This window comes from Stegodyphus dumicola, chromosome 5, assembly GCF_044657685.1.
Source record: "Stegodyphus dumicola isolate Sdum_Otavi_A_Nest chromosome 5, ASM4465768v1".
NCBI lineage: Eukaryota > Metazoa > Arthropoda > Arachnida > Araneae > Eresidae > Stegodyphus > Stegodyphus dumicola.
In genome coordinates, this window is record NC_140772.1 from 203602496 (window position 1) to 204076290 (window position 473795).

Here is a 473795-nt window from a genome sequence, read left to right on the forward strand (position 1 = left end):
TTTTATTTAAATTAAAATAAATAAATAAATAAAATTTTTTAATGAATAAATCTGAAAGCTTTCAGATTTTATATTACTCCCAAAAGGCCGTTTTTTTTTTAATGTTTTGTGTGTTACCTTTATTTATTAAATATCACGTTCTTCCCACTTAAACCACAAAATTCAGTTCAAGAGTGATATCGCAAAATAATTTTAAATTCAGCATATCTTTAGAATTTCCGATACACAGTCTCTCGCGCTGGAGATAAAAATGCTTTTTCTGTACAACGTTGCCATTGCTCGCTTTGAAATCCTTGAGTTTCTTAATCAAAAACTGATAACTGCTTTACAAAATATGAAATAGATGATAATAAAACAAATTCCAGATTCCCTATTTGGTTTTCCAGATGCCCATATTCGGAAATTTGATGGCTCTAGGTATCCTTGTTTTATCACAATGCGAGAAATATACATAAATTTATGCAGATTCTTCATAATTTAATTTCTTGAAATATAATACAGAGCTCTAATATTTGGTGGCAATAATTTAAAAAGTGATTCGCCGTTTGTAGTGAATCAGCGCAAAATGCCAAATAGAAATTAATGGCAAATTCTGAGCAAATTAACACTTTGGGCTAAAACGAAAAAGACGTTCAAAAGACGCCACCATGAAATTCATCGCAAAACAAAATATCGGCAAATAGTAGTTTTTCTATAACTTTAGATACCTAAAGCCTGGTAAATTTAGAGTACGTACGCACTTTCTTTAAAGAAGAACGAGTTGAAAGCTTTAAAATCGGGGGAAAAGGTATCATGCCCCAGGGAGCTCTCCCATCCTCCCAGGGGAAGCAGACAATTCATTATCTCGCTATGTATGTAATGACCATTGAGAATGTCAATGGGAGTGAGAAGAACAGATGAATCCATTATGAGTACTAGTTCTGGGTACAGCTAATAATTTTCTTTTTTCTAGATGAAGGTTAAATACGTGACTGCGACTTTTGTGAAGAAGAAATATTTAGATGATTTTTTTCTGTTTTAGAACGGGGGGGGGGGTGCGACTATCACGCGAGTAAACACGCTAGAATTTTCAGATTTCGAGTCTGCACTTTTCTCGAAACCTCCTCCAAAGGCTCCTGTAGTTTTTCTGCGTATACTTCTAATAGCTTGTTAGTTTCTGTTTCAGTGATATCCGATTTATGGGTATGGGAACTCTTGGAGTTGTAATCGTAAACTTATGTACCATTTATTTTACATTACCATACAAATGTAGAATAAATATTTTTCTTTTAGGAAAAATTATATTTCGACTATTTGATGGAATCGCATTTCTCGCGATGCAAGCATATCAGTTTACGCAGCTTATGGGTATTGGGACGAAAACTTAAGTATCGCTTCCAAAGTTTACTTTCGATAAAATTTTGGGAGTTTAAAAGGAAAAAGGAAGTTAGGATTAATGTATCTTAAAATTCATTTCTCCGCAGCATTAGTCTTATCGATTGCCTCCCACTTTTGTACTCACTTCATTTTACTACGCCTACTCCATTCCAAAGCTTTTCCATTCCAAAAGCTTTTCGAATACCATTCCAAAAGCTTTTCGAATGAAGCATATGGGATTGAAGTGAAGTGGAAAATATTCAACATATAAATTTCTTAAAACCGGAAGATAACTTGTTACCGTAGACTGCGAATTTCTACTTACGGATAAATAAGAAATTTTTCGCACAGACAAATATTCATTATTTTTGAAAACAATGCTTGTCGTGTATCTTTTATATATCAAAGTTTGTGTTTTGTGGTTTAAATGAAGATAAAAAAGGTCAACACTATATAACGTCTGGTATTCTCAGCGAGCATAAACTAACTAGACTTTAACAGAATGTGTAAGGAATTATCCTCAAGTACTACAAAGTCCAGGTAAAGAGTGTGAAGAACCCCAATAATTTATTAACTCAATAATCATTCGCAGATGGTACCGACTCGTGCTCACAAAAGCCAACACTTTTGGCTTAATTCAAAAGGTAACAAGTAACTTAAAATAGAATAGAATTAAGTTAGCCTAACGGCTTTCCACAGGTTATTAAACGCACAGGCAGGCTCTCACACGTAAAAGTCGGCGTAAACAAGCTTAATGGTTAGAAGTTCTCAATGCCACAGAAATCTAATCACCAGTAAATCAAAGATTTACTAGGCAGGCAAAACATGGTCTAAGATCACCTTCCAAAACATTACCTTAAATATTAACTTCTTTCTACCTCAGTTGGATACACCAAGCTAACTTCTTTACATCCTGGCAAGAAAACGTGGATTGAATACGAAAGCAATTGGAAAGGCTGCTTCAAAATAAAATTAACTGTTAAGTAACTTAAACAAATTCCTACAAACATATAAAATTAATCGATGACGAAATGCCGGAATGCAGATGATATAACTTCGATTGAAATGGAATTGCAAAAGAAAACGATATATAAGTGTCTTGAAAGAACAATTGTCTTTGCGTAATCGTAATAGAAATCTCATTGGGTATAAACCTGCTTCTGTAAAGTAGTTGTTAGATTGGGAGTTACGTTAGTTTGAAGCGTAGGAAAATTGTACTTTTGTTATATCAAATAATTAAAGGAAACTGATTAGATATCGGTAATTTTGGACACTGATAACTTCGAGTGTTTGAGTTTAGTACTATCTGTTGTGAGATAACTGACTCGATAATCGGCATTTTTCATAGCAACCTTTTATGAGATCTGTATCCGCCAGAAAATACTAAATACGATTTGGAAAAAGCATGATTGTAGAATGCTGAGCATTTCATAATGCTTAGTTTCGCTCCCGTAATTCGCCTAGAAAATATGGGAGATTTTTTAGGTAGTTTGCTTCACTCCCTTTCTGAAAGATTTTCTGAAGCTATACTGTCTCAGCCACACAGTTTATAAACACATGAGTTTGCAAGGTATTATTACTTTACTAACGATTGACTCTTTACTGTCATGAATCATGTGAATAAGAAACTGAATATAAGAGCACATAAGAAAGCACCAATAATTCAAACTAGCTTTCACCTTTAAAGTGAATCAGAATTCCCTGTTTTACCTTCTGACGTTTTGCAAATGGTAGCAATTGGCTTAATTCTAGTGGGACAAACCAGATTTAAAAGAAAGCGACTTTAGTTATGTAATAGAAGAACCACATAGGTTCACCTACCAGACTTCAGTGAACTCTGTTAGTTATGTAAATGCGCATTAAACACTGATAGCATGCTAAATACATGTTAAATACGTAATAAATGTCTGATAATATACTAATAATAATGAAATACGTAATAATGATAGTTTTACCTAATATTGCAAGTCATAACTACTTTATACATCGGCAGGTTTCCAGAACAGTTCTTTTACAGCATGTATTATATGAAATTAAATCTTTTCGAACTCAGAATTAAATAATTTTAAAAAATGAAATGTGGGAATTAACTTACTGTTAATCAGGGTACAAACAGATGCATTTATTTTATCTTTAATACATATGTAGGGTACTTTTACCCTCTTTTCCTCAAGCCTTCGTGGTGTAGCTGGAAGCATATTCGAAGCGTATTTGAGAGGTTCAGGGTTCCAAACCCCGGCGAGGGCATTGCACATTTTTCCCATCCGCTGCTTCAAAAAAATATCTAATTCTACATTTGCGCCCGAACTTACCAGTATAAATATAATTGCGTTTGAACTAAAAGATGCTGAACCTACCAGGTCACCACCAGGATTTGCAATTGGCTTCCCTCATCCCCATTCGGATTTCGGACCCCATTTTAAAAGGGGAATTTTTCTCCTTCCTTTCCACATGCCTTCTTGGTGTAACGGTAGCATACTCGGCACGTATTCGAGAGGTCCAGGTTCGAGATCCGGCGAGAGCACTGCACATTTTTACGTCTCCTGCTTCAAAACAACTCTACACTTACAGATAAACTTGATCACATTTCATTTTGACTTGTAAAATATCATTAAAATTTTAAAATATAATATTATTTATTACTAAGGTAAACCATACCACATTGCACAGTTGTAAGCATTAACAATTCATTAAAATCAAGCTTCTGAAATCATTTTTTATTCCTTGTATTAAATATTACTATTAGGCATACGTGAAGTAAGCTAAGTATCTCTCAAAAACTTAAGCTTTTCTCTTTGTTTTTAAAATCCTCGATTATAGTTTAGATTCTTGTATAATGTAGAATTTAAAACTAAGCAGAGTTAAACTTGCTGCAAAGCTACAAATTTCTAACGAACTAAATATTTTTGAATAAACTTGCGTTTGCTACGATATAGGAGGAAGATATTTGACTTAATGCAGTGCAGCATAATATTTGTACGCACTGCATCCTTGTTTTTCCTTAGTCAAACGCCCTTTCCTTGTTTTTCGTTTCTTGAATAATCTTGATGCAGCTTCTCGAAAATACAGATTCTGAGATTCAAAATTCTATTCCTCTCTCTCCTTTTCTTCTTAGTATGTTTCAGTGAATGCATTCAGAACGTGACATAATAATCTATTCAAATTATAGTTGTGTTTTAAATAAAAAAAAATGTATCTTTTTGCTAGAGTGATAAAATCAGTTTTATTTCAAGTGTTATTATTATTCGCCAGTATTGTTTTTAGAGAAGAAATTAATTATGTTACACAGTTTGTAGAGTCATTATGTTATTTTGAAGCAGTAGGACGGGATAAATGTGCAATGTTCTCGCCGGGACTGGAACCTGGACCTCTCGAATACGCGCCGAGTGCTCCGATTATTTTTTATATTAATTTATCTTTCGATATTTATTTATCTTTTAGATATTAATTTATCTTTTGATATTTATATATCTTAATATTTATTTTGTATCCTATAATTGTTTTTTAAATTTTATTTTCTGCAACATTTTACGTAATCAATCTTTTACGAGTGTAATACATTATGTACGTCATATGCAGCTCATTCCACTATAGAACTACTGAAATCTGGTATGTCACCTCTAAATGGAATATGAAATATGAATCATAAATGAATCTGATTATTCGGTTTCAATCTGCAGGATATAGCGTTAGTTGCATTTTATGGCATTTTGGGGAATATCTAGTTTCCAGATTCGTTGTTAGACTGAAGGAAGTACTGCCACAAATGTGCAAAATGATATATGCTGGACTGCAAAATAACACGAATCTTTTATTAGACATACAGAATAGTTAGACCCAGATCAATTGTCATTCTGGGAAATGTTTTGAAAGATAAGGAAAGGGGATTTAGCGCTGTCAAGGTCGTTGTAAAATCAGTTCGATAAAATAACCAGCCTATTCTTGTCACAGTTTTGGGAGCTAAAGGAAAGCAGAAATTAAAAATGCAAGGTACTGAAGAGACATTAGCGCCTAAAGTTAAAACGAAATTTTAGATTGAAAGAACTTTTAGCTAGAACAGCTCTATTATAATGTGATAACGTCTTTTGTCTAATATATACATCAGTGAGAGGAATACTGTTATTAGTAGGATAGTTAAAAACCGATTCTACAACAGATATTATTTTTGCCTAAATAATTTTTGTATTTGTAGAGTCATTAATACTTTTGAAGCAGGAAATGTGAAAAATGTGAAATGCGCTCGCCGGGACTTGAACCTGAATCTCTCGAATACGCGCCGAGTGTGCTACCGTCATACGTCGAAGGCATGCAGAAAGGAAGAAAATATCTTATATTTGAAAAGGCGACTGGGTATTAGGGAATCCAACCGCCAAATTCATCCATCACCTTTTAGTTCGGGCGCCACTCTACAGACATTAGGATATTTTTTATGCGGCAGACGTAAAAATATGCAGTGACCTCAGCGGGACTCGAACTTGGCTTCCTCAAATACGCGCCACGTGTGCTACCGTTACACCACGAGGGCATGCAGAAAGGAGGTAGAAAATATTTTTAATAACCTTATAGCAATAATAGTAAATAATAGCAACATTAAAAGCAAAAGTTTGTAAATATTTATATTTCTAATGCTAGAAACTGAAACGTTCTGCAGTTGATCCCAGTTTTGTCAACAATATTAGAATACTTCTTTTTTCCCTCGAGAAGCTCAATACTTTCTTCGTTATACGTGACAGGAAAATTCAGTATTTGCTCGAAGCACTTATGGTGAGATACCGGGTCGTCAAAATAACTGATATGAATTGCATCCTTATAAAAGAATATATCTAAAGGCAGTATATTACTTTTTTCTTATTATCTGTAAAAAATAACATTTTAAATTGGTAAGAACAAGCTATATGCACAGCAGCAAGATCTTAAACTCAAACCCAATAAAAATTTCAAGTCATTTCAAATGTAATTTTTAAATTCTTAAAAAAAAATCAATATTTTATAACATTACGTAAGCTTATATACGCATGTAGATCGATATTGTTTCTTTCTTTTTTCTTTTTTAAAAGTTATTGTCTTTTCAAAAATAAAGAACTGCTCAATTCGTTTTAAAGTCTAATATTGAACATTTGTTTTCGCTATTGATTTGAAAATTTGTACAACCAGCATACTTTATTCATTCAGTTTAGTACTCCTGATTTATACTGTATTTTTCTTTCTCACTTAAACGAACTGATTAATTTCCTACAGCTATATTTTCAATGCTGGGTGTTTAGTTTAATTGATCAGGGTATAAAATTTTGTTTATAATATGTTTTCTCGGCTTTATATATGATTATTTCTTATTTTGTTCATTTTCTAATAAAATCGAAATCATAGAAATATTTTTAGTTTCATTTACTAGTTTAAAAAGGTTATTTTAAATATTACTTATACTTCCCTGATGATAGATAAATAATAATAATTTTTTCTGATGTAACTTTTTTTATTTTATTTTTTATTTTCATTTTTTAACGCATTTTTCTGTTTCATTGTTCATTTGTAACATTTCGATATTTCTATCTTATGTACACAAACAATTTTCTTTTTCAATTTTATTCTGTTAATCATTTTACAAAATCATTTGTTATATGGTCAAAAAATAATATAAACATTGATTTGGTTTTTCGTATTTTTCGCACGTAAAGAGAGTTCCTAAAGCTTCAGTATTATCATCTTATACGTGCTTCTTTCTGTGCAACATATCTTGCAGTTCTTGTGGATTAAGTAGAACGTGCCCTTACAATAACACTGTTTCTTCTACTAGTGTTTTCTACTAGTGTTATAGTACTGCAGCATTGCTTACTATGAAGACTACCTATCGCAAACTCAGAATGTGTAATTTCTTGAAATTAATTTGCTATATTGGCTTTCAGGTCTTCGCAGTTCTCGAATTTAAACTGTAAAAATGCTGGGGGCCGTCCAGCTGGAATAGTGGTTAGCGAAAGTTGACTGCCGTACCTAAGGGCCCGGGTTTGAATCTCGGAGAAAGCATGGATGTTTGTAAATGTACAGTGTCTGTGCGGCATGGGGCACTCTAAATATGCAGCGAGCTAAAACGCCTCTCGAGAGGCAAGTGGCGGGAGAACAGGGGTTAGAAACCGTAGGATTCATCCCCCGGAGTGTCCTCCTTCAAAATTGGGGGGGGGGTGGAACTGAGGAAAGTCCTGCTGTCACCTGCATGTGCTCAAGCCTATTATCAAGGACAGGCGTAGTCTTTTACTTCAGGAATTCGGTGGGCTTGTTCTGATATTACTTTCAGACTAGTGAGATAAGTAGCTCATTCAAGTCAGCTGAAATAGTTCCCTAACCTGACCGATGAATTGGCTACATCATTTCAGCTTCAGACATTACGAGGCAAGGACTTTCTCTCGGGGCTGGAACCGCGAAACGAAGTTTTCATTCCACAGCATTTACATGCAAATAGATCTTCACTAGAATTCTACTGCGATAACTGGTATACTCTGCCACAAGAAATTGCTATATATTGCTATCATCAAGAAATTTACACTTCAATCGAACTTAATTTGCTTATGTATGAATGCGAAGCATTCATAATGAGTTAATGCCTATGCTGTGCTTACAAGTTATGTTCATTAAAGATTAATGTAAAGATATGTTCATTATTTTTACATTGCTATACACAGTGTAGGGGCGATGCCCAGTAACCTGTACTATGTCTGCATGACTAATCAGAAGAAAAATAAGTCACAACAACAACAAATGCTGGGGTGTTACGTTGAGTGATCTTGGGGGCTACAGTCTTTTCAAAACAAAGCTTCTGCAGACGAGAAGCATTTTAAAATAACCGTTGAACGTAACACACATTTGGTTTCTTTATCTTAGCAAAAACTGCATTTCTTAAGTTAGGTTTTCTTAACTTTATAAACATCCTATATAATATAAATCATAGTTTTAATTAATTCTACAAATTTCCTTTGGTTACTTTACTCCAACGTTAATCGTGTTTTTCTTTAAAAAAAAATACACAAATCCTAAACCTTTTTTTAATTAGCATGTCCAGTTATTTCCTGTAAGCTCCCAAGGGAAGGTTTATAAGCTTCTGTTTCATCCCATATATTGTATATTGATTACTTCTTGAATAACCTGTTGACAAAACCTCTGTGTAGAGAGATCTCGAAATTATGCAAGACTAAGAAGATCGTAAACTGAATACTTTCCATACAGTTTCTCTCATTCCGAGGGAAAATGTATAAAGTTTTACTATTTGAAGGTTAAGTTATGTGAGAAAGCCTTGTTTTCTAAATTGCCTCTTTATCCGTGCATATATATATGCCTGTTGAAATAAATATATATGAATAAATAAATATAATAACAAGATTTAGATTGCTGTCATTTTACAAAATAAGGAATCAGTGAACGTATTACATTGCTTCACTTTCCACGACTGATATTACTTCAAGTGGCAAAGTACAATGGAGACTCTATTATCCATCTCACTTTTAGCTACTCATTTCTATTATCCGTTAGCCATTCAGACAGTACGATGACAAAATGAATGTACGAAAAAAATACATCGAAGGAAACACCAACAAAGCAACACTGAACAACAACAGAAACAAAAACGATCATTATTTAAATGCTATGCAATAAAATGTGATTGTTACTCTATTTAGAAAGAGACATTAAGCTTTTTAAAGAATTCAAAATTGTACTGTCGAATAAAATTACACAGGACAGGTTTCATTAATTATCTAGCAAATTCGATTACATTAAAAACATTTGGTAACTATTAACTACATACGGTAACTACATATACTGTATCAGACGTACGAGAGAATTGTTTTATTATGTAGGGCCGTGTGATGCATTTTATATATAAAAAGCGTATCAGTACCGGACTTACGTACTTTTAGAAAGGATAGAATTCACTCAGATGTCTCAGAATCACAAAGCAATACAGTTCGGAAATACTTTCCTGGTATTGTAATGGCGCTGGTCCTATAGCGTTCTCGCAAGGAAGCTTTATTTCACACACAACGCAAATGTACTAGGTTGGATGATTATACAAATGCGCAATTAACTGATATGCATTCTGGTATACAGGGCTGCTGTGTATAATGGACGAGCCGTACAGCGATTGCACAAGGAGCGTTATTGCCAGTCATAAACTCTTTGTTCACCTGCACTAAAGTTTAGCAGAAATGGATTCCATCCAGAGAACTGACTTCAGTCAGGAACGTTTAGCACTATACCTCGGATAATAAGAAAATTGTGCTACGTCATGTAATGAAAACATTTTTTTTCCAGTGATGGGCACTTGCCTATGCCGGCATCGGCCACGCCTAAGGCGGAATTCGAACCCTGGTCCTTCGGTATTGCAGTCAGGCTCCCCTAACCACTATACTGTCTGGACGGCATGTACAGAATACTTCTAGTTGGAGTACGTAAGCTTTTTGTCCTCGAAGTCCGGACTTTAACTCGGATTCTTCATGCACAATAATCTCTGCAGCAGTGTGTTACAGACCACGTGTTCTCTAGTTCTTTGTTGTTCACCAATGAATCGTGCTTTTCAGAAGAAAAGGTATTTGCAATTTACGCAAGACCTACGAGTGGGCCTTTGGTGAACCCACATGCAACAGAAAATCATGCAGAACAGAACCTTTTGGGAGTAAATGTTTGAATCGGCATTTTGAGAGTATCACCTCATCTAACCTATCTTCTTCGGATAGTGGCAACTATTTAATATTTCTGGAGCGCATGCTATCGCAACTTTTGAATGACGAACAACTGCTCCTATTTCAGGGGTAACGTTAATGACATTTAGACTTACATTTGGCTGACAAATGGATTCGGTGTTGTGGTGTTATTTCTTCTGAAACTATATGAAAACACTTGTATATGACAGTGAGTTGACAGCGAACGCCGAGGAACTAGCTTTAGATCGCAGTAGCTGCCGGAGAAATTCCATATCTATATAATAAAATATCTGGAATATTCAAGATTTCATGCACTTGTGTTGTAAGGCCTGTATTATACTACGGGAAGGTTTCTTCGACAAACTTTGCTAAATTCGCGAATGTATATTTTTATTAAAACGAATATTAAGTCACGTGTTTCCATTTCTGGATTCTCTACGCACATTACCGTATGCATATGTCATTTCGGACCCTAAAATACTGTACGATTCCAAGTCATCTGGATGAACCTTATCCCTCTTACAAGTTTGCAACCCTGATATTCTGAGACACCCTGTATATGTTTTTATTATAGCAATAAAACATAGAATACAGCGTTTTATTTTAAACTAAATTGAAAAACAAAATAATCGAAAAGTATATATATTTGCTGCGTATTGCAGATAGAGAATATTTCAAAATTATTTTAAATGATAAATTTTTTAAGTGTAAATATACTGTTATAAGTTAAAGAACGATAAAGTAACCTTTTTCTTTTTAAATCTAATTTTAATTTTATCCATTTTATGGAATGCACATGGCTAAAAATAGATCTTCGTTATTGGCTGCATTAGCTGGGGGTGATTGGAAAAACGTATCGTTTGTCCGACATGACGAAAGTCCCGATTCTGGTGGACAATCGTTCCACTGCATTAATTGAGTCCGGCTGCTTAATTTGCATATAGAACTGAAATTTGCGACAATTAATCACTCAAATTCTAACATATACACGTAAGTAATGATACAGACAGCAAGTAGATATGCATTATATTATACATAAATAATATTAATTACATAAGTCTTAACTACTTTTATTTTTATGTAAAATAATAACAGTGAATAATATACAAATAAAGAAAACTTCATGAAATAAAAACCATTTTTATTTTATTCATTACTACGGAACAAAAGCTTTTAGTTTTCAGTTTTCCAAATTCTTCATTATGTGATTTTTACTTCCTTGTACGAAGTAAAAAGGAAGTATTGTAATCGCGAAAAGTTTCAGGCAGCATATTTCAACGAAAATATCCATTTTAACCGTTTTCGAATGCAATTTAACGATGTTTTTGCGTGATATCTGTACGTAAGGACAGAATAAAAGACTCGTTTCCTCCAAAAAATTATAAAACTGCTTTAAAATAAATTCTGAAGAGAATTTTTCGTGGCGTCTGTACGAACGTATATATAGGACTACTATAACATGTAGATGTGCACCTCGTATTTTGGTTGCAATCGGCCGCCCCAAATATATATAAATATATTTATATATATATCCACTTTGTTACCTGGCTCAGTGATCACAGTTTCTTTACTCTTATATGTTTGTAAATCGTACATTTTTTTGCTTTAAAAATGATTGAATTATGTTGTTCTTATCTTCCGGTTAAGGTTTGTATGCCTTTAGTAAATTTGTATGCAATATTTTTAGAATTATCAACAATTTTAAAGTTGTTTAAATGCCGCTAAGCCTAATAATTTTTTTTTATGGCGACCATTGCTTGTTTACATTTGAAACAGCAGAGTAATGGATTTGTTGCCAATCTAGAGAAACGTAGCTTCGCAACAACAAAGATAACGCCTTCTTTTATTACTTCGAATTAAATCATGCTTAATCCTTTCTGGAATTTTTTCGAGGAAATAAGTGTTTAAGATTTACTTCGTAATTTTTAATATAGATATTTTGAGTTTTTATGTATTTTTGCCTTGTCGCGAAGTGAGAACTGAATTAATTGAATGAGACATACGCAACCGTCTGTGAAAAACTGTTTCTTTTTTGTTTTGTTTGCTTAATTTCTTTTATACATCGTTCTAGATTTATTATAGTATTTGAACAGAACATGTGGCAACGATTAGATAATTCTTTAAATGATATTAATTTTGTGCATTCTGAGTTATAATATGAACGAAATATAATACTGTTAAGTGAACCTAGCGCCAGAGTGTCGCTATGGTAAACAAATAGAATGAATTTTAAAGAATGCAATTATTCTATTGTGGTTTATGCGCTGTCGGCGAAGTAGAGTTAATTGAATCCAATAAGTTTAAACGAAATGCAAGAAAAATATGCGTATAATTTAATATTCCATACAAGGAAGTCATGTGGTGTACACATCAGATTTTTTTCTTTAAATTAAGCTGTACTAGTAAGCAAGAAAAGAAGAGAAAACATTATTAAAAAAACAATAAAAATAAGCATCTATATTTTTATTAAAATGTGCTTTAGTTTGCTCTGACTTTAGACAATGAACAAATACTTGACTAAGCAAAATTAATTGTTTGAAATTCAAGTATACTTTTGTCATGATACCCCTGAAATTCTCCTTTGAAAATTTATGAAAGAATTAAGATGCTGTTAAAATATATGCTTGGATAGTATATAAGAAATTGGTTTTTATTGTATTCTAATAAATATACATCTTTACACTAAAAAGCTGGGAAAAACTGTGAGATTTACATTGATCACAGGGAATGTAATTTTATTCAAACCTTTCGAAACGTAATGTGTCTTTCTCGTTCAATGTTCGAAGTAAAGGAAGTATTGCAATGGCGAAAAATTTCTGTTTTAATATTTCAACGAAAAGATTCATTTTGGCCGCTCTCGAATCCATTTGAACGAGGTTTTTGTGAACATCTGTACAGAGTAAAGAACTCTTTTTCCCAGAAGGGATTGTGAAATGGATTTAAAATGGATTCGGAAAAGATTTTTTCGAGACGTACATATCTCGCCTAACTCAAAAGCGATCAGCCTTAGAAAGTTAAAATTTTGTATATAGGACTGCTGTAACATGTAGGAGTGCACCTCCTATTTTGGTTGCAATCGGCCGCACCAAAAGTATATAAATGTTAGGTATATATACATATGTGATGTACCAGCTTTAGTCGTAGCTTAAATTATCAGACGATATGTTTAAAAAACAGGATCCATTTATTATTATTCAGGAGAAATAGCAATTACAAAATCAGGTATCCGGAGTAAATAAAAAGAATTACTAATAACTTTTTGTATGAAGTTTACTGCATCGTGACATTTAAAAAAAAGCCCCGATATTCTTTTGCGTGTCCTTTTATAGCCTCTGGAAAGGCGGAGCTTCCAAGAAAGAACGTCAGCCTCGTCAGCCAATCCAATTCTCTTTAAATATTTCCAGAACATTCTATAACTGTACGTGTAGAAAAGGCGGGAAAAACAACTTGACTACGGGGCTGTGGATTTAATTTCACGTACTTTCAAATAAGAGAGCGTCGCCATTAAAAATGAAAAGAACATACATTTAGAATTTTAAGTGCATTCTTGACTATGGAATTTTATTATTACACATATATATATATACCCACTCTGTTACTTGTCTGGGTGAGCTCATTTTTTTATTGTTATATATTGATAAATTATGCATTTTTTTTGTTTTAAACGTGATTGAATTAGGTTCTTCTTATGTTCCGGTTAAGGATGTTATGCCTTTAGTTAATATGCATGGAATAGTTGTAGAATTATCAACAAATTAAAAGTTAATAAAGTGCTACTAAGTCTAACGAAGTCTCAATTTGTTAACATTTGAAACTCTTAATAGAATAGTGAATTAAGACAGTTCCTACACCAACTTCAGTGTCTTTTTGCCGAGTGGGTCCAAACGCAAACTTTCAGCTTTGTGTACCGAAAAATCTGCCTTTTTGCCCACTGGCCGAATTGCTTGTTTTTGTGTAGAAACTCTAATTTTAATTGCAAAAAAAAAATTTAACTGTTTTAACTGTATTTAGTGTTTTATGTTTTTCTACGTTGTTTCGTATATTTTTAAAATTTTTAATGAATATGTTTTGAATTTTTGTGTATTTTTGCCTTGCTGCGAAGTGAGAACGGAACTGGTTGAATGAGGAATGTATCTTTAATAAAATTCGAGGAAATAAGTTTAAATGAAATGCTGTAAAAATGTGTATAATTAACTACGCCGTACAAGGCAGTCATGTAGTGTCCGCATCAGATTTTTTTCAATAAATAAATAACAGCAGTATGCGTTATATTGGATCGACTGTCCTTCTAGCGCTTGGGAGAAAGTAAATAAATAAATGAAAAATGTATAAAAAAGTAGGCATCTTATAGTTTAAGGAAAATAAGCGAAAGTTTATTCAGTTACTTCGAAATTCTGTCAGTCATAAATTCTTAATGTGATGCCTCTTAAATTCTTTCGAGCGTAAAAGTGGCATAGATATATTCGCTTCTATTAAACATTGTATGCGATTTCGAAAAAAACTCTGAAACAGTTTTATACGAAATTCCCGATATAGATATTATCTGCTCGATTTTCCTTTGCGTAGGTATTGTTTCCAAAACCTACTTAAAGCATATGTTTAGAATTTTAGCAGTTTCGTTTTCGAGAAGAGTTTATGCAACTACATCAAAGAAATCGATATAAAGAAGAAAAAAACTAAACTTCATTTAGAAATTATTTAGAAATTAAATACTTTATATCTGAAAAATGCGGCTGTTCTACTAGATGTATTGTTAATATTAGTAAAGATTATTAATTGTGAAAACATTCATGAGGACAACATGCTTATAACAGTGTTTCTCAAGCATTTGCCCTTGAGGAAGCCTGAAGTAGTTTTAAGATGGAAAGGATTGCCTTCTAAAACAAAACATCTCTCTCTTGATGTTTGTGATTAATCGATTATGGCAAAGCATTCAAGGGCTACATGCCCAAAAAAGGGATACTTTCCTGGAAGACTCTCTTTTTTTTTTTTTTTTTTTTTTTTTTTTTACGGAAATGAATTTAAATTAAGTTAATAGTGTTTAGTGTTTTTATCCATTCGGCCACCCGACTATGGAGAATCTGTCGAATAAAACATTTGGAATACACTTTTTTGTGTGTGTTTCAAAGTATGTATCATTTTTAAAAACGAAAAAGGTACATTTAATTTGTTTTTAAACAGCGTCGGCTTTTCATGTGCGATATTATGTGTTACATACCGACCAAAATAATTAATGGAATAATCATAAAATTGAGTATATCATTAGTAATACTGTGTTAGTATCACGGTGTTAATGTCATAGTACATTTCATTTTATCCATTTTGATGATTTTGTGACACAACAGTATTCAAAAAAAAAATATTCTTGTAGACATATTCTTTAAATGTTGGAGGAAATGTTCCAATCTATGCCAAAAATCTTATTGAAAGGATTTTGGAAGTAATAATTAAGCTATAATTTTCATAAACAGATGATGAGTAAACCATAAACCATCATAAATAGATGATATAGATGATTAATGGTTTTGAGACACTTGGTGAAAAGTAGGGTGTGATCGAAGGACTCAGAGGCAGACAGAGGTAACTGGAGGATCCAAAATACTTCAAAATATCCTTTTGAGAATTTGAAAATGGTTCAACGACACAGATAGCGTATATCGATTCCTAGTTCGAGGTAGAAAGCTGCTGTAGCTACTACTGAGGACCGTTTGTTTGCTGTAATCCAGTAATTCTCAACCGCTGAGGAACGGCACTATAGTGGTCCGCCAAATTTTACGAACGCATACACACTTATTTTATATGTATTCAGATGTATAGTGTAACTGTTCTCATGCAATACAATTTTTTTTTTCGTATACAGTTCCTGTATGATTTTTCTACACCTTACGTCACGAGACGCCACTGCGAATACCCACTCATAAAGGGGTTATCACATCTAGCAACGGTCTCTAGTAGACGGAACTTTTCTGAGATACGGGATTCGGGGAGCATTGGCTCAAACGGGAGGATTCCTAGAAAGAACACCTCCGTTGGAAGCAAGTCCCGCCTAGCTACAAAAGCAATGTCCCTGCTACGCGGGATATTTTGAAATGGCCGAAAATGTTCCGTCTGCAGCTCTCTCTCGTGTAGAAATCAACCAATCAGACGAAAGTTCTGCTTCTAAAGGATTACTGGATCCCAATCTGAGCGATAATCGATTACTGTTCGGTGCTCAAGCCTGTTTAGTAAATGAAAGTGGTAACGTAGCTAAGTATGTTTAGCGGAAATGTTCTGAGAAATGTCCCTTTCGACGTCCAGTCCCGCGTTCAGAAGCGTATGTGATAGGGACTTAATCGACATCAGAGAAGTAATTCAGTTGGTTCTAATCGGGAAAGAGTTTGCCCCGCTCCTTCCTAATTTTGAAGAAGGATCTTTCAAAGGATATATCCAAGGATCTTCTCCCCTTCTTCCCTGCCACCAATCTGTTGATAGGAGTATCAGCTTCGCATTATTCTGCTTCTCTCACGCCGTTAAAAACGCTATACATTTACAAACGACAATTCCTTCATCGGGAATCGAAGCCAGGTCCAGAAGTATAGTAGAAACTATTGTCCTCTATCATCATGCCAGCACGGCGGCCTTATTTTGTGTGTAGATGTGATTATGTTCCATTCTAGGAAACATTCGAATTATTTTAGTGCCTCATATGTTTCAGCTTTCAAAATCAAAAGATACGCCAAAATCCTGTAGAGTCATTAGGATTTTTTGAAGCAGGAGACCTGAAAAATGTGCAGTGCCCTCGCTAGGACTCGAGCCGTGGGCCTTTGGAATATGCGTCGAGTGTCCTTCCAATTACACCACCAAGACGTGCGTAAAGAATGGAGAAAATACCTTATAAAACAATTCTCGGAGTAGCTTTTGTTGTACTAGGTTGTTGCGACTTATCTCACTTGCCTGACGGTGACATCAGAATAAATCCACAAAACTCATCGCGGCAAGGGCAACTCTAGCTGGCAAGGTGGCCCACCAACCTGAGGGACATAGTATTGCCTGACGGCGTAGCAAGGACAGATAAATAAGCAAGCCTTTGGCGAAACCTTGAGCACCATACAGATGACAGGAAGCCTTCGCTCAGGGAGTGGCTTTTAAAGACTGGCAGTCATGAAACGTAGCTTATATTCTCTAGACAAATATACACGAAGTTTCAAATACTTTTATAAAATTACTTTGAAGAACTCTACGAAATACAATTTACAAACAAACAATCTGAACTCTCTGCTATCTGCCTGTATTTAGTTTGAGCTAATTTGGTCGCTCGCCTTTTAATTCCGTCTAGAACATTTCACCTGCGCCACGTCTTAATAAATTTGCCTAAGAAGGGTCTGAATTTATACTACATGAAGCATAATAACTTCTTCTAACACGTGAAGCTTCCAAAATGCCTTTCTAGCCAGTTTAACAATGCAATTCTTACTTCAGTTAGGCATCAATTGTAGCTATATCCCTATCTTTCATTCCACAGAAAGAAATTTCAGTATGAACGCTTCCAAGGATGAAAATCAATAAAAACAATCATAAATGGCTTATTATTCTGACTTAACAAAGCATGCTTAGGTTGGTCAATCATTATAACAAGAGTTGGGTTTAAATTTATCACACTCTGTACCTGAGAAATCACAAATGGTGACGGGGCCAGCTTTTTATTCACCAAATTGTGATTATTCTTGAAATTCTGAATATGGTTCAAACAGCTGTAACTCAACCACGTAATTTACTCACTTTTGAATTTTAATGGGGTAAAGCTAAGTTTCATGCAACTCAGGACTAGAATTGTAACAGAAAGTGAAGAATAATTACAGAAGAAGTAACAACAATTTTGTTACGGTTTTTGTATTTAGTTTGCTATTTTTAGTAGAATTGTTATTAAATGGTTTCATTTCCCCGTGCAATGCTGCGCGCGACAAGTTTTAAGGGAAAGCTACGCCGAAAGAGTAAAAATACAGGAGCACGCGCATTTAAATTTAACCAATAGATATCTCGTAATTGTGCTCTTTTGCTATCCAGAAAAATCGAGAAAATACCAGAATGTTCTCGTGCATGATTAAAAAGCTTATAAAAGCCAGATTAAAATTTCTCAATTCAGTTGTTTACTTAGGTCTTTTTGTTGATTGTAGCAAATTCGCGGTGAGATCGGATTAGCTTTCTCTGTTTTGAACTGAGTTCTATTTATATTTTAGTAGTTTAAAATATAACTACTGTGAGATATTAGAATATTGTACGAATATCTCTGAGGAAATTTCAGCATTTTGTTTAATTTCTTGGAATAAGAATAAATTTGATTAACATTTTATCGATTTGTGCATTCAATCCGTTACGAACCCGTACGCACTCAACAATATTTTCAAAATAAAAGTTTTCTTTGAAGCAGCTTAAGACCTCGATCATTAAAAAGCTAAAATTTATTTCAAGGAAAAAAACTGCTTTAAAATTATGTGTATTTAAAAATGTATAATGAATTTTGTACGTTAAATATATTGAAATAGTCGCTCAAACGTTTTCAGTACTTTCAGTTCTCATTCTACCTATTAGTCAAATTTCACGTTTTATTTTGCATTATGGACGACTTTCTGATCTAAAACAAACACATGTTAATAAAACTGACTGTCACACTCTTTAAACACGTTCACGGAGTTTTAAAATCGGTTAATACAAAAGGCAGTTCAAAAACAAAATAACTTGTTCTGTTCCAAATCATAGTTCTTTTATTCTAAATTCTATAGAAAAGCAATGGTTTTACATGAACACTTAATCCGATATTTACAAGATAAAGAAAATATTTATTTATAGATTATATACAGGTTAATCCATTCTGACTGTTCCCGAATCCATTGGAACGATTTAACCAATCTGATGTGGACACCTTGTGCTGCCTGTTCAATTATACATATTATTTGCTGTACTTCTTTTTAAATTATTTCCTCAAGTTATTCTAAAAGTTATTCTAATTTAATTAACCGAATTTTTAAGGCAATTTGAAAATCACGTTCAAAGTTGTAAGTTTTAAAATTCAATATCTTGGTCATTTTTGCCGTACGGGACTGTTTAAAAAAAATTCTTATAATTTTTCTTTTCCCTCCCCGTAACGAGTATAAAATTTTCCGTGGTGTATTTATAGGAGCCGGAAGACCATATTAAAAGTTAGATTTCGTTATTAGTCAAAAATTAATACTTTTTTAATTTGGCATTGTCAAAATATGAATATTTTGTCATTTAAAACACTTCTGTAATTGGAAGTATCCAACTGCGACCAACGATTATGAAAACAAAGGCTGGGTACGGACTTTTAAGATGGGAAAGGGGATGGGTATATATGTACGTCTGGTACTGTCTACAGCAATAAGAAAGGGATGTGCACGACTAAAAATTATAGCAGTTTCGTAGAATTTCAACATTCTATGGCTAACGGTTTTTTGTTATACGAGATACATACATATATAGATACATATGTGCAGACGTTACAAAAAAAATTCCCGTTTGAATTCATTTTAAATCCATATTACAGTCCCTTTCGAAAAAACGAGTTCTTTATTCTGGGCGTACGTGCAGACGTCACTGTTGCGTTGTTGCACGTCGCGTCGCTATTGAATTTTTACCTTGGATTTTCCCCATTTTCATGTGGTGACTTGAAAAAATTATGTTCACACTACCAACATGTTCTACTCAGGATTAAAGCTACAAAACCTAGGAGCCTGCCAGTGATCCCCAGTTCACCTGACTGGGGGCACCCGACCTTGCAATTCATCTGTTATCCTCCTTTTCACCCTCCCCACAGGAGCTGGCACAGACAACTGGTGGCCTGTACTAAGATTACAGTGGCTATTCGCACCATAGAAGTAGGAAGTAAGTGGAAGTAAGTGGAGGTGGGAGTACTTATTCTTAACTTCATGATTCTCAAATTTTTTCCACGATTTTCATTGTACTTACACAAATATTTTAGCTAAAACTCTTGTATTTAGCTAAAATTCTTCGCCTCTTCTTTTAAATGCTCTGTTTGATAACCTTTATTCGTCATTATCTTTCGACATCATAATTTCCAAGACAATAAAGCATTTTGGTCTATCGGAAGGGATGTTTTAGTCAATTTCCGTTGAACAGCTTTTCAAAGTGCAAGGAGGGTTGCAGATCGACGTCTGGACAATTCACTTTTTAAAAGTCCAAAACCGCAAAAATCCATGGGCGTTACATCCGGAGATTTAGCAGGGATATGAGTGAAAGGTATGACCTTGGTACCCGTTTCTTGTTCCATTTTTTTCCAGGAAATCAACAATGAATTTTGAAGTGCTTGCTTGATGCAATTCTACTGATTGATGGCTTGATGGCACTGTGGGTAAAGAGAAGGCATTTCATATTTGGAAACTGGGTATGAAATATGCTCCTGAAAATGCGTGGAATTAATCTTAACACTTTTCTTCACTCTCTCTATTTTTAATTTTCCGTTATATGAAAAAGCAGCAACAATCATAAATACTTTCTTTAGATTCTTTGAACCACGTTTTAAGACTTTTTCCCTCTATAATGATAATAAATGGATCTTTTTTGTTTTATTGTAGTCATTTAAGCACACCGAGTATTTATCTACTGTGACAACATTTTTCCATTTTTGTCCGAATAAATGTTTCTGATAAAGAATTCTGCAGTGCGTTCAGCGTTCGGTGATATGTTGTGAAGAAAGACGATGTACATTATGTTTTTTCGCCTTTACAAGATTCAAATTAACATTAATCATTTTGCAACTGTTCTTTGACTTGGCGGGATTTCTTTTAACATTAATGGCCTTACTTCTGTAACAATCGAAACATTCTGTTTTTTCCTTGGACATGTACTTGGAACAATTTTTTTACTCGAAGCCAAACTTTGACGTTTTTTTCGCTTTCTTTTCTTGTTGACAATATTATCTGCCGTAGATTTAAATATCGAAAACACATGGCTTTCAAAACGTTTTTCATAACCAGACACAAATAATGTTTTTCGGAAAAAGCACTAATATAGCCTACCATCCACTGCTTCTTTAAAAGAGCCATTTTACATTAAAACACAATTGGCAAGTAGCAGACGATAATTTATACTTTAAAAAAATATAGCTACAGTTATAAAAGTTTACAAGCAGACAATTGTTATAGCAAAGCGAAATCGTCTTAAAAGTGTGCGAACGACCTCGGTATAAAGTTGATAGTTGACTTTCTGATGCGGGCTTCATTGCACATGCTTTAACATGTTATGACCATCTCTTTGAAAATATCAAACAGATTCGTTCAAAATTAATTTTTATGAAGTTTTTGCTCTGAGTGAGCATCTAATAATGTTGAAGGATATAAATATTATAAAAATACACTATGGCATTCTTAAATTTCTTTATGCGTGTAATTTGAGTTTGATGGTGACGCTGCCAAGTTTCTTAAATTCTTTACAGTGCATTCCGAAATGTAACTACAGCCATTATTTTTATTCCTCGACATATTACTAAAATTTGTTTCAACAAAACATACTTTGCAGCCTACAGTGTTTAGTTGCCAATGTCACAGATGGTGTAGAATTATTATGAGCGTGATGGTTTATAAGACCGTGCCACTATGACAATGGCTAAACTTATCACCAACTTCTATAACTTTGGATGTGTTCCTCAAAAGTAATTACATCTGCTGGAATGTCCTGATTATTAATTTCCTCCATGTTAAAGAAGCACACTTCTTTATTATCGTAAATTTGTGCAATTAATATCTGTCAGAGCTACCATTGTCTGACATATCAGACATCCAAACACACTACTTACAGCTTACAGAAACTTATATTTGCGATGCCAACTTGGTGAATCATTATTTATTAGTTTGCTTTAATCGCCACAGGCCGATTAACTCATGCTTGAAAATGACTCATGCAGTGATGCCACAACATTTAATTAATATTAGTTATTGAATACCAAACACCTGCTTAGAAAAAGTCTAGGAGCTTTCTGAATGCCTGTTATATTAGCTTCAAAATGAGTATAAATATAATGGAAATAAAAAGTTATAAGCTCCGTATGTCTATTATGTAATACGGTATGTAGATGTTTATCATTGAACATAAATTTCCGATTAAACTGCAGAATTTGAAACGTAACTTCATTTCTTGCCATATGCAGTCTACCTCAGTAAACAATTATAATACAACAAAATTATTAACAATACTATTATTCAAGAGTTTATATTATTGAATACTTTTATTCTACTTTCCCAGAAGGGAAAATATAATACGCATTTGTTTCCCTTGGTCTATATCTATTTTTCTTTCTTAGTTTCTCGACTAGGTCATATACCTTACCCACAAAATTCTTACAACTATTTAAATAGCCATTTTTTCTTCTTTCCTCCCCTTTCGGTTCGTCAGAAATTTTTTACTAAATTTTCAAGTGACATACCTATTTCTCTTGAAAAAGAGCGGGAAAAATGTAACCTGAATTAAAATTTTTTTAAAAAATAAACTGAAAGCTTTCAGATTTTATATTACGCTTTAAAGGGGCGATTTTTAACGTTTTGTGAGTTTCCTTTATTTATTAGATATCATGGACTTCGCACTTAAACCATAAAATTTAACAGCAATATCATAAAATATTTAAAAGACCATATATTTAGAATTTCCGATACACAGTCTCGCGCGCTGAAGATAAAAATGTGCTTTTTTTCCGTATAGTGTTGCCATTGCTCGCTTTGAAATCGCTGAGTTTCTTAATTAGAAACTCATAAATGCTTTACAAAATATGAAATATGAATAAATGCTTTACAAAATATAGGTAATAAAACTTCCAAATTCCAAATTTGGGCTTCCAGATACCCATATTCGGGTGGAGACGTACGTTATTTAAAATTTGATGGCTCCAGGTACCGTTGTTTTATCACAATGCGATAAACATACATATCTTTATGCAGTTTCTTCCTTATTTAATTTCTTTAAATATAATACAGGGCTCTAATATTTGGTAGCAAAAATTTTAAAAAGTGATTCGCGATTTATAGTGAATCAACGCAAAATGCCAAAACGAAATCAATAGCCCCTCTGGGCACATTGCTCCTTTGGGCTAAAAATGTTTGGCACAAACAATGAATAGTAATAGCAGTGATAGCCAGTTTATTGCATTTGCAGTTCCCAGTGGTGATATACTGAATTAATATCATCTAAAACTACTTAGATAATACCTTAAAAGTAATATCAGAGGTTTCTAATTCATTGCAAGGAATGAAAAATACTTCCTTAGCGCTAGTATCATCATACTAAATGAAGATATAATACGAAAACTATCCTGCAGATACCAGAACAAGATGGCAATATGTCACAGAAATTTAAGAAATACCATATTATAAATAATTCTCCAATTAGTTTCCCGAACTATTTGCCGATTTCACAGAGGAATTATAGTAAATGTAAAAGCAGCTTTCACTGGTAAATTAACCGATAGCATAAGAACTAACCGATACTAACCGATAGCATAAGAAACGATAGCTTGAGCCAAAATCAAATTGTCTTCGGTACCTAATCTTATAGCACAAGCATCTCAGATTCGCTAATATGTATCCTTAAATGGCCGTTATTCATCAAAATAGATATTTTTAATTAACTGCGATTTACTATGCTGAGAGCTTTAAATATCCTTTGAAATTGAATTTTAACAGCTGTTTCTGTTTCCCACATTTGGAATTGAATTCTATTACTTCCTTTCTTTACATTTGAAACTAAAAAAAACACAACTCCCTTCCTTTTCTTTTTTCCAATATCCAATAAATTTAATTATTTCACTAAACTTTACAAGAAACATTTTCCAATTTCTTTCTATCCCATGCTTAATCTTTTCATTCTATTAGCAAAAAACGGCTTATTTCTATGCTCTTAAGCTTTGTTCTTCTCGATTTTCTCTTGCTCAGAATCGAATTATTTGGGAGCTGTTCTCACTGACAGTGTTTCGCCTTACCATTATAATAAAAAAATCTTAAAGTGAGGGGGGAAAGGAAAAATAAAACAACCCTATTTATTGCCTTTCCCATTTTCCATTTCCATTATTAAAGAATTGCCCGGATTCTTCTTAATTTGCAAGTTCTTTTCTCTTTGTTAATAACATTTGTTGTTTACGTTATAAATGTTCTGCTTTAGGTTGAATTCTTGTGGCGTTTAGAGCATTCTTGGGCATTGCCATTGTAATTTAACATACATCGACCGAATAAAGTTAGTGTTAAAGTTTTATATTAAAGAATATTAATTTTAATTCATAAAAATTAGATACATTTTTCTCTTGCTAATCATTCTTGCTCTGTTAATCGCTCATTCAACTTCAGTTCTCCTAAAACTGTTCTAGAGATTTCTTTAGTTGGTGAAATATTCTTTTGAAGACTTTCACTAAAATCTATCAGCTTCAGTTAAGATTTTAATTTCAGTCCATTTTTGTCCTTCTAAAGCCTATAAATGCCTTATTTATCGATTTTAATTCTTGTTATATCTCTTTTGATCAATTAATGGCGCTGCGGTAGTTGCATACTTTTTTTGAAAAATTTTTGCATATTTGCTATATTTAAATGATGTATTTTGATGTATAGCATAGATAAAAAAAAAAAAAAAACTGTGCCTTAAAGACAGACCCTGAGGCCATGTCGTCCAGAATGTGTAGTGGTTTCTTTGAAACCCAAGCTATTACTATGTTAATTTAGATTTCAGATACGTGATTTCCTTCTTCATAAAGACATATTTCTAGGAACTGTGATGTATTTATAAAAATTATAGGGTTTATCAATTTTTTTAAAATTTAAAAATAAATCACATGCAAGTAACAAAAAGCTACTTGTTAAGTATATTTATCCTGAGAAATTTAACAAAATATGTACAAAGCTGCTGTACCAGTTTCTTTTTCAAAAAGCCACCTTTTTATTCATCAAAATGAAATCAAATAGCATTTAGAATACTTCCCCAAATTCGAAGAAATTTTAAAAATATACTTTTTTTTATCACAGAGCTCACATTTTAAGAGTAAATTTGGAGCAGAAAAACGAATTTGGCGCCAATTATACGCCCCGAAATGCAACGCGTTGGCGACTGTTCTTTCTTGAAAAACCGCCAAAGCTGTGTAACCCAGAATCGGGTGGGAGAAGCGAGAGACTGACCTGGTTCAACTTTCTTATCAGAAGCTTGGTTCGTGTTTTGGAAAGCAGTAGTCACGTGACAAGCTTCCTCCGGGCGAGGTGGCTCGCAAGTATACACAACTTGCGAAAGATCTTCATTGGCACTGCATTTGCCAATTTTTCGGCTTTGTTGATGCGCTGGTACATTAGCACAGGATGACAGCTGAACCAAACGGTAAATTGTACAATCTACTTTTTTTCTGTTTACTTTTGTCAGTGCCTGCGCAAAGCTAAACGCTAAGAACATCTTATTGTGTATATTTAGTGGATAATGATATGTTTCAAAATTAATTAATAGCTTCGTGGTCTTTAGATTTTATAGATTTCGCTTTAACAGCATGTGAAACTATATTTTTATGGTATTTGTGTCTTGGTATTGGCAACAATACAATGAACTCATTTAGCAATAATCAGGTTTCTAATTTATGCTAACGCGTGATGCCATGAGTTATGTTAATGATTTTCCCGAACTTTAAAGCAAAATATTTATCTGCAATTTAAACTTGCGCTATTTAAATATGTAGTAGTTGTCGTCATTTAATGAGAATTTCAATATTTATTAATTAGAAGCTTAACTTTGTCACTCATATTGTTACCCATACCCTGCACTTGCGTTTCTTTGATTGTTGTCATATTTTACTCATTAGCTTTAAGTAACTCGGTTTCTAATTAGTAACATTTTATGTGCTCGCATTTTACAGAAGTCGGGATCGCTCGCTGTTACTTAAAACGCTCTTTTAGTTGTGTATACATTATTTAGCGGATAATTTAATTGCTTTAATTACAAAGTTAGTTTTGGCATGTTTTCAGAGTACAGCAAAATTTCTGCACTAATGAGCTCTTAAAAACGATGATATTCCATCAAAAGTTAATATGGAATGTAGTGTATCTTCAGATCTGTTTCCTGTATTTTGTATATTCTACTTTATGCAACGCGTGTAAAAAAAAAAAAAAAAAAACTGATACTTTGCCCTTGTATGTCCATGTAATGTCATGATTTCGGAATGTAGCTTTAGATCAGAGTTACAAACTTCGGGTCGTGATCCCATTTGGGGTCGCGTTACTTGCAGTATGGGGTCGCCAAAAAATTTAGCAATTTTGATATTTCTTTAACTTATTATAATAATTTCATAATTACCAAATATTTTTACATAATCTGAAAATAGATAAAGATAATACAGACAATCTTTATCTGGAAACAGATAAATACAGACAAAGAAAAAACGGAAACATTTCGACTCATTTTTTTAATAATAGAAACGTTAATTTTACTTTAAAAATTAAAATCAATGAGCTAAAACTGCAATAGTATATTACACTACAAGTGAAGGAACTGATAGTTTTATTCACGCATATGCCGAATTTGTGCAATGCTTAGGGGGTCCCACAAAATTTTCTTAAATATTAGGTGGGTCTCCACACCAAAGAAAGCATGAGAAACCCTGCTTTAGTAGATAGTTGCGGGATCTCGACGAAACTCGATTAGTCTATGCTAGCCGCCAGGGTGTCTGGACCTGCTTAGCATTTAAAATTTAAGTGATCTTACAAGCAGTTTCTGAAAATGAAACTGAATTAGAAGAGTGTGATTTTTATATGTTCGTAAATACACAGTAAGTTAAATTTCTGAATTTAAACAACGTCAACTATTACCTTATTGGTTCTACTCTACTTACGTTTTGGATGCTGTGAGTCTTATTACAATTTTTTATTTTACCTTCTTAGATATCTCCTGCGGTTAGACCAGAGATAACCGCTTTCTTGGAGGGAATTATATCTACGCTTGAAAGTTTTACGGTTTCATCAATTATTTTACGCAATAATCTGCCTTTTTGTTTTTTTTTAAATCTCATTTTCTTCAAATAATATCCTTTGGTAAGCATTAAATTCTATACTCCATTTGTATACGTTTTCTTTAATCGTATAATCATTTTGCCTATATAATCATAAAATAAAAATAAATAAAAACTGCAGTTTTGTTTTCCAAAAGTCAATAGTAATAATAATGGCATTCGTGTTTGGATATGCCTTACTTTATAACGTTTTCGAACTCTGTATGGATCAGATTATGCTAATTTTAAACTAAAATTAGTAAGAATTGATAAATTCGGCTTTATTTGGATACCGATTTCATTGATTTTCATTTTTCTAATTTAATAGCATGTCTATTTCTATCAAAACAGTCGGAATTGTTAAAATATAGCTGAAAATTATGTTTGTATATTTTTCATATACAAACTAATTCTATATATTTTCAGTATTTATATCAGAATCGAAAGCGTATTTTAGTTTTTCAGAAATATTTCTGTTTGTTACTATGTTTTGATTGTATCAGAATTATGCATACAATACTGCCTTGATTATCCTCCATACTATCAAAAATTAATAAATTAAGAAGCTAGCATTATTGTATTTTGTCCGAGATACAAACGGGGCAGAATTGTGATGCCTTTCAGAGTAAATTTATCTATTGTATTGAAAATTAATTATTCTGGTGTGCCTTAGAACGCAGAACTTCTCGCAGCTGACGACTGAACGCGACCTTTCTAAATCTTCATGTGAAGATGTAGTGCCCAAATTACTTCGAAGTGGGTCGCAGTTATCGGAACAACAAATCTGATGATCATCTTGACATGATTTCAGCTAGCGTTTTCGTAGAGCAACCTAGTTAAATTTTATGGAATATATATTATTAGGTGCGTACGGGTTCGTAATGGATTGAATGCACACAGAACCGATGATAGCTTGATAATTTTTTTTTACCTGTAGAAACCAATTTACAGTTCTACAAAAGGTACTTCTAGAGCTCTTCTGAGTATAAGTTACATTTCAAACTAATACTAAGAACGTTAAACACGCAGCGCAGCGCGCAAAGCGCATCTAAACAGTGAAACTGGCATGGAGAACTCTCAATACTTTGAACTCAACTCTGCACTAAACTGTGAACTGATGCTGTCTCCGGTCTTCTACAGTTTTCAAGAGGCGCCAAGAAATTTCAAGTACCTTCGATTTCTAGAAATTGCTGAAAGGCATATACGGTTAAATTTGTATACAGAGCTGGTTTACAGTGGATCAAAACAGTTTCAGTTGTGCAGAAATTGGACCAGAATGTTGCCAGTTTGGGTGACTTTGGCGATTTCTCGCCAAATTTGGCGGCAAAATTAGTCGCCGAAGCCATTTATCTCATTGTTAAATAGACTTTCCCCTGTAATCTTATTTTTCCGGCATAGCTTCACTCTCTTGAAGGCTTTCATGTCATATTATAAAAAGAGATACTACAATTTTACATATAAGTTCACTAAAATTATTTACCTGTATACAAAATTCGCATCAATAGTATTCCAAAAAAATCTTGGTTTACGAATTTTATTCGTGCCTGAAACCTATTATTCAACCGGAATGTTCTCAAAGAAAAATAATTTTTTCCATAGGAATTAATGTAAAATGATTAAATTCGTTCTTGGTCCTCAGAAGATTCTTTATTTAAATTTCACAACAGAACATTTTGCTGAAGTTCATAATCCAAAACCCAGTGGAAATTAGGAAATGAAATAAAAGGAACATGAGCACAATTTTAAACAAGTAATATAGATGAAAATTTAAATATGTTGCAGGTGTTCAAAAATAAATGGATGGCATACGGGGAAAATGATTAATACGTTATTGTTTGGATGTGAAATTCTATTCCATATATACTTGTATGGGCAGCATCATATCCTGAAGCTTAGCCTCTAAACATCACTCGACTCTGCTTTAGGCTCCATGGGTTTCTGCTGTATTCAAAATTTGTCAGGTGAGATATATTGTTTTCTAAGAGTTATAACGTTTATAAAGTAAGACATTGTATTGCCACTGAGAATTCTATTGCTACTGCTTTATCAGGATGACACTTTTACGTGAAAACTTTGCATCTTACCCCATTTTGCACAATTTTCGCGCATCAAAGAATATGGATCTCTCTGTTTTCTTTCTGAAGCCATTTCTTCCACAATCTTCTATGGTTACTACATCCGAAGTTGATCTTCATCTTTAAGCTCCTATAGTTAATTTCACATCTTCATCTGTCTAGAGATAATATCATAGAACAGTGGTTACAAACTGACGGTCCTCATGCCGGCCCCGAAGAAATTTTATGTGGCCCGCGAACACATTTCAATTGTATATTTCTTGCAAATAAGGTGTTGCAAAATTTTCAAGATTTCAGCTGTTTGGAGTCCGAGTTTACAATATTCAGCCTCAGCCAACTTCGCTTTGCCTACTGGTAAGGCCAGAAATGGTGGTCACTTTATTATGGAGGCACCTAATAGATGGGCCACCTTTGCCTCCTATGAAGAGACGGAGAGTTACAACCATGCCTTCTCCGGGATTCGAACCCGGGCCCTTTGGTATCGCAGTCGGTGCCCCTAACCACGATACCGTCAGGGCGGCTCTGTCTGAAAATGTATATGTACACATAAACTAATTCGAATATTGCATTCTTTCTTTCTGAGTACGCGCCGCTATAAACGGACAGCTTTCTGCAGATTTCCTACTGTGATTGAAATTAATTTTCATTCAAAATATTCACAAAAAATAGTCATTGTTTAATTAGATACAGCAAACCAAAGTGAGAGCTATCAAAAATATTCTTAGAATTACTGTCGTCCTTCGCCTTTATAACGGTTAGCTGTTGCGATATTTCTCATTTAGTGATATATAACTATGTATTCGGTACATAATCCGGTGTTCGAGAAAACTTCCTATTTCCTTATGTGTTCTTGGAATATATCTAAATTTGTTAAGTTTGTATTTTTTTATGTGTGTGTTAATGTATATATTCATTTGTGTGTGTGTGTGGTACGTGTATTATTTAGCTTTCTTACGTACTTGGAGATGGTACACTATAATGCATTATTAATGTTTCTCAACCTTTAAATTAAACCTAGAAACTACGTTTTGGTTCTCTGAAATACATTTGTAAGATACCAAGCTACCAGATAAAATTAGGTTATGTTACCTGAATATGTCAAAACACAGGAAGGACCAGATTATCATTTGTGGATGATATCGAAAAAAAAAAATGCATTATAACTTAAGGCGCACAAGCGGTAAAGTCGCTGAACACAGCTAGTTCAACCTAGGATTGAGTCCTGGTGAACGGGCTAGCTGTTTAATGTTTTATTTTGTTTAATGTCAGATTTTCCATGACAACTTGCGTTATTTTTATTATTGAAACATCTTGATAGTCCAGCAGCTATCGAGTGGTAAGACCAGCGAACAGCTGCTTGGATAATGTGAATACAAGTCATTTTTCGGTAGAAATTCCTCCACATAGGCATTTCTTTTCATAGACTATCCAATGTTAATATCTTTATTGAATTTTATAAGTATGAATTTCTTTATTTTAGTAATTTGCTTATGCTGAACCGAAGCAATTTTCATCATGGGATTTTCTTCTATATTGAATATGTTTATACGTATTTCTGTATAGAATCCTCTATAAAAGTTCTCTCGAACTTTATTTTTTCTCTCAAGTTCCTATTCTAGTCCAAAGGGGTAATTTGCCCAAAAGGGCTATTAATTCGTTTTGGCATTTTGCTTCCTCCACTATAAAACGGCGTTTGACTTTACAAATTGTTGTCACGAAATACTAGAGCCTTGCATTATATTTAAAGAAATTAAATATTGATAAATCTGCATGAATGTATGCATGTTTCTCACATTGTGAAAAAACAATACCTAGAGACATCAAATTTTTCATAACAGAGTCCTCCCCTCGAATATGGGCATCTGGTAGCCAGAATTTGAAATTTTGCAGTTTGTTTTATTATCTATTTCATATTTTGTAAACTATGACAAATTTTTGATTAACTCAACAATTTCAAAGCGAGCAATGGCGACACTGTACGAGATAGGAAAAAACTAAATTTTTATGTCTAGCGCGTGAGACTGTGTATCGGAAATTCTAAAGATATGCTCTTTTAAAATATATTTTGCGATATTGCTGTTGAATTGACTTTTATGATTTAAATGCGAAGAACATGATATTTAATAAATAAAGGTAACACACAAAACGTTAAATAAACGCCCCTTTGGGCCTAAAATAAAATCTCAAAGCTTTCAGAATTTTTTTATAGTGCTTTTGTTATTTTTCCTGTTTATCGAAGTGTGGTTGATTTCGGACAAAACTACCCGTAACGACGTAGTAGATTGTTATAACAATAATGTCTGCTTTTCGAATGCATTTATTCAGAAGCTCATTTCAGAAAGGTATAAAAGATCAAACCTTGCTTGCTGCCTTTGTTATTATTTGAATATTTTATTTTTTCATATTTGTAAGGGATTTGTGTCCTTTTTTATACGTATCTAGGATTTTAAAAAGCATTTCTCACGTTCAGTGCTTTTTTTAATTAGCTCTTTCTTTGAATATTTCAGCACAGTAGAGGTAATTGGATTTACTCAACTTAACCGTCTTCGTTGTTATTATGTAAAGTTTGAAAGTACTTTAAAAAAGTGTAATAGTTTTAAGTAATTATTTTATAATGGACAGCAAAGTACTCTTAAAAATTTACATAAAAAACTGATGCTTTTCTTTAGTATGTACTTATTACGTGAAAAGGAATACCACTACTAACGTTGAGATGTGTCTTTTTGAACGAATTTCTGAAGACGTTTCCTTTGCTATACTACACAAACCATATATTTTCCAATGGTTAAAAAAAGGTACTGCTAATTTCCCATGTGTAATATGCTCCATTATTTAACCAAGGAAATGTGTGATAATTTAAGCAAGGCATAATAAAGTAGGAAAGCAATAAAACCCAAAATAATGAAATTTCCACTTTAATATGTCTTACAGAAACAAAATAGTAAACCAAAACATATATATATGTATATAACTACATATGTTGAATGATCTAAAAATTCACTTAGTTTGAAAACAAGTTTTTCTAATACTTGCGCAATAGCTGTAAAGTAAGATGGGTACTTACGTATTAACGCAACCAGGCCAAAATTCGCATAAATTGACAAATTTGGCGACCCTACGTGTTATACGTAGTTTTGTAAAAAGAGCATGTGTAGATTCACAAAATTTTCCTGCATTTTCGTGCAAATTTTTGTAATTTATGAGAAAATAGCAGTGTACATGGATAAAGTCAAGAGTGTGCGCAATGCCATTTTTGTGCAATTCTGGGATGTTTTTTTAAGTAAAAATAAGTCGACGTGTACATGGTTATGGCGAATACGGTTTTGAATCACTGCTAAAAGCAATAGCCAAAAGATTTCCGCCGAAAAAATAATTCTGCAACTTATTCAAATTCGAAACTGGAAGGGTTTAATTGTTATTTTATATTTTAAAACAAAATAATATAAAAAACTGTATTAAAAATTATCTGTAATTAATAAATGTACATTTTCTTTCTGTTCATACTTTTTTACTCAAACTTGCAAATAGCGCCTACCTGGTTGCGACAATACGTAAGTACCGTAAGATGATAATTTATTTACTAAAGAAATATTGGTTATATTATCTCCTAAAATAAATTTAGTAGAAGTATCAAAAAAGAGGGAACCCATATGTAGGAAGTTAAATCCCGATAGATACATTTACTCAAGTATCTTGTAAATTTTACTACATAAATTGCTTTTCACTCAAAATTTATAAAGAATCTTGTATTAGCGAAAATGCTTCATTTGGAATGAGTTCTTTGGTACTTTACTTTGGTTATAAATCCCATCACTTCACGGAAATAATGGAACTACAATTTTGATCTAACTTGCCAGTTTGGCATCATCATTCTTACTTAAATAAAAGACGAAACAACTTCGCATTTATTAATTATTGTTCATTGAACGGGAATTGGTTTGTTCTCCTTGAAAAGTCAACTAATTTCCGATTAATAGCGATAATTACTTGTTTTTAATTATTAATTTCTTTTTCAAAGTTTGAAATTTTTTTATTCATGATTTAAATTCAAATCCCCCTAAAACGTGTTTTTCATAATTTACATCCAACTTACTTTAAAACACAATTTTCGGAATTAAACTTCCTACATATGGGTTCCCTCTTTTATGATAATTCTACTTAATTTATATTAGGAGATAATATAATCATACCTTTCGCATTTATGACTGCTTGTGGTCTATTCGTCATTAATGAAACCTTGATGTCACTGATGTAGTCGTATTATAGGATGTCTTTTGCCATTCTTGCAGGAGTATACGCTTCTTGAAAAAAAAAAAAAAAAAAAAAAAGAAAGAATTACTACGTGCCATTAGGCACTATGCGGAAAGGTAATGGAGGCTCTTTGGAGAACGTTTTATGGGAAACTGGCTCGTGTCCGCATTACACATGGGGAAAGCTGCTAGCCCGTTCGCCGGAACACGAACCCGGATCGAACCAGTGCTCGTAGGCCGTTCGGCTGCTGGTAGGGGCATAATACCGGAAACAAACTCCTGCCCTAGTTACTTACTTTCAAACTTACCTTTCAGGAAAAATCGTCCGATCTCCAGGAGACGATTCAAGCGGGCGTAGCCACCGCAATCCTGTCCGGCCTTTATACCTAAAATTGGACGAAGCATAACGCTCAGGCAATAAAAAATACAATGCCACCTTTGCAACCGGGCACCACTCCGGTCGCAACGATTAAATTCAATCTGGTGTTCCATCCGCTAAGTTACTCCGCCAGCAGAGGACCGAATGAAGCCAATCCACCAAGGAAAGCTTCAAATCTAACCATGTTGCGATCCCACAGCCAAGGGGCAGACAAGACAATACCACATGGACCTTGCCGAGCCTGAATCATCCTCCGAATGAACGGAGGTCCTAGTCCTGTGAAGACGGATTGTATACCCTCTTGGCCGAGACTGCCTAATGACAGATCCTAGCAAGTTAGCTTCACCGGCTTTGGCAAAGTCTATCTCATGTTACTTTCTGAAATGGAAGCAGATACGTGACATCAAGATTTGCAAGTTTTATTTCCAGTCTTGCCGTCCAAATGTGTTTAACATCCTGACCTCGTGTTTCGCTGGGTTTTTTTTTTTTTTTTTCTATTTCTATATCAACAGCGCAGTTTTTTTTCTTTCAGTATAGTTTCGTGCTATGTGGAAGATAGGCATTAAGTTTTCATATTAGACCGAATTAAGTTTTCATTGGTTTTCGTTTTATAAGAAAAGAGTTTACAGTATGGTGTATCAGATCGCCAGTGTACTATTGATATACCTATGACTGTGCATTTCAGTTACAGTTGCGACAGTTTAGAAAAATAATGGAAAGATGCCACTTGTTATTTAATTTTTTTTAGTATTGTTTTCTCTTTCTCTCTTTTTTGTTCTGAAACCAGATGAACGGATTTTGCTGCATGGTTGGTTATTAAGGTTTTCCTCATGTATAATAGGTTGGTTTGCTGCAAAGCACTCGAGGTCTATCTGCCTAAGGCAAGGATGCCTTCGTGAAGGACTTTCTAAGGGGAAACTAGCTCGAATACACGTTACACATGGGGAAAACCACGAAGCCAGCCCGTTCGCGGGATTTGAACCTCGGACCGAACTACCGCTCGGGCACTGGTGGGCCTCATGTGTAACAGGAATGCGAGCCAGTTTGCATTAAATAGTATTCCACGAAAGCATCTCTCTCAAGGCAGACAGCCCTGGTGTACTTTGCTACACTCAGATAACCAAAACACCTTTCTCTGTTGTTTACGCGAAGTTAAAGTGGCCTTTTTTAAAATTTCAACACACTATTTATTGCAAGCAAATACCTAATACTTGCATTGCGTTAACTTTTGACAACCCTTTTTTTCTCATAAAATGCTCAAGATACCTTTTGTTCTCCTCGTATCAAATTTAACTACATTTTGAGCCGTGAATGTTTGAGATTTGCCGAGAAATGGAGCAATCTGCTGTTTTCAAACGCGTCTTATTTTGTCATAAAATAAGAAGTGATCCAGATCTTGTGAACGAAACATGATGTGAACAGGCACTATTGAAATGCAATAATACGACCTGCTACGTACCATTAGACTATTACTTTTTCTTCTGGAAGGAAATTCTTTTGGCTGCTGTATGTAGCACAGTTCATAAAACAATTTGATTATGTTCCAATTGCCTGATGCGCCAGATAATACCACTTGCCAAAAATAAAAATAAATAATTTGCTGTCGTCTAAAATGTATTTCGTCACTAAAAGGAGTCGATAGATTTTTGGCGGTTTATTGGCAAGTTGGTGGGGGGCATTACTTTTGGATGCAATCTGAAAATCTTTCCGAAGAGAAAAATTACTGCTGACATTAGTCTAAAGTTTGAAGTTTTGCTTGATTTTAATCCACATAATAATTCAGAATACTTCTAGTAAAAGTCATTTAACAATTCTAGTTAATCGTCAGAGCTCTGCTATTGAAGAACATGGCTTTGTTTGCAAATTTTTTTCATGACCTAGAACATATACATCTATAGCATCTAATTTTGCAGCTTAAATTTGCGTGTGTCTGTTATGCTCTGTAATGTTTTCATGGCTTTTTATATGTTAAGTTTAACTATTAGCTATAATTTTTAATGTAATCTTCATTCTGTAGATTCCATAAAATGAATTAGGTAGTTCTTCACAAAAGTTTCTTACGTAAGGTAACATACACCAAACGGCAAACTTCAGTTTTCAATTCAATTTCATTTCTCGAAAAACGGGCTGGCTTTCAGGATTTTCCAGTGTGTGATGTCAGCACAAGCAAGTACTTGAAAAAGTTTTGAACGAAGACGTCGCATCCAAAATTTCTAAATAATCCCATCTAATCAATCTTAAAGAAGTAAATTTCAGATTTTGCTCCTACTAAAGCAAACAGCCGGGTGACTTTTATCATAATCCATGGTGCTCAAACTGGGGGGCCACCGAAGAAATTTTATGCGATGCGCGAATAGATTTCCTTTAATTAGCATTATTATTACATTATTTGTTATGGCAAGAATTTGAAGAGAAGTTTAAGATTTTAACCCGGGAGCACGCAAGCTCATATGAGTAACACGAGCGAGCACACGAATCCAAATTCGTGTTTTTCGAAGAAAATATTGTAAATCTTCATAAAAAGTGTTACATAATAATAAATTTTATAATAATAAATTAATAAATTTTATAACCAAATAAATAATAAATTTTTAATTTATTATTTATTTGAAAATAATAAATAATAAATTTTAATTATAAAATAATAAATTTTATGAAATTAATTAATTAATTAATTAATTAATTAAATTATTTATTATTTATAAATTAAAATATAATTTTATGACCAAATTTTAAAAATATGCATATGCACATTAAAATTTTTAATTTTTCCAAATACTGTTATGAAATAAAATTTCTTACAGGAATAGAAAAACGTATTATATATTAGCATATGAAAAAAATAGTATACCTTAATTCAATTCTTATTTTCTTTATTAGCACTACAGGCACAGAGAAAAATGCAACAACAAATGTTAGCAACACATTGAAGAAAGTGTTTTCGTGTATTCCAAATACAAATATTTTTCACATTCGGCGAAATACGTTTTCGTTTTTGTATACTTTTTCGCTGGGAAACACTGCATCTTTCGTTTTTCCTTTTCTCTTTTCATTTTTGTTTCGTTTCCGATAATTTTTTTCACCCCAAAACAAATTAAGTTCTTCTAACTCTGGTTTTCAGAATCTATATCACTCTTTGGATCAGTATCATGTGGACTAAAAATTCATGATCACGTCCATCGTTATTTTCTACAATACATTCTTCGCCAGATGATACATCTAATAACTTTTGCAACATTTATTCGTTGTAAGATAAATTACGCGACATGTTTGCCGCTTTCTATACTATAAATCAACTATGTAATGATTAAGATACAATAACACGCCTAACAAGTATTAATTTAGAAGTCAAACAACAAATATCAGCGTTATATTTTCAAATTTTCACAGGACTAGTTTCGATGGTTTTACAAATTAAAATTTTCACAGGACTAGTTTCGAACCATTATCCTCAGCTTTGGCAGCTGAGGATGATAGTTCGGTAAAACGTTGAATATATAGTATATAACGTTTATTTTTGTTGTTTGACTTCTAAATTAATAACTGTGTAATAGTAACACAAAAAAGCGCACTGGGTCTAAAAGACCTGATCCGATTAACTTCGAAAACATAAAGACGTTCACCTAAGACACTGGACCTCAACAACTTCCGTGAAATAGGCGCGCTTTTGAGAAAAGTTTGTTTAATCTCGCGGGTTAATGATTTTTAGTCCAATTTTATATTATTATCATTACCATTAAAATTGAACGACCCTTAAATTTTTTAGATGGAGATAATTTCTTTACTCCATGTAAGTCTTATTCAAAGCTTTGAAGATAGAGATTTGTTGTAATTATTTTCGGTCTTTTCAAAGATAAATATCTCGAGTTATGGATTTTTGCTATATGAATAATTGCTTCGTTTGGGAATGCATTTATATGTAAATAGTGTTTTCCTCCGTAACTGAAAATTAATAAGTCTAAAAGTAAAGAATTATACGTAAAGATAGATTCTCGTAATTTTTTCCAAGGTTATAAACTTGGTTGAAATCGAAGGGCCATGAACTACTGTTTTTTAAAGCTGTAGTAAGTAAGAAAGAAACTTTTAAATATTTATATACAAATGTATGAATATATTTTTTTATATTTCAAAGATAAATTTAATAAATAAAAGAACTATAATAGGTTACCATAATTTATTCTCACGTTTTGTCCCACTTGGAAAATCTTCGTAATTTCTTTAGTTTTAAGTCGGTTATTTAGGAAAGAATTCAAGGTATTAGAATTATTCGAAATAAATGTCAGTCTGAAAATTTTATTATCAATACGTTTGAATTACAATGTGTAACAACCAGAAATTTCTTTCAGATTCCAATCTTTAGATTTAAGAGAGAAAATAAATATTAATCGTATTTTTTCCTTTGCTTTATTATTAATACCATTTATATGTTTTTTAATGTTCAGGAAATAAAACTTCAGTTAAAAAGAATTTTTTTTTTTTTTTTTTTTTTTTTTTTGCTAAAAAACGTTTCATTGTGGAAAAAGAAAGAAAGGAAATCGGCCGGCGTGCAATTCGAGTTTAAAACGACTGTTGGAATTCAGATAAATCAGTTCAGTTTATGCCATAGTAAATTAACTAGGTTCTTTGGGGGGTAGTAATAAATTTACTTACTATTTGGAAGATGCTTAATAATTTTATTTGCTCAGACACCGAGGAAAATTGCATGTTATGTTTTTTTGCACATGTAATTTACTATGCATTATACACCGTACCATGAGTGCTAGAAGACTTATTATACAGTATGGCGTAAGACTACCGGTAATTAGAGGAAGTACAGGCAATTGGAAATTCCATTCCGAACTGCATAAGAAGCTTGCTGCATGTATGTTTTTGTGGTTTTTACGAGGTGACGTAATCAGACGTAAAGGCATCCCTGCAAAGACTTTCGAAAACAGCTTTACAAACTAAATGCTTGTAAGTATCAAGTAAATAGATTTAATTAAATAACATTGTTGAAGAATAACTTAATGTGATAAATAGGTCTTCTGAATTTCTAGGTAAATTATCTTTAATCTATCGTTAATTGTGATGTTTTTCTAATCTATTTGACAAGAGCTCCTTGTTGATCATTCTGTTTATGCGCCATGAGGAAAACGTGGTTTTTACTGCAAGTAACCGAATAGACAAGATTACAGAACACTGATAGCTCAACCTGTTTTCAAATGGGCTAGCTGCATCAGCGTTTTCATATTTTTCTCCATATGTAACAGGAATACGAGCCAGTTTTCCTCAGAATGCCTTCCAAGAAGACATCTCTACCCTTTAGCAGATAGTTATAGTGTGTTCTTACATAATCAAAATAATCCAACTCACCTTTCAGCTTCATAGCATATTTTCTTCGAAGTGTTTCAAAACTTCGATGAAATTTCGGATAGAAATAGCATTACATTATAAAAGTAAACTCTTAAAATTGATTTCATTCCCATTTGTGTTTTTCCATCAAAACACTATCTTTTATTCAGAAAGGTTGGTTTATTGAGATTACGGCAAAGCAAAATAGGGCTATCTCCCTATGGAGGAGGATGCCTTCGTGGAGAACATTCTAAGGGAAACTGGCTCATACACTCGCGTTACACATGGGGAAACCACGAAAACGCCCATGCAGCCAGCCGGTTCGCCTAGAATCGAACCCAAGTCTGAGCTACCAATGTCCAGTGACTTTACCGCTCGGCCGCTGACGGGCGTTTATTCAGAAAGACATGTAAGCTACCTTGGAACCATTTTGCATTTCCATTTTTTATTTTTTAAGTATTACTTTAAGTATTAAAAGCTGTATGTTAAACAAAAATTTAATATTTACTGTGTGATAGAATATATGGGGGAGTGTTTATAAGACGGTTTATTTTTTTAATAAAGAAGCTAACAGTTAAATCCAGTATAATAATTTCTTATCAACTTGCTGCTTGAGCTGCGTTTTAAAATAAAAAGATGTATTTCAAAGAAAATAATTCTTTTTTCCATAAATATCTGTATTTGCTTTGAAATAGCCTACGCATTTTCTTTGTTAGGCTTTCACGCTTTTTATGCATTAGACTTGACAACATCGTCTGAATGCAGCTATTATTCAAATCTGTATATAGGAACTGCTAATGCTTCTTTATTTTAGAAATAAACTTTTGTTTATATAAATTCGGTTTAATAAAACAAATTTAAATCACTTCCTAGAATAAATAATTAAGTTTTAATAACGCAAGGGAAATGTTAAGGAGTACAAAGAGTTGCGTATTTATATTTCCTACGCCTTTTTCTTTCCCCCCATTCAGTATTAAAGTGCACTTTTATTGAATATTAAACAAATTGGTTACATATATGTGGTCTGTATAATGATTCAGACAGCATTTTCGTATACGGTAACTGATTTCGCGAACAGCATGTATACATTCAACAGCTTTCTTGATATTGTATTTCTTATTTTTGTGGATTAGTTTAGCAAAACATACCGTTGCATTTAAAACTGAATTAGTGGTAATATGAAAAGCATTCGAAAAGGTTTCCTCATGCACCTTTGAATTCAGTTCCAACATTTTATGCGGTAAAATGCGTTGTTACAAAAGAAAATAACTGTGCAATACTAAGCTTCTATCTGATAAATTTGATAAATCATTTACGACCACTATATAAATCTTTCACAGACACACATATATTTAAGATATAATAAAATACGAAGAATATCAAGAAATAATTGGCGACTTTAAAATTGATTATTCTAATTTGGTGTTCTCGCAAATTCGAGATCTTTCCAAGTTGCATAACGCTGCTTAAAAAAAGGAACAAAAACCTAAAATTCACCAATCACAGCTTAGCTGTATTTATGCACCTACTTAGTATAAATACTGCTTCGCAAGCAACTGCGTCATTCCTTTTCCTAACTTTTGCCATGCAAACATAAATACGATGCTATACCCTTCTTTTTGTTCTTTATGTACGATGACGTAACGTGTATATAAAAATTATTGTAATTGCTTATGATTAAAAAGTATATTGTCTGTAAAAAAATGACTTTGATGTGTCTAAAGGTAAAGATAGTGATTCGCCGAAATTAGTTTTGTCAACGTCTTCTTCCCACCTTTTCCACTCAGCCACCCCAACTATGCCTTAAAATATCATGTATATATATATATAATTTAAGAAAAGATAACAAACTAAAGAAGACCTGCGTGGTCAAGAATTTTGCGCATTGAGCTGAAAAAATTAGAAAACAAGGTAAAAAAGAAAATTCTTCATGCTATTGCTTTAAAGCAAATGTGATACTGTGGTTCCCGTGAATAATTTTTAACACCTAGTTAAAATAAATTGCAATTAAAAGTTAAAATACAAGATAAATAAAATTATAACAAGAAAACTGACAAATAAAAAGTGAATGTAAAACTCAGATCGAATTTAAATGTTAAAAAAATGCTGATTAAAGATTAAACAATCCTTAAATATTTAAATATAAATACAAAAGTTATTTAAGACGCAAACAAAAATACAAAAAGCGGTAAATGGTAATTTAGCCTAATTCGAATCTCATTAAGGACTCTTCAGGGGAAATGCACAATAATTTTCGAATCCAGCTAATTCCATATCGCGTTTCGTCAAAACAGAAGAATTGAGACTGAACACGAAATAATTTTTGACTATTAAACCTACAAAATAACCTATTAAAACTTAAGTCTCAATTCCTCTGCTTCATTTGCCCACCAGCGGCCGAGCGGTAAAGTCGCTGAACACTGGTAGTTCGGTCCGAGGTTCGAATCCCGCGGACGGGCTGGCTGCATGGGTGTTTTCGTGGTTTTCCCCATGTGTAACGTGTATACGAGCCAGTTTCCCTTAGAAAGACCTCCACGAAGGCATCCCTCCCCTTAGGCATATAGCCCTAGTGTGCTTTGCCATAATTAAATACACACACACCTCTGCTTCATTTGCCCACCAGCGGCTGAGCGGTTAAGTCGCTGAACACTGGTAGTTCGGTCCGAGGTTCGAATCCCGCGAACGGGCTGGCTGCATGGGTGTTTTCGTGGTTTTCCCCATGTGTAACGTGTATACGAGCCAGTTTCCCTTAGAAAGTCCTCCACGAAGGCATCCCTCCCCTTAGGCAGATAGCCCTAGTGTGCTTTGCCATAATTAAATACACCACACCACACCTCTGCTTCATTTCCCGACGCGTCCGCTGGTTAAAAGTAAATCAGAAACACATTAATGGTGGAAGAAAAATCTATACAGACTAGCCTGGTTAGGCAAATGTACAGAACAAAATAAATAGCGAATTGCTATTAGTCAATAATACAAGATTTTTAGGAAGGAAATATATATGATATGTGTGTGTATTTTTGAGCGGGTTATTACGAGCTGAAAGCTGAAAAAACAGAAAACTAGAATTCGAATCACTGGAACTGAGAACAGGACTTTTATTCATTTTTAATGGTTGATATTATAAATTTATTATTTAAACTTTGTAGGTTTTTACGTCTCGCTTTAGGTTTGGTTTATTTAATTATTGTTAATTATTACTAATTACTAATGATTATTTATTACTTGTTATTACTAGAAACTAATGATTATTTAATTATTAATCGTTACTAATGATTTATTTAATTATTACTAAGGAGAGGGATAATTAATGCCATAGTGGAGAACTTTCTTAAAGAAATTGGCTCCTATACATGTTACACATTGGATAAACTACGAAAATGCTCATGCAGCCAGGCCGTTCGCTGGGATTCGAAACTCACATCGAACTACCAGTTTAGAGACTTAAACGCTCAGCCGCTGGTGAGCCCTCGATTAACTTTCTGAAGGCATATTGTTGGAAGAATTGTGATATATATATCACAAAGCAACAAACACTCATTCATTCAAATGAAGAAAACTTCGATATAATATAATGCTGTAGAACTTAAAAATAATGATGGCGTGTAGAACGTAGATCTATAATGAAGAGCAAACTTAGCAGCTGAGACAGATTAAACATTCATTTTTATTTCAATAACAGTTAAAAACATTTGTGGCCCCCAATTCACTAGGCGCATTAATCGTGCCTGTTTCAGAGTAGTTACATTTTAGATACTACTGCGATAACAGAGAAACAGCACGCAAGCGATAACATGAGTAGAAGCAGAAATGCGCAGTTATCCAACATGGAAGTTCACCAAGTAAAGTTTTCAGTTCTGTAAAGTTTGAGTTCAAGTTTCGAATTAGCTAATTCGTCAGCGTTACGGAAATCATATGATATGGATTGATCTAGAAATGACGCAGTCCAGAAAACGTTAGTAGTGTTTTTGGAATAGAGAGGGAGGAAATAAAGGTTTAAATTATAATTTTGAGATTTACATATTTGTATTGAGATTTACATAATTTTATTTTACATATATATATATGTTTATATAGGTATAAAAATTATATGTTCTAACTTTAATTTTCAGTAGTACCTAAAATTCCGTTTTTAATTTCGTTATATCTATATAGTAGATTCTAAGTAGCTACCATATAATAATAGTAGCTACTTGGAATCGTCATTTTACAATTAATCATCGTTATATGGTTCTTACTTAACGTTCATATTCCAGTCACTTACACAAGGCCTTTTTTTAGGCAATAATGATTTCAAAGTTGGCAATCGAATACTTCTCGGTTATCGAGACCGGATTCAGAAATGTATGTGTGTATGTGCATATAGTGTACGTGTATACACACGTACACATTCATACGTACATGTAAATGCAGACATGAACACATACATTCATGCATATATGCGTACATGCACATACATTTCTGAATCCAGTCCTGATAACAGAAGAGTACCGGGAATCGAAACTCCGTATTAACCAATAAAAATGAAGTTGAGCCGAAAATCTGAACGGGGATTTCATTTCGAACACATTGTGCTTTCTCTTTAGCTTCCGTCCTGTCGAACTGTTTGTTGTGCGCTGCTGCAATTTCTACTTCATTCAAAATCATTATTATTAATAGTCTATGCAAAAAGGGCATAATTGTTATCGAAGATCGGAGCGCAAGTTTGCATCCATTGAAATGTATGGTTCAGGTTACTGATGCGCTTCTCAAGAATTTTTTTAAAAAATTTAAATCTACACGATTGCTAACATATTTAATGCAAATGCTTTTTTATTCATGACAACATATCCTGAATCGTTACATATATACGTATTGGAGTATCGATTCGAAAGGGAAACGAAAACTTTGTAATACGGAACGTTTTGTATAACTAAATTTACATTTCTGTCTTGTATATCATAAGATTCATTTGAATAAATTAATTTGAAATTTTATAAAATGTTTCGTAAGCATTTGATAGTTTTTTAAGTATGCTTTGGGAAGTCGCCTAATTGGGCAAAAATATGGCATTTTCCTTATGTTTCAGTTACTCACATGAATGTCGTAAAAACAAATCTTCTGCTTGGAACTTTTTTTAATTGAAACTATATTTTTTATATTAGATTTTCATCTGCTACTTGACAGTTTTGTTTTATGCAAAAAATCGCTTTTATAGAAGCAGTGCATGGAAGGCTATGTTTGCGTTCCTTCCAAAGACAATTATTCGTATCTACTTAGTAAAAAACGTTGCGAAAGGCCATTGCTTTTGTGTATCTAAAGCTGCGATAGGTAATGTTGTCAACAACAAATGGGAAAAGCGTGAAAATTTAGCTTCAAATGGGAAACATTGTTCCAAATACGTATCGAAGGAAAAAACGGAATGTTTTAAATGTTGCAAAAGTAAGATCTTGAATGTTAAAAGAAAATACGCGAAGTCAAAGGACAGTTGCAAAATCATTAAAATGCACAGCATCAACTGTAAACAAAGTGATTAGTGCTGATTTGAATCTTAAAAAGGAAATATATATATAATGTGTATCTTCTTTCTCCACGACATATCGCCGAACTCAGAATTCGCTGCAGAATTCTTTATGAAGAACATTTATCCGGACAAAAATGGAAAAATATTGTCACAGTAGACAAATCTTGGGTGTAATTCAATGACTTAAAGAGCCAGTTGTCCAAACGTCGCTGTGCAACCTGCTTAGACTTTGGAAAGCTGTTTGAGAGCAATGGAATAAAATACCTGTTCTGATACTAAAAGAGGCTTTATTGTCTTGGAAATTATGGTATATAATGAAAGATAGTGAAACGTAAGAGTTATCAAATAGCATATTTAAAACATAAAAATTTTGGGTAAAATATTTCTGTAATTACGATGAAAAATCGTCTAAAAAGTGTGCGAATAGCCTCTGTTGAGTCATGGTTCATGTTTGAGAAATAAGTTTAACAAGATAAAATTTCAGATTGTTATAATTCCTGTGACGTGTGAATGTGTGTAAAAAATTTCAGTAAAATTATGCTGTAAACTTAAATTTTTATAAAAGCCCGACAGGGAAACAGCCAGTGGCAGTCACTTTCGTATAGACGAACGCAAAACTAGAAGAAATTCTGTACTTCGAGCTGCAAGTTGACCCAAGAAAGTTCTTGGGTCACAAGACGAAGAAAGTTCTTGGTCTTCACAGAAAAATATTTCTGTTATGCTTTTTATCTTTTTGAATGAAAATTTCTATGAAGAGCTATGATTTTTATCTTTTTGAGTGAAAATTTCTGTGAAGAGCTATGCTTTTTATCTTTTTGAATGAAAATTTCTGACACATTTTTTTTTAAACAAAGTAACATTTTACGCTATGGTTTACGAATTCCTTTTCGTAGAAATGCTGAAGTTCCAAATTCTTATCTCTTGAAATTTAATCTTTTATACGAGCCCTAAAATTACAGCTAAAAGTAATTTAACTGTCTCATTCTTCAAGTAATTTAATTCATACAATATTGATTTTTTTAGGCCCATTCATACAATAGTGATTTATTTGTAAGGCCAGTTTTGTACTTTACAAAACGCATGCCTTTTTCTTAAAATTTTTCAAGTATCACAAGGAATGGTTTGCTAATTAGATCTGTTATTTTTCATTTCGTGGAAGACCTCATGAAACATTCAATTCTGTGTGTTCATACTAAAGTGTAACTTCATTAAAATTGTCTTATTTACGTATTTGAGTTCAATTTAGTAAAACGTATATTTTCTCAATGGAAGTACATATTTCTAGAAAAACTGGCGCATAATGTTCCTATAACAGCAAAAATACGGAAGGTCAATAGAATTTTTTAAAAAAAGTGGTACAATAAAATAACAGTTACCATTAAAAGAGAAAAATATGTTAATCGCATACGTTTTGCAGAAGCGAAAATGAAATCAAATCACCGTATTTCTTTTGCTCTTGAAACTTTTTTCCTCCTACTAACATGTAAGCATCGCTAAAAAGGAAATGTGTCTTGGATGTTCTTGGAATTACTAACATTTAAATTTTTTGTATTACTAATTTAAATAAGTTTATTTTTATTGTTAGTATTAAAACCTGCCAGATGGATTTAAGAGTTTCATTCCATTCATTTTTTCCCCTAAGAATCTTAAATCTTTTTTCTGAGGATAGTACTGAAATTAAAGAATGCGTCTGAGACTCGATTTTTTTTAATGGCCGGCCGCTTTACTTAATAGCCATTGGCCTTACGCCACTACAAGAGCCGCAAGTGGTGGCAATTTCATTATGAAAAAACTTTACAGGCGGCCGCCGTTACCTCCTATGTAGGGACGGACAGTTACAACCATCCCTTCTGCGGGATTCGAACCCGAGCCGATTTCTATGGCAGTCAGGATCACTGATTACTATACCGGCTGGCCGAGTAGGTTCTAAAAATACGGTATATAATAAGCTTCATATTAGCCAGGGGCAAAGTAACCGAGCCTTATCTCTGAAGAAAATTTAAATATATGTATTGTGGAAAGATGGAAAAATTATGCTAGCCATCAGCGTAAAACAAAATTGTCTACGGAAAATATTTAAAAATAAGTTGGATTATAGAAGCGATAGCAGATGCTTTTATAGTATTTTAGATTGTTTTTGTGTGCAACGTATATAAATTAATTTCATACGTAATTGTGTGCTTTACTTTCATACGTAATGGGGATGCAAGATTAATTTAAGGGAAACCAAACAGCGGGCGCATCGCGAAGTGACGGAAAAAGCATAGATGGTAATAATAGGAAAAAGAGAGGAAAAGGAGTTCTCGAGCTACAGATTAAACAAAACAAAACAAAACAAACAAACAAAAAAAAACAAAACAAAAAAAAAAAAAAACTTATTCTACAGATTGGAATGTTTTAAAAGTTTTTTTAATTGTTTTTATCCTGCAAATTATGATTGAGCCATTGAGCTCGTCTCCAGTTTTACCTCGGTGTGACAGGAGTTTATTATTTTCTGTGTTTTCTGCCTAAAAAGCTGACTAAAAATGCGCAAAATAAAAGCTCTTAAATGCATATCTAACATAACACAAACAAATGAAAAGGAGTCGCTTATGTGTATGGTAGTATGTTCTTTATTTACAACTAATGAACATGGCAATTACCGCTAGTCATTATCAGAAGCAATTAAAAGAGGGATACTGTTTCAACCGATACATTCATGCTTCATTTAACTGTTTCCCACTCATCATAGCGGTAAAATAACTGAGCAGTGTTAGTTCTAATCTGGGTTCGAATCCAGGTGAACAGGCTGGCTTCATGAGCGTTTTCGTGTTTTTCCTCATGTGTAACGTCCCAATCACATTATGTTTCGGCTACGCGGGACTGGACGTCGAAAGGAACAATTCTCAGAACCCGCACATTTCCAGGAAACCGATGTAACTAGGTTACCATTTTCACTTACTACAAAGACTTAAACGCCGTTCGATTATCGCTCAGATTGGGATGACGTGATCCTTCAGAAGCAGAACTTTTGTCTGATTGGTTGATCTCTACCCGTGACAGCCGAGATATTTTCGGTACTCCAGCCGAGGCATTTTCGGTGAGGCTTGAAAAAAAATCCCGCGTGGCCGCAACATCAGCTAGGCGGGACTTCGCATCCAGCGGGGCTCTTTTTTTCTAGGAATCCTCCCGTTTAAACCAGTGCTATCAGAATCTCGTTTTTCAGAAAAGTCCCTCTACCAGGGACTGTCGCTAGAAGTGATAACCTCTTAACGTGTATACGAACCAGTTCTCGTTAGAAAGGTCCTCTACAAAGGCATCCCTTCTCTTAGGCAGATAACCTTGGTGTGCTTTGCTATTATCTATTTAACCATTAATTGTTTCCCAAATGTATCACAATTTTTTTTCTAGAAAAATCTCAATAATCGTTGAAGACTTTCGTTTTGACATTTGTCATATCTGTCAGCCTCGTATCATTTTCTTATCCAGTATTTTTTAAAGTATTCAGACACTCAACTATTTACCTTCCACTTAAATTATATGACCTATTACGTGTAACAGCAACGCTACCAGTGGTAGACTAGATATATTGAATTACGCCAAAGCAGATATTAGAGCTATCTATGTCTGAGGGAAAGAGTGCTCGAAGCCCTTTGTTAAGGGAAACCGGCTGGTATTCACGTTTCATGTTGGAAAAAAGCCAGTGACAGAATGGAAAGATATTTGAAGACTGGTACTTCATCCTGGACTTAAATCCTTGCTGTTCATGGAGTTTTCGAATTCTGACTAATGTGCAGACAGCGTAGAATTTTCTTGATTTTTCCTATGTTGTTTTCCTATGTTCCTAAGTTGGAACGAACCAGTTTCTATCAGAAAGTTCTCCGCGAAAGGCATCCCTATCTGGAGGGAGATAACTTTAGTACTTAATGCTGTTTTCTTATGAGTAACGTAAATACAGATGAGTTTTCCGTAGAGAAAATCCTCAATAACGGTTCCCTTAACATCTAGCTATCGTGTGTATTGCTTTTATTTGTTAATTAGTGAGCTATGTAGCAACTGAGAATTTGTGCTGTTAATTAGAAAGCTCAACGGTATTTGAATAAAAGTTCCAAGTAATAGTTGAGATACATAATTTAATTATTATGACTAAATAAGCTTAAGCGATATGAAGAGCTTGAACACATAATAAACGGAAAATGGAAATATTTCTGTTAAGTTAAATTTAACTGATATCATAATACAAATGGTTCTGTCAAAAGAAATATTATTTAGTTACATACTGAATTAAACATACTTGTTTCTTCATTACCAAGATATATGTTATGTAATAATTCCCTCTATTGCCATTTCTAATTAAATTTTAAAAGTGCTATGTTTCACTTAATAGTGCCGTTATGTTGTTATATAATTTCTGTTTCGTAACTCATGATTGTCTCGATATGATGTGATATCGTTTCTGACTGGGGATATTTTGGCATAAATTAAAATATACCGGCATCAGTTTCTAGAATATATCAAATAATAAATTATGCAAATTTTTCTTTACTTATGCTTGCTTTTGGTTTTATTTACAAACTGATGTGTCTAACTATCTCGGTTAGGCTTCTGTACAGTTGTGACACAAAGCTACCCATACCTTAATTTTTCGACATTCCAAATATTATTCTTAAACTTCTATAAGGTAAGCCACGCCAGATAAGGTAAGCCTTATAAGGTAAGATAAGGTAAGCCTTCTATAAGGTAAGCTTCTATAAGGTAAGCCAAGAACTAGGTCAGCCGGGCACTTAGAAATTCTGAACTATAATAGTTCAGTTGTTCAGAACTTCACTATACGAGGTGCTTGAATTGAATAACGAGAATTTTCTTATGGACTCCTGGCATTTTGAGTGCCTTGAAGTACTACTTTCCGATGTTACGGAACTCATATTTGCATAAGCTTCATCTTTCTGCTGATTTGGGCTTTCATTTGTACTAATCGTAAAATCCCCTACTCAACAATGTGATGGTTTCATGTTGAAAAATGAATTCATTAGTGTTTTTACGAATCTAACTTTACGCCCTGAGTTCCATTCCCAGCGAAAGGAGATGGCTGCATGGGAGTTTTTGTGGTTTTCCTTCTTATAGACACTTAGCCCTGAGTACTTTGAGGTGATTTGAATAATCAGTGCCACCATAAATCGGTACCTCGCTGTCTGCTAAGATCGCGTAACTTGGCATATACTGCGTTGCTGTGCCGTATGGAATGAGCCAGTGTTGAATATTCTGAGGTTATAAATCAATTCCCGTTATTTGATTGTCGTATTCATATATAGTGCGTGTTTACAGCTGAGGTTCTAAGCGTTTGTTGGGTATCTGAGCAGTCAGCCTATCGTTTCATTTTGCGGAACGCCTTTTCTACCATCAGATAGTTGATCTCCCATGCTTGAAATTGCGTTTTATGCGTCAGGTTTCCCCTAGTCTAAATATTAATTATGAGAGTTAAGTGCGTCAGGTACCTTGTCAGGTGATGCGTAGTTAACATTACTTCTCCTGTAAAAAATTTAACAGTGTTGCAGTTAATGGAAGGTGATAGAACATCACCCAGTTCCGTGTTATTCGTGCATAAGCACATGCGACCTCATGCATGAGCACATGCTTTTACGCTTTTACCATTTTTAGAAAAATCTATAGGTTTTTCTCAAAATGGTAAAAGCACCTGTAAACTCTTTGGTATTCTGTGAGTATTGGTGCCATGCAGCGCTTTTAAAGATGTGGCAAAGAGTCATAAGTATGGGAAATGAATATTTTATCACTTGTAAATAGGTTGTTACAATTATGTGTTCAACCTCTGTGTGCGTGTGTGTATATATATATTTATGTAATAACTTTGTAGATAATGACACCAATTATTTCTTAATCATGCCCGAGATGGCTACAGAGACGTTGCTGGCATACAAACAATGCGTAATAGATAGATAGAATTTGGAAAACCGCAAATAGTTGGGTATTCATCACTTTATTTTCTTAAAGAATTTCTTAGGAGATATATTCTCGATTTACATATTAATGTGAGTACGAGAAGCACCCCACATTTTGTGTACAGCGTATCACATGTCGAAACAATAGAAAATACAGCGAAGCATTGAGACACGCACTAGGAGCGCAGTAGCGAATGGAAAAGGCAACGCAGATTTCAGCAAACGGCTGTATATAAGAGAGCCGAATCCTGCACTTAATTAGTCCTGCTAGTTCAGAGAGACGATTCGATAAGATCTTATGGCAATGCAGGTGGCACAATGTGGTTAGTAATTTTCATTTACACAGTTTAGATTACAGCAAGACGTAGCCAAATTAAAGTTAATAATTATGAGTTTATATTCTTAATCGCTCTCGTACACACACATATATTAATAACACGCCTTTAAATTTCTAAATTTGAATTAAAAGACAATCCTCTTTGTTTTTGCATTGATTTCGCCCTTTCCCAGAAGTATTCCGCATTGCTGTAGGCTTTTGCCCAATCGCTGCTTAGGATTAAAATAAAGTGTTCCGAAAGTTTGTGTGTAACTCCAACTGTTTAATACACTTCTTTTGCTGCCTGAATAAGTGATGTCTCTCGCTTCGCTCTACTTCCTTTGTATTTTTCAAAAAAGTAAATCCTTTTTCATAAATGACGAACCGATAAAAATATTACAAACACACACGCACATATATAAGATAAAGAATATCAGAATATATATATATAGATATTTAATATTTCCAATCCTGTCGACTTTGTATAAATAATGTCAATATTTCCAAATGTGTAGAAGAAGACACTGGGACTTTTAACAGCTTTTGATAGTGCGTAAATGGCCGAGAAGACAGTAGTGACTTGAAGGTAGGGCCGAGTAGAAAAGCATTATGAAGCATTTATCACAACTGGGCCTTGAAGAATCACAATCTTTATCTTTTCTTACGTATATCAAATCATCCTTTTTTCAGACAAGATATTTCGTAATTATATTTGAATACAATAAGTTCCATTTTGCAATACGACGTCATCTTAAGCACGCAAGTGGCAGCATGGAAAAGTATCGTGTTGCCAGCACGAAAGCGTAAGCGAAAAAGGAAAAAGTGTCGCTGTTCTTCAGAGGAAGAAGAGAGGGAGTCGGAAAAGTTTCAGTTCCGAGTTTTAGAACAATAAATTTGATTGTACAAGATCTATCTGCATTAAAACGTTACGTAACATTAAAAAAATCTGGAATTTGGGAGAACAGATGAATATAGGGGAAGAGCACCAAATTTAGAATGTTAATTTTGAGGTCGCCAATTACTTTTTAAAGCAGCTATCATATTTTATTATATCTTATTTCTGTATATCAGTAAAGGCATAAAGTAAGAAGGTTAGAACCAATTTTTACAAAAAACAAAAATTGAAATTCTTAAAGAATAAATTTCATAAAATCCTATAAATGTAAAAAAAGGATTTAATAAATGTTAAAACTAACTTCAAACAAATATATATACAGTATCACGAAAAGGTTTTAATACAAAAATATCCTAGTATTATTTCTGCGCAATATGCTGCTGAAAAATTAATCAATTATATACAAAAAAGTAAGAACCTTAAAACCTAAATTGCAGAGACATCAAGAAATAAAATAAAAACCAGTAAAACCCCAAAATTTCCCAATAACAAACATCAACAAATTGTTTTCAAACCCAGAAGAATTTTTGAAAAAATAGAAAAACATTAACATACAAAATTAGGAAGAGGAATTCAATCAAAATCTAATTCAGCGTTATCAAGATCAGATTTATTTCCCCGAGGAAGATCATTGCGTTATTATTCATCCAAAATTAGCTGATGAGCTATCTGAAATAATTTAATTTTAATAGTTCATCGCAAAATTCTGAACGCCTTCCCAACAGAATGGATTTCCATTCATATGAAATAAAAATGTACAAAAACAATTTCATATGAAATAAAAATGTACAAAAACAATTTCATATGAAATAAAAATGTACAAAAACAATTTCATATGAAATAAAAATGTACAAAAACAATTCCATATGAAATAAATTCAACATCCTAAAAAGTACGCGAAAAATATTCTTTGTCTTTGTGAATTAGGTTCTAAATTTTTTACTTCTCTCTCTGTCTCTCTCTGTATATATATATATATATATATTTTACAAGTAAGAGGAATGTTATATATATATATATTCAACAGGTTAATCCTCTTAATTTGCCGTTGCTCATGTTTGACCTAAAGCATGCCCTGTATCTAGCCATGGGGAGAGAGTTTTCCTATATTTAGCGGCTTAATATGTGTAGATCCACGAAAGAGTTAGGAAATATTGTTGGGAAAATTTTGCAAGAACAGTAAACTGTTACAGTTATTCGTGTCGCCTTTGTACAAGTTTTTTTTTATTTTTACTTCTTAATGGAGATAAAAATCATTAATACAAACCTTATCGTTTTGTATGGGCTTTTAAATGCACACTAATAATCGTTATTATCTTCTGTATTTTTCCTTTTATCAAATCATCGTAGTTAATTTCCTTTACAGTAGTATTTATTGCAAAATTATGGGGAGATTAGATAACTCATCTTGCTAAATAAGCGATGTCAAATAATTGCCAATTTTAACTCTCTTCCAAGAAGCGAAATGTTTTTCTGTGTCACAATAAAAAGGTCTAGAGCAACGACATGTGCAATAGTGGTAATATCTGCTGCACACTTGACGTCAGTCAGTCTGAGCTCGTCGACGGAATTTGAAATTTGAAAATAATATATTTTACAATTTTTTCTTATTATTTTGGTTTCAAATTCTTGGGCTTTCATTCGACGCACCTGTTGTTAGATCTGCGTAGTTAATGGCAGTAAACAGGTGAACTGCTTCTTTCAAATGTACTGAACTGAATATTATGCAATAGAGATTAAAATGTCAGATGAATGAAGTAACCACATGTGAACTATTTTCTTATCTTTTCTAGACGCATTACAAAATAACATCCTGATCATTTACTTATATGATACATGTCTTTCTCAATAAAATAAGCATATATTTTGCAATTACTTATTACACGTTTTATGTAAATAATCAATTTATTTCTTTTTGAATTCTTCTGAAGATATCTCACTGTAGCATTTATATATAAAATCCTAACAGTATTATTTCTGGGTTCAGAGTTTTCTATCATTAAAATGCAAAATACTTTTAAGTTAACTTTATTTGGAAACGAACAGGTTCTATATTTTTAAGCAATATTAATTTATCTCTACTCTCTGTTAAATTATATTTAATGACAGAGTTTGCTCATCCTGAAGATAAGAATGTTAATTTTTTTAATCATTACACTAACGTGTTTCCTATTTTATCGGCTTTTCACCTGGAAAAATATTTTTGTTGATTAATACATCCCTAAAATTAATTATCGAGTCGAATTTTAGTTCCGTGACCGAAATTGCAACCTGGATGAAATTTTAAAAATGTCTTCCGAACTTTACAGAAATTGATAAATTAGCTGTATTATCACAGAAAAGATACCAATGCCGGGAACCTGTTTTTGGTTCATGAAATCATCAAATGTGAAATTTAAAATTTTTCTCCACCTCTTAATGATATAATGTTTTAAATTTAACTCTTAAAAATATTTAAAATTTTATATAAGTGTTATAGAAGAAATTAGAAGCCTGAGGTTTATGTTTCATTTTCCCTTGTATAAATCAGGTCTTCAGGATTTCGGAAAATTTTGTTGCATGCTTTCTTCTGGTTAAAATTCTTGTTGAAATATAGAAGAAATATAATACTATAATTTGTATTACCATGATGGCACATTATAACTAGTGCATGATTCGGCATCATGGAAATTAATCTCGATCATGGTAATTAATGGTAATTAATGAGCCATCAGGGTTACTCTTAAAACTTACCTTAATAAGGCATTATGGCTAGTGCTTGATTTATAAATTTAAATTCTACTAAATACTCATAAGAAAAGGCTGGTTTCACATTTAACCATTTCCATTTTCTTTTCAAGAAATGCGACTGTTAACTCCGAAAACATCTTTTGCTTCCTTATTTGTAACGCTAAATGCGAAAAGCTTTCTTTCCGAAATATCTTATTCCATTGTGGCAGGTTAAAAAGTTAAGCCATTCAATGTCAGTAGTTTTCTTTTGTGTTGGATCCCGTTGACTTTAATGTACTGGTACGTGCCAAGAAGTATTCGTACGGTGATATGGACATTACAGTTACTACAGTCGTAAGGCTTGAAAAACATTATTTTGGTTCAAACTTATATAACAGGGCTTAAACCATAACCAATCAAGGAAGGTTAAGTTGTGGATGCGTGAATCTGCAGCTGAAGTAAAATCGTCGAACTGTATGTTTGGTTCGCTCTGAGTGGCTTGTTCTTATACCAGGTGGCAAAAAGTTAAACCACTTAGAGCACTTAACCAAAGTCTTTATACTAGCTTCTGTGACGTAACAGTGGCTCTCCATTAGCACAGTTAGCAACGGATGTTGACTTAATGCTATTTGCTCACCTTGCCAGTCGTTTATTGTGATAGCAGGGATTAGTACACATAGCATTCGGTACTAGAGGATTAAAAAAAAATGATCTTGGCGGTTTTCTGTGACTTGCGAAGGAAGGACGCAATCCCAGCTTCACGCAAACCAGGCAGATCCTCCAGTTGGTGATACTAGTAGCTGTGTAACGTGAACGCAGGGCTGCTAGATCAGTATTCTGGCATAAATTCCCAATTGCGGGTTAGCCAGCGTAGTACTGGTATGTAGCAGATCATAACAACCAGTCAAATCTCCAGACTTTAATGTTTCCACCACCGTGGTCTCTGGCATCGAGAGTGGTGACCCCGATTGGTCAATGTAGTTGTAGTTTAGGGAGAAACTTATTTTAAGTCCACCATGTCGGATTGGGAGGCCTCTGGCGTGCGGCAGGACTGGCACACTTCTAACCTCTCTGGACACAACTGAGTGGCAACCAACCATTTGTATCGAACATCTGCCCCTGCTTGGCATTGTAACTTAAAATTTTGTTCACTCAACAAACTCCCAATGCGGACCTGTGGGGTGCCGGGAGTGTGTAGCTTCAGACAGTTGCGGAACTAGGACCATTGCCTAAAAGTCTCTGTAAGCCGACCGCGTGTCCAGACCCTGCTTTCACCTGTCGCCTGCCTAATATGGAAGACACATACAGCTGTTATCCGCCCGTGTAGAGCCTTTCTGAAGGGCGGGACACGTTTACAATAATTATCTTAAGCTATTTACGATTTGAGGTCTTCCTCGGAGAAGTTATATTACGAAATTTCTGTATCTCTGCAGTGTGTGTGAAAGGCCAAACGGTTAAAACAAGCGATAAGGTGTACCCATTTGAGAAAAGGAAGGAGATATGATAAAATACTGTGCGATTATTTTTAAAAATCTTCGACAAATAAACCTTCCATTTGTTTAATTATTGAAAAACATGTTTCATCTTCAAGTAAAATTTATGGATGTGGAAAAAATATTTTTGAAATTACCGTCATTTTCCTTTTACAACGCGAAGAGTTTTTAAGTGATGAAAGGAGGCAAGGATGAAGTTTCCGATCGCTTAAGGAAAGAAATGTGACCTGATGTGTATTTACCTTGAAAAAAGATTAAAATTGATCAAGCAGTCAGCTGTTTTTAATGCTGATAATTAAAATTGACCAAGCAGTCAGCTGTTTTTAATGCTGATAATTAAAATTGACCAAGCAGTCAGCTGTTTTAATGCTGATAATTAAAATTGACCAAGCAGTCAGCTGTTTTTAATGCTGATAATCTAATCCAGAACGTGAATTGCACAGCAAACGTTTTTAAAGTAATTTTTTAACCTCTTGTATCCTCTACAAATGTGTTATACGAATACGATGCAGTTTTCTACGAATTCATTTTTCATCTAAGCTAATTTTTGTGTGCTTTATCAGTTAAAGCAACTTTTGCTGAGAAAGACTTTAAATTGCATAAATTATGATTTATATTTGTTTTGCATGTGATATTTTATGTTAAGAATTGGACATTCGAATCCTACGTATCTTGGAGTAAATTCGAGAGCTCTAATCTTAACGCTTCTTTGAAATTTGAATTTTTCTAACCTTAACGTGGGAGGAGCAAACAAAACCTTTTGAAGATAAATTGCTCCAAACGTTGGAAATATTAGTTTTATAGACCTGCTCATCAAACAAGGTACGATTGTTGTAATTTAAATGACTTGAATCAGCACATCTTGGCAGAACTGAACGCCACACATTTACTTTTCTGCAGAGAATTAAGCATTCCATTTTTAGCATTTATCTGTTTTAACTCTCGAAATAAACTTTTTCTCTCTATACGTAAGTTATAAAAAAATCTAGAGAAATGTAAAGAATCGGAGCTCTTATTCAAATATATTTTGCCCAATTATACTTTGAAAAGGAACTTCACAGTTGAATAATTTTTGTTGTGAACTTCATGTAATAAATTTCTTTTGTATCTCTTTAGTAAATGTAGTTATAATTTTAAAAACCATGTTTTTAAATTTGCTTTTCATTATACGTAGATCTGAAATGATGCGTTAATTAATATTTAAGCCAAATTTCTTCTCATATTATGTGATGCATTCGAAAGGATTTCTGGATTCGTCCCATCATTATTTTGTGTAGTGTCACTTGTTTTCCAAAATAATTGATAGAAAAGCTACAAAACCTTGGAAATTAAGAGTAGAACTCAGAATCATGATTTCCCTTCATTTATCACGACTGCATTGAGGATAATTAATTGCTGTCTTTGTTAGGCTTTGAAATTTAGTTTCGTTCCGGAAATTCATTAAAATGTAGCAGAGTTGAATGTGCCTTACGGTAGGAAGATACTGAAGTTGAAAGTTTCGATCGGTAATACTAAAATACTATGCCTGTGGAACTTACTAGGTTTACACTGAAGGATATAATTGCAAATTCGTGAAGTTGCCGAAAACGAAGGTTTTAAATTTATCGTCATTCTCTGCAATTTATAATGTTTCTTATTTATGGAAGTAGAATGTTAAATCAAAGAGATCTACAAGAATTCTGCGTGAGAAAATAGGAATTTTGCGAATGAAGTTAACTAAAGCAGATTTTCGCAGCTTAAAATATAATTTCTAATGGAATCTTTAAAACTTATTTCAGGATTTTAGAGATCATAAACTGATAGTTTAAATTATTTTCAAGCCACGACGTATTCTACAAATGTAACTAATTTAATGTAAACGCGAAAAATATCTTTTTTATAGGTATGTTCTAAGATCTGATTTCATAATTATATTCATTTACATAATGTCATTCATTTGCATAGTCATAAGGTACATTTTAATTTAATGTGAACATTGAAAAAAATTCCATTGGAAAAAAATTTATTCCAGAAATAGAAACTCAATTCTTAACATTTTTAAGTGCACTTGAGTATAAAATTTGCTGATATTATAAATTCAGCAAAATACAAATTCTTATATTTGGTTGATTCAATCAATGAATATCAATATATGCGAACCTAAAACCTAGGTTACGAATATCAATGCTTTCTGCCACATTTGTAAATCTGTTACTAATAGCTTAAAATGTGATTAATGTTTAACTAATAATCTAATTTTTCTTTTGCACAGATCAAGTTCAGTCCAATGTGTTCATCCTTTCATTCAGATCCTTCTTTCCATGTGTTGGTTCTAGTATTGATCTTTAAGTCTCTGACCGCGGGTACAAAATTCGTAAGAGCCCGGAGGGCGGGGAAAGAAAAGAAAAAAAAAAATCTGAAAGCTTTTCAGATTTCATATTCCGTCCAAAAGGGCCGTTTTCTTACCGATTCGCCCGAATATGGGCATCTCATTCTGGTGGAATTTTATTATCTATTTCATATTTTGTAAACCTTTAACGAATTTTTGATTAGAAAACTAGACGATTTCAAACCGAGCAATGGCAACACAGTACGAAAAAAAGAAAAACATTTTTATCTCCAGCTCCGAGAGACTGTGTATCGAAAATTCTAAAGATATGCTCATTGCATTTAAAATTTTTTGCGATATTGCTGTTGAACTGAATTTTATGGTTTAAATGCAAAGAACATGATATTTAGTAAATAAAAGTAACACACAAAACTTTGGAAAAATGCCCATTTGGACGTAATATAAAATCTGAAAGCTTTCAGACATTTTTTTTTTAAATTTATTTTGGTATTTTATATATTTATATTGTTTTTGAAAATTATTCTGTTTTGGAAACAATTTGATATTTTTTATTTTTTTTAACATATAATGCAGGGCTCTAATATTTGGTGGCGACAATGTGAAAAGTTGAAACGCCATTTATAGTGAACCAACCAAGATGCCAAAACGAAATTAATAGCCCTTCTCAGTTATATATGTCAGAAGGACATTCCCTTTTTAGTTGCTTTGACTAAAAATGTATACTTTTTCTTCCTGTGAAACTGGTCTCTTTTGAAATTCCAGTATCTGCCGATTTTGAAATTCCAGTATCTGCCGATTTTGAAATTCCAGTATCTGCCGATTTTGAAATTCCAGTATCTGCCGATTTTGAAATTCCAGTATCTGCCGATTTTGAAATTCCAGTATCTGCCGATTTTGAAATTCCAGTATCTGCCGATTTTGAAATTCCAGTATCTGCCGATTCGATAAAAACGTTACCGGTATATAATCAGGATAAAAGGTTATTACTTTTCCCACTTTCCTAGCGTGCCTTCGTGGTGTAGTGGTTCTGCACGCTGAGCCAGTATCCAGAGGTCCGTGGTTCGATTCCCGGGAAAGGTGTTTGCTAAATTTTCAATCCTGCCTGCTTCCAAAAATACCTTATATCTCTACAGTGACGCCCGAACTATAAAAGGGTTGTGGATGATGACTCTCCACACCCAGGATTTGGCGATTGCGACCCCTAAAAACCCCAGTCGCCCTTTAAAAAGGGTACTTCTCACGAGCACGAATAGTACGAGTACAGTAGCACGAATGTCGTGTCTTGAAGCCTTCCACGATATGCAAACAGATCATGAATCTTAACACTGTCTGTCCAGATTTCTAGTGAAGCAATTATTGGAGAAAATGAGGAAACCTTCGCAAAGAGAGGGGGGGGGTGTCGTATGTGTTTTAGAAAATAGCTCCTGCAGGAAACTAAAGCTATTTCTGTCGCGTGTCCATGTTAGTTCAGTTACTGCGGAGACCTTGAAAACAACGGGATCCATTTAAAAACGCATCGAAATACGTTTCTAGACTCCAGAGCACCTATTTGCAATAATCTTCCGTTCTATCAATTGCCATGTTAAGAAACCTTTTTTCATTAAGCAACTAATGGAACACTTTGTATACCAGAATTAAAAAAAAATTAAAGTTTTTTTTCCCTTATTTTTTTCCAATATCAGATCAATCAGAAGAACAATAATCTTCGTCATCAAAAATGTTCTTTTATTACATTCTTAATTTATAGATACTTGACCTTGTCTCTGCGAGGGCTGCGTTTTGATATCGAAGTTCGCAATCAGAAGAGTAGCACGTAGATTTTTGTTTCATGTTAGAAAGAATGGTTTTTCTAAATTATTAGCAATCAGTTTTGAAAAGCAGCATTGTTCATGTCAACAGACTGTAACATATAAGGAGAGATTATTTAATCCCCCCTGCATGTATAATTATTAGCTAGATTTGAGATAGCGGATATTTTTACATCAAAGTTAATGTAGAGATTTCTTTTTCTTTTTCTTTTTTTTTTTTTTTTTGTCTGGTTATTCTTTTTTGGTTTTCAATCACAAATCGTAAGTGCTGCGTTAAAATATGAAATAGTACGTAGTATGTATTTGAAATCAAATAATTTTTACTGTAAAAAAAAGCAAAGGAAAAAAGTACTGAATGACAGCGCAGTACGGGAAGTCTGGAATGCGTAATGTTGTTCCTTATTAATAGTGGAGTATTGCAGAGGTTTATTTGTAGCGTCGTTAGGTTATTTTTTGAAGCAGAAGAGGTGAAAAAAGGGCAGTGACCTCGCCAAGGCTCGAAACTGGACCTCTCGAATACGTGCCGAGTGTGCTGCCGTTACATTACGAAGGCATGCTAGAAGGAAGAAGAAAATACCGTATAATATATTATTTATACTAAAAAAGATGAAAATTATGTATAGTTTCGTAATGAAAACTTCATTTCGGAAAGCTCTTCTATTTGCGGAATGTTCTAAGGTTTCCCATTTCTTTTTGTAAAAAGAAAAGGTTGTTTTCGTGTAGTTTTATGAACAGTTTGATGGTATAGTTCGACCGTCTCATTCGCGACCATTAGCGCAAAGACGCATGCGCCATTCGGACCGAATGATTCTCAAAATAGGGTGGAAGGATGGGGACTTTCTTTCCCTCCAGCATAGCTCTTTACGGAGAAGAGAAGACCTTTTACGTCGCAGCAAGTAATACCGCCCCTTTTGGACGAGTCTATGTGTTTTGGCAGAATGCCAACCAGGGTTGCGCTTGAAACGGTCGAACTATATACTATACTATTCCATAATAATGTAGATGCCTTACGGGATGGGTCTGACAAAGCTTTGAATTATTATTAATGGGAGAAACTAAACTGGATGGTCCATGAACAAAACAGGAAAGGTATATAATGTATCAGATATGTTTTATATGATATTGAATCTAATAAAAGTTAAGAATAATTTAAAAGTTGATTTGACGTCCAAGTTTATGAGAAATTTGTGGGAGTTGGAAGCTTTGAGAATTTCTAATAGATCTGATGAGTATCACAGCATAAAGGTTGATAGTACCTGTAGAAAATTTTGAGAATCCATAAAATTTAAGGACTATAGATATACGGCTTGCTTGCTGTGGAACCAGCATGCAAGGGAATTAGGGGTAATTTGAGGTAGCAGAAAAATGCTTTGAGTCGTTGTGGCGCAGATTTAAGAAGAATCCAAATGAGCACTACAGAGTTGCGATAGATCAATACTTACAAGGTATCGTGGAAGAATTGGAGCATTTAAAAATTTAAAAAGAAGCCTTTTTTCTCATCAGCTTGTAATCAGAGGGAACAAAAACACAGCAAAACATAGCGATGTATTCGGCGCATCGCCACATGCTGAATGCAAGCTGTTATTGAATGATTATTTGTAGTTAAACGTTGCTTTCCATTTGAAACTTTAAAATTATATAAATATGGCTTTTGGAAAAATCTAGTTGCTGTCGATTTTCTTGAATTTCATCATGCGTCTTGTATTGACATGAAGTTTGGCCACTCCTGTTATATACGTAGGATATTTCTTTGAGAGATAGCAAACAGTTATGTAGAGAATGTAAGTGGCGATTGGCTTATTTGATTTTGGCAAAGCACTCGAGAGCTAACTGCCTAAAGGGAGAGATGCCTTCGTGGAGGATTTGCTAAGGGAACTAGCTAGTATACGTGTTTATACTTGGACAAAACCACAAATATGACCATGTATCCAGCCAATTTCTCGAAATTAGAACCTCGGACTGAACTCCAGTGAATTTATCGCTTGGCCCTTAGTTAGCAGTGGGTGGCGAAAATGGCAGAACACGCACGTCTAAATTTGGAGAAAAGACACATAATTTCTTTTTATCTTTGTCTAAAACAACTCAGATTTCTCTGAAAAATAATGATTGATTTATCTATATATTTTAACAGCAGATAACATCAATTTTTATTTACTTTAAAGTAGGTCATAGTAAATTTTGTGGGATTTTCGCGTCTTTCAGTATAGTATAAGGTATTTCTCCCGCCTTCTTGGCGAGCTTTCGTGGTGTAGTGGTCTGCACGCTCAGCGGATAATTGAGAGGTCCGCGGTTCGATTCCTGGCGAAGCCGTAACTAATTTTTCATTTTGCCTGCTTCCAAAAATACCTAATGTCTCTACAATAGCATTAGCATTATGTCATCCAAATTGATTGACATAAATGCTAATTGTAACCGAACAGCTCAGGGTTAGGCGCAAAGGACGCCAGAATTGCACGAATGGTGAGCAAGTAGCTGAGAAGTGGAAATAAGTTTTCAACATCTGTTTTGTACAACAATTCCAGCAAAGTTTGTAAATTTTGAAATGGATCTTGTAATTAGGACAAGTTTGCTAGACGTTTTAAATCTCGGCAAAGAACACACAACAGAAAGATAAAAGATCAATATAAGCAGTATTTTAAGTATGGTGTATTTAGCCTTTGACGTATAATATTAAATCATATTTTAATCGTAATTTTTAATCTTTGCAGTAGAAACAAAATTCCCTTTTTAATCCCTGTAGTAAAAAACACATTTGTCCTCACGTATCAGTTTCCTTTTGAAGACAGGAAGTTTCCTAATACTAAAATCATTTCGGCTGACGTTTTCTTATATCAAAATTAATTTTTTACAGCCACGGCAAATAACAGACCTCGACTTTTGACATCGAGATACGCAAAAATAGAACAAATTGTTAGTGAACTACCTGCTCTGATTGATTCACACAATAATCAGATGCCAGTAGATATTACTGTATTAATTTCTGTAAGATAATTTTCTGCAGTTGCCTTCATCCTGTTTTGTGATGACTTCAGCACGTCTTAGCAACGCTGTAAAATGTTTTCAATTTTTATGATGCAATATATTTATTACATCATTAATAGTTTTACTGTATGTTATTGTTTATTTTAAATTCTGACTGTTATTTGGTATGATTTGATTGTAAAAATTTGGAGCTAGAAGCGCTCCAAAATTGATTCTAGTATAGTAGGCACACGAAGAACGTAATAATTTTCTTTTGGTTAAATAAAAGAACAAAAGAAGTTAACGAAAGAAGTTCTTTTTAAGATATATTATAAATGGGATATTATTTCACATAGGTACCTTTAGAAAATTTTGTATGGTATGGTATAGAAACAGCTATCATACGAGAAACAAGGTTTCATACTTCTGTCGCCATACCGTTGTAAAATACAGTTACCGTTTGCTAAAAATCTGCTGTGACAAAAGATGCTTTCCACCAAAAAACCTTGTTAGACTTCATGAAAACGACGAGCAGTTATTGCTTAATACCTCTCGGTGGGAAGTTTGCGATCAACACCGCACAGATCCAAATTGTTCATTAACGATTACCATCTTTCAGAACTTAAAACGTTCCGGCAAAGATTAACTACCTACCTGTTTCCTGTGTTCCTGTTTTTTAAATTTTAAAGCTAAACGGTGAAATTTGCCTAGAAGGGCTTTAATTTCGTTTTGGCATTGTGCGTTGGTTCACTATAAACGGCGTTTCACTTTTGAAATTGTTGCCACCAAATATTATCGTCCTGTATTATATTTAAAGAAAAATTAAATAATAAATAATCTGCATAAACGTATGCATGTTTCTTGCATTGTGATAAAATAACGACACCTAGAGCCATCCAATTTTGGAAAACGTAAGTCTCCACCGGAATATGGGCATCTGAAAGCTCAGATTTGGAATTTATTTCATTATCTATTTCATATTTTGCAAAGCATTTATGAATTTTTGAGGAAGAAACTCAACGATTTCAAAGCGAGCAATGGCAATACTGTACGGGGGGGGAAAGAAGAAGGGAAAAAAAAGAAATTATCTCCAGCTCGGGAGACTGTGTAACGGAAATTCTAAAGATATGCTCTTTTTAAATTTATTTTGGGATATTGCTGTTGAATTGAATTATATGGTTTAAGTGCGAAGAACATGATATATTATAAATAAAAGTAGCACACAGCACGTTAAAAAAGCCCCTTTCAGCGTAATATAAGATCTGAAAGCTTTCAGATTTTTTTCTATTTTATTTCTCATTTTTTTAATCGCACAGGAACTGCTTTCTAAATATGCTAAGCTAATTAATGGTAATTGCTTCAATTCCTTCTTTACTTTCCGCCTTTTAATTTATTAAATGTTTCAAGGGAATATTCTGCTTTCGGAAAAGTGGTGGAACTTACGTTAAGAGTTTTAATGTATTAGAAAGAAAGACAAAATCCGCGTTTTCGCTCTTTGTATACATTCCGTACTCAAATCATGCGGAAAAATGTACAACTAATGTGAGAAAGAAAGCAATTTACAACTACGTCTTAATCTTACATATTTAATATATGTTGTGCGACCTCACAAGTAGAAAAACAAGAGACTAAAAAAAAAAAAAAAAAAAATATATCCGCTTTCTCAAAAGCCACTATTCATAATCTCATCGTACTTTTCTCTGAAGTTTCGTGTTCATTTGAACGTTTTCGCAAATAAAGTACGCATTTTTTCACGAAACTGTTGTTACTGCTTTATTCTCTCTGTTATATTTTTCAGGCAGATGGCTCAGGGCTTTTTGAAACCCATTTCAAAGAGGATGCGTTTTAGATCACAGTGATCGAAGGTAAATGATTGCATTCATAACGATTGCCACTATTCAATATTCGTAAGTTCTAAGTAAGTCTTCTCAAATGCCATATTTAGCCACTAACGTAACGAAATTACGGTGGAATTTCTGTCGTGAGATAATATTTACTGATGAAATTAAGGTTGGATAAATGCAAAGAAAAATTCTGAAAGATTTCAGATTTTATATTATGATCAAAGGGGCGTTTTTTAACGTTTTGTGTGTTATCTTAATTAATTAAATATCATGCTCTTTGCACTTAAACCATAAAATTAATTTCAACAGCAATATCACAAAATTATTTTAAAAAAGCATATCTTTAGAATTTCCGATCTCGGGAGCTGGATTGCTCGCTTTGAAAACTTTGAGTTTGTTAATCAAAAATTCGTTAAAGTTTTACAAAATATAAAATAGATAAAAAAATAAATTCCAAATTTCAAATATGGGCTTCCAAATGCCCATTTCGAGTGGAGGACTGCGTTATACAAAATTTGAATGCTCTAGGTAGCGTTGGGTTTCTACAGTGCGAGAACCATACATACATTCATGAAAATTCTTCATTATTTAATTACTTTAAATATACTATAAGGCGATAATATTTGGTGGCAACAATTTGAAAAAAGAATTGACATTTATAGTGAACCAACGCAAAATGCCAAAATGAAATTAGCTTTTTTTTTGGACAAATTGCCCATTTGCGCTAAAAAGAGGCATTCAACCTGTAATCAACTATGTAACGCATTAACCTGTAACTTTCTGTGCTGCATCATTTATTAAACAGCCTAATATTCGCAAAAAGATAAAGTGTTTGCATATATATTTCTGTATATGTATTTATATAACCTTAATTTTTGTTTTATAATTTCAGTACGCATGCGTTGTAATATTAACATCGCAATATCTAATAAGATGTCTTCTTTTATGCTTGTCTGTAACTGGAATCTCCCCCGTTGTTAATATTGTCGCTGCTAATCTTTAGACATAAAATTACCCATAAATAATGAATGTGGAGTGACTCAGCGAAATCATAGAATGAATGTCAGTTCGTGTTTGTTTCGCATTGATTGCTTATTTCTTGTGTAGCTGCCATCAAGTTCAACAGTTAGAAGGTAGAGGTTCGGCGTGACCTTCGCAGGTAGTTTGCGTGTGATTTTTGAGGGGTTATTGTAAGACGAAAATAATTACATCGTGAACGAAATGCATTTTAAAATTTATATACTATTTTTTTAATTTTCAGAACCTGGCTCTAGAAAGGTGGGGATATGTGACAAAATACGGTGAAATGGCTTTTTTTAAATCGAACTAATAATACAATTGCACAGATCTCAGTTCTGTATATATCCATATCCTATTCAAAAGACAGATGATAAGACTCGAACACAATATTGAAATCTTTTGAAGCAACATCGTTAACACTGTATTAAGAAACATGTGCAACACTTCAAAAAGCACTGAACAAATGACATTAATAGTTAAATATGTGTCTGATGTTGTTTCAGAGTAATTAACAATCATCGATCGATTACGCGTAATCAACAAGGTGTAAAAGAAGTACCGGAACTACACATTTTTTATGCAATCCTCGTAATGTGGTAATTACTTTAAAAGTGTTTTTAGAAAGTCTGTGTGCTTTAGAAAAAAACATTTTGTGATAGTTTCTCGTTTATTCAAGCTAACAGCGGGGTGATTAGTAAACAGACACGTGTACTAGTTTCAGTTTTAAAAATTGGCAAAACTCGACCTTAATTTACTATTGAAGATGAGATAGCTTGTTTTTTTTTATTGCAATTGGTTCCTCTTTTCTTCTTAAATCAAAGCCAGATTGAAGTCGGATTTTTGGTATTTGTAAAGTAAAATAATTGCTTATGGAGTATTACTAAGCAGTATATACTATATGCATATAATAACCTTAACATTTTAGCCCACCAGCGGCCGAGCGGTAAAGACGCTGAACACTGGTAGTTCGGTGTGAGGTTCGAATCCCGCGAACGGGCTGGCTGCATGGGCGTTTTCGTGGTTTTCCCCATGTGTAACGTGTATACGAGCCAGTTTCCCTTAGAAAGTCCTCCACGAAAGGCATCCCTTCCCTTAGGCAGATAGCCCTCGTGTGCTTTGCCATAACTGAATAATCCAAATCCAAATCCTTAACATTTTAAAGGGTTATAAAAGATTTCTCTCAAACAATCTTACGAGAATGAACGAGTTATTGCTAGCTACCCGACATAAAACCTCATTTAAATTTCAAATTTTATCACATGTAACAAAATGAATCATTTGAGAATTGTGTGTTTCTGGATAATATTTAAACGGAGCGAAGACAAATATATCTCAGAAGCCGATAACCTCTGAAAGTGAGAAATCTGGACAATGTCCCAGAAGAGTGAAGGAAATACAGATGTGCAGAAAGCTTGAAACGGAAAGGACATGCAAATCCAGGACCCTGTTATCTGCTGGTCTGGGTAATCATTTAAAGAATTTCTCAACTACGATGACTAGCTGTACCACATATATTAGAATTTTTGGTCTTATTTTATCCAAGTTTCGAAGTAGAATTTTGCGGCTCGAAGTAGAATACTATAATGCACGATATTTATCTTTCAAACTGAAATGTCTGTTGTGAATTAACAAACTAAGCTATTTGAAAGCAACAGATGCAGTTCTTAAGAATATTCGTTTCTTACTTTGAACTGTGTTGATTTAAATTATAAAAGTGCATTTAATTCATGATCTATTTAATTAAAATATTCAGTATTTTCATAGATTTACGTTATATATATTTTAGCTCAAAGGACTATTAATTTCGTTTTGGAAATTCGCATCGAAACCTTTCAGTGTCCGTTTCACTTTTCAAATTGTTGCCACCAAATATTATCACTCTGTGTTATATTTAAAGAAATTAAATAATGAAGAATCTGCATAAATGTATGTATGTTTCTCGCATTGTGATAAAACAACGGTACGTAGAGCCATCCAATTTTGGATAACGTAATCCTCCACCGAATATGGGCATCTGGAAACCCTAATTTGGAATTTGCTTTATTATCTATTTCATATTTGTAAAATTTTAACGAATTTTGGATTACAAGCTCAACTATTTAAAAGCGAGTATTGGCAACACTCTTACGGGGGAAAAATTATCTCCAGCGCGTGAGGTTGTGTATCGGAAATTCTAAAGATGTGCTCATTTTAAAATTATTTTGCGATACTGCTGTTGAACTGAATTTTATGGTCTAAGAGCGAAGAACATGATATTTCATAAATAAAGATAACACACAAAACGGTAAAAAATGCTACTTTTGGCGTAATATAAAATCTGAAAGCCTTCAGATTGTTTTGTTTATTTTATTTATATATTTATTTATTTTTTAAGCTTTTACTATATAATAATAAAAGCTTTCGAAGGGCTGCAAGAGGAGCAAAATCTTATTCTCGCTGTGTAATTTAAAATTTTAGTATGGCAAAGCGTATTTGCTTTTGAAACAGTTACACTTTAGTATGGAGATGCTGACTTTAATGAAATTAGTCTGAGAAATTTTGGCCTGTTCATATTAGCATGGGTGAAAATAATCCCTGTGTTATCTCTGACGGTTTAAATTTTGTTCCTTAATTTTGTTTTCCCATGATAAAGGTAGACTAAATGTCACAGGTCGATTGCGTTAGGTTATTTAAAGTATTGTAAGAAGTGTTTTTCTTCATAAATAAATTTTCAGTGTGTTACTATTAAATTTTTAAACGTCGATAAATTACGAACCAGACATATCTTAATAATCAAATTTTAAGCTCCACGAGATCAGCATTATTGATTAAAAGGCTTAATTGAATACGCCAGAGGGCTGAAGCACTGCGTGATTGAAAATGACCTTGATGAAATATTCTATGGGTGAAACGTTTTAGTTTGGGAAAGTAAGTTGGTAATATTTTCGCCGCTTAACGACACTGCAATTTATATATTCCAGTTATTATTGATGCTTGCTTGCTGGAAGGAAGACATTCTTGTGATACTGTGAAGAAAATAACAGATTAAATTTTTTAAATAGCAAAATTATTATTTTTCAGGTAAAAACTATGCTTAAATCTATTTCGTAAAATTGTTATTTGATTAAAATATACTTTCAGTAGTATGTGATGTGTTTGGTAATTTTTTTTTCGATATGGTTCTTTTATTTATTTACTGATGTTTTATAGTCCGTTGCTTGTTTGTGTATAGGTAGTTCCGGAACATTGACCATATTGATGAACCATTAATATGGGATAATTATTTATGTACCATTAATATGGGATAATTTATTTATGAACCATTAATATGGGAGAAGTATTTATAGTTGTCTCATGTTTTAACAGGGAAAAAAGACATTTTTACCCCAGAATACATTCCTTTCGTTTTGCAAATAGGTATCACATGCACAGCACATTCGACTATACCGATAAAAAGAACAAAAAGTCTAATTGCATCATGAATGATTGCTGTGCGAAAATACTCAGTTGAAAACTGGCAATCAATAAAATTTACGTAAAATCTCGTACCAGCAATAATAGCTGGTAATATGTATATTAAATTTAGTTTTATTATTTAATCTCGTACTAGCAGCAGCTTACTTAAATATTTTCTTTTCACTTTTGTGGATATTGGTAATTGGTAGTGAAGTTGCTGTAATTCTTCCCTGATGGATGTAGAATAGCTTCATTGCTATTGATTTACAAATATTTCGAGTTGAATGTCATTGAATAAAATGTTTAATATTCAAAAACAAAAAGAAGACATTATTATGTAATCCAGTATTAAAGACTTCGATCGACTTAGAAAGTTCTATTTGAATTTTAAAGTTTTTTTTTTTTTTTTTTTTTTTTTTTTTTTTTAATATGGCAAAGCTCTGAACACGTCACACATGGGAAAAACCACGGAAACAACTACGCAGCTAGCCCATTTGCCAGGATTCGAAGCAAACTGCTAGTGCTCAGAGATAGGTGGGCAGAATTTTAAAGTAAAAATTGAAGTGTTTACTTTTCATGATCAGGTTCATATAAAAAATATTGCGCATGGCAATGTCTATTGAAAGACAAAGTCTTGGCTAGAATTGAGTGCGTGTTAGGAGACGGAAGGGATACTATCGCTTATGTCATCAGCAGTAAACCGGCCTTGAATGTTTGGGTGACAGAATACGCTGCAAATATAATGACCGTGTTTGTCCTGCATAACATGCGATGGTTCGATTATCTTTGCATGCTCTTATGTTGTGTGTAATTAATGTTACGATAAGCTGGGTAAAGATACTTTGTTTATGTCTTTAGAATTTCGACCTACTTTGAATCGTACCTTGTTAAATGATCATTTGTGAACATCGTTGCTTGCATTCAATTTATCTGTCATTAATTTAGCACTGAATGCAAAAAGCAAATTTGATGAATACTTTTAATTTACCAGATTTGGTAATATCTTATCGAATTTAGTACTTTCAAAATTGCTAAATAAGCATTTCTCTACCGTAGATTATTCACATCTACGTATAATATGGAAACCTTACAGTTTTGTCAACAGATTTTATTTTAGTTTTGTAATAATAATAACACAAAATTCCATAGCCCATAATCTGATAAAATTCTATAACTGTTAAAAGTATAATACTTGGAATGTTTGAAACTTTTTTGCTTTATTAGTTAACTATTCTATTAACTATAACAAACCTAAATTTAAATATTTTTATAGATCTTAGAATAAATATTTTTTTTTTATTTTTAGAACGATTAAACAAATGCTTCTACATTGTTAATCTTGGCAGTCTGATAAAAAGTATTTTTGTCACGTGTACAAGGTATTTAAACATTTACCGGAGAAAAGGGAATATTGCCATCTCAGGAGTTGTACGCAGACTCGAGGAGCATAATTCTGCGTATACGCCTTTTTTTTTTTTTTTTTTTTTAATTTTCTCTATTTAACTGTCCAGCACGAGAATTTCAATTATATGCGGAGAGCTGCAGAGCGTCGGTCACATTGCGATTTGAAAATTTATTCATTAAAGAAATCTAATATCACTTAGCAAAACATGAACTTTAAAGTTGTCCTAATTTTCCATAATGAACGGTACTGAAACCCTTGCAACACACACTAATGTAGAGGTTTTGTTTCTTCTTACTGAACATCACTTCTTTAATCCAAACAATGGATTAAAGAATTATTAAAACATTCAAAGCCTATTATGTTCGGCATGTTTACATCTCTGCAAATAATATACTAGACAAAAAAAAAGCACGACACGCTAAAGGCATTTTAGAAACGATTCTACATACAATACTGAATAGAAATGATTAAATTCGCGTGAGAATAAGTGAATTCATTAATAATAAATGTTTGATGGCATCAGCTCTGGCCAAAAGTTGTCAACAATTTTAAAGGATTTCTATCGATTGAAAATGAAGCCAAGAAAATGGTACAAATTGAAAAAAGAAGGATTTCAGTTATGAAAGAACGAGAAATCAAAGAATTAGTCGAGAATGACGATTATGAAACGACAAATGAAGAATTGGATGATCTTACACTACCAGACGGTGAAAGCAGTGCTAGTTAAGAAGATAAAGGGCCTTTATCTTAAGAGTGCAAGATATTAAACGAATTGTTAGAAACGGCAAAGTAGCTGTCTGATTTTATAATGGAGATTGATCCAAATGAAAAAAGAAGGCACTTTATGAGATTTATTGAAAACTTTGCGCATACGTTTAATGAGTTGCGTCAGAAAAAATCACCAACTATTAAAAAATAATTATATCATGTATCTACTGTTTGAGTAGTAATAGAAATCTTAATACGTTCAATTAATATTTATTTTCCCTTTTGATTACAATTAGTGTCGCGAATTTTGTAGAGAGATGATTTTAGTGCAATTATATGTGAAATTGTTGTATTTTTGTTCTGTATGATGCAACATACTCTAGAGATGATGCTCTGACGGAAAAGAATAGAGGAGCAAGTCTATTTAACATTGAATAAATGGCTATTTTGCTAATTTGGCAAGATATCCGCAAGCTGGCAACGATATTGGCGACTAATTTTTGTCACCAAATTTTGTGAGGAATCGCAAAAATTGCCAAACTTGGCGACATTTTGGTCCGGTCCTTGTATAATTGTAATGGATATTGTAATTGAATAACTATAATTGATGTTCTGCGTAACTGTACTGTATTCAGCCCTCATATGCTTTCCAGTAATTTCGAGAAGTACTAGACATTTCTGGATGGCCGGGTGAAAACTATTTAAGGTTGGAGAGAGCATCTGCTCTTAGTAGTTTTAAGTTTTTAGTTCAGCGTGAGTTCGGAGTACTGAGATACTCCGGGTTAGCTTCACTCTTTAGGTGCGCTTTGCGTCATTGTATTGTGTTTAACGTTCTTAGTAGTCTGAAGTGTAGCTATTGATTGTACTCTGCGATACTTTGAAGAGTTTTACGACTATTTTTATGGAAAGTTCCAGAACTGTAAATTTTCTGTTTTGATAAAATGAATTTTATCAAGTTAACATTGGTTCTGTGTTAGATTCAATCTTTACGAAGCCGTTCTAACGAAGCAATAATAAATAGGTTTGTATAAATTATGCTTTCTTTAATCTGAACTATATGTAACCCGCTTTTTTATAGAAAGGTAACCTAACGTAACGCAATTTTGCTATATGCGTAGTGTTTTAATAACGTGACCCACATATAGCTGAATTACAAGTTTGTATTTATTTACGTTTATACCATTTGTAAAATTAAAGAAAGTTTTTAAAACCGTATATGATAGATATCCCAGTCTATAGAATTTATGACTCGTCTGTATGTTTATCACGATAACGTTAGGAAAGGAATAAAACCCCAACGATAATAGTAAAATACTGTAATATTAAGATTACATCTATCGTATATTTCTTTGTTTAATTTAAATTAATATTATATATATATTCTTTTCAATAATATTTTTGCTCTTTACAGTTTGCTCTAAAAAACTGCTGCTTTTTACTCTAAAAAAAGAAAGAAACTGGGGTATAAAAATTAAAACACATTTTCAGTTGAAATATTTATCAAGACAGCATTTGTGTACATTCGGAAATAAGTCATTTTAAATATTACGTATTTATTTGCTTAGTGAGTATGTGTGTGAAAGATCTGATTTTGTGCTTCCAAGTCTTACAAGTACTGAGAATAGTAATTGGTTCTGTGAAATATTTCTGAGTTCTGATAAGAATATGTGGATCGTTGACTTGACCTTTTTCTCATTGACATGATGTCACTAAAGCCTTTATTGTTTTACGATGATTTCGACAATAGTGTAATGAACTTCTGGCAATATTTAGAAGCCTGCTAAAATTTCGTCATGAAATTTACAACAGTGCTGAGCGAGTAAGACTGCTAAGTACTTATAATTCGACCTGAGATTAAATCCCGCTAAGGGGCTGCCTCCATGAACATCTTCATGATTTTCCCCATGTACAATGTGATACCAGCTAGTTCCTCTAAACATCCTGCACTAACAGCATCCTTACCCTTTGGCTTCCGCCCCTACGACAGTCGTTTATTGTACTGGCAGAGATCCATACTCTTGTAATCTCGGCTCTGGGGGATATAAACACGAATCTAGCGGTTCCGGTGATCCTTGAGAGAAGAAATAAGGCCCGGTACTTTCGAAAACTAATGTCCCACGGAATGATTCGACGTAATACCCAGTACACGGTGGTCCGCGTAGTGTTGGTGGATAACATCAAGATGACTAGTCTCTGCAGATTCATAGGATCGACCCACCACCTCGTTGTCTCTGTGCACACAGAGAGTGGTGACCCCGAGATGCCAGTTCAGAGTAGTGGCAGTAGTAAAAATCACCGCTCATGGTCGGAGGCCCGTGGGAGTAGAGCATAATATGAACGTATCTAGCAACTCTCTCAAGGGTACAGTGCTATATATAAATCTAATACATATCCTAAGTCACGCTTTCGAGACATAAAAAATGCCAAGTTGAATTTCGTCAATCGGTCGAGTAGAACGGGATATATAGAGTAGTCCTCTTTTTTTTCGGGGGGGGGAGCGCAGCGTACTCTTTCCTTGCGGCGGAGTGAGAATTGAATTGATTGAACGAAGAAATATATCTCTATTGAAATTCGGGGAAAAAGGTTTTAACGAAATGCAGCAAAATATGTGCATAATTTAATAGGTCGTTTAAGGAAGTCATTTGGGGTGCCCACATGAGATTTTTTTACGTCTATTAGTGTTTGTGTTAATTATTCAAGAATATATTTAAGTAAAGATGATCAGCAAGCATCCAGCGTAATCATCGTCTATTCTACTTCCTCGCACAGCATTTCTATTATTACTCTGCATAATTCTTTAAGCTCAGAACCGAGATAAGTTCATTTTTACAAAAATATACCAAAGAAACAAATGGAACATAAAATGACATCAAATTACTAAATTAGAATGAACATTTTTACATTCACCACAGTCACTAGTTAAATATCTCATTCTTTATAAGCTTACAATTAAAAAAACGATATTTGTTGTGTTTGATTTATGCGATTACGGCAAAGCCTCGAGTGCTATCCGCCTAAGGGAAAGGATGCCTTCGTGGAGGGCTTTCTAAAAGAAACTGGCTGGTACAAATAATAAACGTTACTCATAAGAAAAACCACGAAAACGGCAATGCAGCCAGCTATGCCCGTTTGCGAAATTTGAACCTCGGACTAAACTACCAGTGTTCAGCGAATTTACCGCTCGACCACGATATCTGATGGACCGAATACGGAACTAGCGAGGAAGCGTTTTCGATACACGAGCATGTATGCAAAGAAAAAATTTCAGCGTTGAGTCTGAAGCAGCAAATGTATATTATCCCCCCCTCCAAATTTCTTTTGGCTACTTATTTTCTTTTCAAACAAAAATCAAATGAACCAATTTAAAAACAAAAAATTCTAAAACGAAATTTTTAGCATTTTAACTGTGACAAAAACTGAAAATTTAGAAAAATAACGTGTTATATAAAAATGAAAGTAAAAAAAAAAAAAAAAAAACTGAAAGCTTTCAGATTTTATATTACACCCAAAGAGGCTTTTTGTTACACACACATACATTTTTCAAGAGCATATGGGCTAATGTCACTTTCGGCTGAAAATATTCAAAAATAGCATATCTTAAGAATTTCCGATAGACAGTCTTACGCTCTGGAGATAAAAAATGTTTTTTTCCTTACAGTGTTGCCATTGCTCGCTTTGAAATCGTTTAGCTTTTTAATCAAAAATTCGTTGAAGTTTTACAAAATATGAAATAGACAATAAAACAAATTCCAAATTCGGGGTTCCCATATTCGCGTGGAGGACTACGTTGTTCAAAATTTGATGGCTGTAGGTACAGTTGATTTTTCCCCAATGCGAGAAACATTCATGCATTGATGCAGATTCTTCATTACTTAATTTCTTTAAGTGTAACACAGGGCTATAATATTTGGCGGCAGCAATTTGAGACGAGCATTTATAGTAAACAGACGTAAAATGCCGTTTTGAGACTAATAGCTCTTTTACGCTAAAAATGCCGTGCAAAGAAGCTTTGTAAAAATACGAAAATAAAAGAAAATACGCGTAAATTATGTCGAAGATCAAATATCAAATGAAAGTACGCTAATGAAATAAAATAATAAAATTCATTAGCGTGGAGATTGTCTTTTAAACAAAGACGCAGTAAATAAATTTTCTAATAATCTTTCACAAGATTATCATAAAGATGATTTAAAATTAGAAAAAAGATCCTGTTAATCAAAATAGTTTCGTATAAAACGAAAGGCGAAAGTTAATGAATGTGTTTGGTTATTTTTTAACAATTAACGAGATAAGAATTTATTCTTCTGTTCAAGAAAACTTCGAAACATATGTGAGTTTAAAATCGATATGTATGCCAGTGATACTATTGGATTTTAAAGTTTTTAAAAGATTAATCAGACACTCAGGAAAACAAAGAGGTATTTCTAGATAAAAAATAATATATATTGAGTTTAAAATACCATCAAAAGCAAATCATTTCACGGATTGATTAATGTATTGAGCGTTGAATATTATGGGCTGTCCATTAGTTTAACTACCCGCTAAATTACTGCAACTTGGTATATATAAAATATATATATAAAGAAAAGACACTGAGAAAAAAAATAGCAAACTGAAGATTTTCTCGTCGAAAAAGCTTTTAAAATTAAAAATTTACAAAAGCCAAAAAAAAAAAAAAAAAAAAAAAAAAAAAAAAAAGTGAAAGCTTTCATATTTTTATATTACGCCCGAAGGGGCGTTTTTTTAACGTTTTGTGTGTTACCTTTATATATTAAATAAAATGTTTTTCGCACTTAAACCATAAAATTCAGTTCAACAGCAATGTCGCAAAATATTTAAAAGAGCATACCTTTAGAATTTTCGATACACAGTCTCGCGCATTGGAAATAATATTTTTTCTTTACAGTGTTGCCATTTCTCGCTTTGAAATCGTTGAGTTTCTTAACTAAAAAGTCATAAATACTTTACAAAATATGAAATAGATAATAAAACAGAATCTAAATTGACTTTCAGATGCCTATATGTGGGTGGACACGTACCGTTGCTCAAAATTTGATGCCTTTGTTTTATCGCCATGCGAGAAACATACATACATTTATGCAGATTTTCATTATTTAATTTATTTAAATTTAATGCAGGGCGATAATATTTGGTAGCAACAATTTCAAAAGTGGTTCTCCGTTTATAGTGTATTGACGTAAAATGCCAAAACGAAATTAACTTTGAAACTGAGCTAACGCTTCTTTTGGCTACAAATATTAAAAAGTTAATAAATGTAAAACAAAGTAAGATTTTTACTTCCTTGTACGAAGTAAAGCAAGTATTATAATCGTGAAAAATTTTGGCTATCATATGTCAATGAATGTATACATTTTGATCACTCTCGAATCAATTTGAACGATGTTTTGCGTGGCATCACTACGTGCGTATATATGTCGAATAACTCAAAAACATAGTCATAGAAACGTTGAAAAACTTTGAAATTTTGTATATGGGATTGCTAAAATATGTAATTGTGTACCTCTCTTTTTCTTTGCAATTGGCTGCCCCAAATATATATGCTGCCAGTCTCTTACCAGGCTCGGTGAACTAATTTGTTTTTATTCTTATATGTTCTTAAATTGTGCATTTTTTTGCTTTCAAAGTGACTGAATTCTGGTGTTCTGATTGTCAGGTTAAGATTTTTATGCATTTAGTTAATATGGATGCAGCAAACAACCAACAGTTTAAATGTTATAGTTGCGCTAACCTAATGACGCCGCCAACATTTGAAACTTTTTTAAGTAGAATAGTGAATTAAATAAGTTTGGTGCACCAATTTTTAGTGTGTTTTTACGTAGTGGAACCAAAACTTAACTTTCACTTTTGTGCACCGAAAAATCTATCTTCCTGCCCGCTGGCCGAATTGCTTGTTTTTGCATAGAAAGTCTGTCTAATTTTAATTGCAAAAATTCTCTTTTTAAATCTTTTTAACTGTATTTGGTATTTTAGGTTTTTTTTTTATATTTCGCAATTTTAATGAAGATTGAGCTTTTGTGTATTTTTGCCTTGTCGCGAAGTAAAATCTGAATTGAATGAATTAGAAATATATCTCTGATGAAATTCGAGGAATTAAGTTAAAATGAATGGCAGGAAAAACGTGTATAATGTCGTACACGGAAGTCTCTACCGGTTATTACTTTATGAAAAATTACTTTATGAAAAATTTTTAATTTGTTTTTTAATGTATATTTATCGGCTAAAACGAAGAATATTACTGAAAAAGTAAATTGAAGCTTTTAAATTAGCCTGCTGCATAATTAGGGTAATTAAAGGGCTAATTTGCCCTGAAGGACCAGTAATTTCGTTTTGGCATTTTGCGTCGAAAACTTCAAAAGGCTGTATCACTTTTCAAAACATTGCCACCATATATTATTGCCTTGTCTTATATTGAAAGAAATTAAACAATGAAGACTCTGCGTAGTTGTATGTATGTTTCTCGCATTGTGATAAAACAACGGTACCTACAGCCATCAAAATTTGAATAACGTAACTTTCCACAGAATATGGGCATCTGAAAGTCCATATATGAAATTTGTTTTATTATCAATTTCAGATTTTGTAACACTTCAACGAATTTTTGATTAAAAAAACTGAATGATTTCAATGTGAGCAATGGCAACACTGTACGAAAAAAAAATTATCTCCAGTGCGCGAGACTCTGTATCGGAAGTTCTAAAGATATGCTCATTTTAAAATTAATTTGCGATATTGCTGTTGAACTGAATTTTATAGTTTGAGTACGTAGAACATGATATTTAATAAATAAAAGGAGCACATAAAACGGTAAAAAACACCCCTTTGGACGTAATTTAAAATCTGAAACCGTTCAGATTTTTTTTAATACTATTATTGTTGGGTTTCAATTCATGGGAAGAGATAGATGCCATTTAGTGTGGAATTCTGTACATAGTGTACAACGGAGGATATACAGCACAACGTTTACGTACTGTAATATATGTAGCTGTAAAGGTTTATGACGAAAGTGGGTGGGACACCAGAATTTCACCATCGCTCTCACAGCTATAGCTCTGCCGCACTAACTGTCAGACTCAATTTTGAGAAAGAACATACCGGGCAGCGGTCCCGGGGTCTCCCACCCCTCTTTCCCTACCACCTGCCTCTTCCCTTCTCCTACTTCGAAAATGATACTATTGGAAGAATTATCATTTTCGATAATTCTTTCAAAATTATCAAAAATGTTCAGTTCATAATGAAAAAATGCAATGCATATTGTTTTAAAATGGTCCAATGGGATTACGTCTCACTACTTCTTCGCTTAATGTCTCAGGCATGGTTTAAGAAGATTAAAACAAAAACACATGAAAGTGCTTTAGTTTATTTTTGTATTTTAAGAATATGCTATCAAAAACATTTTAAGCCAAGCTCTGTAGAACTTTTTTTTAGTTAGTCGTTTGTCACTTTGTTATCGTATTTCCTTTGCGCTCTTACCATTTTCGCTTTTAGATTGTTTTTCTTGGCTCATCTGTGTATTGCTGTTTCTAATAGATCTCGATTTAGTGACTTTCATAAGAAAAGAGGACGAATTTAATCGCCCCTGTCCTAAATTGAAGTTGTTTTGTTCTTGTTCTTGTACTTTCACTTCTCGACTGGTATGGCGTGATTTAATGATTGTCTCTTCAGAGCCATTTCCGAGCGTACAATGAAATTACACCAAATAGGTCATTGTCCATAACTCGGGTGAAGGTCTCTGGGTCGCTTTACGATAAAAAATAAAGCGCCATCGCCTTCCTCTGTCTGTATTGCCTTGTCTGGGTGTATCCCTAGATTGATTTCTCTGGGGACTGTCAATCACGAAAGCCTGTCTGTCGCATATTTCACAATTCATGTTCTATATTCGTGTCCACGCCCGTCGTACAAACCCTAATTTGTTTATGCTGTTATACGTGAGACGTTTTCACTCATTTATACCTGGAAATATTGTATATGTGTTCATTGTCTAAATGTCATGTTCTATCTTTATTTCATATCCGTCTTCTTTTAAGCTTATTAGTGAAAAGTAGTTTCTAGTAAGCTTGTAAAAGAGAGTTACTTGGACTGTCGATTTGTATCATATCATTTTTAGAAGTTATGAGATTAGACATATCTTTTTATATATTGCATAGTATTTATTTTATAGGTATGTGTGTTATACCGCGTATCTTCTGAGGGAGAATATTAACAGTGTCGTTTGTTTATTCAATGGGAGCTTGAATATAAATTCCTTTTGTGCACAAATGATGCCTACGCCATACTGTGTAATTGATGTGGGATTATAATCTTTCCATATAAAGCACTCTGTTGCTTCTTGTCTTCTCATTGGCTCTCTGAAAAAAAGCCAAGAGACTGCAAATAAAAGTTGCTATCACTGATATACGTGTATTTAAATGGATGTTTTCTCATACTCTGGAGGAATATAACATGCTTAATTCTAAGATATGGTATGCTTAGTATTATGTGAGGAGGGATAAAATAAAGACGAGAGACAAAAGCAACAACTAGGACCGGGTTTAGATTTGATATGAAGGCCGTAAGCTATTTGAGATATGGAGCCCTTTATAAGACCAGATATTATATGTCGGTACCAAATACGATTTTCGGATACCTAGAGGGGTTTTTTTTTTGGGGGGGGGGGTCCCAACAAAGCGCCCTAAGCTATAACTTGTGTATCTTATACATAAATTCGCACTGGCAACAACAGAGGATGTACGAGAAGTATTAGAGAGATACCAGCATAGATGCTATGCATTGTTTGATTCTGTAATTGTGTTCTAAAAGTTATTATCGCCTCGAACTTTCTTTTTCTCCCAGCTGCCTTCTCGTCCTTGTTATTGCGTAAAAGCGTAAACCAGGGATGGGTAAACTCCGGCCCGCGAATACAGTTTTAATTTGCCGGTCTGTGGCAAATTAAAAGAAGTATATATTAATATATTATATATCCAGCTCCTTTTCTACTTTGCTTAAATATTATTTTTTTTTCTTCGTTTTTTTCGAATGACTGATTTTTTTTACTTTCTCTGCTTTTATACTACAAAATATAAATCGAACAGAAATATCAAGCACAGACAGTTTTCAATCGGTAAAGTGAATTTTTCGTGAATTTCAAAAAGGGCTTTTAACTTTGAAAGTGCCTATAACAAATATATGTAATATTACCACCGATGAAGAACCAAATATGACAAGAAAAAAAATCTGGATTTCTTGGATTCTTTAATCAAAACTATCCCGGAAACTTTTTTTTTTTTTTTTTTTTTTTTTTTTTTTTACGTTGTGCCAAGATGCTCTGTGTAAATCTGCTTTGAATATGAAACTCCTGCTTGGTGCAGTTGTGAAGCTTGTAAATACTATTCGATCTCGTGGGCTTACAGCCAATTTAGAGATTTTCTTCAGTCCGTGCGATCTGAATACTCTGGTCTTCTGTATTACGCGAAAGTAAGTGGCTTAGTGCAGGATGTCTTCTTGAGCGAGTTTGACAGCTGAAAGATGACATTTTGTCGTTCTCTGCGGAGTTCACAATGTTAGAAGATACAGAATGGCTTTCGAACTTTGTATTTTTCACAGATCTTCTTTGTCACATGAGCAACTTGAATGTGAAGATTCAAGGAAAAAAAATCAATTTATTGACGATATCTGGGCCCATCTCAAAGCTTTTAAACTAAAACTTAATCTGTTTGGTGGGCAGCTAGCTAAGAACAACTTTTCGCATTTCCCGGGGTTAAAGTCAATACCCCAGTAAATGAAGAGAAGCTTAAGAATTATGAAGATTGCTTGAAAAAAACTGCATTTTGAGTTCGAACGCAGGTTTCAGTGCCATTCAAACAGAACTGGATATTTTTACCATGCCCTTTCACCGTAAATTGTAAAGCAGTGAGGGCAAATTTGCAGCTTGAATTAATTGATTTGCAATCTAACAATCATCTCAAGCAGTTGTTTCTAAATATGCCGAAGTTAGTTTTACAAACCATTATCGAAAGTAAATTTCTCACACCCAGAAAATCAGTGCCGTGTTTGCTTCATCTTATATATGTGAACAACTGTTTTCAACTATGAACCTTGGAAATAAATTATTTCAGAAGTCGACTGACAGATGAGCATTTAGCCTCGTTCCTTAGAATCAGTACATATCTCTTCGAACCTCAATATAAGGAACTTTTCAAAATGAAATCGCAATTTCATTCATCTCATTAACATATTTAAATTATAATGCTTGTCTATTGTTTTTAAAATTTTTGAAAAATTTATCTTGGCTCGCAAAACTTTTTTTTTTTTTTTTTTTTTTTTTTTTTTTTTTCGATTTTTGGCCCGCGACCGAAAACGTTTCCCATCCCAGGGGTAAACCGACAGCTAATTTTCCGTTTCCCACATAAGTTCAGTTAAATAATACGTTATATCTTGAAAATAATGTTGAGGAAAAAAAAAAAAACATATATATTGCTTCGATATTACCAAATTTTACAAAGTACGTTTTTGTACAAAATATGATAAGTATAATTTATATATTATAAAAAATACCAATATAATGGTTTCTATGCGTGTTTTTATTAGTATGGCATACTAAATATTAATATATGCATAAATATTCGGATGTGCTTATTTCGTATGCATATGTACACTTTGGTGTGCCATTTTTAGCTAATACGTCATTTTAAAGTAGGCGTTAACACATATTCGTGATCATTGTTAACTTGCATGCTTTCTCATGCAAATTACTTGCATTCTGAAAATGCTTCGACACTATGCGGGTTTTGTATTTAACGATCGGACTTGACATATGTGAGAGAAGCACGCCAACCTTAAATATAAACTAAAGTCAGACTTGACGTTTGCGTTAATTTTAGAGATTGAGATAAACTGTCAGATTCAGGTTGAATTATGCCTAATTTTTTAATTTTGAAATAACCTAAAGTTCATATACAAAGCTCATGTGTCCGGAGCTTAAATATGTCTGTGTATTAGCAGACAAACGAAAAAGCCCCTCAAAAAAGCTACTAAATTTATCACACTGATACTGCAGGGAGGCCTTGTGTAACTAAAAGCGCCTTTTGTTTTTAAAGTTTCTTTTAAATTATTTTTTATTTAATATTGAAACTATTTTTCCAATATATTTAACTATCGAACTAATCCTTACAAATTGCAATCATTATCTCTTAAAGAAATGGGTCAAATGAAGATTTATTTCGTTTCTATTATATAATTTATCACATTACTCCAGTTTTCTAAAACTTGAATGATTTTTCTTGAATTGGTATGTGTAAGTATTTTCAAAATTCCGGCATTGGAAAATCTATGATTTGTGATTAAATTTCGATATTATTATAATATTAAACCTCTTCTTTCTTCTTTTTTTCAACATTTATTAAAATGTTATAATTTGGCGATTTTCTGAAAATTTTAATGTCTTATGTAGAAAATTTCATTCTATTAGAATGCTGTTTTTCTTCCTTCATTATTAATTTTATCCCTTCAGCATGGATTTCTCATTACTTCAGCCTTCTGAAATACTTAATTTTTTTTTCTTCCTGTTAAGAACACACACACACATTGTAATAAAAATAAGAGTAAGCGATGGAATGAACCGGTTGGTGATGGTATAACTGCGGAGTAGAGGGTGAATGATTTGCAGAGAATCGTGCCGTGAGTTAATATAATTTATTTTTTTAACATTCTTTAAAGATATTTTTCCACATCACTATATTACGGCGGTTAATAATCACTGCAGGATTATGATTTATTACATTTCTAGAACAATAGAGGAAACCAAGCAGGGAGTAGACTATGTTAAGTTTTGCCAGAGAGAAGAGAGGTAAAAGCAAAGTGCGCAGTTATCCAATATGGAAGCCCACTCAGAGAAAATTTCGGTTTCAGTTCCGAATTAGATACGTCAAAGTTTCTGTTTAAGTTGCTTATTAAGAGAAAGTTTGGACTCAATTAATTGCGTCATCAGCATTATTAAGTCATGTGTGGATTAATCTAGAAATGATTTTGATGCATTGCAAATGCTATAAGGAGGACATATAAAAATCTATAAAAGAAATTTAAAGAGCTATTGCTAGTTAAGTTATTAATTTATTAAAGATTTATTTTCTTATTTTATATTTTAAAAACACACGTATACATATAAGATAAAAATATATTAATCAAAATTATAATTTAAACTAACGGTAAACTCTTTAATTATCCCTCTCTATTCTGGAAATCGTAATAACTTCTCTGAGTTGCGTCATTTCTAAATCATTCCTTTTTGCATGGCCTGCGCAGCGCTGACGACGTAATAAATTGGGAACTGAAACTTTAAAGCAAAACCTTTGTTTTCGCATGCTTCCATCTTTCATAACTACGCACGTCAGCTTCGCTCTTAAGTCTCCTAGGGTGCAATTTCACTCTCTTGCTTTAGCAATAATATCAAAAATGTGAATGTTCTGTAGAAAGGCACGACTAGAGTGCCAAGTGATTGTGGCCACAAAGGTCAACTGGAAAATAAAAATGGAATTAAAACAGCCTCGACTGCCAAGTCTCTTAGATATTATGAAGTCAACATATTAGCATACTACGCAATCGGAATGTTTCCTTTTCAATATAGATCTACGCATCGACAGTGTTCCGGTTTTTTCTTTGTGCTCTTATGACATACATATATAATTTTAATTGTGTTTGTATTTTGAAATGTTTATGTTTTTATTTTGTGTATTTTCTTTTGGGTAGTAACCCATCTTTTATTCTTTAATTTTAATTTAATTTATATTTCTTGATTATATATTTTACCAGGAGAACATAAGGAATGCATTATTTGCTGCAGACAATTTTTTACAGCATTCTGAAACAAAAAATTTATAATATATTCTGTAGTAAGTATATTGTAAGTCTTTATAATCCTGAAATCAAAACATAAAATTAATTTAGCGAACTCGCTTAACTCTTAGTCTGGTATCCATATTGTGTTTGTAAAGTAACCAGTTGCATTATGGACTGTATTGCGACGCGGAAATAGTTTAACTCAGCTTCATTACTTTAAAAGTATTATTTGTAGGCGCTTAGAGAAACTTTCCAGTAGCCGTTTATTACGATTTTACCCCCTATTCCATCGAAGCTTGAACGAGAGTGTCACCATAATTACTGTAACTTCGAATGTCCGTGGAATTAGTAAAGATGGTAAAAAATATAAGAATCAATTTTCGTCTAAGGATGGCTGATTGATGCACGAGAATATTGTGTCGAACTCTATAATTGGGAAACTGATGCATTATTTTCATTTCTTTCTATACGCTTACACAGTACATAGGTGTGAGGAAATTACTGTAGTTGTGAAACTATAAAAACAGAATTTAGAAGATCACTAGTCGGATTAAAATTATTGTAATAAACGTTAACAATGCATAATTTTTAATTCGATGCTGTACTGAGAAGTCACTGAAATGTATTATTCGAATATTTTTCTGCTGAATGAAATTTTAAAATCTAAAGGATAATTCTTTATTTTCTTATTATAGGTGGGGGTTCTACAAAATAATTTTAGAAGAGTCATTACTTTAAAAGTATAATTTATTTGAGCGTAATGCACTATACAGGGTGTTTCAAAAATCATGGGCAAAAATTTAAAGGGTGATAAAAAACATCTAAACAAGCAGTTTTCACCATTCAATGCATGAGCAGAGAACCGCTAGACGGCGTTGTAATGGAAAACAAAGCGCAAGTTTAATCACATATCGTCATTTTTAGCGTAAATTTCAGAAGGCATACCGACGTAGGAAAACGCGGCATGCGTTTTATGTATGGTCTTGGGAAGGGGAATGCTCTGCGAGCCGAGAGACTGTACAGGCGGCGTTTCCCGAGACCGAAAAATGTTCGAAAGATTGCATTGAGCATTGATACCTGTGTGAATCGGGATCCTTTGTCACCGGCATGCATGACCCCACTCAGTTGTTTGGCGAATATTACGGGACGAAAGATTACACCCCTAACATATACATAAAGTGCAAGCCTTGAAACCTGCAGATTATGTCGTCGAATCGAGTTTACCGTGTCGAGTTTGCTGTTTGGTTTTTGCAACAGCTATCAGCGCAGCCTGATTTCGGTGCACATGTGTTATTCACGGATGAATGCACCTTGACTCGTGAAAGCATTTCTAATATGCATTTTTATAACCTTAAATTTTCCCCCATGAGTTTCGAAACACCCTGTATAGTGTTACAGGATAAGGACCTTTTTTTTTTTTTTTTTTTTTTTTTTTTTTTTTCATTGTAAATGCTCGAATGACTTATGCGTGGTCGCAGGATCTCGTAAGGTAAAGCATCAGTCTCATTAGATATGGTATCCAGTGTTGCTGCTATTTTTACATTCTCACTCCTCTGAAATCTGTAGTCATAAAGACTGGCTTGAAAACTGGTAAAAGTTGAGAATTATCTGGTAAAAGTTCAGAACTGTGCTAGTATCAGTTTCTGGACGGTTCTTGGATCATTTAGTATCAGTTCAGGGTAGTGTGTTTGACCGAATGGTTAAATACCTTGTCCGGAAACCGTATTTGTGTACTTCTTGAATCGAAAAAGCCGCCTATCGAGAGTTGTAATATGTACCTTTCATCATCATCATGAAATATTTTAATGCCTGTTGGGAACGTGCTGGCTGCTGTCAGTTTTACTCAGAAAAATTGTTTTATTAGTCGATTTTCTGAAAAGAAGAAGTTAATGCAACTATGCTTTGGTCAGTTATGGAACAGCTACCAGCTATCTTCGAACTTTGATACTAGCAAAAATATCTGTTACTTTTCTATTATAACGTTCACTCACACGGCAACTTCTATTCGAGTGAGTTATTGCAAGCATTTTCTGCTCCATCACAGCTTTTGATGCTTTACACTGTTTGACACTATGTCCATTATAGCCTATGATGAAGCAATAAATGTTTTTCACCTCTTCGCAGTTTTTAAGATACACTTGGGATTACAAATTTTTGGGTGACGACCGCAGTGGCACGTGGTTTAATATCTAGAATGTTATATAGGCACCAGAAAACTAATCCCACTGTGAGCGGCGCAAGCGTTTTAATCGTCATCTCGACTATGTTAAAAACAGCTGTCCTTCATAAATCAGAATGTGCCAGTACACAGTGTTATACTCAAATAAAATTTGTTGTTGAAGTAACAGCTCTTGAAGGTTGTGTTGTCCTGTACTGTAAATAAATATATATGCCTTACAATTTTGCATATTTAACTCTTATTAGAGAACCGTAATCAGTCACTTTGTAGAGTTATTAGGTTATTTTTAAAGCAGAAGTGATGAAAAATGAGCAACACCCTCGCCGGGAATCGAACCACGGACCTCTGAAATACACGTCTGGCGTGCAGACCACTACACTACGAAGGAATGCTAAGAAGGCGCAGAAATACCTTACATGCTCCCCCTTTTAAAGGGCGACTGGGGTTTTTAGGGGACCGAATCGCCAAATCCTGGGTGTGGAGAATCATCATCCACCACCCTTTTAAGGCGCCATCGTAGAGACATTAGGATTTTTCGAAAGCAAGAGAGGTGAAAAAATAAGCAACGCCCTCACCGGCAATCGAACCACGGACCTCTGGAATATGTGCCCAGCGTGCTGACCAGTACACTACGAAGGCCTTATAACTTCATCATAATTAACATTTTGTTGCACCTTCTCTTATTGTTAAATGTTATCAGTTGTTATTTTAATACAGAATTTCAGTAATAATACTAAATTCTCAATAAAGAAAGAGCATTTTTTTATTTATACGAGACTTGTAAATTCGATTACATTTTCTCAATCCTGCGGATTTTAAAGCTGCACAGAATGTCTACCAATGACATACAGGGTGTCCCAAGAATATTGACCTCAGCTTTTATTCCTTAAATATGACCGCAGACACATAATATAAATTACAATGTTACGTAAAAAAGATACAGAATTTTATGAAATCAATTAAAATTTTCAGGGAATTAAATTTAAAGGATTACAAAACTTACATTTTTATATGGCCCCCGTACAGAAGTTCCCCATACACCGATAAGGCCATGTACAAAATTTCAGCATTTTATGAAAACAATTCGCAAAGATATGATCATAAAATTAAAATGTAAATGCTTACAGTTAGATTGCAGATGACGAGATGCAGATTTGCATCATAAGCATATGAAATATGGCTCTTAAATTTTATTTACAAATTTACCAAACTATGCTTCCCGAAATCATATCCAGGCATAGAAAAGTAGTTTGAGTCAGCATTTATGTAATTTCATATCTCTGCGGCTTTTTGTGATAAAATACTGAAATTTTGTGCTACATGACCTTATTAATGTATGGGCCATATTTCGCTGATTTAGAATTTATCTGTACGAGGCCATATAAAAATGTAAATTTTGTCTTTCTTTAAATTTAGCTCCTTAAAAATTTTAATTGATTTCATAAAATTCTGTACGTTTTTTACGTAACTTTATAATTTATATCAATCATATTTAAGGAATCAATCAATCATATTTAAGGAATAAAATCCGGGGCCAATGCTTTGGGAACACACTGTACACAGTTTAAGTTTGAATGTATGAGAAAAACAGAGAAAACAACTTTTGCGTTTCAAAGATAGATATATCGGTCGAGTTTCATGCACCTTACCAATATGTTTTCATATGTGCACTATTGGTTACACGTAAGAATGTTTTTTAATTGAAATCATGACGGAAGCACCATTTCTGTTCACTGGACCCACTAGGGGCAGTGCTTATTATGATCTTAAACTAAGGTACTGTGGCAACATTTTGATAGTTCCCATTTCGTTCTTATAAAGAGAAGAAAAATCTTGTATTTTTCATTATACAATTATGATTAAGTTGTATACCTCATTTGTGGGCACCGCATATTTCTTTCATTTTTAAAGTTACTAAACTAATCGTTAAAGCTTAAAGAAATTAATACCCCTATGAGCACTTTCTAAAAACACAATCATTTTTACCAGTGTTTGGCTAGAATCCAGTTTTATATAAGTATAGTGCATTTTTGTGCAGCTCCAAACCAGTTTTTGGAAAAATACTTTCCTCATACATGATTTAATTTAAACGTTTTTCGCTTCATAACCGAGAATTTTTTCAACATACTGTTTTTTAAAACATCTTCTCCTAGCTGAAGATTTCTGTATCATGAATTATGTATTCTATGTTCCAATTTTTTTTTATTTTTTCTTCACAACGTTCTTGTAATATGCTGGAAAAATTTCAATAATCTTGAAATATTTTAAGTCAATATTTTCTTTGCACCACTGATTAGATTTGATAAATTTGATGGTTGCCTTAAACTTTTATTTTCTATCCGTGTACATATAAGATAACTCTAAAATTCAAAACATTGTTTTCTTATATGCATTGGATTTATTAGATCATTGCAAAGAACAGTAGGTTCATCCACTGTTCCCATACCTAACTATGGGACTAAGAAAGACTGTGTATAACATATTTACTTGAAAATAAGAAACACTGGAATATAAAATCCTTCCTATATTTCAGGAAAAATTTTGAGAAATAAAATTTTAAGGTGACTGTTAATTTTATTTTACAGGTAATTCTGAGTACGAAAACCTTAGTTATTGTTTACTTTCTTTCAGAATTTCTTTGAAATAATAGTACTGTTAGCTGTGACCCATTATAGTGATACTTTGTCAACTATTTGCTTTCTGGCGTACTAGTGACAAATAAATGAACTAGATGAGGCCCTATACTGAAATCGTTTAACTAGAAATGTATATTATAATTTGTGGTGCAGTTTATATATACGGTGACAACTTGTGTAGTTAGTTTAATATTTAAATTCTAAAATTATTCTATATGGTTTGATATCGTTTGATTTATTTTTTTCTCCTTATTTTACAATTTCATTCATTTAAAATACCCCATTATATAATCCTATGAAATTGATATTAATTCATACACATATACACGAAAAAAGGGGATTCGTATTTTTGGTAAATGCGATATAGGAAAACTATAAAAACGTATGATATTAGCACATAGACCGATTGCAAGATTCGAAGATTGAGTTATTCAGATTTAAATGACTCTACAGGCTCCCTTTTTTCCCGATTTTCATCGAATTGCAGCTTTTTTTTTAATGATTCAGAAATATGAACTAGGCTGGATTCAGAAACATGGATCAGGCTAAGGTAAAATAACATGCTGAACAAATATTGATTTAGAAGTCAAACAACAAAATATAATAATAAACAATATAAACGCTGATCTTTGTTGTTTGGCTTCTAAATTAATAAAGTAGGCTGTTTTTGGCATCTCTTTCAGCGCAACGGTCGTGATGTTTCCCCTTCATTAACTACAATAGAATTTTTTTCTGTTCAGATGTTGTTTTATGTTGAGAAGGTTCTTATTTAGCGCCAAGTAATTTCTCGGAATTATGGAGAACGTTCTGGTGTTATCCTATCGAATTTCAAGAACTACTGGCAATACCAAAGCAACACCGTCTGACCGGGCATGAACCTGGAGCAAAAACAGTTATGTCTTGAGAAAATCCAGTATTTTTTCCTTCCTCATGATTGTCATGCAAATGAGTTTTTAAGCATATACGCATAATAGTCGCCGTATGCTATTTGCCCATGAGTTGGCAATGCTGATAACCGTAACGTTGTAACATAACTTCTGCCAAAATGTGCTTTGTCGATTACTCGCATTATACCATTTTCGAAGTGTCTCTAACCATAGAAATTCTGAAGCATTCTAAAGCATTTCATTGGGGTTTACATATTGACTTAGTATTTTACTAAGGCAGTAGCCTTCTGGGGAAACAAAAACATGAGCCTTGTAGTTTCGAAACCCTGAAAGAAGATCGTTCATTACGGTTTGACCAAGGGGGGTTTGTCCCCAAACTGGTATATTAGTAGCCCAAACTGGTGGTATCGGTAGCGACGGCTTCCCTTTCTTTGAGAATTCCTTGTAATTCTATTTAGGTGTCAATAACGGCGCAACGTCTGCTATGTTGTCCACCGAATTCTCTGTAATATCTTCAGTGTGGGGCTGCCCATGTAGTACTGAAGGGGGCATTGCTGACGACCAATCAGATTGTCAGGCTTAAAACTACGATCACGCCCCTTCATGTGAAGGAGAACCAGGAGTGGAGTCAGTGTGGCGGAACACTGTTTACAATGCATTACAACCCTTTAAGCACGTCGTGATATTTCAAGTGCTTCATTACCGCTCAAATTTAATCCGAAATTCAGATACAGCATTGTCTAACTTTTACATAGACGCCGTTTTTATTGCCATGACAAAAGCATACTAATTACTTCCACTCATTCTGACCAAAACCGCCTATCCAACTGCAGGTTCAGATAAGATTAGCTTGACAAATCATGTACAAGGTTATCGCTTCTAATATTGTGACTAGATTAAATGTAAGAGCTTTAAGTTGAAGATTTCTATTTTGGTCAATACATCTAAAAAATCGATTAATGAATTTACGATTTTTAAAAAAAAATCTAAGTTCGTTATTTGGGAAACAGCAGTGAGTCCGCCATAACTGCAATCGATATAAACTGTAGCTTATTTGTTTTACGGTACTTCGTTGCATGGAAGAGCTAGAAAAATGATTCACGTCATGCTTGTTCTAGATAGTAAATAAGATACCATATAGAAAAGAAAAACATTCCACTAAAATAGTTTACAAGAGTGGATCAAAGCACAAGTAAAAAATAAATACGAAAAAGAACTTTCCTGCCATGAAAAAAAAACTGCTGCTGGAAACTATTCCTTAAATACGTTTTGTTATTTTCTTAGGTTTCTTGTTAATTTTCTCTAGCGTTATATTTTCTTATTTTCCATCTTTGTTTTATTTTTGTGCTTAGTTTGGAATATTTTCGTCTATTTGTATAAAAAGATACGGAAAAGCGTTTTTATAAATGCGGACATGAACTATGTTTGGTTTTATTATGTGCTGGCTAGAATATTTAACAGTCAGAAGTGAAATCTTATCCAATAAAACTGAAATCCAGGCTTCAAATAACGAATCTAATAAGACCACATTATTATTCTCTTGATGAGATATAAATGGATAGCTGATTAACTAATTAAGCTAACATATCTTTCTTGTTTCTTCTACCGCAATACGTAGTTATAATGCTGCAGATCTATATTTTCGGCATGCGTCCCATTATTAACTCTATCATCTTTTCAAATGCCCTTTTCTATAAAGAAATTTCAGTCTAGAGGGGCAATTTGCCCAAAAGGACTATTAATTTCGTTTTGGCATCTTGCGTCGATTCACGATAAGCATTGTTCACTTTTCAAATTGTTGCCACGAATATTATCTACCTGTATAATATTTAAAGAAATTAAATAATGAAGAACCTGCTTGAAATTTATGTATGTTTCTCGCATTGTGATGAAACAACAGTACCTAGAGCCATCAAATTTTGAATAACGTAATCTTCCATAGAAATAGGCATGTGGAATCCCTAATGTGAATTTGAAATTTTTATTATCAATTTCATATTTTGTAACACTTCAACGAATTTTTGATTTCCAAGCTAAACGATTTTAAATCGAGTAATGGCAATACTGTACGGAAAAAACCATTTTTATCTCCAACGCGCAAGATTCTGTATCGGAAATTCTAAAGATATGCTCATTTTAAAATTATTTTGCGATATTTCTGTTGAACTGAATTTTATGATTTAAGGGCAAATAATATGATATTTAATAACAACAAAATGTTAAAAAGGTATAAAGGTAACACACAAAATGTTAGAAAAACGCTTCTTTGGATGTAATTTAAAATCTAAACCTTTCAGATATTTTTTAACTTTTTCTGACATTTTAATTTTACATGTTTTATTGCTTTTACAATATTTTTCATGTTCTCGAATTTCAAAAAGGTTCCGTATTCATTACTACTCGTTGGATAATAAAAGATCATACTGCTCAATTGTTTGCGATTGTGTTCTAAAAGTTTTACTGTATAGAAAATTTTCGCAAAAATATGAAAATCCAAATGTGTATCTAAAAATGTTTTAAATGATTATGATGATGGCGATGGCGATAGTGCATCTTCACATAGTGGAACGTTAATCGATCACATTTGTTTAAGAAGCGTTCAGACAAGAAAGTCTGATGCTAGGAAACCCGCTGCTGAATAATTGCAAACATACGTCATACACTTTAACGTTTGGTAGCAAAAAAACAAATTGAAATGAAACACGCTAATATAAAATTTAAAATCAGGAAAAACAGCAATCTAATTTTAAATAAAACGATCGATGTCGAGGGTGATCATCCGCAAGTCCATCTTCTTTAGGAGAATTAAGAAATTCTGAAAAATGTTTGCAGAGTTAGGTTTTGCTTCTGAATGAGTATTCATATTCTTCGAATATATAATGCGTTCATAAGTTAACAGGCATAGAAGATCAGTATTAAGAGGATGAAGAGATTTCACATCCTTGTGTAAATGGCGTCTTGTAACGAAATCTGATATCTCTTCATCCAGATCCTTTTCTCGTAAATTCTGGCTGCATATTAAGAACGTTGTTTAGCGGATCCGCAACATTCTCATCCAGGGCTGTCAGCTAGACTTTGCATCAACCTCCAACTGATGTCAGAGCTTCGTAAACTGCACGTTTCCACTTCATATTCGAATTATGTTTTCTTAACCTTCGTTTAAAATAAGTAATGCAGTATCTGAGAACTGTATTTTGGGTTACTTGGATGTTAAACTAGGCTTTGTATCCGCAAATCATAGATGTTACATGTGTTAAAACTCGTTGGGCTGTATACTCGAAGGAATTTTTTTTAGCACCGGGTATACTATTCATCTCAAAGCTCGCTTTTTTTTTTGGGTGTGTGTCCAAAACGTTTCATATTGTTCCCACCAAACGTTATCGCCATGCATTATTTAAAAAAGTTGAATAATGGAGAATCTGTGGGTATGTATGTGTGCCCCTCACACCGTGGAAAAAAACATCACCCAGAGCCTCCGAATTTTTTATTTGCGTAGTCCTTCACCCGAACATGTCCATTTCGAAGCTGGAATTTTGAGTTTGTTTTCGATTTATTTCATGTATTGTACAAATTTAACAAATTTTTGTTTATCGCAATCAGCCATCTGAAAGTGACTGTTCAAAATAATATTTTTTCAACAACACGCCAGACTGATGACATTTGGAAAAATTTAGAACATTTACTTTTCAATTTTAATCCATAAATACGGCTATTTGAAAGCAACGTGTTGCCTCAAATGGAATGCTTATTATCTCCACTCATCAGCGTGTTACCGTACAATAAAGTATAAAATATTTAACTCTCAAATTTAATCTTTCTGTTACTGAGTAGGAAACTAAGCGACTGAAAAGCAAATAAACGCAGTTCTTGGAAAATATTTTTTCTACTAATTTTTTTAAAGCGGTTGGCTATCGAACAGACGTTTCTCCTTTATTCAGAATTATAAATTTCTGAATATTTAATTAACCCAAAATAAAGCATTATATGTTCTTATAAACAAATAGATGTCAACAATCAATCAAGAAGTGATCTCAGTCAATAAAAAATAATTAAATCCATTATACACGATCCATTGTGTACATTGAACAAATTAATTGACTTTTGTGATATAAATGTTATTTAAATGAACACTCGTCTATGCTTATTCAGTACTGTGCTTTCTTTTAACTCGACTAATTATATTTAATTATATTTCTAAATGGATTAGTTTTTACTCGCCCAAAACTAAAAACGTATAAACTAACGTATCACGCAACTTACGGATTTTCAGACCTGTCGTGCAGCTTAGTGGATACATATCGAAGGAAAATAATCCAAGAGACATTTTTATATTGCTAAGCGGAGAAAATTATCCCAGCTTAAGGAAAAGGCTGTATTAATATACATAGAACTGCTATAATTAATCTTACTAGAATAATTCATAAGAATGCTATTGAATATTTAGAAGCCAAATTCTTTGTTCTTAGCCTGTGAAATGCATCAGATAACGCAGTGATTTCAAACTCAAATTGCATGCGGACCGAATGTACTATCTGAAAACAGTTGCCGGGCCGGACTTTTCTTTTAACAAAATGTAATTGTACATAAGTATGTAATATAAAAAATATGAAACTTAAAAATAACTAACTTTAATTTGGCTTCGGCCCCTCCATGGAATCTAAACTGTGTCACGTAACCAACTAACTGTATTAAATCCGTAAGTTCTTGTCCAATCGCCGTTCAAATATTAAACAAAGGATTCGACTCCAGGCAGCAAACTTAATGTAACTTGGACGTCGAAAAAAAAATATGTGCAATTTACTAATGGTTCTTCGTACAAAAAAAATTTAAAACTTGTACGTAGAAATATCATAAATTGTGTCCGGGAAAACGTAGTAGAATTTAAGTATATTTTTATTGATTTATTACGTATATGGTTAACGCAGCACACCCATAATATAGATAAAAAATAGAAACTAGTAATTAATAACAAAAAGTAAAACAAAATACTGTATTCGAAGCTGTCTCAGTAATTCTACTAAGATCAAGCGTCAATACCAAGATGTCAGCAACGATATAACGCAAAGGCGAGCAATTACATCTATCAGAGATAACAGGAACAAGCTCTGTCATAAAGCTCGAAAAATCTTAATTTAAATACTGGCTATCTCATTTGCATTCTGGTGCGGAAAACAGAAAGGTGAAGTTTTAGTAAAGCCTGAAATTGTACACATCTGGTTAATTTAAATAATAACTTTATAAAATAACAGTTGGTGACTAAAAATTCTTGCATATATCGAATCAACAGCAATTTTGGCATGCCCTGTTCCGCAACTCTAATATTAGTAGCAGTACAGGTCCCCCCACTCCTTAGAACCAGAGTCGGAGGTTCAACCTCCTTTCTGGCCCCTTAGAGAGGGAGGTGCACCGCCCAGGTAGTCACCCGGAACGGCACTGGTCGTCATTTGCTACCCACCAGTCGCCGGGCTGCCCGTCGCAGCGGGTCATTACCCAGCGTACCCGGGGGAAATCCCCCAGGCTACTAGTTCCACGCCGCGCTAGGACGTGCCAGACCCCGAGGCCGGCCAATAAGTGACCTTTCCCGGAGCCTTCAGAACCACCAAGTTCATAAATTTTATACCCCCGTGGCCGAGACTGCCTAGGTACAGATCCTAGCCAGTAGCTTCGCAGAATTCTCTACGTCAACCCTCCGGGGGGATATCGAATCAACAGCAATTGTAATTTTAATTTCTTTAGTTCAAATGTTATATTAATTATTAGATAAGAACGAAGTAATTTCAAACAGAAATTTCTATCGGCCACTTATTTAGAAAAGATAATTTGCTAACGCATCCGTACCATTTCTAACTTGCAATGGTTCCATCAAAGCTCACCTATGTTATAAACAATAAAAATATAAACAATTTTTATTTACAGAAGCCTGCTGATACCTTATTTCTCTTCCCTGTAATAAACTGGCAAAAATGAGAATGGAAATGAAGAAGAAATTAAAAGCTTAGCTGGCTTATAAAACTCAAAACTAATAATACAGAGTAAAAACTTAGCGAGTAAAAAGTTACCTTCCATTTAAGTAAATGTTATAAATTATTATATTGTTATTGAATCTTATTTTATACTTTATATTACTAAAATATATATTCTTACTCTTTTACAAGATATATCCTCTGCTGTATATTTCGAAAGTACTGAACTTCCTGCATGAAAAAAAAAAAAAAAGTACGTCTGGATTATTTACTGCAGGTATTAAAATTGCATACAATTAATGTACTTAAATTTTGCTTAATTAGATTTACATTTCTAGTTTACGCAAGAGGATATGAATACTTCATAAGAAACTATATTTAAAGCGAAAGCGCTATTGCTTTTAAAACTAAAGCTTATAAAAGAATTTTAATGAAGGCTTATAATGATGTTTATTGTTAAAATATAGGAACTCTTTTTAAAAATGTTGGTTTTGTTAAAATTCGAACCATTAAATAAGAATTTTTTGTCAAGTATTTCTTTGATAATTTTCTTTTTTCTAGAACGTAGTAGTCCATGTGTTTATATTAACGAATAAATTCCTCAGGGATTTCCAGACGATAAAATAAAGGCCTAGTTCAAATACACAAAGAGAAAGGTATAAACAAACAACATGAAAGATTTGGCGCAATAAAAACATCCACTAGCATTTGTTATTGCTAAGATTATTTGCTACATTTTGTGTCTCTTCATAGCTGCGTCCTTATTTATATTTGTGTAGCTCGTCAAATTCATCAGGCAGTCTTGGTAAATTTTCGCGGATCTATAGGGGAGTGTTTTCATACCACTGTTTTACTTATGCACATGTTTTACATATCGCTTTGAAACATGAAACAATACTATAACATAACATACTGGATGTGTGATTATTTCTTCAAGAGTTTATCCTTCGTATTGTATTATATTTTGTTCCTTGGTTGTGGTCTTCTATTGCGGATTATTTTCTTTCGCCTGCATTTGAAACAAATAATAGACTAGAGAAGCATTTATACCCATCAATTTTTTCTGTTATTTTTCAGCAAGGAAGAAGTCTTTCAATAGTATTAAAAGGGGCTGAAATCCTAGTACTGAGTCTATAGAAGAACCATAAAATTCAATTCAAAAACGATAGGGATATAAAACATGCGCTAGGGATCTTATTCTCTTGAGGGTATTAAAGATTTATCTTCTTCTTCTTTTTTTTTTTTTTTCTTTGTAGCAAAGTCTTTATCCTTTTGGGAAGGTATGTTGCCTTAAAAGCATCAATAAAAAGGAGAAATATGGGTTTTCTGAATGAATTGGTGGTAAGTGTTCTTAAGATTCGGAGAATAAGAAGCGACGTTGAGTTAGTTCACTTACGGAAATTCGGAGAATAAGAAACGACGTTGAGTTCCTAGAATGATTTACTGCAGTAAATCTCATATTGCGTGACAAAATGCACTTTATTTATTACGTAGTAGTATGTGTGAATTTATTCTAATTAATCTCTTTATTTGAAACGTCTACTAATTGCCAAGTTGATAAGACTTTTGAATACTTGCAACAAAGGTGTTTTTGTGAATTTTCCTATGTATAACAATGATACGAACAATTTTCCTTTAAACAATCTTAAACGAAGGCATCCCTCCCAACAAAGGCAAATCATGTGCTTTTGCAACACAGACTAAAGCAGGTAGCCTTAATGCACATCCCCACTGTGGTAAAGTCCTAATCTACTTAATCAAGTAATCAAAAATTGCAAATCTTAGTTTATAAAAATTTAGGGACCAGCTGATCAGAATACATTTTGCTCCATACACGCCAAATGCTTTTAAAGCCCACTTTGCCTAATTCCTAATTACAGATGAGACTTGCAAGATTTACCTTTAAAACATCAAGACACGAATAAAGTCAATGCTTCTAGAGAAGTATTCGAAGTGAGCAGAAGTCCGCGAAACAATAATAATTCACCCATATTCCGGTTCTTGATGGTTGAACGGGCAGATTGCATGAAGATAGAACCCTGAGCTTACTAGGGGAAGGAGGCTATATGCTGCTGTTGCTCGCCGCCCAAGAAAGATACTGCTAAAATCACTCGCATCAAGGTAGCTGTTTTTGACCGGAAGGTTTAGTGATCAAACTGCAGCACCGAAGTTTACGAATTTTATATTCAGCAGAGCAACATTAGCCAAGAACAGCCACCTTTGTAGGCGCCCTCAGTTGCCAAACATTGCCAGTAATATATCTAGCTGGAAAAAAAAAAAAAAAAAAAAAAAAAAAAAAAAAAAAAACATAAAGCATTTGTTTCGCAACACGAATTATAGGTGGCGCTATGATATATCGGAAAGGTTAAAACTTTGACTCCAACACCAACAATTCCCGCCGCACTGGGGACCTTAAGACGTGATTGGATGCTCTCCTCGCACACAGACAAAGAATTGAATCGCAGAAGCGTCGATCACACACTCACGCAGCCACACCCAACCAACCAACTGCATCACAGCAACGTCGACTAGACACTCATGCTCCACACAGGCGTCACAAATGCCAACGCTCCCAAAATAGGCTGACTCGCGCCATTATGCGGGCTGTATATCAAAAAATACCGCAACTCTCAAGTTACAGTGCTAGGAGGTAGGTTTGGTTTGCTTTATGTGATTACGACAAAGCCTAGAGGGCTATCTGGGGAAGGGATGCCTTCGTGAAGGACTTTCCAAGGTAAACTGGCACGTATACACGTTACGCATGGGGGAACCTTGGACCGAACTATCAGTGTTAAGGGACGTTTACCGCTCGGCCGTTGGTGGGCCTCGCTAGAATGTAGAAGGAGGCTGTATGGAGCTCACAGCATCAGCCAAAAAAATATCGCTACAATCGTTCTCATCCAAGCCGTTTTTGACCCGATCGGTTTAGCGATCAAGCTATGGCACCAAAGTTCACGAGTTCGATATTTGACAGAGTTAACATCAGCTAAGAACGGTTATCTTCATAGGCGTCTTGTATTGGCAAATATCGCCATTAATATATCTAGCTCAGTAAACCAAGGAGAAATTGGTTAACGGCACCAGTTACACGGTTACACCACGAGATCGGCAAAGTCAAAAACAACTTGCTTCGGCAACACTAGCAAACGTCGCTACGAAGATCGGTTTTCTTATGTATAACATAAACGTGGGTCATTATCCGTCAGAAAGTCGGGGATATTGTGGATTTTGTTATTATTCGCAAACAAAATCATTAATCTGCAAATGTTATGGAAGTTGAATTTTGGTTAGCTTTCCGTTCTAGTCTTTTCAGATTAATTTTTCTGTATATCATTATTTTATAGCATGCACTAAATTCTTTTCAAGCGTTTGCTTAGTGATAATGAAATGAAGAAATTATATAATAGCATAGAGTTAACAAAATGATGTTCCTTAAACTTCAGTGTTTAAGAAATAGCCAACTAATTTTAACCATAGTTTTATAATTGTGCTTAAAAAAATTGGTTAAACTCTGAGTGTCTTTATTTATGCCTTTAATTAATTTTTATTTTCTTCATTAAGTTCAAACATGCCTACTTAATTCCACTTCCACATTCTTCTTGTGATATAGAGCAGAAAATCAAATTTAAATTATGCAACTTTGTTACAAAATTTTAGAGGAACACAAAAGCCAAGATTTATAGCTAAATGTGCTTCCTAAGGATCTTATTTTTATACTTTATGATTGTAAAGAAATGATTCAGCTTTTCCATTCACATAATTCATTTACATGGAGGAATTTGGAGTTTTCGAGAATGTATGCAGATGTATGTTTAATCGAACGTTGTGTAAAAACATTTTCCCAAGAAAGAGTTTGGAAACTCTCCAGAAACTTCATTTAATACTTCGTTGGTTATCTTTCCGCTCAGAAAATCTCGCTTTAATTCCTTTCCACCTTAGAATCTAACAAACTTCTGGAACTTTGCTTTCGTTAATCGAATTCTCATTATGAGTCGACTTATGAAATCTCGCTGTTGAAGGAAGACATACTTTTTGAGAAGTCTCCAACAAACTAGTGACCGCAATTTAAGTATGGATTTGTTTGATGTGAATGTGTCCATCGTTTGTTTCTTTGCCATTTTTGTGAAATAAATTTTAATTATGTTTACTTTGCTAGATGAAAATCTCTTCGGACTATCATAAAGTGCAATGCAGACAAACACTAATATTAGGCAAATATTTAAGCATACAAATCTCGGAAATTTGAAGGTAATCAAATACAGTAGAACTCCAGTTATCCGAATCATTTGGGGCCGGATCCCCTTCGGATAATCAAAAATTCGGATAATTGGATTTTTCCAAAGAAAGGGTTTAACATACACTTTAATTAATTACCGCATGTACTGTACTTTGAAAATGGGAAAATATTCATATTTCATAATTAAATGTAATACCTGGCTTGTTTCCTAACATAGTCAAGGTCTATCATAGTATATTTTATCTCTCTCTGGGTTGTAAATGCAAAGTATCGCTGTGGTAGGTTTTCGTAATATTGTCAATGGCAACGAAAACTTGCTATAGCATTTTTGAACTTGCTGCAACATTTATTTAAATTTGCTGGAGCATTTTGTCCCTCCGAGTGTATAAAACATGACAGAAATCTATCACGAATTTTTCACCAAGAGGGAGTCTACTAGTTGCAGAGTAGGAATGTGATTTCATGCTTCCTTGTAACGAAGTAAATACAGTATTGTGATCGCGGGAAATTTTGAATTTCAGATTTCATCGAGAATTTTCAGTTTGACCGTTCATGATACCATTTTGACTAGTGACGGAGAGACGTCTATACCTAAACATACATGTATGTGCATATATATATGTATCTCGCATAACTCAAAAACGATTAGCCAAAGAATGTTGCATTTGCGTATATGGGACTGCTATAACATCTAGATCTGCACCTCTAATTTTTTATTGCAATCGGCAGTGCCAAAAAGGCACATTGCTCGAAGGAATTTTTGAATTTTTCGCATAACTCAAAAACGGTTATTCGTATAAATTGAAATTTTGTACGTGGCACTGTTATAAAATCTAATTATGGACTTTCATTTTTGGTTTCAACCCGTCCTTTTCAAAACAACACTTTACTCTTGGCATGCTTTTCAGTTTTTTAGAATTTATAATCCAAATTTTGTATTTAACTATCTCGTGATTGGCAACAGTGCTTAATCAAAGATATGCCTGTGCAGTAAATATTGTGAATATTATACAATTAATATATATTACACATATAATCTGTTACAATATAAAACGGATTTACTTTAATAATGAGCCTGAAAAAAAGGATCCTTCTTAAAAGGATGCATACGTTCCAAGTTTTTTATCATTCACTTTCGACATAAGAATATTTGTATATCTAAAATACAGAGATGCTTTTAAGTTAAATAGTGAATTATTTATAATAATTTTTTTAAAAGTGTAATGAACGATTTAACTCAAAAATAATCATCTGTTTTAGATTTTAAATGAATCGTGGAAACCTAATTCCTTTCATAGTTTTAGTAATCAGACTTAATTGGTTAGACCTTATCGGTGTTGTAAAGTCACTGCCAACTGGGAAACTTCCCGTCCATGCCTGTTTTAACTGAATTGTTTATTCAGAATTATTTGACGCGCGGTAAAAATTAGTGTTAAGATAATATAATTTCATTGTAAGAAACGATTATCAGTTCATGCATGTTTATATTTCCACATAAGTTAATAATAATTCAACAATGCTAATTAGTGAACTGTATAGTGGTTGCAAATGTTAATTTTGAATTTACGGCGTAACATATTCATTTCTTACTTTCTTATACAAATTAAAGGCAGTTATTGTAATGGCAAAAAATTTCGGTTTTCCGATTTAAACTGATTTGACCCTTCTCAAATACATATTGACTAGTTCCATCATGACGGTCTTATACTTATGTCGCATAATTCAAAAAAGATTTATCGTAAAATATTGATATTTTGTGTTTGGGCCTGCTATAATACCTAGTTGAACACGCTCCTTTTTGCTTGCAATCAGCAGTGCCAAAAGAGCACATGGCTCCAAGAGTTTTACCCAGTAAAAACATGTTACAAATGTAAATTAAAAATTTAGTAATCTTCCAATGTTTTTTTAATTATTTTGTCGATGGTCACAAATATAATTTTAAAAACACAGTATTCGATAAATAAAAGATTTATTTAGAGAGTGGTGAAAGGACTTTTACTTTATACTAAAATTTCAATTAAGATTGTTGAATTAATAACTGTGTGAATGTTTGATTTAAATACAATTAAAAACTAATATTTTTAGCAATTGCATAACCGATCACTTTATTAAAGAGTTGGAAAATCATATCTCACATTCAAATGAAATACGTATAAGTGAAATTCAGCAAAAAATATGTGTAATTTAATAGGTATACAAAGGCATTCATGTGGTAAAAACTATGTATAATTTAATAGGTACAGCAAAAAATATGTTTAATTTAATAGGTACAGCAAAAAAATATCTATAATTTAATAGCTACAAAGGTAGTCAATAAACTTTTCAATCAAATTTATATTTTTTAAATTCCGTTTTATCGTAATATAAGTGTTACTCTGCATTTAGCATATATGCTTCGTTACTGAATATAATATATTATACTGTACTTGTAAAGTAGTATGTTACATTGAATCTCTGTATGCATAGTATTACCGTATTTGACGGCATATAAGACGCACTTTTTTTCCTAAATTTGGTCTCAAAAAAGTTACCTGCGTCTTATACGTGAAGGACACCGGTTAACTTTCAATACTGAATGCTATTTTTAGCCCGGATAAAGGTCTAGACACACTTAACTTTTTCTACATCTACATGTGTGTGGCCTTCTAAATAAGGATACGTCTTATATGCCAGTGCGTCTTATATGCCGTCAAATACGGTATGTAAGTTTTCGGCTGATTAGTGGATCTAATGTGCATAAGTTGGTTGGGGAAAAAACTTCTGTAGGAATATACTACAAGATTTTAGATGAAACATATATAAAAGAGAAAGTTCTATATCTCATGTTTTGTTCGACCGATTGACGCAATTTAAATTGCTTTTATCATATCTCGAAATAGGATATCTGTTAGATTTATGTATAGCATTGTTCTAGCATAGGTATTTTGACACAAAATCGGAATTTTTCTGAAATGATGTAATTATTTTTTTCCATATTGGGATTTTGCGACTCATACTACGCCTGATATTAACTTTTGTAAAATTTAGTGCAAAACTTACCAAGAAATTTAAAACTGTATTTTGGCGCACTTTTTTCAGTTTGCGCCAAGAATAATCCGCTTGGCAAAATTAATTTATGTTAACCAGTTTTCCTTTCTCTTTCATTGCGCACGAGCAGAAAAAAAGGTGCTTCATTCATTGTTTAAAATAATATTTACAAAGTGCGTAAACCATATTTGGCATAATTATGGCTTATAACAAATATAGGGAATTTTAAAACGTGCCAATATATAAACTGACGTATATTTTCGGAAATTTTAATCTAAAAATTCTACTTTTGTGTGGGTTTGCCGAGAAATACATCTACTTTTAAGGTGATGGCAAAACTTTTATAGATTATAATACAAAAATATTTTTAAAAAAATTATAAAATTTACTAAAAAATACAAATTTTAAAACAAACCAGAAAATAGCTGCGTATTTTATTTGAATTGAACCTAAATACCGAACTGTGAAAGAAGGAATTGAATAAATTGAAAAAAAAGAGATATTATTAAATATATAGAAAATTCAATATATACTAATGCATTGGAGGAGCTAAAATTTTGAAAGCCAATTTTTAAAAAACTACCTGTGTGATTTTTACAAAAGTTATCAGTTTGGCATCATTTAAGTTTTGTAAAATCAAAATAAGTAAAAAGTCGGTATGTCATTTCAGAAAAGGTCCGATTTTGTGTCGAAGTACCTATGTTAGAATACTGCTATATATAAATGTAATATATATACTAAGTCACGCTTTCAAGCATGAGAAACTCAAATTAAATTTCGTCAATTGGCCCAGTTAAACGGGAGATATAGAACGGCTCCATTTTCGCTTTATGCGAGGTACATCGCTTAATTTCCCCTGCTAGGAAATGACAATATTGTTTTATTGATGAAACTTTTTATATCGATATTGGATAAAAAGACAACGAATTTTAATTACTTAGAAACAGTCAAATTTAAACTTTCCAAATGTTCTTAATTTAACAATCATATCTTGCTTTATTTGTTCTGATTTTTAAAACGCATGTACTATGATGGCATTATTTCGCTTCCGCATAGGTCAAAAGTCTAGTAACTGACTTCATTCAAAAGGCCGATTTTTACTTCCTTGTACGAAGTAAAAAGGAAGTATTGTAATCGCGAAAAGCTTCAGACAGCATATTTCAACGAAAATATCCATTTTGACCGCTATCGAATGCAATTTAACGATGTTTTTGCGTGACATCTGTGTGTCAGGACAGAATAAAAGACTCTTTTCTTCCAAAAAAATTATAAAGCTGCTTTAAAATGAATTCTGAAGAGAATATTTCGTGGCGTCTGTACGAACGTATGTACATACGTACGTATGTACGTATCTCGCATAACTCAAAAGCGAGTAGCCTCAGAACGTTGAAGTTTTGTATATAGGACTGCTATAACATGTAGATGTGCACCTCGTATTTTGGTTGCAATCGGCCGCACCAAACGTATATAAATATATTTATATACGTATATATCCACTCTGTTACTCTCCTCAGTGATCTCAGTTTCTTTACTCTTATATGTTTGTAAATTGTACATTTTTTGCTTTAAAAATAATTGAATTATCTTGTTCTTATCTTCCGGTTAAGGTTCTTATGCCTTTCGTAAATCTGGAAGCAATATTTGTAGAATTATCAACAATTTAAAAGCCGTTTAAGTGCGGTTAAGTTTTAAATAACATGGCGGGCATATTCGTTTACATTTGAAACAGCAGAATAGTAGATTTGTTGCCAATCTAGAGAGACTAAGCTTCGCAACAACAAAGATAACGCCTTCATTTATTATTGCGAATTAAATCATGCTTAATCCTTTCTGGAATTGTTTCGGGGAAATAAGTGTTTAAGATTTACTTCGTAACTTTTAATACAGATATTTTGAGTTTTTATGTATTTTTGCCTTGTCGCGAAGTGAGAACTGATTTAATTGAATGAGAAATACTCAATCGTCTGTGAAAAACTCTTTATTTTTTGTTTTCTTTGCTTAATTTCTTTTATACATCGTTCTAGCTTTATTATAGTGTTTGAATAGAACATGTGGCAATGATAAGATAATTCTTCAAATGACTTAAATTTTTTGCATTCTGAGGTATAATATGAACCAAATATTAAGTGAACCTAGCTCCAAAGTGTCGCTGTAAACAAATAGAGTGAATTTTAGAGAGTGCATTTATTCTATTGTGGTTTATGCGCTGTCGACGAAGTAGATATAATTCAATCCAATAAGTTTAAATGAAATGCAAGAAAAAATGCGAATAATTTAATATTCCGTACGTATAAGGAAGTCATGTGGTGTACACATCAGATTTTTTTATTTTGCATTCTTAAACACCACATTCTTAGCTATCAAAACCAACTTTTCCTTTCTAAATAAGTTGATTAGAAGTAGAGATGTACCACATTTTCTGAGAGATTATATATCAGAAGTCAAAGTTTAAAGGGCAAATTAACGATGCAGTTTTCAGCTTTTTTTATGTTATTTTTTAAATAAATCATTTTAAGCATTTCAATATATCTGTAGAATATGGAAAAGTACTTTTATTGTCTATTTTCTATTTTTATTTGGCAGCGCGAATAGTTATGTATGATATATATCATGTGACATCTGAAAACCTTAAATGTGAATTTTGATAAATTGTTCTTTTTCATGATTTATGCTCACAGCAATCTTGATAATTCTTAAAGTTCCAAGTAGAATCACTTGAAATTTTGCCCTCAGTGTTTGCAAACTATTATACATGATGTAGAGTAAGAGTTAGTAAAGCAGTCCAATAGAATATAAATTATATAATTTTTCCTTCAATTATGTACGCATTTTTTAATTATTGAGTGTTGACTAACATATTTGGCCATACATTAATATTTTAGCTTGCGTACGGGTTTGTAATAGTAGATTAAATGCACACAGATCAGATGATAGGTTGATAAAATTTATTTTATCAAAAGTAACACTACAAAATTCTAAAACTTTCGATAGAAATACTCGTACAGGTGTTCACAGTGTTACTAGTTTTAGTTCTAGTTAATTACTAGTTTTAGTTAATTACTAGTTTTAGTTCAAACTACTAAGAACGTTAAACATAATGCAGTGCAAAGCACATCCAAAATACGAAGCTTCCATGGATATTTTAACACGCCGAATTTTTCACTGTATGCTTATGGTTAATATACATAACATAAAGACAAAAGTATGTTTTTATCATCATTATTTTCTTGTCAGTGATGGTTGATGTTTTTGTTAATTTCGATATAAAATTTTCAGGTTTTTGTATTAATTTCACAAAATAATGGATTTTTATCACTTGTGCACTCCAATACAAAATCTCATAAATTCAGGAATGTAACAAATAGTTAAAAAAAAGGCCCTTCGAACGAGGTCCGTTACTCAATGCGCGCAGCTACCCACATACGTGAGAAATGTTTATGCATGAACCTGCATTGCGCGGTTATTTGGACTGTTTGAAGAAATTTTGTTTTGTGTTCAGAACCTTATTATAAACTTGAAACCTGCGTTACAGCTTTTTTCAGTCAGCTTCAATCACTTAATCAGACGTTTAAAGAACTATGACTACAAATAATTTGCTAATTTAGAATTCCTTTTATGTCGTCAAGATTCGTCTTCCTAGACGCTTTCCAAATTGGCCTTAGTTTGTAACGAAAATACGTAGTCAGGAAAATAACAATTGTTTTCCATATAAGTCACTAAATGTTCTAACACTCAGTTGTCCGAAATAACACCCTGCTGAAACCTTGTGACTATTTTATTACTAGTAATCCTTTTCTTCTCGTAAATGGAGAATACTGCTTCCTATCTGGCTTCAGATTGAGTGTTTTCTCGCAAGTCATTTTTGAATATGTTTTAAAAATTTTTATTCTTCCTGAAAATGGTTCCTGAATTGGGGGGGGGGGTATTGATACGCCATTCAGGAAATTTTCTTTATAACATAAGATGTAAGTTATTCCACTAAAATATAAAACTGAGCATTGATTGTTATCTTTTTAAAAATATGAAGTAAAAAGTCTTTGCTTACTCAAAAAAGGATAACAATCACCAGCTTTTCTCATAAAGAAATTGCTATATATGTTTGTGCTGGAAAATGCTAGGCATGATATTGTTCTATAGATAAAGTGATCATATTAAAACATATGAAGAGAAAAGTACTCAAGTCTCAACACAAGACTTTATTCGAACCGAATTAAGTAACCATTATACACCTGAGGAACATTCCAGACCTGGATGGTTCTAGAAAATGGAGAGCATTTTCCAATAAAGGGAACATAAAAGACATAGTATAAATTATGGCAAAGCACACTAGGGCTATCTGCCTAAGGGTAGAGATGCCTTCGTGGAGGACTTTCCAAGGGAAACTGGCTCGTAAAGTAGTCTTAGTGCTTTCAAAGTTATAATGAAATTCTCGACAATGTATTAATTAAAAACTATAGAACTGTTTAAACTTTTATAAAACGGTAGAAAGATTTCCTGGTTTTTTAAAAAAAGGTACATTAATTTGGGAAATTCGTTTTACAAAATTTAAAATACAGAATAAAAGAAATTCAGGCTTCTAGGTGTCCATATTCGGGTGTAGGACTAAGTTATTCAAAATTTGATGGCTCCTCTAGGTACGGTTTTTTTTTCACAGTGCGAAAAACATACGTACATTTATGCAGATTCTTCGTTGTTTAGTTTCTTTAAATATAATTCGGGGCAATAATATTTGGTGGCAACAATTTGAAAAGTGATCCACACTTTTATAGTAATTCACCTCAAAATATCGTTTTGAGACTAATAGCCCTTCTGAGCGAAAACTCTTTGGGCTAAAAAAACCAGCCGGTCAAACACTTTTTAATAAAATAATTGTTTTTGATAATTTTACTGAACAAAACTGGTTATCATACATAAACATGAAAATATCTTTTGCAGGAATAAGGAAAGTCGGTCAGAAAATCATGTCAGTAAATTAATTATATTGCATTATTGTGTGCTTCAGAACGTTATTCGTTTTTTCTTGAAAGAAGAAGAAACATTCGAGAAAAACATAACCAGCATATCAGAAAATTATTTCAATAAGTAAATTTATATTTTTTATATCAGAGAGTTAGTCATATGTCTTAAAAGAAAAGAAAAAGGGGACCCGAAAAGTCTTCTAAAAGCAATAAAAGCAAAAGTCTGAAAATTGTCTGAATAAATTGTTGTTTATTCCATCCCAAATATCAGCTAGAATTTTGTTATTACACCTTATTAAAAAGTTTTGACAGCACTCGAAAAGATTCAGACAAGATATTATCTGCATTCAAGTTATCTTTTTGAATTATTATACGGTCGAACGTTAAGATATTCCTTAAAACTTTATTTCCTTTGAAAAGTTTGGAATATTTCCAAAAGAAGGGTAAACTGATCTCAGATAAAAAATATTTGAATTTGTTCACAATGAATAATAGATACATCAACCTTATCTTGAAAAAACTCAACTACTGCTGCTGCTTATTTCTCTTATGATTGAAACTGCGGATTTGTGTATGTTTTCCTGGTCTTCTGAATGGCCAATAAACAGATCTAAATCATTTTAAAACAACTGCTGCAACTTTTGATGTATTAACCGATAATTTGGTGATTACGTTTATATATAATCTGGACTTCCTTATCTTTTCTAAAGTCCATTGTACAGACTCTCCTGCATTTATGGTGATAAAGTCTTGTAATTTTCAAATTCCAGATTCGATCCAAGATTTTTATGTAATTCATATTTAGTATGCTCTTCTTTTGACCTTCAAATGTCTTCCAGGAAAATTTGGCTCGAAGCACAATTTTAATAATGACAGCATTTATGAGATGGAATAAGCTATGAAATTTCCCAAATTAATGTACCCTTTTTTTTAAAACCAGGAAATCTTTCTACCGTTTTATAAAAGTTTAAACAGTTCTATAGTTTTTAACTAATACATTGTCGAGAATTTCATTATAACTTTGAAAGCACTAAGACTACTTTTGAAATATGCATCACTTTTCAAGGGAATTTTTCATCGGTTCAAAACCCTTTTTTTAAGAATCTGTCCTCTTAAGGCAGGCGTAGGGGTAAAAAATCAACCAACGTATGTGTATTAAGGCGACGTTCTGGCAGCCTGCTCAGCGGCGAATAAACGCTGTAGTCATTAAATGTGCTTTATCAAGGGTTACATTGTACTTCCATTCATCTTCGGTTAAATGGATTTATACAGGATTCTGCAAATGGTTCTGCGTTGAGTCACATGGCTCCGCGAAAGCTGATGAACATTATTTGTTTGAAGCTTTTTTTTTTTATTTTGTTGTTGTTGTTGGTTTATTAGACTAAAAGGGACGTTAGTCTCGAATGAGATACTGGTCTTAAAACGGCAATTTGTTTTGAATAACTAACTATAAACGGCGTATAACTTTTCAAGTTGTTGCCACCAAATTTTATCGTTCTGTATTATTAAAGAAATTAAATCATGAAGAATCTGCACGAATGTATGGATATTTTTTGCATTGTGAAAAAAGAACGGTACGTAGAGCCATCAAATTCTGAATAACGTAGTCTTCCACCCGAACATAAGGCACCTGGAATACCGAATTTTGCATTTCGAATTTGTTTTATTATCTATTTCATATTTTTTTAAACTTTAACGAATGTTCGATTAACAATGTCAACGATTTCAAAGCTAGCAGTGGCAACACTGTGCAAAAAAATGTTTATCTCCAGTGCGCGAGACTGTCTATCGGAAATTCTAAAGGGATGGTGTTTTTAAATATTTTGTCATTTTGCTGTTGAATCGAATTCTGTGTGGCGTAAGCGCGAAAAACGTGATATTTAATCAAGTAGACACACAAAACGTTAATAAAAAGACAAAAAAAGCTTTGTAAAGCCATCATTAAAATTAATATTAATAAGAAAATATTATATTAGTAAGAAATTAAACATTGATATGAAGAACTGAGAAAAGCAGAAAAATGTTATGCCAAGACTTAAAGCTGCATCGGAAATTTTAATGGTACACAGCTATGCTGTTTTAATTTTTTTTTATAATTTTGCTGTTGAATCGTATATGGCGTAACTGCGAAGAAAATGATGCTTAATAGTAAAGCTAAAAAGAAAAAAAAATGGATTAGTGGGAGTGAGTTTAGAAGCAGACTGGTATACTGCGAGTTCAGAAAGAGTGTAAAAAACCTTAACAAACCCTTTTGAGCAACCGTTAAAATCTGAACCCTTTCATATTTTGTTTTTTATTTACTGTTGCTACAATTACATTCAAAGACTTTGCAATTGATTTTTGCATAGACGGATTTTCTCGTTTACCAACGATTTAACTTCAGAAAGATTGGAAATAGATTGAACCTTTTTCTGGTATTTGTTTGGATGCTTTCCATGTAGTAGTATTCATTGGCAGTTTTTTTTTTCCATTCCGATTAATAATATTGCTTATTTTGCACTTAGAAACTTTAATACCATTCATTTCACAACGTTTTTGAATTATGAGATAGAAATATTTCTTTTCGGAAAGCGCAAAAACATATCCTTCAATCCACAGCATGTTTACATGCGACATTGTGGAAGAAGAGCAAATTTAAAAATAGCAGATATTTCTCATTTCAAATAATAAGCTGTTACCAGAAAGTTTTATTTCGAAACATTTACAATTGTTTTTAATGTTTTATCGAAATAGTTCTAAAAATACTTCTACAGTGTTTTCCTTCCGGTAAAATAATTTACAAAGGTACTGAGAGACGGTTGCTTCATCTTTTAAATATAGGACGTAAAATTATATTATCGATGACTATCATACAGTTATATAGATTTATTTTCTCTTCCTCTTTTTTTTTTCAGCTTATTTTATGGTAAAAATGCATGTGCTACTGTACAGTTTGTATTGCCGATAAGATCTCAATCGATATACTGCTCCTTGGTTTGTCAGATCCATATTATATTTATAAATATGCTGTTCAAATTTCGTGCATTGTATCTTCACTTTGAATTTAAAACGACTTGTAAAATAATTTTTTAATTATTTATTTTAATTATTATTTATTTTTGAATGTTCTATGATAAAAATTAACAAAGCTAATTTGATTATTTAACTGCATGCAAGAACAGTAACTGAAGTTATAAGTTGTAGTTTTTCAATGAGATATAACTTACATTATCTTCAGCTCTAATGACAATTTATCTGAATTGATTGCAAATCAAGAAGGTTAGAGCATGCAATTTTAGTGTACTTTAAACATTAGAATTTGTGCGAATTTAAGACATGTTTTTTTTTTTCTGTTTCTCAAACCTTTGCATATCACTCTTGCTCCTGATGAAAATGAATCAGTTCTTTCACAGCTACTCTGAGCAATCTTACAAAAATTGGTGTCTTTTCCTGAGTCATCAATAACTGTAAAACGTTCTTTCTTCCTTAAATCGTATTGTCTCAATGGAATAACAGATTTATTTTTCCAGATATGATCCGTCTAATATTTGCTTTGATTTATAAGGTATTTCTCCCGTCTATTTAACATGCCTTCGGTGTTTAATGGTCAGCACACTCGGCGCATGTTCGAGAGGTTAATGGTTCGAGTCCAGGTGAGACAATTGCTCATTTTTTATTTCTCCTGCTTTCGAAAAATACTTAATGTATGGTCCCCGAACTAAAAAAGGTGGTGGATGATGATTCTTCACCACCGGGATTTGGCGATTGTGTCCCCTAATCCCCATTCGCCATTTAAAAGAGGGTACATAAGGTATTTCTCCAGCCTTCCTATCATGCTTTCGTGATGTAATGGTCAGCACACTCGGCGCGTATTCCAGAGGTCTAGGGTTCGAGTCCCAGCAAGGGCAATGTTCATGTATCTTGCTTCAAAATAACCTAATGGCTCTACAGTAACACCGGAACTAAAAGGTGGTGGATGATTGTTCTTTACTACCAGGATTTGGCAATTGGGCCGCTTAATCCTCAGTCGCACTTTAAAAAGGGGGTGTATATAAGGTATTTTCTCCCTCCTCTCCGCATACCTTCGTGGTGTAACGGTAGCATATTCTGCGCGTATTTAAGGGTCCAGGTTCGAGTCCCGGGGAGGGCAATGCTCATTTATCATCTCTCCTATTTCAAAAATACCTAATGGCTCTACAAAGGTACCTCAATTGAAAGCAAATCAAGAAGGACCATGAGGACCATGTTAAAGTTAGTATAATTTAACTATTAGAATTTTATGCGAATTTGAGACATATTTTATTTATCTTTTTCTCTGCATGTAGCACATTCGTCATATTCCCGATGAAAATAAGTCAGTTCTTTCGCAACTCACTGTCTTTTCCTGAACTTTGTTATCAATAATTGTTACACGTTCTTTTTTTCCTTAATGCTTGGTTGGAATAACAGTTTTATGTTTCCGATATGATTTGTGCGCTATTTAGTTTGATTTGTAATTACTTCCTGTAATAGATAAATCGTCAAACTTTAAAACAGAAACAAAATTTGTTAGCCAGAATCTTTCTACGCTTGCTGCTCAAGAATTCAAAGTTCATTCATATTTAGGACATAGTTGTCAATGCATAAAAGGCCCGTGAATTATTGTCAGTTGATCACTTAATCCGAATTGCTTTCATTTCAATCACATTGCTTTTATCTAAAACATCCGACATCTCCTAGTGGTGATTATGTTCCTTATATGGTCTCATGTTGTTCAATAGCCAATCAGAATTCCCATAACACTCCTTCTACTAGACTGTCTTTCCTGACCGCATTCGTATTCGAGCGCTGTTATGGTAGTTACTTCTCTTGTGAAGCAATAAGCTTCTCCCTTCTCCTTTTGTGTTCTCCTTTCACTGTTTTCATGGAAACTTCTATACTAGACATAATGTCAATTTCCAAGTTATACCTCCTTTTGGGCAACTGGAAAAGACTTTCGAATGAAACACTAGTAATTCTTCCTCCATATCGAGTATCTGTGCCAAAGACCTGTATATTTTATACTCAAGAGTTTCGCAAATAGTTTTTGAAATCTCCTATGCGTAAGATTTTGATGCTTTATTGCAATCTGTAGTGCATAAGTCATTATTTATTGTAACCCTTTGTATTGAAGGCCTTTTTCACTCGGGCAAACGAGCAACTCAAGACAATTTTCCGCGTAGTTGATCAATTTCTTACAGCTAATTTGAAAAGATTTCGCACACTATTTAAAGAATTATAATGGTTTTTTTATATCTGAAGATACTTGCGTTTCTGCGGCTCTCTTGCGGGATACAAACGGCTTCTTTGCGGTATTTCTTCGTAATCTGTGCACGTTATTCATTCTGAATTTTCTGTCTCTTCCGCAGAATCACTGTCGCTTTCACATTCACCATCTCTATCACTCTGATTCTACCCCTTCTTACACCTACTTCACTGCTTTCCTCCCCTTTATCAAGTAGTCTACGCAACGACATAATTCCGTTCTTCAGGAACAAAACATCGAACTCATCTTCACTGATTCCTTCATCGACTTTCGTGCTTGTAACCATAACTTTGAAAATAATATTCCTTTTCCCACGCCTATGGAGTTCGAAATAATATATCCACATATAATAAAAGGAAGAGTCGCGACTGAACCGCATCATGAGTTCCTTCACCCCTCAGAACCAGGCACAGAGGTTTAACCTCCGCCCTCGCACCTTGGAGAGAGAGAGAGACGCACCGCCTGGAAGAAGTCGCCCAGACGGCACTGGTCGTCGATTTGCTACCTGCCAGTCCCTCGGGCTGCCCGTCCGGATCGGACATAATCCAGCGAACACGAGAGCGCTACCCCCACCGGACTACTAGAGCCTTACCGCTCTAGAACGTGCCAGACCAACGGGCCGGCCAATAGGTGACCTTTTCGAGGCCTTCAGAACCACCAAGTTCATAAATTTTATACCCCCGTGGCCGAGACAGCCTAGGTACAGATCCTAGCTTGTAGCTTCACAAAGTTCTCTACGTTGATCCCGGGGGGGGGGGGGAGGAAGAGTATGTCTCTCTGTGTGTGTGTCTTTTGTTCGTGCTGCGTGTAAGCTGCCAGCCTTCGTATGGCTTTTAAATGTACCGTAAAAATGCCTAAAGGGAACACCAAAAATTAAATTTAAAACCTGCACAAAATTTTACTCTGCAGAACAACTTTATCAAAAAAAATTCATTAAAAATGTATCACATATTAAAAACATTACAATGAAATAAGCAATATCCTTTAATACATATATTAATTATTCTAGTAAATAAATTAACCAACTTCCCGTTTCAAAATCTTAAGAATTCATGTAGTGTAAAGGAAGTCAAGAACTTTGCTTCCTAAAAGAAATCATGCAAAACTTTTTATATAATTAAAATTATAATTAAAATATAATATAAAACATTTCAATGAAATAAGTAATAAATCTCATACTTTCAAGAGAAAACAGCCAGCAGCCCAGTATCCAAAGCAATGAATGAAAAACTGTTGCCAAAACCACATTTCTAAAAGAATGAAACTATTCAAAATGATGCGATTTCATCAAAAAAGATTTTTAAAAAAATTATGATTCGAATTTTGAAAAAATCGCTTCGAGGTGCACTGGCTCTTGTCTAGATGCACCTATGTACCAAATTTTGTAGCCTTGGGTCTGTTAGCTTACGCGCAGCACGAACGAAAGGCGCACACAGACAGACTTTTTCTTTTATTATATGTAGAGATTGTTCCTGTCTGGGTTTCATCGAAAATAGATAAGTACTGCAATTTTCCGTTTTAAACCGAAACGAAATACTGAATAGACAGAAGAGCTGTGTACTATATAGAGTACTATAGTACAGATGAGCCGTTATTTTCAAAGCCAATATTTCTATGTACATAGCCAACAACCCCTTAGAACCTTCGGTACATAGCCAATAAGTTCTACGTACCAAAAAACTGAAAATAAAATGTACTATTAATTTAATGTCTAGTATACAAAGTTGCTAGCTGCGACCAAAGCAAAATTTATGAGTTCTATGTACACCTGAAAAGAAAGTATATAAAAACATTTCAGTATGAAAGAAATCAGTTCATTCTTTCCAAGCAACAACCGATTCATAAATATTATTATTATTATTATTATTGCCAAGCTAGGAAACAAAAACTTTGGACACTTCAGGTTAATACGTATAAGTGAGACACCATGATTTAAATTTAATGTAATATAACAACATTTTCTCAATATGAATAAAAGAATTAACTTCGCAATAACACACTGTGTCAGTTATCCCGAAATAAAAAAGTTGCCAACAGCAGCTATTTCTCTAAAATATTGACATTAACGAAAACGTTTCGACATACAATGACGTCACGTGAAATCGCGTGCTTTCTTCAACGTCAGAACATGACATTATATAATAATTTATTTAATGTTTGGCAATGTCGTTTTTATTTCGTATTTTTTTATAAAACTTAACAATTTTTTTACTAACAAACTGTACGATTTTTAAGGCGAGCAGTGGCAACACTTTTCGAAATGAGGCAGATTTTTATCTCTAGCGTGCGAGACTGTTGTCACTTAGAAAAACGATGGGAAAAATTTGCATTTTCAGAGTTTTTAATTAACACCTCGGCTGACTGAAATCGTACGAAGATGAGAATGGTCAAAATGGCTTCCCGCGAATTTTTGGAATCCGGGGGGGGGGGAAGTACCTCTCTCGAACGCAACTCTCCGCCATTCCAGAGGAGATGATGCCACAAACAAACAACCTGACGCGCATAGTTTTTAATAGTATAGATGGTCGTAGACTTTGGCACTTACTTTCGTGATTGCAGATGAATAACTTTGCAAAACCCAGAGGTGAATTTAACACGTGAACTGTTCTGAGATTTTAACAAATATGTCTGAGGTGTATATACAGTTTTAACTTGCATTAATTTCTATAGTTATTTAGAATCATAGAAACTCACATATGAAACAGCAAGTCATAATTATTTTGAAACCCGTTTGGGTAAAATGCCGTAGTTAATATCATTCGCAAAGAGATTCCATTGCGAAAATTTCTTTTCTGTAAAGTCGCCTTTTAATTAATTCTCTGTTTTCTCCACCACCCCCTCCCAATGCAGACAATATCTCATTCTTGCAAATAGAATTTTCAAAATGATGATAATTGAATTATTCTCTGTTAAAAATAACATTTAATTTTTTTAATGCTTTAATTTTCCATCACTGAATTGTAGATATTGATGGGGGCGACTCATTGAAAGCGCTGCGAGTGGCAGTTAAAAAAAGGAGATAAATAATGGAGTTCATTTTTTAACTTTTGTTCAATGCTTTTGAATAAGCGTTTGATTTTATTCGGAGTGCAAATACGGTAATAAGCTTTACATGATAGATAATAGAAATCAAACAAAAAAGAATTTCTTTATCGTAAAATTTAATTAAATAATACGCATAAACGGGATATTTTTTTATTTTCGTTGGTGAAGAAGCATGGGCAATTCTCACATTATTTTAATGCTTTTAAAATACAGACAGACATTAATATTTTGGTTTCGTCAGAATCGTTTTCGATCATTGCTGAGATATTTCTAGTATATTGTAGCTTTTATCGTCTCAACTCATGTTCAAACAACTAGAAATTTTAACATGATACTCTGCATTTCCTCCCCCTACTCACTATTGCGTTAAGCTGCTGTCAAATTCTAATACAAGCTAACCCAAACCACTGTAATATTGCTTGAAATTCTGTAGGTTACCGTCTTCAATCAATTCAATTCAATCGTCTTCAATCAATCAACTTTTTTTCAATCAATCGGTTCAAATTCTAAGGGGAAATCCTTTTCGGTCGCACTTCCGGAATGAAGGTTTCCAGGTCATCATCTATCTTCGCTCTGATTTGCTAAGCTACCCGCAACACCAAAATATGGATAGCATTTTGGGACTTGAAAAAATTTGCCATCTGGAAATCTAATCCTTTAAACATTTATGGGGAGAACACGTCTAATGGAAATGCTGCTTGTTGTTTCTGACACTTTCTTGTCTGATAAAGCTTTTACGCTACCAGATAACCGTCCTCTTTTTTTTTTTTTTTTTTTTTTTTTTTTTGTTTGTTTGTTTGTTTGTTTGTTTGTTTCACTGCATTGATCATTCTTGCGGTTTCTAAACTGAAAGATATAAATCGTTCATCGAACAGCGTTACTTCATCCTTCAAATTACACAGCGTGTTGCTACAAAAAAGCTTAAGTGACTTAAAAAGTATTGAGTTTTAATATTATTACACTTTGCATCTTTAATATAGTCAATAAAAACAATTCTAACGCTATATATTTTATATTACCAAATTAATATAACACTGAATACATTAGCATATAAACGGGTTTAATTGCTGTTATATAGCATTTCGCAGTATTCAGTTTCATTCATAACTAAAATCGATTAGGTAGAAAGGAAATGTTTTTAATTTAAAACAAATGCATATCATTCCAGAACGCATTCGACTAGATGATTGATTACAGTTGCATTATTAGACCACAAAATGCGTATTCGCAACATTTACCACCAGAACAGAATACTGTTTTATAAACAAATTAAGCTAGTGAAACGCTACAAGAGCACTAATTTCGTTTTAGCATTTTGCACCGTTTAACTTTTCAAATTGTTGCCACTAAATATTATCGCCCTGCGTTATAGTTAAAGAAACTAAATAATGAAGAATATGCATGAATATATGTATGTATGTTTCTCGCATTGTGAAAAAACAACGGTACCTAGAGACATCAAATTTTGAATAACATAGTTGTCCACTCGAATATGGGCATCGGGAAGCCCAAATTTGGAATGTAAAATTTGTTTTATTATCTATTTCATATTTTGTAAGCCTTTAACGAATTTTTGATTAACAAACTCGACGATTTCAGAACGAGCAGTGCCAACACTGCATAGAAAAAGAAAACATTTCTATCTCCAGCGCGTGAGACTCTGTATCGAAAATTCTAAATATATGCTGTTTTAAGTATTTTTTAATATTACTGTTGAATTAAATTTTATGGTTTAAGTGTGAAGAACATGATATTTAATAAATAAAGGCAACACATGAAATGTTAAAAAACTGCCCCTCTGGGCGTAATATAAGATCTAAAAGCTTTCAGACTTTTTTTTATTTATATTTCTCAAAATTAAAAAAAAAAAAAAAAAAAATTGAAAGCTTTCAGATTTTATACTACGCCCAAAGGGGCGTTTGTTTCATTTACACATACATGCACGTTTCGAGAACATTTGTGTAAACGCCCCTTTGGGCTAAAAATATTTAAATAGAGCATATCTTTAGAATTTCCACTAGAAAGTCTCGAGTTCTGGAAATAAAAATATTTTATTAAGTACAGTGTGTTGCTAATTCAGAAGTCAAACAACAACAAAAAAAGTTTGAGTTTCTTAAATCAAAAATCTGTTAAAGTTTAAGAAATATGAAATCGAAAATCAAACATATCCGAAATTCAAGATTTGAGCTTCCACGTGCCTATATTCGGGTTGAAAAGTACGTTATTCAAACTTAGGCTCTAGGTATCGTTGTTTTTTCGCAGTGCGAGAAACATACGTACATAAGTCCAGGTTCTTCATTATTTAATTTGTTTAACTATAATACAGGGCTCTAATATTTGGTGGCAACAATTTGAAAAGTGAACCGACTGTGGTGTTGCTGGCCGTGATCGTATAAAAGTAATTATACTAAGAGTATCAAACGCTAAAAATTTAGTGGTTAGTACATTGCATGATTTTTAATAATAAGAATAAAATGACTTACCCAATAAGCCATGCATGAGTCATGAGCTCTCTTTTAAATATACATTTATTAAATCACAAAAACACACATTTCTTGATTCGCCTAGATAAATCACAAAAACACACTTTTCTTGGTTAGCCTATATTCGATATGTTATAAGAAAAAAAACACATTCATGAATGCCCTTCGGCATGTGCTACTCATTAGTCCTACGGGACTGTCACAGCGTTCATTTTTTACGGTATATTGCAATTCCTAATCTTGATGTATCAATGGCACATTACTTATCAGCATCTTGCAAGAAGCTTAATTAATATGCAGTGCAATTACTCGTGATAGAAGAGATCAAATTTCTGGTAGATAGGCTTGAAATTGGCGCACATGGTCGTCACTTCGAAACATCCAATTGTCAGGATTATACATGTTGAGTCACAGCACAGGAACAATTTTTACCTCGCAGCCTAATCAGTAAAGTTTAACTGTGTTCTTATATTCTTCGTACAAGAACATATTTTCTCCTCCATCCTTGAAAATGGACATCAGATCGAGTACCGTGGACGATGGCGAGAGCTGTGTGTGTGTGTGTGGCCCGAAAGCCCACACACTCGTTAACACGACGACAGGCAGAAAGAGAAAGACAAAACCAGTCCATCCAGTTTTTATCCACTGCGATGCACGTGGCAGGGCGCGATAACGATTTAAGAATCGATACAGCCACCGTGTTCACTGTGAGAATTCTGTGTTCTCACATTCCCTCCGGCCGAAGAAAAAAAAAATTTGTCCGATCACTGGACAAATGAAATCCCTCTCTGCTGGATACACTTGAACTTTCGTCAGCATCACATACACATTTCACACCAATCTTTATATCACTTGCAAAGGCACTGCACTTTATCATTTCGTTGGCACTATATAAACATTTCACATTACACGCACACAGTTGAGCTTTCGTATGCACTATACACACATAATTCACATTAATTTTTCACACTGCTTGTGAAAAAAAAAACACAGCACTTTAAACACTTTGTGATACACATTTTTTTTACATTCTTAAATTAGTATTATTCTTTTACGTACTCATGCATGTCTACTCGTACCTAAAATAGCACCACAGATGTGATTCCATAAAAGAAATTTTGACATATATAATTTATAACTCACATGTGATAAAATCAATTTATCAATTACTAATGATATTGCATTATCAATTTGATGTTACACCTCTTAACCATTGTTTACCTTTGTTTACATTATCTCATTCTTTACATTTTAGAATCACAACCACCGCAAAATGCCAAAACGAAATTAATAGCCTTTCTGGGCTATAGCAAAAAATACTAGGTATTAGATAAATATTGGTTTCATAGAAGTATTCTGTATTTCTAAGAAATCTGTCGCTGAAGCCTGTACAGAATATAATTGCTCCTTGAAGAGAAGGAGAATTCCATCGAGATGTTGACTTGTAGATGTGTATTAAATAATATATGATAAAAGATAAAGAATAAAGTGAGATAAAGAAAATTCTAACTTTAATAATAAAAGATAAAAAGATAAAGATAAAACGATAAAGATAAAAGATAAAAATCCTAACTTTAATTTTCAGTAGCTCAGAGAAAGATAAAATTTCTAACTTTAATTTTCAGTAGCTCCGTAGGTTTTCTTTTTAGTCTAGTTATTTTATCTTTCGATCCTAGAAATAATGCCATGCTTATATTAAATCTCTGTGATACGCGTCATTAAAAAGTAATCCCTGTCATATGATTGATACTTAAATGAGACTTATGATGCATCTACCTACATAACGCAAAACGGATTTTAGCCAATTGTAAGTGTTTAATTTTACTAATCAAAAGCTTAATTAACTATGGAAATAAAGTGTAACTTCATTATTCTGTATCTGATATTATATCATCATCTGCGCACTCTTTTCGCGTTTGCCCCTGTGCTGCTAACTTCATCTCTGACGCTCCTCTTTCTTCTTCAAATATATTGTTAGCAGTACGTAAAATCTGAATACTATGAATGTAATTATTGAAGAGTTATTGAAGAGTAATGATTTTGCTCCAAATAAGCTGTCGTAATTAAGAATATAGACGTGTCCAGTAGGCTATGACTGCAAATATGCCTTCATGGTTCAGATCCATCATCAAATTCTAAGTCACCCAATATAAAAATATCATCATCAACAACAAAACACAGGCATACAACAAAAATCTATTCTTTTGAAAAGGCCTAACGAAAGCCTGATGGCCGTAATTTTCTTCTGAAACACTAGCAGTGAAACAGTGGATGTAATACTCAGTAATGCCTTGTTAGAATATAACTTATATTAACTTTCATAAGGTTTCCTCAACTTCAGATGCAGAAATGATGACTGCAGTATTTTATATTAATACTTGATAAACATACTGCTCAAAACGTTTTCAATAACTTGTTGTATCTTGTAGATTTCTTGCGAATTGTTTCGTCATTCGAATGTTATCTAATAAACCGTTAAACATTTTAACCCAAAGCTTTGAAACTATTAGGTTAATTGAAATCAATTGAAAGCGTACATTAAATTAATGACACAATTGTTGCCATTATTGTGAACATAAATTCCACAGTATTTACTTCGTGGTGGCTTTGAGACTAATGCTTTTACTTTTTTTGAACGAATTTAGCATGTTTAGTGTTTAGTTACTTTAACTCTTGAAATATTCCTTTCCACTGCAATTGATTGCAATTTAATCCCGAAAAATGCATGAATTGTTACTTAACTTTTTCTCAAATAATCTTAAGAAATGAACCTCAAGATTGATAATTTTAAATATGCACGATATTAATTAAGTGTAATTTTAATCCTGTTAATAAACGTAGGAAAGTTTTTAAAAATTGTATTCTTCAGTTTGTTTTTTGTTAAGCGTAGATTTAAAATTTTGCTTTAATTAAAACATTTAATATTAAGTTTCTGTTTTTACTTTTGCATTCCGTGAAGAATGCTTTTAATGTTCAAAGTCTAAACAATATTTGTAAATGACAACTGTAAGTTTGGTTTTTGAGACTTTGTGGTTGATGTATTAAATGAAGATTCTTTTAACGAGAACAGCTATACATTTATTTGTGCTTTGCGAGAATATATACACATATAATCACACATGTGAGAAGTACGAGTATTACTAATGTGCTTTGCAAGAAGCTGTTCACATCAGGCGGCAATATATTATGTAATGTGTAATGTAACAATCACAGGAGGCAATGTACTTGAAAATATACATTGAATGTACTGAGCACTGACCAACGAAAAATTACGCTATAAAATTGTAGCATTAATTGTATTCAAAATCTAAAATTGAAATATTATATGAATTATATACACAATATAGATTATGTCATTAATATGGCAATCTCCTTGTGAAGTGCGTTAAGTGAATGTCTTCGTGGAGAATTTCCTAAAAGAAAACTGAATATATATATATATATATATATATATATATATATATATATGTTGTATGAACTTAAATCCATTTAGTGCAAATACAAGTTATTATTACTTGCGCAATTGCTGCAAAGTTAGTTAATAATAATTTATTTCCTAAACAGTATTGATTAATTGATTATATTATCTCCTAAGTGTAATTAAAGTAGAATTATTTTAAAAGTGTGCATCCATATTGGTAAGTTATATTTTGAAAGATTAATTGATTATATTATCTCCTAAGTTTAATTAAAGTAGAATTATTTTAAAAGTGTGTATCCAAACTGGTAAGTTATATTTTGAAAGATGTTTTGAAGTAATTTGAAAGCAAAATGTTAATAATGTTTTAACGGGGACTGGAGTTAAATCATCACGAAGAATAATATTACAATTGTAAAAGGAAAAATTAAAACATGTAATTATTGTCATTGATCGGAAATTAGTTGACTTTTCAAGGGGAACAAACCAACTCCCGTTCAATGAACAATAATTGATAAAAATACGTAAATATGAAAGTGTTTCGTCTTTACTCGAGTTATAAGTTAAAGCCAAACCGGCAATTCTAGTCAGGCCAAAAATTTCCGCGAATAGTTGCTACTCAAAGAACTTATTCTCATGAAGCATTTTAGTCAATTCAATTTGGAGTAAAAATCAATTACTGTAGGGAAATCCTGTAAAACTCGAGTAACCGTCCCCGACACTATCATCTTTATGTATTTGAGTACTATATTATGTAGAAATTAAACATTGGAAATTGTCATTATGAAATCGAAATCAAAGTAAAGTTGAAATAAACATAGAAGATTATAAAAAAGATAAATAATGCAAACTTTGTAAAAACAAATCAAAGAAAACATAAAAATAATATAAAAATAATATAGAAAATAATATAAATAAGAACAGTGAATGTACATGAAGATATAAAGGCCAGAAAGGTATTAAGTAACTTACATTCTTTCTAGTGGGGGAGTTGGCAATGTGTTCTCTTCGTGTCTGACTCAGAAGTGTAGGGTGTCCGAAAATTCTTAGCGGCAGTAGGGGCTTTGAATAATATCAGTCGGTAAGACTTGGGTGAAGTAATTTATGGCAGTGGGTGGGACTTGGAATTCTTGAGGGATGTATTTTGTGGAGTTCTTATCTGAGAGAGACCGTCTGTTAAGATTTTTTCGAAAATACTAGTGAATGGAAATTAATTAATTTCTGGCTAATTGTCGTGTCGCAATGATTAAGAATTTAAGAAAGGAAAAAGGCATTTTCGCTGTCCAAGAGCTAGTAGACAGTCTAAAGGCAGGAAATAGATATACTCAATATCATGACTAATATACTCAATATCATGACTCTTGACAAATGGAAAACCTACCTAAAATGCACACTTTTTCATAACTACATCAAGTTTCAAAATCAACTTTTTAAACAAGTCAGAGGATTGCCAATGGGCTTACATTCCAGCACCTCAATCTGTAATATCTTTTTATTTGTCAAAGAATTTAACTTCCAAAAAAATCTACAACCACAAGAGTTAAATTACTACAAACACACCTACAGATATATTGATGACCTTATTACAATTAATAATTTTGGTAAATAAAGATTTAGAGATTATACAGGGGACTGTTTTTAGTTTTTCCGTCCTCTTTCATCTTTGCTTGTTCTGTCTACAGTTGTTTTATAATCTGCCATCTCTACATATAATAAAATAAAGAGTCTCTCTGTGTGTCTTTCGTTCGTGCTGCACGTAAGCTAATATACCCAGAGCTACTAAATTTGGTACATAGGTGCATCTAGACAAGAGCCAGTGCACCTCGAAGCGATGTTTTTCAAAATTCGAATCATATTTTTCCACAAGCCATACCTTCCATAAGCAAGGATTTGATATCGAAGCTATCCAACATACTGGAAGAATGGGAGCAGGACAGATACTGGTATGTAAAGATCAGGTATGTAAAGACACAGGTATGTAAAGATCTAAAAGTAGCCAAAACGATCTCGCCAGGAATCTAGAAAGGGTTTAAAGATACTTGGGACGTATGCAGTCAATAAGGTAAGCCAAGGTCAAAAAATTTGCCATATAGACTTAGGGATCGTTATTTAGCTACGACTGCTAAAAGAAATAGACAGCAGAAAGCAGCCCAGATTGCAAGGGATTTCACTGGAACTATGGCAATGTGACTATCCAGGTGTACCGTTAAGTGATAGGCTGCATAAAAGAAGGTTTTGTGCAAGGAAGCCCATGATTTGTGTTCCATTAACTCCGGCTGTGGAATGCGCCCGGTTCCAGAGGTCATCGTCATGGGTGCAGCACGAACTACAGCCGAGTTCTTTTCCGTGTTGAGTCTCGTGTTTGTTTAAAGAGCGATTTTAGACGTGAAGGGAGCAAAACACTCGTCTTGCACGATGAAATGCGTCGGAGGGATATGTCGGGTTGTTGCAAGCTTGTGCAACACAAGGGTGAGAGAACCGAATGTGCATCATAGTTTCATCAATAAGCTATGGAATCGTTATCAAAGGGATCAAACAACTTGTAGAAGACGTGGGTCTGGACGCCAGAGGATTAGCGGAAGGTGATTACATCCTGTTGCTATGTGAAAGACGCGGTAGATCACTAATAGCATGACAGCTGGCGTACCATCTTTCTGCCATTGCAGAACCGCCCATATACGGCTAAACTGTGTCGTGTTGGCTGCATGAAGGTGGATTGTACGCTCGACGACCTTTGTTTTCTGTTCCTTTGTCTCCATCGCATGTCAGAGCGGGGTTGAATTGGGCACGTGAATATCGCAGTTCGATAGAGCAATCGGACACATACTCTGTACTAATGAATCTTGAGTTAACATCCAGAACGGTTGCCGAAGTGCAGTAATATGGCGAGAACCAAGGATACGCTATCAGGCACCAAACATCGTCGAAAAAGACCAATACAAAGGAGGAGGCTTACTTGTATGGGCTGGGACAGCAAAGAATGCCCGCACTGATCACTACGTGGTACTTGGTGGTTCCGTCACATCAGGCTTATATCGCGATGAAATTCTAGACTCGCTTGTACGTCCTTTTATCGCTGCAAGGCGTACCAACGCGATATTTATAGACGATAACGCCCGCCTGCATAGAATTCGGGTGGTGCGGAGTTACTTGGAGAGCGAAACCAATCCATGGCTATGGCCATCCAGATCACCAAACCTGCATCACATAGAGCATGTGTGGGGTAAGTTGGAACGATGGATAGCAGGTCACAGAGAGCCGCCAGACACTCTTCACGAGCTCCGACATGCATTACTACAGGAATGGGGCGCTACTGCCACAACAAATGATCAAATACACTATTGCCAGCTTACCTCGCCGTTATCAAGCATGCATTTCAGATAGATGTTATCATACCCGTTATTAGCATGATGTTTCCATTATGCATTCTTCCGACCCATTTGCTCTTTCGCAATATGATGATCGTAATACAAGTATTTTTGTATGTCTTTGCTCTATTGTTTGCATTGTGGTCTAGTAATGCCACACCAACTTCTTAAATCAGTTTTACTCATATCTGTTAAATAGTTTTTATTTCATTCCGTTTTTGCCTTTGTTGCTTATTTTTAGTAGGAATGTATTCCTAGAGTTCCTGGAATCAAATGTAATTACATTTTGATTTGATTGGTTTCTGTTACATTGAAATTGTGGTGAAGTTTGACTTTTTAATAAATGACTTAAGAATGAAAATACTTGTTATTATATGCATCTTTATTCTTCAGCGTATTATAAGTATAAACTGAATGTAATAAATGATGTACCCAGTTTTATGCGTGGGCTATAAAAAATTACTAAAGGCTTCGCAATTTATCTTGTATGGACATTAGGTAAATTGGAAGTAAGATGAAAAATTAGCAACCGCCTTCGCCGGGAATCGAACCACGGACCTCTGGAATACCGGCACAGCGTACAGAACGACTACACCACGAAGGCACGCTAGAAAAATGTTAGAAATACCTTAAAATCTTATAAAACCAAATATCAGTATTGATATCTTTCAACAGAAAACTAAATAACGGGAATTTATCCCATTACCTTGATGTTAAACTATTTGATATCCTATAATAAATGTATTGAACACAGACGGCATTTTCCAGCACCTATTCAAGTTGTATATAATGCGTTTGACTAAACTTAAATAAGAGCTCCTTAATTTAGACGAGACTGTAATTCTCAGGGAGAGAAGAACTGTCATAAGTAGGAGTGTAACATGCAAGACACGGGCTTATCTCGGAATAAACAAACAAATAGAGAGATCTAGGGACTCGTAAATTATAGACTCGTGCGAGTGCAAATAGCTCACCAATGGATGTACCTGAAAAGTGTAAACATGGATTTTAATTTGCGAGATAACATTCAGTTAACTATAGTATAAAAAGAGGAACCTAAGTGCGATACTTAGCATAATAATTTCCTGTAATTTGTAATCTGAAATAGTCACGTTGTTCTGTTTTATCGTAGCTTTTTGTAATATGAAGTGGCCATTTATTATTACATCGCACAGTCGCTTTCTGACCGAATTCATTTCTTATTGTAGGTACGAAAATAAGTTTTTCAATGTGTTGAAGTTACAGAAAATTAGTAAAGTATTATTGCAATTGCTTTTGATTAAATTCTTTTTGCACGATTGGATGTAACTCATTAAATCTTAACAGAAATCGTTAATTGTTTTGTACATGTTACCGGCAAAGTTTAAAATCCGGCATTCTATAGGATGCCGGCGTTTCGTACTTTGCTCGTAACATATATACTGATTGATTCTAATATGTATTAACTGTCGTTCTATATCAAATGTAATGCATGTTGCGTAATACTTAACTGTTAATTGTACATGTGCTCAAAATTTATCCTGTTTGAATTAATAATTCAACAACGTTATGAAATATGTTTATTTTATATAAGTATTGCTTTGAAGCATGTCCCCTTGGCAGAATGAAATACTGCCGAAACAATTGTCATTATTTTTATTTGGTCATAGTATCTGTAGTTGATTATAATCGATTCCCTATAAACTAACAGAATATTAATGATTGCTTCTCTCGTCGTCACTAGCTATTTACGTAGACGAAGGAAATATTAAATTATGTATTTGGAACACTTAATTAATATGAATGAAACGCGTTATTGAATTACACAAGAACAGGATGAGCCATGTACTAAATAATTAAATTATTAGGACAGGAAAATGTGAAAGAGTAAGGAAAAATGTCTGTGAGAGTATTAATTGAAATCCAGTATGTGAGTCAACGAACCTAGCAGTTAATTAAAAAATTAAAGGCAGTACGTAGTAAATAAAGTTATCGTTTCAAATTTAGTGGAATTTTGATAAATTCCATAACTGCAAAGTAATGTGTTCTTTCCATCTATAACACTAATCAGCTGCGTATCTGAAAACATTGATTAAAATCAGATAGATAAAGTTCTCTCAGTACTTTGAGTTCAACCAAACATACGTTTATTATACGTGGAGATTCTACTTTAGCGTAAGGAGTGAACCCTAGAGTGTTTCAATTTTGAATTTTGCAATTTGTTTGTAGCTAATCCATAGCTTTCGCTCCCTTTCAGTCTCCTTTTTTTGAAGTATGCTAAACGTTTTCTTCAAATTTAATTACGGTAAGTACTCCTAGAAAATAATAAAGAAATTTTTAAAATTCTTGCACTATATTTTTTAAATATATATAACAAAACTGTTATATCTTTAATACGTATTTTTAAAATAAAATTTCAATGACATGGAGGCATTTTTAACACCAGGTGATATGTTTTCGTGTACCGTCGTCATACTGTTTTGCCAATTTATCAAGATATGCAGTTATGTTTCTTTGAAATCTACTTGTCAGCAATTCGTCCCACCAAAAACCTGATCAACTTCCCGGTCGCTTGACAATGCATGGTCGCATGTCGTCGCATCCGTGCTACAGTTTCTTTTATAGTGGCGTGGATGCTCATTTCGGTGAGAAATGTGTGACAACCCACCTGCTCTAGGAAGAAGGGGCACTCAGACATGGCTTTGCTCGAGGCTGCGTTACACAATTAATCGCCCCAACTCCTAGAGGTTATCCAAGGAAACCAGGAGGACAATTGTTGTTTCACAAAGTCTGAGTGATTGTAGGCAAAGTCTGTGGTGGACGTCTACATATCCACCTAAAATCAAAGAACGTTTGTTTGACATCGACCGTCTCACAGTGTTCACCATGGGGAGATAAACCCACAAAGATAACTTTCCATATCAAATCATGTAGCGTCACCACAACCAAGAGGCAGACAAAACTGTACCATGTGGTCCTTGCCGACCCTGAACCTACCAACGAATGGTTACAGTCACTGTGAAGACTGTTAATTTTCCCCCAGAAGTCGAGTATGTCCCGATATTGACCTAGTTAGAATTGCTTCCAGTCGACCCACCCGGAGGGTGAGGATTACAGCTGACTATCCACGTAGCTTAACATCTTTCCACAAATTTAAAGAAATCTTTGGAGGAAAAGTACTTTGTTAACAAATTACCACGGGTAACTGAATTTCTTAACGCCAGCGCAAAAGTATTTGACAAGAGCATATAAAAGTTTATCTTTTGACACAATAATTGCTTCAATGCCGTAAATTTCTAGGCGGGAATAATAGCCGGGATTACCTTCTTTCAAAATGAAAAGTTTTTGCTCCTTTGTCTGAAGGTTATGATAAGTACAAAACTATGAGTTATGGAAATATTATACTAGTTAACAGAGTTATTACTATAACAAGAACATTTTCTGTTTGATTCATCCAACTCTTTTTGTTATTTTGAACACATTCAAACTCTCCATGCACCACAAATGCGCAACGCGGGCTTCTAAAAATAAATTAGATAAAACTTTACATATTACATGCATTAATAAAACAAACAAAAACAGGGAACAGCAGTATAAACTTCACGAAAACAGAGATTTACTGGTCATGTCGTCTCTAGCATTTTAAAATCGTTTTTCAAGTATAATCTCGGGCCCTCAACAGTAAGACAAGAAAAGAACTAAATGTTCCGCAACATCAGGTACTGTTTTCGATCTCTGGCGTAAGTTACTTCATCTTAGACTGAAACGAAACTAGTAACTTGCAAATTTAATGTGACCAGATAAAAACTAAGAGGGTTTGAAAAAATAGTAAAGAAGAAAGACTCGGAATGTAGGCTATGGTTAAATGAAAAGAAATTTTTCTAGATTGCCCAGTATTGCAAGTTGAAATATATTCTTCTATCTACTTAGATAAAATCTTGTTGTAATTAAAAAGACTTCCAGTGACTTGATGTCGGTGGTTAAATGTAAAGCATGGTTAAACTTAAAGCATCTTAAACTAAGAAATCGGCTTTTTTATTTACATAAATTTCATGATGCCCACGCACATAACAAAACGAATATCAGTTCCTCTATTTCTGAGTGAACTGACATCTAAGAACTTCGATTACTAATTTGTCGTCGCTGGTAATACTGTTAGCAAGATAGAGAGTAGAAAACGTATCAGAACATAGATCCAGTCCCATTATCTCACAGGCCCGACGAAACGGACCCTGGACCTGTAGTGCTGCTGCGCGACGTGCTAGGTACTGCGCCATCGGGCCTTCTGTTAATGTAGCCTTATAATTAGTTATGTATGCAACTCAAAATGTTTAATTTTATATATAGCTTTCTGTGGAATCTGCGCCTATCAGTATTTACATGATTCCTATAATAATCAAATTCCAAGTAACACCATTCTTCACTCTGCCACAAAAAATCTTTCTCAGAGATATCCCAACCTTAAATGTACGAAAGCAATCCCAAGCTGCAAAGTGTAATGCCAGTATAACTCTTGCCTTTTGTGGAACTGGGAGTAGATCAGCTATTTCCTTTAATTAGAAATAAGTGATTTGCTCTAATAAAATAACCAAGCTTCTATCCTCTACCATCAGTAATAGAACTGTGGCAAATTCCTCATTTGCTATTCGAATCCATACCACATAAAATATTGTATGGTTTCTTAATCGTCAAAACTCGTGAAATAGTTTATAATTCCTCATTATTGCTAATTTTGGGTTTAAAATACGTGGAACTAATAATTAGATCAGAAGCTACAGTTTTTAATATCCAAAACAACAGTTTTAATATCCATAATAAACTGTCGGAGGAACTGTTATAATTAAATAATTTAGAATGATTCATCAGCTGATTTTGAATGATCAAAAACGCAGTGGGGTTTTCTTGGGGATAGGTTTTCAATTGAATTTGATCTACTTCCTCTTGATAACGTTGAATCAGATTTTGATTTCATTCCTCTCCCTATATATATATATAGAGAGAGAAAGAGTATATATAGCTGCTTAAAAAAATAATTGGCGATCTCAAAATTAACATTCTAAGTTCGGCGCTGTCCTCCTAAATTCATCTGTTCTCTCAAATTCGAGACTTTTCTACGTTACGTAACGCTGCTTGAAAAGGATAACTAAAATTAATATTAACCGATCATAGCTCGTTTCTATTTTTCCACCTACTTTTGTATAAAACCTCTGGCGAGCTAACTACGTCATTAATTCTGCATCATTTCTTCTGCTATCTAATACCGTTCTAATGGCTCCTCGCTTTGCTTCCCCGTCTAAACTACCTGTGTCTTAATTTTAAGAATCAATGTACATGGAAATTTATCATATTTCACTATGACTGAATCGTAGAAATGTCTCGGATTTCATTATGATTGATAAACATCTATGGAGATGATACATAACTTGTTAATTTTTAGCAGCAGTATGCGCGGAAATAATATTGGGTAAATTTTGTTTTAAAATGAAAAAAAATTGATGATGTAATTCATTTATAGCAACGTAACAATATAGCAGTGTAAACTCATACATCATTGTGTCTATTGTGTTAGACACGATATCAAGTGACTCATTCATTTATTATGTATTATGTATGTATGAAATAATTATTCTAGGATACTGCAGTGTATACGAGTCATTTCTCTTAGAAAGTCATCCACAAAGGCATCCCTCTCCTTAGATAGTCCTTGTATGTTTTTCCGTAAATAAATAAACCAAAATCAAACTAGGAAACTACCGTTTTAATTGAAAAGGTTTTGATGTGGTGTTTAATATTTCGTCAACTAATGCTTTTGGATATATTTTTTAAAAATAGTTTACATGTAAATTTTTCTGAAATTCAGTTGAATTGCATAAGTAAATTAAAGTTAAAAATCTTCGCCATCTTCTAAGCAAAATACAATGGGTAGCAGATTAAAACGAAAGTATTATTCCTTTATGATCTTTTATGTTCGAACAAAATCTAATTCTTCTCGTGGGGTTTTAAGAATAGTATATTAGAGAAAACCGAAATAGAACTGAAGCCAAATATGTCTGTTTTACTTCACAGAATCAAATAAATCCTATTCATCTTATGCCCATTTCCTTAAAATATGTAAGACAAATGAAATGTTGAATGTCTTTCTTAGACTCTTTTCTTGATGACTCATTTCTACCATTAGGCATGCTTTCAGGATCAATACACGTACGAATATATAAAATGAATTTGCATTGCTACTGTAACTAACACGTAGAAGATATTCTGAATTATGCATCGTATTGGGCGTGGGGTACGTGTTATTTAGTCCCACGCAACGAATATTCGTTGCTCCCATTTGCTGCAAGTAATGAGTAAAATTAAATCCTGTTATTTTAATTTGTTGGCTGTCGTTATTGTGTCTCGCGTTTCAAGGTTAACTGCAGGAAGGTACCTGGTAGGGTGTGATACTAAGACAAAGCCTTAGCTAAAAATAACACTCTGTAAAGTTAATCTTTTGTAATAATTATTAAATCAGTTTTGAATTTGTCCACTTCAACGTTTGATTTCAGAAACACTATGTATAACGCCTATTCAAAAAGGGTGGCGGTAGATATTTAAATTTTTTTTAATATTCACGTTAAATATACGTTTCCAGTTTACAGACTAAAAAAAAATAGTAGAGTCATTAGGCTATTTTGAAAGCAGGAGTGATTAAAAATGAGCAACGCTCTCGCCGGGTATTGAACCACGGACCTCTGGAATACGCGCCCAGCGTGCTGACCAGTACACTACGAAGATATACTAAGAAGGCGGGAGAAATACCCTAGAAAATAAGGCCATTTATATGTGAAAATAGTTACAGAACAGGAAGTTAGAGGATTCTCTAAATATCCACTAAAGTATAATAAGTCTTGTGTAATAAATATCCACTAAAGACACGAAAAGAAGACACAGGCCCGATTACTAAACTAAACACAAGGCTCTCAGAAAATAATTAGAAAGTGTGTCGTATCTTTACTTGTAAAATTCCTGGAGATATTTATTACTTTGGTTTATTTGACTAGGCAACGGATATGAGGGCTGTCTGTCTAGAGATATTAGTAATTGATAATTTAACAGAAATTATGCAAAGTTCATAAATGCTGTTTTACCTACTAAGGAACCATAAATCTATGTAGTAAGCAATTTTTAATTTGTAGTTTCTCCCTTATTTCTCTCTAATGGAAATTCGATGGAAATTGCGTTATAAATAGATAATGAAAAGTTATTCAAGATAGTATAATTCGTTCATTATTATCTCTGTGAATTTCGTACGTGAGTTGTATGGAACATTTTCACGTACTATAGCGTAATGAACATTTTAGTAACTGGAGCTTTATATTCTATGCCAGGGATCGTCAACCTGGTACCTACCACCAAATAGTGGGCGATTTAAGATTTCACGGTGGGCTGTGGAGATTTTTGTTCGATAATGATCAAGAAAGATCGAAATATGCATGGATGTATAAATATGTACACACCCCTTAAAGTTTAGTTCTTTACTGGATCATTCTCCTTTGCACGATGCTTTCCTGTTTCCGTATATTTATATGGCTTTGTGGTTTTTAATAAATTGTATGCCTATTAAAAGTTTAATATCGTAAATTATGTTATAAATAAATACATAAATTTAACCATATACTTTTTACTAAACCTCTACTTAAAAACTTCTTTACAGTTACGCTATATTAAATCGCTGTGAATGGGTGGGCGTTATGGAAATTGTACTGCCTAACAAAGTGGGCGTTAGGTATAAAAAGGTTGACCACCCCTGTTTCATTCTTATCATGTAAATATTAATTTTGCAATTTAAGCGTTCTCTTGTCCTAATTTAAACTGTTTTTATAAATTTCTGTGAGTTGATAATTGGAGCAATTAGGATATTTTTCTAGAATCATTAATTAAGGAAATAAGGCGTATATCCATTTTTTCAGAGCAGTATAGATCACATAATTTATAAAATTAATATTCAAGTCCTTTATTTTATTTTAGTTAGTAGATTTTCCCATGCGTTTCGCAATATCCACATATTTATTCTTTAAATGTCGGTTGAATCTTTTTCACTGAAGGATAAAATTACATTTTTAGATGACAGATTTTTCAATACATTAAAAAATAAAGATATCAGTTCGTCATACTTACAAAAATTAAAATTGAGCCATAGGAAAAGATATTCTTACCACATATAATCCTGAAACTCTCGAAAAGATTAAATTATAGGAGCGAGTGAAGATGCACTTATTCAGTTTATACAAGCATGCCTTACTATGTCTTTGCAAATAATGTTTTAACTTCTTTTGTTTTTAAGTTAACCCAGATACAACTATCAAATGGGGTACTGCAGTGAATATTGTATTAAAGTCTTCAAGACTACCAGGGAATTATTTCTGTTCTTAAATCATGAAAGTTGTTTTAGCGTGAATTTTTGTTTTAGCTGAATATTGCATTAATTTTATAAATTTCAAACACAGCTTCTTATTTCTCGAGTATTTCAAACCTTTTCGGGAATATTCTATTGAAGTTAGAAACATTAATGTTCGCATGATTTGTTAAAAAAAGAGTCTTATATATTTCGTTTATAATAAAAAGGAGGGAGAAATCATTTTGTACCAGAAGCAGAATACATAAAGATTAAAGCATCTTTTGTTAATTAAAACAATGTTGTAAATTATAACAAAAATAATACGTTGTATATATTTAAAATTATATCATTTTATGTAGATTATTAAACCATTATTAAAACGAAGGTTTCTATAAAGGGCCACGTAGATGAGCAGAGCCTGCCAGCGGGCGAGCGGTAAAGTCGCGGAACACTGATAGTTCCGTCTGATGTTCGAATCCAACAAACGGGCTGGCTGAATGGACGTTTTCGTTATTTTCCCAATGTGTAACGTATATACGAGCCAGTTTCCTTTAGAAAGTCCTCCACGAAGGTATTCCTTCCCTTAGGCAGATAGCCCTCGAGGGCTTTGCAGTAATTACATGAAACCGAAAACTAAGTAGATGAGCAAATAGATCACCGGTATGAGACAGTACTATGAACTTCATTTCATACCAAAGTACGTGGATAGCCTACATGTTAAGTCGATTCTTGATCCTGTATGTGAGAGTCGACATGCTATCGTATCACTATAGAGTGCAATAAAAGAAAGAAAAACGATATCTGTCAATGTTGTTAGTCATCAAAGACATACAGATGGATGGCCATTTCTGTGGAGCAGTGAATTATACACACATACATAATTTTTCTAAAATTAAATTGAATAAATACTTGTATACAAGTATTGGTTACAAAGAACCCACATTTTGATGGTCAGTTTCAGTCAACACATAGCTCATCAGTATTTGTTGGTTCAAGTAAATTAAAATAGATTTTAAATGAAATTAATGAACTGCGGCGTCTTTCAGTGTTGGTTACTGAAGATCTGTATCTAGAGACTGATCTTCGTTCACCATTGAGGGGCGGTGAAATAAATTTATGGAGCTTTTAAAGTTAAACCTAAACCGGGGGACTCCGATACGATTCAAAATACACTGGTGTGCAAAAATTAAGGACGAAGTCGAAAAATTAGCATATCAGCTGAACGAAGAGGCAGAGCGGACAGAAAGACCAATCAGGAGATTAAGTAAGGTGATGTACGGTAGCACATGCGCAGATATGCAGGTAGACGTAATGGGGGAGTGTGTGAGTAGTATAAAGCATGTTGTCGGTGTAAGATCAGTATTTCTGGCAAAGAGATTGCACGCCGTATAGCAGTTAAAATCACACCGAGTTGCTGCCTCAGCGAGAAATGGCGAATAATCAATCTGTTAGACGACATCTGGATGCTTTTACCCCAGGTCGAATCATTGGGAAGTTGGAGGAAGGCCGCAGTGTGACAAGTGTGGCTGCAGAGTTCGGAATTGCTCACAGGATCGTTTCACGACTTTGGAGACAATTTCAAACTACAGGAACAGCTATCCGGGGGTTTAGCAGTGGTCGTCCACGAGGAACCGCACCCGCAGATGACCGGTATATTGCCTTACAGGCCAGGAGAAACAGGCGGCAGACAGCGGGCGAAATCGCTAGACACACGACACAGGCGACTGGACGACCGATATCGCGTTTTACCGTGGCCAGAAGACTGCACGGTGGTGATCTGTTTGCACGACGCCCTGTACGGTGTATACCTCTAACGCCTGCCCATCGGAGAAGACGTTCTCTGTGGTGCCGGAAACACCGGAATTGGAGAGACAATGAATGGGGACGAGTACTCTTTACAGATGAGAGCAGATTCAGTCTGAGTAGCGATTCTCATCGCATACTCATCTGGAGAGAGCGGAGAAGCCGCAATCATCCCTCGAACATCATTGAAAGGGACAGGTATGGAGGTGGCGGTGTTCTCGTTTGGGGAGGCATCATGCTTGGTAGGCGTACAGACCTTCACATCTTCGACGCAGGTTCAGTCAACGGGACCCGTTATTGTAACGAGATTCTTCTTCCATATGTGCGTCTTTTTAGAGGCGCTATGGGTCCGCAGTTCCTTTTCATGGACGACAATGCACCATGTCATCGCACAGTAGCTGCCGAACAGCTCTTAGAGAGTGAGGATATTGAACGTATGGATTGGCCGGCACGATCTCCGGATCTCAATCCCATCGAGCATGTATGGGATTTTCTAGGCAGACGCTTGGCAGCTCGTACCTTACCACCAGTAACGATTCCGGAGCTTCGATTGGCGTTGCAAAACCAATGGGCAGCATTGCCTCAACAACTCCTTCTCAGCATGGGCAGACGCTGTGAAACCTGCCTAGCAGTCAGGGGAGATCATATCCCCTATTAGAAACCGGATGTTTCTTACTGGACACCCATCATAGGGATGTTTCGGCCTTCAGTCGTATTGCGCTCCATGCTACTTTTTCAATAAATCTTCTTTTTATCCCTCTGATTTCTCTTTTAGCAAGTGTTGCTTACATTACTCATGTCCTTACGTATTGGGGATCTTACGGTATTAAATGTGTTGATTTGGAAAGCTTTTGTACAAAGTTATATTGAAAAAAACCGTCTCGGCCTTAATTTTTGCACACCAGTGTAGTTGCTCATGCCAGTTGCATGAGTCATGCCAAAATAGTTGCCAGTTTACCTATGCTTGCATTGTGGTTGTCGCTCGCTTTCGACTGTTCAAAACTGTTCCTTATTTATGAAGGTCACTTGAGGTACCAGTAGGTCACTAGTGTGGAGCGGTACAGTAAATTTAGATCGAGTACAAAATTAAAAAAGAAATGCATCGATGCCGAAGGGCTGTTGGTCGCCGGTGACGTACAGGTTGACGATTACTTTCTAGTTACCTCCCCATATAATAGGTACGTATTCTGAAGCGTTGCTGAAAATGAAGCACATTACTGGACGTCAGAGCTGTTTTGCCCACCGTCGACGTACATGTTCATAGTGACTGGAGGTCAACTCATCAGTTATCAGAGTCAGAGACTAGAGTGAATTAAGATTAATTAGTAAAAACGTTAGTAAAATTAAGTTAGTAAAAAACTAAAATTACACTGAAGGTCATTTATAACTTACGCCTTGGCTACCGCTGACATATTGGTGGTCAAGATGTAAGGTCTTGATGTGGGATAATGTAATAAACTTGACTAAATTGACAAACTTAAATGAAACCGAAAAATGCCATTGTTTGTAACCGAAACTCATAGGTCACTCGGAAGTTTCCAATCACCAGCACAGGGCAGTACAGTGTTGTTTCAGTAGCAGAACTTACCATAGCAAATAGATAGTTAGTATTTGGTAGCGTTATGCAACGTAACCTCAATCTAAATAACGCTTCAAAACTTTTCTAAGCTCAAAGCTTTTTTTAAGTTTTTAAACGTGGAAAAAACATTCTTTTCAAAGTCAAAACTTCCAATCTGAAAATTTCTGTTTACCCTCAAACGCCTTAAAGGAAAGTTTAGTACCTTTAAAAATTTCAGAAGGTTTAAAATATATTAAAATTTTTAAGAATACTAAATGGCAAAATGTTTTTTTAAAATCGGAGTGAATAATCTTCTCATTTAAATTGGAATGCAATATCTGAATCAGTTTTAATCATTTACAATCATTTACTGAATTATTTACAATAGTTAAAAAATTTATCTTCAGAAATTTATGGTACAGAACAAAAATATTCATGTGGTATTACTGCTTTTATGGTTATCTCTTTTTCTGAACATCTCATTATATATCTGTAATGAGCTGTACAAAGTAACAATGAAAAATGTAGAAAAAACTTACACAGTAACATTATTTCCGTGATAAATTAATGCCTCGTGGAGACTGACACGAAATTAGTAAAGAAAAGTTGTAATTACTCAAAACGGTGGCGTGTGCACTTTTTACGCTTGATCGCTTATACACAATTTCTATTTTAACAGGGCAAAAAATTCACGTAGTGAAAATAACACCTCGTTTCAAGGTGTTATACAGGGTGGAAGTAATTGATTTTTACATTGAGGATCGAAGCTAATGCATTTAATAATTTCCCAATCACATATATGTTAAATGCCTAATTTGAAAAGTTTTATATTATCTCGTAATATATATATATATATATATATATATATGTGTGTGTGTGTGTGTGTGTGTGTGTGTGTGTGTATTTTAAATTCTGTTCAGAACTTCAAGTACACACTTTTGTTTAATCAGTTTTTAGCCAAAATCTAATATGTCGTTCCTATCATATAAAAGTTTTAAACACTAAAACTGGAAAATTTTCGATTTTATTTTAATATAGATTTTGTTTAAAAACTGCTGTTATGAACTACAAGTAAAGCACCTCTCCGGTTGTCTAGTTTTATCCTAAATGTAATCAATCCTTTATATGAATTTAGAGAACTTATATACGGCAAATAGAAATTTCCAAAACTAATGAAGAGTGTCCGTTTTTGTTGGTTTGAGTGTGTGTGTGTCAGTTATACAAATCTAAAGTTTTGTTCGATATTGATGAAATTTTGCACACTTTTCAAACATGAGGAAGGTCAGTGTACGTAAGACTTTGAAAAATCACTGCATTGGATTCGTACTCAGGAAGTTTATATTAGAGCGGTGTACTCACAACACCCATCTTGCTTAAACATTACCCATCTTAAGTTCATGTTGCCGTTGTTGTGTTTCCGCTATCGGTGGAAGTCATACATGCTAAGAAAAGAATTCATAATTTTTTTACAAAAATACATATGAGTATTTTTGCACAGTTTCAATTTTGAAATCATATCACAAATTCAGGGCAATTTCCATTTCCAAAGGTAAAAGCAGTATTGCTCACACTTCTTTGCCACCAAGTTCCAAATTCACATCATTGTTGCAATCCGTTATCAGTTCTTTCTAAATACGTTAGGTGGCGCCATATTCGTTTAGAGAAGAGGCTGGAACTTTCCAAAAGAGTGTGAAACCTTTAAATGAGATACTTTGATACTGTTGCTGTTATTCTGGCATGCAGCGGAGAATTCCAGTCTCAGCTCTTTCCAGATTCCCGAGTGAATGGCGAATTGGGCCTAACGTCGAGGAAGTCCATAAATACACTGGTTATCATAAATTAAGGAAAATCACAAAAATCACGATTACTGAAAAAGTTACATGTGGAATTTTATGAAACTTACCCCCAATATACAACACATAGTAAGGTATCAAATAACATAAAAAGAAATTAACAGACAATTATGGTAGTATAGAAATTAGCACATGTATAAAATGAACAAATCGAAGGTGTCAGTTTGCTATAGGAAAAGTACCTTCAATGTGGAATTATGATCGCCTCTATAAGGAATACAGCACATACAGCCATGGGTGATGCTTTCAATTATGCGGTCTATCAGTTCCATAGGAAGCGAGAGCCATTGCTCTTGCTAAGCAGTTGCAAGCGCGGCAAGGGTCTGAGGGGTGGATTGAGAGCAGATGTCTCTCTAAAGCATCCCAAACGTGCTCGATAGGATTCAAGTCCGGGGATCGAGCTGGCCATTCCATGCGCATAATTGTTTCTTGTTGAAGATAATCATTTACGATGCGAGCCCTGTGTGGTCTTGAGTTATCATCCTGTAACTGGAAAGCAACACCTATTGCCCAAGCATCACTTATTGCCCCGGCACATGGGCACACATAAGCATCAAGGATGTCATCTCTATAAACCGGAGCATTCACGATTTCCGTTGGAAAGACATGGAGTGTGCGTCCACCCAAAGAGATGCCACCCCAAACACAGACACTGCCTCTTCTGTATGCATCTCTTTAACGGATGTTTGACGAAAGATTCCAGGTTCTCTCCATATCAAATAACGCCAGGTTCTCTCCATATCAAATAACGCCAGGTTCTCTCCATATCAAATACCGCCATGTTCTCTCCATATCAAATAACTACTATCGTTTTCTAGACTAAACCTAGACTTATCCGTAAAGAGAACAGCCCTCCACTGATCAGGCATCCAGTAGACATGTTGTCGTGCCTACTGGAAACGGTCCCTCCTATTGGCTTGACATGAGCGGCACGCAAACGGCTGGTCGTCTCGCATACAGACCACCTTCCTGAAGCCTTCTACGCACAGTTGACGTTGACACCAACCTTCCGGTGGCTGCAGCAAGGGAGGATCTAAGAAGAGTCGGAATAGCGGTTCTATTCCTGCGTGCACATAATGCCAAATATCGGTCATCGGCGCTCGTCGTAGCAGTTGGCCGTACTTGGCTGAACCTCCTAGATGCCGAATCTGGGGTTTGAAATCGCCTGCAAAGTCCATGCACCATAGAAGGACTCACATTTAGAACATGGACTTTTATTCTCCGCGCAGGTGACGTATTCCGATTGCAACACCACTTATTTGCATATTGCAGTTTTATTCAGCTACTCTTACTTGGCAACATATTCAAATTTTACACGGTTTGTCTTGTTTTTGAGGGAGTTATCGCTATTTTTGCGATTTTTACTTAATTTATGATAACCAGCGTAGTATTCTCCAGAAGAGCTATATGCTGAGGTGGGAAAAATTTTGAAGCCAAAAAGGACTGGACAGAGCTGTAGAAGGGGCTGTGGTCAGGCACTGTTTAGCTGATCACGTGGCCTAAAGCAGAAAATCTAATGTCATAAAGGGGCGTGGCTTGCCGCCTACTGTACTAAATGAAAAGATATATGCAAATAATTCAAAATAATTACATGGAAAAAAAATCTGAAAGGTTTCAGATTTTAAATTACATCCAAAGGGACTTTTTTTTAACATTTTGTGCGTTACTTTATTTATTAAATATCATGTTCTTCGCACTTAAACCATAAAATTCACTTCAATAGCAATGTCGCAAAATAATTTTAAAATAAACCTATCTTAAGAATTTGCGATACACATTTCCGCGCGCTGGATATAAAAAGTTTTTTCCCTCGTACAGTGTTGCCATTGTTCGCTTTGAAATCCTTCAGTTTCTTACTCAAAAATTCGTTAATGTTTTACAAAATATGAAATCGATAGTAAAACAAATGCCAAATTTCAAATTTGGGCTTCCACATGCCTATATTCGCAGTAGGATTAAGTCATTCAAAATTCGATGGCTCTATGCACAGTTGTTTTATCACAATGCGAGAAATATACATACATTTACGCAGATTTTTCATGATTTAATTTCTTCAAACATAATGCAGGACTCTAACATTTGGTGGCAACAGTTTGAAAAGTAAAACGGACATTTATACTGATTCAACGCAAAATCGCAAAACGAAAAAAATAATCCTTCAGGGACAACGCCCCTTTGGACTATTTAAAAAATTGCTAAGTACACTATTTACATGGTGAAGAAATGTTCTTTTAAGAGCAGTAGTGAAATGGCTGTTACTTTTCAGGCTGCTGGGGGCCCAGAGATTTCCTGCCTGAGCGGTGGCATGTACTGTCCAGTATGTCAAAAATCACAATAGAGGAATAAGCAGTCTTAAAATTTCTTGGTAGTCAGTTGTGGTGCATGAGTTAACGAAAAAATGTGTTAATTAAATCCGACGACTATAGGAGGCATACTCATCTGGCTGGCCTGATTTGGGGTTTGTAGTAGGTGGGCGTCGAATGGACGTAGAAGCTTGTCTTCACTCAGGATATCGTAGGAAAGCACTTCTGCGAAGTGCGCTGGGTTGTTTGTTAAAGTTCTTGCGAAGAAATTTCTTTAAAGTAGAACTTTGTGACTATACTGGCCATCAGCAGGAAATATTATACAGCTCTTGCCAGTTCCTGATATAGTCCCGTGTAGGGCCTGGCAGCGAAGAAGCCTGAATGGAACTTTAAAGTAGAATTTAGCGCTTTATCTATCAGTTTTTTGCATATATTTCGGAAACTAAGACAAAATCGGACAAAGTAGATCGTGATTTTCCGAAAAACGACATAACCAATAACAAAGCAAGCACGTATTAGTTATCTCTTTATAACAGTGTTTAACTTTCTAGAACAGTGTAGAACATGTAGAGATGAATGAATTTAAATTATTTGTTGGCTCACTATTTTAATTTAGCTCCCCGCGCAGAACTAAAATGAGCATAATAATTAATACTTAGAATAATTAGAGCAGAATTGAAATTAGCTCTGTGTTAGCTTTTCGCGAATACTTCGAAAACGGGATTTCGGAAAAGTACCTCCATCCTCTAAATCGAGGCTTCTTAAACATTTTTCAGTCGCGACTCCTTTTTATCACTGAGATTTTTTCGCGACCCCCAGGACTCCATATAGAGACATTAGGTTACTTGGAAGCAGGAGAGATGAAAAATGAGCAACGCCTTCGCCGGGAATCGAACCACTGATCTCTGGAATACGCGCGTAGCGTGCTGACCACTACACTACGAAGGCAAGCTAAGAAGGCGGGAAAAATACCTTATACCCATAATAGTTACGAAATTTTATGGGGCTCCATAAGCATTAGGCAAATCCAACGCACACATGTGTGAAACTGTCATTTTTTCCCCTTGTACTGTAATATACTATTGCCATCAACTTTAATTTCTAATTTTAAGACATAGAACAATGTGAAAATTTTAAATAAGTAACAGACGAAGTGACAGCGTCACGTGCAAAGCAAGAAAAATGAGCGTTTATATTACAAAAAAAAAAAAAAATGTGTCGAAGCGTTTTTTTTCTTTGTCTGTATTTTTGTATCTTTATCTATTTTCAGATACATTGTGTAAAAATATTGGGTAATTGTAATATTATTGTGATATGTTAAAAGAAATATCAAAACTGCTAAATTTTTGACGACCCCTGCTGCAGGTCCCTCGACCCACGGTTTAAAAAACCCTGCTCTAAATGAGGCCTCTTCACTCTGCATAAAGCCCGAGCAATGCTCAGCTATTTAAGTAATAATAATAATTCATTCCTAATATATTTCTCAAATTAGAAAAAATATTCATTCTCTGTTAATAGGTGCGAAAAATGCTAATTATTATTATTTACGGTTCATCCATCATTTCTTACGATATTTGACAAAATAATCTATTTTCTAAATGAATTACATGTAGAGGGATGAAAAAAATGGTTCTCTGAATGTTCGTCATAGCATCATTTAATCAGTTTCCAATTGATCATTTTTATGAACCTTTGCAGCATTATCCCAATAAATCAAAGGTGTTTCTCCTGCCATACTTAAAGTAATGTTAAGAATAGTTTATGTTTTATCAAGAAGCAGGCAATTGTTAAAAAATAATTACCTTAGGATTTTTTAGATTACAGTTTTGGGTTTCTCAAAATCTTGCAAGAAGCGGTTGAATTGTTTTCTATTATTTCTTTCTATGGCTTTTTTTGGCACTGATACAGAAAGGGATAATTTCCCGCCTCATTATTTTAAATTGCCTCCCCGGAGACTAAATAACGAAACTGATCGATGGGAAAAAAGAACAAATTATGTTTTTTATTATTTTAGTTTTCTTATTTATGCCAGTCCTGTATGGTACTTTTTTGAAACACTGTGTTAAGTAGAATGTTATAAAAGCCACTTTTTATCCTTAGGGATATGATTTTATTTCGTTTGGTTTAGTTTAGTAGGTTACGGAAAAACACACTAGGGCTATCTGCCTAAAGGGAGGAATGCCGTCGTGGAGGTCTTTCTAAGGGAATCTGGCTCGTATACTCCGTAGAAATGTGGGGGGAAGAAGTTACGCATGTAGATTCGATTTCTTCGATTGAAAATGCATTAGATTTCAGTTTAACGTCTGAAATGTGCAAAAAATATGCTGAAAATTTAAGTCTGTTCAAAAATAAAAATAACTATTAAAAATTAAAATAAACTTTTATTAAGCAATAGATTAAGATTTATGACATTAAAATGAATAAAAATTAGTTTGAGTATGAAAAATAATTAAAATTTTGAATAATTTCTTGGCTGTAATCCTCAGAAGTTTAGAAGAAGAAGTCTTAGGTTTGGGCCCAAGAATAGAATTTCTTTGTTATAAAAACAATCAGCTTAGGTTATCTGTATAGTCAAGCATTTAATCCCGCTTTCAAAAATCGTTTTCTTAAAGCACTGGTGTTGGCTGACACACCGTGATCTTCCCACATCCACTTTAGTTGTGTGGATAATAATCTACGATTTTTTCAGGATCATTCTTACAAGTTTCCTGTCTTCTCGTTTGGAGGATATCTCTTTTACGCTATTACGCCTACATTTGACTAAATGCTTCGGTGACAAGTTTTTTTTTAAATAACATTTTCACTTAACCAACTTGAAGTATTTTAGTTTTTTAGCAATATCTTTTACCTTGGATGAGTATTTTTAGTAGTATTTCGATTTGCCCTCTTTTGTTCTCATCCAGAAATCTTTCTTGAATACATTAAACCTGTTTACATTCATTATTTGGGAACTTTCATTATATATGTATATACATGCCTTGATATAATAGATTTATGATTATGTTATATGAATACTGTTTATACACTTGAACACAAGTTATGTACTTGATTGCAATAAAAACACTTGATTAATTGATTACATTATCCTATATACATTAATTATATGAGTATTTGAGTAAGGTTGTTGACACACACATATATATACAATAATGCTTAGATACATAAAGTACCTATATATCATAGTTTACATGGAATACATAAATCCATTGGGCAAAATACAGAAAGAAGGACAGGCTGGTTCTTCCTAAAAATTTTATGTTTTACAAAGACACATAGGGGTGGGGCACAGACTCAGTTTTACACGAGCCATGGTCCCTCCCCCCATTACCTCTACAGATTTGGAAAACGAGTCATGGACTCATGTGAATGTGTGGAGAGGTAAGTGATCCAGATCACTACTTCATTTATTATTTTAACACAAGAAACGAGCACCGTAGAAATTCCTAACAGTGCCTACTGTCTGCAGTGGGTTGAGAATACAGAGCAGGCCAAACGTAAGACTGAGAATATTATCAGTAAAATATTAAAAACGGGAGTGCCCTAGCAGTTTCTTTACAATGCATCTTGCTTCCTGTAGCTGAGAACAGTGCGTCGGTTAAACATTTTTAGATGAACTGCACCAAACATCACTAACGCTCAAAGTTTAGTACAGTAACAATGATACTTCCTTGACAGCTACGACACCCTCAACGTTAGTTGCAATAACTTAAAGGTACCAGGAATATCACCTTAAAGGTACCAGGAATATCAATCAGGCTTCATCAATTTTTTGATTTAGCGATGTTGAGTTACAAACTACTGGTATATAGCATAGGTTAATCAGTTCATAATGCACTATAGAAGAGCAGCATTGTAAGTGTAGGTTTTTAACATTACTACACATTTAATTACACTCACTACGACTCTCATTTTGCTGAAATTACCTTTTATAAAGCAATTGAAGAATACTAAAGAACTTCAGATCAATGAAAATGTTTTAACTACTTTAATTAAATATATGTTTTAACAGAACTGTAAATATGGACTGTATAATGCACTTTTGCTTGAACTCAATCCCATCGTGTACATAATGTTAATCAGAATTATTCGGTACATATGGACTCGCATCAAAATCCTCAAAGTTCATGTAAGTAGGAAGTAAATAATGTATGAAAACAAGAAAAGAGTGTAATAATTTATACAATGAATGTACTCACCAGAACCTTGTATATTTATGTAATGGACCTTGTGTGTTTATGTAAGCCCTGTATTTCGTAAATCTTGATTAATCACTATAAGTACGCTGCCATTTTCACCCTGAGGTTTGTATCTGACAGATGACGATACACTGGAAGACGTTTATTTAAATGTGAGGTCAGTGGTCATCCCTGGTTGCGTACAGTATTCGTGTAAATAAGTGTTTTGCATAACACTCGAAATAACTTGTGTCGGGAACCCCTGTTGTTAAATATATTTACATATAATTATTATGACTGCTTGTTCATTACATCCTCGGTGAAACATCAGACTTCCAAGGAGCTTCCATTGAGAAACTATGGTGTGAAAGTATAGCAGAGAAAACAGAGGAGTATGCTGTTGTTGACAATTTGGGTTTTACCTCATCAAAAACTTGTACTGATTACCTTCAAAATATTGAATAAAAAGTGTCACATCTTTCGAGGTTGAGTCATTTTCTTTCCACATTCTTATGGTTCTCCTGTGTTAATTTCAGGTTTATGCAACGCGGCTATTTTTTTTTTTTTTTTTTTTTACTTTCGGCAATTATGTCTCATCAGAATAAATAATTTAGGGTATAAATATTCAGCGCAAGTTTTTTATAAAGTAGAATCATTATAAAGATTCCTTGCAAAAATATTTAATTAAAATAATCTAACTTTTAAACCTGCAACTTAAAATTAATTGACTTTAATCCAAACTTAAGCCTGCAATTAATGCCATTTATACATTTCTTTAAAAAATAGCGTTGAATAATATAGCAAAGTATCTAAGTAAACATATCAAAATTACTTAATCTAGCTTCTGTTCTCCAGTGTTTGATTAAAATTTTAAAAAATTTACTCTTGGATTCATTTAGATTACTTGAATTATATTGGCAATTCAAAACCAATTTTAATTTAGAATATTTTGTTCAGGCATACCACTAGAAGGAGAAATTAAATTTTGACGAACTAAAACTTTAAAAGCTTTAAGAATTTGCATAACTAATTTTCAGTTACTTAAAAATGCTGAAGGAAAATACATGCATATTCTTTGGATCTTTGAAACGTGGGTTTTGTGAAATAGTTTGAAAAGTAAATTTTCGGTAGCATATATCACTTTCTCACGTCATATTTGGTGTTTGAAAAACTCAGTACTAAATTAAGGTAAAGAAAATGTTTGTGTATAAAGAGATTTTACCGAAGATTTTTTTTTTTTTTTTTTTTTTTTTTGAAGAGAGAGATGAAAGTTTTGTAATTTGGAAATACCCCCCCTTTTTTTAGTTTGAATCTTTCGAGATGAACAAGGTGATGCAAGAAATCCTACCTAATTATTTTCGTATCCTAAAAAATTTGAGCAAATTATTATCTCTACATTTTTACATTTTATGTTATTTCTCCTGTGGATGTTTGATATTAGGTTATGTGTTTTTTCGCTGCTTCCTTTTCTACTTGCTCTTTTTTCCACTTTCGTTTATTTCCTTGTCTTTCAACGCATTTTCTACGCATGTAATGATTTCAAAAATAGGATATTTTATATAACTCTGCATTTTAGTATAGTGATGTCATGATGGAAGGCAAAGTAATTCTTTCTCGCAGTCAAAAATACACATAAATACGCTTAGCATTGTTCAGAAAAAAAAATATTTATATATATTTACATGCGTGTGTTATTTAAAATAATGAGAAATCTCTAATTTTTTTCCTTGCATCTGTGTCGCTTCAGTGTTAAATGAGCTGTATTTCCGCATATGAATGAATAGTCGTTGCTTTGTTTAGCGAAACGTAAGGCAGCTTGAAACAATAAAGTAATTATTTTTGTTTTGTATCTACAATGATTGTAGTAAAATATCTCCCATTTAACGGTAGGGTTTTGATATAGAATAACATCATGAAACCATTGGAATGACGTATTGCGAAAATGTATTCTGTAGTTTAAATGTATGAGCCTTAAAAGTAAAATGCAATTTATAATAAAAAAAACTAAATTATTAAATTCTCCTTAACGGAAACACAGTTCTATGTGCGTGTAAATGCTATAGTTAGAAATAATACTCGTATCTTCGAAACGCTCTGGGAAATTGCTTGTAGAACAATTCTGTTTAAACTGGAAAAAAAGAAAATTATTTAATACCCTTTGAAGTAACATTTAGCGGAACATACTTTCTTCAACGTTCATGACATTCCTAGAAGCATTGTTATAATGAATCATAAAGGAGAACAATAGGGCAGAAAATGTGAATTCTGGCAAATAAAGTGGTTAGGTATGTATGTAAAAGTTTTGTTTTGATCAGAGAAACCTAAGCTTCTTTGCTTAAAATTCGGCTTCCGAATGGTTTAATATTGCTACTATTGCAATGTTTCAAAAATGGAATTAATGTCGTTTGCAATACAAAGGGAACTACACTTTATCGGAGGATGTCAGTTGTAAACAAATTTTGGTAGGTTAACGCTTCTGGCATTCAAATACAATTATCCTAAATTTCAAGAGCGTTGTTAATGCCTTCTAAGAGCAAAATCCAGTAATTGCAATTTTCACGCATGTGACAAGTCTTTAGTAGCTTTATCAGAAGTTCATAGAAGCTCAGAGTCCTTATAAGGAAACAAATCCGGTTATAAGGTTATAAGTAGAGCAGAATCCGGGTAAATCTGGTTATAAGTAGAGCAGAAGCAGAGGAGGTTGAATAAAAGTGTAATTTATTATATTAATTTCGTAGAGATTTCTAAGAGTTAAATTATGGAGTACTAGAGGAAGTTATTCTGTTAATCCGAAAGTTAAACAAGAATTTTTCTCACCACATTCGTACCTTAAGTCTTTCTGGGCATCATCTGCAACATCTGACCAAACATGTTTTCCAAGTTGGTATAATAGTTGTTTTGGATAATTGATATTATATTGGATATTAAGTTTTATTCCGGAAAGCGAATTCACAGGTTTTTATTTTTGCGTACTGTATCATGAAATCATTTGTTTTCGTTACGAAATACGAAAGAACCTCCTTCATTACAAAACATCGGGCGTTTCAAGCGTATCCGTCTTACATAAAACATACTATTCTTATTACCTGGACAGAAAACGTCTTGGATCACGAGTGACGAGCACTCAGCAAATAATTTGATTTTCAAAGGTATGTTGGATTAATCTACGATACTGAATTAATACGTAGGGACTTCTAGAAACATCATTTTAACATATTCCGTCCCTTAAATCCCATTCACAAAGCCTGGGTAACTTGCAGAACTGGGTAACTTGCAGAAGAGTGTAACTTGCAGTAGAAGTATAACTTTCAGAAGCATAAATTCAGCCTTGGGGAAATTATGGTCAGGTTATGTTGCAGGCAGAGAATCTGAGACACAAAATCCGGAATAGCTGTGTTTTTACGGAACACCGTTGGCTTGGAGTTTAACAGGGAAGACTCAGAGGAGTTACTAGTCGCTATAAAATTAATTCAGTCAAGAAGGAACTGCATCATCTTCAGAATCAACAGTAAAAGGTATTGTAGAGGTCGAGGAAATATCTTCAGTAAATGAGGAAGGAAGGAAAGATTAAACTAGTTCTTTGATCCCCGAAAGTTCACCACACTAAGGTAAGGTGCAACTTTCGCGTTTACGGTACCATCCTGAGAAAGCGCGCCCATCAGCGGCCGAGCGGTAAAGTGGCTGAACACTGGTAGTTCTGTCCGAGGTTCGAGTCCCGCGAACAGGCTGGCTGCACAGACGCTTTCGTGGCTTTCCCCATGCGTAACGTGTATACGTGCCAGTTTTCCTTAACTGACATTAAGTCCTCCACAAAGCCTGCAACATAACCTGACATTAAGTCCTCCACGAAGGCATCGCTTCCTTTAGGGAGATAGCCTATGTCTCAGTGAGTTTCAAACAGAGTGATGCTACGATACCTCCCCAACAAAATAAAAAACGAAGTTGCGGCAGTAAGATAAATTGGTGTTCTTATGTAATTGGATTCTTTATTTAAACAGAAACATCTCTCTCATCGTATTTCATTTGGCTCATCCATTCACCCTTGTAGAGTGAGTGAGTGGGTGACGGAGGACGTGGGCACCATCCCTCTACCGTTACGGTTAATTGGTATGAGCACCACGCCCACCCTTATCTAGAATGACATAATTAGGTACTTAGGTTATCGCTACCCATTCAGACTTGCATGGTACATATTGCCATACTCTGACTTGCACGACTATTACACATGCCGTACCATATTCGGACTTGCTTATTCATACTTGCATGGTGCATTTACATTCATATTGCATGGTACATATTTCACACATTTCATATTACACATTACATTTACTGGGAAATTGAATATGACTTATGTTTAAGGTTCTTTGCATCCATAAGGTTCAATATTTACGTTAATTATACATGATTAGATACTTAGGTTAACTCTATGCATTCATTATTATTTACAGACTTGCATGGTACATATTACACACAGAGAGATTGATTAATACTTATGTTAAAGGTACTTTACATCTTAGGTATTTAGGTTAACACATAGTTTAACACTACGCATTCATTATTGTTTACAGGTTTGCATGGTGCATATTATATACATTACATAGTACAGCTTATATTTACTGAGAAGACTTGCATTGTACATAGTTCACGCATTACATAATACAAATTACATTTCTAAGAATTTAATTATTAATTAATAATATTAATTAATACTTGCATGGTACATATCATACACATTTCATAGTGCAGTTTACATTTACTGACAGATTGATTAATACTTTTGTTTAGGGTACTTAATATTTATGTTTAAGGTACTTTACACCTGTTTGATTCAATTCTTACTATAAGTATGTATAGTTGGGTTCTTAGGTTAGCACATAGGTTGGCTTTACGCATTAATTATTATTTACAGTTTGCATAGTACATATTACACACATTGGTACATATTACACACATTAAATAGTGCATGCTAATTAATTAGAATGGTACATATTATACACATTAAATAGTACTGTGAATATTGACATGGTACATATTACACACAATTACTGAGACATGGGGTATATTTGCATGGTACATATTACACACATTTACAATTTACAGTTACAAAAAAAAAAAAAAAAAAAAAATACAATTGCTGAGAATATTAGCATGTTACATATTACAATAATATTAACATGGTACATGTTGCACACATTAAATAGTACAGATTACAATTACTGAGAAATTTAATAGTACTTAATTTCGTTATGTTCAGACTTGCAGAATTGCATTTACCTATTACCATATTCTGACTTGCATGACTATTATATGTTCTATACCCTATTCAAACTTGCTTTATGCATATACATTCATATTGCATGGTACATATTCTCACACGTTACATACTATATATTAATTATTAATTAATAATACTATATATTGTTACATACTATATATTGCATTTACTCAGAAATTGTTTTTACTTATGTTTAAGGTACGTTGCATCCAGAGGTACATTAGAAATAAGTTAAATTTTCGTCTTTTAATCTGTTACGTTTTAAGGTATTTCTCCCACCTTCCTAACGTTCCTTCGTGGCGTAGTGGTTCTGCACGTTGGGCCGGTATTCCAAAGGTCCGTGGTTCGATTCCCGGCGAAGGCGGTTGCAAATTTTTCTTCTCTCTTGCTTCCAAAAAATACCTAATATCTCTGCAAAGCATTTTGTTAAATTTTTTGTTTCAGATATAGTGATTTAAGTTATTTTTGTGTTATGAGTTTTTGTGCAAAGTACTATTGTATATTTTAAATAAGTGATCAACTGTTATTTAATTTTGTAACGAAACCACATTTTTCAAAAACAGTAGGCTGTGAAATTTCTGCTGCGATATTTTAAAGATCTGCGTTTCTAAAGAATCTTTCTCCTTTTTCTTACAGCTTGACTTGGTAGTGTTATTGGAAACCTATCCGGCCAGAAATCCGGAGTTCCTATCGTGAAGTGGGCATAGCTGATTTTTTAAATTTTTTCCCAGCTCCAATAAATACCTAATCCCTCGATAAGTTATTGAAATCAAAATTTGTTTCGTATGAAAATATTCCTCCTGAATATTCTCCTGAATATTCCTGGAGTTCCTCCTGAATACCTGATACAAAGCATCAAAGAAGCCAAGTGAAATTTTACCTTTCTGTTGAGAAATTATTATTACCACCATTTGCTGATATCCTCAAGAAGTGAACTGTAGTTTAAATTTTAACAACATTTATGTGATTACATACATAAATGCCCCTTGAACGGGATGAAGGACTCCGTAAGTTAACAGGAAACTTGGCCGTTACTTTGAACACACAAAACAAAAGCGACTCTGTGTGGATCGATTGACTTCTTCTCGCTTACTCACTAAAGTTCTCACCGTTAGCAGCGCGTAGTGCGACACTTACTGCATTAAGGACAGTTAACAAAATGTATACTCATGACGGAACATTCCGCTTGATAGTGGTTTGTTTCTACAAAATTTCAATTAGTTAAAATTTAAAAGTTCATAATCACATAAGAAAAAACCATGTAATTACAATTCTCAAATTAAGCTCTGAAGTTGCAAGAACGTAGCAAACTTGAAAACATTAATCGTGCAAACACAATATGAGCTCATTTATACTAATTTGTTTACTTGCATTTCAAAAGAAGCCATATATAAGCAGCTTCTTTTAGCATACAACGTTTTTAAATTACTACAGTGTATAAACTAATTCTAAATACGCAAAACATAAATTCAGCAAATTTGAACTGTAAATTGGCAATAAACAGATTTGAAAAAGAAAAATTTCTTCCCTTTAAAAACATTTTATTTGGAAGGATTATTTATTGTATGTTTAAAGAGTTTTTTAGACTTACGTTTTCCTTTGGATGTGTCGGAGATTATTATAAAATTATTATTAGAGTTTATAGGAAGCTAAATTTATGATTGTGTATGAAATTTAAGATTACTTCAGTTTGATTTGAGAAGCAAATTTTTCTGTAATATTCATGTATGAAAAACACATAAAAAATTCTCTCTCTACTAAGTCTTCATTCAATTCTTCTTCACAAATTCTTCATAGTGTCAGATAATACAATTAAATTTCACTGATTTTTCCGAACATCGACCAAACGCTTAGCAGATATCTTAGCTGTGAAAGGGGACCTGTATCTGTTTACCCTCGAAATCGATAGAGTTCCTGACTAAATCTACACCAGACAAAAAACTGTTGCTTTCCTAATTTTATGTTTTACTTTGGCATATTTCTCTTCTGTTCTGATGTCAGATTTTTATCATGAGCTTCATTAACCCTTTCCGGCACGCTACCTTTTAAAGTTGGAGTTTTGATTAAAAAAAAAAAAAGGTAGGCAGTCTAATTAGGCCTAGAGGAGTTTACAAGTGTGAAGATAGCAATTATCGTTTTAATTCTGTAGGTGTGCCCAAAGTGGCACACTGATTGAATAGAGCTTCGAAAAGAGTATTGAAACGAACATTGTTGTCAATGAACTAACCAATGAGATGCGAGGAAACAAAGAATACAGACTCTCAGTTGTCCTAGATTATCGGTGAGCCCTGTCTGGGCACACCTAGGGTTCGCCGTTTGATTTTAGGCAAGATTTCAAGGTATTAAAACTAATATAGAATATGGAGATTAGCATACAGCCAAAAAATAACATAGAAATTTCTTTTCAAACAATTCCTTTTATACCCTAAGAAACATTTGGAAGATTTCTTTGAAAAATGAGGGTCTTAAAAAACTAAACATGGCTAAAATATATGGACTGGTTTTTGTTGAGCTGCCATCTACTATAAATAAAGAAGGTTCAGAGTAACCTATAGTAACCTATAAATAATTTTTCATTCAATTTTTCTGTGCGTACAGAAGGAAATTTTCAGATGTGTCCAGACCGGACACACTGTGCCGCAAAGAGTTAACCAGTTTTAAGTTGCTGTATCATTCCCATTTTTAAGTTTTATTATCCCATATTTCAAGTTGCTGTATCATTCCCATTTTTAAGTTTCAAGATTCCGTAACTCACTCCTGATGCAGTACTTCAGTAAAAGAAGCCAACTTTTATTTAGGTATGACAGCTCTGCTAGATTTTATTTGAGTTACTCGGCAGCTACGAACTTTAGCGCTGCATTTTCACTAGCTATCCTTAGGTGTGACCAGGCTGCTGACAATTTTATTAAATAAAATCTAATTTAGCTCTTTGTATGGGAAAGCTGGTGAAAGTTAAGTAGTTAAATCACTTCAGAGTAGAGAGTTTAAAGATACTTCTACGTAGTTACTGGTCATTAGCCTCTCATTCCGTAAATACACATACTTTAAAGTTGTGGAAAAATTAAGTTGAATTCATTTTAAGTTTGGTGTAACTAGTTAGTTATAGCCAGTAAAAGTACATTAGTTCTTATACGTCTGTTTATTTGCGTGGTGTCAGTAAGATCTGCCTTACAAGACGAATTCCTTTCGAATGTACTACCTGCCATTAAAATAAATAAATACATAAATCACATTTTCGTTATTTAAGTCTTAACGAAACCCAAAATTACGTGATTGTGATGAATTTTATCTTAATTCATGCGCATTGAATTCCGTTTTGTCTCCAGTCATAAGCAAAATGCGAATTTCATCACAAGTTACGATTTGCTTAAAAAAACATTCAGGATTATCAGTTTGAATCAGATCCCGAGATAAGTAATTATGTCCTCTTTCTTTCATGGAGTGGATGTGTACGTTACAAAACGAGAACCAGCTTTCTTTCCTTCTTTTTTCCCCACTCCCTCAAATCTTCCAGAACAGTTAACAAGCAGTGCTAATTGCAGATGTTGACAGCATCAGCTGCGATTCGAAACGTTAGTTCGTGTCTTTTCCACAATTAGAAATCATTCATTCGCGTCTGAAAGGCTAGGAGTTTTTTTATTCAAAGCCTATTAGGAAATGTTTGTACCAAATAAAACATTGTAATTGTGTTGATGATTGATTTCATATGCGGTGCATTCTATTTTAGGAGTACTGTATTGCAGTTTTTCTTGCAAACATTTAAGTTTTTACATTACGCCATATTTCGCTTATAAAGTCATTTGTTCTGTTTGTAAAAAACGTATGGTATATTCTTTAAAAACAAACCATAATTCACTTGAATTAAATCATGCATTTGAATAAAATAATAACAAGCATTAATAATCATTAAATCATAAAAACGTCCATTTGTATTCATCAGTTTCTTACGGCCGTTCATGGCCCCAAAAAAAGCGGAGAACTGGTAGTTCAGCCCGGAATTTCATCCCAGAGGACGATTTGGCTTCATGGGCTTTCTTGTCATTCTTCCATTCCGTATAAATACAAACTAGTTGCCCTTCCTTCGAGACAGACAACCGTCATGTACTTTGCCCTATTCAAACAAATAGTTCTAATTTGTAGTTCTTGCTTTGAGCTGCAATTACATGAGGAAGTAATTGCTTCCCATATGAGGTATCTATCCCGTTTGCTTAGCAGGCTTTCGTGCTGTAATGATCAGCACGCTCGGCGCGTATTCGAGAGGTCCGAGAGTCCCGGTGAGGGCATTGATCATTTTTCATCTCCCATGCTTTCAAAAATTACCTAATGTCTCTACACACTCATTCAAATGTAAAATCTGAGAATCCAGCGATTTTATCGAAAAACGTCTTTCGAATATTAACTATTACGGCCAGCGCAGAATTTAATTAATGATCTGAGAAGATGAACTGTTCCTAATCAGATCTTTAAGAGTAATATTCTAAGAAAATGATTCAGATTTTCTTGTCTATCTAAATACCAGGCGTATCTTAGTTTTTCTGTGTTCTGAAATAAATGATAGACACGTTTCACCATTAAATCCAACTCTGATGGGAATTGCTACTGCAACTGCTAATATCTGCGATTAACGCGAGCGGAGCCCGACTTATCCTAACTGGGGCCCAGCGCAGAAACTATTTTGGGGACCCGTTCTGCTTCGTTTTTTTTAAAGTAAAGTCCATTTCGTATTTGAATCGAACCTAAAAAAATGGCAACAGGGCATATGCCCCGCCCTTCCGCTCTATTTGGGCAAAGTTTCAGTTTCATTTGCAACCGCAACCGTAATGGATCTTGAAGCCCTCGAAACCTTGGCTCCTAATAATCCGCAAAATATGGTAGAGACTCATCTGTAATTGCTCATTTATAGTATATCAGCTACCAAATCCATTTATAGATGCTTTACAGAGACTTCTTACGGTAGGTATATAGCCTTCTGTGTTTTGTTTGATCAATAACAAATAACCTATATGTCTGTAAGAAAGTATATATTTAAAGCAAAATACTAATTTAAATTTCCAATAACCCCTTAACTCTCTATTTTAATTTGGATATTTCCCCTATCCGTTCTAAATATCGTACCTATTAATAAATCTCTCTAAAATGCATCATTTCAAAATTAATCCCATGTCATATGAATCTTGCATAATGCTAGCGACGCAGATAATTTGATAACTGAAACTCAAAGGAGCAGTATCAAAATTTTTAATAGTCAATACGAAACTTGACAGTTGTCATCTTTTTCTTCTCTCCCAGGCTTTCATTCTAAAATGTTCTGACAGCTGCTAATGATTGCTGGTTAGAACGTATTTCAAAATTATAAACGGTACACATGTAGTCCTTTGAGAAGAAGCACGCATTGCGCCAGGATATTTGTGGCTGCCAATATCAATTAGAATGAAAAGAAATACTTAATTCGGCCATGACTGCAATTACTTCTCTGTGCTCCAACACACCATCGACTTTTATCTTCTTCATTTCCAAATCATCACATGTAATATACAGAAGTAACCAATTAGCCAATTAACCTTATATGCACTCACAAATCTTATTACATGTTGAACTAATGTAAATGTTACGGTCACAGAAAGCCGAGCGGCAGCTTTTAATTAAGAATGTCTTTGTTATTAAATGGCATTGTTATTAAACTGTTAGTTCATATGTTCGCAAATGACACCAGTGCTTTTAAAAGTACTTCCACAGCGGAAGTAAATGCTAAAATTTTGTTTGAAATTTGGGCCTGTTTAAGGAAGATCAATTTCTTTATGTCTGGTCTTATTTCACTTACTTTTAATCGTAAATTGCGATCCACATTTTCTACTGTATTTATTTTTCAAATATAACGTGGAAGAAAATCCTTGTTGACACAAATAAGGTTTTGCAGAAAAGCGATAAAAACTTAATAGCTTTATTTGAAAATACCTTTAAGTTCGGTTTCTCGGTTCACCCAAAAGTTAACAAGTGTGATATTTTTGAAAACTTCAGTTAGAGTTCAATCACAGGAACATTCCATCAGTTGTTCATTTTCTTCACGATATTTTTTAATTTAATAGTTAAAAATACTTTGTTTCCTTGGGTACCACCTATTTTTCTCTTGCGCACCACCGGTTGAGAATCGCTGGCGTTGACGGACGCGCCACGAGGTAGAGTCGGGATCGTTGTTGCCGTCAAGCCGGTTCACTCAGGAACAAACCCGTTTTTAGATTCAATGTCCGGATTAAGAATTAATTTTTCCATTTTTCGTAAAATTCTGAAATTATGATGAAATAAATTGGCAAAAGTATTCGCGAGTATTTTATTTTAACGTATAACGAATGTAACTTGAGCCCTACTCAGATTCATTCCAAGATCAAGACTGTTTAATTAAAAAGTAACTTTTAACGTTCAAATACGTATTACCAAGTGAATATAACATTTTTAGTTTAAAACGTTTTGATTTATTTTTTAATTATTTAGAGTAAGTCAACAAATTCTGAATATGTATGTAAGATAAAAAATATGAAAGCAAACTTCTAAATTTAATTCACTATAACCTCTTATTTTCTATTTCATTTGGGAACTTCATCTATCTGTTATAAAAATAGCGCTTAAGTCTAAACTACGTCATTCAAATTAATCATGCGATCTTACGTAACCCTTAATGCAGATGCCTCTTGACCAATGCCAAAACTTTTCTCTTCACGTGCTTCCATCTTGCATAACTACGCACTTCAGCTTTTGATCTCTACTGTGCTAAGGCGTAATTTTGCTGGCTTTAATTCTATCTCAACAATATCAAAAACGTAAATCTTCTGTGGAAAGGCACGGCTAGAGTGTCATTGATTGTGGCTACAAATATCAATTGCAAATATAAATGGAATTAAAACTGCCTCGACTGCCAAGTTCTTTGGATATTACCAAGTTAGCATTATTAGCATACTACGCAATCAAAATTCTTCTTCAATATGGATCTAAGCACGCATTGACACTGCTCCGGTCTTTCCTTGTGCTTTTATTATTACATGTATATATATGGTTATGAGGGTACAAGCTCGTAATGTATTGAACGCTTGCAAAACCGATGATAGCTTAGTAAAATTTATTTTCCCAAACGCTTTATAATTCTGAAACTTTGCACCTAAAAAAAAACTCGGACAGATCTTCTCAGTATGACAGAACACAATCAGTAGTTAATACTTCAAACTACTACGAACGTTGAACACAAAGAAATACAAAATGCCTCTAATGCGTAAACTCCCGTAGTGATCTCTCAGTACAGTTAAACTCTAAACTAAACTCTGAACTGATGCTTTCCCGTATCTCATATAGTTTTGACTTGTCCGCCGAGAAATTTCCAGTATCTTCGATTTCTCGAAATTTCTGGAAGGCCGAATACAGCTTCTGTTACATAGGGATCGGACCAGTAACAGTTACACAGGTATCGAACCAAAATGTCACCAAATGATAACAAGTTTGGCGATTTCTTGCCAAATTTGGGCTACAAAAATTAGTCGCCAAAATTATCGCAGTTTTAGCCATTTATCTCAAGCAGGACTTACCCTTGTAACCGTATTTTTCCTGTTTCGCTCTCTCAGTCCTTTCATGCTATATTATGCAAGTGATACTACAGTTTACATCTAATATCGCTAAAATTATTTGCATACATTCAAAATTCGTAACACTATTATTTTATATCTAATAAATGTATAAATAAAAGAAAATAAACTACTAAAGAAAGGAATTTATAACTTTTGTCTTATTGCTGCTTAAGCATTTTGATTAACTGAGACAATTACAGTTTTTTTCTATTGTATTTTTTATGAAGCAAAAGTCTTCAAACTTAAAGCAGTTTATTAATTTTTAAATTAATTAATTGGTTCATTATTTTTGATAAATAATAAATAAAAATAATATAACGATAAATATAAAAAATAAATAATAATAATTATAAATAGTAATTATATGAATTAAAAAATTATTGATTTTCTTCCCACTATAAATTTAAAAAAAAGACATTTATTTTTTTATTTCCTTAAACAACTTAATTTTAAAATGAAAGGGTGAGCAATTTTGAGAAGGTGACAACACTAGTTCGGAGCATCCCCCCTCCCGAAAAAAATGACTGCGTTTGCAACTTGCATTTCTTGTTATTGATTAAGGCCCTTTTTTTTTTTTGTTTTTTGTTTTTGTGCTGTGGTGTATCGTAAGCAAGACTGTACTGAGTTTTAGAGAGTTCAATTTAGTTAGGATTTGCTTTTAAAATGCGGGACAGGTTAGCATCAAAAATGTAATTATTATGAATTTTTAGGCGATGATTTTCAATAAAATACATTTCGGTTTTAATTTGAAGAAATTTTTAAAGCAACAGGAAACTTAGATTTTAAACTTGTGTATTTTCTAATACTTTATAATCATTTTAAAAACCCGTGTGAACACAGGAACTGTTTACAAATACATGTAATTTTAACAGCTCAACCGACACCTTACCGTTTGCGTAGTCTCATTTTATACGTCAGAGGTCAAGCTAAATTTGATAACTGTTTGCTATGCGTATACTAGCGCATTTTGAATGAGCGGGTGCTACCTGTATATCAAACTCTCCTTGAAAGGGATGAATATGTTGCGTGCTGGTTGTGCGCCGAAAATAGTGATTTAATAGCTACGTGGGCGGCTTATCATCATGTACGTCAATGAACGTGATAAAAGGCAATGCTACCTCTTTATCGATTGTGAAATCCATTAGGCTTCTGTCGAACAAACTCATCAAGCCATCATCGGTTGGTTCTATTAGAGCAGTATTTGCATGGTTTCTTTTTCTTCTTGACTGTACTTCTCGCCGTGAAAGTCTTTAATGCTAGCAACAGAAAATTACTTTTTGCCCCCGCTAGCAAAGTTAATTATCTTGGGCGACAACTCTGAGAAAGTCGTTCTATTTGCTGTTGGTATAATACAACCGTACACGTGGAGTTGTATTTGATGAAGACAGAAAGTGTTTACTGTTAATCATTCCGTTATTTCTGATTGTATATGCTTGTATCTGGGTTAGTTGGAATTTATTTCGAAATTTTTGTTTAATTTTGTTTCAGTTTCGTTCACAGGCTTTTTCAAGGTTTATTTTTCGTTTTGTGTATAAGGGACAAAATTAAATTTGAAGCCAAAAATAAACCGTTGCCAATCCACATATAATGTTTATCACGATATTAAATCAGGATTCTGATAATTTATATAAGATAAATGATTTAGTTAATCTTTTGTAAGAAAGCGTGGTAAAATTTATACCTGTAATATATGTTATGAAGAAAGTTTCGACACCAAGGTTAAATAGTTTTACTTCTAGGTACCATGTTATATCTGAAATTCCTATATTGTTAAATGTTAAATATGAAACTACTTGCCGTTAAAGGTAGTAATCGTATAGTGAAACGTGTACAGCATTTTTGCGTTGTGAAAAAAATGCATTCCGGGACCGCGCCGTGAGAGGATCGAAAACATAAAACATATACAAGATATAAAGGAAAAGTTCATATTAAATATATAAAGAAAACATACTGTAAGAGGTTCCAGATTAAATATCAGTTTATTCAATTACAACACAATAAGAAAAATCTTAACCTCATCTGAGAGCCTGTTCATTTAAATTCATAAAAAAACTTAAGGTTTGTCTGGTGATTTAAAAGAAAGGAAAGGGAAACAATTTAAGGCCTGAGAGTTAAATTTTAGATTTGACGTTGTTTTTTTTTCTGCTAAGGACGTTTTTGAAAAGCTTTCCTAAAGTTCAAACACACCAAAAAAAAAAAAAAATAAAACTTATCTTGAAGCGGAGGACTCTTATCTTATCCCGCGTTGATGTCGGCCGGGCTCATCTTGACACTGGTTCTAAAAATGTAGACTCCACTTCACTACTGTAGAACAGAAACAGGAGCACTGCTGCCCAGGACGGCTATCCGCTTGGTCCTGAAAGTCCTATGTCAACACGCAGGTAACTCGTTCAAATTTCGCCGGTCAGAAACGTTGTTGCTAGGAAATTACTGCTCGCCTGTTCTTACTCATCCCAAGAGCAAGCTTCACGGGTAACGTCCCAAGTAAGTTCCACCCACCAGTCAGTAAGGGAAAGAATCCAACTCCAATTTTCTTCAAGCCAGTTTTCAAGAGCAACGTCCACAAGTCCAGCAAACCCGAAAGTCAGCGAGTCCAAGAGTAAGTGAGTCCCGAGAAAGTGTAAGCGAGTCCAGAGTAAGTGAGTCCAGAGAAAGTCTGAATCCAACTCGAATTTCCTTCGTCTCCTTCACAAAACGGGCTCCCACTATGGCTTCACTTATCGCCCCCTTAATTATCGCAAAATCTTCGTTTTCAACTCCAGAATGCGGAAATAAGGGTGATCGCGCATGCGCGCCCTTCTTCACTTAGCCAACAACCGGACCCTCAATCGCCAAAACCTGAATGACTTACATTGAAAGACAAGTAGCAACCTTTGACCTTTCCGTCACGTACTTTCCTCTCTTAAGGTCAACTAACAATGAAAATTCTTTCTCAAACATTCTAAAGCGCGCGAAATCATGACTTGGCGAAAATTGCCTCCCTTTCCCTGCTTCTTTCACAATGAATAAAAGTTTGTACAAGATTTACAAATAGAGGAAAATAAATAATACTCTTTTAAACTAAATAATATTTCCAGAAGCATCTGTTTTTCCCCAAAATTAAAGCCTTAAATTAAATAATTCAGAATCAAAATAAAATTTAAATTTCCATAAATCATAAAATCATTCACCTAATCTTTTTATAACGCTATCAGATAATTTCTCTACATAACATATAATTAAAGAAAAATATTTTCCCCATAAAATGAAAACGGCTGCAGAATTGTTTTCGACGCTTCTGCTCTATGCACTGTTGGTTGCATCAAAAATAAAAACCTAATAATTGTAAATTTGTTGGGGAACATACATGCACTGTCGTCTATATGTTTCTTGTTTTAATTTTATTTAATCGATAACGTACAGTGAGTTAAAAACATGTGAGGTTGTTCTGTATTGTAGTTGGCCTAATCGACGAAATTAAACTTTCGTTCTCCATGTGTCTAAAGCGCGATTTTAGATATATACAGTACAACTCCAGTTATCCGACCTCTGACTATCCGAATCGCTTTCAGAATTTAAGAAAAAAATTAAGACCGGGTGATAGACGAAATTTACATCCCTGAAAGTGGAAAAGCACAAAAATTCTCTTGGATAAGAAGGCAGTGCTTTTAATTGCACCAACTCATAATAATCGATAATGCACCAACTCACCCCACCGGATAATTGTTGGACAGAGGGAATGGCCAGTTTACAATAATCTTTTTACCCCCAAAAGTCGCAGTTGCGACCAATGGACCATTTTGTTATTGAAACCATGAAACACCATTAGAGAAGACAACTTTTAAGGAAACTTTTGATAGAGATCGAAGGCGAAGAAGGAGTGTTGGCTAACCACAAAAAAAAAAAAAAAAAAAAAAAATTTGAAAGATTGCGTTTACAGGGTGTCGGAACTTGGAGCATAGTTAAGGCAGTCGCATTAAGACGTGCGTAGAACAAGTTGAAAGGCATATCAACTCAAGAAGAGAAGGAAAAAGGGGAAAGAAGCTCAAGAAAAGGGAAGGGAAGAGACAGGAGGAGATGAAGATGACGTGTCACTTAAGGAATTAAAAAAAGGTTGGTGACAGTTCGCCATCACAATTCAGTAAAATGATGAGGCAGTATTGCTAATGTTATATATATATATATGTATATTCTTCACAGTTATAGGTTTAAGACGATTCCCATAGACATTCTATGATGTAAGTGTTGACATTATAGCAGGATCAACAAAAATCGTCCGATAATTTACCGACAGGTGGATGTTTCACTTGATTCATATTCATAAACCAAAGGGAATTACAAAGCAGGTTACTTGTTGTTATAGATGCTACCCGGTAGGTCATCTGATGCGAGAATACCAAAGATCTTTTTCCCTTATTTTAATACTATTCTTTCAATAGATAATTGTACAATTGTTGCTTATTTTATTAATATTGATTTGTATTTATTTCAAATAATAAAAACAAAAAATCTTACAAAATTTAAATGGAAGAAAAGCACTCGAATTTTATTGTTTCAGCTTAAAGAAAAATCTGCTTTTGACAGACTTAGATTTGTAGAAAACTGTATTCGCTGGAAGGCATTGTGCTACAAATCGGTAGCTGAATACTGGTAGTCAGCAAAAATTGCTGAATATTGGTAGTCCGACCTGCTTTGGATTCCAAACCAGGCAAACAGGCTGGTTGCATGGTTGATTTTCGTTGTTTCTTTCATGTGTAACGTCAAGAAGAGCCAGTTTCTCTCTGAAAGTCATATACAAAAGCATTCCCCCTCTTAGGCAGGTAGCCCTCGTGGCTTTGCAAATTTATATAATCTAAGTGATCTGCTACAAATCGCTCATCTCTAAAAATCGTTAATATTCTTATTTTGGAAATTGTTTTTAAATGGCTTACGTGTGATTGAATGGCGTAGAATATTTTTGCTTCTTAAAAATATTATTCTTTCTCATTCCTTCGAAATGCATTGAACCATTTTATAAAATAAGCGTCATTAAGGTTAAACATTGATTTTCCTTGTATAACATAAATGCAAGCCCTTGGAAAGTCTCCCACGAATGCATCCCTTTTCTTAGAAACAAAAGTGCCCTCGCATTCTATACCATATTCAACAATAAAACGTTAGGTCTGAACTTTACCTGATTTAAAAGTTGAAGACTTTTAATTGTATTATCAGTTGCAAATGATCAAAATGAAGCGAATGAGTAGAATGAGGCTAGTAAACTTGCTTCAAATGAAATTTGAAATTTTTTGTCAGTCACGTCCCAAGATTTGGTGAAATTATTTTACCAAAACATTCATTTTCCAAATATTTGCATTTTGACTGCTTTGGCGTAGCAGGCAGCAGTCCAGTTATGCCGAAGCGTAGAAAGCAAATGCGTTGTGTTCAGGATGAAATTTTAATTTAGAGCGAGTTAGTTCTGGTTCTCAGTGCATTTTGGTTGGATAATTAACATTACTGTAAAATTATTATTCGCTGTTTGTGCTTTAGTTCTATTTACATCATGACTAATATATAAGAGTCATATGACATGGATTAGTCACAAAATGATGCAGTGCAGAGATTAGTAACTATTTTTAGAATAGGGAAATTGAGCTTTAAGAGGCTTGCTAATTTAAATTATAATTTATCTTTTACATATTTTTTATCTTACCTATTATGTCAAGCGTATAATGTAAAAGGATTTTTATAGCTATAAGGATAAACTGCAACTTTAACTTGAGTTGTCATAAAATACCACCTTACTTATCACCTTATTTTTTTTTTACTTATCACCTTACTCATTACGCTGATTTGCACTGTAGAGGATCTTCCCATTTTTTGTCAAAGTTTATTGTTATTTTATTTTGTTTGTTATGTAAATCAATTAATTATTCCATTTCTGTGCAGTGTAAAACTCTATTTTTGTTTCATTATGAATAACTTTTTACTAAATGTAATGCAATTTCATTAACTATGTTTGGAAAGCAATTTTATGTTGATAATAAGATTGAGTTTTTACAACAAACTGTGAAAATGTTTTAACTGATATCAATATATCCTTTCAAGAACTTCATACATGTTGAACATGAAGAACATCCCGAATCCAAGAACATTTTTTATCTTTTCAAGAATTTTAGAGACTTTCATTTTTAACGTTTTATTTATATTATTTCGTTTTCATAGTTCTAAATTGCATTTTGACATGTTTTTTTGTTTATTCTGATTTTGAAATTATATTTTATTTTACCTTTTTGTTATATATATATGAAGAAGTTTGTGAACCAAATGACGGGTCATAGTGAAACATTGAGGCTATAGCCCTGAAGCTTTTTATTTGCTTTCTGGTATCAGCTGTACATACTATATAAAATTTCTGTGCTACTGCTATAATCTTTTCCTAAAAAATCCTCTTTTGTTGCCAAGGTCTTTTCTCTTTGAAGATGGGGGGGGGGGCAATATGTAAGATAAAAAATTCACCCTCTTAATTCCCCCTCGTGTAAGACTAAAAATTTGTAAATCAAAATTATCATTTTAAACTAGCAGTAGCATTCCCTCTCTTTGTTTAAAAAATAATAATTTCTTTTTCTACTCTGCGTGACGTTGATGACGTAACTAATGCTGAACTTAAACCGAAACTTTGACGGAACTTGAACTAATTCGGAACATGAACTCAACTTTGTGAACTGAAAACTTTCTCTTGGTAAGCTTCCATACACTGGATAATTGCTCACATTTTCTTCATCTCTCTTCTCGTTAAGACGCTACTTAGCTCGTTTGGCCTATACTAGCTATTGTCCATTGTTATAAAAATATGGAATTTTAACCCTTTGCGGCACAGTGTGTCCGGTCTGGGCACACCTAAAAATTTCCTTCTGTACGCACAGAAAAATTGAATGAAAAATGATTTATAGGTTACTATAGGTTACTCTCAACCTTCCTTATTTATAGTAGATGGCAGCTCAACACAAACCAGTCCATATATTTTAGCTATGTTTAGTTTTTAAGACCCTCATTTTTCAAAGAAATCTTCCACATGTTTTCTAGAGTATAAAAGGATTGTTTGAAAAGAAATTTCTATGTTATTTTTTTGGCTGTATGCTAATCTCCTTATTCTATATTAGTTTTAAATTTTTACCTTGAAATGTTGCCTAAAATCAAACGGCGAACCCTAGGTGGTGTGCCCAGACCGCGCTCACCGATAATGTAGGACAACTGAGAGTCTGTATTCTTTGTTTATCCGCATCTCATCGGTCAGTTCATTGACAACAACGCTCGTTTAATCACTCTTTTCGAAGCTCTCTTCTCTATTCAATCAGTGTGCCACTTTGGGCACACCCACAGAATTAAAACGATAAGTGCCAACTTCACAAAATGTTACTTGTGTACTCCTCTGGGTCTAATTAGACTGCGTACGTTTTTTTAATCAAAACTCCGACTTTAAAAGATGGCGTGCCGCAAAAGGTTATCGAAAGTTAAACTGATCGCTTTGGCGTCTTTAATCATATGTTGTCAAACAGTTGTTGGCATTTGGAAAGATAGAGATTGGCTTTAAAACATTATGTTGCGAAATTTGTAAAAACGTATCGTATCATTAAGTAAAAGGTGTCGGAAATGGAACTATAAAGCTAACAGATTAAAACCAGCATTTACTTCCAGTTCTATTGCAAAAATTCAGATACAGAATGTCACCAAACCATGTGTATAGCTTTGGGTACTATTGTTGCATCATATGCCAGAGTGAAAGTTTGGTACCGAAATCTCAAAAACAGGGACTACGACATTCAAGAAGCTGAGCGCTCTGGCCGCCTTGCTTATGTTGATGAGGGCCGCCTGATGAGAACTTGTGGAAGAAGATCAGTATCTGACTATTTCAGAGCTTTCTAAAGTGTTAGACGTTAGTGCCACGTCCATTAGTCGCGCTATGCATCGCATAAACTTGATGTACAAGTACAGTCGCTGGGTGCTTAATGAGCTCACTCAAGCAGATGAGGGCAGATGTGTCCAAGGCTGCATTATTCTGCTCGAATATCAACGTAAGGACAAAATTCTGGACCGGATCGTCACTTGATGGGCATCATCACTTGTTGATCGTCAGCAGCGTTGCAAACGCAATGTGACTAACAAAAGGATCATGCTTTGTATCTGGTGAGACTGCCTTGGTATTATCCACAAAGAGTATCTGGAAAAAGATAAAACCCGCGACAGTAACATGTACAGCGAAATGCTAGTCCATGTTGACGCTACTACCAAGAAAAAATGTCGAGCTGAATTCTGGTGCAAAAAGGTAATGTTTCATCAGGATAATGTAAGATCAAATGTGTCTGCATTTACCGGCTGGATTCTGTATGGACACGAATGGGATTTTTGCCACACGCACCATATAGCCCTCTCATCGCGCCTTCCGACTTCTACCTTTATTCATACCTGCAGCTACATCTTGCTGGTGCTTTCTTCCATTCTCCACGGGACGTTCGAAATGAGGTTGATCTGTTTTTGGACTCGAGGCCACCACATTTCTGGGCCGAAGGCCTTGAAAAACTACCAAAATGTTGGCAGGAAATCGTAGATTTGGTTGGTGATTACTACCCGCACTAAAGATACAGCTTTCGTGTTTTTTTTTTTTTCCTAACTTTATTAGAACGTTTTTAGGCCGAAATCTTTCGTTACAACTAGATATAATCTGTATAAAATTGTGGAGTGCATAGTGCTCCCACAATGATGATATGCGATGAAACAGAATATTATTTCCGAGAATTAATTTTCAAGGAATAAAATTATGTGTGGAATTTACGGCTACGTCTGTCTTCGAGTATCATCTTTCTAACTACGAGGTAAAGCCTCGCCAATTTAATACAACGCAAAGAACCATCGCCACTACATTGCAGTTTTTTCCAAGTCATCCTATTATATATATGTAATAAAAATTTGATGTGTTGACATAAAACACGATGACGGAGCATCTGCATATAGATGTAGCTGCAGTCATGGCCGGTTGAACACTTGTTTCTTCAGAAGATATACTCAGCTAAATTGGCCTTAGACGTTGTTGAATAATTACAAATGCGTTTTTTACATATTTATAGCAATATAATTGCAGTTTTAAATAGAAGCTGCAGATATGACGTTAGCAGTACAAAAGGAAACTAGGGAAGATTACGACAAGAATATTGAAGTTGTCTTTCTGCTTTTCCAGTTGGTTGGTTAAAAATCTAGTTTACAAATGTAGTATTACTATTGTATAAAAGACGTAATTTTGCTCTTTTTCCGCTATGTTAATTACATGCTTCGGGGGGGGAGGTTATTTGTGAATCATTTGACAATGATTAATTTGTTTTGAAATGATGCAGCTGAAAAAAGCATGCTACTGTTTTTTAGGTTAAGAAGAGTAGATAAATTTAAAAGGAGACTTGAAGGAATTAACACAAACTAAGAACTTTATTTTATAAATATATATACAATAATCATTTTAGGATAATATGACATGTATGAAAGATAAACACCGATGTATTGATACTTTCTCTTTGATAATAAGCTGTAGTATTTTCTTGAAACCTTCTCTTTATTTTGGACACAGCGCAACTTTGAGGCTGAAAAAAAATTATATTGGTACTTAAAAAGCGAGAAATAATGTTTCAAGGTTCATTTGATACAGTTCAAGTATGTAAAGCATAGCGCATCAGCCTGTAATAGTGGGAGATGCGCTGCCTTTTATTTCAGATTCTCTGACATAAGTTTCAGTAGTTTGAAATTTTGCAAACGAATGCAGTTTTCTTAACTTACTAAAGTGTGTTGCTACCGAATTACGTTACTGTTGGATTGCCAGTTTGACGCCTTTTAACACTGCTTCCGAAATTTTTGTAGATTTCACTGGAGTAAAAATCAAATGTCGATGGTTGATATGCAATAATTAACATTGTTTTCATTAACTTGAGCATTTTCCCAAATGAATGGTTTCACATTAAATTTCACTGGAAATGAGAAAGGGTGTGGTAATATTAATATTTTAATGAAAGTGCTCTCATTTTTATTTATCTCACATCGTTCATCACTCATCTTGTACCAAAATTCACTAAATTAATTAAAATTTTTAAATTCACTTATTAAATTAGTATAATATTGATTTCAAGATTCGCATTCTGATTTCAGTTTGTGTTGAATATAAAATTTTCTTATTTTTAAAATATTGACATATTTTTTTCCCTCTAGATATTCCTTTTTATTGCAGGGAAAAACTCGATAATTTTCCTTTTAAACAGACGAAATTTCCTTCAATGTATTTTGCATCCTTGGCATAATAGAATGTGTTCTTTTATTTCCTTGCAAGTCCCGTTCGCAGGCGATCCTTTGAAACAATTAAGCTGAAATATTATCATAAAAAATTTATTTACTACTATTTTGTCTTTATCATTTTGAACAGCTCATTTTTAATTGTAAAATTATACGTTCTGCATTTTTTATTTTAGTTAGAACTAATTCCCAAACTGGTCAACATTAGAGCTTGATAGCTTAAAATTGCTTCAGGTTATAATGCATTTTCTCCCGCCTTTTTACATGCTTTCGGTTTGGTTTGGTTTATTTAAGTATTGCAAAGCACACTAGGGCTATCTGTATAAGGGAAGGAATGTCATCGGGGAGGACTTTCGAAGGGAAACTGACTCGTATACACGTTACACATGGGGAAAACTTCGAAAACGCCCATGCAGCCAGCCAGTCGCGAGATTCGAACCTCGGACCTAACTACCAGTGTTCAGCGACTTTACCGCTTGGGCCGCTGGTGGACCCCATGTACTTTCGAGGTGTAATTGGAAGCATACTGGACGCATATTTCAGACGTCCAGAGTTCGAGTCTGAGCTAAGGCAGTGCACATTTTTCAAGTCTTCTGCTTCCAAAAAACCTAATGACTCTTCGAGTGGCATCCAGATTTAAAAGGTAGTTGATGATAATTCATCACCACTAGGAACTGGCGATTGGGTCCCCTAATTCCCAGTCGCCCTTTTAAAGGGGGAGTATATAAGGTATTTTCTGCCTCCCTTCGGCATCCTTTCGTGTTGTAGTTGGAAGCATATTCGACGCGTATTCGAGAGGTCCAGGGTTCCAGTCCCAGCGAGGGCAGTGAACAATTTCCACTTCAAAAAAACTTAATGACTGTTACAATGTGTTAAACTGAAACTTACGTCCCAAGATCAAGTCGCAGTGTTTGATACCTTTATCTGTTCAAAAAGTTAAAAGATAAAATTTTTGTGTTGATTTTTTTTTTCCCCCCCCATTTTATGGTAATCTTTTTTAGGTATCAGACTGTAAGTAGAAGTTTTGGTACAGTTTTTATTTTCTTTTCTTTTTTCTTTTTTTCTTTTTTCTTTTTTCTTTTTTTTATTATTATGCACGCGAAAATACGAGCGTGTTCCAATAATTGAATTTTTGGAAGCTTTAAAGATGAGAGTTGCCTTTAAATAATTCTTAACATTAATTTTTGCAAGTAGTGATGCTATATTTTACAGTTATGTTCAGTATAGGAATTTTTAATTACTAAAATATTATATTAGAATATAATTCTGCTCCACAGGAATAACAAATGTACTGATTTTCAGTATAGAATTCCTGATTGCTGTGTATACATTCTATACCACTTGAAAGTTAACAAGAAGAATGTTTGGCTGGATGCTGTCTGTTTCAAACGGCCGCTGGGATTCGATGCGCAGATTAACTGTTCTTTTAATGACGGGGAACATTTTTTTTTTTCCAGCGGAAAAAAAAAGAAAAGGAGAATTTTTGGTACAATATGTAAATAATATTTATTCATGCTTATATGTAATTTTTATTCATAACTATTTTATGCGATATAGGACGGTGATACAAAAAGTAACATAATTCAGTAAGCGTGTAGTAATACTTCATGTGAGTGTAAACTCTGTAAACGAGTTGCCAACAATTTTTTTGATGATTTATTTTAAAATTTTATCAATTTCAGTAAAACAAAATTCACAAACTGTACTACCATTCCCGACCAAGAAACAACTGATCCGGAGCCGCCCACCAGACGAGAATGTGCGGGGGGGGGGGGTTGCATGGCCACGCACTATGCCTTCGCACAGCGTGTGACGTCATTAAAATTTCCGTGATTTTCGCTAAATTTGTCACTCAGCTGTGGCTGAACCATTATTCCCAATTCCAAAATTATTTTTGTATTTTATAATGTACACCTTTGTCTAGCAATCGAAACAAAATCCTCTGTGTTTTGTACTTGCGGAGATCTAAGCGTTTCATATCTAAAGCCTCATAATTTTCCCTTTCCAGAAACCACCATGGAGGAACGTAAGTCTACGTTAAATATATTTAACCAAGAAAACTCATAACACTATATTCTAGCAACGCTTAGAAACGTATCAATTAATATTAAGTATCTCTGTCATCATAAACTGCTTTTTATGTCTTGGAAAAACATCGTCTATTCTTGTGATATGCCGTTAGATCTGTCGTGTTACTCTTTTCTAGCTGAGATGTCTGTTTACTTTCTTCGGTCGCTAGCATTAATCAAACCGACAGTTGTTGAATCAGGTATTTCCAAGAGTCGACCGAAACGACTCTTCCAATTCTAACGGACAGGGCACTGAAATTGAATTATGAGATTCCATGCTGAGTGCACTAATGTTGATTTATGAACCTTTCCAAAAGTGTATTTATCATTAAGCTTAATAAAACTGTGTCCTAACAATGCAGTATCTGTACGTATCATTCATGGAAAATTGAATAATTTAGCATGTACTCCCATCACAGATTCATTAACGGAGGTGCGGCATTCATTTCTTTTGTATTATTAGCCTTTTAGTAAATGCACTGGGAGTTATGAATGACGCAGTTTTTGTAGCATATTGTTTCGATACTTTTTTTGATAATAATGGAAACGTCAGATTTCGAACTTCCTTCGTATTATATTTCTGCAATATCACCTCCCCTTCCAGCAAATCAGTAAAATGAATATCGACATAAATGAATACAAATATGTGTTTGTGCAATAAAATACGCAATATAGTTCAAAAACGATTTTGGATTCTTTTCAAAAAAACCTTTTAGTGCTGAGATAACGTACATCGTCTATCTTCAAATTATTCATTTTTCACAATAACTCTTTGTTGCACGGTGTGCAGGTCTGGGCACATCTAAAAATTTCCTATATTTCTAAGAATTTATGTATACTAGATGGCAGCGCAACACAAACCACTCCATATATTTTAGCTATAATCAGTTTTTAAAGACCCTTATTTTTCAAAGAAAACTTCCAGATTTTTTTAGGATATAAAAAGAACTGCTTGAAAAGAAATTTCGATGTTGTTTTCTTAAGAAACAACAAGAGAAGAAAGAGAATAGCTGTATGCTAACCTACTTATTCTACATTAGTTTTAAATTTTTACCTTGAAATCTTGCCTAAAATCGAACGGCGAACATCAGGTGTGCCCAGAGTGGGATCACTGATAGACTAGGACCAGACCAAGAACTGTATCTTTGTTTCTCTGCAGTTCTCCTGTCAGTTCATTGAGAATAGAAAGGTGGATCCACATCTGTGTTTCATTTCCTTTTTTTCTCTTTCTTTCTCTCTCTCTCTCTCTCTTTTTTTTTTTTTTTTTTTTTTTTTTTCCCCGGGAGGTTTGGTTATTAACTAAGAAATTGTTGGGGCGATTTTCTGAAGGTCGGGTAATTTGAACAGTTAGCTGTTTGGTTTTTTTTTTTTTTTTTTTTTTTCTCTTTCGCTTTCGTTCAAAGAAGTTTTGCTAGCGCTACGTTTGATAGTTTTGAATTGTAGACGTGTATTTAATTTTATTTTATAGTTAATAATTTCTAATTGTAGATATAATAATAGTTTATTTTTTGGGGGGATTTTTAATTATTTTCCAAATGGATCGGAGAGGACTGACCATTTCTGAGTGGCTGAAAGTGCTACACGAATTGTTTTAAGATAGTGAATCTGATACGGATTCCCGTACATGTGCAAAACATGCAATATTGGGTTGTGCTTTTGTAAAGGTGGTGTTACTTTTTTCGAAAAGTACCACTATGAAAGCATGTAATCATCATTTAACAAAGAAGAGCTTTTTAGGGGGGTGTAGAGTAGCAGGCATTCCCTGGTAATGCTAAATCTGCAACGGTATTCAGAATCTAGTGTTTTTTTAATCGTAAGCAAAATCTCTTATCGCTTCCCAGCAATGCTCGTTTCAGCACTCTTTTCGAAGTTCTTTCTATTCATTCAGTGTGCCTGCTTCGGGCACACCCACAGAATTAAAACGCAATATTTAAAAGTGCTATCCTCACAAAATTTTACCTGTGGACTTCTCTAGGCCAGATTAAAGTGCCTACTTTTTTTTTTTTTTTTTTTTTTTTGTCGAAATTGCAATTTTAAAAGGTAGCAAGCCGGAAAGGGATAAAATCGTTTGAAGCAGTTTCTTAGAACTAAATCTTTGTTGGTTATGTTAAAGTGATTCGTCGCCAGTAGATATTTCATCGAATTTCTGAATCGCCGTTCTTTCATCTGGAATTTCATGTAGTGTAGGGGCAAAAAAATACGTCGCATCATTACCTGAAGTATAAAACCATTACTTAAAACAACTAATAACTATCTTTATATAATATATTTTATCAGTATTCGAAGCTCGAATTTGGAATGCGTTTTGTTGCCTTTTTCATATTTTGTAAACCTTTAACGGATTTTTGATTAAGAAACTCAACGATTTCAAAGCGAGTAGTGCCAACACTGTATGGAATGAAAAACATTTTTGTCTCCAGTAGACTGTTTATCCGTGTTACCTGTGCTAGGTGGCCATAGTGTATAGGTATAAAGTACAGGTATTGGAAGAATACATTATTCATAAGATGTAATCATTTGTGTTTAATGATTTAATAACTCAGTTATGTTTTAGTACTTATTCAAGTACGTATTAGCATTCATTCAAGAATGTAAACTATGTATTTGTATTATGTAATAGCATCACGTTTTTGGATTTATATTTTATATTTGTGTTATTTATTAGCAAGTATGTATGTATTATAAACGATGGATAAGAGCTTCGGCTTCCTAAAAAACACAGTGCAGTAAATATCTTTAATGGCCTCAAACTGCTGAGTTGGTAACCAATTCTGTATGGATTATGTAATACTCTGGGACGAAAGCCAACTCAGCGGATTTCAGGCTACGAGGCATGCGTTCCTGGGCCGAAGCCCTATCCCAAATTAATAAATATAAATAGCCTAATGTATAAGTATCATATATATACCATATCTATAGGTGTAACTAGTAGTAGTTCAGATAATAAAATAAGTCCAAAGTAGTGAGGAGTAAAGTGAATAATGCCCATCGGGAGAAAATGTGGAATCGACGAATGAAGTGCTGACTAGTGGTTCACGTGGTGCCCAGAGACGGAAAAGCTAGTGATTGGCTGAAAGAGAGGTTAGCATCAGAGCAAAGAAGAACCCACCCGCTTTCTTCATGAAATAAGATATCACCAATACTTCTTATCAGTTAATCATAGCAGGAGATATAAAACATCATAGCTGGCACTCACGGCAACCTATTACTAATGGTAATATTCTTTACAACTGTACAACTAAAGAAAACTTTACGTTTTTTGGACCAGAAGAACCTACTCACTACCATCACACAGGTAATGGAAATATTCTTGATATTGTTATTACTAAAACTTTTAACCAAATCCCTCATCTGGAAGTACTTAACCAACTTAACTCTAACATCTTCCTGTGAAATTTACCATTTATGGATTTGAAAATAGTATTCCTGCTCAGAAAATTATCAACTGTGAAAAAATCAAATTTAATTTAGAAAAAATACTTGCTCATCCTTCCTTAAATAATATTGTGGTCATTGAAACTGCCATTGCTAAAATTAATACTAAAATCCAATATGCTATTAATCAATCCACTAAAATTCGAGAAAGAAATCAACGCAGTACCTGCCTGATCATATCATTCATAAAATAAAAGAGAAGAATACAGTCCCAACATTAAAACAGATCTCAACAGAAGACTACGTGAAATATCAACAGAAGAATACGTGAAATACAACAGCTTATTAATGACCACAAATTTCAAGCATGGGAAGATCTTCTCAACTCAATGCAATATAACCACACTGCAGTCTGACGCATTGCTCGTACTTTACGTACTCACACAACATACAATAGTGGACCCTTAAATACTATTAATGTAATTGAAGAAATGGCGGAAGATATGAAGGATGCCATGGCAGATCACTTTGCAAAATCTTTCACATCAATTCAAACTATAACGCCTGATGTCATTGAAGAAGTTCAAAATTTCACCACGCAGCTTAAAGAAACTACTGGTAGCCTTCATCTAAAACCAACATTTCCTTCTCAAGTTGCTGAAATCATCAACAGCCTCAACATTCTTAAAGTGTATGGCTTCGATGGAATCTCTAATAAATAACTCAAGGAACTTCCTCGTCATTATGATACTTTGGTGTTTTTCCTGGAATTCAGCAGAATGATTCATTCGTGCTCTTGCTAGTATCCTCGGAGACTCCATACGAGGTACAATTGAAGAGGTGATACAAGAAGAAGCCATTTGCTTCGATGGTTTGAAAGCAACGCATGAGACTGGTCACGTGGTGGTGGCGAGTACGAAACTCCTAACTTGACAACTATTGTACAAAGTAAAACATACAGGATACAAACAGTAAAAGAAGAATCAAGTAAAAGTTCACTATTTACATTATATGCAATAGACAGTCAGCTCTTAAAGAGCGGAAATAAATATCTAAGAATTTGCAGGCATATGGAGGCCAGGAGCTACCTAGCCGATCAGCGGCAGTTGCAATGTCCAGAGTTCTAAAAGGCAGAAATAGCATTTCACACATGAATACTGGAAGAAACATAAAATATAGAAAGTAACCACTCAAAATGTTTATAAAAATTCGTTCTTTGTGTTAGTTATATCAGGGATATACCATAGAGCATAAAAACAACAGAAAATATGAAAATACATTTCCGCCGAGTCCAGGGGGTCAGTTTATTCTCTCGTAGGTCCGCTTGATTCATGCAAAAGAGGTGGGCGACGAAAGGGCGTATGAGCCTATCCTCACTCTGAATCATGTATCTGAGAATTTCGGTGAAGTTTGCAGGACTATTAATATTAATTCTAGTTGTAAATTCCTTGATGGATTCAACTTTTAAGTCGGAGTAGAGGCTTCTATTTCTAACGAAGTAAGGCGCATCAGTTATAATTCTCAGAAACTTGTTCTGGACGACACAAAGTCTCTTGTAGTCCTTTTCATTAGCATTATCTGAGGCGGGAGAGGCATAAGTCTAAACCAGCCGGATGACCTGGAGAGTCTTTTCTTCAGAAGAAGAGAAAGCTTCTCACTTTTGAGCAGAGGGAGCAGCTGAAAGATGATTCTGTATGCTTTTCTACAAACCTGTGCCATATGATCTTTACATGTAAAGTGATGATTGAGTGTAACTCCAAGATAATTTGCCTTGCTAACTCTTGGGACAGGACGGCCGAGTGTGACCTGAGTCTTGATTTCCGCTCTTTTCCGATACTTCCTGATGAGTAGAATCTTGGATTTGGGGTGGGCTGTGTGCTGCTTTTCCAGTGGCTACACCAGTCCTCAATAATTGGTGACTTGCAAACAAGAGCCGTGTCGTGCGCGTAACTGGCCAGGAGGAAATTAATATCATCTTGAAAGTTAGGGAAATCGTTCACGTAAATGATATAACATATCAGACCAATAAAACTACCTTGGGGGACACCCGCAAGGATGTTTCTGATGCTCGACGTCGTGCTACCGTGCCTGACAGAGAAAGTACGATCTTTCAAGAAGGAAGTGATAATCAAGGTCAGTTCCCGGGGCAGATTTAGTCTTATGAGTTTGTACATGAGCCCTGGATGCCAGACACGGGCAAAAGATTTTGCCACGTCAAGCATCAGGATCACAACACTCATTTTACTATGTATCGCTGAGCCGATGAATTCGGCAACTCGGACCTGGGTAGATGTACAAAGCTTCTTCCTAAAAAACCGTGCTGATGATCAGCGAAGCATTGAAAGCTGTCAAACATTCTATTATAAATCAGCCGCTCTAGAATTTTGCTCATCGATGACAGAAGACTAATGGGATGATAATTTGCTGCACTGTCTTGCGATTCCCTGGTTTGGGTATGAGAAGAACATTAGCGTGTTTCCACGCTTGAGGAAAGTAGCTGTGAAAAAGACAGGCATTAAGAATGCATGTAAGCTTACTGATTGTTTTGAAAGGCAGGTTTTTAACATCAGATTATTAATCTCGTCAGCACCTGGGGCCTTTTTTGATTTGAGCGCTCTGCGGATTATGTTAACTTCATACGGGGTGGCAAGTTTCATAACGTTTTGTGCACTTCAAGCCAAGATTTCACAAAATCAGTAACTTGCTGATCGGAAACACTATCAGAAGGGAAGGTGTTTCGAACAAATTGTCCAGCTAGATGCTCTGCGAAAAGTTCAGGTTTTTTTCATCATCACATAAACAAAGCCATTCTGGCCTCTGAGCGACTTATTGATGGTACTGGTACTTTTCAGCCTTTTCACATAGTTCCAATGGGCCCTCCAGCGGCCGAGCGGTAAAGTCGCTGAACACTGGTAGTTCGGTCCGAGGTTCGAGTCCCGCGAACGGGCAGGCTGCATGGGCGTTTTCGTGGTTTTCCCCATGTGTAACGTGTATACGAGCCAGTTTCCCTTAAAAAGTCCTCCACGAAGGCATCCCTCCCCTGAGGCAGATAGCCCTAGTGTGCTTTGCCATAATTAAATACACACACATAGTTCCAAACTGAACCGCTATTTAGATTGAGATTCTCAATCTTTAAGTTCCACACATTAGTCCTGTTCATACTAATCATTTGTTTAATTCGACGATTAAGCCGATTAATAGTAGTTGTTTTGGTGCATTGTGCTTATTACCAATATCATTAATGCCTGCCTTCGGCTCAACTACTACCCCCCAGCAATGGAAACATTCTATCATTAAAACTTTTTTAAAACTTGGCAAAAATCCAAAAGAACTTAACTCATGTTGTAGACCAATAAGTTTACTTCCAAGTATTGGAAAAATTTTTGAAAGAGTAATCAAAAAAGTCTTTTTCAAATTTTAGAAAACAACAATAGCATCACTGAAGAGCAATATGTTTTCCGCCCTGGCCAAAGTACTGTTCACCAATTACTAACTTTACTGAATACATTGCTGATTCCTTTATCAAACAGAATACTGTTGCCACATTTTTTATTGATTTTGAAAAGGCTTTCGACAAGGTGTGGCACGAAGGTTTACTCTTCAAGCTGTATCTTGCTCGACTGCCCATTAATTTCATTAAAACTGATTCAAAGCTAACTCCACAACCGTACCTTTCAGGTGAAGATTGGTTCAGCCCTCTCAAGACGAAAAATTTGTGAAAGTGCTGTAGCACAGGGCAGTGTTCTCGCCCCTTCACTTGACATTTTATATATTAATGATATGCCAGTACCGTTAAATTCTACAATTTTCAAATACGCAGATGACACAGTAATTGCTACCAAGTCATTACGACCACAATTAGCTTTTGATAAACTATAAATTGCCACAGGCCAAATTTCTCACTCGTGTAAACCTTGGAATCTCAAAATTAATCCCACCAAAAGTCGTATTATGATCTTTCGAAGATACAAGAATATCCCGGTCAACATCAACATTAAAATTAATAAGGAACCTCTACCTATTGCAAATACTGTTAAATACCTTGGAATCACTTTTAATAAGCAACTGCGTTTTAAAGATCAAGCACAACTAGCAATCATGAAAGCCACAGCGGACATAAATTTCCTTTCGCTCTTTAATTGGCAAGAATTCCAAACTTAATATCAGTACTAAACGGCAACTGTATCTAACTTTAATACGTCGAGTTCTACTGTATGCAATTCCAGTGTGGGCGACTGTTCGAAAAACAGACAGAAATAGTATTGAAATCTTCCAAAATAAAATAATTAGAAAAATCCTAAATACTCCATGGTACATGAGAAATCAACAATTGCATAAAGAAATTAGATTTACAAATATTCATAATCATATTTTCCAAACTGCACATAACTTTTTTACTAAGCTTCAAAATTCTAAATATCAACATATTCAAAGCTTGGTCAATTATGATCCAACCTTGAAAAACCCAGTTAAACGTCCTCGCTTTATTTTTCATATTTCAAAATGGTAATCACCATATTTTACTATGGATTTTGTGTACTTTTTTGCAAAGATGTGGAGTTTTTTACTTAATTGCAAATATATATAATTCATGTGTAAATATTGTATATAGAAAATTTTACTTACCAAGAGACTTTGCTTTTCAAAGATGAACTTTTGATTTTACAAATCTCTTCTAGTATTTAGATTTCCCTTTTCATCTTCATTTTCAAGTATTTATATAAGTAAACTTTTCATCTCCATGATTACCAGGAAGCAGAAATAATACTATGTGTTAAAATACTACAATTACTGAGATCAACTACATTAGCGGACGCTCAGCAAGTCATGAAGAACCTCGCTGATCTTATAGAGCTTATACACAATACAAGTGCCATGGCTGAAAAGCAAAATACAGTGAGGCCCAATACTGAGGTAAATTATGGATCGTAGGTCCTTAGTAAAAATGACCCCACTAACGATCATGACATGGAATGCGCAGAACATTATCACCAAAATTAGCGAACTGCAGGACTTTCTCACACACTACAACAATGACATTGCACAAATCACTGAGACACACGCTACGCCAGCGCACTCCCTGAGTATTGCTAACTATCGCAGTTATCGCTGCGATAGGATCAGACATAGAGGCGGAGGTGCCGTAATCTATGTTAAGCGGAGTTTGGAGTCCTGCTTCTACGCTTCTGACAATTCTCACGGGTTTGAAGAAGTAAGAGTCGTCGTTCGGATCCGTAATTGGGGAAATATGCTTGTATGCGCCCTTTACAACACTCCAGATCTCAGGCTGCAAGATTAACACTTACAGAATTTGCTAAATAACCCCTTTCCCACCATAATGAGGTGATCTTAATCTAAACATGTTAGCTGGGGGTGCCGCAAAACAGATAAAAACGATGATATCCTTCAAAACTTCCTGTTCAGTTACCCATACTACATTTACCCTCCAGAAGATTTTACTTACCAAGACACCGGCCTACTCACCCAAGACAGCGTCCAGATATACTGGATCTTTTCGTCACATCTGATAACTTATCGATCACTACGGAAGTAATCAATGACCTTTCTTCAGATCACGTGCCAGTTCTGGCACACCTGGATATTAGCAGGCCTAAAGCCAACACCACTTACAAAATTACTGATTGGGACAAATTCAAATCTGAAATTAATAATCACCTCCCCAAAACAGAGCAACTTAAAAATACGCATGATATCAATCAGGCTATCACAAGCATCACCACCTGCATTGATACGGCATTGCAAAATTCTACAACAGAAATTATTAATAAAAAACATCACTTCAAACTTCCGCAAGAAATTAAATTAATTAGCCAAACACGAAATAGACTCCGCAAGATCTTTGCCCACTCACGTGACCCGGCAATTAAATCGCAAATTAATAAACTTAATCGCAACATTAAAAGGTTAATTGACTCCCACCAGACTAAACTTTGGAATAACAAAATTGAAAAATTAAATGCGGAAGACGGAAAATTCTGGATGTCCCTCCGTTTAATGAAGTCGACAAAAACAAGCAGCAAACCTCTACAGGACGACACTGGATTCAAATACAGCAACTAAGACAAAGCAAAGGCCTTTACCACCCACTTCGCCAAGCAGTTCACTCCAAATGAGACCCCTTCAGACCGAAATTTCATTAATCACATTGACATGTTTGTCGATAATTGCATTAATCAGCCCAATGTCAAAAATCTCCCTGTTTTTACCTCTGCCGCAGAAGTTAGCTCTATTATATCTAAACTTCGTAAGAGAAAAGCACCTGGGAAGGACAAAATCTCTTAATTCAATGATTAAACATCTGCCTGGTAATTTCATTAACAAACTCTGTAGCATTTACAATGCCTGCCTTTACCTATGCTATTTCCCAGCTGAGTGGAAACAAGCGGTTGTCATCTTAATTCCCAAACCCGGAAAAGATAATACAAGAGTGGATGGGTTCCGCCCAATCAGCTTGCTTCCTGCACTGGGAAATATCCTAGAGAGGATTATCTGCAGAAGACTACAGCCAGCCCTAAACGCGCATCCAAACCAGTTTGGTCTCCGTAAAGGATTGTCTACCACAATGCAGCTTGTCAGAATCGTTGAATTTTTAAGCGCAGCTATTCATAAGCACCAGACAACTGCTTTCCTTATGCTGGACGTGGCAAAAGAACGGCTCGCTTACATGGGGTCCTCACATTTCCATGACCATAGGAAAAGCCATAGGAGTCTCTAGGAAGCTCGAAGCTCCGAAAGTTTCTTGACGCCTCCTCACCACTGGATTTTGCTTGCAAGAAGCACGTGTTTACACATCAGTATTAAGACTCATCCTTACATATGCCTCCCTTGCATGGTGTTCTGTTTCCCCCTCCGTATTAAATAAATTGCAGGTTTTCCAAAACAACTACTTACGAAAAATCAATATTAAATATTTTATCCCAAAGGAATTTTAGCCCAAATGCTCTTGAAATATTATGTGTAAATGAAACAAACGCACCTTTGGGTGTATTATAAAATTTGAAAGCTTTCAAATTTTTATTACTATTATTTATTACATATATTTTTCATTTTGTGGTTTAATAAAAGTTTTCTGAAGTCGTTAATAATAAGACGCTTTGTATCTTCCTTTTTTTAACTTTTCACGACGTTGCTTATTTTGTATCTATAAATTTTGTTATCAAAATTTTAAAAAAAAAAGTAACATACAGTACTGGTTTTCTTTAAAATGCTGTCAGGTGACAGTTGATAAGTATTTATGTTAGGATCTGTGTACTGGAATATGCACTGATTGTTACTGTTAAAATTAAATAATCGAATGGTAGTTTAAAATGTTTTTAAATACATTAAATCGAGGTTTTGTGTTTCTGATTATTCTATTTTATTCTGTAAAATGATAAATGTAATCTATGAAACTAAAATATTCATTTTCGTGTTCTTTTTTCAGCATCCAGTTGCCTGTGTCAGTCATGGAGAGATGTGGCAAGTCGACGTGGTCAGAGTCTGACAGCAGCTGATATGCACAGGTAAGAAGAAAATTCTGACAGTTTGAATATGACAAGATGCACTTTTTCAGTGATACAAATGCTTTTTTGATTGATTTTTAAGGCTTTAAACTATAACTAAACCTAAAAGTTTTTATAGCTTTTTAGAAATGAATAACTACCAATAGCATTGTTTAGGGTAAAATCCTAGTATACGGTGCAGCTTTGGCGCGACTTTGAAAATTATCGCCAGCACCAAAAATGATCCAAAGAACGTTTTAATTCTTGTATTTCTATATATATATGTCATAATAAAAGCAAAAGGAAATGACGGAACACTGTAGATGCGTGATTAGACCCATATTGAAGAAGAATTTTGATTGCGTAGTATTTAAAGAACTTGGCAGTCGAGGCAGTTTTAATTCCATTTTAATTTCCAGCTGATATTTGTGGCCACAATCACTTGGCACTCTAGTCGTGCCTTTCCACAGAAGATTTACATTTTTGATATTGTTGAGATAGAAAGCAAGCCAGTGAAATTACATCTTAGCAGATCACAGAGCAAAAGCTGAAGTGCGTAGTTATGCAAGATGGAAGCACCCAAAGAGAAAAGTTTTGGTTTACAATTCGGTGATTGGTTGTCAAGAGGCATCTGGTATTAACGGTTACGTAAGATCGCATGATTAATCTGAATGACGCAATGCAGATAAGTTATTACGATTTTAGAATAGAGAGGAAGAATTAATGTTTATAGTTATATTATAATTCTGATTCATAAATTTTTATCTTACATATATATACTATACACACATAGTATATAGATACTATATACTATGTTAACTGTATATTTTCTTTGAATGACCGCCCACCAGCGGCCGAGCGGTAAAGTCGCTGAACACTGGTAGTTCGGTCCGAGGTTCGAATCTCGCGAACGGGCTGGCTGCATGGGCGTTTTCATGGATTTCCCCATGTGTAACGTGTATACGAGCCAGTTTCCCTTAGAAAGTCCTCCACGAAGGCATCCCTCCCTTTAGCAGATAGCCCTCGAGACTTTGCCATAATCACACATACAATACTCTTTGAATGACCCGTTAACTACTCATCGTATATGCCCCGTTTTTACTGCTCATCATAAAGTCGCCAAAAGTAGCCAAATCCCGTGTGCACCGGATACTAGGATTAAACCTTGTTTTTAGCTTAACAAAAAAGGTTCTGCCTTGAAATTCAAATAAACTAATGTACATTTAATATTTCTATTTTTAGTGCTACTGTTTTGGAAAGAACTTCAAGTGTCATTTAGGTATACCCGCATCTCATCTTCTTTGAAATAAAGTAATTACCTTTTTAAGATACTGAAAATCAGAAAACAGCAGCAAAAATTATGTACGGGTACCTATAATACACTGTTTATAATACTGTTGTAATACTGCTCAAGAAGTTTGATTAGATTTTACATGCTTTTATAATACTGAGTGTGACAGGAAGGTTATAAGCGATGATACTGAGTGTGACAGGAAATTCAGTTTTATTTGAACCTGTTCTGTGTGATTTTCTTTAGACACGAAAACGAACAAATCCTAATCAAATACATAGTAGTTTCCATACTTACTCAAGCATGTCATACTTAATGTCCAGTTTTTATTCACATATATGTTCTATGGTGTTTACGTTCCTGTGTTAGAATGACGCCAAAATGGATGATGTAGTTTCGATTTTAAATATCCTTAATAAATTCAGTCACTCTCGGTCTATTTAAACCAAACTGAATACATTTAATGTTAAAACATTATACGTAAACATTCAGTAATAATTCAGCAATTCAGATAAGCTTTAAAATAAGAATTACAACCGTCACAGGTCAGCTACGCTTTTAGCGACCGAATTCTACGAACGACAAATCTCAAAAGCGTGTCGCCAACGCAGGGCTAGAAAAGGTGGAAATTAATTCGATAGGTTTGGAAGTAAACATGTGGGATCTACTTATCTCACCAATGGTCGACGTTTAAAATTGCAGACCTGATAGTTTGAAAGGGCTTTATTAAGGCAATTTGTCTGGCTAGGTGAGTGTTTTGTGTAACATCCTCTGTGTAGGCACATAGCAGTCATTTGATTTTTCAAACAAACAAAATAGGTATTCTTATAGTTAATAAGATAATATAAAAGACTAATCAAAATCTTGTCATAGGTTAGCTAGGCAAATTCTGCTTACTGCAAATATACTTACGCTTGTTGTTCGTGAATTCCTTTCGTTACTCAAATAATGTAATAGACTTAAAAGTAAACTAGTATTAAAATTTTACCTATATCATGGCCATAAATGTTTTGGCTCGTCAATGTATAATTAATGTAAATACGGTAATCAGAGTCTTGTTTATTCTTTCCACTGAGATCACACGCGGATTAATCATATCAGGCAGGTTCATGGGCAAAGATATCAGTTTCGAAGAAATTAAGTCTTCCATATACTTCTAAAAGCAAACGTCACGGTAGAAGATAGCGCCGCCTAGGAACACAAATCGGGAACTCTGTGTCTTTGGATTCTTTGTGACTGATCTAAATTGAAAAGCCTTTTTTAAGAAAATATGCTTCCTGAATAAGACTTTTGATGACATTCTAAAATTGAGAGATTCGCTTTATTAAGTGGTGTGTGCGAGGAAAATGGCTGCATAATTTATTTGCTTAAGTATTGATTCTAAATATGTGTTTCTAGTTACGAAGCTTCTCAAAATAAAATGTAAATATTTATGAAAACTGTTTCAACTTAAGAGTGGAATACCTTTTATCACGAAGGCACGCGGAAAGGAAGGAGAAGATACCTTAATACAGTGCTGCGCAACCGGTGTGCCATGAGTAGGATATAGGTGTGCCGCAATCAAATACATGTATTTGAAATTTTGCAATTTTTTATCATGTATTTAATACACAATGAAATTTTTTTTCCTTAATAATGTCTATTTTAGATGTTTTTATATATTTCACTGTTGTGTGGTTGTGTGTGTGACTGTCAGTATTTGAATTTTTTCGGTACTTCCTTGATAACTCGGAACTCTTTGGTGTGCCACGAAATTCCAGAAAGATTTTTTGTGCGTCGCAGGTGAGAAAAGGTTGTGAAGCACTGCCTTAATAGCCTGTTTCTGATTAAAATTAAACGATAAGCACTTGTCATGGCTAAGCAAGAGAAAATGAAGAACATTATTATTATTATTATTAATTTCTATTAGGGTTTATGGGTTACATTTTTTTCTGAATGATATGTCATGACGTGTTATTAATATAGGTATTTTTCAAACGGTATGCATGTTGAGATGTTATTGAATTAAGAGAGGTGAATGTATGACATGCTTAAGGATGTACAATTTATTATTACATTATTTTGAAAAACTTTCTAAGCATGTTATATACGTTCCTTCTACATTATATTTTATTTTTGATACTTTTTAAAGTATACACTATACTTTTTTATATCAATTAAACAAGTGAAAATCTAAAACCTTGAGGAAAAATTAGCAGAAGGTTTAAATTTACAAGATTTTGAAAGAACGAATGTGATCCCGATAACCGGAGTCATCGATTATAGTTAGATACCTGAACTTACATATTCGTGAGAATGTAAAGCAGATATTCCTTTGAACAGTTCCATTTGGCACTTCTCGTTGTCATAGTAACACTTCTGATTGACAGTTTCTTACCGTGAAAGGAAGTCGATCAGATGGCCTCGGAAATTTATTATCTATTTTATATCCAGATGTTGTCTGATAAACCTCTACCTGAAACGTAAAGCAGCTGCGAATATTTTTCCCGCTGAGTTTATTTTGGGTGATCTGGGAGAAGTAAATCTTGCATAGAAAAATGGGACAGTTCTGTATCGTCCGTTTTACTGGGCCGATTGATGAAATTTAACTTGCGCTATTCATTTCTCGAAAGCACAACTTATCATATATATATTAGATTTCTATATAGCATTGTTCTAACATAGGTATTCTGACACGAAATTAGTCTGTTTCTGAGACAACACGCCTATTTATTTTATTTTATTTTATTTATTTATTTTTTCATATTCCGATTCTACGACTTCAATTATGCCAAAATGCCTAGTTTTGTAAAAATCGCACGAGTAGTTTTTTAAACAATTAGCTCTTAAATTTTAGTTCCTCAATGTTAATTGAATTTGGTTATATTTATTAATATCTCTTCTTTATTATTAAACTTACTTGATTACTTCTTTCCCAGTTGGAAATTTAGGTTCACTCCGAATAAAATTCGCAGATATTTTCTGATTTATTTTCAAAATTTGTATTTTTTATTATTTTAAAAAATTTTCGAAAACATTTTTGAATTATAGCCCGTGAAATTTTAACTATCACCTTAAAGTAGATTTATTTCTAAGCATACCTGCAAAAAAATTTGAAATGAATTTTTTATTCAAATTTCCAAAGATATACGTGAATTTATATAATTGGCACATTTTGAAGTTTGGTATATTTGTTATAAGCGATAATAACGCCAAATGTGGTTTACGCACTTCGTTAAAAGTATTTGAAAAAATGAGCGATGCATCATATTTTCTGCTCCTGCGCAATGGAAAAGGGAAAAGAAAATAGGTTACTATAAATTAAGAATTTCCCCGAGTGAATTATTCTTGGCGCAAACTGAAAAAAGTGACCCAAGATTAATTTTTAAATTTCTCGAGAAGTTTCTCACTAAATTTTACAAAGATTAATATTTAGGCATAATTTCAATGGTATAATCTAATTATGGAAAAATATTGTTATGTCTTTTCAGAAAAAGTCCGATTTTGTGTCAAAATACCTATGTTAGAACAATAGCTATATATAAATCTAATATGTATTCTAAGACATAAAAACATAAAACATAAAAACGCATACATGAGACATAAAATCGCAAGTTGAATTTCCTCAACCGGCCGAGTAGATCGGAAGATATAAAGCTGTCTTTTTTTTTTTTTTTTTTTTTTTTTTTTTCTTGCATTGTGTACATATGAGCTCGAGGGAAAACAGGCAATCACTTTGAATAAAATGTTAAAGTAAAGATTTAAAAGTAGACATCTTCCTTACAAACGCTTCTTTATAAATCCGTATCTCGCGACAAATGCCCAGTTACACTTTGAAATTCCCTTTTGAAAAATAGTTTGAAATGAGTTATGACTGAATTGACTGAATTCAAGGAAGCAAACCAAAAATCTCTCTAAAATAGGAGGGGAGTTTGAAATGACAGCTCGTTTCCACGTTTGCATGTTTTTATTATCATTGAAAGAAATGAAAGCATTGCAGTATCACCAACTTTTATATCATAAATATTATCTCCATTATGAATCAAACGATCCGACTATAAAGTTGCATTTAATTTAAAGGCTGATTTGCCTTACTAGACTGCCAGGCGACCATTTAAAAGGCTACAATGCAAACTGATAACAATAAAGCAACTAAAATACACTCTTTCATAAAAGAAAAATGTATGCACCCAGAAGAAACAAAGCCACAATCACCAAACTCGGCAGGAATGTAGACTGGTAAGAGATATGCAAATGATTTAAATTTTGACGCCAATGAGACAAAGTTAAGCACGCTATGCGCATAAGAGCTGCGCAGCTGGGAGAGTTTAAAAGCATGATTGCGATCCATGATCCGTACGAAAATAGTGACGTTTCACTAGAGCAACACTAAATTCACCATTCTGTTTACGAAAAACAATCTAAATCTCAGTGCTATCATCTGCCTGCACCCATTGGCTGACACCCAGGGCCATTCCTATGCCATTGGCTGTTCGCGTACATTCCTAAGATTGCCGCCCCCAAATTTAAAAGAAATATTCAATGATGAATATTTTTTTAATTTTATACTCACTAAGTACTTACATATGACAAATTGTATAAAAAGTACTTACATATGACAAGTACTTATAATGAATTAAAAATATTTAGGCGTGATATCGCGAGAATCCGGCCGCCCTGATTTTGGCCGCCCGCGTAATTTTACGCGCTGTACCTCTAGTAGGGATGGCCCTGCTGACAATGGTCAAGTGTCGTTGTCTGCTGCAATTTCATATTTCTGATAAATTCTCGCATTTTTTGTAAATATCTATGAACTTTGTGTCTTTTGCTAAATGTTTTTTTATCGTACTGTACATAATTTAAAGCCCATTCATCCAAGAACTTAAACTCTCTATTTTGTGCCAACTATCACCGTGGTCAAAAAACCAATAGGAACTCTTATCTCCGTCACGTGATCTCAAATGACTGCTTGTCAGTCGCACCACAGCTCGTGCACTCTGCTCCTAGTCTCCGGACAGCCCACATAATTCTTCTTTGCCATGTAATTGCAAAATCTTCATACATTAATTTCATGATCTTTCATTTAGCCCTCAGGTGCAGATGTACAAAGGTGCATCCTTAATTATTCAAACAAGCAAATGTCCAATGATATAATAAGTACTGGTTAAAACTCCTAGTAGTTGCAGACCAGCTGCAAAGAAATGATCTACGATTTACTGGTTCCTAGGTCCACTGATCTTGATCCACGAATTCGTCTGTCGACTTGGATGGACAGTATTGTGACTAGAAATGCCTCTGAGATGTAACCAGCGGCAGTAAAACAGTTGTCGGTCTTTGAAAAAAACCCTATAGTAGGCCTCAGAGAAGTAGATTGGTCAAACAGCGTATAGGCTGCCTCTTTGTTTGGAGCGATATGATAGTTGCTCGGCTTTGGCGACAATGGATTACGGAAGGGATAGTCTACCGTCGCGGAGAGTCAGGTCTTCCCGAGAACATAAATGAGTTCGAGAATCGTGCAATCATAAGAGGGGCCATTTCCGCACGAACAACGTTGCTATCATCGGTTTAACGCCATTAACCACTTTCCAGGCATGCGATGGTATCAAGGGATAGTACCATCTGAACACATATGCTTACGGTGTCCTTATCATGCGAATTGTTTGCAGATGGTGGTGCTTTATTTTTACCACGCTATTTTCTATGATGATCTTTTAAAACTGCAAAGTTTTTGAGCCGCATTATTTTCTGCCATGTTGTTTTAAAACTGCGCTGTTTCTTATATGCATTCTTTTCTCCCTTGATGTTTTTTCCTTGCGTTGTTTTCTTCGCGACATTTCCGTCCGCAATGTTTTCGGCAAACACCGCGAATCTATATTTAGGGAGAAAGATATTTTTGCGAAATTGATGCTGGAACACGATGATCCTGTTTCTTTCTATTGTTTCTTTGATTGTTGGTGACTAGATTCTTTACTTGTTCTCACTTGAGATGCTTATCATACGAGAAGCTGCCGTAACTAATACTAACCCAGGTTCTTAAGATAGTCATAAAATTAATTATTTTTGACATTTTCAATGAGATCGTACTTTTATACAGTGCTTATGTTAGTTAATAAAATAATAATACTCGTATTATACGCATTACATATTACACATTACAGATATTTCCAATTACTAAAATAATTTCCTTGAATTAAATCATTATTCTTGAATGCATGTATGAATTTGGGGAAAATTATCACTTATTTTAAGCATTGAAATTTTAGTCATTTTAAATATCATGGAGTAAACATGTGAAATCATTAAGACTTACTCGATTTTATAGCCTTTTAGTGATACATAACAATTAGAAAATGGTAAAATTATTTAGATGAATTAATATGTTTCCTTAAGATATATCAGAAGCGTAACTGATTTTATGCATATCTCAAAAGGCATCTATGTTTGCACAGATTTTATTAATATGGTGACAACGGATTTGATTTTTATAACGTCAAATTTAATTTTATAACGATAAAATCAAATTTGACCAGAGATTTCGAAAACAAGCCGAATTTTCGCTCATAAATGTAGTTATTCTATGATCGTAAGTCATGTCCTTCATTTCTGTAATGGAGCTGTAATGAAAAGGTATTATAAACTACGAGAAATGCTTCAGGCAATTTTTAACAAATGCATCAAAGTTATGCAAGAAAGAAAATGTAATGAATATCATTAGGAAACGCATTTCTTCCTTTATGGCAACCTTTGTCCTCTTATCGCGTAAACAACGACCCACTAACTTTATTAATTACACTAAGAGGTTTCTTGCTCATCCACCATATTATTACTTTCATTTGCCAGCAATTGCTTACTTCGTAAACCAGCATTTTGTCCTCTTTTAGTGCAAGAGAAACCTTATCAAGCAAGGTGGCTCTTAGAAACGCATACTGCTTTCGGGATCCTGGAATATTTATTTTTGGTATAAATACTCATTCTCTAATGGCCAAATGAAATTGAATGTGTTGTAAATTTAATGTACGAAAGTTACAAGTTCAAAGCATTTCGTAAGATAGCGAATACAGTTACTTCTAGATCTCACAACTGTTCAGATCGCTTTTCCTTTTTTAGAAAAGAATTTAAAATTTATTAAAAGAAGAATCCTATTATAGCAGCAGAATTGCTATGACTAATTATTTCTTTAGTTTTAGATGAATTAAACAGCACAAAAAGGTGAAATAATACGCTTTTGTAGAGCCTATAAATTAATTTAGAATAAGATGTATGATATCTTTACAGATTGAAAATAAACTGTAATTTAAGCCAATAAGCATGTCCTATGAATTCTGTAATAATTCATCTGAGTTACTATATCACTGGATATGATTTGGCAGTAGGGTTTTGCCTTATTTCTCTAATAGTTATTTTTATTTTAAGAGAGCCCTTCCTATACGCTCTCATTTCCCTACCTACGCTTTCCTACTAGGTTTGGTTTGGTTTATGTGATTATGGCAAAGCCTCGAGGGCTATCTGCGTAAGGAGCGGGCTACCTTCGTGGAGGATTTTCTGAGAGAAACTGTCTCGTATACACATTACACATGGGGGAAAACCACTTTGTTAGCAGAATGAGGTTGGCAGTTTCACGCTTTATGCAAACTAGGGGAGAAAGTACTATTTAAACTGAGGTACTTCAGTCAGAGAAAGAGAGACAGACAGCTAGAGAGAGAGCATGTTCTGCCTCTCTGCCATGCTGTTGCTACGAGTTAAAGCTTGCTAGTTCACGGTCGTACTTATTTTGTACCGATTAGGCTACGTCGGTGATTTTTAGATAAAAGTCAACTACGTGGTAACAACTCTATGCTGCTTGGGCTGTTTATTTTACTTAGCATTAGTTTAATTTTACATTTTCTATTCAATGGTGTTGGCTTCCTGTGTGCCCAAGAGGGATTTATCTTAGAGTATTTTAACCCTTCTTCGGAGTTGTTACTTACGTAACCATAACATAGCGAATAGACGCTACACAGTCAACTAGATTTTTAACAGTTAAATGACTTTTTTACTACTTTTTTACTAGGTTTTTAACAGCTAGAACTACAGGTAATATATATTTTGTTCAGATATCATTTGGTTAGCACGTAGTTTATCAACATTAGTAGGAAAGTAGTAATCGAGTGTATATAGGGTTTCTATCTTCTTTATTTGCTTCGCGAGTCACCAAAATAAACGACGGTGCTTTTCTAAAAATAGACTGAAGTGTCTAAGGGTGTTTTATCTATTCTTTCATGCATACAAATTTTCCTTAACAGCAGTGCATGAACCATCCATTTAGTTACTGTTAGATGTTTTAATCTATTTTTTTTTCGAAGAGGATATACGTGTGTGAGAATCTGTCTCTTGTGAGAGAAATTATATTTTCTTAAGTGTCATTTTGGGAGGGGGCGACCAGAGCAATATGCCATCAAAAATGAAGCCCGTTGTTACGATAAAGGAAGGAAACGTTAAAATCGGTATAAGACTGAATTAAAACATCCCTGCTTGTTTTACAGTTATTTGGCCTGCAGGGGAAAATGTCTAATTATTTCGATTATGCCGATGGGTATGACTTTGCTTATTCCGATGACCTGGAGAAATCTGTTTTACTCTTCTTCATTAGTGAATCTTTAATGAATTTTTGTTTGCAATCTTAGTGATTCTGGCGCCATTAAATATAAAGAACAAGTTTATTGAAAAACATAGTATTAAGAAAAGGGAGTGAGAAAGAGAAACAAAAAATAAAAAAACATAAAATTTTTTAAAAAATCTGAAAGTTTTTAGATTTTACATTACGGCCCAAAGGGCGTTTTTTAACGTTTTGTGTGTTACCTTTACTTATTAAATATCATGTTCTTCGCACTTAAACCATAAAATTCAATCCAACAGCAATATTGCAACGCCTGACAAAATATAAAATAGATAATAAAAGAAATTCCAAATTAGGCTTTCCAGATTCCTATATTCGTTGGAGAATTGCGTTATTCAAAAATTGATGGCTCTTGGTATCCGTTGTTTTATCACAGTGCGATAAACATGCATACATTTATGCAGATTTTTCATTATTTGATTTCTTTAAATATAATACAGGGTCTAATATTTGGTGGCAACAATTTAAAAAAGTGATTCGCCGTTTATACTGAATCAACACAAAGTGCCAAAACGAAGTTAATAGCTATTTTGGGCTAATTTTGCCTTTAGGCTAAGCGTTTCTTAAGATTAGGAGGTAGTGATATGTGGGAGAAGTAAAAGCGGTTAATAGGAAATTAGTTTTCGCTTTCTGAAATAGAATTTATGAATTTTTAGATATGAGAAAATAATTGCATTAATAATGTTATTTAGTCTTTCTTATTTTCTTCAATATGCGTTGCGATATAATATTGGTGTCTGGTTAAAAAAAATGCTGAAGGGTGTATTCGTTTCAGTTAAGGTAAATAAATATCAAAGATAGGTAAACATCGAAAATTCTGTCTAAAAATTTATTTTAGATTTTTCTTTCAAAAGTTAGCTATAGTGTCCCCTTTTTTATAAATCCATAAACCGTTTTCAAATTCATCAGCTCATAGCGATTAGCAAAGTTGTAGCTATTTTTCTGAAATGTAGTATTCTTGAAGCGGGCTTGGAAGTAAATGAAAAACTAGCATTTATCATTTTAATTTTCTACTTTGCTGTATATTACTTAGTTATATTTTGACACAAAATTTTATTTTGAGCTTTTATTTGGAGGCATCTAATTATTTTTAATCCAATTAATGTGATTTTAACTTATTATTTTTAAAATGTATCATTAGCCGATGTTAGACGAAACATTTGTCATTCAGAAACTTATAAGCCTGAAATAATATTCTTAATTTTTTTTTAATTAGGAAAATAGTATGAAATAAAGGAATCTTTGCAGATTAAAAAACAATCTTGTTTGACGTCATTTTATTCTTTACTTTTTTCCCTACTTAATTATTTTTATTGAAGAATTTGGTACAAAAAACAAATAAGTGTTCGTATGAAAAATTTAAAAGCTTATCAATTTGATGAATCTGTAATTTTTATGAAAAAAAAGAAATGTTACTCTGAACATATTAGTAAGTACAGTAAACCCTCTACCCCGTGACTACTTCCGTAAAAAAACGCTAAAAAAGCACCATTATTTCTTAAACAAATGTGAACAAACATCCATTAGATTAATTACAGTAGCAGTTTTTAGGCTGAACGTATCTGACAAGAAATAAACCATCAAATATGCAGTTTTTTGGCGATACCAAAAATGCCTAATTTCGCTATAGAAATAAAATGCTTTATGTAGTATTAATAAATAAAAAACACACATTTTCGGCGTTTATTGTAGCAGCAGAATTATTGTTACGAAACGAAGTACGAGTACTTACTAATGAAATGAATTTGATCCCTTCTTTCTTTATTTATTTAAATACGGTAAAGCACACGACCGCTAACCACTGAACGTCGTGTCAGTTATTACATGGGTTTATATCGAATTATAGTTTAGTTTGGTTTAGTTTAGTTTAGTTTATTATGGGAAAGCACACTAAGGCTATCTGCCTTAGGGGAGGACTTTCTGAGGGAAACTGGCTCGTAAGAGAAATATGAATAGTGTTGATATTAAAAAATTGATCAGAAAAGGGAGATGAAGGAAAGAACATTTCACATCTAAATTTTTATTTGAAAATGAATCGGTATACATGTGAGGTCTAACCACCTGGGCTGCATTGGTGCTTTCATGGTTTTCTGCCATGTGTAACGTAAATACAAACCAATTTCCGTTAGAAAGTTCTTTCCGAAGGCATCCTTTTCCTTAGGCAGATAGCCTTTGCTTGTTTTGCCTTAATAAAAATAAACCAAACTAAATTAATTATTTAGTGAGATGAACAGAGATACGGTATTGCGATCTTTTGCAGCGTTATCAAGCACTTTGATTGTATTATTATGCTATAGCGGATTAAAAACTAAAATAAAATTGCAGAAACGACCTTAATATAGTGGATGAGTCGCATTTTGTTTACCATGTATGATAAATAATCGGCCACGTTTGCGGATGCAAATTGGTGTTCATGGTCGTTATGTGGTGGAAAGACAGAGTGCATTGGCAATAAAGGGGTTTTAAAGTTATGTAATAAGGCAAAGTAAGTAGAAATAATGTATGCAATAATGAAGCGTATTCTCAGATGCAAGTTGTTATGCAAGATTTGCCCACCAGCGGCCAAGAGGTAAAATCGCTGAACATTGGTAATTCAGGCCTGGGCTCGATGACTGGCTACATTACGTTTTCGGTGATTTTCCCCATGTGTAAATGTATACGAGCACGTTTCCCTTAGAAAGTCTTCCACGAAGTCATCTTTGCCATAATCAACTAAACCAATCTTATCTAAGTCAGTTTGTGCACAAATAGTTCTGCTGTTCTATCTAAGAATTTTTAAAAGCTCTTCAAATCTACATTCATCAATACTTCGACACTACAAACGATAACGAATAATTAAAATCGTTAATCGTCAGTATATAAATATAACGTAAAAAAATTAGTGTTGTATATTTTTAAAGTAAGTATTCATTTTCTAGTCGTCCTTTTTATGCATGTGAAGAACATATTTGTCATAAGGCTCCTGATATCGTTCTTCCTTTCAAAACACTCTTTCTTGGATTACCTGGAAAAGAACTGACGAAGAACTGATATTTTTCATAATTTCAGATCGAAATCTATTATGAGATAGTAGAACGTGAACTGGTTTCACTTCCAAGCATTCTGAAATTTCGTCATTCATAAGTACCGGGTTCCCTTAGTTTATGTGTGACCGGCTGTCGATTTTATATATTTATCATTCTTATTTGGCGACTTTGGCGAGAATACATCTGACATTAAAATGCATAAATGCTACATTTTAATATAAATGTTGGGTTTTATTTACATTTTTAAGGAGGTACAGATTTTATAGGGTTATCTGAATTTTTAAGCTTGAACTTTCTAATAAATTTTTATGGATCTTTAAAGTAGTTTCTGATTTTCTACCCTTAAGATTGCTTACTTTTGCGAATTTTTATATTTCGAAGATATCTAAACATTTTATATGTTTGCGATCTTAGTTAGTATTGTAAGGTTAGCTAATTAGCTCATAATCTTATTATTTTGTCTGGACTGTCTCATTTACTTTCGTCAGTTGATACAAGAATGCAAATTTAGCTAAGCGTATATAGGGACAGAGCTCTTGAAAGTTACTTAGAAAGCTCTGTGAGTGATGCTGATTTTCGTGATATTTCCTCGGCCAGAATTACTTCAGACTGGTGTTAGTCTTTTTGCTAGCCGAGTTTGCTCGCGCTTGTAGAATTCTGAGCAAACGTTGGATAGGAAGTTGACTTGTGAATTTTTAAGAGTTTAAATCTTAATAATTTTCATTGCAAAGAGTGGAGACTGAATTATAAGCAGACGTCTTGTATTCTTTACGTTTCAAGATTTAACAAAAAGTTTGTTTGAACCTTCACATGTGTAATTTTCTTTGAGAAGATTGGCGGCTGAGTCTCCTGACAGTCTCACAAAGAAACCATGCTCACTTAAATATGTAATTGGTCCCGTATAATATTAGTCATTTTTTTAAATGGTGGAAAGATTCCCCGCATGTTAAGGTAACTAACTGGATGTTGTATGAGAAACGGAAACAGGGGGAGGGGGAAATCTGTGTGTTACGCTTTTGTGTTGAAACTGGGGTGCCGGTTTACGTACATGATTGTGTTTATTCAGCTGATAGTATTCACTTTATTTCGTCACGTGCGTCTTTAAACATCACTGACCCGATAGTATAGAAGCAGTCTGAAGTAAACAGATAAAAAGTACACAGTTGTAATCATGACGACGTATCACGTTCAGCCCTCGTGGTTACACCTCTTTTCTAGCGAATCCAGACGCAGCTGATGCAGAACTCGAGTAACTGTCAAATGCTTTGAATTTGCTCGCTATTTTTCAGTGCTGCAGAACTCTGATGGCGTTTTATTGCATTTATTATTTCGAGAGATACATACGTAGAGGATGGAAAGAATGCGAATATTGGAAAACAATGCAAACGAAATTAGCTGCTTTTACCATTATACGGGGAAAATATTAGGTAACGTGCACTTCGAGATTTCCGAAAAGAAAAATACTGGATTGTAACAAAATTCTTAGTACTTTGCGTACAACTAGTTGCAGATCTGAAGCTGATAAATTCCTAAAATTATGCCCCAGTCTTTGAGTTTCTTTAGAAATTAATGATGGTGCTTAAAGAATACAGCAGGACCCCTCAAAACAGCCTGAATTCGAATCGCAGGTAAGGTTTGGCTTTTGATTGTCGTGTTTATGTAAAATAGGAGTGTTTAATACTTATTCTGTCGAAATTTTTTTTTTGTGTAGTTCTTAGCGGAAAACGATGAGTATGAAAACCTCATATGCCATTTCTTACCTTACCTAGTAACATTCAAGATATTAAATAAAAATCATTATTAGCTGGCAAACGACTTGCACATTTTTATGCAATATATACAGTCGAAAACAGCTTACAAATAAATACAATAGTACGAAGCTATCTATAAAAATTTTCTGTTACGTTTATTATGAATTACATAAATTAAATGTGTTCTGAATGGCATCAATTAGAGAATATTTTTAAGAATGAAAAAATGCTATAAATTATTACGAATTATGTATTTTACATACAGATTCCTCCGTTAGTTTATAAGGTATTTCTTCCGACTTCTTAGCATGCCTTCGTAGTGTAGTGGTCAGCACGCTCGGCGCGTATTCGAGAAGCCCGTGGTTCGAGTCCCGGCGAAGGTGTTGCTCATTTTCCATCTCTCCTGCTTCCAAAAAATACCTAATGTCTCTACAAGTTATGTATTAATATTTATTTTCAAATAAAAAATCAAATATCTTATCGACTGGCAACATCTCCGAGTCCTCGTAGTTGGCGTTGAATGATAGCATTTACCATGCTGCGTGTTTGATGAATAATACCCTTGTGATGTAAAGTAACGGCAACCCCCCCCCGAGAGACATATTTAACTTAAAGGAGAAGGTCCACCAATGGCTGAACGGTAAAATCGGTGAACGTAGATAGTTCGACTGGGGTTTGAATCCCGGAGAACGGGCAAGCTGCATATGCGTCATCATAGTGATTTCCCATATGTAAAGTGAATACGAGCCAGTGTCCCTTAAAAAGTCCTCCTTAAAGGCAGCCCTCCGCTTAGGCACATAGCTCCGGTGTGCTTTGTCGTAATAAACTAGCCCAAAGTCAAAAGGGAACATATTATGCAATTTAAATACCATAAATGCTAGCAGATGTACAATTAGTTGTCTCTGAACCTATAATTTCACAAGATCTGCTCCACATAGATGATAACCGCGGAATAGTTTGTAAATAGAGTTTAAAAATAACTTTCGGAATTTGGAGAATGGTTTTGGTAAGACACCAAATTTGGATAAACAATGGACTAAGCAATTATGGCTAATGCGTTATGAAACTATGGTAGAAGTATCATTAATGATACTTTACATTAATTTTAGTGGTGCAACTTTTACTTCACTTCGTTTAAGGTGTATTGATTTTTAATCAGGAAAAGCTGTCATGGAAATGCCTTTATATGCTGCAAAATTTTTAAAAAAACTGGAAAACCGCTGTTCTGAACAATAGGGAAATATCCTTCCTGTGTGTGTGATCATTTGGAAGTCTAGACTAAGTTTTTCAGCGTGTTGTTTCTTTACGTTCTCAAGTAATTTATCATCTAAATGAGATCTTTAATTTATCATCAACGCGGTTTGGCAAATTGCCAGTTCTCAATGTTGACATGAGATAAGATATTGAGTTTAAAAGTCAGGCGGAGTATCGTGTGTCTTAATAAATTGAGGGCTTTTAAAGTAAGTCTTATTAATTTGTAATTTCATTAAAATATGTCTAACGACGTGAATTATAACTCATTTAATTCATGTGATTTATAATGTGTCGAACTGATAAATCAGTATAAGCAACTGCAAAATTAGAGATGCTGTTGCCATAATTTTTAGACGATTTTCATTGTATATACAGAACATTTTTGTGTTTTAAATGCCCCATTTGATATCCCTTATTCTTCGCTATTTTTTTACTCCTTAATTTCGAAGAAAATAAAGCCTTTTTCAGTACTGAAAGAGGTATTGGTACTATTCGGTTTTGAGGGCCGTAAAAAAATTGCAGCGAAAATGTACGCGCAAAAGCGCCAAATCTAGCGTACGCGTTGATTTCAGATTGCGTAAGTTTATATAGTTCTATATTTCTTTAAGACAATATTGACATACTAGTTTAATTTTTAAATCCTTTTTTGATATCCTATGGATTTAACAATTTGGGAATTGCCCATGACGAAAAATCGGCAACAGAATTTTGGGTAAAGTGCAGAATCACCCACTGCTTGACGCGTTTTTTAAGAATTGCACATATTCGGTATCCATGTGCACATCGACCTATTTTCACTTTAAAACAAATCCTAGAATTGCACAAAAATGGCACTGCGCACACCCTTGACTTAATCTATGTACACATCGACCTAAAATTGTCAAAAATCCAATTGTTTTTACCCTTGTAAAAAGCGGCAAACAAATAAGTGAGCGATTCTGCACTTTACCGAGAATATTTTCAAAGAAAAGGCATCATTCATTATAGAAAATTACGTTTGAACAACCAACGAGATGAAATTATGCTTTAGCGATAAGTCGGTAGCGAAATAACGATGCAGGCATCCATTCAGTTATGTTTAGCAATTTTTATATAAATTATAATAATAATCTGAAATAGTTATTTACTCTTATGCTTCCATTCAGTCACGTTTATCCTTTTTCATATAAATTATAATAATAAAAAAGTATTATATGAAATTAACATTTCATCTAAATTGAAACATCAGTCTTAGATAGTTATTTACTATTATACTTCCTTTCTTGCCGCAATTATTTTTGGCAGCATTAGCATCAACAATAGTTTGGCGATATTTTACGGCCCTTGAAACCGAATAGTGCCGAGGTATTTTATCCCATTTCGCTTGAATAGCCAAAGTCCAACGAGGATTGTAGGTCGACGTTTGGACAATTCGCTTTTTTAAAGTCCAAATACTTCAGTACGGTTTTTAAGAGTGAGGTTATAGTTATCGAAGAGGGAATAAACGCTGTTTCGTCCTTTACAGATCTTAAGGCAGTATGGTTTTTGTCTGACAATCGTAGCGCCATCCAATATCTTTCAAACTGGCGAAGAGTTAGTGATAGGGCCGGAATTGCACTTCTTAGCAAACTTAAGCAGGTTTCGTCACTCTGTAAAGTGCACCTTCAGTGGATTCCTTCCGATGTTGACATATGGGGGAATGAAATGGCAGACATTCTGGCGAAAGAGGGTTCTGAAGAACCATTACCATTTACCAATTCGTTGACATATCTTGAACTGTATTCCATTAGAAGACATGCAGATAGGCAAATTTGGCTCGTTCCACCGAATCATCCCTGGTATTAAGGTGATTGTCCTGGAAGATCTCTTGCTATTGATTGCGATAGATGTGTTCAGACAACACTCACCGGCACATATCCTTCAGTGCCTGGAGTTGTCTCTTGAGAAGCTTTACGAGTCTCCTAAGCTTGTTTTCGATTTTCTGAAGGTGAATGGACTCGTGGACATCGTCTAGTATATTCCTAGACATGGAGGTTAGTAACAACAACAACAACAACAATGTCCAAATGCGCAAGAATCCGTAGATAATAACATCAGGAGGTTTAGTAGGGATATGTGTGAAGATTTAGTAGGGATATGTGTGAAGATTTAGTAGGGATATGTGTGAAGATTTAGTAGGGATATGTGTGAAGATTTAGTAGGGATATGTGTGAAGATTTAGTAGGGATATGTGTGAAGATTTAGTAGGGATATGTGTGAAGATTTAGTAGGGATATGTGTGAAGATTTAGTAGGGATATGTGTGAAGATTTAGTAGGGATATGTGTGAAGATTTAGTAGGGATATGTGTGAAGATTTAGTAGGGATATGTGTGAAGATTTAGTAGGGATATGTGTGAAGATTTAGTAGGGATATGTGTGAAGATTTAGTAGGGATATGTGTGAAGATTTAGTAGGGATATGTGTGAAGGATCTTGCTTTGCTACACGTTTCTTGTTCCATTCTTTGCAGGAAATTAACAGTGGGTTTTGATGCGCGTCTGCTTGCTTTGTGTTGATGCAGTTCCACTGATTGGTGACACTGTAGGTAAAGAGAATGTATTTTATATTTGAAAATTAGGTATGAGATGCGCTTCTGATAATATGTGGAGTTGACCTTAACAGTTTTCTTCACTCTCTTTAATTTTTATTGGTTGTTATATCAAAAACCAACAGCAATCATAAATCCCTTTAATAAACTTTCTTTAGATTCTTTGAACCATGTTCTAAGAATTTTTTTTCTTTGTGATGATAATAAATGGATCTCTTTTTGTTGGAGTCATTTAAATATACCCAAGATTCATCTATTATGACAACAGTTTTGCATTTTTTGTTCGAATAATTGTTTCTCATAAAGAATTCTGTAGTGCAGAGGTTCCCAAACTATTTCAGTACGCGGCACACTTAGAGTTTGGTTACTTTTTTCACGGCGACGCTGTTGCAATATTTCTACCATAATGATAATCAGGCACAGAAATGAAAACAACATTTTAGTGAAAAAGTATAATAATTTTAATTGATCAGAAGACGTACAAACCTTCAGTAACAAATAATAAACTCCTTGTGACAGGTAAGCTTCTTGATGCCCGTGCAGTTTTCAAATCACGGAAGATGACTTGAGACAGCTATTCTTATTTTTTGCTTCATATTGATTTTCGAACTATATTTGGTCTTTATTAAAGCGATAGCTGAAACAAGCTACAGACGACTAGGATGTCGCAAAGGGAATGAGGATCCTTAGAGTTTTAAAACTTTAAGCTACATACTAAATTTTGATTGAAATCCAAATATTGTATCAAAAACGTTTGATTGAAATCCAAAACTAATTAAACTCTCTTCATCTTGCGAATGAAAAGGATCTTGGATCAACATAAATTTCTCTACATTATCTTTCGCAAAGTATTTTGCAAACCACTCAGTGAGCTTTGAAAGGCGTTCTATGAAAAGGGACAGGAAATCCTATAGAACGAGAACTTTGTTGGAAGTTGTGGTTTAGTACAATGTAGCTATCCACAACTCCAGCTTTTTCCTAAATGCTGAAATCTTTTCTGCAAGTTTCAAGATGTGAATACATTGCCCTGTAGTGACAGATTCAAGAACTTTAGTTTGTCAAAAATGCCGCCCTAATATGCTAGTGTCAGTGGAAAGTCTGGTTCGACAAAATTCTTAGCGATCTCATGATCTTCCTCTTTCAGAAAAGTGTGAAATTCTTGATGCCTTCCGAAGGCATGAAACTGGGCGTTGTCACGCAAAAGCCATCGTGAACTGCAATAGTTATACCATAGCCGTGTGTTCAGCTTCCATATCCTTGCATAGGTTATAAGGTATTTCTCCTGCCTTCTTAGCGTGCTTTGTGGTGTAGTGGTCTGCATGCTGGGCGCGTATTCCAGAGGTTTGTGGTTCGATTCCCGGCGAGGCGTTGCTCATTTTTCAAGTCCCCTTCTTCTAAAAATACGTATTGTCTCTACAAGGTTTTTGAAAACAAAAATGCTTTCAGCGGTCTAGTTTTTATGTAATTCCCTACATCTATCACACATTGTAATGCCATACTCAACTGAGGATTAATTTACTTCGAAGGAAAGGGCTCCTAACCAATAATGCAGTGGGTCCACACAGCACGCGGTGTTTCGCTGCAAATAAGTGACTGTAGTCTCGCATAGCGGCCGTACATTGATTGAACACCGTCAGTACATACACAGATGCACTTTTTCCAATCTAAAGCATTTTCCATTTTAAACTTGTCAAGCATTCTGAATAAGCCTTGAGCCTTTGCACTTCCGATGATGCCTTTACAGAATAGAAGATCTTCAACATTCAGAAAGCATGCATAATGAAAACGATTTGCATCTTTATTACTGTCGGTAGCCTCATATAATTGTGGATCGAGTTGATTTTCTCTATTAACTGATCATTGAGAATCTGAGCTACGCATTGAATTCTTTGTACATACGAGCTATACCTTGAATTCTAGTAATTCTGTTGCATACCGGTATCTTATAAATGATTTCTGTACGATAATATTAACTATGTCGATAGCAGCTCTTCTGCTATAGTATGTGGTTTTTTGCACTTCATCACTCTGTGACATTGGGAAACGCTAACTGTGAGATATTCGGAACTGACATTTGTTTCGTGAGCACACCGCCTTACTTTTGTAAATCTTGCAACTTCCTACTAAACAAAATGGACTATTGTAAGGGTGAATTGCTTCAAGACGTTCCCTTAGCTTACTTGAGTGCATACATCTGCCATCGTTGTTTACATCTACTGAAGTAAAAGTAAAATCAAAGTAACGTTTTTGGTTGTTACGACGTTTTCGCCTCTTTTATTCTCTTCGCCAGTTTCGAAGCCTTTTCACTCACACTTTAACTATTTGTTTTCTTGTTTAATAAAAATCTTTCCATTTCGTGAAATATCAGTATGGATTCTTCGATTTATTACAATATTTCATCGAGATCACTTTTTTTTCCATAGACGAATAAGATTGTACTACCTTCCCATCCATTCCCGAGTTTGATACTGACAGTCGCAAGCGGAAAAACGAAGCACCAACAGATGGCATTGCTGAGAAGCCAAATACTGCAGTCTTGTGACGAAAAGTAATAGGTGAAAAACTATATGAGAATAATACAGTCTGATGAAAGAACTTGAAATTATTACAAACTGAAAGAACTGAATGTCAAAATAAAATAGCTCTTTAAAAAACGACATTGAGAGTAAAAATTACTTTAGATTAAAATGAGAAATAAAATTGTTAAAAATACCGAGCTTAAAACGCAAATCTTTCTTCGTGTTCGCAGCAACCCTAGCCTTACATCACGACGCCCTAGGGCGCCGCGGCGCACACATTGGGAACCCCTGCTGTAGTGCGTTCTGCTTTCGGCCCTACGTTGGGGAGAAAGACGAAATACATTAAGTTTCTCACCCTTTTTAAGATTCAAATCAGCATTAATCCCTTTGTTTACAGTTGACACTAAGCATTTTAATGATTACTTTGACTTCGCAGATTGTATTTTAACATTAAAATTCTCATCTTTGCAACATTCGAAACACTCATTGTTCCCTTTGGATATGTAATTTGAATAATTTTCTCGCTGAACCTAAACTCTGACATCTCTTCCTTTCTTATTAATAATATTATCTGTCGTTGCTTTAGATGCGGAACTATCATGGCTTTCACAGCATTTTTCAATAACCAAATATGAATAATTTTCTTGGAAAAGAGCCCAAACATAGCCTTCCGTCCATTGCTTCATTAAAAGCGCCATTTTACATGAAAACAAAATTTTCAAGTAGCAGACTATAATTTGCACTTTCAAAAATATAGTTTCAGTTTAAAAAAATTCCAATTTTTTATAGCAAAGCAAATTCGTCTAAAATATGTGCGAACAGCCTTTGTATTGTTATCAATGAAAAATGTTTCTAAAGCGATATATTGCGGACTTCAATATAAAATAATCGTTTCCGTGCGTCTAATAGAATGGTGTTAAAACTTATTACCGTGCATTTTAGAATAGAAAGCTTGTGTATTTTATTTTAAATAAATAATTGTGTATTGTAATGAATACTTGTGGTTTAAACAGCCTCAAAACCATTCTTTCTTTATACTCTCGTATTCTGACATACATTTCAAGGGTTCTGTTGAAAGATTTATTTTTAGAAAAAAGCATTCATTATTTTACTCATGACTCTGCCAAGTCATTTTTTTTTACTTCCTGGGATGCTTTTAAACTATTCACTCAGTTTTGTGGAAGTTCCATTACTAAACAAGATTGTTTAAAATTAGGGAAAAAATAACTTAAGTTTGTCATAGGCTTAAACTCTATATCGATTTCGTGGGCGATTAAACACAGGTTCCTCTTCTTTCTACTTAGTTACAGACCACTGTGTAAAGGTGTTTGTACAAAAGTGCTGAGGAGCTAAATATACTTGGATGTTGTGACTGATCTTACTGTTGTTGGGACTTATCCCACTTGTCTGACAGTAACATCAGAACTAGACCACGAAATTCATCGTCGCAAAGAGTGCAAGATTGCGTCTGTCGTCGGCAAGAAGAGCCTTGAGCAGCATACAGGTGACAGTATGAGTTGCTCAATTCCGCCCCCAATTTTGATGAAAAATACCCAGGTAGGACGGGTCCGAGGGTCTCCCACCCTCGGAATATCAGATCAGGTCTCCCACCCCCCTTCCCCTACTATCAACCTCTCGAGAGAACTTTCGGCTTGCAGCATATTTAGGTTGCCCCCTGCCGCACAGGCTCTATAAAATTTACAAACCCATGCCTTATCAGGGATTCGAACCCTAGCCCTTCGGTACGGCAGTCAGTCTCGCTAACCACTATCCCGGCGAAACGGCACTAATCGTACTTGTCTGGCCAAATCAGAGCAAGCCAACGAAATGTTCCGTGGATTGGAGTACAAGATTGCGTCTGTAGCTGGCAAGATGACGGATGACAAAATCTCATACCAACGCTATATCATCAAGCAAAAGGTTCTCATCACAAAAATCATGGCTATCCTGGATATTCTGGCAGCACGTGATCTGGATATGTGAGATGTTTCTTAATTTTTCCTTTTTCGCAGTCCCACAGTATGTCCCCTTAGTAATATGCACTACCTTTTTCACCATCACTTCCATTGTCACCACTCCTTTACATTCCTTGCGAAACCACAGCGCTAAGTTAATGCTAGCCTAGCGGAGAGTATAGGACTACACCTTTCTAACTCTCCAATACGACTCTCCAATACAGACGAAAATATTGGTATCCCTGTCTTCCGTTACCTTTTACGTGCAGTTGGCAATGGTTTTGCTTCAGTTTTGAAGGACAGCATCCCAGAGGACAGGTTCAAGTGTTCCCGAACCCTCTTCCCCTGCCACCAATCCCTGGTGATGATTTTCGGCTCGCCGTATATTTTGAGTGTCCCCCATGCCGCTCAGGTACTACGCATTTACAAACACATCCATGCCTTCTCCGGGATTCAAACTTTCGCCCTTCGGTGTGACAGTCAGCGTCACTAACAACGTTCCCCTCTGGGCAGCAGTTTATTTGGTAGTAGTGCATACCAGTAACAGCATGAGATGTTCATAGCATTAAGCATAAGGTGTTGTTCGGTAAAGTTGAACGTAGAACGATAACAGGTAACGATAACAGTCAACGTAGTGTGGGAGATGAATAAATTAATTCTGGTAAAAAGGTCATGTAAGTGCAGGAAAGCAAGAAATTGGTGCGTTTTATATATAGCTTAGTTATTGGCTAAGAGTAAATGAGGTACCGAAATAAGTAGGCTTTACAGAAAAGGAGGGAGATTCTTTTCAGATAATCATACAAGTTGGAAAATTGAAATCCGAAACATTAAGGAGAGGCTATTAGACCAGAAACTCCAGCCAATTTTGAACCACCGCTGAGTTGCTAGACAGTCATCGTAACTACTAGGGTGACCGGAAAAATGCTCACATAAAAAACGTCCACAGGAAAAATGCCCAACTACTAGTTACGTTTTAACCTCTCTTCTTTAGAAGAAAATAAAATTGCAAAGTGGCCCGATAAGCCGAACAAAAGGGTACTAAATACCCTCTTCCCCTGACTTATATCAAATAAACAAATAGGCAAAAGCAGAATTACGAGGGCATTTCGAAAAGTAAAGGTACACCGTACGCCAGAGGAAAAGAAAAGTTTTGGTGAGCAAGTTGGCAACACAGGTGTTAACCTTGAACCGTTAGCTTTCTCCTCGCGGTCGTTCGGTTATTTCAGCGTTGATTCTGGTTGGAGTAGGTCGTGTTTAAAATGGCTGCGCGATTCAGAATCCCGCCAAATGCGAAGTGCGCTCCGTCATACGATTTCTTCACGCAAAAGGTCAGCGACCAGCGGATATTCACAAAGAAATTGTTTCTGTTTATGGGAACATTATGAATCGACAAAATGTAACGAAATGATGTCGTCATTTCTTTGGAGGTAGGACCGATGTTCATGACGAACAAAGAACAGCTCGGCCATCTGTGATCTCTGATGCCCTTCTTCAGAGAACAGAGGAAGCAATTCGTGCGAATAGACGTCTCAAATTGAAAGAATTGCATCAGATCATACCGGAAGTGTCAATGACAACTCTTTATGAAGTTGTGACTGTCAAGTTAGGGTACAGGAAATTGTATGCGCGCTGGGTTCCAACAGGCGGCAACCTTCTATGACTGTGGGATACAAAAGCTTGTGCCCCGACTCAACAAATGTTTAGATAACGGGGGTTATTATGTCGATAAATAATAAATAATCCAGTTAATAAGATGTAACTGACATTTTCTAAATGAATGTTTTTTTTTAAGGAATGCAAGCCATTGTATCTTTACTTTTCGAAATGCCCTAGTACTTTTAAAGTCGTGTTCTAAAAACCTTATGTGAAGACCAGATAGAAAATCTTAATATTTCATTTATAATTTCACTATATTTCTCCTCTAAACCTTCTTTCTTAAAAATAACAACACAGAAAAAAGCTAATAGCATGGTGCTTCAGAATTTTACATTTTTCTGTTTTTTTCACCGTATCATTTCAGTGCTGTGATTCAATGAGATTTTTGGAACACGGATTGTTATCTTTTCGTCCCACTACGTCTTTTACGAGAAGCATCATTATCTTTTTTGTGCCTTTATCAGCGGTTGCATTCAAAGCTGCTAAACAAAAGATAATGAAAGTTCTGCAGTTTCAGTTTTTTATGACACAAAATTTATGCAACAACTGTTGAATAATCTTAAGTATCTACGAATACGGGCACAACCTAATAAAAATTATTGCCTTGATTAAATACCGCCAGGCATGGAAATGTGTCACCTTCCAATGCCCTTGGGAACAATAATATGCAGATCTAAAGTATACATAAATATTACATTTTTTATTTTCGCATTGTGCCTACTTTAAGCATCTTTTTAATGAGCATGTTTTTTGTTGTGTTTAATACGCTTATTAACAACCAAGGCTTTTATGTGTATTTGCTTTCATACTTCTGTAAAATAAGCCACGAAGTGTCTTATTTTGTTATTTTATTCTAGACGCTTCATGGCGTCTTTTAGAGTCTATAATATATTCATTCGCATTAGTATAGTACTTTTACGTTATTTGTTGCATTGTTATTCCTCTCGAAAACAACGCATCATTTCTGCTTTTACATAATGCGTTGTTTTCCGTTGCATTAACTGAAAAAATATTTATAACTATATTTATTATTAAATAAAAAGAAAAGGAAAATAAAACAGATTTTACATTACGCCCAAATGGGAGTTTTTTAACGTTTTGTGTGTTACCTTGATTTTATTAACTATCATGTTCTTCGCACCGAAAACATAAAATTCAATTCAACAGCAATATCGCAAAATAATTTTAAATTGGGCATATCTTTAGAATTTCCGATGCACAGTATCGAGCGCTGGAGATCAGAAATGGTTATTTTCATTATGATACTTTTCCACAATATTATCCATGAAATTATCAACAACTAATAAAACCAACTCAGAATGTATACAGTATCTAAAGTTACAATTATTTGCCGCTTTATATGGTTTCCAGTGTTATGCGCCACTCTTTTGGCATGGTGGTAGGGAAGTCAGTTGCCGTAAGAAAGGGAAAATAAAACATCCGGGCCGGCTTAAAACCTCGGGGAAGGCATGGATATTTATGAGTATATTATGTCCTTGCGGAATAGGTCCACTTAAAGTACTGTTACGTTGAACGTACTTTCGAGAGCTTGCTTTAAAGGGAAAGAGAGAAAACCCTCTGTTTCATCCACGCAGGATTCTCTTTCAAAATTCGAACGGAGCTATCGGGATTGGTATTATTACCTCTAAGGTGTATTACGAAGCGAAATACTATACGAATGCGAAGTTCGAAAGGCGAAAACAACAATTGACGATTCTTGTACGAATGCTATTTTTGTTTCAATGAGTTTGCATCAGTGGAAATTATATCTTGATTTGGTATACAAAATACATGACGACATCTTTCGTTTATATTTAAAGAAAACGTCAAAATATATCACAGTAATACAGACACATCGCAACGGCGAACCGATTTTTACATAATGTAAACACACAGAAGAATTCTTTCGGTGCAACAGCGCCCTCTGTACTATGAAAAGTTCTAATAAACCCCACCTGTGCTCTGTTAAGAGTACACATCAATAATAAATGTTGATGTAATCACAAATCAATATACACGAATCAATACTGAAAACTACATTGCAAATTAATACAATTCATGATGCAAACATAACTTTAAACTTCAAAAGGATAGATTAATTGGACGGGTCTTCGATAAAGTCCTTGAGAAGAACGAAATCAAACATGAACTCACATAGCCATCCCTACCTTTATAAACTTCTTCTATAATTCCAATAGACCATAAAAATTTTGATTTCGTCAGACCTCCAGCCATACAACCTCACTTTTTTTAAGATTCCTTTCAGGAGATGGATCTAGAAAAGTGTGCGCAGACCGTAATTCGAGGAGATAATTCTCCTTCCACTTTTTCCAAATTTGTCAACTTCGAGGAATCCAAAATCTAGACCTAATTTTAGCTAGCGTAAATGTAATTCTACCATGAAAAATTTTATTATGCTCTCGAATAATAATTAAAATAATTAACTTTGTAAACTTAGACTACTTTGGAAAAAGCACAGGGTGACCTTCATCCTCTGTAAATGCTCCTTCTTCTAATCTTCCTTTTATGCGCAATACACCACAACTGTCGAGAAATGGGGCTAAATTCGAAAGTGGAGAGACTTGAGGAATCGACTTGCCATTTTTAAGGTTGTGTAATTCTAAGTTGAACTCAGTGTTTTGCTCATGTTTTACCCAGTCTACTTCAGCATTTTGAAGTTCTTCTGCTGTGAGGGGACCTGCAACCGTTTGTCGTTTTTGATGTTTATTAACAAACCGTCAATATTATCCACAATAATATCGACAAGGTGCTTAAAGCTTAATCCAACGACAGGTGAAATATTTTTGGCGTTCGCCACAATAAAATTCGTAAACTTTATCGGATATAACTGTCGAATAAGTGGGATAGGTCACAAAACAATAATAGAATAGAAATTTGCTGTATCTTAAGTAAAACAACTGTCATAGAATATGTGCTTCAAATGATAAATTAAATTAACTTAACCAAAGTTCAGCCTGTAATGCCTGGATGTGCACAAGCTGATTTCATTTTGTCGGAAATAGAAGGTCCCGAGAGGTTTAGTCACACAGTTTTGCTTTTCTAGCAATTAACTTCTGCAATTAGTAGCTAGGAATGCAATCTATCTTTTTTTTATCTGGTGTACTTGGTAGTAATCTTAGTGATAAATCTTATTGGCATAACATTCGAGGCCAGCACAGTCGGAGCGTATTCGAGAGGTCCGAGGTTCGAGTTCCGGCGAGGTCATTGCTCATTGAATTGAAAATAATTAAATTGCGCAGGATAATTCTCGGTAGAATTTCTTAAAATCTTCCCCACCACGGAAAATGATCATCCAGAGATTACTAAATATCTAGAAGCACAAAAAGTAGATCACTATCTCATTTTGATAAAATACGATAAATCTGTAAAAGTTGTGATTGGAGGCTTACCTATTGACTGCCAATCGAAGGTATAAAAGAGGAATTAACTCTTTGAAAACTGAAGCCTTCGCTAACCTGTGCGTTAAAATACGGAAATGCCCGGAACGGTTTTCGAGAGTCACAGCATTCCCCCCCCCTTCCCATCCATTAATGCGCAAAGAAGAGTGAAGATTTCAAATGCCCCCTTCCATCCATTAACGCGCAAAGAAGAGTGAAGATTTCAAATGAAATCCTTTCTACTTCTAACAAATAAAGATAACAAACCACAAATAAATCCTTTTAGAACACGTTGTCTGCAACAAACTGATACAATGCATTTGGGAAAACTGCACTTGCTACTGCATACCTTAGGGAAGGCAAGAAAACGGCATCGGATTTTCGATCGTTTAGGGCGGTTGTGGTCGTTTGAATGAAAGGCCGTCTGGAGCGTTATGGTCTTCAGAGAATTAAGCAATCTCGGGTTCAATGTACGCAAAGCTGCACAAATGCGTAGACTTAAATCTAAAGCCCCAATGCCGCTATTTCAAATCCATCTAGAGCATACTCCAGAGGTATGAAAGATGTGTGAAGTAAATTATTTTATGTCAAGGTTGTTGAGTGTAAAGTGAGTGGAAGGGTTGTGCAGTGCCAACACTTCCACTCTCTTTATACTCAACAATCTCAAGATACGTTGAATCAGTTAATAAGCTCTTAAAATCAATAACACAAGAGCAACACGAGTCTTGAATGAATGATTGAAAGATTATACTATCCTGAAAAGCGAAAATAAACAAATGTTATTAATATAAGAAAATAAACGAGTTTTAATATTTATTATATACCGTGGTTTAATTATTCAAAGTTTAATGTTTAAAACAGATTCATCAGGGGTCATTATATCAAAAAATTAAACATGAATAATTAGGGAGTTCTGAAAACGCGCTTCGTCCTCCTTGACTACGAAGGAAATAAAATACAAGAATTTTTACATTAAAATTGTACACGAAATTGTTTTCTTTAAAAACCCCCTCTCTCAAATACTCAAGAATATACAACGTAAATTCAGGCCTCAAAATATAAAAGGTACATTACTGCATTACAGCAGAAAATTTAAAACAATCTCTAGATTAACATTATAATCACGTCAAAGTGTACAGTAAATTGTTGCAAAAGGCTATAAAAATTAAGGAAATTATTTAGAATATGTTCATTTTTTTAAATTTACAATGATGGCCAATTTGGAAAAAATGTAGTTTGTGAAAATTAAAATGCTAATTTAAGAAAAAATTATATACATTTTTTAAAAACGTTTTTTCATAGGAATGCACTAAATTAGCTGCTATCGAGGGCTAAAAATCATATTGTTAGATAGTAGGATAAAAAAATGTATAATTCTACTTCGAAAGTTGGGAATAAAATGACAACTGAATAAAAAACAACTTAAAAGATGACAATACATTAAATATAGGACAGTTTTTGAATACTAAATCAGAAACTCTTAGAGTTTAAAAAAATCATTATATTTTTAAAAATTAAAATTTTATTAATCTCAGCTGCAAAAGCTCGAGATTTTCTCAATATAAGTCCTTAAATTTACCCACTTTATTAAACCGTTATTAAAATTATACATATATGTATATACAGTGGTGGCCAAAATTGTGGACACTTTTGGAAATTTTTATGTTTTTGAACTTTGTATGCTTATAGAAAACGTTACGTTTCACAAAATGCAAACTTGTATATATCATTTTAAAGAGAATTTATTACTGAATTCAATAAAAAACACAAAATTCAATTATTTGGAATACAAAAAAAGTTAAACGATAATAGTTATCGATATACATTAGATAGTGATGATTGCAGTGAGTTATCACCTTTATTTTTGATTACAGCTTCACATCGAAGTTTCATTGAGCTGACAAGAGTTTTAAGCTCTTCTTTCGTTATTACGAGTACATGATGCCAGGAAACAATTATAGCCTCAATTAGTTCCCTTTTATTTGATGGGCGCCTCATTCGGACAAGAGTTTTCAAACGCTGCCACAAATTTTCGATAGGATTGAGGTCAGGACTGTTTCCTGGCCATAACAACAATTTAAACCACTCTTTCGATATTTTGGCCGTGTGGCAAGGAGCAGAATCCTGCTAAAAAGTAAACGAAGCATTGTTGGAAAAGATATCTCTGATGGAAGGTAGAAGTTTTGGTTCGGGAATAGTGTCAGCATTCAGTGTCCCATCAATGACATGAAGTCGACCAATACCATCTGCTGACTTGCATGACCAAATCATAACACTAACTGGGTTCTTCACAGTGGCTTGAATGCAGTCAGGATGTAGCTCTTCTCCTATTCTACGTCTTACATATTTTCGCCCATCACTACCGAATAACGGTATCTTAGTTTCATCACTCCATATAACTTGTGACCACTGATCATCTGTCCAATTAATGTGTTCCTTTGCCCACTGTAGTCTTTTTTTCGTTGCTGGGAATTAAGATAAGGCTTTTTTCGTGGAATTCTACCTCTCAGTCCAACATTTGTAATCTTCTCCTGATTGTTCTTGAACTGACAGAAACACCAGCATCATTCAGATCACTTCTGATGACTTCTGATGACCGCTGATGACATTTTTCTATCTTGGAGACATAGTCTTTTTATTCTTCTGTCATCAATAGATGTGGTGCACCTTTTTCGGCCTTTTCCTTCTTTGTTTTTTATTGAATTTGTCTCCTGATATCGTAAACAAAACTTTCGGACTCCAGATGTAGTCACTGAACCACCCACCTGTCTTGCAATTTCAGCGTAGGAAAGACCACTTTCTCGTAACACAATAATATTACATCTCTTTCTAGGTGTCCAATTTACTCTTTTATTTGATGTCATTGCTTCTTGACTAAATATTAAAAATTTTTACAAAGATTCCTACTTGTAATTGCAGTGTATAAGAAACAGGTCCTCCTTCTACAGAACAAAGCAAAATAATGAATTGTTTCAAGTGTAAACAGGATGTCAGCTTCTACTGGCAGTTACTAACATTAGATTGGTTCTCAGAACAAGAACAGTGATTGGCCAGGAAAGCTAGACATTACAAACCACTTCATAACTGTGTTTTTTATTTATATTAAAGTACATATAACTTTTTTTGTATTGCAAATAATTGAATTTTGAGTTTTGTATTGAATTCAGTAATACATTCTCTTTAAAATGATATATACAAGTTTGCATTTTGCGAAACGTAACATTTTCTATAAGGATACAAAGTTCAAAAACATAAAAATTTCCAAAAGTGTCCACAATTTTGGCCACCACTTTATATATATACTTATAAATTATATATTATATAGGCTTACAAATGAAGATAATAAAACATGAACTTGAAGAATTCCCAGTCTTTATTTTCACACATATCCAATTAATCTGGCAGACAATTATTCAATCATAATTAAATATAACAAATTTCTATGTGCATTGATTCTTAAAATTAAGACGCAGGAAGTTTAGACGGAGAAGCAAAGCGAGGAGTTATTAGCTAGGTGGAAGCCAAGAAAAGAGTGACGCAGTTAGCTTGCCAGAGCATTTGTATCACGTTTAATGTAAAAGTACAGCTAATACATGATTGGTTAATTAGTAGAGTTACATAACGTCGAAAGATCTCGAAATTGGGAGAACAGAGGAATTTAGCGAGAGAGCACCGAATTTCGAATGTTAATTTTTAGGCCGCCAGTTATTTTTTAAAAGCAGATGTCATATTTTGTTATATCTTACGTATATTTGAAGAAAATAATAAAGTAATCAAAAGTGCTTTTTTTAAAAAACGAATCTTTACCTATTTGAGATAATATGATACATTTACCAAATTTTATTGAAACAGTTTTCGTAAATCTCTGTACCTTTTTAAAGTTCCTCTGAAAATATATGTTTGTGATTAAAGTCTAAGGAAATAAAAGCTTTGGGCCCTTCTTTTATCACTTTCTTTATGTAAATTATCATTTCTGCTCAGTCGGTCAATTAGAAGTAATAAATTTAGTTTTAATCCTTGTAGATAAGCGTACGCCCAATTTTACGAATGCCATATGTATGCAAGATGTTATATACAAATCATGTGTGCACTGTAATTATTGATCTTTTAACATTTGTTTTATTTTATTTCAGTTTCGGTGCTATATACTCCGAAGAAAAAGATGCCGTATGCATTGCGAAAAGTCCATTCAAAGAAAATGGATCTAAGGACTTCAGCAAAATTTCTCCAGTTACTCCACAGTCGGATACTACTCCAGCTAAAAGGGAGACTGGTGAAGTACACATGCTTAGCAAACCTCTGAGGGACCATAAAGAACCATCTCTTTCAGATCTTAGTCTTGTAGATTCTGGTGATAAAACATTCTCTTCTCCTCCACAGGCAGCTCATGACATTTGCCAATCCATTCCTGAACCCGAGCCTTACTCTTTTTCAAATACTACATGCCTCAACGACGCACAATTGTCCAGGCAACCTGCTCCTTTAATACAAGTACGAAATTCTGATATTGTTCCTTGCCGTTCAAGGCAAATTTATAACACGTTACCTGTTATCATTTCTTCTGAAAATTCTCATGAAGTTTCAGACTGTAAATATTCATCTTTAATGCCCAATGAAACTCATCCTGTATCAAACACTTCTTGCAGTGCTTTTTCAAATAATATTTCATTTAACGGACTAAATGGCAAACATCCAGAAACGACTGGTGATAACTGCAACAAACTAGAAGCAGAAGTATCCAGTAATACAGGCTTACCATTACCTGTATCTGCCGATGCTGCATGTGTTATTGCCGCCAATGGTAAACTTACTTCGCAGTCCGAAATTGACCATGGACATGGAAAAGAATCTTTCTCATCGAGTTCTGTGACAACAAAATGTTCTATGAATAGGCAACCAGATGTGAATACTAAATTAACTTGGGAACCTCCATTTTACACGAAAGGTTCTAGGAGTTCTTCTTTTGATCACACTTCTTCTTTTCACAAAGAACTGGAAGAGGTTTCTGAAAGAGACTCGTACCAAAATGTTGAAAAAACTCTCCGGAAAACTTCCTTGCCACTTAACATTTCCGAACCGGAAGTTTCCGTGTCCACACCTGAACTTTGGATGATGAGTGGACCTATGAGGACTTTCGTCAGATGCGGACGAAATTCTATGCCAAGAATTACGTACAGTAAGTCTAAAGACACGCACACTGTTTCCGCCAGTGGTGAAGGACGTCCTATATATCCTTCGCTGCCATTCTCTCCCTTTTGTTCTCCCAATTCTTCGCCAAGGCTTCCTAGGCATCAGCCAATAGAATCTAGAAAAGTATATCTGGAACCCAATTCAAGTTATGAACAACTCAACAACTATACAGTGAAAGGTAAAATCAGTCAAGTAAGTATATTCATTATCTTGGTAATTGCACTAATCTATGAATTTAAACTTATGGTCAGCCACATGGGCGAAAACGAATTAGTCTTATCTACATAAGCACAAAAGCTGATTTTAAAATTTCGTTACAACCTGCTTTCATACAGAGGAGTAGATTCTGCTTAAATATATGAATTTTGTTAACGTATAACGTCAATTAATTTTGAAGTCAAACAACAAAAATCAGCGTTATATTTGCAAATTTTCACAGGACTAGTTTCGATGGTTTTACCGAACGATTCTCAGCTGCCAAAGTGCAGATCTACGAGATAAGATAAGGATAGATGGACAGGAGTTAAACTACTGACGCCATCTATTGATGAAGCAAGAAAAATGATGATGGTTCGGTAAAACCTTCGAAACTAATCCTGTAAATATTTTTAAATAGAAAAATGCTGATTTTTGTTCAGTTCAATCGTGGCATTTTGCTAAATGTTGTATTTGAAAGTATCTAATTTATCGGTAAGCTTCTTTAATAAGCTAATAACAAATGGAAATATTGTCATGTTTTATGAAACGCTAGCAAAATTAGCGGTGCTTAATATAAGTAATAATTCTAAACTAAATCATACACATAAAATTGAATATAGTATAATTTATTTTGAACATTTCTTTCTCTTGCAGAGGGTGTAAATTTCTAATAACTAGAAACTATCAGTAGTCGCTCTTTTTGTTTATGTTCTTTGATATTTTTGTCTCGTTTTCTGAATGTCGTGATGGAATCTTTATGCCTCTTTATAGTTCACTATTTCTCATCCTAGCTTTGCGTTAATTATAAGGAGTTCTTGAATCAAGTTTTCGTTACTTTTCTGCTGTGTTATTGTACTTCCCATTCACTGAATTCAGTTTAGTTCTGAAATAACACCGCAGAAATCGAAGCTGTAATTCTTTTGTCAGAATATTTAGAATTTTACAATCGGTTTGACGCTGCGCATTTGCCTTCAGACCAAAGGATTTGGAACTGACATTCAAGTTCTTTACTACAGGTGCAGCGATCTGACAGCGGTAAATAAAGGATTTTCTTTGCCGCCCCAAAATTTAAGATTTACTTCAAGCGATGAAATATTTCTACGAATCTTTATATGATAGTTTATGTTTTTAGAACTTTAAAATGCTAAGACAACTTTCAAAGTGTTGTAGACTGCAATCTAAAGTTTTAAGATTGCTGGTTTATTGTTAATTTCGTATCTATCTTCATCATTTCTCGCGTGAAAAACCCACGCTTTTATGGTCTTCAAAGTATATAAATGTTATTTGCATTGTACATTAATTAATGCGAGTATTCCATACATACATAGAGAGGTATTCCAATGGATCCATTTATCTTTATGAAATCTATTTCTTCTTTCATAAAATTGCGTTTGGTTTAAAGTCATTGTACTCGTATTTGTCATATGAGCTACTGTCCTACGTGTTTCTGCTTTCCTTGCTGTTAGATAAAATACGTTCCTAAAATTGTCAGCGAAACGTTTAAGTTTTGCCCTCTGATATACTGCAAGAATATGAAGTAGTTTTTCAATAGTTTTGAATTATTAATAATTCTCATGTGAATTTTTAGGTAAACGTAGGAGGATTAAGTAATGTTACATGTCCGTAGACATCTTCTTAAACAACTAAGGCCAGGTAACCGGAAAGCCTCTAACTTTTATTGAGGTAGATAGCTGCTACAATGTAATAAGCAGATACAAGGAGCTCAATAAGAAGAACAAAGCTAAAGAAAAATTCTTAACGTGCTAGGAATGTCGCAGACCACCAAAATTGCTCGCATAGCAAAGTCCGAATTAATAACTACAGAATGGAAGCTCGATAGCATAAACAAGCTAACAGTCTCGATCCAACGGATTCATGGCTACTCACAGCCTCCTGTATATAGAGCTATTAAATTGAATAGGACGGTAATTATAGTCTGGAATGTTTGAGCAAAATCACTCTTCAAAGATAGATTTCGCCCACCAGCGGCCGAGCGGTAAAGTCGTTGAAAACTAGTAGTTCGGTCCGAGGTTCGAATCCCGCGAACGGGCTAGCTGCATGGGCTTTTTCTTGGTTTTCTCCATGTGTAACGTATATACGAGCCAGTTTCTCTTAAAAAATTCTCTACGAAGGTATCCATACCCTTAGGTAGATAGCCCTAATGTACTTTGCCGTAAATCTCAATAAACGAAACGAACAGAAATGTTTTACAAAAATGCATTAACTCTAAGCTTCCAGAATGTCACCAGAGTGGCGGGAAATCGTTAAGTGTAGGAAATAGTACAAATTCAAAATTACATAAAATACACAATAAAATTTGGGCAAAAAATGCACTAAATAAATATATAGAAGCAATGTATAACACTACAAAAATACATAAAACCTAAATCACAAACAAATGCAATTTTTAACTAGGCAAAACACGCTACTATCGTTTGACGTAGTGTTTTGATAAAACACTGTTGATTTCGATTTAGCAAATTTATCTTTTCTCTTTAAAAAGAGGGACCAGTGTCTGCGAACGCCCTCGAAATCGATAAAATTTTATTCAAACTTTACGCCGAAATAAGGTTTATAAAAATTTACTACAGAACTTTGCTTACTGCTTCTACGTATTCTCCCTACCTTTCCTTACGTAATACATTTCCTTTTAGAGAAATATACACATAAAAAGGATTTCTTTGCGAAGCTGTGCACTTAGAAAACATTAAATGACATTAAATTTATTCTGTCTCTAAATCCTAATATATTTGAAATATGGTGCGAAAAATTGACTTTATTTTCCTCTCAATACACATTTATTGGAAATTTTCGTGAAGGCTCTTATCACATTCTTTGGCCGTAAAAGAAAATAGTAGGATTTATGGAAATTATCAGTTTTGCATTGATTTGTGGAAAATGTGGATTCCGCACAGTTTTTGGTATTGACAGTTAAGAATAGCATTCGGAAATGAAAACTGAAATGATTTGACTCTTTCTTCCTTCTATTTCTTGCAGTGGTATTAATGGAAATGAGTTAACCCTTTGCGGCACAGTGTGTCCGGTCTGGACACACCTAAAAATTTCTTTCTGTACGCACAGAAAAATTGAATGAAAAAGGATTTATAGGTTACTGTAGGTTACTCTGAACCTTCTTTACTTATAGTAGATGGCAGCTCAACACAAACCAGTCCATATATTTTAGCCATGTTTAGTTTTTTAAGACCCTCATTTTTCAAAGAAATTTTAGATTTTTTTTAGGGTATAAAAGGAATTGTTTGAAAAGAAATTTCTATGTTATTTTTTTGCTGTATGCTAATCTCCTTATTCTATATTAGTTTTAAATTTTTACCTTAAAATCTTGCCTAAAATCAAACGGCGAACCCTAGGTGTGCCCAGACCGGGCTCACCGATAATCTAGGACAACTGGAGATTCTGTATTCTTTGTTTCTCCGCATCTCATCGGTCAGTTAATTGGCAACAATGCTCGTTTCAGTACTCTTTTCGAAGTTTTCGATAAATATTCAATCAGTGTGCCACTTTGGGCACACCCACAGAATTAAAACGATAAGTGCTATCTTCACAAAATTTTACTTGTGTACTCCTTTAGGCCTAATTAGACTGCCTACCTTTTTTTTTCTTTATTCTTTATTATTATTTTTTTTCCTTTTTTTTCATAACTCCAACTTAGGTAGCGTGCAAAAAAACTCAACAAAAGGTAGCGTGCCGGAAACGGTTAACGTTTCTGCCACTAACTCACATAAGCTGTTTTCGTGAATGAGAAACTCTCTTTCCAAAGTTAAATGTTTTAGCTGCGATAAATCCTGTTTTTGATATTCGCAGAAGCAATTAATCCAGTTTTAGGTTTCTGGGTGAAAGTTATTGCAGCTTCTCAAGACAATAATAGTTTGATTGTGTATCATGTGAGGAAATGCTTTGCGAAAATTTCTAGTGTAAATTGGTGATCCGTAATGATGTTGCAATAATTCATTCATTATGAGGAAAACTGCGAGGAAATTTCTAAAATAATGACAACAGCTCTGCAGATTTTCTCTTATTTGATACTTTGCAATGAACATTATAAATTGATAAAAGATTTATGGATACAGGCTTTACTTCCTTAAATTTATATCATAGGTACAGGTTTTTAAATATAACGATTCCCGAAATATGACAGAAAATTTTATGAAAGCAGCTTCAACACTATCGGCAGCAAGCTTCTACAAATATAAAATATGGCAACAGCAAAGAAAAATTCCCCAAGTAGTAAACTATTCATTTACATATTAATAAATTAAGTACGAAAGGTTTGAAGTTTTCATCTGCAGCACTTACCAAGATATTACAGAATGATTTCATTGACTCAGCTTCCTTTTCAATTCATGTTTTTAACAAACTTTTTAACCATAAAGTACTTCAAAAACTACGGAACAAAACTAGCTCGGTTTGACAACATGAGATTGCATACTGTGTGAAACAGAAAAGGTGATGGATGATAATTCGTCACCTGCAGGATTTGGTGATTGAGTACCCTAATCCGCAGTCCCCTTTTAAAAGGAGTATATAAAGTACTTTCTTACTCCTTTTCGCATGCCTTCGTAGTGTAATTGAAAGCATACTCGTTGCGTATTCGAGAGGTTCAAAGCAGTGGCGTAGCGAAGGGGGCAAGGGGGTGTATGATGCCTCGAGCGCCGCTCGCAAGGGGACGCCAAATGGTCTCCAAACAAGATTTTTCGGAAAACTTCAGCTTTTATTTTGATCGATTTCTAGAAAATATATTTAAAATTAATAGTTATTGTAATATAATTATTTTCTTGATTTGTCTGATAAAATGCGTAATAAAATGTTTACAGTACATTAACAAAATATCTCCTCATACAAAGCGTTCTTTCTGACCACTTTATTTTTCTAAAATATATATAAATAATATATATATATATTTAATGAAATGCATGTATAGCTCCCGCTTTTAATTTTGAAACGATAACACAACTTTGTCCAGAATTTCACGAACATATCCATTTTCCCAAAACCGATTCCATAGTCTAGAAGTGACATTTTGGGAAACTCCTAACGCTTTCCCTACAATGGATTGCGTTTGACTCTCCTGTAAACGACTGATGGCCTTCCTGCCTACCGATTCAACTAAGTCATCTTGCTGAGACATCGTATATTCACTGCTACAAAGCAGTAAACGCGTGTAAATTGTTTTTAAAATCTCCTGCTACAAAAGGAATGCTGCAAGTTGCTCCTTACTCCTCATCTAAAACGCTTAGTTTTCGACGTCACAGACTAAATTTGCATATTCCCAACTTTGTAAACGTTATAATTTTCCTTTTATAATCTCTCGTATTTTCTTAAGTTAAAAAGGTTGTCGATTATATGGTTATTTCATAACGAACGCACGATATCCCCTTATTGTTTTGAACAGGGAATGTGACTACAAGATGTTACTCCGTAGTAGAAAAGAAACTGAATCTCCAACATAGATACATTTCCGAATTCAATGCTAGTAGTTATTTAGTGACTATTCTTAATATATTTTAGACTATTTTATGACATTTTATTATTATTTGCATTATTTTCTTATGACAAATATATTCTATACATCATATTACTGGTTTTTTTTTTTTTTTTTTTTTTGAGGGACGCCAAAAAGGTATTTTGCTCCGGACGCCAGTTATGCTTACATCTCCGCTGGTTCATGGTTCGAATCTCGAGGGCATTGCATATTTTTCCCATCTCCTGCTAAAACAAAAACCGTAAAGACTCTGCAAACTTTATAAATTTTATGTTAAACGGTTAAAGTTTTTGTTTTTAAATTTAATTTTATACTTTGCACGCGAAGTTACACTTCTATTTTATCTGTACTATTATTAAATTTTAATACACTTATTTTGCAAAGCTTTCATCTAGTATAAAATGGTTATTTTGTACAACGTTTCAGAGCAGATCTCAGTATTTATTTGTATTTGCAAAATTTATGTGCCCTTTCCAAATATTTTTTCTCGGTCAAAGAGCGTTATTCTTGAAATAGTATTTTCTGTCTGAGAAGTTCGCAAGCAAGCATTCATGTGAGCAAGCCAGCATTTAAAGCTAGAATACTTGAAGTTTAAGAATATAGAAGCTTACCAAATGTACAGATATTTATTCCTTACAAGAATATTCCATATAATGCAGTCCTTTACAAATATATAACTATTTACATGTAAAATATTACTCATTTCGTATTCCTTCTTTCTTTATTTTGAATGCACCCTCACTGCAACGAAGTTTCGAAAGTAAAAGCCTACATATCTTTAGAAAAAGCAGCGGATTGCATTATATTTCTGATGCAAATTAAATGCAGCTTCAGAAGAACTGGTGTAGGAGAATTTCTTTCTGTATATATCCAGTCTTCTTTATCCCGCCGCCTTTCTTACTTCGGTTTTATTTATAATATTTAGTTCCTAGCTAGGGAAATGTTTACAACTTTTCATAATTTTGCTTACATTTTATATCCAGCAATGTCCGATATAACTGAATTCCAATCTCCCTAATAAAATTTGAAGAAATACTGAAATTTTCTATTTCTTTTGGAGAAAATAACTCATTTATATTGCAGCATGACAAAAATGAAGTTAAAATTGGGGAGGCATAATGTTTGTATGAAGAAAGAGACATGAAAATGGACAATGCCCTCGCCAGGTCTCGGACCTGGACCTCCGGAATACTAGTGTTTTTTATTTTGCTATAAGTATTGCTGGAAGACTGGCATTATTGAAATCATTCTGTAAACTTGACTGTGTAGGATTGCATAATGCATCTTGTCAGAATTAGTTCCGAGCAATTACATTCTGTGGTATTGAATAAGCGAATGTGAAACGTACAGTTTCTGGCAGAAATGAAAAGTCAGTATTGCCCATGAAATGCATATTGGGTATAAACTAAGATGTGTTACTTATGTTATGCTGCTATTTTTGCTGCATTTGTGTAAGATGCCTTGTATACAAAGCTTTTGATTTTAAAATCAAATGCGAGAATTTCTCTTCCGATGACGCAAAATTTGTTACTGCAAAATTTGTTAAGACTATTCACTATTTAAATCTTTGCTTCTGAAAGCTTGAGCATTTTCTTAGTACTGATGAATTTCTTAATTTGTAACGATTATTCCTATATTTCCAGAATTTGTATTTCAGAACTTCATGTACGTGCAAGCTGCACAGAAATATATGGTTAATATATGGAAAATGGTTTTTTAACTTAAACCGTTTGCTTAACCTGTGTGACTTTATGCCGGGGTAATTGTGCAGATTTCATATTCCATAGATGCAAATTTAATCCGTTTTTAGTTCTTAGAACAGGTTTCATATGTTTTCAGGCCTGTTTCAGATTTTTAGGTTCAAGAACCTAAAACACACGAATGCAAGATCTTTTTTCCACTCTTTTATAATTAAAAAATCACGTAAAACTGTAAATGCTAAGAAACGACTGTATAAATTAGCTGAAAACATGAATTTTCATGTTATTCTATGTCGTAATATTCTGACAATAGAATGACACACGAAGCTGATATTTTAGTCTGCGGAACTGCCAGTCCGGTTTGAGTTAGCATATGGGGGGACAGGTATCCCTGTTGAAGGAACTAGCTTTGCTTCAAAATTTAGATTGGGGACACACCAAGGATGTCTTTCTTTACTGCCCAACAGGATGGACAACTGGCCTGCTATTGCGCTTAAGCTGTTATTTCGTTTACTTTAGGGAGGGAAAAAAAGTAATGTTTGTGCACTTCAGGCGAAGGCCCGCAGGACATTACATGGGCATACTAGGCCCTTGAAAGGATATACATTGGAATCCTACATTGTCATAAATGAACGGCATATCATAAACTTAAAAGTTGCACTGCATAAATTATAGGATTATTTACATCAGTTTTATAGAATCACATACTGTGCCAGATATTATAGGAATTTACAGAATATATGCAAGTATTAAAAAAATAACTCACAGAAATATTTACGTACTATTTACAAAATAAGAGTTTAGACAACGTGGAGAAAATATGCGCGTTACAGATTAAACGTTATGTCAGACTGAGCAATGGTACACTGCGCGAAAAAAGGGGACAGTTCTATATCTCCCGTCCTACTGGGCTGATTGACAAAATTCAAATTGCATTTTTCATGTCACGGATACGCGACTTAGGATATATATTAGATTTTTATATATGATTGTTCTAACATAATCATTTTGACACAAAATCGCACTTTTTCTAAAGTAACATACCATTTTTTCCCATGTTTTGATTCTATAATTCAAATTATGACTAGATATTAAATTTTGTAAAATTTGGTACGAAATTTACGGAGAAATTCAAAAGTTTATCTTGGCGCATTTTTTTTCAGTTTGCGCTAAGAATAATTCACTTGGCGAACCTCTTAATATATGGCAACCAATTTTCCTTCCATTTCCATGATGCCGGAGCGGGAAAAAAGGCATATTGTTTTTTGGATAATTTTAGCAAAGTGTCTAAACCACATTTGATGTTTCATCGCTTTCAACAAATATGCCAAAATTCAAAACACGTCAATATATAAATTCACGTATATCTTCGGAAATTTTGAATTAAAAAACTGTAATTTTTTGCAGATGTGCTTAGAAATACGTCTACTTTAAGATGATGTTAAAAACTGTATAGATTATAACTCAAAAGTTTTTTTTGAAAACTTTTTAAAAATTATTTAAAAATACAAATTTTTTAAATAAATCATAAAATATGGGTGAATTTAATTTGTAATAAACCTGAATTTCAAAATATGAAAGGAAAATCAAAAGTTTAATTAAAAAAGAGAGATTAATAAATATATACCAAACTCAATTAACATAGAGGAGCTAAATTTTTGAAAGCTAATTTTTTTAAAAACTACTCGCGTGATTTTTACAAAACTTGGTAGTTTGGCGTAATTTGAGTCGTAGAATGGGAATATGGAAAAAAATAGGTATTTTATTTCATAAAAAGTCCGATTTTGTATCAAAATACGTATATTAGAACAATATTATATATAAATCTAATACGTATCCTAAGTCGCGCTTTCGAGACGTGAAAAACGCAAGTTGAATTTCGTCAATCGGCCCAGTAGAACGGGAGATATAGAACTGTACCATCTTTTTTTCGCAGTGTACTTCGCAATATACAGTTCTGAGTTAGGAATTATGTGCTAGGTGAAAGGCCTAAATATTATCAGCATTAGCGTTAATATATCCAGTTACCTTGAAGAGCTTTCTTTAAACCTTCTTCATTTTCCATTAACCAAGCTTATTTTCAAAGTGCTCTGAGAGTTGCATGTCCTTTGTTAAGGTACATCCACATAGTTAATGTCTCAAATTGCCTACTTTGCCACTGATCCAAATCTCTAAGGAACTTATTTAGGTAATAGTTAATTTGAATTATTGAAATTTGGATGCTATATTTCGTAATTTAGCCTTCAAAGCATATATATTATATGTATATACATGTGATACAAAATTGCGTATGTCTACAGATAACATTGAGATAAACTAAAATAAAATAAACATAAAACTAAACTAAACTAAAATAAGCAAATAAAAACTAAAAAAGATTTGTTTAACTAATACTTAACCATCAAAACATGTTTAAAATGTCTGCCTTATGATTTTCGAATATGCAAATATTTATTTAGTTGTTGGAATTGAAATCGAAAATAATCCTAATACCTGCTAGCCTTAATTTAGTGCAAAGTTTAATTTTAAATTTATAAAATTTAATCTTATACGTTTTGCACGGTCTAATGGCAGATTCATTAATTATATCATTACATCTAAAAAATCAAATAAAATAAAATTTCAGTTACTTCAGTTTTTGCGCTTTTGCGGCTGGGGATGATGGTTCTGTAAAACCATCGAAACTAGTCCTGTGAAATTTGAAAATATAACGCTCATTTTTGTTGTTTGACTTCTAAATTAATATTTCAGTTACTTATTTTATAGCCATCATAATCCATTACAGTTATTCATACTATTACATGATTCTTGTAATTTTCTTCGAAATTCAGAGATTCGTAACGCTTTTTATTTATTATTTACGGTAATGGAAATAAAGTTATTCGTATTACGAAAAAAATCCGCATGTTGATATCTGGAGTAGTAATGCTTTTCTTGCGTGCCTCAAAACCCGATTCTATTTCGCTCAATAAAAGTTTTATTGAAGCTCCAAGAAAATCACTTCGAGTCAATAGCATATAAAACTTTCATTCAGGGAATTCCACGTAATATATTGATTGCCGCTTCTGAAGTATTATTTATTTAGCTGGAAGTATTCCATGTTTTCCTCTCATGTTTTTTAACTTCTCGGTGCGTGCCAGTAGAATCCTTAGGAAATATTAAATAGAAAGAAAAATAGAGAATCATTCGACCTGGAAATTTTTCAAAAGAAAGTGCCTCGAAGCACTTTTCGGCAGAAAACTTTCTCGGAGAGAAACAAGAAGCTAACGTTTACCAATTCGTTTTATCTTTGACAGCCTGAGGCGCATTTCCAGTCATTTAACCGCTTATCAACTTTAAAAAAATTTTGCAGCTGAGCTCGAAAAAAATAAAAATATATGAAAATCATTCCGCAGATATTAAAGCTTTTTACTTATTATTTTATGTTATTTTTCAGGGAGCTTTCGGCATAGTTAAGCTGGCATACAATGAAGAAGACAATACCCATTACGTAAGTATAAATATTTTCCTGCTTCTCCCATTGAATACTGAAGATAGTTTTCTTTTCCAATTTAATGCCATAATCAATCATTCAAGCTTTATTTTTTTTTCGAGAATACCCTATGGTATTCACCTGTTCAAATTATTAAAGTAATAGTTGTTTTTGCGTGTATCGACTTTCAGGTAAACGATGCATCGAAGGAATATATAGGCGCAATGCAAGAAGAAAATCTTTCATTTTGCCCCTAATTGTAGTAGTTTTCTTTCTTGTCAATATTTGGTTTTACGTCAAGAAATATAAAAAAGCAGTCTGCGCACCTGATGTGTATTGTAATTAACAAGTTCAGTCCAGGCCCTGAAGATAACCAAACACATGGCATCCCAATATTGAGAGGAAGTACTCAAGAATCCAGAAACCTCAGACTTCACTTCCTTGCCATCAGCCATACGAGATTTTTGTACCGATAGATTTTACGTGCCCATACGGACTACAAATACAAAAATCGCTATACATGGGACACCTGGGATACCTGGGACATGTATCCAAGCTCAATAGCGACGTGTAATAGGTGCTTTCTTTACCCATCGTAACAGAGGGACAAATTGTTGACGGCAATAGTTGCGAAACTCTGTGAAAATGCAAACATCTGTAAAACATGTTTCACATACTTTAGAATGAAACTTAGTATCGATACTGTATAAAAAAGTGCTTATTAACTCTGTCTTCTTCCAAACAAGTGTCTCTATGCTGGGTACGTAGTCATCAAGGTACCCAAGGTAACGAAAGGGCCGACTCCTTAGCTAAAGAAGCCACGAGTCACCCTTCCATAGACTCAGAGATCCCACTCTCCATAGTCGCTGCCAAACACAAGATCTTTTGTCCATCTCGTAAGCTCTCTGGGACGACTCGGACAGCGGTCGGCAAACCTACTTCATCTTTACCGTGGTCTCCACCAAGAGGCTCAAAACAGACTTCTATCTACTACAAGCTTTCACAAATCACGGAAGATTCCCCATGTACCTCAGCTGGTTCTGCCATTAAAACGTCAAATGCGCCTGCGGTGCTTCAGCTTTTTCAGCAGATGTCTCACATTACATCCATGACTGTCCAGTCACTTCTCCCATCAGATCCTCTCTACCTCAGCTCCAGGGATCACATAGCCTCAAAGACCTTCTGCAAGGATTACTACGGACAGCAGGGCGTTAGAACCATCATAGAATATGTCTATTCTAAGAAAAACGTTATCATATCAGTTAACCAGATCTAGGTACCTGACTAAATGTAAAGCCAGCAAGCTCCATTCATGTATATATGTAAATATCTCTAAACTAACTAACACGTTTTGCTATTTTTATACTAACGTACCCAAAACATGGTAAGTTGAAGTACCCAACAAAAGTAATACACTAATGTTAAATCTGTTTATCAATAATAATGTTGAAAAGATAAAGAACCAAAAAAAAAAAAAAAAAGGTTGCTGATGTAACGATCAAGATAACATGACTGACCTGTAGTGCCCATTGAGAGGTGAAGTAGGCGAAATAATAATAAATGAATATCACCATGTTAATCTCGTTGTAAGTGATTCTATAGATTAAATAGCAGTATTTTTTGTAACTTCACATTATATCCGATTTATTCTGAACTACAGCTCTTTTGACGATAGGCGTCTGAAATGAGTAAGAAAACACTGCACCTGTGCTGTTTTGTTTCGTATCTACTCTTCGGTGTTAAGTGCACTGAAGACTTATAAATAGTGATACACCTCATATATTGGCATTTTTTACAAGCATTCATTTCTGTCTTGGAGTCTTTGAAAAACTAGACACATCATGAATATTTTTAAGTGATTTATTATGCGGAAGCAGCTTAATGGAAACTTATTTTGGAAAGTGTCACCTCTAATGCGGTCATAACACGCAATAGAGTGACACAAGTTAAGCAGGCAACAGAATAACGCAAACGAAATTTTCAAATATGCCGACTTAGAGGATCTTTAATTACGGAGTGTTTTTACTGTACTGTATAGTATTCCTAAGTGACAAGGACGTAATGTAAATGTAAAGCTGCCGTGATCAACTATTTGAAGTAATTATTTTTATGAGCGTCCGTTTCAGACCTGGAAAGACTATTACAAAAATGCGTAATAAATATAGTCTTTTAAATACGTATTTCTTAGCTGTATTCAAACTCCATTGCTAAATGTTTCCAGAGTATATGTGATCTCTTAGAATGTTGCAATCTGTCCTTAACAGTAGTTATCGTTAGATTTACGAGACCCGTCATTTTGACGGCTTCAGGAGCAAAAGTGCAAAAACCACTACTTTTATATTTTTCTGATTTATGCTGATAATTATCGATGTAACGAGGCGAATGCATACCTAAATTTATTTCCCCTTCAGTCCTTTAATTTCAGAGTTTTATATGAGGTATACCTTCTTCTACGGATACCCGTCAAAATGACGGGTAAGCTAGTTTCATAGTTAATCGTATTAAACAGTTTTTTATTAAATTATTTTTCTGTTGACAGATGTAATGATAGCTAGAACGTAGATGCTAAATAAAAATCACATTTTCAAAGGAAATATCTTTCGATAGCTTCGAACCCAGTGTCAACGTACCGCAGTTCTCCAAAGCAAGGGATATGTCACGTGTGGTGTATTTAATTATGGCAAAGCGCACTAGGGCTGTCTGCCTAAGGGGAGGGATGCTTTCGTGGAGGACTTTCTAAGGGAAACTGGCTCGTATGCACGTTACACGTGGAGAAAACCACGAAAACACCTATGCAGCCAGCCCGTTCGCGGGATTCGAACCTCGGACCGAACCACCAGTGTTCAGCGACTTCACCGCTCGGCCGCTGGTGGGCCTTATGTCACGTGTGATTATCTGTTAATCGTACGTACGTAAAGCGTAAACATTAGCTTCAAGACTAAGGAATGGTCTGCATTCGTTGAGTTCCAGTCAGTGTGTCAAGCTATTTTAGAAAAAATTCAGTTAGTGCGAGTATAGACGATCCGAAAACTAAGAAGAAAGTGTTGCATTATTATTTGTATTAGTAGTATCATATAATTAGAGTAAAGTGCTAGTTTTACCTCATTCTTACTTTATTCTATTACTTTATTATATAAAATAACCTTCTTTAGTCATCATGTTTAACTCAAGAAGTAATAAATTGCTAAAGAGAATATGTAATATCAGAGAAGATTGCTCTGGTACAAGTTCTGGTAAATCTATTAACACTAAAGGTACCATAAACCGTATAACGGGATTATAAGAAGAAAGGAGTAAAATTTTGGCGTCGTATTAAGCGAAAACAAATTGTTGCCTGCAGCGTAAACAAAAGTAATTTACATGTTTCGTCGCATCGTCATCGGGAGTTTACTGCAACGAAATATTTAAGTATATACGGTAACGAGTCAGTTTAAATAGACAGGATTGACTTAAGCATTTCCTTCCCAAATTCTAGCTTGAGTTTTAGTTTTGGTTAGATTATTTACTTATATATCTCTTTATTAGCAAATTGGGCTTACTTCAGCATCTAAGTCTTAAGGAAGCCCTCTTGATAACGTATTTCGTTTTCTGCCTTTATTCTGTTACGTATAATTTGTAACGTTAAGCTTAATTTATCGTTTGCATTTTCTAAGATCGGTTCACATCCAATAATGTTTGCTGACGGTTACTAGACACTGTCCTTTCTTCATCATACATAATTTTATACCTTGCATTTTTAATACCACTTGCTTTTTATGAATTTTGTCTTTTAATCACTACAATTTTATAAACTTCTTCGAAATTATGTTTACACTTAAGTATTACGGTTTTTTCGATCGGTGAAATTAGAAAACAAATTAATTTGGTACTAAGAACTCCCTTGAACTGATTTGCGTGAATAGTGCTTGTTCCACTTTTAACAATTTGTATTACTTTGTTTGTATACTTTGTTTGTATACAATACTTTGTTTGTATTAGTATTGTTGTGTCTAGTATTTATCTCTGCAGTTGTTTTATTTAATGCTTAATTATCTGTTAGCATAAGTGTCTGTATTGCATGTGCATCCTGCAATATTCATACTTCAAACATATCATGTTTGATACCATCTGTATACAATCAGCAAATACCATTCCTTTGCATTTCTTAGCATCTGGCCCTTGTTTTGGCATTATATATTATAAATGAACTCCCGTTGTGGTGCTCTTGGAGCATCAGAAGCTGCTTGTCCTAGACAGTTAGGGCTGTGGACAATATCCGAATAGTCTACGCAAGCTGCCCGGATGTTCAGATCCGCTTTCATCTGTTGCCTGTCCTTGAATTAGAACTTCCTAAAATAGTCTGACTAACTATTGTAGGAATATGTAGATGTGCCATCTTTTTATAATACTCTTTATAGTATTTGGTAATATGCAACTTCGTTAACGAAATTATTAAGGACAAAGAGAGGCCGCATGGTATCGTATAAATCAGAAACTGTGAGAGTATTCATTATGAACATTTTAACAATATATTTTGAAGATATTTCAACTAATTTCAGAAAAAAGCGGATATAAAGGATGATCTCTATCTGTTTATGCAGAGTAACAGCAGACAGACGTTGTGTAGTTTAAACTGATTTGAGGTTTATGATAAAACGTTTAATTTTGGTTACATAGCTGAAAAAGTAGACATCTCTAAAACTTTTAACTGAAATAATTAATATATTCTGTTACATAGCAACGTTTTGGAAACTTAAGCACTAGAAATTAGTTTTAGATATTCGAAATAGTTTTGAAGCTTTCTGTTTATACGAACAATCATGCTGATCATGATTTATGGGAAATCATGCTAAAGTGGACTAGAAGTGAAGCGAATTTTCTTTTATAATTCATTTTGAAATCTGATTTCGATTTTCTGACTTTTTTCCTACCCAGTACGTCTTCGGTAAAAATAAAATTACCACGAGTTAGTCACTTTAATTTTAAGAAAAAGAATACAAACTTTTCCGTTCTTTTAAAATAAGCAATATTTGAAAAGAACTGAAAGGGAAGTATGTGTAAAACATTTTATTCAAGCAGAAATCCGCTCTCAGCATTCTCAAATTTTTCTCTACTTTATCCTCTTTGTTGTTATTTTCGAACTAAAAACTGTACTGTATTTCCTAAAATTGAATTCTTCCGTTTTTCTTCTAAGAATCCTCTATATACTTACTGAGTAGTCTTTCAGTGTCAACGCTTTTAAATGGCTCCGCAATACTGCCAGATGTTTTGTAATATCGGGTTAGTTGTTCGTGAAGTATAGTACTTGCCATTTTTTTAAAAGAATTCAGCCCTTTTCACTAAATTTTGATATGTGAAATGCTTCACTTCGAATAAAAGCTGTTTCACCATTTTTTCCCCAAAAAAATCTTTCATGAGAAAAATACTTCTTTGAATACTTTTATATTTATTTGAATTATTTTCAAGAGAAAAATCCTTTCTTTGAATATTCTAAATACTTTATAGTATATGAGGAGGAGAGAGGGAAAAAAAACTTTCCATGAAAACGTTTATTGTTGGACTAAAATGAGTTAACAAAACGGAAACATTCCTTAAAATAAAATGCTGTAGAAGATGAATGCATGATGTTTATTTTTTATAGTGTGACACGCTGAAGTGATTACGTTGTTTTATTGCACAAAGTAAATAAAAAGATGGATTGCATAATTTTATAATTTACATTTTTAAAATGGCTTTTGTCAGTTATATTCAGTTTGATTAAATGAAAGAGTGGCGAAGGCGCTAAAAATTTTCTCCAGGGTATTACGGAATAGCCATTCAATTTCAAATGTGGCCAGAGGATGTCAACCAGAGGAATAGGCTCTTGACATCAAGCAAGGAGTATTGATTATGTGCAACAATGCAGTGTTTGACGCTTCTTGTTCTCCTCCAATCGAATGTCTATTGTGTTTGATGAGTATGCTAGCTGAAAATGCCGTTTCAGCTGTAAAATTCACTCAACGATCCACCTTTACTCATTCATCCAGTTGTTCCATGAGTTCAGGTGTAGTGTCCCAACCTTGAAAGGTATGAGCAGATTTTAGTAAAATGTCTCTTCTCCGTCTATTGGGTTCGTGCTGTCCTTGACGGCAATTTTTTGGTTATCATATGGAAACATAGGAAAAAAGACAATCATACTTTTTTAGACAAACTTTTTTATCTGTGCTTTTAATGCATAAAACAAGTAAACTTCGCGGGCGCATCAAGTTCGAATCCCAGAGAAGGCATTACCGTTTGTAAGGTTGCTGTAGGTGAGAGGTGACCATTGGACCGTCCCATAGGATGTTCCTTATCAAAATTGGGTGCAGCTGCACAGTTAGTGCTGTGAGATTCTGCCCTGTACTACCAATAGTGAAATTTTGGCCTTTCATTCGCTTGTGTTTTTTGCATTTTCCGTTGTAAACTGTATGCGGAAGTAAACTAGCTGTTGATGTGATACAGCAACAATTGCATTGCATGTTACAAACAATACAACATTGTATGTCTTTCTGATAGAAAAACTAAATGTTCACTTCAAATGTTGTTCTATTTTATACAAAAAAGAATGCTGTGTATTCGATTATTCATGCAATAAATGAATATGTAAATATATAAATTTAGGTTACACATGATTAAAACTATGAAACCTCCCACGCCAACCCATTCACCTGGATATGAACCCCGCTCGAACTACCAACGTTCAGTTACTTTTTCATTCGGCTGCTGATAAATTTTTCAATTCTGCATTACAAATATTAGTTGTTATGATTTATTCTGCAAACCATTTGCAAAATCTGTCAGTGTAATTTCCGTCATTTCAATATATTCGCCCCAATGGCAAGTGATTTAGAGTGCTGAACACGGGTAGTTTGATCGGGGTTCAAATTCCAGTGAATAGGCTGGCTTCATAGGCGTTTCTGTCATTTTCTCCATGAGTAGCGTGGATATGAGGCGTTTCCTTAAAAGCCATTCACTAAGACATCTAATTCTTGTTCTAGGCCACGAAATAGGATTTAATTTGCTGTTTGGTGTAGTTTAGTATTAAGCATGAAGAGTTTTAAAAAAGATGTAATCCTTACGATATTTGTGCAAAAAATACAATTATATTTCAAAACAGTTAAAAGTCTGAAGAACAAACATAACGCATGTGGAATTTGAGGTACAATCTTAAAACACATGGTACTCGTTTCTTAATGCATTCACATTACTAGAGATTTCTACAATAACTGAAACGTCACTGTTTTAATGAAACGTGATTCAAAAATAAAAAAGCAAAGAATCTCGGCTCTTAAAAAGTCAAGTCTCCCGTACGGTGACGGATTCTTACGCCGCTGTATCCGAGTTCTAAGAAAAGATGGATATTTGGGACTTTATATATGTTTGTGGCACTGGGATACTTAAAATCTGTTGATTCAGAAATCATATTAAAAGGTATGAAAAACGAAACTTTTAATATGATTTCTCGAAGAAAAGGTACGAGATTCTCCGATTCCTTACCCTTAGAGGCTGCTCCGTCAAACTAGGATGAAATTTAAATTGGAATTTAATTTTATCCAATCCTTCTCTTAGAAGATAAAACAAGTACGGTTATTGGTATGTAGAAAAAAATCTATTTTCAGTTAGCTAAATCTCACATTTTTATGCTTTTAGAGCTTTAATATAGTTATTATTAGGCCACAAGGCTATTAATTTCCTTTTGGCATTTTGCGTCGAAAATTTTAAAAGTCTGAATCATTTTTCAAATTGTTGCCACCAAATTTTATCGCCCTGCATTATCTTTAAAGAAATTGAATGAATGTATGTATGAATGAATCTGCATAAATGTATGTATGTTTCTCACATTGTGATAAAACAACGGCACCTAAGCTGCCCAACCGGCATAGTGCTTAGCGTCGCTGTCAAATTATTTGTTGGAAAATTCTTTAAGTGTATTTTATAATATTATATATTAAAGAATGTTACATATGTTAAATAGCTTAAGTTCACGCCGGGAAATAATGTTATGAATCTTACTTCACGGCACCAATGTTATATTAAAAGAGTTTCGACACCATGGTTAAATAGTTTTACTTCTAGGTACCATGTTATATCTGAAATTCCTATATTGTTAAACGTTAAATATGAAACTACTTGCCGTTAAAGGGAGTGATCGTATAGTGAAACGTGTTCAGCATTTTTGCGTTGTGAAAAAAAATGCATCCCGGGACCGCGCCGTGAGAGGATCTAAAGTTCAAACAAAAAAAAAATATAAACTTATCTTGAGTGGACATCTTGAAGTGGAGGAGGGCTCATATCTTAGCTCTATCCTTACGTCACTTGGCAAATCCGCAAGACAGAGACTCGAACGGCACGACAATAAATTACATCAGCTATACCGTCAAATCTTACGCCGGCTACTGGTTTCCATGGAAGAAAATTGTTCCCACTGGAAGCAAGAGAACAGCTTACACCGCACGGCTGTCTGCCTAGACTCTCAGCTCCACCAAGGAAAACGTAGACAATTAAGCTAGGCATTTTAGAGAACGGCTAACGCAGGCTTCCAGTTGTCTAAGGTGACATAATTCCTTCTGTTTTCAAGTCGGAGTTCAGAGGACATCGTCCTGACTTTTGTCGATACAGATAGAGACCCAAGTCTCTGTTAATTTTTTTGTTATTCGCTCAACAGTTTTTTTTTCTTCGCATTTTTGAGAAAACCCGCGGCCGGGGAGCATAATTGCCGCTCCCCGCCGGAAGCACTGCTCGATGCCGACTAAATCTTTTCCTTTCTCCTTCGCAACACCCACAAGTTTTTTTCTCAGTCTCCGTCAACAAGTCCGTCAAGCCCGAAAGTCAGCGAATCCAAGCAGTGAGTGCCTAAGCGAGTCCAGAGTAAGTGTGTAAGAGAGTCTCGCCTCTTAACCAAAACGCGGCCGGGCAGCATATTTGCCGCTCCCCGCCGGAAAACACCTCTCGGAGTCACTTACATTTTGTCCAGCAAGCCCAAAAATCAGCGAGTCAGTCCGAGAGTCAGCCAAAAGTAAGTGTGTCCAACTCAAATTTCCTTCTTGTCCTTCACCAAACGGGCTCCCACTATGGCTTCACTTATCGCCCCCTTAATTATCGCAAAATCTTCGTTTTCAACTCCAGAATGCGGAAATAAGGGTGATCGCGCATGCGCGCCCTTCTTCACTTAGCCAACAACCGGACCCTCAATCGCCAAAACCTGAATGACTTACATTGAAAGACAAGTAGCAACCTTTGACCTTTCCGTCACGTACTTTCCTCTCTTAAGGTCAACTAACAATGAAAATTCTTTCTCGAACATTCTAAAGCGCGCGAAATCATGACTTGGCGAAAATTGCCTCCCTTTCCCTGCTTCTTTCACAATGAATAAAAGTTTGTACAAGATTTACAAATAGAGGAAAATAAATAATACTCTTTTAAACTAAATAATATTTCCAGAAGCATCTGTTTTTCCCCAAAATTAAAGCCTTAAATTAAATAATTCAGAATCAAAATAAAATTTAAATTTCCATAAATCATAAAATCATTCACCTAGTTTTTACAACGCTATCAGATAATTTCTCTACATAACACATATTGTTAAATCACAACCCTGCTAAAAATGCCCCATAGAAACCAGTAAAACTTTTTATGGGTACCCATAAGATTTTATGGGTTTTTATTGACTTTTACTGGTGTCTGTTGGTCTCTGTGGGTTTTTCTTACTGGTTTCAAAATGACCCATAGAAACCAGTAAAACTTTCTACTGGTGCCTATAGAATTTTTGATGATCTCTACTGACTTTTACTGGTTTCTATTGATCTCTGTGGGTTTTTCTTACTGGTATCAATTGACACCCATACAACCAACATCAATGTCAGAACTTTCTACTGCTTTGTATTGGTTTATATTGACTTTTACTGGTATCAATATAATAATAAATCCTCTGTTGGTTTATAGGGGTTTATGCTATTTTTCTATCTGACGTTAATAGACTTCTTGTAAACAATAAAATTAACAGAATGAAGATATGATCTCTTTAAGACCATCAGAGTAACCTGGAAACGCAGGTGGTCGTTTTAGAGAGGGTTTTTACTAAATAGGCTTATTTATTTGATTAAAAAAATTTCGGAAACTATAACAGTAATCATATACATCATACACAACGAGGTCTCTCTAAGGCGACCAGCCGTAAATAAAATTTATCTTTTCTAGTGGTCGCCTTAGAGAGGTGATGCTCAATACCAATATATACTCACCTTCTCAGAAATATGTTTATCTTTTAGAAGTGGTCGTCTTAGGGAGATTGCATCTACGAGATAAATCTCTCTAAGGCGACCAGCCACACTTGCACAATTTTCTTTGTGAATGGTCACCTTACAGAGGGAATGCTCAATACAAAAATATACTTATGCTTTCAGAAATACTGGTCTCTTTCAGAGGCGGTCGTCTTAGGGAGGTGGTTTTTGCTACGAGCTGGTTCTCTGAATACACACACATAAGCACTTACATTTCTGATATGACAAATAAACACCGGTATCAACCAACATCTCTTTAACGTAACCAAGTTCATTCACAATCGCAAAACTTTTCTCCGTGTTAACGCTGACGGGAGGGAAAAAATTCCCCCTCCCTCCCATGCTGTCTCCCCCACTCTCAGAGGTTTCTCAAAACAAGCAATATGGCGCCTGCTAGTTTTTGTTGTGCGATGGTGATGTTATTTTCTTCGTGGATGTAGTAATGCAATATATAATTTACTATCATTTACTGTATTACAAATTTTACTATGTTTTACTGTTTAGAAATTTTACTATGTTTTACTGTTTAGAAATTAGTAATAATTAATAAAATACCAGCACTGACTATGAATATGAAAGCAAATAACTACCTCTAAAGCCATGCACGTGTAATCGTGTCTACTGTTTGAGAGAACTTTGCTGATAGTGACTAGTTGTGAAATGGAGTTTCTGTGCGTGAAATGGATTTTCCATCTTTACTTTTATCCTGAAAAGCAATGTGCTTAAAGACTGAAAAGTGATAATTTCAAACTTGATAATTTGTTTCAGTGTGTTTAGATCAGATGCAGAAATATAGTTTTTGCATTCTACTGATACTGCATTTTGGAAATTTTTTTTTTTTTATTACAGTTTAGAAATACTTTTTAAAGCTTCTTCATGTAGATGCTTTATCATTTGAATATTATGTACTAATAAATTTGAACATACCTTATTTAAAAATGATCTTGCATGATTCAATTTTCAATTTTTCGGCTAATGTGATGTGGCCGAGCAAAAAGAATGTTTTTTCATGTCTTAAAAAATGTACTAATTATATTTCGCGAGCAAAAAAGGTAAGTTTTATTAATGAAGTAAATATTTAATGTGTTTATTACTTATTGAATGGAGTAGACAAGACATACAAGCTTAAGGAATCTTTTTTTCACTACTAAAATTATGTGAAAATTTAGATGATCATAGTAGCTTACATTTTTTTACCTTTTTGGTCTATTTTTCTTTACAAGTATGAGACTAGAACCACATTTTTACATTAAATATTTTGTTAAAACACATATAATCATTTTTATGCATACTTTAATTTTCATTATTATTAGTTTGATGAAGAAAATTTCAAATGTGTTTTTCATAAATTGCTTTTGAAATAGAAATAGATTTGTGAATTACATTAAGTGAAACCTCATATAGTGGTTATTTTCTTAAATGACAGTGACACATTTGTCAGAAACATAATTAAATAGCAGTACTTAAAATCACTATAATTTTGTTAGGCTACAGGAAACTGGCATTATCTGGAATTGTGGAGTTGATTGTTTTAGGAAAATTTCACTGTATAATCAATTGATTTAGGTGTAGTAATTTTTTTGTGGGTATGAATTTTGCAGAAGTAATTGGAAGTTTTTACAAGACAATTGAAACCAAAGCTTTTCGGATCATGAGTCTTGTAAGGGCACTGTTTTAAATATAATTTTCAAATATATTTAAACATTATTTTCTTTTATTAGTTATACTGTGGAAATGGTAGTTACAATTTTCTGCACTAAATTTATTTGTTTGTATAGATATTAACGTAAAACGTTTTGTAAACAAATGTAACTATATGTGCTATATCCCCTTAATTGCAATGACAATAATTTTAACTGCATTTGTATAAGGCTGTACGGAAGATTTATTTATACTGCTAAATACTGCACTATACAAATTTCATTTGGCATTGTAAATACAGAAAATGCTCAGCATGAGGTATTTTTATATTATATAATCTACTGGCAAAAACAATAGCTACCTTTTCAGAACTTTAAAAATTTTACTGTTTAGAATTTTTATGGTTCAAAATAATATTTCTATACACTTTCTAAAGTATTCTTTCTACAATAGAAATCTAAATAACTTATACCTAAAACACTGATTCAAATTTATTCCAATAATGCATCGCTTTAATTAAATTTATATTCCTTTGAGATGGTATATGAAAAGCCTTTTGTAATAATAAATTATTAATATATATAGGTAAATGATATTTTTATATATTTTTTCATGTAATGTGCAGAATCGCCCATTTATTTATTTGTCGTTTGTTTGGCACTTTTTACAAGAGTAAAAAGAATTGGATTTTTGTCAATTTTCTTTTGACTTTTTAAGTGAAAATAGGTCGATGTGTACATGGATACCGAGTATGTGCAATTCTTAAAAACGCACCAAGCAGTGGGCGATTCTACACTTTCCCCATTTTTCTATAGGAATTTAGTTTCATTAAATTAGTTATTTAATAAATAATACTTACTTAATAAATAAATAATACTTTACTTATAATTATGTGTATATGAGTATATTCGGGATGTTTTTTAAAGTGAAAATAGTTTGATGTGTACATGTATATCGAGTTTGAGCAATTGTTTGTCTTGTTATTTTGGTTTTGTGTAGCGTCGATTTTTGGCGCAAAAATCGCCGCTTCGCAAGCCAAAATAACGAGTCAAAGAATTGCACAAAATCAGTATCCATGTACCGCCAAAAATCGCTAAGTTTCGCCAAGGGGTACCCTAAACTATACTTTTACCGTTTTTTCTAGTTTTGTTTTTAAATTTGCTTTAGTGCATTGTAGGTAACTTAAAATTTAAGCAGATGCTAGAAAGTACCATCTCTTTAATAATTTAAGTAATTTAAAAAATTTTTAAATATTTAAGTAATAATTTATTATTACAAAAGTCTTTTCATATACCATCTCAAAGGAATATAAATTTAATTAAAGCGATGCATTATTGGAATAAATTTGAGTCCGTGTTTTAGGTATAAGTTATTTAGATTTCTATTGTAGAAAGAATACTTTAGAAAGTGTATAGAAATATTATTTTGAACCATAAAAATTCTAAACAGTAAAATTTTTAAAGTACTGAAAAGGTAGCTATTGTTTTTGCCAGTAGATTATATAATATAAAAATACCTCATGCTGAGCATTTTCTGTATTTACAATGCCAAATGAAATTTGTATAGTGCAGTATTTAGCAGTATAAATAAATCTTCCGTACAGCCTTATACAAATGCAGTTAAAATTATTGTCATTGCAATTAAGGGGATATAGCACATATAGTTACATTTGTTTACAAAACGTTTTACGTTAATACAAACAAATAAATTTAGTGCAGAAAATCTCTTGGCAATACATTTCTCATTAGGTATCAAATTGTTAAACAAGCTGATGTGATTAAATACCATTATTTAATTTCCCAAATAAGAGCTGAAATACAAATATCTGCAGTGAGATACAGTACTATGTGTATATATTTATAATCAAATCAATAATATATATACAGTCAAAGTAATGATTCGCAAACATCAAATGAGATGTATATATATGTAATAGATTCTGTAGTCGAAAAGAAGCAGCTGAATCCGTAATGCCTATTCCAAAAATTTACATTTTTGATAAATTTTAGTAAGAAACAAGGAGCTGACAGAATAGTCCAGCTAGGCCAAAGCGTAGAAAGCAAATGCGTGATGTTAAGGGTGAAATCTTAATTCAGACCGAGTTAATTTTGGTTCTCGATGCATTTTTATTTGATAATTAATACTGCTGTAAAATTACTATTGGCTGTTTGAGTTTTAGTTCCTTTTACAGCATCAAATTATGTAAGAGTCACATGACATGAATTAATCTCGAAATGATGCAGTACAGAGAGATTACTATTTTTAGAATAGAGAAGGAAAATTAATTTTACGCTGCTAATTTAATCTTTTGCATATTCTTTATTTTTCTTACATATATATATATATATGTACATATATCATTCGATGGTTGTGAATCATGACTTTGATTCTATTTGTGTATTGTTTCTTATAGAGATTCTATATGTGGATAACCGTTCTATGTACGATTCTATGTATGGATACTCCACTATGGTATAATTCTATTGGTTTTGTTTATGGGTTTTTGTGTATTGTTTTGTGCAGCGATTTTTCCAAGAGGTACCTTTATTGGTCTGTGGATTTCTGTATAGTGGGTTTTACAGGATTTGGCGTATGGGTGCCTGTATATGTGTATTGTTTTGTGCAGCGATTTTTCCAAGAGGTACCTTTATTGGTCTGTGGATTTCTGTATAGTGGGTTTTACAGGATTTGGCGTATGGGTGCCTGTATATGTGTACGTGCTTTTGTTTACTGTTTTTTACGAGGCGTAGATCTACGGAATATCCATTTTTTAATGGAGATTTGGCGAATGGATATGCATACAGTTCTGATTTCTGGCTATGGGTTTTTACTGGGATTTTGTTTATAGTGCCTACAGTTCTACAGGTTTCTACAGAGATTTGGCCTACTCGTATCCGTACAGTCGTACGGGTTTCTGTTTACAGGTTTTTTACGGATATTTGGCCTACGGTTACATGTACAGCTTTCTTTCTATGGGTTTTTACGGGTATTTGGCCTACAGGTACCCGTACAGCTGTATGGGTTTTTACAGGGATTTGTGGGTTTTATGTGCAACACAGGGTACCTATACAGCTGTACGGGTTTCTTTCTGTGGGTTTTACGGGGATTTGGCCTACGGGTACTTGTACGGGTTTCTGTCTGTGGGTTTTTACGGGGATTTGGCCTACGGGTACCCACAGAGCTGTATAGGTACCCGTAGACCAATTCAGCGCAAAAATTTTTTATGGATTTCTACAGGGCATTTTTAGTATGGAAATGAGCCGCCCAACTAGTATAGTGGTTAGCATCGCTGACTGCGCTGTGCCGAAGGGCCCGGGTTCGATCCCCGGAAAAGGCATGGATGTTTGTAAATGTGTCGGTGCGGCATGGCAGCACTCTAAATATGTGGCGAGCCGAAAGTCCTCTTGTATGGTTTGGTTGAAGGGGAGAGGGGTGAGAGACCCTCAAACCCGTTCCCCCAAAATTAGGGGCGGAACTGAGCCAAATCACACTGTCATCTGTTAGGTGCTCAAGATTGTTGCCATCGGCAAGCGTATCTTGCATTCCTTGAAACGAGGAATTTCGTGGACTTCGGCTGATGTTACTGTTGGAAAAATGAATACAACATCAACACAGCGGTACCTATAGCATCAAATTTTGACTAACCAACGTCTCCACCCGAATATGAGCATCTGGAAGCCCAAATTTGGAATTAGTTTTATTATCTACTCCATATTTTGTAAAGCATCTATGAGTTTTTGATTAAGGAACTCAACGATTTGAAAGCGAGCAATGGCAACACTGTCCAGGGGCGAAAAAAAGGAAAAAAAAACATTTTTATCTCCAGTGCGCGAAATTGTGTATCCGAAATTCTAAAGATATGTTTTTTTAAAATTATTTTGCGATATTGCTGTTGAATTGAATTGTATGGTTTAAGTGCTAACAGTACAAAACGATGAAAAAAACGCTCCTTTGGGCGTAATATTAAACCTGAAAGCTTTCAGATATTTTTTGTGGGGTGGAGGGTCATTTTCTTAATTATTTTTGCGCAATGAGCAAAGTATAGTTTTGTAGTCTGGAACTGTAAACGTTGCTTTGTAATTCCCTTATGCTTGGAACATTAACATTAGGAATACAACCATTTAGAAAAAAAATTTCTTTGGTTTCTATTTTTTGGACGCTTAGGATTAAATATGATGTATTTCTAAGCTTGCCCTGAATTAATGCACAGCGTTGGAAAATAAAGAAGAAATCATAAAATGGTGACATGTTAATTGCCTGAAGAAAGTCGAATTGAAGAAATGAAAGTCGAATTACTTGTTGAAAATTAGTACAGCCATACTTCGCAATGTGCGGCTTCAATTAGTTTGCTTTGAAATTGTAAAAGGAAATCTAAGTCTTAAATGAACAAAATAAAAATAATTTCTAAAAAACTGCTAAATAAAATTATTTTTAATACATAAAGGATCGAAGTTTTGCCTCTATGCAAGCAAGTCTCTTTTTGTGCGATTTACTTGTATATGGTTTTAAAATTATGCGATACGATACATATTTCAGTTTTTTTCTGGGATTTCTCGTTATGTGTGTATATTTAGCTCTCTAGTATGTGGTCCATATCCATTCATTCTTGCTGAAAGAGACAGCCAAAAACGTAATGACCTAGACCAGCGATTCTCAACCGGTGGTACGCAAAGAAACAAAGTATTTTTAACTATTAAATTCGAAAATCTCGTGAAGAAAAAGAAGAATTGACAGTAATTTCCTGGTGATCGAACTCTAACTGAAGATTTCAAATATAACCCACTCGTTAACTTTTGGCTCAACCGAAAAAAAAAATTAAATGCATTTCAAATAAAGCTATTTGCCTTTTTGCACAACCTATTTGTGTAAACAAGCATTTTCTTCCACATTACATTTGAAAACTAAATACAGAACAAAATTAAAAGTAGATCCTAATTTACGGTTAAAACTAAGTGAAATATCACCAGACATAAAGAAATCGATCTCTCTTAAACAGGCCCAAATTAAACACTAAATTTTAGAATTAAAGTATTATAACTTTAATTTTGATATTTAAAATGATAACCAATTTTAATCTAATTCATTTTATGTGTGCATATTTAATACAAATAGCTAATAGGTTGTGCAAATGGTAATATATATATATATATTTAATATTTCTTTTGAGATACTGAAAAATAATCATTGTAAAATGTAGTGCTGGTACAAAAAGTTTTTCAATTTTTGTTTAGATGGTTAGTCAAAAGGTTGAGAGCCGATAACCTAGACATTTAAGAACTTATTAATATATATGAATTGTGTGGTTATAAGGTATTTCTCCAGTCTTCTTAGCATGCCTTCGTAGTGTAGTGGTCAGCACGCTCTGCGCGTATTCCAGAGGTCCGTGGTTCGATTCCTGGCGAAGGCGTTGCTCATTTTTCATAATTTCTGCTTTAAGAATAACCTAATGACTCTACAGTGGCGCCCGAACTAAAAAGGTGGTGGATGTTGATTCTCCACACCCGGGATTTGGAGATTAGGTCCCCTAAAAACCCCAGGCGCCCTTTAAAATAGGGAGTGTATAAGGTATTTCTCCCGCCTATTTAGCATGTCTTCGTAGTGTAGTGATCTGCACGCTGGGCGTGTATTCCAGAGGTCCGTGGTTCGATTATCGGCCCAGGCGTTGCTCATTTTGCGTCTCTCCTGCTTCAAAATAACCTAATGTTTCTACAGGGTTACGAAGAACAAAAAAAATCTCAGACAGCGACGACTGGATTGATATGCCTGCACGAGAATTAGCAGCTGTAAAACGAATATTGGAACGGCTACAGACCTTGTCAGATTATATTAGAGAAGTTAATCCTAGTACCGAACGTAACCTTGCGATAGACGTAAACTAACTTAGTCCAGTGATAAATTACATACTATTTTATAATGTTAATAACTACTTTGTCTATGCTGATCGTAGTAGAACTTGTTAAACTTATCGCAATTACCAAGTGTGTAAAAAACAAAGTCCAAAGAATGGATAAACTCACCCTTTAATTATCTCAAACTAAACATACAGTCGGCCCCTTTCTCGGACTTACAGAAAAGCCCCCACTTGGACTTTAAACTCAAGATACTAATGCTAAACCTATATGACTTAGCTGAAGCTACACGCAATTATCTAACGTAGTTGCTGCTTCATTAAACTAGCCCGCGGCGAATATCGGAAGGCACGTTCAATACGGCCAACTGTAGTGAACTTAAACAACGAAGTAGCCTGACGGCAAGCGCGTTCCACTAACGACTCCTAAGCTCTTCTCCTGAAGTAAGCGAAACTTCCTTTATACTCTTTATACTCTTTTACGCGATACGAGAAACTCATTCTGGTAGGGAGTTAGAAGTGGGAAACAAGAATTTAAAGAAAGTGGTTTCAAAATTAAATATAACCGTATAAGGTATTTCTCCCGCCTTCTTAGCATACCTTCGTGGTGTAATGGCGAGCACACTCCCCGCGTATTCTACAGGTCTGAGGTTCGAATCCCTGCGAGAGCATTGCTCATTTTTCATGTCTCTCAGCATCAAAAATCCTACTGTCTCTACTGTGGCGCCTGAACTAAAAAGGGTCGTGGCTGATGATTCTCCACCACCAGGATTTGGCGATTGGGTCCCCTAATCTCCAATCGCCCTTTAAAAGGAGTATATAAGTCATTTCTCCCCCCTCCTTAGCATGCCTTCGTGGTGTAATGGCTAGCACACTCAGCGCGTATTCGAGATGTCCGAGGTTCGAGTCCCGGCGAGGGCATTGCTCATTTTTCACGTCTCTCAGCATTAAAAAATCCTAATGTCTCTACAACTGTTAGAAAATTAAAATAATCCTTACGAGTTCGTTGCTATAAAAAAATCTATAAATGAAGAACGAAAGGAGAGAAACGTCTAGACATCGATATTGTAGTTTTTAGAAAATAAAAAATTATTTACACAAAATATGCATTTTTAAAACTTATTCTTAATAAAGACATTTAAATTTCTTAATTGAGTTTTGATTACTGAAAAACAGGGGGAATGTTTTTCTTTGGGAACCAATTATCATTTTTTATATATACTTATTCCTCAATTAGTCCGGTTTCAAACAACCAGAGGTAATAGCGGAAAGGGATAGCCAGAGAATGAGAGGAATTGCTATATTTTATTCACAGCTGAAAGTTTTAATTTTGAGTAGAAAATATATATTTCAAAACTAATTAGCGAAGTCTGATTGCCTTAAGAAAATTTAAGTGCAGTCTGAAGTGCTTAGTATTTTGCAAGCGTTTCTTTTTACTTCAATGATTAATATTTGAAGTTGCACTTTCTTTTAATGTCATATTAATGTTTCGAGCTGCTTCGGTAAATAGACTTGCAATTCAGTCATGTTTTTTGCGTATAAAATGCACTTCTGTTCGTGAAAGGAACAAATGAAACGTCATGCAAAAAATGCGTGAAACGCGTTTCGCTGTCTTCTTTCTCTGGAGATGTTTTTCTTCACATTTTCGGAGACTTTTATTTCTGCTCCCCCCCCCCTCTTTAAAAAAATTATTTTGTTTTCCATTACGCATATTTCGAGCAAACGTTGCTGTACAATAAATTCTGATTTTGAATTTGCCCAACTCCTTTTGCCTTTGCTTGGATTAATTAGCTTGCAAGTTGAAATTAGGATACAGAGACAGTTTCTACTAAAGAAAAGCATGAGGTGGTAAAATAAAAATCCTTTTTTTTCATTTAGGTTAAGAAATTCCGTGAGTTTTTTTTTTTTTTTTTTTTTTTTTTTTAACGGTTCAATCTTGTTTTTTCAGAGTAACAATTTTTAATAAAAATTTTCGCCGTTTGATCTACAGCAGTTCCGAAATAATTAAATGAATGATTTCTTAAAGTTACAATTGGCCTAACACTAAAGTCATAAAAAAACAGCAGTCTTCCTTTTAAAGGAAAATTTTGTTTCCGGTAATTAGTATACCAAGACGCTTATCGCAGGAAACACATTGAATTTGTGTTTTATTTATCATTCACTTTTCCCTTAGAAAAAGAGAATTTGTGTTTCGCATTATTACTTTCTACCTAGAAATTCGTCTTAAACTTTGCAGCATGTTCTTCGTGTTTGGTTTTTTAACCCTTTCACGAGCGCATAGCTAAAACACTATTTTCTGTGATAACGTACATTATAAACATAAATTTCTCAACCCTCTTAAACATTATTTGGCCATAAATAAATTTTCGGATCAGGGGTCTTTTGTCTAGGAAGTGGCTAGAGCTTATAGCCACTGTGCACTTAAGACATTTAGCTTACCTGTTAGGACAAAATTAATTCAACTTGTTATGACAACTTTTTATGAGAAATTAATATTATGAAAATAATAATTTTAATGATAATTAAATAGAAAATGTTTGCGTAATAAAGTAATAATAAGTAAAAAATAAAGTAATAATAATAAAATAATTGTACACTATCATTGTTTTATTTATTAAAAGATTTTTAAGAAAAAGGTTTGAAATATAGTTAATAAAAATTTAAAGCAGAAATTATGATATATGGTGTGAAAATTTCCGAAACAAGTAGGACCACTTGATTGGAGGCAGAGTGGAACATTGCAGGATTTGTACACCCATCGAGAACGACGAACTTCTTTTTCTGTACTACAAAGAGCACATGTTCGTGAACATGCTGGCCGAACAGAAAAACTATACTGAGAGTCAAATCAAGCTTAAAACCTCATCACATATTACAAACAAAGCTTGTTTATATTTCGCACCCCTACAGAAACGTAAAACTCTCAAACGTAACTCTTCTCTCATGTAGAGGCAGTGCGGCATTTTCATTGTTACTGCCCTATAAGGCCGGTGGACAGACATCCAAAAACTAATAAAAATGACTTGTTTTTGCTTGCGATTTAGTTTCATTTATTTAAATGATAGAAAAACATACATTAAAACTGTCAAAATTATTTGCATAAGTTAGAAATATTATTTAAAGTAATAAAATTTCAATTTGCAGTACTTATGCAGTGAATGTACAACTACAGCACTCCAACAGAGAACATATTTCGATAATAATGCATAGTGCCGCCATCTCTAATGATTTTTGTACATTTCAGCTTCAATCAATGCAGGTGGCTAACGAAGCTAGATGCTGTGCACTTAAAGAAAAAATTATTTTTAGGTGGTTTGACTTTGTAGCCACTGCCCGCGAAAGGGTTAAGTTCCTTTCTACTCTCTAATATTAAAGGTCGGTGAAACTTTGAACACCCAAATTATCCATGAGGGTATTAACCGGATTGCAGATTAAATTGTGGCTGCCTTTGAAGGTAATGATAGTTTATTCGAGAATCAAGCAAAAATCATTGTCATAAACTATCAGTATGCAAAACAAACTTTCTACGTATAAAATGCAGGGAAAAAAAGAATGCATGGAATAGCTGCAGCGATTAACGTAACAGTATTTGGGAGTTTAAGAGTTTTACACATAACAACATTTAAATTTTACAACTAGTTTTAAAAAAAATGGGAGAGTTCTATGTATCCCGTTCTAGGCATATTGCCGAAATTCCATTTGGCGTTTTTCATATCATCGATGACTTAGGATATGTATCGAATTTATATGTAGCATTGTTCTAACTTACCTATTTTGACAGAAAGTCGGTAATTTTCTGAAATGGCATGTTTGTGTTTTTCCATATGTCGGTTCTAGGACTCAAATTATGCCTAAATACAAAATATTGTAAATTTTGGTGAGAAAGTTTAGCAAAAATTCGAGAATAAAGTTTGGCGCAATTTTTTTTTTTTTTACTTTGTGCCAAGAATAATTGACTTGGCGAAATTCCCGGTCTATGGCAACCTATTTCACTTTCCATATCATTCTTAATGTCCGGAAAAAACTATCATTTCTTCTGTCTTGGAAATATTTTTATTGTTTATTATGTACTAGTCTGCAAACTTTAAGCAACAAATTCATTTTTCAACATACAACGATGAAATTGTTGAAAATAGCTTTCTGCGATCAGTGTATTGATAAGCCATGTAGCCCAATGAAAAGCTAGTAGAAAAGTGAAGCATATGCAGATACCAGCGCCATTATGTCAAAAGGTACGTAAGGGCAACAAAACGCGAACAGTCAGCTCGTCATGTACAAGGTAACGTAGAAAAAGAAGGCGCATTTTCAGGCATTCTTCTGCACGTGAAAGTAAAATTATACGTATAGTCTTGCTATAAAAAAGTGAGTACGCTTTTAAACGTGGTAAAATGGTTGGCAAGCTTGAGGAATTAGTCGTCAAAATTTAGTCATCAAAACAATTGCCAGTTTGACGATATCTCACTAATTTAATGAAGAGCCACTTATTCAATACTTGCCCCTGTATTCTTAGTGTTCCGGCAAAGCTTCGCTTCTTTAGATTTTTCATGTTACATTATACAGAAAAATAATACATTTTCACTGAAATTATTTAAATAGGTACAAAATTTGTTAAAAAATTAATTTTAAATATTTACAAATCGAATAATAAATTAGAAACTAATATAACTTGGCTCCTAATTTAGGTGGGTCACAGCAATGGCCATTAAATATTGATAAATCATCTCGTGTTAAAACCCAGGTGAACGGCCTGGCTGCTTTTGTTAGTTTCCCTATGTGTAACGTGAATAACGAAAACATCCACTTCCACCCCCTGAAGATACAGCTACTGATTCTAAAGATGTGAACTTAAAATGCCTTAAATTACACCTAAAAAAAAAAGAAGCAAACGAGAAAATATATCAAATCTGGCCGATCGAATGGAACTCTGTTCTTCATGGCAGAATACATGAACTAATGAACCCTCGTTTATATCAATTCATAACTGGACATGGATCCTTCCCTACTTATTACTATGAGAGAAAAGCTCCTTCCTCAGACAACTATGTCTGAAGCAAAGAAGATCTCCAGAACACTACCTCTTCTCATACCCATGAACACAAGCATATCACAGCTTTAGACAAAATACAAACGAAGTCGAATCTGGAAGATATATCATAAAATCTCATCATAAAATAAATAATGTTGTAAAATGAGCAATAGCTGTTAGAAAATATCTTTACATTGGAATACAAATTCTTCTAAATAATAACTGCATGAAAATGTTTTGTATATTTTGCACGGAACTTCTGTACGACGCCTCACTGGATCCTGTAGACCTCTGCTTAGGCAAATAGCTCTTGTGTGCTTTGTCATATTCAGATAGCCTAAACTTAACTTAAATGCCTTGAGATTTTGGAAAAGATGATAAAATCATAAATTTTCAAAAATTGAATTCAGTTTAGATTAAAATCACTAAGCTTGGACTCCTAAAATATTGCAGATTTGAATAGTCTTAACTCATCTATTTATTAAGTGTATGTACACGTGTAATAACGAATGTCAGTTCTTTGAATAATCCTTTCGTTATATTTGTTTAATCTAGCCATAAAATGACTTGCACTTGCTATTAGGGGATTAGGGTATATTTATATTTTGACATTCATTCTGGACTATTAATTCAGGAACTGACACCAATATTAAAAATGTTGTATCGGAATATCTACTGTTACGAGTTCTTCCGTATGTAACGTTTTGAGATGGCAGTCGTAATTTATTAGATATTTTTAATTTCATAATAATTATAAAATGCAGATTTTCATTAATTACGTAATAAAACAAGTTTAATTCACTTTTCATTTATCAATATAATTTCATTCTATAAAATAGAAAACATTTTTATTCTTTTAGTACAGCAAGTTTCATATTTTAAAATACTGAATTGTTTTAAGTAATCAATAACTTTTTTTAATTTTGTTATCAAACCAACTTTCTCAGTTTTCGAAAACTCAGTTTAAATGAAATTAAAGTAAAAATAACAGACGATAACATGACGTAGGAAAATATTAACTTTTATAAATATAAAATATGTGATGTGCATACCACATATGACTTCCTTGGACGGCTTATTAAATTATATACATTTTGTGTTGCATTTTATTTGACCTTATTTCCTCGAATTTCATTATAGAATTTCCTCGAATTTCTTCAGTAAGTTCAGTTCTCATTTCGGGGCTAGACAAAAATACATAACAGCTCAAAACATCTTCATTAAAATTTGTAAAATGCATAAAAATCTAAAACACCAAATACAGTTAAAACAGTTAAATTTTTTTTTTACAATTAGAAAACTTCTAGTGCACAAAATTTTAAGTTAATATTTAGTCCCACCGGGAAAAAAAACTGAAGATAGTGCATCAACTGACTTAATTCAATACTCTACTAGCAGTTTCAATTGAAAACAAATGGCGGCCTCGTTAGGCCTAGCTTCAATTTTAAATTGGTGATAATTCTACAACTGTCGCATGCATATTAACTGAAGGCATAAAAACATTAACCGCAACATAAGAACATCATAATTCAATCATTTTTAAATCTAAAAATGCACAATTTACCAGCATATAAGAATGAAAAAAAGAGAGCTAACCGAGCGGGGTGACGGGGGATCTCAAAATTATAATTTAAACTAGTAATAGCTCCTAATTCCCTTTCTTTATTCTAAAAGTAGTAGTAAATTTCTAGACTGCATCATTTTGAAATGAAATTTACCTGAATTCATTGTGATTAACTGTATTGACTGTGATCTAACCCACTGCGCCTTTCTCGAAACATTTGATAAATATTTCTTGAATATGCCGCCAGGAGTCGCAGCTGGCTGATTTTTAAATTTGGAGTCTATAATATGTAGCTGTAACCGTATTAATCGTGATTAAACGATATTATAACGTACTTAACAATTTATTAAAACTGCTGCGAGCGCAGTTTCCGTTATTGAGTCACAGTCAGTGTAGTCTCATCAGCGAAACTAGTGGCTCTCTTCGCTGCTGCAACGAAGAAGTTATTGTTATCCTCGCTGCTTGGCCTTCTACATTATTCCTCTTCCCCTTGTTCTGGATGACGTCAGAATATAATAGCCGTTAAGGAAGAAATTCTAGCGTTAAACTGTTGCATATAATCTGAGCTGTCGTGATAAGAAAGTGGTAATATGAGTTAAAGTCATATGCAGATTTTGAACGTGAAATTTCTTTACTGAAATTACCAGTGAAGTGGACATTATTAAAGACAAGAGTTCTTTAAAAATGGTTATGGTTTTCATTTAACTATTTAATGTTAGGTTTAATTTCTAAATATATTTGTGCTGATTTCAGACAAGTTCTGTCTTTTCAACATATTTCGTGGTTGTAGGGAAAGGTTTGAGAAAAAAAGATTATATATGAAGCTTCTTTTTTTTTTTTTTTTTTTTTTTTTAATGTACAGAGTGTTTTAACCGCATCTAATTCACCAATGGCCAGTTAATATTATAACCGCTGGATACTAGTAATTTGACACGGGTTTAAAGTCCAGCAAACAAACGACTGCATTCATTTAGTGGCTTTTCCAATGCTTAGTGAATACAAGCCGTTTCCCTTAGAATGTCGTCCACGAAAGCATAGGTGACAGTGCGATTTCGCCACCAATTTTGAAGGAGTGCACCCTGGGGCGGCAGGTCTGAGGATCTCTCACCCCTCTTTCTCTACCACTAACCTCTCGAGAGGACGTTCGGCTGGCCGCATAGTTCCTCATGCTATACAGACACTATACATTTACAAACATCCATGTCTTCTCTGGGATTCAAACCAGTACCCTCCGGTACCGCATTAGATTGCCATAACCACTATACCGTCTGGGCGGCTTGTCGTGAAATTGAGTCTAGTAATAATGTACGAAGAAACAGGCTTCCATTATTTTGGGGCTATTTTCGAAGTTGGAAATTTCTCGAAGAAACAGAATTGGTTAACTTAAACCTGCTATGAGTGAAGTTAAGAAATAAAAAGCTGAATTTGAAAAAGACGATTGCCTGAAAGTCAGCATTTTCGAAAAAGAACAAAAAGTGCTTTTATTTGATCGTTTAATGAATTATTTAAAAAATACAAAAGTGCATTATTTATCATTATCAGATTAATTAACTGCTTTTTTTAATTTAATTCATTAATTGGTTGAGGTAGGCTTGGTGGAACATTCATGGCTTATTAAATTTTCATAATCAAACATGCTAATATTGTTTATAATTTTAATTATTTGAAATTCAAACTGGGCAAAATGCAAATTCTTATCATATTGACTGACTGGTTGATAAATCGATTTGAATTGCCTGTGGTTATTGGGGTAAGCTTGATGAAATATTTATGACCTTGCTCACGCTCTCCCTTTCAAAATTAAACATGCTAATGTTGTTTAATATTCTGAATATTATTGATGAAGGAAAAGTCTTTACATTATATAGCGCGTGCTCCTCTCTTGTTAATGTGAAGTTCCTCGGTATGGTTGATTTCTATATCGTAATTAGCAGTCCGAGAGTTACTTCTGGAGTTGTATTTGTCTGTGTTTTTCTGAAGAGTGTCATCAGACTTTTAGAATCGAAACTGGAATAACTATTTAATGAAGACGTAATATCAAGAATGATATTGTTTCTGTCTACGGGTTCGTGGATTTGGAGTGATTGATGGCAACACTTAATGAAGAATCAAAACACAATTTATTCGTCAAAGTACTACACAGAGCAGTTCCAAACACGCGTTACAGTCGTCGAAAAACTAAGATAAACACACTGAAACTATCAGCAACACAGCCTTCAGGCTATAACGGTGAAGACAGCTTCACGGCACAGCACTAAAGTACAGCTCCCAACTCAGTCGATCGCTCTCAAATTAATGTCTGAACTCAACATATTCAAGATACTCTTCACGATAAACTGCTACTCCGCGTAGAGGCAAATTATTTATAGCTTTTGACCTGCCTTCAAGAACATTCTCGGGAAAATCGGTAAGAATTCGTTCACATTTGGCTTTGTAAAAAATCACAATTTGAAAAAAAAGCGTTGAATTTGAAACGTTTGGTTTAAAACAGAAATTTGGAAATATTAATGACAGCTTTCATATCACGATTAGATCGATTCACAGTTTCCTTTTTAACAAGGCTCCTTGCATTCTGAAATGATTGGAAGAAGGCATCAAAATAACAAGGGAGATGGTGTAAATTGCGCCTGTGCAAGAGTGTTTCTGCTTCAAGCAACAAAACCTTGATTTCTGTTCGAATGAAGTGGACTTCGAAGCCATCGCTTGATACGGTGACTTAAAAATTATACGTACATGTTCAATGCGTTAAAAATCAGTATGATGCATGTAATGATGATCTACAACTTTTCTTGAAACAACTTTAATAACTTCATAGGATTTACGGTCTCGAAAGGGATCTGAAGCTGCTCACCTCCAAAGGAAAAGGAAAATCAAATTCGTCCCTTGGTACTTTGCATATAAGTGCCATTGTGCTTTACTACCATACGGTTCAACGTCCTTTATTGGGGATCTGCAAGAAAAATTTGTCTCTTGCGATTAATTTTCTGCAGCATTCCTTTAAACCTATTTTCCTGCTTTTTATAAGTATTTAGAACATGTACGTCACTTTTCGACAAATGTATTACTGACGAAAAATAGATTACACTGAAGCTCTCATTTCTTGTAATTTATGGAGATCGAGGAATCCATTTCTTCGCCATGTTAAAATTCAACATCCCTATGCATATTTGTCTCAGAACCTACAAAAACAAAAAATGATGATAATGCTTAGAATCATATTTTTTACTCATTTTTACCAGTTATAAAATGTATAATCTGCATTAACTGAGAATCACTTCTTTCATTGTATTTTCACCACATTTTAATTTTCTGATTAACATACATCATTAAATCTTTTAGTATGTATAGCAAATGATTAGCATTAAAAAAAATTCTATAACTTAATATTCTATATGTGTTATCAACAGTTCACAAATGGATTTTTCAAACAAAAGTTCAAAATACTAAGCTCTGCACTTTCGCGCCGTTTTTATTATCGATGCTGCCCAGTGCATGTTTTTATTGTTTTACAAAACAAAAATAATAGTTCCTGAAAAAATTAGTAGTTACAACCCACTTACTTGTGTAAAATTCCTTTCGAAAGTCATTTTAACTCATTTTGCGTATGATTTTAGTTCTCGAATTCTGCTGTGTTTTTATTCCAAGAATTTCCTCCGATCATTATGATTTGGAAAGGCAAGATCACATTTTAATCGCGGCCAGGTGACTGCAGAGAGGTATAACCTTTGTTATACCTCTCTGCACAACGACCCGCACAACGACCAACACGTTGTATGCTATTGACACCAATCCATTGCTGCCTGCGGTGCTTCCAAGTTGTGCTAGACATCTGGACAGCTTGGGGTGCAACGAGGTCACCCCTCTAACAGCGCTGAAAAACAGTAGTTTGAAGACGACGGAATTTTCATTTGGAGAGACATAATGCTTGTTGATCGTAAAGAGGTTTACATCTTCTAGGAATGCAGTCACTATCGTCTGACGTTTTCCTTGCTCACATTCTTTTTTGGGAGTTGTTACAAACTCTAAGTTCCTCTCGATAGAGGGCAGTGATACACGTCATCCTTCAGAGGTTGTTACCACTGTTGAAGAATCAAACTATTTGCAGCGTGAACTTATTCTCATGGTTCCGAATTTAAACTCAATTGAGCACGCATGAGACTTTTCGAGAAATGTCTGGCAGCACGTTGTTCCCGGCAGATACCTGCCAGGGAACAGGGAAAAGTTGACGAGGCACTGCAACGTCGGCGGTGATTTTACAGGTATTTTTCCGACGCACTATTGTATTGCTGCATAAGTCTTTTCGGGAAATGCCTGGCAGCACGTTGTTCCCGGCAGATGGCTGCCAGGCGACAGGGAAAAGTGGATGAGGCAAGACAACGTCGGTGGTAATTTTACAGGCATTGTTCTGACGCACTATTGTATTGTTGGATGTGATCGTCCAGGAAATGCCGGGCAGCACGTTGTTCCCGGGAGATGCCTGCCAGGCGACAGGGAAAAGTGGACGAGTCACCACAACGTCGTCGGTGATTTTACAGGTATTGTTCCGGCGCACTATTGTATCGGCTCTGGCAGCTGCCCCAACGAGATATTTCACAGGTATTCTTTACAACAATGTTAAACATTTTCACACTGAATATGCAATTATACGTTGATTATATAATTACAAAATAGACAAAAGTTTCAATGATCTTAATAGTTGGATAAATTACTTACACATAATTACATTAAAACCTCTGATCTCAGTATAAATCACATATTACACTGCAACATACACCTAGTTACGGCTAGCTGTTTTAAGTTTATGACTAATTGCTACCATTAACAATGGTATAATGATGCATAGAGCTTACTGGCCAGCATCATAATGTATAATATTTTTGGCAAGACATCGTCCTTACAAACAGGTAGCCCTTTATGAATTACTAAACCTTGTGAATTTGTTAAAATGTCTTAACAAAATGGCACTTTTTATGGCCAGACCCGCCCTAAAGAAAGAAAAAAAGTTACCATGAGATATCACTGTAGCGAAAATGGATTTAATATACTCTCCCTATATTCTATAACTTTACAAAGAGGCACTTTCCGTCCCTTTTCCATTTGGGATCGTAACGCGTGCTATCATCACTGCACTGCATTTATTTTTCCACCTGATTTGAGACTATAGTTCAAGTCAGCGTATGCCTTTGCAAATTGAAGCACACTGAATGAAAATGGTAAGAGAAAAAAAAGGTTAGGTGATTCGACCTTTTACCGCAGCTGTCGTTACCATGATTACAAAGCGAACCGGGCGGAATTTGACTTTGAAGTGCCTGTTCTAAAATTACAGTCTATGGACACTATTTTTGCCGACCGTTACAATGAAAAAGCCATAGCAACGATATCGATTGCATTTCTATAAAAATATCATTTGTTAATAAATCAGTGTTTGCTTAGTAATGTATATTTTCAATTGTATAATAGTTTGGTAATAATTTGCCATACAGATTTCAATGCGAGGTGCTTTTTAATACATGATGACCTACATTGTCGTCAACTGGTTCTCTGAGTTAGACCACCCAGCTATTTTTTATGTTGATGAAATAATAATTACATAGACTCTGTAAATAAAAATAATTTATTTACGATGTAATTTCAACTTCCAAAATTGCAAAGAGCGAGCATACCGAAGCCATAAATATTGAGCCTATGCCCAGTTCATTGGAGATTTGGTAGTGGTGGATACGTAGCCTTCAGCATGGGAGAGAAAGAGGTCAAAGATAATTTATTATTTCATGGTCATCTATATATCATATTGTTTCTATGCCTGATCACTGTAATGGATTGGAAGTAAGATTGTATCTCTATATACTAATAGTAGCATATATTATTTTCTCCTATCATCGCGTTCATTTTTTTCTCTTTCTTCCTTCAGTCTTTTCGAAACTTTTTGTAAAATTTCTGTAATAGGAAACTATTTTTACATCAATTACCTTAGAATTAACGAACAAAACTAGAGTTTTAAAGCAGTTTCTTTTGTATCAAAAATCAATTACATTAGAATTAACCGAACAGTTTACCTTAAATCCATCAAAACAAATATCAGTGTGTAAGGATCTTAAGTTTTACTAACGTTTATTTTATTTTAAATCTTTACTATCACTTCTTATTTTCTACTTCCGGCCAGAATTATAAGCGTGAAGGAGTTTATGCAAAATTGTCTGGCGAACGCCAAGTATTTAAGTGTGGCCTTTTTGCCAAGCAGAAGAGAGGAAGCCGTGAGTTCGAAGCAGGCCGCTTACCTTAGAAGTTACGCAGTTGCTACTTTGCCTTCCAGGCCAGAGGTTTTAGTCCTCTTGATAAATTAAACGTATTGTAGTGTTCACAGTCTCTGTGCTACATACGCTTTCTGTTATTATAAGGCCAATCTTATTCTAAAGTTAAATTAGAGTTTAGTTTTATTTTGATATCTTTTAAGTTAGACCCCGAGTGGAGGGTCATTGTATTCCGAAGTACGGAAGTCATTGTATATAAAGAAAATAATAAAGGGTTTTGTATACCCTTCGTCTGTATCCTGTCTACTTACTACAATTAGTGAACATAGCTTTAGTAAGCTCTCTGTTCTAGTCAGGTCATTGTATGTTTCCGAAGAAGGTTAGAAGAAACATTGAACCTGATAGTGGCGCCCGACGAAGAATAACCATGGCCGAGTTTCAAGAAGAACCTGTGCTGCCTGCAGAAACAGCTCAGAATCCAGAAATGCCAGCTGCCGCCCTGGAAGGATTTGGGTATATTGTCCAGACCATGCGCGCTTCGATGAAACCAGAAGCAACGTTTAATGGAAACTCACAGGTAACCAGTTTTTTGGAAAAATTGGATGACCACTTCATGCTCTACCCCGTGCACGAGTTTCAAAAAGTTACCTTAGCTACCAGCGCTTTGAGGGGCCAAGCGCTTAACTGGTTCAAATGTATCGGCAGAAGTCTCTTGGGTCAAGCAGGAAGTCCCACCTATACCTACGAAAATTTCAAGACTGCCCTACTAAAAGCCTTCCCTGTTGTAAGGGATCGTGCGAAATTAGAAACAGAACTTTTCAGTATATATCAACAAAGAATGGAAAACCTCTCCAGTTTTATTTTAAGAAAAATTCACGTTTTCAAGCTCTTGTATGGAAACCGTCCGGATCCTGAAATAATTCAAGTGATTTTGCCGAGGTTACTACCCCAAGTGCAAGACTTTATTGAATTGAGAAATCCGACTACACTGGAAAAATTATTTGAGCTAGCAATCCAGTTTGAAAGTAGAAGAACGGCGGACGTCGAAAGAAGACGCCAATATCAACAGCGAAACCAATTTGGTACGCCAAGACTACAGCAAACTCAAGCACATGGCTACGGAGAAAAAGCGAATCAGTGGGCAAGGAAACCCGAGCATTCAAAAACAGCCGGCGAACGTCGACAGTTCAATAGCAACCCAGGAAAAAAGTCTCAAGGCCAGTGGAGAAAGAAGGAAAGCACCGAAAGAAAAAGTAATTTAAACTAAAACGGATTTCTGCTGACGAGAGGGTGCGGAAATCCGAAGGCCACGAAAACCCCTCTTCCTACAAGTTAAATACAGTAATGGTGAAAAATTTAACTCTTCCGAAGATTGAAGTTTTGGTAAATAATATCCCGGCCACCGCACTCCTGGATACCGGCGCGCAGTGTTCCTGTGTGGCAGAAGTCTTTTTTAGAAAGTATTTTCGCAAATACCGCATATATAATGCGGATAATACAACAGTATTAGCGGCGCAAGGAGAACAATGTAAGTGCGTAGGTAAAGTACCTTTGTACATCCGTATCAAGGACGAACAAGTAAAGGTAATGTTTTTTATAGTAAAGAATTTGCAAGCACACTTAATACTAGGAATAGACTTTCTTTCAGACGCACAAGCTACACTGGATTTTAATGAAGCGTCTCTTAAGCTGACAATGAAACCAGTGCGTGTAGAAAAGGTTGAACCGCCAAGGTTAAATCTCGACCACCTGCCTAATGACGAGCAAGATAGAATCCGACAAGTGGTAAGTGAATTTGCTTCCTTATTTAGTGATATTCCAGGATTTACCCAGGTTACTAACCATAGTATTGACACCGGAGATGCATTGCCGGTTCGTCAAAAACCATACCGGTATGATAAGAATAAGGAAAAAATTATAGAATGGCATATTACCGATATGCTACGTAAAAAGATCGTAACGCCTATCTCAAGTAGTTATGCTAGTCCGGTGGTTTTATGTAAGAAAAATAATGATTATCCTTTGGAGCATCCAAAAAGGTGGAGATTCGCTATTGATTACCGTAAATTAAATTCCATAACGAAATATCCGGTATATCCGTTACCGATTATAGAAGAAATTTTAAGGAACATAAAATCAACCAAATTTATGACAACTTTAGACTTAACGAATGGTTATTTTCAAATAGGGATCAGGCCTGAGGACGTGCCTAAGACTGCTTTTATAACCAAGTCTGGCACTTATGCATTTTTGCGAATGCCGTTTGGCCTTTCAGGCGCCCCAGCAACATTTCAGCGATGCATGGACATTGTGTTAAGACCTGTTCTCGGAAAGTCCACATTTATCTATTTAGACGATATCATTATTACTAGTGATAATCTAGACCAACATGTACAGGATTTAAGACAGGTGTTTTCTTTATTAAATGAGGCCGGTCTAAAAGTTAATGTCGAAAAGGGCAAATTTGCAGCCCCTGAATTAAAATATTTAGGTTACAAAATATCTCAAAAAGGAATCGAGACAGACGAATCAAAAATAATCGCTGTACAAAAGTATCCGACTCCAAACACGGCAAAGAAGCTCTCTTCTTTTCTAGGACTTTGTTCATATTATAGGTCCTTTATAAAAGATTTTGCGGCTATCGCTGAGCCATTGTTAAAATTAAAAAGGAAAAAGGCAAGATTCTCGTGGACGGCCGAAGCCAATAGTGCTTTCGAAAAATTAAAACAAGCATTAACGCAAGCCCCTGTGTTGAAATTTCCTGAAAAGGATGAAAATTTAGAAATTTCAGCGGATGCTTCGGATTATGCGATTTACTTTCGCAAAATCAGCAGCCAGTAGCATTTTTTAGCCGAACTTTAAATCAAACACAAAGAAACTATTCCGCGACCGAGAGAGAGGCACTTGCAGTTCTGTTAGCAGTGCAAAAGTTCCGAGTCTATTTTGGAAAGGCGCCGATAACAGTATATTCTGATCATGCGGCGGTAACTAGATTGTACTCTGGAAAAAATTTATCCCCAAGGTTAATAAGATGGGCACTCAAGCTGCAAGAATATAATCTGGTAATCAAGCATACCCCCGGAAAGGAAAATATCGTAGCAGATGCCCTGTCACGAATTAAATTAGACGAACAGGGTAATACCGTAAAAGTTGCAATGCTGACAGCGTGTACAATAAATTCCCGAGAAACTGTAATAACCGAACTGGGTAAGGATCCTGAGTTTGGAAGCATTTATGAGTATTTGAAGGATCCTGAAAATTTTAGCCACCAAGATATTGTGGCGATAAGAAATAGGGCGGCCCATTACGAACTAATAGATGGTCTATTATTTTATACAAAAACTACGAATTCCAACAACGAATTTCGACCTGTTATCCCAGCTAGTCTTAGATTAAATATCCTGCAAGAGCTCCATGACAGCCCTTTAGCTTCTCATGCTGGTATTCGAAAAACTACTCAACGCGTACGCGAGGCAGTCTACTTTCCTGAACTGCAAAAGTTAACAAGGGCGTATGTCCAGTCCTGCCCAACATGTCAAGCCGTTAATTATATTAATTTCCGCCCGGCCGGGTTTCTAAATAGTATTAAATCCGAATTTCCAAATGAAATAATCGGCATCGATTTATTGGGCCCTTTCCCAAAAAGTCAGTTAAACAAAAGTCGCTATCTCCTTGTTATAGTTGATCATTTTAGTAAATGGACCGAAATTGTTCCCTTAAAACGAGCCTCCGCGAAATTAGTTACCGATTCTATTTTAAATAAATATATTTTAAAATACGGGGCGCCCCTAAAAGTTATATCGGATAATGGTCCTCAATTTGTAAGTAATATATTTGAAGACATGTGCCAAAAACTGGGCATACGTCATTTAAAAATGGTCCCGTATCGGCCGCAATCAAATATAGCGGAACGGGTCAACAGAAATATAGTGAAAATTATCCGTAGTTATGTTAAAAATTTTCATAAAAGCTGGGATAACTATGTCAATGAATTTGCTTTCGCCCTTAGGACCGCAAAACATGATACAACGGGCAAAACTCCTGCTGAGTTATTTCTAGGCAGAAAGGTTATAACACCGTTAGATAAACTATTTTATGTGCAACAAAGAGCCCCAGAATTTAAAATGGGTGATATAGAAAAACTAATAAAAGAAGCAAAAAAGAATACGGAAGTAGCACAAAGAAAACAAAAATTGTATTATGACTTGAAACGACGGGGAGTAACTTATAAAGTAGGGGATGAAGTACTAAAAATTAAGCATTTACTTTCTTCAGCACCAGAAGATAAAACTGCCAAATTTTTTCCACGCTTTGAAGGACCATATGTTATAGAAAAAATAACTCACGCTGTTGTAGTGTTAAAGGCAAGAAATGGTGAAACCTGTTCCGCAAACATTGACCAGATAAAACCATTCTATGACCGTAATAAAATGCAAATCTTTTCAGATCTTTTGCAGGATCCGGTACGGCAGACACCGCAGGTACAAGTTCCAGAGGTGGGAAAACGACAAGTACAAGGGCAAGCCAATGAGAGACAGAAGCAAGTGAAAAGAAAATTGCCCCGCGGAAAAATTGAAGGTACAAAGAAAAAGAAGCCGTTCCACCGTCCAAAAAACAGAGTTCACGAACACCCCCAGAATGAAGAAGGGAGAAGGACGACGTATGTGGAAAAGACCGGGAGAAAGGACGGCAACTATAACCCGGCTGTGAAACGGAAGATTGACTCATCCGACAGAACTCTCCGCAGCAAAAGTCGCCGAACTGCGGAAGGGCCATCAGCGGCGGAGGAAAAAGTACAAGAAAAATTTGAACGGCCAACAACGAGGTCCAAGCAGGATCACGACAGAAGTTTCCCGGTTCCACCAAGACCAGCTGCCTTCAAACGGCCAAGACCACAAGCAGAGGACAGAAGGAAGATGTTCAAGGGTGGCCGTAGTGGTGAAAAACGGAAGCTTCCAGAGGAAAGCACTGAAGGGCGAGCCCGTACAAGAAGGAGGATCAACCAAGCTACGGTCTGCAGCACCTTTAAAGACTGGGCCCAGAAAAGGATGTCTGAATATTACAAAGATAAGTAAAATTTTAAGTTACTTTGCAAACTTAAGTTAATCTTTCATTCTTACTGCAAGTGGCAGATTTCAAGAAGTTTTACCTCATGCGAGGTCTACCTTTATCGCCAAAAGGGCGAGAAATGAGTTGTGACCGATTTTCTTATTATGTTTTTCAATTACTCGCGCGTAAAACTAAAGTTGATGTATAATAGCGTTGTGTAAAGACTTAAATATTGTAAAAAGTTATTGTATAAATTTTATTTAAAACATTCTAACAAGAAAGAAGTTTTAGTCTGAAAGACTTTTTGAAATGTAGTATTATTTCAATGTAGAAAAATTGGCACTTGCTTTGAAAAGAATAGAAGTTAACAATGTACTACTAATGTATGTTTTCAAATGTGTAAAATTAACGGCATCTTGATATGTTCTTGTATACATGTGAACTGTTATTTTGAATGTTTAGAAATAACGTGATATGGTAAAAGTGAAAGTAATGTTAAAAAATTTTGTTATTCGTGTGACTGTAAAGATTAAATCATGGTGAATATGTGTTAAAGGTTGAATGATGTAGTTAGGCTCTCTGACGCTACACTTTAGAGTTAGCCACTTTCAGAATAGTACCTCAGGGTCTAGAGTTGAAATTAGGGTGTGTTAAGAGGTCTCGTATGTTGAATTTTAACACGTTAGTGTTTTGATTGTAGGAGGAAGTGTTGAACACATAGACAGAAACACATTCGTGTTTGGTGTTTTTACAACACATGTCAGAGAGCACGGGGAGAGATAATTAAAATAGTCATGAATGAAATAAGAATGTTAAGAAAAGTATATTCTATATGTTATTTGCAATGTCATTCTGTAACATTTCATTAAACTAGTTTTCCTTCCAGATCTCTGGAAGGAACCAGAATTGAATAAAGCTCCTGTTTTGATGCAGTACAGATGAAAAAGAAATAAGATTGTTGTATATTCCGGGAGCTGCTATTGTAACAAATTTCTTTCTTTTAAAATTTTCTAGTTTCTAGCTAAGTTATGATTGTAAAAGTTTGGCCTCGCGTTAGTTTCTAGAGCTAAAAGTTTTCAACAAGGTCGTTTTAGACCTCAGTTTCAAACTAATTAACTCTGGCGGGAAGTATGTAAGGATCTTAAGTTTTACTAACGTTTATTTTATTTTAAATCTTTACTATCACTTCTTATTTTCTACTTCCGGCCAGAATTATAAGCGTGAAGGAGTTTATGCAAAATTGTCTGGCGAACGCCAAGTATTTAAGTGTGGCCTTTTTGCCAAGCAGAAGAGAGGAAGCCGTGAGTTCGAAGCAGGCCGCTTACCTTAGAAGTTACGCAGTTGCTACTTCGCCTTCCAGGCCAGAGGTTTTAATCCTCTTGATAAATTAAACGTATTGTAGTGTTCACAGTCTCTGTGCTACATACGCTTTCTGTTATTATAAGGCCAATCTTATTCTAAAGTTAAATTAGAGTTTAGTTTTATTTTGATATCTTTTAAGTTAGACCCCGAGTGGAGGGTCATTGTATTCCGAAGTACGGAAGTCATTGTATATAAAGAAAAAAATAAAGGGTTTTGTATACCCTTCGTCTGTATCCTGTCTACTTACTACAATTAGTGAACATAGCTTTAGTAAGCTCTCTGTTCTAGTCAGGTCATTGTATGTTTCCGAAGAAGGTTAGAAGAAACATTGAACCTGATAAGTGTTTTGAGATTAACATTTTTGATAACTGCTTATTGTTTAAAATAAGAAATATCGTATGTTATTTTTAAATTTATTCTTCTTTCAAAATGTGTTGCTTGTAAACAACCTGTGGAATGAAAAGTTTTGCGTTTTCCAAAGACAAATAGCCTTATTCCAAAATACAAAATCGTTGTGAAATGCGACGTTATAAATTCCTAGTTAGTAAACTGTTAAACTTTCTTAACGCAAAATAAGCAGCATTATTAATTCTAAAGGGAAAACTCTTCAGTCATTACATCTACACAGAAAGAAGACTCTCAACGAATACCCGAAAAAAGTACGTACTGTTTCGAAAGTTAAATCGTTGGTAACGAGAGAAAATCCGTCGACACAGAAATCAATTGCCAAGTGTTTAAATACGTCTGTAGCAACAATAAATAAAATAAGAAGCCAAGATTTATCAATTAAAAAGGCTAAACAATATAATGTTCACTACCTTTTGCCAGAACAATTTGTAGAACTCTGTATGAAAACTGTTTAGCGGGAGATAAATGGAAATACATTGTGATCCTTGATGAAGCGTGGGTTTACCTAAATGACTGCAACTCTAACAGGTCTATTTATTATCGGAAACAAAGAGAATAAATTGTGCAAAAGGAAAGAGAAAGTTTTACGTTCGATTTTTGATCTTCCATTTTTTTTTTATCTCAATGACTTTCATCGATACAAAGCAACAAGTCATATTGCGAAATGTACAACTGCATACCTTGAAAATACGAAGACTGATAGAAGTACTGCATTTATGCCTTTCAACGTACTGCTACGTACTGTTAAGTACATAACAGTTCCAACGTACAGTTCGAACGTTTAACCTACGGACTATTGTGACTTTGGTCTTCATAAACGAGCTCTTTTTAACCGCACACCAATCACGATTCATGGACTTTAAAAGTTGCGGAAGAGGAATGGAAATTAATAACCTCAGAAATTTTACGAAAAGCCCTTCTATCATGAAAATCACGACGCAGACGTATAGTTCAGAAAAAATTCTATCAGATCGAATATTTAGAAAATATTCCTTAGAACCTGAAATATTTAAACGGCCCCCAAGACTTCTAAAAATGTGTAAACATCTTCTATAAAACTATCGGCAAGTTATCAACCAGTATAAGAATTTCATTTAAAATTACTCTTATGTTTTACATAACAGATTCTCTTCTTAGTCCGTTTTACTTTTTAGAATATGTGATGTGATTTTAATTTAGTTTAGATGATGATGAATGGGGACATATCTTCTTTGCCAGTGGTTTAAGACGCGTTGTCCCAAATTCATCATTAACTGGATTTATAGTAATTACATTTTCCATGTTTTAATACACAATGTAAAAATATATACGTTTTGAAACATTATTGACATCAAAGGAAAATTAAAAAACACTAAAAATAAAATCGAACTGCATTAAAAATAAGATTCATAAATCTCCAGTTCATGGACTCCTTAAAGTTTATTCAAACATTCATGAAATATTTCATACAGATAATCACAGTGTCTTAATTAAGCCTTATGCTCATAAAATAAATTTATAGAACTTCTATTTTAAAATTTCGTTATTTTATTTATAAGTAAGTATGATATTATTATATTGATAACTTTAAGCGGGATGGCAAAGATTTTTCTCAATGCAAAAAGTAGATTTATAATTTTACATAATTTAAGAACAAGATATATTTGCTTAATATATCTTGTGAAATTGGAAAGATGTGATATTGGCTGCAGAAAATTTGATACGGTATTGTTTTGTTAAGATGCGTTTCATTATATATATAATCATCTGGAGATTCAGTGTTCGCACAGACATAATAATCAATATTGGTAAATCCATGTTTATTGTAAAACTTTACGAAGAGGGCATGTCTTGTTATGTATCTGAATAACTGCAAAATCGAAATTTTACGATTTAGATCAGCTGTTGGTAGAAAGTTAAAGGTGCGTTTACTCTTCAACAGAAATTACACTCTTGCCATTTATTTAGTGAGATTGTCAAGAGACATGTTTGAAGATATGATCTAGGCCAAGGAATGTGAGTATAGTCTGCTTTATAATTTTCAGCGGCCTCTCTTGTTATTTGATCCGCTAACTCATTTGCCGTGTGATCCAGCATAAGTTTTTACCCAAAAGATACTGGCATGAATCCTTTTCCTATTTCGCAATAATTGTTGAATCTTGAAAAAGTAATGGTGATGTCTGTAGAAACTGCAAAATCTACTGACCTACTATCAGTATAGCTATTTGGATGAACAATATTATTGTTTACCATGTAGAGACATTAGGTATTTTTTTGGAAGCAAGCAAGATGAAAAATATGCAACGCCTTCGCCGGGAATCGAACCACGGACCTCTCAATTACGTGCTGAGCGTGCAGACCACCACACCACGAAGGCATGCTAAGAAGAGGGGAGAATTACGCTATATACTCCCACTTTTAAAGGGCGATTGGGGACCAAATCCTGAGTGGGGAGAAATCATCATCCACCACCCTTTTATTTCGGGCGCCACTGTAGAGACATTGGGTAATTTTTTTGGAAGCTGGAAAGATGAAAAATTAGCAAAGCCTTCGCTGGGAATTGAACCGCGGACCTCTCAATTACGTGCTGAGTTTGCAGACCACCACACCACGAAGGCATGCCAAGAATACCCTATAACCATAGCGTCACAGCTGCTTGAATAATAGCTAATTGTCCTTGGAAGACACTATTTTCGTTATGAAGATGATTTTTTTTCATTGTTACTTAGCAGAATCACCCTCCAGTAGAACAAATGGGCTTCCAGTATTATCATTAATTTTAGCGCCATCGGTGTAGATACTAGAGCCTAAATATGATATTGCAATGCACATCAATCTTCTCGTAAGTATGTCAAGAATTTTCGATTCTAGGGCAGGATTTACGTATAAGCTACAGAAGCCATAGCTTAGGGCCCCCACTTTCTTTGGACCTCCCCCCAAAAAAAATTAAAATTTAATATAAATAGTATTAAAATATATTATAATAGACTTATAATCCGTCTTTAAAACTCCTCTGCTGGAATACTACAGTATGATTACAGCAGTAAAGTTTTGCTTACGTTATACATTACTGTACTTGCTTGTACCTTTCAGATACATCCATGAACTGCTTTTCCCGCTAGCTCACAAGAGTACTTAGCTATATTGACGTAAAACACTTGAAGCAATATAGATACGGCAAATGTCACTGAATTCATTTTTTAACTGCGGTCCGGTCTTTAAGTCACGAAACATTAGATGTGCTTTCTCTTTTTATTGAATTCATGCCATCTTGAAATTAAATTTTGTAGTTGTCTGATTTAGATTTAGAGTAGAATTATTGTGCAGTAAATATTTCGAATAAATTCTAATTGAAGATAGAATGAAAATTACTTAGATATAAAAAGGAATGTAATTATTACAAAAAATATAGAAAATAATACGCAAAATATTATAGTATTCATGAGAATAATAGCGAAATTTCCCTCTACTATGGAATTATTTCTCTTATTTTACGTGATCAGGAAACAACATAAAACAGACAGCCATGTGTAGCTTAATGGTCCGTAATAACAATAAGAAACGTTGTTGCTGGCAGAAAAATATTTGTTGTTATTATTTTGTGTTATTATTGACTGTGAAAAAGAATTCTGAGGTAGTGAATGACAAATTGGCGATTTCCGCTCTTAAACAAATTTATTTTGCAACTCGTATATTTAAGATTTCTTAGAGTAATTAATAATTGATAACAATTTGATGTTATGTTTCTAATGAAATAAGTTCCTGTACTTCCGTTAACGAACCACTGCAGTTTACTTAAAGTAAACAACCGAAATGCATTAAGGAACTCCGCAATGTCTTACTCGTTCTCCCGTGCATTCTTTGCTTAATTAATAACGTCTTTCTCCTTCGCTTCCCTGCGATTTACGATTATTAACCCGTAAACAATTTTTGCACGTCTCCCTTATATGTTTCTGCTGGAATTTAGCTTCAGGCACAAATTGTTCCTTTAATGCTCACCTTTAAGGATTTTATGATGCGTCAAAAAATTGCGTCGTTGTGAAAACTATTAATCATTGGAATTAAGGAAAGCAATTTCTTAAGACATTATTTAGAAATACACTTTGTATCTCTGCCGCAATAAAATGTCTGAATTAAAGATTAGGTAATGCTAATGTAACATTCATCATTGTGGTGTTGCTCAACATAATATTATACTATATCTTGTTTATAGCCAGCATAATTTATGCATTTGCTTCATTAATGCATTCTTTGTAAAATAGAATGCAATAAAACGTCCCTATGTGTTTAACTGCACAATGTTAGTCAAAAATTCACAGACATAAATTTTAACTGTTCACTCATTGAAAAATGAATAAAAGCAATTTCTGTAGGAGCATTACTTAACATAAATTTATATGTTTGCCAGTGGATTAATCTCAAAATGTTAAATTTAAAATCAAATTTATGGAAAAGTTAAAATAATAGGAAAATGATCTCCCGTGTTTTGCAACAAATATTTCTTTAGTATCTTCTATGATTCCTTCTTAGCGAAACGAAAACCGCACATTTTGATTTAATAGACTTTACCCAAATATTGTTGTTGTCTTATCCATATTGTATGGAACAATGCTTGCCAGAGTCTACTCTGAAGAGAGGATGGAATTCTATTTTCCACCCCCAATTTTGAGGGAGAACATCCCGGGTGGGATCGGCGGTCTCCCACCCGAGAGGACTTTCGGCTCGCCTTATATTTAGAGTGCCGCCATGCCGCACCGACATTATACATTTACAAACATCTATATCTTCTCCGGGATTCAAACCCGGGCATTTTAGTACCATAGTAGGCTCTCCTACCAAAATGTTGATTAAGACTTGTGGAATTTAATGTTATTCTTCTGAAATTACACTTCTCCGATTCCGGTAGGTTCGGGGAAGCATTTGGCTTGCTGCCATTCGGCACCTGACGCACGCTTAATCGAATTCAAATCTTGTAATCTGTGCAACTCATTCGAGTGATATCTCTTTTGTGTTCAAGTATTCTGACATCAGAGTTGCACAGTGCGATTTTCTTAGAATTCCATTATAAAGTACCTATTTTGTCTCTCCTTTCTGCCTGCCTTCGTAGTGTAACTGGAAGCTCGTTCGACACGTTATTCCGGAGATCAGAAGTTGGAATCGCGGCGAAGGCATTGCACATTTTTCACTTTTCTGTATTGGTATAACATATGACTCTAACACATAAAACATTTTTTTATATTTATTCATATTGTGAAACTTTGCGTACTGTTTTTATTCAGTGAGCTTTGCATGCAAACTTATGATTAAAGTTTGCTGGTCGATTGCTAGGAGATGCGAGCGAGAAAAATTATTATTATGTAATGATCATATTTCCTTTTACTGTTGTCCTGAATAGAATGTTAATTTGAATAAATGTAAATAGTAGATTATTAATTACATTTTTAAAATTATTTTATTAATGTATATATCTGCAGTGTCTTAAGAAAGATATGCGTTTAATAATCAATAAATATTTTTCTATCGTTTAGGCAATGAAGGTTTTGTCAAAGAAAAAGCTAATGCGGAGAGCTGGATTATATGGTAAGTACATTTTGTCATCTAATTCTTACTTTTAACCTATATAAGACATCTGATTACGTGCCAAACTTCTAGACTTTGACTTCAGTGTAATTTTGGTACATAAACCTTGTAAAAAAATGTAAAATATCCCTTTTATTATCTCTGTTAAAGTAGATTACAAATTTAATGCTATTAGTCAATAACGTGGTTCCAAATAACCGTGTTCAATTTCATTTGCTCAGCAAGAAGAAGCAAAGCCGTAATAATGTTAGACATTATTAGCATTTGTGTGTTCTTGGTTTGTTTAAGAAAGGCGAAGCCTCTTCGAGTGTTCTTTCATCCAGAGGAGGAGCCATAATCAACCTTTCGCTCGAAGCGATGTCATTCGATTTCTGTTGACATACCTTATTGTCACATTCTATTTCGCCAACTCCTTTTTATCTTTTTACTTGCACATGAGGATGAAGATATTTTCTGCAACCGTGTTTAGTCATAGAACATATCGATTGTTGTCGCTCTCTTTGTATATTTTCACTGTCATTTCATTTATATGCCTATTATTTATTCTTCTCCAATTCCTTTGCAACATTCGTAAAATACATATTTTATAACTGAAAATATACCTATGTAGTAATAAAATTCATGTTTCCTTAACATTTTTATTTTGCTTATGAAATTTCTGGTGAATGGCTTGGTAACGCCTCTGTTAACTATGTAGTTCATTACTTCCTTGCACCTTCTTTATTGCATAATGCTTCCAAAAGCGCTGGTATAAAATTCATTGTTATACAGCAAACAGATTGACTAAATCTTAAATCGACGGATATGTAATCCTTAGATATTCATTCTCTTCTTATTCTTTATCGTTTGAGACTTAGAACTAGGCGTGGTTCAGTCTTATATTAGCAATGATTTTGTTGAAAAATTGTTGCTATTTCGTACGAGATTGGTCCTTTTTTGGTACGAGACTGATCTTATAAGGTCCCTCTTCGTCAAAGAAAAATATATTCTGTCGTATACTGCAGAAACACGTGATTTAAAATAGGGAACGTAAAGTGAATAGAACCAGGGGATTAGAACAATGTTCATGAAGTCAAAAGCAATAGGTTATTTCGTTTAAACTGTGACCTTTAGAATATCATTCTGATTTGTTTTTGCTTTCTTCGCGAGCGTCTTATATATATATGCGGCTTAAGTGTTTGTCGCAGATAGTTTATTGGTTGCTTGCGTAATTGTAAATTCTTTTATTCCCCGTGCAGTGCAGCGCGTGACGAATATTATGAGAAAGCTAAGCTGGAAAAATTTTAAATACAAGAGCACGTGCATTTAACATTTAATAAATAAATTTAACATCTATATATAATAGAATTCGGAAATATGCAACCGGGGAAAACCGGCAACGATGAAAAAACAAATAAAATGAAATAAATAAATATTTTTATTGTATGCGGCTTAAGTGTCTGTTTGTCGCCGATAGTTTATTGGTTGCTTGCGTAACTGTACTAGCCAATGGGGTGACGTTGCCACGGCACAGGGTTGCCGTTTCAATTGAGACGTAGGCAATTTCCAGTAAAACTTGCCTTTGCTTTGACCATCAATAAGTGTCAGGGCCAAACACTTAAGCGCGTTGGCATTTTTTTTTCCTGAGCCTGCATTTGGACACGGTCAACTTTGTGTTGCTTGTTCAAGAGTTCGTGGAAGAACGGACGTAAAATTAAAAATAATTGATGGTCCTCTGCAAGGCGAACTTAAAAATAATGGAAAGATCTACACAAGGAAATGTTGTGTAGAAAGAGATCTTTGACATACGAATTAACATCTTATTATTTAAATCACTTTTATTTATTTAGCTAGCGGTGGCTCTTAAGAAATGTACCGCCAGTGGTTTCCTTCATTGCACTCTACTTTAAGTAATTAAGCAAATAGAAGGTGGAAACCCCCTCGCCGCCTGCCCTGGGTAATTCAGTTTTAATTAGCAGACACCTTTGCACAAATCATTTTAATTACAATTTATAATATCTAGAACAGCGATCATTTCGTATGACCGCCTGGCTTTCTAGTTTTAATATAACTACTTCTTTTTATTTTATTTCATCTGTTTAAGTGACATACACCTTATCTATGCAAAATATTTCAGCTTCTTTAACAGAAGAGACTTCGGATAGGATTTTTTTTCCCATAAATTTAACATGTAAGGCTCAATTGTATGTAATTTTGAATTTGGTTTTTTAGCGCTTCTATTATGTATTTTATTCGAAATAGAAATTCGATTGTTCGCTTTGAAATAGTTTGATAGTTTATGAAGTGTGATGATTAGACATCCATGTACATCGCAATTTTGAAAGGTAAGTTCTGTTACGGTGCTGAAATTTCATAGAAACTCCAGAAAACGAACAAATAAGCACAATTCTGAAATTCACGAACGCGTGCAAATTTTGGCAGAGGTTCAAACAAAAACAGACTCCACATTCTAAGCTGCATCAACTTGTTCTTAGAGAAGCCTAGTACTCAGCACCATATTTTAAGGAACAAGTGCTTACTAAAAAGATAAGTGTAAACACTCGTCGATCTTTACTTCCTGCCTACGTGTTTTTGTAAGGCAACTTAATAGGTTTTGTGTATTTTTTCTCTGAGAAAGTTGTAAAGCGCTTGGGAGACAGGATGTAGTGCTGCTGTGCATAGAAAACGATATATTTAGCGTTTATTTTTAGTTAACCGTATATGTCGTTGATACGTTGGTAAGAATTTTAAAACTAAAATTAAAATTATAAGAAATTTCTAAAGCCAAAGAGGCTCAGTTAATTATAATACGGCCTGTGGTCAGAAAATATTTTTCAAAAATTTTGGAACTAATTTTTTTTTTTTTTTTCGCGGAATCCTTCGTCCCCCGTCTTGTTTAATCTTCCTACAAAATGTGGCGTCATTCTTGCAAATAGATGTGCGATCTATTTGCAAGAATGACGCCACATACAGAACACTGTGAGCACTGTCAGTTTAATTATGGCCACCCGATGCTTAATAAGTATTTATCCCACGCACAATATTTTGTCTATTTTATGCTATGAATTCGAAATTAAAATCAAAGTTTTACGTTTATGTCTGCCACGTTTATTTATGTCGTGTTTATAGTATACTTACGAAACCTTTTTCTCTGCATATCACTGAAGGGGTGTTGGAAGCCAAAAATCTTCAATAAATGGTGATTTGGGATTTTTGCATTTTCAAATACTGTACACTTTTAGCTTTCTAAAAATACCATACTTAAATCTTTATGAAAATTAGAACTGTCAAAACTCTAGTTTTGTCATCGAATGCTTTGATAAATGAGTATTTTTAGGTAAAAACGCTTTTTCTCCCAACGTGATTTTTTTATGCTGGATGCACCTTTTCTCAGGAACTACTGCTCACAGGCATGTAAAATTTTTATGGCTTATTTATTATGTTTCTTAGTATTTTCTGAAATGAGCTCTTTGTGATAAACTAAGAAAAAAAATTCACAATTTTTTTATGAGAAAAGTGTTAAATTTTACTAATACAATATTCTATAAATTACTCTGAAATTCAAAATGTTTCAAAAGCTGATTTCAGTATAATAAGATAGGTATACTTTAATTATATAAAAAATTTCAAGCGTGTATCTGCAACAGATTTTGAGAAAAGGTACATCGAAAATGGCCAATTTAACATTGTCGGTATAGCGGGTTCCAACTCCCATGAAGCATTTGGTTTCTATTTTATTAACCCAAAGGAGTGTTATCTCAGAGGGTGTATTAATCTCTAAACGAGATTTTGCGTTGAATCACTGTAAACCACTCAATCACTTTTCAAATTTTATCTCCTGAGCACGAGACTGTTTATCGCAAACTCTAAAAGATATGCTGTTTTGAATTATTTTGCGACATTGCTATTGAACTGAAATTTATGGTTTAAGTGCGAAGACCATGATATTTAATAAATAAAAGTAACACACAAAACGCTAAAAAAACCTCTCTGGGCGTAATATAATATCTGAATTCTTTCAGATTTTTTTCTTTTTATTTATTTATTGGTTGTCAGTATTTTTCAGTGTATATTAGACTTGAATGAAACAAAATTAATATAAAATTGTTTGTCAATTAAAAAAATTCAACGTTAACATGTCATTGGTTTTAATAAACAGAGCGGATTCTTTCGAATATTCGCTGATGTCTAATACAAAACCGTGAATTGTAAACACTAAATAAGAAATAGTAGAGCTGTAAGCAAAGTGACGGAAATAAGGAACAAAATTAAGTAAATAAAAATATTTATTAAAGTTAATTAAAATGTACAGAGATCAATGAGAAATTAAATAATTTTAGTTAATGATAAATAATAAATTAAATTAAAAAATTATTTCCGGAATATTAAATCAAATAGTAAAAGCTACGAAAGATGACTAAATCAGTGATGATAAGACAGATACCGAGTATAAAAAAATATAAATGTTTTTAACAGACTTCAACTTGTTTGTTACCTTTTTATTAGTTAAAATTTCTTAATAGTTTTAAATGCTGTTTTCTTGACTAGTTGCTGGCAGCCCATAAACATTCCACTTTCTGAGGATTCACATTTTGACACAGTATGCTTTTCATACCTTATAAGGTAATTCTTCCGCTTTCTTAGCATGCCTTCGTGGTGTAGTAGTCAGCACGCTCGACGCGTATTCGAGAGGTCCGTGGTTCGAGTCGCGGCGAGGGCGTTGCTCATTTTTCATTTCTCCTGCTTCCCTCCAAAAAAATACCTAATGTTGCTACAGTGGCGCCCGAACTAAAACAGATCATGGATGATGATTCTTCACCACCACGATTTGGCGACTGGGTCCCCTAAAATCCCAGTCGCCCTTTAAAAGGTACCTTCTAGGTATGCTAAAAGCATATTTGGCACTGACATATAATATCTGGACTTGTAAAGGGCCCGATATATCAAATAGCTCAGGGCCATATCAAGTCTAAATCCAGCCCTGGATGTGCCCTATCTTTAACCACTCACAAAAAGTTTTAAATGCATTAGACTTGCACGTCTAGCTCCCTGGTTTGCGGAGTAAATATTTTTCAATATCTTATAAGGGATTTCTCCTGCCTTAGCAAGCTTTCGTGCACACTCGGCGCGTATCCGAAAGGTCCGTGGTTCGAATCCCCGCAAGGGCATTGCTCTTTTCTTCGACATCCTTGTTTCGAAAAATACCTAATGTCTCTACTACCTTTAAGCTTCCGAGCGTCGTGGTTGCTATAGCCGTGGTTGCTGTAGTTTTCTCCAACCGGGTATAATAAAAAATGCATTTCTAAGCCTTCTAAAAAACTCAGGGCCAAACTTTTGTCATCGATACTACTCGACGGTTTCATCGAGACACGCAAGCCCACCAGCGGTTGAACACTGGCGGTTAAACACTGGTCCGCTTAACGTTTCGTAGAATGATTTTTTGGTATTTTTAATTCCTAAGTGTTGCTAATATTTGTGAATGTAAATAAATACTTGTTTAGAAATGCATAATTAACTACTTTTCATATACTACCATGTAAAATTGTTTCACCTTTTTTATTTACATAGATTACATTACTAAAGATTAAAATTACACCAAAATGAATAGTATTACCTAAATAAAATAACTCGTCCAAAAGATTCGACCTCATATAACGGTTGTTCATTACTGATCTATGAAACAAAAAGTGCCGCACATCGTGCAATTAATGCACTCTGTCATGTAGGTGGATAAATCTTGTATGCTGTGCCGTGAATAATTAACAATCTACCTGAAATGCTTTAAATATGTATAAAAGGAATGAAAGTAAATAACTAATTTTCCCAGAACACTTTTATGCAATATGCTGTTCTTCCGCTGGCAAATAACCCTGGAGGATATTATTAAAATGCTTAAAGCAATATAAATTACCTCTTAGCCCATAAAACGTTCTCTGAGCCATCCCGAGTTCTTTGAATTATTCTACACCTTAAGTTCACTTGCGTTAATTGTCAAACCGAAGCACGAAATGAAAATTTAATTATCTGGATTAAATGTTTGGTCTGCAGCAATGCATAATTGCGAAACTGTAACGTTGTAATTATCCCGCCATTACGTTAGTTGCGAGACATTTGTTCCCAGCCAAATCATCATTAACCTTTTCACGAATCGAATAAGCATATTGTGACAAGTGAAATTCGAAACGATTATCGATAATTCGATTTAGTATTATACTTTGACAGATGCGCTTTCATCATCATCGAAAGCTCTCACAACCGCGGTATTGTAGAAAGTCCTGGATGAATCGTTTACCGACCCGGATATGGAACAGCAACAATGTCCGTCTTTCAATGTCAAAATGGCTGGCGACTTGCCAGCTGGGTTTATTCTCTTTTTTCTCTTTTCGCAGACTAGGGGTGAGAGATGATTGGGGTTAGTGTATCTTCCCGCTGTTGATAAATCTGTCTTCTTGTTTGATCCTGTGGTAGAAAACTTTTAAAGTTTGTTTACTTTTCGTAGACTGATAATTATTCTTTTTTAACACTAAAACAGGAAAAGTGCTGATGCAGGTTTCTTCCCGCTTCTAGCTCAAGAAATGAATTAGTTTACATCTTAGACCGGTCAAACTAATTGAGTGTCGCTATTTTATAATGAAACTTTATTTTTTATCGGGATACCTCCTGGTAACTCTTTTCCGTAACTAAAGGTAAATAAAAATAAGTAGTTATAATTTATTAAAGAAAAAAATGGCAAATCAACTTCCGATTAATAAAGGGCCGATTAACAGGATATTTATTATTATGAAAATTATAAGATTAATAAAAACTGCAGTCAGATCTTAGTAGACATATTTCAAGCCAAATGATACGAAAAAACAACTGCTATGCTATTATTTCATCGTAGACAATGCCGCGTGGAAACTTTATTTTTTAAGTCGTGCACGAAGTACACTTACTGGAAACAATATACACGTCTTTGAGGTACTTATAAGAATAAATAAAAAAAATCTGGAAACTTTCAGATTAAGGGGCCTTTTTTTAAACGTTTTGTGGCTTACCTTTATTTATTAAATATCATGTTCTTCGCACTTAAACCATAAAATTCAATTCAACAGCAATATCTCGAAGTATTTAAAAAGAACATATCTTTAGAATTTCCGAAACACAGTCTCATGCGCTAGAGATAAAAAAAATTTTTTTTTTAATATATAGTGTTTCCATTGCTCGCTTTGAGATTGTTGAGTTTGTAAATTAAAAATTCGTTGAAGTTTTATAAACTATGGAATAGATTATAAAACGAATTCAAAATTTCAAATTAGGGCTTCCAGATGCCCATATTCAAGTGGAGGACTACATTATTCAAAAATTGATGTCTTTAGGTGCCGTTATTTTTTCTAAATGCGAGAAACATACATACATACATGTATGCATTCAGATTCTTCATTATTTAATTTCTTTAACTCTTTGAAGACCAAAACACCCCAGACGACCCTTCATTCAAACGACCACAACCGTCCGAAACAGCCGAAATTTCAATGTTCTTTTCTTCCTTTCCCCTAAGGTATGCAAGAGCAGGTGCAGTTTTCCCGAATGCATTGTATCAGTTTATTGCAGGGGTCGTAAAAGGATTTATTTATGGTTTCTTATCTTTATTTGTTAGGAAGTAGAAAGGGTGCCATTTAAAATCTTCACACCTCTTTGTGCGTTAATGGATGGGGAGGAGGGGAATCTGTGAATCTAGAAAGGCATTTTGGGCGATTCGGTATTTCAAGCATACAGGTTAGCGAAGGCTTTAATTTTCAAAGAGTTAAATATAATGCAGGGCTCTAATATTTAGTGGCAACAATTTCAAAAGTGAAACGCGGTTTTATAATGGACGACGCGAAATGCCAAAACAAAATTAATAGCCTTTCTGAGTAAATTGCCTGTTTATGCTAATAAATAATTTTTCCCTTAATTCACTTTTCTTTTTTGTGTTCAATGGCCAAAAATTTGTTTCTTTAGATTCCAATTATTTGCATTATAAACTTAAATACGACTGCACAATTCTTTTGTTTTTAAAATCAGAATAATATTCTTTATTGCTATCTGATAAAATTAAGTCATTTCTGGTGAAATAAATTACCAAAAAAAAGGGGGGGATTTATAAATAGTATATTAGTGCTAGCATTTAAGATGTTACTAAAAACCAATATTAATATCATTGTCTGGAATCAGCTGCGTCGATGAATAGATGCATAAACACATTATGGAAGGAAAGTTAAAAAGTTTAGTCGTTTTTTACCTCGTGTCTATTTTTACTGCAGCGACACTCGAACATTATTCAAATGTGTATTCAACTTCTCACTTGCATGCAAAACAGAACACATAAGAAAATATATCATATAATCTAGTTAAAAAATCGTTGCCATACATATCATAATAAAACGACAACGATATGTAACTGTAATAAAACAAATGAAAAGGTCAGTTGTCTCAAAGGATTCAGTGGCGCTTTCAATCAATTAATGCTCACCACTCCGCTCTGTGTGAGACGGAGTGGCAACAGTATTTCTTCTGCTATAGTTCGTAACACTCCTGCCGTTAAGATTAACAATATCAAAACTGTTAATGCAAAGGATGTGAATATAAATGCACTGCAATAAAATACTAACTATAACAAATAAATACTGAATAATATGCACTTGAATCATACACAGCACAGAGCAATAACCTGCTAATAACTACTCAAAATTTAGCAACAAATAAATGTTTATAGTATGAACGTACAAAAATCATTCTAGAGAAGTGGAGAAATACCTTTAAAATTTCCTTTTAATATATTTTGATTAGGCCATCTTACATTAAATACCCTTATCCTGTTATTCTTATCACAAAAAATCTCCTATTGTCCCCACTAACAATTTTATTGAGGATAAATTTTCTTCTTTTATTAACATAAAAGGTCATGACTGAACGTCTTCTGTGAAAAATTCCGCTGATGACGCTACTGTAGATTATTAAGGCAATAAAATTTCCACAATTTCCAGATTTTCTGCATGTACTGTGTAATTCTGTGCTATTTAGAAAGTTTATTTTCATTTATATCGGATAAATCTGGTTCAGCGAGGGATTACGGAGCAAAACGTGATCTGGGGTCAAAGTTTGAGAATAGTTGAAATCAGCTGAAACTGAAGTGAGAGATCTTGAGTTAAATACTCCTAGAATTTTTGTTAAAATAGTTAGGAAGTCTTCTAAAGTTAAGGGGAAACCCCTATACCGACAATGTTAAATTGGCCATTTCCGATGTACCTTTTCTCAAAATCTACTGTAGATACAAGCTTGAAATTTTTCTGTAATTAAAGTATACCTATCTGATTATACTGAAATGAGCTTTTGAAACATTTTGAATTTTAGAGTAAATTACAGAATATTTTGTTAGGCATAGTAAAATTTAGCACTTTTCTCACACAAAAAAAATTAAAGAATTTTTTTTTAAAGTTTATTTCAAAAAGCTCATTTCAGTAAATATTAGAGAACCTAATAAATAAGCCATAAAAAGTTTAGATACCTGCGAGCAGTAATTCCTGAGAAAAGGTACATCGAGTATAAAAAAATATCACGTTTGCAGAAACACGCGTTTTTATGTAAAAATCCTCATTGATCAAAGCAGTCGATGACAAATTAAAACTAGATTTTATTACAGTTCAAATTTTCATAGAGATTAAAGAGTGGTATTTTTAGAAAGGTAAAAGTGAAGAGAATTTGAAAATGCTAAAATCCGAAATCACAATTTTTTGAAGATTTTGGGGTTCCAACACCCCTGAAGTACTCATTATTAGCAACTCTTTTTAAATGACATTTGAACAATTTGATTCCAGCATCCCAAATTCTACCGAAATTTCGTGACCTGGGCGGAATGAATTTCCAGTCTATACCCGCAGGTTGCTAAATTGCTAAATTTGCTAAATTTTCATATAGACAGTCAACCAATTTTTGCCCCCCCCCCTTTTTTTTACATTAGTTTTATAAATGGTTTTGAATTATCACTATTTTCATAAAAGTGTTAGTATTATTATTCATATTTTCAACTTCTGGAGAAAAACCTTTTTAGACTTGCAATAAAAGATTGGATAGTTAGGTGTGTCACAAACTGTATGGCATTTTTGCTGATACTAATATACACTACGATGAAAGCCGGAACAAAATCTCAAAGCCTGAGGTAAATGAGGCACTAAAGTCACTTATTTCACGTTTGATTTGGAGCCCCTGCTAAGCATTTGCCTCAGGTGAATGGCCAGCAGGGACTCCAAATTAGCTGAAAAGTTTTCCAAATGCAATAAAAATACAAATATTATTGCTAACGTTCAGTTTTAAAACATACTAAAAAGCTGAATTTTAAAGTGGCATAAAAGTTATAAGAACGGTGTTACATTCTTCAGCACTTGCGTGCTTTTCCTTAATCAATCAATCAACTCAAATCAAGAAATTAATTAATTATTAAACAGTTTAATATTTAAAACGAGAAAAACAATTATTAACTCAAATTTTATATAATTTTCAGTTTTTTTTTGTTTTTTTGTTTTTTTTGTTTGTTTGTTTGTTTATATTTATGCATATCTCTCAGATTTATATAAGGAATCCAATGCTATATAATTGCAACGGGCTGAAATTAAATCTTTAAACAAATCAATTTAAAACTTTATGCTTGGTATTTAATGTTGCGAGAAACAGGTAAATAAAGTCTTGCAATCAAACACCTTTAAATGAACATGAAGCTGCAGGCTTAACAGAAAGATTAACGTAATTTCGAATCCCAATAACAACTTAACAGCTAACGATGTGCAACTTAACACGAACCAGTTTCCTTGAGGAAGTACTCTACGAAGACATTCCTCCCCTTAGGCAAATAGCCCTCATCTTGCTTTGACATACTGAATTAAACACATAAAATAGTAGAAGGATTACTTCTGTCTTTATTTATTTAACAGGAATTCATTAGAAACCCGTACGCAAGCAACTGTATGTGTTTCTGGAAAAGGAATGGGCATGGAAGTTACAGCATGTCATGTGGAAAGCCTGTGCAGTGATTCTTGGTGCTCATTAAATTTTTATTTTGAGTTCCTTAATTGGAAATTATACATTAAAAAGATTTACAAAGTCTTTGGAACTGAATACATAAGTTAAGCCTGCAACAACACACCAAAAGCAAATCAGGTTATAAAGTCTTCTTTTCGACTGGACCTTTTATTATCATTAGCCCTGAGCTTTGACTTGATTACCATTTAGGCCCAAAAAGAGGCCCGAGCCCAGAGCCTTAAATTTTTGTTGGACCTGAAATCCTGTAACTCCTCATAATTCTGCATTTCTGTCATGGAAGCGAGGAAAGTAATCATTCGGGAGCGCTAAAATGTCTCTAAACTGCTTTAAGGTGGCCTTCCTTTCTACTTGTTAATTAATATTTTGTTTGAAGGCTCAATGAATCCAGATCGAAACATGTGTATTTAAAGGCAATCATGCATAGCCGGCATTGGAATTTTGCTGCAGCTAAACTTCTAAAAGAGTCGAAGAATTTTCTTTAACGGAATTAAAGCTCTTGAAATGAGTAATGTCTGCTGAGCTATGATTAAACAATCATTTTGTAGTGAATTTCAGAACTGCGGATTTTATTACAATGAAGATATTTGAGTAATGTTAATGATTACTACGCCATTGCATTTTGTTTTTCGCTGTATAGTTACTCCTTTCTGCCTTCTTTATTTGTTTCTTTCTGCTTTGTTGCACTAAGCTGGAATTCATTTTAGTACTATTTTTCTAACCATGTAGTTTGCAACTGCTCGGTATTTATGGATATAGCTAAACTGGTGCTTGTTGTTATTCGCAAAAGATTCGGGAGATCAGCTCTAGAATAAGAATGGATGATTACTTTATAAAAGAATAAAGTTCTTTCTTATAAAGATACGTTGAAGGGTTAATATAAATGCCTTCAACCTTGCCATCAACACCGCATGAAGTAATAAGCATCGAACCACCAGTAAAAATATAAAGCCAATTACCTCTTCATAATATCAGGTATGAATCATATCTATGACAGTTACTCTGTTTGTATGAAAGTAAATAAATCGACAAATACTTTATTTTCATCAAACTGTTCTCTACTTCTGAGATAAAATATCGGAAATGATTTAAACAAAGAATATGTATAGGATTCAAACTCTTTAATTTAAATGTCTTTACCAAAGGAATACGTAACATTATGGTGCTGCCATCTAGTGACTATTATGATAAACAAACATTGTTTGGTCTTTTTTTTCCGTCGATTTCAAATAAAATCATGGATTTCATACAACTGAAAAATACAACATAAATTGAATTTGCATGCTAGCTGCCATAAATGACATTTAAAATAATGGCTCGAAATGTATCGTAATGAACGTTAAAGTAATATAATTTAATATTATCATTCTCGCGTCTGTGATTAAATTTGTTGATCATAGACTGTGATCAACAAATGATGACTATTGATCCTCTGTGGTGTTTTATTTGTTTGTTTATATATACTTCAAAGTTAATTTTGCCTTGTATTTTGACAATATCAGTCATGTTTCGTGCTTTATAGAGGAAAATATCTCATTATAATAACCACACATTTTCTGAATAATAACCACACATTTTTTACTACCACAAATTTTCTGGCGTAGCATAATTTGAGAAAGTCATGTTAATGATTTTTTGAGATATTTCAACGGTGAAAGATTTCTGTATCGTGTATGGAAACAATTATCGTCTAGGTAACAAAAGACACCTTTTTTTTATGTGCACTGGAATTATTTTCCGTGAAAATTCCGAAAGCTCAGGTTTTAATAAAAACGTACTTGTTTATATATATTAAAGCATATTCCGTCTTAAATTTTCAGATGATATGATGTGTAGATTTTTATAACTAATCAACAGTTAACAGTAATTGGTTGGGGGGGGGAGGTTCAAAACAAAAAGATCGATCCTGACACATCATTATTTATATTATTCCGTGAATGCTGTTTTACTTGCATACTTTTCTACGAGTATGATCAGCGGCTGTCTCTAGTTGGTTGGACTCAGAGTGCAGGTTTTTTTTTTTTGTTGTTGTTGTTGTTGTTATTGTTGTTGTTGTTAGTTAACAGAAGGCCTTTGGAAACTTTTCTGCGGGCCTAGTTCTCACGGCTAAATCCGATCGGTTGCTTCTGAGTTTTTCTACTTTCAGGGCTCATCATAAATCTCCTCGGCTCATCTTAGCTCGTTCTATTCAATCTGTTTTCTTTTTACTTTGCTCCACGGTCTTAAGTAAGCCGGATATTTGCCACATCGTAAAAACAATCGTTGTGTGTAACTCAACGGAAAAAAGAAAAATGGTATTTTATAACCAAGACCGGCGCCAGAACATGCGCAATCGACGTGACGCCGAGTTTAGGGCCTGCGAAATTTTTAGAATTTAGGAGAGAACGAGGTGATAAAATTTTGGAGTCGCAGAATTTGCATCGGACGGCAAAATATCAAGTGCCACAATTATAACCCAATTATGAGAAATTAGCTGTTCTACGTAATCTAAATTCTTTTTAACGCCCTTAAATTCATAAACCGTTTTATAATGTATTGAATAAAGCACCAATTCGCTTATCATTTTTAAATAGGGTGCTTTATAGCAGGGTTTTTTAAACTATGGCTCGCGACGTCGCTGGACCTTCAGCAGGGGATCGCCAAAAAGTTTAGCAGTTTTGATATTTCTTTAACTTATTATAATAATTTTACAATAACCAAATATTTTTACACAATGTATCTGAAAATAGATAAAGATAAGACAATACAAACAAAGTAAAAAACGAAAACGTTTCGACGCATTCTATTTATAATATAAACGTTAATTTTCCTTACTTCGCACATGACGCTCGCGTTTCGTCTGTTACTTATTTAAAATTTTCACATTGTTCTCTGTCTTAAAATTAGAAGTTAAAGTTAATGACCTAAAACTGCAATTGTATATTACAGTAAGAAGTAAAAATTTGACAGTTTCACTCACGCGTGTATCGGATTTGCGCAATACTTATGGCGTCCCACAAAATTTTTGTAAATATTATGGTGTCCTGGGGGTTAAGAAAAAATCTCAGTGGTAAAAGGGATCGCCATTGAAAAAAGTGTAAGAAACCCTGCTTTATAGTATTTCGTAAAATATGAATATTGCACTGAAATTTTATGATTTTTTTCCTATCGTTTAAATAAAGCTAAATATTAATTAAAACTTTTGTATCTTATTATCTAATTAGTCCATTTCCAGACTAAATTATTTTTTTTCAAATACATTTGTAAAATAAACTCAATTTGTGTATAAAATTACAAAAAAAAAAAATTTAGCCTGGGTGAAAAAAACCTTTTTTGCTTGTACGAATTTAAGGAAGTATTGTAATCGCGAAAACTTTCGGGTTGCAAATTTTAACGGAAGTATCCATTTTGACGTTCCCGAACCCATTTTAACTACTGTATCTACGTATGGACAGAATAAAGGAATTTTTATTCCAAAACGGATTTTAAAATGGATTTTAAATAGGATTCAAAATGGATTTTTCGTAACGTATGTAGGTACTTATCTCGCATAACTCAATGATTAGCTTCAGAATATTGAAATTTTGTGCATGGGACACTATAACATCTAAATATGCACTTCCCTTTTTTATTGCAATCGGCAGTATCAAAAGCTTATATATACGTATATAGACAAAAGTAAGAAATTTAGAACTTATTTTATGCGAAAACTAATACTTTGAATAATTAATTTTTTAAATAAATAATTTTTGTAATACTATATATATATATATATACACACCCATATAGGTAGATATATAGATATATGTACCTATATATGTATACATGTAAGATATAACAAAATATGATAGCTGTTTCAAAAAATAATTGGCGATCTCAAAATTAACATTCTAAATTTGATGATCTGCCCCTAAATTCATCTCTTCTCACAGGTTCCAGATTTTTCTATCTTACGTAACGTTTTAATGCAGATACCTCTTGTCCAATCAAATTAATTGTAAACCAAAACTCTGAACTGAAACTTTTCCGCTTCCCAACCTTCTTCCTCTGAAGTGCTAAGACACTCTCCTTTTTTTTTTTTTTTCGCATAAGCTCACCTGCTGGTAAGACGCTTTTCATCCATGCTGCTGCTTACTTGATTAAGATGACATCGTACTTCAAACTGGAACTTACTGTATTCAAATATAAGTAGGAAACATGTTATCTGAAAAAGGATGGTTTGATATACTAAAAAAAAAAAAAATAAAGATTGTGATTTTTCAAAATGCATTGTGCTAAATTGCGTCATCATGCTTTCCAATGTGCCACCTTCAAGCCACTACGGTCTTCTCGGTCATCTGCGCAGTATTTCAGCTGTTAAAAAATCCACTGTTTTCATCTACGCATTTTAAAATCATATATATGTAAGATAAAAAATGTATGAATCAGAATTATAATATAACTATAAACATAAATTCCTCCTCTCTATTCTAAAATCGTAATAACTTATCTGCATTGCGTCATTCAAATTAATCATGCGATCTTACATAACCGTTAATACCAGATGCCTCTTGACAACCAATCACCGAATTGTAAACCAAAACTTTTCTCTTCGCGTGCTTCTATCTTTCATAACTACGCACTTCAGCTTTTGCTCTGTGCTGTGCTAAGATGTAATTTCGCTGGCTTGCTTTCTATCTCAAAAATATCAAAAATGTAAATCTTCTGTGGAAAGGCACGACTAGAGTGCCAAGTGATTGTGGCCACAAATATCAATTGGAAATAAAAATGGAATTAAAAGTGCCTCGACTGCCAAGTTCTTTAAATACTACGCAATCAAAATTCTTCAATATGGATCTAATCACGCATCTACAGTGTTCCATCGTTTTCTGTGCTTTTATCATGACATATATATATATATATATATATATATATATATATATATATATATATACCCACTTCCCTTACCCGGCTTAAAATACCTTACCTGCCCTTTATTCTCGCAATCGTTGCTTGTAAACATTTACTTCCACTAGCAGAAGTATTTTAAATAACGAAAATTTTCATGGTATGACAGTTTCAAATTTTAAAATAAATTTCTCTTGGGCGAATAACGAAATTAAACTTTTAATTCAGTCACCCGCAGTTTGGGAGAGTTTAATTATTTGGGAAATTACATTAGTTTATTTGGGAGTTTAATTATTTGGGAAATTTCATTAGTATATTTGGGAGTTTTATACTCGTTATGAAAAATAGAAATACCAAAAGTTTGATTACTGTACGACAAAAGTTAGCCGGGATATTTAATTTCAAAATTTTTAGTTTTTGATGTCATTTTCGACTTGCATTGAGGGATCAGTTAATTAAGTGTGAATAATTCGAGGAAATAAGTTTAATCAAGTGCGGGAAAAAATAGCATAGCTACTCTGTAGGTGTACTTAAATAGTAATTATAAAAATGGTTCGACGTATTATGTTGCAAATGTCAAGAATGCTAAAGAGACTAGTAATAGTAATAGTCGAGAATGCTAAAAGACAAGTAAAAAGAGACGAATGCTAAAGAGACGAGTATATATATAGATGCAAAAATACCTAAAAAGTCCGTGCATTATTCAGATATTTGCACATGATAGTTTTTATGGACTCGCTTTCACACAATGAAATATGGAGAAGTAGTTTATATTCTCATTATGCGCATACTAGTTTGCTTAATTTCTCAGTTCGATGTTCATTATAATTTGCAAGATCACAATGTATCGCACTTGGAATTTCGTACGGAATACGCTTCTATTCTGCATTACATGTTGTTTTGTGGACTGACTTCGTGGTAGCTGAGTGAGTGAGACTCTTACATGACCTGGCAGATCTACTATCTCCGGATTGCAGTTGTGTTGATAGTCTGACATATCTTGTCCACAGTCACATCATTTTATGTAATAAAGCGTCTGTGAGTGCCCACATTATTGAAGCACTGACGTATGTGAGGGGCGTTAATGATAGGGCATTGTTGCAAGTAGTATTGTGGCCATCTGCTTTGCAGGCGCACGTTACTGTTTCCGAAATCCCAAACGATAAAGCGGAAACAATCAGTGGCCCGTTACAAAGTTGGTGATTTGTGGACACGTGTTTATGAAGTTTGTCTTTTGGAAAGAAGTTGTGTGTACGTCTCCCGGTGTCACCCAAATTCCATTCCCGATGCCATATCTAGGTGGCTTTTTTAAGTAGCTGCTTTTCAAATAAGAGGAAAGTGCCAGAATGTTAATTTCATCTGCATTTATGTTGCTGTTTGCCTCTTTAGTAAGTTTGTAGGCTATTAGATTGCCTATCAGGTTGGTTGGTTGTTGGTAACGAGGACGGGGACGCCTGATGTCTAACATAGGTAAACAGGCATGTGTCCCGCGCCCTCCACTAACCGGGAAAAACTCCCTGAGGCCTCAACAGGCCGCCTCGGGAGCTTTTTAGGATGTTAATAAGAACATTTACATGGCCATACAAGGGCAGATTGCATTTGTTTTACTGTTTTGACATTTGTTGTTGCAATTTGCTATGGTAAGTTTGTATATTCGTAATAAAATTCAAATAAAAATACAAATTAAAAATACAAATACAAAAATACAGTTACAAAATAATAGGATTAAAATACAGGCTCATAGATAAAAAAAATATTATGTATTATGCATATACAGAAGAGGAAACGTTAAATACATGGTGGAAACATTTGACTGTACATTATTATGCAAATTTTAGGAGTAGACTTATGTGTCTGCGGATGTGGAACTACACTGGTGTGCAAAATTTAAGCAACAGGTGTTCTTTTTGGCATAACTCCACAAGAAATCATCTGAGAGACATGAAATTCAGAAATGAGAGAGCGCATTTTGTATTTAAAAGCTGACGAAAGCATAATTCAAAAAAAAATGAATACAATGCATACAGTATAGAATCAAGCAAAAACAGGCTTTATTGAACTCATAGTATTGTAACACATGATTGTCTGTACAAGAGGAAGAACAACAAGCAGATGTTCCTTAGTATGGGATATCCCCTTCCCTTACTGCAATGGTTGCTTCGCATCGTCTGTCCATACACAGCACCAGATTGTCCAACAGATCTTGAGGTAAGAGTGCCCATTCCTCAATCAGCATCTGTTTCAGTTATTGTGTGTTCCCCGGAGGATGTAAATGTGCCACAAGGCATTTTCCCAAAGCATCTCACACATGTTCTATGTGATTTAAATCGGGAGTACGCTGGCCAATTCATTCGAGTGACATCTTCACTTTTCAGTAGCTTCTGAACAGCAGGAGGCCAGTGTGGCCGTGCATTGTCATCCATAAAAACGAAGTCTGCTCCAAATGCACCTCGGAACAGACGCTAATGGGAAAGTATCACCTCCTGGTAATAGCGATCTCCAGTTATAGAACTTCTGTCGAAAACGTGGAGCTCTGTCTGCCCATTCAGCATAATGCCTCGCCAGACGAGATCTCCAGGACACTGTAATGGTCTCTTTGCGTGATGTTACTGAGATTAAACCGTGTCCTGACCTCTCTCCAAATCAATTGCCGTTGAGAATCACTTGTAGTACTAAAATGACTCTCATCTGTAAGGAGGGCATGACTCCATTGATGAGATGCCCAGTTTTTACGCTCCTTGCACCACTCTAAACGTTGGCGCAGATGGCCAACTTTCAAAGGGATGCAGCGATATAAATTTCTATATTTCGGTATAAATTTCCATTAACTAACATAAATCATTAATGTAATGTTCCAAATAAAATTATTTAGTTTAAATGGTGCATTTTTAACTCATGGAGGAGGTGTTTACTGTTTTCAATAAGCGGTGGATTTTCTGGCAAAATAAAAACGATTGCCATTTTAGAGAATTTCTTGAAAGCTTCGTGCGCAATCGATCTGATGAAATAAATGCACAGCTGGTGGCGGCTAATATTTCAGTAGTTAGTTTCACTTTGTAACTCTAGGGAGGCGAATGACTCATTAGTATTGGAACGAATAACCAGCCTTTGCCGTATGCAAGTTTGAATGGAAAAAACTACGCACTCAGCCGACTTAAGAGTACATAAGACAAGATATCGCTTCGAACCGACGTCTTTTTTTACCGTTACGATTCTGGGGGGAAACTTCACCTGTGAAGTTTGCTATTTCTAGACTTTTCTGATTCGTGCTTTTTACTCCATTTTCGGGTGCGAGTACGGAGACTGGGATTGATTATTCTGCCTGAAGGAAGTGAATTTTGGTGAGTTTCTGGTCGTTCAACGAATGTCCTGTAGGAAGGAAGGCCTGATACCGAGTAAATATGCTGGAGATTTGTCGTAGTGTTGCTGGCATAGCCTGTCTCAACGTTATGTTTCTTTTATATAGTTAGTTGTCAGATGTCGTTTCCGATTTTATTTTGTTTATGTTATATGGTATTTCTTCCGCCTTCTAGGCATGGCTTCGTGGTGTGAGGGTCTGCAGCTGGGCACGTATTCCAGAGGTCCGTGGCTCGATTCCCGGCGAAGGTGTTGCATATATTTCATCTTGCCTGCTTCCAAAAAAAATCCTAATGGCTCTACAGTGGCGCCCGAACTAAAAGGGTGTTGGATGATGAGTCTCCACACCCAGGATTTGGCGATTGGTCCCCTAAAATACCCCAGCCCCCTTTAAAAGGGAGAGTATATAAGGTATTTCTCCCGCCTTCTTGGCATGTCTTCGTGGTGTGGAGATCTGCACGCTGGGCGTCCGTGTGCAGGTGTCCGCGATTCGATTCCCGGCGAAGGCGTTGCTAATTTTTCATCTTTCCTGTTTCCAAAAAAATACCTAATGTCTCTATAATGTTAGCTTACTAATTTTTGTTAGTTAAATGGGCCGTAATAACTAATGGTTCAGTCGTTAAGTTCTTAAGTAATTAAGTTTTTTCCCCATTAGGTACTGCTAATTTGAATAACGTTGTTAATATATGACTCTAATATATTCTTTAGCCTGAATTACAGATTAATGAGATTAATTCATAAGCCAGTTGGCCAATCATATGTGTTTAGCTTAAAAATTATTTTAGGCTTTAAACTGGAATCTACGTCCTGGATGCAAAATTAAAAGAAAATAAAAATCGTAAACCTTCGAAAAATTCCATAATCGCAGTTTTTTTTAATTTGCGATTTTTGTATTTTTTAAAGCTAATTTTGTAACTTTTTGAAATTTGATGGTAAACTCTTCGTGTTATTAGACTATAATCTTAAATTTTTAGAAAGCAGAGCACTGGCTGCCTTAGTTCAATTTAAATAATACATGTTATCTTATACTTTAAATGTTCAATACTTTAACGAATGGTGCCTTGTTATGCTTTTGGTTGCTGTTTCTAAATTTTATCTTTCTTGTAGGTAGGGTGCCACCTTCTAGAGATGGTCAGAAATCTCGCATTGGTCCTCTTGCACAGATATACAGAGAAATTGCTATACTGAAAAAGCTCAACCACCCCAATATTGTTAAATTGCACGAGGTAAGATTATTAACTCATTTTCAAAATTTAATGTTACGCGTCATTTGTTATGCACTTTAATGAAGTAAATCAAACAAAACAGATGGATTCGTGAAGTAATTAATGCTTCATGCATTGTTAACATTCAAGAAGGTGACAGCAGTATTAGTGATATAAAATTATTCATATAGGCAAATGTTTGTATACAAATGAATGCACAATGAAAATATTAAAAAATGGTACAACAAATGGGTTCGTACAGACAATGTCCATTGTTTTGCGATACATAAATTCAGAAAAGTTTTTGTTAAACTTGGGAAACAAAATAAACCAAATTTTCAAAAGCTTTTGTACAGTTGATTTAGAATGAAGAAATAAATCTGGTAATAAATACATATTTTAGGCTGTTAGTTAACGGTTCTTATTTAAAATCAGTAATGATGATGCGCTTGTTTTTGTGTTGTTGGGACTAACCTCGCTTGTCTGACATCAGATCAAACCCACGAAATTCCTTGGCAAGGTAGGTGGCAATATTGCGCCCTGAGCTCCATACAGCTGATAGTATGACTTTGCTCATTTCTCCCCCCCCCCCCGATTTGAAGGAGAGCACCCGGTGGGGCGCGGGTCCGAAAGTCTCCCACCCCTCCAACCCCTTCACCAACCTCTCGAGGGGACTTTCTGCTCGCCGCACATATAGGTTGCCTCCTTGCCGCACAGACGTTGATTTTTCCGTTAAATCCTATGTGATATATCTGACTTCGAATCTAAAATTTTCTGAAGAACACAAAACCTTGTCTAAAACTTAAAGGTTTATTCAACTGCAACTTCAAAAATTGTGAAAACGTAACATCATAAACGAAAACTTAACATCTTAGGTGGAAACATTCAGAATGCTTTAAAGTAACAGCTATGCCGGCACGGTGAAGAGCACTTTCTTTTAAAAGACAAAATCCACCTAGCCTTTTCGGCATATATCTCCATTCGCTGGATTCAGACTTCAGCTCCTACGTGTTTTGGACTTAAACGGCCGGACTGGAACTAGAACAGAACTGGATCAGGACCGGAACAAGACGGGAACCGGAACAGCACTAGATCCGGAACAAGACGGGAACCGGAATCTATCATCCCCTGGCTTCTCCCCCGGCCAGGTCTACTCTGGCTCGAACTAAAATGAACTGCGGTGCCACTAAGGAAAGCACTTTCTTTTATTAACGGCGGTTGCCGTTACTACAGGCGATTATGCAAATATTTAACATCCTTCCACCTAAGGGGGAAAAAAAGTGAACTTTCACAACAATGTAAAACAATTGTAAAGAGCCTTAATATGCCAGTCTGTCTGGCGGAGTTACAGTTCTACCGGATCGTGTTACAGGTCTCACAGATTTATCATCTACGTTGAGTTTAAGTTCAGACAACGAATCTTGTTTTTCATTCTGCAGCTTCACGGGTACATCATTTTGCGCTTCCTCTAAAGGATACAGAGTTCGAACTGCTCTAAGCAAAATTCCATTTCGGGTCTTTACTCTTGCAAGCCGATTTATTCCATCAGGTCCTGGAAGAAGTTCTATGATCCGACCAAGTTGCCAAAAAAGTCTTTTGTCACTACTACCGATCAAAACGATATCATCTAATTTAATAGTAACTTTCCTTTCAGCTCTTTTATGCGAAACCTTGAGAATTCCCAAATATTCTTTACGAAACCTATTTTTAAATGCTTCTCGTACAGTTTGAATATACTGAAATCTTCTTTGCAAATTATTTGATTTAATACCGTATTTTATATCCCGCAAACTAGTAGTTCTAATTTCTTTTAAAAAGTCGGCAGGAGTTAGAGCTTTAAATTCAGGATCGGAAGGAATTACTGCCAACGGTCGGTCATTAAGAATCGCTTCACAGTCACACAGTATCGTGTACATTTCTTCATAATTTAAACAAGCATGTTTAAGAACTTGCTTCGTCATTCCGATAAGACGTTCCCACCAACCACCCCACGATGGAGCACCAGGGGGAATAAATTTCCATGTTATTCGCTCATTGGCTGCCTGCCGATTGATTTGTTCAAAATCTATTAGTTTGAATGCATTTGAAGCACCTACAAAATTAGTTCCATTATCACTGTACACAGTTGTGGGTTTACCTCTTCGCGACACGAACCGATGAAAAGCCTGAAGAAACACTTCTGTAGATAGAGAAGTCAGCAACTCCAAATGGACCGTTCTATAAACGGCGCATGTAAAAACACAAATACATGCCTGTTCTTTGTTTCTCAACAATAAAGGACCACAAAAGAACAGACCCGTTACTTGAAATAATGCTGAATCATTTACTCGCTCTATTGGCGGTGGGGCTGATATGTGGCCAACAAGTACAGCAGAATATCTCTTGCAAGTAATGCATTTACTCAAAACAGAACGCACAGTTCTTCTGCCAGATAACAACCAAAACTTTTCCCTTAAGGTATTCAGTATATATTGTACACCTGCATGTCCTTTCTTTTTATGTTCTTCCCTTTTTACCCATGCAAGTACAGTATTTGAATCTGTCCAGAAAAAAGTACTTCTGGCCTCAAAGTCTTTTAGAACGTCTGCAGCAAGACGAGATGCAATAGTTGCTGCTAACAATTCTAATCTTACAATAGTCGTTTCCTTTTTACCACAAAAGAAAACTCTAGACCTAGCCTGAAGCAACTGGACTTTAACTGATTCTGGTTCTTCTACACGAATGCAAACTACTGCCGCATACGCTGCTTGACTGGCGTCACAGAAAACATGTATTGAACACTGTTTTGGCTGATATTGTATCCACCTTGGAATTTTAACGTTTTTCAAAAGAAAAATGTCATTTACCCATTTCAAAAATTTACTTTTAATTTCAGTGTTAACTTCTTCGTCCCATTTTACTTTTGTTTCCCATGTACGCTGTAATAACATCTTGGGTAATATAAGGACTTGACATGTTATACCGATGGGATCAAATACTTTATAGGCTATTGCCAAAATACTTCTTTTCGTGACTTTCTCGAAACAAAGATTTTGCAAATTAGCAACATTTATTTGAAGAGTATTCCCATAACAAACCTAATACATTTGCAATAGTTTCGGTTTCTAAACTACAGTCGGTATATTCCCAACCCCGTAATTCAAATTTTCGTTCTGCCATAACATCTGAAGATACTTTCATGAAGCGCTGTAATTCATTTTCACTTCCGACACTTGTTACACAGTTATCAGCATAGAAACTATTCATTAATTTAACAATAATGTCGGAAGGATATTTTACATCTGCATCATTTTTCTCTAAAATTGAATTTAAGTGATATTGAATAACAGCTCCAAGTAAAAATGGACTACTGGTTACACCAAATACGACTCGACAATGACGAAAATGCTTCAAGCCATCTTTACCCTTTATCCAAAGAAATCGGAGGAAGTTTCTGTCACTAGAATTCAGGCCAATTTGTAGAAAGGCCCTACGAATATCAGAAATCACCCCTATTTTTTCTTGGCGAAATCTATTTAAGATTGTAGGAATAAATGCAATAAGGTTTAATCCTTTTTCGAGACAATCGTTGAGACTCGGAGAACCCTTTGCTTTAGACGAAGCGTCAAATACTGGCCGTAACTTCGTAGTACTATGTTCCTTAACAACATGTCTATGTGGCAAATAATGATGGGGTAAATCTAGCCCTCTTTGAGCCATTCTTGGAATATATTTTGATACTCTTGGCGAAGATTATCCAGTTCAAGTTGCCTAATCGTACCGTGCAACCTTTTAAGCGATAACTCAAAATTATCCGACAGGGGAGGGTGCCCTTCCAACTAAGGCAAAGACACTACAAAGCGGTTATCTTCTATTTTTACAGTATCAAGAAAATGTTGCCTGGTAGCCTCATACAATTCCAATTTACTCTTTTGTTCGGATGGGTCCGTAATACCAAGCGAGTTGAGGGCCCATAAATCAGAAATACAAGCCTCTTTATTCAACATTGAAGTAACTAAGAATGTTGAACCTTCACTATTCAACTCCCCGGTTTTTCCCATAACCGTCCATCCTAACTTTGTCTCAATAGCTACAAGACCGTTTGAAATTTGTTTACGATATTCCCGTTAATAATCGTCCTGCAACATCGGCTCCTATTAAAATTTCTATAGGTCCTTCTAAACGATTTGTTAAACTTATTCCACAGTCAGCAAGCTCTTTAAGCCATATTCCTTGTCCAATAGAAGGTATATTATTACAAATAACAGGCTGACTTAACGTATCAAAATTACAGCTGTACGAGCCAGACGTATTAGATAAATGAATTTTGTAAACTTTATGTTCACGCAAACTGGTCGTTGTACCGCCAAATAATGCGTGGCTAAGGTATTCCTTTACCGTATACCTATAACCCATATCTTGAGCTGTGCTTTGCAGAATATATGACCTTTGAGAACCAGTATCAATTATAGCTCGAGCCGAACGAGATTTTTTATCTCCTTTAATTATTACTCTTATTGTTTGCAGCAAAACTTTAGGAGACCTTGAAGAAATGTTGGCGAGTGTTTCAGCCTCATTTGGAGGCTGTTTCGTTGCCCTTGTCTCACTCATTTGTGAATGGCCCTTACATAGAAAAATATGATGCCTTTTACCGCATGTAAAGCAAACTGTTTTTAATCTACACCTCCTGACAGAATGTCCAGATTTCAGACACAGATAACAAGAGCGTGTCCTTTGGACCAAAACTTCTCTTTTCGACAACGATAAGTTACGCGCCTGAAAACATTCCGCAAAACCATGATTTATACTGGAACAAAATATGCAGCCTTTTCTAGCTTCATGAGAAGAAGTAAATAGTTCAGCTGCCGTAGGTTTTAAGTGAGGTTCTCTTATCTTTAAATCCGAATTTCCTTTCTTATTACCGAGAGCCAATCGATCGAAAACATTAAAAGATTTAGCTGCTAAAGAAATTCTTTCCTCGCTTTCAACCTCACCGCGCAAGAAACATAAAAGACGCTCAAGGTCAGATTCCCTTTCTCTTAACTCGGCGTTTTCGCCGGTTAAACTTTCTGATCCTTTACGCGAAAACCTAAATCTCTCCCACGTTTTTAAGACTTCATTCGGCAATGCTGATTCTACCAATGGATATAATATCGCGCAATATTTGCCTCTATTTATTCCCAATATCTCCAAGGCTCTTAGATTAGATTCGAGTTCATCGTATAGTTTCCGCAAAGAGCGTGTATTTTGTTTTTGAATAACAAGGGTTAACAAATCACGAATATAAATCTCCGTTAGTAATTCTTTGTTACCAAAACGCGTTTGCAATGCTTCAATTGCGCTCTTATAACTATCGCAGTTGGCGGAAAGCTTTTAACTACCGCATTTACGCGAATCTAATGCGCATCGTTTTTGGCCAAATGAAGTATTCAAAATTAGGGTGCGCATTAGATTCGATGGCGCATTAGATTCGAGTGCAAAGTTCGCCGATGACGTCAACCAAATTTAAATTGTAACAATGGATTACTGTATTTCTCGACTACATTTACCGTTACATTTATCGTTGACACATTATTGCATAGAGGATACAAACTGCAGAGTACGTAGTCACGAAATGGAGGGCAAACAGAGAAGAATGTCATATGACGCTACTTTCAAACGTAAAGTAATTCTTTATGCTGAAAAAATGGCAATAGAAAGGCAGGGAGAGAGTTCAACGTAGATGAGAGCAATGTTCGCTTGTGGCAGCAACAGAAATTGGCACTGTTTGCAACTAAAGATTCAATAAATTCCTCATACTATTGATGCGCATTACATTCGCCGACAAACAATTTTTTTATTATTTAAAGTTTTAAAATGGGGATGCGCATTAGATTCGATGGCGCATTAGATTCACATAAATACGGTACTTCCTCTGCGGAAAAATTCTTCTCCATAGCCTGTGCCAAATAAGCAAATTTATCATTATTATCTAATGTAGGATCTTTATCAATCTTTTGGAATTGCCCCCAAAATCCTAGCAATTTCTTCATGTTACCATTAAAGATAGGCAATTTAATCTTCGGATAATGTAACATTTTATTCTGAACAAAGGATGGATCAATTAAAGTTACATTCGGGGTTCCAGAAGTGAGATCTTTTAGTTTACTTTCCATAAGTCTGCACCTATGAAAATATAATTCAGATTCATCCATTTCCTTAATAAGTAAAGTCTCATCTGTAATTTCTTTAAACATTAATTCTTGTATTTTAATTTCAGTATCAAACAAAACTTTAGCTTTCTCGGCAATAACTTTTAGTTTAATTAATTTTCTTCCTGATTAAATTTAGTTTCTTAATTGTCAAATTCATTACACGCTTTGCTAAATAATCTTCTGTATTGAGTTCGTGCTAAGGCTTCCATGATTCAAAAATAAAAAAGTCGCTTACCTTGCAGACGATATCCTGTCGCTTGGCGCCAAATGTTGATTTTTCGTTAAATCCTATGTGATATATCTAACTTCGAGTCTAAAATTTTCTGTAGAACACAAAAACCTTGTCTAAAACTTAAAGGTTTATTCAACTGCAACTTCAAAAATGATGAAAACTTAACATCATAAACGAAAACTTAACATTCAGAATGCTTTAAAGTAACAGCTATGCCGGCACGGTGAAGAACACTTTCTTTTAAAAGACAAAATCCATCTAGCCCTTTCGGCATATATCTCCATTCGCTGGATTCAGACTTCAGCTCCTACGTGTTTTGGACTTAAACGGCCGGACTGGAACTAGAACAGGACTGGATCAGGACCGGAACAGCACTAGATCCGGAACAAGACGGGAACCGGAACAGGACGGGAACCGGAACAGGACTGGAACCGGAACAAGACGGGAACCGGAATCTATCATCCCTTGACTTCTCCCCGGGCAGGTCTACTCTGGCTCGAACTAAAATGAACTGCGGTGCCACTAAGGAAAGCACCTCCTTTTATTGACGGCGGTTGCCGTTACTACAGGCGATTATGCAAATATTTAACACATTATTCATTGATAAATATCCATGCCTTCTTCGAAATTCGAATGAATATAGCCTACAGCACAACAATTTTTTCATTCAAAAGCAGCAGCATAAAGTGTACAGCACGTGCTCAGTTGTATCTGAAGTAATCTTTTGTTCAACGTCATGAATACATGTCTCTCGATATTATGCCATCTGTTTTTGTGTATATTAACATATAATTGTACTCATAGTTATTTCTCCTGGCACATTTATGACCAACTATGGAAACATAATGTTTGTTCAATATTGTGTATATCTGGTGTAATCTTCTTTAACATATTGTTACAATTATATGACAACTGTTAATTATACTGGAATCAACAAACTTCTTAATTGAATTTATGGATTTTATTACTATAATTTAGGGTAAATTCCAGTACCTCTGAGTCATATGACTTAAATCTTGCATGAACTGCACAATACTTTGCTTTCGACAAAACATTTAGTACTGGATTATGTAATATAAAGTATGTTCATTTACACTTAAATTTGGTCTCTAGAGATCAGACTTGATTCTTTCATGGCTATATACTTCATTTCAATAGCTTGCAGATTCTCTGAACAGGGGGTTTATCCTTATTGTTCATTTATCTGTGTTTGTCTATTATATATGTTTGACTATGATCTTCTACTTAAAAGTTTTGCATTTATTGTTACCATGTTTGTTATTATAGGCGGCTGTCAATTCGTGTCTTAACTATTCTGGAAAATCTTAATATAATAACTTCAGAAGTATTTCTTCAACGTATATAGCATACCCAAATAACTCTGTATTTTGTACAAATGTAAACTTTGAAATTTTGACTTTGCCAATTAATGCCCGACTGATCTGTTTTGACCCCGACCTAAAGTTGTGGCCAGCAGATAGTAGATGGTTTTACCTCTGAGTAACATATTCCGTTTGTTGCCTGTAGGCTAACTTAGGTCGGAAGTTGCTCAGTAGGCCAGTGTTGTAGTACAACAATCGGTGTATTGCACGAACAATTCGACGTCGTTTACAGTACAGTGGAATTTCCGCTAGGCGTCTATAGCTTAACCACTTGCGTTTGCAGTGGTGCACTGGACGGCGGAGGTGGACATCTGAATAGCATGACATTGTGTGTATGTGACGAATTACGCTTCTGCCTGCAGTACCGCGATGGTCGGTACACTTACCAGCCAGTGCTATATCTCTAAGGCAACGGTTCTCAACCTTTTGACTGGCACGTACCATTTAAACAAAAATTGAAAACCTTTAGTACCGCCACTACAAAGTACTACTATTACCACCACTCTTGAACAAAGCTGAGATCGCATAAATTTATAAGTGTTAGAGAAAAAACTCAATCAAGATGTTGGGGTTTTAATTTTTGAATTTAATAGGTAAAAATACTTTGCTCCTTTGCATACCACAGGTGGTACGCGTACCACCGGCTAACCCCTGCTCTTAAGTTTTCCAGTTCTTCTTCCTTACCTTCAGAGCTTGACTGCGGCCATGTTTCAGCAGGACAGTGCGCGACTATACGTTGCACGCAATGTTGACGCTTTCTTCTTAGCCCACTATATTGCATTCGTACCCTGATCTGCCCTTGCACCAGATGAACTTGGCTAGCTGCCATTTTCCAGTAACGCATCCAAAGCTTCTTTCACTCAGTTCTGCGGTGTGTAGCAGAAAGTTATTGACAAACGGGGAGGCGACACTCATTACTGATTTTCTTGTCTTCCTCTACTCAAAGAAGGCTGTATTCCAAATCAATTGATATTGATACTATGTGTAATCTCTGAAATAAATTTGGCTGTGGTATCTCTTGTCCTTTTTCATGCTGTATTTTGGATGGCCATCAGTGTATGATTTCCCCTTACTACGTGATATAGCTTTATGGCATAAACACCTAATTAACAATTTTATCAGTATTTTTTGTAATGAGTGGAATCTGATTATGTGGATCAAGTGCTGGTGTATATTCGCCTATCGATCCCTTGATCATCACTGAACCCCTTTAAAATTTCTCCCTGAGGAAATTTTATTCTCTCCCTAAAATTCTCTAAACTTCTTCCTAAAATTTCCCCTTTAAATTTTAAACTCCTTGGGTTTCAATGCTGACTTCGCTGGGAACTCCTGGACTCCGTGGTTTAGAATATCCAATCAAAATTAGGCTATGCAAAATATTGGATAAAATCAAATTTATCTAAGGAGCAAAACTTAAGGGTAGAGTATAATGCAATCACCTATAATCTCCCTAAAGTCGAGTTAACTGCGTGCTCACCAAACGGTAGACAATCAAACTCGTTTTTCATATATACTAGTTGTATTTCTTTTTCCTTGTTTGGTATGGATTTTTATCATTAATAAGAATAAAATAATTGAAAAAAATCAAACAAATGTAAATTATTAAATTAAATCAAAATTTCTTTTGTTGTATAGATCTAATTTTAAAATTTCTAGAGCAGTTTTTTCATCTGTTTACTCTGTTTGTTAGGTATTAGATGATCCTGACGAAGACAACTTATACATGGGTAAGATGTTTAAAATATATATCTTGTCAAGTTATTCCATATACACTGGTTGTCAAAATTAAAGGGTATTTATAGGATAAAAACTTGCGTATTGAAAAAGGATTAAAAACAATTAGCATAAACGAATTACATTAATTAATTATTATGTTTGCATGTTGATTTGTAGGGTTTTTTGTTTATTAACGTATTATCTTATTAATTTTATCTGCACAGTCACTTCTTTACTTGTATTACTCGTTGGCTTCCACCAGAAATGTTACCGCCGCATATTAGTTATCTGTATGAGAACCGAGTTTTGAAATTGTAAGGTTTATGTTACAATTATCGTATTATTTTAGCAGTACTACCACTTATGCTTTCATCAGCCATTATCAGGATGCAAATCATATACGTGTATATAAGCACAGAGAACTTGAAAATTAAAAAAAAGAGCTGTAGCATTAACATTGAACTGATACTTCCTCACCCAAATCTGAGAGCTACTTTTAACCGGCGTCGGCCTTTTGCTAGCCAAGTGTACTCGCACAATGAGATTAGTTTGAGTCAACGCTTTTGCTTTATAAATATCCAGCGTTAATTTATTTTAAATTTCAATTTGCATTTTATGTTAGCATATCCCGCAAACAGCGGAGATTATTCTATAAGCACAAGCCCTGCATTTGTGAACTTAAACCATTAATACAAATGCAGTGTAAACCTACTTATGAGATAGAATTTCTTTAATAGATTGGGCGAAAATTCGCCTCGTAGTCTCAGAGACCAACTTTAGTTATACAAGTGAATTGCTTTCCTACAAAGTTAGTAAAGAACTTTCTTTAGCGACTACTGAACTTCTTCGAACTGTTTTCGCTCAATTTCTAACTTCCTGAATCAGCTTTAGTCTTTGCTAGCATTGTTCGCTATGGTGATTTAGTAGCCTAAGCCAAAACTGGCAGTTTTACTTTGCGTTCTGAATTTAAACTTTAATTTTTTAATGTTATCTTTACCTTTGTGTTTTTCTAGTATCTTAAAAAGCGGTGATTTGTTGCTTCACGAGCTCTGTAATTTTCTTAAGTCGAAGAAATAAATAAAAATGTTAATTTTAAACCTTCTTCTGAGTTTACTGTTATTTCATTGGAAGCCTTAAGACGGGGCGTTAAGTCACCTGACTGCCTACCTAGAGCCAGGAAGATGCATTAAAGTAGTTCGATTCCCTATAAATTAATCTAAAAATATTGAATATATAGTCAAATTTGCGGAAATTTAAAAGTATTGAAAACATTATCTCTCCTTCTTCGCAACTACTCTTTCTTTATAACGCTCACATCTAACAAAAATGCAAATTTCGCAGCTTAATTTCATGGAATTTGCCAGAACATTGGTCAAATCTTGTCAAATTTTACTCCATTCTTTTCGTTTGTCAAGTTTTGTCGTATTTCACTTCTGTCATCTGAAAGGAGACTTTTCAGACCCTGTCATGCATAGCGACGGGTCCAAGGAAGAATTTAGTTCATTGCAGCTCGACGGTCTATGGTATCCTGCACATGTTCAGTCTGATTAAGTAAGTAAGGTGGCAGACCATTCGAATGATATCTTCTGTATCCAAGTATTCTGAAATCACAAGCGCTCCATGCGAATGAAAGTGCCTTTCATTAGCTAACCCCTGGACAATAGCATCCCTAAACAGCGTTATAATGACCCCGTGACTGTTTACAGAACCTTCAACAAGGATATACAGCTAGGTGCAGCCACTTTTGACTGTTTCACTCTAAGCCATGAAACTGCCTCCATGAAATGTAATCTTTCATTAATAGTGGAAGGCAAGTAACGTATTCCTCGCTCCTTCCAGACCAAAAGGCATCTAGGATCACAATTCAAGCTATATCTAGACTCGTCAGTAAACGATACACGATTGTATTTCTCTTGGCTACACTGAACATGTCGATGATACTGTTTTAAACGAGTCCTTTGGAAAATGAAGTGAATGGGTGACACATCATCGGTTTTTCTGTCCAACCGCATAAAACTTTTATGCAGCTGTAGAACGACTGATTCGAATTCCTGTAGCAGCCTGGATGACTAAAATCAACTCTTATAAGACGTTTCAGAGTTAAGTCGGACCAGTGGTAGAAAACTGTCTTCAGTGTTGCTTTATGGTTGCCCTTGACCAGGTTATCTATTAGTATTTTATTGGCTGCTTAAAATGCGGTTCTAAATTCTTGACATGATATTTTGAGGGATATTCAAAACTTAGACAACCTTCATTTTGTTTTATCCCCTCGATTCTGCCAATTTATCGCCAGTTTTGCTTTTAAATGATGCCTTGAGCCACAACTAGGGAATACCGATTAACTTTAAACAGAAGCCACGTTAACTTTAAATGTAGCACTATATACCCAAATTCCAGCATGCATACATTACGCAAATTGTTGCCATTCGCCTATTTCATCCGTTAACATCTGCGCCGAAGTCTTAATTTCTCACTCCATTGCAGACAATTAGCATAAATATTCGCATCATTAGACGTTGATAAAAAAATTGATGAGCATATTTTCCTTATTATACTTTTTTTAAGACGAGCAGTGTAATAATTATACTATTTTTGCGGAATATTATTTAAATAAGAAAGATTGTCATTATTATTTTCGGTGTTAATATAACTTATTTTTAAATCTTATTTTAATTCTCTTTCAGTCTTCGAACTCGTTCAAAGAGGGTAAGATTTCTTTATCTCAATACATTATTTTGATTCTATTTGATTTTTTTCACTTATAAATAAGGTAATAAAACTTTTTTTTTTGATTTCTTCTTTTATTCTAGCCCTGTGATAAATGTACCTACTAATAGCCCGTTATCTGAAATGAAAGCATGGCAATATTTCCGGGATATTGTTATGGGTATTGAGTACCGTAAGTTGTGCTTTAAAATAGCCCATAATTTAATCAATGTGATTTTATTATGTTCTTCTTAAAGGTTAACTAAATGATTTACCTGAAGAAATTCCCATATAATAACTTTATGAGCTTGTTAGTAAATTTATTAAATGTAAAATATTTTCCGCAGATTTATATCATTATAAAATGGTTTGACGGCATACAGTTCCTTGTTCTTTTTACTCATGTATTAGAGTGAGCCAGTCCTTTCAACGACAGTTTTAGTGACAAATAAGTAGCGATAATATAGTTTAGCATTATTACTCTTTTTTTCATTACGATAATTTGATACTGGATTCTGGTAACACTACAGTGAGAGAGACGCTCTTCGTCGAGTAGTATTCTCCAGTTGTAGCATGTGTCATTTTTCTCTGTTACAGATATCATGCCGCCTGTAAAATTAGTTTAAATTAGTTGCATTAAATTGTCTATTAATTAGTATTTGTATTAAATAGTTAAATATGTATAAAAAAGTTCAATTATATTTCTAATGCTATCACGTTTAGAGTCAAAATATCTGTTTCTGAAACTCTACTAAAAACTATGTTTTCAGTTCTTTTAAAATTTGACTCTTCCTTAATGTGCTGAAAATTTTGGAATTAAATCTCAGTTAAACAAAATAAGTCATATTAGGGGGAAAAACTATATAATGTAACGTTTTTAATGAAACTTTTCATGGAATATAATTAATTTATTGAAACCAGAGAAGTCAAAAATATATTGGTGTTGGAATTAAGAGACCATATGTGTTTTATTGTGATTTCTAAATACCTTCTGGTCCGAATTTAAGGAAATTTGGGATTTATATAGACTAACATAAGTCAGCAGTTTATACATTACAACAATGAAAGTATCCACTCATGTTGGTGAGTAATGGCTCATGATAATGATGTCTAAAATTGACGTTACAAAACTGCGCTTTAAGTAAGGCTAAAATGGGGTATGGTCAGGAAAAATGGATTAACCATTTAGCGAAATAAGCAAATACTTATGGATCAAGGAAAGGGAGGATACCACAAAAATGTGCTCATAGAATCAAGGAATAAATTCAGCACACAAATTTCATATTGACAGTTTTATCGTGAAAACTATGCTGCAGCTAAATAAGACGGAGTATTAATGAATGAGACAAAAATTAATCTTAATATAAATTTGCGGGGGGGGGCAAAATATTTTAGATTTTATGACCTCTAAAACTCTTTATCTGGCAGTGGGCGTGATCATTTTTAACAGACACGCAGGTTGCACAGCGAGTCGTCATACTGTTAACAAGCGTGTTCTGATGATTTCTTATGACAGCTGCTTCGCAGCTGTTGTACCAAAGCACACCATGACTTCTGGATGGCTATTGGAAGCGAGTTGGTGAACTACAGTTGCCAAATGCATTCCAGTCATATTCAAGTCCGGAAATTTGGATGGTTAATCCATTTGCTGAATATCCTCACTTTGACGATAATTGCCGACTAGCTGTGCTTGATTTTGACGAGGAATGTCATTTGTAAAAAGAAACTGAGAGCATACCGTGCCTCTGAAAAGTCGCTAAGGGACGAAGATTTCTTCGCTAACATCTGTAGGCAGTGAGGGAGTCTCTGAAAAACGCATGGCGGAGTATGCGGGCATTCAAACATGATGTTACCCAAACCATGATACCTCTATAATGGCCCCCTTCCGGGTCCCAGATTATATCCAGATGGTGATGCGTCGCGAATCGGTATCTGAGCTGAATATAGCCTCGTCACGAACCCATTGAACCCCTTGAATCCACTGAAGTTGGCTAGAAAGCTGATATTTTCTATACGATGCCAAACACAATATGATGTGTGAGGGAATGATCAGGACCCAAACGGTAGATCTAGAGAAACGCTGTCTCTCATGAATACCGCAGAAAATATTAAGCCTTGAAAGTAAAGTCTGAGTGGTGGCAGAGAGACCTGTCTGGTTGTAGCAGTCAAATAGCATTTGAGGGGAAAAGAAAAAATACATTTCTTTCTGTCGGCTGCTTAACTTTAATTGCATGCCTTTACCCTTGCCTTATGGATGTAGTACGCCATTTTCGGAAATTTCTAACTGAAGTTTTTAGGTTTCTATTACGGTTTTTCTAATTTAAACGTACCACTTGTTTCATGCTTCTATCTATCATCGTTTCCGAATTATTTATTTTCAAAGTTAGGGACCCTTCGGGAATAAAAATAAGCATTTATATATACTTAAATAATTTTAAATAATGTTAAATCACTTGTTCGTTCTGCAATATATTCAACAATAATCATTAGAATTAGAACTGAAATTAAAGTATTTCATTTTTATTGATCTTATTTCAATTATGCTAGAAGTGGATATTGAATTTGAATCCAAGAAGAGTACAATTTCAAACTTCATGACGGAAATTAGTTTTTACAAAATTGCTTATTTGAAACGTAAATTTTTTCTTTTTCTAATATTTTAAAACAGTTCCCTATGTGATACTACATTTTGACTAAATGCGAATATTTTTTCAGTGCATTTCCAAAAAATTGTTCACAGAGATATCAAACCGTCCAATTTGTTACTCAGTGATGATGACAGAATACAAGTAAGCATTAATTTTTAGCTGAATTTAATTAGACAGTAAAATTAGATTGAAAAATTTGGCAAAATAATAGAATCAATGATACTACATATCTGTACTAAATATCGTTTATTCTTTTAGGATATTATGAATTGATTTAATTTAATTTATCTTTAAGATGCTTATGATATGTAAAATTAGATTTCAGACTTCGGAGTTTGCAACCAGTTTGAAGGTGTGGATGCGTTTTTGTCTGACACGGCCGGCACTCCTGCCTTTGTTGGTCCAGAAGTTTTGAAAGGTAAAGTAGTAAAACGGACTTACGCAGTTCTGATCAAACTGATAAGCTACGTATTTTCTGCAATGTTTTGTTATTTAATTTGAGATGCTTTTGAAAAATAATTATGTTTTTTAATTTTTTAGGTACCAGAGAAGTCTACAGTGGAAAGGTAAGCATGTTTTCTGAATAGGTAAAATTTAGGTAAGGTTAAAAATTGCATTCTATATTTGGAATCTTGACAAATTGATAAGTTTTCAGCTTTTGCAAATGTCCTTTCATGGAATTTGGTTTTGGGGTAAAATTTGAGTCCTTAAATTTTTAGTCCAAAGGGGCTTTGTTCCTGACGAACTAGTGTTGTTTTCGTTTTGCGTCGAATCACTCTAAATGTCCGTTTCACTTTTCAAACTGTCGCCACCAAATCTTATCGCCCTGTATTATATTTGAAGAAATTAAATATTGAAGAATCTGCATAAATGTATGTATGTTTCTCGCATTGTGATAAAACAACGGTACCTAGAGCAATCAAGTTTTGAATGACGTAATTCTACTGCGAATATGGGCATCTGGAAGTCAAATTTGAAATTTGTTTTATTATCGATTTCATATTTTGTAAAACTTTAACGAATTTTTGATTAACAAACTCAAGGATTTCAGAGCGAGTAATGGCAAAGTTGTACAGAAAAAAACACTTTTATCTCCAGCTCGTGAGACTGTATATCGGAACTTCTAAAGATATTGCTCTCGAACTGAATTTTATGGTTTAAGTTTCAGAGAACATGATATTTAGTAAATAAAGGTAACACACAAAATGTTAAAAAAATGCCCCTTTGGATGTAATTTAAAATTTTAAATTCAGATTTTCAGATTTTCTTTTATTTCGTACTAAAATTATGTGTCCTATAATATGAAAAAGTCTTTTTTCTAATATAGTGTAGAAATTTCATAAAGCCACTTGTGTAATGTAGCTCATATTTATTTTGGTTATATTAATATGGATTAATTCATATTTGAACTAGTAGGTAGAATTTTGGAATCATTAATATCGATTTCAGAAGCTGTCTTTAGTAGGTAGTATTTTGGATAACACTTTTTCAGACTAATGGATGGAAAGTATTTTTAATAGTTTTTTTATCCATTACCGTATAACAGTAAATTGGTAGATATATACAGTAAGACCTCGCTTAACGCGGAGGATACGTTCCATCAAAGTAGAGCGTAATGCGAAACGGCGCTAAACGAGGCTATCTTAACATGTTAATAATAGAGTTAGGGGAAGATGGATAGAAAATTGGTTAGGTATTAAATTTAATAATTTTTTAATAAAAATAAAACCAAATATTTATTTCTTACAAAAATAAAAACAATATAAACGAATATACTTATAAAAACAAATAAAATTCTCAGTCGGATCATTCAGTCAATTCTGTGTTTCCAATTTTCTGCCTTTTTGTCAAGAAGGCATGCATTCTGTTAGAAGTTGTTGATAAGTGGATAAAGTATCTATAACACCCCGTCTTGCTTTTGAACTCCTGTCAAAATTTGGATCATTTTTAACAAATTGGTCTATAATTTCAGTTATAGTGGTCAAACTCCTTTTTAGAAACGCCATCGAAAGTTCTTTTTGCTCTTCTTCGAAATCACTACTATGAATATTTTTGTTTTCTTCTTGCTCATTTAATTCCTTGAGCTCATCATTAGAAAGACTGTTTCTTGAACTATTTCTTCGACTGCTGTTTCTTGAACTATTTTTTCGACGTCTTCCACATTTACCTCATCTAAACCGGTTTGTTTCGCTAATTCCACTATTTCATCCATATCGACAGAGTGTCCAATGTCTTCGCTCTTACTTAAATCTGGCCAAATGTTCGTCCATCATCCTTTCAAAGATCTTTCTATTATCTCATTCCAAGAAAGCTTTATGTTTTCTACAGCATTCATGATATTGTAGTTTTTCCAAAATTCTCTTATTGATTGCTTCTCTTCTCCGTCTGTTTTTTCAAACATCTGTTTAAATGTTCACCGCAAGTAATGTCTTAAAACTGGATATAACGCCTTGTCCATTGGTTGGATTAAGGCAGTTGTGTTAGGCGGCAAGAAACCCACTTCAACTGGAATGCATGTTTGTTAAGTCTGATAAATTTGTTGGGTGGCTTGGAGCATTATCAATTAATAGTAGTGCTCTTTGTTCAAGTTTTTTAATTTCGCAACAACGTTTAACAGACTGGCAGAAATGTTCAGTGAACCAACCCTGGAAAATTTTCATAGTTATTCATGATTTTTTATTAGACTCCCAAATTACAAATAAAGTTGATTTAGATATGCCCTTCATCACTCTTGGGTTTTTGGAGTGGTAAACTAGTAGTGGTTTTAATTTGAAACCTCGGCTTGCGTTAACACCCAGTAGAAGCGTTAAGCGATCTTTAGCAGCTTTAAATCCTGATGCTCGTTTCTCTTCACGGGATAGAAATGTTCGTTTTGGCATTCTTTTCCAAAACAGGCCTGTTTCATCAACATTAAAAACCAATTCTGGAGGATAGTTTCCTTGTTCAATTATTGTTTTTATTGTCGCTGGGAATTCAGCCGCCGTTTTCGTATCACCATTTTCTGCTTTTCCTGTAATCTTTATGTTGTGAAGATTATTTCGATGTTTAAATTTATTAAACCATCCTCGACTAGCAACGAAATTTTCACTTATGTCACTTGCCTCAGCCTGAATGTAATTAAAAATTCTTCTAGCTTTTTCCATTAAGATAGATTGGCTAAATGGCATATTGCGTTCAATTTCGTCGTCAATCCATATAGACAGTCGTTTTTCCATTTCCTCTATAATGTTATTTCTAGTGCAGAGCTTGACGTAGTTGCAGTTTCCGATGACAGTATTTTTTCTTTATTCTTAAGAATTGTCCTTATTGTTGAAGTTGCCAAATTCAATGCAGCACTAATTTAAGATTGACGTTCACCAGAATCTAATCTTCTAATCCCTTGCATTTAAGTTTCCAGTGAAATGCTTTTTCTCGTTGCTTTCTTTTCTTGTTTTTTATTATCACCCATGATAAAAACTAAAGATCATAATATTTGTCACTGTATTAATCGTTATAATATTATATAAATTTATACTTACAATAATGTCAACAAATGTTTCAAATGATAAAATTGCGTCCGTACAGCATCACACCAAACAAGAAACACAACTAGTACATTGTTTCGGATATGTTATTTGGAAACCTAGCGCTGCGCACAATTTCGGGGAATCCCCGGGTTGAAATAAAAGAGCGCTAAACTGAAACATAGCTAAACGAAACAGCGTTAAGCGGGGTCTTACTGTATGTCATTCGAAATAACGAATTTTCCATTGCTTTCTAGCAAGGCTTATTTGCTCTGGGAAGCCAGAGTTTTGTTTGAGAACATACAGTCAACTCCCTATTTACGGGGGTAATACCAGGGATGATGTTAACGGTTACACTAAAATCATGATTAATATGAATTAACTTCAAAAACACGATTACTTTTAGGGCTGTTAAAAAAAACACCAGAAAGAGGAATAACCCATAATGTAATTAACAGGAAAATACTATTAACAATTTACCTGTATTTTCAAGTAATTTACTTATCTACACTTAACCACAGCCATAAATGTAGACATTTTTTCTCACTCGGATTGTTTGTGAGAATGTAGATTACAAATGACATGATGAAAGTGTAGGTTGCGAACTGAATGATAAATTTTGATGAGTTTTATAAAATTAATTTTATCAAAATGTGAAATTTAATGCCGGTGTCTGTATATACCATCCTATATTTCAACATGAAATGCATTCAGCTACAAAAATTTATTTTTAGGCTACAGTCTTAAAACTGTTTATCTCGTTTTTCAAACAGTACAATTACGTATGTAAACACTTCTTATGAAATACTTACCTTCATAGTATAATATAATAATTTTTGCTTTTTTCCAAAGATTTGTGCTCTTAGATATTGTGATGATATGACACAATAGCTATCTTTTTTTTTTTTTTTTTTTTTCTTTTTTAATATTTTATACCTGCAAGTTTTCACTGCTATATGCCTCTTTTTCTTACCTGTACTAAGATCAAATCAAAGTCAGGCGTTAACGTTTGTTTTCCCACCTACTAAGAGATAAGGCAGAGAAACCTATTGTTCGGCAAAGTAAACAAACGCCGGAGCCTTGTACAAATATTAGAAATGTGATAGTATTGGGGAGCGGGGGGAATCAATAATTCATTCCAAACATGTATACTTAATTCTAACGGTAAATTTTAAAAATTTAAACTGTTCTTATTTTATTGATTTGGTTCTTAAACCAAAATAATTTTCATTTCCTTTTGAGTTGCAAGGAAAACAAACGACTTAAAATTTCAGGATTTCAGCTTCACCGAAATAATAACAAAAATTTACCTATTCAATATTATTTACGTGATAACATATTTAATAATTTCCAAAAATTTCTGGATTGGTTCTTCTTACGAAATTTTGGGATCTGAAAATGTTTTGCTTCTTTTCCATTCACAGGCCTTTGTGATGAGTTCGCAAGTGTTCAAACATATTTCGAACTTGTTGTTGCAGAGCCATTCTTAAAAGCATCATGTAAACTTTTTGAATAACATTTTGAATGCGTTCGTCCGTTTCTGTTCAAAATTCTTCTTCTTCGAATATAAAATTATGCAGAATAATTTTTGCAATCCTCTGTTCCCGACTCTTTCCTTAATTACTTTTAAGACTAATCACATTTCATGTTCACCATAGGAACATTTTTAAATACAGTAGTTGCGCACTCCTGTTAACTTTGATGCAGATATTCGAAACTTTCCTGGAACCTTTTGTTAAAAACATAATCCCATTAAACCTTGTCCGTAGCATCTTGTAAAGTAGAATATAGTTTAATAAATATAAACATTGTCATTTAACAGTGTATTTCGGAAAAAGTAAAGCCAGATGTGGAAAACAACTGTCTCCATTTTAGCCAGGTAATTGTGAACTAAAAGTGGAAGGTGGAAAGGTGTATTGAAGCTTTGGTTCAAACAACATTATTCTAAGTTCTCATATATCCAATTTCTGGATGCATTATATCTTCTTTTGAGCTGCAAAATGTAAAGTTGCAAAGCAAGAGATTTGGATAATATGCCAGAGGCGGAGCACAGCTGTCTCCAGTTTAGCCAAATATAAATAAAAATGAAGGGTATGTTGAAGCATTGCTTTAAACAACTTATAAGGTATTCCTCCCGCCTTCATCGTGTAGTGGTTAGCACGCTCGGCGCGTATTTGAGAGGTCTGTGGTTCGATTCCCAGCAAGGGCAATGCTCATTTTTCATCTCTCCTGTTTCGGAAATGCCTAATGTCTCTACAGTGGCGCCCGAACTAAAAGGATGTTGGATGATAATTCTTCAAACCCCAGGATTTTGCGATTGGGTCGAGCGGTGAGCACGCTCGACGCATATTCGAGAGGCTCGTGGTTTGAGTCCAGGCGAAGGCATTGCTCATTTTTCATCTCTCCGGCTTCCAAAAAATACCTAATGTCTCTATAAACTTTATTCCAAATTCTTATGTGTCCAGTTTTGGGATGCTTTACGTGAATGTTTTGAGAGCTGGACTAATAGCTTACTTGGTGATTATAGCACCTTCTAAAGTACACTCTAATGAATGACTTTTATTCCCCAAAAGCGCTTTTTCAGAACCCATATTTTAAAAAAATTGCTTTTCACCTCTGGTGATGACTTGTCAGAAGCATTCTCATTCTTGTTGTCTGCATTGCTGAAGTTTCGTAAAAACTAATTCATTCCTGACTCTGAATTAAAGCATTACTAAAGAGCAAGATTCCTTTCAGAATATGTTATGAAAACAGCTTCAAACAATTCAGTGTAAAATGTCACAAAAAGGTGGATTCTATAAAGGGTTTAATCAGCTGCACAAGCATCACTAGAAACATACGACTGCTGAAGAGTACTAATCTGAAGAGTAGTATTTTTAAGTACAGCATGAGCTGTACTTAAAAATCTGTTTCATATAATTAAATCCGGAAATAATCTCAATATTTCAAACCACTGTACAAATAATAATATGTTCTTTCTTTTCTCATCTTATATCATTTTCCAAAATGAGATTTTAATTCTGAAAATATTTTCTTTGAACTGGCCAGTTTCAAGAAACAGATACACAGCCATTGTATACGTAACTAAAGTGACATAATTTTATTTTGTGTGTAATAAATATATTTATCTTTCAGGCACTAGATATCTGGCAAATGGGAATCAGTCTGTACTCATTTGTCTACGGAGATGTACCCTTTACTGACACAAATATTTTGGCTCTTTACACCAAGATAAAGTCTTCTCCTGTACCATTTCCAGACACGTAAGTAATGTTTAAATCATGATATTAGATTAAGGATATTTTTAATCATGCTCTAGGCCAGGGTTTCTTAAACGTTTTGGTGTGGGGACCCCATGATATTTACAAAAATTTTGTGGAACCCCCATAAGTATTGCGTAAATTTGACACATGCGTGAGTGAAACTGTCAGTTTTTTCACTTGTACTGTAATATATTATTGCTGTTTTAGGTCATTAACTTTAATTTTTAAAGTAAAATAAACGTTTCTATTATAAAAAATGCGTCGAAACGTTTTTTTTTCTTTGTCTGTATTGTCTTATCTTTATTTTCAGATACATTATGCAAAAATATTAGGTAATTGTAAAATTATTACAATAAGTTAAAGAACTAACAAAACTGCTAAAGTTTTTGGCAAACCACAGTTTAAGAAACTCTGCTCTAGGCTAAGGATCATGATACAGGATAAGGGTATTTTTAATCATGTTTTAGTCATGATACAAGGTAAGGATATTTTAATCAGATTTTAATCATATCAGTGTGTTTTAAATAGTATGTTCTTATAGTTTTAAATGGTGCTTTCCAAATGTGTACTTCCACAATTTGCATGACATTTGTCAAAGCTATACATTTTTCTAATAATGCTAGACAGTTAATTTTTTTATCATGACTAACTTTTCTTTATTTATCATGTTCTTTATTTTAGAACCAACTTTTCTTTATTAATTTATTTCTGTATTAAGATTCGTATAGATATTGAGTGCATATGCCATTCTAGTGATACTTCTCTAGAATGGCATAAATTCATACACCAATTCAAATGACTTTTGCTGTGAAAATTATTGACATTTTTGAGATCTTGGTAAACTACTTTTTTTTTCAACAACATTCTTTGTCAGAACGCCTTAAAATAGTGATACAATTTTATTGTTTTGCTCAGAGTAAATCTCACTATTGGTTAAGTATTTTAAGAAAAGATTAAATGGCTGCAGCGCTGTAATTGTGGAAAATCACATGAGATATTTTCAGCCATTTGTTTGTTCATATTTCTTCACAACATTCACCATGTTTCTCACAAAAGGTGGGCAAATTTTATAAGCTATTAGGTAAAATGAGTAGCCATGAACGTATGGATGATGGAATGAGATGGAGAATCATCAGTAAATTGGAGGCAGACCTAATCACAACAGCAGGTGACTACAAAGCTCAGTATAATGCCCAATGATGTCTGAAGTTTGTGGGAACAGTTTCCGGACACTGAACCCATATCAAAAAGACCTGGACAAGGTCACCCAAGATCCACAATGACAAATGAGGATCGTTATTTGGCATTTTCAGCTTGGCTTTGCAGGCCTGTTTCAGCTTCACAGCTGTCATGTCAGCTGTATCCTGCCAATCAAATCCAAATTTCACAGTCTACAGCTGCTTGAAGGCTTCATGAGATAGGACTGTTTGCCCTCCCCAGAAGACACATTGTTTGTGTTCTGTTCATCGCAGCACACAAGAGAGTGCATTTAGCATGGGACACACAACATGCATCTTGAACTAGACTTCAGTGGAGCATCATGTTTTTTTACATATAAGTCAAGATACAGCTGGATACTGGTTCTCAGAGTACATACAGAGTGCATCAGAGAAAGTCTGCAACACGATACTATCCTTTTCTCATCAGGGAAAAGGATCATTACGGTTGGTGGAGGTGTAATGCTTTGGGTAGGCATTATGCTTTACAGCTGCACACCCCTGCATGTATTTGACAAAGGCTTCCCAACTGCTACGAGGTATAATGAGGAGATCTTAGACATTTGTGTTTGATTTCTCAGAAGTGCAGTTGATCCTGGGTTTCTGTTAATGGACGACAACACTTGTCCACATAGGGCACAGATGATTGACGATTACCTGGAATGTGAATATATTCTCCACATGGATTGGCCAGCTAGATGTCCTAACCTTAGCTCTTGGAGGGACAATTTTATCTCACCATCTCCGTCCGAGAACCATTCTGGAGTTGAAAACTGAGTGGAATTGACTGCCACAGGAACTCCTCAGCTGCCTCCTGACCAGTATACCAACACTCTACGTGACCTGCCTGGCTACGAGAAGAGGTCTATAACCCCATATTAGACTCTTTTCAGTTTGATATTACAACATTGATTTTGGACATCCCTGCATTATGCGCTTTACGGACAATCATACATACATAAAATCAGTTTTAAATGGTACATCTAATTTTCTGTCATAAATGTACACTCATACAAATTTCATTAAAAGCTATCCATTAGTTTTTTAGAAATTTGGCTTGATGTGCAAATTCTGTTAATTTGCATATGAGTGCAATTGAAGACTAGTTAGACATCTTGTACCTTTTTTTCATCATGATTGTATTTGGTTTGCAACTCTGACTATTCATCTTCAAAATGTTCATTCAGTGTTCTTGTGTTTACTGTTATTAGTACATTCAACTACTAAGCTGTTTGAGATAAGAAAAAGATACAATGGTGTTTTTCTATAATGCGTTGTTGTGTGGTTTTAAAAGAAACATAGCACTATCAGGTGGTCCAAAATAAACCAAACTGAACATGGGAGACTTCACTTTCTTTGACTAAGGAAGTCTTGTCTAGTTGTCATGTCTAGTTTGGTTTATCTTGAGCCATCTGATAATAAATTCATGCAAAAACCTGGTAGTCTATGTATAATTTGTAATATAGCTTTGAATCTGGGAATTTGAAGTTGATTGTTTGAAATTTTATAAAACAATGTGCCTAAAATTTTGAATATTGCTTCAAGGAATAACAGCTTATGTATTGTAATAGGAATGAAAATCTTTTCACCTAAAACTTGATATTAATAAAAAAAAAACTGAAGTGTCATACAAAAGTTTGCTTCGAAATTTCTTTATTTAATTTCAGACTTACTAGGTACTTGTATGCCTATTCTGAGTTTTTTATCTTTGAAATTTTATGTTGCTTATTTAGCTACAAACTTATTTTAAATAATTTCATCTACCAGATACAGTGTTAGTGAGAGCTTGAAACACCTATTGAGTCGAATGTTGGAGAAGGATCCAAAACAAAGAATAACCTTAAAAGGAATAAAGGTAATTTTACATTTTTGGATTATCTTAATTTATCATTAACTAAGAAAGATAATTTTTATTTAATATCATTTGAATTATTTATACTTCCTGTCATTTTTTACACAGGAAATTAATGTTCTGAATGTAATGATATAATATTCTTAATTTACCTTTTTTGTAAATTACTACCCTATTTTATTTATATATACAGCTAAGCATTTCAGCATTTACATCACACACACATGCATGCAAAATAACTAACTACACATTATTTCTTCATTTAAGGTAATAAAAACCACTACTGAAATTTTATATTTTGAAAAGAGTGGAAAAGAAAATCTTTTAAAGTTTCTATTTTAAAAAAAATTATACATTTTTTAATGAAATTCTCTTTTTTGTTAATTTACAGTGAAAAAAGCTTGAATTTTTTTTTTTTTTTTTTTTAAATAAGCTTCATCTGATGATAAGAATAATTCTGCATTAATCCTATTATCTATAATATAATTGAACATCATTTTGTATTCAATATTATAATTAATATTGTTATGTGCATATGGGTTTGTAATGGATTGAATGCACACAAAACTGATGAAAGCTTGATGAAATTTATTAAAATAAATAAATAGAAAAATAAACACTTCACAGTTTTGGAACTTTTCAAAAAATACTCATATAGCTTCTCTCTGTATGACGCAGCACAATCAGTAGTTACTATTTCAGACTACTAAAAATGTTTAGAATGGGACATTGTAAACTGATGTAAATGAGACTTGCTGTAGGTTTTGCCCATTTGTTAAGAAATTTCCAGTCCCTTCGATTTCTCAAAACTGCTGTAAGGAATGCACTTTTAGTTACATAGGGACGGATACAGTGTTATAGTTACATAGAGATTGGACCAGTTATAGTTACAAAGGAGTCAGACCAAAATGCCACCAAATAGTCTTCAACCTTGGCAACTTTTGGTGATTTCTCACCAAATTTCACATCAAAGATTAATTGCCAGCTTGATATTCGAGATAGCCATGTAACTTATGTTCAATAGACTTACCCCTGTAACCCTATCTTTTCCACGATGCTTCGATTCTGACTATCACATCATTCAGCATTTTTAAAAGTGTCTTGCGCAGTTGTGCATTATATGATAATTTGAAACAATAAATTCAGGCTCTGGAAAGACTTGCCATCAATACCGATAAAAGTGCTGCATTTCTTTATCCTTTATTTGAGCCTTGCTTATCAGAAGTTTGTTTAAGCATTTGATAAAGAAGTGCAGCCCAAACTCAAAATGTAGATTAGACAGTTTATTAAAATTTTTGAAATCCGAAGCAGAATCTAAAGAATGCATAAATTGAATAATGGTTGGTTCTGGTTTGCAGAACAAAATGCCCTATAGAATTAAATCAAAACTGTTCATGAATGACCTTCAATGGCAGCAAGTTTGCTGAGCGCAGATTCTACTGCTAAAAAATGCATGTTTTGCAGCTAAAAACTTGATTTCTTTAATTGTTTTAAATCTAAAAAAATGATATTTTCAGAAAGGAAAAACTTTTAAAAGATAAAGTGCACTGTTTTTGCTGGTCAAAGTACATTTAAAAAAAATGCAGGAATTCAATGAAATTATGCACTTTGCCATAAGATTCACAAAGCAGTTACTTTACTTTTACTTCATGTGTACACTGCCATTCCATATTTGTAAATTAAAAAATAAAATTACTTTGAATAATTTTGTAATCTATCTTAAAAAAGTGCAGCATCATAGAATTTTAATAATTTGAAAATGTAAGGCTCCACCACTGAATTCTAGTAGTTCCACCTGGTTTAGTTATGCTACCAGGTGAATAAGCTGGCTACATGGTTGGTTATTCTCATGTGTAGTATGAATATGAACCAGTTTTCTTCAGAAACTCCTCCACAAAGGCATCTGTCCTCTTAGAAAGGTAACCATTATGGCTTTACCCTATTCAAATAATCTAACCTAGAAACATAAATCAAAAGATAGCTAATCAAAATCTATAAAATAGGGATTCACACTTTCACTATCATTGCAGTAATATTATTTCCAGTTAAAACTAACTATACTGAAAATTCTGCTGATTTCTGGAAGCAATATATAAGGGACAAATTATTTCAAATTTATATATGTAAATAATTTCAAACTATATTATTTCTAATAATTAATATATAAAGCTAAAAACTTATAAACTGTTATAAATGAAAATGATTAATATGATAATTATTTAAAAGATAGTGAGAATCGTAAATCAGCAAATTAAATACTAGAAAACTACATTTTTATTACTGAAAATGATAAATAGAATCAAAAATACTGTTAACAAATAAAATAACAATAATAAATTTTAAACAAATTTATTATTATTAGTGTTATTATTATTGTTAGTATTAGTATTACAAAGTGTATAAAATGTTTATAATTATTGCAACCCTTATTATGTTAATTTACTACATTTATGTATACATATATACAATGATACACTGTGCAAAAAAAGGGGGGGAACAGTTTTATATATCTCTCGTTCTACTAGGGCGATTGACGAAATTTAAATTGAATTTTTCATGTCTCGAAAGATAACTTGATAACAATTTTCGGGATTAAACTTCCTACCTCTAGGCTCACTCTTTTTAGATACTTCTACTAAAATTATTATTAGGAGATAATATAATCAATATTTCTTTAGTAAATAAATTATTATTATCTTACTTTGCAGCTATTACGCAAGTATTAGAATAACTTATTTTCGAACTAAGTGAATTTTAAGATCATACAACATTTGTTATATATATATATATATATAGCATTGTTCTAACATAGGTATTTTGACAAAAAATCGGACTTTTTCTGAAATAACAAAACCAATTTTTTTCCATATTTCGCTTCTACGACTCAAATTATGCCTAGATATTAAATCTTGTAATTTTGGGCGGGAATTTATGAATAAATTTAAAAATTCATGTTGGCTCATTTCCCCCTCCCCACACCAAGAATAATTTACTTCTTAATTTATAGCAACCTATTTTCCTTTCCTTTTTTTCATTGAATACCAGCAGAAAGAAGTCATCGTTCATACTTTCAAATAATTTTAACAAAGTTCGTAAACCACATCTGGCGTTGTTATCGCTTATAACAAATAAGCCAAATTTCAAAGTGCACCAATACGTAAATTTACGTATATCTTAGGAAATTTTGAATAAAAAACTCTAATTTTTTGCAGGTGTGCTTAGAAATACATCTTACTTTAAGATATGCAAAAAATTTTATAGGTTATCATTCAAAAATTTTTTTCAAAAAATTTATAGTTATTTTAAAATAAATAATAAAAAATGAGCGAATATTATTTGGAATAAATCTAAATTTTGAAATGCAAAATAAAGAATCATATTTAATAAAAAAAGAGATACTAATAAATGTATAGAAAATTAAATTAACATTGAGGAGCTAAAATTTTGAGAGCTAATTTTTTAAAAACTACTCATGTGATTTTTACAAAACTTGGCAATTTGGCATAATTTGAGTCGCGGATTCGAAAAAAATGGCATGTCGTTTAAGAAAAAGTCCGATTTTGTGTCAAAATACTATATTAGAATAACGCTATATATAAATCTAATACATATCCTAAGTCGCGCTTTCGAGACCTGAAAAAGCGCAAGTTGAATTTCGCCAATTGGCCCAGTTGAACAAGAAATATAGAACTGCCCCCTTTTTTTTTTCGCAGCGTACATATACAAGAACACGCAAGCCAGGACATGATATATTTATCAATGTATAATTACAAAATAATTCTTTTGAAAACAAAACACAAACATGCCTAGCTATTTTCGTGCATTAAGCTGCAGAAAAATTATCATTAAACACATAAAGTAGTTTCGTTTTGTATGTTCTAAATAGGTTTTCCAACTACATCTTAGTTCATTGGATTTTCTGTTTAAAGATTCAAATTAAAATTTTTTAAAAAAAATTTCACTTAAGTTTTGTTTTTTCATTTTCGTTTTCAATTCTTTTAAAGGGATAGAATTCTCTTTATTTAAAATTTTTCTAATATTTATAATTTTTAAAAAAAAATGTCCTTGCTTTGGAGAAGGGCCAGAATTTTTGGATGAACTAATATTATAATTATAATTTAAATACATTGAAATGGTTCATGGGCTAATTCTGGATACAGAAAAGCAAGGTTTTTTGTAGAAGAGAGATTTTAATTAATTTCAAGGTTCCTCCCCCCTGATGAAGTGACATGGAGATTGATTGAATTCCTCTTCTGTTTTTGTTCATTTTCTTTTAATTTCATAATTTTTGAAAAGCGGTTTTACTTGTTTGAAATGTTTTGGTTTTAAAATTTATTGTTGCATTTCTATGATTATTTGAAATTTATTAATTATGAATTTCAATTTCTGGTGTTTGTGAAATATTAGTTCTAAATTTCTTACTTTATGTCTTTATTAATATATCAAAACTGGTATGTTCATAGATGTAAATTGTTTACAGAATATTTCATTTCTCTAGTTATAGCATTGATGACAGAAGCATAGAATTAATGATTTATTAATATTTCTTAAATTCTAAATTGCCCGAATTATTGATAACCACTTAGATTATTAGCACTCTATCAACTTAGCTGCATGTATACAAGAGCTTTTATTACAAAGCAATATATAAGTTTCAAGTTTAATTATATAGAGTTTTACTTAAAATGAACTAGAAAATATTGTATTATAAAATTATTTCTATTTGCAGGAGCATAAGTGGGTTACTAGAAATGGTCTCAGTCCTCTTCCAAGTGAACAAGAAAACTGCAAGGCAATTGAAGTAACTCAAGATGATATAGAAAAATCTATCCAGTCAGTCCCTAAATTAGGCACTTTAGTAAGTAGAGGACAATTTAATTTAAGATAAAATTTATTGTAATTATTTAAATATAATACATATTTAAAATTATAGTTTTAAATGTAGTTGTATGTATAATATGAAAATTTTTATAGAAATTTAATGAAATGCTTGCCAAAATATTTATCCTTAAAACTGATGCATACTAAATTGCTTTATTTAATTTATCTGTAAAAAAGCAGTTAAAACATAACTAGAAATTACATTACTTGAAGAAATGTATTTATATAAATCCTGTAGTGCTGTTTTTGCAAATGGAAGTAGAATGTGAACTATTATTAAAAGTATCAAATACTTTATTATAATTCTTATGGGTGTAAAGAGATATTTGAAAATTTCTAAGGTGAGAAAAAATTAAATCAAATCCAAGTAATTAAAGAAAACATACTCCAAAATAATTTAAATATATCTGAATACTGAATGATGGCATAAAATGATAAATTAGTTGTGAGCTATTTCAAATTTAAGACTGAGTTATTTGACAAAAGTTTTTATAAATTCTACATTCTTCCATATTTAAAAATAAATTAAAAAAATTAAAAATTAAAAAAAAAAAAAAAAAAAAACAGAAAAAATAGCAAACATTTCTTACACTTAAAATTTTTTTGCATGGACTTCTATTTTCTTAATTTTCTATTATTATTGAAATCTTAGAAATCAATCATTTGTCTATAAATTACTCTGTGCTGAACTTAAATAACAATGTAATCCTTTTATAAAGTGTAATTTAAAAGTATGTATTATGCATTAATGAACATTATCCCTACCCCAATTTATAAATTGTGCAGCCTTCATAAGGAAATGAATCCTCATATCTGAGTCGTTGCCCTGCACATATGCTGGATCACTCTCGGAGAGATACTTGGAGGCGAGACACAAAACAGATTTATATGTGGATGCTTTTATAGTTCTGCTGTTCTCTTTCATCTTTGCTTGCTCTGTCTACAGTTGTCTTTGTAATCTGTTATTAGAAATAATAATAATAATAATAATGTAGATACTGGTGCTAAATTCAGTTAAAATGCTTTTCTAACATTTTCCATGAAAATGGTACAAAAATTGAATGTCTGGGTACAATTAAGCAGTATGTTGTCCAAAATGAAAGATTCTGTTACCAACATTTTCTACGAAAATGTAAAAAAAAAGTTTTTTGTTGGAGATACACTCGATTTCTGTTCCAGTATGCCAGCTTAATATTCTAGTTAGTAGCTAAATAAGCATGTTTATAGTATATTAAATTATTATAAAAGATTATTACAAGGCTTAAAATATTTATTAGGCTAGTTGGGTCAATATAGTGTGGCTTATACCCGAGAATATTTCTCTCCCTTAAAACTCTTAACATATATACGGCCACACAAACAAAGGGCTATAATAGCAAAAACATAACTAGATATTATGGTATTTGGAACACTTAGAAATTGTTATTGATTTACTTTTATATATTGTGCAAAATAATAATAATAAATAAAAAATAGTGGAAAAAATATTTATCACAGGTAACCAGTGTGGGCCCAACATAGTATTATAGCTATGTCAGTCAAGTTTGATACAATAATGCATGAGAAAATGACCATCATAAGTATATTTGAGGTTAGAATCCAAACGTGTTGTCAGCTACATGTGACTAATGTAACCTCAGTGGCTCAGTGAAGTAATGGTCACATGTGCCTGACATAGCAGTATATATGTTTAGGAAAGTAAATGCTGTGGCTTATTATGTGCAAGAATATGGTATGTGTGTAGTTAAAACTGATATTTTATGCAGATACAAGTTATGTAAAGCATAATTGCACAAACGTATGCATTCTGTATAATTTTTTCCGTATTTATTATTTTAGATCCTTGTAAAGAGCATGTTAAAGAAGCATTCATTCAGCAATCCATTTAAATACAGCAATGTTTATGGCAAGAAACTTTCTGCAAGCACATCTGGAGCTTCATCCTCAGAAACATCACTTTTAGAAAAGTAAATATTTTTGCGAATGAGAATTTTTATTGTATAACAAAATATCACAGTTTCAAAATTAATCATTTACAATATGCATTTGTGCTTATTACATTATTTTTAAAATTCTTCAAATACAACTGTACCTTCCCACAATTAATATAATGTACATGGGCTGCAATCACTTGATTTTTTATATATTATAACAAAGTATACTTGTATATGATTTTAAGTTATTTATAACAAATTTATTGTGTTTAACCTAATAAACATACCTAAACACAGCTATTGTAAGAAAGAAAAATAATGACTTCAAAGAGTTCAGCTAGTGTATTTTCATGGGTACAGCTAGTAATTATTAATAAGAGGTGAAGAACTGTGTTTATTTATTTTAAATCACTTAGTTTGTTAATCAGTAACATATTGTTTAAGTTTCAAAGAAAAATATCTTATGTTTAGCCAAATGGCAACACAGTGGTGTGTGGAAGACAAAAATATTTTATTTCAAGCAGTGGCAACACATTGCTTTTAAACTGCTGAATGTGCGATTAATTTCAAAGACAAATATCTAGTGCTTTGCCAAGTGGCAGCTTATTTCTTTTAAATTGTGTAGTTTTCTGATCAAATTTGAAACAATATAGTACAGTCAAAAGTCGTTAATTCGGACCTCAAAGCTAAAAACTTTCTGCGCATGTGTTGTGTTGACGCATGCACATAGGCGTTTACGCGTGCACGTAAGTCCTTTACGGCTGCGAATATGCATGTGCGCATAACAAGTTTACACATGCATGTTTAATGTATAATGGACGGTATAAGCTAAGCTAAAATTATCTAATTCAGTTAATGTTGCAGATTGCGTTGTTCCTTAATCTTCGAATTGGAGCCGGCTTATTATTTTTTGCAGACTGTTAGAGCAATTTTATAAAAGTAAGCTTGAACTTTCGATTATGTCAAATAGAATTTCCGATAGTACCAGTTTCTACCCGATTGAGGCAACCCATTAATACTTTTCTTCAATTTGCATACTTTTCCTTCTCCAATCAGTTTTTCATAACCAGGTGAAGGAGTCATATACACATCCTTGTTTAAGTCACTGTACAAGTATGCTGTTTTTACATCATAAAATTTAACAGTAAGATTTAATTTAACTGAAAGTGCAAGCAATAATCTAAAACATTCAATGTTAACTACTGGTGAATATGATTCGGTATGATCCTTATTTTTTATTTGATTAAACCCAGCCGCTACTAATCGCGCTTTATATTCTACTTCTCCAGAGTCTCCTTCCTTCAAAGTATACACCCACTTACTTTTTACTAATTTTTGTTTTTTCAGGCCTCTCTACTATTTCCCACACTTCGTGTTTATGTAATGAATCTAATTCATTTTCCATTACGGATTTCCAGTCATACCAATTAGCACTTTGTTTTGCTTCTGAAAAATCATTCGGAACATGTCTGATTATACTTGAGGCTAGTTGTTTTGATTTGAGCCTCTCGGATGGTCTTAATGGTATTTCATTTCCATATTTATTACTTTTTCCATAGCTATCAGATGTTTGGACTTTATTCCCCCTGTTTGAAATTAATCAATTTCTTTACTTATTTAATGACTTCGAATGAATGGTAATATATTTGGGAGAGAAAACCTTTTTAATTAACAACGAACTTATTTATTTAGCATTCCAAACATTACAAAAAGAATACCATTCCATGCGTTATCATGCTCAAAGTAATATATAACAAAACATCACTGCTGCCACAAAAAATCTACATTATAATGAACATATTAAATTATTGTGTATTAACTGAGTTCGTGCACATTCCTGAACATCCTCCCACCTTGCAATTTTAGGAAATTGCAACATATTCTCTACTCAGTTCATCAGTTTCTAGTTTTGATTCTTCAGAGAGAGGCCATTTATGCGGCTCTTTTTTAAGCCAATCCAGCCACTTCCACCATCTGCTCTGTAGCAACATTTTGGCATCACACCCTCTAGAGGAAAGAGTTGCTTGAGTTTGGTACATAATGCCAGTCGTCCGGATTTGTGCATCTCCTTATTTCAGCTACATGATTTGTCACCAAAACACTCCAGTGAGAGTCTTTTTTGATTCACGTCAGAACTTCAGACTCCAAAGGTACACTTGGCACTTTGTCAATTTAAGAACGTCAGTGACTTGACGATACAGCCGAGTAGCTATAAGTGCTCCAAGCAACTCTAATCTAGGAATAGTTACTTCTTTGGAAGGCGCTACTCTTGATTTAAATAATACCAATTGTACTGAAGTTTTGCCCTCAAAATATGCACGCAAGAAAATGCATGCTGCATAAAATGCCTTACTAGCATCACTAAAACAATGTAAGAGAGATAGAGAAGTCATCGAAAGGTCCAATCACAAGTCTTCTTGAAATTTTACAATAATTCAAGAAGTGTAGTTTTTTTAGCCAAGCCTGAAATTCTCTTTTTATACCCTGTGGAAGATTTTCATCCCAAAAACGTTTCATCTTCCATGTTTTTTGCAGAATACGTTTTGGAATTAACATAGTTGGACTTGTAAATCCGATGGGGTCGAATATCCCCTGTGAGACTGACAGAAGAGATCGTTTCGTGTGAGCACTCTCCGAAAATGTCAAAGGGGTTAAATTGCAATAGATTTCATCATTCTGTGTCCCATGAGAGTCCCACAATTGGAATGACCTTCTGATAGGAAGTCATGCTTCTATCTTTGAATGGTGCAGCAGTCCACCCTCTAAGGTCAAAACCTCCTGAAGACATTAGAGTTTGGGACTCTTCTTTGAACTTGACTACTTCTTCTTCAGTTTCGAAACTAGCTATACAATTGTCGACATAAAAGGATTTCTTCAATCTAAGTGCCGTTCCTCTTAAATCTTGTGGAGCATTATCCAAATGGTAATAAATCGTTCCTCCCAACAGCAATGGACTCGAAGAAATTCCGAACACGACACGAACAGTGTCTATAGGTAACGATCTCGGTTTTGTTTGAATCTTTCCACCACAGGAATTTCAAAAAGTCTCTGTCTCTGACACACAAACTGATTTGTAAGAAAGCTTTTCTTATATCGGCAGTAACACCAATTGCATGTTGCCGGAATTGTATCAAAAGTTTTGGAAGCATTTCTTTTAAATTCGGCCCTTTTTCGAGGCAAGCATTCAAGGAATTCCCATTTTCATCCTTCAGTGATGCATCAAATACAGGTCGCACTTTCGTAGTCAGACTGGAATCTTTGATTACTGCTTGATGAGATAAATAGTGACCAGTATCACTATTATTCGGAGCTATTGCAATTACACCTTCCTCGAGCCAGCCTTTAATAATACCATCATATTCTTCGAAAAATCCCATCTTCTGCAGTCTTCGTGTATTGGCGAAAAGTCTTTTTTCCGCTTTATCTTTATTATCTTCAAGAATTCGATGACTATAATGTTCTCTAGGAAAATTTGATCGTTTCATTGTCTAAATTTTCCTTAGTCTTCACTTCCGCCGGATCTTTTATGCCAATTGTCTCTAAATTCCATAGTTCTGCGAGATCCAAATAACAAAGTCCGACGGTACCAAGCAAGGTATTATGACTTTGCACTGGGCCTTGTAGGGTCCAATCCAATTTTGTTTTGATGGCAATAAGGTTTTTGTCAATTGGAATGATATTATTCGTCAACTGTCTGGAATAGTCGGCTCCTATTAACAATCCGATATCTGGTGTATCTCTACCAGAATCGCTGATTTTGATTTTATGTTCTCGAAGTGAGGAACATGTATGTTTGAATTTCACTCTAGGAATGTATCCACAAATTTTGTCTTTATCTAAAACCGATAATTTGTATTTGAATTTATTTTCCGTTCCTTGTATTTCAATATCAAAAATACCATGGACCTGAGATTCAGTTTCAACTCCAGCAAACAAATTGTGGCTCAAAGTGAATGAGACTAAATCTAGTCTCTTTATTATGTCTTTCCGTAAGTAAGATCTTTGTGACCCACTGTCAAAAAGCGTTCTCACAATCTCATTTTTTCCATTATAGAGAATCTTCACCATAATAGTTTGGAGAAGAGTTGTTTGCAGTTTTTGGTTAGACAATAAAGTCTCACTCGTTTCGTTAGCTGCTTTAGGTGCTTCCTTTTTTGAACTTTTAGAACGTTTTAGTTCTCTGCACATCACCGTTTGTTGCAAACTAGGCATTTCACAGAACTTTTACCCTTTTCGGCAGCATGCCCAATTTTTAGGCAGTTAAAACAAGCTTTTTTCTTTCTTAGTAAATTTTTCTTATCTTCCAATGAAAGGCTGTGTAGCTTAAAGCACTCATAAGAATTATGTGTTTCCTTGTCACACCAAACACAAAAATTAAGCTATTTCTTCTTTGAATCTCCTGCATAAATGCAAGCTGCTGTGGCTGGAACCGAGTCCAATTTGTCTGGAGCAGAAAAACTTGTACGGGCCAACTGAAGATGCTCTTCACTTTCAACTTCAATTCGGAGAAAATCCAATAAATTTTCCAAATTTTCAGTGTGTGCCACACTTTCCTTACGCTGGCGAGATCGCTCCCATGCCCTCAGAATTTCTTCAGGTAGTGAAGACTCTACAAGGGGATACAGCATAGCTGCATAAATCTCAAATTTTACCCCCGTCTCCAAAGCTCTAAGTTGCGTCTCTAACTTATCATATAAGTTGGATAGAATCATATTTTCTTTTTTGCTAGCTTGAGCCAAAACCAACTTTAATAATTCGCGAACATAGATTTCTACATGTAATTCGTCGTGCGCAAATCGAGATTTTAGCTGCTTGATAGCTTCTTTATAATTAGCGCCTGAGGGAGGATAACTATCTATGAGCTCTCTCGCTGGGGATCCAACGACCGTTACCTGCAGTAGGTACTGAAATTTATCATCGTCATCTATATTTACATCTTCGTCGATCTTCTTAAACTGTCCCCAAAATCCTAACCAATTTCGGGTCTCTCCATTGAATTTTTGAAGCTCCAACTTTGGTAATTTAAAGTTCCTTTTCGTGGAATTTTCTAAATTTCCAGGTGAAATTACAAGAGTGGAGTTCACCATTTTGTTTTCTTCTTTTGTTTTTAAACTGATATATTTATTACGATATGTTTCATTTGTGTCAAAATCAGCTAAATATTCACTTTCGTTTTGACCTTCCAATAAAAGTTCGGAAATTTGTGATTGAACTTCATATAATCTGTTGAATTTTCCTTCCAACTGTAAGCTCAATACTTGGAGTTGATTAACTTCCACGTCAGGCTTTAGAATTTCAGCAACTAGAGCTTTGGCAGTAATTGTAAACGATTGCCGTAGTGGCTTACGCTTTTTTAATAAAATTTCCATGATTTTAAATTCAATATGTCGAATATATTCAAATAATAAAGGATGTAATCAAATAAATCATAAACTCACTTGATAAATTCCAATACGAAATCGATGTTTCGTTTTCAAACCGTTGTTTTGTTTTCTTCAAATAGCCATTTCGTCCTGTCACCGGACGCCAGTTGTTTGAAATTAATCAATTTCTTTACTTATTTAATAACTTCGGATGAATGGTAATATATTTGGGAGAGAAAACCTTTTTAATTAACAACGAACTTATTTATTTAGCATTCCAAACATTACAAAAAGAATACCATTCCATGCGTTATCATGCTCAAAGTAATATATAACAAAACATCACTGCTGCCATAAAAAATCTACATTATAATGAACATATTAAATTATTGTGTATTAACTGAGTTCGTGCACGTTTCTGAACACCCCCTCTCATCAACCCCGCTACAACGGCTCATGTCGGCGATTTCGAAATTCGATGAGTCATCATATTCGCTTGCTTGAGTATTTTCCGTAACAACCAATTCGAGGTGTGGTTTTTGATCTACTTCGTTTCCCTTTCCTTTTAATTCTTCAATATCCCAAGTTTCTAAGGTTTTATTTTTCCCCATTTAATTACTACCTTTTAAAGATTCGTTAAATTTAACTGATCGTACTTCAATTATTTTATTACTTGCTATATCATAAATACGATATCCTTTTCTTTCTCTAGCATATCCTAACGTTATCCCTCTTTTCCCTGGTATGTCAAATTTGTTTCGCATTACTTTCGGAATGTGAAAGTAACTCTAAATGATATACCACATATTGCTAAATCCCTAAAATCAGCTCCCACGAAAGCAATTAAGCTACTACATAAATTTGTGTTTGGACAAGAAGGCGACCGTGCAGATCGCAAACGACTTCGTGAATTCACAGGACTAGATAATCTCTTTTCACACTGCTGAAGTTAAGGAACGTTTATTAAATATTTTCACTCTGGCTGATCTAATTTCGATTCTTAATGTTCTAAATTTAGAATCTGCCATTTCCACTGATTAATATTATACTACAATTGAGAATGCTTTAACTAATTTCGATTTGCTATTGGAAACTGCTATTTCTGATCCTGATTCTGACAACGAATTAGAAAAAGCAGAACCAAAATTAATTGCCGAAAATCAAACAGATCTTGAAACCACTACGCAGTCAGTTACGTGTTCGACCTTGGCAGCTAGCCAAAACGCACAGATTTCCAGCTCGGGTATTTGTTTACATAAACATCGAACGCCTGTCACACATCCAAACCTTTTTAGATAGTTTAATTTGAGTTTTTTATCAGTCCAAATTTCTAAAGGAATTTTTTCTTTTCCTTTCCGGGGTGTTAAATTTGATACTTGAGTACTAAAATTAATTGCTTCTGCCCAGAATTTTACCGGAAGCTCACTGTCAAATAGTAATGTGCTAGCTCTTTTTAAAAGAACTGTTTACCTGTTCAGCTTTCCCATTACTCTCACTGTTATATGGAATTGTTTTTTCATGAAAAATACCTAAATTAACAAGATAATTATCTAATTGTTGATTTACAAATTCTAAACCATTGTCTGTTCTCAAACGTTTAATTCTTTTACCAGTTAAATTTTCATACTTAGCTTTAAATTTACAAAATGCGTCAAATACTTCACTTTTACTTTTAAGAAAATAAGTAAAATACATTCCAGAAAAATCATCCTTTAAGATCATGAAATATTTAGACCCACCAATTGATTCAGTTTGAACAGGGCCACATAGATCCAAATGAATTAATTCTAAAATTTCTGAACTCTGATTAATGTCAATATTTGGATGACTTTTACTAGTTATTTTACTTATGTCACAAGTTTCACACTTAAAATCACTTACATCATTAATATCAATGTATTCTTGCATTTTAAGCATATATTTTGGATTTAAATGGCACAATCTACTATGCCAAAGTTCATAATTATTACCAGCACAATCATTAGCAATGCAAGATTCAGAATTATGATATGGTTCTAAATTAACTTCAAGCCTACCGTTATTCTTAAATGCTTTAAAAAGTAATTCATTACACCTACTAAAAACTAATACAGAATTATTCCTTGATTCAATTTTACATCCTTTATCCATTAAGGCAGTGAGTAACAATAAGTTATTTCTTAAATCAGGAATATAACTAACATTACTAATAGTTAAATTAATAAAACTAGAATTCTTTGTATTTATAGTTTTTGCTTTAACAGTACCAATACCTTCTGAAAATATTTTTGAATGTTTACCTGCCTGGTAAATCTCCCACACCCCTGGTGTAATATTCTGAAACCAAAAGAAGTCTTTTGCAACGTGTCCAGTTGCACCACTATCCAGCAACCAAATTTTATCACATTCATAATTTTTTCCACGCATAAGTTGAAGAGCAAAAACACTTTCTCTTTCATCAGAATGAGATGAAATGTTCACACTTGTAGGTTGTGACTTATTTCTTTCCTTGTTACCTTTGGATAACTCACTTTTTGGATTCTTGTTTCTGTAATAGCAGTCCTTCGCGATGTGACCAGGCCGTCGGCAAATGTAACAAATTCTTGGCTTATAGTTTTTATTCCTTCTTGATATGAATGCCTCTGCCTTGTTTTCAGGTCGTTTCCCGTTCGTTGAATTGTGAACGGACCCTTCCTCATGGAGTATTTCGAGTGCTTCATCAATTGTTTTTTCACGCTAAGTTTTTACAATTTCCCTAATTCGAGAGAATTTTCCACGAAGTCCACGGACTGTGTAAAACACCATAGTTCCCGAAGAGATACAGTAAGACCCCGCTTAACGCGGGGGATACGTTCCATCAAAGTAGAGCGTAATGCAAAACAGCGCTAAACGAGGCTATCTTTACATGTAAATATTGCGGTTAGGGAAGATGGCTAGGAAATTGGTTAGGTATTAAATTTAAAAAGTATGTTTTTTTAATAAAAATAAAACCAAACATTTATTTCTTAAAGCCCAAATTAATACCACATTATTATTTCTTGCAAAAATAAAAACAAAATATAAATAACAAAACGAATATTCTTAAAAAAAACAAATAAAATTCTAAGTCAGTCATATTTAGTTAGCCTTCCGTGTTTTCAGTGTTCTGCCTTTTTGTGACAAAAGCATCTAATGTTGTTTGCCTTTTTCTTTTGCGTTGTTCTCTTAAAAGTTCTTCATAAACGGATAGAGCATCTCTAACACCACGCCTTACTTTTTTGAGCTCCTGTCAAAATTCGGATCATTTTCAATGAATTGATCCATTATTTCAGTTATGGTAGACAAACTCCTTTTTACAAACACCATCGAAAGTTCTTTTTGCTCTTTTTCTGAATCACTGCCGTCAACATTTTTGTTTTCTTCTTGTTCAGTTAATTCCTCGAGCTCATCATTAGAAAGACTAGCCGCTGCTTCCTGAATTATTTCTTCGACATCTTCCACATTTACCCCTTCAAAATATGTCTGTACAATACCGCACCAAACAAGAAATACAAGTACACTCTTTCGGATATGTATTTGAAACCTATCGCTGCATAATATTTCGGGGAATCCCCGTATGCTGCGAGCGATTTCGTGGAATCCCCGGGTTGAAATAAAAGAGCGCTAAACCGAAACAGCATTAAGCGGGATCTTACTGTACATCTAGTCCTAGCAATTGGCACTTAGTTGCTATTCCTCTCGCTCTTGCGATATAATCATTAGCCGACTCATGCAACTTCATTTCTAAATTTTTTAACTCATTACCAGCATCTATTTTTCGATCTTCGGCTTGTCCCGTAAATGTTGACTTTTTTTTTTCTGAAAGAATTTTTGCATTCTATTCTGTGGAGAACTGCAGCGCCTGTTGATCCGATAGTGAAAGTTTTATATATGCTACGGCGTCAGCGTTTTTCTCATTCCACAATCTTTCATTTTTCTCGTCTAAGTTTTCTGGTTTTACTGTCGAAATTACCGAGTCAAGTCTTTTCAGTGATAAGGCAGCTTTAATTTTCAATGCCCAAATAAAATAGTTCTCTCCAGTTAATTCGGGAATGTTCCACTTCTCCATTTTTGGCTTCCATTAAGACAGTTTCGGTTTCAACTTGGTATTTTATATCCAATTCTTCTTGACAAAACCACGGAGCTGCAATCATTTGTTGTTCAGAGACCAATATTTAGAGTAAAGAAGCCATCGTGGGACAACACACTTTATTTACACGAATAATGAATAAAAAGATCACACAGGAAATCATACTGACCTTCACACAGCAAATAACATATCGCCATCTCCATACAGATGTGTCGGGAGAAGAGACAGCTGCGCCATCATAATTAATACGCATGTGCATAAGGAAAAAAGTTTGCTCGCCTCTACCCAACACTTTTAAAAGTATTGAAAAAATACAAAAAATAAAATCTAGAAATTATTTATGAAGGCATATTTAATTTTTAATTAATTACATTTATTTATATATTTTTTAAGTAAAAATACACCTGAAAGAATAATGAATAACTGATATTTTCAATAAAGTAAATCTATTAATAAACTAATTAAATTTTTATAGTTCAATACTAATTATGCAAAACAACAGTGAATTCTCAATTAAGAATAGATTTTGATTTCCCCACGTTTGAAGGATTCATGACACTAAAAAGCTGTTGCTGTTTGAGACATCAGTTTCATTTCAAAAGTATTTGATTTCTATGGAACCTGTATAAAAATTTTAGTTTAGTATATTTTTACTAAATGATATCACTTAACCAAAATTCTTGTAGTAACTTATTTGATCCATTTCATGAAGTAATTTTTTACTCAAGATAAATTTAGGGGGGGGAGAATGCCGCAGCGCGCAATGAATTGGAAGTTAATCTGTCAGCACTATCCTTATCTTCAGGGCAGATGTTTTTATTTTATTTGGCTTATAATTCCTTACTAAATGTAGTATTTCATCTCGATGTACTCCGTCTTTGATATGATTTAAATCAAGTTCGTCATTATAATTCGCTTCCGATAGTGAAGAAAGTGACACAGAGGTTATTGAAAACGAAAAAATTTCGATTGACAAATTAGTCGGTATTCTCGACACAGCAATTATAGGACTTGAACAGCGGAACTTTGTAACTAAACAAGAAATTATGTCTGTTTAATAGAATTAAAGAGAAAGTATTATCACATGAAACAAAGCAACTTAAATAACTTACATTGAAAGAAATGTTTAATAAAGTAAACAAATAAATGTTAAGCTTTTTCTTTTGTAAATTTTGATACCCTTTAGATCATAATTGTTCTTTATTTCATAAATTATAGTTTCATATTTTTAATTTTGTAATTTCTGCATGCCATCTTACCAGATTTAAACTGATTATCTATAATCCAGAAAAATCGATAATACGGGATCGCCGAAGTCCCGACGAGTCCGGATTAATGACTTTTGACTGTAATGTATTTTTAGCATTTGACACTTGCAAATTATTTGTTGGAAAATTCTTTAGGTGTACTGTATATAACAACATTACAGGGCCCAGGTTCGAATCCTGGAAAAGGCATGGATGTTTGTAAATGTATAGTGTCGGTGCAAGATGGTGGCATTTTTAATATGTGGTGAGCCAAATGTCCTCTCCTGTGGTTTGGTTGGAGACCCTCGAACCCATCCCCCAGGGTGCTCTTCATCAAAATTGGGGGGGGGGGTGGAACTGAGCTAAATCATACTATCACCTGTAAGGTGCTCAAGGCTGTTGCCAATGGCAGACGTAATCTTGCGCTCCTTGCCATGAGGAATTTCGTGGCTTCGGCTAATGTTACCATCAGACAAGTGAGCATAAATAACAAATCACAAATGAATATACTTGAATGATATTTAAGGAGAAAACTAAACATAAAATTTTTCTAATTAATTTTTAATGAAGCCTGAGGCAAACCAAAAATTAAATCAAAAATTCCAAATTTTGAAATTTAAATACTTGCTCAGTTTTTATTACACAGATATGAAACCTTTTGGTTCACTCTTAATACCAAGTTTAAATTGTTCCTAAATATTATTATAGGTACCAGTGGAATGTGTAAAAAGTTAGATATTATACAGTACAAAGTCTTTAATCCGGACTCATCGGGACTTGAGCGATTCCGGATTAGGGGTTTTTCCAGATTATAGATAATCAATTTAAATCTGGTAAGATGTCATGCAGAAATTATAAAATTAAAAATATGAAACTGTAATTTATGAAAGAAAGAGCAATTATGATCTAAAGGGTATCAAAATTTACAAAAAAAAAAAAGCTTAATATTTATTTGTTTACTTTATTAAACATTTCTTTCAATGTAAGTTGTTTAAGTTGCTTCGTTTTTTGTGCTAATACTTTCTCTTTAATTCTATAAACAGACATAATTTCTTGTTCAGTTCCACTGTTCAAGTCCTGTAACTGCTGTGTAGAGAATACCGACTAACTTGACTATCCAAATTTTTTCATTTTCAATAACCTCTCTGTCACTTTCTTCACTATCGGAAGTGGTACATCGAAACATGCTTTCACTTTGTAGATGCTCTGGCAGCTCCAGAATCGGAAACTCTTTTTGACATAATCGAAAGTTCAAGCATACTTTTTATAAAACTGCGATAACAGTCTGTAAAAAATAATAAGCCGGATCCAATTAGAAGATTTAAGGAACAATGCAATCTGCAACATTAACTGAAATAGATAATTAGATAATTTTAGCCTGGCTTATACCATCCGTTATACATTAAAAGTGCATGTGTAAACGCGTAGCTTTCTTTGAGGTCCGGATTATAGATCATTCCGGATTATGGATGTCTTGATTAAAGACTTTGTACTGCGATTATTTTTAATTTTAAAATATTAAAAAAAGCATATTTATATCACTTAAGATATTATAATTGGAATTATACTGCCTGTAACCAACAGTTACAAAAATTAAGGCTATGCAAGGATTTTGTGAGCACTGAGTACTTTTCCACAATTTATCATTTTGTGCAATCAGTAACAATCTGTAATTAAATTACTTTGTTGCAAAGATGAAGTATTGGGGAAGGGGAAGGTAAAGTAATATAACCTGATGATTGGAAAAATATGAATTTTATTCTTATAAGTACATTTAACTTGTTTAAATAAAATGTGATATACTTTTTCTATAATTTTAATATTATTTAGATTATATATATGCTATTTAAGTGAAATTGAAATAGGATAATCTTATTTTCTCATGAAATTAGTCATAATGTGCAGATACTAGAAGTTATTTTTAAAAGTAATACTATGTATTGTCTTCTTTCAAAAAAAAAAAAAAAAAAATCACTTTTTTGCTTTCCAGGAAAGCTTTGCCTGCCTTACCAGAAGTGAGCAGCACAAGTGTGGAAGAGCAATGACATATTCTATAATCTAAATAATTGCTTTACTTTTCTTGTAAAGATTTAAGCTTTTGTACAAATGTTGCATATTATAAGTTAATATTTCATTATAAGATCAATACTAAATATAATATAATATATATAAAGTTGATAAAATTGTAGCTTAGCTTTCTATAAAAGATTTCATATATCTTCTCACTAATCTTTTGAAGTCAGTCTTATGCTTAAACTTTCAACTTGAATCTATTTTAATAAAATATTTTCATCTCTATTATCTATTTTTATTCACAAAAGTTTGATCAATTAGATTTGAAAGAATATATTCTTTTAAAGTTGTGAATAATATATATATATATAGTCTAAACCTGTGCTAACATAGTGACCAACTTTCCCATATACTTTTTCCATTATGTTTCAAAATCCTTAGTACTTGAAGTCATTATTCCAGAAATACATTTTGACATTAACCAACACTAATATTGAAAGTATAAAATATATTCAAATCCTGACAATATATAATTAGGGCTGGCAGCAGAAGGTGGCTGGCAGTGTGGCTGCACCAGACGACACAATGTAGAGGTGGCAAAATATTTAGAATTTAGTAATGAACCAAGTAGCAGACTTTGCAACATACGGCATGAAATCTAGTGCCAGCTGTGCATATTCTGATAATTTCTGATATAACTACTTTCTTATGTGATGTTCAAAATTACTGCTATATGTTTAAGGAAAACTGACATTTAAGCAGACTGTGACTTTGTGATTGATGAAGTACTCATCAGACACAAAGGTGTAATCTTTCATAAATGATAACACTCAACTTCAAACTGTTTTGATAATTTCTGAAAAATTACTGACTTTTTTTATGGGAAAAAGAGTATTTCTGTAGAGTATTTTCATGATCTTTTCCCAATATACTATGATTATATTCATTCATTACAAAATATCTGTATACCTCAAATGTTTGATCATATTAAAAGTATTGCAAAACTTTTTTTACTAAAAAAAAATAGAATTTTATCCCTGCAGGATAAATGTATTCTCAAACAGATTACAAGAAGTCTAAAAAATACATAAAAAGATGGCAATTATACAAAATAATTGCCTTTTCATCCCCCCTCTTTCTTTTTTTGCTTAAAAAAGTAGAACTTTTGCAAATAACTAATATTTAGCAACTCAGAAAAAAAAAAGCAAGCAGATGTTTTGAAGATGATATGAATTATTCAAATTTGATTTCATAATTAAGTAGAAACAGCAGTTTATTTCAAAATGTCAAAGTAATCCTTGCAAATGAAAATAATGTGAGAGAACATATCTATTTCATTTTATATCAAACATAAGTACAGAAAAGTAAAATCATGTAAAATTTTTCAAAGGAGGTAGAAAGCTCTAACCAAGATAAATGGAAGGGAAAGGGACATTTCATTTATTTTTAATGACTTGAGATTTGAAATGTGTTAATCTATTCACATTGGATTCTCAAATAATTAATACTACTTGCTTATATATAGTATTAAAATAAATTTTTGCATATTTTTTAGTTTGTTCGATACATATCTTGCATAAGAAAGTGGATTTGCATTTATGCTACAAACTTTATTTGCATACTATTTCTTCCAATTTTAAGACAGAAAGAGCCAACAATAGAAAGGCTTCCAAATATTCATTTTGCAATGAATATTCATAAATGCAAAACAACCAGCCAGACTGCTGCATTCTTCCAATCTAGTTAGAGAGCTACATATATCAATGTTACACATAACCGTAGCAGAAATCACCCCATATTTAAAGAGACATATTAAAATCATATTTAAAGAGACACATACCCCATATTTAAAGAGATTTGCCACCACACTATAGCAAAATTCAAAGCAGGTAAAATAATTGGTTGAAAAGAAATGACAGTATCGAAAACAATATTCTGATACAGGTCAAAGACCTGGGTACCAATTTAAACCTGGAGATCGAGTTTGGATTTCTAAGCACCCTGTGAGCAAATCTGTTGAACAGAAAACACCTAAGTACATCAGCTCTTACATTATTATGACTCAGACTCTCATGGTAACCAACTACCTATGCTGTTTCAAACTTAAAGTAAGACAAATACTCAAATAGGTGTTTATCATTCCTCGGCCTCAAGACCTTGTTTTGACTCAAATTCATCACCTCTTCAAGCTCTTTGCAGACGAGGATGTCCCAATAAACCTACGACTGGTTCCTTATTGAGACCACGTTGGAGCCAGAAGGGGAAGCTGTAACAAATCAAAACAAAAACTATTAACTTTTCTTCCCTTATTTTGAACTCGCTGGAGGGACTGCTCTTCTAAAAGTTTGGATTTGGATTGGGCTGCCCTTGAAGGATAGCCAAGAAAACAATTGAATAGTTAACTTCAGAGGTTCCATGATATAACACTATGTAAACTACTTGAGCTATAAACATTATGCTTGTAATTCTTTTATATTATATTTAAAAGAAAATATTTTAAAAATCATTCTGCTGAGTGTTTATTTGTTTGAACTTAAAAAACGAACCTTCCTGTTATATTATATATTTATGTATTTTGTACCACTCTTTGCTGGTGGACTGCACACTATACTAAAATCAGGCTGGTGAACCACAAGCTGTACTGGTGCCATTTTTATTCTTACACATACATTACTTTAAAATCAGTGAGTGGTAACAAATGCAAAGCAAACAGATACATTAAGAGTTTTAATATTCCCATCTCAGATAAAATAAATGGAAACTAGTAATAGGTATTGGATTAATATTTCAGATATTAATAGCCAGAAATTTGAAGCATGCAAAGAATCATCATCAATAAGAGCATTAATGAAACAGTACAACCTTAATGAAATGAATAAATGATTATCCACACCCAGAAACAAACTTTAAAATCAATACAATTTTCTATAAAATAGTTTCAAAATTACAGAAGCAATAAAAAATTGAAATAAGGCATGCTTCAACATCGAAATTATAATCTATTCTAGACATTTGGACACCCATTCTTAAAAATAAAATAACTCAGTCATAGGAAGTGATAATTATTGAAATGCAACCACTGATAAACTCTGAATGGAAGAGAGTTGAAACAAAAGGAGATGAAAGAACGGGTGACACAAGACACCATTTAGGTTCCCAGGTCAAGGAACAGGCTATCAGCTCTAGAACTAATTTTACTGTTTTGGGCATGAAACACAACAGAAATGAGTGAATATTTATAATAAATTTGTTGAGAAATAAAATATTAATCTTATTATTGCAAACTACAAATTATATCACATTCAAATATAAGTAAATTATTTTTAAGTTCTTATGTTGGTGACATGAAAATGCAATGATGTATTTCATTATAGAAAATTTTTAATTTATTATTTAATAATTATATTTTAAAATCAAAGCAAATTTTAATATTCATAAAAGACAAGTATAGACAATAAAAAGGGAAAACACCTTGGTAGGAAAAAAAGTAAGTTTAGCATTACTTACTTCTTACTGGTTACAAAAATGCACTTTAAACTAACTTTAATGTTTTTATTTATTTCTAAAAAATAGAAATAAAAGAAAAGAAAGAATGGAAATCGCTATTGTTCTCCCATCCAAAGGTTTTCTTTTCTTCAGATCATTCTTGAAAAATACGAGCAAAATCGGTTGATTGCACATATTTTTTTTTGCCATGAAAACCGATATAAAATTTGCAGAGCCAAATGTATTCAAATTAAAATAATACATGGCAATTAATAACACAAAAATTACAAAATATTTTCCGAATTTTAAAACACGACCGTGCGTGTGTCATAACTTTTATGAAAAAGCTGCCACATAGCCAAAAGCCCAGTTAAAAAAAAAATTCATATGACTTCCTGTTGGCACATTCCATGATGTGGGGAAGGGTAGAAAGGAGGAATAGAAATGACCTTGAGACATCTCAGCTTCGATATGTGAAAAATGTGCATTAAAAACTTAATTTGTTGTAAATTTTGCGCATGCGTGCGTGCTGGAAGGTTAATCTCGTGGATTTTAGCTGTGAGAGTATAGATCCTAAAAAAAACTGGAAATGAACTAATTAATAAAACACATTTTAATACAGGGAACTTCATGCAGTTCTCCCCTTTTCTAATCTTTTTTAGACTACATTTTTCATGAAAAACTACCAGTTCAGCTTGATGAAATTAATTAAATAATGACTTTTAATAGTCAACTGCATAAATTTAATTTTCAGTTTTTTAATACTTAAATTTCCATCCTGCTTTTTTAGCAAAAAATTAATTAATTCAAAAATATGAAATACAGAGGTAAAAATATTCTTCATTCCTTCTTGTGCACACATTGCATGACAATATTTCTATGACCCACTGATATTTCTATGTTTTTTATGACAATATTTTCTATGACAATGTTTTAAAATTGCAATGTTTTTGAACCGCTTTATTTTTTATGATGATACCACAATATTTTAGAACTGCAATGTTTTCTCCTTAGTTTTTTCCTCTCATGACATTTTGGCCTTGTACTGCTTTCTCTGTGATGTTTTTGCCTGTAATCCTGTTCATGTACATTTTGATAAATATGTAGTAAAATTTTTAATTTAGTTAAAAAAATTTCTCTTGTTAAAAAAAAAAATCCAGCACATCAACTGCTTTCATATTGTTCATTTGGCCATTGTGCAATCAGAGTTTGAGACCAGTGCACTAGATCATCAAATCATCAGCAGAAAACAGTTTAAAAGAACATATCTTTCTCTGCTGGTCATAGACCGTTTTATTAGAACAGCAAATATTTGAAATGGCTGAACTGAATGAAGTCATCAGGACTCTCCAGGCACTGCTAATATATATTTTGAATTCATTAAACATCTGGGTTAAATTCTTCATAAGTTCCGCTTAATCTTTACAACTGAAGTTGGAGAGAGCAAACATTTGGAGTGAAGTTATCATTGTACCACTTAAAAAAATAATAAATAAATAAAGGTTTTAAGTTTCAAGTTTTATTAATATGATTTAAAATGTTATTTTTTTATCTCCAAATGCTGAAAATTTTGGTACTTTCTGATTATCTGCCCAACCCTGAAAAAAAAAAAAAAAAAATTCACCAGACAATGCACTACGTTGCCAAATTAGGCAACCTGTAGCATCACAAAAAAGGTATTTATGTAACAATGAAGGTATATGCACGCATACTGTGTAGTTCAGTTCTTTAACTTCAACAATTTTTCTAGCTAATTGTTGTTCTGTTTAGTGTTCAATGAGTTTATACATTTTTTCCATGTAAGGAATCATAGTGGGATTTTGGAGTTTGCCAGATGATGAAAAAGAAAACGTTGCATTTCTTCAGAAATATAATTATTTTGCTGAGCAGTACAGAATGTAAAGGTTTGCATTCCATAAATGAACGAATTTGTGTGCTGATGCCATAATTTGTACTATTTTCTGACTTTTTTAAATGAAAACAGATATAGGTAGGAACTAGGCCAGCTCTGCTGTAGTATCATAAGTGATTGAGATATTGTTGAATGCAGCTAACTAGAGAGAAAATACTTCCGGAGAAGGGAGGAGTGACCTGAAGATCTCTCACCACTCTTGCCTTACCACCAGCCTCCCGAGGATTTTTGGCTTACCATGTACATTACCTGACGTTGAAAATGCAACACAAAGGAGTAGCGATAAAGTGATGAAACTCAGCAAATGGACAGAAACAGCAACAAACAATAATTCTTTATTTCGAAATGATATGCACAATTCAAAGCGAGAACAGCATCAGCTTAATAGGTTGTAGGACCACCTTGGATGGATACACAAAGCAACATGTCTAGGTACAGAGTCAGTGAGACTACTGATGGTGCCCTGAAGAATGGCTCTCCATTCCCTGTCAGCCATTTGCCACGTGACAATGGCAGGGTCTGCAAATGGCATCCAAACACATCCTAAATATGTTCAATGGGTGAGAGATCATGAGAACTATATGCTTACAAATTTCTATGCCTTCTCTGGGATTCGAACCTAGGTACAATGCCATGGCGATCAGTGTCACTAACCACTATACTGGCTGGGTGGTTATCGGAAAACACCAGTGTGTGCGCTGCCGAATTTGTGCAATTGTCGGAATTTTTTTTATAAACACAGATAGCTGTGTACAGTGTGATGACAGTGTCATGTTGTGAGTGATGTCAAATTCCTGCAATTTTCTGATATTTTTTAAGCTAAAAGATAATGTTTATGATAAATGATTTTTTTTTTTTTTAAAGTTGTATACTTGGTGAGAAGAGCAGAAAAACAAAAGGTAAGTGTTAAGGTAAGCAAAAATACAAGCAGTTTATAGTAATGCACATCAACTTAATTTAATAATGAGAAATACACCAAGCGTTTCACTAAACACAAAAATATTTGGTACTGTTCCATTATGAAGACCGTAAAAAATTGCCAAATTATTGTTGATGCCAGTGCTGCCAAAAATAATTGTGGCAACCCTAACGCAAGAAAAGAAGTATAATAGTAAATAAGATTATTGTTTTAATTTAGATGAAAGGTTAATTCCATATAATACTTTTTATTATTATAATTTATATAAAAAAGACTAATAGAGTAAATAACTATTTCAGATCATTATTATAATTTATATAAAAAAAAAGGCTAAACATAACTGAATGGATTCCTGCATTGCCATTTCACTACCGAGTTATCGCTAAAGCATAATTTCATCTCGTTAGTTGTTCAAACATGATTTTCTGTAATAAATAAATGTCTTTTCTTTGAAAAAATTCTGTTGCAGACCTTTCATCATGGGCAATTCCCAAACTGTTAAATCTATAGGATATCAAAAAAGGATTTAAAATCAAAAAAATGATTTAAAAAATTAAACTAGTATTTCAATGGCGTCTTAAGAAATATACAACTATCTAAACTTGTACACTTTGAAATCAGCACATACGCTAGATTTGGCACACTGTTAAATGGGCGCATTTACTAGATTTGGCTCTTTTGCGCATACGTTCTTGCTGCAATTTTTTATGGTCCTCAAAACATTCCGTTTTGTACCAAATATTTTTCTCTAACATTCTGGCTATTCTAACATTTTTCTCAAGATTACCACAATGTCTATCCTTTCTAAAGAAGTTGGCATTCCATGTCCATCCTCTACAAGGTGGAACTTCAACAGACAGATCATAAACAGAGCTCATGAAAGTTGCCAACCTTTAAAACTCGTACTGAAATTCTGTCAGTATCAAATGCAGATCAAACTATTGCAGAACCAACAAGAATTTAAAAATACTTGAATAAATGATTTCAATTAGTGTGTTTAAAGTTAATGAATATATAACAAATTTCAAAAGAAATTCAAAGAACTATGAGAATTCTTCAAAAACACAGATGGCAGAAGTTATCAAAGTGTGTGATTGCAAAAATTTGTTGATATAATGGACATATATTCTTCCACTAAACACTTAGTAGCTGTTAAATTATTCAACCAGAAATGCTTCACTAGATTTACGAATTAACATCCTACAGAAGAAATAATACTGACCACTAAAGCATATCTAATGACTGATGAAAAAAAGCTTGAAACTGAACTAAAAGTATTCTAGGTACTTTTCCGTTTCGCCGGCGCAAATCTCGCCAAGCAGACTTTGTTGGCGACAACATACAGTATACACATAAAAAATGTTAATTCTAAGAATTTTTTTTTTTATTTTGAAGGCATAAACATTTTAATATGGTTTAAAATTTTGTAAAAAGCCAATAAATAAAGACAATAAATTTGTAAAAAGACATTAATTTAAGAATTTACTATGATTTCATGGTTCAAAATCCTGATTCGCCGGTTCGTATCACGTGACCCCAAGTGATCTCATCTCACGTAAACTACGCTACTAAAATCTAATTCACTCAGTAATTATCTACATTAATTTCAAGTTAAATCTTAATTTGGAATACAAGTTTAAATGCAAGAATTATTTCAATTCGTATGAATAGCTTACTCAGAAATTATGTAAAACCGCAGTGCTTTACTTCGCTGGTGCATTCTCATTAGAATTGATGAATTTAACACTTGATTTCGCCTTCGGATGAGCGGTGTAATTGCGTTCTAATTGACTTAATTACCGTGAATTGTCTTAGGGGATAAAATTTAAATATCGTGTAAAAATTCTATATTATTGTATGCCAGTATTGAAAGAAACAATCTGATAAGAAATGGCTTCAACTTGTTTTGAAACTGAGGCGTGATATTCCGTCTGGCATCAGTTAAACCATTATTGGCGACTTTATTGTTTGCGCCGGCAAAACGGAAAAGTACCGTATTCTATTATAGGCCTGATATTCATGAACACTGCAAATTAATTGAGCTACTGAAATTTATTTTGGAAAATAAGCTAGATAATGTTCTTAGTAAAATTGCAAAACTGATAGAAATCCTCTTGACAGTTCCCATGACTACATCAGAGGCAGAACGCTGCTTTTAAATACTGAAATGAATAAAAACTTTTTTAAGAAGCACTATGAATTCAGGGAGACTAAATGTACTTGCAGTGCTTTCAATGGAGAAAAATTTCCTCAGTTGTCATCCAGAGATCAAGGAGAAAATTACTGATCATTTTGCACAAACTAAAACAAGGAGAATGGATTTCATTTGTAAATGAACAAATCAACATTGAACTGTAGCAATTTAGGCTAAAGTAATTAAGAAATGTTCCACTTGGTTCTTTTAAAATTTTATCAAGTTTCGAAGTAAATTTTCTTTTAATACAGATTTGTTTGTTTACACATCTTTAAAACAAATGTTAAAAATTTTCTGGAGCAGCAGCCCCCACTAACTTTAGCTATGAGCTGCCACAGCTTCTGATAATAAAGAAAGTGACAGAGGAGTTGCTGAGAATGAAAAAATGTTGCCTGACAATGGGAATTAGTCACTTAACAGTTATATGACTTAAACAAATGAACAAGAAATTGTGGCTATTTATATAATTAAAGAGAAAATATAGCACAAACTTACATTACGAGAAATGCAAACAAATAAATATTGAATTTTGTTTTTCACTAATTTTGATTCTCTTTTGGTTGTAACTGATTCTTTATTTCATAATTTTTTCCTTTAATAATTTCTACATGTCATCTTACTAGATTTAAAGTGATGATCAAATGTCCATAGAAATCCCAAATGCAGAACTAAAGTTCCAGTAAGTCTGGATACAAATTATTTGTATCCTGTACTGAATACAAATTACTTGAAAGAGATTATTATCAAGAATGTACCATATACTATAGTATGACAAAATAATATTTGAGTTTTTATTCCCAAAATGCAATTTAAAAAGTTACATAATTGTATTTTTATTAATGTACATTTGATAAAACTATCAACATTATCAACTGCTATAACTGGCATATAATATTACACTAAATGAGTAAAATATTCTTATCGGATATATAAACATTTAGCTACAAAATCATAATAATTTTCAGTTATGAGGCATGGAATATTAATATTTTTCTTATTCATACTAAAAGAACTTGCAATTTTGGTACACCTTACTTTACGGGGTAAAATAAAAAAATTGTAGATAAAGGACAATAAATGAATAAAACATAAACATTAACTACAGTAGATAGTAAAAATCTATTCTTGTAACATAACAGAATTTTCAAAAATAGGTACATTGATTTCTGAGATATTTTTAAAATTTTCTTCTTTGATAACACACATAATAATTAATATTATGCTACTGAAATTGTCTGATACCATACCTAGACTTAGCCATTAAAAATAATAATGCAAAAGTTATTTGCAGTAATTTTTAAAACAAATACTGTATGAAAAAGAAACATATTTTATTTTAAACTTTTTATTTTCGGTTCAAATTTAATGGAACTCTGATACATGATAATACTTCTCTAGACTATAAGGACAGTGCTATGTGAAGACTAGTATCAAGTTCCAGTATATTAATAAAAGTCATCTACAAATTTTATGCTTGCTTTGAGATCATGTTGGATATTAGTGAAAAATTTCTCACTATGTGTATATATTTCATAAGTAAAATGTACAATCAGGATATGAAATACTCTTGAATATAAAGACTTCATTAGTTGGTATTTTAATATCAACATATTAAAATTTGATGATCATAAGAAGCATGTGTAAGATCAAATCTTAGACAATCTGTCATGACATGGAATGTATTAAAAACAAAAAAGAATATGCTAAAGAATAAATGTGTAAGATAACAAAACTACCACCAAGAATTAGTGTAATGGTGCATGAATGTGCTATCATAATTTTAAAGGTTAAACGGAACTTCCTCCATCAATCATTTTCGCTTCTATAACTGATGATGAAGGAATCGGTACTCTTCTGTTATTGAAACCGGATTCAGAAGTGTACGTACGCAAGTGTGTACGTATATGTGTGTGTATACACATGCATACATCCTGATTGTACATACACATGCATGCATGTACACATATATTGATATATGCTGTTTGTATTACCGGGTATACATATGTATATTTCTGAATTCAGTCCTATAATAGTAAAGTACCAAGGTAACCTTTAAAAGTACAGTACTATAAATTCTCATTCTTGGTAGTAATTATAATCTTTAGCATGCAATCCATTATTTTACGATACTTAATTAGGATATTATGAATAATAAGCTTCAGAAAAAATGTAAGCATATTCCACACGAACCTATACTTACAAAAAGAAGATTACATAAGCTTTTTCAAAGCTTTCCAAAATAAATTATCTGCTAATCTCGTTAATACAATTATACCTTCACACCATTTAAGCAGCAACTCTCGCAAATAAAGAACTCGTGCACAACATGAAAAGCACACAAATACCATCACTTTCAAATTTAGTTTCACACAATGATTTCTTTTAGTTAAAGACTTGCTATCAGATTTAACATTTTTTGCATATATGTCCATGAAATGTACATAACAATTTGCACAAATATTAATTTCTAGCAATATTGATTACACTGAATTTATTCCTTGAATTTCCATTCTTGTCTGCACATTGGACACTGCTGATGTACTTGCTGAGAAGTCAACCATTTCATAATACAATGAATGTGAAAACAATGTGAACATCTACCCCATACTAACGGACAATCATCACCAGGCATTTTACAATCAGGACAACAACCATCAAAGGGCATTCTACAAATACCACAATTATCATCGTTTGCCACCCACCGCCAGGTTGCTACAGCAGTGTAATTTTTTATTGTAATTTTCATACTTTTAACAATATCCGCAGTCGATGTATCCATGGGGTTATCCATCTCATTGCTATAAGGTACAGATGTACGCGTATCAAGCATATTAGGTGGTCTAGTATCGCCAACGGACGAAGAGACTGGTATCGAGCTCATTGCGTGATCTCTGGTAAATAGCACCTCAAACCTACAAGTAGAATAAGACAAAATTTTGAAACACACAAATTACATGCGTGTTAAAATCCTCATAGTCCGTGAATTCCATACAATCGTAACTTCATGTATACACAACACATGTCGTTGCCAACGGTCCAAAGGTATGTTAAAATCACCGCCAAGTTTCGTTTCGACGAAAGGTAAACAAATGGCAACACACAATTTTCATTGGTTTACTTAAATTAGTCATTTGTATTTTATTAACTCCACAATAGCTATTACTATAATTATGCGTAAAATTCATAGCAGTAGTCAACACTGGAAAGCAAAATCCAAAAAATTATACTTGATTATTATTATTTTTTTTTTTAAGTGTGAAACTTTGATGGGTGGCAACAATGTCTTTTTATGTTTTATTTTGTGAATGTAGGGGAAAGCACGTATTAACCGAAGAAAGAAATTTTCGCTCGAAAATGATAATAAACAAATACTTTTACACAAATCAGTTCAATCAAATTTTTTTATCAATATTTAAAGATTCACACATCTGCTATTTCCATCTCAATTTATTACAATATATTATGCATATTTACATTAGTACATGCTTTATTTACATTATTACTGTTATTAATCTTATTGTCTTTTATGAATTGTAAACTGACTCTGGATAAGAGAAATTTCCATTAACACACACGAAGAACGCTTGAAATACGTATCATGCTTAGTATATTAACTGTTCTAAGGATGCAAGAGTTGTACAAATATAAAATGTAATTTTGTAAAATCATTAGGTTTGTCAAAGCAAGAAATAAAGCAAACATGCAAAATCCTATCTGCAGTGCCAGACTTAGTTATCAAGGCTCAGGATAGAAATCTCCCTTGGGCACCCCTTATCGGAATGATCACCATACAAAATGTCAACACAAATATAAAATTAGCATTTATTTAATTAAAATTAAATACTTGAAAAGGAAAAGTCCTAAGATTAAGGGAAAAAATTACATTTAGCAGACAAATTTATATTTAAAAAGGATTATTAATCAGCTATTTTTGACGATTTAAGAAATATAGTTAAATTTTCCATAAATAAAAAAAGCTATAACTGTCTTTAGTGAATTTTGACTTATGAAAGTTTGTTTATAGCTTTGTCAAAACTTCGTTAATATGTTTAGCTACTGTATTTTCAATGCAAAAAGACTGCCAAACCGTTAAATCTTGGCACACTGTTGATCGAAGATAGCTTTTAATCCACTTCAAATTCGAAAAACTTCTCTAGCATGGAGCAACTGTCAAAATAACATACACTGTCAAAAAAATTTTTAGGGCCAAATATAAATTAAGGACTGATTCTCCCAATACAGACTATGTTTTGCTTCATCCTTTTTAATATATACTTAAAAACTTAAGTACTTACTTACTCCTCTTAAAACTTACTTACTCCTCTTAATCAGTGGCCTGTCTGTCCCACTATCACTGGCACTTCTCTGCCTAGCCAGGATATGATAATTTGGCATAATTGATCAGTGCAATTATGCCAAATTTTCGACTACTAGCAGGACTTGTTTCCAATCACAGGACAAAGGCATGTGGTAATAAAGGAGAAAATTCCTTACATTCTCCCCCACTTAAAGCACAACTAGGAAGGTGGGAACCCAGTTACTAAATCCTGATAGTGACAAATTATAGTCTACCATGTTTTACTTTGGGTGCCAATAAACAGGAAAAATATACATTGCCTTCGGCAAGTTCCGAACTCCTAACCTCATGATTGCAAGTCGGGCATGCTCCCGACTACACCATGAAGGACTGTTTTAAAGAGGTCCTACATGATATAGTCAAGAATTTAAAGAGGAAGAAATACCTTACAACTCTGCCTATTAATATTGATTAATTTTTCCCACACTTGTTTTTCAGTAAATTAAATTAATATGGTGTCATGTTTTATAGTTTCATATTTAAAACATTTTTTAATATTAAATTTATTAATATTATTTTTTTTATATTCATTTTGGTATTTACGTATTATCGCAACCGGGTTGGCGCTATTTGTAAGCTTGAGTAAAAAAGTATGAATAAAAAGAAAATGTACATTTATTAATTACAGATAATTTTTAATACAGTTTTTTATATTATTTTGTTTTAAAATATAAAATAGCAATTAAACCCTTCAGGTTTCGAATTTGAATAAGTTGCAGAATTATTTTTTCGGCGGAAATCTTTTGGCTATTGCTTTTAGCACTGATTGAAAACCGTATTCGCCATAACCATGTACTCGTCGACTTATTTTTACTTAAAAAAACATCCCAGAATTGCACAAAAATGGCATTGCGCACACTCTTGACTTTATCCATGTACACTGCTATTTTCTCATAAATTACAAAAATTTGCACGAAAATGCAGGAAAATTTTGTGAATCTCCACATGCTCTTTTTACAAAACTATGTATAACACGTAGGGTTGCCGTAAGTAGGGTCGCCAAATTTTGTAATTTATGCGAATTTTGGCCTGGTTGCGTTAATACGTAAGTACCTTAATTTTTTTGTTTAATATTTAAAAAAAATTTTATTATGACATAAATATGAATAACTTTGCTTTATTAAGTTCCCCACTTTAAAGATAACCTCTCATGTGCATCGGCAAAGTACAAGTCATCTTTCTGTTATATATACAGGCTGACTCAGAACTCTAAACTTTAACAAAAATCAAACGAAATAAGCCATATTTATATATAGGGCAACAAGGCCAGAAATGGAAAAGGGATAAATCTGTATTCTGTGCCAGTGCTCATGGTAGGCATCTTTAAAGCTTTCTGATTACAACCACAGAAAGTATGTACCGTTTCACGAATTCAGGGTTTGCAGACATTCACTTTATGTATCACACAGCTGATGGTAAAGGACGAGCCACTGTAAGAATATATGGGAAAAGGTGCCCATATATTGTTGATTGGGTTATTGCATTAATGTTTTTATATAAAACATGGACTCTTCAGAGTAAGAATGTAGAATGTCAAATGGTAAAGATCAACCCAAACACCCAGTTTGTAGGAGAATGGGTCGCATGCTATGAAAGCTATATATATATTATTTACACCAAAATTAAAATGCAAAGATTGCAATTGTGCCTCCAACAGGGAGTATATAGAATCAATGTATCTTATGCAGCTCACCTTGTCTTTCCTTAATTTCATCTGCAATGTGCCCAGTTATTGCGAAAGTAATCTGCGATGTATGGTATTTTTTTGCAGTGATTCTTAGAGACACCTTCATAATGGTAAGCAGATATAAAGGTGAATACACATTTATAAATGTTGATTGCTGTTCGAAAAAATAAAATTCTTTATAAGGGTGCCTTGGCATAAAGGTGTATGTTCCTTACAAAAATCAGTCTCTAATTTTAAAAAAATGCAACCTTTATAAGGATACAGACACTTTAAGCCAGGGCTCTTTATGCAAATGAAAATTACATTTACATAAAGAGATTAACTAATTAATGATGTAGGTGATAGAATTAATTTTTGGCACCTTTATGAAAAACAAGATCTTTCTACGGAAGCACGTCGCATATTTCTGTAGAGGGTACGTTTATACAAAGTCCAGTGGAGTGAATTTGCATAAAGGTGCCAAAGATTTATTTGATCCCTTGCTAAATTAATTAATCAGTAAAGAAAACAAAAATTGAACTCGCATAAGGATGCACTTTTATCAAGGGTGCTTTTCTGAAGTTAGAAAATGATACTCATCAGAGACGTACATCTTCAAACAGGTGCATTCCTAACAAGGTTTCTTTAGGTAACAAGGCTTTTGAAACAGTTGCAAATTTGCACATAGGTGTAAGTATCTTTATGACGCAGAGCCGTTCCTAGTGAGGGTGTTAGAGCGTAAAAGAATGCGGGCTTCGAAAATCGGGAGCGGCCGGACTTTCACAATACCACACCTATGTATTTTAAATTCATTGTTAAATACTTTCTCATATGTAAGTACTTGTTATACAATTTGTCATATGTAAGTACTTGTTAGAGTTTGACATATGTAAGTTCGTTATACAATTTGTCATATGTAATTACTTAGTGATTACTAAATATAAATTTTATTAATCATTGAGAATTATTTTTTTTTTTAATTTGGGGGCAGTAATCTTAGAAAAGTATGCAGGCATCCAATGACCTAGGAATTGCCCTGTTATGATGTACTCCTTATCAAATTATCTTGATTCAAGGCCAACTAGATATCTAGTTGGCTTGTTTGATTCTTTTAACAGAGCACTTGTGATCTAGAATTTCAAAGCCGTATTTATGGATGAAGTGTCCTTTTTTATAAAGAGGTCTTCGAGATCTAAGTGTAGACTATGGTTCCAGAACTCACTGCTACCCAGTCACATGCTGCTTAAATCTTTCGCATCGAAGTCGCCCCAAACGCCCAAGCATTCAGACATTGCCTGGACGCCCGAAACGCCTGAATAATTTCCTACCTAGTGCTTTCCCCCATCACGTTACTGCATTACTCATTGCTTTCAGTTGTTGTTAAATGGCATGTCAATCATTCTTTTGAAGCTACTAAAAGTAGTTCTATTATTTTAATGCCCCTTCTCTTTTCTTTGTTTAATGTCAGTGTTTATCTTTTGATGCCCGAAGTTGCAATCCCGTCCCAAGGGGGAACTTCACACAGAGTGAAAGAAGTTCTCGCTTTACTTTAGTAGGTTATTGTTAGCGCTGTAGCATTCAATTTGTCATGGGGGAAGCAAAAGCATTCCAGGAGAAATTCTTAGACACAGGCGTTTTCGATGTTTGGAGAAAAGAGATTTTGACCTCTCTCGATGCGAAAGAGTTAACACTGCTTCGCGATTAATATTTAAGTGGATGACTGTTTAATCAGCCTAATACCTACTACAGTCAAAAGTCGTTAATCCGGTCTCGTCGGGACTTCGGCGATTTCGGATTATCGATTTTTCCGGATTATAGATCATCAGTTTAAATCTCGTAAGATGGCATGCAGAAATTCTAAAATTAAAAATATGAAACCGTAATTTATGAAATAAAGAACAATTATGATCTAAAGTGTATCAAAATTTACAAAAAAAAAAAAGATTAATTATTATTTGTTTACTTTATTAAACATTTTTCTCAATGTAAGTTGTTTAAGTTGCTTCATTTTATCTGATAATACTTTCTCTTTAATTCTATAAAAAGACATAATTTCTTGTTCAGTTACAAAGTTCCGCTGTTCAAGTCCCCTTAATCGAAAGTTCAAGTTTACTTTTATAAAATTGCTCTTACAGTCTGCAAAAAATAATAAGCGGGATCCAATTCGAAGATTATGGAACAACGCAATCATTAACATTAACTGAAATAGATTAGATAATTTTAGCTTACACCGTCCGTTATACATTAAACGCGCAGGCGAAAACGTATTCTGCACTTGCGCACACGCATATGCGCAGTAGTCAAGAACTTACGCGCCCGCGTAAAACGCCTGTGCGCATGTGCCAACGCGGCGCATGCACAGAAAGTTTTTAGCTTTGAGGTTCGGATTATACATCATTCCGGATAATGGGTGTTCGAATTAACGACTTTTGACTGCACTACCCAATATGGGTACCTGGAAGAGTAAGATTTTTGTAGGCAAGATTTCACATGCTTTCTGAAGATAATCCCACGACTCTGAGCCACTTTTTGCTATTCCAATCCAAGGGGTTCCAGCCCATTACGACATTCACGAAAATGAGTGTTTAGTCAAACTTTTGCGAAGTGATGGATTGAAACATGGTGAACCTGTGTCAAAGCCCTCATATTCACCAGACTTATTTACTTGATATGGCCCTAAGCTATTTGAGATATGGGTGATCTTTGCAAGTCTGTTATACTATGTTTTAATTTTTGTGGGGGCCCTAAGCTATAGCTTGTGTAGCTTATACATAAATCCTGCACTAGGAAGACACTTGAGACCAATGTGCAGTAAATGCCTGTTGTTTCTGATCCAAGGCTTGCTGCAATAACTGCAAAAGTTGCTACCACTAACCTACGAAATTAAAGGTGCCTTCAAAAATATTTGGCAATCCATGTGGAGTTATACAGGGGATGAATAATTGAAAATTAGCTGAAATTTTAAACATCATTTTTAAAACCCTATTATGTGACTATAAGTTTTCTTAATTGATCATCTTACATTTATGCAATCGGGCCAAAACTCTATTTATACTGTTATTAATATTTGATAAGGCAGTGATAATATTTGATATGCTATGATAATATAAGTAAACTGGAACCATTCTAGCTAATAAATGAAGCTTTAAAAATAGTTACATTTTTATTAAATAAGTGCTTTTTAGTTTCAAAATTAAAATTTTTTTGTTTCAAAAATGTTATTTAGAATTGCAAATAGGCAGACAGGTGAGCATCATGGATGATTAATAACTGCTCTGCGTATCATTCTCAAATGTGAAAAGTATTTTAACTATTCAGGTATCCCCGCAATAAGTGCACATTACACAAAGTACCCTGCTTTATAATATAATGCAGCTGGGGCACTTCGCATAAGTAGAAACCATCGGGAAAGGGTACTTTTTAGTATAACTGTTTTCATAAGCTACATCATTCTGTTTGAAATACTTTACTGTATTTAATTTTAATCAAATTAGAAAGCAGTATTATTAATTCTGAACTGTAGAAACAAGACCTTGAATGTAATCAGTTCAAAGGTAGATTGTGAATAAACAAAAGAGTATGAATATAAGGAAAATTATACCAAAGATTTATTTGATCCCTTGCTAAATTAATTAATCAGTAATGAAAACAAAAATTGAACTCGCATAAGGATGCACATTTATCAAGGGTGCTTTTCTGAAGTTAGAAAATGATACTCATCAGAGACGTACATCTTCAAACAGATGCATTCCTAACAAGGTTACTTTAGGTAACAAGGCTTTTGAAACAGTTGCCGATTTGCATATGGGTGCAAATATCTTTATGATGCAGGGCCGTTCCTAGTGAGGGTGTTAGAGCGTAAAAGAAAGCGGGCTTCGAAAATCGGGAGCGGCCGGACTTTCACAATACCACACCTATGTATTTTAAATTCATTTTAAATACTTTCTCATATGTAAGTACTTGTTATACAATTTGTCATATGTAAGTACTTGTTAGAGTTTGACATATGTTAGTTCGTTATACAATTTGTCATATGTAAGTACTTAGTGATTACTAAATATAAATTTTATTAATCATTGAGAATTATTATTATAATTTTTTTTTTAATTTGGGGGCAGTAATCTTAGAAAAGTATGCAGGCATCCAATGATCTAGGAATAGCCCTGTTATGATGTACTCCTTATCAAATTATCTTGATTCAAGGCCAACTAGATATCTAGTTGGCTTGTTTGATTCTTTTAACAGAGCACTTGCGATCTAGAATTTCAAAGCCGTATTTATGGATGAAGTGTCCTTTTTTGTAAAGAGGTCTTCGAGATCTAAGTGTAGACTATGGTTCCAGAAGAACTCACTGCTACCCAGTCACATGCTGCTTAACTCTTTCGCATCGAAGTCGCCCCAAACGCCCGAGCATTCAGACATTGGCTGGACGCCCGAAACGCCTGAATACTTTCCTACCTAGTGCTTTCCCCCCATCACGTTACTGCATTACTCATTGCTTTCAGTTGTTATTAAATGGCATGTCAATCATTCTTTTGAAGCTACTAAAAGTAGTTCTATTATTTTAATGCCCCTTCTCTTTTCTTTGTTTAATGTCAGTGTTTATCTTTTGATGCCCGAAGTTGCAATCCCGTCCCAAGGGGGAACTTCACACAGAGTGAAAGAAGTTCTCGCTTTACTTTAGTAGGTTATTGTTCGCGCTGTAGTATTCAATTTGTCATGGGGGAAGGTAAAGCATTCGAGGAGAAATTCTTAGACACGGGCGTTTTCGATGTTTGGGGAAAAGAGATTTTGCCCTCTCTCGATGCGAAAGAGTTAACACTGCTTCGCGATTAATATTTAAGTGGATGACTGTTTAATGAGCCTATACCTACTACTACCCAATATGGGTACTTGGAAGAGTAAGATTTTTCTAGGCAAGATTTCACATGCTTTCTGAAGATAATCCCACGACTCTGAGCCACTTTTTGCTATTCCAATCCAAGGGGTTCCAGCCCATTACAACATTCACGAAAATGAGTGTTTAGTGAAACTTTTGCGAAATGATGGACTGAAAGATGGTGAACCTGTGTCAAAGCCCTCATATTCACCAGACTTATTTAGCACAAATTTTTTTTGGGGGAAAAGAGAGAGCCGGATTTACTTGATAAGGCTCTAAGCTATTTGAGATATGGGTGATCTTTGCAAGTCTGTTATACTATGCTTTAATTTTTGTGGGGGCCCTAAGCTATAGCTTGTGTAGCTTATACATAAATCCTGCACTAGGAAGACACTTGAGACCAATGTGCAGTAAATGCCTGTTGTTTCTGATCCAGGGCTTGCTGCAATAACTGCAAAAGTTGCTACCACTAACCTACAAAATTAAAGGTGCCTTCAAAAATATTTGGCAATCCATGTGGAGTTATACAGGGGATGAATAATTGAAAATTAGCTGAAATTTTAAACATCATTTTTAAAACCCTATTACGTGACTATAAGTTTTCTTAATTGATCATCTTACATTTATGCAATCGGGCCAAAACTCTATTTATACTGTTATTAAAATTTGATAAGGCAGTGATAATATTTGATATGCTATGATAATATAAGTAAACTGGAACCATTCTAGCTAATAACTGAAGCTTTAAAAATACTTACATTTTTATTAAATAAGTGCTTTTTAGTTTCAAAATTAAAATTTTTTTGTTTCAAAAATGTTATTTAGAATTGCAAATAGGCAGACTGGTGAGCATCATGGATGATTAATAACTGCTCTGCGTATCATTCTCAAATGTGAAAAGTATTTTAACTATTCAGGTATCCCCGCAATAAGTGCACATTACACAAAGTACCCTGCTTTATAATATGATGCAGCTGGGGCACTTCACATAAGTAGAAACCATTGGGAAAGGGTACTTTTTAGTATAACTGTTTTCATAAGCTACATCATTCTGTTTGAAATACTTTACTGTATTTAATTTTAATCAAATTAGAAAGCAGTATTATTAATTCTGAACTGTAGAAACATGACCTTGAATATAATCAGTTCAAAGGTAGATTGTGAATAAACAAAAGAGTATGAATATAAGGAAAATTATACCATATAAAAATCTTATATTTGTTTACTGACAATAAATAGCAGTTCTAATTTCAATAATAGTATTCACAAAAATGTGCATGAACTTCTTAATAAATGTTGCCCAAAATTATTAATGAATGCATTATTCAATGCAACTGTAACTTTCAGAGCCAAAACTTTCGAGCACACCCACAGAAGATGCCTCATGTATTCGAAGTAAGTGCTAATTTTTATTAATACATTTTATTTGTGTATATTTAAAATATATTATGATATAAATTAACTTTAATTCCATATATTGTTGGAGGATACTAATGAGTACTTTCTCTAATTTTCAATATTTCTAGTACTGCTATGATAAATTCTTGAAACACTACTGTAAATGAATTTATGACAATTATTATGTAATGAGTAATGAAATTTACAAAATGTTAATATTTTTAATTACAAAATATAATGTATTAAACATTAATATTTTAAGTAGTTAGTTCATATTTATATTTTATTATATTAGTACTTAGCTAATATTTTAAATTTACAAAAGGTTAATTTTTATGTTTATGAATAATGAAATTTACAAAAGGTTAATAAATGCATTTCAAACTAGTATATGTTACTTTAGTTTCTTAGATTCTGTTATTAAAAGAAAATAAAAAAATATTTCAAAGTGAAGGAAATCAAATTCAATTATAATAGGCAAGTTTTGTACCAGTGTTAGAAATATTTTTTATGATTAAATATTGTAAATGGTAAAAATATTAAGAAGTGTGTATTTTTTAATCCCTCAATTTATTACAAGTAATTTATGATTATAATTTAAAAGCTAAAATTAAATTATCATGAGTAAATTTTGTGCCAATGGTAATAATACAACAATCATCGTAAATGATGATTTCTGTGAAAAATTCGTACAGTCATTGGAATCCACTAGTGGTGGAGTGATAGCCACTGAACAGTGGTAGTTCAGGCTGGCTATATGAGAGTTTTAGTAGTTTTCCATAGATGTAATGTGAATCTGAGCCAGTTTCTCATAAAAAGTATTTATGAAGGCATCCTTCTTCTGCTAGCCAGCATATGTATTTATTTTCTATTCATAATTCTCTCTTATTTCTTAATTCTAAATCTTACTTCTGAAGAGAAGAAGTGTTGCATCTATAGGTCGAAAAATATGGTCAATATGTTTGCAAAATCCTGTCAGTTTTGGAAAGCATTTAAATAAACTAAATAATTTGTATGTGATGGAAAAAAAAAAAAAAAAAATCATTCACTATTTTATGTACTGAATAATTAATCAGGGAACAAAGTATATTGTAATGTTCCTTTATTTTGTAACCAGAGTTATTTTATGCTTTATGGATCTTTACTGTCAATTTCCTCCATCCGTTTTCTCACCAGAATCCAAATGAAGTTTTTATTTTGTAAAACAAACCGTGTTTTGCCTTTTGAGGCCACATTAATAGGTTGCTAGATAAGAAAAGATTTGTAGTCTTCAGCCTTGCATTATAATTGCTGATAATTGAATTCCATGCCAGTTAAGTTTTTAACCAACTTTGCATTAAATTGATTTGTGCAGCCTTTGGGCTACAAATTTATTTGAATTTAAATTTTACATTTGAACTTAATTGTTATCATAAGTTATCTTGCCACAAGTGGTTGACTGAGTCGTAAGCACAAAGTGTGCCTTCTGTTCTGTACATCTAAACTTTATAATAGAATAAAAGTATATCTTAACTTAATAAGAATATATCTAAACTTTATGATAATAACATTTAAAGACATTGAAATCAGTATCTAAGTGCTTGCCATGTAGTCAAATTTTTATATATAAATTGTACTCTTACTTTTATTATAGAGTTTTTATTACAAAAAATTCAGATTTCTGTTAGATAAAATGTTTAAGTAATGTAGAAAATTTGCATAAAATTTAAAATAAAAAGTCGACTGTTATGTCAACATACTATTAATAAAAGTAATAATACTCAGTGAAGGTTATTCATATATAGCTGTTAGGTTGTAAGATTTACAAAATTTGAGAACTCTAAATTATAAGCAATATATTCCATAATCTAAGCAACATTATATTTTTTATAGTCAGACAAATTATGAAAATGTTATAAAAGCAATAATGAAACCTAATTTTGGTCCTGATTTGAACCTAAGAATTCATGCAATTACACATCCCTATAGTTCTAATATGAGGTAAATAAGTATTTTTAGACCTTGGTAATTTTGATCTCCTTAGCAAAGGAAACACCAAGAGTTTACCTCATGCTACTGAAAATGTGTTTTTTTTTCCTTGGGGGGGGGGGGTGGAGTTTATAATAATATGCAGAGTTGAAAAAATGTCAAGACTCCTGTGATGTAATATTAAAAGCACCAGTTTTAACTATAAAAAATTTGGCTTTTTAAAAAATATTTTAAATGTTGTGCTTTCCTAACACAAAAGTAACTTTAAGAAAAACACACAATTTATCCCTCCTGCCATCAAAGCTCTGATACCTATCAAATTCGTTAAAGTTACGTGGACAGAAATGGCGGCATGTTTGAAGCTCAGTATTTAGGGTTACCAAGGTTATCATAATTTTTCATTTATCGCTCCAAAATGTCGCCAAACAAATTTCTCGCCAAAAAGGACTAATACTAAAGCTGTGACAAAATCATTAATTTAACATGATTGATTTTATTAATGGTACTGAGCAATATATATATATATATTGCTTTTACTGTATGTTTTAAACTTACAGTTTTTCTAGATTTATAAAAATAGTTTATGTATTTATTATTTATAAAAGAGTAGCTTTCTTGATTGATTTTAACTGTGAATATCGAAATATATAAAATGCAAGAAATTTTCCTCATAATTAGCAGATCATATCTGAAGGAACGGCGATAAGTAACGTCAGGATGTAACAAAAAAATTGCCATAAGTTCTTGTTTTTGGCATGTTTGGTAGTTTAAAATTGTTTTCCCTCGGACAGGGAAAACACTTTTGTCAATCCATGATGGTGGCAAAAAAATCGCCAAGGGGTGGTTACGGATAATTTACCATCTTTAACACACAATGCATTATTTTATGACACTTAATTAGGCTATTAAGTTTTACTACCATATGCTTAATATATTGTTTTGTTTGCTAACTTGAATTTAGATGCACTAAAAATCAGGTTTACAAAATATCACATTTACGGCTCGGCTCATCGTCGATGAATCGCGAGCTTGGCGAGTAAAAATGCAACGGCGCCAACGGGTTCTCTGCGGATGAAAACCCAAATTATACTCTCACACCATTTACGTAGCAACTTTCGCAAATAAAGAATTCGTGAGCAATATGCAAAGCACACGTTTAAAATTTAGTTTCACACAATAATTTCTCTTGCTTAAAGCCTTGCTATCAGATTTGACATTTTTCTTTGCAACTATGTCCATACATAATAATTTGTGCAAATATAAATTTCTAGCAATATTGATTACGCTGAATTTATTCCTTGAATTTCCATTCTTGTCTGCACATTGGACACTCCTGATTTTGCGGAGAAGAAGTCAACCATTTCATAATACAGTGAATGTGAAAACAATGCGTACATTTACCCCATACTAACGGACAATCATCTCCAGGCAGTTTACAATCAGGACAACAACCATCAAAGGGCATTCTACAAATACCACAGTTATCATCATTTGCCACCCACCGCCAGGTTGCTACAGCAGTGTAATTTTTTATGGTAATTTTCATACTTTTAACATTATCCGCAGTCGATGTATCCATGAGGTTATCCATCTCGTTGCTATAAGGTACAGATGTACGCTTATCAAGTGTATTAGGTGGTCTAGTATCGCTTACCGACGAACAGACTGGTACCGAGCTCAGACAGACAGACAGACAAAGTAGACAGATGTCTTGTTTTGCACCCGCTAAGTCTTTCTGCACTGATGGGCGAAAAATCAAGCATAGGTGCGAAGGAAAGGTATATAGAAAGGGGGCAATTTCGAGATTTAGAGGATAGTAAAAAGGAACTTCGTATTGTTTTATACGAGTTCAAAAGGCCCGAAAGAAAAGTTGAGACAAAATAAATTAAAAAATAAATGGCCCATAGTGAAATCGAGAGGACAGAAATTTATAAAGATATATATATATATATATATAAAAGGGCCAATGGAGGAAAAGGAAGAGAAGAAAAACCTAATTTGCTAATACGTATGAGTATGATGACGGTGGAACTATGTGATGAGTGTAGGTAAGAAAATTAGGTAAATAATATTATTTTAAGATAGTTGTGTCCACAGTCAGTGAATATTTGCATCGAGGAGGCACTAAATATTTAACATATTTAAAAATTTACTCGATATACAGGGAGAGGGAAGGGAAAAAAAAAAAAAAAAAAAAACAGGTGAAAACATAAGTACATTATGCAGTAATAGAGCATATCGACTTGTGAATTTTTATAAGTAGTTTAATTGTCACATTGTATTCTTTCATATATACTGTACACTTGAATATACGGTAGATTCCATCAGGTAGTACGTAGAGGAAGAAAAACAATTTATAAATAAATAAATATATAGATAAATAAATAAATATATTTTTTAAGTATATAAACAAGTAAATACAGCATATAATCATGGTAAGGAGAACTTAACAACATAGAATAGTTATATCTAGTTGCGCATAGAAATTATAGTATCATATAATAACTTCAGTAGGATTGAGGAATTACACGTTTGATAGAAATGCAAAAAGGGGGAAAAATTAATAAAAAGAGAAGAAAAATTTAGACTTATTTTATTTATAAATATAAGATGAAAGGGTAATTATTGAAAAAGAAAAAAAAAATGGAAAAAAAAAAATGGGGGATAAGGTAAAAAGGAAAGTTCTTACAGTTTTGCAGGAGTGTCTCAAACCAATTTCCTTGTTTTGGTTCTTCTTGTGTCGCTTGGCGTCTCGATTTCGATGTCCTGATCGGCTCCCGAGAACTTGACGATGCCAAAGAACTATGACTTTCAGTACACTGGAATCTAGATATCAGTCTAGAATAGTTAGTGCATGGATTTTCAGAAATCTTTGGGACAGAGTCTAAATCCAAATGGATAAAAGGAATGGACGGAGGATTTTATTTAGTAGGGAAAGGGGGAGATAGAGTGGCCCCTTTCGAGTTATTAGAGAGAAGAGAAATATATAAGGTAAATAATTATAATAGAGGGAAGAGAGACCGGGAAAGCTTGAGATATCCATAGAGTAAAGGGAAAGCGAAGGATGGTAAGGTCAGGAAAATTCAGATAATGTAGCATTAATTCATATATTCGTGCAAACTTGCCCATGTAAGGTGATTGATAAGATTTCTAAGAGTAAGGACAGATATATGTGAAAAAATGTATAGATAAGTGCGTCTTGAGGAGGAATATTTTGAGAGCAGGATTTGGAGATGGAGGTAATATGGAAATAGAATGAGGGAGCAGAAGAGCCGGAGATGAATATGTGCATGACCTATTTCAGAATAAGAAGGTAGAGCAGGTGATGAGCTGGCGTGGTGAAGTGAAGATATAAATTAGAATAGGAACAGAGACATAAATTTGGATACTTACTTATTTCGGAGGTTTGTCGGTGCTGGTTGTAGTGTGTTGGAGGTGGCTAGGAGAAGAGTTTCTCGGTTGAGGAACGTTTGTCGAGTAGTATTTTTGTCTCTTACAGAAGTAAGTGCTTTGGACTCTCGGTCTTGTAGTAATGCATAGTAGGGAGAGAAGAGGAAGAAGAAAGTTGAGTATAGTGGACAGATGTTAATGAAGGAGGAAAGCCAGCAGGCATGTAGAGCTCTAGAAGAGGTTGGTGAAGAAGTAGTGGTTGAGGGAGACAGAGGGCTGGAGGTAGAAGGGACAAAGAGGTGATTTAAAGCATATTTATGAAATTGCAGTCTTTGACGAAGTCTCCTAGGAGTTTGAGAATGGTAGAGGAAGAGGAGTAGAGTGCAGCAAGGATAGAGGGGGATTCAGAAAGTGCAAGAAGATGCGTCTGTAGGGTGTTCCTGGGCGCGGAGTAGAGAGATCAATAAAGTAGGAGGTGTTCGAGGGTGTCAGGGACCTTACAGAATAGGCAAAGGGGGGAGTCAATTTTATTAAATTTAAATAGTAATTCGCGGGTGAGGATAGCGCCTGTTCTCAGACGGCGCAGGCAAATGTCAACTTTTTTTGGGGGATGAGAAAGTAGCTTATTGGAGAGAGTGATTGAAGAGAGGGGGCGCCAAGGGTTGTCAGAATGATTTTGTAGATAGGAGGTGAAGTCAGTATGGTACCGAGCTCATGGCGTGATCTCTGGAAAATAGCACCTCAAGGGTACAGATTCTTTGCCAACCATCAAAATTTATGTTAAAATTACCATCAAGTTTCGACGAAATGTAAATAAATGGCGGTACACAATTTTCATTGGTTTATTTAAATTAGTCATTTGTATCTTATTGACAACATAATAGATATTGATATGATTATGCATAAAATACACAGTAGTGAACACAGGAAAGCAAATGCTAAAAATTACACATTATTATTATTATTATTGAAAACGTGTGAAACTTTACGGAGTAAAATATACAACTTTTGATGGGTGGCAACGGTGCCTTTTATGTTTACTTTTGTGAATGTCGGTGAAGTAGCATGTCAATTAAGATTTATCAGATATTTTTATATAGCTTACTCGTAATACCGGGAAAGAAATTTTCGCTCAAAAATAATAATAAATAAATACACAAACAAAATCAGCTTTTTTTTATTGACTTGTCGTTTCTGTCAAAATGCGGAATAGGGCAAGCTGGTTTGCTGAACATCATAAATTTGCATTATTCGATCTTTCTAGATACGGCCATTGTGTAAAGAATATTGATATTTTAAACATATATAGTTATTTTGAGCTATCATTATAGTACTTAAGTTACATATTTTACATTATTTTGGCAGTTTAAAAAGGAGGCGGAAAATGAAACTTTTCTTTTACATCCAGCTATTATTTCTGTACAGTAGTATAATTTAATGTAGGAGATTAGTACCGGAATTACAAGAAAAATGTGGTTGTTTTATATTTTTCTTTTCACGCTGAGCGAATGTTTTCCTCAGTCTCCTCTATGGCAAGAAATGTGTGAAGACAGGAAGATCAATGATTGTTCGTTTCAGGTAGCTTTGTTTCTTAATTTGCGTGTTTCAAAATATCGTTAATACATTACCCAAGATGTTTATTAAATTTGTCTTTTTGACAGTCTGCATCATTGATACAAAACTAGTAGATAAGATGAGAACTTTTATAGATATCTGTAGATAGAAGAAGCCTGTAAAAGAATTTAATGTTTTTAATCGTGTTGCTTTTTAGAAATAAATTGATCAGTGCTAAATTTAATTAAAAAGAGTAGGCTGAAATCCATTTCATTATATTTGTTGCTTATTAACTTGTAACTTAAGTCCCGAAGTAGTATACCTAGAATTTTCACCTGCTCATGTCATGATTCTTGTTTTCAGTGCTGATAACAAAAAATTTAATATACGTTCTTAATAAAATAATGGTTAGATATTTCAGAAAGCATTTTTTTATTTCTTGTTGATCACACAATTTAAATTTTATGCTCATGTTTTAAATATTGGTCATTTTAAGTTATATTGCCTAAGAATGACATGAATAAATATATAAAAATATGCATAGTATGTCTTAAAGTTATGCTTCTAGACAGAAACGTGGGAACATATAAAAATGCTTATGTCTAGTAAAAGAATATTTTTTGTCACTAAAAATATTAAACCATTTAGTTGTTGTATATATAATACACCACTTTCCTTAAGAAGCTGAAATGAAGCTTTAATCAACTAAAACTGCACATAAAACAGAACATCAAATGTTATGTTGTAAGAACAATATTTAAACTAAGAATGACTGTTGCCATTCAGTGTAATATAATTTTAATACTGCCGATAATAGTAAATATTATACTACATTAGTTGCCTGTAAATATTGCTGAGCATCAGAAATTGTGGTACTCCTGTGATGCCACTCGGATGTCTGATAAAATTATTCATAGTAAAAGTCAAACTTACGACATCAAAATAAAAATGTATTTTGATTAATTAATCCTCCAAATGGCCAACTCACTAAAAATATTTATCATGATGTCTTTAGAAATACTTTTAAAAACATGCCCAGACAATTAAGGCAATGTATATAGTGAAAAGTGATTTTGGAATTCTAATCAAGAAAATACCATTTACTGATGGCCATGTTAGAAACTTGAGGTTCTGGGGTCAAACAAACCATTAGCTCCTCAGAAATTTATTAAGGACATATATAAATCACAACAGGAAAGGTACTTAGATGTTGTAATTTATATTTGTTAATGAAATCTGTTGATTTAAGTAATATTTGCTATTTCATAATTTTTTCTCTTTATTCAGCATAAATGATAGAAATTTTCTGGTATGTATGGCAAAATCCCTTGAGATTTAATAGTATTTATGCGTGACATTTTGGGGAAACTTTGAAATTTCAAGGTCAAATCTTGTTTGTAATGTTAATAGGCATGTTAACAGATTATTTTAAACAGATGTTTTTCATGTTCAGGTTATTTTAAAGAAGCAGAAATGCTGAATGATGTGAACTTGTGATTGTGTGTATGAATGTAAAATAAAAATTGGGGTAGGGAATAGACTGGCCTAGGATGAATCCAACTAAATAAATAAAATAAAAGTTACAAGGGTAATCAAAAAATATTTATTAACAATAAATACGAAGTACAAAAGAAAATTAAGAGGCATACTTGCTGATCACAATCACTAAATATATATCTGTTTTTCACACAATCACCAAATCCATGTCAGTATTTATCAACACAGGACCAACTTGTTTAACCCTTTGAGGGGCAGTATATAAAATAATTTAAATTGTGGTAAAATTTTGCATGAACTATAACTTATAGACCCTAAGGACACAAAATTGAGACTTAAAAAAATCTAGAGCGAAATCCTTTTATACCGGTGCCCAAGACATTTTTTTCCAGGTAGCTGCCAATTTGTAATTTTTGTTTTTTTTAAATTAATTTTTCGTAATTTTTGTTTTTTTAAATTAATTTTTGATGTGCATCTGTAGAGATGAGTGCTTGAATATAGTTATGTAAGTCTGAAGAGAAAAACTTTTAAAATTTCCGTAGAAATTTAAAATTTTAAAAATAAAATTTATGTTTTTATGCACTTTGATGATGCAACCCAGCTGAATATACTTATGTAAAATATGAGTAAAAAACTTTTCAACTTGATTTAAAGTCAATATTATTATTTTATAAAAAAAAATAGCAAATATAACACTGCATGCGTGAATTGTATCATGCTGTAACTGAACTAGTATAATATTACAAGCAGATATAACTCGGCCGAAAATTTTAAAAATTGAAAAATGAAACGCTTTGACTCAGCTGAGAAAGTATGTTGCATTTTTGAAGTTATATTTTATGCTTTAGATAATATGTGAAAAAACCATGCTTCATGCTATGATATGAAAAATTGCCCCCTCCCCTCCACGCACACACACTAGATCATCAAAGACCGTAAGGGTCCCTTTTTTATTTTTTGTAAATATAGGTTGCAATATATCTTTTTGTTCAGAAAGAAATGCCGTTAAATAATTTTATTATTTGATACACCTCAAAGCTCTTATTTCGATTTTCAACCCCTTTGGCTTCCTAGGGGCTTCTTTTCAACTCTTGGATAAATTTTAGTGTGCATCTAAAAAGGGCTTTAGAAATATTCTTTCACCAACTGTGAAAATTTATTTCGGACACAACCTATTTGTATCAACCAGAGGGCAAATTTCTCTTGTGTTCTCTAGTCTTTCATCTTAAATCAACAAAGAATTTCTCTAAAGAATAAAAACATGCTTTCAAATCAGCAGTTTTTGTTATTACAGTATGAGATGGACCTAAAGTGCATTTCCATTTTAAGTGAGCTTTCCCTTTGTGTGATCTTATCACACCACACAAAGGGAAGAAGGCATGACTACCGAATGACAAATTAGTTGTCAATCACTTCTTTACATTTTCTTTGCATTCTAAGATTTTGGAAAACACGAAGCAATGGGTGTCTTTTGGGGGCTAACATACCACATTTAACCCCCACAATTGTGTAAAGTTTTTACCACTGACGGCAATTTTGAAATCGATGAGTCTTTCTCTTGGGAAAGGGATAAGTGCTGAAAAAAAAATTTTAGTTAAACACAGATGAATGAAACTTGAGCTGAGTAAGAATACATGAAACTAATATACTTGTATTCAGTCCTAGTGCAGGGTCAGTAAACCCCCCATCCCTTCACGAACACAGTGAATCCTAAACAACTTATAAATTAATCATGAAAAATTATTACATCATAAACTGTTATAATAATAAAGAAATTCTCTCATGTCACAGAGCAGTAAAGGAGAAGACTGGTGCTGCCATCTATTGGTGTGGTACCCCAGTGTGGGCACCGGTATATATTATATACTGGTATATATATTATATATATATATATTATATAATTTAAACAATTTTAAAACCGTTTAAATAATCTTCTGTTAATTATCACTTCTGACTGAAATGAAGTAAATATATAAGATTCAGCATGTGTATGTTGTATATTTGCAGATTTTGAATTTTTTCTTTCCCTCCAATAGAATTTATCAATCTTCAAACATGATACCTTGGAACGAAGTATACAGTACAAAGTCTTTAATCCGGACATCCATAATCCGGAATGATCTATAAACCGGACCTCAAAGCTACAATCTTTCTGCGCATGTGTAGCGTTTATGCATGTGCATAATACCTTTACGCATGCATATGCATTTATGCATGTGCATAATACGTTTACGCATGCGCATTTAATGTATAACGGACGGTATAAGCTAGGCTAAAATTATCTAATTATCTATTTCAGTTAATGTTGCAGATTGCGTTGTTCCTTAATCTTCTAATTGGATCTGGCTTATTATTTTTTGCAGACTGTTAGAGTAATTTTATAAAAAGTAAGCTTGAACTTTCGATTATGTCGAAAAAAGTTTCCGATTGTTGAGCTGTCAAAGGATCTTCAAAGCGAAAGCATGTTTCGATGTCCATTAAACAAAAAGTGGAATTGCTGCAAAAAATGGATAAATGCATGAAGAAAGGGAACCACTCTGATATGCGCCCTCAAATCACCAAACTTCTTGCCCACGCTGCCTTATTACCATCTAAATTTTTTGTCTACATTTCGAACTTTAAGCCTAAAATGTCTCCAAAAACACGGTTTTCGCACATGCAAAAACCACTTTTTGAACACACAATTTAAGCTAAAAATCTGAAACAAAAAAAAAATTTAGATAGCAAAAATGTAAAGTTTCTAACCAAAAATATTTGACAAGAATCCATGTATACAGAGATATGTTATAACTTAAAAAAACATCTACGAATTGCACAATCTAGGCAATAGACGAATCTACAAACTATGCACACCTTGCTTTAATAAATTAACATAACAACAATAAATTGCAAAGAATACCATGTACACAGCGTTCTATTTCAACTTTAAAAAACATCTACGAATTGCACAATCTAGACGTTATCCACTAATCAACAAAATAAGCTAAAATAAATTTCAAACAATTCAAAAAAAACAACAATAACGACAGAAATTCATACTAAAAAAACAATAAATATAACATTCTACAAAATAAGAGCAAGAATAAAATAAAATGCACTTACCATGAATTAATGCTTTTTTGAACAGCAGAAATACCAATTTCATACCGCCTTTAACATGCCACCACGTAATCACTATCGTATTTATATGACAGCCAGGCACACTATCCAGAAAATTCATACTATGGTTTACAAATAAATAAAATCACAAATCCCTACTTCTATCATGCACAGCCACTAAAAATAATCTCCCAGACCCACTGCCCCTCAACAGGATGGCCAAGATATTTCCTTTTGCCAAACTTCAATTGAACAACTTCCACCATTATATCTTTCCCCCTTATCTCCGCAAACCAACAAGCTCCAGCAAAAGATTTTTCAACTTCAACAGGGTTGCCATACAACATGCAATCATGCCCCAAACCAGCGCAGAACACATATCGCCACATTTGGTGAAATTAGGGCGTATATCAGAGTTGTACCTAGGAAAGTGACAGAGAGGTTAGCGAAAACGAAAAAATTTCGATTGTCAAGTTAGTCGGTATTCTCGGCACAGCAATTACAGGACTTGAACGGCGGGACTTTGTAACTGAACAAGAAATTATGTCTGTTTATAGAATTATAGAGGAAGTATTAGCACAGTAAACAAAACAACTTACATTGAAAGAAATGTTTAATAAAGTAAACAAATAAATATTAAGCTTTTTTTTTTTTGTAAATTTTGATACTTTTTAGATCATAATTGCTCTTTATTTCATAAATTATGGTTTCATATTTTTAATTTTATAATTTCTGCATGCCATCTTACCAGATTTAAATTGATGATCTATAATCCGGAAAAACCCCTAATCCAGAATCGCTGAAGTAAAAACTTTGTACCGGATTAAAAACTTTGTACTGTATTAATTTCATAACTGCTAACTATTGAACATTCATAGCTTGGTGCTGCCATTTAGAATTGAAAGGACACACTAGAAACTTAAGATTATAGCTTTTGGTGTTGAAAAATTAGCATTTTTTAGGAGGTTAAAAAATTGACAAGCAATCAGTATATTTTATATACCAGTGCCCTTCAAAGGGTTAAACTAGCATAATGGAGTGAAGCCTGTTCAGAATGCTTCTTCTGAAGAGAAGCCTGTTCGAGGCAAGTGTTGCTTCAGTTTCAGAAAAAAGACAAAAAGAAAAAGAGTCACCGAATATAAAGTTTGGGCTGTATGGGAGGTGGTACCAGACTTCCCACATCTGCAAAATTACATTAAATTTCAAATATGAACACATTCTTTGCCCATAAGAAATGAATCACAGCTTACATGTGATTTAGACATGTGTGACACTTCAAATGTGACTTTATGTAAAGTAAGCTTATATGTATGCAAAAAAACCAGCATTACAGGCATAACTGTAATTTTTCTCTCTCTATATATATAATTTATTTTCTGAATGTTTTGCCACTGCATTCTTTCTGATGCATCTGCAAAATTACATTAACCACATAACTACTGTAAAGCAACTAGTGCCATCTCTTTCCAAGTCTGGGGGAAAAATCTTCCCTGCACAATAATTGCTTTTCAAATCCTGCTGCTTATAACCTTTTTTCTTTTAAGAGCGGCATCCACTTATGTATATAAAAACTGTATATTTAAAGGGCTATTTTAGTAGCTCAAGACTGGTAAAAATGTTTATCAGTTTAAGAAGTTTTGAGGGCTGGTCTACTTTTATATCCTGTCTGTTTATGTTCAAACAGTACATTTTATGATTTCATTTTTATACTATAATGCTAAAAGTGTGATTTATTTTAGATTGCTGATGCACCTGAAGAAAGTTGTGTAGTTTATAACACAGCAGGTAAAGTTTCATTATAATTTTCATTTTTATTATTGGCTTTCATAATTTTTAGGGTCTTAAGATTAAAAAGTGCATCTTTTATATTAGATAATATTAAATTAAATAATATTGTAGTATGCAATCTATTGCTTCTAAAAATATGCTTATCTTGAATAGTTACTTGTAAAATGCTTTAAATAATTTTGAAGTGAATTGTTATTTTATTTTAATGATTAAAGCACAATTTATAAGCATTAGCCATTTTTTATAATGTAAGTTTCAAATGCATATAAGTCCAGCCTCCTTGAGATAATCATACGCTAATAAATGTAATGGATGAATGATATTCTAAATAGTCTTATTGAAAGTCATTGAATTCTCAAAATTATTTCCTCTTGTAAGCTACCAACTTATCTTTTAGCAAATACATAGAAAAATAGCAGTAATTATAAATCTCAACTCAGTTCAAACTATAGCTCTGAATCCAACTAACTAAAAGTGATAGATCACATACTACATCATTATCAAATTTTATTTGTCATGCTGTTCAAGGAAATGTATATCAAAATTACTAAGCTTCATCAGATAGTTAGGTCATACCCTTTTTTTAAGGTAAATTGTAAGAACATTTTAAAACTATAACTTATCAAGTACTATAATTATTATTTTTAAGATACTTATCAGAATATTCATAAAGCAATATGTATTTTTTAAACTGTGAATGCAGTTCTCCAAGTTGCTAGTCATTATGCCAGCATGATTTCAATTCTCCCCTCGTGCCAGGTATAAAATGTCTTCTACAATTAATAAAATTGTTTATCATTTTAAGTTATTTTTAAATGTTAATTGACTGCTTAACAGTTTTGCCTGTATGTCATATGGGCAACCTGTTTTTGCACAACTTACTGTCATTTTAGTTTTAGTTTTTGACTATCCTTATTATTTATTTTAGTTTACTGTTTCTAAACGGCATTATCTGACCATAATACTGAGGTGTTTTTTTTTTCTCTTGAATTTGTAATGAATCATCTGCTTCCTTACAAATACATTCTGTCACAGTTGCTAAATAATTTGATTTGTAAATTAATAAACTTATATAATTTTTATTATTAAAAACATACAGTAAGTTAAGTTTTTTTGTTCATTTCTTGCTTTAAAATATACCACAAAATATCCTTCCTGCACCATTCTCTCATTTTAAAATAGACCATATGAAGATGATTTATTAAGTTATAGCTAAAATTTTCAGATGTGAAATAAATATGAAATGTAATGCTATGTAAAACGTGGATTACTATGTGCATGTGTCAAAAAAGCCAACATTACAACAGGGGGACTTTATGTAAAGTAAGCTTATATGTATGCAAAAAAAAAAAAAAAAAAAAAAAAAAAAAGCAGCATTACAAGCATAACTGTAATTCCTCTCTCTCTATGTATATAATTTATTTTATAAGTGTGCTTTCAAATTCTGTAATAAGAAATAAGCAATTTTGGAATGGTTTTCTGAAATTAATTGAAATGAGAAGCGGTTAAAACAGCTTTAGGAGTGGAAGATTGACTACTGAGCAGATTTTCAGTCTAGGGCATATTTTTGAAAAATGCATAGAATTTGGAATCAAAACACATAATCTTTTTATCAGTTTTAGAACTGTGTATGATTGCTGATTGCATTAATATGAAATTACTCAATAAAATCATGCATGATTTAAATATGCCAGAAAAGCTTGTTATACTGGTGGCTTTGACTCTTAAGGATACCAAGAAAACAAATTTCTTTTACAAGGTGACCTTAGCGGACAACTTGAGGTCAAAAATAGAATAACGCAGGGGGATGCATTGGCAGGCTTCCTATTTAATATTGCACTTGAAAAAATTATAAAAAACTCTAAAGGAAATATTTATATTAAAGACTATTCAATTACTGGCTTATGCAGATGATATTTGCATTGTTGCTGGTGCTGCTTCTCCTACTCTTAAACAAGCATTCATGGCATTGAAAAAAGTGCAAAAAGATTTTACCTTTCTGTTCACGAAAAATAAGACTAAATATATGCCTTGTTTAAAATCTGACCTACCACTTAATCATTTAGAAATTATAGCTATAGATTTGAACCAGCCTATAGTTTCACATATTTGGGAGAGGAGATATATTATAAAAATGAGATAACTTTTGAAAAAAGAATTTCTGCTTCAAAAAGATATTTTTATGGCCTGAAGAGTTATTTAAAATCCAGCTTTCTGAAGTTAAGAAATAAATTACTTCTTTACAAGAGCCTTATAAGATCTGTTATGACATATGCATCGGAAGATTGGGCACTAACTTTATGTGATTAGGAAGCTTTGGGGATACTTGGTTAAGTCTGTATGAATGGATTATGGAGAAGATCTAATTTAGAGTTATACAAGATCTATATAAAACCTGATGTAGTAGAATTCTTCAAACTACAGAGACTTAAATAGGGTGGTCATCTGGCCAGAATGCATGAAGATCGGTGCTGTAAGAAAATTTTCCTAGCAAAGCCCATGGAACCAGACCTTGGGGTAGAGCCCTGGTGAGATGGATAAGTTATGCTGAAAATGACCTAAACATTCTGAAAGTAAAAAACTGGAAAACAATTGCCAAAAGCAGAGATGGCTGGAGAAGACCAGGGCTCACACTGAGCTGTCGAGTCAATGAAGAAGAGAAGAAGAAAACGTGGTTTAAAACACAAGTTTTGTCCAGGAATTTTTAAATGTAAATGCTATTTAATTTGAAAAGCAATTTGATAAGTTTTCTGTACAATATACAACTAAGATGACATTCTTCTTAGGTCAAGCTGTGTGAAGTTAAATGTCATTCTGCTAAAAAAATTTATTGGATAAAAAAAGAAAGACAAAAAAGAGAGAGAGCATAAAAAATTACATGCATAGGTTTTCCATTGTTACATAACAGTGGTATTACAAATTGAACATAATCATCATTATCAATATCATTAATTTTTATTGACTACATTTACGATATATACCATTATGCATATTTTTAAGTAGAATATTATCAGCATGTTTGTTATAGATATTTACCTAGCATCAAGATATATACAAAAATACATTATAAATCAACATAAAAGAGTACTTAAGAACAAATTTGTATGTGCATTGCAACTATGATACAACACATGTGAAATAGAGAACAAAATAATTATGCAAAAAATAATAATAAATGTACAAAATAAAATGCATATTAACATACAAATACCTACATTACAACACACAGTGCATACATAATAATGCATATTACAAAAAATGCATAATATTACATGGAGCAAATTAAATAATAATAAAAAATGATGCTAAATATGCAAAAGTAGATATATACTTTTCCTTTATTGACGATGAGAAGTTCTGGCATTGGAAACATAGTAATTAATAGCTTTTCCATTTCTAAGCTCAGCAATTTTATCAGATAGTGTATTCTGTGTCTAAGCCATACAGTGTTCAGGAGCCATTAATTTGAGATGATGGACTCAAATAAAGGAACATCCAAATATGTAGTGATCAGTATTTGACAGTCACAGATGTCTATGTCACTATGCCCAAATCAACTTGGATAGGACAGAAAGGGGCTGTGTGGAGAAATTGAGTGAATGTTGCTTTATCAGTTTGCAGTTCTGTTCTAACTTTTGGCATCAGCCAATGGGTACACCTGCCTGTCGCAACTGAATCCTAGCGTTCCTTCCACTGTGCAAAGAGATATTTAGTGGTGGACTGTATCAGAAAATGTGACTAGAAATGAAAAAGGATGCTCCAGAAGGGATGGATTATTAGGCACATTCTCTTCAATGATATTTGCCTGCTCATTTCCTGGAATATCACTCTGAGTTGTCATCCACCACAGAGTAGGCCTATTATAGGCTTCACACTGAAGCAATACTTTATGTATTTGAATAACTAAGGGACTTCAGCTTTGCCCTGCTGAGATAAGACTAAAAGCCAAGTCTCTGTATGTCATTGTTGTATTCTGGTGATTAGGCTGCAAATAGGCAATCACTGCTTAATTAATTCTGCTTGGTAGTTTTCTGTACAGAAGCTTCCTGAATTTTGCTTATAAACTTTGGATTATTATTCTTATTTCATTTTGTTTTTCAGTTTTCCATTAATAGTATTTGTTAAAAATACTTTTAATTTTATTTGGATTATTGCCTATAAGTAACTTATTTTAACACACATATATATATATATGTATTTGTACTGTCTGGTCCATGAAAAATTTTCCCATCTTCAATATGAGTACTACACTCTTTGGAGGAGGGTATGATCTCTTGTTCTCTGTCTGCTGATTGCCCCTGTCTGGTGACTTTGTATTGCCAAATAAAACAAGTGTTTCAGCTTTATTTCATCTTCTTGTTTACTCCTGTGCACACTGCATTAGAAAGATTGTGTTTATCTTGTTATAGTATCATCAGTGGTGGGCTACTTTTGTGTAGACTACCTTATATGTACATAAAAAAACTGAGAATTTGATATACTGTTATACTTTGCAATTTACTTATTTTTTTGCATAGTTGCATATTTATTTAAACATTCAATGACTCTTTTCAGCTTAACTTTGTTTATTTTGGCCTGGCTTCTTTCCTAGATGAATTGTTTATCGCTTCAGTGATTTCCATGATTCAGGAATTGGCAAGACATGAAGAAGCAGCTATTTGGTTCCTTCTAAAAAGAAAAAAAAAAAAAAAAAAATGTTTTTCACAAAGAGAAAGATTGTCTTTGAATAATATTAAAATGTTACTCAAACACAAAATGGTGATGCAACCTTTACTCATGGTAGAAAGAAAAAAAGCGTCTGAACACAAACATAATTTATTGTGTCATGCATTCCTTTCATTACTGCCATATGAGTCATTTCACGGTATCAAATGTTAAGATTATTGAGCTTTGTAAACCAAAGCTTACTTCGAATGAATTGCAACATGAAGGTTGAATGAAATAATTATATAAGAGAAGTGTGTACCAAGTCCTTGTTATCTTGTTCCAATATTAAAAGCTGATGGATGCAACAAAACTATGGAAAGTGGGGAAAACTTATTCAAAAAAAGAAGACAATAAGATCGGCTATGTTCTTTCTCCACCATAGGCTTATGGAAGAAGATTTTGTCAGGAAATTAGAGAATATACTTTATTTCTGTTCCTAATTGTTTCATTTATTTATTATTGAGCCAAAGATGTGGGGTAAGAAATAAGGCAGAATGCAACAGTGTGGCCCCAAAAATATGTGATATGATTTTAATTGTAAAGTATCCATTCAGTTCCTTTCTTACCATATTTTGTATAAAAATGTAGTTGGGGCAATATCTGTTCATTTTTTAAAAAATTCTAATATACAGTTTTTAATTCTGTTATAGTAGCAATGATTTGTTATTTTATATGATATATGTAAGTATTTTATATTTAGTTAAGTTTTAACACTGTTTTTTTCTTTTTTAAAAATAAATTTAGCATGCAGAAACTTTGATTTTTCTAATTGGACCCAAGCCCCAGTAACTAAACTGGCATCTGAATTTGCTGCTCCATTTTCTGTTTCTATTATTCCATATGCTGCAGAATTGTTACAACTGCAGAAAGGATTACCTGTGTCAGCTATAAATATAACATTTACAATTTTTCAAGAAGGTATTGTATGGTGTCCAGAATTATCACAGCTTTTTCCATAGTTATTTCTGAATGCATTTAGCATTTTTGAAATAACTATTTAATAACTGTTTTTAATAATTGGTTACATCATGGAATGGATTCACTTGATATTAATCAGTCATATTAATATGATGATTATATCAGTCATATTAAATGCCCATTACTTTGAAGAATTCCTACTATTTCTCATCATAAACAGTAAGAATGAATTAATAAAAGTTTGTTTGCAAATTTGTGGGTGTAAAATATAAAAATAGCATTGCATCAGTATGCAGATTTCATATTTCCTGTTATTGGAAGATTGATTGAAATGCTCTCAGCATAGACCTCTTTTTGTGTGTGTGTTATTGTTGGTGGTATCATTGTCTTAGTTTAAACCATGGCTTTACTTTAAATTATGTATTATGATTAGAGCATTAAAAAAAAAAAAAAAAACTTCGAAAAATAGACGTAATTTTTCCATTTCTGTTTGAGTATGTTCCAAATGTTGTTGATAAATTACAGAGAGAAGGCACATCTGTGATTGAGGTGCAACTGAAAATGTTCAATGTCAAAACAATTAATTGGCCAATTTGGTTAGCCTCCAGATTTGCATCTCTCAAAGTAAGGAAATTGTCACAAGTGGAGGAGAGTGATATGAAAAGGAATGCGAGAAGTTCCGTCATTTATTTACCAGTCTCCCTTTATATCTTATGTACTTAATCATGTTATTAGTTCGAGGAAACTTCTTACTCATATTAATATGAATAGTTCAAAATTTGCAAAGAAAAATAAAATTTATCGAGGTCTTTCCTTTCTGCTAAATTATGTAAAATGTGAGCTGGTGATAATGCTGCAAATCATCCTGAGTTACTGATGATTGTAAAATCTTGTTTTGAAATACCAATACATAATGAAAAGATGACATGAAGGATTAATTTCCCTTATGTGAAGCCAGTGGTCCAAAGAGAGGAATAGGTTGAGTCAAGATTTTTTGCAAGTATTCTGATTGCTCGTTAATTTTAGAGACATGTTGTAGGGGCAATTTCATTTGTATATAAAAGGTCTATATGAACTTTTTGTGTATAATTGGTTCCACATTATGTTAAAAATTTATCTCTCCTGGAAAGGATTAAGTATGTAAAAATGCAGTAATAAATTTGAAGTGGGTAAGTTATTTCTGTAGAATTTAACACATTCGCTGCCAAAGCTGATATAGTTGGTCTGTTCACACATGCCAAAACTCTATCTGCATTTTTATGCTTTAAAATTATTTGCCTGGTGTTTCATTATTTCAATCTAGATATAATGGATTACTTTTATATATAAATAAATTCATATGATTATACCTGCAGTTGGCATACAAAAATATTTTTGCTTCCTGTGCCTTCTACGAGATAACTCTGAACTAGATTAACAACACTCATCCATTCTGTATTCATGCTAAACTTCTACTAGTGTGATAAGTAATTTTCTGTTAGTCCTGTGTTTGATATTAAACAAGAATTTGATTAGTCTGTTTATAATGTTTTCCCATTGAATAATCAAAAAACAAGTTTTGCATTTTAAATATTTAATTATTGTATTTACATTTTGAAAAGTAAAGGATCCCTTTCAGTATGACAAGTTATTAGTCTCCTGCTGTACACTAAACATCTAAACTTTGCATGCATTTGTTATGGCAGTGCTTGTACTAGATGATTTAGGTTAGGTAATCAGTAATGAATTATTTCATTGCTGACAAGTAAACTCAATTTTCATAGATGACAGTGAACATCTTAATTCATATTGTCATGTGAATCTAAATAATTTGAAATAGAAATAAAAATAAAAAGTATTAAATAAAGTATAAAAATTTTTATTGATATTAAAATTGTAGTATATTTAATTGAAAACAAGGCATTTCTTACATTTTAAGATAAATTTTAAGAAATGATATAGATTGTTACCTTTTTGTTTTCAAGCATAGCATTATTCATAATAATGGATACATGCTTAAACTAAAATCACTAATTAGATGTGGCTAATGTAATGAGCAGTAGTTATGTGATTTATATATATGGTAATTACATATGTGGTTTATTTAGTATTAAACATATGTGGTGTACTTTTTTTATAGTAAGGTGATGAATGTCTTTCCTAAATTATCCTTCCATCCTGAAATTTCATTCATCTGAATGCCTAATTATGAGACCCTCCATCCTGTTCTGAAATTACATTCATCAGAATACCTAGCTATGAGAACCTGCCAAATTTTAGGGGACGATGTAACGATATTGGGGGGGAGATCTTATTCTCGAGTAAATTAGATATTTTCTATTTCTTTAAAAGATTGTTCTTAAAAATTCTTCTTTTTTAAGAACAAGATTATGTAATGTATAAAATATGATTCTGAAATATTTTGGCTAAATTTTCAGAATCTTGCTTTTTGTTTTAATAGCCTTTCATTCTTTAGAATGATGTTTTAATAGTTAAAGAATTCAATAAAAATATTGGTACTTTTTTTATTATTCCCCCACCCCGAAAAATATTCATGAAGTATTGCATTATGTCACCAAAATAGGCAATCCATGAAGGTCGCCAACATGTATTTATGTGGTGTTAGTTTTTGTTGCATCCAAGTCCTTTTTCTTTTCCTTGAAAGAAATCATAATGTGGTTGTGGAGTTTTCTGGCTGATGAAAAAGGAAACACTGCATTTCTTCAGAAATTTTCATGCATTTTTTGCAATTTGTGAAATTCTCTAATGTTTTTTGAAGCTGAAACAAGATTTCTGTGTACACAGAAAGAACAACGCTCCCGGAAAAAAAAAATATTCTAGATGCTTCTTTAATTTTTTTTTTATTTTGTTAATTGATGGTTTTATGTCATTTTTACATAAAACCATTTTTGAAAATGTCTGTTTCTTTCTCAACTTGGTTTGGCAAAAAATTAGTAGCCAATGTTTAGTGACTTTTTGGGAAGGGGAATGCTGATAATCAGAAGGTACCAAAATATTTTAAATAATAGTTTAATTTATACAAAGTTACAAAAAATCTCTTGACTAGATTCAAGTGTTCATGTCACTCAGAGAAATAAATGTGAAATTATTCTAAATAAATGTAGCAGCTGCAAAATTATTATAAATTAATTTGTAATGAACAGTATCAGTGAAAAGATATTTATTTCATTTGACGCACACGCATATATATATATGTAATGTTTTCATTATTCCAACACATCGTGGGCGAATGGTGAGGCTATTCCATTACACGTTCTGGCAGATGGTTGACGAAGCTATAATGATTGAAGCACAGAGAAAAATGACGACTCAGGACTTTTCACTTTTAACAGCATATCTTTATTTTATTTTAGAGCAGTATTCAGTAATTGAATTATTAGATATGACTGTCTTTATGTTATAACATTCTAACAAAGAAAGAGGAGCATAGCAGAGGAGTTAGCAGAATGAAGGCGAGAAGGCATCTGTGTAGGAGAACTTATGACGCAGCATTTATATGAAAGGTTATGTAACAGAGTAGCTTCTAGAAAAATGTAGAAAAACTTATGACGCAGCATTTATATGAGGAGGTTATGTAATAGGTGTGAATGTTCTAGCAGGAACTGGGTTAGGGGACGATCCTGAATTGCAGAAAAGTAATTAAAGGTTGCTGGTTCGCAAAGAGCAAAGCCATCGTATTTTTTTTTTTATATTTTACATATATATGTCATAATAAGAGCAAAGGAAAAGGAAAAGACGGAACACTGTAGATGCGTGCTTAGATCCATATTGAAGAAGCATTTTGATTGCGTAGTATTTAAAGAACTTGGCAGTCGAGGCAGTTTTACTTCCATTTTTATTTCCAATTGATATTTGTGGCCACAATCACTTGGCACTCTAGTCATGCCTTTCCACAGAAGATTTACATTTTTGATATTGTTGGGATAGAAAGCAAGCCAGCGAAATTACATCTTAGCACAGTAGAGAGCAAAAGCTGAAGTGCTTAGTTATGCAAGATGGAGGCACGCGAAGAGAAAAGTTTTGGTTTACAAGGACAGTTTCAGTTCTTAATTATTACGCCATCCGAGTTGCGCGGGCCATAGAGTGATCTAGAAATGACGCAATGCAGATAAGTTATTACGATTTTAGAATAGAGAGGAAGAATTAATGTTTATAGTTATATTATAATTCTGATTCATATATTTTTTTCTTACATATTCCCCCCTTCAAAAAGAAAAAGGCGTAGCGACAGAGAAGCCTTTTTAAAGAGAAAGAGTTAAAGTACTAGCAAATGTAAAAAAAAAAAAAAAAAAAAAAAAAAAAAAGCTGGGATGATTGAATCACGGAGAAAAATGACGACTCAGGACTTTTCACTTTTAGCAGCAAGCATATCTTTATTTTAATTTATAGCAGATGACTTTTTCCAGATGAAGTTAATCAAATAACTTATTCAGTAATTGAACTATTAGATACGACTGACTTTAAACTTTAATACATCACAACATTCTAACAAAGAAAGAGGAGCATAGCGGAAGCGTTAGCAGGACGAAGGCGAGAAGACATCTGTCTAGGAGAACTTATGACGCAGCATTTATATGAAAGGTTATGTAACAGAGTAGCTTCTAGAAAAATGTAGAAAACTTATGACGCAGCATTTATATGAGGAGGTTATGTAATAGGCGTGAATGTTCTAGCAGGTACTGGGTTAGGGGACGATCCTGAATTGCAGAAAATTAATTAAAGGATGCTGGTTCACAAAGAGCAAAGCCATCATATTTTTTTTTTATTTTACATATATATACACTGGTGTGCAAAAATTAAGGACAAGACATTTTTTTCAATATAACTTTGTACAAAAGCTTTCCAAATCAACACATTTAATACCGTAAGATCCCCAATATGTAAGGACATGAGTAATGTAAGCAACACTTACTAAAAGAGAAATCAGAGGGATAAAAAGAAGCTTTATTGAAAAAGTAGCATGGAGTGCAATGCGACTGAAGGCTGAAAAGTCCCTGTGATGGGTGTCCAGCAAGAAACATCCGGTCTTTTATAGGGGATATGATCTCCCCTGACTGCTAGGCAGGTTTCACAGCATCTGCCCATGCTGAGAATGAGGGTGTCAATGAGTTGTTGAGGCATTGCTTCCCATTCGTCTTGCAGTGCCAATCGAAGCTCCGTAATCGTTACTGGTGGTAAGGTACAAGCTGCCAAGCGTCTGCCTAGAAAATCCCATACATGCTTGATGGGATTGAAATCCGGAGATCGTGTCGGCCAATTCATACGTTCAATATCCTCACTCTCTAAGAGCTGTTCGGCAGCTACTGTGCGATGACATGGTGCATTGTCGTCCATGAAAAGGAACTGTGGACCCATAGCACCTCTAAAAAGACGCACATATGGAAGAAGAATCTCGTTACAATAACGGGTCCCGTTGACTGAACCTGCGTCAAAGATGTGAAGGTCTGTACGACTACCAAGCATGATGCCTCCCCAAACGAGAACACCGCCACCTCCATACCTGTTCCTTTCAATGATGTTCGAGGGATGATTGCGGCTTCCCCGCTCTCTCCAGATGAGTATGCGATGAGAATCACTACTCAGACTGAATCTGCTCTCATCTGTAAAGAGTACTCATCCCCATTCATTGTCTCTCCAATTCCGGTGTTCCCGGCACCACAGAGAGCGCCTTCTCCGATGGGCAGGCGTTAGAGGTACACACTGTACAGGGCGTCGTGGAAACAGACCACCACCGTGCAGTCTTCTGGCCATGGTAAAACGCGATATTGGTCGTTCAGTCGCCTGTGTCATGTGTCTAGCGATTTCTCCCACTGTCTGCCGCCTGTTTCTTCTGGCCTGTAAGGCAATATACCGGTCATCTGCGGGTGTGGTTCCTCATTGACGACCACTACTGAACCCCCGGATAGCTGTTCCTGTAGTTTGAAAAATGTTTGAAATTGAAAGTCGTGAAACGATGCTGTGAGCAATTCCGAACTCTGCAGCCACACTTGTCACACTGCGGCCTTCCTCCAACTTCCCAATGATTCGACCTCAGGTAAAAGCATCCATATGTTGTCTAACAGATTGATTATTCGCCATTTCTCGCTGAGGCAGCAACTCGGTGTGATTTTAACTGCTATACGGCGTGCAATCTCTTTGCCAGAAATATTGATTTTACACCGACAACATGCTTTATACTACTCAGACACTCCCCCATTACGTCTACCTGCATATCTGCGCATGTGCTACCGTACATCACCTTACTTAATCTCCTGATTGGTCTTTCTGTCCGCTCTGCCTCTTCGTTCAGCTGATATGCTAATTTTTCGATTTCGTCCTTAATTTTTGCACACCAGTGTATATATATATTCAACAATATTTTTTTTTAAAAAAGAGAATTCCTTGTTCCTTTATATATGTTAAAAATTTGTCACTTATTTTTAATACAAAATTCCTTTATATACTTTAAAAATATTGTAAATTATTTTTTAATTAGCATGTGGTAGTTCCATGTTTTGGATTATATTACATTTGATTTTCTTCATTGTAGGTATTGAAGGATTCATTGTGTTAATAACTGATGATTTCAAGCAAAAAAATATGTGCAGAATTTTTGACTTTAGAAATGCAGTTAGAAGCAGAAGGGGGCCTGTAAGAAATCCTTAATTGAGTTAATTTATAAATTATTGGTATTTATAAAATATGATCCTTTTATGAGTTCCTGATATGCATATGTTTTTAATTGCAGTCAACTTTATTTTACGATTGTCTGTATAAATTGGTGGAAGATAAAATGCAGAATGTGCATATAGAATTCAGAGCATTGCCAATAAATGTGGAATTGAGTTATTATGTTTTTATTCCTGCAGTTCCAGAATTTGGTAAAGCATTTATAACTGTTTTCTTTTTCTTTGTTTCTTTTTCTTACCCCCTTTATTTTCTTCTTTTAATGTACTGTTAACTCCCAAGTGTATGTAAATCAATATATATATATATATATATATATACTTAGGAGATAATATAATCAATTAATCAATACTGTTTAGGAAATAAATTACTATATATATATATATATATATATATTCAAATTGTCACTTCTTCATCACATTATAAGAAACACACATAAATGCTTCTCTAAAATTGAGCATAAAATATACCATCTTTAATTGAAAACTGCCAATTCAACTTCTAATTTTTCATCTGCCAATTGAATGAAACTATTTGACAGTGCTATAAAAAATCTCTTGCCTTTAAATTCCAAAATCTCACACCTCAATCATCTAGCCCTACCCAATCTGATAATCTTCCAACTTGGAATACTAATTATGCTGTTAATATCTCAGAGGATCAGATAAGAGTATTAAAATATAACTTTTTCCAAACATGTAAACCTGTAGTTCATATAATTCATAGCTCCTATTAAAAAAACATTTTACATTCAGCGAAGTTTTGGAAGTGCAGAAATGATAAAATCCACTGCTTAATTACTCACAGCATTGATTTCAATAAGAAATTGTTTGTTTTCTAATCTTAATGGAAAGAGAAGAAGGCATTATGTTAAATTCATTCTAATCCTAACATTATTATTTCCAAAGCTGGATAAGGATGGTTAGATCATTGTTGTGGACAAACATGCATGCATTGATAGAGGTAACATTTTTACAAAATATTAGAGATAATTTCATAAAATTATTTTGTTAATTGCTGATGCATGGCAGTATTTTATATTATTCTACATGACAACAAATATTTCAGCCTCTACTTAAATTTTGTGAGTATCACTGTATATAGTAGGGGTTCCCAACCCTATGCTTGTGTAACCAATAGTGACATAACTTTTTTAAGAGTTCCTCAATTCAAATTCAGACTCTGAAAGTAAAGAGGAATAAATCTTTGCTGGTGCTCAAAATCAAAAACTTATATTTTTCCCAAATAATGTGATACTAATCCATTTCCATATCACATAAAAATGCTATCTCTCTTAAAAGTGCTATAACATTAATTCACTGCAACTAAACACTCAATAACAGCCTCATAAAAGTACCAAGGAAGAAATATCCATACATATCAATAAATCAATAAATTCAGTAATAGTTTTTTGATTTCCTTGATACTCTGAAATTATCAAAATTTCTCAATAAATTATCTAAGCAAGTGGCTAGCATGTTTTGCATTGTGTTTTTATAAAAAAAGCCCAAACTCTTGTAGAATTCATGCTTCTAGAACCTCTCGGTCAAACATATAGAGGGAATGTAATAGACCATTAAATAATAATACGTATATACAAGAGGACACTATTATAAACGCATTACTTAATTTTCTACATTAAATAAGTATTCATGTAATTGGGATAACTGGCCAGTTTTTAACAAAAACATTATCTTAATTCAGCACTCACAATTTAATTATGGGACATACCAACTGCTTTCTTAAGAAAAAAAAAAAAAATAAAATAAAATAAATAAATAAAAAAAAAAAAACTGATGCATTTTTTAACATTTAGCAATGTATTAAATGGCAGTCCTCAGAAATATTTTCTACAATTATTAATTCAGTGGTACTTTAACTCCTTTTCCATTACAAGATTCACTATTTTAGGTAATTTAAACAACAATTTCTATTCCTTTTTATTAAGTATAAAATGTAGAATTCCTTTTGAACTAATTAATTTCAGGTAAAGTAAAAATTATCCTCACTTGTCAAAATATAATGGGGAGGAAATACTCGCAGTGGGGAGAATACCAGTCCATTTTTCTGTTAGACCACCAAGAGCTGATGTCCATGTAATGCCATTTAAGTTCTTACCCTAAAAATCTTGCTACAGTCTGCACTGCAAAGTCTTAATGGAAGGTATTCACAGTTGTCCCAGGCTGCAGCTTTATTCTAATCGACTCGCACTCAATAGTTTGAGATACATTGACAACTTCCACTGAATCGACCCCTGCACTGATCCATAAGAGCGCGATGAATTTTCAATCCAGCAGGAATAGCATTTAACCCATTCATAGTGGGCACCTCTGTTACCGAAGCGTTCTCTTGGGATGGCGTGTTAACCGGATATGTCGTCTTGTGGGGACGGGCAATTTGTACTGCTAAGCCTAACTTTGGAAAAAAATTTGTATCAATTAAATTTGTCATCCAATTGTTCCAATTTTTGGTACATTAGGAGAAGAACATTCAGGTAGTTGTCAGGATTAATTTTAAACCTTTATTGTTATATTTTCCTTAAAAATTTTATAAAATACTCATTCTAGAATAATATAATTTTTCCTTTATCCCACAATTAAATATATATGGAAAAATATCCAAACAATCACAGATTTTATTTAACACAACACATAATTAAAATTAAAATATATTAAAACTGTATTTCATAAAAATTCAATGTGCAAACAACGAAAAAGAAGCAATATTTCAAAAAAGAGACAGTGTATGATATTCTTTGAAACATGGGTTTATGCTAAGTCCAACTTTGCAAATGTCACAGGCATAGAATATCAGCAAATTTGACTCATTTGTGTATCTTCTGCGGTCAGATAGTGCTTTCATTTTGCCATTAAAAAAATAGAACACCAGCAATAGAACATTAAAAAAAAACTTTCGCTAAGCAATACAAAATATTCGTCTCCGCCAGAAAAATAATAATGCTTAAAGGAAAAATCTAAGAGTAATAAAAAAGTCTCTAATGATAGAACATCTACTCCACTATATGGGGATAAAAAAAATAAAAGGAAATAAAATAAATAAATTAAATTAAAAAGTATTCCAGAGCATCGAGAACATGTTCATTTGCTTATATCAAATGACGCAGTTAAAGAGACATTACATTGCTCAACACCCACCCACGAATCTCCCTCTCATTCCGAAACAAAATACCAAAAATAAAAAACATTGCATAGAAATTAAGGTACACATACTTAACTTTCGATATAATTCCCCATGACAGACATACAGCTACATCTAGTGGCAACAAAAAATACTAATTAAACATTCTATCTAAAAAGTCAAATGTGGTACGCCCGGCCATAGAGTGAATTAAATGGCAATTTAAATATGACACGCCCGGCCATGAGGTAATGTTCGCTGCTGATGCACATATGACATGCCCATACTGAACGGGTTAAGCAATTCACAGGAATAGCCATTAAGGCAGCTTGTCTAATGAGGTGAGAATTCTGAGAATAAGGTATTGACAAGAATGGTACTGTTCTGTTATTGGGGCCGGATTCAGATATCACCAAAAGCTGACAATCTGGTGAAACATTCGAAGCATAAAAATACTCAACAAAATATTTACAGTATGGTTTAGTTAAAGAAAAATTCAAGGGGAAAAATAACATAACAGATATTCATACATTAGAAATTTTTTATGTAAATTAAGCAACTTACCAAACAAATTAGAAAAAAAAATTGGTTAGAAAATTTAATTACATCAGATTGAATGCTGAGGCATGAAACTGCAGATATCATTTAAAATGTCTGAAAAGATTTGCATTTTAGGACACTGCCGCTGCCACATTAACTCAAATAAGAATTTAATTGGTTGCATTCAGTGCCAAGTCTGTTTTGCATTCTCCCATAACTTTTCTAAAAGTTTGAGTGTGAAAACTAGTATAAGAATTGATAAACTTATGTTTAACATCGAAATGTTCAAATCCAGATCTTCACATCTCCATTTTTTTAAATTGGAGTAGAGCTTCATTTTATGGTTTTTCATGCACATGATTCCTCTTTCCTAAAGAAATTGTATGAAAGATGTTTCATCATTTTGTAAGTCCCAAATTTTCAAGTCCATAGTAAATACAAGAAAATAAAAATAAAAGTGACCGTTACATCTTTAGAATTTGTATTCTCATTGCCAATTTTGAAATGCATTCTTTTACTTTTTTAAAATGTAAACATTGTAACAAATTTAAAAGTAAACATTGATGACTTCATATAAATCAAATCTCTTAGCGAGTTTAGCAGGACATTTGGCGATGACTTCAGTCCGAGCAACAGAACAGTACCACAAGAATATGCCAATTACTATGTTGCAAGAGAGAGTCATTGCAGACATCCTGAATTCTCCAGATGCATTTCAGCTGCCGGGAATGGCTGAAGAAAAACCCAAAACTGCAAGGAAAATTTTCTGGGATTATTTGGACTTTTACTGAGAAAATGCAAAGGGCTTTAGCTCACCTGTGCAGCAAGCTCACAAGGGGCAAAGTCACCTCTTTTTTTTTTTTTTTTTTTTTCAATTTCTTAGTTCTTTAAGAACCAAATTAAATCTTATTCCTGCTTTTGCACAAGCTCCAAGGAAATCTCGAATCCACACCCATTAAAATATCATAGATTGGAAGATAAAAATTAAAAATTAATGCTTGACCAACTGTAAGAATTTTTTCTTTTCCCTTAACAATGGCTGCCTATTAGGTGCCTCCACAATAAAATAACCACCACTTCTAGCCTTAGTAGCAGCCAATGCTGTAATAAGAAAAAAAAAAAAAATAAATAAATAAAATAAAAATTCTCCCATAACCAAATCCTGAAAACTGTCATCAACAAAATCTGTGATCTTGACCGCTATCAATGAGTCACCAGATGTGTGAGAACAAAATCCAATCCCTTATCTTTCAAAGCAGAAAAGCTTATTTCGGTCTTTAATTGCCAGCAAAGAGAAGTTTGCCACTTTTCTTCATGTCATATGGTCACTAATGATTGGAAAATATACTGTCACACTCTCAGTAACAAAACCTCTTGTGGCTCAACTGAAGCATCGAAAGTGCAATTTATTTTGCAAACTGTAGCTTTTCCATCTCAAACCAGCAAAAGCTGAGTGATAAGATAACTTTAAACTGCTCTTTTTTCGTTGTAGCTCCTGTTCATAGCATCACTAAATTCCGTTTAGGGAATACTGATCAAATAATTTAACCCTCTGCTTCCTGTCCAGAAATTCAGAAAAAATTCCCAATTCTTCATCAGAAAGCTAAGAATAAGAATTGAAAGTAATATAACAAAAGCTTATAATTGCCATGCTTGAAAATGTAAGTAAATACTTAATAGTATTTTTCTGTTAAATGTAATAGGAATTATTTCTCTTTGCAAATGATGTTTTTTTAATTGACCTCTATTAACCGGGATTTCAAGTTAACTGTGAATGCCATTCCCTGTACTAGGCTGGTCATTGGAAGTCAGCTATATAATACATGAAGAATGAAACCACAGAGTTTTAGAATGTTATTAAATATCATGTTGAAAATGGGTTGTGCTGAATCAGTGATTTAGTTAGTTTAGCCTTAGAACAGCAGATCCTTTTTGACGCTCTGGAGGTATATTTAAGATATTTTGTTGTTCTTTATTAAAGTGGTCCACATTTATCTCCATGATCTTGAAATTTGCTCTCGTATTGCTTGGAGACAATAAAAATAGATATGCTACTGCAATTATGGGAAAATTTTGATTATTGTTTTTCTGCTGTTTGCGTACCTAAAAAAAATTTCACGTAAATCTCTCATAGGTAAACTAGGGGAAATTGTACTTTTATTTTATATACCAATTGTCTCTCAGTGCAAGTAAATTTTAGAAATAAAGTCATTCAAACATGTCAATAATTTTCAGGATTTTAAGGCACTTTGTTTTTTTGCCTGATTTATAAAGCACCCATTTTTATGATTTTAAGGCACCTCCTCACATAGAGACCATGTCTGAAAATTACCAGTATTTCTGAGAATATAAATAAATGTTAAATGATTTAAATCAGAATCGCCTGGAACGAGAAGTGTCTGTCTTAGGGTAATATCTCCCTTCCATCTAGTGAAACCTACCATTATATAGGATATATGGGAGCCAGTTGCTACATTAGGCTCAGGTTCGAATCCTGAAGAAATTATGTGTATTTGTGATCAAATATCATCCTAATACATTTAAAATAGCATTAAACCAAAAGTGCTCTTTACAGGTTGCTAGTAGAAGATGTTGTCATAGCATTTGGGAGTTGCTGTTGTCCATAACAATTAATAAATAAATAGTATATCATCAGAAATATATAAATATTGTTAACTCATTTGTTCAAATTCTTCAATCCTAAAAATGAATCAAATGTACAGCCATCAATCATTTGTTTTCACATAAAAATTGAAAATAATATAACGAAAGCTTTTACTGCCTAAATAAATTTTTTCATCACTAGCCTAAACAATTTCAATTAAATAAAAAAACTTTAATACACAATTGATTTAAATTCTTTAGGACAGTTAAAATTTGTGATATAACAACTACCTGTGTATATCTCAGTATGTAAAACAAAATTAAAAGTGCGAGTATTATTTCTTGAAGAATATTTTACATATGCATTTTCAAAGTAAGTACTTTTTAGTGCATGAATTCGAAGATTGCTGTTACATAATTTTATTCTGAAATCACTTTGAAACTAAATTATTAATGCTTATTTAAGCTAGCAATTAATCACAAAATGTATTCATTTCTGCTTTGAACACATTTTTTTATGGTAATGTACTGGCTGTGTTTATCTCTTTCATGGTTTTCTTCATATATAAAATAAATATATAAAAAGCAGTTTTCTATTTCATCAAAGCAACTTGATACAATGCTGTACCAATAGTTTTAACTCTGGAACTGTACCAATAGTTTTAAAAGCCCTAAATAGTATGAATATCTGCAGAGATTCAGAATTGATTTTATATATCAGATTTAGTTCTGTACTTCTTTGCAGATAGAATATGATCAGAAAAATAAAGAACAATCTAAAACTAATTAGTCAGAATATTTTAATTTTTACTCAATAGAATAAGTGATTTTTTATACATTTCTTTTTTAATTTTAGGCATTGGTTTTAATCTGTGAGAGAGAAATTATCATGAGATTGCTATCAGCACTGTACCAAATAAGTGTGCATTGATTATGTATTGTTTTTTATACCACAAAATATCAGGATGTCAGTACTTTAATGACCAAATTTATTGTTGTAATTATCTCTATGCTTCATAAATGCAGTATATTTCAGAGAAATAAAAACAACTTAATTTTGTTTTACAGCTTCTGTTTGTGACTGGCAACCACTGATAATGATCTTTAATGGAAGTCTTTCAAAGCATATGGTGCAAGTAAGATTCACTCAAGCTCCAAGCTATTTAAATGTTTCATCATATGTTGTTAAACTTATCTCCGCTCATTCAAAGACTATAGAAAATGTAATTAAAGTGACTGAAGATTCTGGAAGTGATTTAATGACTGTTCAATTTTTAAATGTAGATGAAGGCTATTACTCTTTAGCTGTGAATGTAGTTGGTTGTGCTGCTGTTAAAACCAAACCATTTTATGTTGGAAGTGAGGACAGCGGTATGATGTTTTTAGTATTCTTAGTATTTGTTCTTACTGTCTTATGTTTACACTAATTTAGTCACTATGTTTACTCTAATGTTATATGTGTCTATGTTTACACTAATTTTTTCAACACTAATTAGTGCTGAAAAAATAGTTCAGTAAATATGTTAAGTATTCAGACATCCCATGAGTATATGAAACAGTTTCCTTTCCTTTAAATGACTGTTTTTATTTTTATTCATTTTTTCATGCACAATTCATAAACAGTTGGATGTATACTCTCATTTCAGGAAAAATATCCATAATTTATACTGAGTCTCTTATAATAAAGCCATTTCTTTATTAAATAAGTGAAAATTTCTTCATGAATCATTAAACTTTGAGAAAATAGTGTTTATAGCATTACTAGTACCCATACTGGCACTTGACCATTTTTCACTGCTGTTTTAAAAAGCTCATTGAATTATACTGAAACCTAAAATGATCACCCTCAGTTTCAAGACAGTTTAATTTTCTGTGAAGGAGGCAAGCCAACTAACAATGAGGAAGATGCATAGATGCAATTTGCATAGACTGCTCAAGGCTTGTGGAGTCTAACAAAGAAAAATGGTGAAGTACCATTATATTGATGTAATTATAATACAAGATATGTAGCAAATACTGTAACAGAAATTAAGAAATCAATATAATTACCCCCAATTTTTTAAATATTATAGTAAAATAATTTAAAATATTGAAAAACTTACTTTATGTAAAAATGAAAAATGTGTAAATAAAATAGCACTTGTATTGTGCCACTATTTGCCAATATACTGCCAATAATCTTTTCACAATAATATATACTTTGACATCAGTAAATCGATTAAGCTTTCCCCCCCCCCCCCAATTTCCAGTGGGTATTGTTTGGCAGTTACATCCAAAGTTGTACCAAACAGGTTGTTATTTTCTGCAGCTTTTCTCGTTCTGCATATGAACTCTTAGCTAAGCAAAAAGGCAAATGATTTCTGGGAAACAAATTTCTGGTTGTTCTAACTTTTTGTTAGCAGCTGTTAACATAATATTTTACATCTTTTTATGTGTGAGAACTGGAATACTTGGAATTTTGCCTGGAAATTGTGCCCTTTTTCTGAAAATCTAGCGAATGCAGGATGCAAAATGCAATGAAAACTAACACGAGATGACTTAAAATGAACAAACATTATTCCAAACTTTTATAAAGGGTTACCAAAAATAAGTAAATAAAATGAAATAAGATCTGAAAAGGTTGAGATTTTAATGTTGTTCAAACGGCTCCTTTTTAAATTTTTATATGCTTTCTATCACAGTTGATCAATCTATTCTTGTACTTACTTCTTTTGACTGGTCTTTCTTTTATTATTCTATTCTCCCATGTAATGAAAAATAATGGAAGATGAAAGTTGAAGAACTTTCAATCATTTGAGATTCTTAAAAGCACATCAAGTAAATGCTAACAACCTGATTAATATGATTGATTCCGAGCATTGTTACCAACATTGTGGCATCTATTTGTTTGAAAAGTGTTAAGGACATCAAAAGCGATTCAATGAAAAAGATTTGAGATGAATAGCCCTTTCAAGCTAAAATCAATTGCATAGTATCGATATGCACTTGCTGTGATTATTCTGAAGTTGACATTGAAATAAATAAAGCCATCCCCACCCTCCCATACTCCCCCCCTAAAAATATTAAGAAAAGTACATTTTACTTAAAAAAATCTGGTACAGTTTTGTACAGCGTTATCATTGTATGTGGAGGAAAGCAAAGTTGTTGTCTGTGCCATTTAATATTCAAATGCGAAATTTCGTATTGCAAATTATACTTTGTAATTAACAAAAATACTCATTAGAACATCCTTCCACTGAAATCTACCAGTTCTTTTTTAGGCAGATTGCTAACAAAATTTTTCCTACTTTTTAAACATATTTATAAGCCTAAAACCTTATTTTATAATTAGTAAACTTTTTAATCTAAACTCGTGTCCTTTTCATAAATGGTACTCTTTTAAGTTTTTAATTGTGTGTTTTTATTTCTGCTTTTTAAAATATTGTTATGAGCTATGAATCTAAATTATATATTAAAAAATAATTTAATTTAATTTTTAGGTTTGATAATCATCATCTACATGTGTGCTGTAATTTTCTTCATTTCATTAGCAGCTCTTATTTTCTTGATTTTTTGGAGACTTTTCAAGCGACACATGAACATCTTTTCACCAGGTATTTTCTATCTGTGTTTATGTAAATTTGTTTAAGAAGAAATTTTTCATGTTTCTTTTTAGTTTATAAAGAATGTCCTTTAAAGGAAAAAAGCCTTTTCTGAAAATGGTGAACCTGTATCAGTTCATTCTCAAAATGCACAGAGGTTTATATAAAATCTTCACCAGGTTGAGATATCCCCATTGATTTTAAAGGAGATATGCATTCATATGCATTCTCATAACTATAGATATTTGTTATGTGATGAGAGAAATATTCAGTATGTATGATACTCAATAAGTAAATCAGTTACAAATTTGAAAAATTGTAAAAGCTGTTGTTTAATATTATCATAATTAGATTAAAATGATTAGATTATCATAATTATCATAATTAGATTAAAATGAATAAATAATAAGAAAAAAGAAATAAAAGCATATTCCTAAATTTAAGGAGGGGTACCATAATGAGCTTGACTGGTCAGTATGTTTACAGTTGCCACATGGAAACATGCATGTCTTAACTTGTGCATACATGGTGGCTGCAGCTCCTAAAACTTTCCCAAATAGCATATTCTAATATCCCTAAAGTAATTTTAAAGAGAGAGCTTTCTATCATATTTTTGGTGGAAAGGAATCTTTTTTTAAGAGAGCTCATTAGAAGCTGGAAATTTAAGCCTTATTATTTTTAAGTGTAGTTTGAGTCAGTGACCAATGAATCTTGTTTTGAACAAACATGTTCAATAAGTTTTAAAACCTGACAGACTGATTACTTACTTCAGCAAGAACATTCAAAATAAAAATAATTATAGCAGCTTCTAATGAAATGACTTCTGCTTTGGAAAAAAATCAAACATTGTTCAATAATTCTAATTTGTACATCAGATGCATGTCACAAATAAGAGTGGGTTTTTTGATTAAAAGAAGGTTGATATGTTTTCTAGAGATTTTTTTTAATGAAATTGATGATACCACGTGAAAAAGACTTACTAAGTTACTGTTTTGTAAATTTTATTTAGATTAGGATTAACCTCTTTTAGTTTATCATGACCAGTCATATGATGATGTAAGTAACATGAAAGGGCAAGAGTAGAAAATTCTTGTTCTGTAAGAAAATCTAAGAAATCCTTACATACATTTTGGTGTTCATAACATAAATTTGGTTGCTAGTGATATGGTAAAATCTTCTGTTTATTTTCTGTTCTTTGAAGAATTGTGAAATTCTGATTAGTCATATATAATTGATATTTAAAACACTTTGTGTAAATTTAAATATGAGCTTCAGAGCATAATGCATGTCTTGGGAGATTGAAAGAAAAGTTTATTGTTATTATATTTATTTATTAGATTATGACGAAATATTCTGAACTTTAACCAGGTTGAAGCATGTATGAATGAAATTTTAGCATTGGATAAATGAAATGAAAACAATTTAAAACATATATGCAAAATTGTGCTTGGCAAGAGTTTACTGTATATAACTTTTTCTCATCTTAAATATGTTGAATTTTCTTTCACTGCTATAGTCCTTAAAACATGTATAGTATTAGTATATTACCTTAAAACATGCAACTCAAAGGCATAGCAGCACTCCTGTCATCTACAATTATAACATATTGCCATCACAGCACACATATGATAAAGAGACTGCAGCAAATTACAGAACACGATGATCTTTCCAATATTCATTACCATGGTTACAAGACAAGTGAGAAGGAGGAAATTACCTTGAAGTGCCTATTCTAAAATAACAGTGTGTAACAGCTGGAAATGTTAAAAATATGCTTAGTGCTACTCTCAGATTCAGGTACAATTGAAGTAAATTATATTTGAGAATTATATTTAAAAAAACATGGCTGCTTTCTGACATTTAATAATTTAAATAGGGTTTGACATTTAATAATTTCAGCTTGGTGTTTTTAAACTAAATACTTCTAACTGAGTTTCTTCAGAATTTATAGGATTTAGATATAAAGTTCTACACTGTAAGCCTTAAAGTTACCTAAATCCAGTGACATAAATTATTTAGGCATCAGAAACTGAAAAATGGATGATACACTCATGTCCATAAATTAAGGATAATTCGGAGTCACGCGGAAATCGAACTCTAAAATAAATATAATACCTGTAAAATCACTACACACATCTTCAAGAATCATATGCAAATTTCAGGAAGTAACCAGATGATACCAATGGTACATCACAATGATGAAAGTTTAAGAGAGTGATATATAAGGAATACAGGCAAAGAAGTAAAATTGTTCGCAGGCGCTTTATAAGCATTTCAGTGCAATAACCGAATAGTTATGACACAAAGGACGCATTTGGATGATTTTTTACGTGGTAGAATTATCGGCCGTCTGGAATGTGGGCGTACCCAAATGGAAGTGTTAGACAAACTTGGAATTGCCCAGAGTGTCATCTCCAGGCTTTGGCAATGATTCCAAGAGGATGGTAACATGAGTAGACATTACAGCACACGTCGCCCCAGAGTTACAACGCCGAATGAGGACCGTTATTTGGCAGTTACTGCCAAAAGAAACAGGCAGAGCACAGCCTCAGACCTGTCTCGTCAGCTCTTTTCAGCCACTGATATGACAATTTCAAGGCAGACCGTGTACAGACGCTTAGGGCAGATTGGTCTATATGGTCATAGACCTGTCAGATGCGTTCCACTTACTGCAACTCACTGTCGCCTACGGTTAGATTGGAGTAGAGAGAGCATGCATTGTGGACACCGCAACAGTGTGCTTGTGTGATGTTTTCCGACGAGTCCAGGTTTAGCTTGCAGTCTGATTCTCGCCGACTTTCATATGGAGAGCTCCAGGTACCCGTTACCACCAAGAAAACATCATTGAATGACACCGTTACGGTGGTGCAGGAGTGCTCGTTTGGGGTGGAATTATTCTGGGTTCTAGAACTGACCTGCATGTTCAAATTGGAACCATGACAAGCCAAATCTATCGGGACGTCATTCTGGAACAACATGTACGTTTGTTTCGGGGCGCCATGGGCACACAATTTGTGTTTATGGGTGATAACGTCTGTCCTCACCATGCAAACATCGTAAGCAAATGCCTTCAATCGGAGGATATCACCCGTATGGACTGGCCAGCATTCTCACCGGACTTGAATCCAGTAGAGCAGGTGTGGGACATGCTCGGCCGACGAGTTGCAGACCGTCAACCACCTCCTACATGTCTACCGAAACTTCGGACAGCATTGCTTTTTGAGTGGTCTAATATCCCCCAAGATCAAATCGATAATTTGATATTCAGCTTGCCTAGGCATTGTACGGACTGTATTGCATCATCTGGGAGACATACAATGTATTAACAATCATACCAACCATGTAATATTGGACTAGAAGTAGATGGCCAGTGCGCCAGGACTGGCCAGGACTAGAAGTAGGCGGTCAGTGCAACTCTGATTAAAAATCTAGTTATAACCACGTGCAGTGCTGATAAGCACCACGTGTTTCTGTGATTCCTATTTTCTTCTTTCTATGTATTTCTTTCTCCTGATGAGGAGGGACCTTTAGCTGCCCTCGAAATCGATTGAGTGTTTCATTATACCTACGCTAAATATAAGGTTGTTTTTTACGATTTTGATGATCATGTAATATTGTTTTTTTGTAAATAGGTGTTTTTTTTTTTTTTTTTTTTTTTTTTTTTTTTTTTTTTTTTTTTTGTAATTTGCTTCAGAGAGAAAAATCGCTAATTTTTTTAATAATATCAAACATATAGCATCTTTTTTGCTCTTTACCTTTTGTTTAATAAATAAGCTTTACAAATAAGTCAAATTTGTTTTGCTTCTAACTCTTCCTTTGCCTGATTTTGCATTATCCTTAATTTATGTACATGAGTGTATTTCTTTAATTTTTTCCTTCTAACTTCATTTGTGAGATTAAAATATGTATCATTGCTTTAATTTCTACTGTAAAGAAATATTTTTCTAAAACAACTATATTTCTTTTCAAGAGATTCTTGACAAATTGGTTTTATTATTATAATTATTATTTGTTTTATTTAAATTCAGTTGATATATTTACTGCCACGATTAATTTGTTAGTGCCACAATAAATTTATTTGCGTTGGTTATTCTGTGTAGATTGTAATATTAATGCAACCTGAATATGGTTTTCATGTTGAAATCATTTGGCTTTCCTAAAATTATCCAAAGATGTTCCCATTGCTGTTTAGAATCTGTTAAATGCAATGAATTCTATAGCATTCTTTATTTTCCTTTACTTCACTTGTCACACAGATCAACAAACAAATCCCTTTTTATGTTGAGTAAAGCTTGCAATGTTCATTTTTAAGAAGTATTTCATTGTGGAAGTTGTTAATAACAACTGCTATTATTAAGTTCCATGCTGCTGGTTTTTCCATTAATATTTGAGTCTATAATTGGCCAGATGGATATCGCTTGCAGCTTGTCTCATACAGTTCATAATGAAAAAGTTAGCTGGGTATAGTTTTTGGACTTTTCCCATTGCAGCTTGAATATGCGATAGTTCCCTTAGAATATCCTCCATCAAATTAGTCTTCTTCCTGCAACTAGCCTCACATGTTGTACTGTAATCAGTTCCATGAAGCAGTTAATTAGTACATATTTCCTATTTATTCCTAATGTCACTGCATATGAAAGTATGTACATAAATTATAAAAAAATCGCTTTATCTTAACTAATTTGTACTCTGTAGTACAATATTCTATTGCTCAATTCCTGTAATTGCAATGTCGAGAATTTCCATTAAATTGTCAGCTGAAGTATTTTTTATTTCCAACAATCTCTCTGTCACTTTCTGCACTAGTAAAATTTTCTGGATTTAGAATCATATATCAGATTTTGCCATCCATTTGTTGATTGATTATTGGAGCATTGTCATTGTAATAAAAAACTTCTGTTATATCACCTTCATTTATTACCACTTTGCCACATTTCATCACAAATTTTATTAATTAGAAAAATTTGCTCCTTGTATGCAATGTCTTCAAAATAGTGACTATCATCATAAAATTTAGCTAGTGCCCACTATATAATATTGCCAGTGTATCACGAGGTTGGTGACCAAAGACATGTTCGGAATCTAACATACACTGAAGGCTTATCCGAACAACAAATCAGTTAATCTTAATTCAAACAGCACTAAATAAATTCTTTTGACCTTTTTTCCATCCAGAAAGAAATTTATGTTAAAATTTCTTCTCAAGGATATACTTAACACTTTTCAGCGGAGTTGGCTGAAATCTGCAATCATCGCCAAGCATAATGTGAGCATAATAGGTTACTATGCTGTTTGGTGTTCAGTTATTAATACTTTAAAAAAAATGTTTTGGGTATCACTGCATGACTCATTTCTCAAGCTGCTATGAATTCATGTGGTAATTAAAGCAGAAAATAAGTAAATGAATTGCCAGATTGGCATGAGGATTATAATTTATTCATCAGTGCATCTGCACTGATCTTTAGTAAAATGTTTAGGTTTAATATTGAAATTGATCTTACCGCATAACAAATTTTACATTCAGTGCTGAGTAGTCTTTTTTTAACAGCTAGATGTGTTAATTTGCTTCCTACTTGTGCATATTTCTAAAGTTAATATTTGTAGTCTTTTTTTTAACAGCTAGATGTGTTTGTTTGCTTCCTACTTGTGCATATTTCTAAAGTTATTATTTCATTTTAGTTTTTAATTTGTTTTCTCCCTTTCAGAATCGAAGCCTGTTGTGCTATTTGTATATTCCCCAGATTGTGGTGCCCATAAAGAATTTGTTGAAGCATATGAAAATTACTTAACTGCTCATTGTAATGTGAAAGTAGATACAATATATGGTAGTATTGGATATCCACATGATTGGTTGAAAGAGAAATATTTAGAATCTGATATTATCATGTTCATTATATCTGAAGGTATGTTCCATTTTTTTGATCGAGAAAATAAACCTCCCATGAAAGTACACCATTGGCGTAATCAATTGCCTGATGCTGTAGCTTTCATATCTGAGTATAGATATCAATCCTTTGATGATGTGCCCAAAAAAAGAAAGTATTGTAAAGTATGCTTTCCATATTCAAGTCAAGATCATATTCCAAAGTGCCTTGGAAAAGAAATGGGTCAGTGTTTTTTTCTGCCAGATGAAATGTATAAACTGCTATATTTTATTTTTGACTATTCTCCTGAAATGTCATTCTGTAACATTTATCCTAAGCCACCAGGCCACAATATCAAGTCATTTGAAAAAGGTCAGGAATTAATTAAAAAAATTAATATTATGAAAAATAAGGTAGAAGCTGGTACACATATTGAATATAAGACTACTAAAAAGATAGAAAATGCTTCTGGTAATGTGACTGAGCCTATCAGTGATAAAAAATATACTGAAAAATATAAAGAATATGAAAATGGGAAAATTGTTGAGTCCAGTGTTTTCACTCAGGCTGCTGAAGAATTATATGGTAGTGATAAAGAATATGAACATCTTTTAAATAATGTGGCTAAAGATGATACAGATTCACTTAATGAATATTCTTTGAGAGATCATTTTAGGAGGAACTTGCAGCAGCAAACTACTGCATGATTTTTTAATTTATATAATATCTTTATTCAAAAAGTAGTGTATAGAATTGAAGAGAGTGTTTTGTATATATGTAAATGTGTACCATTATGTGTATGTTTAATCTAATGTAATATGTTTCAAATTTAATATGTTATTATAATCAGTGATGCAATTTTGTAGTTTCCATATTTATCGCAGTCTCATTTTGCTGTATTTTTTCTGTTAGTATAAATAGACTTCTGATTGACATGAAGGGGAAGATTAATCGGGCTGTGGGGAAAAAAAATTTAATTACATGAAAATGCAAAAATTGCTATCACAAACTATGAGAGTAAAACAAGATTTTTTAAGAGAAATATAAAATGGAAAAGAAAATGCATGGAATAACAGCAGTGATAACTGATAATTTATATTTGGAAGTTCATTGTGATCAAGACCATATCTATGCAATAAAAAAGAGAAAACGATGTAGCAGTATTGATGGTGTAGAATGCAGATCCATAGTGAGGAGGAAACATAGCAACTGAATAAGATTAAATGTTAATTTTTATTTCCATTGACATATGGGGTCACAATTTACTTGGAATTGTAATTGTGCCTAGGCTAAAGTGCGCGATTATCCAATACAAGAGATTTTGGCGTAGATCAGAAAGGTTTCAGTTCTCAAAATTTCGAGTTTAGTTTCTCAATTAGCTACATCAGTGTTGTGCAAGTTATATGACATAGATTAATATAGAAATGGCACAGTTCAGGAAAGTTATTACTATTTTGGGAATAAAGAGGAACTACCCAAATTAAAAAATGGAAATTAAAAGCCTATTGCTAAACTGAATTATAAAGCTGATTTTATCTAACACATACACACATATACATATATATACACACACAACATTGTTAAATCACCTACAAAATTAAACTGCTCAGTTTAAAAATAAATCCTGTACAGCCATTAATCTGGACCACTTGTGGTTTTTATTGGAAATGGGATGTTGGATGCATTGGCTATAAAGACTAATATACAAAATAACACTGAAAACATTGAGTTGCAGGGTTGAAGAGGAAGGCCATATAATCCTTATGAAGAATTATACCTACAAATTATGGAAAAAAAAATGGGAAATTCTGCATAAATAAGAACTGAGACTGGTAATAGTAATCAAAAGGTCAAGTATATAGTGACTTTCATGCTTACTTTAAAAGATTTTATCTTTAAAGTTCAGAACTGCAATGAGATGGTAAACGTTTCATGGAGATCTGCAAACTTTTATAATATTATAATTATATAAGGAATTTATAATTTATTAATTTATATAAGGAAAGATTTTATCATAATGGAACTAATAATATTATAATAATAATATACATAATTATTTTATAGTGGAACTTTTAACATGTAATGGATTTTTATCAAATTTTGACAAGGCAAGAAATCCATCAAGCAAGATTATAAATTATATCCTTAATTATCAGTTAATTGTAGGAATTCTACTTTAGTGTGTTTGCTGTATGTGTCTGTGACTGAGACAGCCTTAAGTGGCCCTATGACTCTCTGTTCAGCCTTTAATCTTGTGTTTCATATTGATTGCTATTGAAATACAAAAATAATGTAAATAAAAACAAACAGAAGGTGTGTTGCCTCAATAAAGAGTAGTTTTGCTATTAAGTTGTTTTTGTGACATGTATCAATGACATTGTTTCAATTAATTTTGCTGTACTGTTGTGTAAGAAATGTCTGAAAAAAAAAAAGAAAAAAAAAAGGGGGGGGGAAGCAGAAGCATATTGTTCTTTTGTTCATCAAAAACTTGAAATTATCACTAAACTAGAGAACACATCCAACATAAAATCTTTATTGTTACAGTATGGGATAGGTGAGCATATTGTGTATATCTGATGTTAAAGGGGGAAAAAAGGAAATGCAGTTTATACGTCTAATTTAGCTGTGGGAATAAAAGGAAAAATAAAACTATGAAAACTTGGATAAGTTATGTTTTTTGAGTAGTTTATCCAACAGACAGCCTAGAGAAAATCTTTGTGGACTTGAGTGTGTGTGTGTGTGTGGTGGTGGTGGGGAGATTAACTGTTATTTGAAGATGAAGTCAGTGTGTCATCAGGAATGGCTTGTATGGTTCAAAAAATGACATCGCATTCGGGAGCTTGAAATGCACAGTGAACTTTTATGAGTGATCATAAGAGAGTATGGCAAAGGATTTTTACAATGAGTTAATTGGTGGCTCAAAAAATTGCTTCTAGAGCAAATGTATAATGTTGATAAAATTGGCCTGTTATGGAAATGCTTGCCATCAATAACTAGATTTTGAAAGAGAGAAAAATTGTCCAAGTTAAATTAAACCATTAAACTACATGTGTTTTAATATGCCCCAACATGTCAAGAAATTATAAATTGAAAGTGGTTGCCATTAGAAAGGAGAAGGGAAATGAGTTCTTTGAAAGGAACAGAAGCAACCAATTTATCTGTTCACTTTTTCAGGAAAAGGGGTAAATAAATCAAAATCTTTTCTGTGATGGCTCAAAATAAAATCTATATCCAAAGTGAATGATATTTTGAAGTCATATGGCCTTCCCAAAAAGCAATCTATTGGTATTTTACATTCTTAGGTTGCATGTATCTTTCTCACTGTAAAGTCAGCACTCGACTAATCCAGGTTTAATTATTATTTTACTACAGGTCCATCTTATTTTGACAAATACATGATAAGATAAAACACACCAGCATCAATCCTCAAGTTCCATGTGCTACCATTTCAACAAGAACAGGAGGCAGTACTTCACACAGCTTGTTCACAGATAAAGTTTACACTGAATACATATAATTAAATATAAAATGTGTTTAAAATTATAAAAATTATGAATTAAATCTTAAAAATTATATACTATTATTTAAATGTTAATTTTACTCCCAAACCTTTTTTACACATTATTTACATTTTATTTTTAAACTTAGCATGTGCTATTGTCAAGCCTAATTTAGAGAATAAAAATGCTGTTGGCGGGTGCCGCCATCTGTTTAGGGATTTTAAACTATTTGTTGTTCCAACATTACTCCCTTACCAGTAACACTAGTTACGATACAATGAAGCATGACTTTCTTAATACAATCAATAGTTATGATCTTGGACACTGAAGTTAATTTTCATATTAATATAGAGCAGATATTTATCAGGTCATATAGTTATTCCAGAATTTTTTAAACAATGAATTCAATTAATCAAAATTATATTAAGTAAACTGACCTTTGCTCTAAATCTTATTGCTTATTGCTTTATTGGTAAACCCAAGCTTCAAAATTTCATGAAAATTCTTTTTATGAAAATGCTACCTTGTGCTGTGTAATATTTACTGAACTATATATATATATATATTTTTATTTAAAACAGAGCTTGGCCTGTTAATTAGACTGATGTTCAAACAGTGAATGATAATACAATGAAAAGTAATTATTTGCCATGCTCAGTGACACATGAATGAAATTGTCTTTTATGCAATGGCAACACTTCCTAAGTTACATAGATGATAAATGAATGCAAAGAAGCATAGTGTAATATAACAATCCAAAAGTTATGAAAAGATTTAACTAAAGATATTTTTAATGTTAACACATTAAAGGCGGGAGTCATAGTACTACGATTTATCTCGACTGTAGCTTAAAGGCGGGAGTCGTAGTACTACAATTTATATCGACTATAGCTTAAAGGCGGGAGTCGTAGTAATACGATTTATCTCGACTGTACCTTGCGCATCTCGACTGTAGCCTGCGCATGTATCTCAACTAGTTTGTGCGGCACATAAAAAAAGAAAGTTGACTTGCTTCAAATGCGAGTTTTGCAATGCACCTCTTCACCGTGGCAAGTGTTATCAACATTATCACACTCATAAAAAATACTAAATTCTTCTCATAAATATGCACTTTAAAACATTTTTTGTAATTAGTGTTTAGTTCTTTTTTAATATTTCTTGTAGTTTTAAGAGTTTTAATTAACTTTTTTTAAGTCTAAATTTTTTTATGAGTTCGCAAAATATTGCCCGTTCTAGGACGAAAAACAAGGCGAAGCAGTCGCTGCGTTACCTAGCATATTTTCGTCAAGATCCCCACTTTAATGTGTTAATAAGGAAATTAAGTAATAAAATTAACAGAGTAGTATTATATATTAGTAACAGAAGTAAATTCGTATGCTATGCTTTACAATAAATTTCTGACATTAATGAAATACCAAAAAGAGTAATCTATTTAGTTGTTTAAGTTGGTTTTTTAGCAGTCATTAACTGTACTGTACTGTATTATCGTTACAGTTTATTTAAATAAATGAAAAAAGGGAAACTTGCAAATAAATCAATAATAAACAATGTTCCTTAACTTGGAAAGAACAACAATTGACTAAATAATTGGAATTCCACTCTATAAGCAATTAAAATACTTTTGTATATAGAAAATTAACAGCCTGTATAAGTTGAAGTGTTTAACATAAATACTATGAGCTAAAAATTAGAATACTCATTTCAATTGCATTGGGTAATGTTTTCTATGATACTATTATCTAAGTTTATTTTTCCTTGCCAAAAGAATTAAATATGTAAGCTTGTAATTAATGGGGCAGTTAATATTTTAGTAATGAACTTAAGCATGTTTTACTTTTTATTTATGGTAAAATTTTTACTGAGATGTAATTTGTGCTATAAAAAATATAAATATCTGTGATGTATTATATTTTCATACATTTTAAGGAGATATATTTTTTTACTGCAAATATTTACTGTTTGTATATTTTTTTTACTGCAAATATTTACTGTTTGTGAAGTTGTTTGTATAATAAAAAGGTTTATTTTAGATTAATATGTGCAATATATTCTCTCATTATCAGTTTTGAGTCTTTAAAAATTTATAATATTTGTAATAAAGGAAAATTTTATAATTTTTATAATAAAAGAATTAAATTAATTGTTTCCATCTGTTTTTTTTATTAAAGATTGTGATAAATTTTTAAAAAATTATCTGACAGTGAAATTAATAGCATAACACCTTACATCTTTTTCTAACACAAATCCACACACTTAGATGCACACACAAGCGAACAAAAAGATAAGAACAAATGATTTGTAATATACTTAAAATATAATTTCTATGCTGAATAAAAAAATTGCCCTCTGTATAAATGTCAGGTGTTTTCAGTGGTCCTAGCAGTGAAAAATCTTGTTCATTGAGTAGTGCAAAATATGAATTTGCTTTCACTGTTTTTTGCATAGTAGGGAGAGTTTACAATTGAAGAAAAGCATTCAGGAATTTATCAGCTTTCTCCTACTTCTTGCCTGAGTGAAACACAGAGGTCATATTGATTACAATATTCTTTTTTGCCATTTTCTTGGCCAGTGATTGTTTCTGACAAGAAAATCAATATTTAGTTCTGTTAAATGTTTATGAAAGATAGATGTATTAAATTTGAAGAACGTATGCTTATCGAGCAAATTCAACATGAGTTAAAAGTGTTATGTGGAGTATCAAATACGTTTTTTTAGATGTAGTCCAGCCCCATTTTACAGTATTGTGATGGAATCCTCTGTTGATGATGGAGGTTGCTGAAAAAAATCTTCTGTCTTCCTGAAAGTAAGTGTAATCTCTTTGGTGCCATTTGTCCTTGTCAGTAAAGAAATGTTATTATTGAATGAGTATTATTGTAAAGCTAAGTGTATTAATGCTACTTCTGCTAATGTAAATATTATTGACCCTGATAATGCTGTAAATATTAATGAAAACATTATAATGATAACTGCTAATTCTAAAAGTATCAATTAGAATAGTTAAGAAAATGAATAAGTGTAGTAGTTGCAGTGATGCTACTAATAGTAAGGACAATTTTGTTTTACCCAAGAAACCTGCCTATCTAGTTAAACTGTTGAAATGTAGTGTGAATTAGGAACAAATTTAATAATTTAGCTATTGATGCTAATGAGGTTATGGATGCCCAAGTAGGCCAGGAGAAAGTCTAACAGACCATTCAATCTTCCTTTATAGTTAGATTGTGCCGGCCAGATGGTATAGTGGTTAAGGGAGCCTGACTGCGATGCCCGAGTTAAAATCCCAGAGAAGGCTTGGATGTAAAATTGTCCCTTTGTAGGAGGTAATGGTGATCGCCTCTTAGGTATCCCCACAATTAAATGGTCACCACGTGTGGCCTTAGGAGTGAGAAGTGCCCACCATTGGGGAAAAAAAAATAGATGTTAAATTTTCTGATTCTATTAATATTCTGAAAGCAGAATACTGAAATGTAATTTGTTGATCACATTAATGATGAGTTTCTTAAAAGTCTCACCCAAAAACATAGATGACCACAAGGTAATAAATGTTGATCATTCTAACATTGGGAGGTGTATTAAATGCTCCCAGTATATTTTTCAATGGATGCAATAAATTAAAGGTTTAGAATTCACAGTTTTAAAGTTCTAAAAAATTTCCTGAATGAAATCAAAAGTATCGAAACCATTACATAAGATACAGCTAGTAAATGAATCTGGAGTTGAGTGGATCTCTGAGACTTCCAATTTGATGTATTTTAATGTTATTATTGTTTCATATCTCTACCAAATTCATCTATCAAAATATCTAAACATCTGTCTGAAGTTTGGTATGGAAAACAGAAATGAAAAATAACACAAAATAGGAATTTATATGGTTGGATCAAAACTTAATAATGAAGTAGGATGTGAAATAGTTATATATTAAAGTCAATAGTAATCTAATATATTTAAATTTTATCTAAAAGGCCAAAATTCAGTATTTCAGGCAGAAGATTTGTGACAAAAGAAGCTATTAAATGCAGCATAAATGACAATATATAAACAATAAAAATTAAAACAGACTCATTGTCCACAATAATGCATGCAATACCTAATAAAGCTCACAAATCTCCAATCGTAAGAGAAATTACAACATATTCAATCCAAAGCCATCAAACAAAAATAATAATCGACTAGATTAAAGTACATCCTGAAATGATGAAAGTGGTCCTATAATGCACAAGGAATAAACACCCCACTCCTGAAATCATACTTAAAATTCTCCGCAATGCAAAAATTATTACTAGAATGGGAATAGTGGAGGCAAAACATCCCCCAAGAAAGGAAATTCAAATTTATACAAAAACTTCGAAAAGATTAAATTAGTACAAATCTGTATATAAAATGGCGTATTACGGGATATGACCCTTCTCCACATACTTTTATGAAAAAAATATCTTAATCAGACCACCTGTGTATGTGGGAAAAGAGGCAATCCTGAACATTACTTATTTGACCACCCAGCAACAGAATTAGTTCATTAAAAAAATTTAAAACATGCAATAAAAAAGCAGCACTTAAGGAAGAAAATTAAAAAAATAATGAAAAACTTAGCTTTAAAAGGAGGAAAAATACCAAGCAATCTATGCAGTTATTTTTAATTAAGCTATGTAACACTCTGAAAGAACCATTAATTACCAATGAATTACATCTGCATTGAACTTGTAATGATCAACGATTTGAACTGCTAATTAAAACGAACTGTTAACTGGGAACTTTGCTACTAAATGGGAAAAAAAAAAAAAGATAAATGAATGTAAGTTGCATAATGCAAAATGTATATGAATTAGTTTAAATACAAAATTACATATAGTAATTATATAAAATATATGTTATTATATAAACTAATAATTCATAATAAGAAAACTTTCCAAATACCACATTCACATATTCATTTTCCATTCACGGTTTTAAATTGAGTTTGTGTTTGGTATATTCCATATACCAAACACAAACTCAATTTAAAACCGTGAATGGAAAAAATGTTTAGTCAGAATTTGAATTAGTATTTTAAAAAGTAATTTCAACTTCTTGTTTTAAAAAATCTGCAAACAAAAATCTTAAACCCCAAAATACCAAAACCAAAAGTAAATTCTAAATATTGAAAAAGTAGTTATTGTCATTGATCGCAGATTAATTGACTTACCAAAGGGATAAAGCGATCTACCATCAATTAACAACAACTAAATGAAGAGAGTGTTTCATCTTACTTCCAAATATGCATCATATTATTTGCTAGATTCAAACCATAAGTCAAAACTAATACTCAATCCAAATAAAGACATTAGTTCATTTAAACAGAATAGCAAATAATCTTAAAATTAAAGTTTCTATTAACCGTCTAATGCCCATGGTAGCATATTTTGCTACCATATATTAAACGCCACTTTTTTATACCAGGAACGCCATGAAATGTAATTTTTATGTCATAAATTTACAGAATAAAGGTGTTATTAGCAAATTTTAGGCATAGATAGCAGCTTAAAAAAATTAGAAGCATGGACGCAGCAAACAATGCAAGCACCTTTTTAGACGTAAGTTGTTTGTTTATTTTACAAACATTTTATTAATAAAACAGTTAATAATTACTATTTATATAAAGTAAAAGAGTTAATGTATCACACAGTATAAAATAACTTTTACAAAATTATCGTTTTTAATGCTAAAATGTATTTTTAATATCATGGTAGCAAATCTGCTACTATGAACATCCGTGTATCTAAGCCTAGCAGTTCTCTGAAGAAAATATGTTTTTACACTGAAATTAGTTCATGATCTTTAATCTTTGTAATATTACAGATAATATATCCTTAAATAAAATTTATGGATTTAAATTTTATTAGTTTAAATTTTGATATTTTCAATTTAAAATTAAGATATATTTTTCCTGTAAAAGGAAAATTCCTTTTGAGATTTAAGTTGAGAAATAAATTTAATCCTCTATTAAACTCAAGTTCTCTTTAATATATTTTTACTTATTGTCATTATATAGTTATTTATTGAATGAAATTTCAAAAAATATTTAATAAAATTTTCGGAATTTTGAATAAAATTTTTAAAAAATTTTCAGCCATGCACTTCAGGTCCCTTTTCCCACAGAGTAAGAGGAAGAAATGTGTTTAAAAAACTAGAAGCTATAGCATATATGAATGATTTGGAAAGTGATTTATCCGATATATCTGATGACGTCTCTGATGATGAAAATATGCCTACACGAACGTCTGATATCTTCCATGCAGGAAGCGCTTAGATGATGAAGACCAAGATCATAATGAAGATGTAGAAAATGACCAAAATGTATCAAATATTGAAGAAAGTGTCGATCTACGTAAGAGCTATAAAAAATTTTAAATTCTCTGGAGGAAAAAAGAACCTAATCTTATGCCTTCATCAAATGATGATAACTTTTCTGATTTTACAGAACCTCTTCCATCTGCTCTTGCATATTTTCAGATTGTCATATCAACAGATATGATAAAATTATTAATTGAACAAACAAGTCTGTATAGTGTTCAACAAACAGGAACTTCTCTTATGGCGACGGCAAATGAAATAAAGCAAGTAATAAGAACGATTATCAGAATGGGATTAGTCTGTATACCTCATATTAGAGGATATTAAGAAGAGGGAATAAAGTATGAACCAATTGCAGAAGTAATGTCTAGAAACAGATTTGAAAAAATCAATGAAAATTTGCATATTGCGGATAATTCACAAATTGATGGTGATGTTAAGAAGTGACAAATGCTGGAAAGTGCGATCATGGTTGTCTAGACTTGGAGAAAACATACTATACGTTCCAGGTGAGACCAAGCAGTATATTGATGAAATAATGATTCCATTTCGTGGGACAATCTATATCAAACAATATATGCCTAAAAAACTTCATAGCAAACGGGGTTTAAAAATGTGGACCCAGTGTGGACAATCGGGCATTTGTTACGATTTTGATGTTTACACTGGAAAATCTGAAGGTTACAACTGAGACCAAACGCATTAGGTCTAGGAGCAGGTGTCGTGATGCAGTTAGGCAGCACTCTAAATAAACCAACATAAACTACTATCTTTGCGGATAACTTTTTCTCTTGAATCCCATTAGTATGTGAATTACCTAAGAAAAATATAGGATTTGTTGGGACTTTGAGAGAAAACAAGCTAATGAAATGTAAATTAAAGTAGGAGAAGGAATTGAAAAAAGAAGGCATAGGATGCATTGATTAATCTGTAGCATCTGTAAAGAGCGCAGATATCATAGCTGTAAATATAAATTTTGTAAACTTAAGTATTTGTCTTTCAATTATTTATTACTTTTAGGATCAAAGAACTGATGGTGTGCATCACTGGCCAGTGCCTCTGGCCTTAAGGGGCGGACAGCAGCTGATTGAAAACTTGTGTGGAATGCAGTGGCAAGGCGGCTCACTTTCTTTGTATCTAACTCTGTTCTTGGCGAAAAGCCACAACTTAAATATTTAAGCGTTAGCAAGTACAATTTGCTTAAACCTATTCACGCGTTTATTTTGACTGACAGTGAAAATAAAAGAGGACAGTATAGTTTTAAAATAAAATAAACGTTAGTTAAACTTAAGATACTTACACGGTGGAGTGATGCAATGTCACAATTGTCAATTATTTAACCGTCTGAAAATTGAAGCCCTGTTGTACCGTGTATCCTTTAGCAGATAATTATTTCACAAGATACACTCCTCTAAACTACATGCTACTTTTATTATATGTACAAAATATATCATCACTCGCGTACACACTTAGAGCTACAGCTACTCGCATTCCAGTCATTTTCTTATTACTGCGCGCTCTTCGATGCTTGACGCTGTGCCAGCTTTAAGTCCGATTATGATATATCACATCGATAGTTCTCGATAGTTATAATTTCCACATCGATATAGTTCTCGATATACCACATCCCTCCCTTTTTATCACAACTGCAGTCTATCTGGGAACGTCGAATTCTACTGGACCGACGCAAACGTTGTAGCACTGTTGATTTCTTTGGTAACCTGGTTGTATCAGCAACAGGTCGGCCCACCAGCGGCCGAGCGGTAAAGTCGCTGAACACTGGTAGCTCGGTCCGAGGTTCGAATCCCGCGAACGGGCTGGCTGCATGGGCGTTTTCGTGGTTTTCCTCATGTGTAACGTGTATACGAGCCAGTTTCCCTTAGAAAGTCCTCCACGAAGGCATTCCTTCCCTTAGGCAGATAGCCCTCGAGGCTTTGCCATAATCACACACATATAGCAGCAGGTCCGGTGGATGGAACATCTGGTACAACCTTGGGCTCGGAGGACGACACAGACTCATCTGCGTATTGGCTATTATCCTTCGATGGTTCTGGAACTCTTATCAGGCTCTTCGGAATCACGAGAGCTGGGAGGTGGACGTATGAAGCCCTCATCTGTTCCGGTTCGCGTAATGGCAAACCGCACATTGAGTTGATCAATGTTAACGAATTTCGTTTACTGCGCATGCTCAGTTGTGTACCGTTAGCGTGGCAGGAAATACTGGTGATTAAGGCATAAGCAACCATTACACAAGCCTGTTCATTATATAGGTCTTATCGACTATTTACAATTACAATACTACCGAAATTTATTTGTGCTTAATGCATTTGCTTCTGTTTCATTTCATTTTGGTTTAGTTTGTTCATAAACCTTATATTTAATATCAGTTATTTATAATAATTTCCTTGACTTTAATTCAGTAATTTAAACTGGGTTTATTCTTTAATTTGTTAAAAATCTGTAAACAACGAGAGTTTGAAATGAAAAACTTTAGAAAATGTGCCATTGACTTGTTTAGTAGCTAAGCCTAAAATGTGCTAAGTAATGAATTTCGAAAAACTACCAATTTAAAACAACGTTGCACAACAACCAAAGTTGCTATTCAAAAGAAAATTTTTTCTGGCCTGGAAGACATAAAAAGATTGCGACACCTACTTTTAGAGTCGTGCCAAAAGCAACCATCTACAAACCTTCTCTTTGTATACTTGTTGCATTTGCATTCTTTGCATTTACATAGAAATTTGTATCAGTGTCCGCTCTACAACGTTTCTGTTTTTTTAAATATACTCTGATTGCTTAATTGTCATACTTGGACTATACATTAAAACTTTGATTGCTTAAACTTTAGAACCTCGTTTCCACTACTGCGTACGAACGCGTTGCGTCAAATGAAGACACGCCTACGGCATCCGTGCAAGCGTTTCCACTGCCGAGTATCCGTAGAATATTTTCATTTTCCGTCGCTAGGTGTCACTGTAATATTTTGGCGCCAAACAAGCAGTTCGCGAGTTACGACGCTGAACATCTGAATTTTTCCTGCTTAAGCGAGCATTGTTTGTTTTGGATTTGATATGGATCCTGACGTAAAAGGCAGAAAAGTTTTGTTTACTAAATTCCATGTTATTGGAAATGTTTATTTCTGCTTATGAACTGCGAAAGTAAGGTACGCTAGCAATTTTTAGATAAGTAAGGTTATAATGCATATTATGAACATCACTAATTCCATAGAAGCTGAAGTAAATTTAAAAAAAAATTTTTTTGCGTTTCTAGAAGCCTTAAATATTAATGAAATAATATATATATTATTAAAACTAAAATATACTGTTAGTGAAAAAACAAACAAATAAATAAATAAAATAAAAAAGTTAAAGGAATTAAAAAATAGTTGATACACAACTGTAAAGAAAGGTTCACAATATTTACACAAAATTTGCTATGCTTGTATACCGCTGACTTCAGGGTCATAGCTGGATAATTTATGATAAATTTCGTTTGTTTTAAAATGCACTATGGGCAGTTATATTTTATGCATAATTTATAAAATATTATTTTTAATTCATATCTCTTTTTATAGAAGAAGTTTTAAAAATAAGATTTTTCTCTTTATATATACACACATTAGGTAAAGGAAATTGAAATATTTAATTAATTAATTCCTACGCTTCTGCTGGAGAGGACTGAATTTAAAAGCAATTATTATAGTAATTTTTTGTTAAAAAAATGTACTGTCTCATGTTAATTGGAATGAAAGTTTAGAGTCGTAAACATCCCAAAGTCTGAGCACATGTATATACATTCACATAAAAGTAAAACGAAAAAAATATATATATCTACAGGGTTTCAAAATAAATTAAATTTAAATAATTCTCTTGCGCCGTTGCTGCAAGGAATGAAATTTGAATTTAACAAACATTTTCTATTCGTAAAAAGCAAATTTAAAGTTAATTAAATTTAAATGAAATTTAATGCAAACAAATAAATGATTAATTATTGCTGCGAACTAATATACAATATCATTTAAATTCTGAGATCATATGTAAATCAAGTGCAAGTATAAAATTCCATGAATAAATGTATTAATTCCAAAAATTTATTTATCCTATTATTCACTTATGCATTTTTATAAATTTTTTAGGATTAAATCTATCCTATTATTCATTTATGCATTTTTATAATTTTTTTAGGATTAATAATCTATCGTATTATTCACTTATGCATTTTTATAATTTTTTTAGGATTAATAATCTATCGTATTATTCACTTATGCATTTTTATAATTTTTTTAGGATTAATAATCTATCAAATTATTCACTTATGCATTTTTATAAATTTTTTAGGATTAATAAATTTTGGAATTATATATTTATTCATGGATTTTCATACTTGCACTTGATTTACATATGCTCTCAGAATTTAAATGATATTGTAGATTAGTTCGCAGTAATAATTAATCATTTATTTATTTACATTAAATTTCATTTAAATTTAATTAACTTTAAATTTGCTTTTTACGAATAGAGAATGTTTGTTAAATTCAAATATATATGTACAGGTTATGCTTTAAATTAGTATTATATAATTTTCAAACTTTTTTGCGGGGGAAATTTAAATAAATAAGAGCATAAATAAAAAAATATATTTAACGCATATAATAATAGAAATAAATTACAAAACACAAATATAGATCAAATTGGAACAAGAAGCTGAGAAAGTTGCAGACAGGGTGCAAAAAACATATGGGATCGAACTCACGACCCCCAAAAGTAAACATTATTGTCGTTAGCTTTACCACTAAACTAGCATCACACGGCTGTGTATGTATATTTTGGCTTATATACATCATCAAGTAAATCAATTCTTAAAACTAAATTTTTTGGCCCTATTTCAGTGTGCTGTCGTTTGAAAAATTCACCAGAGTTTGTTCTTCAGTTTCTAGTACATTTTTTTACAAAAAAACATTATCTTTTAACTTTAAAAGTCCGATTCATCGTTCCGATTGAAGTTAAACAGGCTGCTAAAAATATATTTCATGTGCTTGCAAATGTATGTTAGCCAAAAAGATATATTTATAAAGGGAAATACAAATTAAACATACTCTTTAATGCAGTGGAATATTTAAAAGGCTATAAAATTTAATTTATAATTAACGTTTTTAGTTTTTACCTGTTTCAAAAGAAACAAATAACAAATCTTTTAATCATATCTAATTTGCTATAGCAGTTTGATATAGTAAGACATTCATTTTCATTAAAGGTGAATGAGTATGCAGAACTAGGATTGTCAGGACAAATTTTGCTATTTCATGGACTTGGAATTATAATTTTTGCCGCTGATTTTCTTGAATGAACGCCTGATTTTATCTGCGAACAAGTACTGTAGTTGCAGTTATTTTATCTTTTTTTAACTAAATTTAGCTGATTGCTGTCTTTTTCAGCACGCAGATTTCTCGCTATAATGTTAATTCAGAAATAAGTATTTTTTAGAAAAACATTCTTTCTCTAAGCGAGCGTTCTACTTCTGCCGCCATTAATCTTTGGTGAATACACTTGATCGCTCCTTTTCTACCACGTGACCCCAACGCATTCGCAGACATACGGATAGAAGTTGAACATTGTTGAACTCCATCCGTACGTCATCCGTCACCGCATCTCGACCGGATTGCAGATGTCAATCAAAGTGAATTCGCTCGCTGATTGGAGAAACGCATACGCAGCAGTGGAAACGCGGCTTAATTATTCGAAACTTCCGCTGAAGTGATTTTCGAAAGCGGAAATTAACGTTTCCGCAGTTTTTAAAGTCGGCCGATTAAAGTCGTACGAAGATGAGAACGGTATCGATGGATTCTGGGAATTTTTTGGAATCCGAGGATACGCGTCTCGTATTTCAACTAAGCGGCGTTCCGTAGATATTCGAGAAAAAAGAATTTGGCACGTAGCCAAATCCCTCTAATAGGAAAAACCCAAGAAAGAGAGTGGAAAATGTAGAGAAAACGTAGGGGAAAATTAGTTTTTACTTACGGCTATTTAAAGTCCCACGAAAACGCGAATTGTCAAAATGGCGTACCACGGACTTGCGGAATCCACAGGTGTGCTTCGCTAAGCTCGGGAGCCAGCCGTTTCGGAGGAGATAATGTTACTTCACCCCAAATATATATGCGGCTTAAATGCCTGTTTGTCGCCGATAGTTTATTGGTTGCTTGCGTAACTGTACTAGCCAATGGGGGTGAAGTTGCTACGGCACAGGGTTGCCGTTTCAATTGAGACGTAGACAATTTCCTGTAAAAGTTGCCTTTGCTATGACCATCAATAAGTCTCAGGGCCAAACGCTTAAGCGTGTGGGCATTATTTTCCCTGAGCCTGCATTTGGACACGGTCAACTTTATGTTGCCTGTTCAAGAGTTCGTGAAAGAACGGACGTAAAATTAAAAATAATTGAAGGCGTCTCTGCAAGGCGAGTTTAAAAATGATGCAAAGACCTACACAGGAAATGTTGTGTACAAAGAGATCTTTGACGTGTGAATTAACATTTTATTTATTAAATCACCTTTATTTATTGAGCTAGCGGTGGCTCTTAAGAAATTTACCGCCTGGTTTCCTTCATTGTATTCTACTTTAAGCAATTAAGCAAGTAGAAGGGGGAAACCCAGTTGGGCAGTAAGCAAAGGGGCATCCTAGCCGCCTGCCCTGAGTAATTCAGTTTGAATTAGCAGACACCTTTGCACAAATCAGTTTAATTACAATTTATAATATCTAGAACAGCGGTCATTTCGTATGACCGCTGGGCTCTCTAGTATTAAACTTAGGATATAATATAATCAATTAATCGATATTTTTTAGTAAATATATATATATACAGGGTGCGGCAGAGAAACTTCTTTATTTGAAACGCGCGCAATCTAGCGACATTTATTCTGAGAAGGGTGGGATGGCGCTTATTGGAAAGAGCGGTATCTAAAGTTTTATGTCATGTAGGTTTAGTACCGATCATGCAGTGAGAGGAGAACGCGTTCTCCGTGGAGTCGTACTTTTCAACGTACTGCATTGCCATCCATATAAATTGGCAGTGGTGCAAAAACTTAATCCACGCGATTTTATTTCACGAAAAAATGCATGCAAAGCCATTCTTGACAATACGCCTCATGATGCCCTTATGTTCTTTAGCGATGAGGCTCATTTTTATCTTTCCGGTTGCAGCATGCATTAAGCAAAACAAATGACAATGGAGTGGCACGAATCCCCGAGAATTTCATGAGCAGCCCCTCCGTGCAGAACGTGTGACTGTTTGGTGTGCATTGTCGAGAATAGACATGGTTGGACCCTGATTTTTTGGAGAACATTTCCCTGGACGCCTTATCTCCTTACGAGGCGATTGTCAGTGGCCAGCGCGCTCGCCTGATTTAGCCCCGTGTGATTTCGTTTTGCGGGACTATCTGAAATCTCTAACGTCCAAAGACCCTGGCTCAACTGAAGAACAATATTCAAGCTGCTATCGACAACATACACGTTGATATGCTGGTGAAAGTGGGAAGAAACTTCAAAACTCGACTATCTCAATGCACTGACCAGAACGGAGGCCATCTTAATGATCTTAGTTTTAAACCACAATAAATAAAAAACTTTAAGTGTCTCTCTATAACTTGGGAAAAAATTAAACTGATATCGCTTATACTATTTGTGTTATTCATTTTTAAAATAAAGTAGTTTCCCTGCCACACTCTGTATATAATGAAAGGGGAACACACATATAAAAATTCCTACATTTCAAAGTAAAATGAAATAAAGAAAGCCAATAAAGTAAATTAAGAATATATATAATTCTGCGCACAAGGAATTATTTTCAGTTTAGAGAAAGCAAATTTTTATTTCAAATTTTCGTCGCATTTGGTATGTTACAAAATAGGAATAAGTTCTTAAAATTACTCATTTCATTTCAATTTCTATAGCTTTATGTATCTATATACCGTAAAAATATGCGCAACATTGCTAGTTTTTAATTATGTGTATATATATATAACTGTTATTATTGTGTTTAAAACTTTCAATAAATCTGACAAGCGAAGAATATACGCGAGGTTGGCTTCATAGCTTTCCATGGGATTTTTAAAACATTCAAGTGTGTAAATTATATGCAAATGTGCGCAATGCATAGAGTATAATAGTAATAATTATTATATTATTAAACTCATTCTTTAACAGCACCAGAAAGTTTGTGTTTTTTTAAATTAATATGTAAAATGAATAATTAAAATTCAATTTTGTTTTATTCATCATTTATCTCTTTCAGCTATCTCTCGATACTCTGAACTCAATATTCTAAATTCTCAATACTCTGAGCTAAGCTAAAAACAGATGAAGAAAGGAAGCTGCCCTAACTCTTCCTTTGAAAAGTCCTTTATCATATCGCTAGGTGTAGAACAATCACGTGTTGGCCAATGTCATAAAACATTGTTTAAAAATATTAGAGAAACGCGCAATCAAAGAATTGAGTGAAGAAATTTTGAATAAAAGTTGCAAGAATTTTATAAACTGGTTGAAAAGTGTGCTGTAAAAATAAAAAGGACATAGCTGTCTTTTAGCTATCAGATGTGCTTCATATCTCAAGAGCACTTTCTTTACCATATATATTTATTCGATTGCAGTCTGAAAATCTACTTAATTTTTTTCTCTACAGCAGCGCTTCTTAAACTTTTTTCATTCAAGACCCCTTTTTATATCGATATTTTTCCCTGACCCCCCCCCATATAATAAATATAAGTAAAGATATAAAATGAATATTTTGTCATAAATAATTTATTTCTAATAAAGTACAAACATACAAAAGGAGATAAATTTAGGATTTGTTTCAAGTATACAAAAATTAATGAAAGAAAAATCACGCATTGATAAGATGGGTGTTTTTCTTCCTTTTTTCAAATTAATCTTGGTGTAGTATTTGACACTGCTGAATGTAAAGCAACCTCCAGGTATTTTCAGCATTGAACGATATTTGGATTTATTAAGCTAAGAAGTCATTTCATATAAGCATGTAGTGCTGAATTCCAGGAGAACATTTAATGCTTTTTTCAGAAGTGTCATAAATTCATTTCTAGATCCAATCAACTCAATCAAGGACTTTTGTCGAAACTCAAGTTTGGAGTCATTAGGACAGCTCAGCAAATTTATCTTGGGTAGAAAAATTCTTTATATAGCGAGTGAGTAATCTCAGATGCCAATCAAAAATGTTTTTTCTTTATTCAAGATAATACAAGGTGTTTCTAAATGAATGTCGGGGGTTTAACACTTTGTAATATCTATTACGTACAACTTTACAGTATTTTCAAACTGATGATACCATGTACGGGTGTTATTATCACTGGGGGGATCGCATCAGAACTTAATCTGGGACGCACGTTGCACATTAACTACAAATTCGGTCTTTACAAACTGCAGAACACAAAAAAGCTTTCTGTTCACTAGTCGCCATTTTTGCTACTAGCGCTTTCTGGCGCACCAACAAACAGAACTGTTTGAGTTGCTCTCTCATTTCATGTATTAATTATGATTTCAAGTTTTACATAGTAAATACTACAAAGCGTTAAAACCTCCGATATTCATTTAGAAACAACCTGTGCATTAAAATCAAAATTCAGTAATATTTGCAAAACTGTGTTTTTAAGGCTTTTAAGTATTAATAATAATTTGTGCAGTCAACGTTTTACATCTGTTTTTCTCAGTTATAAAACTGTCGATAGACGAAAACATTTTGAATGCATTTCCCACCATATCCTTCCAATGTTGATGTTTTTAAAATAAAACCTTCGAATTTATCATTTAAAATAGTAAATGCACTGCTATTTTTTCCCCTCAAGACATGAGATGGTTTCGTTTCTCAGAAATATCTTTCGAATAACACTTATTTGACAGTCATAAGTAATTTCAAAAGGAAGAAGCAAGACTAGAGTTTATAAAAATATAATAATTTCACCTTTTAAACAGTAATCTTAAATTTCGCCCTTTTTGACATCCATCTTGATCTGAATTCCATAATATATTTTTGTACTCGGTGTCTATGTCATTACAGAGATTTGTAAATAAATGGCTGTTAAGGGCTCGGCTTTTTATAAAGTTTGTAATTTTAACAGTATTCAGAAGCACATTTTTACTAATATTTTTATTGCAAAAACTCTCAGTGGATCAGGTAGTGCGTAAAAGTTGGATGATCATTATCAGCAACTTTAAACCAAATTATTTAAAACCAATATGTTTAACCGTCACTGTTTTTACACCACCTGTGCACACTTCAATGCAATTCTTCCATTGTAAATCTTCCAGTTTAAAACAATTCGCCAGCGTATTCGTCAGCTATATACATACGTCTTCTCCTCTTGCATATTCTTTCAAAAGACGGACAAGCAGCAATTCTTCACCAATGTTTCCTTTATAAATATGTATCACATATACTAACAACCGAGATATTTCTGAAATAGTATTTGTTTCGTCTAAATGAATTGTAAATTTTAGGCTTTCCTTAAGTCTAGCAATATACTCGGACTGGTCTTTGCTAATTTCAGAAACTATTGGCGACAATGTCATTTGACAAAGGAATTTTTGATTTCGTCGTCATATGCTCTTTCGTAAAATATCTCTATGATTTTAATAGCGGCAAGTAATACAAGATGAATCTAATCTAGTCCTTCTCCAATGATGTATAGTTTTTATTTTAAGTAATCAGATATGAAACTTCATAAGAATCGAGTAAATATGTTTCGCTAATAGTCGTAAATTTATAAAAATCATGTTTTTCTTTATTCAAAGATTCGAAATAATTTTCCATTTTAGTGATATACGAAGAACGTTTGAATTTAAGATGTTAATTTGATTTTGATGGTTTCCTAATCTCCATAGCCAAAGCATTATTGAAAATTAAACAAAACGGTTATTGGTTGCCATCTCAGTTGTTGAAAGTAAGGTTAAATTTAGAAAACGTCTCATCATACTTTCTTTTTCCCATTTTTGATGCCATTTTCTTATTACAAGATCCTGATTGAAGAGACTTTGTAGCATTGGCATTTACGTCATTGCTTTTATTACTGAGGTTCAACTATCATCCACAGGTAAATTAAATTCAAATAAATACCAACCGCGATCGAGTAAAACAGTAAAAATGCAGTATTGGTATTCTTTTGGCAATGCATACACTCAGTGCAATGACACATAAATAACTTACTGCATTTGTAAAATCGCCAATCTACTAATCGTAATGGCTCGACATGCCTGTGTGCGCAAGACGTTACTTAGATACTGTACTTTTACTGGTACATATTTTGATGCTGTATGCTGAGATTGCGATGCGCCACCACTATTATGATGCGTTTAGTAATTATGCACCGCTATTATGATGCGTTTACGATTTTGTAACTGTGCAACCCTGAAAATGTAATACTATTTAAATTAAAGGAAATGAAAGGATTGCGACCAATGTTTCTTTAAATGAATTTCTGAATTAAACTTTAGAATCTAAACTAAATTTTCGCGATCCATTGAATTTTATGGGGGTAGCAAAGCGAAAAACTATGCATTATAACTCCATCTGGTGTCGCAATCCACAGTTTAAGAAACGCTACTCTAGAAGGAATTATAAACTAACTACAGGTAACTAAGGATCTCCAAACTAAGATACCAGCCACGTAATGGAAATTATGGGAACCTTCGAAATATCTTCAAGTTTTCACCGGGGTATCTCCTTTTGTAATAAACCTATTTTTGTGCAGAGAGGCAGCATGTATCTATAGTTGGATGTTTAGGTATCTGATTGTTTACATGGAGAAGAAAATTGCTTAAAATGCAAAATGTTTCAGGGTAATTTATTAATATGGAATGAATGACTAGCGAAAGCACATTTTTATGTCTAAAACATTATTCCTTTTGTGAAAGGTTATTATTTTTTTGGGAAAGCTTGATTATCAGAGATCAGGATCACACGTTCAGATTACAACTTACAATTGGTGAATCAAGTACAACCGCTCCACCATATATTACTCTGAAGCATGAAAACTACTTTCACTGGGAAACATATGTATACTTACCTAGCAAGTTTTAGGAACACTGCAACAGAACTCATTACCGAAATAGAAGCATGAGATATCACCAAATTGTTTTAAATCCATAGATTAAAAAAAAAAAAAAAAAAACCTGGGAAAATGAATAACTGGCTGACAGGAAAAAAAAAATTTTAATACGTCAGCAGATCTTGATTGCATTCCTTAGATGTCATCGGGAGCTGTTCCTCCTTCGTGACCAATCGCAAAGAATTCAGATTGGAGGGAGGGGGGAGACTGAAATTTAGTTTTCAGCACCATACGGTCATTTGCTATCAAAATCCACAGCTGGAATGAAGGTCAGAAAGGTCGGAATTCAATCCAGTTTCAAAAAGCAGACGCATTCCATAGACAAAACTTATGCAATCCTAATATGGAAAAAATGCAACGCAATCGCTTAGAAGGCTGTTGCTGATTAGAGTGGAACGTAAACTACGAATTCGATAAAGACTTCTTTATGGCAATTCGTGGATTGAATGATGAAAACTTCACACACATCCGTAGTGCTTAGGGCTTGCTGACCACGTGTCGTTGACGCTTTGCGTTTCAGGAATGCATCACAGATTTCGATAAGGGAAGAAGAGTTGAGTAATTTAATGTGTTTCTAGTAAACAATCACTTTTTTTTTAATTATTTCATGAGTTCCTTCCTCGTTCACTCTCTAAAGCGGCCGTAGTTGAATTTGAGCTTTGCTGAAAGGCAAATACCTTCGTAGTAGATGCGAGAAATTTTTCTCTTGATATTTTTTCATGCATCTAAGGTGATATCTGGGAGATCTGATCTCCCAATAAATATTTTTTAGCTTCAGATGTGAGTTTCCGATAAAATTGTTGTAAGATATACAAAAGCTGTTCGCACATTTTTTTAGATGATTTTGCTTTGCGATACAAAAAAAAAAAAAAAAAAAAAAAAAAAAAACCGCCGCATGATTTTTTTTAAATGCAACTATATTTTGTATTATAATTTAGTATAAATTATCGTCTGCTACTTGACAGCTTTGTTTTCATGCAAAATATCGCTTTAAAAAAGAAATGGATGGAAGGCGATGTTTATGTTCCTTCCGAAGAAAATTATTGTTTTCTATTTATTAAAAAATGTCGTGAAAGCCATGTTTTTTCGACAACTAAGGCTATGGTATGTAATGTTGTCAACAATAAAGGGAAAAAAACGTTAAAATTTAGCTTCAAGTGGAAAAATTGTTCCAAATACGTAACCAAGGAGAAAACGGGACGTTTGGAATGTTGCAAAATTAAGATATTTAATACTAAAAGAAAATCCGCGAATTCAAAGGGAAGTTGCAAAATCATCAAAATGCTCAGTGTCAACTGTAAACAAAATGATTAATGCTGATTTGAATCTTGAAAAGGCGAAAAAACATAATGTGCAATGTCTTTCTCCACGACACATCGTCGAACACAGAACGCGCTGCAGATTTTTTGACGAGAAACATTTATCTTCACAAAAAATGGAAAAATGTTGTCACGATAGATGAATCTTGTATGTACTTAAATGACTGCAATAAAAGTGATCCATTTATTATCGTCAAAGAGGTCTTAAAACAAGGTTCAAGGAATTTAAAGAAAGGTTTGTCTAAGAGATTTATGATTGTTGCTGGGTTTTCATATAACGGCAAATTAAAAATAAGGAGAGTGAAGAAAAATGTTACTATCAACTCCACATATTATCAAAAACATATTTTATACCCAATTTTCAAATACGAAATACCTTCTCTTTACACACAGTGTGATGATTCAGTCGAACGACATCAAGACAAAGCAAGCAGCGACAGGTCAAAATCTACTGTTAATTTCCTGAAACAAATGGAACAAGAAATGGGTATCAAAACCATACCCTTCACTCAGATCCCTACTAAATCTCCTGATCTGTCATCAATGTATTTTTACGCTTTTGGACTTTTAAAAAGCGACCGTACATGTCCATACCTTGACCTATAATCTCCTTTGGAAAGCTGTTCGTGAGCAATGGGATAAAATACCCCTTTTTGATACTACAAAAGGGTTTATGGTCTCCGAAATTATGTTGAGAAAAATACTAAAGAAGAAGGGTTATCAAATAGAACATTTAAAGCATAAAAAGTTTAGGTAAAATATTTCTGTAATTACAATGAAAATCGTTTAGAAAATGTGCAAACAGCTTTTGTAATACAGTTCAGAAATAATTTTAAGAATTTGTCATCTTGTGGATTAAAACAACTCTAACAATGAAATATTGACTGCGATCTTTTAGCAGTGCTTACCTGAGGTATTTATGTGGTACCTGAGGTTATTGCTTAATCCTCTGCACTCAAGAATAAGGATAAGGAAGCTTTATACCATGACTTACTTAACGACGAGCGTTGAACTCAAAAACTTAGAATTTTCACTATCCTTTGTCAACCTCGATGATGAGTATTACTATGTTATAAAAAATGAGGTTGTTTCAAACAGCACAGAATTTACATTAGCTGAAAAATCTTGAGGTAGAAAGTTCTTGCAGTTGATAGTAATAGATTCATAAAATGAATCTTTAAGTTTCAGAGAGTTAGTACATTGAAATATGAACCACTCTTGATACCCATATTTAGTTTTGTATAATTTCATATTTGTTTTGAAGTGATTAGAATGTTCTTGAAGGTTTCGGAACATTAGCTTCACCTACATGAAATAAAGATAATTATCCAGATGCACTGAAAAATTATAAAATGTATCTACTAATAAATAAATAAATAAATAAATTTATGTTTATAATAATATCATCACCAGTGATCGATCAAATTGCCATTAAAAAGCATCTTGTCAGCTTCTTGCAAATATTTTGACGTATGAAAGTGTTTTTAATATGGTAGTCTCTCCTATCCATTACACTTACAGGTGTTGAGTTTTAAATTCACAGCACTCACAGACATATATAACATGGCAGCACAATTTGAACAAAATCAAAATTTCTGTCCCTCAACATTAGCTGCATGAGATGTCTAGTATATCACAAAATGTAACTTAAATCTTTATTTTCAAACTACTTTTGCAGATAATACTGATACCTATACAAACGCTGAAGAATATCCGGAATCCTTACTACAGAGTTAAAAACATTCTTGTTCAGTATCGCTGTTGATATTCGTTAGGTTAGGTTAGGTTATTTGAATATGGTGTTGGTGGTGGTGTATTTAATTATGGCAAAGCACAAGAGGGCTATCTGCCTAAGGGGAGGGATACCTTCGTGGAGGACTTTCTAAGGGAACCTGGCTCGTATACACGTTACACATGGGGAAAACCACAAAAACACCCATGCAGCCAGCCCGTTCGCGGCAGTCGAACCTCGAACCGAACTACCAGTGTTCAGCGACTTTACCGCTCTGCCGCTGGTGGGCTCATTTGAATATGGAGAGGGCCGTTTGCCTAAGAGAAGGTATCCTTCATGGAGGAATTTATAAAAGAAACTATCTCGTTTTCACTTTACAAATAGGGAAAATGGAACATACAGCCAAACCTGGTATCGAGCTTAGATTAAACTCCGTGTATTTAGCGAGTTTAGCCTCTCGGCCATTGAGCGCAATATATTAAGCTAGCTAAAAATAACTTTTCATAAATGTATCAGATCATTTGCCTAGGAAAATTCATTGGTATAACAAAACTGATACTTTAGATATTTTAATTTATTTTACCTAAAGTTTAATTATATAGACTGCTAGCTGAAGTGATTGTGAAGTACTAAGAATAATGTAAGAATTCACCGTTTAATGCATATCAGATAAGAACTTAAATCATTCCATTCTAATGAATATACAAAATGTATCAGTGCAGCGGTGACAAACTTTTCAGGAGTACACCTAGACGATGGAAAATCACATAGCAATGCATGGTCGGAAACGCTTTTCTGGCACGGTAGTGACGATACAAAACGCAAAAAAGGAAGGACACAAACAGTGATACAAAACATGTTTTATTATGTGCAGTAGAGCAGACACCTGCAAATAAGAACAAAAACAAACAACGATCATCCTTAAAGAAAGTGTTCGAAATTACGACCCTGGACGGTGATGCAGGCCTCACCTCCCTGACGCATGGAAGATCTGCATCACGAATGGAAGATCGCATGGAAGATGAACGACGCACGGTGAGGCATCACGGGCCGGGTCTTAATTTCGAACACCTTTGATGATGATCGTTGTCTCTTTATGCTGCGTTTTCTTTGTTTTTTGTACCCCGAATAATAAACATGTTTTCTCACCACGTTCGTGTCCTTTCTGGACTTTTGTGTCGTCACTACCGCGCTAGAAAAGCGTTTCCGACACCATGTATTGCTATGTGATTTCCCACTGTCTAGGTATACTCTATCTCTCCTGAACGTTTGTCACCGCTGTACTAATACACCCTGTATAAATTGTTCAAGAATCTGGATGTTTATGTTACGAAACAGATTGTTTCGAAACTTCATTTTACCAGTTGTTGCTTTTAAAGATATCAGATGTTTAGAATTTGCAACTCGGAAATCGTTCCTTTTTAAGTTTCTTTCTTTCTTTCTTTTTTTTTTTTTCAAAAGTACGGAAACTTATAAATCATGTTTTATGAATAATAAGTTGGTAATATGAAAATACGAAAAATCGTATTAAGTTCTTTATGACACTATTATTTATGGAAATTCTGAAATTCCATGAAAATCGCTATTTATCTTCATATAGCAGATTGATAAAAATACATCTGATATAATTTTATAAATTGTAGTTGAATAATCCATTGACAGTTTTCGATCATATATATGATAAAGGAATAGAAATGAACGAATATAATTACTTATACTTTTTAAAATTTTTAATTATAATTAGGGAAAGAACCCAGACACAGCGCAAGTTTTTGTCAGCAGTTTTGTGAATTTTACGTGATTTTCTAAGATTTCATAAGTAAAAAAGTTTTTTTTCCTAACATCGAGTATAATCGAGAATTTATTTTCTGAATTTAAATAAATTCAATTTTATTTTTTATTGCCTATTTTGCAAGGAATATTCTGCAAAATAATCTTCCTCTGAATTGCAGACTAGAAATTTGTAGTTTAAATTATGACCCCTCACTCGCAGGAATAATTCGTTGTAAGTATATTGGAAAAGCAATTTTAAGTGAAAATTACATAAAATTGCTGTCCGCTGCCTTTCAATGCCGAAAACAACTGTGATTCAAAGTAATTCTTTTTTTTTTTTTTTCTACTATTTAAAACTTACCTCTATAACTGTTACTACTAAGCCACTAGCTGGGTGGTCTGCTTTGCAGTCAGAATTCATGGCCTTTATGCACCAGCTAGTGAAGATAGTCAGCAAATCACTAACTATGAACAAGGCCAAGTTGGGAAAGTTCAGTTGAGCATAACATTTACAATTACTTTTCTCATATTCATCCTTACAATTACTTTTCTCAACATTTTTACAATTACTTTTCTCATAATTTTATATTGAGTGCTAAGTTACAATTGTAGTATTTACTAGTAACAATATTGCAATGTATCTATGTACATACTCTAATAGTATCTATGTACATTTCATATTAGGTACATATGTACGTATTAACGTTAAGTATCTTTTGGGTACTACAGTTGTTACACTCCTGTTGATATAATACCAATATGCTGCATACTATTAATAGCACTACAGCTACACTTTTTATTCCGTTGTCTTATGAATATTAAAAGGAACATAATCACTCTTACACTATATAAATACGCATTATCATTTTTACATACCTACAAGGGTGCATTATTATATTTCCTATCTGCATTACCATATGCATTCACAATGAAATAATATTAGTGCGCTACATGTTATTAAAAGTATTTATTACTACACTTCTTTTGGTGTAATACTGACCAGTATCCCAATGTGCACAAAACAAGCTATTTAAAGAAGAATATTTACGTAAGTAAATGTATATGCAGTTGCGGATATGTATATATGTATATGCAGTTGCGCTCATTTTAACGTAAAATTGATCTCAGATAACATTCTGTTTATTATATTAACCAGAATCTGATTGATTAAAAACTGCGTGTTATTTTTGTAGTGATTTATCTCGTTTGCCTGACGGTAACATCAGAACAAGACCACAAAATTCATTATGGTAAGGAGAGCAAGACTGCGCCTCTCGTTGGCAAAACCTTAAGCACCATACGGCTGATAGTACGACTTCGCTCAGTTTTAACCCCAATTTTGAAATAGAGAAACCCGGGGGGGGGACGGGTCTGAGGGTCTTCCACCCCTCTTCCCCTGCCAGCAACCTCTCGAGAGGACTTTCAGCTAGCCACATATCTAGAGTGCCCTCATGCCGCACAGAAACACATTTGCAAACATCCATGCCTTCTCGGGGATTCGAACCCGAGCCCTTCGTTATCGCAGTAGTTTCTCCTAAGTACTATATCCTCTGGGAGGTGAAAACTGTATAACAATACACCCTTAGTTACATACTAGCTGTTTCTGTTATTGCTATGTAACTCTGTTATCTAATGTTATTAAGATCATTCTTCCAGTGATGATACAGCGAATTCCTAACGATTATTATTAATCCAAAGAATGTAACTCTGTTATCTAATGTTATTAAGATCATTCTTCCAGTGATGATACAGCGAATTCCTAACGACTTCGAAATTACTATTATTATAAAGTCCATTTCACGAAAATTTCGCTTTTTATCCTGTGACTAACTGATAAATTTTGTCACTTTCTCCCCGAATATTGCTATTATTATTATTAATCCAAAGAATGGACATTTGCTTTGAGCAAATTTGTAAGGAGTTTGAAAGCAATTCTTCAGGTATGACCGAATCCATCGGTTTTTTTTAGCTCTTTCATCACCGACAACATTCCTAGCATGGTCCACAGGGAATAAACCGATATTACATAAGCGAAAAGAGGGAAAGGACCAAGCCTCACACAAAATTCGAACCCACAGGCCTGGAATTCGAACTAGCAGTCAGCCTTTGCTAACCACTGTACTATACAGAGCAACTTCGCGAAACAATGATTGCTGTGAATGCCTAAGCTTAACAAGATGAGGGTACAAACTAGTCAATTATGTTACTACATCTGTTTACTTTTTATAGATATATAATGGTTTTCTTTACCGAGAACTCATGCATTTTCATTTGGTATGACTCACGGAAACAACAAGATTATAGCTTTTATTGTGATCCGATGACCTATCATTTCAAGAGAATTATGCCATTCTGAACGCGAAAAACAAGATACCTGAAACAGTAAAATGAGCAAAGTCATTCTGAATGCGTAAGCACTTTTTTAAAAATATTCTGCCTATTAGCTGTATTTCGAAACACAAAATGATAGGCCAAAAAATATCATTCATCAATAAAACTCGTCGGCATAGAACAAACTGCATTCGTCGCTGTTTTTCAAACTCCATGGGAAAGAACAAACGAAAATAGGAAGTTTAATGAAAACAGAAAATAATCTCCTGTAGATTTTCAAGTGTGTTTACAAGTGATAAATTTTAAACATATTCCTAACTAATGCTTTCTTTGTGAGTATCCAAGATATGCAAGGCGTTAATTATTCAAAAGTGAGCTTATTTTGACATGAATACATCTTGTTAAACCTTCATTTCATTTCATTCCTCTTCTGCTGTGCAAGTGAAGTCTTCCAGAAGACATCTGGTGGGAAGCTAAAATGGTAATATAAATATTTGCCTACTATTTTTTATATTGAATAATACTATTTTATATAAAATGAATAAATGATACATATTTATTAGAAATTATCGGTTTCTAATTTAAAAATAATAACGTGTGGTCTTAAAGTTTATTAGAATAAAACTTTGCTTTATTAATTAATGCAAATCTGTTCTTAAAATTGAGGAGGAGGGAGAACTTTGATCCATTTTTTATGACCATAATACATTCATGATTATTCAGGCCACTGTACGAGTGCGAAATAAGAACGCAGTCCAAAAGAAAGGACATTTCCAAAATTAATATTTCGATATGATATACCTAATGTAATATCTGATAATAATATCACAATATAAGGTTAAATATGGTTACTGAGAAAAATCTAATACATAAAGCATATTCCATCAGAAGTCCCTTCGAAGACTTCTGACATAACACATTTTCTGTATTTATCAGTTTTATGTTCCTTACTTGAATACTTTTCCACATCGGAGATTATCTTCTGCAGCGTGTTTTAGCAGCCATAATGAGTTTGAAATTTATTCTGAGGTCTCAACGTTGTTATTGAATTTATTCGTTTTCCGAGTACATAGCGCAGAAGAATAACGATTGAGATGCTCTTTTAGGTGGCACAGATTAGAAGTGGAGAAAATTTCTTTAAGGCTTTCAAATTTCCGAGATTTGATTATCGGCTGGAATCTGGTCACACAGAGCACGGTCAGTCTCCAATTTGTGAATACCAGGTACCTGAGAAGAAAGTTTACTTGAGAATAATTCTGATCACATTTCTTCCTTCCTTTTTGCTTGCTTGTACGAAAGTAAAGGAAGCATTGTAATCGCTAAAAATTTCATCTATCATATTTCAACGAAATTATCCATTTTCACTGCCATCGAATGAAATTTAACGTTGTTTTTGAGTGACATCTTTACATAAGGACAGAATAAAGGAATCTTTCCCAAAAGGGATTGTAAAATGTATTCAGAAGAAATTTTTTCGTTAAAAACGAGTAGCTTCCGAACGTTGAAATTTTGTATATAGGACTGCTGTAACATGTAGTTGTGCATCTCCCATTTTGGTTGAAATAGGCAGCGATTTTCCGCTTTATAATTTTTATAATTTTATATGTTTTTATTAGTTTTATTTGTTTTAACTTGTTCCATTGATTATTTTATATGTTTTAACTTTTCACTTATCACATCGATAGATTTTTGCCATTAACTTGTTTCCAACGATTAGTATTTTACTGTGTTTTATATTTTACATTTTATTTCGCTTGTAGCCTAATTTTTCACCCTTCAATGTCATTGTTTTTTAAAACAACTGTGTTGAACTTTTTCTTGGAGCCACAGCTCCTGGTAACCTTTTGGCGAGCTAACTACAATTTCTCTTCTCATTTCCTTAATTTTGCAGCATATTGCGCAAACATTTTTAGACCAAATTGGTCTTTTCGTATTGTACTTACTACCTATCTTATTATAATTTATTTACTAAATAATATTGATTATATTATCGCCTAAGATTAATTAGAGTAGAATTATATGAAAAGAATGAATCCATACTTATTAAGTTTTATTGTGAAAGATTTTTTAAGTAACCTGAATGTAAATTGTTAAAAATGTTAAACGGGGACTGAAATTAAATCATGAATATATATATATTTACTGAATTTATATAATTTATTTACTGAATAATATTGATTATATTATCTCCTGAGGTTAATTTTAGTAGAATTATCTTAAAAGAGTGAATCCATACTTAGTAAGTTCTTTTTCGAAAGATGTTTTGAAGTAACTTGAATGTGAATTGTTAAAAATGTTTAACGGGAACTTGAATTAAATCATGAATAACAAAATTTTAATTGTTAAAAGAAATAAATTAAAAGCAAGTAATCAAATGCAAGTAATCATTGTCATTGATCGGAAATTAGTTGACTTGTCAAGAGGAACAAACCAGCTCCCGTTTAATGAACAATAAGTAAGAAATAATACAAAAAGAAACAAAATAAGAGGCAAAATTAAAAATTAAAAGCAAATTTTTACACCCGTTCGGCGCTATAGCTGCAGAATTGAAATAAAATAGACACGATTAATATATCAATCGTGTATAAGAGGTTTAACACAAAATCCAAACACATCAAAATTAAAATAAGAATTCATAGTAGTACAAACTCTAAAAATGGAAATAGAAAAAGGGGAAAAATACAAGATAAAAATATTTAAAAAAAAATCTTCAGTGAAAGGAGATTAATTATTCTTTTTATATTTATATATATATATATCAACCTGCTCTGTTACTCGGCTCCATGAACTGAGTTTTTTCTATTCTTATATGTTGGTAAATTGCGCATTTTTTGCTTTAAAAATGATTGAATTATGTTGTTGTTGTGTTCCGGTTACGATTTTTACGCTTTAGGTAACCTACATGCAATAGTTGCAAAATTATCAACAAATTAAAAGTTGTTTACGTGCGGCCTAGCCTAATGGAGCAGCCATATTTGTTTACATTTGAAACTTAGTAGAACTGTGAATTAAGTAAGTTTCTGCTCCTTCAGTGTCTTTTTGCCCAGTGGGACCAAAACGAAACTTTCAGTATTGTACACCGAAAAATCTGCCTTCTTGCCTGCTTACTGAATTGCTTGTTGCTTTGCGCAGAATAATTTTAATTCTAAAAATTGTACTTTTTTAACTGTTTTAACTGTATTTGGTGTTTTATGTTTTCCCATATTTTTCAATTTTTATTTAAGATAGTTTGAATTGTTACGTATTTTTCCCTTGTTGCGAAGTGAGAACTGAATTAATTATCGAAACTCCCAAGCATGTGTTTTAGCTTAAAAAACAGAAACTCCATAAATATCAGTTCCAGAAATAGTTACTGAAATTTAAAATCGTGAAGGTACATTTACGCCCACCTTGTTTAACTCCCACCATAATTTTTTTTCTAGTTCATTTGTAAAGCTATGAGCTCAGCTTGAGAAATTAATTTGCAATTAAAATCGAGAAAATAAGTTTAAATGAAATGCAGCAAAAAATATGTATAATTTAATAGGCCGTACAAGGAAGTCATGTGGTGTCCACATCGAATTTCTTAAATTTTTATTTCGAACGTTTCTGAGACTTCTATGACTTGATGCATATGTGGGGAACAGGGAACTCCTGATCATTACACTTTCTCATACCCCTTAACTGAGGATATTCACATAAAATCCCCACGAACTAATCTCCTGGCATTCCAAAGGTTTCTAATTAAAGATAAACTTCAGAAGTTTCAAAAAATCGTGCAACGACTCTCTTCCTACGGCCTAGATCTCTGTCAAGTGTAAGCCCGCATACTGCATAAATTTAGTGAACTTTTACATGTTGTGAGTATGGACAAAATGACACCACTCGTGAACTTTATAAACTGTAATAAACCTTTATATAATAACCCATGGACACTTACTTACCTCTCTAGCATTATTTTTACATAGTCATTATAACATTGTGTTGTCAGTACTAATTATTTCATTATGTTTATCACCTATTTTTGTTGCGCCAAAGTAGATGTCTAATTTAATTGGTGAATTTCAAATCGTATTCAGACTATTTTGTAATCTACTTATGTCCTACATCATTATTTTCAATAAATACGGGATGCGGGGCGTACTGTGAGGTTGCACGATGTACCATAACAGGCAAACTCCAGACCATCTGGAAAGCTTCAGTCTATGTAAATTTATATAAACTTGCAGTTCCCCCTTTTCTTAAAAGATAATATTGGAAGGCGTTACCAGTTGACCTATGGTCCCTGGTGTCCTGGTGTCCCCCCATACTTTTACCTCTACCTGTATTTATCATATGATACTTTAGAAAGACACTGTCTGGTACAATACATATGGCATTGTTGGAATGTTTGAAGCAAGTTATTTCTGTTGTCACTGATGTTATGAATTCCACAAGCTGTGCTATTAGCTTCTCTAAACATCGCGGACAAAAACGTCGCGGAGAAAACAACGCAAGGCGAAAACGTCGTGGGAGAAAATAAAGCAAAGAGAAATCATTACAGTTCTAAAACATCGTGGTACAAAATATCGCCGTCGAAAATAAAGTGGTTTAACAACATGGTCGTCTAAAATATCGTGGTAAAAAATAAAGTACCTACAAATAATCGCATGACGATAACATCACAGACATGCGTTTTTCAGGCTTTAATAATTGTAAAAGGATACTCTCGTAATGATTTGTTAGGGCAAGATGGAAGGAAGGATAATTTTTACTTTCATATATTTTATTAACTAATAAATATTTGCTGAAAATATAAAATGGAAACTTAAGCATAGAAAATTAATGCAACTTATAGCACTCAATAAAATTTTAAACTGACATAACTTATATAGTCAGCATTTTAATATATTTATAGCTTATATAGTCAGCATTTTAATATATGAATGGTGGATGAATGTTTTTCTTTCCATTATTAAATAAGGGTGATTAGATTTAGTTTCAAAATCACATTTACAATAATATTTATATCTTAGAAAAACTTATGTATAATTTAAACATCTACTTAAAATACAGAATGGCCCAAAAGTACCTTCACGACTTTAAATTAAAAAAAGTATATGAAAAGTTAAGTAAATTTGTATTTTAAAACTTATAAATACAAAGTATGTTTCTTGAAGCTTTTAAATGCGAAAAATGATGTCTCTTTTTGCGATGACAAATTATAAATTCTTTTTAGCACATCTTTTTATCTTCCATCTTCGCCGTCTTCCTGCCTTTCTTGTATCTTCTACTGATCTTGTTTCTTAAAATTTGGATACAAGTTGGAATATCGTCTGATTAGAAGCAGCATATCTGACATTAAAATATCGTCTAAAGTTAATCTGAGTAGAAATAATGCCTTTTCCATTTTCCAAATTGCGATTTTTATCCTTTTCGCAGGCGTGTATCGCTCCATATCGAAACTCCCAAGCATGTGTTTTAACTTAAAAAACAGAAACTCCATAAATATCAGTTCCAGAAATAGTTACTGAAATTTAAAATCGTGAAGGTACATTTACGCCCACCTTGTTTAACTCCCACCATAATTTTTTTTCTAGTTCATTTGTAAAGCTATGAGCTCAGCTTGAGTTACATACACAAGACTTCTTACGTCGCTGGGTTAGATTCCTTTTAAACTAATACTGATTTTTATTTTTGTTAGTGCTAAAAACCAAGATGTAATCATTGGCAATACAAAATCAATGAAGATCGAAAAAATAACTAAAATAAAAAAATAATAAAAAAATCGGAAAGCTTTCAGATTTTCCATTACGACGAAAGAGGCCTTTTTTTTAACGTTTTTGTGTGTTACCTTTATTTATTAAATATCATGTTCTTCGCAGTTAAAATTCAGTTCAACAGCAATATTGCAAATTAGTTTTATAATGAGCATATCTTTAGAATTTCTGTTACACAGCTCCGCGCGCTGGAGGTAATTTTTTTGTTTCCGTAGAGTGTTGCCACTGCTTCCTTTGAAACCGTTGAGTTCGTTAATCAAAAATTCGTTAAAAGTTTACAAAATATGAAATAGATAATAAAAGAAATTCTAAATTCCAGATTTGAGCTTCCAGATGTCCATATTCGAGTGGAAACGTACGTTATTCAAAATTTGATGGCTCTAGCTACCGTTGTTTTATCACAATGCGAGAAACATACATACATTTATGCAGATTCTTCATTATTTAATTTCTTTAAATATAATACAGGACTCTAATATTTGGTGGGAACAACTTGAAAAGTGAATTGACATTTACTGTTTTCAACGCAAAATGCCAAAACCAAATGTTTGTTAGCCCTTCTGGGCTAACAAAACAATTAATAAATAAAAGTTTGGAGCTTCGACGCAAATTTCAAAATTCAGTTATCTTTGATAACGAAGATAAAATTTAAGAGAATTTTTTATCCTCGAATTGCTTAAATTTTGCTGAATAAGGATTTTATGTTAAATATCTGGGAATTCTTCTTTTCCATATGTGAAACAACTATGTGAAAACTTTCCTGCCTATGAAATTCCAAGAAGAAACCTTGACCATAACTTTCATTCCACAAATGTGACTGAATGCTGCTTCAGATCTAAACATCCACCGCACAGTATACGGATAGCAAACGAGATAAATTATTGAAATATCATTAAGTAGGATTCAAATCCGACAATTCCTCATCATATTACTTCTTGTAACGAAAAGAGTAAGAAATGTTTTCAGTCCCAAAAGACGTTAGTATAGAAAAGCTTTTAGTCTCGAAATGGCATTTTGCTTTGAATCACTAAAAGCGCTGAATCACTTTTCAAATTATTGCTACCAAATATTATCGCCTTTTGTTATATTTAAAGAAATTAAATAATGAAAAATCTGTATGAATGTATGTATGTTTCTCTTTTACTGTGAAAGAACAACGGTACCTAGATCCAACAAGTTTTGAATAATGTAATTCTCCACCTGAATCTGGGCGCCTGGAAGCCTGAATATTAAATTTAGAATTTGTTTTATTACATATTTCAGATTCTGTAAACTTTTAACTAATTTTTGTTATCAAACTCAACGATTTCAAAGCGAGTAATGGCAATACTGTACGGAAAAAGATATTTTATCTCCAGCGCGCGAGACTGTCTATTGGAAATTCTAAAGATATGCTTTTTTAAATATTTTGTGATATTGCTGTTGAATTGAATTTTATGTGGTTTAAGTGCGAAGAACGTTATATTTAATAAATAAAGGTAACACACAAAACGTTAAAAAATTCCCCTTTTGGAGTACTATAAAATCTGAATGCTTTCAGGTATTTGTTTTTTAAATCTGATATTCGTACTTTATATTTTACCTTTTCATGTAATCAATTTTCAAAAAAACGTATTTTATGATTTTTAAAACACGTTAGTTATCTGTCTGAGATAAGCACGACAATACAACGAATTTAGTAGTTTATATTATCGGAAGCCGCAGGAAGCCTGTAGCAATTTTTCATTTTCAGTTTGGATAGAAAACTTGAAATAGGTAACTTTTACATAAAATATTCAATGGAATTTACAGTCAGAAAGTGATTTGAAGCTCTTAGATTCTTTTTAACTTTCTGTCACCAAAGAATAGTAATTCGTTAATAATTTTCTGTTTTATGTTTTCTGAATTTAAGATTCGATTGGAGATTTCATTATGGCAAAGCACTTTAGGTGTTTGGGCCTTAAGGAAGGGATGTTCTCGTTAAAGACTTTCTAACTGAAATTTACTAGATTAAATTACAAACAAAAACAAAAAATTACATTACAAACGAAAAAAGCCACAAAAACTCCCACGCAACCAAACCTTTCGCTGGGATTCGAACTAAAATCAAATTTGAAACGTTCAGTGCTATCAGCTGGGTCATTATTTTCTGAAGTTAGAGATAATTGCTTAATTTTGTGTGTAATTTATTATATACAAAGTAATTAAATATTGCGAGAGTTAAAATAGAGCTTTCTTTTTTCAGAAATCTTTCGAAAAGATCATAGTTGAATAATTAATACTGAAAGACAACATTATTCAGAACAATTTTAGATATTATTATGGAAAGCAATTTTTCGTAATAATAATCTACGCATTGCACATTAATAATTGAACGCAATGTCTGATTTAAAGCCCGAATTTGTTACCCTGCAAAAAAGATTAAAACTGAATTTTAAGCTTTAATTACTTACCATGCATAAAGCACTTCATTTTATTTAATATTCAAACTTAAAACTGCTTTAGACCAGCTAAAGGCAGTTCTAGAATCTTATCTTTTTCTACTCGGTCAAGCATTTCCGTATCTCGGCAAGTTGTTTGCATTCTGAAGAAAACTAAGGCTTGTACTACCATAGAGATTAACCAAATATTTCTTTCTCTAAGAGTGTTGTTTATTTAAGTAAGCATTCATAATGTAGACTTTGAACTCCAAGTTTAAGATCCCAGATAAAGCCCGTCTCAAGAAAATAGAATCTAAAAACGAAAGTTGAGCTTGCTGAGCATCAAAGTCTTCAGATACACGCTTTTGTATAACGCTTTATTAAAATTAAATATAAAAATATGCTCATATTTTTAAAGATTAAGTACCTCTGCATTTAAGTATATTTCTGCTTAAATTTATTGAAAAGCTGCAATTACAAGCAGCTATCAAGGCGTGCTGTTAGTATGGTTTGATGGTCGTATGTTAATGAGAAAGCTAAATATTATCATTCAATATTCAGATTCGTTATAAGGTAATATAATATCTTAGTGTCGCTCAAACGGTATAGTGTTTTTGGGAGCCGACAACAATATCGAAGGTCCTGGGTTCGAATCCCGAAGAAGGGATGAATTTAAAGTGTCTGTCTCGTCATAAGTGGTAATGGTTCTCTCCTATTAGATGCCTTCATAATAAAATAACCACCAGTTCTGCCTTTAGTAATAGCGAAAGCCTAAAATGGCTATTGTCCGTCATAATACATATATTGGGTCATATAAAAAGTCTCCGCGCTTTTTTTCCAATAGGTGTTGATGCCTATATATCTGCTACCACTGATTCGATTGTCTCAAACGAACATGTGTTTGAAAGGTGACATTCAGCTTCCATTGTTTGTGAAGTTAGTTTTCTAATTTGTTGCTCGTGTCTAAAGTTATATTTATTTGAAAATGAGTGAAATATCTGAAGAAATACGGCACGTAATGCTTTTTTACTATAAAAAAAAGTAAAAATGCTTCAGAAACATGCCGAAAAATTTGTGAAGTATACTAAGTGAACTAAGGACCCAGCATGCTTGATTCCATTCCTGAAATTTCGATTTCGAGCTTGCCCATTATGAGCTGCTGCAACCTGGCGAAACCATCAATTCGGCCCTGTACTGTACACAAGTCGACCGTTTGAACGAAGCAGTCCAAAAAGGGCGACCAGACTTGGCCAGCAGAAAAGGAGTTGTGTTCCATCATGAAATATTCATGACAATGCGCGGCTACACACATTTTTGATGACTCGGAACAAATTGACGGTACTTAGAAGTTCTGATGCACCCACCATATAACCCGGACTTTGCACTATCTGACTACCATCTGTTTCGATCTCTACTAAACTCTCCTGATAAACCACAATTCTACACCGATGGAATTATAAAGCTATTCGAAAAATGGCCAAAGGTCATAGATAATAATGGACAATATGTAGTTGATTAAAACTGATTTTCAATGAAGAATATTTCTGTTCAAAAATGTACCAAAAACGCGCGGAGACTTTTTATATGACCCAATATATATATATATAAAATTAAAGAAAGGAGAAGAAACTAAAAAAGACCTTTGTGATCAAGAATTTTGCGCACTAAGCTGCAAAAATTACAAAACAAGGTAAAAAGAAAATTCTTAATGCTTCCGCTTAAAAGTGGCTGTGATACTGTGGTTCCGGTGAAAGCAATTTTTTAACTTTACACAAATAAACGAAATTATCACTAGAATACTTACAAATAAAAAGCGTATTTAAAACTCAAATCTAATTGGAAGTTGTATATGTTGATTAAAGTTAAGACAAGCTTTAAACATTTGAATAAAAATACAATTGTGATATAGGACATAAGCAAAAATACAAAAAAAAAAAAAAAAAAAAAAAAAAAAAAGAGCGGTAAGTGGTAAATTAGCCGAATTCTCATTATTGACTCTTCAGGGGAAATACATAATGATTTTCGAATCCAGCTAATTCCATATCGCGTTTCGTCAAAACAGAAAATTGAAACTGTACACGGAACTTTGTGAATATATATATATATATAATAGCTTAGCTGGCACATATACTACACAATGAGAACTCAATGTTTCTCTGTTATTGGCAGTTACGATCAGTGGTTGATGTAGCAGTTTTCCTTTTCTTTCTTTCTTTTTCTTTTTTCTTTTCTTTTTTTTTTTTAACAAAAGGCGGGCATTAGCCGTTATAGGCATTGCCCAATACTAAGGCCAGAAGCGATGATCACTTTATTATGGAGGAATCTAATAGGCGGACCACCGTTGTATCTTATGAACGGACAGACAGTTTAGAGCCATGCTTTGTCCGGGATTCGAACCCGGACCCTTCGGTACTGTAGTCAGAGTCACCAACTACTTTCGCGTCTGAACGGCGATTAACGCAGTATCTTTATAGCTCGAGCGGTAAAATCCTGAATACTGGTAGCTGGACACGAGTTCAAAATCCCGCCAAACTGGCTGCTTCGTACTAGGTTTCGTGGATTTCCCCATACATAATGTGAATGCAAGCGAGTTTCATTTAAAAAATTCTTCACGAAGACATCCCTCCTCCAGCAGATACCTTTAGTGCGCTTTGCCCTAATCCAAATAATGAAGTATCTTATAGTATGTTTTGGCTTAATTTAGCTATCATTCATCTCTAGTTTTCTTGGCAAGTTGTCGTCTTTGGCAATTATTTCAACCTAACTTTGAAATAAGCAGGACCAGTAGCTATGGTGATAAAACTGCTAAACATTGGAGTTCGGCATATATTCGAATTCCAGGGAACAGGTTTGGCACATGGATATTTTAGAGGTTTTAATCATGCGGTAACGTAAATACGAAACACTTTTCCTCAGAAAGTCCTTCTAGAAAGCATCTCTTCTCTTAGGTAGATAGCCTTTATGTACTTTGCCATTGCAAAGTAATTCAATTCAATTAACTTACCTAGTTATTTAATTTAGCGGTAATCTGTTCTTCGGAAACTTCTAACAACGCTTAAGATTTTACTCTTTTCTTGAACAATGAAAGTTGGAACACGTTAATTATAAAGATTTTTCTTCTAAAACTAATCCTAAAGTTATACTTCTAAACTAATCTTAATTTTAAGAGGCATTGAGTTTCGTTTATTTATGGAAATTACGGTTGACATATTAGGAAAGCAATTATCAAGATTTCATTAGAAAAATACTGGTATTAGGACACTAGTCCAAAGTTATTTCTTTTGCTTTTATGGGGTGAGAAATTATGCATTCATTTCTGAAATCGATGTCTTACTGATAAACAAGAAACGGAAATGAGAGTTCTTCCTAGAAATATGTTCTCTTAGAACGAAAGTCTTAGAACCAGAATAAACGGCAAGTTTCAAACCGAAACTTCAAGAAGGAAAAAATTATCCTCATCGCTGCGCTCTGTGTAGGTCAATCAATCAGAAAGCATGAAAAACTCGGCTACATTTTCGAGCAAAGGAAAATTCCTGGAAATCTTCCATTCAATCGGATGTTGCAAGTTTCAGTTCAGAAAGAAAATTACCGCTTACAAGTAGTTTTTCTTGACACAAGTGTAGTGTTTTTCGAGTTTAGGAATGCCGTTGCAATTCTTTCATAATGATGATTTTTTGAATGGGTTTAAGCTGGGTTATTTGTATGACGACAGTGTGAGAGGGCTATTTACCTAAGGAGATGAATGCCTTCATGGAGGAAAGCCTTCGTAAGGGAAATTGGCTCGTAGTCATGTTAAACTTTTCTTCTGACTGTAAGGAAGGATTAATGTTCACTGTGCCATTTTTGTATTATGACGCGAAGCATTTGTTAAAGATAAGTGAGAAATGTAGGAAAAATACTATTAAATTTAGCAGATTTTGGCGAGTTGGTCATCAGCAAATCAGATTAAATCTTAATTCCGAGCAAAACATAGCATCCCGTTTAAATGTCCGCCAGGATGTCTGGCTAAGCTGATTCTTCGTGTTCAGGGATTTTTACTCCAACGGCAAAACAAATTTCACCTTAAATTGTAGGTTTTGAGTTTTGAGTCGTTTTGTCGAGGATAAAATCACCAAAATTTGCATAATATAATATCATTTTACTTAATTTCTCGCGTATCCAAATGCTTCACAGTAGAGCAATCTTGCAGCCTAACATTTCAGGTTCAAGAGATTTTCTAATACAAATGTGTGATTTTTTTTTTTTTGCGAGGGGAGATTTATTCGAAGGATAGTAAATAACAACAGATGCATAATATACATAGACATCGAAGATTCTGCATTTCACTCTGGACGAAGGCCACTTTATTTTAAAATATTTTGCAATCTAGAGGTCTGCAATATTTCTGTATATATATATATATATATGATTACTCAAGCATTTCATAATTTGTTGAAAAGAAAATTTTCCAGGGGCACTATTTGCTTAAATAATAATGTTAAAATAGACTTTTGAAAGGCCATGAAAACAGAACAGCATGTAGGATTTGACTTATGAACAAAAATTTGCATTATGTAGTGGACTAAGTGCGTCAAGGAATAGATTCGATTAGATTAACTGTACCTTTGAACCTGACGCTAGAAAAATAACAAGGTCAAGTTCAGTGGAATGTAACTTTTTTTCTTCTTTCTTTAATGCAGTCAGAAGTTGACCTTATAATAATCTTCGAAGTAATGATTTATATTTTAAAGTTCTTTTTGATCCCATTATATATTGTAACACTATTCTTATTATAATGTAATCTTGTTTATTTTTCAATGGTTATTTTCCAACATAATACAGTCATGGTCATTATAATATTCTTTATTATGTGATGATCGTTTTCAAAAAAGGCAGAAATATTGATTAACCTTAGAAATTACAATTTGACGATTGTTTTTCACGCATTTCAAAGATGTGAAATACATGAAAATATTAGGAATATGTTTGTTTATTCGAATACGGGAAAGCTAATGAAGGTTGTTTATCTAGGGAGGGAGAGAGTTATCTTATAAGGTATTTCTCCTTGCCTTTTTGGTATAGTGGTTCTGCACGCTGGGCCGGTATTCCAGAGGTCCGTGGGTCGATTCCCGGCGAAGGCGACTGCTCGTTTTTCATCTTGCCTGCTTCCAAAAATACTTAATGTTTCTATAATCTATTTATGAGAAGGAAGTTGAGGATGATTTCATGGAGGAAGTGGCTCAAATTTACGTTACGTATGGAAAACCAGGAAAACACCCTTGCATCCACCCCATTCACCGTAATTAGAACCCAGGTCAAATTACAATTACTCAGAGGCTTCTACTACGTGGCCTCTGGTAGGCCAGCAGGAGTCTCTAAACCCTGCTTTCTGATTCCCGAAAGGGCTTGTATCTGATTCCTCGAGGAGGTATTTCAGGTTTCTTGTTCCTAAAACTATTCATGTGCTTTATGAGTTTGTAGAGTTCACGTTTAAGTTTCCAACCAGTTATTTTATGTTAATTTTCTGTCCTGTCCCTCTAATTTCCATTTTCCTACCAGAGTGTAAATTTCTAACTCGTGTGATATTCAAATTAGGTAGAAAGAGACTATTGAAAGGAAGGTTTTAGAGGGTAGAATTAGACCGTGTTCTTCCTGCTTGAAGTCCACGTAGTTAATTTTATTCTCTTGCGAATAGTATTCTGCAGTGTTGAGTTATTCTCCCCATTAGACTAGTTACGCCGACCTTAGCTCAGAGCCAGCTTGCGTATTATTCCATTTGTGAAGCTGTTACGCCATCTTACTTCTCAGTTTTAGTTAATCCATTATCTTTGATTTAAGCCATAACTATTGATTTCTGTAAGCACGAGTTGGCGCCATCTGTTAACCTTTATTTGACTTAATCAAAAGGGCCTTAACACCCTTTCCCCGTACTTACAAGAACATAGTGAAAATTCATATAGACTTTTAGAGTTAGGGTCTAATTTATGTTCAAGCTACAGTTTTGAACAAAATGGGAGTAGACTGAAGCTACTAAATTTCCAACTTGTCGAATAATTTATAAAACAGTTCTAATTTTCATTTAATCATTTAGATATTTCCTCAGCTTTAACATCTTTCATTGTAAATAAGAACGGCGGTATAAAATTATCAGATAAGACGTCTTTTCTTTGGATAATAATTACTGTGTAATTATAAAATATATATAAGTATAATACTTAATGTTATATATATAAGAAAATATAATTATTTTATTACTGTAGCATCAATTTTATGAGTTTCCATTTACGACAACTTCTCCTATATTCGAATATTATTATCTATATATATTATTATCTTTCGATTAATATAGACTTTATAAATTTATTTATGCTGATGGAAAATAGATTTAGTGCCATTATTTTATAATAAAATTTATTAATACAGAATTTAATTATTTAAAAATTGATACTTTCAATAACGGCTCGTCGTAACCTTTATCCAGATTAAAAAAGCACCTTTAATGTTCTTAGCAAATTGTGTAACTGTTGTTAAGCCGTGCTTTTAATTCAAACCTTTATATACATGTATATATATAATTTATTACGTGTTTTGCATTCGTTCCATACATGACCAAAATAAACAATGAATATCGCTATTCTTAAATCCTTGATTATCTGTTAGTTTGCCTTGCTTAAAGCAAACAACTTGCAACGAAAGCGAAACACTCTATTGGATTTTGTAGATTAATCAAGTTCTTTGACCTCTATCACCGTTCGGTAACAGTCTCGTGCACTGTGATGCGAAAGATATTTCCGGTTGTAATTTTTAGGAAATCTAAGATTTTAAAGGGCTAGAAAACTCAGCGTAAACATATAACTTTGTGTTGTAAAAATAAATATATAAAAACTGAAAGATCTCAGATTTTATATTACAGCCAAAGGGGCGTTTTTCAAATTTACACACACATATACGTTTCGAGAGCATTTAGGCTAATTTCCCTTTGGGCTAAAAAAATTTAGAAACAGCATACATTTAGAATTTCCGATAGACAGTCTCGCGCGCTGGAGATAAAAATGTTTTTTTCCGTACAGTGTTGCCATTGCTTGCTTTGAAATCGTTCAGTTTGTTAACCGAAAATTCGTTAAATTCTTAGAAAACATGAAATAGACAATAAAACAAAATCCAAATTCGCGCTTCCAAGTATCCATATTCGGGTAGAGGACTGCATATTTCAAAATTTTATGGCTCTAGGTACCGGCATTTTTTCACAATGCGGGAAACGTCCATACACTCATGCAGATTCTTCATTATTTAATTTTTTTATATAATATAGGGCAATAATATTTAGTGGCCACAATTTGAAAAGTTATAAGGTATTTCTCCCGCCTTCCTAGCGTGGTTTGTTTTGTGATGTTTATTTTAATTAACATATTATTTATTATGTTAAGTTTGCCCTTGAATTTTGCTTTCCGTCAACTTCACCAGAATTGCTAACTAAAGAGTCTGAATAATGAACGAGCATCTACGTGAGATTGTATTAGAAACTTAAGCAAGAACCCTGTATCTGATTTCAGAGTGTTGTGATAATTGTTGGTGAGTTTATTGCACATTATCATAGGAGCCAAATTCTTCAAGTTCATACGTGAAGAATTTCTTCTAAATGAACGCAAAAGAACAAATAAATATTTACCTTGCTTTCACTCTTGTTGCAGTTACTTTGCATTGTCGGATTCCAAGTTAACGAGTGGAAAAGAATTTGTTAGCAGTCTAAGAAGATTACCAAGTGTTTAGATTAAGTTTAAATGCAGTGTAAGTTATATGATGAATTTCGTTTCCTTCTTTCTATTTAGCACTATCAAATATACTTGCTTATCCACAATTTAAAAACTCTGTATATGGAAAGCTACATTTATAAGGAATTTTAAGAATGCTTCAGGCACGTAAGTATTTATTTTTTAAGCTGAAAGGCTTAAAAGATACGAGAAAAACCACATTGTTTGAAATGTTTGGAAAGCAAAAAATTTAGAGATGAAAAGCAAAGAGAACAATACAATTTGATACCCCCTTATCATATAACTTAAATTCGAAAGAATAAGGTCTAGAAGAATTTTTATACGGAATGTCAATTATGACAGACGGATAACCCAGTGTTACCAGAATTTTTTTAGCTAAAATAGTAATAATCAAAAACTAGCGGAAAGTAGCGTGGAATGTTAGAGATTATGTAATTTTGTTTTGTGACATCATAAATCTCCAACCTAACATGGTCTCTGACGTCATTATAAAATTAGTATCTGTGGCCTGCGTAAAAGATGAGGACTTTAATTAGTTTTGTAATTTGTTTCGGACTATATTTCGTAATAATTTCTGGTCGATTTGTTATCTCTAATAAACAAAATTCTCAAAATTAGATTGCCAATTTTTCATTGCTTAAATCATCATTTCTTTTTTAAAGTAATTCTTAGTTAATTTAAGTCGTTATTTTTCAGTTAATTTGTCCACATCCGTTATCAGGGGCTATCTCACGTTCGGATTGTTAATATTATTGTACAAATTCTTTTGAGTTGTCGGTTTATTTTTTTATGCGTTGCATCATTCTTCATTTCAGTTATTAATACTTTTCAATTAATATTCTGAACTGATGTTGTAATTATTTGTAGAGATATTAGGTATTTTTTTGGAAGCAGACAAGATGAAAAATGAGCAATCGCCTTCGCCGGGAATCGGACCAGGGACCTGTGGAATACCGGGCCAGTGTGCAGAACCACTACACCACGAAGGCACGCTAGGAAGGAGGGAGAAATACCTTATAATTTCACTATATCAGATTCTGAGCCATAAAAAAGAGCTATGTTCTTTCACTTCTAAATTTGTTTGTGTTCTTATTTAGAAGTCTGGTATTGCTTTGATTTTGAAGTGACTTTCGTTGTTTAATTCTTAGCAATATTATAATCAGAAAATAAATTTTGAATATATGATGCACAGATTACTTACCGAAATGTTATCCCTTTGGACTTGGAAGGGGGAGGGACTGACTTGAAAACTAAACTTTGCTGCGATAAACTTTAGAGCTTTAAACTTGAAACTTTTAAAGCAATAAGATTGCCAGCATTAGTTTTTAGGTACAAAACTTTCTTTTACACGTTTTCTGTAATACTTTCCTTTTTTTACTAATATTTTTTCCGAAGGGGTACATCTATCAGTAATACAATGCAGTCAGTGGTCCATGAGATCAATGAAATAATTTTCAGATTGCCCTTAATTGCCTTTCAAATTGCTCTACAATCTCTCTGTTGTTCAATTTTAAAATCATATATATCATTTTAAAATTGTACTGGTCACTTAAGCTGAAATTATTAGCATAGAAAAGAGAATACTGACGTATATACTAAAATAAGTAAAACTTACCCTTAGAACTTTATACTGAATTTATGTGTAGAACTTTTATAAAGAAAACATGTAAAGAATGATGTATTGGAATTTTGTACGCCTAATGTGATAATCATTTCAATTATCAATATATCCTCATGTCATAGCTTCTAAACTTTTGACTAGAATGTATATATCAATTATTTAAAAAAATTAATTTTAAACGTAATGAAAAAGCGTTTAAAATGAAATATAGAATAAACACAATGGATGCACTATAGGGCAACCATCGCTTTTCAAACTTAAAATTTTGCTTATGTTTAAAAGAAGCTTCAATAAATCAGTTTATGTGTCCTGAGTTCACATTTATATAAGTTGTAAAAAGCTTTTGTTGTTGCTTTCTGCTGCCATTCTTTTGTAAAAAGCCAAAAGCCAAAAGCCAAAAGTTGTAAAAAGCTTTCTGCTGCCATTCTTTTTAGCCACTTCTCAAACATGGATATTTTTAGCCATGTTTGAGGTAAGACCTGCAGGTTACTATACTTATATTTGGAAAAATAAAATTCTAAGAAGTTTGACTCACTTATGACAACAAATTAACCGGGATATTTAATTTCAAAATTTTTAATTTTTGTTGTCGTTTTCAACTTGCCCTAATTGAGTTAGAATAATTCGAGGAAATAAGTTTAAAAAAAGTGCAGCAAAATATGTGTATAATATAATATGCCGTACAAGGGAGTTATACCGTATCAACATCAGATTTTTTTGTCAAAGAAAACTTCAGTTTGCTGATTGGTACGTACGTAAAACGTACACTTTGAAACACTTTTAAATTAGAGGGGTAAGTTTAATGAAGACACTCTACGATTCCTTTTTTGTGTGTATCATGTCCACCGTTTGTCGCTCTGTTTCAGTGCTGCAGAATATATTGCTGCCGATGGTCATCATTTTGAAAATCTGCACAACTTTAGTATGTAACAGCAAAACAGTTTATACTTATTATTAATAGTACTGTTTTTAATGTTGATATACTGTAAACCTTATTTGAGACTATCTGTAGTGTAGGCGAAAAATCCAGAACTGAAATCCGAAAAATGCCTGCTCTCAACCATTTCCGAGTAACTGTTACTCTAAAGCCATGTAATATTTAATAGCGACTGCATATTCAATACCTTATTTATAGAGAATATACACGTGCACCTAAATGTACTGTTGCTATATTTGTTTTGGATAAGCACCTGCCACTAGATCTGGGACGCGTATTTCTCTTGACTGCATATATGCGAATTAATTTGCTATGATTATAGCGTACTATGCTTGTTGCTTAATTTGTAGCAATTATTATCGACTCCTTCGCCGATCATTTCTGATCAAGTTTCAAAGTTCTTGCTCAGGAAATATCCGTCAGGCAAGAATTTGCAGCACATTAAACAATAAATAACAGCTAATATTTTACTTACCGAAAGAAAAACTTAAAGCACAGGAAATCAACTGTAAGCCGTAAAAACCTGCAAATGTAATTTCCGGCAGTTTTCAAAAGATGCGTATAATATTCCATTCTATCAATATACAGTATTAACAAAAGATCCGGGCAGTTTAGCCTCGAATTGATGTTTGATAAGTGACTGCAGGAAACAATAATTCCCATACAAATGGCGGCACAATGCTTTACAGTGCTTGTAAATTACACTGAATTTGCTTTTCCATTCTTTCTCTTCTACAAGTCATGCATCTAAGTACTTCCCCTATTATCTTTGCTTTTGTACATTTCTTTTACATTCTGTTTTTTTGCTGTTACGTTGTCTGCTCATTTTTTGTTCGTAACAGGAAAAATGTGTCATTTAATACGTAGAATGTTAAATAGTTTTCATATAAAGGGACTGGGAATGCCCTACCTCGGCATTCTTAAATTCAGTATCTTTTGCCTGAAAACATGAACATTAGGTATGAAAACATTTATGGTAGTTAGAGGGATATTTTGTACGCATTTTAATAGTCAGTGTTGTTTAGTTAAAAGTTGTAGTTAGTTTTTAAACTTAGATTTTCTTCTCAGTTAGTAGTTTTCAACATATAGAGTTTTAAAAATAATAAATTAATGAGTAAATTGTTAAATGAATGTGATAAAATTATCAGTATTTATTGTTTTAAAATCAGTATGATAAAATTAAATATCTTAAATTTATCGCAGAAAGATTAATTATAGAAAACAGAGGGGTGAAGGAAAGCAGGATACAAATCTTATATAGCTACATTTTGACAGGAAGAAAATATTTACAATTTATGCTACAATTTATTCGGCTCATTGAAGAAAATAGTTTAATAAATGTTTAGTTTATAAAGAGGAATATGTATTGCGTTTTCATTATATGTATCTTAAAATTTTCTTTTGCCTGGTGTATTCAATTGTCTAGTACAGGGATTCCCAGCGGGATCGGTATTGATCCTCTTGGTTTGGAGGAAATTTTAAAAGGTTTCAAATGATGAGAAAGGTGTTAATTGACGATATGTAGTTGAGTACGTTCCGCCAATTAATTGGCATAATCAAGATTCCATTGATTACAAAAATATTAATCAAATTGATATTTCACTGTTAGTTGATATAAAACTATATTATGTAAAGTTTTATTGAAAACACATGGGTACTCTAAGTTTCAGAATTTAAAAGTCATTCGAGAGAAATATCCCAAAATAAAAGTTGTTACCGTATAAGGCATTACTCCCACCTTCTTAGCATGCCTTCGTGGTGTAATGGTCAGTACGCACCAAGATTGTTGCCATCTTACCTAGTTGGAGCAGGCTTTACTTAAGTCAATAATTTACTACGAAAAACAAGATATAGGTTAAATATTTTTGAATAATGTGATTTAAGAATTAAGTTAAGAAATTTTATGCCAAATATTAAAAAAATGCATCAATACATCCAACTCAATCGTCACATTATTAAAATCGGATTTCTTATAACCAATCAATTTTGTTTCTGAAAACGTGTTAATATTTGTAAAATTAAAAATTATAATAATACGAAATATAGTAAAACATAAACCTAATAAACCATTTTTTTCCAAAACTTTTGTTCATATTCTTATCTTAAATGCCATCTTAGTTATTTAGATGCAGTTACTTGTGTTATGATTATGTTGTATGCTGCATGTGACGAGAAAAATGTAAGAAGTTCTATGAAGAAAACCATTTTTTTAAGAGGGGCCGGTGCAAGAAAAGAGTTGGAAAGCCCTGGTCCAGTAACTGTTATGACTTTGTGTTTGTTTATGCTTATCTTCACTTCGTTTCTTGTTCATTTTAGCAAGGTGGATACCTGAGTTACTTAGCTAAAACAAGACAATTTCTTAGAGTTCCTGCATTAAAAATATAAAACGGCGAAAGCTGTAAATTTCAAAGTGATACAAAACCGTTTTCCACATGCGAATGACATTATAGAGTCTCGTTCTTTTGGGTAGCATAAACTAAGGAGATCCAAAAAGACAGTATGAGGAATTATCTCTACAAAGTGAGAAGTGAGAAGAAGGGTGCATGCACCCTTTGTTCTTTCACCACCAATCAATAGTTGCGCAAATGGTCCCTCTTGCAATTGCCAATACTTCCGGCTTAACTCAAACAGGTAACTTTGAACTTAAAGTAAAATGTAGTAACTTTAGCCTAGCGGCTCACAAGATAATTTAACGCGCAGGAAAGCTCTGACTCGTAGAAGTCAGCGGAACAAAGCTCTACCTTCCCTTAAATGGCACTTCTCCTATCTCATTTGAATACACGCGCGTTAGCTTTTGGTTTTCGCCATGTGTAACGTTAATGCGAGCCAGTTTCCCTTGGAAAATCTTCCACGAAGGTATACTTTCCTTTAGACAAATTGCGCTAGAGTACTTTGACATAACTTAATAAATCCTAAATCCGTAGTTTGGATTACATTATTTAATTTAGGCAAACCTAACGAGGGCTACCTGTCGAAGCTCTATCCTTCTTTTGACTAAGGTCGCCTAGGAAGATTTTACTAACGTTGAAGTGTGTGATTACACTTATCGACATTGTGTTTCTTAAGTCCTTTAATTTCATTCAAAGTTTTTCACAAAACTTTAATGAAACGATTATAAATTATTTATGAATATTAAATATGAAACCTATGCCCTGATCGCAAAATACATTGATGTTACATTAACGGTTATTCAGAGAATGAAATAACATTTAAAGCACTATTAGATGCAATAAAATATGAGTAATGAATCTTTTTATTCCTGGATAATAAAAATATAAATTAATGCGGAGCAAACATAATAATAATATCATTATTACATAACATCAAACGGAATAGGGGTAAAATGGTTTACACGCATTACAAAGTCTTTTAAATTATACATCACCTATGAAATGTACTTTCATAATTTTCAAACTTCCAATTTGTAATTAGTTAGTATTGTAAAGCATTAGGGATTGAACATTTTTGTATTATTATATAATTTATTATAAAATAAAATTCGAGTTTTAAGTCGATTTTAGCTTTTTCGGCATCCTAAAAGAATTTTTAATGGATAATAAAACTAAGATAAATGTATCGGTAACAAAAACTGACCCAGTACTGGATATTCTAGTTTAAAAGAGGTTAAAGATAAGAGGTCAAGGTTTTAACGGTTTAGTATATTATTATGAGTCCACTTATCTTAATTTTAAAAAGCTTAACCTTCAACTCTTATCTTTAGATGTTTCAAATGAGAATGCCCATTACTAGCACATGTATCTACTGTATTTATTTATTTCCGTTATTCGATAAGACCTCTACAATTGAGATGATGGCCAGGAGTTAACGCAAAAAAATATTTTTAATAGATACGTTTCGCTCATATTCGAGAAAGGCCAACTAGCAGGTATGAATGCTGAACACTGGCAATTCGGCCCGAATTTAAACCTTGGCTGCATGGATATTTTTGTGGCTTTCTTCCTGCCTAAGGCGAATACGGCGCAATTTCCTTTAAAAAGACCAATACGAAGGCACCTTTCTCTTTACACAGAAACCTGTTATGTGCTCAATCTAAATAATTCAATTCAATCCCTTCTCCTTGTCAGGTTGAGCACTGAAGAATACAGCGAAAACTATAATCTGTTGCTTTACAATAGGCATTTCGAGGTCGTAGCTACCCCTCTTTCATTTGCAGTCGTCAAGTGTGTGTTCGTCACCACATACAGGAAATTACGAGATTTTAGAAATGAGAAGACTCAACCTTCTTTCGCAGGAAACATTACTATGGTTACGAGACAAGCTAAAGGGGGAAAATAGTCTTGAAATGCTTATTCAAAATAAGCAAATGCAGATCCACTACTCCTTTAGCTTGTAACGCTAAAGGACTTTAGCTTTAGCCTTTCCCTATGAATGCCGACGTTGTGTAAATGGTTAACATGTCCAACTAATGGGTGGAAGATCCGTGGTTCAAATCCGAGAGCATTTAATTTATCGTATTTTCCACTCTAAAAATACTTAACGATTACGGTTTTCATAAGCTAACAAATGTATTTTGGTTAAGTAGCACATTACATATCCCTCACAAAATTATACAAAATTTAAATAAAACACTTTTCAAATAAAGCAAAATAATAAAAGGAATGAAAACTTTATTTTAGTTTACAGAACTTGATGAAATTAGTCGAAGAAATAGGATTATTCGTCGAATGTATTGACTGTGGTTATAACCGAAAAGAATGGAAAGAACAATTTGCTGGGAAGTAGAAGACATCTGTACAGCCGAACATGTAATGGGTCAACAATAATGTGGCTAATTTTTAAACAAATTTTCAGCAAACCTGCCAAACGGTAGTTGACAGCATTTATTACTATGACATCTTAGCGTGCTTTTTTCTAAAAAATTACTTTATTAGAAATAAATAATCATTAGAAATAAAATCATTAGAAATAAAAAATAACTTCTAAAATAATTATAAATAAATCTTAGTAAAATTTCTAAATAAATCTCAATAAAAATTCAAATTTTCATAAAATGTAATAAGTTAATAATAAAATTTAGTCAGGGACAGAATTTTCTAAGCAGTTAATCGTTTGCTTCGATACATTGTGCATCTGCTATCTTGGATTCGAGAGCTGAACAAAAAGATAGCCATTATGTTTTGCTGTAAGCAAAAGTAAACAACAGTGTAGACATTTGAATATTGTGTAAAGCATTCATGATCAAGTATTAACACGATCCAATGTTTTTCATAGGATACGGACGATTTCGAAATGAATTGAGAACATGATCATTAACCGAAGAGTACCGACTCTTTGAAAACCTGAAATGGACGAAAACACGGAAAAAGTTCGAAAGTTGTTGTTGAAAAATTGGGAAGTGTCCCTTTGAATGATTACTGGTAACCTAAACCTCATTAAGGACACAGACGATAAAACTATAAGATTTTGAAAACCGAAAATTTGTTCTTTTCTACTGCTCGACAATGAGGCGTCACACAGTTCCTTTCTTATCAAGCAGTTTTCAGCAAAGGAAAGCATCATAATTTTCAAACATCCCCATCTTATTCATCAGATTTATCATTTGCAGATTACTTTCTCTTCCCTAAAGAGAAGTTTTAGCTCAAAGGACATTGTTTTAATATTGTAGAAGGGATTCGTAACCAGAAGCTTAACGGTATTTAAAATGACGAAATCTACAAAGCAATCAAGCCAGTCGTACGTATGTGCCAAGCGCTGTGTAGACCTTTCTATAGTTATTCTATTGACTTACATGAATTTTATATTGAAGGTTAAGCAGTCAGAACGTTGTTTTTAAAACTTCGATTTTGTATGAACTTAGTGCTAAAACTTTATAAGATGCAGTGCGTATGCAATCTCAGATGTTTAAAGAAGTTTCATTGATTGCTATTAGTGGTCGAGTTTTGTTTAAATTTTTGCATTAGTACCTGCCAAGTACCTGCCTAACTAAATGACCAGTCAAGTAGACTCAGCTCATGTTGTACCAGTCAAATACAATTCATCTGTTATTCATCATATGGTTTTACTAACGTGTCATAGTCTGACAATGATATGTTCATCTGATTTGTTAGACTCAGAGAAAGCACCCATTAAATCTTATGTTTTCAAATTACGGCAAGTGTACTTACTCCTTTGGTAGGGAACTACGTTTTACATTGCTGCATATTACTCTCAAGAACCTTAAAAAATTCTCGTTTTTTAAAATGACATGTAACGTTGAAATAATATAAATAGTGTAATAAAATTAATGTAAAAATACGACGCTGATCTTTCAGGCATTTTTACAATCAATTTTTTTTTCTTTTACATTTGAAAGTTATGGCAATGTTAAAAATATTTCCTTCGCAAATTCGGAAACGATTGAACTAAATAATATTCTTAAACTATTTTTAAAGGATCTAAGCTAGTGTCTGCTTTAGTGTGTGGAATTATTGATATAGCATGATTTTAAAATTAGATATTTCTTACTAAATTTTTGCATTATTTATTTCATTCGAATATCTAAGCACTGAATCATAAGTTGTTGCTTTTAAATTACTTAAATCTGGGGACATTAATTTCCATTCATTAGAAAATGAAAATTGGAACATATTTCATTCAATTTTTCATAGCTTTATTTCAGTTGCAAGACTAAAGATCCAACATTTCTTTAATTTCTACTATGAAAAAAAAAACCTCCGAAAAAATTTGTTTTCTTATTGCTTTTTGTTTTTTAAGCTTTTTTCCTTGTTTTTGTACGAATTCTGCTGATAAATTTATCTCCAAAGCTAAATTTTTACATTTTTTTAAGAATACTTCTGGAAATGTTTTCTCTCTCTTACGCAACCACTCTTAAGCTAGCGGCTTTGTGAACAATTACAATTTTGATTGCAAGGCTTTATTCCTTTCCTTGTACTATCAAATTCCATGCAGATAACGTACAAAATTATAAACTGACTTGCTTAAAAACTCTAATATTATTTTTATCGCATTGCACTGATTTATCATTTAATGCCAAATATTTTATAAATCGGTGTTCTTTGGTAATTTATAGGTACAATTCTTTAACAGCGTTTCGCCATGATACTCATCCCATACACATATTAATTATTTTGAAGATAAGGACACCATAAGAGGTAGGAAAACGCATTTAATTTAGCGGTGGATTAATTTAGCTGTGATTATATTACCTGTACAAAATTATATAACGCGTGTTGGCCTGTAAACAGAAATATGCCTTATTATAAGTTATGCTTTCGATATGAGAAATTTGCAACCAATTTCTGCCAAGATTAATTTATTGACGGTCAAAATCCAAAACAACTGTTAATTTATACTAATAATATTATGTAGATCATAATATCTGTTCAGAGAGAAACATGATTTTCATGTTGAAACTATTTGGCTTTCTTAAAGTTATCCTGAGATTGTTATTTCGGATTCCGTTAAGTGCAATGAATTTTGTATCTTCTTCATTTTAAAGTCTATCTCTGCTATTCCACATAAACTAAATTAGATCCTACAATGAATCTGGCGAATTCTCGCACAGGCGTGAATAAGTTACCAGCACAGACGAAGGGTGGACATAATCCTTTAATTAAGTTAAATAATTAACAGAAAGGCACCCACAGAAACAAAAGACAGAACAGAAACAGGAAGCCAATAATTAACAGAACCCGAAATGGCCAAGAGGCTTACTTGCGTAACAGCGAAATAGCAGCGAAATGTGTGCTGGTTAGCGAAAACACGCTCTGAATAAACTAAGAGATTCACCCGCTTAAACACTCACTTCACTTAACTTTAAATTTACATCCTGGCGAGAAAATGTGAGGGGAAGTTGAGGAGTTCAGGAAGGGTATCAAATTTAAAATAAATTTGTTATGCAAAATAAGGGAAACCCTACAACATTTGTTCACTTTTAATATAGATCAACAAATAATTCCTCCCAATAAGTTATGTAAATCTTGAAACTTAAAGTGATATTCATGACCACGAAAATGTTTCGTAGCAACTACTAAATAATTATTCAATGCTCCTGATTTCTCTTCCTTATCCCTCATGCTCCCTATTTTATTATACGCAGTTCCGGCTTGGACCACTGCAAATAAAACGGGAAAGAGTAAAAATAAATATTTTGCAGAACAAAATTCTAAGATCAATAGTGAACGCGCAGTGGTTTGTGCTTAATTCCATTATCCATAAGGAATTAAAAAAAGATCCTTCTCATGACCAAATGTTCACAACATTTTCGAAAAAGCAATGAACTCACCCTATCCTGCAATTAAAGAACTCACGCAGTATGATCCTTCAATAGAACATGTTGTAAAACGCCCAAGTTCTATTCATCACAATGCACACTAGTGGGAACTGTAAACATGAATATATTTTTTACGAATGCTTACTTAATTCAAACATACATGCACAACTGCTAGTTTGACTTTGTCGCTACTGATTCTTTCGCATTCGGGTGTGGTGCGTAGCACCTTAATTTCTATAACTACCGTTAAAGGCCTTATGGCGCATTTTGATTTACTGGCAAAAACTCAAAGGAGTTTATGATCTGGATCATGTTAATATTCTTATGCACAAGTGGCCCTGGCCGCTTGTGAGTTACCCTGGCAGCTTGTCATAGTACAGTTCGAGGAAGTTAGCCCGACAGCTTGTCACGGCGAACGGGCTGGTTAAGTATAGTTTTCAACCTTTTCTCAAGTTGACAACGACACGAATCGCTTAGAATATCTTCCTCGAAAGCATCCTCCTAAAGCAAATAGCTTAATTATAATTGAGTAACCAACAATCAGCATTTTTTCTTGTACTTTCCGTTAGTGAAGTAGATTTTTTATTGAAGAAAGGCGTACTTGAGTTTGAGTTAGAGCAGCTTGAACAGACTGCTAAGCTCAAATGAACCAGCTGATATATTAAATCTCAGCTAACTCCTATTTAAATACATCAATAGAACAGCTGTCATATAATATTGCTACATTTTTTGTTCTCATTATATCCCTGCAATATAAAGGCAAATTTAAAATTAATTAAATGTTAAAATTCTTCTTGCTTTATCTTTACTTTTATCCCGCGTCATCAGTTAGTAAAGGGTGTTTTAATGTGTTAAATTTCTAGAAATGAGAGGTGTCTAAGAATAATTTTTATTCGCAGCACATCGAACTGATTTTCATGTTTAAGTTCAGATGGGTAATTATAAGGTTTTGTTTCATTCAATATGCTTCACTGTGAGTGCAGTTTTATAATAAACTTTTAACTTGCTTCCTGATAAGCTAGCGAGCTCAAATTTTATTTACATACTGTTTGGCGATGACAATGCAATGTGGGGAAGCAATGTTTCTTATAAATTCGATTTGGACTTTTTTTTTTTTTTTTTAAATTTCAGTTTTAAATGATTTTATGCACACATATTTGTTTAACGAATAAACTAAGCAAATTATAATTTTATTGCTTACACCATCGAACGGAGCAGAAAAAATTTCAATACAACTTGTAAAAAAATTGTAACTTAAATTCTGAATTTTGAGTGAATTTTTTAAATTCGCTCGAATGTTTTGACTATTTCACGGCTATAATTTTAAAATTTCAACATCTAAAAATGTACTGGAGATAAAGGTTTGAAAGTTTCGCAGGTTATAAATTATTTTTTAATGAAACCTAGAAAAAGATAATTTAAACAAATAAACAGGTACATGCATATTACATAAGCGTATGACATACGTATTAATATTCTTTCTCCCTCATTTTTGCTAAACTTTATTTTCTTTTTCAGTAGGTCTTCTCTTTTTCTGCCACGCTTCTGTCGCTTTCATCTGAAGTTCTTTGGACAGGTGTCAATAGAAACCTGTCCAAAGAACTTTGTTTCTTTCTCCCTTTCAGAATGTTTCCAAAACGAGTTAAGCAAACATCATTAAATAGCTTCGCTGCATTACCATTTGCAACCTTTTCAGGCTGTTTCTTTTCAATAAAGTCTGATTTTTTCCTACTTTGCGAATATATCCTTTATCTAATAAAAGAGATAGACTCCTCCATTTCTGGCTCCTGTACAGTCTCTTGTAGAAATTCCATTTGTTGCTGCGTCTGCAGTTTCATCAACTCCTCTTTTGTCAGTTCTTCGGATTGTCAGGTGACAAGCTCTTTGACATCTCTCTCAACCTATCAGGTTCTGTGTTCCTCTTTACTTGCTTTGGAAACATTAACTGTCCTGACTCGGAACAGGGAGCTTACTAAAGCTATGTTCAATAAATTGTGAAGTAGACAATACACACAGGAAGGGTATACGAAACCCTTTATTTTCCTATCTTTACAGAGATTTCCAGACTTCGGAATACAGAGACCAACCACTTGTGGTCTGAACGTAAGAATATAAAAATATTAACTAAAACTCTATCTAAACTAACTTTGGATTAATAAACAAGTGCCTAACTCCAAGATTGGCCGTAAATTAACAAAAAGCCGTATGTAGTACAGAGAACTGCTAACACTACGATACGTTTAAAATTATCACGAGGATTAAACCTCTGGCCTTGAAGGCAACCAGCAACCGAGTAAAACTACTATGGCAAGCGGCCTGCTTCTAATAACTCCTTCCTCTGTCTTGCTTGGCAAAAAGCCACAACTTAAGTACTTGGCGTTAGCAAGGCAAATTTGCATAAATAAGTAAAAGCTTTTAATTCTGGCCGGAAGTAGAAAATAAGAAGTGATAGTAAAGATTTAAAATAAAATAAATGTTAGTAAAACTTAGGATCCTTACATACTTCCCGCCAGAGTTAATTAGTTTGAAACTGAGGTATAAAACGACCTTGTTGAAAACTTTCAGCTCTAGAATCTAACGCGAGGCCAATCTTTTACAAACATTTCTCACTAGAAACTAGAAATTAAAAAAAAAAAGTCGTTTTTACATTATCAACTCCATGGACAATTACTTTTCATCTGTACTTGCATCTATAAACGGAGTTTCTTAGTTGAAATCTGGTTCCTTCCAGAGACCTGGAAGGAAAACTAGTTTAATGAAATGTTACACAATTAAATGGCAAGTAACATGAATACTTATATTTTTCTTTTAACATTCTTATTTCATTCATGACGTTATTTAATTATCTCCCCGTGCTCTCTGACATGTGTTGTAAAGAAAAACACCAAACACGAACGTGTCTATGTACAAGTGTTGAACACTACCGCCTGCAATCAAAACACTAACGTGTTAAAATTCAACATAACAAGACCTCAGAACACACCTTATATTCATCTCTAAGCCCTGAGGTACTATTCTGAAAGTGGCTAACTCTGAAGTGTAGCGTCAGAGAGCCTAACTACATTCATTCAACCTTTAACACATATTCACAACAATTTGCTCTTTTTACAGTCACACGAATAAGTTAAAATTTTTGGCATTACTTTCACTTTTAACATATCACAGTATTTCTTAACTTTTAAAATAACAGTTCACCTTGTATATAAGGACATATTAACATGCCGTTAATTTTACGCATTTTAAAATATACATTAGTAGTACATTGTTAACTTCTATTCTTTTCCAAGCAAGTGCCAATTCTTCTACATTGAAATACTACATTTCAAAAGTCTTTCAGAATAAATCTTCTTTCTTGCCAGAATCTTTTAAATAAAATTTTATACAATACTTTTTACAATTTTCTTAAGGTTTAGTTTTATTCGCGAGTAATTGAAAAACAATATCAAAATAAGTAACAACTCATTTCTCGCCTTTTTGGCGATAAAGATAGGCCTTACATGAGGTAAAACTTCTTGAATTCTGCCACTTGCAGTAAAAATGAAAAATTAACTTAAGGTTTCAAAGTAACATAAAGTTTTACTTATCTTTGTGATATTCAGACATCCTTTTTTCTGCCCAGTCCTGGAAAGTGGCGAAGACTACGGGCTGGTTTATCTTCCTTCTTGTGCGGGTTCGCCCTTCGGTTCCTTCCTCCATGAGCTTTCTTTTTCTTCCAGTGCGGTCACCCTTGAAGACCTTCTTTTTAGCATCTGCTTGTGATCTCGGCCGTTTGATGGCAGCTGGTCTTGGCGGAACCGGGACAACTCTCTCTCGTTGTTGCCTGGATCTCGTTGCTGGCTGTTCAAATTTTTCTTGCTTCTTTGCATCTGCAGCTGGTCTTCCTTCATCAATTCGTCGAGCTTTGCTGCGTAGACTCCTATCCCATGGGTAGATCTTCCGTTTTGGAGCCGTGTTATAGTTGCTGCCATTTCTCCTGGCTCTCTTTGCATTAGTCGTACTTCTCCCTTCTTCATTCTGGGGGTGGTCGTGCCCTCTCTTTTCTGGTCGGTGGAACGGCTTCTTTTTCTTGTTACTTTCAGTTTTCCAATGGGGAAACTTTCTTTTCAATTGCTCCTGCCTTCTAATGGCTTGCCCTTGTGATTGTCGTTGTTCCACCTCTAGAGCTTGTGCCTGCTGTGCCGGATCCAGCAAAAGATCTTTAAATATTGGCATTTTATTACGATTATAGAATGGTTTTATCTGGTCAACGTTTGCGGTGCATGTTTCACCATTCCTGGCTTTTAACACCACTACAGCCTGAGTTATTTTTTCTATGACATATGGTCCTTCAAATCGTGGATAAAATTTGGCAGTTTTATCTTCTGGTGCTGAAGAAAGTGAATGCTTAATTTTTAACACTTCATCTCCTATTTTATAAGTTACTCCCCGTCGTTTCATATCGTAATAAAGCTTCTGTTTTCTCTGTGCTACTTCAGTGTTCTTTTTTGCTTCTTTAATTAATTTTTCTATATCGCCCATTTTAAATTCTTGGGCTCTTTGTTGAACATAAAATAATTTATCTAACGGCGTTATAATCTTTCTGCCTAAAAATAACTCAGCAGGAGTTTTGCCCGTCGTATCATGTTTTGCGGTCCTAAGGGCGAAAGCTAATTCATTGACATAGTTATCCCAGCTTTTATGAAAATTTTTAACATAACTACGGATAATTTTCACTATATTTCTATTGACTCGTTCCGCTATATTTGATTGCGACCGATACGGGACCATTTTTAAATGACGTATGCCCAGTTTTTGGCACATGTCTTCAAATATATTACTTACAAATTGAGGACTATTATCTGATATAACTTTTAGGGGCGCCCCGTATTTTAAAATATATTTATTTAAAATAGAATCAGTAACTAATTTCGCGGAGGCTCGTTTTAAGGGAACAATTTCGGTCCACTTACTAAAATGATCAACCATGACAAAGAGATACCGACTTTTATTTAACTGACTTTTTGGGAAAGGGCCCAATAAATCGATGCCAATTATTTCATTTCGAAATTCGGATTTAATGCTATTTAGAAACCCGGCCGGGCGAAAATTAATATAATTAACTGCTTGACATGTTGGACAGGACTGGACATACGCCCTTGTTAACTTTTGCAGCTCAGGAAAATAAACTGCTTCGCGTACGCGTTGGATGGTTTTTCGAATACCAGCATGAGAGGCTAATGGGGAGTCGTGTAACTCCTGCAGTATATTTAATCTAAGACTAGCTGATATAACAGGTCGAAATTCGTTGTTGGATTTCGTAGTTTTTGTATAAAATAATAGACCATCTATTAGTTCGTAATGGGCCGCCCTATTTCTTATCGCCACAATATCTTGGTGGCTAAAATTTTCAGGATCCTTTAAATACTCATAAATGTTTTTAAATTCAGGATCCTTACCCAGTTCGGTTATTACAGTTTCTCGGGAATGTATCGTACATGCTGTGAGCATTGCCACCTTTACAGTATTACCTTCTTCATCTATTTTTATTCTGGATAGGGCATCTGCTACGATATTTTCCTTTCCGGGGTGTGCTTAATTACCAGATTATATTCTTGTAACTTGAGTGCCCATCTTATTAACCTTGGGGATAAGTTTTTCCCTGAGTACAATCTAGTTATCGCCGCATGATCAGAATACACTGTTATTGGCGCCCTTCCAAAATAGACTCGGAACTTTTGCACTGCTAACAGAACTGCAAGTGCCTCTCTCTCAGTCGCGGAATAATTTCTTTGTGTTTGATTTAAAGTTCTACTAAAAAATGCCACGGGCTGCTGATTTTGCGAAAGTACCGCTCCCACCGCATTATCCGAAGCATCCGCTGAAATTTCTAAATTCTCATCGTTCTCAGGAAATTTCAAAACAGGGGCTTGCGTTAATGCTTGCTTTAATTTTTCGAAAGCACTATTGGCTTCGGCCGTCCACGAGAATCTTGCCTTTTTCCTTTTTAATTTTAACAATGGTTCAGCAATAGCTGCAATATCTTTTATAAAGGACCTATAATATGAACAAAGTCCTAGAAAAGAAGAGAGCTTCTTAGCTGTATTTGGTGGCGGATACTTTTGTACAGCGATTATTTTTGATTCGTCTGTCTCGATTCCTTTCTGAGATATTTTGTAACCTAAATATTTTAATTCAGGGACTGCAAATTTGCACTTTTCGACATTAACTTTTAGACCGGCCTCATTTAATAATGAAAACACCTGTCTTAAATCCTGTACATGTTGGTCCAGATTATCACTAGTAATAATGATATCGTCTAAATAGATAAATGTGGTCTTTCCAAGAACAGGCCTTAGCACAATGTCCATACATCGCTGAAAGGTTGCCGGTGCCCCTGAAAGGCCAAACGGCATACGCAAGAACGCATAAGTGCCAGACTTGGTTATAAAAGCAGTCTTCGGCACATCTTCCGGTTTAACCCCTATTTGAAAATAACCAGTCGTTAAGTCTAACGTAGTCATATATTTGGTAGAAGTTATGTTCCTTAGAAGTTCTTCAATAATAGGTAACGGATATACCGGATATACCGGATATATAGTCATGGAGTTTAATTTACGATAGTTAATTGCAAAACGCCACCTTTTTGAATGTGTTACCGGATAGTCATTATTTTTCTTACATAACACAACCGGGCTAGCATAACTACTTGAGATGGGCGTTATGATCTTTTTACGTAACATATCTCGAATGCGCCACTCTATAATTTTCCCTTTATTCTTATCATATCGATATGGTTTGTGGCGAACTGGCAGTGAATCTCCGGTTTTGATACTATGGTTAGTAACTTGAGTAAATCCGGGAATATCACAAAATAACGAAGCAAATTCTCTTACCACTTGTCGAATTTTTTGTTGCTCTTCCTTAGGCAGGTGGTCGAGGTTTAACGTCGGTGGATCTGTTTTTTCTTCTCAAACTGGATTCATCGTCAGCTTAAGGGACGCTTCGTTAAAATCCAGCGTTGGTTCTGTCTCTGAAAGAAAATTTATCCCTAAAATGACATGTGCTTGTAAATTTTTTATGATAAAAAACATTATCTTTACTTGTTCGTCCTTGATACGAATATACAAGGGTAATTTACCTATGCACTTGCATCTTTCTCCCTGCGCAGCTAACACTGTCGTATTATCCGAATTATATATGCGGTATTTACGGAAATACTTCCTAAAAAAATCTTCTGCCACACAGGAACACTGCGCGCCTGTATCCAGGAGTGCGGTGGCTGGGATGTTATTCACCAAAACTTCAATCTTTGGAAGAGTCAAATTTTTCAACATAACTGTATTTAACTTGAAGGAAGAGGGATTTTCTTGGCCTTCGGATTTCCGAACCCTCCCGTCAGCAGAAATCCGTTTTAGTTTAAATTTTGTTTCTTCCTTTCCATGCCTTCCTTCGTTTTCCGCTGGCCTTCAGACTTTTTTTCTGGCTTACTATTGAACTGTCGACGTTCGCCGGTTGTTTTTGGATACTCGGGTTTCCTTGCCCACTGATTTGCTTTGCTTCCGTAGCCGTGTTCTTGACTTTGCTGTGGTCTTGGCGCACCAAATTGGCTTCGTTGCTCATACTGGCGTCTTCTTTCAATGTCCGCCGTTCTTCTACTTTCAAACTGGATTGCTAGCTCAAATAACTTTTCCAGTGTAGTCGTATTCCTTAATTCAATTAAGTCTTGTACTTGGGGAAGTAACCTCGGCAAAATCACTTGGATTATCTCAGGATCCGGACGGTTTCCATACAAGAGTTTAAAGACGTGAATTTTTCTTAAAATAAAGGTGGAAAGATTTTCGATTCGTTGCTGATATATGCTGAAGAGTTCCGTTTCTAATCTTGCACGATCTCTTACAACAGGGAAGGCTTTTACTAAGGCAGCCTTAAAATTTTCGTAAGTATAGGTGGGACTTCCCGCTTGACCCAAGAGGCTTCTGCCTATACATTTGAACCAATTAAGCGCTTGGCCCCTCAAAGCGCTGGTAGTTAAGGTGACTTTCTGGAACTCATGTACTGGATACAGCATGAAGTGGTCATCCAATTTTTCCAAAAAACTGGTTACCGGTGAGTTTCCATTAAATGTTGCTTCTGGTTTCATCGATGCGCGCATGGTCTGTAACCAAATCCTTCCAGGGCGGCAGCTGGCATTTCTGGACTCTGAGCCGCTTCTGCAGGCAGCACAGGTTCTTCTTGAAACTCGGCCATGGTTATTTTTCTTCGTTGGGCGCCACTATCAGGTTCTGTGTTCCTCTTTACTTGCTTTGGAAACATTAACTGTCCTGACTCGGAACAGGGAGCTTACTAAAGCTATGTTCAATAAATTGTGAAGTAGACAATACACACAGGAAGGGTATACGAAACCCTTTATTTTTCTATCTTTACAGAGATTTCCGGACTTCGGAATACAGAGACCAACCACTTGTGGTCTGAACGTATGAATATAAAAATATTAACTAAAACTCTAACTAAACTAACTTTGGATTAATAAACAAGTGCCTAACTCCAAGATTGGCTGTAAATTAACAAAAAGCCGTATGTAGTACAGAGAACTGCTAACACTACGATACGTTTAAAATTATCACGAGGATTAAACCTCTGGCCATGAAGGCAACCAGCAACCGAGTAAAACTACTATGGCAAGCGGCCTGCTTCTAATAACTCCTTCCTCTCTCTTGCTTGGCAAAAAGCCACAACTTAAGTACTTGGCGTTAGCAAGACAAATTTGCATAAATAAGTAAAAGCTTTTAATTCTGGCTGGAAGTAGAAAATAAGAAGTGATAGTAAAGATTTAAAGTAAAATAAACGTTAGTAAAACTTAGGATCCTTACAAACCTTTTCCAGGCTCATAGGCTTTTAAAGATATCCAGTACTTCCTCTTCAGGTCTAAATCATTCAATGTTTAGATCTGCGAGTCTTGAGCGTGCCAACTGCTGTGATGTCGCCGACGTTAGCTTCTATCTCAAGTTTAAACTCGTCACTCAGGCGAATAACTGGACCTAGTGACTGCTCGTATCTAAAAAAAAGGATAAAAATCTGAAAGGATTCAGATTTTAAATTACATCCAAAGGGGCTTTTTCTTTTAACATTTTGTGTGTTACCTTTATTTATTAAATATCACGTTTTTCGCACTTAAACCATAAAGTTTAGTTCAAGAGCAATATCGCAAAATAGTTTTAAATTGAGCATATCTTAAGAATTTCCGATACGCAGTCTCACGCGCTGGAGATAAAAATGCTTTTTCTGTACAACGTTGCCAAATCCTTGAGTTTGTTAATCAAAAATTCGTTAAAGATCTACAAAATATGAAATCAATAATAAAACAAATTCCAAATTTCAAATTTGCGCTTCCACATGCCCATATTCGCAGGAGGATTACGTCATTCAAAATTCGATGGCTCTATGTACCGTTGTTTTATCAAAATGCGATAAATATACATATATTTATGCAGATCAAAAACATTATTTAATTTCTTCAAATATAATGCAGGACTCTAACATTTGGTGTCAACAGTTTGAAACGTAAAACGGACATTTATGGTGAACCAACGCAAAATCGCAAAACGAAAACAATAGTCCTTCAGGGACAAAGCCCCTTTGGACTAAAAAAAAATTGTATCCTTGTATCTCAAAGTTCTATTGTATATTGTCACAATTTTTTATACTTATGATTGATTAAAATGTTTTTTCTGGGTATGTTAAGAAATTACTAGTAAATTGAATGAGAAGCAGTAAAACCCTATGCATGTCTTATTATTATTATTATTATTATTATTATTATTAAAGCCAAATTTAAATGAAATGAAATCTTATGTTCTGTAGAAAAAAGCACACAAATAAGTGAAAACCATTCGCCAGCTAATTTTAATATATGTTTTTATTCAGATCTCTTTATAATTTTGAAAACGAATTCTTATAAACTATGATTTAACGGCTTTGAACATTCTTTTGTGTGTAAACAAATTTTGTAATAATATTAAGTAGCAAAAACATTACAACTAACAACGTATTTCTACACTTCTACATTTGTATTCTTTTTGCTATCTATGTTAACGCAATTTACAGGAAACAAAATAAGATGGCAGTGTGTTATCGAACAATATTTACATTTGAGGAAACTTCAATAAATATTGAAACTCTACATCAGCACGACGTTTTGAAACTGGCCATGAGGACTTGTAATTAAACAACATTGATTTGACAAATTTGTGTAATTACTTATTTTTAGTCTCTGTTTTCATAAATGTCCGTTTATTAAGATGATATTTATATTAATAAAGGAAGTAAGAGAGTAAAACATTTTAAATTATAGGCTACTATATTTATCAAGTAAAAAAAATCATGACTGGATAAAGGCACTTGTGCCAAAGCAAACATTTTTGTTTGTGCACTTAAATTGTATGCATAGAAAAGAAGATGCAAAGCTATGCAATTTGCAGTGTGTGTAAATATTTTGCACTGCAGGGTAACCTTCAGCTATTAATAAGGAAAGAGTGAAATGTTCTGTATTGTTTTCGATCTCATTAAGACACTATATCTGATAAGATTATCCTAATTTAAGTGCATATTCCTTAGTATACACTTCCTTCTATTCTTTCTAATCACTTGAAATGTTTGTGTTTATGAATTCCTGTTTCGAAAAATTTGTACTTCTAACATTATTTCTTAATACACATTTCAAGAACTACTGAACTGCAGTATAGTATTTCATCTTGATAGCTGATTGCATTGAAGGAGGATGTCTTTTTTCAAAACACATGCGCATGCTAAGTTTTGGGATTTAAAAGTAATTCTAAAGAAATATACCTCAAAATAAATGATGTTATCGAATCAATGTTGTTGACCTTTTTCTACTTATCTAGCGCGGGAAGGCCTTTAGTCAAATCAGTAATTTACTATGCATAACAAGAAACAAACTGAATATTTTTCAACGAGGTGATCTATGAATTAAATTAGGTAATTAAAAAATATTAACAGTGTTGCATAATACATTAATATTCTATAAAACATTAAGCGCAGCCATCACCTTAATTAAAACCAAAATTTTGTACAATACATCATGTAACTTTTTCCCTTCAAAACTTGTTTATATTTAAAAAGTTAAAATAATAATAATAATGCGAAATAAAATGATTTTATACCTTAAAAAAAAACTAAAAGAAAAATCTGAAAGGTTTCATATGTTAAATTATGTTCAAAGGGGCCTTTTTTTAACATTTTGTGTGTTATATTTATTTATTAAATATCATGTTCTTCGCATGTACACCATAAAATTCAGTTCAAGAGCAATAACGCAAAATAATTTTAAAATGAATTTCTGATTCAGTCTTGCGTACGAGAGATAAAAATGTTTTTTTTTTTTGTACAACTTTGCCATTGCTCGCTTTGAAATTCTTGAGTTTGTTAATAAAAAATTCGTTAGATTTTTACATAATATGAAATCGATAATAAAACAAATTTCAAATTTGGGCTTCCAGATGCCCGTATTCGCAGGAGGATGACGTTATTCAAAATTGGATGGCTCTAGGTACAGTTGTTTTATCACAATGCTAGAAACATACATACATTTATGCAGATTATTTAATTTCTCTAAATATAATACAGGGCTCTAATATTTAGTGGCAACAGTTTGAAAAGTACTTCACAACGCTTGTAGTGAATCAACGCAAAATGCCAAAACGAAATTAATAGTCCTTCTGGACAAATTGCCCATTTGGATTAATAATAAAACATTAATCTAATTAAACCTTCAAGACATTCGCCAATATTCTTAGTCTAATTGTTACCTTTAATTTAAATTTTAACCTCAAGTTGCGTTAGCCCAGAAAGTCTATTATTCTCGAAATGGCGTTTTGCGTCGGTTCACTATAAATGCCGTATCCCTTTTCAAAATGTTGTTACCAAATATTATTTCCAGTATTATATTTAAAGAAATAATGAAAAATCTGCATGAATGTACGAATGTTTGTCGCAGTGTGAAAAATTGACTGTACCTAGAGCCATCAAGTTTTGAATATCGCAATCTTCGACCCGAACATCGCCACCTGGAAGCCTGACTTTTGAATTTCCAATTTGTTTTATTATCTATTTTACATTTTGTAAAACTTTAACGAAGTTTTGAGTAACAAGCTCAGCGATTTCAAAGCGAGCAACGGCAGCAATGTACAGAAAAAATCATTTTTACCTCCAGTGTGCGACACTGTCTATCGGAAATTCTAAAGGTATTCTGCTTTTAAATTTTTTAAATATAACAAAAACAGAAATATCACAAAACATTTTTTAAAAATGTTTTGATATATTTCTGTTTCGAATTTTGTATGGTTTAAGTGCGAAGAATATGATACTTAATAAATAAAGGTAACACACAAAACGTTAAAAAAAACAGCTCTTTGGGCGTAATTTTCTTTTTATGTAATTACTTGTCTTATGATTATGTTGCATGCTTGTATATGATAGAGAAAAATGTATAGGGGTCGATGATGTAAGCCATTCTTTTAAAAGTGGTCGCTGCAAGAAAAGATTTGGGATTTAATCAATCTACCAAAAACTGACTGCGTCAATTTTATTAAAAATAACTGCGCAATTATGTTGACCCTTGAGTTTTCAACTCATCAAAGCATAACTGTTACTAATTATTATAATTTATTTTATTGATATTTTAAAACATAAATTATAACTTCTTTATTATATAAATCACATCTAAATTGCTATTTTCTAAGTTTTTTCAAAAACTAATATTGCACCACTCTTATAATAAAGCATTTATTTCTTTTGAATTAAAATCTCACATTTTAACATTTTGTAATCGAAAGTGATAAAAAAACAAAAACTTGCCGTTATCTCAGGTAAAATAAGCGAGATAGAGATCATGTTGGGAGGGGGATGCCGAAACAAGCGGGAAAGGTCTTTTCCCATAAGAAAGGCTATAGGAGTTTCAAAAGAATGAGTGACATCTGATTTAACAATTCCTGACCCCTAGTGAGCCATATTTTAACCCTGAAGTAGACGCTCGAGTTGCCAAATCATGTGATGGGTAAAAGCATTACTTTCAAATGTAGATCCTGGCTTTCTGGAATCTGGTGACGCCTGCTTTCAATGCAAGGAGGTTAGAATAGATTCTAACCTCCTTGTTTCAATGGATATCTTCAACGGAACACTAACTGAATTTGCAAACCCAGCTGCAAAATCTTCATTTATTTTACGGTGTATGCCTCAGCTGTTTTGAATTGTTCTTGCTGATGTATCCTTTTCCCTACTTCAAGACATTTTAGAGAAGGCACCAACTTCAGATTAACAGGAAGAATTTTTTGCTTCTAATTATGTATATCTTCTGTCTTTCGGGAAATATCATGTTTTTCAATATTATTCTGTACCCGATTACTTTACTTTTGTGTTGCGGCATATTTTTAAATTAAAAATATAATTCTAACTAGTAAATTTTTCCTAGATTAAGAAACCACTGCTTTATACACTTATTTTGGAAGACGCGAGAAAAAAAATCTATCTTAAATGTCAATAATAGTTTTAAACCTTTTAATTCTAGTTAGGAATCCGAAAAATTTGAGATGTTATTCTTTTATGGAAGTTAGAATACTTCTTCTCAAGTAAAAATCATATAAAATGTGACACCGCTTTGATTTTATAGACTTTGTTTTTATATGTTCGTTTGGATAAAAACTCGGACTTAAATTTTAATTCCCTTCTACTCTCTACTGACCCAATTTTTCCGGAATATTTTATACATTAATATTTAAAATGACAATACACTATTCAACAAGAATATTTTCAAAAATTTTTAATTTATTTATTTAGAGTTGAACGTCGTCGAATAATCTTAATTAACGATCAAATTAATCAGCATAAATTTTCAGTTTTGAATCTAGATAAAAGAAATCTTCCAGATTGAAAATTTTGAAATAATTTATCGAATTTTGAAAGTTTTCAAAAAATTTTTACCTCTTGTAAAGTTACTCATAATAATGTATTTTTCAATTTAATTCTTTCCTGTTGATAGCCTGATGATAATGATATCAGATTTCTATTTCAAACAAAAATTTAAATGTTGAATGCATATATACGCTATGAGCTAGATCAGCAAAACTTAAAGAAAGAGGAAGGGAAAGAAAAAAAAAAAAAAAAGAGGAAAAAGATAACATTTTTATTACGTTGATTTTGAAAGGAACTATTTTCCTGCATTCAGAGGGGGCGGGATGCTCTTTGTTTGCTATTTTTTTTCGTATTCTGTAGTTTAACGGCATAAAATAAAAGAAGTATTTTTTAATATTAATAATTTCAGTGACATGCATTAAGAAGTAAAAAAATATTCTTTAGCTGTGATAATATTCTACATCATATGCAACAAATATTTTTTTTTAGTTCATAACTTTAGGTCTTTTACATATTTTACTAGCGGAAGTAACCGATGCCAGTTACGTTAGATTGAGAGTAATGTAACAGCAACAACAGAGAGAACGATACCGCTGTAATCCTTCTCTAATAACTATGCAATAAATACGACTCATAGTCATACACTCTTCAGTCTGATGCAAAATGGAACCCACATAAAATATTTCGATAGAAAAATAAACTAATTCTCTCTCATTATATCAGCAACAACGGTATGCAGGTTTTAACGATTTTGTCTTTCTAGTCAAATGGTGGTAAAAGCTCAAGTTCCATCCATTATTTCACCTATATTCAGTTTTAGTCGATTAAATGTGACAAAAAAATTGATTATAATTGATCAGATATCAGTAACGCGAACAAACAAATAAACACACAAACAGACATTCTTCTTTACATGTATAGATTTTGTAAAACTTACAAATTTTTGATTAACAAACTCTATGATTTGAAAGCGAGCAGTAGCAATACTTTTCGAAATAAAGCATTTTTATCTCCAACGCGCGAGACTATTGCCACTCGGAAAAATGAGTGCGAAAATTAGCGTTTTCAGAGTTTTTAATTAATATTTCGGCTAAATATGATTAAAGTCGTACGAAGATGGGAATAGTCGAAATGGCTTTCCACGAATTTTTTGGAATCGGGAATAATGTATTTAATGTCTGGCAATGCTATTTTTATCTCAAACGTTGAGCATCTGAAGCCTCCAATAAGTTTAAGATTAAAACTATTTTACGGTGAGAATGCGTGATTTTTCCCTTTGCAATATGATTTCATTGTTAACTGATGAGAAACTCCCTTCATTTTCCCTTTTTTCTATTTTAGGCTAGATATTTTCCGGCTGTGGGCAGTATCATGGGAGGAAAACCTTACCCCATCAAGAATGATACTTTTGCAGCATGTCAATTTACAGATTTGGGCTTCATCTGGGACTTAAATTCAAGACCTTCTCGACTAAGAAGACAGGTGACTTTACTATTGAGCTATCGAAGTCGGTGTTAGCTTTGCATAATTTATACTTTACAAGAACCCGTATTCGTCGCCTCTCTATTAACTAAGAATTTGACAGAGATCAGTAGCTTTGCCTTTCCAGCACATAATTAATAATCACAACTACACCATTACTCTCACTCCATTCTACGCCGCTTACTCATTTGAAGTTCATTATACTATCTGGCTGTAACGAAAGTTTTCTGTCAAAAAACGTTCTTCATAAAGTTAGAAAAAAACATGAAAGCAGCATCTTTAGTGCGGGTAGTAATCATCATCCAATCTATCATTTTCTGCCAACGTTTTGGTAGTTTTTCAAAGCCTTCGGCTCAGAAACTTGGTGGCCACGAGTCCAAAAACAAATCAACCTCATTTCCGACGTCCTGTACAGAATGGAAGATAGCACGAGCAAGATGTAGTTGCACGCGTGAAAAAAGGTAAGAGTCCAAAGGAGCGATGTTGGAGCTATATGGTTGGGTGTGGCAAAAGATCCCACTCAAGTCCATACAGACTCCAGGCGATGAATGTACACATGTGGTCTTGCATTAGCTTGATGGAACATTACCTTTTCCAAATACTCTTTATGGATAATACCATAGCAATCCTACCAGATATAAAGAATAATTTTTTGATAGTCGAATTGCACTTTGCGACACTGCCGACGGGCTAACCGGGCGCAGACCAAACCCTTTTCGGCCTGTGTCGTTGAAGTAAATCTAGTTTTCATTACAAATGACGATCTGGTCAAGAAGTTTGTCCCTTCTTTGATATTCGAGCAGATTAGTGCAGGACAGAACACGTCTGTCCTTACTTACTTTAGGCATAGCGCGATTATTGCACTACCATTTTACTCATTAGCAAACTCTCGAGTGGTTGTATACTGATCTTTTTCCACAAGTTCTCGCAGGCGGGCCTCATCAGCATCAGTAGGCCGGCCAGAGCACTCTGCTTCTTAAATATCATAGTCTTTGTTTTTTGAAACTTCGGTACCAGATCTTTACAATGTCATATGATACAACATTAGTACCTAAAGCTATACACGTGATTTGGTGACATTCTGCAACTGAAATTTTGCAACAGAACTGGAAGTAAATGATGTTTTTAATCGCGTAGCGTGATAGTTCTATTTCAGACAGCATGTAATTAATGATAACGATATTGTTTTACAAATTTCACAAGAGTGTTCTAAAGCAAGTCTCTTTCCTTAAAATGCCAAAAATCGTGTGACAAAATATGATTAAACACGGCAACGCGAACTGTTTGCGCAAACGATATATGTGGTGGTGGAAAACTTTCGATACTTGCCTCGATTTACAATAATGAAAATGTATTTTAAGAGCACCGAAATGAAAAATGGGTGTTTCCTGCATAGTAAGTTGAAATATTAAAAAGCATGCATCGGAAATATATTTAAATGTATATCTTGATGCAGTTAAAGAATTCAATCTTTTATTTTTACATGCTTGAAGATAAGCAAACAGAAATTATGAAAAATACACTTGACTGTTTTGGAAACTTTAACAAAACATTTGATAAAGCGCTGCTGATTCACGAAAAGCCATATTCTTGCCACTTACAGTAGCGAGAAAGATCCAAGTAAACCATTGACTTAGCCGTCAAAAGGGGCATACTGATGACCGTAGAGCATTTCATAATTTTTCAGTATTCGTATGACATCTATTTAGTATTTATTCGCCAGGACTTAGAAGTAGTATTTAAATCATCTTTGACATTACTTTTCTAAATAAACCTGTATGGCTTTTTGGAAGAAACAAATTTATCTGCTGTTTAATGTGAGTCACAATTAAGAAACAGCTAAATTTGCTTGATTGCAAAATACATGTCACAGATGAACCTTGATACATAAATCACTCCAAATAAATGAGTTGCAGATTCAAATGCGAAAACATTTCATTCGGAAAGAAACCCTTAGAAAATAAATCCCGCTAATGGATTGCATTCATACTTTTTATTATGTCATTTATAGCCATTACTGGGTAGAAACTATTATATTTTATTGGAATCAGAAAACATCAAAAATCAATTTTGCCCTTGCCGCGATTCGAACCAGAGATCATTCGTTTACCAACCGAACAGGTTAACCACTTACACGACGAGAGCAACCGCGAAGAATGCAATAAATTTTTTAAACTGAACTGAAAAGTCCGTATATGGTTGGTACGTCTTGAGGCATAAAGGACTTCGATAGTAGAGTGTAGGGTTTATATTTATTTTAAGTTTAAACTATCTTTCCTGTCAAGCCTTACTTTCCGATGGAAGTGCCAATGCCAGAGTATGTAAATTTTAGTAGAACGCGCAAGGATTCATATTGTCAGCGGAAGTATTCTGAGTTAAATAGAAGGGAAACGAGTTCGAAAGTGTGCTTTCTTGCTTCACGAACGTGGAGGTGGCTAGTTAGAAATTGAAGAACCACGCGTTTCGGCCTGTGTGCTTGCCTCGGCAGATTGTTAAATCTTTCAACGTAATATTCAGAAGTTTGCTGAATTATCAGCGGTGTTTTAGAACGCGGTTAGGTTAGTTACGTTTAGAAAGCCTCGTAGTTAGTCACTTGTTATTATTCTTTTTTTTTAGTTTCTTATTTTTATTTTACCGCCGGGTCGGCGTAGTTTGTGAGCGTCAAGAGCACGCATTTGTAATTTCTAAAGTTGAATAAAAAGGGATTTAAACCCTTCTCAAGACTTGTCTACTTTCCAGTTCTTAGCAGTCACCACTATTGTTGCGTGCAGGTTGGAAGCGCGCAACATTACATTAGCGCCCGAACACTTGTCGAACTGAAATGACCGAAAATTTGATGGAAGCTGCTGGACAACAACAAGAAATGGCAAGCCAATTGGAAGAATTTGGATACCTGGTCCAGACGATGAGAGCGTCAATCAAGCCAAACGTCAATTTCGACGGAAAAAATTCGGTGGCGATATTTCTAGAAGGCCTTGAAAATCACTTCCAGCTCTACCCTGTGCCTGAAAGAGAAAAAGTTGCCATCGCCACATCTGCACTAAGAGGACAAGCCTCGCTATGGTGGAAGAATATAGGCAAATTTTTATTAGGGGAATTCGGAGGCCAGACATATACATTTGAAAATTTCAAAAAATCGTTATTAAAGGCCTTCCCCACAGTGAAAGATCGAGCAAGGCTAGAAGCCGAACTATATTGTTTTTATCAACGGAATATAGAAGAGTTGACGGACTTTATTCTGCGAAAAATTAAGCTGACGGATATGCTGTATGGGAAGAAACCCGACGCGGAGATTATTGAAATAATCTTACCAAGATTGTTACCTGCTGTTCAAGACTACTTCCAAATTAGAAACCCAAGCACATTGCAGGAGCTCTTCGAATTGGCGGTGAAGTTTCAAAATCGCAGAATAGCGGAAAAAGCTAGAGGGGCATCGTCTTCTCAAAGTATCCGAAGGCAATCTTCAAATGAGCAGACCAGAAATGCAAACCGCTTTTATGGGGGAAAGAGCTATCAAGCTAACTCATCGAAGCTCGAAGGTCAAGGCCCAAAAAGGAAATTTGAAAGCAATCGTCCGCGTACCCAGAAGGCAGAAGTTGAAAGGAAAGCTTTAAACGAGTAGAGGGGCCTGTGAAAGCGAGGGTCCAGACCCCGGAAGTTTTGAAAAAACCCTCAAGAAGACACTTAAATACGATCATCGTAAAGAACTCACAGTTACCAATTATACAAGTCCTGGTTAGCGATGTACCAGTAGAAGCCCTCATCGATACAGGAGCAGAAGGTAATTTTATGAGTGATATTTTTTTAAGAACTTTAATAGGTTACGATTATTTAAAAATAAAAAAACAGAAATCATAGCAGCGCAAGGACAAACTTGTCAATGTATCGGAAACTATCTTTAAAGATACAGGTTCAAAACGAAAGCCTTAAAGTATTAATTTTTGTAGTAAAAAATTTGCAAAGTCCACTTATTTTAGGTATGGAGTTTTTAAAAGCCGCGAAGGCCAAACTGAATTTTCAGGAAAGTTCTATCGTGCTGGAGATGGATCGGAGGATGGTGGAACCAGTAGAACAACCGCAAGTCGACTTTAGCCATTTGAATGACCATGAAAGCCAAGCCATCCAGCAAGTGGTGAGTACTTTTTCAAACTTGTTTTCAGAACGGCCTGGTAGTTGTCAAATAGTTACGCATGAGATACAGTTAACTGCCGACAAACCCTGTAGGACTAAACCTTATCGCTATGATAAACAGAAAGAACAAATCATAGAAGAACATATTCAGGAAATGTTAAAGAATCAAATAATAACGCCCATAAATAGTGAGTACGCGAGTCCAGTCCTACTATGTAGGAAAAAGAACGAGTTTCCTCCTTCGGATAAAAGGGCTTGGAGGTTTGCTATCGATTACAGAAAACTTAATAGTGTTACTAAATTCCCAGTTTACCCTTTGCCGGTTATAGAGGAAATTATTAGAAAGATTAAATCTACAAGATACATGACTACGTTGGACTTAACGTCTGGCTACTATCAAATAGCTATGAGACCCGAAGACATACATAAAACCGCTTTTATAACAAAATCGGGCACTTATGCATTTTTACGCATGCCCTTTGGGTTGTGTGGGGCCCCATCAACATTCCATAGAGCTATGGACATTGTTCTAAAGCCTGTCCTAGGAAAATCGACTTTAATCTATCTAGATGATATAATTATAACGAGTAGTACGTTGGAACAACACATTAATGATATAGAACAAGTTTTTAAATTATTAAAAGAGGCCGGTCTTACAATTAACGCCTCAAAATGCAAGTTCGCAACTAAAGAACTTAAATATCTGGGTTATAAAATTTCGCAAAAGGGTATAGAAACTCATTCAAAAATAAAAGCAATCAAGAATTTCCCACCTCCCAACACCGCCAAGAAACTTTCTTCTTTCCTTGCGCTATGTTCTTATTATCGGTCATTCATAAAAGATTTTGCTAATATTGTTGAACCCTTGTTAGTAATTAAAAGAAAGAAAAGTAAATTCACGTGGACAGCAGAAGCAAATACCGCATTTGAAAGGTTAAAAGAAGCGCTCATCAATGCCCCTGTTTTGAAATTCCCGGAGGGGGACGAAAACCTGGAAATTGCAGCAGATGTGTCGGACTATGCTGTGGGTGCGGTTCTCATGCAAAATGGCCATCCTTTGGCATTTTTTAGTAAAACGTTGAACCCTACACAAAGGAATTATACAGCTACAGAGAGAGAAACATTAGCCGTATTAATGGCTGTACACAAATTTCGAGTTTATTTCGGCAAAGCGCCAGTAACAGTCTTTTCGGATCATGCGGCTGTTGGTAGACTTTACTCGGGGAAAAACCTAACGCCCAGGTTAATAAGATGGGCTTTAAAACTTCAAGAATATAATCTCATAATTAAATATAAACCGGGTAAGGAAAACAATGTAGCTGACGCACTTTCTCTTATAAAACTGGACGATGAAGAAAATGAACTCAAATGCGCTGTGTTGACTTCAAAAATTTTAGATTCTAGAGAAACAATTATTGCTGAATTGAAAGCTGATCCTGAATTTGGAAGTATCTATGCATATTTGAAAGACCCCGAAAGCTTTGAACACACAGATATCGATGCGATAAGAAATAGAGCAGAAAACTATAAAATAATAGATAATTTATTATTTTATACGAAAACAACAAACGAAAATCTCGAGTACAAACCAGTCATCCCAGCCTCGCTTCGATTAAGCATTTTGAAGAAATTACACGACGCGAAAACAGCGGGTCATTTAGGGGTCAGAAAGACTTTAAAAAGGGTACGCGAGGCGGTATATTTCCCGCAATTATAAAAAATAGTAACTGCGTATGTCAGGTCCTGCAATCAATGTCAGTTAATAAATGATATTAATTACAGCCCGGCCGGGTACTAAAATAGCATTCGCGCTACATTTCCGAATGAAATTTTTGGCATAGATCTTCTTGGTTCTTTCCCCCAGAGTGAGTTAAATAAAAATCGTTTTCTTTTAGTAATTGTAGATCATTTTTCAAAATGGACAGAAATTGTTCCACTTAAACTCCCGTCAGCCAAAACAGTCGCAGATGCATTCTTACACAGATACATTTTAAAATACGGTGCACCGATAAAAGTCATTAGCGATAACGGTAAACAATTCGTTAGCCAAATATTTGAAAATATTTGCACTGGACTTGGCATACGCCATATCAAAATGGTTCCGTATAGACCACAGGCAAACACAGCAGAAAGAGTTAATAAAAATATTGTAAAAATAATTCGAAGTTATGTTAGCACATATCACAAGCGCTGGGATGGCTACATAAATGAGTTAGCTTATGCTTTAAGAACGGCAAATCACGATACTACGGGAAAAACTCCAGCAGAATTATTTTTAGGACAGAAGTTAATTACGCCATTAGATAAATTATTCTTTATGCAACAAAGAAAGCAAGAATTTAAACAAAAAGATGTGCAAACACCCATTGACCAGGCGGTTAAAAGCTCGGATACGGCAAGAAGTAGACAAAAATTATACTATGATAGAAAACGCCGTGAAGCAGATTTTAAAGTTGGAGATAAAGTGTTGAAGCGGAAATTTTCTTTATCAAGTGCCCCAGACAATTTTACTGCAAAGTTAGCTCCAAAATTTGAAGGCCCCTATGTAATTCAGGAAATCAAGGGAGTCGTATTGTACCTTAAGAACGAGAGAGGGGAAATCTGTAAAGCAAGTCCCGACCAGGTGAAAAAATATTATAATCAAAATGATTTTGAAATCTTTAAAAGTTTCTTGCAGGACTCAAGCGTAAAAGAAGTAGAAGGT

The 473795-nt window shown here is 33.6% G+C and overlaps 4 protein-coding genes across 6 annotated transcripts; 2 read left to right on the forward strand and 2 right to left on the reverse strand.

The window, feature by feature from the left end:
- The first annotated feature begins 25184 nt into the window (after positions 1–25184).
- LOC118190727 (calcium/calmodulin-dependent protein kinase kinase 2-like) lies at positions 25185–333966 on the forward strand. Of its 2 annotated transcripts, XM_085817571.1 has the most exons (17): positions 25185–25397; positions 181849–181927; positions 214091–215339; positions 225982–226035; positions 268951–269002; positions 289367–289485; positions 298942–298978; positions 301652–301673; positions 301778–301866; positions 304389–304462; positions 304640–304739; positions 304862–304887; positions 310960–311087; positions 314072–314159; positions 318886–319014; positions 320877–321004; positions 333659–333966. In XM_085817571.1, the coding sequence occupies exons 1-17, from the start codon at positions 25379–25381 to the stop codon at positions 333711–333713; spliced, it is 2448 nt and encodes an 815-aa protein (XP_085673697.1). In that variant the 5' UTR covers positions 25185–25378; the 3' UTR covers positions 333714–333966. The 2 variants fall into 2 exon arrangements, with proteins under 2 accessions (XP_085673697.1, XP_085673698.1); XM_085817572.1 differs by lacking the exons at positions 25185–25397; positions 181849–181927 and adding an exon at positions 196093–196486.
- An 8995-nt stretch (positions 333967–342961) lies between these two features.
- Positions 342962–345234, reverse strand: LOC146997393 (anaphase-promoting complex subunit 11-like). The gene has a single exon (XM_085817573.1). It carries the CDS (start codon positions 345071–345073, stop codon positions 344684–344686), a length of 390 nt encoding a protein of 129 aa, XP_085673699.1. The 5' UTR covers positions 345074–345234; the 3' UTR covers positions 342962–344683.
- Positions 345235–356574: 11340 nt separating this feature from the next.
- Positions 356575–358151, reverse strand: lmgA (anaphase promoting complex subunit lemming A). The gene has a single exon (XM_085817574.1). It carries the CDS (start codon positions 358049–358051, stop codon positions 357752–357754), a length of 300 nt encoding a protein of 99 aa, XP_085673700.1. The 5' UTR covers positions 358052–358151; the 3' UTR covers positions 356575–357751.
- Positions 358152–360880: 2729 nt separating this feature from the next.
- LOC118203851 (uncharacterized) lies at positions 360881–398799 on the forward strand. 2 transcript variants are annotated; one of them, XM_085817575.1, is made up of 8 exons: positions 360881–361428; positions 367740–367785; positions 373240–373413; positions 379943–380043; positions 380141–380273; positions 387430–387732; positions 389841–389954; positions 395648–398799. In XM_085817575.1, exons 1-8 carry the CDS (start codon positions 361321–361323, stop codon positions 396511–396513), a joined length of 1845 nt encoding a protein of 614 aa, XP_085673701.1. In that variant the 5' UTR covers positions 360881–361320; the 3' UTR covers positions 396514–398799. The 2 variants fall into 2 exon arrangements, with proteins under 2 accessions (XP_085673701.1, XP_085673702.1); XM_085817576.1 differs by lacking the exon at positions 373240–373413.
- Positions 398800–473795: the final 74996 nt, after the last annotated feature.

Excerpts from the sequence above, each read along its gene's own strand:
- LOC146997393 (XM_085817573.1), bottom strand. The coding sequence starts at position 345,073 with ATGAGCTCGATACCAGTCTCTTCGTCCGTTGGCGATACTAGACCACCT.
- LOC118190727 (XM_085817571.1), top strand. Across the intron at positions 226,036-268,950 it reads AAGAAGACAATACCCATTAC|GCAATGAAGGTTTTGTCAAA; the intron begins GTAAGTATAAAT and ends TCTATCGTTTAG. Across the intron at positions 319,015-320,876 it reads TCCCTAAATTAGGCACTTTA|ATCCTTGTAAAGAGCATGTT; the intron begins GTAAGTAGAGGA and ends TTATTATTTTAG.
- lmgA (XM_085817574.1), bottom strand. The coding sequence starts at position 358,051 with ATGGATAACCTCATGGATACATCGACTGCGGATAATGTTAAAAGTATG.
- LOC118203851 (XM_085817575.1), top strand. The coding sequence starts at position 361,321 with ATGTGGTTGTTTTATATTTTTCTTTTCACGCTGAGCGAATGTTTTCCT. Across the intron at positions 387,733-389,840 it reads TGTTGGAAGTGAGGACAGCG|GTTTGATAATCATCATCTAC; the intron begins GTATGATGTTTT and ends TTTAATTTTTAG. Across the intron at positions 389,955-395,647 it reads CATGAACATCTTTTCACCAG|AATCGAAGCCTGTTGTGCTA; the intron begins GTATTTTCTATC and ends TCTCCCTTTCAG.